At 44.0% G+C, this 558,977-nt stretch overlaps 4 protein-coding genes and 1 non-coding gene across 23 annotated transcripts in view; 2 read left to right on the forward strand and 3 right to left on the reverse strand.

The window, feature by feature from the left end:
- The window catches only part of HRH1 (histamine receptor H1), a 5,511-nt gene extending 3,556 nt beyond the window's left edge, over window positions 1-1,955 (forward strand). Inside the window, exon 1 of the mRNA XM_089919730.1 lies at window positions 1-1,955. This exon is cut by the window's left edge and continues 3,556 nt beyond it. The gene's annotated coding sequence lies outside the window, so the exon portion shown is untranslated.
- A 5,014-nt stretch (window positions 1,956-6,969) lies between these two features.
- On the forward strand, window positions 6,970-243,535 carry ATG7 (autophagy related 7). Of its 5 annotated transcripts, none has more exons than XM_022562826.2 (19): window positions 6,970-7,051; window positions 22,662-22,831; window positions 23,308-23,362; window positions 30,248-30,365; window positions 32,217-32,294; window positions 35,662-35,778; window positions 37,060-37,209; window positions 49,246-49,334; window positions 50,959-51,080; window positions 54,990-55,080; window positions 55,839-55,983; window positions 61,212-61,370; window positions 64,937-65,131; window positions 68,015-68,218; window positions 69,946-70,061; window positions 74,806-74,881; window positions 88,887-88,967; window positions 124,203-124,325; window positions 243,419-243,535. In XM_022562826.2, the coding sequence occupies exons 2-19, from the start codon at window positions 22,672-22,674 to the stop codon at window positions 243,449-243,451; spliced, it is 2,112 nt and encodes a 703-aa protein (XP_022418534.1). In that variant the 5' UTR covers window positions 6,970-7,051; window positions 22,662-22,671; the 3' UTR covers window positions 243,452-243,535. The 5 variants fall into 5 exon arrangements, with proteins under 5 accessions (XP_022418534.1, XP_022418535.1, XP_089775854.1 ...); XM_022562827.3 differs by having other exon boundaries at window positions 6,991-7,051; window positions 22,659-22,831; XM_089919728.1 differs by lacking the exons at window positions 6,970-7,051; window positions 124,203-124,325 and having other exon boundaries at window positions 17,542-22,831.
- TRNAG-ACC (transfer RNA glycine (anticodon ACC)) lies at window positions 205,440-205,512 on the reverse strand. The gene has a single exon. It is a non-coding gene; the product is annotated as a tRNA-Gly (tRNA).
- VGLL4 (vestigial like family member 4) lies at window positions 235,499-401,155 on the reverse strand. Of its 14 annotated transcripts, XM_089919723.1 has the most exons (9): window positions 400,983-401,155; window positions 387,300-387,365; window positions 359,911-360,011; window positions 283,930-284,119; window positions 274,219-274,314; window positions 251,567-251,789; window positions 249,672-249,768; window positions 247,917-248,037; window positions 235,499-247,538 (listed from the first exon to the last, which is right to left on the reverse strand). In XM_089919723.1, exons 4-9 carry the CDS (start codon window positions 283,953-283,955, stop codon window positions 246,917-246,919), a joined length of 1,185 nt encoding a protein of 394 aa, XP_089775849.1. In that variant the 5' UTR covers window positions 283,956-284,119; window positions 359,911-360,011; window positions 387,300-387,365; window positions 400,983-401,155; the 3' UTR covers window positions 235,499-246,916. The 14 variants fall into 14 exon arrangements, with proteins under 14 accessions (XP_089775849.1, XP_089775847.1, XP_089775842.1 ...); XM_089919721.1 differs by lacking the exon at window positions 359,911-360,011 and having other exon boundaries at window positions 400,983-401,154; XM_089919716.1 differs by lacking the exons at window positions 359,911-360,011; window positions 400,983-401,155 and adding an exon at window positions 399,891-400,282.
- Window positions 401,156-440,378: 39,223 nt separating this feature from the next.
- On the reverse strand, window positions 440,379-516,814 carry TAMM41 (TAM41 mitochondrial translocator assembly and maintenance homolog). Of its 2 annotated transcripts, XM_022562842.2 has the most exons (8): window positions 516,439-516,814; window positions 513,768-513,950; window positions 511,300-511,392; window positions 504,197-504,347; window positions 487,910-488,055; window positions 472,593-472,758; window positions 471,027-471,089; window positions 440,379-461,634 (listed from the first exon to the last, which is right to left on the reverse strand). In XM_022562842.2, the coding sequence occupies exons 1-8, from the start codon at window positions 516,571-516,573 to the stop codon at window positions 461,558-461,560; spliced, it is 1,014 nt and encodes a 337-aa protein (XP_022418550.1). In that variant the 5' UTR covers window positions 516,574-516,814; the 3' UTR covers window positions 440,379-461,557. The 2 variants fall into 2 exon arrangements, with proteins under 2 accessions (XP_022418550.1, XP_022418555.1); XM_022562847.2 differs by lacking the exon at window positions 513,768-513,950.
- Between the last annotated feature and the right edge of the window lie 42,163 nt (window positions 516,815-558,977).

Consider the following 558,977-nt stretch of genomic DNA (forward strand, 5'->3'; position numbering starts at 1 on the left):
CTGGTTGTGTTTTATATTTTAAAACTCAATGCTAAACTGTAATATATGTAGCTAGTGGGAGTGCCTGTACAAGCTGGTAATTTATGTCTTATGTTCCTGTTTGCATGATCTGTTAAAATGAGAGATTTTTTACCTACCTAAAATATGATCTTTGAAACTGTACTGTTACAAGTTTGATTGATTTAATACTACCTTTCTGAGTCTCTTGGACTGAGAAGATGTATTGAAATGTAATGTCAAATGTTATAAGATCTGATACAAGGTTTCTCTTTGGTTTCGTAAGGACATATACATTCACATTTGTAAACATCTTTAGAAAAGGACTGACTTTTTATAACAAGCTTCACTCTCTACTTTGCATCTCCCAAAGCTCTTCTCCCTCAAAACTGGGGGAGTTGAGGAGACTTTTATCCTGGTTTAGGTTATCCTGCAGCTGGTCTGTTTCCAGGTCAGAAACTGGGAAGAGTTGCTTCCCAGGACCCCTCAGGACCAAGGAGCACTTTTAAGTCTTTTTCAGGACTACCCCACGCAGACTAATGGCTAAGTGCCTGTTATTGATGTTGATCAACAGTTGAGGCAACTAGTGAAGAGGAGTGGTTATGAGCCCTGACTTTGGGTCAAGGAGACTTGGATTTGAATCTGACAAGAACAAAAAATGGTCACTATAAATTGCCGGAGCATAATAAACAAGGTCCATGGATTAGTGTGTACAGTGTTTACGGTGCTTGCAGAGTGAACGGTACCCAGTGGGGCTCAAGTAGTTTCAAAATATACTGAGCGTATCCTTTTGTGCTTTACCACTGTTATCTAATCTAATCTCTACAACACCTTGTGGGGCAGATTTCTGTGTTTTTACAAATAGGCAAACCAAAGCACAGAGGGATTCATAAGGACCAGGTCCAAGATCTGATTGTGGAATGGGCTTCCTCTCCACGGTATCAGCCTGCTTGTCCTATGCCTGTCTGTATGCTTGAATTAATTCTTAAATTCATGAAAGGCAAGGGACTATGGTGCAGACGTCACTCAGCCCTAGCCCACTCAGGAAAGAATCAGTGGCTGATGGCTTACACAAAATCCAGTTGAAACCAGGCTCTCTGCCCAAAATATGAAAGTAAATACCTTCTTGGAAAAGGCTGTCAGAGACCTTGATTTTAGATTAAAACTTGCAGACTCAGAAGACCCTTTGGGTTTCTTTTTATGGCCTTAAAGCTGATGAGCTTAAAGCCAATTCCTCCACTGACCAATTTGCCAAATTGACCAGATGTTGGCTTCTTTTTAACTATTTACAAGGTTTACCACAATGCATCTTGGGTGAGGTTTTTAAGAGAAGTTTTCTGCAATTGTTGTGAAGTTAGAGTAACAGATTTTTGTTTTTCTTCACAGCCACATATTGAAGAAGGTTCAATATGCTTTGTCCCCAGATCACTGCTGTTGCAGGGAGAGACCGAGTTGCAGAGAGGGGAGAAATAGAGGTGAATAGACTCCAGGTGACAGAGGGGAAAACAAGGGGTAGAAATCAGAGGAAACTAGGGGAGGCAGGGCTGTTACCGAGTCCGAGCTCCTATTGCTCCTGCGTGAGAGGCCAGTAAATCCAGAGACGAGCTGTGGGAGCTGGGAATGGTGACTTCATCTGGGAAGCCAGTGGACCAGAAAGAAGGGGGACTAGTGTCCCAAAAAGCCGTCTTCCCGAGTTAGAATTCCGGCTTATTTTATACTAAAAGGAGAGGGGATAAAGTCCTAGTTCCGGCCAGACTCCAGAGGGGATGTGTTCATTTCTTCCTTCCTGCAGCCATTCGCAGGTGGGCCTGACCAGGATGCTTCCTGTGAGCTAAACAAAAGTATTTTCACTTAACGCTCATTACCTGGGAGGCAGGGTTCCCAGAGATGGGCCATTATGTGTAATTTAAGCCTATAGGCAACATCCCTTTGGTGATTAATTTGTAATAGAATACAAAGGTTCTTCCCTGTTACGGGGTGGGGGTGGGGGCGTCAGAGAGCAGGGATCTAGGGGAAGAGATGGGGGACACCAAGGAACAGAAGAGGGAGGAAGGGGGAAATGAAGTGTAGAGGGGGACAGAGATGGGGAGAGATTAAGGGGCAGAGAAATGGAGACATTTAGGGGAAGACAAAGTGAGAAACTGAGGAATGGGAAAGGAGACAGAAGAAGTGAAAAGTAGGAGACAGAGCATAAACTGAGTGGCATGATATTAATACACTCAAGAAAAATCTACATTCAAGAATATATTCTTCATTAATGTGTTCATAAGTTAAATATAGTCAAAGGAAGAATAAAGCCATCCTTAATTTTTGGTAAAGAGAAAATTCTTTCAAATACCTCTCTGAAGGCAACATGAAAACCATCAACTACCCAGTTCCGCAAAAAACTGGGTTTGCCTCTTGGTGCATATCGATCCGAAAGACACAACCAAGCCCAAGAGCGGGAGAAGGAAGTATTTATTCCTTGCAGCAAGTAAGGAGAACCCTGGAGATCTTTCCCAAAGCAGTGTCTCCCCAACAGCAAAATTGGGGAAGTTTTAAGCTAGGGGTACATGTATTTTCATGAAGGAGCGTGGGCGTTGGATGAAGTCACAAGGTTCCTAAAAGGTCCACATCATCGTCGTTAGGTTCCAGTTGATCTGGTGGTTGAGCACCTGAGGGTGGGGGTGAATTAAATTCTGCAAAACAGCTCAAGAAAGTGCTTCAGGCTAGTCTTCACCATTGGAACAGAAGTGGGAGTCTTTACAAATGATATGTTATTTTTGCTGTAGTTGCTTCTCTTGCCTGATAACAGTCATTTGTTCCTGCATTTTTTTGTTGTTGTTGTTCCTTTAAGATCATTAATTACAGAGACCTGTTCAAAGATAAGCATTGTGGCCAGGCTTAGATCACAAAATGGCTTAGGCCAAAAATGGCTTCTCTTATGTCAAGAAAGCCAGGCCTGGGCTTCCCTGGTGGCGCAGTGGTGGAGAGTCTGCCTGCCGATGCAGGGGACATAGATTCTTGCCCCGGTCCGGGAAAATCCCACATGCCGTGGAGCGGCTGGGCCCGTGAGCCATGGCCACTGAGCCTGCGCGTCCGGAGCCTGTGCTCCACAATGTGAGAGGCCATAACAGTGACAGGCCCACGTACCGCAAAAAAAAAAAAAAAAAAAGGAAGCCAGGCCTAGTTCTCTTTCTCTGGGGACCCCCTACCCTGTCTGCTTACATTAGCAAAATGTCCATTTAGAAAATCCATGAGTCTGCAGATTAGCCATTTGATAAACTGGTCATTTGGTTACTTGGCTGGCAGAAAATCGCTTGTCTCTCTTTTGAAGATGGGTCTTCTAAAAGGTAGATTCAAGTCTTAACAGCAGGGCGAAGAAGATGCTGGGCTCTCCTGGCTGTGACGCATCCTAAGTGCTGTAAAGAAACAATGCTGTTAAGACCTAATTTGCCAGCATATCATGCCACAATTTCTTGGGCTTTCAAAGTCTAGGTTGTGCAGTGGTTCCCATTGGGGGAGGGGTCCTCAACTGAGCTGCAAGACAAGTGATGAAGGTACATTGACCTGGATCTCTGTGGTCTTGAATAAGTGTCATGGGCCTCGTTGCCCTACTGTGTCTGAGAACATTCTCTGCCTTTTTACGGTTCCTGGTCTTGCATCTTTTTTGATGCTCTATCATCTTGGTGCCCCAGTGGTCTGTCTCCCCCATGCTGGGCAGCAGGAACAGATCTTCTGCTCTGAGCCTCACCCTAATTCCCTGCTAACATGGAGGCCACATTTGTGACCTAAGTGACCGTCTACTTTGGATGCCCAGACCTCATCTAATAATTTTTTTTTAAGAAGATGTTGGGGGTAGGAGTTTATTAATTAATTTATTTATTTTTGCTGTGTTCGGTCTTCGTTTCTGTGCGAGGGCTTTCTGTAGTTGTGGCAAGCGGGAGCCACTCTTCATTGCGGTGCGCGGGCCTCTCACTATCGCGGCCTCTCTTGTTGCGGAGCACAGGCTCCAGACGCACAGGCTCAGTAGTTGTGGCTCACGGGCCTAGTTGCTCCACGGCATGTGGGATCCTCCCAGACCAGGGCTCAAACCCGTGTCCCCTGCATTAACAGACAGATTCTCAACCACTGCGCCACCAGGGAAGCCCTCATCTAATAATTTAACACACACTTTTGAGCACTTCTTGGGCCAGTCCTTGGGGCCAGGCCATAGCAGACAGTGGAGGACATACAGACCTGGCTTCCACCTCATGGACCTACTGCAGGGTTGCAAGCGACAGAAACGAGCTTTGTGAATGGCTACTGGGGTGTTTTGTGGAATCCAGTAACACTTATTTTTTTCTTAACTGGTGGTGCAGTGCACACTTGGGTGAATATGTCTTTTCTGGTTTTTAAATTTATTTATTTATTTATTTGTTTGTTTTTGGCTGCGTTGGGTCTTCGTTGCTGTGCACGGGCTTCCTCTAGTTGCGGTGAGCGGGAGCTACTCTTCGTTGTGGTGCACGGGCTTCTCATGGCGGTGGCTTCCCTTGTTGTGGAGCACGGGCTCTAGGAGCGCGGGCTCAGTAGTTGTGGCATGAGCGCTCAGTAGCTGTGGCTCGCGGGCTCTAGAGTGCAGGCTCAGTAGTTGTGGCGCACAGGCTTAGTTGCTCCGCAGCATGTGGGATCTTCCCAGACCAAGGCTCGAACCCATGTCCCCTGCATTGGCGGATTCTTAACTGAATCCAGTAACACTTTGGATGACCTCACCTCTGAATGGCTTGAGCCAAGGCAGCCGCAGGAACCTCAACCACCAGAATCCAAGGAAGTTCCTGCTAGACTGCTGCTGTTGACCTATGTGAATTATTCCTGTTCCTACTCGCTGTGAGTATCAGTTCAAAAGTCCAAAGCTGAGGGTGAAGAATCATCTTATATCCACCTCTGATGCAATCAACGGTAAAGGGAGGTGGGGGCCAGTTGGCACATGTGGTACAAACATGGCTGGAGGACTAACAGTTCCCAGAGAAGCAGGGTGAAAACTGCAAAAAATGTATTCATTACAAGGATCTCGAAGTCCAGCAGAGGAAACCTTATAAAGAACTAACTTCAACTCAGCCTCACAGGTGCTTAATCAAGTGAAACACAGGGGTAGGTGGATGTCAGGCATGCCTTCACCTAGGAGGTGACATCCCCACTGGTTTTTTTTTGGACCAAGTTTATTACATTCAATATATACAGTAAAATGCACCCATTTTAAATGTACAGTTCAGTGAGTTTTCAGAAATGTGAACACCCATGTCATCCCGATCTCAATCAAGATATAGAACATTTCTGTCACCTCAGAAAGTTTCTCATGGCACTTTGCAGACAGTGCTCCCATTTATACCCGAGGCAACCGCTGATCTGACTTGTTTCACTAGAGATTAGTTTTGCTGATTCTAGAATTTCCGTATGTGGAATCATATTGTATGGATTCGTTTTCCTTCAACATTTTGTCTAAGATTCACCCACATTTCAAAACTGTGTTTTGAAGAGGAAGAGGAAGAGTGAGGATACTGCAGGGATGGAGATGGAAAAGAGCAGAGCGAGTAGAGTGTGCTTTAAACACCAGAATTAGTTTAGTGTGACCCAAGCATGCGGTCCGAGGGGGCAGTGGCAAGAGAGGAGCCTGATAAAATGGAAAGAGTTGACAAAGTTGAATTCTACCTGAGCCCTGCACTCTTGAGAAACAGTGATGGTGATCCGGAAATGGTTTACTGCAAAGAGACATCCATTCCCATAGGACGAATGTAAGATTTGCAGATGCGTCCCTTGTTTACCTGTGGCAAGGCTAGACACAGTCCTTCTGAATTTCCGTTCTTTACCTTATAAATGATTTGCTGAACTACTGGTCTCCACTGATCAGTCAGAACAAAATGCTGATCAACCAGAGTTTAAACTTCTCTCATTTCCCTAGGCTCCTTTTGACCCACCCTCAGCCTGAGCCAGCATATAACTGGCCTCAAGGTAAAACATTCTCCGATTTACTACTATCGGATCAAGCAAGCCACCCTTTCTCCCCACTTTCCACATCCAGTTCTCTCTAGCTTTCTTCAGTCTTCCTGAGAAGGAAGAACTCTTTTGCATAACCCTTGAGACACCTGCAGAGCTTTCGGCTGGAGTGGTCTCCCCATAGCTATAGTCTTGCCCCTTCCCCTCCCCCACCCTTTGCAATAATCCTTCTGAATAAAGTTCTCCTTAATAAGTCTGGATTTGTTTTCTTATTTAGCAAACAGGCTTCCGTTAGAATCCTAGGCCAAAAGCTCTTAAACATTCAACAAGCCACAACTTCTAGGCTCTGTTCTTTCATGTGTAAAACGGGGATAATATAACCTTTACCTTGTAGGACCTTTGTGACGACTAAAGATGGGAAACCATGAAAATAGGATAGTCAATAAATAGTAGTCAATAGAATTATATCAGAGTCACGGCCTCACGTGTCAGATTAGGTTTATACCCACTATTGTCTCTTCCACACCTGTCCAATGCTTGGCACTTGGCTCAGTAAAGAATTTAGAATGAATACCTTTATCCCACTGATAGTGGGCGGGGTGGAGTTTGAGAATAATACCTGGTTTAGAAAGAGCAGGTTGGTCACTGTGGACTTTCATCCGGCCTTTACGTATTAAAAAGGCCCGTCTCTCCACACCTGCCTCTCTAACGGTCCCTGTGATACATTTGATGCTGCCTCTCCTGGAAAACGGAAATGATAATTCCCGTCATCCTCTGAAATCACTAGAGGGAAGGAGGAGCACTTTTTTAACATCCTGAGGGGCATATACACATTCCCACATGTGATAAGAGAAAGTCTCTCCAGCAGCTCTCACAAGGGGTCCTGGCCCACCTCCTGAGGCCCCGCCTTCCCCACGGCTCAAGTTCCTCCCACTCAGCTGGGTGCTAGGGGCTCCTTTACCCTGTTGGCTCGTGGCTCCGGGTGCGCATGTGCGCACTTCCCCCACACACCCCCCCCCTTCGGCTGGAGGGGGCGGGGCCACATTGCGTCATCGGGGCGCGCGCGGCGGACAGCGCTGCGGTTGCCGGAAGTTGGGCGGCGGTAAGTGAGCCGCGTTGGTGAGGGAGGAGTGGGGTCCTGCGCGGTCGGTTTTGGAGCCCTGGGGAGAAGGGGCGAGCTCGGCGGTGAGGGCGAGGGTCACGGCGGGTCTGAGGATCCTGGTCCTCCCTCCTCGAGGGAGTCACTAACTCCGGCTCTCGCCTGCTGTCTCCGGTCACGTCCCCTCAGACTGGTTCAGCGCGGGGGTCTTCTGACTAGGAAGCTCCTGCTGATTAACGAATTCCTCCTGTCCCCTGGCAGCAAGTGCTCCGAATCTCCAGTGTTGGAACGCGGGAGGCAGGCCGCCTGGGCTCTCCTCCTGGCTTTGCCGGTTTTGCTGTGTGACTGGCGCGTCTTTTCTGGCCAGCTCCTCTCTGCTTATGTGACATGATTTTGAAACCCTTTAAGGAGTTGAATACAGGGCTGTCATTCAACCACAGGGTCCTTTTTCTGTTCCCAGCCAGCTTCTCATAATAGAGAATAAGCGTAAACGCTAATTGAGCTTCTGCTGTTTGCCTGGCTCTGCTCTGCAAGCTGGGAATACCAGAGTAAGCAAGGTACACATCCCTGTCTTCAAGGAGTTAATTTTTTTTTTTTTTTTAAGTCAAGGAGATAGAACAGCAGCACTATAGAATGAAACTATTGTGGAAGTTTGCTGGAGGAGGACTTAGGGTGCTTGTAAGTCAGGCCGAGGCATCAGTAGGCTTCTGTGAGGAGGTGTTGCTTTATCCAAGTCCTAAAGGATGAGCAGGTTTAGTCAGGTGAAGAGGGCTGGGAGCTGGGACCATATCGCAGACATTGGGAGTGGCATAAACAGAAGCCTATACAATGAATGACCTGCAAGTAGTTCACCCAAGTTGGAGTGTCCAGTTGTAAGAGAGGTGATTCTGGAAAGCCAGATCATGAAGGGTCTTGTGGGCGATAGCATGTGAGGAACACAGGCTTTGGAAGCTGTGATACTTGTATGCCATTTCTGGCTTTGCCACTGAGCTAGTTTCGTGACCTTGGGCAAGTCACTTCCTTTCTTAGCTTCCGTTTCCTCATCTATAAAAAGGACAAGCAGGGAGTTTCCTGGTCGCGTAGCGGTTAGGATTATGAGCTTTCACTGCCGTGGCCCGGGTTCAATCCCTGGTCAGGAAACAGATCCCACAAGCCGTGTGGTGTTGCAAAAAACACAACACAACAAAACAAAACCCCAAAACGAAACAACAGCAACAAAAAATAAAAAACAAAACAACAACAAAATAAGGGCAAACATTAACCTACCTCCTAGGGTTGCTGTGAGAAGCAAATGAGATGATGTGTTACTCATGTGGCACTAGTAGATAGTAAACAATAAGCTGTAGCAGTTACTATTTGCCATGTTAAGAAGCTTTATTTGAAAATGTGGCTGTGAAGAGTGGAGTCCTGTGGAGTTTTACACAGGGGTGTGACATGGTCTCATCTGTTTCAAATTACCCAGGCAGTGATGTGCTGATCACACATTACACTGGGTGGGGAAGGACCCACAGGGAGACCAGTCCGGCACTTTTGCCATGGTCCAGGTGACAGAGGAGGGAGGCCAGAACCAAGGCAGCGGCTGTGGGGATGGAGAGGGGTGGGTGGATTTGAGAGACCAAAGAAGTGGGATTTGCTGGACTGGTAACTGATTGGATGATAACTCGAGAGTCAGGAGTCAGGATATTGGGGGTGGAGTGGGGAATGAATCCTCTTTGTGGAAATAAGTAATAAGTTCTTTGATCAGTGGTCCCTGATTGGTTATCCCTGACCTCAGAGATTTTATTTGGAAGTCGGAATGGCCTCTGTCCTCCACTTTTACCCATGGAAGTAAGATTCACTAATGCCTTCCTGCTGTCTATCTCCAGATCCTCCTGGCTTTCTCTAGTGTAAGTAAAGCCCCACTGTGTGTTCAAGGGAGAGTGAATAGGTGCTGCTCTGTTGCCAGGCAAACAACATGCATCTCCACGGTCTCGTTAGGCTGGGTGTCCACCTGGTCTCAGTCCAGTCACAGAATGGTCACCTCTGGGATTTTCACACCTTCTTTCTGGTTACCATCCTTTGAACTTGTTCCTGTGTGTCGGTCTCTTTGTGAGTGTGTGGCATAGAAAGCAGGTCCTCTTTTCTCCAGGAGTCTGGCCATGCAGAGCAGGACTGTACTCTTCTTTCCATAACCCAAGGCCCCGTGTGACTCTTCTGGGCTTCATTGTAGACGCCTCACGCTCTTGACACTGTCACACTATCTGAGAGCCAGCCGGGCTCTGAGCACTGCCCACACGTCCCTCCTTGTCTCTCACGTCTTCATTCCTCTCCCGGCTTCCTACCTTGCCTTTGACTTCACTAAGTTGCAGCCATCAGTCAAGCCTCCTCAACTTCAGTCGTTACAAACTTTTCTCCAGCTGACCCTATTGCTTTGCCTTTTATTCTAATTCTGTGAAAAAATGGTGTTTGTTCTAAGGTTACTTCCTTTGCGTATGCTGAGATCCTGTCTCCTCCTTTTCCTCAGGACCTGGTTCCATCATTTGTCCCATTTCTTTCCTGTTTAACTTATCCCTCTAATTTAAATATCCTCTGTTCACTCTAATTTTCAAAAAAACAAAACACCCTCCCATTAACCTCTGCTGTACCCTGTCACACCTCTTTTTCCCACCCACTTTTCTTGGACAAGGTGCCAGCTCTACTTCCTGAAGTCATCATTCACTGAAATTCTACTTCTGCATCACCCCTCCCCCAAAACTGCTGTCCTCAAAGTCATCAGGCCTTGGTGTTGCCAGAACCCCTGAACTCTTTTCCTTCCTTATTTTTTGCATTCTCAGCACGTCTGACATTGCCGATACTCCTTCACTTATAAAATCCACTCCTGCTTTGAACTCTCTCTCTGGCCGTTTCCCCTCAGTTTCCATTGTGGGCTCTTTGCCTCCTTTTGTCCTTTAAACGCTAGTTTTCTTCAAGGCCCTGCCTTCTACTCATTGCTCTTCTCAAGCACAGTGTGAGCTCTCATTTCTGTGCCAGTGACCACTGCTCTGGACCTTGAGTCCAGATGTCTCCTGAATGCCAGCCCTAAAACTCAGCGAGTCGGAAACTAAGCTCATCACCTCTCCAGACCTGTGATTCTCTCTCCATTCTTTACGCTCCCTCATTCACTTTCTGCATTTATTCATTCCAGTGAGTAAACATCATGAACCCTGGGAGTCATCTTGGACTTTTTCCTCTCATCCCATCCCTCCCTTCCTCCTTCCCAGCCTGGGCAGTCATCAGAGTTCTACAGGTTTCCTCCCTTGATATCTCCTGACATGTTTTCGCTTCCATTTCCTCTCCCACTGACTTAGTCAGGCCCTTCTCACTTCCTGCCTATATTCCTGCCCAGCCTCTGAGCTTGCCCTGCCTCAGCAGTCTGGCCCTAACTGGTGCTGGAGTGCCCTTTCTAAAATACAGACCTTTGCTAAAATACAAACCAGTAGCTTTTCATGGAAGACCTTTCATGATTTGGCATTCACCTGCTTTTCTGGTGTGGTTTCCAGCTACTCTGCCACACGAGCCTTTTCTTCTCGCCATACAGAACTCTTTGTGTCTTCTGAAACATATCATGCTATTTCCTTTGTTCATAGACTCAGTCACCAGCAGGTATATTTTGGGCACCTGTGAGGTGCTAGGACTGAGTCAGGTGCTGGGAAAGCAATGACGGATGGAGGACAATGAGAAACTGACACACTTCCTTTCTCAAAGAGCTTTTCTCCTAGTAGGGAAGACTGACGTTCATCAGTATATATAAAATAACTGCACATGTGATGTGAAGCGGGAGGTAATGGTGCTCTTTGTGGGTAGGATACGGGAGAACTGACCTAAGCAGGAGACGAGGGAGTCAGGGAAGGCTTCCCTCTACTGATGGTTGAGCTCAGATTTGATGGGAGAAGAGGCATTAAGTAGACGCTGGGCATGTGGATGGACAAGAACATTCTAAGCTTGTGCAGAGGCCATGGGGGTGTTTCTAGAATTGGAGACGTGGAACTGAGGCAGCTTCCTCCTTTTGCCTGGAGTGTCCCTACTCCCCACTGTAGGCTTCCTCATCCAGTGGGACTGGCTTGGGCTGGTGCTGCCGACCACTCCCCTCTCCCAACCATCCAAAGGACATTTGGAAGTGTGTGGAGCTGTTGTATTTTGTGACATGACCACGGGGCATTACTGCATTTAAGAGGGTACCAGGGGTGCTAGACATTCTGCAATGTGTGGGGCTAGCAGCAAATGAAAAAGAATTGTCCCACCCAACATGTCAAGTGGTGTCCCTGTTGAGAATCCACTGCCAGTTCTTTTCGAAATCTGGGCTCGAGGGTTTCCTCCTCCTCCCACAGCGCCCTGCCGAAACGCTTTCACCACACTTACTGTGCTCGTGTTACCCGCAGCTTTGCTCTGTTGTCATTCCTGGTCTGTCTTACCCTCAAAACCGTTAGCTCCTTAAAGGCGGGGGTCATGGCTTCTTGCCATTGAGTCCTGAGATACAGCATAGGGACTAGTAGGTCATATAAATGTTTACTGAAGTAATAACGAAATGGAAACCCCAGTGTTTTTGGCATGTGCTTTGTTGATGGTATTACTTTTCCTTTTGAGTGCCTCCTGTGTGCCAGATACATGCATTTTCTAGTTGAATCCTGTCAATAATTCTGCACCACAGGTGGTGTCCCATCTTACAGATGAGGAAACAGGCTCAGAGAAGGAAAATGACTTGCCCAAGGTTGTGTGGCTTGAAGCAATAGAGGTGGGCTTTGAACCCAGGTCTCTCTGGCTCATGAAGCTACACCCTTCTGTCTACCATACCAACTCCAGCGTATCAGACTACATTGTTGTCCAGTTGTTTTTTTGGACTGAGATTTAAGACCCTAGATTTCCCTCTGTGAAAATTTTAATCTTGGTAAATAGACCTGTCATTCCAGGTGGTCAGAATCTTTTATTCTGAATTATGTTATCCGTTATAGTGCCTGTTCCTTCTTGCTTCATGTCCTATGTAGAATTGATAAGCAAACCTGTATTGTTATCCAAGTCACTGGTAATATGGGGTTATAAGAATACCTTACTGAATGTATTTGTTTATGTGTCAGCTTCCCTGCTGTAACAAGGTTCAGCACGCATAAAATACTTGGTAAATATTGATGAATAGTCATTCACGTAGATAAGTAAAATGAAAATAAATTGGCTGTAGGCCCCGAGACTGAGCCAAAGACATCCCTGTTAGCTCCTTTCTTATTAACATCAGTTCATTACTTAAGCAACACCGTTTGAATAAGACTATTTTTACCAGTTTTAAATCCTTCTGATTATGTCAGTGTCCAGTTCTACATCTTCATCTTGTCTACTAGGCTATCTGAAGAAGACTTGTCAGAGACCTTGCTGAGGTCCACATAGTTTGTCTCCTTTGTCTATGGTTCTTCCATAATCAAGGCAGAAATGCAGTAACCCTGTTGTGACTTGTTCTTGGAGAAACCATAGTGGTCTTTCGTGAACACTCTGGGTTGCTGCATGCAGTTGTGCAGGTGGTACACTGCACAAGAGGCCAGATCTAAGAGGCCAGATCTTTTTTTTTTTATTGGAGTATAATTGCTTTACAGTGGTGTGTTAGTTTCTGCTTTATAACAAAGTGAATCAGTTATACATATACATATGTTCCCATATCTCTTCCCAAGAGGGTTCCATTTAGATCATAGGCGTCATGGGTGTGTTTTGTACTGACAGTTTTCTGGCAGGCAAGGGTAAAGATATCTTGAGCTAACTTAATCAATATATTAAACAACAATTTTCTCAGAAGAGGAGGTAAAATGTCTTGAGGAAGGTGTGTAATTTTCTTATTGTACAAAGGTGCCATGTGAACCAGAATGGACTATATGACAGCTTTCCTGGGAACAGATTCTCTGTCCAGTGGGTTGTAGCATCCATCTATGTTCTCATCTTTGGAAATCAAATATTTTGAAAATCTGAAATCAAGTGTTTGCTTGGCCCAGTTTTTTAGCACCTCTCATTTTCCAGGACTCCTTAAAGATCACCAGAAATGAAATCCATAAAGACTGTTACTCAGAAGCAAACCTTCATACTTGAGCCAGCTTTTAGGAAACCATCATGGATTTTAGTTGTGGGTTGACCTAAGGTCTCCTTAGCGATTCAGGTGAATCCAGGTGGCTGTCCCTCATGTATAGAAGGGACCAAGGTGACACTGTTGGTTGGTGAACGTAGCACAGAGGACTCAAAAGTGGGCACAGTGTTCTCCATCTTCCTTGTATGATCTCCTCTCTCCTCCTGCCCATGTTATTCTCAGCTTTTACTCTCACTCTCTCATAGGCTTGCCACAGCCCACAATACTGGTATCCAGGGTATCCATGCTCAAAAACTGAGCCTGAACGAGACAGCAGATTGTATGTGAAGGTTGAAGTTATTATAGCAGAGGGAAAACAAAATAAAACAAAAGAAGAACAACTCCCAGAAGTAACTATTGAGAATGAAGGTTACCGTTTGAGCCTGTGGAGGCGATTGCCAGTTCCCTGGTTGACCTCCTGAAGAAGCAAATGACGTGGATCCTGTTGGGGCAGAGGTGGCCCACGGGGGTGAGGGAGACAACCAGTCCATAAGAGCAGTTATCCTGCCTGCTCATATAGTTGTTACCACCTAATAGCACAGTCCCCACAAAAGCCATTTTGGGTGACTTGGTGTCTTGCAGAGGCATCAGTTTGGCTCAGGGACATCTTGACTCTAATGAAGTTTTTAAAAAGAATTGAGGCTTCTGTACCCAGCTGGTTCCCCTGTAGGAGTCCTGGGGTTTCATCTTCTGGTAAAGCCTACTTTTTCTTCTACGTTTGGAACTTTTCCCCCCTCCTTTTGGAAGGGAAGGCTTTTTAAACCTCCTTCTTTAGCAGCCTTGCAAATTATTTCCAAAACTCCTGAAGTTGCAAAAACATCATTGCCCTACAAAACGGGCATTGGCTCTGCATGCCAGAGGAGCCCTCTCCCCACTCCTGGCGATATCCACCGCCTTTTTACCCATCAGCAGCTAAGAACATATTCTGTTTGTCAGTGGGACTTGGGTCATGTGGTTTGGTGCTTATTTTAATGACTGCCAGAGCTCGCAGCCCCGCAGCTGGGAAAATGAGAACAGAAGTCTGCTCTGCGTGCTCCATTTTGGCCCAAAGATGGTACTTGAGGTCCAAATCGTGGTTATTCTGGCCCTTCTGCTAAGTGAATGGCCCCATGCAGCCTCAGAGAAGTTGAACACAGAGTGCTCCTGACGCCTTAGCACTTGCTCCTCTGGACTTCACCTGGATGACCTATAGCAGGAGGTCATCCTGCAGGTTTTAATTAAACCTCTGCTGTGTCTGCAGGGCTCCTGTGAGGGGGGGAAGACTTCTATGAGGCCTGCTTGAGGCAGAGGAAGTTTTTGTGATGAGCGTGGGGAAGGGCGACCACGTTCTCAGGCACTGTTGGCTGATGGGGGGGTGAGGGAGGGCGAGGTGACAGAGACTAAGAGCAGCTGCCGTGTGTTGACTGTTGACTAAGCCAGGCACCGGAACAGGTGTGTTACACACTTTCTCCTTTAGCCCTCCCAACAACCTCGTGGGTTCGGTATGATTATCCTCATCTTACAGAAGAGGAAATGGAGGCACAGGGGATGAAGTTACCTGCCCAAGGCTGCTCAGCCAGGGAGAGGTGGAGTCGGAACTCAAAGGTGGGTTTATCTGACTGAAGACCAGGCTCCCAATTACCTTAGCTTTTAGCATCTTTTCTCTGAACGGTTCGAAGCTCCTCTGCCCTCCCAAAGCAAGCAAACAAAACCCCAAGAATGCACATGGGAAAAATTATAGTGAGAGATGTTTTGGATAGTCGGGCTGGTCTGTTTCCCTCTTCTCCCCACCGGGGGTCTAGTGTCCCTAAAGGCAGGTTTGTTTGTTTTTTAATCTCTATGATTGTTGCTTATTTTCTACCAATTTTACTTCCTTTCCTAAAGTCCTATACTGGCTTGATATTTGCTGTGTCCAATCCTATAGGTGCCCGCAGGGGGAAAACGGTTGGGCAGACTCAGTCTAGGAAGCACTTACGCTCCAATTAATTTTATAAGCAGCAAAACCAAATGCTTTCATCTTCAGCATCTTTAATAACAAAATGCCAGAAAATTTATGGAAATGATATTTCATTTCCACTCCTTATTTAGAGCAACGAATTGCTTTTCCACAAAGCTAGATTTAAATAGGTCATCTGTTAACTGTTGAATGAGGAAGGAAGGTTCTTTGTGGGATGGGTATAGCCTGAATATGGGATCTTCTGGGTTTTTGTTCGGGTATAGCATACATGTAGTAAAGTACGCTCATCATAAATATGCGGCTCGTGGAGTTTTATATATGCGCACGGTTTGTAACCACTGCCCAGCTTGAGATATATGGAGTACTTCCAGCTCCCCTGGAGGCTTCCTCATGCCCCTTCCCAGTCAACAGCCCCACGCCACCCTGTCATTACTATTCTAACTTCTATCACACTGATTGGTTTTGCCTGTTGAATATAGAATAAGCTGTGTCTGTGCAGGCGTGTCTTCATATTTTATTTTATTACATTTTCAGACTTACAGAAACCTTACAAGAATAAGTCAGAGACCTTCCATATACCCTTCTCCCGGGGACTGCATTCCAATTTTATCCTGGTAACATCTTTCATAGCAGAGAGTCAAAGCAGGATCACGAATTGCCCCCAGTTGTCATGTCTTTCTAATCCCAGGGACAGTTCCTTAGTCTTCCCCTGACTTTTAAGACCTTGACACTTTTGAAGTTTATAAGCCGGTCCCAGTCATTTTGTAGAATGTTTTTCAGTTTGGGTTTATCTTGTGTTTCCTCCTGACTAGACCCAGGTCCACTGTTTTCAGCCGAATACCATAGATGCCGGCATAAATCACAGCAACATCTTTTTTGACTCACCTCCTAGAGTAATGAAAATTAAAACAAAAATAAACGAATGGGACCTAATGAAACTTCAAAGCTCTTGCACAGCAAAGGAAGCCATAAACAAGATGAAAAGACAATCCTCAGAATGGGAGAAAATATTTGCAAACGAAGCAACTGACAAAGGATTAATCTCCAAAATATACAAGCAGCTCATACAGCTCAATATCAAAAAAAACAAACAACCCAATCAAAAATTGGGCAGAAGACCTAAATAGACATTTCTCCAAAGAAGGCATACAGATGGCCAACAAACACATGAAAAGATGCTCAACATCACTAATAGAGAAATGCAAGTCAAAACTACAATGAGGTATCACCTCACACTGGTCAGAATGGCCATCATCAAAAAATCTACAAACAAAAAATGCTGGAGAGGGTGTGGAAGAAAGGCAACCCTCATACAATGTTGGTGTGAATGTAAATTGATACAGCCACTATGGAAAACTGTATGGAGGTTCCTTGAAAAACTAAAAATAGAACCACCATATGACCCAACAATACCAGTACTGGGCATATACTCAGAGAAAACCATAATTCAAAAAACCACATGCACCCCAATATTCGTAACAGCATTGTTTACAATAGCCAGGTTGTGGAAGCAACGTAAATGTCCATCGACAGATGAGTGGATAAAGATGTGGTACATAATACAATGGAATATTACTCAGCCATAAAAAGGAATCAAATCGGGTCATTTGCAGAGACGTGGATGAACCTAGAGAGTGTCATACAGAGTGAAGTAAGTCAGAAAGAGAAAAGCAAATATCGTATAATAACACATCTGTGCGGAATCCAGAAAAATGATATAGATGATCTTATTTGCAAAGCAGAAATAGAGACGTAGACGTAGAGAACAAATGTATGGATACCAAGGGGGAAAGGGGTGGGGAGGGAGGAATTGGGAGACTGGGATTGACATATATACATTATTGATACTATGTATAAAATAGACAACTGATGGGAACATACTGTATAGCACTGGGAACTCTACCTAAATGGGAGGGAAGTCCAAAAGGGTAGGGATATCTGTATGTGTATGGCTGATTCATTTTGTTGTGCACTGGAGGCTAACACAACATTGTAAAACAACCATACTCCAATAAAAATTAATTTTAAAAATTGATTTGTATGTGCATATTTCCTGTCATCTAAGATCTAAATCCTGAAAAAGTCATAGGTTTAGAGACCCTTTCTGTCACATGGCGTATCTGCATATGTTCTTCATGACGTTTTTACTCCAATCTCCATCTTACATGGTAATAAGGCTGGAGTTTGTCCTCCCAATCACAGAAGCCTGTGTTCTTTCTTTCTCTTGTTTCTCTTGGGGAAGGTACCCATAAAAAGTTTCCAGAATTCATCTTAGTAACATTTCAGAGCCACTCTGAAAGGGACTAGGATATGTCGAGAGGAATGTGAACCAGGGTCTGTGTTTATGGGATTTACAGTCCGGTTGATGGAGGCAGGCAGGTACGCAGAGTTGAAGGATACTCACTGTCCAGGTGGCCGGGGGGTGGAGGTGGTTAACTGTGGTTGACGGGAGGCGCAGGACAGGAGTAAAGAGTGAGCGGCAGCTCTGGGAAGGCTTTCTAGAGCAGGTCACCTCTGTGCTGGGATTTGGAGAGCGCCAGGCAGTCACGGGGGCCGGGGGCGCCTTTCAGACAGGGTTGCAGAGGCAAGACAGCAGGTGAGTTAGCGGAGCACAAAGCAGCTCGATGTTTCTGTGTATCAGGTCAGAGGTGAGGAGGGGCAGGTCCCCCAGGGCGGCACTAGAGAAGTTGGGAGGCAGTAGCAGGGGTCCAGGAGAAAGTGTGAAGGAAACCTCCAGGGGTGCGGTCATGCGCCTGCCTCGGAGGTGGGGTGCTGCGGCTGCGAGCTTTCGCACGTGATGAGCTTCGGGAAATGCCGAATGAGCTTCGTCTTGGCTTAGTGATGCTCACATCTGTGTGAGAGTTCTGTGGAGACCACATTCGCCGGTCCATCAAGACGGATTTGTGTCATAGATGGCAGACGTGGCCTCGGAATCCGGTCTTACAATCTGCTTCACCCTCAGCAGCCCTTGCAGATCTCTACTGCACTCTGAAAAGATTCTGCCAAAGAGGTCAGTCTCCCTAGAAACAAAATACATTATTGACACCTTCCAAGAATCAAAAAAACAGCAGGCTTCAAAGATCTTCTAGTCCAAGGTCGGCAAATATGGCCCTGCCCAAGGCCTTTTTTTGTGCAGTCCATGAGCTGAGAATGTCTTTTTTACTTTTTTTAAGAGTGAAAGAAAGAAGAAAATATGACAAACTGTTTTGGCCTACAGTGCCTAAAATATTTACTAGTTGGCCCTTTTCAGAAAAAGCTTGCCAACCACTGTTCTCATATGACTGCCTGATACCGTAATCCTCTCTGCAGTGTTACGTGGCAAATGATTGCCTAATATGTGCTTGAACACGTCCACTGATGGAAGATTCATCATCTCTTTGGTCAGTCTACTTCCTATTTGGACAGGCCATTAGTAGTTTTCAAACTCTGCTGAAATCTTGTCTCACTGTAGCATCCATTCTTTGGCCCTTTTTGGGAGAAGAAAGCTATTTCATGTCAACATTTACTGAACTAATCTATTCTAGGCACTGTGCTAAGTGCTGAACACAGATGAATAAGACAAGGTTCTTGCATCAGGGTTTCCCAGGTGTTATTTCTTGAAACCAAAGTGGTTGAGCTGGTCATCTTACATCTGTCATTCCCTCTCTTCTTGCCATTGGGTTAGGGCTTTTTTTTTTTTTTCATTATTTTACTTATTTCTGTATTATTATTTCACATAGACAGTATAAAATTCAAAAGGCAAAAGGGCTATACAATGAAAATAAGACTCTCCACACCCCAGTCTCCTGACCCCAGAGCTTCTTTCCTGGGAGGCAACCACTGTTACACATTTCCTGTAGGGATTTGCTGGTAAAGACCAGCACTAACACAAGGGTTGGGTCCATTTCGACAGGAACTTCTGATAAGTAACATACAGTGGCGGGGTTTTTTTGTTTTTTTTTTTTTTTTGAGCTCTTGCTTGTTTAAGTTGCCGAGCGTGACTTAGTTTTATTTCCATAAAAGCCTGGAATTTATAAGTTTGGGTGGTAGACGCAGCCCCAGAAGGTTTGTATTGCTTTACATCCACCTACTATTTCAGTTAAATCCTAACTGTATATTTTGGTTACTGCTGGGTTTCTTCTACTGCTGCGGTTCTTGTTCATTACAATTTCAAATCCTCAGAGCCTTTCCTCTTTCATGAGAAGTGACACAGTCCCGTCTTGTGTAACACTTGGGTTTCACATCCTGAATACAACGTTGAAGTGTGATAGAAATAATCTTTTAGTTTTCTAAGCTAAGCAGAGACCTCAAGTTTCATCTGCACTGTTCAGGGTTATATGTGCAAGCCTTACTTTTCAGGACACAGGTAATGTTTGGATCTAGGTTAGTTACACATGGATGACTTTGCACCTGAGACTCACTTCCTCTTCCACCAAAATTCCTTTCTGATCATTACTTCTTAAGTCTTCCCTTCTAATTTAGGGAAGATGGCAATGTGACATAGATGTATAGGTTCCTAAGTGATACCTGTATGTTGAGTATCCTATTTAGATGTTTCCAGCAGATTCCTAACCACTTGTTGCTGCTGTTGCTTAAGAACTTTCCGTTGCCTTAACCAGTCAGGCAACACTTTAGCAGCTGGACACCAACCACATCCTCTTGTGAAATAGGCTCTTGGGTTCTGTTTGGAATTTCTCAAAGACCAAACGTGTCAGAAAATGAAGGATATGCCTCTTATGCAAATTTCTTTCTTGGCATGTCTGTCCATTCTTTTCTGTGGTACTCCTGAGTCACTTTTTCCTAGCTGCTGAATAGGAAAATGGAATAGAATTTTCTCTTTTGTCACTGGCACTGGTAAAATTCCATCTTGGTGACCTTAGCAGGTCATCAAAATGATGATGAGTTACTGTTGACTTTTAAGCCTAAGTTGTGAATGATTGAAGTGTGTAGGGGCCTGATGACCCGTCCCACGGAGGATTTCAGATGAGATCCCTTTGTACCACTGCCTGCTGCTCTGTTGGTTCTTATCTCTCTGAACCTCAGTTTCTTCTTCTGTGAAATTGGAGCTGTCTCCTCTTAGGGCTTCGGGGAGGAGAAAATTGAGGCGCACACCCCTGCTGCGGTGCCTGCTCCTGGCCAATACTCATAGCTGCCACCTTCATCTCAGTGCCAGAGGACTGTTTATAGTTGAGCCTCTAGCATTTAGTGATTTATTGGAGGTGAGAGAGAGAAAAATTGAAGATGACTCTGAGGGTTCTTCATGGCTGTATGGTGGCACTATCTAGTAAACTAGGACATATAGGAACATGGGCCGAATTTTAGTGAAAGGTATGTTCAGTTTTGGATTTGTCAAACTCGAGGTATCTGTGAGAAATTCACATCCTGGCTTTGGAAGACACTTAAATATATGGTTGGAGGTTAGCACTAGAAATACAGTCCTGAGATTCATTGGCATATAGATGGAAATGGATGTGGAAAATGAATAATTTTGCTTTGGGGAAAGTTTATAGACTAAGGAGAGGGCTGAGCATGGGAACTTTCAAAAACCAACAGTAGAAGGAAAATGCTAGCTGTGTTGTGGAGGAAGAGAGGAGAAAGCAGCAATGGAGGCCCGCTAAACCAAGCAGGAGGTTGTTAGGGTGTTCTAGACTGGCGTTTCTCAAAGTGTGGGCCCTGGGCCATCTGCATGAGGGTCTGTTTCTCCACTGGGCTCTGAAGCCACAGTACGTAGGATTCACAAACTTTTCTGGGGCCTGTGAACCCAGGAGTGACGCAAAAAGATGAACATTTTGAGAGTGCAAAATTATAAAGATCCTTTCGAACAAAAGCCAGAAATTATTTAATATGGGACGAGGGTTCATTTAAATATGTTTGAAATGATTTAGAGGTGGAGACTCCACAAGTAAGAGTGACAGTGGCCTGAAGGCTTGAAGACAGTGTCAAACTCGAATCAGAATCACCCTGGGGTCCTAGTCCCGGCCACCCTCACCGTCCTTTCTCCCCCGCCCCCCAGAAGGTGGAGCCCAGACATCATTTTTTTTTTAATTAATTTATTTTATTTATTTATTTTTGGCTGTGTTGGGTCTTCATTGTTGCACATGGGCTTTCTCTAGTTGCAGCGAGCGGGGGCTACTCTTCATTGCGGTGCATGGCCTTCTCATTGCGGTGGCTTCTCTTGTTGCAGAACACGGGTTCTAGGCACATGGGCTTCAGTAGCTGTGGCTCATGGGCTCAGTAGTTGTGGCTCACGGGCTCAGTAGTTGTGGCTCGCGGCCCTAGAGTGCAGGCTCAGTAGTTGCGGCACATGGGCTTAGTTGCTCCGTGGTATGTGGGATCTTCCCAGACCAGGGCTTGAACCCATATCCCCCGTGTTGGCAGGCGGATTCTTAACCACTGCGCCACCAGGGAAGTCCCGCATCTTCATTTTTTAATAATCCCTCAAGGTGGTGAGAGTTTGAAAACACTCAGTTGGGCATTGTCTGGTGTGTGATGCCACAGATCCATACTGAGGCAGCAGAGGGTTTAAGGACAGCCATGTGCCCAGCCGCTTCGCAGAGCCTTTCGCCCGGCTCTGACCCACACTTGGCTCCTCTTTCTTGGTGTTTAGTGTGTTTATGTAGTGCTCACTTTGCATTTTACCGTGTCGTCACCATTGGACCAAAGCTCCTTGTCTCTAATTCCAATATCTAACAAGTTTAGAAAACTGAAAGGGGTTTAATAACCTTGGCACAAAACTCAAACAAAACCTCTCTGAGTAGATGTGAACTGTCTATTTTTTTTTTTTTTGATTTATCCGTCTGTTGTGACTGTTCATACATTCTACTGCAGAAATATTCATCTGTCTTGCGGCAGTTGGACAGGATGGAAAGTGACCTCATCAACTTGTGCTTTTGGAACTGCGAAGCTCCTGTAGTGTTGTGCTTCTCCCCCTGGGGCCTGTGTACCCCTGAGAGTGTGCAGGTCATGTGGGGAGTTACAGTGTACACATGCCTGATTGCCAGGACAGTCAAATTTATTTGATGATTTGAGGGGGAGAATGAAATATTAAAAAATATATGGTAGAGTAAAATGCAAGTTTTCTGCATTTGAAAGACAAAACATGAGATTTCGAAGACATTCTGGTACTGTGGTTAGGGTGGGGGAAACTTCTTCATCCTCCTCGGCTGGGGTGTTCAAGCACTGCCTCACTCAGAATCCAGACAGTTTGCATGGCTGTGATGCCAACTGGCTGGACTTCAGGTTTTGTGCTTGTAAAGTTCCCTAGGACAACACGGGTTGGCAGAAACTTTTGAGACTATGACCGTGTCGAAGAAGGAATAACGCTAGTGCATCAGTCAGACCGACTTTAATGAGAAAGGGAGATGCACCAAAGTGAAGGCCAGGAAGTTCAGTTGTGTCGTAAGGAGACTAAACTTGGCAACGTAGCCAGATTCCTCAGGTTGATTTCCAAAGTTGTGTCTTCAGGCACCCCATCTACCTCTCGTTACTTTCTGTTTGTTTGTTTTGACTAAGCCCATGATTACAAATGTCGTTTCTCACCATGTTTTGTGCATTGTTGCTGTGTTCTGTTTTGGTTTTAGCAGGCAGTAAATAATGGCGGCAGTTATGGGGGATCCCGGACTCTCCAAATTGCAGTTTGCCCCCTTCAGCAGTGCCTTGGATGTTGGATTCTGGCATGAGTTGACCCAGAAGAAGCTGAATGAGTATCGGTTGGATGAAGCTCCCAAGGACATTAAGGGTTATTACTACAATGGTAGGCGATGGGGAACTCCATCTTCTGCCCTCCTCTGTTACCTTCTCTGCCCAGTATAGGGTCAGCTTTCCCTCAGGAAGGGATGTCCTTGACTTTTATAATTAATACTATTCACTGGTTTCTATTTTACTTCCTGGCTTTTGACCCAAGTTCACTTTCACTCCTTTTCTCCTATGGGGAAAAGAAAGGGAGAACCTAATTTATTAATCCAAAGAATTAATACCGATTACTTAGTATTGTTGGGGGATGGGATTGGAAATATTTTTCCCAATGAGTCTTGTTTTGTATTCTTGGCAAATTCTTTGAATTCATGAAATCTGTCATCTTCTGCTATGTCCCTGTTTAGTTTGGATGACCAGGTATTGGATGGGGCACTTTGGGCTCAACCAAAAGAGCAAAATTACTCACAAACGTTTTTGTTATAAATGCCACTATTACTGACTAGTAATTGACTATTTGATAATGCTTCTGTCCAGGTGATTCTGCTGGGCTGCCAGCTCGCTTAACATTGGAGTTCAGTGCTTTTGACATGTGAGTATTTTTTGCTCAAAATGTAAAATAAAGAACACTGTTTTTTGCAAGGAATGAGCATTCTTAACCTTCATCGTAGGTGGGCCACGTGGGGCACTACAGAAGCTTCCAGTGAGCAGGGCCAGCTTCTCATGATTCTCTTGTACCTCCCATGGCACAGAGACAAGTGCTAGAGGCCTAGGACTATCTGATTCATTTTTTCAGCAGCTATGTATCGCAGCCTATTAGGTACATCAATGAATATTTATTAGGCTACTTTTGTATACAAGTCACTGTGCAAGGCATTGTAGGGATATACAAAGAAACATGACATATGCCCTCAAAGAGATTTTTCTGACTAATTGGGAGCCGTGGGGAGTTGCTGGAGAGAAGAGAGACATTTATTGACTTAATTATTGACATATTTTCCATACATAATCCTTTCAGACCTGCCAGGTGTGGTTCTTCTCTCTTTTACAGATGAGGAAACCATGGGTTCAAAGGTAAAATGACTTGCCCAAGGTTACACGTGGCTAAATTTAGGAAGCAAGGGTAAGAGAGAAATAAACTGTATTTCTGAAGTTGCAGTCTGAGTAGCTGGGGGCATTTTGCTGTCTTCTGTAGAAACTGAGAAGCCAGGAGGGAGATACAGTTTGGGCAGGAGGTAAGTTTGTTTTAGAACATGTTGAGTTTGAGGTGACAGCGTCCAGTAGAAATGTCCAGGGAGCACTGGCATCCAGGAGGGAGGGTCATCCACGTAGAGGTCGTGAGGCTGTAAGAGGGGAAGAGACTACAGTGTAAGAAGAGCGAAGGGCTGGAATAGTGAATGGACCTGATTAGGGTGGGCAAGGGGACACAGAACTCACCAAAGAGACGGGACTTGTCAGAGAAGTAGAACCAGAGAAGCTGTCTTCAGGAAGGGAAGAGAGGGTCAACAGCATCAGAAGCAGAAGCATCAGAGTTCAGTGCTAGGGTTGCTGGAATTGTTGATTGGGTTGTTTGAGAAAGTAAATTCTGCACAAAAGGGTGGAGCAGAAACCATGCTGAGAGGCTTTAGGATAACTGAGAGTTGAAGGGTCAAAGGCTTCAGGGAGGGAGGGCAGCTTTTTCCTGCTCCTGCATGTGTCAGCTGTGTCAGGGTCGGGGGTCTGGGGAAAGTGAAGAGGTGTTTGCTAAGGACCGCCTGAACATGGCGGTAGTCAAAGGTTAGGGCATCTCAAATAAAGTCTCCCTAGAATTAGAAAATAAAAATCTCTTCAAAAGTCAATACATTTTATTCCTCTATCACAATCAAATTGTGAAATTGAATTGTGCAACATGAGTGGAAAATGATGTTAGCCTTTATATCTTTAAAAGGTATGTGTTGATGTTTCTTGTTCCCTTCAGGGCTTTCTTGCTCCATAAAAAATCCTTGTGATCGCTTCTGAAAACAAATTAAATCTTAGTTATCTGTCTCCTGTGTTGGGAAAGACTGACTGAATTTTGGAGCAATTACCAGATAATGAGGAAAATATATTCATTGTACAGCCTTGAATTATCTTGAGCTGGTAGAGGGGGAATAGCAGCAGTGTAGTCTGCTACGTTAATCTGGAGAGTCCAGCGTTTATTGCAAGCTACCCTCGCTCCCGTCTATTCTGATACTAGACTGAAAGTTGTTATTTTCTGAGTTTCAATAATTTTATTCTTTGGCACAATTAATTATAGAAAAATGCAGTTCACAGAAGTTAGGTTTGATCTTGTTTCAAAGTCCAAGCATCTTAAACTTTAGCAATCCAGAAATTTTGGTTGAAGGAGGTAAGAAAATCTGTGATCCTGCAGCTACGGCTTTCACACAAATTGCTCTCTTTTCCTGGTCATAATTTGTGATTTGGCTTTTGAATGCTCGTGTGAGGCTCCGTGGTGGGCGCTGGGGGAGATGGGCGAGAATAAGACATAGGGGCCCCGGATCGGAAGCTTGAAGGCCTGCTGTCTGCAGCTGATTAACTGTGTGTCCTGGAATAAGTCCTTCTCATTTTCCCAGCTTCAGTTGCCTCATCTGTAGCTCCCAGCTTCTAACATTCCTTCCAGTTTTAAAAGTTTGTGATTTTCTGGGTCCCCTTTTCTTAGGATGGTTGGTGCTGTGATTCAAATGTTTGTGTTCTTCAAAAATGCATATGTTGGGCTTCCCTGGTGGCGCAGTGGTTGAGAGTCCACCTGCCGATGCAGGGGACACGGGTTCGTGCCCCGGTCCGGGAAGATCCCACGTGCCGCGGAGCGGCTGGGCCCGTGAGCCATGGCCGCTGAGCCTGCGCGTCCGGAGCCTGAGAGGCCACAGCAGTGAGGCCCGCGTACCGCAAAAAAAAAAAAAAAAAAAAATGCATATGTTGGAAAGTCAGTGCCCAGGGTTATCGTCTAAGGAAGTGGGGCTTTGGGAGGTGGTGAGGGCATGAGGGCAGGGCTCTCGTGAATGGGATTAGTGTCCTTCTAACAGAGGCCCCGGAGAGCTAGCTCTCCCCCTCCACCCTGCAAGGCCATAACTGGAAGCAGGCAGTCTGCAACAGGAAGAGGATCTTCACCAGAACCTGACTGTGCAGACCCCTTGATCTTGGACTTTCAGCTTCCAGAACTGTGAGGGATAAATATCTAATGTTTAGTAGCCACCCAGTCTGTGGTGTCGTGTTAACAGCCTCTCAGGCAGACCAAGACAGTTAGGAAGTTTAATAAAGACACTTGGGGCTCCTCAGGAGAAACGAGGTTTTTTTGTATCCAAATTATTTTCATTATTATTGTTCTTTCTTTGCTTTTATTGCTGAACATCTGCATGGGTTTGTAGGGAAAATCTTTATGAACTTATTCATCCAACACCGAATGCTCCTTGTATGCAGGATGTGTAGGTGTTAGGAATAAAAAGGCTTAAGAAATGGGGAACTCTAGAGGAGCTCTGGATGGAGGTAGAAGACAGGTATTGGCATTACAGTGAATGCAGTGCTGGAATAAACGTGGAGAGTTAATAGTCATTTCAGAAATACTTATTGATTGCCTCCTCTGTGTCTTGATAATAGACTGTGATGGGCCCTGGACATACAGAGAAGAATAAGATACAGTCGAAGGGCTAACAGTCCTCGTACTCTTTAATAGATGCCAAGTGTACCTCAGCTTTGCACAGGACCAGATAAATCTCTCTTACTCTGAGACCCTGGAAGCCTGATGGATCTCTGCCAGTAGCTAGCAACACAGGATCCCGTTCTCTACATTGTTTTAAGTGAGTTATCAGTCAAGTAGTATTTTATCAGGCACCAGCCGTCTTGCACTGGAGGGTGCTGTCGTAGGGTAGGGCATACTGATGAACCAGACCCCAACACGTAATGGCCCAAACACAGAGGAAGTCTCTTTCTTACCCCCTTAATAGTCCAGGGTGGGGATCCAGTCTTCTTCCCTCTTACGGCTCCATCGTCCTGGAGGGCTTGCCTTTGTGTGCTGTTGAAAACTGAATTGTCACCTTCTGGTAGCAATAGATAGAGGTGGAGGAGAACCAGAGTGAAAATCAGAAGAGACACACCCACTCTCTTAAAGGCCCTCGCGGGGTGGGGCTGTGCATCACCCCCCTCAGATTCCATCAGGGAGAGCTCGAGGCCTCACCTTTCTCGCAGGGAAGACTGGGAGACATGGTGCTGAGCTACAAGCATCAGAGAATTATTTCTGTTGAAGGAAAGGAAAATAGATTTTGGTGGACAATCTCTATACAAATTTGAAGCTGGTAAAAAAAAAAAAGTCCATTCCTTTGAGGAACATTTATCTATGTAGTCATAGGAAAGATTTTTCTTTTCTAAGCCTCAAGTTGGACTTAATAGAAATAGAAGGCATAACGCCTGCCCTCAAAGAACTTAAGTAGTAGCTGAGGAAATAAGACTCAGATGCGAAATCGTCTGTGCAGGGCACAGGCTCCCTTATTCTCCGCTGTCTCGCTAGCACCTAACTCAGGTCTGACGTGTACTGGTTGCTCAGGTAGTTGCTAGAGTCAGTTGCACAAGCAGCCTGAGGCCCTGGCTGTCCAAACGGGGTGTGGTGTGGTTGGTGGAAAGGCACCAATGGACTCTGTTGCAAGATGTGACGGACAGAAACTCAGACACTATTACAGAAAGCAGTAAGTAACGTAGTCATGCCCCCAGACTGAGTGTGACTTAGGTTCCCAAAGCTCCCCACGGGCATGTGAAGCTGTGCACACATGGCAAAGCTTCCTCCGGGTGTGAAAAGCGACCTCTGTGCTTCTTTTGGGGGAATCTATTCCATCCCGGCCACCCCCACTGCCTGTCTGTCCTGGAGGCTCTGGCCGCATGCCTGCCTTTGTCCAGGAGACTCCAGAACAGCCACGGTACTTTCCTGAGTTATCACCGTGAGACTGAGAGACATGAAGGCCAGATGTCCAGAGGGAACATCCCCAGGCAGGCCCAGGCTTTAGGCCTTTGTGGGATCCATTCTTTACCTGGTTAGTGTGTACATTTTTGAGAGTTCACTGTTGGCTTTAAGAGCTGGGGAAGATTTCTAATTCTGGTTTTTTAAAATCGCTTTATTGAGATACACTTCACACACCATAAAATTAACCCTTTTAAAATGGACAATTCGGCACTTTTTCGTATATTCATGAGGTTGTGCAACCACCACCACTGTCTAATTCCAGAACATTTTCATCACCCCAGAGAGGAGCCCTGTACCCCTTAGCAGTCACTCTCCATCCCTCCCTCCTCCCTTTCCTTAGCGCTAGGCAAGCATGAATCTACTTTCTGGCTTTATGGATTTGGCTGCTCTGGATATTTCATAGAAATGGAATCCTAGGAAACTAAACTCATAAATATCCAGGATCAGGATTTGGACTGAATTCTCTAGTTTCCAAGTCTAGGGCTCTTTCCAGTCCTTATCTGAACCACCTCTTTGTAGAACGAGTGGAACTTGAACCTGGAGAAACTGCTAGAATGGCTTTCCCTCCCATTATCACTTCTTAAATTCTTTCCCTTGGCCGCCTCCCCTGGTGGAACTTTAGTCATGAAAAATGCTTCTCTTTTGAAACTCAGCTTGTCCTCGGTAATTAACTCGCACGAGGACTCATGTCCTAGGAGTGTCGCTGTCCTGGCAGCTGCTTGCATTCTTGTGCTTTAGTTTCCTCTGCTCTCAGAGCAAGGCTTTGGCCTGGCATTCGCACACTCGGGACATCTGGACTCTAGGAGGGAGGGAACCAGATTCAATCAGAGCATCCTTCCCTCTGTTTCAGCAGTCATTTCATAAAGCCACGTCTGAATGTGGAAGGCCTAGTTTACCAACTGCTCTGCTTCCTTCTTTTTCCCTCTAGGCTTAATCTTGTCCCTTTGTGATTTCTTTTTCTCCTCAAGACTATCCTTGATGTCCTTATCTCACCTGGATGAAGAATATTCTTCTATTGGAGTAGAGTGGTGACAAACAGCCTGTGATCCGCTGACCCATCAGCTCCCGAAGGAAGGCTCTGGCCTTTGGAAGTTACTTCTCTCCCAGGACCTAGCATTTGGTGGAACCTCCACACCTGTTGCACCCCTCCACACCTGTTCTAGGTTTAGATCTCTCCTTGCAGCGCTCCCCACCTCCCAAACCAATTTTACTCAGACTCCAAAGGAAGAAACGCTGGGTCTTTTAAACCGTACAGCTACCATCAGTCTAATCAGTAAAAATGCATCCTCTCTGCAGTAGTTGTGACCACAGTATTCAACTACTAATGAAATGAGCACTGTTTTCATTTAGCATCTGTAACCTCTGAAACACAAGTTAATCATTTTAGAGATGAGACCAGGTTTTTCCCCATCTGAGTTTGTGTTCAGTATCATCTCCTCCTTCTCCTCCCCTGACCTTGATTACTCTGAAGCCTTCGGTGACAGTGCAGAATGTGACACACATGTGGCACAACATGGCCACACAGGTGGCCCAGGTGCAGCGTGTCTCATCGCATTGTTTGGCTCCGATGCCCATGGGGCCATGCCCTGCAGCAGCTCCATGCACAGCCTGTTTGTGGCAGGAGAGGGCATGGGGTAGGCAGAGGAGGGAGGCGTGCCCCTGCCCTCAAGGAGCTTACTGTCCTCAGGGTGGGTGTGTGAATGTTAGTCTTGAAAACACTCTAAAATAAATTATGCTTGTTACCAGAGAAAGGCAGGATGGATGGCTTCCTGGAAGAGGAGGGTTTGCAGCAGGCTGTTGACGCCTGGGAGTGCTTGAGTGGGGAGTGGGCAACACAGTACCTTAGAGTCAACCAGTTCTGATTTGAGGCCCCAGCTCTGCCTATTATGTGACCTTAAGCAAGTTACTTAAACCTGAAGTCAGAGAACAAACTCTTGTGAGAACTGAAACCTTGTATAGTTCTTGGCGCAGTAGAAGCTCCATAAATCATGTTTCCCTTTCAGGTGAGAGATGGGAAAGAATTTTTTTAAATGGGAAAATAGCTTATATTTGGGGACAGTGGAAGAAGAGCATGCCGAGGGATTAGGGGAAGGGGAATATAGAGGCTTTGGGGGGGTATAGTGCCTGTTTTTACCTCTTAAGCAATGATATTCATCTTTTTCTTTTTTGCGGTACGCGGGCCTCTCACTGTCGTGGCCTCTCCCGTTGTGGAGCACAGGCTCCGGACACGCAGGCTCAGCGGCCATGGCTCACGGGCCCAGCCGCTCCGCGGCATGTGGGATCCTCCCGGACCGGGGCACGAACCCGTGTCCCCTGCATCAGCGGGCGGACTCTCAACCACTGCACCACCAGGGAAGCCCAATATTCATCTTTTTCCAAAGAAATATGAATCAGTCTTCTCTTTGCCCTGCAGAGCACTGTCCTTGTCTCCCATTGTAGTCTGGTTTGTTTGTCAGTCCCTGGCTCTCTGAGTCCCAGCTGTGCCTGTTAACCATGTTTCTCTGTATCCAGGAATGCTCCCACACCAGCCCGCTGCTGCCCGGCGGTTGGAACGCTGTATAACACCAACACACTCGAGGCTTTCAAGGCTGCAGATAAGAAGCTACTTCTGGAACAAGCAGCAAACGAGGTTAGCTGGGAAACATAAGGTACCTGTCATATTTTCCATGGTCCCACAGGCATGATGCCTCTGATCCTGAGGTGCATGAGTCTGTTATAGAAGCTAGTATATAGCCAGTATTCAAGCGTAACTGTGGACTTCGGCGTTGACGGGAAGGTCAGGGGGGAGACAGCGAGGCTCTCGCCTGGGGATAGGCTGGAAGGTCAGTGCAGGGCAGGGTGTGAAAGCTCTGCTGCTGATCTCTAGTTAGCATTTTGCAGCAGCTTGACCTCTCTCTGTGAGTTCTGTTCCTGTGTCTGAATGCATTTGGGTTCTCTGTTCTTCATGCCCCTTGAAGAGGCTTTCTAGTTCTAAGCACTGTAGTGCTGTCATAACTGATCGTGTAGTCTCTCCAGTGTCCTCAGGGCTGGATCTAAATGGCTCCATCTCATTTACAAGGCTCCCTGTGGCCTGGCCTCTGTGGCCCTGTGGCCTTTCTGTCCTGTCACTCTTGCCCTCGCTGTCTTTGATCCAGTCATAGCAAATCACTTAGAATTCCTTCCTTCACCACTTTTTGTTCTCTCCTCTCTCCTTGAGACATGATGTTCTCTCTGCCTGGAATGTCTTTCTTTTACTTCTTCACATCTGAGTTAGTGTGAGGAATACATTAGGGGCAGTTTATCCCAGCCCCTCTAACACCCACTTAGTCGATGGTCTTCACACTAGTCTTAGAAAAGAGTCTGATTTATGTGAGGGTCGTGGTCAGAGAGGGAGGTCTCCTGCCTTTGGCCTGAGGAGGGAGTCCTTCCCGTCCCCTGGGATGGGTGACCATGGTTGATTAACTTGGCCTGCGGCTCGACTGCTCCTGGGCTCCTGCTTTGGCTGCACATGTCAAAGGCCGACTCCAAAGAGGTGGGTCAGGTCTTAGGCCATCATCGAAAAAAGCACGTTGCTCCCCACAGGAATCCTATCCTCATCCCTCATCCGAGGCTCAGCCTCCCGCAACCCCCAGCAGTTCCCGCCCCACCCTGGTTTTTCAGAAGCGGGGCCTCCTCTCCTGTGGTCCAGCTCCTCCAAGGTTATTATTCCAATAGCAGGAACTTCTCTTTCCTTGTTTCCCTCTTCCACTCACATGTGGGCAATGGCTCTTATTGACACACCTGTTTGTCTTGCTTAGTGACACAAAGTTTAGCAACTAATCTTCACTACTAAAGCATCTTGCAGTCAGCAGCCACTGACCAGGACCAGCTTCTGCTTCCAGTCACAGTCCGTGCTGAGTATCCATACTCGTGATTTTTTTTCTTCTTCAGGGAAAGATAATCCCAAATAAGACTTTTAAGAAATCCCTGTACATAGTTCAGATCACTGCCTCCGGAGCACCTCCCTGGCTCCTTTCCCTCCCGTGTCCTTAGCTGAGGTCAGGGCTCCTCCCAGGAACTGTCCACCCTCCTGTGAGGGCACCTGCTGCCTAGTGGTGTACAGACATTGACGCCTGGCTCTCTCACAGCCTGTTGGCTTCTTGAGGGTGGGGACTGTGTCTCCTATTTCTGTAGCCCCGATATGCTTGCTCTGTAGTTGAGAATAAGTAAATATTTGTTGAAGGAAGTAACGAAGCCGTAAACAGGCTGGTTGCCTCCTCTGATGCTGAGCCCCACTGAGAGGAGGCTTCTGGGTTCTCTGACTTTCCTCAGTCTCTGCAGGGAGTGGGGCTGGGGGAGAGGCAGTGTGAAGGGGGCAGAGTGAGTGGTGACGCACGTCACTGCCCATGATGAGTGGTGCTGGGCCTGCGGGCAGGAAGGGCTTGCTGCTGGGCAGCTCCACGTGTGTCTGGGAGGGAGGAGGCCCTGGCACCTGCCTTGATGCTTTTCCTTCTTCTGGCAGATCTGGGAATCCATCAGATCGGGGGCTGCTCTTGACAACCCTGTCCTCCTCAACAAGTTCCTCCTCTTGACATTTGCGGTAAGTCCACGGACTCGGCTGCATCTAGACTGCTGACTGCCCTGGCCAAGCCCAGTGCGCCAGTGGGTCAGTCTGCTCTCTTCTCCCTGAAGCTTCTCCCTTGTGTTAGTCAAGTCATGGCTGTTAAAGAAATGCTCTGTTAGTGGCCGGATGGTGCTGGCCCTTACCACTGATGCAAAATTAATTCATTCTTACTGATCGTACTGGTGGTTGTTGCCTGACTCTCATCATTTAGGATGTGACAGAGTCGGGTTCCAGACCACAGTTCATCATTGCTAATGTCTTTGTTAAGTTCAGCGCTGCAGAGCTCAGTTGCTGGGTCCATCGACACGAGGAACAGGTAACGACTCAGGGATCTTAGCCATCCCCAGGTGGCTTCTAGATGAGAGGGGATCACGCTACATAGCTTGTCCACACAACTGTGTTTTTTTAAGAAAGAAAAATATTTTTTGCAAGTGAAACCTAATTAAAGTGAACCTTAAGGGCAGCCTTGAAGAGGAGAAAAAAATCACATTAGGGTAACATCTGCTGCCTAGGGAAGCAGGGAAAGGATCTGGTCGTGGTGATGGGGAAAGTGGGAGGAAGGTAAGGGCTGATTGTAGAAGTACCAGCTACATGCACACGTGCACACACGTGTGTGTGTATATACATATATGTGCATACATGTGTGTATCCATATATCTACATATAAAACTAGTTTATCCTTTATAATTATGTTGACAATATAATATTCTGTCAAGTGTATGTTCTTTAGACTCAGGTATGTCTAGGTTGTTGTCAGTCTTCACTATTATAAAAAAATGTTACAGTGAACAACGTCGGCCACGCTGATTTTCTTTTCCTCTTTATTTCTTTATAATACATTTTTTGGGGTGGGCATGTAAACGTACTGATGTTGACACGTATTAAGTGTGTTGGCTGTTTCACCCCAGGTTCATCCGTTTCGGATATTAACCCTCTTCCCTACATTTTTCTTCCTTTTTTCATTTGCCAGTTATAGGCCTTGCCTTCTTCGTCCCCCATGAACTAGTCCTCCATTTCTAACTCATGCTGCCTCTCTGATGTACCGCCCAAGGCAAAGGAGAGAGAGACGGGGTCCACACTGGAAGCGATACCCTGGGGGGCCATCTACAAGGAGCACATTTTCCAACAAGTTAAAATGCTTTCTGTGTGATAGTGGCGAGATAGAAAAAGGTTCAAATTCTTCAGGGGATTGCTAGGCCCAATTTGGCATTAATAATTTGTAAATTTGAGTAATTTTGTAAGCTCAGTACTAGGATAAATATAAGCAGTGCTAATTAAAGACTTTGGTTTTCTTACTTTAACATCAATACATTTTCTGTACCAAGAATTCTAGTTAGTATAATCTAATTGACAATTTGCATTTAACTGAGAAAATAGTCTTAGCTCCCACTTAAAGTTTTAAGGCATTTCCCAGAGTCATTATGTGCATTGGCCCTGTTGCCCTTTCTACTGAGCATTCTTAGCCTGACTTTAAAAAATTTAAAAGTCTCTGTCTTAAAAAATCATCAGACACAAAGGGCTTTATGTTTAATGTAATCTAGATCCTTTGTATCCCCAAATAATTCTAAGAAATTCAAGCCTTTTGACTTCTGAAGATGACTTGATGAAGCTTCTTAGAAACTGTGAAGTCCTTCATCTTGAATTGTTTAACCTTTTACTAAAGATCAATTATGAAAAATCATTTAAATACAAAGAACATAGAATAATCTCTGGAGGTGTTTTCTGCTTTCCTTTCTACTCTTTTTAGGACTCAAAGGTACAGACACTTTATTAATTTCAGTTTTTCAGTTTGCTTTGCTGTTGTTAAAGGGAATTTGTTCTTAGTTGATCAATTAGTGGGCGGAATTAAAGACTGTGGGAACTATAATTACTAGACTTTTTCATCTGGACACACATTTATGTGTAAGTTTATATTTAAAAAGTCATCTAGCATGACTCCATTTACTTGAAAAGCCCAGAACAGGCAAATCCATAGAGACAGAAAACAGACTAGGAGTTTCCAGGGGATGCGAGTGAGGCGAATGAAGAGTTTTCTATGAATGGTATTTCTAACTAATAAACCAATGGGGAGCTTCTGCTGTTGGAGTTTCTTTTTGGGGTGATGAATATGTTCTGAAATTGGTGGGGATAGTGATACAACCTTGTCACTGTAGTAGAAAACCACTCATACGCTTTAACGTGGCGACTTTCATGGTACGTGAATTATATCTCAATGAAAAGTCTCCAACCAGCCATCCCCTCTTTATTCTTAGCAAGATTCGAGAGGAAATATTAAGTAGCCAAATAAACTGCATAGTGGTCAGTGGTAACGGACTGGCGGGGAAGCTGTCAGATACCCACATAACCATGGGGTCCTCCCATGTGAGTGACTCAGGCCACACCTGGTGTAGGAATTCAGAGGCGAGAGCGTTTGACCTGAGTGGGAATGGCATCTAGAACAGCCTCACAGGTCACTGCCCCTTCATCACCTCCCCTGGTCAGGGGGCAGCCACATACACCCCTGAAGATGTGACCTCTTATATCATCGATGCTCCTTAGCTTGTAGAAGCTCTCCTGTGACTCATACAGCTGATCATGTACTTACTTTATCTCTGCTCCCTGCAGAGACTGAGCTGCCCGAGGGCTGGACTGGGTTTTATTCATCTTCTTATTGTCAGAGTGTCTTAACATTTTGCCTTGTACACAGCAAGTGCTTAGTCGTTGACTTGAATTTCACCAACATGGCATTTCTGAAAACGGCATTATATTATCTCAGGCATATATAGGTTATGAATAGAACATTTTAATAACTTTAATAGCATGCTTAGTTCATTCAGTTGTGAAAAGAGTGGTAACTGTTTGGAGGTCGTACCTCCACAGATGGCACACTATGTATGTGTGGAACCGTGGACAGGAGCCTAAGTATTGGAAGTAGAATTCTGCTCTCCTCTCTGCCACTTAGTATCTTTGTTTTGTTCAAGCTTTTTCACCCCTCTGTAAGCTTCAGTTTCCTGTCTATAAAATGGGACGATAACGGTTACCTCCCAGGGTGGTTTTGTGTATTAAACAATGATGCCGACAATGTCAATTACTTACTGAATACTTCCTGTTAGCAAGTGGCCTATAAAATATATTATGTCTACCATGATATATTAGTGTGTGGTGTGTGGGAATATTTTGGATGAACACAGAGTTTCCATATCCTATCATGAGTTCTGCTGGAGATGAGAATTTCTGACAAGCTGGTTGTATCTTGTGTGCATTAAAGTTTTCTGTCTTACGTAGCTACTGGGAAGTTAAATTAATAGGTGCATTTCAGTTTAACCATTGGTGCTGTCCTGATATGTTATATTGCTTCTTCTAGGATCTAAAGAAGTACCACTTCTACTATTGGTTTTGCTCCCCCGCTCTCTGCCTTCCAGAGAGTATACCCCTCATTCGGGGGCCAGTGGGCTTGGATCAAAGGCTCTCACCACCACAGGTATCAACAAATAAAACAAAATGCGGGTAAAACTGGGTTTAACATGCATGAATAGTTTATCTAGCTCATTTTAAAGACACGCTGGCACTCGTCTGGCTGAAGAGGTGGTTCCTGTGGAATCCTCCAAAACTGGTACTGGAAGCAGACTTACCTGCACAGTGTCTGTAAGCGCATTTTGAAGAGTGAGCAGCGCTCCTCCAGGTTCTCAGCAACATTGGTTGAAATGCTAAAAGCAGTGAGGGAGGCATTACAGAAACATTTTGAAAGACTGCAGGAATTTGCCAAAGTGTGGTCTCCACTCTCAGTGTGGGGATCATGAGGCAATATACTTTGGGGAGAGAGTCTTTGAAACCAAATAGAAGATCTCCTCCTTCCTTTTCGCCAAGTTGCAGAGCTTCTACATTAAGAACAGTACATGTAGAGCTAGTCTTTGCAGTTGAAGAAAGACAATAAGGTCATTAGAGATGGTTTCCAGAAGAGCAGTGAAAATAATCAGGTTGGTAGAACACAGACCCTCACCCCCCAAATTCTGATTGTTGTCGAGGCAAAGATTGAGTGGCAAGGTGACTTGAATTCATGAAGCGCGACATTCGCTGAAACCCTGAATTCCGAAGCCAGGGAGCAGCCCTTATTAATTAAAAATAATAGTAAGCTCAGTTACTAAGACAAGTCAAAGGTTATGGTTTTGTGGAATTAATAGGAGAAATGTAAGTGGGAGAAAAAGAGTATTCCTAGGGATTGACTGGTGATGGGTTTGAGGTTTCTTTTAATGGGGACAAAAATGTTCTCAAGTTATTGGGGTGATGGTTGCAAATTCCTGTGAACATGCTAAAAACAACATTGAATTGTGCACTGTGAATGAGTCAGTTGTATTGTAAGTGAAGTAAGCATGTGTCAATAAAGCTGTTAAAAATTATAGAAAGGGTCAAGGAAAAATTCATCCTGTGGTAGATTCATGCTTGGCTGTCACAGGAGAGATAATGTTCGGCTACCTCTCTAAACCTTTGTGGCGACATCTTAGGGAACCGGGAGCCATCCTGCTGTTCCATACAATGTCCCTTTGTGCCCCTGTCTGAGACACTTCACCATGCACATGGAAAGCATCATATAAAAGTGAGGTGGTATGATTTGGGGCACTCTTATGTTTGTTTGCTGCAAAAGTGTGATCAGTCGTTTACAGTCTTCTGGCTTGAAAGTAACACCTTTTATTTTATGTTAATTTTGAGCTCAGAACTAGATGTGTAATTGTCTAGAGAATAACTCAGTGTTTCCTGTTTTCAGATTCAAGCCCTTGAACGAGCCTATGATGATCTTTGTCAAACAGAAGGAGTCCCAGCACTGCCTTACTTCTTAATCAAGTATGATGAGACCATGGTGCTGGTTTCCTTGCTTAAACACTACAGTGATTTCTTCCAAGGTCAGAGGACCAAGGTCAGAGAAACTTTGAGTATCATTTTATTATCCAGTAAGAAAATCTGATGTTCATGTTATGATAGACCACTGCAAAATTTGTACTCGTTTAGGTTTCTTAAGCCCTACGAAGAACGTTTCAGAACATTTCTTTATCTTTACCCTCTTCCACCCCTGCAGTTCCCAAATCAGCTCCTCCGCCAGATTTTCTTAGCTCTGTGACACCTCAGAGTAATTTTGGATTCCTCGCTTCCTCTTAGTGGTAAAGTTATTTCCGTTTTTCTTCCTGATACATTTTGTATCTATATTTTCATTTATTGCCAGAGCTACCATGCTAGTTCAGGTCCCGGTCCTCTCACTGCTAGACAGTGAGAGTCTCTTGCTTCCCCGTGGGAAGGATCTCCCTCAGACCCCTCACGTTCCCTGTGTCGTTCACGGATCAAGAGTCCACAGTGTCTTCCTTCTGCCTCCAAACCACCTTGCCTGCCTCATCTTCCACTGTTTTCCTCACAAACCATTGCTCCAGCTAAGATTCGCTGTTTTCCACCAGACATGCCCCCTGAGCAAATACACCTAGAACTTTTCCTCCATCTCTCTTTGTCCTCGTGTTGTTATCATCTTCCTGAAAGAGGTCCTGCCTGTGTGGATTCTAAGAAACTCTCTCCCCTTGCTGAAACCCTGCCTCCACGGTGAGGCCTTCTCATGGTGTGGCAGGTGTGACCTGTCCCCTCTGACCTCACTGCCCTTGCCCCCCGACCTCCCCCTTGCCTGCTCCACTCACTCGCTTGCATACAGTGCCTTTTGTGCTGTTAGGCTGTAGGCTCTCAGAGGGCAAGGACCAAGTCTGACGTACCCGTGTCAGCGTGGTGGCCAGCCCTTGTACCAGGCCCTGAATACAATTCTTTTGAATGAGGGAAAGAGTACTATGTCTTTTCGATGTGATGAGATACATAGTAAGGTGTCTTAGCTGTATCGGACACTGAAAGTTAAAAATAAAAAAATTCATGATGAGTATTATGCAGTTTTGAAATTAAGTGGGAGAATTTCGGTCACTGTGTAGATGTATCAGGGCTGAGAAGAGACAGGCCTCTCCCTGGTGCCCTGACTCTTAGCCTGAACTTCAGATAACTTTTTGTAAGTACACTTTTTTTCTCAAACACATTAGCATTTTGTTTTTCAGAGGGAGCCCTGTTTAAATTGATGACTGAGGACTGGATTTTTATTAAAATTCTCCCCACCACCACCACCCCAGGCATGTTCACGGAACTGTAGCTAAATTAGTAGCCGCGAGACCAACCATTGATGATTTGAAGCCCAGTGGAGGGCGAGGCCGTGTTGTGACGGCAGGTGGGGCGAAACGGCCTGGGTGTCAAAGCAGCTGGATTTCACGTTGTGTGTGGTGAATGCGTGGTCCTCCCCAGAGGGCAGCTCTACTGAAATAACAGTTTGCAGAGCACGTGACAGTTTAAAAGGGGCTTTCATGTACTGGATCACGTAATAACTAGGTGAAATAGGTATTCTCAGTATCTGCTTTTCCTGTTTGACAGAAATGAGACTCAGAGTCACACGGCCGAATTGTCTCATTCCAAAGCCTTTGCACTTTCTTCCATTCCATTCTCATGTCACTGGGGGAGAGGTGGTCCCTGCTTGACATTTGGAATCAAATAAGCCTGGCTTTGATACCCAGCATTGCCACCTAGTAGCTCCGTGAACTTGGGGATTTTGCACACCCTTTCTTCACCTGGGTCTACCTGTTCTGTGGTGCTAATCCTACCTCCTGCACGGCTGCTGAAGGTGAAACGTGATGATGTGGATAAAATGCCCAGCATAACAGCAGGTGCTCACTTTCTTTCTTTCTCAGCAGCAGCCAGTTTTTTGTTGTTGTTGTTGTTGTTTTTGCGGTACACGGGCCTCTCACTGTCGTGGCCTCTCCCGTTGCGGAGCACAGGCTCCGGACGCGCAGGCTCAGCGGCCATGGCTCACGGGCCCAGCCGCTCTGCGGCACGTGGGATCCTCCCGGACCGGGGCATGAACCCGTGTCCCCTGCATCGGCAGGCGGACTCTCAACCACTGCGTCACCAGGGAAGCCCTATCAGCAGCAGCCAGTTTTTAACGACTGGATGACTCTCTGGAGTCTCCGTTGAAGCGGTCTTGGCGTGTTCGCCAGGGCCCCGACCTGGAGGCCAGCCACTGGCCAACTCAGACACAGATCCTTTGCTTGGCTAAGGTTGATCTCAGGAAAGCCTGGCATGGCTCAGCGCATATACCGAGCACCTCCTATGAGCCAGAAATTATGAAATATGATTATACCTGTTCTTGCCTTCTAGGGGAGATGAGACATTGACTTGTGGAAAGTTAACTAGAAACCCAAGTCACGGAAAAGAAGTGCCAACGAAATAATATGGATGGTACTTTTGGTTGTTTATCTGTGCATCTGTGCCCAGTCTTGTTGTAGACAGGATCACCAGAAGCTGTGCAGATTGGTGGGCTCTTAGGAGTTTCATGGCCTCCTGGCAGACCTCCCTTCTGTGGTCCTGAATGTCCCATCCATTCCCCACACTGCTGCCCAAACGCATTTTCTAACACAGAAATTGCATTGTGTCACTCTTCTACTTAAAACCCTTCTGTGGTTCCTGTTGACTTCAAGATAAAGTTAGAAATAATTAGCATTCAATGCCTCCTCAAACCTGGCGCCTGCCTATCCCTCTAGCCTTACCTTCTGATGCTCCCCAAGATGCATCCTATGCTGTGGCTGCAACTGTGACCTCCAGACGCCCCTAATCCCCCCATCTTCCCCCCATCTTCCCACCTTCAGTCACGCCTGTCCGTTGTCCTTCCTGCACCTGGCTAATGCCTCACCCCACCCCCTTTCCGGTTCATCACCCGTGGGAAGCACTGGCGGATTCCTTGTACTGTTTGATATCCCTCTTCTGTGTCCTGGTAGCAGCCTCTCTCCTGGCAGTGACTGGGCTCGCGTGTAATCTTGGTTTGCTGCTTGTCTGCCTTGCCTGTATCACCGACCAGCCCGTGAGCAGTGTTAGCACAGAGACCGTGTTATACCCCACAGCACATCCTCTGCATTTAGCGTAATGCCAGACACTTAATGGGCACATGGTGTGTGCATGTAGAGAGGAGAGAGTTCCTTGTGGACAGGCAGAATCACTTGTGGACTTGAGCAGAGCCCTGAAGAAATGATTTCTGTGAAACCTACGTATCACTTCACTTGAGGTCACTCTGGCCTTTATGGCATGGATCTTGTTCACTTGCTTTCATATAATTCCAGTTGCTCTTTCGTGTTCCTTGAGTCATGAAGTTTCTTTGAAATTTTTTATCCTGTTCTTCCACAGATAGGCATTATTTTCAGTGTGAGCTCCTGCAGTTGTGCTCTGGCTTCATGTATTATTTCCTGCCTCCTCTTACCAGGACTTTGACTCCCGAGAAGCCACTGTTCCTCTGTGAGCCCTGGTGTCCTCACGGATAAGGTGGAGAACTGTTGGAATCTCTCCAGGTTTCTCTCTTTTCAGTTTGTTTTCTCTTCTGGGGGAGTCTGGTGCCCACGACCCTAGTGACCACATTCTCCAGCCTGAACCGCCTCTGGACTCCCGGACTGCGGTATCCAACCCCCTGCTGCCTTCTCCAGCTCCTCGAATTCAGTATCTCCAAGCTGAATTCATGATCTTCACCCAAGTCTGGCCCTCTTCTGGGCATCGCTGTCTTGATGACACCGTCATCCATCCAGTCCCGAGAGTCAGAAATCTGGGCAGCTTGCTAGACACCTCTCTGTCTTTTACCACCTCCGTGTCCCATAGATTTCGTGTCCTAAACTTCTGTCGGCCTGCCGCCTTTGCGTTTCTTCTGCCGCCACCCCAATCTAAGCTTCATGGTCTTTTGTCTGCTTTCCTGCAGTTCCTCCTAACAGGGCTCCTTGTGCTGCTCAGGCCTCCCCCCAGTCCATCCCCATATCACCCCAGGCAGTCCTCTGAAAAGCAAATCTGATCATTTCACTCTCAGAATGAAGCATAGAAATGCCTTCTCTCCCGTGCTCTAAGAATAGACACCTCATTCCTTCCCGTGGCGTACAGGACTCTGCATGGCCTGGCCCCTGTGTGGATCCAGCCCCAAGTCCTTCTGTGCTCCCCTCAGAGGTGCTGGGTGCCCTCCTGCTGCAGGGCTTTTGCACGTGCCTTTTGCCCGGAACTCCTGTCTCCTTTCTCTTCTGCCTCTTCTCTCCCCACCTCCACACCTCCCCTTTGCCCAGTGAAGTGTTCACTCTTTCTTCAGACTGAAACTTATTCATGATTCCTTGGGGAATCCCTCCCTGACCACTGTAAAGAGGTTTATGCTGCCCATAATGGGTTCTCATAGTGCTATGTGGCTCCTCTTTGTAATATTTAGCACAGTGGTATTGTACATTTTCTTGAGTGGCCTTTGATCTTCTTCTCCCATGTCAGCGTAAGCTCCATGAGGGCAGGTATCCTGTCTGATTTTTCACCATTGCATCTACATCCCATGGTATCATGTCTGGTATGTAAATACAAAGGGGGACTGAGGGCTTGAGTGTATGAGTTGTGAGGGTTGGAGCTCACATATGTGAAATACCTGGGTCAGTGCCCCTTACATAGGAGGCCTTCAGCAAGTGGTAGGTTACTCCTAATAAGGCTCATTATAAGTGTTTGTTTTCATATGGTCTTCTGATTCAGGCTGTGTTGCTTATAAAGGCGTTCCCAAATTGTCTATGCACCTAAAGTCAATATGTAGTATGAGTTGTAGACGTGCTTGGTGGTCTGACAGGAGACAGAGTATTGGGGAGGTGTGTGATCTGCTGTGGGTAATTGAGAGCAGTAGTTCTTAATTTGAGGAAGGGATGATGGTCAAACGTATAACCTCTGAGAATTTGGTGGAAGCAATCATCCTTGCCCACCAAAAAATAAGCATCTAATATCTAACGTCAGGGGATCCACAGAACACTGAAACACATTCCTGGATCCTCTCTGGGTCCCTGACTTAGAGAAACATGAAGGGAAGGACAGGAGTTAGCCTGCCCTGGTGGGGAGAGAAGGCTGTGGGATTGCTGAGATCTGGAGGTGGGTGGCCCATCTCTGTTCCCAGCCAGAGCTGGGACCTTTGCATCTGGAGGTACTGCCTGTTCAGGTCCGGAGCCCCAGCTCGGTGGGAGGGAGCGGGTGCCTGTCCCTGAAGAGGGCGCACTGTCCACTCAGTCAGCAGCGGCTGCGGTTACCACGTTCTGAGTTCTGACTGTGTGTCCAGCACAGAGCTGGTCACTCACACGTGGTATCAGTAATCCTTCCAACACCCTGCAGAGTGGGTAGTATCGGTCTCATTTTATAGGTAAGGAGAATGGAAATGAGGCTGGGGAATGGCGGCCCCTTCACATGTGAATTATCTTACCTCCTATAGTCAGAGTGCTTCCCACAGTGGGAAAAAGAGCATCCACGTTTTTCTCAGTAGCTCACAGCACGACATGACAGAGTAGGAAGGCCAGATGTTGGGTCCACCTGCGACCTCGTGGGCTGTGACCTCTGAGTCTCAGTTTCCTCCCCCTCTTCCTCATAAGATGGTTGTGAGAATTAAGAGATGATGGATATAGGGCTTCCCTGGTGGCGCAGTGGTTGGGGGTCCGCCTGCCAATGCAGGGGACACGGGTTCGTGCCCTGGTCTGGGGGGATCCCACATGCTGCGGAGCGGCTAGGCTCATGAGCCATGGCCGCTGAGCCTGCATGTCCGGAGCCTGTGCTCTGCAACGGGAGAGGCCACAACAGTGAGAGGCCCGCATACAGAAAAAAAAAAAAAAAAGAGATGATGGATATAAACAGGCTTTGTTAGGTTTTACTCACATGTTATAATACTTCTCATTGTATTTTCTTAGAATACATTTGTCAGGTTTCATTTTCGAAGGAAAATGATTTTCTGTGGACTGACCTCCATCTCCTGCTATTCTATATAGATGGAATTTTGAGGTCCTGAGTCATGCAGCCAACTTTGCCTTTACCAAAGAAAGGCACACTTTCTTGCCTTTTTGGTTTTAACAGAAACCTGGAGAAATTAGGCATGGCCTGCCTGCAGGAGAAGCCCTTCTGGAAATTTTCAGAAGGCCTCGGAGCATCCAGGAAGGTTTGACCAGTTCACTAATGATGCTTTCTTTAAAGTAAAGCTGAGTAGCAAGTGCATCTTTGGTTGGTTTCTTCTCGTTTCTTGGATGACTTAACGGTTGTTAAAGGTGATCGCTAGGGGATCGCTTAATGCCAAAGTCCTTTGACTGTTACTTGTAGTTAAAAATACCTGTTACATTATGATTCAATAATCATATTTATGTGTGTCTTTAGATGTATATACAGACGCATAGAAAACTGAAGCAAAACTTTCACAAAGTAATACTTTGCTAGGGGCTATGCCCTCTGTTTTCTATCCTGTTCTATCTTTTGAAATATGCTGGTTGAGACCCAGTTGAGTGATTTAGGAGTCACGAATAGCTCATCACGTAGAGTTTGGACGGTGCTGTGTGCCCACTTCGAGAATACTGGCAGGTAAATGAGCTGCACTTGGTGTGGTTCCATTCATTATTTTTATGTCCAGCTGTATCTTTCTGTTTTTAAAATCTCACAAAGCTCTTCAATTAAGTTTTTGGAATTTTTTTAAGTAAACATTTTGTGTATTTCCTTCTAATCTTATATGCATTTTTCTAAAGGCTAAGATTCTACTATATTCTGTTTTATTTTAGTATTTTAGCATAATATGAAACTCTACATTAACATCTTTTTAAATAAATTTGTATGATAATGTATTTACCAAGTTTTTGACATTTAGGTTTCTCATAATTCTTCACTTTTAGGAGCTTCTTTGTGCATGAAATCCCATACTCCCCTCCCCTTGTATTTTGAATTATTTATTTCCTTAGGAAAAATTTCTAGATGTGGAATTACTGGGTTAAGAGTTTGAACATTTTAAGGTTTGTAATCGGTCGTGTGCTGGTAAATGTTTGATAGCGGGCTCTTGGCGATGGGGGTACCCTGATTTTGTAGTGTCTGCTTCCTTCCATGACCTCAGCTCTCCCACCGTGGCCCATTTCGGGCTCCCAGTGTGAAGTCACAGGCTGCGGAGTTGGGGAGAGATTGGACCAGTCGGCTGTCCCAAGCCTTGGGGCCCCTCCAGCACCACTGCTTGCAGTAACTGTGGCCACAGGCTGCCGACTTTTTCTCCTGCCGCATTGAACGTTCTGTACATTGCCACACATTCGATTGGCTGAAAATGGGCCTTGTTTAAGTTCTGCTTTCCCTCAAAGAAATGACTCCACTATGGGTCACGGGGCCACCGCACTGTTGCAGCAGTTCTGGTGGTTACGCTGAAACAGCCCCTGTCACTATCCCGTTGCCAGTCCTCAAGGAAAGCTTGCTTGATTGAGTTTTACTTCTTTCTTCAGAGCAATTATTATTATTATTATTTTTAAAGAAGATGTTGGGGGTAGGAGTTTATTAATTAATTTATTTATTTTTGCTGTGTTGGGTCTTCGTTTCTGTGCGAGGGGTTTCTCTAGTTGCGGTGAGCGGGGGCCACTCTTCATCGCGGTGCACAGGCCACTCACTATCGCGGCCTCTCTTGTTGCGCGGAGCACAGGCTCCAGATGTGCAGGCTCAGTAGTTGTGGCTCACGGGCCTAGTTGCTCCGCGGCATGTGGGATCCTCCCAGACCAGGGCTTGAACCCGTGTCCCCTGCATTAGCAGGCAGATTCTCAACCACTGCACCACCAGGGAAGCCCCAGAGCAATTATTGAAGATTAAATGTTTGGGAGATGTTTTGTAATTTTGACAACATTAGCCTTTCATTCTAGGGCTGTAAAATCTTTGGACAAGAGCAATAAATAACAAAGGAGCAATAATTGGTCTGCTGTTAGCGGGGCTCTTTCTTCTCTTAGTGATCTCGGCATCATGGCAGCCATCTGTGACATCGCCATGCATTAGATATCTGAACTTTTCCCCTATACTTTTAAGACACATAATCTCCCTTGTGCATTTCCCGTTATATTGAGTGTTTGGGTAGTAGACAGCCATTTGTCAGATAAGCATGTTTTTTTGCATCAATGTGGAAATTTCTCCACACACTCAAGTTGACAATTTTGCCCTCTTTTCTTTCTCATTTTGTACTTTTTCAGCAAATTGCTGGGTGGATTGCAGCCAGATCATTACTGAACAACTTCAGTGAATTGTATGCCCTCAGCCGAGGAGAAAAGAGTGTTTATTTCATAAACCTAAACAGGGTTTTTTTGCAATGACATTTTGTTTGTTTCTGCTGATGTATTGTAAAAGGAAGAGATTTGCCCAAGTTCACACAACGAATTTGTGGCAAAGCCAGTTCTAGAATCCAGATCTCCTAGCCAATGGTTATTTCTGACTGCCATTTAAAAAATCTGTTTACCCGTATAGTTAAACTGGCTAACCCAGCCTTGTGTGGACTAATTCCTACAATGATTGAGGTTCCGGATTTGGTTCCTAAAGCACTTGAAGATTTTGGAGTCACTTTTGAATCATCAAAGGAAAATTAAATGGTATTCAGCCTAGTGTCAAATGGATTCTGTCATTTTCCAGTCCGGGTGCGTACTCATGCATGCCTCATGTGGGTAGGAGAGTTACTTTAAGGCATTTTCAAGCTGACCTCCCTTTACCAGTAAGTGATAAATTTCTCTTTAGTGGTTCATTCCTTCTCTGTAGCTCATTTTAGGTCAGGTTGCTCTAAGAAATTTATTCCTGGTCTTCTCGAAAAAGATTTCTTTTTCTTATTACCTTCCTGCCTCATTGCCTTTGTATTTAGTGTCAGAAATATGCTCATTCTTTGAAATTAGGCATCCACTTGTATCTAAAGTAACATTCTAATTTATATAATTTAAACATCACTTTGTCCCAACTCTACAATTGCAGATGGTAAAACCTAGAGCCAGAGAATATTTGATAAACTAGAACTTAGCCTCCTTTTTCTCTGCTGGTTAAGAAAAGATAACCTTGAAACTGAAGGTAGGTAACCGTGTAAGGGTGATAGACTGAACTGAACAAAGACGTCAGTGAATCTACCACAATAGAGTTTATTTATATTGTTGTTACAGTTACCATTTGTTGAGCGCTTATCTTGCTCCCAGTCTCTGTGCTAAGTGCCTGTGAGAGTTACCCTCTAGATGAGAAAATTAAGGCATAGAGAGGTGAAGTAAATTGCTGAAGGTCAAATTCGGGTAAGTGACAGGACATTTGATAAGAGCCTCGGTTTATGGAGTCATACTTGAAAACTGAAACTCAGTGTCTCTATATGAATGGCATTTCCTGGATTCATACTATCTGGGTTCTTCCCAAATAAAACTTGAAGAGCCTTTAGACACCTGGTAAGATTGAGCCTTAATAGAGACTGTGTTGTTTTGTAAGCTATACAGGATTTTTTTTCTCTTTAATGGTCTATAAAGCTCTATAATTCTGGAGCTAGAAGGAATCCTTTGAGATAAAATTATTTTACTGCTTCACTTTACAGGTGAGGGAAGACCTTCCCCAAGGTCTTAAAATCAGTTAGCTGCAGGATTAGAACGCATGCCCGCTGGCACTCCAGCCAGTGCTTTTTTCACTGCATCAGGCCATTCTCTTCTCTTCTCTTCTCTGCTGGATAACAGAGAGGTAAATGCCTTCGGTGAATTTTTTTAAATGTGAAGTTGAAGTAGTGATTACTTAATCATGTAGTATGCCTGGCAGATGCCCTCTGTCACAGTCGATAGAGGGGAACAAAATAAAAAGGTGCCCCACGTGGTAGCGGTGGCCAGCTGGACCAGAAGACCTCCAGGGAGAAAGCATCTTCATTCAGAGGGAGCGCTAGGCTAGAGGCCTCATTCTCAGAGCTCTCTTGCTTCTCATAGGAACGTGTCTCTTAGACCATGCTCTCACCTTCTCACCCAGGAGAATCCCAGATGCATTCTCTTGTCATGTCTCCTTCATCAGCTCTGGTCTGCAGCAGTTCCTCAGACTTTTGTTGTTTTTAGTGACCTTGACCTTGACAGTTTTGAAGAGTACTGGTTCAGTTATTTTGGTCTAATGCCTCTTAATTTGGGTTCGTGTGATGTTTACTTATGATTAGATGGGTTATATTAGATGGGGTTATTTTTGGAAAGAATACCACTAAGGTGAAGTGCCCTTGTCATCATTATATGCAAGCTACCTGATACTCACATGGCATCCCTGATGGTGTTAAACTTGATCACTTGTTTAAGGTAGAATTTGCCAGCTTTCTCCACTGCAAAACTACTATTTTTTTCCTTTGGGAGTGAGTCACTAAGTCGAGCCCACACTCAAGGAGGAGAACGATTCAGCTCTGCTCCTGGAGGGGGAGGTATCTACATATGTTGTTTGGAAATCTTCTGTAAGGAAGATTTGTCTCTTCACCTTCGTATTTATCTCATCATTTGTATCAGTATGGACTCATCATTTATATCAGTTATAATCCAATACCACGTTATTTATTTTGTTGATCAGATTGTCCCAGCCTTGGCCATTGAGAGCTCTTTCAGGTGTCTCGGGTGCCCACTTGACATGCCCCCTGTCCTTCTGTTTATTGAGCACTTCCTTACTTTCTGGTGTGGAAGGTGCTTCAGGCTCATCTTGTATTTTCCTTGCTGCAGCCCTAGAATTAGCCACGTAGCCATGGAGCCCTGATTCCTTTTGCAGGAGAATGGTATTTAGAAATCAAGATCTCATTGTCTTTTGAGAGGAAGGAGACAGAAAAAGTGAAAGATGTTATGTATACCGTACAGAGGGCTATGGAAGCAGAGAGGACAGCGTGACAACCTCCACCAGGGGCACTCTTCACTGAAGACATGGTGTTTGAAGTTCAGTTGAGTTTTCCAGTTGGAGATCAGGGTTGGGGGAGCTGGAGGAGGGAGGAATGAGAGGAAATAATACGTTAGCAATGTCAAAGGCATCCGGCTCTTTAATTTGGTCTCACTGTGGATTTACAATGGTAGTGACCCTTCTTTGATGTCCTCATCACATGAAAATCAGCAGGTTTCACAGATGATGTCCCTTTGTGCGAGGGTTTCTCTGTGTGAGTCCTGACAGCTGACTGCCCTCCCTCCCGCCTCCCTCCCTCCCTGACAGCTGACTGCCCTCCCTCCCTCCCTCCCTCCCGCCCTGACAGCTGACTGCCCTCCCTCCCTCCCTCCCTGACAGCTGACTGCCCTCCCTCCCTCCTCCCTCCCTCCCTGACAGCTGACTGCCCTCCCTCCCTCCCTCCCTCCCTCCCTGACAGCTGACTGCCCTCCCTCCCTCCCTCCCTCCCTCCCTCCCTGACAGCTGACTGCCCTCCCTCCCTCCTCCCTCCCTCCCTGACAGCTGACTGCCCTCCCTCCCTCCCTGACAGCTGACTGCCCTCCCTCCCTCCTCCCTCCCTCCCTGACAGCTGACTGCCCTCCCTCCCTCCCTGACAACTGACTGCCCTCCCTCCCTCCCTCCCTCCCGCCCTGACAGCTGACTGCCCTCCCTCCCTCCCGCCCTGACAGCTGACTGCCCTCCCTCCCTCCCTCCCTCCCTCCCTGACAGCTGACTGCCCTCCCTCCCTCCCTCCCTCCCTCCCTGACAGCTGACTGCCCTCCCTCCCTCCCTGACAGCTGACTGCCCTCCCTCCCTCCCTCCCTCCCTCCCTGACAATTGACTGCCCTTCTTCCCTCCTGGTTCTCCTTTCAGTCTTTCTTCCTTCCTTCTTTCTTCCTTCCTTCCTTTCTTCCTTCCTTTCTAGTTCCTTCTAGGAACTAGAATGTATCTAGTTCCTACTCTCTTCCAGGCCCATTGTGAGGCACAGGGGGGTGCAGAGAAGAATTTGACAGCCCCTGCCATCAAGAAGTTCTCTTGTCTGGTGTGAGGTCCTTTGACTTTCTTCTCTTCCCTCTAACCCTTCACCAAGTGTCTAATTGTTGATGCTTTTGCAAAACAGCATAAATAGGAAAGAGGAGGGATTAGCAGTGTTTGTGTTGTGAATCTGACATGATACTTGCCTCACTCAGAAAGTCTTTTCTGTTCACAGATAACTATTGGTGTATATGATCCCTGTAACTTAGCCCAGTACCCTGGATGGCCTTTGAGGAATTTTTTGGTCCTAGCAGCCCACAGATGGTATTTACGTGTGTGTGTGTGTGTGTGTGTGTGTGTCCGTCTGTCTGTCTGTGTCTGTGTCTCTATGTTTTTGACATTGTGCCTAACTATATCTATATTTCTGTTTTCCCAAATGGATTTTTTTCACTGCTGGCATAGAAACCAGATAATAAATCAATAAATCAGTCATGATCCAGTTTCCATCAGTGGTGAGCCTCTAAGCAGGTCTGTTATGGAGCTTCAGAGTCTGACCATAGAGCCCTAAAGATATTTTAGAGTAGGGCAGGGCCAACAGCTGGAGGTCCCCATCCTGAAATTCTCTAGCCCTCCCTTCAGCTATCTGAGTCACCTTCAGATAGGATTTTCCTGTTGCTACCATCTGCCCTTTTTCCCAACCTTAGACTAAATAAAACAGAGGGTAATATACATTTGAAAAGATGCTCAACACCATTAATCATCAAGGAAATAAAGTATAACTAGATACTACTCACTAATAAAGATAATAAGATACCATTATGAAATACTACTACATACTCACCAGATAATGAGATACTCACCAGAATGAGTTTAAAAAGATGAGAATACCAAGTCAAAGATGTGGATGAATTGGAACCCTCAAATACCGCTGGAAAACTGTTTGTCAGTATCCACCAAAGTTAAAAATATCTATAGCTCAGCAGTTTCCCTCTCGGGTATATAAAGCACAGAAATGCATACTCAGATGCAAGCAAAACATATACAGGAATGTTTATAGCAGCATTATTCTTAATGCCCAAACACTGGGAATAACGCAGATGTCCTTGAACAATGAAATGGACAATAAATAGTATATTCACTGCAATGGAATGCGATGCCGTAGTGAATCTGAATGAACTACTGATACACATATCAACATGGATGAATTTAAAAGACATAATGTTGAGTGAAAGAGGCTGGACCTAAGACAATACGTGCTCCCTGGTTCCATGTATGTAAAGGTCAAAACAGGCAAAACCCATGTCTGGACTTCGAAGTTGGAGCAGGAGTTACTTTTGAAGGGGCTGGTTATTGACTGGGAGGAGGCATGAGACAAGCTCCGTTATATTTAGGATTTGGATGTTTACCTCTGTGTCTGCTTTACTTAAATAACAGTGTTCACTAAAGATAGCTAGATTACAGGTCATCCGCAGAGGGAGAGTGTTATACTTGCTTGTCCTGGTGGTGAGTCTGTAGAGCTGTGGGCTTCCTCACCACTGCCCGAGCTGCCGTCTCATAGACTGTACGTTCAGGTGGGAGAAGGGGGACCAGAGGAGCCCATGCTTGTCTTGGAGTTTCTTTTTAATATCTTGTGAGCTTTTTAATTTTTTTCTGCATTTAATATTCATTTGTCAGAAGTATTTATGTGCAATGTGAAATTGTTATATAAAGCTCACCTGAAAAGAAATCATAGTCAGTTCAGCGCTCAGCCTCTAAACACTTGGACAAAGGAAGCCTGCGTGGACATGTTCAGAATCTCTCAGAGGTTAAGGTCATCCCCCGAGGGTGTCAGGGAGGCATAATTACAATGAATTGAATCCTCTCCACCTGGGTTTGCCGAAGCTCTTACGTGAGCTCTTTCTTTTCCTTCCTTAAAAAAAATAAAAAAAAAATCTGGGCCGGACATCAGGAGTAGCAGTTTCCAGTCTGTTGAAGTCCTCTGCTTCCGGGACCGCACTCTGCAGGGGATGAGAGACGTCACCCACAGCATCATCTTCGAAGTGAAGCTTCCAGAAATGGCATTTAGCCCAGGTAACTTGCCGGTCTTTGAGAATGCATATACTTAGCATTTACCAGAAACCAAATTAGGTTTAACTTTTCTTTCATCCTTTCACAATGGCAATGGAGGTAGAAAAAAGTACAGCTCCTACCTCTTTGCCCCTAGGAACTCTTCCCTCGAACAGAGGGCATGCTCTGCTCTTCAGACCGGAACAAAGGCAGAGATTGTCCTCAGGATATTTCCTCCAGGCAGTTTTTTCAGTCCTGAGAATTCTTTTTCCCTCTGTTTTTTGTTTTTGCTTAACATAAAGTCTTTATTCCTTACCCTTCTTACAGGAAGAATGAAGTATTAAAGCACCTACATATTTATTTGTTACAAAAAGTTGTGTGTGATCTTATTCTCCGTATAGTAAGCCAGTCAGCAAAAGTGCCATTTCTCCTTCCACGTTTAATATTCCTCATCTGATCCTGTGTGGTAGGCGTCAGCTATTCTCCCTGTTCCATAAGTTAGGGAACTTGGGCTCACAGATAATGTTACATATATAGATGTGTGTGTGTGTGTGTGTGTGTGTAGATATACATACATGCATTTATTTATATATTTATATTTATGTACACATCACAAAGACAGAATAACATACCCAAATTGGAGTAAAATAAAGGTAATAATACCCACCTCATGGAGTACCCCTATGAGGAATCTGACTCCTGTGTAAAAGACAGACACAATGGTGGCATATTATAGTTGCTTAATAAGTGATAATTTATGGTAATTTCCTATCTTACCCAAAGCCGAGAACCCTTTCCAAGATGATCCCTCAGATTTCTGTGTCTTACGTGCTGTCCAGAGTACCTGTACATACCTACATGGTTTAATTTGCTCCATACAGCACCTGCACTGTTCCAAGGAACATTGCTTTCTTTAATCCGGGGATCATGTGCCTTAATGTGAGTGTGTGTTTTGGGGGTGAGGGGTGTTAAAGTCTCTGCTTCATCAGGCAAAAGAGGAAGCTGTTTACTTGTTAGTTTAGAGCCTTAAAATATCTATCGCCTCTCTGCCATCTTTAGATATTTAATACATTTGATTTAGCACCCTCTTCTGGCACATTCTAAAATAGCTTCCATGTGATGTTTCATTAAGCCGCCACTGGAAGGTAGCTCCAGGGGAATGAGGTGAGCATGAACTAACCAGTAATGCGGCCTGGTCTCCACCTGGCAGGCCACCAGCTATTTCCACACGTCACTCACTTAATCCTGCCAACCAACTTTTGGGGGAGGCACTTTTCTTTCCATTTTTTAAGATAAATTCACTGAATTACTCTTACTCCCTGCTCCCAGTGATATATTACTGATGCTTGGTGAAGCTGGCAAACCCAGGAAACACCGTGCAATGCTATTCGAAAAAGAGGTTTTCTGTAGCGCTGTAGTGCTGTCAAGTCTTTACACTTGATATTGAGTGTAGATTATTTAGTTTAAGAAAGGCAGATGTTCCTCTTTTTTCACGTAAATTAATGTTTTCCCTCTTAGCTGTAAATAAAACCTTTTAATAACTAGAACTTTGTAAAGTTATTCTGTATCATAATGTGAACTGAACATATTCGTATGGTAGTGTCATTTAATATTTCTAAGACATCCCATAGTTGCAATGACAGTGTTATAAGAAATGCAGTTTTGAATATCCTATGTCTTCTGCTCTTGGTGGTGCAGGCAAGCTCACTCTGCTTTGCTGATACAGAGCGTTCGAGCAGCCGGCTGAGGGAAGCCGCAGACACTGCTGAGGGTGGGAGAGCCCTCCTTTCACCTCCTGTCCTTGCTGTGCTCCTCCTCTTTGTCCAGCTAGGGGAAGACAGGGCCTAACTTTCCCCTAAAAAATACTTTCTCATTAATTTGGGGTATGTCTAATATGGAAGCAGATATGATAGACTAAATATTATGGTCACCTATAGTATTTTTTAAAATTATCAGTAAGTTTAAAGTACATCTAATTTTCTTAAAATGTCTGTAACATCTTGAGTACAGAGATGTTTTAATTTGCAATGACATTTTGTGTTTGTCTTATAATTTCTTATCTGTAACAGGAGAAAGCTGAGGCTGGAGTTATTAATTATAGTACTAGACTGTGTTTCTGAATTTCTTGTCAAATTTCTGTGCATCTGTTAGAGAAGCCCTTTTTAAAGTTAACATGAGAATAGTAAGAAAATAAAACAAAATATGAGTTAGTAACTGGTTTGAACTCTTTTTTTTCCCTAGAAAAATGATTTTGGAGTTCTTAGCCTCTTTAAGAACTCAAATCTATTATTTCAGTTTTAATTTTTTGTGATGTAAAAACGGACCGCACCAGGGCACCTGAGTTAAAACAGGAAGGGCCATTTGTTTTTCGGCTCCTTGCTCTGAAAGATACCCTCAGCCAAGTAGCTTTTGAAGATAACTGACCCCCTTGTTTCCCATTGGTCATCCTGTACCAGAAATAAAAAATTGTGTAAAGCAAATCAACAACTCTAGGGCCCATAATTATATTGGGCAGTATTATGTTAAGAAACAAAGGTTGAAAGCTAAAAAGTTCCCAAGGAAAGGAAAATAGAGGTGTTGATAGAAATATAAAAGTAGGAGAATGTCCAAAGAATACCAGTGTACAATTAGAGACAAATGTAAAATTCCTGCCATAGTCCTGTATCTCTTAACCTTAAGTCAAGGAGCTTCTGTTCCTTCAGAGACTGTTACTTCAAGCACATATTGGAGGTGATGCTGGAAGGGTAGGTGGCTGAGTGAATTCCCTGCTAAGGAGTTGAGGCTTTATTGTGAATTTTGGGAATTCAGTGAGGAGGGGAGAGCAACTGAGGTCCCAAGGTGTGGGGAGTGTAAGACTGGGTGGCCCCCATTAGCAGGATTTACAAGGCCAGGTTTCCACCAAGGAAGCCAGGTTTCCATTAAGGTGAGGAGGTAGCAGAAGTATTCTGCAAAGCATTTGAGATTTTTAAGAGGATTTTGCAACAGTGGAATAGAGCAGCGTTACCCTGAATGTGTCCTGTGAGATTTTAATTGGTGTTACTGGTTGAGGGAGTTCATGGAGAGCCAGGTAAGATTGGGAAGCTCAAAGCCAAATCAGACAAAGTGGCTCCTTTACTGCAGGTTTCTCAGAGCTTTATCTCCCTCATGTGCGATGTGATGCTCCAGGTTTGGGTGGTGGTGGGGCAGAGGGAGAACACAGGTAGGTGTACAGAAGCATTTCCCAAGCCCGTCAGCCATGGAGTCTTTATCCTCTCAGAGCTTTGCATGGAGCAAATTTTGAGAACAGCTGGAATTGGAGTTACAGAGGCACCCAATGCAGAGGTTAAAAGAGGTCAGCGGGAAAGGGAAAAGTCAGAGGAGAGGAAAGTCTGAATGGATAAGGATGTGCTTAAAGGAGAGGGCAGCTTAACAGAAGAGCAGTTCCTTGGACTGAGGTCTGGAGACAGGTAGGCACAGTGATGGAACTGAGAGGCTGGGTGGAAGGGTAACATAAGGATGAAGAGCAGAAGGGGTGCGCTCAACGGAGAGGTCCAGGTCCAGGTGGGAACTCAGCAGAAGGTGTGCTGCAGTCACACTGGCTTGTCTTCCTAAGGTAGATAGCCCTTCACAGGGTTAGACCAGCTCCAGATATATTCTTTTTTTGGAGCAACTTCCAGTAACTACAGAAGTTAAGGCAACTCGGGCCAGAGACCAGGGCTGTTTCTGAAGCCCTTCTGCGGGAAGGCAGTGCTTGGGTCTGAGGGTCTCTAAACAAGATTCCTAGTGGCTCAGGAAAATGAGGCAACTGAGGCGAGTAGATGCAAATTCTGGCCTGCAAACCTCCTTGAAAAAGAAGTGAACTGAAAGCTTAAGGATGCGTGAGCCATCTTGCTGCTTTGACTTACTTTTTATTTTTCCCTCCTTCCCTAAACTTACTGTTTTATTTGCCTTAAGATTGTCCCAAGGCGGTTGGATGGGAAAAGAACCAGAAAGGAGGCATGGGACCAAGGATGGTGAACCTCAGCGAATGTATGGACCCTAAAAGGTATACTTTGGAAGCCATTTTCTCCAGGGTGCACACCAGGTTCTGTCAGGCCAAGAGCATTGCCCAGTTCAGTCAGGGGGTGCCTTCACACTGATGACGAGTGTTAATCCACTCTTGGCTGCCTCTTGATTTAAGTTTGGTTGTGAGAATTAATATTAATGATGGATATCCTGAAGGACACACAATTCACGTTTCTCTAGACATTGTACATTTCGTTCTTGCTTCAAGCTCAGACTCTCAGACCTCTGTACCTACACCACCTTTTAGTTCTTTATTCATTGCCCTTTGATTTTGTCCATTAGCCTACACTGAAGGACATTATAAGAAATATTTCACAGAAACCAGTATTGTATTGAAGGCATGATGTAAGTACCCCCTTTATTGAGGAGACAGAAATTTCTCTGTTTTCAGTATTAGGAAAATCTTTCCTCATAAGCGGCTGGTGTGTTTTTATTCCTGGACACAGTAACTCCTACACCTGGTCATGCTTCCCATTTCACCTTGGCTGCTGGGAGCTCAGGATCAGATTGGTGGCCCATCACTGTGCAATTGCAGAGGATAATGGTGGCATGTGTTCTGTGTGGTCACCTTTCTCCTCCTCGCTCACCCTCAAGCTTTGTTTTACTTTTCCTTCGATACTAATTTCCATAGTATTTGTTTCTTATTTTCTCATACAGCTACTTTCTATCTAAAAAGGACAAGATTGGGGCATAAATGAGTGACTGACTAAATAAATAAATAATTCTGTCATTTTCTAGGTTAGCTGAGTCATCAGTGGATCTAAATCTCAAATTGATGTGTTGGAGATTGGTCCCTACTCTGGACTTAGACAAGGTTGTGTCTGTCAAGTGTCTGCTGCTCGGAGCTGGCACCTTGGGTTGTAATGTAGCCAGGACATTGATGGTAAGTTTGTGGGGGTCAGATGTTACCTCTAAAGCTGTGGCTTCTCTTCTTATTTCGCTATACAGTCCACCTTCCATACCTGTGGGTTTCGCATCCAAAGATATGGAGGGCCTTGTATTGTATGTAAGGGACTTGAGTATCTGTGGATTTTGGTATCCCCAGGGGCTCCTGGAACCAGTCCCCCACGGATACCAAGCAACGACTACGCCTGAGTGCCTTCTCGCTCCCAGACTCCCCCTATTCTGTCTCCCTCCCTCCCTTCTCTTTTTCCTCCCTGTCTCCCTCCCTTTTTTCTTTTCTCAGTATCTCTTTAAGTATAAAAGGAATACATGCTTTTATTATAAGGTAGAAACAGGAACTCTCCCTCCACTCCCATCCCAAGTCACTTAACCAGAATTAAGCAGACTTCACAGATTATTACACAGCATCTTTCCCTGAAGTTTTCGTAGGCATGTGCAAATGCAGAGAGAGACATTTGTCATCTTTGCTTTTACTTATTTATTTATTTATATTTACAAAAATTGGATCATAGCATACTGTCTGTAGCACGTTTTTATTTTTAACTTAATATAACAATAATTGTGGTTCTCTTTCTATGTATTCCATATTATGTATATGTAGGATTTTATTATATGTCTTGTCCTCAATTTATTTAATCAATTTCAGCATATTTTTCTTTTAGAGATTCTGTTGAAGTGAACATGCTTATATCTTTACATGTCCGTGGAATTATTTCTTTAGGAAAAAAGCCCTAGAAGTAGAATTACTGTGTTAGAATGTAAAACAGAGCTTTTAACTTTGCATTTCTTTAATTAGTGAGGGTTAGTATTTAATTTTATTTCTTTCGTGAATTTTATTTCTTCTATTTATGTCCTTTGGGCTGTGTTTCTTATATATTGACTAGGAGTTCTTTTTTTAATGGATATTAACCTTTTTTCTGTAATATAATGCAAATATTTTTCTCAATTTAAGTTATCTTTAGCCACATAAAGGTTTTTAAAAATTTGATGTTATTAAATATGTCAATCTTTTTCTTTACGGTTTACAGAACTCTTGTTTTTATGTTTAGATCTTTATCAATGTGGAATTTATTTTTGTTTTATGATGAGAGTTAAATATCTAACTTCTTTTCCACAAAGTGAATAGTCATTTGATTGAATGGCATTCGTTCAATAATACAAATCATCATTTTCCCACCTTAATCAAATACTAAATCTCCTTATGTACCTGAGTCTCTTTTTGGATTCTGTCTTGTTCCATCATTCCATTTATTTGTTCCTGCATTATTACTCACAGCTTTAACTCAAATTACAATGAATTTATAGATAAATTGGGAAGGATTGACATCTTTGTAATATTGATCCTTAGTTCCAGAAGCATTGTATATCTCTTAAATTATTTAGATCATCTTTGTAGCATTTTCTTTATTTAGGTCTCACACATGCCTCATTTAGTTTATTTTCACATGTTTAATTGTTTTTTTTCTTTTAAAGATATGTTCTTCCCACTAAAATTTCCAGTCGACTATTACTGGGATATACAAGAAAGATATTCTATCTGGCCATCTTTCTAAACTTTCTTAGTTATATTAGTTTTTTGTTTGATTCTTTAGAATTTTCTAGGTTGATAAGTATTCCTCACCAACATTTATACCTATTTCTAGGACTGGCTAGGACTCCATGGTTTTGCTGAGGAATAGTGAGATTTGGCATCCTCATTTTGTTACTGATTTTTAATGAGAAACTTCTTTTTTTTTCCTTTAATTTTGATATGTGATATTGGTTTCTGCTAATGCTCTTTTATAAATTGAGGAGGCAGATTTTTATTTCTAGTTTACTATGAGTTTACATCAGAAATGATTGCTAAGCTTTATCAAATATATCTATCAAGATAATCATATTCTAATGTTGAGCATTCCTGGAAAAAACCCTATTTGTTCATGGTATGTTATTCTTCTAATATACTATGGGATTCAACTGGTAATGTTTTATTGCTAGGTTTTACATACGCATTCATAAGTCAAGTTGGTTTATAGTAATGTTTTTTCCTTTTCTTTGTGGTGTCGTATATCTTATAGCTGAGTTATACTACTTTTATAAAATAAAACTTTCTGCCTTTTTCTATGCTCCAGGACAGTTTAAGTGTATGACTTATCAGTTCCTTGATGGTTTGGCAAAATTCAGTTATAAATCCATCTGGGCCTGATGTCTTTTGGAATTCTCTTGGCAGTGAGGGCAGGGAATCTTTGGGAACTTTTACAAATGTTTCTATAGTCATTGACCTTTTTAGATTTTATACCTCTTTTGAGTCAGTTTAGTCATGTTGTTTTCCTAGAAAATCATCCATTTCATCTAAATTTAAAAATTAATTGATATAAAATACATGTGGTATTCTCTTACCATCTTTTATTTTATTTCATTTTTTTAAAATGCACTTCTTTATTTCTCTATTTCTTTTTTGGCTGTGTTGGGTCTTTGTTGCTGCGTGCAGGCTTTCTCTAGTTGCAGCGAGTGGGAGCTACTCTTCGTTGTGGTGCGCGGGCTTCTCACTGCGGTGGCTTCCCTTGTTGCGGAGAATGGGCTTTAGGCGCACGGGCTTCAGTAGTTGTGGCTCATGGGCTCTACAGTGCAGGCTCAGTAGTTGTGGCACACGGGCTTAGTTGCTCCAGGGCATGAGGGATCTTCCTGGACCAGGGCTTGAACCCAAATCCGCTGCATTGGCAGGCAGATTCTTAATCACTGCGCCACCAGGGAAGTCCTTCTTACCAACTTTTAAATCTTCTCTTTATCCTCTCTGTCTTTTTTTTTTTTTTTTTTTTTTTTTGCGGTACGCCGGCCTCTCACTGTTGTGGCCTCTCCCGTTGTGGAGCACAGGCTCCGGACGCGCAGGCTCAGCGGCCATGGCTCACGGGCCCAGCCGCTCTGCGGCATGTGGGATCTTCCCGGACCAGGGCACGAATCCGTGTCCCCTGCATCGGCAGGTGGACTCTCAGCCACTGCACCACCAGGGAAGCCTTATCCTCTCTTTTATCTCTCCTTATTCCTAATGTTGAATAATTGTGTTTTCTCTTTTTCAAACTTGCCAGAGAGGCTCGTCTATTTTATCAGTCTTTCCAGAGAACTAAATCCTTGATCTCTTTATTCCATAATTTTTGTTTTGTTTTGCTTCCAGATTCATTAATATCTACTTTTATCTTTATTCATTTTCTTCTCCATTTTTGTGGAATTTATTTCATTCTTTTCCTAACTTCCAGAATTAGGTACTTAAGTTTTCTTAGCATTTTTAAAATTATAAAGTCATTATAGTCCCATTGTAGAAAATTTGTAGAGTATAAGAGTTGTAAAGCAAGAAAAGAAGACCCATTTTTCGACTACATTTTCACTTCTTTTCAGTGTTTGTTTAATGTATATTTAAAAATCTTATTTGATATATAAAAATGCCCCTTGCTTTTACCAATTAACATTGTAAACACTTTCTCATGTCATTAAAAAGGATACCTAAAAAGCTTTCTTAATGGCTGTAGAGTATGCCTTCTTGTATGATGAAACATGATTTACTGTGACATTCCCCTAATGTTAGACATTAACATTGTTTCTAGTTTTTTACAACTCTAAATTATGTTACAGAGAACATCTTTGTGATTGCATTTTTGTCAGTATTTTAGATCATCTCCTAAAACAGATTGCTGGAAGTAGGTCAAAGGATATGAACATTTAAAAAGTTCTAGAAACCTATTGCCAAATTGCTTTCCAGAAGAATTATACTAGTTTACATTCTCAATCGGTAAAATAGTTTTTTCATCACCCCATCCTCACCAGCACTGAGTATTGTAATTTTCTTTAATCTTTACAGATTAGCCATTTAAACTGTGTAGCATTACAGGAAACTGAAAGTTAAGTGTGAGAGTCCACATGCATGTGACTAACCTGTGGCATGTTTGTAATTTATGTAGCTTTCTTCCCACCGCCAAGCATGTTCCCAGACTGCCTTCCTTGCTCTCCACTCAGCATTGCTTTAAAATGCAAAAATACTCCCGAAATAAATATCCCCAAGCCAAGCACCACTGAGTTTTGGATATTCCATATGTTTATTCCCCCTCCATGGTAGTTTGCTTACCTGGTGAAAGTCACTTATAAAACTGGGTGGGTAGACCAAAGTTACCAGTGGGCTTCAAAACAAACAGCTGACTTAAACTATGCTTTCAAAAGAGTGGATTCTGGCCTATCATCCTCCACCCCGACAGTGAATCTTGGGTTGTTGTTGACTGTGCCCCTGGAATCATCAGACTAACTGAATTTCAAAGTCCCTAATGGAAGGATATTGAAATAAGACAGAGATCAGACTCTTAACTCCGCAGCCAATCCTGGCAGGGCTTCTCTTACATCACTGTGCTTGTTTATGGTTTACTGAAATACACATACCCCATCTCACCCCAGAAAGTACGCACCTTCATTTGGTTGCCACTCTGAGGATCTCATTTCCTCCCCTCCATTAACCAGATCTGTGACCTAAGATAAGTCACTTATCTTTTCTGGGCTTCAGTTTCTGTATCTGTAAAATAAAGTAATTGAACTAAAGATTTTAAAGAGCCTATCTAATTTTAAAATCATGTGGTTCTATAAGACTTTATAGGAGATGGAATTGAAGTGTATGAAATCATGAAAACTATCTCTGAGAATGTAGAATTTTCCCCTACATTCCAGAATATTAATAAGGGCTTTGCCTCTTGGAGAAAAAGTACAAAATCTTCCATGATGTTGTACAATTGGAAATAACTTATAAGTCACTTTTACGAGGAGCTAATTCAGGCTTTAAGTGAATTTTAGGATGAGATGTTACTTATGCTTACTTATTCATTCACGGAAAGCAAGGACATTGAGTGGCTCTTGCTAATCCTTTTAAGACAGTAACAGGGACAGTTCTTATGGGACTCACCCCCAAAGCTTCCTCTGGTGCCACTGTCAAAAATAATGAATTATTAGTCAGACCCACAATGACATTTCTTAGTCTCATTACTGTAGGAAGCCAGGCACTGTGTGTATAATTATTTTGTCTTTTAAAGGAAATTGACACTGTCAAAAACTGAATTTGCACAATTCAATTTCTGGAGTTTCCTGTATTTTGAGGTTCCCAAGCTGCTCCAAAATAAAACCCTTTTAGGGATTTCAAGGGAGACACCCTGTGAAATGTTCATCAGAAACACACCATGATCTCCTGTTTCCATGCAGGGTTGGGGCGTCAGACACATCACATTTGTGGACAATGCCAAGATCTCCTATTCCAACCCTGTGAGGCAGCCTCTGTATGAATTTGAAGATTGCCTGGCGGGTGGTAAGCCCAAGGCCCTGGCTGCAGCAGACCGGCTCCAGAAAATATTCCCCGGAGTGGTACGTGGATGCTGTTTGAGAACGTCTGAGGTTTTCTCCTGGATCTTTCAGTGTTTAAGTCTTGGGGAATGAGGCCCTGTGGTATTGGTGAAAGGGAGTCAGACATCTGTCACTTACTACCAGGCCCTCATCATGTGGCCAAACCTCTGTTTCCTCATCTCAGAGATGGAGATTACAAGAACAAAACTCTCATACATTATTATGAAAATAAAATGATTACATGAAAAGAATGTTTTATAAGTTGCAAAGCATTATCTGAGTCGGGGAATTTGGGGTACAAATATTTTTAGATACTGCCTTGTTCCAAAGGGGTTTATGGTGGCTCAGATGTAGGATATTATTTTCCTCATCACCAGAATACTTGATAGTTAGTACAGGTTTATGAAATTAAATTGAACGTAAGTCTGCAGAAGAAAGATCTGGCTAATGTTTAGCTTTTTATTCCAGCTGCTTCTTATTTTTGACTTTCATCATTTATTTTAAAAACAATGAGGCAAGTCATTCAGCTCATTTGATTCGAAATTTGCCAGTGTTTTTGGGGTCATCCAGCAAAAGACATTCTGCAGCTTGCATGCTTAATCCGTTTATGTGACAGAGGTTAGATCAGGTGTCTCTGAAGTATCTGTTTGTACTTAAAGTGCCACAAGAGACTCTTGGCCCTGGCTAAAAATAAAAAACCTGCTTTCTCAAAATTTCTCTGTTTAGTCACTCAGCATTAGATTCATTCATTTTAACAGTCTTTGCTTTAAAAGCAACTTTGACTGTTTTGCCCATTTCATCAGTGTACCAGAGGAATGTCATTTATTGGGTTTACTTCAACAGTATTGATTGAACACCCACTGTACCCAGTGAGGTGCTGGATGCCAGAAGAGATAAGAATGTTACACCCCATCATTGAGGAGGCATCTTAGTTAGGTTTCTGCTGTGACAATATTGCATATCACATACTCCCAACATCTAAATGGCTTACGATCATAAACATTATTTCATGCTCATGGGTCTGCAGGTTAGCCATAGCTTAGCTGTAGGCTAGGCTGGACTCAGGCTTCGAGTCAGGTTCCAATCTACTCTGTATGTCATTATTTCAAAATCTACACTCCAGGAGCAACAGTCAGCTGTCCTACTCTTCTTATGGTGGAAGGTAGAAGTGTAAAGGGGTTGGTGAGGCTTACCATACCTATACATGTTAAAGTCTCACCTCAGAAATGGCACTGTGCAGTGTCCTCCATCTCCATTGCCAGAGCTAGTCACAGGGCCAGGCCCTAAGTCAATGGGGTTGGTCAGGATACCCTGCCTTCCTAGTGGGAGGTCCTGCAAAGTTGTATGGCAAAGGGCATGGACATATAATTCTCTTAGAGGGAGGCAGTGCACACAGTCAGGAAAAATAATTCATTCTATCACCAGAGAGTACTGTGAACTCCCCTCTGGGCCCAGACAGACCTGGCTTTGAATCTGAGCTCTGCCTGAAAGTTTTGCTTGCCCAAATCCTAGCCATGGTCTATGACTCAATGCAATTCCCCCTATTTCTTTGTTCAGTTATTCTATGACTTACTCACTCCTCACATATTTATTTAAGGCCTACTGTGTGCTAGGGACTGGGGAACAAGGCAGACGAAGTTCCCACTGCCTTTCATTGAACTTCAAGTCTAGCTGGGGTCAATAAACTAATTTCCTAAACGGTTACACTTGTAACAAGTGCACGAGGCAGGAGCTCAGTTGCTGTGAGAATGTTTAACAGGTAGGCCTGACCTAAACCAGGCTTCCTTGAGGAAGCTGAGTCCTGAAGCGTGGGTAGGAGCTAGCTAGACCAAGCGGGGCAGAGCTGTTTGTGCAGAGGCCTGAGGTAGGAAGCAGCATGCTGCCTTTGTGGACTGAAAGAAAACCAGGCTGGCTGAAGCATGGAGGTCAAGAAAGACACAGAGCTAGGGCGTCCGTGTCAGCAAAGGCCAGGTCATGCTGGGCCTTAGAGATCGAGTTCACCTTTTCTTGAAAACATCAGCCTACCAGGATCAAGCCTCTTCCTCAGCACCTACATCATGTTACTCCATTTTACCTATTGGATTATGCATTCCTTACCACTGGGAGCCAGGTCTTTTATACTTTTATCCTTCATGCCTTATAAGTAATAATAGATAACACAGAATGCATCTAAGTACTAGTGTAATTCATCAAATTCGTGAAAAGTACTTGTGAAACTGTTTCACTTATTGGTTAGCCAGGCTTATGTAATTTTCTTTGTGTGTTCAACAGTCAATATTGTTGATATTTTCATTCAACAAATATTTACTCATCACCCTCCTTACACCAGGCCATGGACAGAAGGCTAGTCCTAAGTGAAGAAGACATGAAAAGAACTGCTCGGCTGCAAATACCATGCCTAATCCTGGGGTTGAATTAATTGAATAGGAAAAAACCCTGACCTTTAATAAATCAAATAACTATTTGAGGTCACCAGTTTTTTTCTCCCAAAGGTAAAGCAATAAAATGTAGGATTGTAGAGCCACACTAGGGGTTTTAAAACCCAGCTCTGGACATCTGCTTTCAACCCTGAAGAGTAACTGATAGACTAGCTCTCCTACCATTATGCACCTAAAAGTTCTGCACCTGGGTAGATTATATAAAATGACTCTTCAGACACAGAACAATATGTAGTGAAAGACTGTGGTCTCAGAAAGAAATGTTTGTCCCAATTTATTGCATGCACTTTTTAGCCCATTGGCACTCCTTTGTGACTCACAATTCATCTGCCAAGACATTGTGGAGCCAGCAGGGGACAAAAGGTAAATTACAGAGCTGTTCTAAAGCCCCCATGAGAAATGCTGAGTCCCCACACTCAAAGGGAACCCAGGTTGCTGGGCAGCTTCTGCTTTTGGACAGGAAATGAAGCTTCACTACCACACATAGCTGTCACCCACCCCCCAAACAAATATCTATACACTCCTAAGTCAGTTTTCTAGTTCAAGTCAGCAAGTAGAGTTTTTTGGTTTTGAGGGTTTTGTTTGTTTTTAATGCATATACTCCTAAGAAGATTAAGGCAAGACTAGCAGCCATTCTAATCTTATATGAATTTATCAAATTATTTTTGTTCTGACATCCCATTTGGAGGTATTCTACTGTAAGGAAGTGGAGGGGAGGGCAGCTTGGGAATAAGTGGGGAGAGACAGCTTGGCTGGATGGAGGGACTTGGGCAGGCAGAGGGCATTTTGGTGAAGTTTCTTGGCCTCAGATTGTAGGAAAGAGCCAAAGGTACACAGTTTTCTCCAGTGTTCACCTTTTCTCACACGGGAAGTGCCCCCCACCCACTTTGGAACTAGGATCCGTGTGTCTCTGTTTGCTGCTCTGTCCAGCTTCAGAGACCCTGGGTGACAGGAAAGCGTGGTCTAGGTTGAAGAGGTGAAGAGGGTTGGGGGCACAGGCAGCAGAAGGCTAAGGCAGAGTGGTCATGACGGAGAGATTTCAGGCTGTAAGCGACCATGTGTGCATGCTTGCGGTGACCGGGAGATGCGGGCTCTGAGATCCCACCTGTCCCTTTGCTTCAGACCCCCCTCTCTCTGGTGTGTCCCCAGAACGCCAGAGGGTTCAACATGAGCATCCCCATGCCGGGACACCCAGTGAACTTCTCCAGCGTCACCCTGGAGCAGGCCCGCAGGGATGTGGAGCGGCTAGAGCAGCTCGTCGAAGGCCATGATGTCGTGTTCCTGCTGATGGACACCCGGGAGAGCCGATGGCTGCCCGCTGTCATCGCCGCGAGCAAGAGAAAGGTAGAGTGTGGGTCCTCTGGTGGTGACTTAATGCATCATCTCCCCAGGCGGAAGTGTCCCCAATCTGCCCCCTCCAGAGCAGAAGGTGCTTTGTGTGGCCTAGTGACCTGGTACAAGAGGGCTTCCTCCAGAGACTGTCTCTGCCTTATGCACCATCATCCAGCATAATTGTTACCCTTTACTGTTTAATTTTCATAACCACCCTGTGAGGTCCTTTACTGGAAGGGACGCTCTACTTAACAATAGAATGTAAGCTCCAAGAGGGCAAAGATTTTGTCTCATTCACTATTGTTGGGTCAGTGACAACTTCAAGGGCCAAAAGAACTGAATGTTTAAACACTGGGTTGGCCAAAAAGTGCCTTCAGTTTTAAGTAAAAATAAAAGACACATTTTTCATTTTCACCAAGAACTTTATTGAACAACGTATTCACCCTTTTGTTCCACTACCTTCTGCCATTTTTCAGGCAACTTCATAATTCCATCTTCCCAAAACTTTTTATCTTTTTGAGCAAAGAACTGTTCCAGGTGCCTTTTACAGTCTTCCAGGGAATTGAAATTTTCCATTAAGAGAATTTTGTAAAGACCTAAATAAATGGAATTCCGAAGGTCAATGTCTGGTGAATATGGCAGATGAATCAGAACTTCCCAGACAAGCTGTGACAGTTTTTGCCTGGTCATCAAAGAAACATGCAGTCTTGAGTTATCCTGATGGAAGATTATGTGTTTTCTGATGACTAATTCTGGACGCTTTTCGTCGAGTGCTGCTTTCAGTTGGTCTAACTGGGAGCAGTACTTGTTGGAATTAATCGTTTGGTTTTCCAGAAGGAGCTTATAATAGAGAACTCCCTTCCAATCCCGCCATATACACAACATCACCTTCTCTGGACGAAGATTGGCCTTTGGTGTAGTTGGTGGTGGTTCATTTCGCTTGCCCCACAGTCTCTTCCTTTCCACATTATTGGACAGTATCCACTTTTCATTGCCTGTCACAATTTGTTTTAAAAACGGAACATTTTCATTACGTTTAAGTAGAGAATCACATGTGGAAATACATTCAAGAAGGTTTTTTTGCTTAACTTACGTGGAACCCAAACATCAAAGCAATTCACATAACCAAGCTGGTGCAAATGACTTTCAACACTTGATTTGGATATTTTGAGTATGTTGGCTGTCTCCTGCATGGTATAACATTGACTGTTCTCAATTAATGTCTCAATTTGATCGCTATCAACTTCAACTGGTTTACCTGACCGTGGAGCAGCGTCCAGCAAGAAATCTCCAGCACAAAACTTCTCAAACCACCTTTGACACATTTGATCGGTCACAGCACCTTCTCCATACACTGCATAAATCTTTTTTTTTTGCATTTCGGTTGCGTTTTTACCTTTCTTGAAATAACAAAGCATAATATGCCGAAAATGTTGCTTTTTTCTTCCATCTTCAATATTAAAATGGCTACACAAAAATTCACTAATTTTGATGTCTTTTTTTAAACACATGCTGATATGACAGCTGTCACATACAATCTAACAAAATTGTTTCGAATGACGTGAAAGACAACTAACTGCTACTAGAGTCATCTTACGGAAAAAACCGAACGAACCTTTTGGTCAACCCAGTAAATCACAGTACATATGTGTGACGGAATAGTATGCAGCCGTTCACGGTTATGTCTTCAAAGAATTTTAATAACATGGAAAATACCACATTATGTTAAATAAGCAAGATATAATATTGTATATATATTTTTTATCAACTCTGTTTATATATGTAAAGATATCTACGTTTATCAAAGGGTGGCAAGAAGAAGGGAGAAAGGGAGGAAGGGAATGGGAGAGAGAGAGAAAATAACAGGGAAATACTTCAAACTATTAATAATAATTGTTTGAGCTGTGAGATTGTGAGTGATTTTTGTTTTCTGGTATGGTTTTCCTTGATTTTTTCCAACTTTCTGTCTAACCATAAATTTGGGAGAATAAGTTAAATTACAACTAAGAGATGTTCTTACAGTATAAATGAAAAAAATTGCCCTCAAAGACCTATGTGGGGGGCTTCGCTGGTGGCTCAGTGGTTGGGAATCCGCCTGCCAATGCAGGGGACATGTGTTCGAGCCCTGGTCTGGGAGGATCCCACATGCCGCAGAGCAATGAAGCCCGTGCACCACAACTACTGAGCCTGCGCTCGAGAACCCGCAAGCCACAACTACTGAAGCCCGCACGCCTGGAGCCCGTGCTCCGCAATGGGGGAGGCCACCGCAATGAGAGGCCTGCGCACAACAACGAGGAGTGGCCCCTGCTCACCGCAACTAGAGAAAATCTGTGCGCAGCAACCAGGACCCAATGCAGCCAAAAATAAATAAATAAATAAATTTTTTAAAAGAAAGAAAATATTCAAAAAAAATCCTATGTGGAGGGTGAATTATATGGTATGTGAATTATATCTCAATAAAGCTATTATGAAAAAAAAATCTCTGTAGAAATGACAGAGGACAGCATAATGCTGGAAAGAATGGGTTTGAGAACTACCGAGACAGTTTTATACACCTACCTTTTACCAGCTAAGTGACCTTGGGCAAGTTATAGAAGTAACCCGTCTGACTTTCAGTATCCTCATCTGTAAATAGGAAATGTTTGCTGGGAATTTTAAATGAAACCAAATGAGATAATTTATGTTAATCACTTGTCAAGTCTTTTGCATTTAATAAGCCCTCAGTCTTGGGTAACTTTTACCAACATTAGCTTCTAGAATCTAATTATAGTCATATGCAAACATTTATTGCAAACACTTATAAAATAAATTTTTTAAGTGGACCAAATATGAAGTTAGCCATGGCTTAAAATATGTGTCTCTTAACTCTAGCCTTTTATTCCTTGAAACTCACAGCTGGTCATCAATGCTGCCTTGGGGTTTGACACATTTGTTGTTATGAGACATGGCCTGAAGAAGCCTAAGCTGCAGGGAGCCGGGGACTTGTGTCCCAGCCGCCCTGTGGCACCTGCCGACCTCCTGGGCCCATCACTTTTTGCCAACATCCCTGGCTACAAACTTGGCTGCTATTTCTGCAATGATGTGGTGGCCCCGGGAGATGTAAGTGTATTTCTTTGTTATTCCAAATATTTCCTACAACCGTCTTGCCCACTAGAGTGGAGAGACCCAGTTCTTTCCTTTACGACTATTTAGATATTGTCTTTTAGCAAAGAGAAAAATTCTCCATTTGGGGGGCGGGGCAGGGCCTTATCCCTCTATGAGCCTTGTTTGACATCATCAACTGTGTACAGCTCTTCCCTGTTCGCCAATGTAAACGCAGCAACAAACCATTTTTATGGAAAGCTCAGCAAGGAAACCGCAGGCTAGATTGGTTCCTGGCAGCGCTTAGCGCTGTATTCTGTGTGTATTCTTAGGGTATCTTAGTGAAGAGGGTGTTAAATGAGGAGTCTGAAGACCCAGTCTGAAGACCCAGACTGCAGTCCAGCCTCACGGGATAATTCCAAATAAGTCTGTTAGGCTCCCTGTGCTTCTGCAGGATGGGACTCTGAGGCCCAGAAGGTTGTCAGACTCAGCATGTCAAAATACAGGATTTCCAGTTAACTCTGAATTTCAGGTAAATAACGAATAATATTTTAGTATAATTATGTCCCATGCAATATTCGAGATCTGCTTATGCTAAAAGATTATTTGTTGTTTATTTAAAGTTCAAGTTTAACCGGGCATCTTGTATTTTATTTGCTAACCCCAGTAGGGGAGGGACGAATACTTTCCCTGACTAATAACAGTGCAAGCTGGTTCAAACATGGAAGTGCTCTGAGCAGCAAGCACTACACTGTTCCAACGTAAGGTTCTGTGTTCTTAATGCTACCATGGGAGCAGGGTGAGCAGGAATGGTCTTTCATCAGAAAAGACGATCACTTCTAGTAGAACAAAGCAGAGGTGTTGTCCGTACCCTCCCCTCCATTTTCACCTTCTATTAAAACGTGTTCCTCACTGATTTACACCTCTTCTGGATGACTGGCTTTTGTGTCTTCCCAGTATAAAGACAAAAATATCCTCTTATGTGAAGAAGGGTGGCTTTATCTCCATCATGGGTTATAATATACAGCTGACCCTGTTATTTCATTATTACCAACAAGTAGGATTAAGGATCAGCTGCAGTAAAGTTACATCTGTTCATAAGGCAAAAATTTCAGAGTCAAAGTTATGCCTAACAACCCCTTAAATTTGCCCAGAGTTGGAAAATTAGAATTTCTTAGGTTGAACTAACGAAGGCTTGTGTTTGGAGCCACATTGTAGCAGAAATACTTGTTCTTAAGCCCTGAGATCACGCTCAGGGTGACAAGATGCCTCCACTGTGAGGGGCACATGGAAACAGAGGATGGCGGGGAAAGCAGATCAGTCCTTCTGTCTCCCGGGCACTCCGAGGGTTAGTGCAGTCATGGTGGGAGGGCAGGACCATTTGCTCTGTTCAAACGTTCTTCCTCTCTGTGCCTCTCGCTCTCAACTCACAAGCACAGTAGAGTTGAGTCAGTTAAAAGAGTACATGATGCCACTCCATGTATGAGGCAGCGAGGCCCCCCATCTTTAATTTGTTTATAACTGCTAATCCTTTTTAATGTATTACCTCATTTAGTTACCTAACTTGTATATTTTGATTTTCTTGGTACTTGCAAGAAATGGTATTATGTGAGGCTGACTGATCTTTGCCAACAGTGAGCGTCTGGTATGTGATAGAGCTTTATTGTGGAGGAGTTTCATGCTTCACACAGCTGGCGTTGGGTGGAACAGAACTTTGCATTCACGTCAGTGACTGTTCTCTGTAGTCAACCAGAGACCGGACCTTGGACCAGCAGTGCACTGTGAGTCGTCCAGGACTGGCCATGATTGCAGGAGCCCTGGCGGTGGAGTTGATGGTTTCCGTTTTGCAGCATCCAGAAGGGTGAGTTTGCCTTTTAGAGATGGGTGTTTAAGCAAAGAAAGCTTTTGTATCTCCCTTGGCCTTGTCTCAGTTTGAATTTTCTGAGAATTATATTGCGCTTTCCATCCTCAAAAAAACAAGATTTTAAAAAAACCCAGTGTGATTCTTTGGCCTGGAGAACTTGTCATTGTGATCTTTGGAGCTGTATCTCTGCATCCTTCTGGAACTGAACTCTCCTAGAGTTAATTGGTAATTGATAATAAGAAAGGATAAAAATTTTGGTAGTGGCCTTAGGACCTTCATGCATTTATTCTCTTAATATGTTTTGATCTCCTTAGCCCTGAGCACTTGTAAGGCAATACGTGAATTACATATGATAGAAATTGCATTTAGCTGTATGTAACAGATCCATGTAAAGTGACTTAGCCCAAAGGGTACAGCTTGATTTTTCTCATGCGGCAAGAAGCTCAGAGGCAGCATCCAGGGCTGGTACAAAGGCTCTGATATGCCATCGGGGACTGTTTCCTTAGCACTCACTCAGCCACGCTTAGCTCCCTTCCTTATGCTTGTCACCTGTGGTCACAAGATGGCTGCTCTGCCAACAGTGTTGCTTCTGTGTTACACGTAAGAGGAAAGGAATGACCAAAGGATGAAAGTTGTACTCAGCTGAGGCTGCCCCCTTTTAAAAGGCTCTCCGGGAAGACTTACCCATTGATTCTAAAACTCCTACATCACATGACCTTGCATTCGTAACTGCAAGGAAGATGGACAAATGTAGTCCTTTGGCTGGGCATGTTGCCTCTCTCAGTGAAACTGTGATGAGATAGAAGTGGAGAATACATTGGGCAGGCGCCCAGTACTGTCTGCACATTCATTTAAAAACAATTCTGGGGCTTCCCTGGTGGCGCAGTGGTTGAGAGTCCGCCTGCCAATGCAGGGGACACGGATTCGTGCCCCAGTCCGGGAAGATCCCACATGCCGTGGAGTGGCTGGGCCCGTGAGCCATGGCCGCTGAGCCTGCGCATCCGGAGCCTGTGCTCCGCAACTGGAGAGGCCACAACAGTGACCTTTTTGCGTACCGCAAAAAAAAAAAAAAATTCTGTATGTATTTTAAACTCTAGAAGATATTATTATTGTTATATAGTTGGTATTCATTTCATTTTGCTAATATTTTCCTTTTTGTTACTTTTCTTTCTGTGACCTTGAACTTCCATCCAAGGGCATTTTCCTTCTGCCTGAAGAATACCCTTCATTATTGCCTTTAGAAATGCTAGCGACAAAGATATTTCAGTTTTTGTTTGTCCAAAAATGTCTTTGTTTTATCTTTGCGCTTGAAAGCTATTTTTGCTGCGTACAGAATTCCAGACTGGTGGTAATTTCCCTTTAGCAAGTTGAGAGTGCACTCCTGTTGTCTCTGGCTGCCCTTATCCTGATTGAGGAGTAAGGTGTATACCTCATTGCTACTCCTTTGATACAATTTGTTTTTGTCCCTCTTCCCCTACCTTCAGTTGCTTTTAAGATTTTCTCATTGTCTTTGGTTTTCAGAAGTTGGGAACACATACCTAATTCTGTTATTTATTATTGTATACCTATTTCTGTATTTATTCTGATTGTGCTTTTTAGTGCCCCTTGAATCCATAGCTTGATGTTTTTCACCCACTGTGGACAATTTTCAGCCATTATGTCCTAAAACATTGCTTCTGCCCCTTTCTTGATTCCTTCCTTTTGAGTCCCCAGTTGCATGTTAGAATCAGTCTATGCTCTTTTCTGTACTTTCCATAATTTTGTCTTTCCTTACTTCAGTCTGGCTATTTGGTTTTGGCTTATCTTCCAGTTTACTAATTCTTCCTTCTTCTGTGTCTATGTTTTAAACCATCCATTGAGTTTTAAATTTCATAATTATATGTTTCACTCTTAGAGTTTCCATCTGATCTTATCTTATACATTCCCTCTTCTCTGCCAAAATTGTGATTTTGGTCTTTTTCATTCTTTGAATACATTTGATCATGTTTTTCTTTTAAGTCCTTATCAGTTATGTCCATTAATGGGATCTCCTATGAGTCTGTTCCTATTGTCTATTGTTTTTATTGGCTTTTGGTTATGTATTGTCTCCTCATATATCTGGTTTTGGGTTTTTTTAAAAAAAACAAAACCTTTTCATTATGGAAATTTCAAACATATGAAAAGATATATATAGATAGATAGAGATATAGATATATAGATATAGATATCTTCTTTCTCACACACACACACACACACACACACACACACACACAATTTGTGTATATATATAGAAACCACCTTGTATGCACCATCCAGCTTCAACAATTACCAGTCATCATTTATCTGTACTACTGTCCACAGTTTTTCTCCTTCCACTGACTTATTTTAAAGCAAATCCAAGACATAGCTTTCATTCATAAAAATATATCTTTTTAGTATGTATCTTTACTATTTTTACATATAAAAACAAATTAAAGGCAATTCCCTAATATTACCACATATCCAATCAATATTTAAATTTCCTCAATTCCTTGTATCTTCTTGGCTATATTTGATTGAGTACTGGACATTATATTTGAAAAATTATAGAGATGTGATTTACATTTCTTTCTGGCAAACTGCTAGGCCAAGGGGACTACCATCCTAGAACATTTTATCCAATTAGGGCTTATCTATTTCCGGTTCACCGTTAGTCTGAGGATGTACCCCTGTATGATCCCAATCCAAAGCCTTGGATATTTTCCATGGTTCCTCCTTATTGGCAGACCTCAACTCTGGATTTTCCCATCAGCCTCATGAGTCAGTGAGTATCACTGTTCAGCTTCTGAGCTTGTGGCCACTGCTTTTGGACATTGACAATCATTTTATGGGGGAAAATTCCCCTTGCAAATGCCTGATTTACCTCTGTGGGCTTCCCTCCTCTTATAAACCTTAGCTCTGTAATTCTCCCTTACTGTGGTAGCGCTCTGATGCTTTCAAACAGAGGTTTGTGTACTTTGTCTAGCTTTCCTATTTGTTCTCAGTGGGGGGACTGGTCCGGACCACTTAGTCCACCAATGCCACACCAGTGATAAAAATATTTTTTAATTTATTAAGCACTCATAGGGTTAGGCTTGCATGTGAGAGGAAGGCAAGGAGTAGGCTGGTGTGTTTTGTTTCAACTTGACCTTGGGCCTTTCGGTAGTCTCTAATGTGTAACACATTGTATATATGTTATATTACAGATATAAAAATTAGCACAATTGTGGTCTAGACACCCTCTCTTCTCCAAGCAAGGAGAAGATCTTACTTTATGACTTATAAACAACAGAAGTAATTCATCTTATAATAAATAAAAGTGAGACGAAAGTTAAATTAATTTTAAAAAATAGAGTCAGTAATTTAGAAAAAGAAAGAAGGAAGGAAAAGAAGAGAAAAGGAAAGGAAAGAAAATGAAGAAAAGAGAGAAGCAAAAGAAAACTTAGTAAACAACTTAAGACTCTCTCGATATCCGCTGGAGACCGTGCTCTCAAGTGTGATATAGTGAAGGCAGACTGGAGCCAAACAGGTATTTACACCTCACTGTGTGACAAACACATTGTGACTTGTCTTATTTTCAACCCTTACATAGTGCTTACGTTGTGCTAGGCATTATTCTAAGCACTTTACAAATAGTAATTCATTTAATCCTCATAGCAAACAGATTAGGAAAGAACTCTTATCTGTCCCATTTTTGATGGGGAAGTTGAGGCATAGCGAAGATAACTAAGTTGCTGAAATTCACGTAGCTGATAAGTAGTAAAGCTGGGATTAAGCACAGCCCAGTTTGGCTCCAAACTCTGTTTTTAATCACTCGGCTATGCTGTTTGTAATACAGGCAGGAAAGAATTGAATTTTGGAAAGATTTGTTTTTCAAGTTCTCAGAAATCAACATGAATATTCTATTTACCGTATAACTCAGAGTTCTTCTCTGAAGTTGAAAAGATAGCCTCTGTACTATGTTGGTAGCATAGGTAACAGTATAGATGCTTCAGAGTTAAATGAAAATAAGCAGCTTTTTTTGTCTTCCTCTCATCTTTGTCATCCCCCTGGCACCTATGTTTATTGGGTTAAAATCTTTCAGAGCTGGCTCTGAGTCCTTGACACTGACCCCTCTGTCTGCCACATTTGCCTTGGTCATAGGCTAAAATCAGGGTCTGTGTCACGTCTCTTCTGTAACATAAGTAAACATCAGACTGTTATTCGGGAGGGAGTATTCGTTCTGCCCAATTAATCCCTCGCTTTTCTTTCTCCTTCCTCCATCGTGGTAGCATTTACATCACCTCAGCAAGTTAAGGTTGGAAGGTTTTCTGTTTCAAAATTTCAATTCAATTCAACAACGTGCTGTGGTGTTTTATGAGACTATTTGAGAGTAAGGGAATTAACATTAGCCAGATGTTGCACTTGGCAATTTATCTAACTTACTCCTAATTCATTTCTCACAACTGTCTTATTCCTATTTTATAGGTGATGGACCTGAAGCACAGAGAAATTAAGCAACTTGCCTGTGCTCACAAGCTCTGGTCTTTCTGACTCTAAAACACAAGCTTTTTCTTTTTTAAACTATTCTTCTGCCTTCCTCCCAGGGAAATTAGGATTTTTTTTTTTCCCTAACTTATGCTGCCTAGCAAGGGGTGTTCGGTTATCCTTATAAATCTTATGTGGACCTCCTCCAGATCGTCCTCACAGGAATTAAACATAGATTTTAATGAAATGAACAGCTCTAATGGTTTCCTTTTCTCAGGGGCTACGCCATTGCCAGCAGCAGTGACGACCGCATGAATGAGCCTCCAACCTCTCTCGGGCTCGTGCCTCACCAGGTTAGTGACTGGGAATGAAATCACAATTCTGGACCCGATCCCAGTGGTGCAGTGGGAAAGTATTTGGGGTCATCCCAGCCCACCTCTTCTCCACCCTCTCTACCCTCCAGTTTCCCTGGTATTTCAGTGGGAATTCTTTATGAGCACCTGGAGGAGATCCCATTCTGCAGGATGGTGACGAGAAGAAATCCTGAACAAGCAGCATTACCCAGAGTCTTGATTTAGCATTTAGCATGTTGACTAGGGGCCTCGTGATGGAGTAGAACAAGAGAGAACGGGCTTTGGAACCAACCAGACAGCGGCTTAAATCCCAGCCCGGCAGTTATTAAGATGGCCTTCCTTGGCCAAGTCATTAAACTTCTCTGAGCCTTAGTTTTCTTATCTAGAAAATGGAGTCAAGAATACCGACCTCAGCTGGTAGCAGTAGAGACGAGAGATGTTATATAGAAAGGGCTTAGCGACAGTGCCTGGTACGTCACAGCCCTCAGTAAATGGTGCTGCTAGTTTTGTTGCTGTTGTTTATTATTACTGACTCCTTAATAATAATTAAGAAATAATAAATAGTAGAAGCCAAATAATAGAAGGCTTTCTGGGCATGCATGGGAAGTCCATTGGAAGTGCACAGTGTCTTCCAGACAGTGGGGTGTCTTTTCAGAAAAAAGAATCTGAGGCATCATAGGGAAGGTCCACCCATAGAGAGCAAGAGAGAAAAAAAGCAGTGGGATGAAAATGTTCAATTCGTGTTGCCTCTTCACCAGTTTTCGTCACTATGCTTTTGGAGGTTTTCTGGTCTTACTTTTTGGAAATCATTTCTCTGGGTTCCGTGTGTGTATCTCAGTCTGTAGCAGGAAGGCTGTCTAGTTAGGGGAGCAGTGAGAGCACCCGACAGTCCCATCTGGGGGCTTGTGAGGACAGACTCACAGACACGTGCAGAGAGCGGGGTAACTCACGCAGGTCGCGTTCGTCTCTCTCGCTGCCTACGCACACCTGCCCTGTCATTTTCTGGTTGAGGGTCTGAATCAGAAGAGGGGAAATTACTTGTGCACGGTCATAGAGGTAGTGGATATGCCGAAATCCATACCTAAACTCGGCACTCTGACCAGGGCTGCGTCTGAGGTTTTGTGAGTGGAAATAGCCCCAGCCTGCATTTTGGGAGAGTTTGCTTCGAATCGCTGCTCTGGGCCACTTGCACTACGTCACCTGTCATGGATTTGTGTTAGGTCACTTACCTCCGTGGGCCTCAGTTTCTGTATCAGTAAAAGCAGGTGCTTTACCTTGTGTCCAGGATTGTCTATGACGAGGCTTGGTAAAGCACACAACACCATGCAAATGTGACTTTTCCGGCCTGCCTCACTCAAGATGGCATTTATTTGACATGAATGGGTTAATCTTTTCTGCAGAAACACTTCAAGTAGCACCCACTAGGCCCTGTAATAAGCCCCCCTCATCCCCATGAGGAAGCTGTCCTCCAGAGCCAACCTCTGCTGTGGATGTGCTCATCTGAATCCTCACCCTCATCCCTTTTCACACGTCTCCTTCCCTTTCTTCTGACCTTGAGATGTGCCCTCATCTCCTTTACAGATTTCACGCTGAGAAGGGCCTTAATTAAATTTTCAGTCATGCCCCTGCACTGGTTTCCTTCTTGAAGTCCTTTATGTTAAATTACCGCAGTTGTAGTTTTCTCAGTGCTGAGGCCAGAGGGCAAAACAGTTTCTTTATAGAAGGGGTCTGGTGTCAAAATGCATGTGCCCATGTTTTTAAAATACTATGGCAACTAATCCCTCTCAGTGTTATTTACCCCCATGGAGCCTTGCAATTGTTTGTCATTCACCCACTCTTCTAGTTCTTTCTCCTAGTTTTCAAATGTCTGAAGGATTATTTTGGTTGTTGGCCATCTCTTCATTTGGCCTTTTCAAAGTCTGAAGAATAATGCAGCCATATATGGGAAAAGCCCTGTGTGTGTGTGTGTGTGTGCGCGCGCGCGCGTGTGTGTGTGATTACTTGCTTACATTATTTCAAGTTTCAAGCCTTTATTTTTAGCTACTTTCTAAAAAAGACAGTGGAGAAAGAGCTTTAAAATTAGTCAGGGTTGTGTGGTCCCTATTTTATAAGGCTTTAAATTTCTTCTTTTTTTTTCTTTTTGAAGTGGAGTGAGTCCATTTATGCAACTGTGTTTTGATTAGGGGACCACCGTTTCCACAAAAACACTGGCTGTGTTGCAATGCAGACTCAGCACTTACCCCCTCCTTTTCCTGGCTCTCTTGAGACAAATGACTTCCTGTTGGAGAGGAACTCGGTAAACCCCTTTGTGTGCTTTGTATACAGAGAATAGCCAGTGACGTTCCCTGGGCTCATTTTTTCTCCATTCCCCAAAGGAGAGTGTTTATTAATTGGCCCTTGTGGAATGAGATGTAGTAGAAAAGTGATAGTCCTTGGACCGAGAATCACAAGGCCCCCCACCAGCGACTCACTGTGTAATCAGGGGAAAGTTGCTTAACTTCGCCCATGCTCTCTGCGTCTCAGCTCTCCCCCGTGTCAGACCTGGGAGGCCTGAGGATTACTTAGTCCATCTCTCCGTGGGACCACAGGCCGAATTTGGCTTATCCAGAGATTGGCCAAGTGCAGAAAAAGGCTTGATTAGTCCCTGAAATTCAGTGATATTCAGCCTGAAACAACCTCTTATTGCATTTGAAAACCGTGAAAAAACCATTTGAAGGTGAGAAAATAGGCTTATGGGTTTGTTCTTTTTAAAAAGTCTCCGGCCCACTGTGTGTGGATGGGATTCTGCAAGCAGGCAGCAATGAGTATAAGCCACTTTCTGCCTATGAAGGGAATGTTTTTTAATTTGTCATTTTTATCTATGTATGAAATATACACAGTCACACAAACCATTAAGTATACAACTTGGATTCTCACAAAATGAACACCACTCATGTACCCAGCACACAGGTCAAAATGAAGTGTTATCAAGTTCCCTGACATCCCCCCATGCTTCCTCAATTATCACTGCCTCCTTCCCACACAGAGACACGCAGCTCTTGGCTCCGAACACCTTGGGAGACTTTTGTCTAATTTTGAACTTTCTGTCAATGAAATAATATAATACATGGTCTTTGGAGTCTGGCTTCTTTGCTAGAGAGAACTTTTTCACTGTAGATCTTAGCACATACTGTTATTCCCTCTGCTTCCCAGCAAGTGGGATCTTTTATTAAAAAAAAAAGGTGGCGGGGTTGTCTTTTCCTGGCCCCTGGGGTGGTGACTGTTCTGTGAGGCCAGACCCCTTTTTCTGGTTCTTTGGCGGGAGGCGCAGTTCAGGAGTTATCAAGTGTCGAGGCCACTCCTGATGTCTCCAGGAAGTTGCTGTGCAGGCTGGTGAGACAGAAATGTGACAGAAATTAACAGCCGATGTAGCTGCCGATCATTTGACTGGACATCCCTCAGAGAACGAAAAGCATCGTGGCAATTCAGTAGTTGTCTGAAAACCATGGTCATGAATATAGCAGTCCTGGTTTGATACCAACATGGACCAGGCAGTTCACGTTTTTTCTCTTTGGGCAAATGGACTCTTGATCCTCAAGTACTACTGAATGAAGACCCTGGATGGGTACGCCCCTCCTAGGGGTTTGGACTTGCCAACCCCATAGTTCTCTTGGGCTTTCAAGTTCTTTGTTTTAGTTACTTTCAGAAGAGTAGAACAAAGCCCAAACTAGGACAGAACCTGGGCAGGGACCAGCCTGGGAAATCTCCCAGTGAGACAAAAGCCGAGCTAGAGCTGTGGTCTCTAGCCAAGCCTCGGCCTGCTCTTGATTTGGCCTGTCTGCACAGGCTGTGCCCCACAAATCCTTAGGCCATTCGCTTTCAATAAGGTCTCTTTACCGTGCTCCGAAATGCTGACCTCAGTGTGCCTCTAGGGGTGTGGACGGATTGACTGCTGAGGAAGGAGGTTAAGAAGATAAGCACTAAGAGCGTATTTCCTGAGATGTAGCCCGAGAAAAGGAATCTCCTTCCCCCTCTGATTCTGTACCCCTCGAATTGATGGCAATGGAAAGGGCAGGAAGAACAGACAGTCCAAACGTCTGCTGTTTCACCATTTCAGCTACTGTGGTTTGTGACCTGTTCATCCTCCCTTCCCCCTCCCTCCAGTCATCCCTGCAGCAGGTGATCCCCAAACGCTGACGCCGTGCCGAAGCGCCATTAGGTTCAGAGAAGTTCGGTGACCGGCACGCAGCACAAGCGTTTGGTTCCACTTGCCTTTGGAGTTTCTAAGGTGGTGGATGTACCCCAGGCCACTCAGATGTGGTGAAGTCTCATTCCAATGGGGAGGCCCCTGAATACAGAAGGGATTTGGGTACAAGATCCGACAAGGTCTGGGCTTCCCTGCGTGCAAGGCCCTAGAAGAAGAGAGGGGCATTCCCTGCTCCTGGCACGCAAAGTGGGGGATAAATTACACACAGTGCCAGAGTTCCAGAGCGTCTCAGGTAGCACCTCTTGGCCCAAGAGGGCTTGGGCGTAATTTTATCAGTTGAAGGACGTCACTTGTGCCCCACGAGTTTTGCTCACCCGATGGGGCTGTCCTGTTTGGGAGGCTCGCGTGGGAGGGAACCAGAAGGCTCTGGATCATACAGATCCGATTAGAATCCCAGCTTTGCCATCCATTTGACAAAAGGGTTCAAGGCGGTTCTTGCCACTTGTCACTGTGTGACCTTGGGCAGGTTACTGATCCTTTCTGAACTTCATATTTTAAATTACTAAAACGGGCATAATAATATACTAAACAACTGGGATTCATGTACAGATTAAATTACATTATAGATTAAATTACATTAGCACAGTTCTGGCCACATAAGGGACATTTGTAAATGTTGTTTTTATCTTTCACTTTTAATTAAAACGGTAAAGTGGGCGCCTATCTAGCCTCCTAAAAAGGGAGTTACAAGGAATCTCGTAAAACTCTGGAAGCAGTGAGTGTGCAGGGAAGGGTTGGAAGGATTAGTTCCATCCTGCGCTATTTTTCTAAGGATGGCGCTGGCTCATTTCCAGCTTGCTTCTTCTGCCCCTTGGTGGCCCCTGTTTGACAGTGAGAGGTGGGTTAGTGGTGGTAGCTGAAGCTGTTGTCTGAAACAAAGACCTCTGTGGTGCGCCTGAGGTTTTGCATTTGCTAAACTTTATTTTGGCGTTGAATTTGGTTAAGAATCTCTGCAACATCCAAGAGCAATGCGGAGTTTGGAGTTAGCTCTTATTTATGCAAACTCCAAGCTCTAGAAATACCGCCAGGCCTGCTGGAAACCGGTGTGAAGTCAAAGCAGCAGGTTTCTGCTGTGGCTGCAACTGTGCCTTCTCAGAATGGCTGTTTATTTCTGGGCATTGGCTCCTCACTTCCCATCCAGGGGAGGTTGGTTTTGGACGCACGCAGCAGTAAGCGGCAACTTGCAGCAAGCAGCAGTGAGCAGTAGCTGGAAGCAATATCTTAGTCCCCGGACCGGGAGTCCTAACTGCTAGACCACAGAGGCCAGCGGCTAGGGCCTAAACCCACAGTTCTAGCCTGCCTTGTCAAGAAAGAATTCAGGCAAGGAGGCAGAAAGTAAAGAGAAAAGTAGAAAGTTTCTTGGAAAAGCAAAGTACGTGCGGAAAGACGCACGGGAGAACTGAGAGAGAGAGTAACGCCTTTAGGAAGTTTAAATCCTTTATGAGGGGGCAGTTTTCCAGGTTTTTGTCTCCCTTCTGGCCAATCATCTTGCTTTGTCCCCCCCTGGCTAATTTGTCTCAGGACCCTCCCCTTAGGTGCACACTCACCCCACAGTCAAGATGGACCCCGACGTGAAGGCATCAGGGAGAAGCAAGAGTCACCATGGCATGGAGTTGTCCCCTGACTTTTGACCCCCAAGGAGCCTTTCTACACATGTGTAGTGTCTCCCTTGCCCCAAGGAGGGGCGAAGTGGAGATCCCTTGATCCTTTACTCAAACGAGGTTTTGCCCCTCTTCGTTTTTGCCATGACTGTTATCTTAAGGCATCCACAAGAGACAAAACTTGGCTTTTTACCCTGTCTCTGTCATTGCTTCCATTTCGGAGAGCAAACAGGAGGCTGATTTTAAATGTCTAACCTGAAGCCCACCTATCTCCTATCTCAGGAAATGCAAACAGGAGGCGAGTTGTAAGTGTCCGGCCTGAAGCCCATTTTTTCCTGCCTCATGAAATGTTAACAGAAGGCCAGTTGTAAATGTCTAACCTGGAGCCCATCTATCTCCCACCTCAAGGTGGGCTTGGGGCTCAAGCCACTTTCACTCAGCTTAGGTGTAAACACCATGAGGGGCTGCCCAGAATGGAAGAGACCCCTTTCTATTCCTGATCTATTTATTTTGTAGCTGACTGGGCACAAATGACTGAAGATAATTTAATCCACTCAGACCCTGATGGCAGCCATCTTGATATTGAGTTTTTGGTTTTGAGGGGGTGTTTATTTGTTTTTTAATTCCTCTGGTCTTCTCTTTCTTTCTTCCGTTCTTTTTACCTTCTCCTTGATTTTCAGCCTTTTCCCCTAGACTTGGGAGAGAAGGAACAGAACTCAGATCCCTGGCTTTACCACTTGGTAGTTGTAGAATCTTGGGCGAGCCAAGCCACTTCCCTGAGCCTCGATTTCTTTATCTAGAATACAGGGGAAAGTCCCAGGATGGTAGTGAGGGCAACATGAGATGAGTATGTGAAAACACTCCAGGGAGCCAGACACAGGGATGGCACGTAGCAGATGTTGCTCCTCTGCTCAGTCCCCTAGGCCACCATTTCCACAGGATGTCAGGACATGCCCTCCTGCAAGGCTTCCAAGGTTAGGAGGGAGCAGTTGTTTCTATGGAGGGAGAAGGGAGGGGGGTTAGCACTTTAGGGGAGGCACAGGAGAGGCAGAGAAGATGGGTGAGTTTGAGAATCTGAAAGGCGACCAGTGTCCCTGTAACGTAGAGAATTGGGAGAGCACAGGGGAAGAGGAGGAGAGGCAGGACCTCACAGGCCATCTTAAACCCAGGGGCAGCGGAGAGCCGTTGAAAAGTCGTAAGCGGAGCGGTGACGTGATCAGGTTTGGCTGCTGTACAGAGAATAGACCGGAGGAGATAACAGAGGATCTGGGCATAGAATTGGAGTCCTTGAGCCTTTAAGTGGAAGACAGCCTAATCCAGGGATGGTGCATCAGAATCACCTCGGGAGCCGTTCCAGAATACACATTTCCCAGCCCTGTTCCAGATCCACTGAATGACAACCTCCAGGGACGTTAGGTGTTTGAGAACAACGACTTCATTCTATAAAGATGGTTTCTTGATGGCATCCTATGGGACAAAGCACGTGACTCGTCAAGTTAACGCGGACCAAATCCTGCTCCTTGGTCATGGCTTTTGAGTTTTGTGCTCCCACCGGCCCTAGTTCTCTTTCCAAAAGGGCCCTGGACTCCTAGTCCCTAGGACACACCCCCAAACAGGTGTTCCTGCCTTCCAACCTTTGGACGCTAGTTAGATGCGCACAGGTGCGCGTAATGAATCCGGCCGGGACCGCCCACTGTCCTCCTGGGAACCGCCCCGAGCGGGGAGGGAGGCCGGGAGCCTATATAGGCCTGGCTCTGAGGCTTTGTGCGTCATCTCTGCGCTCATCTTTGCTCCTTCCGGGTGAGGGGGCGTGAGGCCTTGTTAGCCAAGCGCAAGTACAGCCATGCGCCTCGCTGGTGTTTGAAGACGGGGATTCAACTCAAGCTCCTTCTGCCTTTTGTGGGGCCTGGGGGTGAAGAGAGGGAAGGGAGCCAGGAAACCCAAGGTAATTGTACTTCTCCCAGCTTCCCAGGTGGGGTTTTTAAATATTCAGGGGGTAGCAAAGAGACGCGTGTTGTAGAGCTGGTCTATTCGTAAAACATTTTTTCTTTCCCTGGAAGGCTACATTGGAAACTGATGCTGGAGGGGCTTTTTATGGTTGTTTTTTTTGTTTTGTTTTTTTGAGGCAGAGGGATTGGGGGCAATAGGGACTTTATGCTTTCATTTTGTACCTTTCTGTATTGTTTGGAAAATGTTAATGAGGTTATGAACCTTTTTTAGTCACCTTTTTTGAGGCATAACTTATGTACAGTCAAATGTACCCGTTTAAACGTGCATTTTAATGAGTTTAGACGAGTGTGTACACTTGCATGTGACCACCACCACCGCAAATGAGGTCCAGAGCTTTTCCATCCATCCCCAAAACTGACTTTGTGCCTTTTCTATGGTAATATCCCCACCCTCAGACCCAGGCAACCACTGATTGGATTTTCATACAGGCCATTTTAATATCTTCTTTATTCTTTTCAACATTAAGAGGAAAAAAAACCTTCATCAGTGTAATTTAGAAAATAAAATATGCAGCGAGGCAGGCAAAGTTTGGCCCCTCTAGTAGAGGCGCATGTGTGTGTGTTCGTGTGTTTGTGGAATTGGCAGTTTTTCCCCCTCTAGGGAGGGGAGAGATTGAGAAGCCAGTAGTATTCGGGAGGCTGTTTAAAAGGAAATTAAGTATTTAAATATATTAAAAAAAATAGGAAGGGCTTCCCTGGTGGCGCAGTTGTTGAGAGTCCGCCTGTCGATGCAGGGGACACGGGTTCGTGCCCCGGTCCGGGAAGATCCCACATGCCGCAGAGTGGCGGGGCCCGTGAGCCATGGCCGCTGAGCCTGAGCGTCTGGAGCCTGTGCTCTGCAACAGGAGAGGCCGCAACAGTGAGAGGCCTGCGTACCACAAAAAAAAAAAAAAAAAAAAAAAGGAAGACAGGAGTAAATATGCTATGGGAGTACGCGTTATTTTTTTGCTCTTTTGTTTTCTGTCATGCTTATTACTTTTATAATAGGTCGAATTAAAATTTTTAAAAAGAGCCATTTAATACTTACCCTCCTGTAAGGAAAGATTGACAGCAAATATTATAATCAAATAAGGGTTTAGAGTAAGCTGTGTGTAGTCCCCAAAGTTGGAAGACTGTACCTTGAGCTGTGTCAAGAGGCCTTAGAGTGGATGGAGAAATCACTTTATAAAATCTTGTCATTTAGATGTTAATTTAGATGTGGCTAAATTAGCCGGGTGTGGTGGTGCTATGCATAAAAAACGTGGAAAGGAGGGAGAGGCTTGCTAACTGCTTCCATCTGCTTTCTGACATACAACAGGTGATGCTGAGGGTATAGATTAAACCACGGGAAGGGGTAAATGAGGTTGGTAACTGAAAGCATCGTCTTCCAAAGGCTCTGAATCACCTGGGCTCTTGTTAAACATGCACATGCTCTGGCCTTACTTCAGATCTTTTCAGTCAAGTTCCAGGGGATTCTTCTGATCAGGCAGGCTTCGAAAAATACCAGATGAGCATATTGTTTCATATACTTTGCACACTTCTAAGTAGGAGGGTGTTGGTGAATTTTTCTCCACCCAAGCAAGGGACAAATCCTTATAACTTCTTTGATTGTGAATTGGTGCCTGGCCTCTCTAAATAGGTAGAATATATTTATTAGGATTTTGCATCAGGTGCCTGGATTTTAGATTTGCCCTGGGATTTCTATGCATGTCTAAGGAAGGTGCTAAAATTTTAAGTAGCAACTTCTGCTCTTTAAATTTTATGCATTTCTTGTAAGATTTTAGGGAACACAGAGCATATTGTGGAAGCTCAGTGCATTTGTAATACAGGGGATTTAAAGAGTTGTTGATGGGGAAGGGCTTCATATTGCCTGGAAGATGTGAATGGTGGTAAGATGGAGTTTTTCTTGTGGTTTATTTGGGATGTGTTTCCTCTGAATACTTCAGGTATGAATAATTTGGTTGGCTTTGGGATGTTTGTGTTTTTCTCATCCACTCATTTCATAATTAATAATTAGTATTCGTTATGAGCAAATCACTGTGCTATGGACAGATGCAAATAGTTCAACCTATATCTTGCCCTCTAAAAGCAAGAGAGATTAAAAAGTAATTTTTTAAGTAATTATATTACACAAGCTGATTCTAAAACTCATTTGGCAAGGCAAAGGACCCAGAATAGTTAAAATAATCTTGAAAAAGAAGAACAAAGTTAGAAGACTCATACTTCCCAGTTTCCAAACTTACTACAAAGCTACTATAATCAAGACAGTGTAGTACTGTCATAAAGGTAGACATATAGATCAACAGAATAGAATTGAGAGTCCAGAAATGAACCCTGACATTTATGGTCATTTCTTGCCAATTAAACGGGGGGAGAAGAGCCTTTTCAAGAAAGTATTGGAACAACTGGATTTCCACATACAAAACAGTGAATTTGGACCCTTATGTCACACCATATAAAAAAACACCTCAAAATGGATTGCAGACCTAAATGTAAGAGCTAAAACTATTAAATAAGAAAACATGCTAACTCTTCTTAACCTTGGGTGAGAATTGGTTTGTTATCTATGATACCAAAAGGCCAAGCAACCAAAGGAAAAATAAATAGGACATCAAGAAAGTAAAGTTCTGTGCTTCAAAGGACACCCATCAAGAAAGTGAAAAGACACCCCACAGAATGGGAGAAAATATTTGCAAAATCATATCTGAAAGAAACTCATATCCAGAATATATAAAGAACTCTTAACATTCAACAATAAAAAGAAAACCCAATTTAAAATTTGGCCAAGAATTTGAATCTACATTTCTCTGAAGAAAGATAATATGAATGGTCAAGAAGCACATGAAAAAATGCTCAACACTATTAGTCATTAGAGAAATGCAAATCAAAACCACAGTGAGCTACCACTTCATATTCATTAGGATGGCTACCTCAAAGAGACAAGAAGGTGGAGAAATTGGAACCCTCGTATGTTGCTGGCAGGAAAGTAATATGGTGCAGTCACTTTGGTCCTCAAAATGTTAAACATATAGTTACCATGAGATCCATTAATGCCACTCTCTATATATATACCCAAAAGTTATTCAACTTGTGAATAAACAAAATATGGTATATCCATGTAATTGAATAGTATTTAGCAATAAAAAGGAATGAAATACACATGATACAATATAGTAAGTGAAGCCAGTCATGTATGATTCCATTTGTAGGAAATAGGCAAATTAGGCAAATCAATAGAAATAGAAAGTAGATTAGTAGTTGCCAGCATTTGGGAAAAGTGGAAAATGGGGACTAATTTCTTAGGGGTTCTGAGTTTCTTTTGGGGGTGCTGAAAATGTTCTGAAATTAGGTTTTGGTGATGTTTACAAAATTCCATGAATATACTAAAAGCCACTGAATTGTATACTCTAAAGTAAGTTTATGGTACATGAATTTTATCTCAGTAAACCTGTTATTTTTTAAAGAAATAACTATTACATAAGTTATTTTGGTGATAAATACCAAAAAGAAGGATTTCACGTAATGAAGGCGTTATCTCTAAGTCAAGTGGTGGGTGGATTGAGTATTTATGAAAGAGGTGTGTTTGAGCTTGAGTGACTATTATGGAAGATGTAGATTTGGTTATATAGCTGGTTCCCAAAGGAAGAGCTCTGAGTCACAGAATTCGGCGTGAGACAAGGTCAGCAACACAGTAGTGTCTTTGAGAGGGACGTTGTACTTGAGCTTAGTAGCTGTATGAAGCCTGTGAAAAGATCAGAAAGGCAAAATGGGCCCAGATTAGGGGGGACCTTGAGTGCCAGCATGAGGAATTCTCTGCTTTTTTGATCAGCTCTAGGAAGCTGATAAAAAGTGACACACCTCAGAGCTGTGTCTTAGGAAAATTAATCCATAGCAGAGTGTTGGATTCAGTGGGAGGGAGAGAGCTCACCTGTGGAGGTGCCCGTCAGGAGTCTGTTGCAGTTGGTGTGAGAACAGGCCTTCATCTTTTGAATTTCCTAAAACTGGAATTAGTTTGGTGGAGTTCTGAGCCTTCTGAGACCAACTTGGGGAATTTGAAAGGCCTCACACACAGATGTTATTCTACTTCATTTCCTGGGAAAATGAGTCAGTTTCCTGGTAAAGAGCTGTCTGGGGTGCTAAACAATGGTGTGGGTGCCCCTGCTTGGCCACCCCATTCACTTCGGCTCCTTTCTGTTGCTCACCACCTGTGTTTTTGGTTTATATTTTCTCTTTCCTTCCTTCCTTCCTCTCCCTTTTCTCCCTTCCTTTCCGCTCCTAACTGGGTCTACTGTCTCCCTTCCCTTCGCCTTTAACTCCGCACCTCCAATCGTGGAACAGTTTAGCAGAGAAAAATACCAGTATTTCTTTGCACAACACAAAGAAAGTTTATTACCTGTATGAGAGAAAAGAGAATCAGGAGACCTTTTCATGAAACCTATATGGAGACCTTAACCTGTAGGCCATATCAGTGAACATTTTCATGGAAAATATGCTACATATGATAAATATTTTTCTAGGTAAATTTAATATTAAAGCCATTGAGATAGAAGGAGACTCACTATGAGAATTCTTTGGGCCTGTAACTTCCAGATCTCATGAGGATCTCAACATATCCATTTGTGACCTGCCGTTATAGTCTTTTCTGCTGGTTTGCCATCTCTTGTTTTGGTGACCTGGAGAGCAAACTTAGGACCCTGCTTGTGCCTCAAGCACTGTATTAGGAAATGGTCACCACCTTCCTGAGATACAGAGAACTAAAGATTGTCACATTTTCAAAGGTTTACCGTGAGGCCAGCTAACTTATCCCAGCTATCTAGCTTATCATTTCTACCAAACACTCTCTTGATCTTGGATTACATTGAAATCTCATAACACATAGATGACAACGTTTAAAAGATTGCTATAGGCATTTCCTTTAAGGTTAGATCTTCCAGCAATAAGTATGCAAATGTAACTAGACTAGTTGCAGTGTGGGCTTAAAGGTGGAGTTGCCCACACTCAGAAGCCTGTCTCTTTAAAGAGTCCGCCAGGTTTCCTTGGTTTTGTTTTGGGGGAGTGTTGATAGGGTGGCTAAAGGCAACAAGGACTGTGGGGGAGGGGGGGGGTTTGTTTTTTTTGCTGTATTCAAGTGAGGCTGTTAAATGTGTGGTGAGCCCTCACATTGAAGACAAAAGCTGTGCTGTCCTGAGAGGGAGGGAAGGGAAAGGAAGGAGAGAGGGAGCCCAGGCCAGGGCCTGGCCAGGTTTGGGATCAGGGGCCCGCTTCTGAATCTTAGCGTTGTCACTTTTTGTTTACCTGAGCCAAGATGCTTCACCCTTCCCAGCCGGAGTTTCATCAGTGGGGTAGTTGTCAAGACCAAATAAATTAACTCAAGAGAAGATTGGTGGTGTTTGGCTTATTGTAAATGTTGAGTCCTGTGGAGACTTTAGAGATTTCACCATACATATTTTTAGTAATAATGTTTAAATGATATATGTAACAGTTTAAAGTCCCCTTTTGGTGTCAGTGTAGTTCTGGAAGTGTAGTGTCTGGATTACTTAAATTATAGTTTGGGAAACCTGGTTATAACTGACACCCCGTAAATGGAAATGAGTTGTAATTCAGAAATTATAACTGAGGTGCTCAAGGTGGCGCTGTTTCCCCATAAACTTGGTAATGCGCTCCATTTTATCCCTATCTGTTCCAACTCAGGCAAGTAACTGGATCTATATTTAGGACCATTTCTGCCTTCTGTAGTCCCCAGCCCTTCTTACCTAGTGAGGCCGCACTCCAATACCACATCCTAAAAATGCACACTTGTCCTATATTCACTGTAACATACATGAGAATTGTCAGTAATCAACTAGTTGACTGGTTATATATTTGAAGACATTTATGAAAACAATACTTCAGATTTTACAGCTTTCTTTTTATATTTTGGAGTCAGTTTGTGTTTAGGTCTCAAATATGTGCAAAGCTTGTAGACCAGTTCTTAATGGAATAAAGGACCTCATATAGTTCTTCCTCAAACTGATTATATAGTACGAGGGAAAATATCTACATTGAACTTCATTTTTGTGAATCTGTACCAGGAGCACCCTATTAATTGTTTCCCACTTGTCAGAAGCGACACACGTACTTCACAGGTGTGTCATTCTGGGCTTGATGTGCCTTGTTGTGTTTGTTTTTAGATACGAGGATTTCTGTCGCGATTTGATAATGTCCTTCCTGTCAGCCTGGCATTTGACAAATGTACAGCTTGTTCTTCCAAAGTAAGTCGTTCTACATTCATGGGACTTGTTTAAAATGAGCTCTTCAGCCTTACTAGCCAGAGGCACTGAAACCAACTGAGGGCTTTCTGTGGAGGAGGGGAGGGCCTAAAAATGCCAAACCAGAAAGGATTGTGTTTTCATTTTATCTGTATTCATTCTCACAGAGAAACCAGCCTGAGAAAGTGTGGTTTATAGTGTAGAGAGAGAGACTGAATTAGATTACTATAGTTCTATATAGTACTTGAATCACGATGGTAATTTGGACTCGAATTTGAACTTTACTCGTCTTTGTTCCTCCCCAGAGAGCTCCTCGCTTGTACCGACCGTCCCAGAGCAATTTTTAAGTGTTACTCAGGGGATGAGGGGTAGCAGGCGGTCCTGGTGGTGTGTCTTTCGGAGATCTACATAATGACAAAGAAGGAGTAAACAGAGATTAGGGCCCTGGATCGGGAGCCAATAAAAGGGCCCATTCAGCTTTGATCTTTCCAGAGGCTCTAAAAATAGAGCTGGTATGTCCTCCATTGTAATGGGAAACGGCTGATGTATCTCAAAACTACAGTGATGGCATCTCATTTTTTAATAGGCTTTGAGATAGTCTGAGTTATTTTTACATGTACACTGTGTGTTATAGCTGATTTCCTTTTGGATACCTCTTTAAGCCTTCTAATGCCCAGTGATTTAACCTGGGCTTTTAAAACTCATGATTCTTGATAAGACTTTCATGTTCAAGTGTTATGCAAAATAGCGTTGGGGTCATTAATCCCAAACTCTGGCCTCTCAGTTATAATTTGAGACTTTGCTGTGTAGCCTACATCTGGCACTCTGAAAGGGATTGAATTCTAGGGATAGTCTCTCCACTCTGAGATGACACGCTTTCTTTGAAAACTCTACCCGAGTCTTGTCTTATGAGAAGCACAATCCTGACCAGTCAGTCTCTCTAAAAAGTTAACTCCGGGGGCTTCCCTGGTGGTCCAGTGGTTAAGACTCCGAGTTTCCAATGCAGGGGTCACGGGTTCGATCCCTGATCAGGAAACTAAGATCCCACATGCCGTGCGGCACGGCCAAAAAAAAAGCTTAAAAAAGTTAACTCAGATTTGACAAACAATGTTGATAAATTTGGTTAATTTTAGGTGCTCAAAAACTTAGAGTAACTCTTTCTCTCTTTTCTTCAAAAGTAAAGTAAGCTCCTGTTCTTTCGTTATGCATCCCAAGTGTCTCTGTTGAGATTTAAAGCTGTTTGTTAGTAGTTATCCGTGAGCTCCTTTTTTCTGTAGGTTCTTTAAGGCATCTTCTATCTTCTCGAGTCAGGGCCTCAAGGACGTCTGTGTGCACTTCTGTCTTCAGAAATGCAGGTTTTAGGATTACGTGCTCTTCAGTGGAGCACATTTTTTTCTTTGAATGGCTAAGCTAATTGGTCTCAAAATAACTTGGCAGTATTAATTTTCATATTGAAATTGTTTGGCACCAGTGCCAGGGGTTTTTCTGTGGCTTTATGTAAATCTGGTTAGTCAATGAAATAACGATAATTGGGTTCTCTAAGTGAAATGCAAACACTCATTTTTTCTTGTTCTATTTCTAATTAAATTAGCCCTTGAGATACTGTTTACAAAAGGATCACAAGCATACCAGCTAGCTGAGGTCCCTTATATTCTTTGAAAGAGAATAGCTTTGCATTTTCTTTCACACTTATTGTAAGCATTAAATTAATTATAGGTATTACTTTTTTGTTAGCAAAATTATTTCCCCTTGGTGGTCATTCTGAGAGTCCTGCTTTACATAAACATGCTGGACGATTTAATACAAACTGACTTGGATTTTAACAGCTGTGCTATTCCCATAGCGATCACTTTTCATGTGGTCTGGGTATTAAATTTCTTTTGTGCTGAAAAGGTTGCTTCATTGGTGCATGTATTTCCTTACAGTAGAAACACAGCATTTACTTACTTGGCTAACTTATTTATTCGCTTAGGAGGATGTCATTCTCTATTATCTGCAAACCCAGCATTAATACTTTGAAATGACAAATCCAATTACATTTTCATCTCTGTGCATGTGAATTTTTCTTAATTCATACTTCGCATAATATTTTTTATACTGAGTCATATCATAGTTGTTATTGTTTCAAAAAAATTCTTTGAGGCTAAAAATGACTTTTAAAAATTTCTCCTTTGACATCCATGAAGTAATTTTTTCCTTTGGTAGTGTTCAGTATTTTTGCTTTTTTTTTCCCCCTAGCACTAAGGCCATGCTTGTGTCTTGATTTAAGCACAAGTACAGAAAGATTGGGGAGGTAGAATAAACTATGCTGAGTAAAAATGCCTTCATTACCTTATTTATATCAATAAAATATAGACCTTTTATAAGGCCTGAGGTGGGGAAGACTACAGTTCTCTGCTTCTGTGGCAGGAAAGGCTAAATCATCTACACGCAAATTGTTCCTTATCCTATTTGATTTTAGCTTGGCATACAGCCAGGTGAATTGTTCCATCTTCCAGAAAAAATATTGAAGAATCTGGAGGGAGGAGGGTGGTGAGGAGTCGCTTTCATTCCAGTTTCTATTTATTGCCTTGTAAGACTTTCCAAAATGATAGTATCTGTCACTAGAATTTCAAAAAACCCTATTTGAAGGTATATGAGTCCTTTTTTAGGTTTCATAAAGGAATTCAGAGCCAAGTAGTTGTGTGGAATTGCTACCAAGGGGAAAAGTACAGATTTGAAACTGATATTCTTGAAAGAATTTCTTATAATACATGGAGTTAATTTGTTGCTTTTAGATTTTCACCTAAGTAATTGGGAGGAAGTTAGGGTATTTGGAGGGGTACCTTTCTATTTTGATATAATTTTAAACTTACAGACAAGTTGCAGGAATAGTACAAGGAACTCCTTTACCCAGATCCCCCAAGTGTTTACATTTTTCCCCATTTGTGTGTATGTGCTCTTCTCCCTCCCTGCCTCTCCTCTTTTTGTTGAAACTGAGAGTCAATTGGAGACATTGTGATTGTTCATAGCTAAGTACTTCAACATATGTTTCCTAAGAAAAAGGTTCTTATCTTACCTAACCACAATGCACTTATCAAATTCAGGCAGTTTAATGTTTGTTAACAATACTGTTATCTAATACACGGTCCATATTTCAGATGTTGTTATTTGTACCAGTAACGTTCTTCATAAGTTTTTTCTCCAGACCAGAATCCAGTTCGGGATCGGGCATTTAGTTGTCATGTCTCTTTGGCTTCCCTCAATCTGGAAAAGTTCCTTAGCCTTTCTTTGTCTTTCTTAACTTCACCACTTTGACATTTTGCCAGTTATTTTGTAGAATTTCCCTCAATTTGGATTTGTCTAATGTTTCCTTATGATTAGATTCAGGTTATGAATTTTTGGCAGGAATACCAAAGAAATGATGATGTATCCTCATGTCAGGAGGCACATGATATATTTTATCCCCTTTGGTAATGTTAACTTTCCGCCTTTCCATATTTGTAACTACCTTCCCCAACAGTGAGAAACCTGGCTCCCAGCATCCTGCATATATTCACTTACTTGCTCAAGCCTGGAATACACAGAAAGTAGTTCCAAAATTGCTAGTCCATACTACTGCAGACAGTAAACCTATTACGTAGAGTTTGATCATCGTGCATGGTTCTTTTTTTCTACGCAAAATTTACATACAGTGAAATGCGTGAATCTTAAGAGGATAATACTATAATTCTGACAAACACATACACCCAGGTAACCTACATTTCAGTCAAGACATAGAATGTTTCCATTACGCCAGAAAGTTCCCTTGTACCCCTTCCCAGTCAGTCTTGGGGGAGGGGAGCAGTATGTTGAGTATTGTGACCATTCTCTTTCTCTAGAAGGAGTAAAACAAGGCCCCTTCTGGTGTTTTATGTAACAGTAGCCTTGTTCCTGGGACCCAGAAGTTGACTGGAAACTTCTCTCAGATGTGCAGAGTCAGGAGCAGGGCTGTGCCTGAGGAGACTGCAGGCAGACGATTCTTGATCTTGTCGCACGATTCTGTCACAACCTTGGCAATATTGCAGGAACAGCCTATTACGAAGAAGCAGGCCCCATACTTGGTTTTTATACCGTCTGGGACTGCCTAGTGCACAGATGTATGTAGCAAGATGTGCCCAGAAACCTGATCTTCAGATATTAATTAGCCATTAGCAACCCTAATAATATACTCATTCTGGTGTTTACTATTCGATGGGGTCTCCTGTTGATAGGTTATGACTGAACTTCCCAAAGTGACTTGTTATTAGCTTTTTATGTGCACCTGTGTATGTGTGTCTTGGAGTGAGAGGGATAGGGTGGTGTAGAATATGTGTCAGCTGGTATCATCATATGGCCAACTGTGCTTGCTTTTTGCCTTTGTCATAGTCAGCCTATCCATTTATCTTTTGATATTAATATAATCCTACCTTTCTTCTCTCATTTCTCTTCTCTTTGTTAAGAGAAGCATGAAATGCCAAAAATTAAACTCAAGTATTTAAACTTTCTGTAAAGAAAAACCTCTATCCCAAAGCAACCTATTACCTAAAAGTTCTGCAGATGCACTGTTGAGGAGAGAAAGACAAATGGTAGATTTGGAAGGAGAGGTTAAACTCTTACTGTATGTCTGTTAGCAGACATACGTTTATTCAACTGACATTTGAGTCCCTGCCATGTACCAGAGATAGGGAGGTGATTAAAATGGCCACTGCCTTCAAAGAACACTATCAAAAGAGTGAGGGAGACCTATAAACCAATGCTGATCTCCCTAACATTGTTATATGCTCTACAGTCAAGGTATATCCTCTTCTTAAGGTGTCCTGGTACCAATTAGCTTTGTAAATGGGGAAGAACAGGGAAGGTCTTGCAAGGGACTTGTAAGTTGATCTTAAAGGATGAGTAGGAATTTGTAGAAATACATGGGAGAGAGGACAAGAGGAAGGTATTCCAGGCGTTGGGGGATCACATGTGTGCCAGCCAGAGGCAAGAAAACATGGCACATTTATGAAGTTGTTCTGTGTAGCAGTTGTGACAGAGCCTGGGACACCTCATTCCCTTCACATTGTCCTCTTGTCTTGGTGAGTGCCATTTTCATTTCAGCTCTTCTTGAGCTGGAATCTGGCTGTACTTTGTCTAGCACTTGAGGCTCTTTCTCACCTCGCATCAGGCTTGGGGGTTTCCTAGCCTAAGGAATCCAGCAACTGCAGCCTCCGTTGGGGGGCGGGGCGCAGAGGACAGGAAGGCAGGCGGGGGATTTCCAGGTCCTGGCTCTCCATCCCTTGCTGGCCAGCTGAGGGACCACAGGCAAGGTGCTCCCCACTCTGCCGCCTCCCTTTCTTTTGTTAAATGAGTCAGTTGGATGAGATAAGCTCTGGCTGTCTATTGACACTTGGAGTTGCTAGCTTTTATATTTCCTTTACTTACTTTTATTTAATTCTTTATTCCCCAAGCAGTGCATTTTCGTTGCAGAAAAATCAGAAAATATATTTAAGGAAGTAATCGACTGTATTCCAGCCACACAGATCATTGTTAGGCATTGATGTCTACCCTTCTTGGCTTAAAAAAAAAAACAAAAAACCGTATCTTTTGTGGGTATGTGCAGATAATTTTTCTCTCTGAACATTGCTATTGTAAGTTTGAAATTAGCTTCACAGAGAGGGATTTATGGTGCTGCATCAAGCGTACTCTCTGCTTCTCTGATTTGATAGGGTTTTAAATCTCAGTCATTTACAAGGACTGGCCAGAGCCCCATCGGAAGAGCTCTCCAAAGTTGTGCCAGGAACTTTTGCATACGGCCTCTCAGTGGCAAATATTACTCAAAACTGGGCTGCAGCCAGGTGTTCCTTCTTCTTTCCAAAAGGGACATAAATCTCTGATTTGGAAAATGATGAGTAACCCCCAGGTTCCCTTTTTCTATCTCATTTACCTAGTGAGGCCTCAAGTCTCCTGTTTTAATGTGCGATGGATTCCATATGGATAGTTGTGTGGTGTAACCTGTTATCTCATATCTTGTCCTTAGCAACTAGAGTTCCCACAGCTTCCAGAACTGCTCGCTTCCCAAAAGGAGATGGAATATCCAGCCAGAGCCAGTGTGGAGTATTTAGCCACAAGCCCTAACCTCAGGGTTCTTGGCTCTTCACCTCCTTGAAAAACCTTGGACGTTTCTCCCTTTGCTTCAATTTCCTCATCCATAGAGTGGGGAAAATATTTTCTGTTTCCCAGGGAAATTGCAATGGCTGATGTGTATCCAGTTCCCTGTGACCAAGTACCAAGGCCTTTGCCCACTCCTGGGACTGATGTTGACATCAGAAATAAGAGGAAAACAAAGACCCCTGTGATTTCATTAGGTCTTCCGGGGTGTGTGGCACCCTTTCTGGGGTCACTGTTCACAAGCAGGTACAGTGAAAGGCCTGATTGAAAGTCAAGTCTGCCTTGGCTTTGAAAGGCTGCAGAAACCTTCCATCATGGTTCATGATGACTATTACTGCCAAAACCTTTTCTGTGATTCCAGAGAACTCAGTCTTGCTAGTTACTTCTAACCTGAGACCACCTAATCGGTAGTTAAAGTTTGTGCTGCTTACTCCTTTTCTGTGTCACCTGAGGTCACAAAGACATGCCTCGCCTGTCCAAACACACTTTTTTTTTCCTTAGAGGATCTCACATCCAGACCAGAAAATTTAGGGCTGTGTTCTCCTTAGGTGGTTCCACTGGCTGCCTGGCCCAAGCATAGGCTTCAGGTTATTGAAAATCTGAGTTCCTTTTAGTTTGGAATTAATCTCATTCACTTTTAGCCTTTCCCCCAAGCCCAACCCTTGACATAGTGGTTCTTAAATTTTTTGAGTCATGGACCTTGTTCAGACTGATAAAAGCAGTAAACCTGCTCCCCTGAAAAATGGAAGCCACACAGTTTTGCAGGCAATTTCATTGGCTCTGTGAAGTCCCTGAAACGTGCCTGTGGATCCTAGGAAGGCATCCTTGCTCTGAGTGTTTCTTTGGTACCATCCCCACACTCTCCCAGACAAGACCCTGGGGGATGTGGGTGCAGCCAGCCACAGCCCCACCATGACTTCTCTGTGTGGCTTGGGAAAGTAGCCCTCTCTCTTTGGGGACTCATTTTCCTCAACTGTAGTAAAGGGAGATGCCTGGGCTGATCTACCACTGGGTTTTGTTACCTGACTCTGACATTGTTGTAGTCTCTTGATCAGCTATTTTGTTTCTTTAGGCCAAGCAGCATCCAGGTAGGGGAGGGGAGAGATAGCGAAGCGGCTCAGAGTTCTAAGGGTTATTTGTCCTTTCTCTAGTGGTGCATTGATTTGACTCCAGATGGGCAAAGAGCCCCAGCTGTCATCTGTTCATGTTCCTTCTTTTCTTCTTATTTATGCAATACGTTTGTCTTCTTCCCTCTTCTCTCCTCCCGTTTAGTACCTTTGTAAGGTAGGGAGGGAAGAACATGGTAGTAACCGCTGGTTTTTTGAAATAAGGGTGCCATCAGCTTGAATTGGGAAACATTTTATGGATGTACATGCTTATACATACACAGGTTGCATATAATATATATATAACTGTTTAAATTGAGTACTTAAACTCATGTAAATATATGTATGGTTGTTTATTTTAATGACTGTTGTCATAGCGATTCAACAAACGTTGGAGCTTCTGTTTCATGATATATTTTTGGATGATACAGAGGTCAGTAAGACATTCTCTGAAGTTTCTGATGATATCCTTCTGGACAAGATAGGAAAATTATAATACACGATTATATACCTCAAGCACGTCAACTTATTTAAACATCTTGACCCAAGAAATGTTCTTAAGCTTAGAAGGGATAATTAGTTCCTAGCAAAAGGTAGGAACTGGTTAAATATGTTTTGAATGGTGAGAAAAATTAATGAGTGTTTTTGTAGATGAATAAATGAACAGCACAACAGGAAGAATGGGAAGATAGGCTGTGCCCTCCAGGAACTCAGTCGAGTGGGAGGCTAAGGCTTGGTAGCAGACGCTCTTTGCCTACTCGTGCAGAGGCATGATTTATCATGAAGCCATAGGTGGTAGCTATAATTGAATGTTACATTTCAGCGCTCTGAATATTTGTTCATCTGAGCTTCTTTCCAGCTTTTACTATCTCATTTGCTTTAGTTGATGCTTTCAATGATTTGTTATTGTGTAGCAAAATCATTTCCAAAGTATATTAAAATAAGGAGTCTTTGGGATTCATCAGAGATGACTTAACATTTTATGAAAGGACACATTCTGGCAGTGAGCTTTTTGCAGGGTTTTGGTTGCTCTCCTGCAGGATTTTTAAAAGTCCATTTTATTTTTTCTAAAAGGTCTTCCAATATCCTGTCCAGGTATTTCTAAAAGTACTTATCACTACAGCCTTTCTTGCCATAGAAGATTGAAAGAACTGTTTGAGAACATCCTATTCCCAAAGTTACTGTTGTTATAACTTGTTTATATAACATCTTATGTGGTGATAGTGATAAATTCTAAAGTATCTGGCCTTCCCTGGTTTTAAGTAATTCTTCCAGCATACAAGTTTTATTAAACTTCTTTTCTTAACAAGGAAGAAAAGACTACATATTTCTGTTTTCTGGAGTATCTAAGGGCTGGCTAAAGCACACACCAAAGTTAGATATCTTAAATTTATAGCTATCAGACCTGGGAAACTAGCTGCTCTGTGGTCCTGACACGGCTGCAAGCGTGCCAAAGGTGAACAGTCAATGGGAGAACAGACATAGCAAATCTCGTAAATTAGAAGAACTGTCTTGACACTAAGTAAGTGTACATCCAACAGAGTTTTAAGGAACGGCAGCATCACTGGGATGATTGCCCATCCCCATGAGGACTACTTTGAAGGGTGTGTTGAATGGTCACAAGGCCCACAGTCAGAACTCCAGACAGCCTAGGTGTCTTGGCAGTTGACTCGAGTTACTGAAGCATTTGGATATTTTTAAGACCTTTATCAGCACTCCAACTTGGAACAGAAATCTGCAAAAGTATATTTTTGTGTTGTTTTTAAAGGCGGGAGAGAAAACTTGGGTTTTTCCTAGTTCTCAGTTGAACTTCACATTTCCCTTTCCTTTTATGTCAACTTTTTCACGAAGGACCCTAAAGGGAGATGATAACAAAAGTGGGATTGAAGGAAGTGGCAATGTTCCTCTGTTGCATTAAAACCCCTCACACATCCCGAGCATGGAACGTGAGCTCCATGTTGCTCTTTCTTAAAGAAGAAAGCCTGACTAGAAACCGTCCTTGGGATTACTCCTGTACCCATATCTAGATTTTCTCTTAGTTCGGTCTGACGTGACAAACTTGACTTCAGTCACAATGCAAGTGGATTTAAAAATAATAGTAATAACTGACAGCACAATGACTTCCTGGTAGAATAACATGCATAAGTAAGAAAGCAAAAACACATACGCAGCACTTGGCCCTACTGGAGGAGTAAGAGTTTTATTTCACAACATCTGCTTTTCGTTGCCTAATCTCTCACTGCTTCCTATGATTGAGAATGTTCCAGTGGGCACTTAATACCTGAAAAATGAGTCCTGCATCGCAATATCATGCTCTCTGCAAAAGGACTGCAAGTTCCAAGAAATGGGCCCTTTCAGTGACCCCTGGGGGCGGAGTGCGGTTGGGGGGGCATTGTACTTGTTTCAGTTCTGCTGTGGTAGCTCAAAACAGTTGACAAGTTCTTCTTGGGAAATTGCTTCAGATCTCACAATATTTTCCTCTTAGTAGCCTCAGCAGTGGTGAATTCTTGACCTTTGAGAGTGGGTTTGATTTTTTTGGAAAAGGCCAAGAGTAATTTGAAGCTGTGTGTTGAATAAAGGGAACGAGCCATTTGCAAGAAAAAGTTTTAAATTTTTTAAAGAATTGCAGAGGCTTCAGATGGCTTGCAGGTCTGAACAAGTGAGAGCCCCAGTACCAGGAACTCCAAATATACCAGCCTTTGACTACAAGCTGGCAGAAAGATAACAGGACACTTGGACATGGTTTGTACACTAGAAATGAGCACTGGCTTTTGAGACGATGCCACCTACTAACTACGTGACCTATGACAAGTTTCTTGAAGTTCCTGAGCTTCAGTTTCCTCAGGTAGAAAATAGTTAAAAATTCTTTTTTGGTGGCGATGAAGATTAAACAAGAGCCGGTATGCCGAGTGTCACGGGCGCGGCACTCTGTAAATGTTTTCGATCGCTCCTTTGTACAAGCAGAGATCCGGTGCCATTCCCCTGTGCTTTATAAATGCACTCATTTTGTAATTTACAGCCATAAAAAAACTTGCCATCTTTAGAAGTTGACAAAAAAGGAGGGGAATACAAAAGGATGAGCAATTCTTTTAAAAGGGGCATGGGCCTCAAGAGGTCAGCAAATATTAAATGTGCAGGCTGTTAGATTCTTTGTCTTTTTCTTTCCTTTTCAAGCAAGCTGTTAATCTAGGGGTTTAATTATTAATCAAAATGAAATGAGATTTAATGTTCCCAGGAGTGTGAGCTCTGGGCAGGGGTGAATCCTCTTATTTCCTGAAGATCTGTGCAGGTAATCTGTGGCCAGTGTTGGGCCTATAACTTGAGAGGAGCTGACATGAACCTAGGGTAAAGACTTCTTGCCTGTGTTCCCTCTGAATTCTGAGTTTCTCTGTGCTCTTTGAGGCCAGGACGTGAGAGTGTGGATGGCACTGCTGTGACAGCACCAGGCTGCTGCCCGTTCGTGCAGTTGTTCTGGTCCCTGCCCCACACTGCTGCCCACAGGCCTGTCTCTAGCCTCATTGATCTTGCCGCCTCTTGCTGGAGCTGTACCGTGAGTGGGCCAGTGCAACACGAGCAGAGAGGATCAGCTGCCTTGACTGCGGCATTTCTGCCTTCCTTTGGCATCACTTGATGGATGTTTTCCCAATCTCTCTTTCAAGCTTCCTGTGAAGGTGCTAGCAAGGGGGCTTACCAGTCTATCAGGTAGAGAGATCACTAGGTTCAGAGAAATTGCATGAGAGTCCAGGATTCCCGACTCCCACTTCACTTACCTACCGTATTAAACACCTCTCAGACAGTGAGGTGGTAGGATTAATTCACACTCAGAGAATTCCAGTGTACTCATTTGGGGTTGGAGGAAGATCCCACTTTAGATTTTTAAATTTTTTTTATTATTATTTTTTACATCTTTATTGGAGTATAATTGCTTTACAATGTTGTGTTAGTTTCTGCTGTATAACAAAGTGAATCGGCTATATATATACACATATCCCCATATCCCCTCCCTCTTGAGCCTCCCTCCCACCCTCCCTATCCCACCCCTCTAGGTGGTCACAGATCATGCTACCATATGACCCAGCAATCCCACTACTGGGCGTATAGTATACCCTGAGAAAACCATAATTCAAAAAGAGTCATGTACCACAGTGTTCATTGCAGCTCAATTTACAATAGCCAGGACATGGAAGCAACCTAAGTGTCCATCGACAGATGAATGGAGAAAGAAGTTGTGGCACATATATACAATGGAATATTACTCAGCCACTTTAAATTTTTAGCAGGCTCAAGAACAGATTGGTTAAGCTCCTTGGTGAACCAGTTGGTTGACTACCCCTGGGGGACTTGGCTTTTTAAAGGGGAATCCTGATACCAAGAGGAATGTGTTTCTGAGAGTTGTCTTCAGACTGTACCATCAGGAACATTGTGTGGGCTGGAGCAACATCTAGTGCCCCACCGATGCAGGGTGGGTGGTGAAAGTTTCCAAGGTTTTCCTCAAAAAACTGTTTATGACAAACATAGTTCACTTTCCTATTTTGGTAAATTTTTAGCTTAAATTTTTTAAAACATTTGGAGTGTAGGGACATACAGCTGTTAAGAATCCAAGACAAGTGCTGTTTTGAAAGTACAAATGCTTCTGTTTTGCATTTACTTAAGCAAGTAGGATAGTTGCCTCTAATATTCCTTTGAATACAGATACTGTTTAAGCGACATCATTTTGTGTAGAGTACTGAGTCCAGGTGGTTTGGGGGAAATCACTGGAGGCAAAAAAAAGAAAAAAGAAAACGAAAAAGCTTGGGTATCATTGCATTCTAGGGGCCAAGAAACAGAATGATGGTATTTTTGGCAGGCTCCCAGCAAAACCCACACCCCAAGGCTGTCTTCGTAGCTTCCTGTGGTTTTCCCACTAAAGAGAAACAGCCTTTCTCTTAGAGGGTCCAGGCTGGCAAGTTAGTACATCAGCTTGATCAGCGTGATGTTCCTGCTTTGAGGTTCTGTCCCAGCAGTATTCATTTGGGAAATTTGATGCACCACAGTTGTTGCAAACTGAACTGAGCCAGTCTCACTGCTCCCGACAGTGCACATCTTTTTGGTAGACATCGGTAGCTTCCAATAATTAGAGGTTGTTATGCTACCATGTGGTCTGCAACAATAAAATCAAGACTCAGACCACATTTTGCCACACATATGAATATTTATTAGCAAGCAGGCACAAAAGTTAGGCATTCAACCTGTTCTTACAGACAAAAGCCCCAACCTTTTTGCTTTGGCTGTGTAGCCCGCATCAGAAGTTCAGTAGAGACAGGTGTGGACATATTCTCATTACAGGATATATCTAACCTTTCCATTGGATCAGGTGATGGAATTCTCTGTTAAGTGTCCAGACCCAGGACCAGAGCCCTAGGCCCAGAGGGCCACTGAAAAGAGTGTTAGGTTGCCTGCTTTGCCAGATACTTACAACCCACATGTACACACAAGGTTCAGTGCCCCTGTACAGTCGTTCTAGCCAACCCATATATATATTGAACACTATTATTTTAATCAGAAAAATTCTTTCTACTCTCCTTTTCTCATTAGGGAACCCTCTAATATAGATTTAGATAGCTCTAGTTGATACACTTAAGATAGCCTGACTCTGAAGGTTGGACTTCCAGTCTTTCAAATGTGAACCAACCATACCTGGAGTATGCATTTTTTTTTTTTATTAAGGTATCTGAAATACTACCTGCCTACCCCTAGTGGTTAAGAGCGTGTGTGTACATCATCTGTGAGCACACTATGTATACTGAAGTGTTTAAAAACATAGATAGTAGTATAGTAATAGGTAGCTCTTGTTTGGCTCCTGGAATACTGTATCTTGTGTAATGTTGCCAGCCAGTGATGAGTGACCTGAGTTACCAGCTGAGCACTAGCCTGCCGTGGTGAATTACCCAGAGCCATGGATGAGTGGTTCACCCATGGAGCAGAGAAAGGAGGGAAGAGAATTATAATTTTAGTTGTTTTTATAGGCTTTTTCAAGTTCTTTTATGTTCCTTCGCTTGATATTCTGGTAAGTGTGGAAGTATTATTTCCCTACCCAATTTTGCAGACAAATCTTTGTCCAGGGTCATAGAATGAATAAATTACAGGAACTATAACTTTGTTTTTAAAAGTATAGTTGATTTATAATACTATGTTAGGTTCAGGTGTATGTATTTCTATTATAGGTTATTATAAGATATTGAATATAGTTCCCTGGGCTCTACAGTAAATCCTTGTTGTTTATCTATTTTATATGTGGTAGTGTGCATCTGTTAATCCTCTACTCCCAATTTATCCCTCCCCGCTTCCCCTTTGGTAACGACATTTGTTTTCTATGTCTGTGAGTCTGTTTTGTAAATAAGTTCATTTGTACTAGTTTTTAGATTCCACATATAAGTGATATCATATGATATTTGTCTTTGTTTGAGTTTACTTAGTATGATAATCTTGAGGTCCAACCATGTTGCTATAAATGGCATGATTTCATTTTTTTATGGCTGAGTAATATTCCATTGTATACACAGACACATACACACCACACCTTCTTTATCCATTCATCTTTTGATGGAAGGGGAACTATCACTTGAAATCTCATCCTGTATAGTTGCTCTGCACTATAGGGGTAAGTTGCTACCAAGAAGAACTGTCACTACTCTTCAAAGAATATCATAGGACTTTGTACTTTTCACCTTGCGGTAGGTGTTGTCAAGCTAAGGCCATGTACCAACGTTATAACATATAACAGAATGCTGGGAGGTTTCTACTTTAGCTAGTGGTAAGTCATGTAATTCAAACAGCTCTCTTACTGAAGTCACTTAAACTAGATAAAAATTTGTTTAATCTTAAACATTTAAGAACTAATAAATTGTGAGGAGATGAGTTAAGATTTGGGAGAGAATGTAAACACAGAAGAGTGAGCCTAGCACTGGCATCACTTTTGTCTTGTGGTCATTTGCTGACCAGGAAAAGGAAGGTGAAAGTCTGAGCTCACCTTTGGTGTCCTTTCAAAGTTAGGGAGATAAAAATTGTAGTCTGAGTCTTTGAAACCTGGGAAACCTGCTGAACTATTCCTTACTTTGGATTGGGACTCCCTGAAGAGATATGTCTAGGAATAAGGGTGAACTAGTAGTAAACCAACTCTCACATTGGCTGCAGCTGAGTTTCACATTATCTGAGTGGCCCAGAAACCATAAGGCTTACTTGGAATTAGATGATTCCATTTAGCTAATGCCCGTAGGTAACAGGTAAAAGCAATGAAATGTTCTCAGAGAAAGGTATAATGATTCTATTCTCAAATGATTTCTACAAATAAATTTTCAGTTACAGCATCTGGCCACAATTATAGATAACCAGGCACACAAAAAGAGAAGACACCATACGTGAGAACCAGCCAAAGCAACAGACAACAGAAGTAGACTCACAGAGATTCTAGATATTGGACTTATCAGATGCAGAGTATAAAATACTATGCTTACAGTATTAAAGGAAATAAACACCAAGTTTTATTTTCAGCAAGGACTGAAAACTCTAAATTGTGGCTTTGCAGATTAAGAAACAAATTCCAGAACTGAAAATGTAAGAACAAAATGAACAAGTTTATAGGCAGTTGGACACAGCTGAAAAGCAAATAGTGAACTGAAGAACTGGTTAGAAGAAACTATTCAAAGTGAAGCACAGAGAGAGGGGGAGAAAGTGAAATATATAAAAGAGAAGGTAAGAAAAGAGAGTGAGGCCTATCATGTAGTTGGAGTCTTAGAAACGAGAGGAGAAAAAGAGTGCAGTATTGGAAGGATCATTGCTAAACATTTTGAAACAGATGAATGACCTCAAACTTAAGATCCAAGAAGCCCAACAAAGCCCAAACAGTATAAATAAAATGAAATCCACACCTAGACTCGTCACAATGAAACTTCTGAAAACAGAATACAAAGAGGAACCTTAAGGCAGTGAGGGGGGGGCGGGGAAGTGTCATTAACTTTAGAAGAGTGATGGTCAGACCGACAGTTGACTTTTCTGTCACAGAGTATAAAGCAAAGGACAGTGGAATAATGTTTTCACTGTGCTGAAAGAAAGAGTTGCCAGCCCCAAATTTTAGACCCAGCAAAAAATAGTGTTCAAGAATGAAAAGAAAGAGGTAAAAGTGAAGGTTAAAGGTATTTTATATAAACAGAACAGAGTCTGCCACCAGTTGTTTGCACAAAAGGAATTCCTAATGGGTATTCTTCAAGTAGGAGAAAAGTAATCCAAATGGGAGGTCAGAAGTGTAGAAAAAATTGAAAACAAAGTGGTAAATATGTGGGTAACTCAAAGTAAACATTGACTGTGTAAGATAATACAGTGGTGGACTTTTTACAATACAGAGAGATTTAAAATACAGGTCAGGGCTTCCCTGGTGGCGCAGTGGTTGAGAGTCCACCTGCCGATGCAGGGGACACGGGTTCGTGCCCCGGTCCGGGAAGATCCCACATGCCGCGGAGTCGCTGGGCCCGTGAGCCATGACCGCTGAGCCTGCGTGTCCGGAGCCTGTGCTTCGCAACGGGAGAGGCCACAACAGTGAGAGGCCCACGTACCGCAAAAAATAAATAAATAAATAAAAAAGAATAAAATACAGGGCAAACATAGCATAAAAGTTGGGAGGCGGTAAGTAGAATTAGCCTGTTCTAAGATTTGTGCATTGTTTTGGAGGAGGGTAAAGGTGTCGATTAACTTTTCACCTTGATAAATCAAGGATATATGTTGTAATACAGTAAACATAAAACAAACAGAAAAATTTTATAACTTCTAACTAACAAAAGGAACGCCCTAATGAGAAAGCAATTTAAAGGAAGAAAAAAGGAACATAGAACAAGTGAAATGTATAAAACACAAGAAGAGGTGGTAGACTTAAACTCATACATCAGTAATTACATTAAACATAAATTGGCTAACTATTGTGGTTGGAAGACAAAGATTTTTCAGACTAGATTTTGTCAGTTTTATGCATTATACAAGCAGTATATCTTAAATCTATGGATACAGAATGATTGGAGATAAAGATGTAAAAATGTGTACAATATAAATGCTAATCACAAGAAAGCTGGTGTAGCTATGTTAGTAGCAGACAAAATAGACTTCAAGCCAAAAAGCATCACTATGTGTTACTATTACTTTTCGATGATCAGTTTTAATTCACCAGGAAGATAGAATTCTGTATTTGTATGTACCTAATAACATGGCTGCAAAATATATAAAGCAAAATTTTACAGAACTGTAGGAGAAATAGGCAATATGTAATCACAGTGGAAAATTTTAACAGATCTTTCTCAGTAACTGATGATAGAAGCATATGAAAAAAATCTGTAAAGGTTATTGAAAATTTGATCAACGTGATTTATAAACGTATTCTAGTGAACACACTAAACCAAACAGAAGTGCATATTCTTTTTAAGCAGGCACATAATATCTTACAAGAATTTATCATAGATTGGATTGTGAATCCTCAGCAAATTTCAAAGATGGATATTATACCTAAACTATGTACTCTGATTCTAATGTAATTATGCTGGAAATCAGTAACAGATAAATAGAATATTATCTCCGTATGTTTGGAAACTGAAATATATAACCCTAAATAACTAATGAGTTAAAGAAGATACAATGGAAATTAAGAAGTATTTTAAATAAATAATAAAAATATTTCATATAAAATTTATAGCATATAGATAAACAGTGCTTAATAGAAAAATGTATAGCCTTAAAAGAGAAAAGACCCCAAATATTATCTCAAGAAGTCAAAAGAGCAGCACAATAAAAAACAAGTAGAAGGTAGAAACTACTAAAGACAAGAGCAGAAAGAAGATCAACAAAGCTAGGAGTTGGCTCTTTGGAAGGACCTGTAAAGTTGATAAATCTCTGGTGAGGCTGATCAAGAAGAGAAAGAAGGCACATGAACATGTATCTTAAAAACATAGAATTGAAATTTTAATTTCATTTACAAGAGACAACATTTATAAACTTGGCTTTTAGAAACAGGCAGAACTAAGTGATATTGTTAGGGAAGCAGGTTTAGGTGGAAAAATTATACAAGTCAGTGTTTACCTCAGGAAAGCAGGTAGGGTGTCGTGATTGGGAGGTGGCTTTGTAGGGACTTCTGATGTGCTGATGTTCTTGACTGGGTGGTAGAGGTTTACTGTAGAGTGCTCTACAGTATTTTAAGCTATGTATTCCATTTTACTTTTCTGTGTTATTTCACAAGAAAAAAGGTTAAAATAATAAATAGGCATTCTGCATGCAGGTTTTTGCAGGCACAGCCATCATTTACACTGTTCTTTTTGCCACATGTGAAGGGTCTCAACCTGACACAACTGCTTTTCAGAGCATGGTCATTCGCCTGAAAGTTTCTAATGTAAGAGTTTCTAGAGAGCAGAGGTGGCCTACTGGTAGATCACACAACTCAACAACCTCAGGCCATAAGAGACAGAGTCCAAAGGAACTACCTACACCACACTGAATTTAAGCCAGTTTATATCTACTTTTTGAAATTGAGACTACTGTTTCCTCTTACGCCCAGCACTCAAATACACATGCCTACAGAGGCTAGGCCAATAAACGGAGTGGAGAGGACTAGGTTGAAGACAACAGGAAATGAATGGGGACTGTGGCCAGCTAGAGCTCGAATTCTCTATGAAGGGCAGCTGTGGCCCAACTCTGGCTGATTATTTACGTGCAAAATTGGGAATGACGTTGCCAGATTTTCTGATTTTTTTTTTTTTAATTTTAAGGGTACGTGGAAATCTGAATTTTAATGTGAAAGCACCTGACTTTTAAGTGTTGGACCAAGCATAACTTCCCCCTCCCCCAAGTATTCCATGTATCAAACCAAATCTGTGTCTGGGCTATTTCCATCCAGTGGCTGTTAGTTTATGGCAGTAACCTCAAGGGCCATGCAGATGGAGATAGAGAATAATGTATAAAATAATTCAATATAATCAAGTACCTAAGTTTTCTCAATGGAGCTTGCTTGCCAAATATGTGCTAGTATAATTATCAGCCCCCAAATTAAAAGAAATTCACTGAACCAAAATTCACACATTACAAGACTCACTTGGGGTAATAAGTTTTTTTAATGAGACCTGACTCTATCTCAAGGGGTACTAAAAACTTTTTATCATAAAGAATTTATTAAAGGGATTGACTAAAACTGCTAAATAAACAGTAATATCACACGAAGTAATTTCTTTTAGGAGGAATAGCTAAAGATGAGTTTTTAACATTAATTTAAAGGGAATGTACATGCTTCTTCATAGGTTGAGTCTCAAGAGAATGTGCTCCTGTTTGGATATAGCAGGTGTTTTCAAACGGACCCAGGGCATCTGTGTCATCTGAGAACTCACTAGAAATGCAAATTCTTAGATCCCACCCTAGACCTAATTAATCACAGACTCTGGGGGTGGAACCCATCTCTGTTTTAACAAGCTCTCCAGGGGATTCTGATGCGTGCTCTGGTTTGAGAATCACTGCTCTGTAGTTTTTGTGCTTTGTGACTTACTTTGAAGAATGAATTTAGAAAGTTTTACTTTGTTATGTTAAGGTTGCAGGTGTATTTTTTTAATTAACTTTTATTACAGCTTGTTTTGGATATTTACGTACCGTACAATTCACCCATTTATTTTTTTAATAAATTTATTTATATTTTATTTATTTATTTTTGGCTGCGTTGGGTCTTTGTAGCTGTGTGCAGGCTTTCTCTAGTTGTGGCGAGCGGGGGCTACTCTTCGTTGTGGTGCGCGGGCTTCTCACTGCGGTGGCTTCTCTTGTTGCGGAGCATGGGCTCTAGGCATGCGGACTTCAGTAGTTGTGGCACGCTGGCTCAGTAGTTGTGGCTCACGGGCTCTAGAGTGCAGGCTCCGTAGCTGTGGCGCACGGGCTTAGCCGCTCCGCGGCATGTGGGATCTTCCCAGACCAGGGATCGAACCCATATCCCTTGCATTGGCAGGTGGATTCTTAACCACTGTGCCACCAGGGAAGTCCCTCGAGTGTATTTTTTTTTTCTTTTTAAGTCTTGCAGTGCTCCAAATGATCCTTCAAAGAATATCTCCAGGATGTTAGAGTCTTTTAAAAAGATGACTAAGAAAAGTTGCATCCCTAAAACTTCCATTTTAAAGTGAGATTTGTATGACAATAGATGCAATTATATCCTCTTTCCACCTTTCTTGTCCGCTACTCATATGCTTTAGTAGAGAGATGTATTTTTCAAGGGTATTTTTTTTATTGTTAAGGGCATTAGGGGGAAGGAAGTAAGAGAGTTTTTTGGGTTTTGTTTTTTTAATTGTAGGCATTTCAGCTTGTTTGTGTTCAGATGAAAATGTTAAGAAGGGCTACTTCTTGGGCTTCCCTGGTGGCGCAGTGGTTGAGAGTCCGCCTGCCGATGCAGGGGACGTGGGTTCGTGCCCCGGTCCGGGAAGATCCCACATGCCGCGGAGCGGCTGGGCCCATGGGCCATGGCCGCTGAGCCTGCGCGTCCGGAGCCTGTGCTCCACAACAGGATAGGCCCGCGTACCGAAAAAAAAAAAAAAACAACGGTTAAGATGGTAAATTTATGTTATATACATTTTACCTCAGTAAAAACACTGGGGAAAAAAAGATGGTACCCCTTATACAGAAACACTGAATTTCCAGAAGAAAGCTGTAGCCTAGAGCAGGCTCTTTGTAAATATTTGAATAAATGTATTGAGTGATTTGGGCTGTAATTATTCTTGGAGTGGCTTCTTTTGCATTTTTCCAATTTGCCTTCTTGTCGATTTCTATCAGTATTTAAAATAAGCCCTCCTCAAAGTTATGACCTACAGTAAGTTTTAGAAGAGTAGATTAATTGGTCAGAGCATCCATTTGTAAATATTTTGGTCATTATAATATCCTGTACATTAACCAACTGAATTTTTTAATCAGTTCAATTTTGTAATGTCAGATTATTTGAGAAAATCTCATTTTGAGAATTAAAAAGAGTTAGTTTTATAGATTTGGATAAAGTTGCTCATGGCTTATTTTCTTTTTTTTTGTCGGGGGTGGAGGATGCAGGTTAGATTTTCTACAAAGGATCTCCACTAGTTCTTTGATCCTCTTCTACTTCCCAAAACTTGAAGGTTTTGAAACCTCCTCAAGAGAACTTACTCTTTCTTCTCACCCTTTCTCTTCACCATATGTATTTCTTTATTTTCCCAAGAATCTTCAGAAGTATTGTTAATCTTTTAAAATGATAAGCTAGACTTGGTGCTTATTTAGCTCGAAAAAACTCTCATTGGAAATGACACATTGTTGAGTAAGCATTCCCTAGCAGTCCACAGATTGATGGGGGCAGGGTTAAAACCAAATAGTGTTTTTAATTAGTCAGGCTGCTTTATATAGACACCCTACGTTGAATCGTGATACAGCTGATTGTATGTCTGTCTTTTATTAAGTTAAGGTAAAATTCATATACCTTAAAATTCACCATTTTAAAGTGTAAAATTCATTGTTTTTTTAATATATTCATGAGTTTGTGCAGCCATGATGCTATCTAATTCCAGAATAATTTCACCCCCGAAACAAAGCTGTATCCCCATTCACAACCTTCCCCTAGACCCTGGCAAGCACATTCTGTCTCTATGGATTTTCCTATTCTGGACATTTGGTATAAAGAAAATTATAGCATGGTCTTTTGTGAATGGCTTCTTTCACTTAGCGTAATGCTTTCAAGGTTCGTTTATGTTGTAGCATGTGTCAGCACTTCATTCTTTTTCGTGGGTGAATAATACTCCATTGTACAGATATACCATATGTTTATCCATTCAACAATTGATGGGTATTTGACTACTATGAGTTTTTTGGCTACTATGGATAATGCTACTATAAACATTTGTGTACAAGTTTTTGTGTGAACAGATGTTCTCAGTTCTGGCTATGTACCTAGGAGTATAATTATTGGGTCACATGGTAACTCTATGCTTAACATTTTGTGAAACTGCCAAAACTGTTTTCCACAACCTGTACCATTTTAAATTCCCATCAGCAGTGTAGGAGGGTTTCGATTCTCCTCTTCCTCGTTGACACTTGTTGTCTCCTTTTTATTATAACTATCCTACTGAGTATGAAGTGGTATCTCATAGTGGTTTTGATTTGCATTTCCCTAAAGACAAATGATGTTGAGCATCTTTTCAGGTGCTTGTTGGCTATTGGTATAGCTTTTTTTTTTTTTTTTTGAGAAGTGTCTGTTAAATTCCTTTGCCTAATTTTAAATTGAGTTGTTTGTCTTTTTATTGATAAGTTTAAGGGGTTTTGATCTATTCTGGATACTGAACTCTTGTCAGGTACATAATTTATAAATATTTTCTCAGGTAGCTTGTCTTTTCCCTTTGTTAACGTATCCTTTGAGGCACAGTAGTTTTTAATTTTGATGAAGTCTTAATTTTTGTTTCCTTTGGTCGTCTATGGTTTTGTTGTCATAGCTAAGAAACTTTGTCCCACCCAAGGTCATAAAGATTTACTATGATTTCTTCTAAGAGTGTAATTGTTTTAGCTCTTACATTTAGATCTGTAATCCATTTTCAGTTACTTTTTGTATAACGGTCTATGGTATGGGTCCAACTTCATTCTTCTGCATGTAGATACTCAGTTGTTCTAGCACTGTTTGTTAAAGAGACTATTCTTTGCTCCATTAAATTATCTTGTCACTCTTGTTAAAAAAAAAAAGTAAGGGTTTATTTTTGGACTCTCAATTCTATTCCATTGATCTGTATGTCTGTCCTTATGCTAATGCCACGTAGTACTGACTATTGTATCTTTCTAGTAAGTTTTGAAATCATGTAGTGTGAGATCTCCAACTTCGTTCTTTTTCAAGATTACTTTGGCTATTCTAGGTCCCTTACATTTCCATATGAATTTGAGGATCAGTTTGTCAATATCCATCATTCCTACTAAGAGCCAGCTGGGATTGCATTGAATAGTAGACCAGTTTGGTCATTGTTACCATTTTACTAGTATTAAGTTTTGCAATCCATTGAACTTGGGATGTCTTTGTATTGATTTTGTTGTTTAATTTTTTTCAATGGAGTTTTGTAGATTTTAGTGTACATGTTATTACAATTATTTTGTTAAAGTTATTCTTAGATATTTTATTGTTTTTTGATGCTATTGAAAGTGGAGTTGTTTTCTTAATTTCTTCTTTGAATTGTTCATTGCTAGTGTGTAGAAATACAATCGATTTTTGTATATGGCTCTTGTATCCTGCAGCCCTGCTGTACTTATTTTGTTCTAAGGGGTTTTGTGTGTGTGGTTTCCTTTGGCTTTTCTATATACAAGATCATGTCATCTGCAAATAGAGATAGTTTTACTTCTCTTGAATCCAGATTTTTTTTTTTTTTTTTGGCTGCACTGTGTGTGGCTTGTGAGATCACTGGACCGCCAGGAAATTCCCCAGATTCAATCTAGGTAGATGCCTTTTATTTCTTTTTCTTGCCTATTACCCAGAGTCAAACATCCAATACAGTGTTGAATAGCAGTGGTGAAAGTAGACATCCTTGTCTTGTTCCTGATATTAGTAGGAAAACTTTGAGTCTTTCACCATTAAGTATAAAGTTGATGATTATTGATGCTCTGCAACAGGTTGAGGAAATTCTCTTCTGTTTCTAGCTTGTTGAGTGTTTATTGTCATGAAAAGGTGTTGGAATTTGTTGAATGCTTTTTCTGTCTCTGTTGAGACGATCATGTGGTTTTTGTTCTTTATTCTATCAATATGGTGATATTGGTGACACGAACCTGTGTCCCCTGCGTTGGCAGGTGGACTCTCAACCACTGCACCACTAGGGAAGCCCCCTTTTTTTTAATTTTTAAAAAATTTTTTAAAAATCTATTTTTGGCTGCTTTGGGTCTTTGTTGCTGTGTGCGGGCTTTCTCTAGTTGTGGCGAGCAGGGGCTACTCTTTGTTGTGGTGTACAAGCTTCTCATCGCAGTGGCTTTTCTTGTTGTGGAGCATGGGCTCTAGGCACGCTGGCTTCAGTAGTTGTGGCGCAGGGGCCCTAGAGTACAGGTTCAGTAATTGTGGCGCCCGGGCTTAGCTGCTCTGTGGCATGTGGGATCTTCCCCGACCAGGGCTCAAACCCATGTCCCCTGCATTGACAGGTGGATTCTTAACCACTGTGCCACCAGGGAAGTCCCTCTATTTCTTTTTAAGTCAGTTTCAATACTTTGTGTCTTTCTAGAAGTGTGTCCATTTCATCTAGGTTATCTAGTTTATTGGCATATGTTCGTTCATGGTATTATAATCAACTTTATTTCTCTGAGATAGATAGTATTGTCCCCTCTGTCACTCTTGATATTAGTGATTTGAGTCTTCTTTTATTTTTGGTCAGTCTAGATAAAGATTTGTCAATTTTATCGATATTTTCAAGAAACCAGCATTTTATTTATGCTCAATTCTTTATATTTCCTTCCTTCTGCTTGCTTTGTATTTAGTTTGCTTTTTGCTTTGTTTTGTTGTTAGCGTGAAAGGTTAAGTTGTTGATTTAAAGTTGTTCTTTTTTTTTTTTTAGAGATTTAAAAAAATTATTTATATATTTTTGGCTGCCTAGTTGGGGAGAGCGGGGGCTACTCCTCGTTGCGGTGCTCAGGCTTCTCATTGCGGTGGCTTCTCTTGTTGTGGAGCATGGGCTCTAGGCATGCGGGCTTCAGTAGTTGTGGCTCACGAGCTCTAGTGCGCAGGCTCAGTAGTTGTGGCACATGGGCTTAGTTGCTCCGCGGCATGTGGGACCTTCCCGGACCAGGGCTCAAACTTGTGTCCCCTGCATTTGCAGGCGGATCCTTAAGCACTGTGCCATCAGGGAAGTCCCTAAAATTTTTCTTTATTATAGACATTTATAGTTATAAATTGCTCTCTAAGCAGTACATTCATTGCATCTCATACATTTTGGTATGTTGTGTTTATTTATTTTTTTCATCTCCAAGTGTTTTCTAATTTCCCTTGATTTTTCCTTTGATTCACTGCTTTTAAGAGTGTGTTTTTTAATATCCACATATTTGTGAGTTTCCCAGATTTCTTTCTGTTATTGATATCTACTTTCATTCCATTGTAGTTGGAGAACATATAGTGTATGACTTCATTTTTTTATGGCCTAACACATGGTGTATCCTGGAGAATGCTTCATGTGCATTTGAGGAGAATATGTGTTCTGCTATCACTGGATATAGTGTTCTATAGATGTCTGTTAGAGCTATAGTTTTGTTCAAGTCTTCTATTTCCTTGCTGATCTTCTGTCTAGTTGTTATATCCATTATTGAACACGCAGTATTGATATCTCCAACTATTATTGTTTACTTATATTTTTCCCTTCCGTTCTGTCAGTTTTTGCTTCATGTGTTTTGAGGCTGTTTGATAGGTACATGTATGATTATAATTATACATTTTTGGTAGACTGACCCTTTTATCATTAGAAGATAATGTCCTTCTTTGTCTCTTAACAATGTAGAAGTCTATTTTGTCTGATATTAGTATAGTCTCTCCACTCTCTTTTGGCTCCTATTTGCATGGAATATCTTTTTTTAAAAAGCAACTTGAGGGAATTCCCTGGCGGTCCAGTAGTTAGGACTTGGTGCTTCCACTGCTGGGGCTGGGTTCCATCCCCGGCTGGGGAACTACGATCCCGCAAGCCGTGCCGCTCAGCCAAAAAAAGACTTCACTGAGATATCATTGATATATAAAAATTATATATATTTAAGGTATACAAATTACTGTTTTGATATATATATGTATATATATAGTGAAATAATCACCACAGTCAAGCTAATCAACATATCCATCACCTCCAGCACCAGTAGTTACCATTATGTGTGTGTGTGTGTTGAGAAGTTTAATTTCAGATCTATCCTATTAGCACATCTCAAGTATACAATATAGTATTGTTAACTGTCATCACCGTGCCATACATTAGATCTCTAGAGCTTACTCATCTTGCATAATTGAAAGTGCATGGAATATCTTTTTCTCTTCTTTTACTCTCAACTTATTTGTGTCTTTGAATCAAAAATGAATCTCAAGTAGACAGCATCTCAAGTTGGATCACGCTTTTTTAATGCATTTTGCTATGTCTGCCTTTTAGTTGGAGTCTAATTCATTTACATTTAATGTAATTACTGATAAGATTTACATTTGCAATGTTGCTATTTGTTTTCTATGTGTCTCTTGTCTTTTTTCTTTCTGTATTTCTCAATTACCACCTTCTTTTGTGTTAAATAGATATTTTCTAATATACCATTTTAATTCCCTTGTATTTTTTTAGTTAATTTCTCAGTGGCTGCCCTGGAAATCACAATTAACAACTTATAACAGTGTAATTTGGTTTATCATCAGCTTAATTTCATTAGTATACAGAAACTTTGCTGCTGTATTTTAAATCACATAGGAGAGAAAAATTACAACAGAAATATATTTAGTCTTTTTTTTTTTTTTTTTTTTTTGCGGTACAGGGGCCTCTTACTGTTGTGGCCTCTCCTGTTGCGGAGCACAGGCTCCGGACGCGCAGGCCCAGCGGCCATGGCTCACGGGCCCAGCTGCTCCGCGGCATGCGGGATCCCCCCAGACCGGGGCACGAACCTGTGTCCCCTGCATCGGCAGGCGGACTCTCAACCACTGTGCCACCAGGGAAGCCCTATTTAGTCTTTTATACTTATCTATACAGTTACCTTTACCTGTGTTCTTTTCTAAATGTGGATTTGAGTTACTGTCTAGTATTCTTTCATTTCAGCCTGAAGTACTCCCTTTAGTGTTTCTGACAGGGCGGGTTTGCTAGTGATGAATTCTTTGTTTTCTGTTTATCTTGGAATGTGTTAATTTCTCCTTCATTTTTGAAGGTTAGTTTTGCTGGGCATGGAATCCTTGGTTGAGAGTTTCTTTCTCTTTCAGCACTTTAAGTATTTAATTACACTACTTTTGGCCCCTGTGGTTTCTTATGAGAAATTGGCTGTTAATGATTCCTTTTTCATGATAGGCTCTTTCTTGTGTTTACAGGAGTCTCCCTTTGTCTTTTTACAGTTTGGTTATGTGGTATGGATCTTGTTGAGTTTATTTTACTTGGAGTTGAGCTTCTTGGATGTATAGATTAATGTTTTTCATCAAATTTGGGACGTTTTCTCCCATTATTTCCTCAAGTATTCTTTCTGCCCTTTTCTGTCTCTCCTATCTTCTGAAACTCCTATTATGCATATGTTGGTATGCTTGATGGATATTTGAGGCTGTATTCATTTTTCTTCATTCTCTTTTCTTTCTGTTCCTCAGACTGGATAGTGTCAATTGACCTATCTTCATGTTCAATGATTCTTTCTTCAACTTGCCCAAATGTACTGTTGAGTGTCTCTCATGAATTTTTCAGTTGTACTTTTTAACTCCAGAATGCCTCTTGGGTTCTTTTTTATAATTTCTCTATTGGTATTCTGTATTTTGGTGAGGTATTGTTCTCATACTTTCTTTTAGTTATTTGTACATGTTTTTTTTAGTTCTTTGAACATACTTAAATAGCTGTTTTAAAGTCTTTGTCTAGTAGGTTCCTCGGGGACAGTTCTTATAGACTGATTTTGTTTTTGTTTTGTGAGTAGGACATACTTTCTTGTTTCTTTGTAATTTTTTGTTGAGAACTGGACATTTTCAATAATATCATGCCACAATTCTGGGAATCAGATTCTCCCCCTTCTCTGTGGTTTATTGTTGTTATTCCTTGCTGCTCCTGTTGTTTTTTATTTAGTGACTTCTCTAAACTAATTTCATTAAGTTTGTATTCTTTGTCCTGTGTGGCCATCAAGTTTCTCCTCAGTTAGCTTAGTGGTCGTCTAATGATTGGATAGAGATTTTCTTAAATGCTTGGAACCAGTAAGTCCCCCAGTCTTTGGTGGGGGGCTCTGTGTGCATACTGGGGCATGCCTTCTGGGCTCAGATGGGCAGTTAAGAACCCTGCCTTACCCTTCATGTCCTACTTGCACACATCCTCGCGATCAGCTAGAGGTGAGAGCTTAAGGCCTTCTCAGATATTTCCTGAGCATGTGCATGACTTTGGGCATGCACCTAGCTCTGTGCCTGTGCATAGTCTTCTAGATTCCTAAGATTATGGAATTCCCCCAGATTTTCCTTTTAAGCTTTTTAGTCAGCTTATTGTTGCTTCAACTGTTATTTAACATCTCAGGAGATCACAGTGTTAAACAGTTGCTCCTGATACTTTTCAACAACTGGTCCCAGGAAAAAGTCTTTCACACAGGGTGAGTTCTGAGTTTGGTTGAATAAAGACAACAAACAAGTAGGGTCTTCCTTCCAAACAAGTGACAGTTTTGTGAATATGGGGTCAGAGCTCCTTCAGAGCTCCAAATTGCCTCCTCCAGTGGCTGCCAGGCTTGTTTTCAGTGTGGTAGTGTGTTGGTTTTCAAGGCTACAGTCAAGCTAGAAGGGGAAAAGGGACGGAAATGGGGCAAGTTAAAATACCACAAACCTCATTGTTTTTACTGTGAATCAGCTGCTTTTCTTAATTTCTCCTCAGATTTTGTTAGTATTCTCTTTTCTTTTATGGAAGAGAGCATTTCCAGAGGTCCTTATCCCACTATTTTCACTGACATCACTTTGTGTCATCTTTTCTGTACTTATCAAGCCCTATTTAGTGATAATAATTGTATTCTGAGTAATAAATGCAAAAAAAGGTAATAAATGAATAGCATTTCTGTTGCTCTTTGTAAACCATTCCTTGTCAGTGATTCAAGTCATAATCTTTTTTTTAATCTAAGTGGGGAGATAGGTATGGAGTTGGATCCCCATTGTAGAAATGAGCAGACTCAGAAAGATGAAGTGTTTTGCCCAGTGTTGCCAAATTACTGTCCATTGCATTTTGACTCCCAGTTTTCAGTTCTTTCCTTCTACTCAGTTGGCCTCAGTAAATTTGTGATTTTGGTACATGAAGATACCAAGATGTAATATTATTTGGCTTTTTTTTAGTACAGTTGTATGTTGCACCATAAGAAGTTTGGTTAAAATACTAAAGTGTTGGAACTTTCATACCATTGTCTATTATCTCAATTTGAAAGCTATTCAGTGTTTTGATTTAAAATCTCCTGTATCCTTTAAATTACCATTGTGCCCATTTTACATTTGGATGCCTAAGAAAAGGGTACACTATACAGTGACTTTAGGGAAAGGACAAGAGACTTATCTGTTTTATATTTTTGACATGCCAATAATTATCCTGATTAATGCTATAATTTTGACATGCTATTACATGTTTCTTTAACTTTGCTTGTGTTTTTATTTATATTATGAAATTAGATCAATTTACAGGAAAGAAGAACTAATCTTAAAAATCTCATATCTTTTCAGACTCAGTTTTTAAAAATTTTTATACAGTTCTTTAAAGGTTACACTCCATTTACAGTTATTGCAAAATATTGGCTATATTCCCCGTGTACAATACATCCTTGTAACCTGTCTTACACCCAATACTTTGTACCTCCCACTCCAACCCTGTATTGCCCCTGCTATTAAATATCTTGAACTCAGAGCTGCCCTCCTTTTTTAAAGTTTGACCTTACAAGTCCTACCTGTGTCTAAATAGAATAAGTTAACAGCAGCTGATTTAGTTAGGATGATGGCTACATGTTTCCATATGAAGCCGTTTTCTCATCCATTATCTGCTTTATATCACTGACGTATATAGAAATAGGAACAAAGTTACTGAACATCTGGTTGATATTTGAAAATGCCATCGACTGCTGACTACCAGGGACAGTGGGGCAGAGTATTTCTTTCAATCCCTTTGGCAACTCAGTGTGCCATGGAGAGTAGTGGGGTCAGAGAAGACAAAAGGGAAAAAAGATCACCGGGAGTGGAATTAATCAAGGAAGACTTCTTGCAGTTGATACTTGAGCTGAACTTTGAAGTGCAAGACCTCATTTGATAGGAAAGACAAGAGATCATTCTAGGTAGGCCAGCACCAAGAGGTAATGAGACGGGAGCTGAAGCTTTTCCAAGGTGATGGTCCCAGGAAGGAGCTGGGAGTAGTGAAGGTGGAACAGTCATGTTGTAAGGGCTGCTGAAATCAGGGCTTTTTTCCTCTTCTTTGATTCTTTTTTATGATGATGAGAGAAGTTCCAGGGCACCAAGAGACAGAAACTGATCAAGGGGCTTCCTGGTGTTACTAGCCTGCTTCCAGCTCATTATCCAAAGTGGGGGCTTCTCTACCCTGGCATGGCTCCCTCAGCAAAAGTACTGGAAAACAGAGAGTTTTGCCCTCAACTTGAAGTAAAGTCTCTGCAGACGACTGGGTGACTGTCCCTCAGAAGGGAGTGTTTTGACTCTTCTTTCATGGATTCTCATAGGATGGGAACTAAGGGTCCTGGTGGCTTCTAGCCATACTCTTTTATTACCCTATCTGGGATATTGGGCAAGCTTTTCCTAAGTTTTTTTTTAGAAATCATGACCCATGTATATTTTTAAATCATCAAGAGCAAATAAGTACAATTTCTAAACAACAAAGACTTTAAATAAGAGTTTTGCAGACACTGCGTGTTCCCATCCCCTTTTGAAAATATATTAGCTATTTTTTTAGGTAGGGCACACAGTTCCTCTTGTCCTTGTTTAAGAATAACAGACAAGAGTTGCAAACTGTGAATCCATTCTGCTTCTCATGAACTGAAAGTCATTGCATGGTGTAGTCAGGAGATCTTAGACTCTGTGAAAGGCATTCCACAGAGAGCCGTCCAACAGTTGGAGGATTCTGGAGGGACTTAAATGCCTAGCTGGACAGTATAGTTTTGATCTAGTAGCCACCAAAGAGTCTCAGCAAGAGAAGTGATATTCCTAAAATCATGTTTTAAGAAGAGATTCTACCATCTTTGTCCAGGGGTATGTGCTCATATACATCATGAATAAAGATAACCTAGCCTTACAGAATAGTTAAGTAAGGAAAATTGTGTCCGTTAGGAAAGGATCTGTATCTTTATACTGAAAGAGTCATTATTATTTCTCTACTTAGCAAAGTACCTTTAGAATACTTACAGCCTTCCAAAATGTAATGTGTACAAGACCACATATTATATAATTTACTTAAGAGGTGTTCTGTGTTTTATGACAGGTTGTTGCAGTGCTCAAATTCATTGTGATAGTATCTTTTTTTTGATAATTTAAAACACATTTTTCCCCTTTAAGAAGGTTAAGATGTTTGTAGAGGAAAAAAAACTCCTCCTACGTTTTATAAGCTGCTTATACTTGTAACACAGATTAACTTTCCTGCACATAAAGGGAATACTGGAAAACTCTTGCATGATTAAATATGCCCCTAAGGGATTAAGTTTTTCCACATATTTTTCAAGCCAGAGCTATTAATAATGCTTCAGCCTTAAACTTGCTGTATATCCTGATTATGGGGGAGGCCTTCACTCATTCTGCCCTTGCTGCTAGTTTTTTCACTGTCCAGGTTTGTAGCACTACACAATTAGCTGTGGAAACGTAGGCTTGAAATCTCAGAGAATAATTAAGGTCTGACAAAGTGCCATCTCTGGAGTTACTCCAAATTTTTTTTCAAAGTTTTTGCCCGTTTTTCACTCCCATGTCTTCTTTTTTTTTTTTTTTAACCTTACTAGCACAAAGTAGCTGTTTAATCAGTTTAGTAGTTCACCCAGGAATAAGTGATCACTGGATGGACCTAGAGATTATCTTACTAAGTGAATTAAGACAGAAAGAGAGACAAATACCATATGATATCACTTATGTGGGATCTAAAAAAAAAAAATACAAATGAACTTACTTACAAAATGGAAATAGACCCACAGGCAGCGAAAACTAACATACAGTTACCAAGGGGGAAAAGAGAGGAGGGATAAATTAGGAGTTTGACATCAACATATACATACTACTGTATATAAAATAGATAACCAACAAGGACCAACTCTATAGCACAGGGAATTATACTCAGTATTCTGTAATAACCTGTACGGGGAAAGAATCTAAAAAGAATATATATATATATATATATATATATATATATATATATATATAGCTGAATCACTGCTGAATACCTGAAACTAACACAACATCGTAAATGAGCTATATGTCAATTAAAAATAAATTAAAAAAATAAAAACAGCAATATTAATATCATGCCTCTTAAAAAAAAAAGTGAGTTCACTAAACACACAGCATTTAGCATTTCAAAAAAGATCACTTACTTTCTATGCACATTATTCCTGAGATAACATTCTGGTTTGTAAGGACTCCCATAATTACTGAGGCATTCAATTATTAAGTGCCTTTTTATCCAGGCATTGGATTGTCAAATTAATTTACTGTGGCTAATCAGCCAAAGACTGTACTTCGTTAATGCCTTGGGGCAACAGTCATCCCCTGCCTCTCCAGCTCTCCACGTTCCGTCTCTCTGTCCCTCCAGCCTGCAGGTCTTTCCTCACCAGCCTCAGGTCCCTTCATCGCTGCTCACTAGCCCCTCAAATTCTTTGACCCTTTCTGGCCAGTCCTCAAGCTTATTAGAAGGGTCCTTAACTACCTTTCTCCCCAAACTTATATTTTCTACCCTGAGCAGGGGCTTTAGATTGCTTAGCGCTCTTCATGCGCTGCTGATCAGCTGCCCTTCTCACATTCCCCACCCAGCTGCCCCAGACTGTCATCACCCCCCTCAAGCTCCATGTCCCACCCCATCCCCTTTTCTGGCAGCAGATGACCTTGCTGCCTGCTGTTCAGACCATAGAGTTCCTCGGCCCCCAGTTCCCTTCTCTCCTAACTTAACACTTCATCTGCTTTGCTGGTCCCTACCTACACACTTCTGTGCCCGGGGCAGAGCCACCCCTCGTTTCTAGCTCCAACTTCTTCATTAGGACTTCAGAGTTCTTCCTCTTCTTCTGAGAACTTTCTCCAGCGCTGAAGAAAAAAATAAAAACTAAGTTGAGATTTTAATATTATTTGACGAAGTAATATGTGCACATGGTTTTAAAAATTCATGTAGGGGCTTCCCTGGTGGCGCAGTGGTTGGGAGTCCGCCTGCCGATGCAGGGGACGCGGGTTCGTGCCCTGGTCTGGGAAGATCCCACATGCCGCGGAGCGGCTGGGCCCGTGAGCCATGGCCGCTGAGCCTGTGCATCTGGAGTCTGTGCTCCGCAACGGGAGAGGCCACAACAGTGAGAGGCCCGCGTACCGCCAAAAAAAAAAAAATTCATGTAGTGTAGAAGAATGTACAGAGGCAACTACTTGATGTCAGGTGTGTGTGTGTGTGTGTGTGTGTGTGTGTGTGTGTGTGTGTGTGTGTGTATTCTTCCAGAGATATTATATGCAAAAACAAGCCTATGCGTATGTGCATTTCCCTTTCTTCCTCTCTCCTCCTCCACCTGTATTTTAAAAATATTAATACTAGACCCATGGTCTGGACATTGCTTTTTAATATATCTCTGTCTTGGAAATCAGTTTATGTTAGTACTATAGAACCACCTCATTCTTTTTTTTTTTTTAATCTTTATTGGAGTATAATTACTTCACAATACTGTGTTAGTTTCTGTTGCACAGAAGGTGAATCAGCCATATGCATACATGTATCCCCGTATCTCCTCCCTCTTGCATCTCCCTCCCACTCTCCCTATCCCACCTCTCTAGGTCATCACAAAGCACCTAGCTGATCTGCTTGTGCTATGCTGCTGCTACCCGCTAGCTAACTATTTTACATTCGGTAGTATATATATGTCGATGCTGCTCTCACTTCGCCCCAGCTTCCTGCCCCCCCCACTGTGTCCTCAAGTCCATTCTGTACGTCTACGTCTTTATTCCTGCCCTGCCACTAGGTTCATCAGTACCATTTTTTTTTTTTTTTTTAGATTCCATATATATGTGTTAGCACTACAATGAGGTATCACCTCACACTGGTCAGAATGGCCATCATGAAAAAATCTAGAAACAGTAAATGCTGGAAAGGGTGTGGTGAAAAGGGGACCCTACTACACTGTTGGTGGGAATGTAAATTGATACAACCACTATGGAGAACAGTATGGAGTTTCCTTAAAAAACTAAAAATAGAACTGCCTCATTCTTTTAATGGATCCTTATTATGTCCTTGATTGTAAATATACCACAATTTAGTTAATTAGTCCCCTTTAAAAGGGTAGTTATTCTTAATCTTTTGTTGCTGTAAACGGTGTTGCAGTGAGTGTCCTTACACATCAGCCTTTGTGCCCATGCAGGCAGGGTAAAAGCAGGAATGGTGTGGGCATGCTGCTTAAGAGTCAACATTCTCATCGTCAGGTTTTCTTTAAAGTGTCTACTGTGTAAACTAAAAGATAATTGAATATTGAAGAATATTGAAAAAAAGGGAATCACAATTCCCCAACCCTCAACAACAACAAAAAGTTGTTGAAAAGTCTTTGAAGTGGAATTGCTGGATTGAAGGGCTTATACATTTTTATTTCTGAATGGAGAAAAAAATTTTCTAATTCTTTTTTCTATATCGTGTGTCATTGCTTCTCCAACCTTTCTGTTCATGTGTTGATTTCTTAGATTTATCTTCAATGTCTGCTATCTTTTTGAAACTTTCATCTCTTTATTTATTCTGAGTTTTGAGAGAATTTCCAAGGCATAATGGTTCAGTGTTTGCTTTCTGCATTTCACAGTTCTTACGATTGTTGAATTCCTAAATGTGATAGTCATTTTTTTTGTGTGTGTGTGTGGTTTGCTTTTAGGTAGTCGTATGTTCTTACATTGTTCTCAGAAGAGTAGTGGTCTCCTATCTTTTGACCTTTTTGTTGAAGGACAACATGTATATGAAAACATGCTTGATAGTTTTTCACAAAGTATACCTTTGTAACCAGAACCCAGATAAAGGAACAAATATTACCAACATCTCAGGACCTCTCCTGTGCCCAATTCCAATTACAGTCCTTCAATGGATAACCACTCTCCTGACTTTTACACCACAGGTTCATTTTTTTTAAAAAACTTTATGTAATTGTAATCCTGTAGCACATACTGCTTCTCCCTTCTATTGTTTCACATTATGTTTGTGAGAACTGTATATTGTTGCGTGTAGTTGTCTGTTTATTTCTGTATGTTATTCCATTGTATGAATAAACCACAGTTTGTTAATTCATTCTACTGTTGATGGACACTTGTGTAGTTTCTAGTTTGAGGCTATCATGAATAGTGCTTCTATGGATACTTTTGTTCAGGTCTTTTGATGCACATATGTACATATTTTTTGTTGGATGTATATATCTAGGAGTAGAATTTCATGATCACAGGGCATATACATGTTAAACCTCTAAAGCAGTTATCTCATTTTGCCTTCCGATGAGAATACTGGTTGTTCCACCTCCTTGTCAGTACTTGGTATTTTCTGTCTTTTTCATTTTAGCCATTCTGGTAGGTATGAATTAGTAGTTCATTGTGGTTTTAGTTGTCATTTTCCTGATAACTTGTAATGTTGAGCAACTTTTCATATGTTTATTGACTATTTGGGCAACTTCTTTTGTGATATGCCTGGTGAAATTCATTTTTACATTAAAAAAAATTTTTTAATACATTTTAGTAGCAGGTAGGCCACATTTCCCATCCTTTTGTCCCCACCATTTCCCTTTATCCTTAAAAATTTTTTTTCTTGGCTCTTCTCTTGACTATTGTTTTTCTCCTAAAAAGTGAACTTTAGAATCAGCAACCTCAACTCGTCTAGAAGTTTTAGTGAATTTGCATGTAACTTACTTTGTTGGAGAAATACCGTCATCTAAATTGGAAGATGATGTTGTCATTCTTTCTAAGAAAGAGAAAATAATAAATCGTAAGCCCTCACAGTTGTTTGCCTACCATATTGATTTTTCCCATATTTAATTTTTAATTCTAGTTTTAGTTCCATTTTTGACAAGTGATTATTAGAAGTGAAACTCTCTTAAAATGCATTTAAAGCCTACAGCCCCCTTAAATACATCTATATGTATAAATATCTTACAGGTTCTTGATCAGTATGAACGAGAAGGATTTAATTTCCTGGTGAAGGTGTTTAATTCTTCACATTCCTTCTTAGAGGATTTGACTGGTCTTACGTTGCTGCATCAAGAGACCCAGGCTGCTGAGGTAAGACTAAAACAAGCATTTTGTTCAGAAGACTGATGTGTTTCAAACCTGTTTGATGATTGGATTTATGGAAAAGGAAGGAAGCAGTTCATTACAATTTTTCCTTAGGACAAAATCACTAAATAAGTCTGCTAGTTATCAGAAAATGAGCCTTCTGCAGTAGCTGGATGACGCCGTGTGCAGGTATTGTGTGGTAGGTTCCAAATGCACAAAATTGCTGATAAAGGAAGTACAGGTTATTGATTTCCAAGCACCTCTGGTCCTTACTGAAGAACAGCATGCCTGTGGCCCTTGGAGGGTTGGCTGTGATGTCCATACATCAAAATGCAAGTCAGGGAAGACATTGGACTCTGGCCATGTCTTTTATTTCACAGCTGAACCCATCTTTGTAGGCCACGGAACCTCACCACAAAATGGCTTCCTCAGTTACAACCTAAGAGAGTTTTGTTTTGCTTGTCATTTAGAATATTTTGCAAATCGTAATTTCCTGGGTTGCTACCTGTGTGTGTGTGTGTGTGTGTGTGTGTGTGTGTGTTTTAAGACTGGGATTACAAACTAGATTATCATTTTGCTTTTCCAAATGCTCACTGTACTTAGAAAAGGGTATGCTGTGTATGTGTGGCACCGTTGGGTCACTTGGCCAAACAGACAGTTCCTCAAAATGGATGAATGAGATTAAATGAGATTAAACCAACATCTCCCCCCGCCATTCCCTACCCACCTCCAACCCCCACCCCACCCCACCCCCGCCCAGTAGCCTAGGTAAAGAAGCTCTTAGGAAAAATGTGGCCTGTCATAGTGTTTCCACAAGCTGATAAGGAAAACCTTGAGTGCCGGTATCCTGTGGGAGTGGAATACTTGCAAAGTTACCATCAGTCCCACAGTAACTGATGTTGAGAGTAACATAGTTCCGATGTTGAGTAACATAGTTGATTGATTTCTGCCTGGGGTTTTGTATGCTCAACATTGGGGGAAGCCCCAGTGGTCCGTGAGTGATGGTCAAGCCCAATACTGCAGTAGCTGGTGGTGAAAAGGCTGGTGTTTGGAAGACTGGAACTAGCCTGAGTATAGGAAAACGATGTAGAAATAGCAGAAGGAAATCTTGTGAAGCTTTCAGCAGCCACCCCAGAAAATCATGGTAGTGCTCTTCTAGTGCTAGACTTAGAGCTGAAACTGATTCTTCTTTGACTTGATTTGGTGTCCTCTGGGCATTCAGCAGATGCAATCTTCCACTTAAGACCAATAGTGAGACCCACATAGGGTATCTTAGCTTCATTTTCAGGAGATGAATGGCATCTCTGCAGGACTCTAAGAGATGTTGAGATGTTCCTCAGAGCTGTGATTGGCTTCCCAGACATGGTTCAGAGTATTATGTTGATCATGGCTGCCATTTTTTCTTTTGAGCAGCACTGGTGGCAAGGGAAAAATAACTTACGGGTCTTTTCAACCATGCAGTCATTTGACTAGTTGGCTGGGGGAATTTTTCCACCCAGCTAGAAATAATTCACATACTTCTCTTTAACTGCCTGGAAGAATTGCAACTTGAAATTGATCCCATGTTTCACTCTTTAAAAACAGAGCAGATGCTCGGATAATGGGCCGATTCCTTCATTAAACCTGGCTTGTTTTGCGTTTTGGTTGGTCATACATTCGTAATCTTTTCAAAGACCCAGAAGGAGAAGGGGAAGTTTGAGAGCAATAGCAGCTAGGTGGTAGGGCGGAAGGGGGTATGATTTCATCCACAAGTCTTATCTTTCTTTTTGAAGTTTTCCTCTATTAAATTGCATTTATAGTTTTTGGAATCATAAGTTACACATCAAATTTTAGATTAGAGGTGGTAAACTTGTTGGCCTATGAGCCCGATATGGCTTACAGGTGTGTTTTGTTTGGCCTACCCTATGTGTTAAATTCTGAATAAAGCCAACATTTAAAAATTACGAGTTTTACCTAAAAATATAAACGTTCCCATTTCCAGCTTCTTTGAAAAATCAGATCTGGCAACCCCAGGCGTGCATTCCTTAATAGTGATGTTAGCTGGAGCCAAGAAGAAAATTTTATAGATAAATAATGCACTTGATACAAAGTTTTAAAGGCATAAAAATATTCTGTGTGGAAAGGAAACCTTCCTTCTGCACCTGTCCCTTAACACCCAGTTCTCTTCCTGGAGACACACACTGCTGTTAGTTTCTTGCCCAAAGGTATTCTTTAGGTGAGGATGCTCTGTTTAGAAGATGTTCTTCACAGTATGGTGGTTCCTTAAAAAACTAAAAATAGAACTACCATACGACCCAACAATCCCACTACTGGGCATATACCCTGAGAAAACCATAATTCAAAAAGAGTCATGTACCACAATGTTCATTGCAGCTCTATTTACAATAGCCAGGACATGAAAGCAACCTAAAGCAACCTGTCCATCGACAGGTGAATGGATAAAGATGTGGCACATATATACAATGGAATATTACTCAGCCATAAAAAGAAATGAAATTGAGTTATTTGTAGTGAGGTGGATGGACCTAGAGTCTGTCATACAGAGTGAGGTAAGTCAGAAAGAGAAAAAGAAATACCGTATGCTAACACATATATAAGGAATTAAAAAAATAAAAAAAGGTTATGAAGAACCTAGGGGCAGGACAGGAATAAAGATGCAGACCTAATAGAGAATGGAACTGAGGACACGGGGAGGGGGAAGGGTAAGCTGGGACAAAGTGAGGAGTGGCATGGACATATATACACTACCAAATATAAAATAGATAGCTAGTGAGAAGTGGCCGCATAGCACAGAGAGGTCAGCTTGGTGCTTTGTGACCACCTAGAGGGGTGAGTTAGGGCGGGTGGGAGGGAGGTGCAAGAGGGAGGGGATATGGGGATATATGTATACGTATAGCTGATTCACTTTGTTATACAGCAGAAACTAACACATCATTGTGAAGCAATTATACTCCAATAAAGATGTTAAAAAAAAAAAAAGAGGTTCTTCAGTTGATGACCCTTATTGGTATTGGAATTTGCAACTCCTGTCTTAGGAAAAGATTATTCTTTTTCTTAAAAAGCTCTAAATAGGACTGTGTTTTAAAAAGATAATTCTCACCAGCAGACCTCAGAGCAACAAAAATCATTGTCTTGCCTATATTATTTTACTTTACTGTGAAAAATGTGTGTGTAAATAAATAAGTATGAATATCAAAAAATATACACATATAGTGTAAAGCTAGTGTTTTGATTTGCGTACTTGATTCCCAGTGCATTTACAGATGTTCAGTAATAAAAATACAAACTTCTGCGTCCCATATAGAAAGGTCCCAACTTACTTATTTTAGCAATGCAATCAGGAACGCCCAGTTAATTCTCATCTTGGGCTGTTTTCACCCATCAACACTGGAATTGCCAAAGATATGTGCCAGTATCATGTGATACATTGTTTACAAAATATGTATTTGTACAAATACTAGCTTAAAAAAAAAAACCTTTACTGAACATCTTTTGAAAACTTGGTAGCAAGGCACTATGCTAGTGACTGAATACAGAAGTTAATGAAATGAGTTCACAGTCTAGTGTGCACAGCAGAGACGTAAATAGTGAACTCTAGTATCATCAGAAATGTTGTAGTCATTTATATATTAGGTGCGGAGGGAGCAGGGGAAGTTACTCCCTGGGGGAGTAGGGATGTCAAGGAGAACTTCCCAGGGACCAAATATTCCATTTAGTTTTAAAGGATGAGTAGGCGTTCTCTAAAAATAAGAGTTGGATTTGGGCAGGGAAAGTGTACGGAAGGAGTCGGACAGGAGGGGAGGGCCAGGGCATCCTAGGGATAAAGGACCCAGAGGCCAGGAGTCTTCAGTGTGTCACTCAGATTGTGAGCATTTAGTTGGAGTTACCTGAAATCAGATAATGTACTTTTTAGTAACAGTTTTATTGACCTATAACTCACATACCATGAAATTTACCCTTTAAGAGTATACAATCTGGTGGTTGTTAGTGCATTCACACAGTTGTTAGGCTGCTGTTATTCCTAAGTTTAGTACCTTCTCATGCCCACGAAAAGGAGCTCCGTACCCATTGAGCCGTCACTCCTTGTTCCCACCTGCTCCTTGCGGTCCTGATAACCGCTCATCTCCCTGCTGTCTCGCGGGATTTGCCTATTCTGGACATGTCACATAAATGAAACCAAACAATGCATGGCCTTTGTGTCTGATGTCTGTAACTTAGCATGATGTTTTCTAGGTTCATCCATATTGTAGCAAGGTAATTCTTCTCAATTTAAAGAAGAAAAATGTTTTGATGCTATTAAACTTTCTCCTATGCCTTAATACCTGTGGTCTGTCTCCCTAAACATACCCCCTTTATGAAGGATGAATACAAAGCTGATCCCGCTAGAGACTACAAATCCCTTTATTTTCATAGAAAGGGGCACAGAGAGAATGGATTGAGAGAGATATTCAAGACAGAATCATCCAGATTTAGTGAGATTGACTAGTGCAACCCAGTTTTTTGCACCCGTCTCCCTTCCATCATCAAGTATACAAAAATGATTGCCATTATTTTAGTCCAGGTTACTAGTTTAATGATAGTGCTGTTGAGATTAACAAACAAACTGCCAGGTTGGTTTCTGTTGGAGGAGGGGTCGAGGAGCAAGGTGCAGAGTGGGGACTGGCAGTGGGGTGGAGGGGGGCACCAGACTCACAAAGGTAAGTTTGTCTTGGGGTATGATGATTTTGAGGTAGTGGAATAAATGAGTGAAAATGACTAGATGGTATTAGAGATAGGATGGAGATAGAGTTTGGAGAAAAAGAACAGAACTGGTAGATTGATTTCACAGATAAAGTTATTCTGTTTCATTTAGCGCAATGAGGCGAAGCTGTAGAGCTAAGATGCAAGAAAACTTAAATGAGAAATGTGTGTGGTATGTTAATTTTATTTCAAGCTGTAGATTAAAAAATTTTAAATACCCACGTCAGAAATGTTTTTGGTAATGCTAACATTTCATAAGGAAAGGGTATTGGACAGAGATTCGTGTTCTTTGTAGCCCATCTAGCTGCCAAATTTTAGGTGCATCTGCCCGTGAGGTATTAAAAGGCCCCACTCAGCTTTTCACGCTCTTAAAATGTTGCTGGCTGAGTACGGAATTTTGCATGGAGTTCTGACCTTTCCTTTCAAGACCCTTACTGAGAATGGGTTTGGATATTTGGAGATTGACCCCAGGTCCATATGGCTCCTAGATGGCTGTTTATCCCAGTTGGAACCAAAGGAAATGGCCTTAAAGTTGATGAAACACAAGATATCCAAGTCACAAAGCTGTTGAAGTGCTCACCAAATACTGTTTAAATTGCTGAATTTGTTGAAGAAAGGCTTAGTCTAAACCAAACATGTGAATGACTTAGCCATCTTTTCATAAAATGTGCTGTGACTTATCTTCTTAGGGTTATTTTTCATCAAGTATCAGTTCACATGTACTGATTTAGTTCCAACTGTGAGTTCAACATAGTGCTGTGGGAAACGCCAAATAATTTTCAAATTCTATCTAACTAGAGAGAAAACACTGATTATAAGAGTTAATGAAACAAGCTATATTGGTATATCCTTGAGATACTCAAATTCCAAAATTCCGTGACCCAGCTTTCTTGAAATATTTCATTCTCATTCTTGAAAGTTTGCAAGTTTCATGATTCCAAAATTAATTTTAGGCTATGTTTTCTCCCCTTGACTGATGCTGTATCATACAGTTATGTTTTTAGGATTGCAGTTACAGCATTCTTTCAAAAGAATTGCATTTTTGCTAAGCAGAAGTTGCTTTCTGCAGAATTGGGGATTAATGAATGATCATTTATAAAGTAAGTTTAGCACACCAGCTATAACATAGGATGTAAGGTCATAAACAGACTAGAAATGAACAGGGCTGGGCCGATGGGTTGATTTTTTAATTAAAACTCAGATTTTGACTCATCTACTACAGAATTCAGAATTCTAGAAAATAAAATGCCCATTTCTCTCATAGCAGGAAAGTCATATGAAAAACATTATAGTCATGTGATATGACTTCATTGGCATGACAGTTTACTGTTTAGCAAAGTAAATAGCACAATTAACAAGTGTTTCTGCTGGGACTTTTGCACTTACACTGAGTTTTTGGTCTCTCCCTCTTACAGCTGGTTTTGATTTGGTTCCTGTGGAATATTTTTGCTTTGTTTTGTTTTGTATTTAACAACAGTCAGATATTTATGTACAGCTTCATCAAGAGCCTCCGATGACAAATATGCCTTTGGAGGCCAGTAGAAGCTGTGGGAAACCCCCGTGTCAGCACTTAAACCTGTTGCCAATGGAGAGAAATCACTCTGGGGACTGACCTAGCCTGCTCGTGAATCCACTTCTCTTTTCCCAAGCCTTCTGCTAGCCCACTTCCAACCTGCACTGGCCCATCCTGAGACTGTATCCTGCCTTGATTTTTCCTTATGGAGCAATCCCTCAAGACACAGCTTTGGCTTTCTTTCCTTAAGTGAGGGGGGAAAGGCAGAAACAGCAGGCAGAAAGCCATTTAATTCTTACATTGGAAACTAGAGCCTGGTTTTTGAAATAAGGCTTGGCAGTATCCCTTCAGAGCTCACTTTATAAAATGAGTCACTTCTATTTGCTGTCAGAGCTATCTACATGGATTTGAGATGTTTAGATAAGTTGGTATTAGGGAAAGATCCAGTTGGAGGAGGGACAGTGAAGCCTGGGCAGAGTTCTGCACCCTTTAGAAGAGGAGTCTTGGATGGTACAGCCCACTTGGAGGTGTGTGGGAGAGAGAGGGGAAGAACCATAAACGCTGAGTTCAAACAGCTAATATTAAGAAGTAGAACATGGAAACTGCATCCTCCTTAAATTTTAGTCCCTATTCTGCTAGTGTTCTCACGAGTACTTGAGTCATGAGAACGTTTTGTACATCAGTTTACCAAATTAAAATAAGGAGATTGAAGCAAATGCGAAATCCTTTTTAGCTCTAGTAATTCAGTGATTTTGATTCAGCATACCTGGTATGACCAAGAAGTAAAGAGATGGCCAATTTTTATATCAAAATGTTTTCAAATGCATCAGACTGATTCCTTTTTATACATTATACAGATATTCTCTGGTATTTTTCATATCTGGCTGCCATTGCTAGAAACAGTTCTGGTTGCATTCTTTTGAGACTTAGATATACCTGTACTTTGAACCTTTTAATCACTTCTCATACTTGGTACTGGTTGGTTTCTGTAGCAGTATGTAAACCCAAAATGGTGCAATCTGGCCAAATAACTTATTCTCCAGACTTCGGTACCGAGGACTTTTGGCTTCTTCATAAACTCAAGTCTCCCCTCACTTTAATTAAATATGTTTATAAAACATGCCACTCACTACCTTTTCATACAGCTTCCAAAGACAGACTCCAAAATCCTGTAGTTTTAAGTAATGGCAGCATCCTTAGAATGTTAAATGTATAATATGTGAGGAGCTTGTTTAAAAATTGGCCGTATTACACTATAACATACATAGAGTGTATGAGTGCCTGAACCCAGGCTTGGTCAGAAGGCCTGAGTTCATAGCCCAGCTCCAACAAATGGCCAGGACTGCTCTGTTCACCCTTATGGGTTGTGCAGGGCAGAACCATGTGCAGTGGCCCTGTGTGAGACCTTGGGTCATTTACTTCATTGAGCTTCACGTTCCTTATTTGTAGAATGGGATCAGTAATTTCTGCTCCTCACAATTACTGTGAGCATTAAATAAGAAAGTACCTAACAAAAAAGACAGATTAATTGGGCTCCATCAAAATTTAAAACTTTGTGCTTCAAAGGATGCTATCAAGGAAGTGAAAAGACAGCCTACAGAATTAGAGAAAAAAGTTTTTTGCAATTCATTTATCTGATGAGGAACCGGTATCCAGAATATATAGACAACTCTTACAACTCAGTAATAAAAAGACATCTAGCTCAATTTAAAAATGGGCAGTGGATTTAAATAGCCGTTTCTTGGGATTTGCCTGGTGGCGCAGTGGTTAAGAATCCGCCTGCCCGTGCAGGGGACACGGGTTTGAGCCCTGGTCTGGGAAGATCCCACATGCTGCGGAGCAACTAAGCCCGTGCGCCACAACTACTGAGCCTGCAACTCTAGAGCCCGTGAGCCACAACTCTTGAGCCCACGTGCCACAACTACTGAAGCCTACATGCCTAGAGCCCGTGCTCCGCAACAAGAGAAGCCACCACAATGAGAAGCCCATGCAACACGACGAAGAGTAGCCCCTGTTTGCTGCAATTAGAGGAAGCCTGTGCGCAGCAACAAAGACCCAATGCAGCCAAAATAAATAAATAAATGTATATTATTTTTAAAAATAAATAGCCGTTTCTTCAAAGATATACAGATGTCCAGTAAGTCCATGAAAAGATGCTCAGCATCACTAGCCATCAGAGAAAGGCAGATCAAAACCACTGTGAGATACCACTGCACACCCACTAAGACGGCTATAATCAAAAGGATGACAGTAATAAGTGTTGGCGAGATGTGGAGAAATTGGAACCCTCACACACTGTTAGTAGAAATGTAAAACGGTGCAGTCACTTTGGAAAACAGTCTGGCGGTTCCTCACAGAGTTAAATAGAGTTACCATATGGTTGTGCTCTTCCACTTCTAGGTATATAAGCAAGAGAAATGAAAACATATGTTCGCACAGAAACTTGTATGCAAATGTTTATAACAGCATTATTTATCATAATAGCTAAAAGGTAGAAACAACCCACAGGCCCATCAGCTGGTAAATGGATCAATAAAATGTGGATATTACTTTTGGAATCATAATGGAATGTTATTTGGTAATAAAAAGGAAAGACAGCTACAACGCAGATGAAGGTTGAAATTATGCTAAGTGAAGGAAGCCAGTCACAAAAGGCCACATATTATAGTATTTCATTTATATGAAACGTCCAGAATTTAAAAATCCGTAGAGTCAGAGAGCAGATTAGTGGTTGCCGAAGAGTGGGCGTGGGGACCTGGGGAGAAGATGAGGAGTGACCACTTATGGGTAAGGGTTTCTTTCTGAGGTGATGAAGTGTTCTAATCTTGGATTGTGATAACGGTTGCACACTGTGAATGCACTAAAACCAATGAATTATACACTTTAATGGGTGAAGTGTGGTAATGTGAATTACTTCTCCATAAAGATGCTTTAAAAAGAAAAGAAAACAAGCGCACAGCCCCACGGCACATAGCCGGGGCTCTCTATGCTTCTGCCTCCTCTCGTCTCTCTGTCCAGCTCCTGGTGGTAGTGGTGATTTTCTGCTGGTGACAGTGTGCTCGCTGTTTGTAGAAATGAACTCGGTGTAGATGCAACAGTGATTTCTCATGTTCTTATTGCGTCTTAGTTTTGAAAGCCTTAGTCTCTGTGCACCTCATTTCACCCTTTCCTGCAACACGGGTAGCCAGTAAATACCTTATTGGGGGTGGGATGCTAAAGGGGCCCACTGGCCAAGTGCCTCCCTTGTGGGCTTTCTGGGAGAAGATAGTCAAAATGTCAGCCCCTAATGGAAGGGTGAGAGGAAGAGGAGAGTGCTCTGTTGTTGTACGTTGAAGCAGGTGTTTGACAGATCCACATCCCAACCTGGCTCTGAATTTTTTTAACTTCCCTCTTTATCACAGGATTTTATTTTTTCCCAAGACTTTTTATTTTGAAAATTCTCAAACATACAGAAAAGTTTAAAGAAAAGTAAAATGAATACCGCAATAACTTCCTCTTGGACTCCTCTGTTAGCGTCTTGCCACACCTAGTTTATCTCTTGCGCTCTCTTTCCACACACACACTACATACATATTCACACAATGTCTCTTTTCCTGAACCATTTGAAAGCAAGTTCCATATACAGTGACACCTCCCCACTAAGTTTTTTGTTGTTGTTGTTTGTTTGTTTGCTTTTTTCGGTACGCGGGCCTCTCACTGTTGTGGCCTCTCCCGTTGCGGAGCACAGGCTCCGGACGCGCAGGCTCAGCGGCCATGGCTCACGGGCCCAGCCGCTCTGCAGCATGTGGGACCTTCCCGGACCGGGGCACGAACCCGTGTCCCCTGCATCGGCAGGCGGACTCTCAACCACTGCGCCACAGGGAAGCCCCCTGCTGAGTTTTTATCATGAATCTGCTCGTCATCCAGACGCTCTTCTGTGTAAGTAGATACTGTTATCGTCACAGAACAGTGAACGATGATCCATAACACCACCTCAACTCCATCACATGTTCAGCATCTCCCAATAGTCCACAGGATTTTAAAGGCACCCTCTAAGCCACTGTTGCTTTCTCCTTAAGTTTGCAGCTTTATACATAAACGGTTTCTAAAGAACAGTTCCGCATCAGTCACTTGGTGTATAAACTCGAGCACATCTGTTAAGCCCTCTTGGCACCCTCCTCTCTACATGAGGAGACACAGTTCTTTCGTTAGGCAGGTGCCCCAGCCATCCTGCTGCCCCAGGCAGGCCTCTTCCAGGTGAGGTTATCTTCAGGTATTACCTGAGCATTCTGGTCTGACTGAAGCAGCCCCGATAGCCAATCCACCCTCCAGTGCTTGGGGCTTTGAGGAGGTGGGAATGGGACTGTGGAGCTTATTTTTGATGTTTGGAAAAGCCAAACAGAAATAAAACATTTACACCATGAGATTACATTGACCAACTAAACCATCAAGTTGTTCCCCCACCACCATCCCTGCCCCCTGAATTCTGTCGTCTCTGAGTAGAATAGAATACGGAACAGCTTGACCCATTCCGAAACTCTGCTTGGCAGTTATGTGTGACTTTGAATAATTTTAAAAAAATAAGATGAAATAGTGCATTTTGTTGGGTAGGAGGGGTTTTTCAGTCTGTGAAAGAGAAAGTGGAGATTAGGAAGTAGAGAGCTGCTGGCCCAGGGTGCGCCTGCGCGGACTTCCTGACTGCGTCTGCAGTGGAGGGTCCTGGGGAGATGTTCTTGCAGTCTGCCCTGTGACCATGATTCTAGGGGCTATATTTTTACAGCTGACCCTTCTCACTTGCAAACATAACAGCTGCTATGTGTTGAATTTGGGGGATTTCCATGCTTTGATACTGTAAAATTAAATTGATTCTTGGTTCTGAAATCTTAGTTTTGATCTGTCTTGCTTCTCACTTAGGTGTGGGAGAGCAGGGAGGGAAGGGAGTATGAAATATTCTAAGGTGTATATTTTTTAAAATATTGTTCATATTTAATCATGGCTTCTGTTGGTCAACAAATATTTATTGGCCCCTTTCCAATTTCATGGTTGGGTGGGGATTCAAAGAGGTACAAGCCAGGCCTTCACGAGACCGATAGTGGGTAGCCCGGGGTGTGTGTGCAGGATGACTGCGGGGCGCTGGGCATGCACAGGAGCTGAGCCCGTGGCACAGCAAGAGGGCTCTGGGCAAGAGGTGGATTTTGAGCTGGGCCTCACAGATGGGACTTCGAGTGCAGGAAAGGAGAATGAGAGAAGCCATTCCGGAATGGCCCATGACCCAGGGTGCAGCCTGGATCTCTGACAGAAAGTACCACAAGAGGCATAGCAAGCACCATTGATTACATCAGCCATCATTTTCATGGCACTTTGGTACCTAGCCTTTTGGCGCTCAAAACAATCTTATCAGGTGGCTGTGACCCCATTTTGTGGATGTGGTGATCAAGGCTCAGAGAAGTGAATTGATTTGCTAACTTGACTAGTTAAACATAGCTATGCTCAGTGTTTACATCTTGAGGCTTACAGTACACTCACAAGCCTGGGAGCAGAGAGGGAGGTGGACAAGGAGTGACATGGATGTGCTCTGCTTTGTAGAGAGTACCACTACATCAACGCTTAGCAGTTATATATATATTTATTTATTTATTTATGTATTTATGGCTGTGTTGGGTCTTCGTTTCTGTGCGAGGGCTTTCTCCAGTTGTGGCGAGCGGGGGCCACTCTTCATCGCGGTGCGCGGGCCTCTCACTATCGCGGCCTCTCCCGTTGCGGAGCACAGGCTCCAGATGCGCAGGCTTAGTAGTTGTGGCTCACGGGCTTAGTTGCTCCGCGGCATGTGGGATCTTCCCAGACCGGGCTCGAACCCGTGTCCCCTGCATTGGCAGGCAGATTCCCAACCACTGCGCCACCAGGGAAGCCCCGCTGAGCAGTTTTAAGAAAGCAGTTTTGCTTTTCGTCTGTTTCCTTACAATCGTGTCCTTGGGTAGCATGGTTTCTTGCACTGTACCATCCATCCCAGGGCCTAGGAAACCAGCATCACTGTTATTTCTTACTTCTGAACAGTTTTTAAGAATAGACTGGCTTTTAATAAACTCTGTGGAAATGAGGTTTATACTCGTTCATGTTTCCATCTCCAGACATACCAGTGGGAAAAGGGCAGGTAAGAGAGAACTTCTTTCTTCCTGGCCTTTTTTCCTAAATTGTAAAGCGAAATTAAGAGCTTGCCCCCACTTGCGTTTATTTAGCTATCTGATTTTAAAAGTAAGTGATAAACTAGAAATACTTATATCTTGTTGCAGAACAAAAGCATTGAGTCCCCTATTACAAATACAGTGAATTGCTGTGGGATAGCAATCGTTCTCAATGAGAAATCTTCTGTAGCCATCCAGACCCTGGTTATAGTGGCAGACACCAAAAGTTCAAACTGGCTTTAACATAAACGAGGAATTTGTAACCAGGCCCTGGAACCCTGGCCCCAAGGACTCTAGATTGGGGCTTTTCGTGTTGCAGCCACCTTTGTAGTTACTGCTCATCTCTGTTCTCTGTTGGCTTCATTCTCTCTGATTGCAAACCAGTTTTTGTTGTTTTTTTTTTTTCCCTCCCATTTAACAAAAACCATGGCCTCAGGTAGTTCCAAAATCTCATTTTTCCTTTAAGAGCATCTTCCCCAGTGGCTCTAAAAGGAAAACCCCAGACCCAGACTGTGATTGACCAGGCCCTAATCACATGCCTTCTCTGGACCACTTGCAGCCGGCAGGCATGGGCTGCCGTGATTGGCCACCTTGGGTCACAGGCAGGGGCAGTGATTAGAACCACACCGTTAGGGTAAGAGGGGCACAGTCCCCCCAGGGCAGGGGCTGATGTGGGTGGATGGGTGTTGGGCATATGTACAAAAGTCCATTCTAAGTCCACCCTACTCTTAATTCTATTCCTGTGTCTGTTCTCATCCCTCCTAAACAGTTATGCTTTTCTCTGGGGACTTTATTGTAAATCTGGAAATTCCAGTCACCAGATTTGCCCCCCAAGCTTGAGTTACTCTGCTTTCTAGATTTATGCCATCTTCTCACCTAGCCACAGGCTCCATAAAAGAACTCTTTATTCATTGAGTCCTTTAGCAGACCAGCTGCTCAGTCTCCCTCACCACCAGCCCCCGCTCCAAAGGAGGAAGGAATTTTGGAGTATAGGGAGTATAGGGCTTCTCCCTTTTTCTACAGCATACAGATTTCTCATTGTAGGTTAGGGCTCAGCTGTTGCAAGCTTCCACACACCGTTGTGAGGCCATACCTCCTAGGGTGGGGATGGGGAGTGCTCTGGCCGTCTGTGCAGACCAAGTGTGGGCCCAGAGCCCAGCACGAGGCTTCGTCTTTCAGCCCAGATGGTGATGGTCCGTACGTGTCACTGCCTCAGGACATGTGCCTTCAGTCTCCACTGCAGTCTAAAAAATTACTTACCATGCTGAAACTTGTTGATAAACCCAGATCTGTAATTAGGAACATAAAGGACACAATACAGGTCTTGCACAGATGAACAGTTGTGGAGTATTATGGGCCCCTGTGGATTATTTGACTCAAGAAAAGGAGGAGGGAAAGCTGGTTGCTGTTGGACAAATTGCTACCAGATGTAGATTTCAATAAACACCACACTGCTGTTCCCTTGCCCAAAGGTGCTGTGAATTTCTTGAGGCAACAGAGCAATCAGTTAACTGGCAACTGTCCCACTGTGAGTAGTTTTCCTGGTGTCCCTGGCCCTGGATGCTTGTCCACAAAGTGCAAGGCAGACCCCCGGGGCCTCTCTCCCCTACGTGATATTTTAAAGGAGAGTAATATACTTAAAATGCAGCAACCAGATCCCATGGAACCTAAAAGAAGTCTGGAACTGTGGTTCGAATGTCACAAAAAGAAAGTATCACTGGGGGTGGGGAGGATGCTTTAAGAGAATGAAGATCAGGGGTTTTTTCCTACACATGCTAACTGTAAAAGCCACAGGATGAACCTGCTTCAGTCAGTGAATATTTGAGAGCCTCCTGTGCCAGGTGAAGAAAGCCCACTTTCCTTCTCCCATTGAACGTACAGATGAGACGAAGAGGGGCATTAGAGCAGTAGTTACAGGTAAATAATGGACAGCCTTTAGTGTCCCATGGACTTACAGCATGGAAGCTGCTTGTCTGCCTTCACCAGCTGCTGCCGTGGGGCGGCCAATACGGCCTGAGAATCTGAGACGGAAAGGTCCCAGAGCCATCATGCCACTTTGTTGTACCTTGAAGGGAATGGAAAGGAGAGATTGAGATTGAGAGAGGGAGGGAGAGGGAATGTGACCGATTTCAGTTTAGTTTACTAACGAGCTTCTCATGTTCCTTAGAATAGAGCGATTCTAGATATACAGGTTCCCCTGACCCTTCTCTTGGTTATGCCACTCTAATAAAAAGGCAAGCACCGAATGGATGGTTGGCCTAAATCCAGCACACGTTTGCATCACTGTCTGGTTCTCTAATCTGCTTTTCTCAGTTAGATGTTCGGCTTCTTGAAGGAAGGGACCACCTTTCCCATTCTCATCAACTAACAGGTGCTTTGCACATAAGTAATCAGAAAAGTATACATTGGTTGAACAGCAAAAAAAAAAGTTTTACATGAAAACACATCAACTACTGAGACCACATTTTTGTTTTGAATTGTGTGTATGTGTTGTAGGGGCATGGAGCTAATTGGAAGTCCTGGAGTTGAAGTAAATTCAACATTTGGCCCTCAGTTGACGTATCTCTGCCAGTTGAGCTCTGGGGGGCTCCCCGTCTCAAAGGGTGGTCTGTTCCTCCTTTGGACAATGATGATGTGTTGGCTAACTTCTGAGAACTTTCTGTGTTCCAGATGTCATACTAAGCATTTATTTGGGTTATCCCATTTAGTCTTCACAACCATTTTATTTCACAGATGAGGAAATTGAGGTGCCTGGAGGCTAAGTTGCCCAAGTTTATGTAGCTAGTAAGTGTTGGAGCCAAGTAGTTTGGCTCCAGAGCCTGTGTTTTTAACTACTACCTTGTAGTATCTCTGTTTGTTGGGCCTGCCTAGAGTTAGTTAAATTTCTCTTCTACGTGGCAGGCCTTTGTGTGTTTGGCCATGGTTTTCACATTCCCGAAACCTCTGTTCTCCACAATTGTGCTTTGGTAGACCATCATGGTGTACGGATCCTACCCCTTTGGGTCAGAAACTCAATATTGCCAGAGCAGGAGGGCTAACTCCCAAGAGCCAAACTCATAAGAGATTGATGTATAAACTAGCTTGTTAAATTTGTTCTGCCTGCCACTCCCCATACATACATGGGGAGACAGTTGGTAGTTGGAAGGTTTCATGATCACCTCATGGAACTGTGATACCTGAAGAACTGAAGGGATTTGCTTTCCAGTGGGATCATCTTGCTAATTTCTGGACAAAGGTAGAGACATTAACAAATTGTTGCAGAAATTGTGGGCTCCCTTTTCACACTCCACGTGGAACCTGATACCATCTATGAACAATCTTCTAGAGTTATGTAGATGTTAGCTTTCTTAGTTAAAATATGTCTTCTGAGATCACTCCTTTGTCACTTTGGAAATTCCCCATCTCCCCACCTGCTTTTCTACAGTCTCTTCAGATGACTAACTTCCACACATGGCCAGTGTCCTTCAGTGCGTGTCAGTTCTACTAATTCCATTCTCTAAAGCTAACCTTATTTTCAAGATCTGCAGAGAGACCTCAGTATACCTCCTCATATGTACTAAGTATAGTCATTATCGCAGGGGAACATCACTAATACCTTGTTGGAAACCCGGGAGAAACATTCCTTTGATCTTAATGGAAAGAAGATGGCAAACTGGGTGCATTCAAAAACAGACTAAAACTTCTGAATCATTACCAAGGAGGGTGTCTTTTGAAGAGGACAGGTCAAGTACATGTACTTGATGAGTAGGACTGAAGATAAACATCTGTAGGCCTGATCAGCACACGAGATGGAGCAGTGGGTAGCATCTACCCAATAGAGCTGAAACCAAAGGGGAACGATGGGCCCCTTGGCCTGAGTGTCCCATGGGTGCAAAGGGCCTCCGCCAGCTAGTATGTGTGTGGCTGCCATGCCCAGGAGAAAAGCCTGGGCGGTCTGCACTCAGCAAATGTTTATGACTGGACCGTGAGCAGCTAGAAGGCAGACACTGGATTTTACTCCAATCTGTGATTCTGGTATCTGGCATGAGAGCTGGCATGCCACAGAAAACACAATAATTCTTTTTCTTAATGAATGAGATGCCATTTAAATGAAATATCCACAGTAAGCAAATCTATAGTGACGTAAAGTAGATTAGTGGTTGCCAGGAGCTGGTGGGGTGGGGCTTAGAGGTGGAGGGAGAGTTGGGGGAAAATCGGGAGTGACTACTAACGGGTTTCTTTGGAGGATGGTGCAAATGCCCTGGAATTGGACAGTGATGATGGCTGCACAGTTCTGTGAATATAGTGAAACCACAAAGTTTTACACTTTAAGTGGGTGAATTGTATGGTCTGTGAATTATATAGCATGTGAATTTAATAATTTTAAAATGAATGAGAATTTGTTGCTGGTGGGAATGTAAAATAGTACAGCCATTTTGGAAGACAGTTGGGCACCTTTCTTACAAAACTAGTCATACCCTTACTACATGATTCAGGATTGTGTTCCTAGGTATTTACTCAAGTGAGCTGGGAACTAACGTGCACACAAAAATCTGCACGAGTGCTTAGGGGAGTTGTATGATATAATCTTCCAAACTGGAAGCAACCAAGGTGCCCTTCAATAGGTGAATGGATTTAAAAAAAAAAAATCAGTGTTGCATTCATACGATGGGATATTATTCGGCAGTAAAAAGAGATGAACTATAAAATGACAAAAAGATAGGGAGGAAATTTAAATGCATATTGCCAAGAGAAAGGATTCAGTCTGAGAAGGCTGCATATTGTATAATTCCAATTATTTGACATCCTGGAAAAGGCAAAACTACAGAAATAGTAAAAAGATCAGTGGTTGCCAGGGGCTCAGGAGGAGGAAGGAAGGGATGAATAGGTGGAGCTAAGGAGGTTTTTCCGGCATATTCTGTATGACACGGTAATGACGGGTACATGTCAAAACCCAGAGAACTGGAAAACACAAAGAGTGAACCCTAATGTAAATTATGGACTTTAGTTAACAATAATAATGTATCACGATGGTTTCATCAGTTGTAACAAATGTACGGCACTAATGCAAGATGTTACTTAGGAAACTGAGGGTCGAGGAGAGAAAACTAATTCCTCTAACTGGAACTCTACTTTCTGCTCAATTTTTTGTAAATCTAAAACTTCTCTAAATTAATAGTCTATTAATTAAAAAAAAACAAAGTACAAACAATATGGCAAACACTCATGTTCCTACCATGCAGTACTGACATTCGTATTATTTGCTTCAACTTTTTCTTTTGAGTAAAAGAAATAAAATATTACAGGTGAATCCCCCCCTGACATCCCTCACCCTCCCCAGAGGAAACCACTATTACTAGTACATGTCCTCGCTTTCATATTGAATAAATTGCATTATTTTTCAGGTGTTTAAAAACAGTACATAAGTTGCATAAACTATAACAGTGTTTTGCAACCACTTGCAGTTTTCATTCAACCTGATGCTTTAAAGATCTGTCCATGTTGCTAAATATAGATTTAATGCTTTTATCTTTTATAAAAATCTTTTTTAACTGTAATATCATATTCTGTTGTATATATGTTACTTTATGTTATTTTTCCATTTCTCTATTGATGGATGTTTAGATTATTTCTGATTTTATGTTTTTACCGCCAATGCTGCAATAATTTTTTTGACATAAATAAAATGAATGAGAAGGTGAAACCCGTAAGAAGTCCCACTAGACATCAAGCAAATGATATGATAGGGATAAGACAAGGGGCATTTTGAAAAGCTGATTCATTCATGCTAATCTGATCTACTGGAATCCTGGGGTGTTAACCCTTGAGGAATAGAGAACCAGTTAACTAGCTTATGTGTACATAATCAATTAACTAGTTACATAGGCTTGAGATCCATAATAAGGACCATTTTAAAAGCTGAGTCACCTTAGGGTTGAAAATTTGTTAGGACTGGGGGACTGAGGTTTATAGAGTCAAGTAGACGAGATGAACCTTTTTCTAGAACACAAATACTGCAGATATTAGTGTTCGGAACCATTCTCTTTAGTATTTTTTATGCACAGTAACATCTCCAAGTTACCAACAATATTCCACAATTCACCAGCATTCACTAAGCATCTCCTGTGTGCCAGTTGCCAACCCAAGGGAGAAGCAGTTCTTGTCTGCTAGAAGTGTCTAATCTGGGCTCCAGTGCCAGTCCAGCGGGGGACAGGTCCACTTACTGCTGAACTGAGCAATCTGTTAAAACCCAGAAAAGATATTGAAAACAAACAACTCTTAATTCTTACCAAGCATGACTGTCTATAGCTCTGTAGATAGTCTAAAAGAGAGCCACGCTCAAATTGGAAGGTTCATTGTACAGTTAAAGGAGGGGTGGTCAGGGCTTCCCTGGTGGCGCAGTGGCTGAGAGTCCGCCTGCCGATGCAGGGGACACGGGTTCGTGCCCCGGTCCGGGAAGATCCCACATGCCGCGGAGCGGCTAGGCCCGTGGGCCATGGCCGCTGAGCCTGCGCGTCTGGAGCCTGTGCTCTGCAACGGGAGAGGCCACAACAGTGAGAGGCCTGCGTACCGCAAAAAAAAAAAAAAAAAAAAAGGAGGGGTGGTCAGTTTGATGTTGAGCGGGCTGAGGGTTCTCTGAATTCCCAGGAGAAGAGAACAGATGGAGTCATGGGCCTTCTTACCATGTGGCCTGAGCACTGAATGTCCTTGAAGTGTAGAAAGTCCTGTCCACAACCTTTATTAACTTTTTTTAATATTTATTTTTATTTATTTATTTGGTTGCACTGGGTCTTAGTCATGGCAGCCTGGCTCCTTAGTTGCAGCTTGCCGGCTCCTTAGTTATGGCATGCATGTGGGATCGAGTTCCCAGGGATCGAACCTGCGGCCCCTGCATTGGGAGCGCGGAGTCTTATCATTGCGCCATGAGGGAAGTCCCTATTAACTTTTTTTTCCACCTAGAAGGAAGCCAAGAAGTTTCTGAGTAATTCTCAGAATAATCCAGAATGATCTTCACAAAAGATAATACCAAAAAGCTCAGAGGGATAAAAAGGTACACTTGCTAAAAAGAGTATTTCCCAGCCTCTGCTGGCCCTTTGAGCCAACAAAAGCAAGACCTCAGTCACTGTTTAATGGGTGAGAGAGAACAGCTAGAAATGGGTGGAGAAGTAGGCAGAAGGAGGCTATTTAAAAGACCCTAAAGTGCTGCAGCTGTTTTGGCTAATTTTTCTCATCTCAGCGATGTTCCAAGCTCTTTGTCTTCTATGTGAGGCGAATTCATTTGGCTCTCTCATGAGTCATCCTGCCCACAAATAATCTCTCTTGGAGTAGCCCTTATGAAAATAGACAATTCACATTGCATTGTGTGAATTGGCAGTTGTGTGTCCCTTCCCTGGGTGGGCTGTGCTGCGTCTGCTCTGCCTGCATCCACACACGGCAGGGCTTCTAAGGTCTGAGCACGCCCTCAGTGTGCCTGCCGAGTGACAGGGGAGTACAGAGGGAGACGTCTGGACTCTGAAGCTGAGGCAGGCTGAAGACAGTGGGCCCCCACCCACTGACAGCTCCCTCCTAAAGGTTTCTAGATTTCATAGATGTAACCTTTGCCACAGGGTTTTATGAGAATTATCTGTGCAAAAGTAGACAACGTCAGAGGAAATTCTGGGTGAATAAATGTTACTAACATTTCAGCCTGGATCTTGCCAAATTTAGCTTTTCCTTCTTAGTATTTTCTTCACTATCTGGCCAGCAGATCTGACCAACCAGCATTCTTATTTAAAATTTCCCTAGAGAGACACTGAGCTCTTTAAAGTAGAGACTAGAAGGGATATATGTTGTTTCTGCTGCCTAGCAAAATTTCCTCTTCCCTAATGATTACCTTGATTTTACTCTAAGAGACCATCCTGGACCTTGCTCTCATCCCATGTGCTTTTCTGGTGCAGTTGGCTCCACCCTTGGCTCAGGGCTGGAGCATGTAATTGCGGCCCAAGACATTCAACACTTCTTATTTCCCTGGTCATAATGATTACCCAGTCATAGCCAGTGGGATCCAATGAGGCTTTGGCTAGGAGGCTGGGAAAGGACTCGGGGCTTTGCCAATGTGAGGTCTAGCCCGGCGCGGCCTTCTAGCGCTTATGAGTGGAGAGGCAGTTTGCACATGGACACCAGGCATGGAAGAGAGCTGAGTCTAGCTGAGGAGGGAGGGGGTGCGGACAGTCATGGCCTTATCCTCTAAGCCCTGAACCAAGCTACCCTGAAGGCATCATTATCCTGGTCTTTCTCGGCCTGTGAGCCAAGTCCCCTTTTGGCTTGAGTAAAGCTCAGTTGAGTTTCCTATCGCTTGCAACCAGGAGTGCTAACTCATTCACTCAGCCCCAGCATCTAGGAGAGTGCCTGGCATGTAGAGGAAGTCCAGTATGTGTTTATTGCATAAATTCTCATTCAGGGGGGCTTCCCTGGTGGTGCAGTGGTTGAGAGTCCGCCTGCCGATGCGGGGCACACGGGTTCGTGCCGCGGTCCGGGAGGATCCCACATGCCGTGGAGTGGCTGGGCCCGTGAGCCATGGCCGCTGAGCCTGCGCGTCCGGAGCCTGTGCTCCGCAACGGGAGAGGCCACAGCAGTGAGAGGCCCGCGTAACGCAAAAAAAAAAAAAAAATTCTCATTCAGTTGAACAGCTGTTCATTGAACACTTATGAGGAACAAAGTCTTGTTCTGGATCTTATAGGGCTGCACTGTCCGATACAGCAGCTGCTAGCCACATGTGGCTCTTTAACTGTACATTTAAATTGGCGAAAAATAAATTTAAAAAAACTTCAGTTTCTAAGTCACACCACCCACATCTCACGCGCTCAATAGCCACAGGTGGCTGGTGGCCTCCATGTTGGACAATACAGATATAGAACATTTCCATCATTGCAGAAAGTTCTGGAGGACAGCGCTACTGCAGAAAATACAGACATGCGCAGGACTCAGAACATGCCTCCAAGAAGCTATAGTGTTTGCAGTTGTTTGCTTTCAAATTATAACCATAGAAAGCATCACATACAGAATGATATTCTGACTTAGTGAAAAGACCCATTTATAAAAGGCCAGCTTTATTTTTCCCATGTATAATTATTTACATATAAATTCTGACGAAGTAGTTTAATGAAAAAAGTCACTACATAGAGCCACACTCATTATACAAAGTGTGGTTCGCTTAAATGTTCTTTCATGCAAGAGGAACTAGCATTTACTGGGCCTGGAAACCGAAGATATGTGGAATAGAATGCCGTGTTGATTTTTGGAGCCTTTTCAAGAAATAAGTCATTGGTTTAATTTTAGGTCATTGGACCTTCACTCAAGTAGTAAAGTCCTAAAATTTCTCGGAGCGCTTGTTCCTTCTCTCTCATGATGGTGACGATTCTGACACGGTGAGAGCAGAGGGGTCTGTCTCTGGCACGTGCTCCTGGGCATGCTACTGCTCCTCTTCTGCTCTGTTGTGTCCCACATCCGGCCCTCTGCTGTCCCCCTCCTTCACTGCAGGGTGTCTGAAGCATACTCAGGCCTATGATGTACTCATTCTGGAGAGGATGAAAGCCTCCCCACAGTGCCCTCCTCCAGGGGCGTCTAGTTCTCCTGACAGCCCTGAGAGAAGCTGACATGAGGCTGTCAGCGTGAGAGATTGTGCCCTCGCCAGGGGCCATCGTCAGCGTCTCAGGTTAGCCCACGCTGGCCAGACTGCATTTCAGCCTTGTCCCCTTCCGTTCCCCACTGAAGGCTCTCACCCTCACCACACTGGTTACTCACAGTCCCAGAGCATTTCTGTCCTTTGGCTCACACTGAGTCCCTACCCATCTCCCCCACCTCCAGGTACTAATTTCTCCTCAAAACTTGGCTCAAATACCTGTTGTTATGATGGTGTTTCAAACCATCCAAGCCAGAAATTCTGATCCCTCCTTTAAGCCTTAACATCATGGTCTGTGCTACTGGCTTTTTGGTAACAGTTTTATTGAGATATAATTCACCCTTTTTTTTTTTTTTTTTTTTTTTTTTTTTTTGCGGTACGCGGGCCTCTCACTGTTGTGGTCTCTCCCGTTGCGGAGCACAGTCTCCGGACGCGCAGGCCCAGCGGCCATGGCTCACGGGCCCAGCCGCTCCGCGGCATGTGGGATCCTCCCAGACCGGGACACAAACCCGTGTCCCCTGCATCGGCAGGCGGACTCTCAACCACTGCGCCACCAGGGAAGCCCTAATTCACCCTTTTTCAATGTACAAGTCAATGTGTTGGTTTTTTTTTTTTAATGTATTCACAGGGTAGCAACCATCACTATCACCTGTTTAGAACATTTTCATCACCCCAGAAAGAAACCTTCAGCCCTCATTCTCCAAGCTCCACCTCTCTCCCCAAGCCCTAAGCAATGACTAATCTACTTTCTGTCTCTGTAGATTCGCCTATTCTGGACATTTCATATAAATGAAATCCTATAATATGTGATCTCTTGTGACTGACTTCTACCTAGCATAGTATTTTTAAGGTTCATCCATGTTGTAGCATGAATGAGTACTTCCTTTTTAAGGCCAAGTAACGTTCCATTGTATAGCTACACAACATTTTGTTGATCCATTCATTAGTCATTGGGCATTTGGGTGGTTTCTACTTTTTGGCTATCATGAACAGTGATGCTGTGAACATTGGTGTACAAGTTGTTGTGTAAATATATGTTTTCTGTTCTTTTGGGTATATACTTAGGAGTGGAATTGCTGAGTCATATGGTAACTGTGTTTTGTACCATTCTTTTGGCAACATCAAATATTCCAATGTTTAAATCCCATGGTACTTAGTTTATCACTACTACATCTTGGCTTCCCTAGGAGACCTAAACCCTTGGGAGTAGGAAAAAAAAGCCCACTTTTCTTTTTGCTCCACCCAGTACCCACCACCATGTCTACTCAACAAGAAACACAACTGCTATTTGGATGTCAAAATGTAATGCAAAGATGTAGAGACTTGTAAAGTTCTCTTCCTTGTTTAACCCTGATTTTTGTCACCTTTTTCTGTTTGTGCTGCATCTGCTCTCTTTTCTAAAAGTGTCTGGCCTCTCCGAGGCCTTGGTAGTGGACGGGGACCAATCTGCAAATGCAGGTAATTAGTGTACAGCTCCCGCAGGTCTGAGCGTCCCGAGGGGGATGTACTTTGGGAGCACAAAGGAGGGTCAGCTTCCACTGTGTCTCCTTCCGGACAACACTGTGCAGTGCTCTGTGCTGTGGAGACAGGTCAGCTGTGGGGCATTAGTGGACCCCTACCGGCAGGGCTTAACAGGGTCATTGCTCATTCATCACGAATAATTAAAATGTTTAAGGACACAGTAAAAGCCATTAGGAGGAAAAGACGTCTTCCTGCTTTTTCTCCCTTGATCAGACCCTAAGAAGACAGCTTAAACAAAGGAGAGGAATGATGCCAGGTTTATAAAATGGAGGCCCTGCAGCTGTCTTTGAGTCCACCTTGGGGTGAGATCAGAAGTGTTTTTGTTTCCGAGCTCTTGCTGGCAGGAAGAACTGTGGTCAGCAGCATTGTCAGCACCGGCTCTTTCCTCAGTCGGTGAATCTCTGGGCGTGATAAGCAGGTGCTTTGAAGTGAGTGGTGTGGCACCTCTGTCTGATCCTCCAGCGGCACATGGCAGCTGTGGGTGATGACGGACAGGAGATAGAGGGCTGTGCTTCCCAGGATGAAAGGGAAATTTCAAGTGAGAGAGAACTGGGGTCTCTTGTTGGGGTGTAATTGGTCCTTCATGAGCTGTTATCAAGGGTTTTCCCAGTACCTAGAAGAATTGTTCTTCCCAGTTTAATCAGTGCTAAATGAACGAAAGGATTTACATTCTTCTCTTCTGAATGGGGGGAAATCAGCATTCTAGTAGGTACAATAAGAACTTCACATTGTGTGTAGGGTTTAATATGCACGGAGTAATAACTATACTAGTTCAGGAGTGACGGGTAGATTTCAGTTCATGCCCCTCTTATCAGTTGCTCTCGGCCACTTAGAGGGTTGTGTTGGGAAGGATTTTTGAGGCCAGTTTCAGGGTCAGCAAGAAACATGGTCATATAAGCGAGGGAAGACAGTCTCTTGTCATGACGCCTAAGATACTAAGGATGGCATATTGTGTTGAATATTTGTCTTAGACTTTGAACTCTGTGAAGACAAGGACAGTGTCTTAATAGCATATCCTCAGGACCCAGCACATTGCCTGTATGTAGTAATTAACCATTAAGTATACATTGGTTGAATGAGTGACTTGATTTCCTAGTTTTAGAATGGGCGCATGATTCTAAGTAAATGACACACACTAAAGGCCGTAACAGTAAATGAATTTTTGCAACAGAGTGTTTCCCAGAGAACTTTGATTTTTTTGGAGCTATTGCCTTGATATTTTCAAAAAAGCCCTCTGTTTTGCTACAACAAAATAATATATTTCAAGAATTTCAACTTAAACTGGCTACTCTAAGTAAATTCATTTTCTGTTTCAGTGGTCTAGAGAAGAATCTTGGCATCTTAGAACACAGGCCTGGAAGTCAGATTTGGGTTTTACTTACAGCTCAACCGTTAACCTACTATGTGACCTTAAGATAGTCACTTCTCCTCTCTGGGTCTCACTGTCCTCTATAAAATGAGACAGTTGAAGTCAATGAGCTCTTTGATTCTGTGAATCAGGATGGAGGATGAAAAAGGGAACTGGTTTCAACTGTATAATCTTCCTTCAGCCTAGCTGATAGCTTCTCTGATTCCAGATTCACTTTCTGTCCAAGGAGCAGTGATCCTGCGGTAAGGTAGGAGAGTGACATTTTTAATGATGACCACAGCAGTAGAACATCAACATAATGAAAGCCTTTTTTGGAATCTCTGCAGAATGTTCCATGAGATTTGCCCTATATTCCAAGATGATTGTGGTACATGTAATGTATAAAAACATAAGGTATCACCTCAAACACATGTCTTGGCTGACATTCAGCATCAAGAATCTGACAACTATGTTTGAATATTTATATACATTCTGCCTGATTCCAGAAAAAGATTTAAGATAGTTACAGCGAAAACCGTAGACATAATTAAATCTAAAAACCTTTAGAATGAGATTAAAAGGACAAGAGTGAACTTTTGTGTTGTTTTTATTTATTTATTTTCTATTTTATCTTTGGCTGCGCTGGGTCTTCGTTGCGGCGAGTGGGCTACTCTTCGTTGCGGTACGTAGGCTTCTCATTGCGGTGGCTTCTCGTGGAGCACGGGCTCTAGGCGCACAGGCTTCAGTAGTTGTGGCACTCGGGCTTTAGAGCACAGGCTCAGTAGTTGGGTCGCACGGGTTTTAGAGTGCAGCTTCAGTAGTTGTGGCGCACGGGCTTTAGAGCGCAGGCTCAGTAGTTGTGGCGCATGGGCTTTAGAGCGCAGGCTCAGTAGTTGTGGTGCACGGGCTTTAGAGCGCAGGCTCAGTAGTTGTGGCGCACGGGCTTAGTTGCTCCGCACCATGTGGGATCTTCCTGGACCAGGGCTCGGACCCGTGTCGCCTGCATTTGTGGGCGGATTCTTAACTGCTGTGCCATCAGGGAAGCCCAGTTTTGTGTTTTTAAAGTCATTATTTTAGGAAACTTAAACTAAGGAAGGCTTCCAAAGTTGAATGTGAAGTGTAACTCCATGGCTCTTGGACTACCTAGTTTTAGTTGTCTGATAACAGCCAGGGTGATTGGCTTTGGGGGAAGAAAAGAAAATGCAGGCACAATTCGTCAGCCTGCCAGGCCTGTTCTAATAGCCGTTACCAAGGCAAGAGCCATCAGTTAATAATGAAACATTGAATTGCAAACAAGAGTGACAACATAGGCCAAGCCTTATTTAATCAATAATGGCTATTTTACTAGTTGTGTGGTAAGCTTTAACCAGGCCACACATAATAATAGTAGCTGATGCTTGCTTTTTTGGTGCTTATGTGCTAGACACTGCTCTAAGCACTTTATCTACATTAATATATCAAATCCTTACAACAGCTCTGTGAGTTAGGAACTCTGGGGCTTGTGGTCTTAACCACTGCACCGCGCTGCCTGTCACATGTCTGAAGTCACGCAGAGATTTAACTTACCACCAGTTATACAGCTCAGCTCCCCAGCTCCGAGCCATCCCAGGACAGAATGTCTCACTTAAAGCAGCAGTTATTAGTTAAACATGAGGCAGCTGCAGTGCTACCACACTGAGTGGGTCAGTTGTTTGCTCGCTGAGTTAAGCAGCTCTTTTTGCATTGCTTCAGGTGGCATGCGGAATTTTAAAGGAACAGTGTGAGCTCTATCTAAGCATTCTTTCACACATCTCACTGTTGGTGTGGCTGCATCACACATCAGCCGCCCACCCTCTTGTCCTCGGGTATCGTTCATCTATATACATCACGAGTGCTAATCAGCCAGCTCATTCAGGGAAGGTTGCTGCCTGGGAAACCGTTGAGAAGGGGTCTCAGGCCTGGTTCAGACGTGATGAGAGAGGTTCATGGCTCAGCAGTAACATCTACCATGGGCAAGCACGAGTGTGTGTCTTTGCCAGCCACGGTCTAGTTCAAGATCAGGGCTTCCCTCTACACTGAACGGCTTCGCATAATTCATTAATTCATTCTACAAAAATCTAATGAATTCTCTCTTTGTACAAGACAAACAATAGAAGGATGAATAAGTCAAAGTCTTTCCAAAAATATTATTCTAGCTACAAACATAAAATTTAACAAATCATTTCTGTACAGTGAGGTAATAATTATTCTTATAAAGTGCTGTAATAAGGGCAGACAGGCATCACAGAGATGGTGCCAGTGAGTCCAGACCCTAGTTCAGTCCCTGTGTATGGAGCCAATGAGGGAGTATGTTTTGATAGCCACCTGGCATGACCAGCGTCCCCAATTTTTTTGGCAACTGTCATATTCACAGTACATACAGCACCACCATTAGTAAGCTATCTCTTTGGGTCTTGATGCAGTTACACACCCAGGAAGAGAGGATGAAAGGAATTTACCATGGTTAGTCAGTATTTTTCAAGTTTGGCTATGAGTAAGATCTTCAGGGAAGATGAAGCCAGGGATCCTAGGGAGTCAGTCCCAGGCAGGTGGAGTCGGATGCTAAAAGGGAAGGTCAGAAATGCCAGAGATGAGCCAGCACTGGTGTTTCCACCAAGGCCTGTTCTGTGTCCATTAGGAAATATGTTCTCTCCAGACACATGAGAACCACAGGGAGCAGTGATTGGGGTCAGAAATGGCATCACTGGGCCGAAAAGCCCCAAATAAAGTCATTTTGGAGCTAACCTTTGATTTCAGAGAGAGCTTTGCCCTAATCCTGTTTAGGATTTCCACAGAATATTTTCTGAAGAGAAGTCAAAGGCGTTCACTTTTCCCTTCTCCCTGCCTTGTGAAGACAGGCATCCAGAATCCCCGTCTGCAGGTGAGGAAATCAAGTCTGTGGTCTGAGATCCCACAGTGAATTGAACAAAGATCACAAGGAAGTGTTTAATCTCTCTTGCCCCACATTTGCTCTTCAGTTTAATGCTTAGAATGAGGAGAATTTTCCTCAGTGGTTTTAAGAAAATAATAAAGCTTTATACTATATTTAATCACCAAGAAACAAAACATTTCTACCAAGGGGACACTTTGGAAATCATCTCATCCGGTGCTCTTGTTTTAAGATGTGGAATCTGAATCCAAAGAGACAGCCCCAGATAACTTGAGGAGTCCAGGTGTTAAACCTACTCAGCCCTCATGGTTTCCTTTTCTAACTAGAAATGCCTCTAGGAACGGTTTAAGAGTCTCTGCTCATCCTTCTAGGAACTCACTTTAAGACATCTGCTGGGGCCCTGGAAGGTCCCCTGCCCTCAGCCTGCATCTGAGACTAGGGCCTTCCCTTTGCCATTGCTAAGGACCCTCCTGGCTCCCCGTCCCCCGCCCCTGTCGACTTCTGCCCATTTATGAGACTCTCACCATCTCCCTAATAACCACTGGCTTCAGTTTGCAGCAGAAAATTTAGACTTTGCAGTTCAAAAGGACTCAGACTGCCCACCAAAAGCAGAAGAGGCCTCCTTCTAAGGTGTTATATACCAGTTCGGCTGTCCTTATCTGCTTCTGGAAGGGCCAGCTTGCACTGAAGCGTCTCTTTCTGCCCCTTTTGTAACGTTGCAAGAAATAGACAGTGTCTCCAATAATTGGATGCTTCCCTAAGTCCCCTAAACCTTCAGCCTTGTTAAACCAATTGTTTTTACCACCTTGTAACAGCAATTGTGGGTAAAATTTTCCACCCCGGGTGGAGTATTTCTCATCCTTTTCTGTATTTAGACTTGGTTGCCTTCAACTCTCCATTGCTGGTACCATTTCTAAATTATTCAGAACGCTTTTGGTTTCAAGTGACACACACCCAACTTGAATTATCAGAGGCAAATGGAAATAATGGAGCCTTGAACACAATTAAAAGAAAGGTAGATCAAGCAAACCTTGGGGAAAAGCTGCAGTTTAGGAGGAACAGGTGTTCTCCCCTGGAGACAGGCTTCTTCCACAAGGCAGGAAGCATGGCTGCTGGCAGCTCCTCCTAATTCATGGCTTCATTCACCTGATGTGGACTGGCCCGTGACCCAAATTCAAGACTCAGGGCCCAGCTTGCGTCTCTTGCTTATTTTGGGGTCAGTCAAGTTGGGCCAGAGAGGCAGGGTCTGTAAAGGAACATGGTTGGCATGAGGGAAAGGAGCAGTTCGCATTAGAAGGTATTTGCCGTCACCAGGAGACAGGAGGTGCTGGGCAAACAGAGCTAAAGGTGTCTGCTGCAAACCTGAGTCCATCAGGAGAGGGGTGATTCAGTGATTTCAGTAGCAAGAGGCATAATATGCTTTTAAAAAATAAAGCATATTCAATAAAGCTTCCCTAACCGGCTTTCCCTCCATTGCCCCTCCTGACTGATTAACTCTGCACTCCCTTGTTACAGCAGGATCTGGTGCCCATGGGAGGCTGGATGCTGCCAGCCAGCAGGCTGGTTTCTAGGACACCTGCACATTTCTGCTTCCACCAGTTGAGGCATACACTTTCCAAGAGTCATTCGTGTTTCTTGCCAGACCTGGGAATGCCAGATGGACTTACTGTTGTAATTATACCATTTAAGTAAATATCCCCCAAGTGAAAAAATGCAAAAAGAAAGTTATTTCTATGAAAATCAAGTTTAGTTCAGGAAGATTCGATGACAGTAGCTAGAAGCAATGGCTCTTCTGCAGTGGGGAGAGGGCTTTTACCTTTCATTCCAGAATAGGTTCTGCAGTCTGATCCCCTATATACACATTCTAGCTCACCACTAACTAGCTTTGTGACCCTGGGCAAGAGGTGGAATCTTCCTGAGACATAGCCCCTTTACTGTAAAAAGGAAATAACAACAACTTTGTTGGGGAATTCTGAGAATTAAATAAGATGATGTATTTACAGCACTTAACACAGTTCCTGGCGCAGAGTAGGCACTCAAAAATGGGACAGCTGTCATCATCATGATAATTAACAGTCGCAATTTGAAGTGAGACATACATATTTATACTGTGTCACGCTGCTCATGTTAAGTGGTATAATAAGAGGGTGTCATTTCCATTAAAGAATTTAATAAATGTATTTCTCTTTTAAAATTAATTAATTAACTTATTTAGTTATTTATGGCTGCATTGGATCTTTGTTGCTGCACGTGGGCTTTCTCTAGTTGTGGTGAGTGGGGGCCGCTCTTTGTTGTGGTGCACGGGCTTCTCATTGCGGTGGCTTCTCTTGTTGTGGCTCACGGACTCTAGGCGCGCGGCCTTCAGAAGTTGTGGCGCTCAGGCTTATTTGCTCCGTGGCATGTGGCATCTTCCGGGACCAGGGACTGAACCCCATCCCTTGCACTGGAAGGCGGATTCTCAACCACTGGACCACCAGGGAAGTCCCAAATGTATTTCTTTTAATAACAGAAGTAATTGACCATAGAGGTAAATCATTTTTTATCAAATCAATTTCTGAAAACCTATTTTTTTTTAACGTAAAAGCCTACCTCTGACTCACTTTGCTGTACAGCAGAAACTAACACAACATTGTAAACCAACTTATACTCCAACAAAAAGTTTTAAAAAATAAATTTAAAAAAAGTAAAAGGCTATCTCCATGAAAGCATGGTTTACTAGGATGAGTCTGTAGTACATCCTCCATCCCTAGTATGTTTGGCTTTTGTAAAAGTTAGAAAGCCAAGGATATGAAGCAGGGGAGATTTGGAAAGTCTCCAGGTAGTTTTAAGGAGCCTCTAAGTGCATAAGAACCCGTGTTGGCTCTATTCATAGCTTTGCTTTCTGGACCAGTATTCTAGAAGTTGCTACATTCTTTTCATTTGTGTCTTTCACAGAAGGCAGTAAAATTTAGTTCTAATTACATTTAGGGCATCTGGATTCTAGTCAGCATTTCTGGCTCCGTTTTAGAACCTAAAGTCTGCGGCTTATTCCTAATGTGGAAAATGGAATAATCCCCCAGGCCTGAGAAGAACTCCAAGATTCAGGCTGCCGTTACTATAGTGAGACGCTGCTTCAGACATCACAAGACTTGTTATACAAGGAAACATGATTACGGTGGATTAGAGAAACTTGCCAGGGCCTTGAAGGATTTATTACTTTTTGAATTCTGAATGAGACATAAATATGCTTTTCCCCTTTTAATTTTGGACCCCATACGGAGAAGGTGAAAAAATTCTTCAGCAAATTTTAGAATGCTTAGCTCCTAGAGCTCGGGTGGGTGTTGTGTCCAAGTCATATTGCAAAGGGCATGAATACTTGCTTGGTGGAGACGCAGAACAGTCACTCCTTTCTGTCTGCACTGCCAAGATAGTTACTGCCCTGTCTCCCAGTGGGAGAAAAATGTAGCTCCCTGGGGAGTCTTCTGGAAGGCAGCATGGTGTAATGGAAAAAGCAATGTACTCAGAGGCATGAGGCCTGGGTTGCAGCTTCCACACTTACAAGCTCTATGATTTTTCAACAGGTTACACTCTCTGAGCCTTTGTGTCCTTTTATGAAATATAGGAATGGTAATTCCCATCTCAGAGGGTGGCTCTAAGGTTTAAAGTATGTTAAATATCATGTATAGAAACTCAACTGTTAGTTGCATTACCATCAAAATGGTACCTGTAGCACACTCATATGAGTTCATAGATCTCAGAATTTTGCTAATGTCCCAAAAGGAGGGACTTTAAAAAAATAAAGGTGGTCTCTCACCTTATCTATTCTGCAGGTTCTTTGGTTTCTCTGGATGCTATAGAGATAGCATAGGGTAGTAGTTACGCACAACTGAGGAATCAGAAAGACCTGAGTTTAAATTCACTACTTACTAGCTATGAAGCCTTGAACAATTTACCTAACTTCTGTTATCCCCATTTCCTCATCTGTGTATTTTTATTTGTATATAGAAATAGTTCCTCAAGCATTCTTTATCCCTTGACGCTGTTTTATTTTCTAAATGGCATTTATCACTATCTGAAATTCTTGCTTGTTTTCTGTCTCCCACTCCAGCCCTCATTCAGATACAATCCCCATAAGGGCAAAGGCTTTGTAATGTCTTGTTTACCATTTTATATGTCTTGCCAAAGATAGTGACTGGTACATTACTGTTTTTATTCTTTTCGCCTTTGACTTCTGTTTTTAAGAAGTTCCCCTCCCAGTGTCATGGCTAAATGTATATACAGTAGCTGAGTTAGAAACCGGGCAGAGTTGTTTTCTGTTTGGAAATACGTGTGTTCTTACAGTTGAGTTTCTGTTTCCTGAAGGTGCTTACTCAGCCTTGGATGGCACAGTTTGACTTGTGACATCAGAAGATTGACAGGCAGGAGTCTGACTCAGGGATTCAGCTAGAAAAGAACATGACTTTCAGCCCGGCTCGCCCTTTGAGGGATGGCTGGACAGGACTCAAAAAGATCTTGGATTTCAATTTATCTAGGAAGGTATTTAGTGAATTATTTTTAACCATCTGGATTTGGTACAGATCACCCGAGGAATCTGCAGCCTCTGCATAAGTGAGGAACGAGAGTGGAAGGACAGAGGGGAGCTGAGGGGAGAACAGGCTTCCTTGCTGCTTCCCGGGGAACCTGGCATCTTTCTCCAGGGCCTAGACCACACTTGCCCCCCTCTCCACCACAGACCCCCCCCCCCAGAACATCCGCTTTGACTTTTATCTACTCAGCACCTTGGAAACCACTAAGATTCCAAGGTTTTCCACAGTCACTGAGAGGTGGGCACTGCAGACAGATAAATGTTCGGGCTCTGAGTGTCACATCAGTCATTAGCCCTCTCCCTATGAAGGGGTGGCATTCACGGCAACGAACTGTGTCACGGAGAAAACTGAGGCCCGAGAAGAGGAACTCTGGACTCTCCTACCTCATTCTTTCAAGACCTATGAACTGGTTCTTCTAAATTCCTCTTGGGCTAAGATGGGCTTAGGGGGTGGGGTGGGGATGGTTCCTGAACCCCCGGGGGTTGTATACAAAAGGTCGCTTGTGTGTGTTTTATGGGGGAAGGATTTGTGTCATTAAATTCTCAAGAGATATCTTTGGTCTAAAATAGGTTTGGGACCCCTGCCTTAAGTGGACCTAATATATTTTTATAGTGTTTGCAAACTCTGCAGCTTTGCCCCCTGGCACTCAAGGCTCTGTGTGCGTGGGTTGAGGGTGGAAATGCAGAAGCAGCGCACAGCTGCCCAGTCTTGTTGGGCTTTTGCATTACGGCTCGCTCATCTCTTACTGAGTTTGCTGTTTGCACGAACCATGAAGTCAGGCGCATTGGAAACCAAGTCCTGACTTGTCGGCAGAGGACCCAGTTGAAGAAGGTAGTAGGAGATTCTATGAACAAGGTATCTCTGGATTCAGCTTCAAGGATAAGGCAGAGCCATACCACCAACAAGCCTATCTGTTAGTCTGGAGTTTCTCCCTTCAGTCACAAAACACTCCCTGGCCGTTCCCACACTCTTGGACGAGGAACCGTGATACATTTGACCATCTCGCCCGTGGAAGTGCTGGCTGAGAGCTGCGTTTCCACCTCCAGGAGCACCGACACCCGTCTTCTCCAGCCCCATTCACAGCAGCCTGAGCGGAGTTCTGAGGGGCCTTCAGAGGTTGTGCACTTGTGTTAGTCCACCTGCTTGAACTACCACAGGAGGGCTTCTGCCTTGTTCTTAGAGCGGCATTCTGTTAACTGTGCGATCTGGAAATCCTGGCAGGTGAGAAGCTGCTGCTTGGCGTCAGGATGTCTCTGTGTCTGCGTAGTGCGTAGTGCAGTCTACTGCATCTCCTGCAGGAGTGTGGCAGCTTCTGTGTACGGGGTGTTTATCACACGCCAGGTTCTGTGCAGAGAGCTCTATGAAATTTTTCTTATTTTGATCGTTATCCTGAGATAAATGACAGTCTTCCCACTTTCAAGATGAGGAAGCTGTGGTTCGGAGAAGTGTCGTGAGTGATCAGGTCTAAAATACAAGTGTAGGATCCGTGGCAAGGGGGCACCCAACAAGCTACCAGCAGATATGGAGCAGTGGCCTTCCCTGAAGCGGAGCTCTGTGGGTGGATCAGATTTAGGGTGGGGAGAGAACTTAGGATGGAGGAGCTGAGACCCAGAGTCTGAGAAGGCACAGGCATTCATTACCCTCTCCCCATATTACTCTGACTCAGTCTTTGTCCTTTAAGATGCAGCTAATCCCCTAGACCAGAGTTCTTCTCAAGTCATCGACATGGGATTGGTTTTCAGTGCTTTTTGAGTTAGGATTGTAGACTCTTGCCTTCTACTCCAGTCTGAGCTTTTCTCCACCAGAGTCCCCATGGCCATTTCCCATTGATGACCACAGGCCCCAGTAAGTCCTGCCTTCAGTCTCTGTCCCGTCCAGTCCACCCTCCACAAAGGTTACCAGGCCTTTGGTGGCACACAGAGTTACTCAGGGACTTCCAGAGGCTCAGTTTGGCTTCAGGATCAGGTCAGCCCCTCACAGGGCAGTCGCAGACGCCCTTACAGCCCGGCTCCAGCCTACCTCCCGCCCTGGACCTCCCATGCTTCCCACTGCCCCTTTGCTCTTGTTTTCCCCACCTGGCAAACGCATACTCATCCTTCCTGAAGGGCCCCTTCTCACATTTGTCACCCTGGATCATAATTATTCATTAGCTTCCTGAGAATGAGAACTATGTCTTAATCATCTCTGTATCCTCAGTACCTAGCATAATAGGTACTTGGTGCTTACTAAGAACATTTTTGAAACAATGAGTGAATGTGTTTGATGGGAGGCGAAGATGAAGGATCAGGGACGTAGAGAATAGAAGTTCTCCTTCTGTCCACAGTGACCTCACAGTGCACTTGTCTCATTTATATTCCATTTGTATTTGGTTAAATGGAATTCCTGGCTCAAGAAATGCTGGTGGGGACTTGCCTGGTGGTGCAGTGGTTAAGAATCCGCCTGCCAATGCAGGGGACATGGGTTCCAGCCCTGGTCTGGGAAGACCCCACATGCCGCGGAGCAGCTAAACCTGTGCACCACAACTACTGAGCCTGCGAGCCACAACTACTGAAGCCGGCGCGCCTAGAGCCCATGCTCCACAACAAGAGAAGCCACCAAAATGAGAAGCCCGCGCACCACAACAAAGAGTAGCCCCCGCTCACCACAACTAGAGAAAGTCCGCGCGCAGCAATGAAGACCCAACGCGGCCAAAAACAAATGAATAAAAAAAAAAATTTAAAGAAAAAAAGAAAGAAAGAAATGCTGGTGGTTCCCCAGCATCTCACATGTTGTACTCTAACTTTTTTTTTTAAGAGAACTCAGAAAAGTGCTTCACAGGCTGCCTTTTTAGATAAGTCCTTTAGGATTAAACTCTACCAGATTACTTCCTGTATCAGTCACACTCTCTTGGTTGAAAGTTCGACACTAATTCAAAGAGATTTAAGCAAACATGGGGATTTATTTGTTCAAGTAACTTGAAAAATTCATGGATAGTTCTAGCCTTAGGCACTACTAGATCCAAGTTTTCAAAAAATGTCAATAGTGACCTTTCTGCCTTCTTTCCTTTGCCTGGCTGTTTTCTGCATTGCTTTGTTCTGAGGCAGGCTGTCTCCTCATGAGACCAAGTTGGCACTGGGAGCCCCGGGCTTAGCGACTCCCATGGAAAGGGAGCCTTGTTCCCAGCGGCGCTGGCTCGTGTCCTGCTTTACTGGTCACTGACGGCTCAGTCACAGTGGTGGGGCAGGGGGTAACTCTCACTGGTCAGATCTGGGATATGTTCCCATCACCAGTGTTACATGGGGTGAATGACCCACCTAAATCACATGCCCTGAGAGTCAGGGAGAGATTGGTAAGAAATTAGAAAACTGGTATGATTTTTCACAGGGATAAAGGTGCCACAGTCTGAGTAGGCAGAGTGATAGCTGTCCACTACAGTTACTTTTCCTTTTTGTTGTTGTTGCTAACGTTTCTCTTATTTCCAAGAGCTAAATGGCATGATGGACCCCAAGCAGGTGGCCTTGTCTTCTTCTTTTTTTTAATATCTGTCCCCCAGGATTACTAAAAATAGCCGGTTTACTGCTCTCTTTGGCTGACTTTTCACCCTAGGCTTTGTGATGGGCCCAGCAGCTCCAGTGTTTGTGTCGGAGTCTTGGGGGGGAGCGACGTGAACACAAGAGCTTTTCACGATGACTTGCGTTTCTTGATAAGATCAAGGAATGCCAGTGCTTCTAAAATTGGAACCCTGCCATGAATTCTCTGATACTCTAAGATTTAAAGTAGGTACTGTTTGGGAGTTCCCTTGGCAGTCCAGTGGTGAGGACTTGGCACTTTTACTGCCATGGCCCTGGGTTCAAACCCTGGTCAGGGAGCTAAGATCCCGCAAGCTGCGGCACAGCAACACATAAATAAATAAATAATAAAATAAATAAATAAAGTAAATACTGTTCTCAGGAACATACTTTCCTATTACTTTCTTTTGGCTGTTAACCAATGATTTCTCATATTCGGTGACTTTCTGATTGCGACTCAGCTCTAATTGCCACATGTCACTGTGGTCAAGCCGTAAAATAGGAATATTTGCAGATCCTGCTTATGTGGGAATAATAACAAAACACCACGGCAGTTTGGGCCATGTTTTGTGTCTTCCAACTGATAACTTGTTTTTTTCCTGCCACTCTTCATATACTTGTCTCCTGGCGTGCTTTCCACCCCAATTTGGTTGCCACCTATTTAGTGTATTTTGAGCTTCTACCATCTACCCAAATGGAAATTTTAATTTTTTGAATACCTACTTTCTGTTAAGTACATCAGTAGGACTTTTTTTTTTTTGCAAATAATCCCATGTATTTCTCATAGCAACCCTTTGTGGGATGGGTATCAATATCACTACTTAAAAGATGTGGAAATTAAGGTTAAGAGAGGATAAATAATTTGCCAAATGTCTTAGAACTGTTAGAAGACCTTGGAATTCAGTTCTGAGTCTGGTAACCTTCAAAGTTAATTCTCCACAAATTAGGCTAGGAGTGCTAACATACTGGAAAAATATAAGATCCAATTTCTTACCTGAAGTGGAAGGAATAAGACTAACACATTTGAAAGAATGAGAGTAAATTTAAGATTGGATCATTGCTAAGTGCTGTGTGATACAGTGTAGTTTATGGTGCTATTCAAGTTCCGAAAATGGTGAACTCTGCCTCCAGCTCCCACTCTCCTTCTCTCTGAACCTGACTGGCATATATATGTAAAGTTAAATCAAGACTGTTTTAAATGTGAACTTGGCCCCGGTTTCACAGTGTGCTGATCAGCTGTTCTGTGCTGTGAGTTTAGACGTTTGTGTCTCCTCGCACTTCTTTTGAACCCAGAAATATTGGTGAGCCCTAAATATGTTTACATGTGTTCACGCTCATGTCCACTGCCTTTTTGGTCCTATGAAGTCCTTGATAAGCACAGGTCCCCGTTATGAGCCCTTCATTATACATCTGATACGGCAAGACAGTGGCCGAGGCTAGATTTTTATCTGTGCCCTAGTTATCTGCCCTTTGGTTGAATTCAGTGCAGTGCAGTTCAGCTGCAGCTGGCTGAGTGCCTGGGAAGTGGCAGCCTGTGTGCAAGGCTGTGGAGGAGACAGCATGTTCATTTAAGTGCTGGGCCCCTTCCAAGCTCTGGGGATACAGTGGTAGTCAAGGCACACAAGGCTCCATGTTTTGCAGGAGCTTACATCCTAGTTACACGAGCAAGCGGAAAAAGAAACCTTCAGCTAGTGATGAGCACAAAGCTGAAAACAAAACAGGGTATTGGATTAGAATGAATTGGGGTGGGGAGGGAAGTGGAGAGAATAGAGGTCAGGAGTTAGACAACTTAGAGTGGTGGGTTGGTGGCGGTCCCTGTGAGAAGGCGGCTTCCGAACTGAGACCTGAATGTAGAGGAGGCGGCCAGACCTGTGAACATCTTGGGAGGAGCCGGGCGGCTGAGGGGACACCTCTAATGCACTCTAAAAATCGGGGACTTCTTTCTCTTCAATTTTATTTATTTATTTATTTTATTGAAGCATAGTTGATTTACAGTGTGGTGTTACTTTCTGCTCTACAGCAAAGTGATTCAGTTATATGTATACACACATTCTTTTTCATATTCTTTTCCATTGTGGTTTATCACAGGATATTGACTATAGTTCCCTGTGCTGTACAGTAGGACCTTGTTGCTTATCCATTCTATATATAACAGTTCGCATCTGCTCACCCCATCCTCCCACTCCATCCCTCCCACACCACCCCTCCGCCTTGGCAACTACAAGTCTGTTCTCTGTCTGTGAGTCTCTTTCATAGATAAGTTTATTTGTGTCATATTTTAGATTCCATGTATAAGTGATACCATATGGTGTTTGTCTTTCTCTGTCTGACTTACTTCACTCAGTATGATCATCTCTAGGTCCATCCACGTCTCTGCAAATGGCATAATTTTGTTCCTTTTTATGGCTGAGTAGTATTCCATTGTATATACGTACCACATCTTCTTTATCCATTCATCTGTTGATGGACACTTAGGTTGTTCCCATGTCTTGGTTATTGTAAATAGTGCTTCAGTGAACATTGGGGTGCATGTGTCGTTTTGAATTATAGTTTTGTCCAGGTATGTGCCCAGGAATGCGATTGCTGGGTCATATGGCAACTCTATTTTTAGTTTTTTGAGGAACCTCCATACTGTTTTCCATAGTGGCTGCATCAACTTACATTCCCACCAACAGCGTAAGAGGGTTCAAAATCGGGGACTTCTTGAAGGAGAATTTGTTAATACCCTTAACTTAGAATATCAGGGAAAGTTCTGATGTCATAATTGAAATCCTACACCTTCTCCTAGGTCAATTTTAAGCTGAAATGGTCTTAGGAAATCTGTCCTGACCTGTGTCCTCTACCCCAGACAGGCAGGCCAGTGGGGACATTTTCCTAACCCTGGTTCATCGGCCTCTGTCACACGCACCCCGGAACCTGGACAGGCTGGGGCACCTCAAGAGCTCCAGAGCAGTTTTCTTCCATTCTGAATGTTCACCTTGGGACAAGAATGATCCCAGGTGTGGTTTGTTTCCCTCAGACTCTCAGGGTCTTTCCATAGCCCCAAGCCATCATCAGGATTTCCTAAGGGCTGGGGTGTTCTGTGGGCACGTAACTAGGGTCAGGTCCTGTTCCTTTATGCTGGGGTATTAGGAAAGCTGTTGGAGCCCATATCTGGTCTATATCTATTTATATCTCTAGGAACTATTTTGGTTTGGTGTTGCTTTTTCCCTCTTATTCGTCCTTGAGAGGACTTATGTTGCTTTTCGTTTTCTCCCAGCAATCACTCTAGCAAAATCTGGAGGCTCTGGTGTTTGTCATTGGCCAGGCTACATAGCAGTTTGTAGAAAATGGCTGCACTTCTAGGAATTGCAGTCTTAATTTGTTAGCCAGATATTCCATGCATCAGCAGTGGCGGTAGCTGCCAGTTGATCTGAGTTTTATGTGGTGAGATTTTTGTTTTGTTTTGTTTTTTCCCCCTCAGATGAGAACTACTGTTTGCTAGAGCTGAGATCATCAAAACCATTTCAGTTAGGACTTTGTGTGAGAATGTAATTACACCTCCCAAAGATTCAGGCCTGGCCTAGGAAAGTGAGGGTAAAAAATGGAGTCAGTAGGAGAATGATTACTGGTGCAAGGTAGCTTGAATGGCAGCTCCCTTGTTTTCAGTGATATTATAGAAATCAAATAAAATCCTGTTCCCTTTTATTTTATTTTAGCTAAGTATTCTTGTCCAAAATGAAAATCAGATGTTCTTCCTTTTCATTTTTTTCCAAAGCAAATGGTTACGAACACTTCCTTTATATAATTTACTGGAGGCTTTTTTTTTAATTCCTAAAAGAACATTTACATTACTTCTTTTATGCATGCAGTAACTTTTGATCAAAACATGACTCCACTCCCTTGTTTAATGTCGAGCATCTGGATTAAAGGCTTCTTTTAATCTTAAATACAGATTATGGCTGTCTTTCCCTTTAAGCAAACCGCCATAAAACCCTGGCCCCTTTCCAGATTTCTTCATTAAAGCTCTCTTTATTATAGTGTTTTGGGATGGCAGTCATTAAATGATTGTTATGCACAATGGCCACTTGATTATAATTATTTAACTGGCAATCAGTTATTGCAGCAATTTGGTGGTATAATTAAAAGGGAGCATGTTAGTACCTGCCAGCGTCTCTATGATGTTCAGCTCTGGAGGGGAAGAAGCAGAACCTAAACATATGGACAGGAAGAATCAAGCACTCCTATGAATGGAAGCTTTTCTTTTATTCTTCCCTATTGTGGTTCTTGGCCTCTCTTGTTTCACAAGGTAGATGAACAGTGGTGTTAAAATAAGATGTGGATTAGAATTTTTGTGCTTCAAACTCCTGAATCAGTAAATATACTCAGTAATGAATGTTTCCCCATGTGCTGAGAAATGCTAAATGTGCAGAAGTATATTAATATAATTCTGCTTTTTTTTTTTTAACACAAGCATTTTTTCCCACTCTGACGTTTCAGCATTTCTTTCTTGACATATACATTGACATGATGTGCCGCTAACAAAAAGCTGGTATAAAAGTTAAGTGGCTTTCATTAACAGACAGCTGGGAAGCCGTTAATCACTGAAGAACTTGGTAATGGTGTGATTCCCAGATTAAGAAGGGCCCCTGCATTATTCAGAACTCTTCTAGTTGTAAGTGTCAAAGACCTAATCCTAACCAACCTTAACAAAGAGGAACTTTCCCGGCTTATGTAGCTGGAATGTTACTGGAACTGCTTATAGGATTAAAGGAAGAGCTGCAGGAACCAGGCCTCAGGGTTAGGAACTAGGATTCAGTCCCTCTGAGACTTCCTGTCCATTTCTCAGCTGAGCCTGCCTGTGCTTTGGCCTCGTTCTGAGGATGGGCTTCCAGCTTCCCTCTGTGTCAGGAACCATGGCCCTTAGTCGCCCCAGATTCCCACCTTCTTAGCTGAACAACTCCAGTGGAAAGCAACACTGGGTCTTCCATCGTTCATAAATCAGTCTCAGGGAAGGACTCTGATTGGTTCTACGTGGGTCATACACCCACCCCCTGGACTAATTACTGTTGCCAAGGAAATGGCACCACGTGATGGGCCAAGCTTGGATCACATGTTACCCTGGGTGTAAGGTAGAGAAGATAAAGTCCTGTGGTTAACAGTCCTGTCAGAGACATTGGTATGTTCCTATAGGTGGTACCCCAATGACTAAGAAAACCAACGATTATTTGAGAAAATGAAGGACTTCTGTAGTGGCACAGTGGTTAAGAATCCGCCTGCCAATGTAGGGGACACGGGTTTGAGCCCTGGTCCGGGAAGATCCCACATGCCACAGAGCAACTAAGCTCATGCGCCACAAATAGTGAGCCTGCACTCTAGAGCCCGCGAGCCACAACTACTCAGCACGTGTGCCACAACTACTGAAGCCCGCACGCCAAGAGCCTGTGCTCTGCAACAAGAGAAGCCACCGCAGTGAGAAGCCCGCGCACCACAACAAAGAGCAGCCCCCGCTCGCCGCAACTAGAACAAGCCCGCGCACAGCAACAAAGACCCAACGCAGCCAAAAATAAATAAATATTTTTTAAAAAAGAAAAATGAATGTGAAAATCTGAAGGATCCAAACTTAAACAACATTCTCTACATGTTTCCCCAAAGTGTGGATCTCCATGTTTCTTTTAGAAATATTCCACCTTTGTGAGACTGAGTTGAAAAAGTGTCTGACTGAGTTTCAAGTGATTGCCTAACCTTACTTGTCGTCATTCTTGTGCGCCAGAGACCCCTTAATAGTGTGATCTAAGGGCAGGGCGCTGAAGAGATGGGACAGGCACAAATAAAAGATGCCTGCTCTGGTGGCATGGCCACCACGGCTGCGTTATCATGAGCAACTCAGGATCCAGGGTTCCAGGGAGCACAGTTTTCAACTACCTTGAAGTATTCAACCATTTATTTACCACAGTTCTGGATAATAAAATTTTCCATTTCCCTCCTGGTTTAGCTCCATATTTGAATCTGTGAGTGCAAAAGCAAAACAGTCTGCAAAGTAGCAGACTTAAAGAGAAAAAAGCCTTTAAAGTAAAGGAAAACATTAATTGAAAATTCAAAAGAAAAGTGTCCCTCCTACCCTCACCGCCCACCCTAACCTGATCTTATTTACGGGGAAAGTGTGAATCATCCTGTTTATTAAGCAAATAAGGAAGATGACTGAAATGGGCAAGCTCACAGTTGAATAAAAATAAATTCTCAATTTCCTATTTATCTTATTAATCAATGCACATTTTTTTTAATGTATTTATTTGTACAACTGCGATATTGAAGCTCAGGGTAAATTAAACCACTAATAGGATACTACCTGAACTTGGAGGCGGGGAGGCAGCGTCTTTCAGTTGAATGAGTATGTGTGTATTTACACGCACACTTTTCAGTTTGTGGATATTGGATGCTGCTAGAGGAGTTTCTTGGGAATCTAATCTTCTCAATGGCAAGCTCCAGCATCGCCTTTGCCAGTAGTTTAGTTCATGTGGACTTGATGCCAATTGTCTTTTCACATATGTGAAATAACAGTTTGGCACATAGCAAACAAAACAGTGAAACATAGAGAAGACTGGTGCTTTTTAAGAGGTGAAATGGGCAGATTCAGAGCTAATTTTTTTATTTAGGTGAACCGAGATTAAATTAAATGTTGCAAGAGATTACAGTATTTGTGTGACTCTCAAGAAGTCAAAGGCCGTGGCAATAAAGTATTTTCATTTTATAGAGTTTTTCTTGGAAAGGCTGCACACCGTATGACAGCAAAGTGCTTAAAACCCAGAGGCTGGTGCCAGCACAAAATCCAAACATCAGAAAGTTACTTCCAAAGCCCAGATATTTATTGGTCCCATCTCTTGGAACAGAGCATCTCTGAACCAGTCCAAGTCCGCCAGCTCAGAATCACCTTCCCAGCCTAGGGTTTTGAGTATGAAGCATCGGGTAAGGCGTGTTCTCCAGGAAGCAAAGGAAAAGCTGTGGAAGAGCAATTGTCAGATGAGTCATAGACCACAGAGAGCACCACAGATCCTAATGGATAATTTTTTTTCCAGTAAAATTTGTTTCTTTAATTATTCTTTAGCCAAAGAAAGTCAAGGGAGGCCAACCAGTGGCACAGTGGCCATTTGCTGTATGTGTGCCTGCCTGGTCCCTTGGTCAGTTTTTGAAAACCTAGCTAACCTCCCTCCAACAAATCGTCTACCTCCAACCCTTTTCAGTTAGGGCCGTGTGCCTTTACCAGATTAGGAGATTCGGAAGTGAAGGGGCCATGTGTTCAGGCTTTCCATGCTTCTGCAGTGCCAGAGTTGGTAAGAAGGCTTGCAATCCGTGTTTCTTTGCCTCTCTAACGTCACCCGAAGGGGATTGGGGAGGCTTGCCTCCTCGCTAGGCTGCTTCTGTACAGAAGACCTCTGAAAGCTCTGCTCACCAGGACTTGAAATCCAGGCTTCTCGGTGAATTTCCATCACAGGGTTACTGCCAAGTCACACAAATCTGTCAAAGGAGGCTTGCCTAGGAGAGAACCGTGTCCCTGTCCACTAGGTGACAGTTCAACAACTAGCCCGGAGTGCCGGCTGGCCAGGTGTCTCTTCTCTCCCACCCCCATCATTAGACGTCCCTGTCACCTGCTAGTGCATCTAAAGAGAGCAGGAGGTCTTGGTCACAATAGGTGATTAGAGTTGATGCCAGAAGTGTAAACAAGTTGTAAATTACTCTTAATGCTTCTTGGCTACGATGCTGTTAGTTTTTAGTTATGGAAAAATATATTCACTTTAATCTCTTTTATTTATATAATAGTCGGTCTTCTTGTACACCTGTAAATCTCACTCTTCTTCAACAAGCATTTCCTAAGCATGTGCTCTGGGCAAAGTGCTGTGGAAGCCACTACTTGAGAACAGATAACGGGAGTTTGCGTTTAAAGGGGGCAGAGTGTCAGTTTGGGATGATGAAAAAGTTCTGGAGATGGATAGTGGTGATGGTTGCACAGCAGTGTCAGAGTATACTTACCACTGAACTGTGCACTTAAAAATGGCCAAAATGGTAGATTTTGTTATATATAGTTTACCATTATAAAAAAAATTAGGGTTCTTGCATTTTTCCTTTAGTCAAGATTAATTATTTGCTATAAGTTTCTCATATATTCTATAACAAAATATGTGTGTGTGATTCACCACAAAAACCTAGAATTCCACATTTCTTGTATTTCACATAGCAAATTCTGAGGTCATGATTCCACTGACATCTCCTGTTATCGGAATACTTCGTAAGATCGTAATTAACAAATAATTATCCTCTACAACAGAAGTAAAAACAGAGTCTCAACTAATGAACTGTGAACTAATGAACTGAACTCCCGAGTTAGGCCTCAGACTTCATGTCCATACCGCAGTGCCCAAAAATGACTGGAGCTTCGTTGAGCCTGGAGAACAGATTCAGATCCTGTTCTGAGGCTTGCTAAAGTGGAGAAAACCCTGGCCTGCAGGCCCTGGTTCCTGCTTCTGCCTTCGGCCAGTAGTATGACAGGGTCGATCATCTCATCTTCGTGGACTGCCATGTCTTTATCCTCCAAATTGCAGTGAAGATGCCCACCTTGTAGGGTTGTCAGGCCAAACGTACAAACATTTGTGAGACTTTCGTGACAGTCCAAGGACCGTAACGCAATGGATGTCTGAGCCAGGCTCCAGAGAGCCCTTCGTCCTGCACGTGTGGAACACGCAACCATCTCCTGAGATCCTTTCTCCCTCTCCTGGTACCAAGTCCCCTCTCTGCTCACTCTCTAGACTGTGCTCCCACTCTGCCTGCCTTTGAACTGGGCTGGGAAGTTCATGCTATGAATATATTGATGCTGTGTGAGAGGGGAGACGGCCCACCCCTCAGCCCCCAGCCCGGCGCCAGCGACAGCTGTGGAAACACGGTGGTGCTCAGTGTCTGATGTCTGGGCCTCTTGCTCTCTTAGGACCCGAGGCCTCACTGTCTCGCTTCCCACCAGATCTACCACCTTTCCCTTGGATTAGAATCTCTTCCCCTTGGTACCCTTTGATTTGACCTCTTTGTCCCTCGGTCTAAAGCCAGCAGTAAAGAAAGATACTGTTACCTCAGACCTGTCTTTGTGGCAGGTAGCTTGGCCCCAGTGGGCCCCTCGTCCCCAAGGTGTGAAAAGCTGTGTCTGGCGACTGTCACCCTTCCTTCCTTGTGGATCCACACTGCTCCTCCCAGCTCCATGGGACAGTCTGGTCTTGCATCAGGCCTCACCAAGAGCTACTATCCAGTTTGTTGGAAGATGACTTTGATTGGTGGTACAATTTACCGCCCTCCGAAGTTAATAATATCCTTTGCCATCTTGTGGACGCCCTTCCGTGAGTTAAAGGGGATAGCTAGTGCCGGGCTACTAAGCCAGTGCTCTCGATCCTTCTATTTTTTTTTAACCTTTTTATTGAGGATTCTATAATTTATATACAATTAAATCTCAATTATGTATAAATCTTAGGTGTACACCTCAGTGAATTTTTATTAGCTATACACTTGTGTAAGTACCATCCAGGTTGAGATTCACAATGTTTCTAGTTACTCCAGAGCTTCCCTTGAACCCTCTGCACTCAGTCCCCCAAGGATCACTAATCTGACTAATCACCTTAGTTTGCGTCCTCAACTTTTTTCCACCTATGCCCACCCCTAAGTCCTACTCACCTTCCTACTTAATATCATTTAAGAATTCAAGATTAATTATTGCCTATTGTGACCAAAAAGAAAGTAGTGATCATTTTAGAAATGCTTTTCCTGCCCTCTTGTCCCCCACATGTTCCAGTACACCCTCTGCCCCACATCCAGCACCCGTCTTCCTCCTTTCTGGTCAGTCATGCTTAATCCCACAGTCTGGAAGAGAAGAGAAACAGGCCCCCGGGACCTTAGTCCTGTTTTCCTGGTGCTCAGACCTCACAGTAGAGTGTTTTCTAAGCTAAATAAGAGTATGGTTCTTAGAATCATCCAGTATCCACTGAGCTCCCAAAGTGCATAGATTCCTGCTTGCCATTTTCTGTCAGAGGAGGGTTTTTCTTTCCCCTGCTTACGTTTTACGTTTTCTTGGGGATGGGAAATGCATTTGAAGACCGCTAGCGACATTATACTCCCCTTTCAACATGTTGCTGTTGACCATCTTGAGGAATACGAGGGGAAGATTATTTTACAGGAGTCACACAGAAGCCCCCATTTCGGCGTGTACCGCCACACTCAAATCCTTGTATTTAAAAGTGGAGCTTAGTCTGTTTATCCTACAGTAAAAATATCTACAAGAAGCTATTATTTTATTGACGCTGGAGCCAAACAGGAAATCAGAGGATTCACAGATGTTATCTGCTTTAATGCAATGGGTTTTCTACAGACTGACTTTGCAGCCAATCAGGATAGACTCTACAAAAGGATTGAAGGAACACGTTATTGACATAATGTTTATTCCTTGGGCTTTGCAGGCTACATCGCCGTTCCCAGAGTTCTGAGGGCTAAAGAGACAGGGAGGTTTAGAGAGAGAAACAGAAGATGAAACCAGCAAGAAAGAATCAAGATGGATTCCATCATTACCATAAAAATATATTATAATTATAATATTCTTTGATGTGGAGTCGAATTTGGTGTAATTCAACAGTTATATTTAATCATTTATTATATGCACAGTATTGGACAAAGCACAGTTCACAACCTAAAGGGAAGGTGATATGCCAAAAAGGTTCAGTCCTCAAAAACTGTCTTTTTCAGCATTTTTATCCATGATTTAGATTAGGACAAAATTGGTACATCTGCCACATTCATGGGTGTTGCTAAGCCAGGAAAGAACACTAAAATCAGGACCTAAAGATATCATGACAGACCTGAGGCTGAACCTAAAAAGTTGAAGTACAACAGGCAGATGTGTAAGTCCTTAGATCTTTTTTTAAAAAAAAGTTTCCATGAGCATAGGATGTGGGAGATGCAATAAACAGAACCAGTGAAAAGAGGTTTTCAACGCTTGTGAGCACAGTACGAGTGAAGCAGTGTGAAGGGGCATCACAGATCGCTTCTGCACCGTGAAGCTCTGTCTCTAGGAACCGAGTGGCCAGAACCCACATCTGGCGGGTTGACTTCAGATCACCACACCTACAGAAGCGAGGGACGTGGAGGACCGGCATCGGGAACCATGTTACCAGGAACATCCTCGGATAAAAGAATGAGCAGTTAGGTGGAAGAAGAGGAAACCAGAGGGCTGCCCTGTCCCATCCGCAGATACCAGACGGCTGTCCCTCCTGTGGGGCAAGTGCGGCTTGTGCTCCAGGGCCGAGCAGGGAGTAGCGGGCACTCACAGAGAAGAGTCTCTAGTTCTGTTACCCGCCCTTGAATTTGTCGGGCAGAATGGAGGAGGTGGGCTCGTGGCCCTGCGGCTGTGGAGGACATCCTGCACGCCAGTCGTAGAGCTCCGGCAGCTGCTCGTCAGAGGGACTGTGGGAGCAGTGTGTGCCCTCCGTGGAGGTGTGGAACAGATTCTCTGCAAGGCCTCATCCACGCCTGCTATTCCACGGTAGCACGCAACCCAGGCTCTGGTACGCCGGCCCTGGGCTGGAAGGGGGCAGGGATTGTCATGGATCTTGACATGCGGACAGAATTAAGGAGCACAAGGTGATTGAAGGCTCGGAGATAGACATGCATGGGGGGTGAGGTGAGGGGTGGGAGATGACGAGAGAGAAGTTCGGATTGATAAGGTGGGGCGACAGAGAAGGCCCAGGCTGGAGATGCAGACGGGTTTGCTGCTGCAGGCCATTGTGTGCTGCTCAGGGTTTTTACTGGGGGTGAGGTAAGGTGCATAGTCCTGCGGGGAGACAGGCACTGAAGTCCTTGGACCCCCGTGCTCTCACATGGGCTCATGCAGGGAGACAGGTGGCAGAGACCCTGATCCCACAGCCTTGGTGATGTCACCTTCCTTTTGTGTTGGTCGATAGAGAGTAAGGTGCCCAGACCAAACCGCAGGCAAGTTCCTAAAGACTCTGGGAGAAAGGCGCCTTCTTAGGACACGAGGCTTCCTTTTCCACCTGCAGCCACATGGGGCGTCTGGGGTTTCTACTAACGCTAACTCTCTAAACTCTCTGCCGTCCTTCTAGCAGCCGCGGGCACCGAGTGTCAGTTTTGCCCTTGTTCGTAAGCATGGCTCTCTAGAACTCTTCCTTAGTTCAGGCCACCAGCACATTTTATCTAGTTTAGTTTTACTTCCCCCATTCACCCATCATTTCCCCTTAACTGAACGGGCAACAGCAAGATGCAAAGTGCACATAGTGGGCATTGCACTGTAAGGACCCAGGCTGCCTGTCAGTCTGACCTTGTGCGTGTGCATTGCACGTGTGCTTCCAGCGACTTGCACAAGGCGGCCCTGAGATGCGAGTCAGTCAGGGCCTCCTCCCTGTCTGGCGGTGGCTGTAGGAGTGGCTGAGTGATGGTGAGAGTGTTTTCACGAGAATGGAGAATAGCCCGTTTTGTGAGAGCAGAGGCCATTGGAAGGAGGATGTTATCGCTCTTTAACTAAAGAAACATTCACGGAGAAAGGGTTTGGCGTTGGCAAGGCCAAGTTAAACAGGATACAGCATTCTCTCCGAGCGTTTCCCCCGCCGCGCCCCTCTCCTCACACTGGTGCTTGCGGGTCACTTCCTAATCCATGAATGGGTTCACTGACCTGGGAGCAGGGGCGGGAGGTAGAGAGTTTCCTTGCACAAACTCCTGGAGGGAAGTCATTTTGCAAGTTTCCCAAGGATGAGAGAATGTTTTCTCTTCCCCCTCCTCCTCCTCTGTAAAGCAACCATGGCCTCCCTACTGCAGCAAAGGCTGGCTGTGGCCGTGTTGACCGTGGTCTTCTCTGGGGGCTGCTGAGGCTGGAGCTTCGTGCCGCCACTAGACCAGTGCCTCTAAAAAGACATTTCAGGGCTATCAGAGAGACTGGACTATCCAGTGGCTATTGAAAAAGCCAGAGGCCGCTTCTGTGACTCATCACCAAGTCCTGACATTTAAGAATCCTATCACCGTAGGGGGTCCCAAATACCATCTCATTTGACCTTATACACAGTCTGAGTAAAGAATCAGGAGTGCTTTATGGGCATTCTCTAAGGCACAGTGCCATTCCTCCTGAAGATAGAAAGGAAAAATAAAGTTACTCCTTGAATTAAACAAAACTCCGTAGGACTTTCCTCATGTCCTTTCTGACGCAGGCTTTATTTCTTGTGTTCATAATTATTTCAAGTTCTGAGTTTTTCTGCCCCCGCTGAGTTTCCACCGTCTTCACCCAGCCATACCTGGTCATTCCTACCCTGTCTTAATGTAGGCTGTACAGATCATGTTTGTTCCCTCAAGATACAAAGCAGATCAGTGGCTTAATTTTTATTTTAAATGTTGTCTGTGAGTTATCATCCTGGGGCAACTTTGGTACATGAGGCTGAAATTTGTTCCCCAGAAGTCTGCCAATATTCCTGTCTGTTGTATAGATTCACTGCTATTACAGTAATAATAGTTTACAGGAGCCCAGGTTATGGTATTTCAATAATATAGAGCCCTTTGTTGGTATAAGTGCTTCATGCAAATCGAAATGAAATATTAAAACCACAATTTTGGCTCTCCTTATCAGTACACGAAGAAATTGAACCTCAGCCATCAGGTGGATCGGAGCCCTCTTTGGCAATTTCGTATTTCTTTGCATCTCAAATCATAGAGCCCTCATTTTAAGAATAAAGAAGCCAGGGCCACGGCCCACTCTTTGTGGTCAAATCGAGATTCAACTCCAAGTCTCTATCCAGTATTTTTTTCTCTATTCCATATTTAGTCCCTCATTTTACCTGCTTTCCTAGGAGGAAGGCTATGGTCTCCAAGCAGAATTTCTAAACAGTTGATTCCAGCGTGCCCCAGTTAGAGAGAATCCTTAAACAGCAATTTTCCAAGCACACAATCAAGGAATGCAATTCTTGCAGTCAAGAACTACAGTTTGGGGAACTCTGCAGTGTGGTCCCCTATGTCATGCTGCGTTGAAGGAAGGGACCACCACCTGCTCTGAATTATATCAGGCTTGGACTATGTAGGAGAATTGCTTTTTCAGGTGATAGAATTTCCTACCTTCTCATCCCTCCAGTCCATCTATTATCCCCACTAGGATTAATCTTCCTAAAACACTGGTTTTTACCGCATCGCTCCTATGCCCAAACTCCACCCCACCGTGTCCTCAGCTGCTCTTCCAAGGCCCCCAGCCAGACCAGTGTCTTCACTGTCACCAGAACAGGCCATATTCATTCCCAACCCTCTTTGGTCTTGTAAAGGCCCTTCTCTTGTCCGTGTTCAGCCCTTCCCACTTCTCAGCGGGCAGGCCAGTCCCACCTGTTAGACTCTGTCCTAAGCTGTGCTCCCTCCAGTCTAACTCCTGAAATGTCTGCTGTTCCAGGGAATGTGTAAGGCTAACTGTTCACATCCCGATTACATCACTGGCGTGACTTCCGGTCTCTGAAACTCAGCTGTGAGCCACCAGAGTTCTCCAGCTCTGTCGGTTCACGGTGCTCTTGGAGTCTCAGGAGTTACTTCATGGAATCCCTAGGCCAAAAGAAAAACATAACAGTTCCATTCATTAAGTAGTTAGGACCAAACAACTGAACAAGCAGCTATGTCCTAGCAATTGAGTAACTACTCGAAAAAATACTGCACATAAATTGAAAGATAATATCATTTTATTCTGAAATAAGCAGTTATTTACTAATAGGATGTTTGCTCCTGTTGGGCACTGCATAGCTTCCCAAACCTTGGAATCAGATGGGACACTGCCAAACTCCTTTGCTGTTCTGTGTTGATTTTCACATAATACTTGCTTTTATAAAATGACTGCCAGAACCCTAATTTTGCAAAGATATGAGATCATCAGAAGGATTGTAGCACAAACTAATGTGGAAGCTGTAAGCTACTTTGATCTAGTAGTTTGTGTGGGGGGCTTGACAGATGTTGTATATCATGTTTCCAAAATGTTAAATACCTCATGGTGGAAATTCATTGCAGTGCCTGAAGGCACACAGTTTGGGGACCACAGCTCTAGAGCACACATGTAATATCATCCTTCTCTTGTGTGTCCGCAAAGTGCGTTGGGTAATGCAGTCCTCATGGTGGTAGCCAGTTAATACAGTCTTAATCCTTGAGTGCCTGATAGAGGCCACACATGCCACAACTTCAGCAATGTGCTGAGTTCTCTGGCATGGTAATGATTCAAGTTACATCCACCTGAACATCTTTTGAGGATGCTGTGAAGGAAATTCCTGAGTGGAGGTTAGCTTAGATGCCTTTTAAATTCCCTGTCATCGCTAAGCTTCTTTAATTCACTGACAGTGACATGTCATATAGGACCAATATGAGCACAGTTGCATGACAGTGGTGAGGGTGAAATGTCCTAAACCCCCATGCCAAAACTATAAAAATATTTGACTTTTAACATGAATTTGGTGTGGAGGAAAGAGGTAGAGACATAAAACTGCTGCGCCCCTTAATAAGGTAGATTAATTGAAAAACTTTCTTCTTTTCAGTTGTCACAGAAATTGACCATATAGTAGGACACTGAGAAAACGACAGTACATACCAAAAAAGTAGAAATAGCACAAAAACCATATCTGATCGCTATGTAATATAACTGAAAAATACAAATTTAAAAAATTTAAAACAAAACATCACCGGAAAATTTAAAAACTCTCCTTGGGTCAGTAAGGAAACCGAAATCAAAACTGTAGACTCTCTAGAAAATAATGTGAAAATTCTACACATAAATACTTTTTTGATACAGCTAATACAGCTTAGGAAAATTCATCAGCATAAGTTCTTATATGAATAACAAAAATGAATGAAAATTAAAGAAATTATGAAAAAAAAGAAATTATGCACTAAACTTACAAAGTTATAAAAAGAACAAGAAAATTAACCCAGGGATGGCACAAGAAAAATCTTTTTAAAGTGCCTGACACACAGTAAGCACTTAATAGCTGTTAGTCTTTATTATTATTTAGTTATCAAAAATATTGAGGAGTCTGTATTTGAGTGGTACAGGAAAATCTCCAGGATCGAGTTCTGATTTTAAAAAGCAAGTTTCATTTTTGAGACAGTTGGGACAGTTTGAATACAGACTCCATGTTAGGCGATATTATTGAATTAATGTTAATTTTCATAGGTGTGATCATGTTGTTGTGGGTGAACAGGAGGATGCCCTTATTCTTTGAGGTTATATCCTGATGCATTCAGAAGATGAGTGTCACGATACCTGCGGTACTGTATACTTTGCAGAGGTTCGGGGGGGAAATAAACATATATTAAGAGAAAAATGTGGGAAAATATTAATCAGTATATTTGGGTGAATAGTATAGAGGTGATCATTCAAGTTTTCTCTAAGTTTGAAACTTTTCAAAAGTGAAAGAACAAATATTACAAAAACACCAAGGTATAGAACATATATAGTATGCTTTAAAAATCACGTGTATGTATATGTGTGTGGTTGTGTGTTCACAGGCTTGTACATGCATGAACTGTCCCTAAAGGATATACTAGAAATTGAGAACAGTGGCTGCTGCTGGCGAGGGGAGCTGGTTGGCTAGGGAAAAGGACTGGAAGGAGACTTAGCTTTTGAACCTTGTACTATGTGGTTACATTTTCTGTCTTTAAAAAAAAAAAAAAGCTAATAACACATTTAAAAGGAATATATAACTCCATGTCCTGTGCTCAGTTTCACTGTTGTGCCATAAATGAAGTAAGAATGCCTGGGCGCTGGGGCTGCCGAAAACTGCTTAGGAAATGCGTTGTCTCAAGGCAGATGGTTTCTCTTTGGAATAAGGGCTCTGCTGCTCTGAGCAGCCTGTGTGCTTCCCGCCCCTGCCCACAAGGAGCAGCCCCCTGGCCTTGGCCCTGTGGGGTTTTCATGAAGGCATTTTTACAGCTGGTGGAAGGTGGTGGGCACATGGGACGCTCCTTAGAAGAAAAAGGTGTGGGCTTCCTGTTTTCACTGTGACTCAGGCATGTGGGAGAGCGTTTCTGCAGAATACTCTTAATACATAACTTGTTTACCCTGACACCAAGGAGACTCCCCAGTGTCAGAGTTAGAATTCAGGGCGAGAGACACTGATCCTTGAGGTTCCGCTGTGGAGAGAACCACGTCTTTTGGACGTGGCTTGTGCTGCCAGCGATTTCAGAGCTGGAAGGGACTATCCTGAGGGGTCCGAACCGGATGCTTTACGGATGAAGACACCTAGGTCAGGAGAGGTCCACTGACTTGGCTGAGTGACGCAGCTAGCACCCACATGTCCCCTGAGCCGTGTCCGGTGCTTCCATGACACTGCAGCGCCTGAGAAGCCCTCGGGGAGCCCGGGCTCCGAGACCTCCTACAGGCCCTAGACAGGCTGACCCTGGACAGTTGGTGCCGCAGCTGTTGTGCTTGTTTGCTTCCAGAGGAAAAGGGCGGAGTGAGGCGTACAGCTGAGGAGGCGGGCGGGGAGCGGGGATGAGATGGGAGGCAAGGTCCATGAAAACTGGGTTTTGCCCATGCAAGGCCTGGCCAGGAACCCGATTCACCTCCTACTAGGAAAAGACTGATAAATTATTGGGGGATTTTGCCCTTTGCCCTCAGTGCATTAAAACACCTAACGCTGGAGATTTTTACATAAAACACTTGAGAGCTTTTTCTTAACCACTGTCTTTGTTATGGAATACTTCAGACGTGCAAAAGGACTTAGGGAAGATCCTGAAAGCCTGCATACTACCACTGAGCCACAGAGTGAAGGGAGATACTGAGTGGAAGCCCCACCACCATGGCCCATCTGTGCTGGCTTCATACTCTGACCGCATGTGTGCTGTCTCCTTAGACAATGTATCACCTTGTTTTCCATAGTTTAAAACTTCATGTATCAATAGATGGTATCAGGTTGTACATATCCTTCCACGACTTAACTTTTTTTCATTCAAGAGTGTATTTTTTGAAATGTCTCCATGTTGCTGCATGTAGCTCCAGTTCAGCCACTTCTACCACATGTATACTAGTTTGAAAATCCATCCATTCTTCTGTTGAAAAACATCGAGTTTGTTTCCAAGCTTTGGATAAAAATAATGCCCCAACTGACATCCTTATGCACACAGCACCTGTTCTTGAGGGTTTGAGCCTTTTCTCACTATCACTGTATCCTTCATTGATCAACACCCCGAATGAATGGGTTAGGTCTCTTTCTATTCCAGAAACTCATGATTCATAAAGGTGGGAGTTTATCTGAGGGGTGGCACGTTGGTTTACCTCAGGGGTTTTAACTTAGAGAGTGGTACATTGAAGTCACCTGGGGGTTTGTTTTTGTTTTTTTTCCCTTGAAAATAAACTCAAGACTTTACCTCAGACCTAGAGAACTTGACATTTCTCGGGGGGAAGAAGAGGTCCTATTGGAGAAGTTCCTAGTGACAGGGGCCGTGCATTGATTTACCACCCCAGCTGGACTCAGGCAGGCTATTCTCTGCACAGCTGAGGAGGTAAGTCACGTCCGTCCCTGACTGCATCTCAGTAGACTCTGGTCATAGCCCTCTAGAAAGTGGGCCCACCCCATGAGCGGAAGTGGCCTTCCAGCAGAGTAACCACTGTGAGTGTGGACGCCACTGCGGTGCGGTCCTGGCCTGCCGGTTTTGCCATTTGCCTCCCATCTCTATCATCCCTTCCAGGCACCTGAATTTATGGGAGGTTGGATGATGTTTGTATTTCTTCCTTCTGTGTTGGAAAAGGCGTAACCTCTTTGACCCCAAATACTAGGGCAGTCACTTTATCCCAGTATCATGCTGAATATAGGGGTTACAGCCTGCCTTCAGTGAGATTGTGTTTTGGTGCTAAAGGCTGCACATATATACATTTATAACTGTAACCCAAGAAATAATATAAAGACCACTAGACACGTGTGAAGGAGAGATATAGAGTGTCAAAGAGGGAATGATTCTAGTTTGGAGGATGGGGAAGACTTCACAGAAGAGGGGCCATAGTAGGATTTTAACAGAGCAGGTGAACATGAGAACAGCAGGTTCAAAGGCACAGATTTGCCTTTTTCAGGTAACTGGAGAATAGGGTGTATGTAGGGATGATGCAGAGAGATGAACTTGAAAGATAGGAAGGTAGGTGGGTTGAGGCTAGGCTGAGGAGCATTTTGAATGGAGTTTATCCTGAAGATGTGGGGGACTCATGAGAGGCGGGGGTAGGGACTGTTAGAAAAATGCCTTTGGCAGCCGGGAAAGGCACTAATTGCAAAGGGAGAGCTGAAAGCCTGTTCAGGAGACAGGAAGAGGCACAGCAATAGAAAAAAGCAAAGGAAAGGATGAATTTGAAGGCAGCTCCTCTGTCAGGGGTAAGCAGAATGCAGATTGATAGACAGAGGGCAGCTTTGGTTACTTATTCCTTTTCTGTTTCTACTCACTTTGTCAAACTGGGGTCAGATGAAAGGTAAATAGCAGCAATATTTGTATCAATACTCAAGGCTATGAAAATAAGGGAAAACAAAATGGAGTATGATCTGGAAATAATTGCCAAGACATCTAAATAAGGACAAGAGCTTGAGGCACATGAAAGAAATGGGCGTCAATTAAAAATATTAAACAGCCATCCCGTATGTCTTAACTTTTTGTGTGTTGATTTCTGCACGTGCTGAAGTCAGGAAACGAGAAGTCCTCCGCGTTCCGACTCAGGGAGCCAGCATTTAGTGTCCCTGCTGTGCCTGTTGACTGTGAGACCTTGTACAAGCCACTCGACCTTTCTACACTGCGGTCCCTTCCATCTTAAAACAGGGTTTGTCTGTCGCCCCGGGATACCTTCCAGACCTAATGTCCTACAGACTGCGCTGACAGCACTTTAGGCCTCTCCCATTGGGCATGTCTTTCTGGATAGTACTCACCTTTACTTCTCCAAAAGAGGAACTGCTTCCCGAATTCCTGTAAACTACTTCCATGAGTCATATGATTCAGTTCTCAATATGACCCACATTGGTTTAGGAGCAAGAAAGCTTCTAAAGGATTCATGAAACAGATGGTGGTATACTTGGCCTTATCTTTTGGCTAAGGAGCTAATATAAAAAGCTAGTGAACTCTGAAGAGGGATTATGCTTCAACTGGCATTTAACGATGAAAGTAGGACAGAAAGAACATAACAAGACACCCTTAGGTGTGCCTGCTGCAGAGTGCTACCCTGTCCTTGAAGACTACAGCTGTGTTATAGATGTGATGAGATCGAGGTTTCTCAGGCTGCCAGCTGCCAGCTCAGCTTGGTTCCATCTCCATGTGTCAAGGTCTGACTCTCAATTATGAAGGCCCAGAAACCTGGTTTTTGCAGAGTACCCAGAGCTGACACATACGAACTTACTACAGAAAAACAGAACTGTGATAGTCTTTTCATCAGAATCCCTTGGTTGGCGCATTCTACGTGGAAAGCCAAGTTATAATCGAGTAACTTGCTGATTATGGGTCAGAGCAAGTTGGATGATGTTAAGTGCCAGTGTTCCCTCTCCACTGTAGAGATGTAATTGCCAGAGAAGGTAATACGTCTTCAGAATCTCTAGACAGCAGAGCTCCTGGAGAAATGACTGTTTCTAGATCTGGAGTGATATCTTTCTATGCCAAAATACATAAATTAAACCCTCAAAACTAACAGGACATGTCTGTCCAAAGGACATAGACCCAGGGCAGTCAGGCAAGAAAAAGAAATAAAAGGTATCCATAATGGAAAGGAAAAGTAAAACTATCTCTATTTCATGATCTTATATTTACAGTAGCCTAAGGAATCCACAAAAGAAGTATTATAATTAATAAATAAGTTCAGCAAAGTTGCAGAATACAGGGCAAATATACAAAAATCAATTATCTTTCTATACACTTGCAATGAACAATCTAAAAATGAAATCTAAAAAGTAATTCCATATGCGATAGCATCAAAAAGAATGGAATTGTCATGAATAAATTTAACAAAAGTAGTATAAGGTTTGTGTACAGAAAACTACAAAGCATTATTGAAAGAACTGAAGACATAAATAAATGGAAGATATCTCATGTTCATGGATTGGAATAATTAAAATTATTAAGGTGGCAATACACCCTAAATTGATCTACAGATTCAACGCATTCCCTATTAAAATCCCAGCTGCCTTTTTTTTACATAAATTGACACCTGATTTTAAAAATCATATAGAAATGCAAGGATTCAGAGTGGCTAAAACAAAGTTGGAGGTCTCACACTTCCTCATTTCAAAACTTATTACCAAGCAATAGTAACCAACATAGTGTGGTACTACTGATAAACATGTAGATCAATGGATTAGAAATGAGAGTCCAGAAATAAACGCATACATTTGTGATTTTTGACAAAAGTGAAAGACAATCCAATGGATAAAGAATGGTCTTTTCGGGCTTCCCTGGTGGCGCAGTGGTTGAGAGTCCGCCTGCCGATGCAGGGGACACAGGTTTGTGCCCCGGTCCAGGAAGATCCCACATGCCGCAGAGCGGCTGGGCCCGTGAGCCATGGCCGCTGAGCCTGCGCGTCCAGAGCCTGTGCTCTGCAACGGGAGAGGCCACAACAGTGAGAGGCCCGCGTACCGCAAAAAAAAAAAGAATGGTCTTTTCAACAAATGATACTTGGACAATTGGATATCCCCGTGCAAAAGAATGAAAGTTGGACCCCTACTTCATACCATATACAAAAATTAATGTAAAATGGATCATAAACCTAATGTAAGAGCTAAAACTATAAAACTCTTAGAAGAAAACATGGGTGTAAATCTTCGTGACCTTGTATTAGGCCATGATTTCTAGATACGACAGCAAAGTACAAGAAACAAAAGACAAAAATAAATAAATTGGACTTTTTCAAAATTAAAACCTTTGTTCTTTGAAGGACACTATCAAGAAAGTGAAAAGACAACCCACAGCATGGGAAAAAATATTTGTAAATCATTTATTTGTCTGATAAGAGCCCAAATCCATAATATATAAATCTTAGAACTTAACAACAACAAAAAATAAAAGTAAGTAAGGATTTGAATATACTTTTTTCAAAGGAGATACACAAATGGCCAATAAGTACCTGAAAAGATACCCAACATCATTAGTGGTTGGGGAAATGCAAATCAAAACTATAGTGAGATACCACTTCACACCCACTAGGATGGCTAAAATAAAAGACAGACAGTAGCAATTGCTAGTGAGATGTACCGTAATTGGAACCCTCAGGTGTTACTTGTAGATTGTGAAATGGTGCAGCCACTCAGGAAAATATCAAAATTGTAAGCACATGGCTTGTCAAAAAGTAAAAAAGGATTGTTGCTGAATCCATTTATTCAGCTTTTTATTGAGTCCCAACTATGTATCAGGTATTGTGCCAGTTATTTGGGGTACAGGCATTTCTCAATCCAGTGGGGGAGAGAGAGTGGGAAGCAGTAAGTTGTGGTAAGTGCTACACTACAGATGTGGCCAGGGGAAGTAGAGAGAAGGTAGCCTTGAAGAAATCCCTTTAGTAAATCTCCCATCTTCACATCTGTCCCCTTGTCATATGTGTATACCCAAATACGCAGAAGGAGTATGGGCTTTGTCAATCATATAAACCTGAACCCCAGGCCTGACTGATGCTTAGGAGCTGTGTAATCTTGGGCAAGTCCCACACCTCTAAGGCTCTATCTACTCATCTGTAAAATGAAGTTAATAATGCCCCCCTCTCAGAGTTGTTTGGAGGTTCAGTAAAGAAAGCCATATATGTGAAAGACTTTGTCAGTACCTGGCAAGATGATACATGCTCATTAAATGGGACCTGCTACTATTACAACAGAAAAGATGCTTTTATAAATAGCACTTTTAAAAATTCATCTTCCCGTTGTTTGTTGCCAGAATATAGAAGTACAGTTAATTTTTGCATGTTGACTTAGTAGCCAGTGATCTTTGCCAAATTCACTTATATATTCCAATTATTTGTCCATTTTTGGGGATTTTCAGTGTATGCAGTTTGTCATCACTGAATAAAGACTAATTTACCACCTTTCCAGATTTTATACCTTTTATGAAATAACTTTACTGAGGTATAATTTGCATATAATAAAATTCATTTAAGTATACAGTTTGATGAATTTTGTGTCTTTAATTTCTTTCAACAACATTTTGTAGTTTTCAGTGTACAAATCTTTCACTTCCTTGATTAAATTTATTCCTAAGTGTTTTATTCTTTCTGATGATATTTTTTCCCCCTATGGAAATGCCTTTATTTATTTATTTATTTTCTTATACAGCAGGTTCTTATTAGTTATCCTATTTTTTTTTTTTTTTTTTTATTGCGGTACGCGGGCCTCTCACTGTTGTGGCCTCTCCCGTTGCGGAGCACAGGCTCCGGACGCGCAGGCTCAGCGGCCATAGCTCACGGGCTCAGCTGCTCCGCGGCATGTGGGATCTTCCCAGACCGGGGCACGAACCCGCGTCCCCTGCATTGGCAGGCGGACTCTCAACCACTGCGCCACCAGGGAAGCCCATTAGTTATCCACTTTATACATATTAGTGTATATATGTCAATCCCAATCTCCCAGTTCATCCCACCGCCACCACCACCACCCTCCCACCACAGCTTTTCCCCCTTGGTATCCATATGTTTGTTCTCTACATCTCCGTCTCAGTTTCTGCCCTGCAAACCGGTTCATCTGTACCATTTTTCTAGGTTCCACATATATGTGTTAGTATATGATATTTTCTCTTCCTGACTTAACCTCACTCTATATGACAGTCTCTGGGTTCATCCACATCTCTACAAATGACCCAATTTCGTTCCTTTTTCTGGCTGGTAATATTCCACTGTATATATGTACCACAACTTCTTTATCCATTCGTCTGTCTGTGGGCATTCAGATTGCTTCCATGACCTGGCTATTGTAAATAGTGCTGCAGTGAACATTGGGGTGCATGTGTCTTTTTGAATTATGGTTTTCTCTGGGTAGATGGCCAGGAGTGGGATTCCTGGGTCATATGGTAATTCTATTTTTAGTTTTTTAAGGAACCTCCATACTGTTCTCCATAGTGGTTATATCAATTTACATTCCCACCAACAGTGCAAGAGGGTTCCCTTTTGTCCACACCCTGTCCAGCATTTGTTGTTTGTAGATTTTCTGATGATGCCCATTCTAACTGGTGTGAGGTGATACCTCACTGTAGTTTTCATTTGCATTTCTCTGCTAATTAGTGATGTTGAGCAGCTTTTCATGTGCTTCTTGACCATCTGTATGTCTTTTTTGGAGAAATGTCTATTTAGGTCTTCTGCCCATTTTTAGGTTGGGTTTTTTGTTTTTTTAATATTGAGCTGCATGAGCTGTTTATATATTTTGGAGATTAATCCTTTGTCTGTTGATTCGTTTGCAAATATTTTCTCCCATTCTGAGGGTTGTCTTTTCGTCTTGTTTATGGTTTCCCTTGCTGTGCAAAAGCTTTTAAGTTTCATTAGGTCCCATTTGTTTATTTTTGCTTTTATTTCCATTACTCTATGAGGTGGATCAAAAAAGATCTTGCTGTGATTTATGTCAAAGAGTGTTCCTCCTATGTTTTCCTCTAAGAGTTTTATAGTGTCCACTCTTACATTTAGGTCTCTAATCCATTTTGAGTTTATTTTTGTGTATGGTGTTAGGGTGTGTTCTAATTTCATTCTTTTACATGCAGTTGTCCAGTTTTCCCAGCACCACTTACTGAACGCACTGCCTTTTCTCCATTGTATATCCTTGCCTCCTTTGTCATAGATTAGTTGACCCTAGGTGTGTGGGTTTATCTCTGGGCTTTCTATCTTATTCCATTGATCTATGTTTCTCTTTTTGTGCCAGTACCATATTGTCTTGATTACTGTAGCTTTGTAGTATAGTCTGAAGTCAGGGAATCTGATTCCTCCCACTCTGTTTTTTTCCCTCAAGACTTATTGGGCTATTCGAGGTCTTTTGTGTCTCCATACAAATTTTAAGATTTTTGTGTTCTAGTTCTGTAAAAAATGCCATTGGTAATTTGATTGGGATTTCATTGAATCTGTAGATTGCTTTGGGTAGTATAGTCATTTCACAATATTGATTCTTCCAATCCAAGAACATGGTATATCTCTCCATCTGTTTGTATCATCTTTAATTTCTTTCATCAGTGTCTTATACTTTTCTGCATACAGGTCTTCTGTCTCCCTAGGTAGGTTTATTCCTAGATATTTTATTCTTTTTGTTGCAGTGGTAAATAGGAGTGTTTCCTTAATTTCTCTTTCACATTTTTCATCATTAGTGTATAGGAATGCAAGAGATTACTGTGCATTACTTTTGTATCCTGCAACTTTACCGAATTCATTGATTAGCTCTAGTAGTTTTCAGGGGCATCTTTAGGATTCTCTATGTATAGTATCATGTCATCTGCAAACAGTGACAGTTTTACTTCTTTTCCAGTTTGTATTCCTTTTATTTCTTTTTCTTCTCTGATTGCCGTGGCTAGGACTTCCAAAACTATGTTGAATAATAGTGGTGAGAGTGGACATCCTTGTCTTGTTCCTGATCTTAGAGGATATGGTTTCAGTTTTTAACCATTGAGAATGATGTTTGCTCTGGGTTTGTCGTATACGGCCTTTATTATGTTGAGGTAGATCCTTCTGTGCCCTCTTTCTGGAGAGTTTTTATCATAAATTGGTGTTGAATTTTCTCAAAAGCTTTTTCTGCATCTGTTGAGATGATCATATGCTTTTTATTCTTCAGTTTGTTAATATTGGTGTATCACATTGATTGATTTGCATATATTGAAGAATCCTTGCATCCCTGGGATAAATCCCGCTTGATCATGGTGTATGATCCTTTTAATGTGTTGTTGGATTCTGTTTGCTAGTATTTTGTTGAGGATTTTTGCAGCTATATTCATCAGTGATATTGGTCTGTAATTTTCTTTTTTTGTAGTGTTTTTGTCTGGTTTTGGTATCAGGGTGATGGTGGCCTCATAGAATGAGTTTGGGAGGGTTCCTTCCTCTGCAGTTTTTTGGAAGAGTTTGAGAAGGATGGGTGTTAGCTCTTCTCTAAATGATAGAATTGGCCTGTGAAGCCATCTGGTCCTGGACTTTTGCTTGTTGGAAGATTTTTTTTTTTTTCTTCTGTACACGGGCCTCTCACTGTTGTGGCCTCCCCCGTTGCGGAGCACAGGCTCCGGACGCGCAGGCTCAGCGGCCATGGCTCGTGGGCCCAGCCGCTCCGTGGCATGTGGGATCTTCCCGGACCGGAGCACGCACCCGTGTCCCCTGCGTCGGCGGGAGGACTCTCAACCACTGCGCCACCAGGGAAGCCCTGTTGGAAGATTTTTAATCACAGTGTCAATTTCATTACTTGTGATTGGTCTGTTCATATTTTCTATTTCTTCCTGGTTCAGTCTTGGAATGTTATACCTTTCTCAGAATTTGTCCATTTCTTCCAGGTTGTCCATTTTATTGGCATAGAGTTGCTTGTAGTAGTCTCTTAGGATGCTTTGTATTTCTTCGGTGTCTGTTGTAACTTCTCCTTTTTCATTTCTAATTTCATTGATTTGAGTCCTCTCCCTCTTTTTCTTGATGAGTCTGGCTAAAGGTTTATCAATTTTGTTTATCTTCTCAGAGAACCAGCTTTTAGTTTTATTGATCTTTGCTATTATTTTCTTTGTTTCTATTTCATTTATTTCTGCTCTGATCTTTATGATTTCTTTCCTTCTGCTAACTGTGGGTTTTGTTTGTTCTTCTTTCTCTAGTTCCTTTAGGTGTAAGGTTAGGTTATTTATTTGAGATTTTTCTTGTTTCTTGGGGTAGGATTGTATTGCTATAAACTTCCCTCTTAGAACTGCTTTTGCTGCATCCCATAGGTTTTGGATTGTCGTGTTTTCATTGTCATTTGTCTCTAGGTATGTTTTGATTTCTTCAGTGATCACTTGGTTATTTAATAACGTATTGTTTAGCCTCCATGTGTTTGTGTTTTGTACGTTTTTTCCCCTGTAATTGATTTCTAATCTCATAGTGTTGTGGTCAGAAAAGTTGCTTGATATGATTTCAGTTTCCTTAAATCTCCTGAGGCTTGATTTGTGACCCAAGATGTGATCTATCCTGGAGAATGTTCTGTGCACACCTGAGAAGAAAGTATAATCTTCTGTTTTTGGATGGAATGACCTCTAAATATCAATTAAATCTATCTGGTATAGTGTGTCATTTAAAGCTTGTGTTTCCTTATTAATTTTCTGTTTGGATGATCTGTCCATTGGTGTAAGTGAGGTGTTAAAGTCCCCCACTATTATTGTGTTAGTGTCGATTTCCTCTTTTATAGCTGTTAGCAGTTGCCTTATGTATCAAGGTGCTCCTGTGTTGGGTACATATATATTTATAATTGTTATATCTTCTTCTTGGATCGATCCCTTGATCATGATATAGTGTCCTTACTTGTCTCATTCATTATTTTAAAGTCTATTTTATCTGATATGAGTATTGCAACTCCAGCTTTCTTTTGATTTCCATTTGCATGGAATATCTTTTTCCATCCCCTCACTTTTAGCCTGTATGTGTCCCTAGGTCTGGAGTGGGTTTCTTGTAGACAGCATATATATGGGTCTTGTTTTTGTATCCATTCAGTGAGCCTGTGTCTTGGTTGGAGCATTTAATCCATTCACGCTTAAGGTAATTATCCATATGTATGTTCCTATTACCATTTTCTTAATTGTTTTGGGTTTGTTTTTGTAGGTCCTTTTCTTCTGTTGTGTTTCCCACTTAGAGAAGTTCCTTTAGCATTTGTTGTAGAGCTGGTTTGGTGGTGCTGAATTCTCTTAGCTTTTGCTTGTCTGTAAACCTTTTGATTGCTCCATCAAATCTGAATGAGATCCTTGTTTCATAGAGTAATCTTGGTTGTAGGTTCTTCCCTTTCATCACTTTAAATATGTCATGCCACTCCCTTCTGGCTTGTAGAATTTCTGCTGAGAAATCAGCTGTTAACCATAGGGGAGTTCCCCTGTATGTTATTTGTCGTTTTTCCCTTGCTCCTTTCAGTAATTTTTCTTTGTCTTTGATTTTTGCCAATTTGATTACTTTGTGTCTTGGTGTGTTTCTCCTTGGGGTTATCCTGTGTGGGACCCTCTGTGCTTCCTGGACTTGGGTGGCTATTTCCTTTCCCATGTTAGGGAAGTTTTCGACTATAATCTCTACAAATATTTTCTCAGGTCCGTTCTCTCTCTCTTCTCCTTCTGGGACCCCTACAATGCGAATGTTGTTGCATTTACTGTTGTCCCAGAGGTCTCTTAGGCTGTCTTTATTTCTTTTCAGTCTTTTTTCTTTATTCTGTTCCACAGCAATGAATTCCACCATTCTGTTTTCCAGGTCACTTATCCGTTCTTATGCCTCAGTTATTCTGCTGTTGAGTCCTTCTAGTCTATTTTTCATTTCAGTTATTGTACTGTTCATCTCTGTTTGTTCTTTAATTCTTCTTGGTCTTTGTTAAACATTTCTTGCATCTTCTCGATCTTTGCCTCCATTCTTTTTCCGAGGTCCTGGATCATCTTCACTATCATTATTCTGAATTCTTTTTCTGGACGGTTGCCTATCTCCACTTAATTTAGTTGTTCTTCTGGTGTTTTATCTTGTTCCTTCATCTGGTACAAAGTCCTCTGCCTTTTCATGTTGTCTATCTTTCTGTGAATGTGATTTTTGTTCCATAGGCTGCAGGATTCTAGTTCTTACTTGCTTCTGCTGTCTGCCCTCTGGTGGATGAGGCTGTCTAAGAGGCTTGTGCAAGCTTCCTGATGGGAGGGACTGGTGGGGGGTAGAGCTGGGTGTTGCTCTTGTGGGCAGAGCTCAGTAAAACTTTAATCCGCTTGTCTGCTAATGGGTGGAGCTGGGTTCCCTCCCTGTTGGTTGTTTGGCCTGAGGCGACCCAACACTGGAGCCTACCTGCTCTTTGGTGGGGCTAATGGTGGACTCTGGGAGGGCTCACGCCAAGGAGTCCTTCCCAGAATTTCTGCTTCCAGTGTCCTTGTCCTCATAGTGAGACACAGCCACCCCCTACCGCTGCAGGAGACCCTCCAACACTAGCAGGTAGGTCTGGTTCAGTCTCCTGTAGGGTCACTGCTCCTTCCCCTGGGTCTCCATGCGCACACTACTTTGTGTGTACCCTCCAAGAGTCGAGTCTCTGTTTCCCCCAGTCCTGTCAAAGTCCTGCAATCAAATCCCGCTAGCCTTCAAAGTCTGATTCTCTAGGAATTCCTCCTCCCATTGCTGGAACCCCAGGTTGGGAATTGACGTGGAGCTCAGAACCTTCACTCCAGTGGGTGGACTTCTGTGGTATAGGTGTTCTCCAGTTTGTGAGTCACCCACCCAGCAGTTTCGGGATTTGATTTTATTGTGATTGCGCCCCTCCTATAGTCTCATTGTGGCTTCTCCTTTGTCTTTGGATGTGGGGTATCTTTTTTGGTGAGTTTCAGTGTCTTCCTGTTGATGATTGTTCAACAGTTAGTTTTGATTCCGGTGCTCTCGCAAGAGGGAGTGAGAGCACATCCTTCTACTCCGCCGTTTGATGGTATGTTAAATGAAGTTGTTTTCTTAATTTTCTTTTGGGATTATTCATTGTTAGTGTATAGAAGTGCAACTGGTTTTTGGGTGTTGATTTTGTGTCCTGCAACTTTGTTGAATTATTTATCTTTTAGAATAACCTATTTTGGGCTTTCTTGATTTTCTGTTATTTCTGTTTTCTCTTTCATTGATTTCTGCTCTTATGTTTATTATTCTCTTCTATTTGTTTTTAATTTAATTCTTTTTCTAGCTTCTTTTGTTAGAAGTATTTTGTGTGCTTATTCTGTCAGTTAGAGAGGTGTATTAAAATCCCCAGCTATGACTGTAGATTTGTCTATACCTTGATTTTTCTTCTCAACATTGTTTTCTTTCTTTTAAAGCTCTATTATTTGATGCATACATGTTCCAGGTAGTGATACCTTTCTGTTGCATTGACCCTTTTATCATTGTGAAATGCCTCATTACCTGTCATATTTCTTACTTTAACATCTATTTATCTAATATTAATATAATGGCAAAACTTTTGTTGTTAATATTTGCATGATATAAATCATTTACTTTCAACCATTGTATTTAAAGTGTATTTCTTGTAAAAAAAAAAAAAAAAAAACAAACATTAGGCTGTATTTCTTGTAAACTGCCAGCTGCTGGGGGATTTTTTTAGTTGCAGTTGTATGTTTTTTTTAAACCAACCAGCCTTTGTCTTTTCATGAGATTGTTTATTCCATTTACATTTAATGTAATTACTGCTATAGTTAGGTTTAATTTTCTTGTCCTTTCTTTTATATTTGTTCGTTTTGTATTTTCTTCCTTTATTCCTTTTTTCTGGCTTTATTTTAACTAGTCAAGAATTTTTTAATTCTATTTTTTCTACTAACATTTTTGTTATACCTTTATATATCAGTCTATTAGTGGTTACTGTAGAAATTTTGAAATTAATCTTTTACAACTTTATCATTTTTTAAACAATGCAGGAAACTTAAAGTAGTGCATTCTATTTACTTTTTACCATTTTTTGGCTATAATTGCCATATACTTTATTTCTACATAAGTAACAAACCCCACAAGACTTTATTATCATTGTTGCTTTTAATAGTCATTAATATTTATAGTTATCCATATATTTACCATTTTAGAGCTGTTGATTCCTTCTTATGACTGTATACTTCCATATCAGATCACTTGCCTTTCAACCTGAAAAACAGCCTATAACGTATTTGTCATAGTAAATATCCTGTAGTATTACTTGTAGAGCAGTTCTCTATAAGAAATGATGAATACTCTGTTTTTGTTTTTCTGAGAGCATCTTTACTTTGCGTTCCTTTTTAAAGGTCATTCTCCTTAGGTATAGAATTTTTGACTGACTTTTTTTTCTTTCAGAACTTTTCAAATCTTTTGCCTTATGTCATTTCTCTTAAGAAATATTTTTCTGTATTATTGTTTCCCAAAAGGTAATGTCTTTTTTTTCCATTGGCTACTTTTAAGACTTTATCTTTACTTTTTATCATTTATTAGTGTACCTGGATTTGGTTCTCTTTATATTTATCTTACCTGAGAATCACTGAGCTTGAATCTGTGGGGCAGATATGTTTCCTCAGGCTTGGAATATTATTTGCCATTATTTTTTCAAATTTGGTTTCTTTCCCATTCTCTCTTTTTCCTGTATAGGAGTCTAATTACATGCATGTTAGATTATTTGACCATGTCTCAAATCTGTATTACTTTCTTTTTTTAATGGTTGACATTTTATTGTGGCTTATTCAAATATAATATGTTCAGAAACCATTACAATATTATATCAGTATAGTGTTAAAACATGTCAATTTGAAAAATCCTTAGCAAAACATAATTCATTTTTTGTATCACTTAATTTGTTATTTCATGTGTTATCCAATGAAAAGTAGATGTCACTAATTGAGTTTATTATCACTGTTGCATTTTGATCAGTTTCATATTGTTCTGGCTTTGAAGAGTGTATAATTTCCATATTATAGCATAAGTAGCTATTTGCTTGAAAGACAATAATGAATAGACAGAGATTTTTCTTTTCATTTAAACAGATTGTAACATACAATGAATATTATAGAATTCAAAAATAAACAGTTTTCTAATTGAAGTGTAGCTGACTTACAATATTATATTAATTTCAGGTGTACAACATGTTGATTGCACACCACACAAAGTTATTACAATATTATTGACTATTTTCCCTGTGCTGTACTTTACATCCTCATGACTTATTTATTTTATAACTGATAGTTTGTACCTCTTTTTTTTTTTTTTTTTTTTTTTTGCGGTATGTGGGCCTCTCACTGTTGTGGCCTCTCCCGTTGTGGAGCACAGGCTCTGAGCGCGCAGGCTCAACGGCCATGGCTCACGGACCCAGCCATCCCATGGCATGTGGGATCTTCCCGGACCGGGGCGCAAACCCATGTCCCCTGCATCGGCAGGTGGACTCTCAACCACTGCGCCACCAGGGAAGCCCCTACTTTGTACCTCTTAATCCCCTTCACTTATTTTTTTCTGTTTTCCCACCCCCTCACTTCTGGCAACCACTAGGTTGTTCTCTGTATCTATGAGTCTATTTTTGTTTTATTTTATTTTTTTCAGATTCCACATATAAGTCAAAACATACAGTGTTTGTCGTCCTTTCTGACTTGTTTTACTTAGCCTAATATCCTCTAAGTCCATCCATGTCACAAATGGCAAGATTTCATTCTTTTTTTATCCCTGAGAAATACTCTATCGTGTGTGTGTGTATGTATGTATACACAAACACATACATATATACCACATCTTTATCCATTCATCTGCTGATGGACACTTTGGTTGCTTCCATATCTTGGCTATTGTAATTAATGCTGCGGTGAACATAGGGATTACGTATATTTTTGTAAATTACTGTTTTTGTTTCCTTTGGATAAATATGCAGAAGTGAGATTTCTGGATTGGATGGTAGTTCTATTTTTAATTTTTTGAGGAACCTCCATACTGTTTTCCATAGTGGCTGTATCAATTTACATTCCCAGTAACAGTGCACAAGGGTTTCCTCTTCACTACTTTCTCAGCAACACTTGTTATTTCTTGTCTTTTTGATAGCCATTCTAACTGGCGTGAGGTGATACCTCATTGTGGTTTTGATTTGCATTTCCCTGATGATTAGTGATGTTGAGAATCTTTTCTTGTGCCTGTTGGCCAACTGTATGTCTTCTTTGGAGAATGGTCTATTCAGGTCCTCTTCCCATTTTTTAATCAGGTAATTTGTGTTCTTTTTATTGTGTTGTATGAGTTATTTATATATTCTGGATATTAACCCCTTATCGGACATCTGATTTGCAAATATTTTCTTCCATTCAATAGGTTACCTTTTTGTTTTGTTGATGGTTTCTTTTGCTGTGAAAAAGCTTTTTAGTTTTATGTGGTCCTATTTCTTTATTTTTTATGCCTGAGGAGATAGATTCAGAAATATATTGCTAAGACCAGTGTCAAAGAGCATACTGCCTGTTTTCTTCTAGGAGTTTTATCGTTTCAGGTTTTACCTTTAAATCTTTAATCCGTTTTGACTTTATTTTTTTGTGTGGTATAAGCAGATGGTATAGTTTTATTCTTTTTCATGTAGCTGTTCAGTTTTCCCAGCATCATGTATTGAAGAAACTTTCCTTTCCGCATTGTCTGTTCTTGCCTCCTTTGTTGTAGATTAATTGACCGTATGTGTGTGGGTTTATTTCTGGGCTCCTTATTCTGTTCAATTGATCTTTATGTCTGTTTTCATGCCAGTACCATACTGTTTTGATTACTGTAACTTTGTAGTATAGTTTGAAGTCAGGGCATGTGAAACTTCCAGTTTTGTTCTTCTTTCTCAAGATTGCTTTAGCTATTTGGGGCCTTCTGTAGTTCCATACAAATTTTTGGATTATTTGTTGTAGTTCTGTGAAGAATGCCATGAGTATTTTGATAGGGGCTACATTGAATCTGTAGATTTCTTTAGGTAGTATGGTCATTTTTACAATATTAATTCTTCCAATCCATGAGCATGGTGTTTCTTTCCATTTATTTGTGATATCTTCAGTTTCATTCATCAGTGTCTTACAGTTTTCAGAGTATATGTTTTTCTTTTAGATGTAATTCTTTTTTTTTTCTCTGTGCTTTATTTTGGATATTTAATATTGAGTTATCTACTGGCTCACTAATCCTGTCTACTTCTGTATCCAGTCCACTGTTAATGCAGCCAATGAGTTCTTTATTTCAGTTGTCATCTTTGGAAGTTCTGGAAAGTGTTTTTGGATTTTTTTTTTTTTTTTGGTAAATTTTAAGTTCAAATATTCTATCTTTTCATCCAGCTTTTCTATCTTTTTTTAATATATTAATTATGTTATTTTGAACTCCTTGTCTGCTAAATCTAATATCTGGATTACCTCTGATCTATTTCTAGTCACCATTTTATCTTTTGATAATTGGGTCATTTTTTATAAGTTTTTTGCACAGGGCTATATTTAATAATTTTTTATTGTACGCCGTACACTGTGAATGATAGATTTGCCCTACATTATGTTATAGTATTCTAGGGTGTTTAAATTTGTTCAGTCAGCTAAGTTACTAGAAGTTCACTTTGGTTCTGCTAAGGTCTGCTTTGGGCTTCTAGGGAAGATCTATTTTAGTGTTCCCCTTAAATCCTAAGTATGGTTGATAATCTTGGAGGAGGTCTTTCTGAGTTGTAAATAAATGTTTGGTGTATTCACCTATGTCTTCCACTCTGACTTGGGGCAAAATCCAACATCTCTCCAGTACGTTTAACATCTGGCATTTTCACTCTGTCTCAGCTTCAGTGTCCGAGCTTTCTTCCAAACGTTTAGAAGTCTCACTCTTTACTCTGCAGCCCAAGAGTTAGCCAGGGATCCAAGGGCAATTTCCATGTAGCTTTCCGGGTTCCCTTTCTAAGTTTTACCCATCCCTGCTACCTGCTCCCCAAATCCCAGCAGCCTCAGCAGCATCAAACTTTGATTTTTGCCTTGTCACTCTATCAAAACCATTGCTCTCTGCTTGAGTTCCTGTACTGGTTGCTCTCTGAGCCTGGTAACAGTTATTATATGTATTTGTTGTTTTTATTATTGTTTGTGGCAAGAAAGTAAGTCTGATACCATCTACTTTATTATAGTCAGAGCTGGAAGTCAGCATTTTGCTATCTTGGTTTCAGGTACATTTCTTTATACTCATTTTAAAAGGCATAATTTGTGGATTATTTTTATTTTGATTTAAATTTACTTCATGGTAATTTTGTTATTCAGTAATGTTTCCCATTATCATTTAGATGGAAAATGATTATTTTTTATAATGTAGAAAGGTTTAACTTAGCCTATTCAGCTTTGTTGCTCATTATATTAAGAGATAGCTTCTTTGGTGTTTGCTTGGTTTGAAATTGTCTAGTGTTGAGAGTCCACTCTGGCTTGACCTAATTTTCCTGGTAAGCATAGTCCTAGTAACAGCACGTCTTGGCAAAATGACCGGTTGTCTTGGGCAGCTCTCAAAATGGCAGCTGCTAGAGTTTGATTCCTTTGGCCTTAAGTTTTATCTCCTCTGAAAGTTCGGCCACTTTGGGGAAGATTGACAGAGTAGGCTGTATTAGTCATTCACATGAGAACAGTTTATCAGATCCTTTCTTGCGGAGCTAGTTTAATAATAGGTGGAGAGAAGCTTTTGTGGTCACTTCTTAGTGTCTGAGGCAGTGAAAAGGGCCATAAAAGGTGGGAAAATGTACATAAAGTGGAAGGAACTATAAAGATAAACTTTATCATTGTTCTAATCCTCCCCAAGGAGCTAGGTTTCTTTTATCTGTTTCCTCAAGAAGTTCTTAGTGCATTGTGAAAAGTACTTTAGTAATAAAGCGAAGTCTAAAATGATACAAATAGGCTGATAATATAGAGTAGGATCTAAAATGATAAAGGTAGACTGGAAGGACACCAGAAATCAATAACACTGTTTTCTTCCTGAGAGGGATCTTGGGTGGCTGGCTGGTCATTAAGGATGGGAGGGAGACATAATTATATATGCTTTTTTCCTTCTGAAACTTGAACCATGTGAATACTCAAAAAAAGTTGATTAAGCATATTTATTTATTTATTATTTCTCCTGTAATGTCCTAAAATCACAGTAAAGAGAATATTTTTTAAAACCTTCAAAGATAGTAAGAATGGGAGAGCAAATAACAACAAAAAATTTGGAATCTGGAAAGGTGGTGCTGTGGACTGAATGTCCCCCCAGAATTGATATGTTGTAATCCAGTCCCCAGTGTGAAGGTATTTGAAGGTGGGGCCTTTGGGAGGAGATTAGGTCATGAGGGTGGGGCTTTCATGAATGGGATTAGCCCCTTCTAAAAGAGACCCTAGAGGGCTCCCTTGCCCCTTCTACCTTGTGAGGACAAAGTGAGAAGAGGGCCATCAGTAAACTAGGAAGTAGGCCATCACCAGACACCAAATCTGCTGGTACCTTGATCTTGGATTTCTCAGCCTCCAAGTCTTTGAGAAATAAAAGTTTGTTGGTTAAGCCACCAAATCTATAGTATCTTTGCTATACCAGCCTGAACTGACCAAGACAAATGGACAACAAGAAGGTTAAATTCTAAGCCAGCCAGTAGAGAAAGCCAATATTTTCCTTAGAACCACCTGAAGACTTGGGAATTGGGGACAGTAGATACATCTGAAAATGGGAAGTAAATATGAGACTTAAAACAGGAGGGTTAGTTGAAAGCCTGTCTGTAAGAAGCAATTAGATCCCCACCCTAGCTTTGCACAACTTTGGTTAAGAAACTGAAATTTTACTTTCTGGTCAGAGTAAAACAGGGTTTCTAGACTAGGACACATCAGCCAAAGTTGAAAATAGGATGTATCACTGAAAACATGGGATTAAATGAATGTTTACGTATCAAATACAGAGAAATCAGACCTTCTCCTCATCCTGGGCTCCCACAACACAGGTCCTCCAGCTTAAAGACCTTCCAGATGGGAGAGTGGATGATCCTCCTCCTGGGAATCTGACCAATCCGAAAGAGAAAACGTCAGGAGCTCTGAAATGACAGCTCAGCCAGACGGCCCCACAGTGAGGTCCACGGGGGACTTAAAATCAAGTACCTCCTTGAATAGAAGCAGAAACCAAGTATTACTTGACATCTGAGTTGAAAGACAGAGACTAAACTAAATTTGAAGGAAATAGGTTATGCCAGGAGATGAAAATTTCATGTATTCCTAAAAATTCCACCATCATTTAGGTTCTCAGTGAGATAAGAGAGATATTATATTCATGAAACAAGAGTAAAAGGCTATAAAAATGGATATTCAGATAATTAAAAAGAGCTCTCAGAAATTAAAAATATAAGTTTAAAATTCAGTAGAAGAATTTGACAATGAAATTCAGAATATCTTTCAGAAATTAAAAGGACAGAGAAATGGAAGATAGGGGAGAAAAGATAAGCAAATTAGTGAGTCAGGCTAGGAGTAACAACATCCAAATAATATAGGTTCCAGAAAGAAAGAGGAAACGGACCAGAAAAAATAAAGAAGGAATTAAATAAAATTTCTGAAAATTGAGAAATACAGTTTCTAGATTGGAAGAGCCTACTGACTGCCCAGAACAGAGAATAACAATAGGCTTAACACCAAGGCCCATCACAGTGAAATTTCAGAACACTGGGGTCAAAAAATACCTACAGCTTAAAGAAAGAAAAGGTCATATATAAAGAATTTTTAAAATCTGATTAGTTTTTTCCTTCTCAGTAACTACACTGGAAACCAGAGATCAATGGAACAGTGCTTTCAAACCATGAAGGAAAATTATTTCTAATCTACAATTCTGTATCCAGCCAAACAGTCAATTGAGTGTGAAGGTAAAGATATTTTCAATATATGTAAGATCTCAAAAAATTTACCTTCTGTTCACCCTTTCTGAGGAAACCACTGAAGGATGAACTCCAGAAGAACAAAAGAGTAAACCAAGGAAGAGGAAGACATGGAATGTAGGAAGTGGGGAATGGTACACAGGAGAGGGTCAAAGGAGCCCTCAGAATAGTGGTGAGGGGAAAGCTCAGGATTACAGTTGTGCCTGAAGCACTAAGGGCAACTAGAACAGATTGGATTAGCCCATAAGTCTCTAGCACAGATTTTGTTGAGGAAATGAAATTGCTTGAATACCTAATGTGTCTGAGCGTATAGTTAGGAGCTTTAGATAATTGCAGAAAGTTTAGGATTAAATTACGGGAAAGTACTTAGGAATGAAGTAAAACAAACAGAAAAAGGCAATTGTTAACTCCAGAGAAAGCAATGTTGTAGAAGGGGAAAAAAAGTAATCCTAGCATATTACACAGTTCACCTAAATATAGCGATTACACTTTGATCTAATCGGAATTATAATATGTAAGGATGAGAGGATAGGAAGGTAAGAATTTGTGATCACAGGGGTAAGGGCGTGCTTAACAGTGGAAGAGAGCTAAATCCTCACTTACCAAAAAGAGAAATAGACATATAATGCTTAAACCTGAAAAAAAAAAAAAGTCAAGAAGTAACAATACAGACATTAAAGATTTTGTACCCAATTCCAATGTGGGGTGATGGTTTCCCCACACTAAGCAATTCTCCAGCACCAGCTGGGTGTCCTACAATTCAACTCAATTCTGACACTGTTTACACAGGTTAAGGGCTCAGTCCCATAAGACTGCCCCCAGCTTCAGATGCCAATCACAAGTCCAGGTTGTTACGTGTACTTCTGACTGACTGGCTCTACATCAGAGGTTCCCACAACCCCTTCCTTGGGTTCAGTTAATTTGCTAGAGCAGCTCACAGGACTCAAGAAACCAACTTACTAGGTTACCAGTTTATTACAAAGGATATTAAAGGATATGAATCAAGAGCCAGAAGAATAGATACATAGAACGAGGTCCTAAACAAAGGAGCTTCTGTCCTTGTGGAGTATGGGGCCTGGCATGCTGGCGCATGGAAGCAATCTAGTTTACCAACCATGGAAGCTCTCTGAGCCCCCTCCTCCTGGGTTTTTATGGAGGCTTCATTACATAGGCATGATTGATTAAATCATTAGCCATTGGTGAACGATTCAGCCTCCAGCCGCTCCTCCCCTCCCTGGAAATCAGGGGGTGGAACTGAAAATTACAGTCCTCTATTCATGGTTAGTTCCCCTGGCAACCAGTCCCCTGCCCCCATCTTTAGGAGATTTCCACAAGTCACCTTATTAACATGAACCCAGAATTCTCTGGCTGTCCCGTGGTTAAGACTCGGTGCTTTCACTATGGTACCCTGGGTTCAATCCCCAGTGGGGGAACTAAGATTTCCCGAGCTGCGCAGCGTGGCCAAAAAATAAATTAAAACAAAACAAAACATGAACCCAGTTATGGTGGAAGGGGACTTGACACCCATTTCACCTTTATGATTCTGAAGAGTTTTCAGGAACTGAGGACAAGAGAGCAAATATTATAAGAAAAGATGCTCCCATTGCTCTTATCACTCAGGAAATTCCAAGGTTTTTGGGAGCTGTGAGCCAAGAACCATGGATGAAGACCAAGTATGTATGAGAAATATATTTCAGTCATTGGAGTGACCAAATATATATATTTCTTATGTCACAATATTGTAGACATATTATTTTAACATAGAGGTTAATACTTGAATGGCATCAGGTAACTCACCATGGGGAGTAGAAGGTGGAGGCCTGCTATTTTTCATAACACGTCTTGGAATTATTTGGCTTTTTAAACTTTGCTCATATATAACTTAGAATCAAATGAAAACTTTTTTAAAAGAACAAAACAAAATGGAAGAAGTGATAATGAGAATGGACAGACTGGGTTTTTGAAGGATAAGTAGGAGTTCTATGGGCCTAGGGAACAGAAGGGTGTGCTGGCAAATAGAACCAAGACTGGCAGCAAGCAGTGTGGGTGTTGCCTGGCCTCCACATGGAAGCTTGAGATGTGGGGTGTAGTCACACCTCAGTATTGGCTTTTCTCCTTTTGGTGTCTAGGTTGTTTAGAATTTAAGACATGGTCCTTTTGTTAACTGATAAAATTATAATGTATTACTATGTTTGGCTGTTGTTCTAAAATAATAGTGTTCTTTGAACTAATTTCAAAGGGAGGAAAATGAGCTGTCATTGAAATGACTTGCAGTAAGGTTTGCCGAAAAGACCGTGTCATTTCCAAGTCCTTACCTGGACTTGAGGAAGAGTGTTTTAGTCACCATTCCCAGCACTCAGAAGTCCTTGTAAGACAATAGACTCCAAAGGAAATGGGCACTTTGCCAGGAATTTGGGAAATTCAGATGCCTGCAGCATCACATAGCCCACAGGGCCAGAAAAAGGACTTGACAGCTGTGTGTGCCCTAGAGGCAAATGGGCATCTAGGAGAGGGGTGGGGTGGCTAAGTGCTGGCTGTAGGTCTTTTGCAGCTGCTGGGTCACTGCTGACTGCCGACTGCCGACCTCCATCCAGAGGCATTTGAAAGGCTAGAAAGCACAAGGTGTGGTCGTAAGATCTGGAGTTGACTTCTGGCTCTACCATCTTTGTAACTTCAACAAAGTTGCCTAACCTCTTTGAGAGTAAGACAGGTGCAATAATAAGCCCAGGGTGATTAGAGGCAGCAGGTAAAATAATGTGCGCGGGAATGCTTTGTAAATAGAAATTTCCTGTTCTAAATCTTGGTTTCAGTTAATGAGTTTCTTTACCTTTTGTATCTACAAATGTGCCTTCTATCCCTAGTATATTTATTATTATTGACTCCAGGTATTAGTTAAGGTGTAGTTGACTTCCATATTAGTTAAGGTATAGGTTAAAGTACTGTAACAGAGAGACCCCAAAATATGGCAGTTCAAACCAGACAGAAATGTGTTTCTCTCTCATATAACAGTCTAGAGCTGTGTAACCCAGCATGGTAGCCCCTAGGTACATGTGGCTGTTTGCATTTAAATGAATTAAAATTAAATAAAATTTAAAATGTAGTTCCTCAGTTGTACTGGCCTCATTTCACCTCTGCAGTCCTCCGCTCTACCAGCTGAGGTATCAAAGGGTGCATTGTAGTGGCCTTATTTCAAATGCTCAGTAGCCACTTGACTGAGGCTCTTGTATTGAAAGGCACATATAGAACATTTCCGTCATCACAGAAAGTTCTGTTGGGCAGCCCTGCTCTAGAGGAGTGGTCCAGAACTTGAAGGGTGGCTCTGCTGTACAAGGTCATCCATGGACCTGAGTTCCTTAAATATTACTGCTCTGCCACTCCCTAGGTAAGGCTTCATAATATTTTTTGTGTGTGCAATGGATCCCTTTGGCAGTGTGACAAAGCCTACAGACCACTTCACAGAGTAATATTTTTTTTTGAGTGATATTTTTAAATGTGTAAGATAAAATTCATAGAATTACAAAGGAAAGTAATTATGTTGAAATACAGTTATCAAAGTAATGAAAAATGAAACAAGCTCATAATATAGTAATATATGCTTTATTAATACATCAAATAATGATCTAGGGGCAAGTATAATGACTAGTATAATTTCAAAATATTGATGAGTGGACTTCCCTGGTGGTGCAGTGATTAAGAATCCACCTGCCAATGCAGGGGACACGGGTTCCAGCCCTGGTCCAGGAAGATCCCACATGCTGCGGAGCAACTAAGCCCGTGTGCCACAACTACTGAGCCTGTGCTGTAGAGCCCGCGAGCCACAACTACTGAAGCCCATGGGCCTAGAACCCATGCTCCGCAAGAAGAGAAGCCACAGCAATGAGAAACCCGCACACTGCAATGAAGAGTAGCCCCCACTCGCTGCAACTAGAGAAAGCCAGTGTGCAGCAACGAAGACCCAACGTAGTCAAAAATAAATAAATAAATTTATTTAAAACAATAAAAAAATATTGACGAGTTCATATAATATTTCAAGATAATCCATAACAAATATCATGTGGTATGAGAATATTTGTAAATATTTGTATTTGTATCCAAGACTCTGTTGCTGACAGAGTCTTGGATACTGCTAATATACTATATTTTTTTCCCTACCTGATAACTGAAGGAAATGCTAAATTTCAAATAGAAGTTAGTGACAATAAAGTTGTATAGCTTTTTTCCCCATCCAAGTTTATAGGCCAACGATTCTATTTATGGACCCCTTTGCAGTCTCTGGACTTCAGGATTAAGAAACCCTGCTGGGTGTTGTCAAAGCTGGCTTGGCAATGCCAAGTCCACCCTCTGGAAAGGGGGAAAGAGGAAGTTGAGGGCAAACGATTTCCCTTTTAAAGGGCATGACCTGAAAGTTGCTTGCCTCCCATTGGCTGGCAGTTAGTCACATGACCATCAGTCCTGTAAGGCAGGTTGGGAAATGTAGTCTCCAGGGCAGCCCTGTATCTTGCTAGTAAAAAACTGGGAGGAGGGCATCCCTGGTGGCGCAGTGGTTGAGAGTCCGCCTGCCGATGCAGGGGATACGGGTTCATGCCCCTGTCCGGGAAGATCCCACATGCCGCGGAGCGGCTGGGCCCGTGAGCCATGGCCGCTGAGCCTGCGCGTCCGGAGCCTGTGCTCCGCAACGGGAGAGGCCACAACAGTGAGAGGCCCGCGTACCGCAAAAACAAAACAAAACAAAACTGGGAGGAATTCTGTCAGTTAAAGGAAGAAGGAAAGAATGGATATTAGGATAACCAGCAGTCTCTGCCATAGCTTTGTTCATAATTATGAAACAGAAAGTATTTTTTCAAAAAATGCACTGCTTATTTCGTACACTTTCAGGGCTAAGTCAAAAATGCCAGGAGAAGTTTCACTTCTACTAGCTGTTGACAGGCCCCCAGTGTGGTACCAGTTCCTGGGCCATGCAGTGTCTGAGGGATATAGCACATTTTGAGCTAATGTCCCCCAATTCTGTGCCTATAGTTGCTGGCAACATTGTCATTAGCACAGAGATACCATTTTATCAGTGCCAGAAGTGTGTCGTTGTTTAAACTCAGTATGCCCTGATCTGCACTTACGGAACTAATAACAAATTAGGTGTCTTTTCCTGTCACCAATGACCAGTATTCTGTGTGCAAGAGAACATCAAGTAGAAGGAGGCAGGCCGTTTCCAAACAAACAGATCCCTGAACAAATGCCCTTTAAAGTTTAAAATAACAACCCCTTGGGTTGTAAGGCCTTTAACTTCTCAGAGAGCTTTAAGTACCTTAACTCTTCTTATTTATAAAGTGCCCAGATCATGGTTTTTTTTCCTTTTCTTATTTTTCAAGTTAGTTAAATAAATAGCAGTTATGACACAGTACCACATGGCCAGCAGCTTTTAACTTGTAAACGGAGGGTTTGAAAAGGCATATTTAGAGGCCAGCTTGGTCTGGCTCCTCCTGGCAGGAAGGAGGCAGAGCTGTTCCAAGGCCAGATAGCACTTAGAGGGCCAGGCGACCCCTTGCACACCGCTCGTCTCCATACAGGGGGATGTTTTTCTGATGGAACATGACTGTTCAGTGCCATTTTCTTTAAGGTCCCAGATTGTGAGCTCCCAAGGGGCAGGCGCTGGAGCCGTCGGAGCCCTCACAAAGGCTGGTGCGAACTCTTGTGTGTCACAGGCGCTAGGCATATGTTTGCTGACAAATCGTTCGTATTTTATGAGCATTTATAATGGCCTTTTAAGTAAGTGCCATTTTAAAGTTTGGTGAATGAAGGGTGGTTTTTGTTTAGTCTTAGGGTCCTCATTGTTTTGTTGTGTTTGTTCGGCCACCCCTACCCTAATCCATCTCTGGTTTTAAAATGTGATTCACTAGGAAAATATGACTCCGTTAATTGAATTCATTTTAGAGCCAACTTTTCAGGAACCTATCTATTTATGTAAAGTGAGATCCACTTGCAAGTGCACCTTTTGGTGCCAGCGCTCAAATTTTCCCTGACTTAGTTGCTCCCGTGGTGTTTCAAATATCTTCCCGTAAATCAGGCAGCCAGCACCCCATACTTGTGAGGATTATTTACTGGGTCTTGTGATTCAGCCCAGGATCCTGATAGTGACCTTGGATTGGTGATATAAATAGACTAGGATTTGCCAATGGCTATTTTTATAAAGGAAGCTTTCTAAGTTGATTTCTTTGAACCCAGAATGACTTCCTCCCTCTGGCTTCCCCTGTTTTCCTCCACGGCTGGGGAGATCCTTTCTTCATTCTTCCTGCCTATCTTTCCCCTCCCCCAGCCAGCTGGTGTCTGCAGAAATCAGAAGGAAGGTACATGCCTGACACAGAGCTGCCTGAAATTGAATATCTTCACCTTCTTTCAGGATCATCTTTCTTTTATCCGGCCCAAGAATGGCACCTGCCCCGCCCATCAGGCCACAGAATCTCTGGGACTGGATGCCTTGTCTGAAATAGATATCCACCGGCTCTCAAGCAGAACAATTCCCTACTTCATATCTGAACATATATTTTACAATATTACCTCTTGTTTGTCTTTGCAGGTTTGCCCCTGCCCCAAGTTTTTAAAAAAGATCCTAAGTAGAGTTACTGCTAATGAACCAAACTGCCTCCCTTGAGGTCCCCTACTTCTTCCCTACCCCAGCCAGCCTCCCTGTGCCCAGCCTTGCATGCCCACCCCAAGTGATGCAGAGGCAGTGGTGCCTGGTCAGGCCTTCCCAGAGGACATCTTTGCCCCACTGGGCCTCCAAAGCTCTCTTCCCTCCTTAAGGGGGCCTCCGCCCTGCCCACATCCACCACAGTAAGTGCGCTGTCAGCTGGGAGAAGCTTGCCGTTCTTTGCATCCTTTTCCCAGGTTCTCATGCTGAAAACAGCACATTCTCAGCATGAAACAAAAATTGATTCTGCTCTCTTTTTCACCTTGTGTTTTTGACCATGCTGTTCTTGGCAGTCAAACTTCCAGGCTTGGGGGTAGAATTGATAGCTTAAAGTGTAAATGTTAAATTGGTTGGCAAAATGCCATTTGGAATCTTAGCTCCCTTGGATAATTTACCAGCATCTGTGGCTTCACCCACTCAGTGGCCTTGAGTGTCTTCTTAACTTTACAACTGGCTTGCCTCTTGGAGCTCCCCCACCCTTCCACCCGCCAGCCAGCCCTGAGTGTTGGACCCCTTCTCCCTTCCTGGGCCAAGTGCTGGAAGTAGAGAGACTGTTTTCGATTTCTGAGTTCCACTAGAAGCTCAGAGTCTGGTGCTGTGGTCTCGCCAGAGGGACCACAAAACCAGGTCACCAATGATGCTCTGAGCTTTGGTTCTGCCTTGGCATAGGATTAATGTTCCATCTCAGAATAACTATGAAGATCAAATGAAATAATGTATTAATGCTTGAAATGCCTTATGAAAGGTAGAGAGCATAACAACAGCAAGAATAAATATAGTAGCTACTGTTTTATACGTATCTATTGTGTCCCAAGTACTGTGTTTAGTGCTTCACGGGATCCATCTCATTTAATTTAATCTTGACAACTATTTTTTAAAAGTATTAGTATGCCGGGTTTTTTTGGTGGTTGTTTTGGTTTTTTTATTTGGTTGTGCTGGGTGTTAGTAAGGCAGGCTCCTTAGTTGCAGCACATGGGCTCCTTAGTTGCGGCAGGCGGGCTCCTTAGTTGTGGCATGCAAACTCTTAGTAACAGCATGCAAGTGGTATCTAGTTCCCTGACCAGGGATCGAACCTGGGCCCCCTGCATTGGTAGTGCAGAGTTTTATCCATTCCGCCACCAGGGAAGTCCCAGTATGCCCGTTTTATAGAAAGGAAAGTGAAGCTCGAAAAGATGAAGTTACTGGTCAGGATCCCATACCTCGGGAAAGTGATAGAATCAAAATTTGAGTCTGGCCAATTGACTTTACGGCCCGTGCTTTCAGCTATTAAGTAGAATTTTCCCCTCCCCATTTCAGGATTGGTAAGAGAAGCATAATTAACTTTCAAGATGGGCATTTATAGTTGTTTTCCTTGGGATACCCATTTTACCTTCCATTTTCAGATCAACAAGCAGTTTCTTGTGCTCAACCCTTAATCCCTTCAGCAGAAGGAACTCAGTGATTTTCCCACTGAGAGAGAGGCTTGAGACGTGGCTGCTTGTTCCAGGAGACGCTGCCCACTCGTCGCCCACACTGAACCTCCCAGTGCACTGACTGTACCTCAGCCAACGCAACGATGGTTCTTGTGTAAGCCGCTAGCTGTCAGAATGACTAAGGCTCAGAAAGTGCCACTGCATTTCTGTTCCCGGGGTGGGGGATGGGCAATGGACCTAGGAGGGCATTTAGAACCACTCTGCTTTTAAGAGCCTTGGGGCAGGTGTGAGTTCATCAAGCTCCTGGCAGAGCTCGTGGCCAGCCACGTGGAGAGTCAGACACAGAGCCCCCATCCTACAGAAAAGACGGAACAGGCACTGTGAGTCATCAGTGTGTGTGTATTCGGCAGTAAAGGACAAGGTGCATCAATGGAGAATTCCGAGAGGGGAGAGATGGATACAGGCTCTTGGGACACCCCCATGAAAGAGCATTTGATCTGGCGCTGGCATGTATGGGTAGAATTGTGAGGAGAGAAGGATATTCCCAGTGAGAGAAACAGCCAAGTGTCTCTGGTCAATGTTGCTGAGAGGACTTGATAGAATTTGCATTTTAATCTTAATTCAAGAAAAGCCACATGATAAAACTTGCCACTTTGCAGAGTGTTCATGTGTTAGGTGAGACACGGTGCAATTTTCTTCAGTGTCTTAACTGAATAGTTGTTGGAGGGAAGTGAAAGTGAGCAAGGTTGTGGTGGCGGTGGTTACATAGACACGTGTGTGTTAAAGCTCATAGAGTTATTCACCAGAAAATCAGGGTTTTTACCATATGTAAGTTTTAAAAATAAATATTTCTTTAAAGTGTGAAAGATGGATCCTTCCGCTCAAAGAGCTTACAGCTTCACGCGAGATCAGGTGGTCACCTGTCTTGCGTAGTTAAATACGGTCTCTGCCATGAGAGAGGTTGAACAAAAGAATGTTGGGGGGTGTTGGAGCCAGTGTGGAGCACTGCTGGCTGCGGGAAACCTCACCTGTCCTGACGGCTGGGTGGCCTGTGCGGTGTGATCTTAGAGTGGAGAGTGGTCAGAATAGAGGCGCGGGAGCAGGGGCATGTCTTGGGACAGCTCACGTTTCCTCACCAAGTAAGATATATAGATTGCAGATAAGCACATGAAAAGATGTTCTGCGTCATCTGTCATCGGAGAATTCTAACTTATAGCAATAATGAGATACTATCACACACCCATTAGAATGGCCCAAATCCAAAACACTGACAACACCAAATGTTGGCAAGGATGTGGAGTAACAGGAACATTCATTGCCGGTGGGAATGCAAAATGGTACAGCCAGTTTGGAAGACAGTTTGGTGGCTTCTTACAAAACTAACATGCGCTTACCATCCATCCAGCAATCACACTCCTTGGTGTCTCCCCACATGAACTGAAAACTTATGTCCATACAAAAGCCTGCACACAGGTATTTATAGTAACTTTATTCGTAACTGCCAGAATTTGGAGGCACCAAGATGTCCTTCAATAGGTGAATGGGTAAGCAAACTGTGATACATCCAGATAATGGAATATTATTCAGTGCTAGAAAGGAATGAGCTATCAAGCCATGAAGGAAAACTTAAGTGCATGTTAGTAAGTGAAAGAAGCCAGTCTGAAAAGGCTATGCACTATATGATTCCAATGATATTACAGTCTGGAAGAGGCAAAAATATGGAGGCGTTAAAAGCTCATTGGTTGCCAAGGGCCAGGGGAGAGAGAGGATAAATAAGTTGGCAGAGCACAGAGGATTTTTAGTGCAGTGGAGGAAAAAAAGGCTCCATCCCTGTCCTTTAGGACGTCTGTCCAGCTGGGGACACAGAGGCAGTGCAGAGGGAGCAGAGGAACTGTGGATTCTTCCTCTGTTCCTAGAAGAAGTCAAAGGAGGAAACTGACCGGCCTTGGGGGCTCCCAGCGGATTCTAAAGGAAGAGACACATCTAAGATGTGACTAGAAAGAGCGGCAAACAGAAAGAAAGCAAGAAAACCATTCTACGCCACAGAAACTGCACGTGGAAAGGCCTAGACTAGGTGAGAGAAAGGAGGACAAACCGTATGTGACTCAGATGGCTCAGCAGAGCTAGGAGCCTGGGCAGGGAGGCTGAGGCCGGACGGCTGAGCCACACAGGGCTTGGTCGGCTACACGAGGACGTGGGAACTTCACGTGGAGAGCTGTGGACACTGGAGGGTTTTGAGCAGGGTGACATGATCAGATCGCTGCTTCAGAACGATGGCCCCGGAGTGCAGGACAGACTGGAGATGATGCGCTGGCCCTCTTAAGAGGGACAGTGGCTTGGCTGAGAGCAGGCTGGAAGGAAGTGGAGGAAGAGAGAGGGTATAATCTCCAGGCCCCGATGACCGGGTGGGTGGGTGGTGAGGTGGTGGGGCCTCCCTGGGCTCTGGGTCTCGCTCAGATGGCGGGTGGTGGGGGGCACAGAGAGGAGGATGAGCATCTGGGAGGGGAAGGTGAGGGACTAAAGCTAGCAAGGTTGATTAGAGCTGTGCTCTGACAGAGCTGAACGCCAGCACAGAGAATTTGTCTTAAAACCCACGGAAGGCACAGTCTTGCTGCAAATCACTGTTCTGTTAGCACTCTTTTCTTTGACACATCAGACTGCAGCCAGAACCTGGAATATAGATGGACATCTGGGAATTGTTAGATTCCAGAATAAACATTTGACAGCCTTTGCAGTCCTAAAGTGGCCTGTACCCAAACTGACAATCGGGGGCTTGCTGAAGTGTGGAGGGAAACTTGACGTGAGCCTCAGAGCCAATGCAGTTGGTTAAAAGACAATACCTTTTGTTGAATTCTAACAATTATTTTTTTAAATATTGAATTTAAACAGTAAGGCAAACAATAGAAACAATCTTAATCTCTCTTGACCCCAATTTTCTCATCTGGTAAATGAAGGAAGACCTGTTGATCTCAGAGTTCCCTTCCAGCTCTGAAATTCTAGCCTCGTAAAAATTTTCACCAAGATTTTTTAAAAAAGACTCATGTGAAGAAATGCACAGAGTACATTGCTATCCCTTATTGAGCTTCAAACATTTTTTAATCCAAAGTTTTAATTTTGAAACTCCAAATTGCCAGATTTCCCAGAGTATAAATCCCCTGACCAGTAAAGTGTTATTATTTGAAAATACAGTAGCCTCTGAAGCTCTGAGTTTACAAGGCAAGGAGAGAGGAAGGAAGGGAGGAAGGCAATAAAGTTCCACATTTTCAGCAATGAATATCCTCATACTAATAGAATGCAAAGCTAACAGCTATCTTGTGTCATATAAGGAACCCGGACGCAATTATAATCTCCATTTTATTAGTGAAGAAATATGTAGGTGCAGGTGATGATTTCAGACCCTGTGCTTCCTTGGCAGAATATGTCTGGATAGTGAATCTTACTCAGATTCTGTTCTGATGCTATTCTTAGAATTGACTTGAGAAGCAGTCGCCCCCAGCTCCCTTTCTCAGAGCAGACGGCGATCTGGGGACGAGCTGTCTTACACTCATGCTCACAGTATTGTTTGTTGTCACCACTGAAGTCAGTCCGTGAAAGGAGTTTTCCTACTTCCTGAAACATTTTTTGTTTCAACACAATTATCTTCACTTTCTCCTTCCCATCCCCACTTTCAGATAATGACACTTTTGGGGGGCATTTTAAAAGGGAAATAGTTTGGGGGCCACATTCATACAGCTTGAGGCTGTGCTGGTCTTGCAGTGAGTAAGGGGAGGAGGGAGCCTGCCAGATGCCTAAATGGCGGCTCTGTGCTTGAGACTTCCGCAGGTAAATTCATCTGATTTTCATAGGAATGTTGCGAGATCAGGAAGCTGAGGCTCAGCGCAATTCAGTAAACTTACCCAGGATCACACAGCTGAAAGGGGGCAGAGCTGGGACTTGAACCCACTTTGGGCAGACCCCACAATTCAGCGTGCTGCTCTACCGTGATTAGGGGACCCTGGTTAGAATCCCTCCTCCAGCAGCGTTCCCGTAGAGAACCAGCATGTCTGAAATGCCACTGTCTTCCTAGCGTTTGTTCATTGAACAGACAAGTGGAGATGACGCATCCACCTCCCTCATGAGGACATTTTAAGGATTAAAGAGAGGTAATCCCTGTAAGAGTTTTGGTTTATAACTAGACAGTAAATGCCTGCTCAACGGTAGTTTTTTTGTTTGTTTGTTTGTTTTGAGGTACGCGGGCCTCCCACTGTTGTGGCCTCTCCCGTTGTGGAGCACAGGCTCCAGACGCGCAGGCTCAGCAGCCATGGCTCACGGGCCTAGCCGCTCCGCGGCACGTGGGATCTTCCTGGACCGGGGCACGAACCCGTGTCCCCTGCATCAGCAGGCGGACTCTCAACCACTGCGCCACCAGGGAAGCCCCTCAACGGTAGTTTTTATGGCTACTAACAGTGGCTTCTGTGCGAGGCTCCGGACCAGACAGGCTGGGGGAATCAGACTGAGGTGGACGCGTCCTCCCCCTGCCCTGGAGGAGCTAGCAGAGGAGGAAATGGCTCCAAAACAAATAACAAGCGAAAGCAGAACCTCAGCTCGCAGCCTCTGCGTCTCTGACGTCGCCCACTTCCCTCCCAGCAGAGGTGACGTGGACCTGACAAGCGCAGTCACGGAAATCACTCTGTGGATCTGGGCCTCGGTGTGTCAGTGACCAACAGTGTGTTTTAAAAGTCCTTAAACAGCATTTAGTGTTTAGTCCCTCCTCTGCCTCCCGTCTTCCCTGCATCTCCCACCGCACCCCACCCCCAAGAATTAGGCACAGTTGTGAGTCCTGGGGGGGGGGGTCAACATTCTGCAGCCAGGTGAGCACTTTCTAGCACTTGTGGCTGCCATGTTCGCATAAGGGGAGGGAACTGTTGCTCCAGGCCACACCCGGGATGGGAGAGGGAGGAGAGCAGAGTGGACGGACAGCCGCATGGTGGCCTCTTCTGTAACATGGGGATGATGGTAGAAATGCTTGCCTAACAGAGGTGTTGGGGGGATAGCTGATCATGGATAACAGGCGTAGCGCATGTGAGATCTGTAGAGCACTCAGCAGAGCTTGGTTGCCGTTACTAATAATGAGTCGGGAGGGCCTGCAGCACAGGAAACAGCTAGATGTATGAGAGCACTGGCTGTGCAGGCCACAGGCTGACAGTGCTAACAGAAATCCCAGGGGGGCTGGGACCAGCCTGGGAAAGGCTGGCTGAGAGAAGCGGCGGCGGAGTGGCGACTCGTCAGCCGAGCGTGGGTGTGCGTTGGTGTGGGACGGGCAGACAGCCTGGGCTCTGGGTGGGGCGGGCACATTGACAGCAGGGGAGCCGGAGGGAGCACGCTGAGTGGGGGGCGTTCAAGACCCTCAGATGCCAGACTTGGCACCCAAATGGTCTCTTTCTAATGCCTCCAGGGCCTGCCATGGGATGAACTTTGATGCTCGTCCCAGGAAGCTTTGTGGGGAATTTTCCAGGCATCCAGTGGCTCTAGATGGTGGCTGTACCAACAGTGACAAAGTCGATGACTGTCTTAGTGCCTCCTGATATTGTGCTAACTCTTGATGTCACTGGTGTCACCGCTAACTCACGAGGGGCTACTGTCGTTATCCTCGTTTTATAGACAGCGACATCGAGGGACAAAGAGCTTGCCTGACTTGCCCCCAGGTCATCAGCTAGTAAGCGGCCAAGCCAGGGTTCCATTTAGATCTGTCTCTCCCCAGAATGCAAGCCCTTAACCCAGCAGTATAAGGTGGCTCTTGGGAGGAGAAGATTTTCGTGCCTCCCCAGCCTGTTCACCGGCTTCCACCTGGGTCTCCTCTGTGTGGGAACTTCCCTGTGGAGGGTTCAGCCACTGGAGACAGCACATGTCCTTGGTGTAGCATCAAGGAGCCCTGACATCCTGAAGCCAGGAGTCATGTCTTTTGGGAACTTCCCACCTTCCCCTTTTGTGTCCTCACTCCTTTTTCCTAACTAGAGGTGGCTTTACAGAAATGTGGAAGATGATTCTGTGCTAGGAGACCCTGGGGAATTCCTGAATAAGCTCAGGACTTGCTAATCAATCAGAAAAGCCCATGAGCGTCACAACGGAGTCCACAGCTCCACCTGGCCAAGGGAGTCAGCAGGGTGTGGGCAAGGCCTCCTGAGTGGCTGCACAGGGCTGGGATGGCTGGGAACAGAAGCAGTCATGCCCCAAGGTGACAGACATCATTCTTAATGGAATTGAGACTAGACTCTAGTGCTCTTTTATATTAAAATGCTGCAGCCAATTTTAACAGTGTTTACTGGGCAATTCCATGTGACTGTGAACAATGGATTCAAACAAGGCACAATATTCACACTAGCCTGTTGAACGCCCACTATGTATCCTCCACACCAAGCCTGACGTGCCTGCACTTAAGCGTGGACGCATCGTGGCAGGGCTGCTGGGAATCGTAGGCAGGCTGTGAATCCCCGCACTGTTTTGATTTGGTGTTTGAAGGCGCCTTTTTACCAATTAGTAGACATCTCTGGATCTACAGTCAAACAGAGAAGAGGTCCAGTCCCAGTCAGCCACCTACCAGCCCTGTGGCCTCTAGCCACTTGCTTTTCCTCTCTCAGCTTTGTTTCCTCACCTGTAAAATGGACACACATTTAGGGTTCTTCAGAGGGGTTAATGAAATTGTGTGGCCACACTTTGTGAAGCACCTTGTAAGTGTTGCCAGCAATTTGGTGTCATATAGGAAATGCTTCCTTGGTGTTTATAACGCCCAACTCAAGTCCTTCCCGAGAGCATCCCTAAGTTGTAAGGATCAACCAAAAGTTGAGATGGTAGTTTTTTTGTTTTGTTTTGTTTTGTTATTTTATTTATTTTTGTCCACGTTAGGTCTTCATTGCTGCACGGGCTTTCTCTAGCTGCGGCGAGCGGGAGCTGCTCTTTGTTGCGGTGCGTGGGCTTCTCGTTGCGGTGGCTTCTCTTATTGTGGAGCCCGGGTTCTAGGCGTGTGGACTTCAGTAATTGTGACATGCGGGCTTCAGTAGTTGTGGCACGCGGGCTCAGTAGTCGTGGTCACGGGCCCTAGAACGCAGGCTCAGTAGTTGTGGCACACGGGCTTAGTTGCTCCGTGGCATGTGGGATCTTCCCAGACCAGGGCTCGAACCCATGTCCCCTGCATTGGCAGGTGGATTCTTAACCACTGTGTCACCAGGGAAGCTCTGTGATGGTGGTTCTGTGCATGTTTGACCTATAAAATAAAATCAGCATCTTTCCCTTCTCATTTTTGGAGTGCGTGATGGTAGGTGATCACTTCTGTTAAGATGGTCTTCAGAAAATTCTTACCCAAAGATTATTTTACCCTCTATCCTGGTGACCCATGTCATATGAGGCATATCCATTTAGCCTATCTCTAGGCCTAGAGAGAGGAAGGGGGAGGATGCTTTTTAATTTTTACCATATGTGTGACCTGTTCCCAGTCAATGTTTAGGCAGAGGTGAGGGCTCCGGTGTTTGATTTCGAGTCATCGGGAAATCCACCCCGCTGTTCCTCAGGGAGCCCTAAACGTTGATTTGCCTTTGGGAGGGCGGGGGTTTCGGTGAAGCCTGATTTACAGCATCACCCTGGTACTGATTTCCTTTCACATACTCTAAAGGAAGTGCTCTGGTGATATTGGCACTGAGCAAGTAACAAAGGGTTTAAAACGTCAGCTCTGGAAACAAAACTGTACCTTGTGATGTTAGGATGATAGAACCACACTTGATCTCCGATTACAGCTAAAACAACAGTTGCTAAATCCAGCTAACATGGAAAAACTAGAAAAGAAGAGGGAAAATCAGCCAAACCCATGGCCAGGGACGGAGAGAGGGGGCAGTGGTGGGACACAGTCTTGTGTTTCCACTTGCCGGGTGTGGGCCGCCGCGTGTGGACACTGGCTGTGGGAACTCCGTGACTTAAAGTCCAGTTGAAAGAACTGCTTTTATCATTTCGAGTTTGCAGCCCCAGGCCAAAACAGACAAAACAATTTTTAAAAGTCTCAGTTCAAAAGCAGTTTGAAACATTCTCTTTTTCTCACGTGAATGTCTCCATCAAAAGGGACCCCAAATCTCTCCACTGTCCTGTGTGCCCCTCCTCTGATTGCCTACCTGGCAGGCTCCCCCAGGTTCACTGACTAACCCAATTAACTGGCTCCCCTGGGTGAACCGTGGCTCAGTTAAGCTGAATTTGAAGCACGTAAAATGAAGGAAGGCATTTCCTTCCAGCCATGGGCAGCGCAGCCTGTTCTGCTGTCACCACAGGGAAACCCGAGCCGGAGAGCTGCAAACGGGGGTGCAGGGGTTCCCTGCAACTGTGGCGGGTTACAAAGTAGAAAAGCACCGCGTAAAGTGGTGGCAGCTGCTCCACGTCTCTCAGAAAAGCCAAAGAATTCCAATAAAGAATGTACGGTCTATTTTTAATGCTCCTAATAAATACCATGCATTCTGAGTCTATAGCAGACCCCCCATTATCCTGTCATCTTCCAGGTGAGGGTCTGTACTTTGCAGATCATTAAGAACACGACTCTCTGTCAGTGAGCAGACACTTCAAACGACAACACAGAAACAAACTCCACATATTCTGCGTTTCCCCTCGCTGCTTCAGGATTGGGGTGGAATTTGTAGGGGCATTTATCCCTCTGTCTGCTCAAATCTGACATGAGTTATTTCCTGAGGAGGAGACAGACTGCTCTCCTCTCCAGCCTGAGTGACTGACTCATAGAGGGTCACAGGAAATCACTGGTGGGTTTTTTTTACTCCCTGTCCTTGTATTTGATAGATACTTACGTGGTTGTTGATGGATTGAGCATCTTTTATTCAGCTGGTATGAATAACTAGGTATAGTCATTTTTTTAATCAGATGACCAGGTACTGAGAAAATTGTAGCGTACTTTGTGTATAAAATGGAGATTCTACCTCTCTCACAAGACTGTTTGAAAGATCAGAAGTGCTATGATGATAGCTGGCTAGACCCAGGGAAAGGAAAAATTCCGTTTCTCCCTACTGACAGAAAACTTTGGTATTCCAAATGTGCAGGCCTTTTTCCCACACCAAGAAATGCTCTACTTCTCTGCAGACACCAGCTGGGTGGCCTACAATTCAATTCCATTCTGACACCATCTATCTGGAGGTAGGATCAGACGCCACAGGTTAAGGGCTCAGGCCTGCAAGACTCTCCCCTCCAACAAGACTCTCTCCTCAGGTGACCCACGACTTCTGTCCGGCTTGGCTACAAATCGAGAGTTCCCACGACCCCCTCCCCAGGTTCATAATTTGCTAGAATGGCTCTCAGAACTCAGGATACAAGGACGCAACTCAGGAACAACAAAGTGGAAGAGACGCGTAGAGCAAGGTATGGGGGAGGGGGCATGGAGCCGTGGCCCTCTCCCACCCTCTCAACACCTCCCAGGTGTTCACAAATCCTGTACTTTAGGGACTTTTATGGAGGCTTCATCTTGTAGACGTGATCAGTTATTAACTCAATCTCCAGCCCCTCTCCCTTCCCCAGAGGATGGGGGCGAGGCTGAAAGTTCCAAGCTTATAATCATGGCATGGTCTTTCTGGGGACCAGCCCCCATCCTGAAGCCGTCCAGGAAAACACCAAGAGTCACCTCATTAGGACAGAAGGTACTCCTGTCGCCCAGGAAATTCCGAGGGATTTAGGAGCTCTGTGTCAGGAACCTGGGTCAAGGACCAAATATTAGAACAAAAGATGCTCCTAGCGCCTGTATCACTTAGGAAATTATGAAGGTTATAAGAACTTGGCCAGGAGCCAAGGACAAAGACCAAAAAATATATTTCTTTTTTGTTTGTTTATTCACCCACTTTTTCCTTTATGCATTAAACAAATATTTACTGAACCTTTCTTTAGGCTAGACTCTGACTAGGTACTGTGGCCACAGATGAAAGAGAATTCTTGCCTTCAGGGAGTTTGCAGCCTAACCATCTCTTTCACTTTTTTCCTTCTTTAATAAAGCTGTCAACTTTTATCCTCCAATACTGTTTCCTTCTTGAGATTCCCACTTTCTAGAGCAAGCAAGAGTCAACCCAAGTTTCCCTTTCTTCATGGGGTTTTTCCAGGCCAACCTGGGCTGTGTGTTTCACTCTCTCCAGCTGTAAAATAAAGCCCAAAGGGAGCTAAAAATATTTCCAAAGATTGTTGTGAGTTTAAAGTGGAAAAGAAAAAAAGACTGTATACCTTTAAGAAAAAGGTATTAAGCAGGTGACATTTTACTGTCCGTTCTAAGATGTGTTTGCCTAGAGAAATTCTTTTTTGTTTTATTTTTTGTTGCTTTTTAATAGCAGCTTTATTAAAATATAATTCACATACCATACAATTTACCCACTCACGGTGTACAATTCAGTGGTTTTTAGTATTTTCAGAGTTGTGCAACTATTACCACAATCAATTTTGGAACATTTTTTATCACCCCCAAAAGAAATCCCATACCTATGAACAGTCACTCAGCTCTTCCTTCTTTCACTCAATATATTTCTTGTTATATCACAGTATCACAGTCAGTATACTGTAAAGCACTATGCTGATTCAAACGTGATTACTGCTGCTGTTTCCTAGATTCACGGGCAGAGTATGAGATTCTTGGACCACAACCTGCACTCAGGAACCCCTGCCATGGTAGAGTTTTGACTATATTTTAAGTTGCTAAACAATAATAATCCTTATAAACAATAGGACTGTTAATAACGTCCCTGACTCTTTCTATTACATTTTTTCAAATTGCTAATTATTATTGGTATACAGCAAAAATTGAGTTTTGTATGTTGATTCTATATCTAACAACACTGTTGACCTTTCTTATTAGTTTTAATAGTTTGAGAATTCTTTCACATTTTCAATGTAGATCATCATATCTTTTGCAAGTAGAAATAGTTTGGGCTCTTCTCTTCCAATTTGTATACCTCATTTCTTTTTCTTGTTTTTTTTTTCCCCTTTGGCTAAGGCTGCCAAAATAATGTTGAATTAAAGCCCTAGCAGCAGATTCCTTGAATTGTTCCTAACTTTACTGAGAATGCTTCTAAAGTTTTACCATTTATCGTGACACTCACCATAGGTTTTATTAGGTTAAGGAATCTCCTTTTGGTTTTAGATTTGCAGTTTCATTAAAATTATGACTCAGCGTTAGAAACACTTCCTGCGTCTATTGAGATGTTTCTTTTTTTGTCCTTTTGTAAAAAGTAGTAGTGTGGTATATTAGATTACTAGATTTTTAGAAAAAATGTTGAACCATCTTTGCATTTCTGAGATAATATTCTTCCCTTTGTCCCAGAGTGACTATTTCCTGTAGTTAAGAATTTGTATTCCTAAGAACTAACTCCCAGATATTAGTGACACCGGACTATTTGTCATGTTACACCAGTGCCTTACAACATTCAGCCGGGTGTGTTAGGACTGTGTGGGAAGGAACACTGGGATTTGTGTTCATGAGCATGATTGTTACCGTGTACACCCCACAGAGTTTACTCAGGAAGCAAACATATCAAAGTTTGAGAACCTTCTATCCTACAAAGGACTTTAACTGCGTAGGAAGCAGTATACTACCTTCCTGCTTTAGGATTTATCACCCTTATCTACACAGAAATGCATCAGTGAACAGATTTGGGGTAACTCCTCTTTCACTGCCTATTGGTTTGAATCATGAAATCTTTCCTACTTTGCCTGTTGGTTGAAGATCACCCACGCAATAATTTCTGCTTCAGCTGTGGGCTTTCTGTTGTCTTCTCATTTGGGAGACCATGGGAATAGGCATGGCAAAGAAAACAAACACATTAGTGAAGCAAGGTCCTGCTTACTTTTTAGTTTGAAAGGTAATCATTTCACAAGGCAAGGTTTTCTGTACTGATTCTTGTTTTCAGCCCATGAGAATGTTGACTTCATTCAATAAATATTTCTTGAGCTGCTGTCATCAAGTATCAGGCCCTGTTAATGTGTCCAGGTATATCGAGTTATAATGGCACATACCTTACAGAAAACACCCATCATCTGTCCCGCCTTCAGAAAGCTTCCGGTCGGCCGTTTATTAGCACTAATACCCAGTAAGTCGGACAGATGTGCACTTCCTGTGTGGTGGCCACCGCCAGAGACCCTGAGACCACAGCAAAAAAAGCTCATCTCTGACACTATGGCCCAGCGTCCAGTCCAGTACGGGAGACAAAACAAAGCACACATGGAGACTTAAAAACAACATTACAAGAATAAACTCACACTTCGAGGACACAGTAGCGGAGGAGTCATATGTAAAATGTCGTCAGACTCACAACCACATAACCTGTCAGACTGTTGGTGGGGATGAGAGAGGTAGGGAGGAGGGTTTCTGCAAAATGGGTAGGCATTTCAAAGGTGGGCCTGGGGGGCATTTCAGGTAAGCGAAATACTGCATTGCAAGCACGGTTGATAACAGGGGGTGGTACAGCCAGGTGACAGTGGTGACCAGCCAGTGTAGCTGGATAAGAAGGCACCTGAGGAGGGATGGGAGGAAGGACAAGGGATGGAAGGAAGGACAAGGAATAGAGAGCCGGCCTGGGTGCAGGTGCATTTCCACCCGAGGGTGCTGGGGCCGGGGCAGCTCTGCGCTGGTGACTCAGCCATAGGCCGGGTCTCTCTCATGTTCTTCCCTTGCAGTGACTGTCCTTCACCATCCCCTCCTGCCGACTTCCCTCATGCTTACTCCTTTTTCATTGGGAGGTGCTGGCCTGTGGGGGATCCTCTGGCCCTGGCTGGAGGGAGTGGGGCAGAGGCAGGCCTGAGGCCTGGATGACCCGCGCGGACAGAGCTGCCACAGGTGTGCTGTAATATCCTTCCCACGTCTGCAGACATGACGAAACACACTCTGTCTGCTGTGAACAATTCATTCATTTGTCAGAGCTGCTCACAGGGTGAGTGAGCAAACGGCACGTTCTCCTCAGGAAAAGTCCTGGCTGTGCGTCCACAGGCTTCCTTCTGCTGAATGGGTTGCCAGTCAATGTGTTGAACATCCTAAGATAAACTTTTTCTTTTTTAACATCTTTATTGGAGTATAATTGCTTTACAGTGTTGTGTTAGTTTCTGCTGTATAACAAAGTGAATCAGCTATATGCATACGTATATCCCCATATCTCCTCCCTCTTGTGTCTCCCTCCCTGTCACCCTCCCTATCCCACCCCTCTAGGTGGTCACACAGCACCGAGCTGATCTCCCTGTGCTATGTGGCTGCTTCCCACTAGCTATCTATTTTACATTTGGTAGTGTATATATATCCATGCCACTCTCTCACTTCATCCCAGCTTACCCTTCCCCCTCCCCATGTCCTCAAGTCCTTCTCTATGTCTGCATCTTTATTCCTGTCCTGCCCCTAGGTTCATGAGAACCTTTGGTGTTTTTTTTTTGGATTCCATATATATGTGTTAGCATACGGTATTTCTTTTTCTCTTTCTGACTTACTTCACTCTGTATGACAGACTCTAGGTCCATCCACCTCACTACACATAACTCAATTTCGTTTCTTTTTATGGTTGAGTAATATTCCATTGTATGTATGTGCCACATCTTCTTTATCCATTCACTAAGATAAACTTTTGAATTTAAAGAGTCATAATGACCTGAGCTGCATCTTGGCCCAGGAATCACTTCCATCCCTCCTTTCATGGTTTTCTGAGAAACTTGGATGCTGAACTGTGAAGTAAAGGTTTGCTTTAGTTGTAAACGGAAATGTAAGAACAGTGCAAATTCTTCCCACTGGCACCCAACCTGGACCTCACCTCCTCATGAAATGTGCCCCCAGCCCCAAGATGGACCGTCACCCTCCTGATCACTACCTCCATCTGTGACCCCGTCTAGCCGTGATCTTTGTCTCTCTGGTTCTTCTGAGTAATGAACAGTAACCCTTCATGTTTGTTTTACTCTTGAAAATGAGGAGTGCCTTCCTCCCATGGTCCCAGGTGAGAGCCCCCTCACCGCAGGGCAGGGCAGGGCAGGGCAGTACTCTCAGCTAGTAGGTTATAGTGCGCGGAGACCCTAGTCATCCTGGCCCCCTGGGAGCGGGAGGCTGTGCAAGGGGCCCAGCCAGTGGAGCAGGGTGAGGGTGGGGAGCTGGGACTCCTGTCGCATCAGCCTGAGAGGTGGGGGGAGCTTGCAGCAGGAGCAGACTTACTCTCGTGTGATGCTTGGCGATTCCTCTCAGCCTGAGGTGAGCAGCTGGGTGCAGCCCGTCTGGGGAGGCAAAGCCATTCCTCACAGGACTCCCCACCTCCTCACCCTGGTCCTTTGCTGGATGCCACCAGGAGTGCTCATTCATTTGTAAAGTCCTCAAGCCCATGCATTGGCTTTCAGTAAGCTCCACCCTGACAACAAAGCATTTTGAAGTTTATTAAATGGTTAAAAATGGTCTAGTAATAATAATAACAGCAGCTAACATTTATCCAGTGCTCACTGTGTGCCAAACACACATATACTTTGTTGGCATCATTTAATTTAATCATCAAATTTATTTAATCTTCCCCAGAATCATCACTTTAGAAAGTGATCACTTAAGACTTAGTGAAACAGGGAATTCCCTGGCAGTCCAGCAGTTAGAACTTAGTGCTTCCACTGCTAAGGGCCCAGGTTCAATCCCTGGTTGGAGAGCTAAGATCCCACAAGCTGTACGGTGCGGCCAAAATAAAAAAGGGAAACGAAAAGATTGCATTTTATACCAACACACTGACCAATCCATCACTAAGCTAGGCTCTGTGAGGGACGCAGAGACTGCAGGGGGCCTCTGGTCCCTGCCCTGCAGGTGCTTGAGATCCAAAATGGTAAGAAGAGAATTCACAGAGCTGATTTGGTGCTAAGAATAGGCTTGTTCTTTTATTCCCTCATTTAACAGGCATTTATTGAGCCTGATTGTTGAGTTACGCCTGGTTTATGATGTGTTGGTGCTGAGCACTGTGTGAGACGCTGCAGACACTGGTCTTAAGGAGCGCATCATCCACAACGAATAAACCAGAAGTGTGGTGTGCTGGGCCCCGCAGGAGAGGGCTAGTCTACAAGGACAGGTGGGAGGCACAAGGAGGGGTGTGAGCTGGTAGTTAAGAACAGGCTTCTCTCCCAGGGTTAATGATAATCTCCCCATGGGGTGAGGAACTATCTAGATAACATAGGGCATGTTTACCAATGGTGCCTGGCAGGCAGTCAGCAGGCAAGAAGCTGTATCTACTTTGTTAATGGAGTGAAAGGGCTTTGGAGGAGCCCTGAGTCCGTTCCTCTGCCTGCACACTGGCCCCTGGCCCCCAGTGTCGGTGTTGCCTCGCATACCCGGCTTGGTACCTGGATGCTCACCTGGAGGCTTTCCCAGAGGGGTTGGGAGGGGAGCAGGCCCCAGGCTGGGGGAGGACTGGAAGAAGGGGCCCGAGACAGGCACAGCCTGGAGGCAGAGCAGAGAGTGGGCTTTTCACCTGGAGTCCCGGACCTGGAATCGCCCCCCCCCACAGACTCAGCGTGGTGCCGCCTGCGGGGCAGGTTGGTCTGGGCTGGCCCCGGGCTGAGCTGTTTAAGCCCCCAGCCCTCATCCCCAGCGCCTCTCAGCATGGCTGTGCGTGTTCATTTAGACCCAGCAAGACCCTTGCCAAGAAAAACAAAGAAAATGATCTCTCAGCGGTTATTTATACTGTAAACCTCCTCTGGAGCGATTTTTTTCCCCGTCCAGCTTGCAGTAATTTATTAAGAGAGATAAAGTGATTTTTAAGTGTGATTTTAAATGAGTTAGGACCATACATAGCTTGCTTTCTGTTCTTCTTCTGCTGGATTTGATGTTGTTCCCAGAATGAACTTAGACTTACCTTCTTCTCCTGATAGTTTGGGACCACTGAGAAAAATCCCCATTCTGTAAAAAATAGCCAGTACGTAAACACACTGAGGCAGAAACTTTTCTGAGATGACCGAAAACTATCACTACAAACTACTTTCTGAGAAGAGAGAAGAGATGGGAGGGAGTATGTGGAGCTGATTCTTTGAAGATGTTATTTTTTGTAGCCACAGTTCTTGCTTCTCTGTTAACCAAAATGCAACTTTCTGAATGTAGTGCCTGCTGTTTATCATCAGACCAAGAGAGAGAAAAGAGAAAAATGAAAGAGGCTTGAAGCGCAAAACTCTGAACTGTTTATGAAGTGGGTTTTTAAAAAAATATTAAGAGAATGAACCGTTGTTTCTTTTTCACCCTTAAACATTTAAACTCTTTCAAGTTATGGCCAATTAGGAAAAACCTGGAGCGCATCTCGAGGCCCAGATTTCTCACCATCAGAAATGTGTAGCCACAAAAGAGAGGTCAAGAATTGCGGCACTTCTGAGCTGTCTGGGCTGGAAAAGTACTGACCAGAGGAAAGCCTCTAGCTGGGGCTGTGGGCCTCCGGGCTTCTCCAGCCCATTGGCGTAGCTGTGCGCCTCGGCCAGGCGGGCTGTCAGTTTCACCTGCCCCTGAGGATGGTCAAGCCAAACAAGAAAGGAACTTGAGATTCCAGCGACCCACAGTGAAAAGCTTCTAGAGTCTTAACACTGAGCCTTTCTGCTCTGAGTCGGGCCGTGCCGATGCTCTGGCAGCAGGCAGATGCGCCTTCTGCACAGGCGTCTATATTTAGGTTTGGGCAGGATGTTGCCAAGGTAAAGAAAGGCATGGTCCATGTCGCCTCGGCATGCTGTTTGTCTTGGAACAGAGGCCCTCACCGCCTGTCCCCACGTCTTCTGCTCACAGCCAGGCCCTGTGTTGCCCCCAGGGTTAGACATTCTCACCGAGGAGAAGGCATCTCCCCAGAGCCCAGCAGTTTGGAAGGTGGCAGCACCCTTCCTGAACGGCTGTCCTTCATGCTGGTGGTACGTGCCACCCGGCAGGTACTGGACACTGAAGTTGCCGCACTGTTTGTTAGCAGGCCGTGTGGTGGAGCCCCAGATGACCCGGGGTGTCCAGTGGCTCATCGCCTGCCTCTCTGAAGCAGTAGTGTTTTAACCCGTAGTGGGCAGCTGCTCTCTCCCGGCTCCATCTTCTGGGCCTGCTGGCCACCTGGAGACAGAGCCCCAGTCACTGCCTGCCATCACGTACCTGGCCACCTCGGGACCACCTAAGAGCCTCCCACCTGCAGAAGGGTGGCCCAGCCAGCGGGCCTTAGCCAACCAGCAGCCCGGAGGCTTCTCCCGGCCTCGAGCCCCCATCCCGGAAGCCTTCCCTGCCCTCCCTGCAGGAGCCTCATTCCTGGCCTCCAGTGCTCGCCTGTACTCCTCGCCCCAGTGCCTTGGCTGCCTGGTATCACCCTGGCTGCGTGTCCAGTTCACACCCCCGTTTGCTTGTGAATCACCTCTTCCAGGAAGCCTTCTGTAGAAGGGCCGATTGATTTCTTCCTGGGATTCCTTACATGGGGGCCTCCCTGGAGCCATGCTGGCATTCCTTCTGGAATGTTCCATCCTTCAGGGCTTAGATCCAGACCATCCTGTGCAGAGCCTTAGCGGAGTGCCCGGACGTTTGCCCCCTCAGCTCAGGCCGCTCCCCTGGGCCGTCTCTCAGACACCCTGCCTGCTGTGCCTTACCCTCCTGGCCAGACTGAAGACTGCTGAGGGGAGGGGCCTTACCATCTTAGTCATCCTTCTATCCCCAGAGGCACCTAGCACAGCTCCCAGGTCCCTAAGGTGGAGTCCCAAGTTCTGTCACCCTAAGACTGTCCTGCATCGGCCCCTCACGGAGCTGGACAGGCTGTGGGAGGTGGTGATGGAACAGCCGCCCTGATAGGGGCTCTCAGGCCCGCGGACTGAGGGGACAGCTGTACGCCCAGTGGGAGGACCCAGCTCTGCAGGTGGATTTGGCATTTGAGGCATGCAGGCTTCCTGTGAGGAGGGCTCGACCCCCTCAGTTTTCGGATTCACAGGGTCCTTGGCACAGACATGGGGGAGCCCGGGATGAGGCACGGTTGGTTCTGTCTCTGGGAGAGCCGTGCGGCTGTTCTCGAGCCTGCCTTCCCAGGGCCTTCAGAGCACCTTGGAACCCCCGGGACCAGGGCTCCTGCTAGCCTCGTACCCTTGCTCTCAGGGTGAAACACATCTGTCCCTTGTAAAGAATTTCTGCTGATCCCACCAAAAAATGAGCCCAAAGCTTGTCACTCTCAGCAGAGAAAAAGCGGTTCCATATGGGAGGGGCAGAGCCCCCAAACCCCCACCCCCACCCCCGCCCAAGCCTGCTGCCCGCACTGGCCAGCTGGGGATGAGACCCCCTCCACTGAGCAGGTCAGCCAGGCCCTGGCTTCTCTGGGCCTCTCAGGGCCGGTGCCTGGGTAGTGGGAGTTTGGAAGGACTGTCCCCAGGACCCAGGTGAGCAGGCTGGAGGGGAACTGAGGGCCTTCTGGTGAGTTGGGCAGTAGCTCATTAGAGACAAGTTAGGTAGCAAGAGGAATGTCTTTATGGATTGCCATTAGTGAGCACAGCCAGCTCCCATAAACCCTCTGGGACATGTGCAGCCGGTGGCCTGGAGAGAGCAGGGCCGGGGGCGGGCCCCACCTTGCCCACACCCTGCTCCAGCAACAGTAACCATCACCACTGACGCTTGGAGTTTTGTCCTGGCCACGGAGCCTGGACTTCAGGATCGGTCTGTGCCTTCCCAGGACCTTTACCGGGACTGCAGAGGAAGAAAGCCAAAACCTCCACTTCGCAAGAGGTGCAGAGTTTCACGCGCACCTAGGGAGGATGTTTGTGTTCCGCGGAGGTCACTGCCCTTGTTTTCAGAGTAAACGTTTGTGTGAGCGCACCCGGTGGGGGGCCTCCGGGGAGAGTGGACCCTCTCACCTCTCCTTCCGTGGGCGTGGACCAAGCCTGTGGCTCTGACCCGGGACAGGGCAGCCGAGGACCACCCTGGTGTCTAGGGTTCCACGCCCAGCTCCGCCTATGACCTTGCCTAGGCCGTGTCCCCTCTCTGGGCCTCGGTGTCCCCTTCTGTAACAGTGGGGGGGGGGGACTTGACGTGTGTAAGATGATTTCCAGCTCTGACATTTAAGGACTCCGATCCTAGCTATTTATGCTCAGCCTGCTGGTTCTCCCTCCAGGATAGACTTCAGATATGCACACTGCTCTCTGTTTCTCCTGGCACCGTCGGTGATCGTGTTGCTTCCTGCTTAAGTTCAGTGGCTTAGAATAAACCCAGACTCCTCATCGTGGACCCTCTCGTCGCAGACCCTCTGCCCTGAGCTTTCCCACCACAGCCACATCCTCTGCCGTCAGTCCCTGGAGCACACGCGCCCGTTCCTGCCTTCAGATCTCTGTGCCTGCCGGTCCCTCCACCAAGAGCCACCCTCCCTCTGCTCTTTGATGGGCTGGCTCCTTCCCATTTTCAGATCTCAGCTTAAATGTTGCCTCCAAGAGGGCTTACAGAAAATCCCTGTCTAAAGCAAATGCTCCTCTGTTACTCCATCTCACACTCCGTGTTTACTCTCCTTCGTGGTACTTAGATGTCTTGGAGCTATTTTCTTAGTTCTGGTTGTGTGTTAGTCTCTTGTCGCCCCCACTAGAACGTGAGCTTCACACAATCAGAGGCCTCCTGAGAGTGGAGGCCATATCTGTCCCGGTCACTGCTGCACATCCAGAGCCTAGCATCGGGCCTGGGATGCAGTGGGTGTTCCCTGTTTGTTGAATGGATAAGTGGCTGGCTGGCTGGATACTCCATAAAGAGTATCGTTTTTCTTCCTGATCTCTCAGTCTCAGGCACCATTCTCCCTCAAGGGTCTGAATGTAGCAATGAGGGAGATGTTACATAAAACAAGTGTCCATTATGAAGTCCTCAGCCAGTAGCCAAGAGGGTTTGTGTTGCTGTGGCCTCAGCGCAGTTGGACTCAGATTCATTTAACATTTCTTAAGGGCCTGCCTGATGCCAGGTTCTGGGTGAGTGCTTTCCGTTTGTATTTTATTTACCCGTGACAACCTTTGTGAGGGTGGTGGTGGAAACTAAGTCTCAGACAGATGAAGTAACCTCGCCTGAGATCACGGAGCTGTTCAGTGGGAGAGCCCAGATCTGTACTTGGGAGCACCTCGCTCCCTTCCTATCCAGCGCCGCCGAGCTGAGCTGTAGCCGTAACAGAGCAGCGGCCTGGGAAGGGTGTGTGTGACCTCAGATGGCCTCTATTATCCACCCCACTAGGAGGAACCTGGAGCCCAGGGTTGACTGACCATGCGGGGTATCACGGGAACCTGACAGAAGGTCTGTGGCATATCTAGCCCCGGTGACATACAGAGCGTGGGGGCTCTGTTGGGATGAGTGAGAGCCCAGAGGACAGGCCCAGTGATCCTGCCCTCTCTGCATGACCTGTTAGCTACTTCAGGAAGGCCTTTCTTTTCTTTTCTTTCTTTCTTTTTTTTTTTTTTTTTAATTTTTGGCTGTGTTGGGTCTTTGTTGCTGCACGCGGGCTTTCTCTAGTTGCGGCGAGCAGGGGCTACTCTGTTGCGGTGTGTGGGCTTCTCACTGCGGCGGCTTCTCTTGTTGCAGAGCACGGGCTCTAGGCACAGGCTTCAGTAGTTGCAGCATGTGGGCTCAGTAGTTGTGGCTTGTGGGCTCTAGAACACAGGCTCAGTAGTTGTTGCACACGGGCTTAGCTGCTCCGCGGCATGTGGGATCTTCCCGGACCAGGGCTCGAACCCATGTGCCCTGCATTGGCAGGCGGATTCTTAACCACCGTGCCACCAGGGAAGTCCCAAGAAGGCCTTTCTGAGGCGAGCACAGACTCTGTCGTACAGTTACCCTTCAGAGGATAGTTCTCCCGGCAAGATACTCCCTAGGAGCCTCACAGTGACTTATATTGCCAGAAGCCACAGTGGCGAGAGAGCATGGGGCATGGAAGCAGAGAGACCTGAGTGTGAATCTGGGCTCTGCTGTTGTCTAGATGTGTGACCCTGGCTGAGTCATCTGCCCTCTGAGCCATCAGCTTTTTATCTGTAAAGATACCATGGTGTGGTAGAGATTAAAGAGGGTCATATTTGAATATGACACAGAATTGGCCCTGGATAATTCTTGTGACTGAGCAGGTGAAGGAATGACATCACAGACAGGAGGAAACAGGTTTGTGGTATTTTCAGCATGAAAAGCTTTAATTAGGCTCTTCTGTGAGATCAGTTACCCACAACTTGTAAGAGTTTACCAAAAAATGTTCGTGATGGCAACAGGGATTTTTTTTTTTTTTCCAGGTTGTTAAGTTGTGTTCTCAATCATTTCAAGCAAATAACAGCAACTCCTGTGTACCCAGTGTCGGGTACTATTCTGAGCACTTTAAATCCTTTGTCACAACAGCATTATGAGGGAGATGCTGTTTTTGTCTTCGTTTTTCAGATGAGAAAACAGAGGAACAGAGAGATCGGGTAAATAGCCCAAGGTCACCCAACTAGTAAGTGGCAGAGCAGGGATGCAGTCCAAGAAGTCTGGCTTCAGAGGCAGAGCTTGTTACCCCTCGGCTAAACCATGGGGTGTTGATTGGTGACTAAAGGGGAAATCCTACCCAGGGTAAGAGAAGGCCTGCCATCTAGCTGAGGAAGCAAGGATGCTAGACCGTAATGATTCTGTTCTGCTCAGTGGTTGGAAAATTACACTCAGAGTAAAACGGTTGGGAAACAGTCTGGGTGCTGAAAGGGTGGGAGGGGGCCCCCCTTGGGGACTGCCCACCCTCTGCCTTCTTGCCCGTTTTGGAAAAGTCACAGTATTCCTCGTATTATATGTTTTGGCAATTATTATAAATATGTATTTATATTCTGTGAACCCACACACACACCTTTTAGCTTTTCTTTTGCTGAATTTTAAAAATCACATTTATTGACGTGTAATTTACATACAGTAAAATATATGTAAAGGTGTACCTTTCTATGATTTTTGAGAAACTTACACACCTGTGTAACTACTACCACAATCAAAATATGGACAATGTCTATCACCCCAAAAGGTAAAGATTTCCTTGGGGCCCTTCACACTCAGATCCTGCACCAGCCAGCCCCAATCAAGGGTCTGTTTTCTGCCATTACAGATTCCATCTGTATTTTCTAGGGTTTCATGTAAATGCAACATATTTTTTGTTTTATTTTTTAAATTTATTTTTATTGAGATGTAATTGACATAAAACATTGTGTAAGTTTGAGGTATACAGCCTGTTGATTTGATACATTTATTTTTGCAATGTCAGTGTTAGCTAACCGCCCCCCATCGTGTCCCATAATTATCATTTCTTTGTGTTGAGACCCATTATGACCTATTCTCTTAGCAGCTTTGAAGTTTATGATACAGTATCATTTTGTATAATCACTGTGCTGTGAGCTAGCTCTTCAGGACTTATTTATCTACTAGTTCCAAATTTGTACCCTCCAATTCTCCAGCCCCTCGGCCTCTGGTAACCATCATTCCATTCTCTGTTTTAACAAGTTCGGCTTTTTTAGATTCCACATATGTGATATCATCCAGTATTTGTCTTTCTCTGTGTGTCTTATCTCACTTAAGCATAATGCCCTCAGGGTTCATCCTTGTTGTTGAAGATGGCAGTATTTCCTTCTTTCTCATGGCTGAATAGTATATATACAGCATATCTTCTTCACATGTTCATCTGTTGATAGACACGTTGTTTTCATATCTTGGCTGTTGTGAATAATGCTGCAGTAAACACAGGACTGCGTGTATCTTTTTGATACCCTGTTTTCATTTCCTTTGGATAGATACCCAGGATTGGAATTTCTGGATCATAAAGTACTCTTCTTAAATTTTTTGAGGAACCACTATACTGTTTTCCATAGTGACCAAACCAATTTGCATTCCCATCAACAGTGCACAAGGGTTCTCTTTTTTTCCACATCCTCACCAACATTTGTTACTTGTCTTTTTGATGATAGCCATTCTAACAGGTGTGAGGTGATCTCTCACTGTGGTTTTGATTTGCATTTCCCTGATGATCAGTGATGTTGAGCATCTTTTCATGTACCTGTTGGCCATCTGGATGTCTTTGGACAAATGTCTGTTTAGTTCCTCTGCCCAGTTTTTAATCAGATTGTTTGGTTTATTGTTTGGTTTTGTTGTGGTGGTGGTCGTTACTGAGTTGTATGAGTTCTTTATATATTTTGGATATTAACCCCTTATCTCATATATGATTTGCAAATATTTTCTTCCATTCTGTAGATTGCCTTTTTACTTTATGGTTTTTTAGCTGGGCAGAAATGTTTTAGTTTGACGTTTGATTTTTGCTTTTGTTGCTTGCGCTTTTGGTGTCATATAAAAAGAATCATTGCCAAGACCAATGTCAAGGAGCTTCTTCCATATCAGGTTTTTAGTATCCGATCTTATGTTTAAGTTTTTAATCTGTTCTGAGTTAATTTTTGTGAGCGGTATAAGATAGGGATCCAATCTCATTTTTCTCCATGTGGTTATCCAGTTTTCGTAACACCATTTATAGAAGAGACTCTCCTTTTCCCATAGAGTGTTATTGGCTCCCTTGTCAAATAATAGCTCTCTATTCTGTTCCGTTGGTCTGTGTGTCTGTTTCTATGCCAGTACCATACTGGTTTGATTACTGTAGTTTGTAGTGTAGTGTGAAATCAGGAAGTATGAGGACTCCAGCTTTGTTCTTCTTTCTGAAGATCGCTTTGGCTATTTGGGGCCTTCTGTGGTTCCATACAAATTTTAGGATTGTTTTTTGGAATCATATATTGAAGACTCTTTTGTCTGGCTTCTTTTGTTCAGTAAATTTTTGAGATTTATCCATTTTGTTGCATGGGTCATTAGCTTGTCCTTTTGTATTGCTGAATAGTATCCCATTTTATATCATAATTGTTTATTCACTCATCTATTGATGAGTATTTGTTTCCAGTTTGGGACTATTGAAAATAAAGCTCCAGTGTGTGCTTGTTAAACGAGTCTTCATGTGGACATTTGTTTCCATTTCTCTGAGTGATTACCTAGGACTGGAATTGCTGGGTTATCATATAAGTGTATATTTAATTTTTAAGAAGCTGTTGAACTGTTTATCAAAGTGTCTGTACCATCTCTTCCCATCAGCAGTGTATGAGAGCTCTGGTTGTTCTGCATCTTGGTCAACACTTAGAGCTGGCAGTCTTTTTAATTTTGGCCATTTGAGTGGGTATATGGTTTTTATTTCTGTATTCTAATGATAGTGGATGTTGAACATGTTTTCATGTACTTGTTTGCTGTCCGTATATCTTCTTTTGTGACATTTCTTTCAGATCTTTTGCCCATGTTTCCAATCGGTTATTTATCTTATTGAATTGTAAGAGTTCTTTATATTTTCTGGACATAGGTCCTTTGTCAGGTATATGCAATGCATGTATTTTCTCAATATCTTTGGCTTGCCTTTTCATTTTCTTAATGTCTTTCAAAAAGCATTGAATTTTGATGAAATCCAGTTTATTAATTTTTTATTTTATGGTCCATACTTTTGGTATTCTAAGAATTCTTTGCCTACCTCTAAGTCTCATTATTTTTTTTAATGTTCTTTTCTAGAAGTAGTTTTATGCTTTCTGCTTTTACATATATATGTCCATGATTCATTTCAAATTAATTTCTACGTATGATTTGAGGTAAAGGTCAAGGTTCATTTTTCTCCATGTGGATATCTAATTGTTCAAGCACCATGTGTCGAAAGAACTCTCCTTTCCCCTTAAGTTACCTCGGCACCTCTGTTGAAAGTCATTCGACCCATAAATGTGTGGGTTTGTTTCTCACTATTTTTTTCCACCCTTATGTCAGTACTGCACTCTCGGGTTCCTGTAGCTTGGTACAAAGTCCAGGGGACAGCTTCTGCCTCATCTCGAGGTCTCTGGTGGTCAGGCCCAGAGGCCGGGCCCTCAGGAGAAAGCCTGTGGGGGTTGAATCTTGGCCCTCTGCAGATAGCCCAGGGCATCTGCATTTGCATATTTAAAGTTTCAAAGTTCTCTCTTGGTACCAAGTCAAGTCTGCTCTGAGTCTGTTTAGATGCTGCATTTACTTCACGCTGGAGCTCTGAGCTCTCACACTTTCCTCTCTTCCATCTCCCCCTCTCCAGTGTTGACCCCCATAGCGCTTTGAGGTAGAGAACAAAAATGCCAAAGTGTCCGCCTTTATATGGGGCCCTTATCAGAAAGTTTTCTAAGGAACTGAAAAGAAGAACTACATAATGGAAAACATTTTGCAGCCTCCAGCACGGCCATTTATCTCAATAACCATTTCATTTAAAATGTGGGCCAAACGTATAAATCATATCTTGAAAGAAAGTATGTTGGTGCCACAGAAATTGCCCTGTATTCTTACCACCTAATTTGAAAAATGTGTTGCGAAGCCAGGAAGAAAGCAAGCAGGCCTGGGGCCTGGCCACCCTTCTCCCTCACGTCCCCTTCCTTCATGCCTCGTGTCGTCTCCAAAGTGAATCCCCACTACTCCCCAGTCTGAGTGGAGAATCCACACCCTGTTGTCGGTCGCTGCTGCTGCTGCTGTTTGAGAGCCTCCCTCCTTAGAGATGAGGGGTTGAGAGCCCAAACCCACTGCTACCCGTCCTTGGCCCTCCCCACAGCAGAGCTCAGTCACACCTCCGTCTTTTGGCCGGCCGGCCGTAAACCCTCCTTAGAGCTCTTAGATGTTGGTCCTCATTTAAGGACATGCCTGGAGGGAGGGGGCTAAATATATAGCAGGGCCCTGAGCCCCATTTTCCAGACTAATCACAGGGGGAGGTGATGGGCAGCCTGCACTGTGGGCTGGGAATCCCGGCTGGGGTCTTCCACTTAAATCTCACTGGGGGTCCACGGTTAAATGGCAGCATTCCCCCCACCCCACCCCACCCTTAGCAGGAGTTTTCTTATTTTGCTTCTCAGCACTTCCTGGGAGGGAAAAACACAAGAAACCAACAGGCACTGAGTCCCTGTGCACAGAGCCACACCCTCACCTCCACACTCCCGGGGGAGCGTCAGGATCCCCCCCTGTTTACACAACCTTTTTTTCTGATCATGGAAGTCATAAGTGAGCATTATAAAAAAAATTCTAAAATAAAGAACAAAACTCACACCCATGATTCCACCACTCAGAGGCTATTGTTCTGATTTGCTTTTTACTCCTAGCCCTTTTTTTTCACCAAGCATGTATGTCAATGGGGTCAGACTGAGCATAGAGTTTTTCTCTTTTCAGAGATTTCTGATCATTTTCTCACATCATTAAAACTTGCTTGAAAACATGTTTAACGCCTGCCTAAGTACTCCCTCCGGGGCGTGGCCACGTTCTCTCGCCCAGTCCCCTCCATGGTGTGGGGAGGCCACCAGTTTCTCTTTTCTGGCCCAGGGGGCAACTTGAGCCCCCTGCCCCCCATGGGCTATACCTTCTCCCCCTGCCGTCCATGTCCCTCTGCCTTAGCTTTGAGGCCCAAGGAGCCCCAGAAGGTGGAAACAAGCCTGGGTGGACTGTCACCAGGTGGTGTCACCTGAGGTCTGCATCTCCAGTCTGGTCGCTGCTCGCAGCAGCCTCTTTTCCTCTGCTTCCCTCCTGTGCCTCCTTTAAGATGATGGCCCCCTGGCACCCCCTCCAGGGCATCCTATCCCTGTATCCCATGTCAGCTGAGTTCTTGGTGCCTGGAGCAGTGAAGTGAGGACCAGCCAGGCGCCACCCAGCATTCCTGAGCGCCGGCCTGGCGTGTTGGCCTTTTTCTCTGGATCTAGGTTCTGAGGCATGAGGCTGTCTTCTTCAGATCATCTCCTCTTGTCACTCGGAGCCTTGTCACTTGTCACAGAGCATCTCTGTGGGTGGGAGGAGCAGGGAGGATGGGGGCAGAAGCCCTGAAGGTGGCGTGCAGGCCACCTGTGTGCACGGGGGCTGCAGCCACACAGGGTTGGGGGGGGCACACCCCACTCCTGCCACTGCTGCAGCCACCAGAAAGCATTGCCTTTCGCCTTTCCTCCCTCCCCGTCGGCTGCCCAGGGTACTTGCTGTAAATCATTATTTGCATCCTATCAGCTCCCTTGGCCACCACAGTTTCTTTCTAGTGAAACCTTAACCTTGTTCCTGGAACCGTGAGGCAGCGCACGCAGGGCCCCTGATTTAGCACCGGTGGGGGGCCACCAGGGGGAGTGGGAAAGGCTGGTGAGAAGTTCTCCACCAGAAGCCTCTAGAGCTCCATGCTGCCACACAAGTTCTAGCTATGTCTCCATCCCCCTCCCCTCCACTAGCCTTCCACTGCCTGGTCTCTGGAAGGCTGAGTTTGGGGCTGGGGTTCCCCAAGAAAAGGGGTTGGGCCTTAATTCCTCTCGCAGATCTGGCGTCCAGCAGAGGCCAGGCTAGAGGAGGTTGAGAGTGTTTGGGACACAAGGATGGAGTGGCAGGTGAGGGTCTTTCAAAAGGGAGGCACCAAAGTGGTGGTGCATCAGAGGGGCGTGCAGACCCCTGAGGATGGCACATGGGGAGATTGCTTCATCTCCACTGAAGGAGGGTGAAAGGCAGGTGGATGGAGTGTGAGCAAGGGGCCGTGACAGCCAGCGACAGACAGCAAGGGCTCCTGGAAGTTCCCTGCCGGGCGTGGGTGCCGTCCCCTGGGAGCCCTCACCGTCTGCCCCGGCTTCCTCGCACAGATGCTGTACCCTCTCTCTTCCCTCTTGTCTGTCCCTGACAGCTGCCATCTGCTCACACCAGGCAGCCTAGGCAGTTCCCTTCAGTCACCCTTGTCTGAGGGGCAGAAGAATCTTGAAGCTTTCAGATCACATGGTGCCTCCAGGGAGCTGGGGCATGTGCTCTGTGCTTTTAGATTCTGGACTTATGGTGAAAGGGCAGGGTTATTCCCGTGGTGTGACCGGAGCTCCAGGTGGAAATCTGGGAGTGGGCTCAGAACCTGGGCCCTCACCCAGGGGCCCCTCCTGCTACCCTCCCCAGATGTGACACGAACAGCCCCGGGGCAGACAGGTTAGCCCGAGAGGCGCCATTGGAGAGCCCCACGGCTGCTGCACACACAGCACAGTCACCAGCGAGCACCAATCCCGCCCCCAGGCCTGGGAGTCCAGAAGCAAGAACTGCCCACCACTCTGCACTCCCGGAGCCTGGTGTGTGGCTCGATGCGGGGCGGGGCCCAGGGAGGAGAACAGGGCATCAGTGGTCTGGAGTCAAGGCCTGCCTGGAAAGTTGGCTCTACTGCCCGCCTACCCGGCAGGAGATGCCCACAGCCCTGCCCCATCGTCCTGTGGGCGTGGAGGCCAAAGGCTTGACCTGCCAGGATCCCCAGCAAGCAGGTGGGCTGAGGGACCCCTTCTTTACTGCTTGATTCTTGGGTATCATGTTCACACCCAGAATTCCCCTTTCTTTTTTCCACTGTGGAATCGCACCCAGGGCAGATGGTTCTGAATCACTGTTCATTCAAAAGCCACCTATCGGGCCAGGCTCTGCACCAGGGCTGGGGGCCCACCCTCGGGCAGCTCGCTGTCCTCTGGGGAGTCAGGCAGATGCAGAAACTAAAACACGGTGACGAATGACGGGGGGGTGGGGGGTGGGGAGGAGTCGGCAGGAACCAAACGGGCTGTTTTGTCTGAGGCGCCTGGAGCAGGAGCCAGCCCTGCAGCGCAGAATCGAGGGGAGGGGTCTCCCTTGCCCAGAGCAAGGGAAGAGCTCGAGAGCCGGGGCAGCTGGAATCTGGTGAGCTGGAGGGAGGGTCGTGGGAGGTGAGCTCAGAGAGGTGTGGAGCCCAGTGGCCCGGAAACGAGCACGGATTGCACTCTTCCTGTGTAGACAGCATCAGAGAGTCTGTGGAGACCCGAAAGAGCCCCCAGGGGCCAATGATGCCTGTGGACAGGAGGCCCTGTTCTCCGGTGGGCACCTAGGGTGGAAGAGTGACCCTGGAAGCAGCCCTGCCTTCCTCCTTGGGATCCCAGCCCCGTGTCTCCACCCAGGAGGACAAAGTGGACGCCTGTGGGGATGCCCGGGGTCAGGGAGGGGGTATTGCCTGGAGGCTGGCCTGCAGCCTGCGCTCTGCTCCTCCTGCCAGGCCACCTCCTCCCCTCCCTTCCTTGTCCATGACTCTGACCTAGAATGTTGGGGACCAGGCACAGGCCCACAGTCCACTGTCCAGGGGAGCCCGGCAAGCTCTGCTGTCTCCCTGGGCCTCGGCCATGATTGGGTCCTCTGTCCCAAGCAACCCTGCCTGGCCCGGCCCTCCTGTGGGCATGTGTCTCTCTGGCCGAACCTGTTTGGAGCCTTTTTCTCAGTGCCTCCTGTCCCCTTCCTCCTCTGGTCCCAGTGGTCCCCTGGAAGTGCTCAGTCAGGGCTCCCTGACCACCAGACCCTGGCCCACCATTGTTTCCCATAATTTTAAGGAAAGTACTGACCACCTGGACAGGCAGGAAATGAAGGAACCCCCTCCCCTCCTCTCACCTAATGCCGCACTACCCAGTAAATGTTTCTGAATGAGTGAACATACGAGTGAATGAATGAATGGCTATAGTGTTACCCACTTGGAAACACGATGGGACCTTCATTCTTCCCCCCAAGTGGACGGAGCCCTGGCTGGGAAGTCTGCCGGGGAAGCCCAATCCAGTGTCCTCACCTGGTCCCCAGCATATGCCACCCCCAGACCCCTCTGTTCTCGGTCCTTCCCAGTAGAACAAATCGTACCTGTGAGGATCCCACTGAGGAGGTATGGGGAGCAGGGCTGCTCAGAGGCCCAAGAGAGATCGGGATATTTTAATTTTTATCTTAAAAATAAAGAAATGCTAAAACTAGGTTTCAAAAATGGTGGTAGATTTTAAATGTTTACATTTAACAAATGAACACTTTTAACACACATACACAAATATAACCATGCCATTTACGGGATAATTACAGTGTTTATAAAAGAAAAACCTTAGTTCATGGCAGGCTCCAGGCACAGTGTGGTCCAGAAATGGGACACAGGTTCGAAATTGAAAGACAAATGGCTCCTCTGAGATGCGTCCGTCTCGTTGGGAGAGTGGAAAGTGAAACCTTGAGGCCCTCTGGGGGTGTGTGGTCCAGCGCTCGTGCTCCCTGACCCCGTGTGACGGGCCTCAGCGGTTGGAAGTCTCCCCTTACCCACATGCACAGTGGTGGCCCCAGCCCCGCCAACTACACACCTACACTGGCCTGAGGGCTGCAGCGCGGGGGCTGGGGGAGAGCATGAGGGGCCCGGGTCAGAGACTGCCTAGGCCCCCCAGCCAGCACACGCTACCGCCAGTCCTCTCCTCGGGGGGCCCAAAGGCCGAGCCAAGAGGCAGGAGCTTAGGTTCCGCTTTCTGAACAGTGTTGGAGGACAGAGGTTAGGGACTCTGGGAGCCAGCTGCCCTGGCCTTTACTGCCCTGGGTTAGCTGTGTGTTGGCCGTGGGGCCACTCACTGGGTGCCAGGCTAACAGAATGTCAGCTTCTGCCCTTTACTGTTTTTTGGAAGGAATTATGCTCAACAGTAAGGAAATGGTGAGATAAAGTGGAAGAAGCCTCTGCTCTACCCCTTACTAGCTTGGCCTCCTTGACAGGTTACATAACTTCCTCTGCACTTGAGTTGCCTACTTGGCAAAAGGGGACAGTCACCCCAGCGTCCCCAGGCTCTTGAGAAGACGGAGTGTAGGCAGGTGTTTGGCCAGATAATATTCCACTGTAAGGAGAGACCACATTTTCCATTCATTGCTTGGTGGGCAACTGGGTTGTTTCCACTTTTTCACTGTTATGAATAGTGCCACGAACATTCGTGTACAAGTTTTTATGTGGACATGGGTTTTCGTTTCTCTTGGGTATACACCCAGGAGTGGGATTTCTGGGCCATTTGGCAACCCTATGTTTAGCTGTTCGGCGAACTGCCAGACTGCTTTCCAAAGTGGTTGCACGACTTTACACTTCCAGTAGCAACGTGTGAGGGTTCCAGCTTCTCCAAATCTTCACCAACGCTTGTTACTGACTTTTTGATTAAAGCCATCCTAATGGGTGCAAAGTGTTATCTCCTTGTGGTTTTCATTTGCATTCTCCTGATGCCTAATGATGATCAAGTGTCTTTTATGTGCTTCTCAACCAGTTATCTGTCTGTCTTGAGAAATGTCTATTCAGCTTCTTTGCCCATTGTAAAAAACTGGGTTGTCTTTTTACTATTGAGTTGTCAATGGTCTAGATACAGGTTCCTTATCAGATATGTTTCTCTCACTCTGAGTTGTCTTTCCCTTTTCTTTATAGTGTCCTTTGATGCACAAAAGATTTTTATTTTGATTAAGCCCAATTTATCTATCTTGGTTTTGTTGCTGTGCTTTTGTTTTTTTTAGTTTTTCAAATACACAGAACAGTCTCTTGGTTCTAAAGTGAAAAGGTACGCTCAGAGTAGCCTCACGCCCATTCCACCCACCCCGTAGGTAGCCATTTACTTTAATTTCTGGCGTATCATTCCTGTTTATTTTTGCAAATTTTATGAAGAGTGAGCTTGTTGGGTCAGGAGTTGACACCTCAGCAGTTCTGTTGGATATTGCCACATTCTCATCTGCGGGTCACACCACTTCTGTCCTAGCAGCGTTACAGGAGAGTGCTGCTTCCCACAGCACTTGTATTGGGGTTTTGCCGATCTGAGAGGTGAAAAATGTTCTGCGTAGCTTTTTAAAAAGTGTCAACTTTATTAAAGTACAATTTACATATAATAAAACACACGCATGTAAAGTGTATAGTTTGGTGAGTGTGGCAAGTGATCTTTCTGTCACCATAGGTTAGTCTTGCCCTTTCCAGAATTTCATATGAATGGATTTATGTAGACTTGTGTCAGACTCCCATGACTCAGCATAGAGATTCTGAGATGTATACACATTGCTGTGTGCCTTGGTGGCTGGTTCCTTTGATGGGGAGCAGTGTCCGCTGGATGGATGTCACTGTTTGCCTGTTGATGGACATTCGGATTGAGCCTAGTCCGTGCCCATTAGGACTAAAGCTGCCATGAGCATTCTTGCAGTCTTTTTGCAGACCCGTGTTTGCATTCCCTGGGGTAAGTGGGAATGGAGTCACTGGGGCGCACGTGATGTTAAGTCGCCAGGCTTTCTCCTCACGGACTGTGCCGTTTCCATTCCCACGAGCAGCAGCCGGTGAGTCCCTGCTGCTCCACATTCTCGCAGACCTTTGGTGTTGCCAGCCACAATTTTTCATTTTGGCCATTCTAGAAGGTAAGGTATGCTGTCTCTTTGTGGTTTTTTTTTTAATTTAAAATTTTTATTGCAGTATAGTTGATTTACAATGTTGTGTTAGTTTCAGGTATACAGCAAAGTGAATCAGCTATACATATATCCAATCCTTTTTAGATTCTTTTCCCATATAGGTCATTACAGGGTATTGAGTAGAGTTCCCTGTGTTATACAGTAGGTCCTTATTAGTTACCTGTTTTATATATAGTAGTGTGTATATGTCAATCCCAGTCTCCCAATTTATCCCTCCCCCCCATCCTCTGGTAACCATAAGTTTGTTTTCTACATCCGTGACTCTACATCTGTTTTGTACATAAGTTTATTTGTACCCTTTTTTTTCAGATTCCACATATAAGTGATATATTTATTTTTCTCTGTCTGATGGATTTCACTCAGTATGACAATCTCTAGGTCCATCCATGTTGCTGCAGATGGCATTATTTTGTTCTTTTTTATGGCTAATATTCCATTGTATATATGTACAACATCTTTATCCACTCGTCTGCTGATGGACATGTTGGTTGCTTCCATGTCTTGGCTCCTGTAAACAGTGCTGCAATGAACATTGGGGTGCATGTATCTTTTCGAATTATGCTTTTCTACGGATCTATGCCCAGGAGTGAGATTGCTGGATCATATGGTACTTCTATATTTAGTTTTTTAAGGAATCTCTGTACTCTTCTCCATAGTGGTGTACCAGTTTACATTCCTACCAACAGTGTAGGAGGGTTCCCTTTTCTCCATGCCCTCTCCAGCATTTACTGTTTGTAGATTTTTTAAAACTTATTTATTTTATTTATTTATTGCTGAGTTGGGTCTTCGTTGCTGTGTGCGGGCTTTCTCTAGTTGCGGCGAGCGGGGGCTACTATTCCTTGCAGTGTGTGGGTTTCTCATTGCGGTGGCTTCTCTTGTTGCGGAGCACGGGCTCTAAGCTTGTGGGCTTCAGTAGTTGTGGCGCGCAGGCTCTAGAGCGCAGGCTCTGCGCAGGCTAAGTAGTTGTGGCGCATGGGCTTAGTTGCTCCGTGGCATGTGTGATCTTCCCGGGGAGGGCCTGAACCCGTGTCCCCTGCATTGGCAGGCAGATTCTTAACCACCGCGCCACCAGGGAAGCCCTGCTTGTAGATTTTTTGATGATGGCCATTCTGACCAGTGTGAGGTGGGATGTCATTGTAGTTTTGATTTGCATTTCTATAATAGTGATATTGAGCATCTTTTCACGTGCTCTTTGGCCATCTCTTTGTGGTTTGGATTTGCATTTCCCTAAAGACTAAGGATGCTGAGCATCTTTTCAGGTTCTTATTAGCATTGTATTTCCTCTTCTGTGAAATATGTGTCCAAACCTTTTGCTCACTTTTAAAAACTCAGGTTATTTGTCTCTTTATCATTGAGCCGGAAGAGTTCTTTGTATATTCTGGATCTGAGTCCTCTTTATGTACAGTGTGGCTCTGTCGTTTGCCTTTTCATTTTCATAGTGGTGTCTTTCAGAGACCAGAAATTTTGAATTTTGTGTCCTAAGAAATTTTAGCATTTCTTTTCTTTTAAGTAAGGTTGAACACCTTTTCTTATGTATAAAAGCTATTTGCTTATCTTTTTCTGTAAACTGCCCATGTCTTTGGCCTGTTTGGTTTTTTTTTTTTAATCAGTTTATTGGTCTTTTTCTTCTTGATTTTAAGAGCTATTTATATGTTAGGGGGATGAGCCCTTCATGGTGTGTGGTGATATTTTCACCCAGTGTGTCATTTGTCTTTTCAACGTTGCTTACGGTGTTTTTTCCATGCAAAATTCCTCACGTGTGTCTTTACATCATCCACTGTATCTGTTTTTATTGTTTATAGATTTTGGATCATCGGCTCCCCACTCCCAAGTTATAAAGAAATTCACCCACGTTTGCATCCAGTATTTGAATGGTTTCATTTTTTTACACGTACATCTCTGCTCCATTTGGCCTTGATTCTGATATACAGTGAGGCATGGAATCAATTTTATCTTTTTGCAAATGACTCTCCAGTTGTCCCTATGTCGTTTATTTAAAAGCTCATATTTTTCTAATGATTTGAGATCGCATTCCTCAGACCTTTATTATTAAGATACTAAATTTCCATGTGTATTTGGACATTCTGTTCTGTTTCTCGACTCATTTGGTTCCACTGGCCCATTTGTCTGTGCTCCTGCTGACACAACCCTGTAAATTACAGGCTTTATGACTTGCTTAAACACAGAGTAGGGGAACTGCCTCACTGCTCTTTTCATACTCAAAGGTTTTCTTAGATAAGTCTTGCTTATTTCCTTTTCCACATAAACTTTAAAACCAGCTTGTCTAGCTCCAGGAAAGATACTTGATTTTTTAAAAACTGAGATCGTGTTAAATTTATATGTTTACTTGGGAAAGCTGACATCTTTATTGATGTTGAATTGTCCCATGCAAAAAACACAGGGTGTATCCCCATTTATCGCAGTTTACTTTCCATACAGTGTTTGTGAGGACTGTTACAGGACTGTTTTGAAGGATTTTCTCCCTAAAGATGTTGTGCATTTCATGTTAGGTTTACTCCCTAGTAATTTTATCTTTTTCATTGCTCTTACATTGGGTTCTTCTCTTTCATTATGTTTTCTAACTGGATGTTGTTTGTATACAGGAAGGCTATAATTTTGTGTCATTAATTTCATATCTTGCTATCTTATGAATACTCGTTATTATCTGTATTCATCTCAGCATTTATTTTCTTGGGTTTTCTAGGTATACTTGCATATCATCTGTAAAAAAGATCATTTCTCTCTTCCTCAGGGTACGGACGTTTCGAAAGCTTCGCGTTACATACTGCCAAATCTCTTCTTTTAAAAAAATACGGTACCAATTTATACTCCTCCTGGAAGTGTTTCACCATGCCCTTGCCAGCACTGAGTGCTAATATTTTTAAAATCTTTGCCAGTTTATTACAACCTTTATTCATTAAGAGGACATGGCCCCGTCTTCCCCAGGTGGTGGGCAGAAGGCTGAGGACCTAGCAGGGAACAGACTAACCTGGGAGTCCACAGTCTACCAGGAGCTGAGGCTTACGTTTCTCCCCTGCCCCCAACTTTATTGAGGAATGGCTAACAAATTAAAACTATATATTTAGGTTGTACATGTGATTTTTTTAAAGGTATACTATGTGATCATTTAATATGTGTATACTTTTGAAATGATGTCCACAGTCAAGTTAATTAACACATCCTTCAGCTCACAGCCCTTTTTTTATTTGTGGTAAGAACGCTTAAGATCTACCCTCTTAGCAAATTTTAAAAGTATACAGTACTATAAACTGTAGTCGGTAGGCTATACACTAGATCCTCAGGATTTATGCTTCTTATAACTGAAAGCTTGTACCCGGTGACCATTTCCCCATCCCCTCCAGGGCCTGGCAACTACTCTCTGGTTCTATGAGTTTGGCTTTTTTAGATTCTACACGTTAAGTGATATCATACAGTATTTGTCGAGGCTGAAGTTTCTGGAGGTTTACACTTAAGACTGCTGCTGCCCTCCTGAGCCCAGCCAACGGCAAAAAGACTGGCTGCCCTAGCAGAGAAACCCCATCTCCGGCCCAGAGAACACATTCTGGAAAATCCCCGAGCAGTTCTGTAAAATCCATTGCCTCCCCCCACCCCCCTTTTGCAGAGTCCCATCATAATCAGCCCTTTGGGTGCCTTACTTGGTCCCCTACGCAGCCTGGGCAGTGCCAGGAACAAGGGGAAGAGCCAGGATCCCTCCCTGCTGCCCATGCTCAAGCCAGCTCTCTCCCCGCCCTGCCGTGTGCAGAGGTAGGGCCGGGTGCTGAGGATTCCTCCCCAGAGCTGAGAGCCAATAAGATGGATGACAGAATGGATTGAGGCTCCTGCTTTCCCATTAAAGCCCTTCCCAGGGCCTGGCCCCCCAGGGTCCTGTGAAGAGCCCTGGCTACCCACTTGCAGGAGGGCGTTGCTCACTGACACGGACTCTGCCCGGCCCTGGCTGGCGGCCCACCTCCCCGGAGGCTGGGCGGGAGGACAGAGGGGGCCGTGGCCCACCGGGCTCACCCCCCTCGTCTTGGCCTGACCCCCTCCTCCAAGCAGCCTGCCCCAGCCCTGAAGCCCAGGCAGCCTTTTTACTCACATAACCCTTTCCCTCTCACCTGTGTTCCCAGCTCTGTACCTTACTTGCTGTGTGATCCTGGGCTAGGTGACTCCCCTTCTCTGAGCCTGTTTGCATCTACACCTCCTCACAGGCTGTTGTGAGGAGTGAAGGAGGGAGCATCTGCGCCAGGTCGGCAGAGCCCGCGTGTGTTTACTGAATGAGAGTGAAAGAATAAATGAATTGTGTCAGAGAGCCCTCTGGTGCCCCTTCCCCCACTCGGATGGTTAGAACTGGAGGTGCGTCAGATGCAGCCTTAGTCGGAAAGGCAACAGCTCCTCCACCACCAGCCCCCATCCCACACGAGGGGGCAGGCCCAGGGGTCTGTGTCAAGCCTTGCTGAGGATGATCTGGGTGGGGAGCCTGGCCCAGAAAAGGGCAGGGCCACCAGGCCACCGTCAGGCTGCTGGGCCCCAGCCCCAGTCTCTCCGCACCATCCCCGCTGCTTCGGGCGTCTGGACCTTGGTGGTCTCATCCCAGTGTCCTTGGACAGCAGGGTGCATGTAAAAGTGAGGGTGTGTGTGAGAGGCACACCCACCACCAGCCCTCGGCCCCAGGCAGCTGGTCCTCAGGAGAGAGGAAATTTCCTTCTCTGTATTTATTTTCCACATCCCCAACACTGAAAGCCAAGCTGGTGTTGATATTTACCTTGGCTGGGACTCCCCATCTCTCCGGGCCAGCCTCGCGTAAACACGATGTTCCTTTCCTCGGCTCTGCCAGCATTGAGGTGGCCTTTTGCAACCAATTCTAGGAATTTTGAAAGTCTGTAGGCGTAAGTTCAGGGCCCAGGCGCACAGGGTGCGAGGAGCGCCTGGGGGCTCCATGCTGGCCTTGGGCCTTCTCCCGGGGGTTCACGCTGGGGGTGCAGAGACAAAGCTGGGCCTGTGGGGGCCAGCGGGCAGGACCCCCCCTCATTCCTCTCGTTCCTCGGGGCCCGTGGTGGCCAGAGGGCTTACTCTGGAGGGCAGCAGTGGTCAGCGCCACAGAAATGGGAGTGAGTGGGGGGCTGGGCGGGGCAGGGACGCTGCGGCAGTGGGAGGGTCCGCACGGCCCGGTCCAAATCCCCGCTCCCCCAGCTCGGCCACCGGGGGCTCATTCACCAGGGAGGCCTTGGGCAAGTGACCGCAGGGCTCTGAGACGTGGTTTCGTTATACAGGAAACGGGGTGTCAGTCCCTTGGTGACAAGGGGTTGTGAGGCACTGCAGGTGGCGGCCGTGTTCCTTTTGCTGTCGCCACAGCTGCACGGCTTTGAGGCAGCATCACAGGTGGTGCCGGGTGAACGAACGCTCTGAACATCTCCCGTTCTCCACGCAGATCTGGGACATGAGCGACGACGAGACCGTCTGACACGCCCCCCACCCTGGCTGCCGGCCCGCTGAGGGGCTCTCAGTCTCCGGAGCAGGACGCTGCCCCCAGGACCGGTGATTGTGGTGATTCTCCAACCTTTGTGGTCCCCTCATCTCCATACCTTAAGGACTGGGGCCCTCCCTCTGCTGCCCGGGAGCTTCTCCGTTTCTTATGATTCATGGTCCCACCAGTTCTCAGCTAAATAATAACCTTGGCTTCGGCCTTGCCAGTGATCTGGGACTTGGTTCCCTCCACGAGCAGTTCTTTCTTCTTCTTGTCACACGTGTTTGGTAGTCAGGCTCCCGGGATTCTCCTGGCCGTGACCCCCATGGGGTGGAATGAGGAGAGGGAGGAGTTGGCCCAATGCAGAGCAGGCAGGGAAGTGAGAAGTCAGCTCCTTGCCGCAGCCATCGCGGGGGCAGTGCCACAAAGCCCGCAGAGGGGCCCCGGGCACGTGTGAGCGCTGGGGTTCTCGTCAGCTTGGCCTGCAGGCGGGGGAGGCAGGAGAGCTGAGGCACGTGCGGGACAGAAGGGACCGCACTTGTCCCTGTGAACCCAGACCCCTGCTGAGGACGGAGTCTGCTGCCCAGACAGCTCCCCCCACCTGCGGGCCTGTCCTCAGCTGCGGGCTCGGGAGGACACAAGTGTCTGCTGCTTTGTGCTGGTGGCAGGGCCCAGGGACAGATCCTCGAAGCTGCCTGTGTGGGGCCCCTCCTGCCTCTGTACAGGACACCCGAGGCCCAGAGAAGGCTTCAGACCCCACGTGAGAGCCTGCTCTCCTGCCACAAGCAGGGGCAGCTGCGCCTTCCGTCCCAGGCTCCTCCCTGGTGGTGGCCTGGACGGCCCGACTCTGTGTGGGCTGGAGTCCGTGGTGTGTCTGCCTCAGCCTGTGGCCAGGTGTCCATCAGGGGTGGCGGGAGGGCTCTGCCGTGGGCCCCTTGGGCTGATTTTCCTCCTCCTCCTCCTGGGTGAGCACGTCCGTGCCAGCCTCAGAGCTGGGCATGGAACCCAGGAGAGGAGCCCTTTCCACTTTTATTTCTGTGGTGTCATCTTTTGTCTTGGGCCTGGAACCAAAGTCAGAATTGAGTCTGAGTCGTACAAGAGTTGGATTTCTGTAAGTAAGTTAGTTAGGTAAACGACGTTTCTCCTAGAGAGTTAAAATTACAGCTTTCCAGCCTGTGCGGGGCTTAAATTGGAGGCCACTGTACAGCAGGGCAGGGCTGCTGAGCCTTGCCCCAGCCTCTCTGGGGCTTCAAGCAAAGGTCCCACCCAGCCTGGCTCTGTCACTGCAGGACCCAAGGATCACACATACAGTCTGTGGTTTAAGAGCACTTTATTATTGTTCTTAAGGCTACTTTTAAGTACAAAAAAAAGATGGCCTGCCAAACCTTTTTTTTTCTTCTTCTTCCAGGAAAAACAGGCCACAGAGAATGGTATATTACAGATTTACAAACATGGAGAGAATGGTCAGAACACACTGCAGATGGCCTGGCTCTGTGAAGAACCTCTCTGTGCTCCCCGAGGCCTGGGAGTGTCCCTTCCTGGTGACCGTTTGGTTTCCTGCCCGAGGCCCCTCCCAGGTGCTGCCTATCCCAGATAGGTCAGCGCACCAGGGACCTGGCCCTCAGTGCCACCGTCCCTCGCAAAGCGATGGCCTCGCTGGTGGACGCGGGTGTGCGAGGAGCCCGTTCTGCACAGAGCCGCCGGCAGTGGGGTTGTTTTCCTGGGGCGACGCTCAGTAGCCTGTAGCGATAACAAACTAGTGGGTATTAAGGCAGATGCAGTGTTCTCATAGAATAACTGTGTTCCTGCACTTTTACAGACAAATCTACGACAAAAAAAAGATCAACTTTTTTTTCCAAACAACAAAAAAATATGAATGATTACAATAGGAAAGGGAAAAATTAAATAGCTACATATCATTAACAAATTAATTGTTCTTCAAAAAATACCTACAAATTTCTCTGTACATTCTTTACGCACAGCGTAATGATGGTCTTAAAGTTACCTATATAAAAAAAGTGTTCTCAACGATTTTTCCTACAGAAAATATAGGGGCCTGAATGCAGAAGCCTGGAAGCCCAGTTAAGTGGGAGGGAAACGTGTGCGGGGGCGGGGGGGGCAAAAGGGGAGGCTTTCCTCCGCCTTTTCAAATACCTACAGCCACCCTGTGGCCACAAGAGCCCATCCTCCTGCCTGTTCACCAATGCCAACCAGCGAACCTGTACTTTTCTCACACTGACAACCAGCCTCGAGAGCTCCGGTGAGTCCACGGTGCCTCGCGGGTGAGGTGGTCATGCCCGAGTCACCTGGCCAGGTGACTGCTCAGGCCCTGTGGTGGGCAAGGCTGGAGGGTAGTAGCACAGGGGAGGGGCAGGGGCACAGAAACGTTTACCAGAAAGAAGAGCAGCTGTCGAACATCCACAGCTGGGTCTGTCATGCTTTCTTCTTCACCTAATTTCTAGTTAGTAGCTATTACTATAGCAAACGATAATAAATGCAGTAATAACTGTATAAAGTCAGAGGAATGTATACTGCCTTGGCCCCAGCGTACGAGGAAGCATACAAAACACCATCTCACAGATTGTCAGCAATCTGCTGTTCAGCCACGAGTTCAAAGGGAGCAGTTTCTGCGTCGAGGGAAGTCGGAAGACACGAGTCCCAACTGCCCTGGGAGCGAGTTAAGAAGCAGACAGGGATGCAAAAAAAAATAACTGATACTGTCAGCCTGCAGCCACAACTCCAGCGTCCCACTCTGCAGCTGACCAGCCGCTCGCCCGCCTGCGTCCAGGGCCTGCCAGGGACCGACTGGCCCCACGCTACTTGGGAGTAACGTGAATATCAAACACAAATCTTAGAGTACAACTGTACCAGCAGTAAGTATATCTAGGACTGTAACTGACAAAAATAAACGAATTCTGAAAAGAAGCTAGTAAGTATTTAAGCTTTCTGTTTACTGTCTATACAATTAATAGAAACCAGCTATTTTTATCCATTAAAACATGCATCACGTTTAAAGCACTACAGAATCCTCCAACTTCAGCTCTAGTCTAACAAACTGCAGTGTTTAGAAAAGGTAAAATGCCCGTGATTGGTAGAGTCTGCAGTCCAGTTGCAAGCACCTGAAAATCTAGACAGAGAAAGACCTATAAACCTGCATGAGACTTCCCCTTCCAAAGCAGTTTTGTCTAAATTAATACAACAACAGAAAAACACACCCATGGTCAGAAATGTCATCCTTAAACCCTCCGTTTTTCAGCAGTTTGCCCTCAGAGTACTATCATCTCGCACAAAGTTGTCAGGCAGGCAACTTGAGTCCTCCTCCCATAGTGCAAATCAGACACGACAGTTCTGTTCTCTTCAAGTAGACGCACACACACAAGCGCACACACACACGTGGGCTGGAAGCTAAGCCGCACACGCCCCGGTCTCGAGAAGCAAATGAAAAAGCACAAAGCGTCTGGGTCACCAGTGGCCTGGCCTGTGACTAAGAAAGCGCAAGCCGTGGAGTCCAGGCCCTGTCGGGCAGCTGACCTGCATTGAGGCTTCTTTGGTAACCAAGGCAGGGACTGGGGGGCGACAGCGGACAGAGGTTCCACACGCAGGTGCTGCTATCACGTCTGAGGGCCCCGGGTACGGATACCAAGCAAGTACAAGAACAAAAATCCCGACGACGTGGTTTTTGCGAATAAACCATCCCTCCCTCCCCCCACCCCCACGATTTTTTTTTTCATTTTTCCATTTTTTAAGCACTGACTGTTCGAAGCTCAGGCAAACCATGCAGATGGACGTGGCGTTGGAGGGCGGTGCTCCCTTCAGGAGGCCACAGACGGGGAGTGGCTGTGGCTGACCATGTGGGCAGAGGGGCTGGCGGGCTGGCCCCTGCGAGAGGCTGACTCGGGGCTGCTCGACGCGCCGTCCTTGGCCGCCTTGATCTGGAGCCACGTGTCGCCCAGGGCTTTGGCGAAGTGGTCGTCCACGGAGCCCGTGATGGACACGGAGTTGGGCGCCGGTTCGGGCTCCTTGTAGTTCTTGCCCAGGCTCCTGCGGAAATGCTCCTCCACCACGGGGTCGCAGGTGGTGGCGGCTGCGGGGGGGGGGGGGGGGGAGGACAGCGGTCAGGGCTGGGACCCGGGGACACCGGGGGCGGGGGGTGGCCCGCACAGGTCACCTCTCTGAGCCTGCCACGGGGCGGCGCGCCTGCTGCGCCGGGCCGTGGACGCGTTCAGACCCCCCCCATGCGGCAGCCGGCGGGCCCCGCTAGAGGTGGGGCCTGGTGGGCGGGGCCGACGTGCTGCTCCCCCGAACCCCCCCCCCCCGCCAAGCACAAGGCCACTGCACCGGGGCTCAAAGAACAGGGTGTCGACCTCCCTCAGAAAGGGGCCCAGAGGCCAGCCGCTCCTGGGACCAAGAGGACACGGAAGGAACCCTCAGTCCCCTGCAGTGGTCTGAGCGGGTCACTTACAGCTCGGGGCCCTCCGGTAGCTGGCCGGGCCGGCCGCGCAGCCGCTGTGCGCGATGGGGCAGTGGGAGAGGTTGCAGTTCCGGGCGCTGGCGGAGGCGCACGTGATCACCGAGGGCCGGTTCTGCGGAAGGAGGGGGCTGGCGTCAGTGCGGGCGCGGGCACACAGGCGGCAGCAGCGGTTCGGCTCCCCCGCCCCAAGAGGCGAGCGACCCCATCCTCATATCCCCGCCCAGCTCCGAGGCCGGGCGGCCACCCCGGCGCCCCTCAGTCCCCCCGCCGGGCACCCGTCCCGCCTGGAAAACCAAGTGCCGGCGGCCTCGGTGTTGGAGTGGTGCCTCGGCGCGGGGCCTCACCAGTACCCACGCCCTGCGGGAGCCCCTCCTGGAGCCCTGCCGGCCCAACAGCAGATCCAGTCAAGCCCAGGGGCCGCCTCCTGCTTCACGTTGGGGGCCACACCGCTCAACGACCCGAACCCACCGTGAACGAGGGTCTTGGGGGTGTGCGCCCGGCCCCCTCCCAAGCTCTCCCTTGTCTGAGCAGTGACCCTCAGTGTGAGGCAGTGGCAGTGTGGATCGGTGAGGGACGTGGGACAGAGGCTTGGCTGTTGGGAGCTGGCCTGTCCCAACTCTCGGATCTGAAATGAGACCATCGCCGAGTCGGGAGACCAGCGTGCAGATGGCAGAGGGCTGTAAAGGGACCACGGCTCCTACCGTCACGGTCCTGAGAGCGCCTGGCCCTGCCCTTCTCAGAGTGTATCCTTGGAACCCTCCCCCCCAACCCCCGGCTTCTCTGGGCCATCCCAGGACCCTTCTAATATACTCCTGGTTGTTCTCAAGCCAAGCCAGCTCGAGTCGGTTTCTGTTACGACCATGCAAGTCATGATGGAGACAGAAACGCAGGAATCTATCCAAGTGCCTGAATTACACACAAAGCACCCTCACCCCCATGCTCCTGCCCACACTCGCCCTCCTTCCCCGAAACCACCGCAGAGTCTGCCTGGCAAACTCCGCTCGTCCTTTAAAACCCCGTTCAAATATCATCTCTGTGAAGCATGACCCTCCCCCTGCCTGCCCCACATTCAGTCAGTATACCAGCCCTTCCAGAGGCACCTGTCTCCCCGACCACACACACTTCAGAGCAGGGACCAGCGAGTGTCTGCATCCCCAGACCCGGACAGAAAACATCTGTGAACCAACTGAGCGCCCTTAGGTTCCAGCCAGGAAACTTAACTCCTGAAAACCCGGACGACGAGACAGCTAGCAGGACCTAGCTGAAGGGTCACCCCAAAGGCAGTGTCAACAAGGGAATCGGGCCTTGTCCACGCCCGGCCTTTCCCGTAAAGAGGTGGATCAGTAGCCACTGTGAAGTCTGCACATCAAACCTTCCTGTGATGGGAAGTGAACAGGAATGATAAGAACACGTCCGTGATGAAGATCTGTACCCACACCGGTGAGCGGGGATGTGCTTGGGTCTAACAAGAAATTCCACACGTCCAGGATGGGAGAAGATGCAGCTTAGCAGCAGCACGTGAACCAAGAATCTGGGGCTTTATTAATTCCACACAAGAGCAATGGGACGGAGCCACCAGGAGAGTTGGTGTGACACCCCCCCCCCCCGTGTGGATGACAACGGCAGACAGGAGAGAACATGGCTTTGAGGCCGGGTGGACCTGGGTGAACCAGCTCTAGTCAGTAGGCAGGACCTTCAGCCCTCTAAGCTTCCATTTCTTTGAGTATGAAACAGGAAGACTCGTACCTGAGGGGCGTTCGGAGCATCGCCTGAGATGGGTGTGGGGGCCTGGCCCGTGGTCACGTCCAGGAGTCCTGCCCTGCAGGTGCTGGTCATGCCGCACCTGAAGGACAGCCTGCAGTGTGCAGCCCACCTTTTGAAGGGCCTATTTAAACCCCCGAGCCCGTGATCTCCCCGCCAGCCCTCTCGTAGTGACGTGCCCTCCATCCTCGAGATGGGGCTGTGCAGCCATGTTCATAAGTGACCTCGCCCCGTGGTCAGGCTGGAGATCTGCCTCAGGCTGTGGCTCAACTACCAAGGCCGACTCAGGAGAAGATTCAAGTTGAGCTCAGGAGCTGGGGGACGGCCACGCCGAGCTGGCCATGTGATCCAGAAGCAGAGAGAGAGAAGGATGCAGAGACAGGCACGGGGCCAGGGGAGGAAGGAGGGTCCTGCCTCCTATCTGCTCGCCCAGGCAAGAGCCGGCCCTTGCTTCCTGAGCCTGGCTGTACCCACGACCCCGGGTCTGGGAGACGCCCCGGGCCCTCCCAGTATAACTCCCTTCCTTCCTGTAGCTCCAGGGCCTCCCAGCGCCGGGGCGCAGCAGCACTGGTGAGTGTTCACTACGTGCTAACTCAGCCTTTTTCTCACCAATTCATACATTAAGACCTGAGTTATTTTTGACTCCCTGTCTCCTCCAGACTCAAAACTGTGAGCGCCCGCATCCAGCTTGACCAGTTTCTAACACACTCCCTACACAAAGCAAGTGTCCACGCAGTTTTGTTAAAAGAACAAAGGAAACAAACAGGGTTGTGATTTTGGGCTCCAAGGTAGGAAGCGCAACCGCTCATCAGCCTCACTGGGAACCACAGGCACCAGCGCAACCTCGCCCAACGCCCGGGGCCCCTCACAAGCAGGTGTCACAGACTGGGTCAGAACCAGGCGCGGGCCGGGGACACAGCGGTGGCCTGGAGGCTGAGCCCGGCTCCGGCGGCCCCAGCACCTCCTCTGCTTGCTGTCCACGTCCAAGAGTCTTAAGCAAACACTGAGTGAGGACCTACTAGGTCACAGGCCCCAAAGGTTCAGAGAGAAAAGCCATGGGTTCGTGCAGTGTTTCTGAACCTCAAGGCTAATGCCTCCTTTTATTAGCTCTTCCCCTAGGAACCCCTTTTTTTTTTTTTTTTTTTGGCGGTACGCGGGCCTCTCATTGTTGTGGCCTCTCCCGTTGCGGAGCACAGGCTCTGGACGCGCAAGCTCAGCGGCCATGGCTCACGGGCCCAGCCGCTCCGCGGCATGTGGGATCTTCCCGGACCGGGGCACGAACCCGCGTCCCCTGCATCGGCAAGCGGACTCTCAACCACTGCGCCACCAGGGAAGCCCCCAGGAACCCCATTTTTTAAAGCCTTTTTTCCTACCAAGCAATCTGTGTTTATTAACAACTTAATTTCCTAAAAAAAAAAAAAAAATCCTTGTCTGCCAATCACAGGTTTCTGACCAGCAGAAGCTAATAGCCACTGTGACCACTGACTTCATAGGATTCCAGCCCAAAGCAAAGCAACCTGGCATTTAACTCTATCTGTGTGGCCTTTTAACGGGTTAACGCAGGATTCCTATTAGGATTATTACATTGAGCCCTAAACACGGCTGCCAAGGAAGACTGCTAGAAACACAGCTAGTCTAGACCAACCCCGTCTCGTGCAAAGAAACTAAGCCCCAAAGACACTGTCTTGTCTGAGGCCATTAGTCCCAAGGGGCGAGGCCTAGGCAGGCCCAGGTCAGAATTAAAACCACCCTCAGTACAGAACCGAGGGTGGGGTTACTCCCCACGTCTGTCACCGCCCTCCTTGCACCCCACCCTCCATCCCCCAAGCCCCCGGACCCACTACCGGCCACCAGCCGAGGCGCACTGGACAAGGGCGTACCTGCTGCCGCTCCACTGGGGTCATGGTGGGCGAGAGGCCGGCCGGCCTGCCAGCGTCCAGGCTGTTCTTGGTCAGTGCAAGGGGCTGCTCCATGCTGAGGCTGGGGAGGGACGTGTACAGGTGGCTGCCGTGCAGGCTCATAGTGGGGGCCACGGCTCGCTCAATGGGGCTGCGGCTCCGTTCCCGCGGGTCTTTCCGGCAGTCCCCGTTGGCCGTCTTGTTCCTGAAAAAGAGGAGTGAACGCTCAGACAGGAAAACCTGGCAGCTTCTGGGAGGCAAGGGAGCTGGCGACCGCGGTGAGACGCTCACACCGATCATTTCATCCCTCACTTTGGTGTGGGTAAATATTACACAATCATCACCCCACCATCTGAGGCTCTGATCGAATAGCCTACCGGTAACTGAGGGGCCAGGATGCTAACCCAGGTGGGTGCTGGGGAGAAGCACCTTCCCAGGGTCCAGAGTCAGCTCCATAGCTCCATCCAGACGAGACGGCAGCCCCCTGCTCAGCAGTCTGGCTGAGCGCTTCTTCAACAAACTCCACTCGCTCAGAGCCCAGAGATCTCACCTGTGTGCTCCAGGCTGGCTTGGTTGGCCCAGGATCTGCCTTCAGAAGGATGGTGGTGGTGATGATGCCCAAGTAACCCCATGCCTCCTACCTGCCGGGTCCTGTTCTAAGGCTCCACTGGCCTCAGCTCATTCAGTCTTCCCAACAGCACTGAGAAGGGGAGGCTGTAACCACCCCCGCCCCAGACGAGGGGACCGAGACCCAGTCCAATCTCCTCACTGGCCGAGGCTACTGGCCCGCGAGCCGTGGTGTTTGGCTCACGGTGTGGCGATCAGCCTGGTGTGGAGCGTGGAGAGCCTGGCGCGCCAGCGGGAGGGCCCTGCCGTAGGAAAGTCCAACCACAGGCAGGTGCGGGCCGAGTGGGACCCAGATGAGGCGGTAGCACGGGCCCTGCCTGCAACCTGATGGATCTCGTCTAGGGGCAAGGTTACACGCTGCGTCTCTTTGAGAACGGGGAGAATGACTCCGCACGGTAGCGGTGGGCCTCACGGTAGTTTCACCCCCGCCCAGGGGTTCTTTGTGCCTCAGGTCTCAGCCCTTAAATCCGCTGTGTCCTCTGCTGCCAAAGCAGTCTTTTTTCGTAACAAAGGAGCAAGTATTTTAGCTAAAAATGTGGTAATGGCTTCTGTGACAGTGGAGAGATCAATGGGCATTAGCGGAACCAAATCAGCTGTAAGCTCAGTTCATCAACTACAGGGCAACGAACTGCGTAAGGCACAGCATGTAATTTATGGGTGTGTCCCCCCAGCCCCGCACTATTCGCTGGTCGACTATACAAGCTGACTTAGAAGCAGTTAGACAATAAACTTCCAGCCCATGAAGACAATCACGGAAGAGTATGTTCTGGTCACAGTGTAGATGAGATGTTCCATACACACCACATGGATCCTGACAATTTTCAAAGAATTACAATACCAAAAATAGAAAAAGAAAAGAAAAAAAGTAATTCTGAAACCAGCCTGTCCATAATTTCATCTTCCTGTGATGATTCAGATGGCATTACAGGCCTTTACAGTGAAGGGCTGCGCGGTCGTGACCGCAAACGCCGAACGTTCCTGCAGAACGGCACAGAACGGGGACGCCTGGCTCGATGGGCTTCAGGCCCCTCAGACCCAAGATAACCTGGCTTTTCCCTGAACGGGTACTTATTACTGAATATACAGGTGACCGGTGTCTGAAGACTACGTTGTCACACAGAGTCATCTCCAGCATCAGGTTTCCATCTAAATTTGAATAAAATTCAGTGTGAACTGGTTCCCTGACACAGTGAGGTTTGTCACTGTGTCAGGGAACCTACCTCCCAAAATGAGGTTTCTAGAGGTCACTTCATGAACTCTGCAAACTCAGGGACTGGACACGTCACTTGGAACGCGCCTCCGTCCAGTTCAGACCCCACGATATTCAACCAATGTTAACTGAGCCCCTATTTTCTGACGGTTACAGAGAGGAAGACACAGCCCTTCTCATGGGCTCACGACCACGGGCAGGGGCGACAAGCTCCCCCGTGACCACCACAGCACCGGGAGGGGCGCAGGGCCGGAGGAGCGGGCAGAAGGCTGGAGAGTCGCCCGGGGGCGCCGGTGCTCACACCCCGCACCACGCAGCACCGCGACACCGCACAGCGCAGCAGGGGGCCCGAGGAGCGATGGGGACTGTCCCAAGTCAACCCGCAGGGAGCGAACGGGAGAATGGGCCCCCGCAGGCAGGACGCAGCAGGCATCAAGGACCGGAAAAGACACTGAAACACCCAGAAACCATCTGAAGACCTCGCTGGTTAATTTTAGTAAAATTATACATTACTCAGATTTCCAGCTCGTTTTCCCAGTTCCCGGAGCTTGAAGACAGACGTTGTTTTCCTTCCCCCAGTGACTCATACCCCGGGCTCCGCTGCTTCCCGGGGCGTCATGTGCTCCCGGACCCAAACCACACGCTTCCTGCCTGCGAGCCCCGCGGCGCCTCCGTTCTCATTAAAGACGACGTTTGCTTGGGAAAGAGTCCAGAGGGCTCGTGCGGGGGGCTGGACGCAGAGGGGCAGCCGATGACAGGAGGCTTGGGGTGCACGGCCCCTCCCGGGACCCATCCTCACCCTGGGGAGGGCATTTCCACAGAGAAAACGGGAAGGGGCTCAAAAGCAAAAAGGTGTCTGGGAAATGGGTGCCACGTGCCGCCGCTCTGCCCTGAGGCGAGAAGCCAGCAGTGTCCCCAGTGTCTGGGGACAAGTAGACTCAACTCCAGGCAGTGGAACTGAGGAAAGTGCATCCACTTGCACACTCACCGACGTGAGGTTTTCCCGCCCTTCAACCAACCGGGGCTCAGAGTTGAAGGAAACCCTCGGGAAGGTCTTACTTGACAATCTCGGGCCTCAACTAAATTCCTTACCTCCTGACACCAATTAACTAAACCAAAGGGAGTCTGAATTCTTAGCACAGGGGAGGGATGTGGGGATGAAGCTATTTACTTAGTGCTTTGGAGGAAATGTTCTGGGGTCCCGGGGGTCCCCATGCTGTAGGCCCCTCGGCCCAGCCCGGCCCCCGTGTCCCCCGCGCAGGCCCAGGCTCCCGTAATACAGGAACATCCCTGAGGTGACAGGGTGTCCCGGCCAATGGGATGCAGAACACTCACGGCAGGAGTGGACTGAAGGTCTGTGGCAACACCCACTGTGCACGTGGGTGAGGTGTATATGGAGGTTCAAGGAAGGAGGGAGCAGGGCCCACGAGGGTCACGGCAAAGACCGAGCCCGGCCTCCGACTCACCCATCTTGCCTGTCCTCTGCATCCCTCACACAAGCGTCCGCCCTCTGGGAACCTACAGGATGGTAACAAACCTTCACCTTCACGGCCCAACACGAATCACAATAAAGTTGTTAAAGCATCGTTAATTTTAGAAAGCTTCCTCAGAGAAGATACTTAATGTCATTGAACTGTACACTTAAAAATGGCTAAAGTGGTGCGCTGCATGCACTACAATTTAAAATAATAATAATTTTAAAAAATTAAAACCAGAAAATGTCTCTCCCCTGCCATTACTTGCTGAGTTGCTGGGTCTGTGACGTGGATCAAGTAGATGGCCCCGTCCCTGTCTCACAGAAAAGAGGCCCGAGGTGAGGACGATAAACGCTTAGCCTGAGCGCTGGAGGCGGGACGGCAACCAGACACCCAGCCACTCAGCCATCCTCACTGCAGGCCCCCGCATCACCCACCCCTCCATCCCCAGCTTCCAGGAGGCCCTCCCTGGCCCCCCAGACTGGAGCACCGAGGGCACGGTGGGGACCTGCACGTGCGTGAGGGGACAGCCCTGCAAGGCACGGGGCTGAGCACAGAGCGGGTGTCTTAACCACCATTCACTAAGTGAACTTATCTTTTTAAAAAAATTATTTATTTATTTTATATTTGGCTGCGTTGGGTCTTCGTTGCTGCGCGCAGGCTTTCTCTAGTTGCGGCGAGCGGGGCTACTCTTCGTTGCGGTGCGCAGGCTTCTCATTGCGATGGCTTCTCTTGTTGTGGAGCACGGGCTCTAGGTGCGCACAGGCTTCAGTAGTTGTGGCACACGGGCTCTAGAGCGCAGGCTCAGTAGTTGTGGCACACGGACTTAATTGCTCCGCAGCATGTGGGATCTTCCCAGACCAGGGATCAAACCCTTGTCTCCTGCGTGTATTCTTAACCACTGCGCCACCAGGGAAGCCCCTAACTGAACTATTAAAGTACACATATCATGTGTGAGTCCAGTTAGGATCTGTGGTGAACGAAAGGGAATTAAGGCAATTTCTGAGGAAATTCCCAGCAGGAAAGACTTTTTTTCTGAAAAATGCAGAATTTAGGGAGCATTTAAACAGCCATAAACAGCTGTGATAGTTTCTCCCTTTCACTACCTTCCCCATCTTTTGTTTCCCCTTCCCCCGCTTCTAAGTGTCCCCCAGGTCATCCAAACCTCACGCATCACCCCCTCTTTCTCCTTGAGAGCAGGAGAATTCACTGCTTTCCAACCAGGCGGGAGGGCGCGTGGGTGTGTCCAGGACATCCTGGGTCAGTCTCGTCACTCCAAGGTACCAATTTCAGACGGGAAGCGGCGGGGCAAGACAGCGCCGCCAGGGTGTGTGGTGTGGAGGGAAGGCGTTGGCATGGGGAAGGGGTGGGAGGCGAGGCAGAGGTGCCCTCCTGGTACAAAATGGTGAGCTGTGTGTCATGGGCCGGAAAAAGCTGAGAAATACCGGCATTCAGGGCATCCCAAAGGCACAGAGGGACCGCGGTCTGTCTGCTGCAGTGCCCAGCACGTCCTGCTCGGCAGTGACTCGGGGGCAGCTGTCTCTGCCTTTGACTAGGGGGAAGACTGTGTCGTATATGACACCTGCCACCGCTTAACATCACTTAATAATCAAGAAAAAAGCCACAGCCCTACCGCATCCAAGGTTCAAGGGAACCCGACCTGAGCATGGAGGACGGTGCAGTTGGCTGATGACATCCCTGCCCCATCTTTCCACCCGAGTAACATGCCACCCTCCCACTAACCCCCCCCCCGTTTCTGCTAGTTCACATTTCAAAAACCCACTACCTGGAACTAAGCGACACACACCTCACTGGCTCTGTCCCATGACAGGTGTGACCTACAGTGCCAGGGAGAAGCACCTCCATTGCATCGCTGCCCTCAGAAAGACCTGCCCAGAAAGAGAGAGCGTTACGAGCTGGGGAATCCCTCCGAGTAAACTGCTTACGTGGATTATCTTTATTATCATCAACTACCATCTACTGACGGTAGTTATCATTCTCACCTTATTTAAATCCACCACAAGGCTGCAAAGTAAGCACCAGCATCTCCACCGCATAGGTGTGTACGCCGAGATGCAGAGAGAGAAGTAACTTGTCTAAGGTTGCAAAACTAACACAGTACAAGGGTTCTATTTATATTTGACTGGCTCCAAAGCCTCTCCTTTTCACCTTTCTGTCTCGAGAGAGGGATGCAGAGAAAACTACAAAGACCCATGTACCCATCACCCAGAACTGACAGATGAAACCTCACCATCCTATTTGCTTCAGATCTTTCCTTCCCTCCTAAGGATTAAAGCTGCAGAGCATGGTCCTCCTTCACACCCCCCAGGCCCCTGCCTCTTCTTCATCCCTAGATACACCCGCTGGCCCATATTTGGAGATGCTTCCCACCTGAGCCTTTGTCCTCTGACCACCTGTGAACGTATCTGTAAATCAGAGCAGCACATTTTACATTCCCATCACTGTATGTACTTAACAGCCGGGCTTTTTCCCCTCACGTGTTTCTGGCCTAGAGATCCGGTTCATTCATGTTCGTCACCTGCCATACAGGATTCCTTCACCGGAATCCACCAGCTTGTTGATCCACTGCTGTCCCGACAGGCATTTGGCCATGTCGGGTTTTCCTAGTTATCAACAATCCCACGGTGTTGACATTCCTGCACCTGGGTGCCGCGCAGGTGCATCTCCGGAGGGAAGGCTTCTGGCTGCAGGGCGCCCCGCCTTCAGGACCAGCGGGTGCCGCCGGAGCCCTTTAGGACCGCGGTCCACTGCACTCCTCCCACCACTGCGTCCTCAGTCACGTCTGGCACCAGCGCAACCGAGGGCCTCTTCATACATTTGTTAGCCATTCCACTTTCTCCTTTCAATTACCTTTTATCAGTTATGGGTTGAATTGTGTCCCCTGCCCCCAAAAGAGGCTGAAGACCCAACCCCAGTACCTGTGCTTTTAGTTGGAAACAAGGTCTTCGCAGAGACTCATATTAAGATGAGGGCATTAAGGTGGGCCCTCAGCCAATGGCTGGTGTCCTTCTAAAAGGGGGAAGTTGGACAAAGTGACAGACATGCACCAAGAAAAGATGACGTGAGATGTGAAGACGTAGGGAGAATGCAATCTATAAGCCAAGGAATGCCCGAGGCCACCGGAAGCTGAGAGAGAGGCCTGGGACAAGCGGTCCTCACAGCGCTCGAAGAAGCAACCCTGCCCTCAGCTCCATCTCAGACTTCAGCCTCCGTAACTGGGAGGAAATACATTTCTCCTGTTGAAGCCACCCAGTCTGTGGCACTTGGTCATGGCAGCCCCAGAAACTAATACAGTTTCCATGGCTTTTACCCCCAATGCTTTTACTTCTTTAGATATTCTCCACATCCATGTTTTATTCTGTTTTATCTGTAATTAATCTCTTCCCCCCGACACCCATTTTTTTGAAGCTTGGTCTGGACATTTTCAGAGGCCCCTAAGATCCACCGGACCTGAGGTGTCCTTGTCACACATGCCTGTCATCACGAGGACATTTAATCAGCACTGAGGTGACAAAGTGTGTGAGGCCAGGCCTGCCGGTGAGAAGCTGGAGGGCCAGCTGCCCCCCCGACTGCTCCTCCAAGTGCAATTCAGGAAGCCAGGAAAAGGCATCGCCCGCCCCGACGCACAGGACCGCAGACCCTCATCGGCCAAGCCATCCTCCCAGCCGTCCAGCTCAGGACCGCTGCAGGTAGAGACTGAACGAACCAGCAGACCTTCTCCTCAGTCCCGCGCGGATGGGCCCGTCGATAACCAACCCCAAGGCCCGGGCCAGCTGCGTCCAACGCCCGCCTTCTCTCCCCAACGGCCGCGCCAGCCTCGGGGGTGTCCGCACCCTACCCAGGGCAGGAGGAGGGAGACGGAGCTGAGAAGAGGCGCGCCCAGGGCACAGGCCGGCGGGGGCGGGACGGGGGCTCCCATCAGGCCAGCACTCCCCCTCCTGCCTCAACTCCTGCGCGCTGTTCGGTGCTGGAGGGAGAGTGACCAGCTCTGGGTAGGGGAGAGGACAGGCGTGTCTGAGGAAGGCTTCGGCCGTCCTCACTGGGCTCTGCCTCTGTAGCTGAGTCAAGGGTCTCCAGTCGCCACCCTCAAGACGGAGTGGCACTGAGACAGCACCGCCCACGGCTCCACAGTCTCCAGCCCTGAGATGTCGTGGCTGCGCTGGCCTCCAGGGGGCCAGCCCCAGGGGACCCTCCAGGGGGCCAGCCCCAGGGGGCCCTCCAGGGGTCCAGCCTCAGGGGCCCCTCCAGGGGACCAGCCCCAGGGGACGTTTCGTGGCTACTCCTCCTGCCCTGCTCTGTCCCCCAGACGGTGGGTCTCTCTTCCCTCGGGCACACTCACTGCGCAGACTCGCGTGGGGACCCAGGGCACCCAGGACACCCAACAGCCGTCACCTGGGCCCACGGCGGCCACTTCCGTAAAGCTTCTAAACAACCGACGTGTAAGCCTTAAGACACAAGGTATTTTAAAAGTGTTGTAGTTAGAAACCCATCTGAAACATCCTACAATTGACTTCTTTCCTTTCTTGGTGACTTGGGATCTTTATTATAAACGTGATTTCGGGATGTGATGGCCCCGCGGCAGGAGCGTCGGTCTGTGCTAAGGCTCCTTCCTCAGCTGGCTCAGCGGCTGCAGGCGCAGGGTCCGCTCCCCTCGTGTCTTGGTTTCCTCCCTGGTCATCCTGGGGGCAGGCCTGGTGGGAGGGTCCGGGCCCGTCTGCTCGGCCTCTGCTTTCCCTTCTCCTCGCGGTGGGCCCTGAGGCCAGGCAGCCAGAGGCTGTGCTCCGGCTCCGAGAACAGGGCCAGCACTCGGGCCTTCTTCGCTTGGGGAGTCAGGGCTCCCCAACCTGCTGCCCAGAGAGGGCGAGACCCGTGACGTCAGACCGCCACCCGGAGCCCCTCTCCCAGCAGCTCAGCTCTGTGAAAATAAGAGACTAGTTTTCTTTGACTAAGACAGTCTGTGCATGTTTTCCATCATTAGCTGAGATGAGAGGAAAAACTGAAGTTTTAGAAAAGAGGTCAACCCTGAGAACGCGACGGGGAAAGCCCCTCGCCCCTCCTCCCCCAACCTGGGTGGGCCACGGCTGCCATGAGAGCGGCGGGCATCCACCTGCCGGCGGCGGGCGCAGCACGGGACCACGTGCAGCCTGAGCTCTGCTTATGGACTCAACGGATCACGTGGGCCACACATGTACACTCATTCATTTCAAATGAATGGAGATGTGGCTGAGACTAATAAAATACAAATTAATTTAAAATTCCTACTGCTACTAAATGTGTAAGTCATTTTTGTCATTATGTATCCTCTTGATGAATGATATTAAAAAATAATACAGGGCTTCCTTGGTGGCGCAGTGGTTGACAGTCCACCTGCCGATGCGGGGGACATGGGTTCGTGCCCCGGTCCGGGAAGATCCCACATGCCGCGGAGCGGCTGGGCCCGTGAGCCATGGCCGCTGGGCCTGCGCGTCCGGAGCCTGTGCTCCGCAGCGGGAGAGGCCGCAACAGTGAGAGGCCCGCGTACCGCAAAATATAAAAATAAAAAAAAAATAATACAACCACTCTTCTGTTTTTGGCATCGAAGTCCCTGCACCAGAGGAGGGATAGAAACATCATGTCTCTCCTTCTGCACAACAGCTATAGTGTCTGCAACGCACACAAACCTGGGGCAGCTCGTCTCTCCCACTGCACAGCAGCAGAGGTATCACTGCGGCACTGCTCTGCTTGGCTATCCAGCCACTTGGGATGGCTGGGTGAGGGAGAGAGGGGTGACGCTAAGAGATCTGCCCACAGAGAAGGTCCAGAGTGGCTTTTTCCTTTTTAATAAATTTATTTATTTATATTTTAATTTTTTATGGCTGCGTTGGGTCTTTGTTGTTGCGCGTGGGCTTTCTCTAGTTGCGGCAAGAGGAGCTACTCTTCGTTGCGGTGCGCGGGCTTCTCATTGAGGTGGCTTCTCTTGTTGTGGAGCACAGGCTCTAGGTGCACGGGCTTCAGTAGCTGTGGCTCACGGGCTCGAGAGCGCAGGCTCAGTAGTTGTGACGCACGGGCTTAGTTGCTCCGCAGCATGTGGGATCTTCCCAGACCAGGGCTCGAACCTGTGTCCCCTGCATTGGCAGGTGGATTCTTAACCACTGCGCCACCAGGGAAGTCCCAGAGAGGCACAGACCTCCTGCCCAGTGCCCTGCTCCCAAGCCCCCACGAGTCAGCATGCAGAACAGTGCCCGACACACAGTATCTAATTCATGAATGAACCGACCAAAAAGCAAACGGATTCTTAGGGAAAAGCAGCACCAACTGGTCTGAATAAGACAGGAACCCACGAAGCTCCAGGGCGGCATCTGGACCAACGGTCACTGGAGAACCAATCCCAGTCCCCGCAAGGCCAGCAGGAAGGAGTGGTCTGCAAACACCTCCAGGGCCATTTCCGCTCCCTTCTTCTGGGGGCGGGGGGGGGGGGGGGGCGGCCCGCTTTCTGATTCTATTCAAGTTCCGATTCTGTTCGGAAGGCTCACTCTTAGCTTTTGCTCCTCATTCTGTGGCAAATCGCTGGAAGACATTACACACTGTTTAGTGAAGAGAGTGGAAGCTTTGTCCCACTCAGAGGAAGAGAGCTGAAGAGAGCTTCGTGCTGGGACGGCTGTGAACCCCAGAGAGGGGTGCGAACAGCAGCGTCCTCACATGACGCCCTGCGGCTGCTTCTCACACCCCCCCAGGGTAGGGTGCTCGCTTACTCCCCCTCCACGGAATTCACTCAACTCCTGGAAGGGTTCAATGAAAGGCCCTCCCCTACTATCGAGGTTCCAGGGCGATTCTTTGATTGACGGTCTGCTCTTTGGAAAAATTCAACGAAGTCTATTTCTTCTTCCAATTACTGGAAAACTGCTTCTGTGTCAGCCCTGCCATGCCCAGAATTCTCTTCACCCAACAAGAATCCCTCCCAATGACCCTCATACCATCCTAACACCTTACCATCCTGTCACCCACCTCCAAGCACTCTCCAAAGTAACATCCATCTTTAAGTGTGGTACCCAGAACCATGTATAATACTCCAGAGGACATCTAAAGAGCAGAGCACACAAGGAAAGATAACTCCCTTCAATTTACATAGCACATTTTAAACCAAAAGTCAGTGCAGAAGGTCTAATAAGAACCAAGGTCAACAGAATAGAGTATCGAAATCAGGATGATTCTGAGACCTGTAGTCAACTGGGACTCCACCCAGAACGGCAAGACCCAAGACACAACAGTTCTGCCAGCAGCCTGGTCCCATAGTAACGTGTAGTCTCCTAAAATCCTCCTAATTCAGCTATACTTGTGACCCTGTATTGGCCAAAGAGAGAGATAAATGAGTGACTGCACACGTCCGCATCCCATGCGAATGTCTGTCAAAGACAGAGCAGCACATTTCCTCCCTGTGCTCTTTGGTTTGCTGCAATTCCCTCCTGCCCTTCACATACCCACACAGTCGCATTCCTACACCTGAATGCAAGTACCTTCCCAGCGTCCAGCCCCGATGGTGGCAGTAACCAGTTCCAAATTATTCTGTGGACTTCTTTATCTTTTTAATTTTATCCCAGTATAGTTGATTTACAATGTTGTGTTAGTTTCAGGTATACAGCAAAGCGATTCAGTTAAACACATATCTAGGTTATCGCAGAATACTGAGCAGCATTCCCTGTGCCGTACAGTGGGTCCTTGTTGGTTACCTACTTATACATAGTAGTGGGTGTGTGTTCATCCCAAGTGCCTGATTTATCCCTCCCCCCACCCATGTTTCCCCTTTGGTAACCATAAGTTTGTTTTCGATATCTGTAAGTCTGTTTCTGTTTCGTACATAAGTTCATTGGTACCAATTTTTTAAAACTCAGATTCCACGTATGAGTGATATCATATATTTGTCTTTCTCCGACTTACTTCACTCAGTATGACATCACCTCTAGGTCCATCCATGTTGCTGCAAATGGCATTATTTCGTTCCTTTTTCATGGTTGAGTAATAGTCCATTGTATACATGCACCACGTCTCCTTTATCCATTCATCTGTCGATGGATATTTTGGTTGCTTCCGTATCTTGGCGATTGTAAACAGTGCTGCAATCAACACTGGGGTGCATGTGTCTTTCTGAATTATGGTTTTCTCCAGATCCATGCCCGGGAGTGGGACTGCTGGATCGTATGGTAGTTCTATTTTTAGTTTCTTAAGGAATCTCCATCTTGTTTTCCACAGTGGCTGTTACCAAATTACATTCCCACCAACAGTGTAGGAGGGTTCGCTTTTCTCCACACCCTCTCCAGCATTTGGTTTTAGACTTTTTGATGATGGCCATTCTGAATGATGCAAGGTGATAGCTCACTGTAGTTTTGATTTGCATTTCTCTGATAATTAGTGATGTTGAGCAGCTTTTCATGTGCTTTTTGGCCATCTATCTGTATGTCTTCTTTGGAGAAATGTCTATTTAGATCTTCTGCCCTTTTTTTTTTTTTTGGTACGCGGGCCTCTCACTGTTGTGGCCTCTCCGGTTGCGGAGCACAGGCTCCGGACGCGCAGGCTCAGCGGCCATGGCTCACGGGCCCAGCCGCTCCGCGGCACATGGGATCTTCCCGGACCGGGGCACGAACCCGTGTACCCTGCATCGGCAGGCGGACTCTCAACCACTGTGCCGCCAGGGAAGCCCTGCCCATTTTTTGATTGGGTTGTTTTGTTTTTTTTGATACAGAGCTGCATGAGCTGTTTGTATATTTTGGAGCTGTAGACTTCTTGACAATAGAGGATAAGCTCTAATTCAACATATTCATTCTACACTAAACAAAAATTAGAAAGCCAGTTTTTCTTTTAAAACCACCCACCTACCCTGACTGACATCAGAAACTCTGCAGGCAAAATTAAATTACTTACTGAATTAAGTTACTATAAAACTATACTAAAAAGTTTTAGAATTTAAGTACTGAGTATATAAAGTGATTAAATATTCATTTAATAGAAGATCCTGAGGCATCTACCAAATATCCTTTAAAATAGTTACTACTGTTACCATTAAATTATTAGTTATGATTATTAGTAATAAAATTATCATTATTAAAGGGCCTTCAGAACCTTGCATCTGAGACCACATTATGTACTGAATTAATTCCCTCTGAGAATCCGTATGGTCTGGGCTGAACTCCATCTTTTCGAAAACTAGAGGAAGAGGTTAGCTAAGCCATTGTTTCTCTTTACTTAGATTACAGGGTAAGAACACGATCTGAATTTCTTAAAGGTTATTTCGAGGACTCTCCGGTGCTTAGAAAGGCTACTAATGTATTGGCAACTGATAGGCAAATTACCAACCAATCTCTATTCTTGAAGCAAAGTTCCCAAGGGACCTATAAAAACCAATACTGACGGCTTACTTCGTTTTCCAAGGTACAAAAATGCATTTCTTGACAAATACTCTTATTTTCCAACTCTTCAGAGAGTTGAGAACTCACTTTCCCTATAGTGTCTGCTTAGTTTTACTGTAACGTCACTAACATCTGGCTATTAAAATCATATTTAATCCCAAACCTGGGACCTGGAAAAGGAACCCAGGGGAACCTCATGACTGTTCAACACTGAAATGGCATCTCCCCCGCAAACTCCTGAGTGGATGATTCTAAAAATGTCTTCGGAGAATCCAGGACTGCCATCCCCAGATACCTCAAGTGATGCACTCCTTTCCTTTTCACAAGGACCTCCCACACCAAATGGCAATGGTGACTCCCAACCACCCTTTAAATTAAAATGACCACGCCCCAGAGTCCTCACATTGCCGCTCCCCCCCATGAGGCCCCAAATGTTCACATCCTGAGAGCTGAACGTCTGTCCTTCAAGTTCTTACCCCCTCTTGACACACTGTTCATCCCAGCCGAGCACGGAATACAAAGGCTGAACACATAATAGATTCGGTATTGTTTATTCAATTGAACCAAAGTTAATCATTAGTCTTTGGAAGGTTTTTTAATCTTTTTTCAAAACTGTGGCAAAATACACATAAAATTTACCATTTTAGTCATTTGAAAATATACAGCTCAGAGGCACTGAACACATTCACACTGTCGGGCAGCCATCCCCACAACCCATATGGAGAAACTTTTCATCTTTCCGAAGTGAAACTCTGTACCCGTTAAATACGAACTCCCGGTTCTCCCTCCCTCATCACCTGGCAACCACATTCTCTTCACTGCTCCTACGCATGTGACACTCACTCAAGAAGAATCACAAACTCTTTGTGCTTTTGTGACTGGCACATTTCACTTTGCAAAACGTCTTCAAGGTTCATCCACGCGGTGGCAGGTGCCAGGACCGCACGTTCCTTTTTTAAGGCTGAATAATATTCCATGGTATGGATCTATTCATTCCTTGACGGGCACTGGGTCGCTCCCACCTTCCAGCTGCCATGAATCATGCAGCTGTGAACATGGGCAGGTGTACAGATACCGGTTTCAGCTCCCTGCCTTCACTTCTTGTGGGTCCGTACCCCTGTGTGGACTTGCTGGATCATACGGTAATTCTGTGTGTAATTCTCAGTCCTTAGGCATTCTGACAAATCATTGGTAGTCAATGGCCCTCTCTACTAGAGAGAAATGATAGGTTTCCAAAAGGATAGGTCTGGCTCACAACAACAACACAAACACAAGTCTCTGTAAACACAGTCCAAGTGGTTCATGAGATAAATGCTGAAGAATAATGTAAGCATTTGACGTAAAAAGGTAAATAAACGAACACCACCCATCACCAGCTCACCCAACCCTGCAGCTCCAGGCACACACTCGGGGACTGCAGTCAGGGGTGTGGTCAGCGCCGGGGAGCATTTGGAGACTCACAGGCTACACATTTGCGGTTCTCATTTCTCACTATGGGCCTTTAAATATGATTTCAAGCCCTCTAAGGATGGCTAGTGTTAAGAACAGTAATAGCTACTACCATTTGTGTCACATCAGCGTACAGTTCTACAGAGCGTCCCGCACACATGTCATTGTTAACAGATCTGCCTCAGTCTGCAGCCCCTCCTCGCTGCCCGGCAAGTGTGGTCCTCAAATGGCCTGCTGTGCGGACAGGTGAGGGCGCCTGGACACCGGCTCCCAGGCCGGAGACCTCTCAGTCTGCATCTGAACCTCAGCTTCCTTTCAGGGCCAGGAGGGAGGAGGCCGCTCGCCGAGTTACGAGTTACGTGGCAAGTTCCCGAGAGATGGGACAAGAGCCCCATGTCCTGAGGCCTGTGGAGGGGCCTCCTCTCCAGTGGGTCCCTAAAGCAACTCACAGAGGAGGGCCTCCAGCACCCTCTCCACGGAGGGCAGTGGTCACGCAGCTGAGGTCGGAACCTCCAGACTTCAATTGTGCCCAAGTGCTTTTATTTGCCTTGTCATTTTCTTTAAGAATAAATGTTAAACATAAAACGTACCCCTCTTCTGGAAGCGATCCTGGCGGCTGAACTGAGTGGGAAGAAAACGCACCCTGTCCTCCCCGAAGCTGCAGCCTCACCAACTATGCATCATTGTCTTTAGTGGGTCAAGTGATGGCCCGGCCCAGCAACAGCAGGTCAGCGGTCACCTGGAACCTGGTTGCTTCCACCCCATTAAGGCAACAATTACCCATTTGCGTTAACCCCTCGGCTCACAGCGGCGGGGCTGCGGCCCCTTTAAGAGCCCTCTCGCAGAAGAAACCGGATACGACGGGGATCTGATTGGGACAAGGGGCCGCCTGGTGAGGGAAGAGAGATGAGCAGGAAAGTCACTGCTGCCCTTCTGAGCACAGGCAGTTGCCGCCTCTCCCAGCCTTGCTGCCGCAGAGTTTAAATTAATTACAGCTGAAAATACAGGGTTGCCATCTGGTTTGCAAAAGCAAGGATAAGGGAATAAAATGAAAGGGTTTTTGGTACTAACCTCACTTTAATCATTGCCAAAGAGCATGAAGACAGCCCAGCGTCCTCCCACAAGAAAGCCTTGGGCCTCCCAAACTTGGCAGGCGGTCCAGGCGCAAAACTGGATGGGCGGGAGGCTCGTCAGAATAAAAGTCCCCGCCGGGGGAGGCGGCAAGGTAAGGGCCGCCGCCCGCGCGCGAGGGCCAGGCTCGGGGGCCGGGCCGGGCCGAGGTTCGTTCACAGAGGCTTTCCTGCCAGAAGGCGACACGCACCGTTACGGTCCCAGTCCGTGAGAAAAGAGATCCGCTGTCAGGAGGACAGCATGCCATTTCCTCTTTCTTTGTCTCCCCGTCTGCCAGAACATCAGGCTTTTATAAAACTCTCTAAACCGAGGCCCAGCAGAACCCAGAGAGGCCGGCGGGCTGCCGGGGCGGGGGGGGGGGGGGGGGCGGGCGAGGAGGAGCAGCGCCGCCCCGCAAGGTCCCCTCCCCCGCCCCCGCGCCCGCGCCCCCCACGGCAGGAGGGTCGAAATGCCCCAGGTTCCCTCGTGCCTGGTAGGGGGCGACTTCCTTCTGCTTTCCTCCCGTCGGCAGAAGCCTGGCTGAGAGGCTCCGCTCTGCGGGGGCTGAGGCCGCAGAGAGCTGGGGACGGTAAAGGTGCCACCGCGGTCCCGGGTCTGTCTCCACAGGCCTGGGGTGGGCGCAAAAGATGCCACGTCTGCAGCTTTCTCACCCCGCCCAGCATCAGGGAGCCCTCGGGAGCCAGCCTCAGTCCCATTTCTGGCCAATTCGAACTTTCGCCTGCCCACCACCTGAGTTCTTTTCGACCCAGGTGAGTTTTACAGAAAAAACCTAGATGCACCTGGGTCCAGCTGCTTTCAGAAAGTACTACCCGCGGCGGCACAGTGGTGTCGAGGGGAATAAATTACGAGCAACCGGTTACAGCCTCCTATAAACCAGAGATCAGAACAGTAACAGGGAAGATAAAAGCCAATGATGAAGACGGCATTACTGTTCTGGGGAAAAACACATCTTCAACCCCCAAATGATGCGAAAGTTGTCTCCCAGATCCTGCCCGGACCGAATCATTGTCTATAGCAACGGTGTCCATAACATTCAAACTCTCAGGAGTGTAACTTTCAAGTAAATGGTACATCTATCAAACCACAGGAAACATCTGGTAAAATGGTTAAATAAAACCAGAATTGAAACGTTTGATTTCAGAGCTTGCTGATGGTGCCCAACAAGAGACCATTAAAACAAACACCAAAAGCCCTCTGCCCACTCAGGATGCTCAGTGCGACGGTGGAAAATGTCCTCGAAGGGGGAGGGGAGAATAAGCAGACAATCCAGAAACGCTGGCGGGGGTGGGGGGTGGCAGGGCCCCCGTTCCTGGGGCTCTGCCCTGCACATCACCGCCCCCAAAACTTCTTCAGGCCCGGGAGGGCTCCTCCACGCCCACCCTCATCCCCCCCACCCAATGCCGCCAGAGAAGCAGGCACCCAGGAAGTGCCGGATAAGTGAACGAACGAAGCAACAGACACACAATATACATCTCTTCCTTGCACAACTAACATGTATTAAGCACATACAATTATCCCACCGTCAACACACACAGCCTAGACGTGTGTCCCAAGGTACTAGGCAGCACGTTTCGCTCCTTTCTAGTACACTTCAGAAGCCTTTTCCATTAAAGAAAAGGTTTAATGATTCAACCACTTCCAAATTCAAAAAAATCTGGATTTCAAAAACACAGTAAAGTTGAAAAGCAAATAACAAATTAGGAAAGTGGTTATTTTCCTAACTCATCTGATGGAGGGTCCTTAATAAGCAGTTACAGCACAGCAATAGAAGATGAATGCCCTAAATTTTTTTAAGAAGAAGATAGAAACAGTCACAAAAGAAGAAATCCAAATGGTCAATGAAAATATGAAAAGACCATTCAAGTTTCCTAGTAGCAGAAAGAAAACAAAAGACAAGTTACCACAATGATTCTCCTATGAAACCTGCAAAAATTAAATACACATTAACAGTCACCTTTGTGATGCTGTGGGTGACAGGCACATGCATAGAGTTGCCAGTGGAATGTCAGTCAGCTAACCTACTAGAGATGAGCTGGCAGGATGCACGGAAGCAGAAATGGGCGCTGTCCGACCCAGAAATTCCACTTCTAGAAACAGGGGGAATACGAGATGTGAACAAGAATGGATGTACAGAGACGGCCCCAGAAGTATCACAAATAATAGCGAAACATTGTAAACAGCCCCAATATCTGTATTTGTTAAGAAGTTCTTTTGGTCACAAGCAACATAAAACAAGGCCTGCTAGCTTAGGCTAAGTGGGGGAATTTACTGGAAGGATACTCTGCTACATTTCTTGGAAATGAAAGAAGAGTCAAACAACCAGTGCTCAAAAAGGAAAAATTAAGGCGTCCCGGGATCTGGGCAACAGGAGGAGGAAGGCGTCCCCTGCCCCAAGCCCCGCACCAGGCAAGATGCCCGCCTGGGAGACCCTGCCACCCACCCAGCCCACCAGGCGCTCCAAGTTCGGGTGAGAAACCCCACAGCCACCGTCTAGGTCTCCATCACGGCACCCCCAAGGAGTTAACATCAAGTCTCAGAAATTCTGAGGTCGGTTTTATTAGACATCAAATTCACTACTGAAAATTAGAAGAACCCTCTCTCCACTCCCCCAAATGCTACCAGTTTTCACAGTCAAGAGACTTCACCTGAGCTTCGAATCAATTATAGTTAAGAAACCGGAGGGTCTCACAGGAAAGCGGTCCATTAGAGTTTTGCAGGTTTAGGGAGGAGGAGAATAGGGCAAGGCCCCACCTTTGCAGCGAATGAGGGAAGGTGCTGGGTTGTTGCTTTTTTTTTTTTTCTTTTTGTAAGTAAAACCACTGGGATTGTTGGCTAAAAACAGAAATGAGCCTTTGGGGCAGCAATAAAAATATATGAAAAGTCGATGAGTTATCTCGGAGCAGGCAGGGACATTTACATCTGTTCCTTACAGCTCAGCCATGTCCTGTTCCAATTGCTTCCTCTCCTCCCTTCAACCTGACTTCTCTCCCTCTGCCTTGTCCATTTCTGAACTCACCCTTCCCCCCCACGTAACAACCACATGCACATCCTGAATACGTGCTTTATTTATCATGTACAACGTCATCCCTCCCAGTGTGGACAGACAGGCCCCTGCTGTCGGTCTGGCTGGTTCCAAAGGGCAACTTTCCCAAGGAATGATATCAGGGCCGCCCCTGCCTGGGACCCCGCCTCCCTCGTCCCCCAACGCCACCACCATCCAGCCCGCAGCACGGGGAAAGCTGTCCTAGATCAAAGATCACTGGGAGGCACAAAAACGAAATGCAATGTGTGGCTCCTAACTGCACCCTGAATGTAAAGGAGAACGTCCCTAGAGGGCCTTCTCGAAAGTGAACACATGTACTATGTTAGATCGCATCACTGTCTACGACACGTGCAAAAGAGAAAGCGAATGTGGCAGAATATTCACAGCTAGTGAAGCCAGTGAACGATACGTGGATGCTCATGGTTGTTTAAACCAGTTGTTTTAAACCAGTTGTTTAATGTTTCTGTAGATCTGAACTTTTTCCAAAATGAAATGTTAGGGAGGATGGCAGGTCAGACGCTCACCAAATTTGGTGGCATGTTTAGAAAGATCTAAGTTAAAGTAGAGGCAACCAGGGAGGCTGGGAACCCTGACACAGGGGGTGTGAAGAGGAAGCTGGGAGATGGCTAGGGCCACACCGCACACATTAAGATGCCCCGGGCAGTGAAAATGCTGGTTTCAAATATGAGCCTCAGAATGGAAGTTCCAAAGCAGGTGAACAACCCACACTGCCCACCGTGAGTTGGGGGAGAATCGCTTCTCACACCATGTGGAGCTTCTCAAAGGCGTATAATGGCGGGGATTCGGATAACTTCTTTTAAACATAATCATGGTAAAGGAGGCTTTTGACAATTGATAGTCCAAGAGGGCCATCTACTGAGAATAATTCTGGGAAAGGGAGTTTAGGACAGGTCACCAAAGTGCCTGAAGGTCATCCTACATAACCTGGATTTTATCTTACTGTCAAAAATGAGCCAGAGCCATTGCCCATCAGCGAATGTTGCCGTGCCCTCCAGGGAGGCTCTCAAGAAATACGTGCCAATCACAGAGCCACAGGGCATCAGCACCATGTACCCGTGTTACACGGTTAGAACACGGAGCCTCTGCGCTGCGGTCACTTGACATAACTTGCCCTAGAGCTAGCACCCAAAGTGGTCGCACACAAATAAAATACACACCACAGCTCTATTATGAGATGGTCGAAAAAGGCTTTGGCTTTGAGAACTTTTTAGGTAGATTTGAAAAACTCCAGAAGTAATAAACACCTGAGCAGAGATCTGTTGGCTTTTCTAGCATGGACAGAACTATTCTTTACACCCACAAGTGTCTGGCCATCCCTCTGACCTGCGAGATGCACCCACCTGAACTGGATTTCTCATTGCTATACACCTTACCTGGTGCTCACACTGGGATCAGAGCAAGACGCACAGGAAGAAATATAAACAGAGGGAGGAGCGGGGGAAACCATTCCTAAAATAAACTCCGAAGGCTTATTATTCAGGGTTAGCACTGGGATAACAGCATTTGATCCAAAGCCAGCATCTCAGGCAGAGCCAGTGATTCAGATTATTAAGTGTGCACGTGCCCAGGTACTAGGGATTTGCATGTTTCTGTTTGGGGGGGAACAGGGATTCAGGGAGGACAGGTAGTGGCAGTGGGATTCTCCGTTCCAGGGGTTCACTGAATGAAACATCAGGGCTACACAGAAAAAACAGAAGTACAGTAAGTGGTACCACTCAGGGCTTATTGCATATTTGAAAGCGATTCTTGGGATTTCCCTGGTGGTCCAGTGGTTAGGAGTCCGCCTTCAAATGCAGGAGACGCGGGTTTGATCCCTGGTCGGGGAACTAAGATCCCACATGCCGTGGGGCAACCAAGACCCGTCACAGCCATAAATAAATAAATAAAAATTAAAAAAAAAAAAAAGAAGAAAGCAATTCTTACCATCCTTTCCAAAGGGAAGAGCACTGACAGTGCCCCCAGAGTGGCACGTTTTTCATGGAAACATTTACTTAGCGCCTAGAAGGCATCGGGCACTATGCTGGGTGCCCCGGTGGGACAGACACAACAAGGGACAGCAAAGTGTGGTCATTCTATGCACAGAACTGTTCGCCTTGAAGCGGAAGGAACCGCCCTTTGCCAAGAGAAGGAGGCAAGAAAAGTGACGACGGACCGCAGTGGGCGGCACCTCAGCGGGCAGCGCAGAAGCTCCTGCAGGCGGGGGTCTGCTCAGGGCTCCCTGGAGCTGACTGGGAGCCGTGGGAGAATTCCCAACAGAGAGGAAGACTTCAGAAACCTTCTTCTGCACTAAAGTGCCAAGACCAGTAGGGAGGGCACTGCCATGGGAATGGGGGTCTAAGCCATGGCCGAGGCCAGGAGCTTCGTGGAAAAGATTCAGCAGGCTGACTTAACAGGGGGCAGAGAGAGAGTACACACATGGGAGACCAGATCGAACAAGGGGGAGGTGACTTCATGGCAAGTGGAAAGACGCACGGCTGCCCTGCTATGAAGATGGGGGACAGACCTGGGGAGGCACTGGAGGAGAAACAGCCTATAAGGTCACGGCCGGCGGAGCACCTCTGGGCCTGAGCGGCACATACACTACCTGGAAGGCAGGCGGCTCTGTGGGTGTGGAGGTTTGGCCTCAGCCGGACATGAAGATCTAGGAACCCTCCACCTCTAGTGGTAAATCAAGGCACGAGCTGGCATGTGAGCTCTTTCCAGGGTCTATGCAGTGAGAAGGACAGAGCCCTGGAGGATGGATTCATGACAAGCCTTTGAGAGATCCTGAATGGCGGAGCCAGAGAACTGGGAGGGGAACCAACGAAAGCAAGAAAGGGGCCAAGGAAACCAAGGGAGAAGAGGCTTCCATGGAACAGGAAGTCAAATAAGATAACCTGGATCAGGTTCCCCCTGCATCTGGCGACCAGCAGGGCACCAGCGAGGGAGGGAGAGAAGTTTCATAAACGCTGATGGTCCGGATCACGGCACTGGACTGGGGAATGGACACGGAAGTGGAGACAATCCACTCCCTAGAAACAGCTCGGAGGGAAGGAGGTGGGTAAGGAAGGAAGGTGAGGGGCACACGGTCAAGGGAGAATGGGGCCCCGGGCTTCCTCAACGTCTCTGGCCTCAGTGAACTTCGCTGAAAGCCTTGAGCAGGAAAGCTGGTACTCTACAGCCCCAGCTCAAGGGATCACACCATCCTGTCATCACATACCTAAGCTGGACGGCACCAGAGCCTTGGGAGTCTGCACGTTCATCACAGAATTTTGAAACCAAATAAAATGCTCATTTTGTTAGGCAAGTATGCCCCCCAGAATATTGCTAACAGGGCTCGTGAGAAAGGAATCGAGGATCCCACGGCGAGTTAACGTTTGAGAAACCCCGGGCTAAACCACATCTCTGTACCTCAGACTCTCAGAGCCTGACTGGCGCCAACCACACAGGCAGACTCAGGAGATCGGGTTGGGCGCTTCCCAAACTCTGGCCGGGGAACACTCTCTGTCCTTCGAGCATCTTGAGGTAAGAGGGCCCTGAGGCACTCGACGGGCAGCGGTGCCCTGCATCCCTGAGGGGTCACCCTGGTGGTCACAAGGAAACGACTTCCGATGAGTCAGAAAAGCCCACGACCCTCCCTCCACGGGTTCAACGACAGGGACAGGTTTGGGGGAGCAAAGAGGGTTCAGCCTCCGACGTGCTTCTAAAGTGACCTGGCCAACTAGGAGTTGGTTTGTTGCTTCCACTTGGCCCTGATCCGGTTTCTCTGTGGATCTGTCAGTTGTATTCTTAGATCTCTTCAAGGAAAGCAAGGCAGGAGGCAGAGAAGTCAGAGGACAGCACGGTAGCGAAATCCATCCCCCTCTAGTCTGCGGTGCACGGGGCCTCTGCTGGGGCCGTGGAGGCTCGGATCCAGAGTCCAGATCCCTTGTTTGCCAAGGTTTCTAGCTCCTGCCAGACCGAAACCCTTACTGCAACACTGAGCTCTTTAATTATGCTTTGGAGACAATCTGTGGAGAAATTTCGAGAGAGAGAGGGACAGAGACAGAGGGAGAGGGAGAGAGAGGGAGAAAGAATGTGTGCTGCGTGTGTGTGTGTGTGTGTGTGTGTGTGTGTGTACCCAAAGATTTAGCAAAGAAGATAAGGGACCAAAGTACTGGCAGTCATGAAACAAAACTTACACCAAACACAGCACGCGGGACTTGGACGCCACCTCACCGTGTGCCAGCTGCAGGTAGCACAGGAGACCGTGGGTTTACAAGACCCGAGAGGAAAATCGAAGAACCACCAACACTCACACGAGGCACACTTCTGAGCGGTCCTCCTTCTGGTCCTCAGTCCGATCTACTAAAGTGACAGCACCTGATATGCTCTCAGGACAGGCTGGCTCCACGCTGCAACGAGAAGAGGTCTGTGTGGCCACACAGCAGCAAGACTAATCCTCTATGTGTAAATATAGCTGCCGTTTGTGTCCCCAGCACAGATGCACCTTCATGCAGACCGCGCTCTAAAAGGGGCTGAGGCGCCTGGAGAATCCGGGCGGGGGGGGGAACCGGCCAAACCCTATGTTGTGCTGTTTCCTCAACCTCTGAACAAATGCCTTTGACTTAATCCATCAACCTAAAAACACTCTTTTTCTTTTTTTCCATCTTAGTGTGTCGTCTTAAAAAGTGTCTTTACACATGCTAATGAAAGTTCTCTGATGGATCCCAAAGGTTTTTTTATGCCTCTCTAGTAAAGAAGTCCCCCTTTTTCAAGGTTCTCGTCCCACTTCTATAAGCTCTGTGATACGGAAGAGCCCAGAGGTCCCCTGAGCAGATGAGAACAGACACGCGATGACGGTCCTTTATTCTGCTGCCTTGACTGTTGGCACGCTTGGCATTTCTTCATCCCGTGTGTCATCTGGCCAGAACAACGCCAGTAGCAGGACGGTCCTCTGCTTTCCGAGCTCTCTGCAAAGACTCTTAAGGCAGAAATGATGCCTGCTGGGAAAAGGCTGATGTCAGCTCTTAAGAGCATAGCGCCCTGCTCGGATAAGGAGGTCTTTGTTTTCGGCTGAACTGTGAAAATGAGAAAATGCCTCTAGCCTGACAAACAAGAAACCCACACAACAGAGGTCGGGCCGTGACCTTTATTTAAAGGTACCACACTTCATTAGCAAAACACTCACATGCAACACACAGATGCGCCTTTAATGTCGCATGGAGTGGCTGTAAAAACCAGCTTCATTTCCACCCCCGTTAGGGCTGACCGGCAGCCCTAGCTCCAGTGCAGGGCAAAGTCAGCCTCACGCGAAGCCCTTCTGACACTCTACGTCCCCACAGAAGCACTCATTAAAGACCCAGGCTCCCTTCTCATTTACTTTTCAAAATAAATACACGTACTTGCTGTACGTTGGGGGGATTTAAAAGAAAAAAATTAACAATATCTCAGTTTCTGAGTTAGTTATTTAGGATAACTAAAATTAAGGCTATAAAATATCTTAAATCCCAGAACACTTGTGGGAAGACTTACACGACTGTGTGTGAAAGCGCAGAAGAGGAGAGAATTTGGGGGCTAAAACTTCCCAAGTTCAGATGATGCCAAAAAGGATGTGGGAGAAAAAGAGAAAGCACATAGTCTGAGGGATTCTATTTCAAAAGTCCTTGATTTATGAAATCTGTGGCGGGGGCGGAGGGGGAAATGTCTTCATATATTTAAAGCAAATTTTAAAATGCCCCAGTCTTCATCTTTAGACTAACGTTACTACTGGCCTGTGTCACTAACTTAATATTGGGTCAGAGATTTTAAACCAGAACACAATTTCTTTTTTTTTTTTTTTTTTTTTTGGCTGCCTTGGTTCTTAGTGGCCGCACGCGGGATCTTTCCTTGCAGCGTGCGGGCTTCTCTCTAGCGGTGGCGTGCGGATTTTTTCTCTCTCTAGTTGTGGCGCGCAGGCTCCAGGGTGCATGGGCTCTGTAGTTGTGGCACGCGGGCTCTCTCACTGAGGCACGCGAGCTCAACAGTTGTGGCACACGGGCCCAGCCACCCCACGGCATGTGGGAACCTAATTCCCCGACCAGGGATCGAACGCACGTCCCGTGCATTGGAAGGCGGATTCTTTACCACTGGACCACCGGGGAAGTCCCCAGAACACAATTTCAAAAGCACTTTCCTGAGCATGAAGGAAACCCTCCTCTGTTCACGTGGGGCTCTCACCTGCACAGAGATGCCCTTTCAGCCTCTTCAGGGGAAGCTCAACAGCTGCTCTTCCTCCCATCATCCCTGCAGGGAAGCCTCGCCGTGCAGGGCGGACGGACCTGCCTAGCGCTCTCAGAGCCCTTCCACGCTTATGCGCCTGCATCCCGTCACCGCGTGCTCCAACGACCACTCTCCACCCGTCATCTCCAAAGCATCGTTCCGCTGTGTGGAGAATGCTCACACGGCAGATCATCCAAAAGCACAAGGCGCTAAGCTCCCGTATCAAACAGTTCACAGCAACTGGATGCGTGCGCTCCTCAGTATCAATGTAACATGGGTCCCAACAGCGCTGGCTCCAGGAACAGCCAGGCTGGGTTTTGATTCCTAGCTCCGTTACCAACTAGCTAGCTCTGTGACCTTGAGCAAGTTACCAATCGCTCTGAGCCTCAGTTTTACCACCTGCAAAAGAGGGATAATCACAGCATCCACATCACAGGGTTGAGAGGACGCGAGGAGATCACGCCCATGAGACATTCGGCACAGCGCTTGGTACACAATCAGGCTCAACAGACAGTCACGGTCACGAATAAGCCCTGATAAAGGCTCTCCTGATTCTCTGGGTGCTGGGAATCCTGACCCATCACCATTCTCAGTGATGAAAATTTGGACCCCCTCTAAGGCTCATGCTCTGCCTATAAATACGTATCACTGTTTACCTAATAAAAACACATCACTGTTCACCTTTTAAAGTCTCAGCTGCTGTTAGGTCAAGGTACTGAAATAACCCCAACTTTTCAATTTCCTCTGGGCCTAGCTGGTTTTTTTTTAAAATTTAAACTATAGTTGATTTACAATATTGTGTTAGTTTCAGGTGTACAACAAAGCGACTAGGTTTTAGATAGACAGAGATAAATCTATCTATATACACACACAAATATGTAAATAATCTTTCTCAGATTCTTTTCCATTATAGGTTATTACAAGATACTGAATATAGTTCCCTGGGCTCTACAGTAAATCCTTGTTGTCTATCTATTTTGCATATAGTATCTGTTAATCCCGTACTCCTAGCTTATCGCTCTCCCCGCACCTTTCCCCTTTGGTAACCAGAAGTTTGTTTTCTATGTCTGTGAGTCTGTTTCTGTTTTATAACTAAGTTCATTTGTATTGTTTTTAGATTCCACATGTAAGTGCTCTCATATAATATTTGTCTTTCTCTGTCCAACTTACTTCATTTAGTATGATAATCTCTAGGTCCATCCATGTTGCTGCCAATGGCAATATTTCATTCTTTTTTATGGCTGAGTAATATTCAATGGTATATACGTAGCACATCTTCTTTATCCACTCCTCTGTTGATGGACACTTAGGTTGCTTCCATGTCTTGGCTATTGTAAATGGTGCTGCTATGAACATAGGGGTGCATGTGTCTTTTCGAACTGGAGATTTCATCTTTTCCGGATATATGCCCAGGAGTGATTGCTGGGTCATATGCTAGCTCTAGCTTTAGCTTTTTAAGGAACCTCCATACTGTTTTCCATAGTGGCTGCACCAATTTACATTCCCTCTGGGTCTGGTTTTAAACTGAAATGAGGAATAGCTTGCTCTACTTTCATGAAGTCTGTGGACTAACAGTCCCCTGGTAAAGCACGTTCATACACATCCCTACTAAAGGTACTAAAGAGACACAAGAAATGGAGAATCACCAAACAGAGCATGATGGTGCTGCCAACGATTATGCTTATACTTTACAGACTAGATACTCCTGAACACCTGAGGTACCATCTACACAATCAATAATCCCTCTGGGGGAAAAAAATGTCCATTCTAGTCAGTAATCAGTAAGGTTCTGTTTTGTCTTTTTAAACCGAGTTTCTAAATCACACCCAGAACGTGATTTCAAAGGCTTCCTCCAACCTTCTGTCAAGCTGCAAGAATTACTGGTTTTGAGTCTGTTTTTCCCTCTTTTTCTGTTCACTCTTATGGGGTCAAGAGGGAAGTGACTGAGACCAAGGGAGAAAAAAAATAAAATAAAAATAAGAATAGGAGGTTAAGGGAAGAAGAAAGCAAAGGAGAAAGGAGGAAGAGAAAGGGGAGGAGCAAAGGGAACAGAGGACCTGAGCCTGGAGAACGTACCCAAGGATACACCAGAATCGGCTCCATCAGACTTGAGGAAAACTTCAAAGGCATGGCCACAGAAGCAAAGACAACATAAGGGGACATATTTCACACCAGGAAAGGATTTCAAAGGAACAGCACCAGGGAGAAGGGGTCATGTTTTCTTTCGCTGGGCCCTGCCTCTTTCAGCTTGGATTGTTAACGCCGTCTGGGGCGAGCACGGCCGTTACAGCACAAGGCCAGTGACCATGGCTTTGATCTCAGTGTGAGCTTCTGGGTTTTGCCCTGTTCTGAGGCCAGGGGCAACTGTTTTGCACATTTATATAGCACTGGTCAAAGAGAGGATGCCTCTTCCAATCGGGAAATGAGCTCAAAGAGCACGTTCTCTGGACAGTGGGTCTAATTTTCAATTCAACACAGAAATTATTTAGCACCTGCCATGTGCCAGACACTAGAATGGTCAAATGTCACCCTAAATATGTGACGTCCATCTTTAAGATGCATGTCATCCTGTCTCAGGTGAGATACAGCTGTGACAGAATCACGATGATTGGTTGCGGTGTCGCACACAGCAAGGTTAATCCCAGCTCCATCACTTTGCACACGTTATGCTCTCAATTTCTGCTTCTGTAATACACGCACACACACACACAATCTTAAAGGGGCACATTTATTGTAAGGGTTAAATGAGATAACACACTTAAAGTGTCTGGCATAGGGCCAGTATAGAGTAAGCACTCAATATACATTCCCTTCCTCTCACAGGTAACTGAGTGAACAGTTCAGCTACATATCCATCACTCACACACAGAGGTGAAAACTGAAATCCATCTTAGACCATACTCTTCAGCACAGAACTCTCACCAGGTTCTACGAGCCAAGCAGCCTAGACTAAGTCTCAAAACCAGTATGAATTCAGCATGTTGTTACACGGCATCAATCGTTAGCCTTCAAGAGTCTTAACTGTATTACAAATACACAAGATATTACAAATGCACAAGATTGTCCACTGCAGCATTATTATTATAAAATATTATCTAAATGTCCAAAGGGGATTAGCTGAACCCACCATGGCATATGCATGCAATGGAGTACTATGCAGTTGCAAACAAGGATGAGAAACTGGCATGAAGCGATTTCCACAATACATGGTTGACTGAAAACACCTGAGCTCAAGTGAGTATACAAAGTATGGCACCTTGTGTGTAAGAAAGAAAGGGAATGAGAAAATATTCATGTATCTGCTTACTTTAACAGAAAGACACACAAGAAGGGTAATCACCTTCAGGGTTAGCGAACAATAGCAGTGAACGGGACAGGGAAGGGAATAATGCTCCTCTAGGACTTTTTGTTTGTTTGTTTTGTTTTTGTTTTTTGCAGTACGCAGGCCTCTCACTGTCGCGGCCTCTCCCATTGCGGAACACAGGCTCCGGACGCAAAGGCTCAGCGGCCATGGCTCATGGGCCCAGCCACTCCGCAGCATGTAGGATCTTTCACGGACCGGGGCACGAACCCGTGTCCCCTGCATCGGCAGGCAGACTCTCAACCACTGCGCCACCAGGGAAGCCCTCCTCTAGTACTTTTAAATAGAGTTTTGACTTTTTGTTTTTCTTTCAGTCTCATTAAGACATAATTGACAGATAGCACCATGTAGGTTTAAGGTGTACAGCATAATGACTTCACTTACTTAAACGGCAATATGATTACACAGTCTTGACTTTCAGAAGCACGTTAATAGTTTACATATTGAAAAAATGAAATCAACAAGGATGGGAAAAAATGAAATCAACAAGGATGGGAAAAAATCTCCGACTGAGTGCCAACAGAAATTAATTATAGATTGTAATTAACACAACACTGAAGTGGGGAGGGGAGGTAACTTTTGAAGTTGGTACTTCAAAAGAGGCTACTATAATACCCTCAGCACCAGGGGGAAAAAAACACCAACAAATCTTGAACTCTTTTTAGCAGGTTTGTTTTTCAGAGTGGTACAGGCATAGCAATTCTGAAACTCTTTTAAGTGTGCTGTAGGACTGAACACTAAGTAAATGGGCTGAAGTTGTTGGAATCAGGGAGCTACAAATATGGAATAGGGGAGGGTGAGGAAGAACTCCGTGGGGTTGGATTATAACTGGAGTATTAAAATGAACTCATGATTCCCTGGCTCTTTCCACAGAGTCTAGAAACCATGCTGTTCAGCAGAACTTTCTGTGATGGTAGAAATGTTCTATGTGTGTTCTGTCCAACGTGCTAGCCACTAGCCACATGTGGCTACTGCGCTGGAAATGTGGCTACTGCAGCTGAGGAAATGATTTTTTAAACTTTATTTAATGTTAAGTGTGATCTGCCACATGCAACTGTGTCTACTGTATTAGACAACTCAAGTCTAGAGGCAATGACAGCACAGTTACACTTAGCACCCAGATCTTGGCTTCTAAATACTACTCCCCACTGAAAGGAATTAGGGTCCCCAGGAGAAACGGCCGACTCCATGGCTGAAGCAGGTAAGTTACAAGATGAACATCTGGTCTGCCAGACAATAAGAAAGTGCTCAAAAAAGGGGTGGGGGGGGGCGGAAGGCATGTAAGAAGGACACATAAGGGCTTCCCAGGTGGCGCAGTGGTTGAGAGTCCACCTGCCGATGCAGGGGACGCAGGTTCGTGCCCCTGTCCGGGAAGATCCCACATGCCGCGGAGCGGCTGGGCGCATGAGCCATGGCCGCTGAGCCTGTGCGTCCGGAGCCTGTGCTCTGCAACGGGAGAGGCCACAACAGTGAGAGGCCCGTGCACCGCCAAAAAAAAAAAAAAAGAAGGACAGATGAGTCAGTTGAAGGGGCTCTTATCTGCCACATCAGGGACAGCTCAACTCACCAAACAAAACAGGAATCCCTGAGTCCATACGGATGATAGACGGGGGAAGGGAGATCTCTTCCTCACCAGATCACACTTGAATAACAAGGTCGTAGAAAAAATTACTTACTGACATTTCCACAAGACGAACCCCACTCTACCCCTTGCCTCATACCTTGATCTACTTTATTTCTATGGCAGATAAGAGTACTTTTCAACTCCCAAATAAGACATTCAGGTTCTTAACACTTAGGGAACAAAAAATTTCTCAGGGTCACCCTTTCAGTAAGAAAATAAAGAGTTCAAATGACCCAGGAATCCTCAGTTTCCAAGTTCTGGAGAAATCACTAGGCAAACCTCTTCCCTCTCCCCCTCCTCCCCGAATCAAATCAAATGAAAGTTGGTCATACTCTGTAGCTTCCTACCCTGGCTCAATCTCTCCATCTCTCTACTGGAAAATATCTCAGTATGATGGTTATAGTGAAATGCAGCCAAAGCATGCATCTCTGAGACCCTCTTCATATGAATCTGTAACTTAGTATAGGAAGTTTCTTGGATATCTTAAATAAAAAGGAGGGGACACACCATCGTGCAAATAGGAAACATTTCATCAGATCAGACAATGCACTTAAGTACCCTAACCCATGAAGAAGTAAGAGGTGCAGCATCTTTTAAACGTGCCTGTGAAACTGGTCATTCAGCGCTTAGAAAACACATGTGGAGACATCAGTAACGTTACTGAGATGAGGAATTAACCTGCGGCGAACAAGTGACACTGCCCACCTTTCCTGAGTCCAGGGAGTTGGCCCAGGGGGTGCTGCCGTTTCTGGTTTTCTAAACCTGTGCATGATGACATCCATTGTGAGTTGCACGTGAGCTCTGCAATTCTATTACTCACATTTTAAATTATTTACAGTGTCATCACAGATCTGTGCATCGAGGTCACATTTGTAACCACCCAAGGAGTTACAAAATCACTCCCTAAATGCTTCGACGTTCTAACTAATAATGACGAAAGCTCTGCTTATCACCTGCCAGGCACTGCACTGAGCGCTTACCATCATCCTTTGAGGAAGGACCCACGATGACTCCCGTTGAAAGATAAGGAAGCTGGGATGTTAACCCCGACGCTACGACTTTCACACATTACATTCACCGTAACAGTGCTCTCATTCCCTATCATTACCAGTATCTGAATAACGGACTTATTAATAATAAAAGCAGTAACTGTCATCAACTGAGTATTGCACTGGGCCCAACTCCTCGCATATTTTCACTCTACTGCTCACAATAGCTCCACACATGAACTGTCAGCATCGCCACTTTACAGAGAAGGATATCGGGCCCAGATAAATTAAGTGATTGTCCAAGGCCACAAAGATGGTGAGTGGCAGAATTGGGATTGAAACTAAGGCAAGCTTGATCACAAAACCTACTATCTCAGAGCCACCTCCCCCTTTCTTCGTTTAAAAAAAAGAGAGAGAGAGAGAGAAAAGGAAAAAAAAAAAAAAAGGACCAAATGTCTCTTATTTGGGTTTGGAGAGAGGAAGAGATTCCTAGTAACATAAGAATGAACTCCAAACAGTTGGACGCCCAGGGTCTAAATTATGAGCCTCTCCCTCTTTGCGAGAGGTCATTGTTTTGCAGAGCCTTGTTGCTGGATTCCTGATCGTAGCAAATTCCAGGGCTCCAGACTGCAGGCTCAGCCTCTGACTAACACTACAGTGATTTACTGAGGATAGAGAAATACCGCTGTCAGTATGTCTTATGACTACACACACAGGCCAGCGCGCTGGAATGCCGGCAATGCCGAGGGCTGCTGGCGCGATCGGCCCCCTCGAACCGTGCTAGGTCCCCGCCTCCAGTGAGGAGCCTGGAATATGAGGTCCACGTTCCTGCCAGGAACGGCAGCATCCTCGGAAGAACTGGGGATGGCCGAGCATCCTGAGTAATCACTACACATTAAGTCACGTGTGGGGAGGAGACAGGAGCAGCGCCTTTTACCCAGACAGACAGCGCGCTACTTCCAGCCGTCAGGGCGGCCTCCGCCCTCTGCCAAGACCCCAGACTACCCACCGGCCGCCCAACCGCCAGGCCAGCCTCCCCACGCAGCTGCCTGGGGGTCCCCGAGGCCGCCAGACCTCCGAAGAAGCATCCGCTCCCTCCGCGAGGCGTGCGTGTGAGAAACACAACGAGGGAGCCCAGATACAGCGCGCCGGTTTCCAAATACAAACGTGGTGATGCCGCATCGGGTCACAGAACTTTCGTCTCAGCAAAGGGGGACACTGAGGCGCAGGGAGTTGAAGCAACACGCGCGGAGGCCGCAGGCGCGGGCGGGGACGGAGGGGCAGGGCCGCCGCCCGGGCACGGCTCCTCTGCGCGCGGGAGGAAGCTCCCTCAGCCGCGCGCGTCCCCAGCACGAAAAGCGCCCTCCCCACCGTGGGACACACAGCTGCGGCTGCACACCTAGCTCTCAGGGTGCACAACTGGGGCTCCTGAGCCAGCATTTCACAGTGGTGGCCCGGCGCTCGCCCCTTCGGCCACTGCCCCGGCCCCTAAGGACACTCGGTGGGGACCGGCCCCCTGCGCAAGCAGGTGGCAGTGACCAGGCAAGAGAAGCCAAGGCTTCCAGACAACGTCCCCAAGCCGCTCTAGGGAAAGGTAGCTCCTCTGGGGAACACACTCGAATGGCCGCACACATGCATCGGAAGGAGATGAGAGGTCACCTCTCCTGGAGCTATTAACACCGGTTTAGTGCCCGCTCCTGGCAGGGGAGTAGCGGGCACCTCTCCCCTTCCGAGTCAGCGGCACAGAGTGGCAAGAGAACCGTGGCCCAGGACCCGCTTCAGGGGGGGCACTTACAGGTGGGGGGCGAAGATGCGACTCATCTTGGAAGCATGGTCACTTTCACAGTCCAGCTCGTCGTCGCCGGGCTCCACGGTGAACTTCCTCTTGCTGGGACTGATGGGCGGGGGCCCCGTGCGGTGACTAGTGAGGGCCGAGGCCACGGGCAGGGTCTGCAGCCGGGGCTCCCCCCTGAGGGCAGCTTCACCTGAGCAGAGAGAGAGAGACACGTGTCACCAAGCAGGAGACACGCCCCCATCCCGGCCCCTCACAAAAGGACTCCCGGGGGAAAGTTTCTGGCAACGGGATGGGCTGCCATTCTCAAAACGCGCCCGGGCCCCGGGGAGCTGCCAAGCGTGAGCCCTTCTACATAAACATGGTTTCCCAGCACAGCCACTCTTTTCTGCCCCAGCGTTATTGAGATATCACTGACATATATCATTGTGTCAGTTTAAGGTGAACGACGTGTTGATTTGATACACTTATACATTGCAAAACGTTACCACCAGAGCTAACACATCCATCACGTCACATACCTACCATTTCTTCAGTAACTTTTTAGGGCTTTAAAATAAAAAGTTGCAATAAAGTAACTGGGGACAGAGAGAGTATCCACCATAAACCATCTCAAAAGTTAACTGAAGACAACAGAGGTCTTTTGATTTGGGGGTATTCAACTACGTACCTGTAAGAGTATGATGACCTAACCGTGGGTTCATTAAACCACTAAACTCACTTTTCTTGCGTGTTACACTTTTATTGTGTCTTTGGTGTGTTATTTTTTTTAACAATGAGGAAAATTTATGGGTTAATAGTTCACGTTTGCCCCCCAACGTTAAAACAAACAAAAATACGTTGTTTAATGGGAAATACGTATTTTTTTCTTACGGTACACTAAAAATGGCATGTTAAAAATATGATTATTATCAGCACTAAGTTTCTGTGGATAATCTGTCACCAGCTTAATGCACATGTGCTGTTCTCAAAATATTTTCAAAGTCAGACACTCATGATCAGAGTTCACATTTTGATCTGATTCGACATCTTGCTGTCTTCCATTCCCGTTTTAGAAAGGCTTCGTGCGAAGAGATAACTTTGTGCCTTGTTATGAATTAAAATAAGCATAACCTTTCATTACAAGAATGGTTATATACTTTCTAAAATTTATAAGCAAGAGTAATAGTTACTTTAAGAGAAAACATCAAGCTTCCTAAGTCATGGGGGGCTGAGTACCTAAAATTTTCACAAATAATAACCTGTTTGTTGTGCTTTTCATATTGGCCTCTAAGGCCTGACCAATTTTGTTTCCACTTGGTCACCATTTGAGAGTCACATTAGGATAAAGTCGACTTCATCTGAGGCCTGTGGTACCTAAGAAAGGAAATCTTTGTTTGCCACCACTAATTTTCGTATCGTCACAGAATGCGTGGACAGTTTTAACAGCCGTTTGCTTCACACACATATGACAAATGCGATTTTGTTAGGGAAAGGAGGGAAAAATGCCTTCTTAATGTTTACCAGGAAAAATAAAAATTTTGCCAATTTAGTCAGCAAGATATAAACTAGCAAATATACAGTCACCCATAATACACCTCCAGTCAGGATTTCTTTTAAGGATTCTGGCCCCAAAGCAAACTGGAACTTTCCATTTTAAATGAAATACCTAAAACACAAGCCCTATGCTGGCCTGCTACACTCAGAAACTCAGTAGGATTTTGGTTGACCTCTACCTCGTATTAAGTCATTTTTGGTTTAAACAAACAAACAGCAGTGCTAATATCTGTACCTTAATAAATTAGAAAATATCCTTTCGAAAGCTGCCACTCCTCATTCTCTCCTTCTCCACAGAGCATCAGTAACCCGGTTAACTTCTGGAGGAGCCCTGGTGATACCCTGAGAAACCCAACCACTGCAAATCAAGCCTCATCCGCAAGGCACAGCGCCAGCGCACCCTCCACCCAGTGTCTCTCCACGTCCCTGGCAGCGCAAGTGGGATGAGGAGTACTCTGTGAGGACCCCCGGGCTTTGGGAGCCATTTCATCAGATGCCAGATGTATGGCAATGCCAGTTGCCATGGAAAATCGCCACCACATCAACGAAGTCGAATCACCCCAAAAAAGGAAGAGTCACTCATTACGCAAGAAATCACTGTTACGTGAAGAGCAAAACTCTTGGGGTAACGATAACATTCCTGCTTCACTCCCCAGTTTCCATCCTCGTACAAGTTCTTGGGCTTGTTTGCATTTAAGTTCATCAAATGGAGGCACTGCTTATCTTAAGACTGAATTGCTGGTGTCTGGCAGAGAAAGTCCACAGGAATCCTTTGAAAACACTGGAGATTGGTAACCTGGCGGGTAAAGGACCCACGAAGGAACCACAGGTGGTCCTGGGGGGAGGGGGGTCTCCTCTAGAGATGACGGGGACATGCATGCCGTTAGTGCTGGGTTCCCTCGTGTGACAGATGGAGTCACCTACTCAGGGTCACACGTGAACAGGTTAACTGTAGCAAGAACCATGCCCTCTGCCTATCAGGCTAACACCTCCTCCTAAACACCGTGCAAGCCCCACACACGGCTCAGCACAAAGAAACCAGGGGCAGGAGGAAAAGAGCCACAGTTAGAAGGGCAGGCAGGTCTGCTCAGTTACAGGCCTTCATTCATCTCCGGGCCCCCCTGGAGAGGGCCCTGGCCCAACGCCAGGTATCGTAGAGCAGGATTTGCTGTTGTCAGTGTGTACGGAGCAAAACAAGGTTAAAATTATTTTAGTAAAACTCTATTTTAATTTATTTTTGGCCGCAATGAGTCTTTGTTGCTGCACGTGGGCTTTCTCTAGTTGCGGCGAGCGGGGGCTACTCTTTGTTGCGGTGCACGGGCTTCTCACTGCGGCGGTTTCTCTTGTCGCGGAGCACGGACTCTAGGCACGCGGGCTTCAGTAGCTGTGGCTCGCGGGCTCTAGAGTGCAGGCTCAGTAGTTGTGGCGCACAGGCTTAGTTGCTCTGCGGCATGTGGGATCTTCCCGGACCAGGGATCGAACCTGTGTCCCCTGCACTGGCGGGCAGATTCTTATCCACTGTGCCAACATGGAAGCCCGCGGAGTACATTTGATCTGGGAGTCAAGGCACCTGTGGGATACCCTCCCTTTATTTAGAAACAGGCAAATATGGGCACGTACTTCCCCCCTCTGGGCCTCCATCCAACCAGGGGACGGACTAGCTAATATCTCATATTCCTTCAGACCCAATTCTATGGTCCACAATCCTGTAATCAATTAAGTAACCAACCAACCAACCAACATTTACTATGAAATTATTACTTGTGAAATACTGAACTAATCCATCAAAACCTAAAGTACGATGTAAAAGTATGAGATTAGATCACTCCCTAACACCATACACAAAAATAAGCTCAAAATGGATTAAAGACCTAAATGTAAGGCCAGAAACTATCAAACTCTTAGAGGAAAACATAGGCAGAACACTCTATGACATAAATCACAGCAAGATCCTTTCTGACCCACCTCCTAGAGTAATGGAAATAAAAACAAAAATAAACAAATGGGACCTAATGAAACTTCAAAGCTTTTGCACAGCAAAGGAAACCATAATCAAGACCAAAAGACAACCCTCAGAATGGGAGAAAATATTTGCAAATGAAGCAAATGACAAAGGATTAATCTCCAAAATTTACAAGCAGCTCATGCAGCTCAATAACAAAAAAACAAACAACCCAATCCAAAAATGGGCAGAAGACCTAAATAGACATTTCTCCAAAGAAGATATACAGAATGCCAACAAACACATGAAAGAATGCTCAACATCATTAATCATTAGAGAAATGCAAATCAAAACTACAATGAGATATCATCTCACACCAGTCAGAATGGCCATCATCAAAAAATCTAGAAACAATAAATGCTGGAGAGGGTGTGGAGAAAAGGGAACACTCTTGCACTGCTGGTGGGAATGGGAATTGGTTCAGCCACTATGGAGAACAGTATGGAGGTTCCTTAAAAAACTACAAATAGAATTACCATATGACCCAGCAATCCCACTACTGGGCATATACCCTGAGAAAACCAAAATTCAAAAAGAGTCATCTACCAAAATGTTCATTGCAGCTCTATTTACAATAGCCCGGAGATGGAAACAACCTAAGCGCCCATCATCGGATGAATGGATAAAGAAAATGTGGCACATATATACAATGGAATATTACTCAGCCTTAAAAAGAAATGAAATTGAGCTATTTGTAATGAGATGGATAGACCTAGAGTCTGTCATACAGAGTGAAGTAAGTCAGAAAGAAAAAGACAAATACCGTATGCTAACACATATATATGGAATTTAAGGGGAAAAAAAATGTCATGAGGAACCTAGGGGTAAGACAGGAATAAAGACGCAGACCTACTGGAGAACGGACTTGAGGATATGGGGAGGGGGAGGGGTGAGCTTTGACAGGGCGAGAGAGAGTCATGGACATATACACACTAACAAACGTAGTAAGGTAGATAGCTAGGGGGAAGCAGCCGCAAGGCACAGGGATATTAGCTCGGTGCTTTGTGACAGCCTGGAGGGGTGGGATGGGGAGGGTGGGAGGGAGGGAGACGCAAGAGGGAAGACATATGGGAACATATGTATATGTATAGCTGATTCACTTTGTTGTAAAGCAGAAACTAACACACCATTGTAAAGCAATTATACCCCAATAAAGATGTTTAAAAAAAAAAAAAAAAAAAAACCTAAAGTACGTACCTCAGATCTTATATGTAAAAAAAAAAAAAAAAAAAGTGAATCCACGGTCAAATAAATTTGGAAACCACAAGATTAAATAATTTTCCCAGGAGTTCCTCCTTGTCTTCTAATGCATGTGCCAGTTTCCAAGAGAGAAACACAGCAGCGCTGCCTTCAATCACGCCACCCCCAATTCATCCTACACCTTCTGTAGACACAGCCTTCCAAGGCTCCGTTGTGAGAACATCACCCCATCCTCACCCAAACAGCCAGGAGCTTGCCAGTCACTGATAAAACACTATCCACACTGCTTCAGCACTCAAAGTCAACACCTGGTGCCAGCTATGCTTCTCATCTGTGTTCCTAGTATTCCTCTTAGTAAGCTCTGAAAATTTCAGCCCTAAAGGTTAAACTAGACTAGTCACCACCATTCCACAGAGAACTAAAGATCTTTACTCAGGTTCTTCCCCTAATCTTCTTGTGTTGAATCCTACACATCCTGCAAAGGCCACTTTTAAAATGCTACCTCCATCAGGTTGCCTTCCTTGATTCCTCAATCTGAAAGGCATCTCTTTTCCTGAATACCCACAGAAATGTATCACTATGGCCCTTCCCTTCCCACTCCGTTCTGTGCCCCTTGAAGCAAGGGACATTTCATTCATTTTCTATCCTTAGAACACAGAGCACAACATATTCCATGCAGCAGATGACAATGAGTAAATGACGCAAGGGGTGCCCAGGTTATAGAGTTTTGAGGTATGTGAAAGATCAAAGATAACGTAGAACAAGGAATTTTTAAAGATCTATTTAAGGATATATTTATATAAAGAACTCTTACAGCTCAACAAGAGAAAGATAACCCGATTTAAAAATAGGAAAGTATCTGACAAGAACTTTCTCCAAAGAAGAGAATCGCCAAGAAGCACAAGGGAAGATCTTCAACATCGCTAGACGTCAGGGAAACACAAAACAGAACCACAATGAGACACCGCCTCGCAGCCACTAGGAGGGCTAGGATGAAAAGACAGAGGACAAGTGCTAATGAGGATGTGAAGAGATTAGAACCCTCGTGTCTTCCTGGAGCAAATGTGAAATGTGCAGGTGCTGGGGAAAACCACTTGGGGCAGTTCCTCAAATGGTTAAACACAGACCCAGCAACTACTCTCCCAGGTATATATCCAAAAGAAATGAAAACGTATACTCACACAAAACTTATACATGAAGGTTCACAGCAGCATTATTCATTATAGCCCCGAACCCAAATATCCATCAACAATGAACAGATATAAAACATGTGGTATACCCATACGATGGAATGTTATTCAGCTACAAGAAGGAAGGAAGTACTGGTTCATGCTACGACATGGATGAACCTAGAATACAGTACGCTGAGTGAAAGAAGCCAACACAAAAGCCCACACACACCATCAGGTTCCATTCTATGGAACGTCCAGGAAAGGCAAATACATAGAGACAGAAAGTAGATTAGTGGCTGCTGGGCGCTGGGAGAAGTGAGAGGTGGGACACGGCTGCTACTGAGGGCAGGGTTTCTCTTGCGGGTGATAAGAAAATGTTCTAAAATTTATTGTGGTGAAGGTTGCATAGCTCTGTGAATACACTAAAATCCACTGAATTGTATACTTTAAATGGGTGAATTGTACGGTAATGTGAATTATATTTCAATAAAGCTGTATTTATAAGTAGATGAAAGAAGATCCCAGTATTACGAGATCCTTTTCTCTCTCAGGTTTTTCCACAATTAAATAAGAACAAGCATCCATTAATTTTCCCTGAAATAAAAATAAACCTTTTGTTATTATAGCTATATCTCTCTGTCAGTCAGATAATTTTCTAAATATTTATCAAGTTAAAACAAATCAAAGCAGAAGTGCTTGAGGTTATGTAGACACTTGGATTCGTCAGAGTCCTATTAAGCTCCAGCTCAGCTTTTAATCAGATTGTGTTTGAGTGTCTATTACATGCCGAAGGCTGTGCAAAGCGCTGTCAGAAAAACAAATGATGAAACTTATACAGACCCTGACCACAACCAGGGAAGGAAAAAAAATACACACCAAAAGGAACTTATCTTGGTATATAAAAGACTTCTTTCTTTTGTGCTCATGTGTATTCTAAATCTCACAATGGTTTGGTAATTGAAAAAGGAGAAATGATCTTTCTTTGTCAAGAACAAACAAGAGGAGGGAGCTTGAGCTGAGGAACCCAGTATTTTAAGTTTCTCGAGTTGGCTTAGCTACAATTGTCAATTTAACTTTTTTTTTTTAAGTTACAATTATAACTAAAGAAGCTCAACTTTTAAAATGTATCTGGCCTTTTTAACAGAAGATAATCTTATCCAGGTATGTGATGCTGAAGAACAATGCCTAATGGACACAAAAAATTTACTTAATTGCTGTTTTTAGTCATGGTAGCAGTTCTAATATATGGATCAAAAATATTCCTTAAAGGGCTTCCCTGGTGGCGCAGTGGTTGAGAGTCCGCCTGCCGATGCAGGGGACACGGGTTCGTGCCCCGGTCTGAGAAGACCCCCACATGCCGCGGAGCGGCTGGGCCCATGAGCCATGGCCGCTGAGCCTGCGCGTCCGGAGCCTGTGCTCCGCAACGGGAGAGGCCGCAACAGTGAGAGGCCCGCGTACCGCAAAAAAATATATATATATATATATTCCTTAAATGTGTCTCCCAATGTTGAAGATGAGCAAGGATTTGGGCCCAAGATTTCACAAGAATCAGCATATATTAATTGCAATTTTAAAAAGTTTAACAGAGAGAAAGAAAAAAGAAAACCACTTAGCTTTATGATGTGCTATAGAATGATTCTGCTGAAATAGTAGAAGGAAAATGCTGCTGTCAAAGTCAGAAATGGAGTGGGAGAAGAGAGACCAAGGCAGAGGGACGAGACCCACAGGAATCCTCAGCCTCGTTTCAGAATCCCATTCTTGCCATACTTCAAAGCTCCTAAGACCCCTTATTTCCTACATTATAATAGAGCTAAAACTGAAGTTTGTCTGTCATCAAGTGGCATATTTTGATAGGACTGTTTTTCTTTGGCAGACGTGACACAGTGGTTCATCTTAGACTGGACCCAATACAGAACCTGACTGGAGGGCCTTCAAAACAGCACCTGTCTCTTCAGCCCTGATTTCTTCATTTGTAAAATTCAGTGGTTCCATTAGCTCATCTTGAAGGCCTACCTTTGGCTCTCAAATCTACATTGTCCATAAGGTACATCTTCCAAAGGTGGTTGATAGAGAAATAGTCAACTTTTACAGGACACCTTTGACATGGTGGGAGCAAAAGCTGGTTCAACTAAGAACTCCTGACTCAAAGCTCACCTCATAGTTGAAGGAGATTTAGTTAAAAACCAAGCACCCTTCTCAGTCCCAGTGTCCCGGCTTCATTTACTTATTCCAATGCTACGAGAAAGTTGTCCTTAGTCAACTGAAGCCTGAGATAAATGCAATGTGGTCCACAAAGCGCAGACTTGACTTTTACTGAGCTGAATGGCAGAGACTAAGACCTTCACCATGGAGCGGAGACAACTGATCCGGTTTCAGAGGGACGGACGGGTCCCGGGACAAAGCAGGGGCGGTGTCAGAACTGGGCTCAACCCCCGTCACAACGCCTCCATCAGCTCTGTGGGCCAAAGGCCAGACGGGGATTTGTGGCTGCACTTAAGGCGGGCATGACTCGGGGGAAATGAATCAAAATAAGGGCATTTGTTGTCGTTTTATGGAGGTTAGACAGCACAAGGCTGAAATGACAATGTCTGTGTTTATGGGAAAGGGGAAGGGACAGCTATACTAAAGGGTCTCTTGCTATAACTTCTAAGGATTTTTCACAAAAATCTCCATGCCTTGCCCAACGGAGAGCTTTCTGCCACAATTTAAATCTCTGCTGTGTCCAAGATTTTATGTTCTACTCTCCTCCTCACCCCTTTTATTGTTTCTAAATGTAAACCAAAGAAGTAAAACTACAGCTCAGTCCCCCAAGCCAGCTGCCCAGCAATGGGATCCGTCTCCTGTGTGACCACAGCCCACGGTGACAGACTGACATCACCCTGCTGGCAGGGGAGCACCTGATAAAACAAACGCACTCTACATTTCACAACCCATCTCCCATCTCCCAAGCCCCGGCAGCCGGGGCCTATTCATTTTCTTTCAAAGAATACTTCTTTGTCTCACGGACCAGCAGCTGGGGAGAAGACAGAGAAGTCAGCTTCTTTCAAACAGTCCAACTTGTGGTTATTCTTGACTTTTTTCTTTTCTCTAAAAAGGAAGGCTGTTAGGCAATACGATGAAACCCAGGAGAGCCAGCAGAGATAAAAGATGTGACGTAGCGTCTGCAAGCGGCACAAGGATTTCATGGCTCAGTGACGGAGCCCCCGCCCACCTCCGCTAGGGGTGCCCCACGAAGTGCCCTCCCCACTGTCACCCTAGACTCACGGCTCTAAACCCGCAGCCCGATCGTACATCTGGAGGCCAAACCTCAGCTAAAGGTCACTCTTGTCCAGTCAGCCAGGGTCAGGGGGCTCAGGGGAGGCTAGGCCAGACCCCCGAACTGAGCTTGGTTTCAGCAGCTCTCACCTTTTCTTTAGAGCAACAATGAGATTGTTAAGAGAGAAAAAAACAAAAACAACCACAACCTGTATGACTGACTGCTACTAATATAATTAAGGATAACAACACCACAGTAAAACTTGTGGAGTTAAAACACACACTTTTAATCGAACTTCAAGTACTCCAGATAATCTTGTAGACATTACACTTTGTCAGAGCTTTCTTCTATCTTATATCAGAATATTTTATTTTAAAAGCATTTAAAAATCTGAGCTGGTATTCTGGGTTTTCCTGACTATAGTCCTATAAGGGAAGAGAGGAAGAATAACTCCCATCCTACAGCCAAGGAAATTCGTGTTTCAAGAATGGGTGAAGGGACTTCCCTGGTGGTCCAGCGGGTAAGAATCCATCTTGCAATGCAGAGGATGCCAATTTGACCCCTGGTCGGGGAACTAAGATCCCACGTGCCGTGGGGCAACTAAGACCCGGCATGACACAGCTAAGACCCAACGCAGCAAAATAAATAAATATTAAAAAAAATAATAACAATGGGTGAATAGCTCAAGTCACAAGACTGATTGATAGAAGGGCTGGAAGGAGACACCTGGCATTTCGCTTTCCTAGCTTTCATATCCTTCTAGCTGTGCAGGATGTTTACAGGTTAAGGAAAAGGAGTGGGAAGAAGACACGTGAAGGGAGGAAGTAGGAAAGAGAGTGGAAGGGAAGGGAGAGGAAGAGGAGACATGCAGGGTGAGGGCGGGAAGGGGGACTCATGCGCTGAACTGTGCCCCCCAAATTCATATGTTGCAATCCTAACCCCAGTACTCAGAATGTGACTGTATGTAGAGATAGGGTCCTATGGGTGGGCCCCAATCCAATAGGACCAGTGTCCTTATAAGAGGAGATTAGGACACAGACAAGTACACACACAGAGGAAAGACCATGGAAACATGAAGATGGACATCTACGAGCCAAGAGGAGGGGCCTCAGGAGAAACCAACCCTGCCGACACCTTGATCTTTCGAAGTCCAGCCTCCAAAACTGTAAGAATAGATGCCTGCTGTGTAAGCCCCCAGTCTGGGGTACTATGATCCCAAAGCCCCAGCTAACTAACATAGGAGGGAAGAGAGGGAGGAAGCAGGGAAGGCAGGGACAGGGCTGAAACCTGGGTCTGACACGAAGGATAAAGCTCCTCACTTTGGGACCTAACAGCTTCCACCGCTTGGTCTATCCTGACTGACCTGATCTAGTGGGACTGGTCGAGATGGAAGCAATTTTTTTTTTAAGTTTTTTTTATTGTGGTAAAAGTCACATAATATAAAACATACTATTTTAACCTTATTTAACTGTAGAGTTTAGTGGCACTAAGTGCATTCACATTGTTGTACAGCTCTCACCATCATCCATCTCCTGAATTTTTCACCTTCCTAAACTGAAACTCTGTCCCCATTAAACACTAACTCCCCATTCCCCCGCCCCCAACCCCCGGCCCCAGGCATCTACCAATGTACTTTCCGACTCTATGAATTTGACTATTCTAGGTACCTCATATAAGTGGAGAAATGGAAGCAATTTAACGCCTGGAGGCCACTTCCAGATTAGAACCTGCCCAGGAGGGGACGAGACCCGTGGGCTGGCACAGAGAGCAAGGGGAGCCCTGGCTCCGTACCAGGAGAAGTGCAGAGAGACTCAGGCTGTGTCTCAGCGAGAACAAACGCACAGGAGAGACCAGGGCTCTCTCTGGAAAGCACAGGTGAAGGGGAGGGTCGAGGAGACCAGGCGGGGTCTCACCCAGGCTGCTCCCAGACAGTGCCGAAGCTGCCGGTGCGCCAGGGGTGGACAGTGTAGACAGTTCCTAATGGTTTTAAACACCTGTAATTCTCCAGGGGCAAGAGGAGAAAGGGTAAAAAGACAATCCCAAAGAAATGGTAAGATGTCTATAATTCCCAATATACATTCTAAATACACAATAAGATGTTTTAATAAGGTGAAGAGAAAGGTTAATCTGATATCAAAAAGCACTAACTGAAAATACTTTAAAGTAAATTAAAAACTGTTATATTCGCATCCATATGTTGCTATTCATTGAATTAGCAAGTTCTACATCATTTAAAATAACTGTGTTGTGCTCAGGGTTTAAAAAAAAATCCGTGCAATCTCATTTACCTTACTGAGTTCACTTTATACCTGAACTGTATCTTCACAGATTATGTAATACTAACCTGGGTGAAATTATCACAAAGTAAGAGAACTCAAATTAATCTTACTATCTATATCATCTATACATATATACCACATACATATCATCTAGGCTTAAAGAAAATTTCAGGTACCGAACAGTGAGAAAATCAGGCTGAAGAGCCACAGATCTCAGCGTTAGGTTGGGTTTTGGCTTCATAAGTCATAACTGGGATTTAATAGGATTGAACACCCGTTCGCATCCTCGGTTTCCTGAGCCTGACCTAGTAACCACACCGGCGTCTGTTCTTGGTCCTCGAACCCCAGACTGTGGCTCTGACGGGAGCTGCAGAGGGTTCAGAGTAAATCAGAGAAGCTGAGTCTGAACGTACAAGCCCTGCTTTTGCTGTATGGTGTCTGCCTGGATATTAGAACATCAGTACAGCGAGTCACACGCCCTCACATGTCCCTGTCTGAGGCCCCAGCACTGACACACGACCCGTGAACCCCAAGGAGATAAGAGCAGTTCAAGTACCTTGGATGCCAAGTGCACAGAACCCTCCTTAATGGAAAAGACTCTCTAAGCCCGCCAGAAATTCTTCACTATGTTTACTAGCAAATCTACTTTTGTAACATGTTTCTGTTAATAAAAAAGAGGAGAATTATGAAAGCAAAGTGTCTGCAGGTGGTATTGGAATCAGGCACTCTGCTGGGGACTCGACTTTCTTTCGAGTAGAGCTTACAGAAGGAATCGCTGAACGACGTGAAGAAAGAGGCTGTCCTAACCTCTTCAACAGGAGAGCCACCTGGGGAAGGTACCACCTCTTCAATGTATTATATAAGTGGGTAAAAATACCCTAAGCAACTCCCTCTTCCAGCCCTTGGGCATGCAACAGGTTAAACATCTAAGGTAACAGGCTAGTATCGGCACTGTCAAAACATTCTTAAATTTAAGGGAATTCTAGAGGGTATGACCGGGGCCAGAGGCCCTGGGAGTGTTGAACCTAAGAATCAGTCACTGACCACTGAAGGAGGAAAAAGAGACAGAGTTTGGGGAGTGGAAGGAGACACTGGAAAACGAAACGTTCCTTCCTCTGACGTCCCATCACACTGACCCTCTAGAATGGAATTCTCACACCCTGGCTACTCTCGAGCTTGCCTGGGTCCCATCCTCTTTGTCCCACCTGCGTGTGGTCAGAGTGCGGCCCCGTGACTCGTTTCTGTGTCCCCGACCACGCTGGCCCAGTGCAGAGAGACGTGGTGGGCTTTTGGGATCAAAGGTGTGATCTTGGCAAAGTCTCTTCATCTCTCTCGAGCCTCTATTTCTTCATCTACCTTGAGAGCTTCTTTTGTGAGAACCAGCGAAAACACACAGGAAGTTCCCAGCCCTGCACGGGCCATCTGTTATTATACCATCTGTTGAATTCCATCCTTTGATACGACTCCAACCCAGAGGATGAAATGATGGGGGCAAAGGAACTACTCCAGGGTCCGCTCCCACTGTTCACGAGAGGTTAGCACATGCACAGTTTCCACCAACTAGTCGAAAATCAGACACAGTGCCAGGAGCACAGGTCAGAGACCTTCCAAACCTGCTTCACCAAGAGCCAGTGGGGGATCTTGGGGCAGCTACCTGACTGCCTGTGACTGTTGCCACGTGTGTGAAAAGGACCACGTGAACCCACACGGAGGCCCAGATCTATCTTAAGGGTTAAGCAGGACACTTGGCACAGTGCCAGGTGCTCTAGCGCCCCTCCCCCCCACACACACACACAGCCTCCCCTCGTTTGCTTGTTTCCAGACGCCTTTCCCCCCACTACAATTCCTCCTGACCAATTCAGTCATCTCCACTTTCAACATGCAATCTCAAGGCGGCCAGCCGCCCAAGAGCACCTCTTCTGATACCACCGGCTGGAGTCTGCCCGGCTCCAGCTCCCAAACTACAGATTTCTGAGCCGTACCATCGTGTTTGCTGCTGTCTCTCACAAGACAGACAGGCAGTCTTGTTCTCTGCAATAAATTCTAGTCCAGACCTGGAGGAAAAAGATGAGGCTCCCAGGAACCAACTCAGAATTCATACATAAACTGGCATATGAACTCCTGAAGGCCACAGATGGGCCAACCTACCCCAAACACGGAATCTCACATCAGCTCCAAACCCCTTCCAGCGTGGAAGCCGGCAGGTCCCTGGGACATGACAAACATCCTAAGTCCGACATCTCAGAAAGCCATTCTGCCAACCCACAGAGAGGCAGCAAGCCACTGTATTACTTACTGCTGCTCAATGAGCTGCTTTCAGAAGCCAGAGTGATTTTTCCAAGGATTAAAATAGGACACAAAGTTCAAAGACTCCACAATACTGAGTGAAAGCAGCTCTGGGCACTCAGGCACACACGTGATCCAAGGGCCTAATCACCGTGAAGACTGGTAAAACGAGCCAGTTAAAGCAGGGTTTTGTCAGCCTTATCACTCAAACAGCCAAGTGCCCAAGTACATAAGTTTATTTTTTCCAATTCTTAAAATAATTTTAAAGCTACCGAAAAGTTTCATAAGTGAGCATCCCATTCCCTTCCCCTTGATTCATCTCGTCTGTCTACACACATGCACCTTTTAAACTAAAATTGCTATAATTTTTAAGGTACCTTGCAGGCATCATATCATACCCCAAATACTTCAAGTGTCTTCTACTAGTGAAGGCACTCTCCTTCACACAGAACCATCATCACACCCAAGCAAGTTAAAGTTCGTATATCATCATTATCTAATACCCAAGCCAGGTTCAAATTTCCTCAACTGAACTATCTCTTCTGGGGGGGAGGTAGTGGAGAGAATCCAGGATCCAATCACACACTGGTCGATGGACTTGTTGCATCTCTTTATTTCTTTTTCATTTGTGGAATTTTTAAAAAACATCTTTATTGGAGTATAACTGCTTTACAGTGTTGTTAGTTTCTGCTGCATAACAAAGTGGATCAGCTATATGTATACATATATCCCCATATCCCCTCCCTCTTGCGTCTCCCTCCACCCTCCCTATCCCACCCCTCTAGGTGGTCACAAAGCACAGAGCAGATCTCCCTGTGCTATGCGGCTGCTTCCCACTAGCTATCTGTTTTACATTTGGTAGTGTATATATGTCAATGCCACTCTCTCATTTCGTCCCAGCTTACCCTTCCCCCTCCCCGTGTCCTTAAGTCCATTCTCTACGTCTGCGTCTTTATTCCTGTCCTGCCCCTAGGTTCATCAGAACCTTTTTTTTTTGTCAGATTCCCCATATATGTGTTAGCATACGGTATTTCTTTTTCTCTTTCTGACTTACTTCACTCTGTATGACAGACTCCAGGTCCATCCACCTCACTACAAATAACTCAATTTCGTTCCTTTTTATGGCTGAGTAATATTCCATTGTGTATATGTGCCATATCCACTCACCTGTTGATGGACACTTAGGTTGCTTCCATGTCCTGATTACTGTAAATAGTGCTGCAATGAACACTGTGGTACATGTCTCTCTTTTTTTTTTCTTTTTTGCGGTACGCGGGCCTCTCACTGTTGTGGCCTCTCCCGTTGCGGAGCACAGGCTCCAGACGCGCAGGCTCAGCGGCCATGTCTCACGGGCCCAACCGCTCCGCGGCACGTGGGATCCTCCCGGACCGGGGCACGAACCCGTGTCCCCTGCCTCGGCAGGTGGACTCTCAACCACCGCGCCACCAGGGAAGCCCGGTACATGTCTCTTTTTGAAGTATGATTTTCTCAGGGTTTTTGCCCAGTAGTGGGACTGCTGGGTCATATGGTAGTTCTGTTTTTAGTTTTTTACGGAACCTCCATACTGTTCTCCAGAGTGACTGAATCAATTTACATTCCCACCGACAGTGCAAGAGGGTTCCCATTTCTCCACACCCTCTCCGGCATTTATTGTTTGTAGATTTTTTGAGGATGGCCATTCTGACTGGTGTGAGGTGATAACCTCATTGTACTTTTGATTTGCATTTCTCTAATAATTAGTGATGTTGAGCAGCTTTGCATGTGCTTCTTAGCCATCTGTGTGTCTTCTTTGGAGAAATGTCTGTTTAGGTCTTCTGCCTATTTTTGGATTGGGTTGTTTGTTTTTTTGATATTGAGCTGAATGAGTTGCTTATATATCCTGGACATTAATCCTTTGTCACGTTGCTTCGTTTGCAAATATTTTCTCCCATTCTGAGGGTTGTCTTTTCATCTTGTTTATGGTTGCCTTTGCTAGGCAAATCTTTTAAGTTTCATTAGGTCCCATTTGTTTATTTTTGTTTTTATTTCCATTTCTCTAGGAGGTGGGTCAAAAAGGATCTTGCTGTGATGTATGTCATAGAGTGTTCTGCCTCTAAGAGTTTTATAGTGTCTGGCCTTACATTTAGGTCTTTAATCCGTTTTGAGTTTATTTTTGTGTATGGTGTTAGTGAGTGTTCCAATTTCATTCCTTTACATGTAGCTGTCCAGTTTTCCCAGCACCACTTATTGAAAAAGCTGTCTTTTCTCCATTGTATATTCTATATTCTTGCCTCCTTTATCAAAGATAAGGCGACCATATGTGCGTGGGTTTATCTCTGGGTTTTCTATCCTGTTCCATTGATCTATATTCCTGTTTTTGTGCCAGTACCATACTGTCTTGATTACTGTAGCTTTGTAGTATAGTCTGAAGTCAGGGAGCCTGATTCCTCCAGCTCGTTCTTCTTTCTCAAGATTGCTTTGGCTATTCAGGGTCTTTTGTGTTTCCATACAAAATGAATTTTTTTGTTCTAGTTCTGTGAAAAATGCCAGTGGTAGTTTGATAGGGATTACATTGAATCTGTAGATTGCTTTGGGCAGTATAGTCATTTTCACAATGCTGATTCTTCCAATCCAAGAACATGGTATATCCCCCATCTGTTTGTATCGTCTTTAATTTCTTTCATCAGTGTCTTTTTTTTTTTTTTAACACCTTTACTGGGGTATAATTGCTTTACAATGTTGTGTTAGCTTCTGCTGCATAACAAAGTGAATCAGCTATATGTATACATATATCCCCATATCCCCTCCCTCTTGAGCCTCTCTCCCACCCTCCCTACCCACCCCTCTAGGTGGTCACAAAGCATGCTACTGTATGATTGAGCAATCCCCCTACTGGGCATATACCCTGAGAAGGCCATAATTCAGAAAGAGACGTGTACCACAATGTTCACTGCAGCTCTATTTACAATAGCCAAGACATGGAAGCAACCTAAGTGTCCATCGACAGATGAATGAATAAAGAAGATGTGGCAGATATATACAATGGAATATTACTCAGCCATAAAAAGAAACAAAACTGAGTTGTTTGTAGTGAGGTGGATGGACCCACAGTCTGTCATACAGAGTGAAGTAAGTCAGAAAAGAGAAAAACAAACAGCATATGCTAACACACATATACATGGAATTTAAAAAGATGGTTCTGATGAAACTAGGGGCAGGACAGGAATAAAGATGCAGACGTAGAGAATGGACTTAAGGACACAGGGAGGGGGAAGGGTAAGCTGGGACAAAGTGAGAGAGTAGCACTGACACTACCAAATTCAAAACAGATAGCTAGTGGGAAGCAGCTGTATAGCTGCATCTCTTTAATTTCCTAAAGGAACTTTTTCTATCTTTCTTCCTCTTCCGTGACATTGGTGTATTTAAATAATCCAGACCAATTAACTGCCCTACAATTTTTGGTGATCTGATCACTTCCTCATGATTCGATTTGAGGTGAACATTTTCGGCAAGAATACGAGAGGTGGTGTGCACAGCACGTGGCATCACATCAAAGGCACCTGGTGCCACTGTGTCCCAACGCAGGTGCCACTGTGTCCCAACGCAGGTGCCACTAAACTCGAGTACTTGGTTACAGTGATGCCCACAGAATTTCTCTATCCTAAAAAAGTAATCTTTCCCTTTCATAGTAATATGGGGGTGAGCATCTTGTCACTCCCTCTCAATCTCTTGCTCATTTATTAAGCACTTTTTATTTGTTCTGCAAGAGACTAGAGTTAAGCTGGATAAAACATGGCGCCCCCCTCCCGCCGATTACAAATCGGCACAGGTCTGACATGGGACACACAGCATTTTTACATAAAAGACAGTGAAAGAAAAATATAAGAAAACACCTGACACGATCAGGGACTGGCTTATGCACTTCCTGAAATACACTAGGCATTCAATAAACATAATGCTGTGTTAGGAGCTTGTACAGTTCGGGCAAATAAAAGCTATTGGTACTAACTTCACCCTCTCAATTATACCTCTCATATCACCACATACCTCGGCAGAAAGTCCTTCAACATGGTCACCCAGCCTTCCACCATGAGAGTTTAAAGACCCTGATGGATTCGATTGCTGAAATAAAGTCTAAGAGTTCTCAACCTGGTGGTGGAGACCTCCACAGCCCAACCCTCTAGCCTCACCCCTCTCTTTCCTGTCAAACGAACTCCTCCCAGGCTACACCGCTCACGCTGTTCACTCAGGCTGCGAACACTCTTCCGTCTCCCCATCACCCGGCAAGTCCGTGGGGCAAACCCTAGCGCATTATCCTTTGCTCTGAAAGCTGCCATCCAAGTTCTCTTCTTGAGATACTCCTCATTCCCAAATGATAGTTAAGTGAAACTAGCATCCCTGCCGAATCGCCCTGGAAATTGACATACCAGCCCTTATTTTAAAGGCTAGCTGCTAATTGCTGAATCTAGTCCCCACCTAAAGAAGGTATGGAATTTAGAACTGGCAGAAGAAAAGAGGAAACGTGGATCGTTCAAAGGCATTTTAGTGCCTGGTATGTTTGTAGCACTATGCCCAGCACTAAGGGGAACACAAAAATGTCTAAGATCTGGTCTTTGCCTCACGAACCATAGTTCCAGTAGGAGTGTTAAGTCACGGTGATAAATAATCATAAGGAAGAACGTAAATGCCAAAACAAAAGAGATGCTCTTTAAGTGGGCGAACTGTATGGTATACGAATCATATCTCAATAAAGCTGTTACCAAAAAAAAAATTAAAAAAATTTACCGAGGACCACAAAGGACTTTTGCTTACATAATTTCTATCAATAATTACCATATTAGGAATTAAAATGGAGAAAGTTTTCAAATATTAATTTCAAGATAAAAATAAACTCATTACAGGTAAAAAGAAAAACAGAGAAGCTATGAACATTTTAGATGAGGAAGATATCAATTCTAGCTCTAATAATCTAGTCAGGAGTGGAATTGCAAAAATAGGTAGGATTTGGACACTTGGAAATGGTGGGAATGGGCATTCCAGGTGGGGACAGCTACACACATAAAGGCAGAAAGCAGGAACGGCGTCGTCATGTGTGTGTGAGATCAATCTAACTGGAACAAAGGGCTCGTTTCTTCTGTTGGTTAAGAGTAACTGGCTAAACAGATCGATGGGTCAGATAATAAAGGGCTCTGAGCACAGGCAGAGGTCAGACCTGAGGCAGACAACTGGACAGAGCCTCTGTGAGCGCTCACACAGCGGAAGAAGAGCTTCAGAGAAGGGTGGTCCGATGATGCTGAGTTGCTCAGATGGACACACCTGAGCCAGGGGGCAGGGCAGCAGTGCATCGGGGGCGGGGCACCAATGTTCATACCCATGAGGGGGGAGAACAGGCCAGTCCAAGGGACGATCAGAGAACTGGACAGTGTTTCAGCCTGTACCTTCACCTGATCCTTTCAAAACAGGCCACCCTCATCTTCTTCCTAATCGTTCCCTCAACACTCGCTGATCTTTGCTTCTTTATAAGTTGAGAAACTAAAATGAACTGAAGAAGCCAGAGAGCTACATTTTTTCTGACTTATCAACACATAAGAGGGAAAATAAAGATTGAGTTAGCAGTGTAACTCCATATGTTAAGTTCCACAGGTTGATCTAACAAAGTTTAATTAACCTTCTACATCCACTGTCAGTGGACACTTTTAATATTCTAATAATATTATTTTTATTGTTGGAGAAAAAAAATCAGCATACCAAATTTTCTTGAAGTAAAATAATGTTGATGTCCAGCGTTTTAGTGGCAGGGATTGTGCTAACAGCTTCCGATTGCCCACGATTAATTGACATTCATTCAATAGGTATTTTCTGGGTAACAACTGAGTTGTGAAGAACAACTATCAAATACCTCAAATAATAATGCATATTCATAAAAGAAAAATTTGCAATGGTAATTTAAAGCAGACTCATATGAAACTTACCCTATGTTAGAATAAACCAATCCTAAAAAAATTATCACACTGCCATCGTTCACTAAATGGATGCCAAGCTAACATACAGTTATGTTGGTTTTCTCACAGTACCCAGTATATTTTGGAGTCCTTTTACGTACAAACTTATTTCAACAGTTATAGTTTGCATAAGCTATTATTAAAAGATGTTCGCATTCCCCAACTGCAAACGAAGAGACTACTGAAACTGAAGTCTCAAAGTATACTGACCAGCTTGAAACAGCACTAAAACACTTACTGGAGAGGCACACAGCTAATTTCACACATAGAAAAGAGTATTTAATGTCGAAACATATTTTTCTTTCATGTTAAGAAAAATGCATAGCCATGGTGTACAGCACAACCAAAGAATATGGGAATGTGAGAGCTGCTTTCTGAAGGGACTACTGCAAATCTGTACCCTAGGTTTTCATATTAGTTGGAAATCTTTGATTTCCTTATGAAATCTTACAAGATGCTTATAAAAACTATATCCAACCAAGGAGAACTTGTTGTATCTTCACCAAGTTCCAAGAAAAGATACTGTTAGATACTAATCTAAAAAGTCCTAAAAGTTCATCTGAAAACAAATATTCCACGGGCAGGTAGAATTTAATGTGTTTCCAAAACCCTAAACGCCCACTTGCTGCCCAGTGTGAAGGCGGGGAGGTCCCCCAAATGAAACAACTTCAAATGTTGGGGGCGTGTGCTGTTGACATTTTCCTTCTACTTCTCGCTCCCCTCCCCACCCCAACCTCTCCTTTTAAGTTTACATTATCCCCGGTAAGCGAATTTTATCAATGGGAGGCCAAGGAGGGCTGACTCCCTGGGGCATGTTTGCTTAAGATATGAAGGTCAAACAACCATTGTGCTTAAAAAGTTGTGACCTTTGGGGGCCCATACTTCAGGTCTCTCCTCACCTCCAAGTGACTCATTAAGAAGCAAAAGAAAGAGGAAAATGGAGCGGATCAAAGGCTGGGCTGTCGTTAAGTGAAAATGAAGGCAGATGAATGGCCTGCCCTCCACTTCAAAGGGCAGCTGAGCTCAGGTGCGCAAACAGCGAGAGGCTGGGCCCCGAGGACAGGCGGCTGTGAGGGACACGAGGTGGCCTCCCGAGGGCCAGATACCTGGGATCGGTTATGCACAGTAGAACCACAACAACGAACACAAATTCAAATGTTTTCCTCCTGCGTGTACAGGGGCGTACGTAACCCCAAAACATCAAGTGACGTACATCAGGTCCGCACTTGAAAAGATGGAAAGTTTTAAATGTAACAAGGTTCAAGGACTGCTGAGGAAGTTGGCACGTCTAAAGCCGTGTACAACTATATTTAAGCAGTTCCTCCTTGTGCCCCTGAGGTGTGTCCTGAAATAAATCTTAATTCTGAGAGATCTTGGCCGTAGCAGGAAGTCTGGTTTCCCCAGGAGTTTAATGAAGGATCCTTAGTGCGTTGAGGCAAAGGGCCCCCCAGACTTTCTCGAGGACCTCGGGTGGGAGCAGAGCTGGTCTAGAGCCACGATGGGCTGTGGAGGAAGAGCAGGGACATCAGGTCCATTTCTGGCTCCACCACAGTCCCCCTCAGCTCACCCCATCCGCTCCCTCTACCCACACCAGGCACCTGGGCAGACGAAGCTCCTGTGGGCAGGAAAGGTCTTACATTCTCAGGGGCCCTTGAGTCACTTAGTCGAATCTCCTTCCTCAGACAGACTCCCTGGAGTGACTGTTAAAACAGGTGACTGTGAACCCCACCACCCAACCCCTTTAACACAGGGAACAGCCTTATCTGTACAGCTGTGGCCATACTGCAGACTTTTCGGGGAATTTACAGGTTCTCCCCTGTAATTTCCTGTTAGTAAAGGACTTGCATGTTAGTGCCCAGGAAGCAGAGGAGGGAGCCTGCCACCCACCTCTGCCTGAAATGAATAATCAGGAGGATGGGTAACCATTCAGGAGCATTTCCTTGGGGCCAAGAGCATTATGTGCACGAATTTCATCTTCCTAATTACCTGTGGAGTAGGCTCTATTATTAGTCTTACCTTTCAGAAGAGAAAATGGAAGCAAAAAGTGGCTTGGCAACTTGGCCAAGGTCACAGGCCTTTGGAGAGGCTTAGTGGATCCGAGTGCACTCCAGGTGGGTGTTGAAGGATGAGTAGGAGTTTGCCAGTGGGCACAGGGTGGTGGGAAACAGCATGGCACCCCTGAGCTGCTGGAGCGCACAGGGCCGGTGAAAGCACAGGAGAGGACAAGGCAGAGAAAAGAAAGCCCCACAGACAGTGGTGTAAGGGGGACAGCTTAGACTTGGGTCGTGCAAAGGCTTTAGCTCCTCCAAGGCCCCCTCAAATCAATGACTGTGAGTAAAAACTTAGTTTGCTATGCAGGCGGGCGCCAATCAAGTCCGTGGGCCCTCCCTCCGCCCGCTTCCAATCAGACTGCCCCCACAGAAGCGGCCCTGCATGGAAGTTCCGGAGCGGCCAGTTTCACTGGCCACACTCAGGAAAGAGTGTGGACTTCATCCCTCAGGCCACGCGGAGCAAACGGCTAGGCTCGAGCCGGAAAGCAGCACACTCACATGGACACGTGGCCATCTGCACACCTGTCCTTGTCAACTGCTTCCCCTGGAATTCCATCCCCTCCTCTCCTCACCCCCAGCCTCCAAACACCCGACCCTGACAAACACACCACTTATTCTCTGTAAAGATTATCTTAATTTACAACATGCACGGCACTGATTTGTTTCTCTATAAGATAGCTGGCAGTGATTATAAAGAAAGCACGATACTTGACTGTCAGCTCCTTGAGAAGAGCTGTGTATCGTGTTCATCAGGGAAGGTCCCTTAGCACCAGACACAAAGCCTAGCTCTCAGACACCCACGGCACTGACTACAGGTGCCATCAGTGAGGCTCATAATCAAGCTAACGGTACTTCGCAAAGTATTTTCACGTGAGCAAATGCACACGTAGAACTTTGCTAAGAGTCAAATGAACGGAGTAACAGTAACAAACAATATTCTCCACTTCTCCACTTGTAAAATCTCCAAATTTTACAAGAGCTTTACTGAAAGACAATTCACATACCATAAAATTCACCCATTTAAAGTGCCCGATTAGGGTGGGAGGGAGGGAGACGCAAGAGGGAAGAGATGTGGGGACATATGTATACGTATACCTGATTCACTTTGTTATAAAGCAGAAACTAACACACCACTGTAAAGCAATTATACTCCAATAAAGATGTTTAAAAATAAAGTGCCCGATTCCATGTGTTTTAGTGTATTCATAGGGTCGTACAACAATGACCACAGTCTGAGGGTGGAATACTTCATCCCCCCAGAAAGAAACTCATACCCCTTAGCAGCCACTCCCCACGCTGCCCCCGACCCCTACTCTCCGGCAACCATGCACCTACTTTCTATCTCTATAGATCTGCCTATTCAGGACATATTTCATAGAAACAGAATCACACGTGTAGTCTGGTGTGTCAGACTTCTTTCACTTAGCATAGTGTTTTCAAGGTTCATCCATGATCTATGCCAATACATCCGTTTTTACTGCCAAATCATATTCCATCATATGACATATACCACATTCTAGTTATCCACTTATCAGGTGATGGGCATTTGGATTGATTCTACTTTTTGGCTATTATAAATAATGCTGCTATGGATGTTCGTGGACAGATTTTTGTGAGGCTATGTTTTCAGTTCTCTCGGCTATACACCTAGGAATGGAACTGCTGGACCTAAAGGCAACTCTGTGTTTTAACATTTTGAGAAAAATGCCACACTGCTTTCCAAAGGGGCTTTTGCAGCATTTTAAATTCCTACCAGTATCATAGGAGGGTTCCAACGTCTCCAGACCCTCACCAACACGTCACTGTCTTTTTTATTTTAGCCATTTTAGTGCGTATGACGTATCTCACTGTAGTCCTGATTTGCAATTTCCTTATGACTAATGACGCTGAGCGTCTTTTCACGTGCCTGTTGGCCATGTGTATGTCTTCTTAAAGTTGAGGTGTCAGAGTTTTTTTATATCTTCTACACACAAGTCCCCTATCAGATATTTGCTCTGTAAAAATGTCCTCCGATCCTGTCTTTTTATTCAAATCTATTTTTCCCCTTATCTATGTCCTTCAGGCATAGGAACAAAAATCTGATCCTTACTCTTAATTCCGTTTATAAGGTATGCAAATTTTATTACAAATGCTCTCCTAAAAGCCACTATCTTGCCATTCCGTTTCTTGATAGGCCGGCCTATGTAGAATGAGGCCCCATCCATTGCTAAATACCCACTGCATACACCTGGGTAGCAAACTCCTAAATAATAAATAACAGTGATATTCACCATGGGCATTCTGGCATTTCAGAAATTCAATCCATCCCCCAAAGCCTTATGTTAATGGTTTAACAAAACAAAGAAATAAAATTTCACACTATTAATAGATTTAAGAACCTACATATGTTTTGCCAACCTATTTCCTTTAAAACCATGCTGACAATAGTCATTAAAACTGTTCCCATGCTAGCCGTGCTTCTAAATTGTTTTAGCCTTGACATAAGGTCAATGGGAATTAGACTAATGAAGAAACAAAGCAATACTGAAACATTTTAATTTGGGGTCTACTAGACTATACTAACTTCCAGCAAATTAAATGGATGAGCAGTTTGCAACCACTGACATTTGTATTTCACTATTAGTTCTCTAGGCTTCTTGTTCTCCCTGTGCCATTAACCTTGAGGGTCTAGCTCTTTGTCAATCTCACTTCAACCGTGCTTTCCAGGGATTACAGAATCACTAATTCCATAGCACATTGTGGCACAGACCCAGTCAAATCAGGGGGACAGATGTGAGCTCATGTAATTGAGAGGTTTCCATCTGTTGCCTTGAGAACCGAGGCCTGAAAGACTTGCATTTTCTTTCTTATACTCATTCAGGGATGTTCAGTCTTTGATGATCCAATTAACATAAGCACTCGGTATTTCGGCAAATAACTTAAATGGCTAATGCTCCAACCTCTCAAAGGCGGATGGACATTCACTGAAGATTCTCACATTACACCTATTATGAATCCCAGAGGTGGCTGAAAGCCCAGAGGTGATAAACCGAGATGGAGGAAGGGATGCCAACTCATTCACATCCAAATCCTTGCTTCCACATTCACCCACACATTAGCAGGGTACCCCACTGAGACCACAGATTGTCTACTGGGACACTGTCAAAGCACTGGGGACTTGCTTGGGAGGAATAAGAGGAAGGATGTATGAAGCAGAAGCAGCAAAGGATCTTATTTTAGCAAAAAGTTTAAAATAGGTGTTGTAGGGACTTCCCTGGTGGCGCAGTGGTTAAGAATCCGCCTGCCGATGCAGGGGACACGGGTTCGCTCCCTGGTCCAGGAAGATCCCACATGCCGCGGAGCAACTAAGCCCATGCGCCACAACTACTGAGCCTGTGCTCTAGAGCCCGCGAGCCACAACTACTGAGCCCACGTGCCGCAACTATTGAACCCACACGCTCTAGGGGCCGTGTGCCGCAACTACTGAGCCCACGTGCTGCAACTCCTGAAGTCCGTGTGCCTAGAGCCCGTGCTCCGCAAAAAGAGAAACCACCACAGTAAGAAGCCCGCGCACCACAACGAAGAGTAGCCCCCGCTCGCCGCAACCAGAGAAAAGCCCACGCCCAGCAACGAAGACCCAACGCAGCCAAAAATAAAAATAGGTGTTGTATACTAAGGAGGAATTACATTCTTTCTCTCGGGGTTTTCTGTAAGATGCTGAATATTTTTCAGGTGAAACTGACTTCATGTGACAAATGTATTCCTGAAAATTTGGGAGTAAATTAACTTTTGGTTAAGTCTGATCATGATCTACAGCAAGCTCCTACTTAAAGCAAAAGTGGTTCTCAGTTTACGTCCATCGTCTGTGGGGATTTTCCTTATTTTGTCTCATTCAGCTCCTCCTACTCACCACTCGGTACAATGTCTTTCAATGTGTGGTCCCCGGACCACCTATATCAGAATCCCCTGAGATGCTTGTTTAAAATTCATATTCCTAGGCCGGAACCCAGTCCCAGGGGGTCCAGGGACCCTCAGAATCTGTCATTAAGCATGCCCCCCAGACGTTCCCATGCCCGCTAGTGGGTATCTTCTCTTGTGCCTCTTCTACTTTCAAAACTGATCAATACTATGATCAACCAATATTCTGATCAAACATTTCCAACTGCCTAAGGGGTGTTTGTACAGTGATGTGGTTGCTGGAAAGGAGAACCGATGACTGAGTATCTCAAGGCTCAAGCATCTGATCAGGAAATGCCCGAAGCACCAGGGGTACAGACAGCAAGACTTAGGCCGTCCTGGTTCCTCCAGCCAACGGTAACAGGTCAAATACCTAAAAACCACCTTTAGGAGACCCTGTTTTCAAACAATGATGTACTGATACTTCTCTGCCTAATTATTTTAAACGTTCACCTCTTTAGAGTTCAGCACCTCAGCGAGGGGACCCTCACCGATACCTCAATTTCCCCATAAGGAACATGGGTTCACCATCGGCTGCCCTATATCCCCTGTCACGCATTTACTGCCATAGAGTTCCTACATGTCTTCTACATAATAAAACAACTCATTCCCCCAAAAGCTTTGGATTAGGACCCTGAGATGTTCAATAAAAGCTTTGCAGATGTAATCCACGGCTACTGATTTGTAAATTTCTCCAAGCCTAGAAAACTGAGAGGGGCAGGGAAGCAGAGGAACTTGTACTCTAACTGCAGACACTAGTCTCAACTGGCTGAGCAGGAGAGCGCCAGTGTGCGCCCAGCTGGCTCCCCAGGATTAACTTAAGGCCACGGCGATCACTCCCGGGCAAGCTGCGGACTGAGTTAAGAACAGGCCCGGGTAAGTGGCGTCAGCGGAGGAGGTCAAAACGCCCTTTGCTAGATCTGCCTTTTAAGACATCTCATTTCAGGCTGGGGATATTCATAAAATAAGAAATAAAATAATTTACAAAGAATCTCATGCTAATTTCTAAAGGTTTCTGTCTCCCAAAATTCAAAAGGGCCAGAGGCTCTTTCTTTTGTCCCAGGTTGCTTTTCCAACGCTGCTTCATGACAGAGGAATGGCTCCCGACCTGTGGCCACACATTTTCTTTCTTTTTTTCCCAGAAGTCATACTTTATTGTACAGCAGAGAAACCACACGAGAGAAATCCTGCAAGTAAAATGAATGTCAGGAAATATCTGTCAGGGTAGGCATCATTTAGACATCCAAAAAGCTCACATGAGTGACAAAGTCGTAACAGTATCCTGAGCATTCAGAAATTTTTTTATACCAGTTGGACTCAGAACACTCTAAAGGGGAATAATCACAAAGACTGCAACATTTATGGAAGACTTTAACAAGAGGTGATGTTTCCATGAATGTCAGAGATACAAAGTATAGAAGCTTTTTAGATATTTTAAATACGTGAAAGCTTTTTAACAAAAATTCAAAGAGAATCTGTACCGAGGGAAACACTTATCCTAGAAGTCATCTTGCAGACATCTGATTACAAGGTTGTTGTTTTTCTTTTAAAGAAACCTGCAGGGCTTCCCTGGTGGCGCAGTGGTTGAGAGTCCGGCTGCCGATGCAGGGGACACGGGTTCGTGCCCCGGTCCGGGAAGATCCCACATGCCGCGGAGCGGCTGGGCCCGTGAGCCATGGCCGCTGAGCCTGTGCGTCCGGAGCCTGTGCTCCGCAACGGGAGAGGCCACAACAGTGAGAGGCCCGCGTACGGCAAAAAAAAAAAAAATGGGAAAGAAACCTGCAAATGTCTAGATATATGAAGTTTATTACAAAGCACAAATAAACTGAAAAACCAGGTGACATCATTAAACACAGTACGCAGGACTTACGTGTGAATGTCAGTAGTACATTTCTTTTATCCTATGAGTGGGCCTCCTAGGTAGGACTGCTAGCATTCAGCAGTCTACCTTATCTAACCCCACGATAACTGAGAACAAAACTACAGAACACTTGGTTGACAATCCATTATGGTTCAGGTTGAATGACATTATGGTTCTGAAATCTTTGAAGTGCCAAAGACCTTCCTTCTACCTACCTACCTATCTATCTATCTATGTGGGTACATATGTATAGATATATATTTTTTTAACTTTATATATAATAGAAATGTTCTAAATATACATACATACCCATCAATAGACATCCATGTAAAATTAGAGGTCTAACACAGAAACTCCAATTTCACTGCCATACATACACACACACACACACACACACACTGAGATGTGTGTATATAAATCACCACAACTAAAGTGCAAATTACTTGACAGCGAGGAATCTACCATCTTCCTCTAGAGCCATCTGTGCAACGTGTAAGTGAGTGCCCAAAACTGAACAGAATAAAGACAAAGGCAGAGACTGTCAGTCTACCTGTGAGCAGAAATTATCACTCAGATACTGAAAATAAAGCATGCTACTGCACCAGGGGGTTATACCATAGGACTGTGACCATGACATTTTGCTGGGGTTCAAGTGCCGATCAGCAAACAAAACGGTTTGCTTTTCTTCTGCTTTTCAGGGCTGAAGAAGACATCATAGTCTGTATAACTGCTCAGCCTAACCTCTATCCAGCAGCTATTACTGCTTCTTAAAAAACATTAACTTTTGGATAAATAAAATGTGACCCATCCATACAAGGGACTATTATTCAGCCATAGAAAAGAATGAAGCAGTGACACCTGCTACAGCATGAGTGAGCCTTTCATTATGCTAAGTGCAAGAAGCCAGTCACAAAAACCCATATATGATATGATTCCATTTACATGAAACATTCAGAACATGCAGCTCTATAGAGACAGAAAGTAAACCAGTGGTTACCAGGGCCCGGGAGGAAGGGAAGGAATGAAGAGGGACTGCCAGTGGGAACAAGACTTCTTTTGACACTGATGAAAATGTTCTAATCTTAGATCGGGGTGATGGTTGCACAATTCTGCGAATATACAAAAAACCACTGAACTGTACATTTTAAATGGGAGAATTTTATGATACGCAAATTATATCTCAGTAAAGCTGTTAAAAAAACACTAGATTAAAAAAACAACTATCATCTTTTAAAAGCTATAGCAGAAACAGAGCCAACATGGGGGACAGTAAATATGGTGGCTCCTTATCTTTCCAAGATTCTCAAGATAAACCCTGCGCATTAGAACGATTAGTCCGTCAGCCGTCACGGCTACAATGTAACCAAAGTGAGATGAATCAAACACAGAAGGGAAAGTTTCTAAACCCAAAGAAATAAACTGTGCAAAACACACACGCACAAACACATACACACCACAAAATCAAAACAACATGAGTCCCTGTATGGGTATGTATGTGTCCCCGTGTCACTCAGGTCACCGGAGTTTCTCTCGCTCTCCTCTTGTTACTTAAAAGATAAGCCCTGGGAAGGGCAGGAACTTGATTTTTTTTTTTTTTTTCCTCATGACACATAAGACCTAGCACAGCTGAAGATTTCAAAACCTTTAAAGGCAGCAATAAGCATTTTAAGGTGCACCAACTATTCCCTGGACTGCACTCTGGACACCACTGTGACCGCTATAAGCTGTGATTATCCCCCATCAGCGATGGGAATGGGGGAGTCATTCTACAGAAAATCCCTCACAGGCAAACTAGGCAGCATTCAAATCTTCCATAAAGTGAGCTGAAGACCATGTTGCTAGAACTTCACAAACATACAGATGAGTGAGCAAAGCTGAGCAGCACACAGATGAAGCCGGAGACTGTCAGTCTACCTCGCACAACAGCCAAATCACCTCAGCCCTCTAAAATAAGGGCTCTGTGATCTCAAATCACCACGCATTCACTTAGTGCCGGCCACGACACAGCAAGATGTGCTACTTACTAGCAGCGGGATACACAAAAGACAGTAGACTCCTTGCCTTGCGTATGTGTACGTGTACACACACACACACACACACACACGCACCAATAAAACTGAATTTTTAAAATTATTGGTAAGCATGCAAATGAGTGTTGTCATTTCCAAGGCAGTCATTCTGGAATGACTTGAACCCACTTATTCCAAAGAAAACTGTCACTGATTAAAATATATTTTCAAACTCCACTTGTGGAACTGGCTTTAGAATGACATAGGAAAAACCAGCTCATCATTTTATAGGCACACTTCCATAGAACTGAGCCTGGCAGAGAATGAGCCCTCTGCAAGTATCTAATATATATATTTAATTAGTGGTAACTGTTTAAAATAGTCAAAAGAATGTATCTCGGACCATGAAGGCAACTTCTAAATCACCGGCAGTGTTCTCGGAATGAGATCGTCACAGGGTTAGGTGTGTAATTTTCCAGGGTAACTATTTTGAAGACAAGCTTCAGCACCTTACCTATTTAGATGGAAGCTGTTACATTTGTTTGCTTTCGATGTCACGCTGTATTTACATTAAAGATAACAAAATACAAGGTGATCTAACTGCTAAATGAATATTACAGGCTGTAAACTCTACAGAAACTCAAAAGAAAAGGATATAAACATCATCAGACATTGAAAGACAACAAGGCATCTTGCCAGGAATTGAGAACTTAACAGGTTACAGTACGATTCCTGCCTCTAAAAAGTTTCAGGTAAAGTTTTATAAATGGAGGCTGAAGGATATATAGAATTCATGTTGCTGGAAAGGAGCGTGGAGGGCATTCGAAAGGGGGGGGGGGGGGCACAGATTAAAAGAACCTAAAGAGGGAATGGGAGGTAAACCAGGAGATAAATCAAACTGGAGCTGAGAGACCTTAATCCCCCAGCTTTCTTTTAACAGGCCAGTGGGTGGATGAATCATTACCCAACATGAACTAAAGCAAAGCAACACTATACTACGGGAAAGTGTTCCCAAAAAAAGAGGCCTCTGTGCCACGTTGGTGTTTGTTCACATCTCTCACTCTGGCTGCCTCCTGGTTTCCATGGCTTTGGATTTACCCACTTGGAAAAACAACCCCTCCTTTGAACAATACCAAAATCACTACCTCTGCCCTGCAATTAGACAACAAACATACATATTCCAGCCTCTAACTGAGGCCATCAACTCATCCAAAGCAGAGACTATGTATTTTGGCACGTCATACCAATCAGCAGTGTCCTAGTAGGTACTCCAATAAGTAACGGATTATAAGTTAACAGTGAAAAATACCTGGATATTGTCCAATGATAAACCCCCAGCAGGGCTAAAATTTAAGACTGGTGAGGACACAGAGTTCCTGGAGCCCTTAGGTGCTGCTGGTGGGAGCGTCAGATGGTACAACCACTTTGGAAAACAGTTGAGCAGTTTCTAAAAGAAGTTCAGCTTACCCAATGACCCAGCAATTCCACCGATGAGTATTTATCCAAGAGAGGAGCACATACGTCCACAGAAAGGCTTGTATAAAAATGTTCAGAGGCTGCACCACAAAGTGAACAGGCTGAATACCACTGACCTGTACCCTAAAAACGGCTAAAATAACACATTTTATGGTATACCTTTGCCACCGTGAAACAACTGTTTAGAGCATCTTTATTCGTAATGGTTAAAACCTGGAAACAAGACAAATGTCCATCAACCTGAGAACTGAGAAGCAAATTGTGATATACTCGTGTGACAGACTATAGCAGGGCAATCCAAGGGAACAAACTACTGATCTGGGCAACAACGTGGACCAATCTCAGAAATATTACGCCGAGCACAAGAAGCTGGAATCAAATGATTCTACTGACGTGCAGCCCAAGAGCCTGCAAAACTAATTCATGACCACTGAGTCGAAGCAGTGGTAACATTACCTCTGGGGGATGGGTACCGCCTAGCGAGGAGGCATGAAGGAACTTTCTGTGGTGATGAAAATGCGGTATGTCTTGATCTGGGTAGTGGTTACAAAAAGTAAAAACAGAGGGGGAAAATTCTCGAACCCATGCCTTTAAGATTTCACCGTAATTAATTATGTCTCAATGCAAACGAAAGAAAAAAGGAAACCAAACAGGTGGGACACTCCAGTCCATTATCCACATGAAGTCCAAGACTGACTTTTTGTCTAGCCCTCAGCAAACACTCTGTTATCACAAAATAAGAGCTCCCAATAAAAATTCCTTTGGGTTACTGGAGGATCTATCCCAGACAGGGCAATATCTTTTAAGGTCTGACTAGAGTAGTTTAAAAAGAACATACAACTAATCCATTGATTTCCTGGGCTTTTTTTTTTTTTAATTCACTGAATTTGTAAATTCTAAATATATATTTTATTCCTATTAGGACCCAAATGAACCATTTGACTACCTTGGGTTTTAAGTTGAGAAGACTGCAATAAACACTAGTTCCCAATATAACAGACAGGTGCGATGAAGCAAGGCAGTCTGACTCTGATCACAGTGAATAAACCAAGTAGGAGACTCCACACTTCTAAGATTCCGAAGGAAACTTTTTTCAGGTTTCCTCAACATACGTTTAAGTCCTTCACAAGACAATAAGGGAAATCATCCACGCAGAGCTTGGGAATGCAAGCAGTCACTTTTTGAGTGTGGATAAAACTACTGTAAACAGTAAGTCAGCTAAGAGACAGCAACCTGTAATAATAACGCTTTTCATGACCTGTAGTTACCTTCTTTCTTTATTTACATCTTCATTGTGTGCCTCCCATCTTCGCTGTTATGCTCCAAAAACTCAGGGATCCTGCTGTCTATTTTGTTGACATCTACATCCCCAGCACATACAACAGTACCTGGCACGTAACAGGTATTAAATATTTTCCCATAAATGATCAGTTCACTTCATAGACTAAAGGCAAGTGATTAGAAAACAAGATGAGGGGCTTCCCTGGTGGCGCAGTGGTTAAGAACCCGCCTGCCAATGCAGGGGACACGGGTTCGAGCCCTGGTCCGGGAAGATTCCACATGCCGCGGAGCAACTAAGCCAGTGCGCCACAACTACTGAGCCCACGTGCCACAACTACTGAGCCCATGCGCCACAACTACGGAAGCCCGCGCACCTAGAGCCCATGCTCCACAACAAGAGAAGCCACCGCAATGAGAAGCCCGCGCACCGCAACGAAGAGTAGCCCCCGCTCGTTGCAACTAGAGAAAGCCTGTGCACAGCAACGGAGACCCAACACAGCCAAAAACAAACAAACAAATAAATAAATAAATATAAAAATAAAATGATGAGATCGATGTGTCTCCCCAGTGGGCTGTGCCCCTTCTATTAAAAACAAAAAACAAAAAAACAGATGCGGAGGGGCAGTTATTTCTAAGCAACCAGCCCACTTCAAAATGTTTCTCTACAGACACTGAGAGTTAAAGAGTGCCCCCCCAGCCTTCATATGCCTCCTTTTCCTGGCTCTCTGTACCCCCTCTAAGAACATTCTAAGAATTAACAAACTCCCTTGTGTTCTCAACTAACTGAGCATCCCTGGGCTAATCACACAATTCCAATGTCTCTTTATCTTTAATGAAAAGACAGTGGAGTGGATTCACTCATAAGCAGACACCACGGTGCTTGATGCTAAGAACAAAGAGACCAAAGACAAAGGCCTGGCCCTCCCAGAGCTTACAGCAAGGCAGAGAGGTGAGTACAAGTGCTCTGACAGAAGCACACGTGGCACGCCATGCAAACGCAACACCTAACCCTGCCAAGAAGGTAGGGGTGAAGAGGGTCACTTTCCAGAAGAAGCCTCTGCCCTTGAGGGAGAGGCTAACAGGCGTCATGAGAAAGAAGAGGTGGAATTTCAGGAAGAGGCCACGGCTCACTGGAAGGAAGGAGTCGGGTGTGTGTGGACCACAGGTGCAGGTGAAGGAGCGATGGGAGACATGACGTGGGCGACAGAGTAGTGGAGGACAAGGCTGGAGGGGTACATGAGGAATGACACTCCCGTGATGTTACAGACCAAGGCCCAGAGGGAACGTGATGAGAGGTGGGGTCTGTGATGCGGTTATTTTAGTGATAATGAAGAAAACCCATGGAGACCTGACTAAGAGAAGAGTTCCTAGGACCTCTTCAACTTCTTATTCTAGTCTTTGTTCCTAGGTGACCATTCTTATTCTCTATCCCAAATTACTATCTCCGGCAGTGGCCACTTCTCTGAGCTCTAAACCTATATATTCAACTTTCTAATACTTATCTCTCCTTTGAAATTTCAAAGATCCTTCAAACTCCACACACCCAAAACTAAACTCACGAAACTCACAATCTCACCACAGAACCCAGTCTTCCCTCCGTGTTTCCCGTCTCTGCAAATGGCAGCACCGTCCCTCCACGTGGACAAGCCGGAAGCTGAGGAAGCAGCCACTATCCTCCCTGCCATCTGCCTCTTCCCCTGCTCCCATCCAGAACCACGCCCTTCAGTCTTCTCTCCAAACATCTCTAAAATCTACCCCCTTCTCCAACTCCACTACCACCGCTGTGACTTGGGTTGCCACCACCTCTTGCGCAAAGCATCGCACAGTCACGTCCTCTCCTATTTCTCCTATTTCCTTCCAATCTATTCTCAAGCTCAGAACAAATGTTTTATCAGCCTGCCTCCCTCTTACGTACCCTCCTACCCACCCCCAGGAGCACATAAAGCCCCCGCCGATGCTGCGCACAGCACCTCGCTCACGATGGAGTGGGGACCCGATAAGTCTTTGAGCCAAGGGATGTAAGAATTTTAAGAATCTGGAACAACCAAGGACTAACAAGTGTCCACTGAACGTGCCACGAGGGTAACATTTAGTGACCTTGTCCAAAAAAATTTCTATGGAGTCGTGGGAACAGAAATCAGATGACGGTGGAATGAGGAGCGAATGGACAGAAGCTAAACAGAGAACGCTGACCTTCTTCCGATAACCTGGATGGCAAGGAAAAGAGATCTAATAGGTAAAAAGGGAACGCAAGGTTTAGGGACGGGTTAGTTTTTGTTTTAAAGTTGGGAGGGACTTGTGCGTAAGCACATGATGAAGGGGAAGACCCAAGAAGAGGAAGAAAGGAAGTCAGCAAAGAGACCAATCACTGATAAGTCCCTGAGGCCAGAGGGTAGGCACCTGTGAGCATAAATAGAAGAACCAGCCTTTCACTGGGCCTAGGGGAAAGGAAAGAAGGATGGAGTCAGATTCTGAACAGCCTGCAGGCAGGAAAGCCAAGGAGGTGTGGCGGTTCCACTATTTTCTCCTTAAATGGTATATAAGGATTCTTCCCACTCTACAAGAAGGCTCGCTCTCATTCTCTCTCTCTGTCGAACAAAATATAAAACCATGTATGGTATACACATGTGTGTATGTGTGTGTATTTTATATATTTATAGAGAGAGAATATGTAAAAATACATTTATATATATCATTTTATTTATATATATATATATATATTATGTGTTATATTTATTATTGGACGCTAAGAGCGATATTTGATGTCTGCGGTTAGTCCTGGAATTCTACTTCACTCTACCGCTTCCCTCTCTTTATTGAAATAAAGCCTCTAACAGAAAAAGGGCTCCATCATCATCTCCAGAAATTGGTGGTAATTGTTCCCAATGGGGAATTCAGTGGGGCAGTGTTGCAAAACTTTACATAGGTTTCACACCGAGAACGACTACTATTTTCCATCCCTTTTACCCTCCACTCCATAGAACTTCTAGCCTGGTACTATAGCTGCTATTACATATTTCTTTAAAAAGCCACCCAAATCACTGTCCTGGGTGATTTTAAGCACTGGCAAAGAGGTCAGAGCTTTTCAGCAGGGAAATACAACACGGTTCTCTGTGGGGTCAGCCAATAGTTTGTCAGTTGCTCATCCAAGAAAACAATAGTTTAAAAGGACACGCATAGTAAGAAAGGGAGAAAATGGGTACAGGAGAAAGCTGCCGACAACGAAATGAAATTTTAAATTAATCCCTTGTCACTTTAATAGGGCTGCCACGTCATGGAAGATGTGTCTGTTTTCAAAGCGGGGGAAACACGCAGAAATCTGCACTCGTCACTCCCTCGACTGTCAGCAGGGAAACAGCACAGGCTCTGTCCAGCGCAAGGTGAGGGAGCGTGAACACTGCTACACTGCTCGGCAGAAAGCCTTTGCATCAAACCGTTCAATTCTGGGGTGCGCTCCGTTAAAATCGAATCATTAGCCAGGGAGAATTAACAGGCAACTCTTTTCACGCAAAACAGGTATAAAATAAACACCAAGAGGGGTACCTACGGATGATCCTTCTTCATTCATAATTTTAGATGGTGCATGGGGCCGACTATTGTTTCAGCTCTGTGTTGCTCTCCAGCAGCCATCTCTATACAATGCAGAGTATTGTTTGAGTCCTGGAACAAACAATTTAAGCTTTTTCTGTATATCTAAAAGTCCCTGCATTACCATCCAAGGAAACCTGGCGCTGCGACAAAGCTGACTTGTAACAAGTCTCAGCCTTCAAGCAAATTGCTCATTAATGCACAACTAAAGTTTCTGTTCAGACCCTAATTAACCTATGTATCTCCAGAAGTGTCCCCCCACCCTCCCCCAGTTCTGCGCTCTCCAAAACTGGGCAGAATTTTTGTTTTGAATTTTATTTTATTTATTTTTTTATACAGCAGGTTGTTATTAGTTATCCATTTTATACACATCAGTGTATACATGTCAATCCCAATGTCCCAATTCATCCCACCACCCCTCACCCGCCCCCCCCCACCACTTTCCCCCCTTGGTGTCCATACGTTTGTTCTCTACATCTGTGCTGGGCAGAATTTTTCTAACACACAATTTTCCATTACACATGGATGCTGGTGGGCTTTAACAGCGGTGACGACTGTGACCAAAATACTGACTGAAAAAAAAGTTCAGACCAAAGCAACACCACGTCTGTTAACAGGGGAGCAGCAGGTGAGTGAAAAGGGAGGCTGGGACATCCGCGAAAGTTCCAGGGTGAAGCCGCCCCCCACCCGAGAAGCAGGCTTCATATGGAGAAGACAACCTCTTAGGACATGGCCACTACTTTAAAAGATCTCATAAACAAGACACAGAGAAGACTTACAGGATAATTCCAATTAAATAGGGCTAAAAACACCCACAAAAAAAACAAAAAAAAAACCACCAGACAAAATTAAGCTAATTTGTCTAGAATGGCACACATAGGTAGCAAACGTATAAAGAAAAGCAAGTTACAACTGCGACGCCCTCTTGGGGTCGGGAGGAATTCTGACTGGGAGAGAATACTTGAAGGAGGCGATTGAATACTTCTTCACCTGATGGTGATTACAAGGTTGATTATTTTTAAACTATAAATTACACATATGTTTTATGTACTTTTATGTCTATATATGTTCCATAACAAAAAATGTTAAAGAGACTGAGACACACACAGAGAGACAGACACAGACAGAGAAAGATCAACCCAAGACCTAACACATTCCTTAGCAGAGCAGAGGCATTCCATACATGTTTAAGAGAATGGATACTGGGTTACAAAAGCACAGTACTGAGTCTTCTCCAATCACTTACTAAATATCTTTCAGTTTGTTATGTTTACAGACTTCTTTGCAAACAGATGGGTGAAATGTTAAGAGTTCAGAAAAGATCATATAAATAGCCACAAATTAAAGACAACTTTCAGAAGAGATTTTCTATTTTGTTTAGCATAAATAAACATGCTTTCAACTAGCAGTGATTCACATTGTCAGGATTAAAACATATCCTGTATACAATACACTGAAATTAAAACAATCTACAGAATTCTAAGAAAGAAAATGCAGAAAAGGCAAGATAAGAAAGCAAACTGATGGCAATAATCCCTCAGAACTTAGGAGAACATGTAACATTCAGGAAGGCAGAGAGAAAGAAAGCAAGAGAGAGAAAATCAAAATTTCAGACTCTGCTTTTAAAATAAAGTGGTTGAAGTTTTGGGGGGGCTGGGGTGGGGGGAGCGGCTGATATATGAATTCATTAAAAAATAAAAGGGAGAGGGACTATTTTGTAAGACAAACTGACATTGCTGAGGAAGGCTTGAGCTCAGCTCCAAGGAGCCCAGTATATACATAGATACCACTAAATATAAACAGTCACGGAATAAACGTGCAGATACAGAGAGATAAAACAGATACAGTCAGAAACAATCCCTGGTAAGACTGATTTTATATCTTTGTGTACATGCAGAAGTGCTAAATCTGGATCTAATTTCTTCACGACAAAACCCAGTTTTCTGCAACATCCTCACAATAAAGCAGAACCAAACTATTAAGGAGAGGTATCGAATCTTCTCACACGCAGAGGGGGAATTTCTTCATACCTTACGGTGTGTTTTTAAAATAATCTTCCTTCACAGCGAACGAATCCAAACACCCTAGGAATTGAAGGCCCTGAGGACGAGAGTGAAGTAAGGCGGAAGGAAGGAAGAGAAATCCGCCTTCCAAAACAAAGCTGGTGTAGGTTCCAAGAAACAGCCAAGTAAAATAATCCTTCCAGAAAAGGGTAGAGAAACAAGGGAGGGGAGCCGGAAGGAAGGAGGGGATAATCACTCGTTCCCTCCCAAACTGTAGATAGAACGAATACATACTGGCCAGGTCCTCGCGGGAGAGCTCTTGGGTTCACCTGAGTTTGTTTTATTAACCAAGCTCCTCCCAACCTCTCCTCCTCTCCCCCCTCCCGCCTCTCTCTCCAGCTCTCCTTCCCCCCCTCCCCCCTCACTCCCGACCCTCTCCTACAAATTAAAAGCTACAGTAAAATGAATTTCCACAGCAAAACAGCTGCAGATACTTTACCTCACCCCTGGGTGAAGAGCTGGTCACTTGATGTTCGGGGCGGGGGACAGAATACAGCCAGTACAAAGCTCTGCTCTGTGCCCTTTTCAACTCACTAGTCCCGGACACTCCTAAGTTTCCTGATGCCTCTGAGCTCATTAGACAAAGAACAATGAAACCAGGACTCCATTAAACTGCTGCTGGTTAAACTGGCAGAAAACAAAAGAAATCCGTCAGCAGGGCATGGGCCTCTCTCACATCCCTAGTAGGGTCTCACTCGACTCAACCACCCTTGTTGTGTACATTTTCCTTTCAATTCCAGAAAATTCATTTATATGTAGCCTGTGATGAAACAAGTGATAATTAAGTTCTGAAACAATGAACAGCTCTAAAAGTCCAGGAACTTATAATGCTCTTCTCTTAAACTTTCAGAAGATGTGAAGATACAATCTATTCTTCCTTTCTCCCAATATAAATCACACCATTAAATTAAAAGGGAAGAATTCTTCTACCAAATTACACCTTAATGGCTCTTAACCCATAATTAAAGTATCACTAACAGCAGCTTAAAGCCACGGCCAACCAGGAGTACATTTATTAAGACCTAAGTTTTCAGCACTAAGTAATTATGTAAATAGAACTATCAGCCATCTTGAGAAAAGTCCATGGTCGAACCAGCTCCCTGGTCCCTTGAGGAAACTCTCTGTGACTGGCCTCTACACAGGGCCTCCTCCCCTGCAGTCAGAGCAAAGTTAGCAAAGCGACGTGCCAAAGGAGCGAGGAAAGCTTATTCTGAGGACTCTCCTCGCCTAGAGCCCAGAGCCCTGATTACCGTCTTCCCTGATTATCACAAGAGTTTGGGAACCTAGACCAACAACTGGTTTCAGAGCAAAGAAGAATCCAGGCCAGACTCAGCTGTGCATCGTGATCCAAGATGCTGTCCCTGTGCTGCGGGCTGTGAAGGTCCCTGGGACAGAGCATGGCCCCTAACATCAAGGAGGTGATGATTAATCAAGGAGGCAAGACATCAAATAATTTTGGAGAGGTGGTGCGGTATAGAAGAATCACAGACTAACTGAAACCACTTTGCTCCTCAATTCAATTCTGTCACAAACTTTCTGAATAAACTCGGACAGACAAGTTACCTCTCTCTAGGTCTCAGTTTTCTTGGCAAAAACAAGGCAAATGTATTAGCTATATCTAAGGCCCTGGATAGCTCTGCAATAATTAGATAATTAGAGAACATGAGACAGTATAAAATTAAGTGCTAAATTATACAGCAGCGACCACAGCTGCCGACAGAGAGATTTCATTGATTTCTGAGCTCACCACTTCCTGAGAGCCACGCCAGGCACTGTGCCAGGACTCAGGGATACAGTGACCAAGACAAAGCCCCGCCTTCATGAGGCTTTCGGTCTATTAGTGGCACATTCTCAGGAGTTCAGAGGGGAAAAAATGAAGGCTCCTTTTCAAGTAGATAGAGGCAAAACTGGGATTCAAGTGGGTATAATTTGAACATACAGTAGGAAGGGTGATGAATGATGAACTGGCTAACTGTTGAGAATTTCAGTAATAAACCAGAGATTTTTGAAAAGACACATTAATACCCAAGCAGAGTTCTGCTAATTGGCTTATCACCAATGAAGGTAATTAGTTTCCATAAGTTAGCCAAACGCAGATTCTTCCTGCCCTTTGCCAATCATCTTCTCCTATGGCAACAGGTCCCCACCCCAAATCTATTTGTGGTTCATTTTTTTTCCTTAATTCTCTTTTCAATTATGCTTGTGGATTTCTATGGTGAAAGTCAGGAGCAGACACCAAGCAGAGAGTCCATATCTAAGCCATCTGGAGTCTACCCTAAATGTGGGGTTTTAGGAAGACCTTGTAGGCTATGAGAGAATTGGCTAAAAAAGACCTATTTGTGTATAAGTTCCTAGAGAGGTTGAGGAAAGATGGTGCAGACACATGGTTTACTTTGTGGAGTAGAGCTCTAATACAAGTAAGGAAAACAGTACAACTAACCTAGAGAATAATTAACCGTCAATATCTTACCTTCTTAAGACTAAAAATTCAGAAAACTATTTTGTCCCTTATTTTTAAGAGACGTGAAAGATGCCTGGGCCCTAAGTGAAATCAAACACTGCCCACCAACTGTACATTCCATTTTGCAAATAACTTCCTTGGAATGCTGGTGAGCTGATAGATTTAATACGAATACTCTCAAAGTGCTGGACTTAAAAGGAACAATAACTATTCCAACTTTTCTTACCCCCCCCAAAAAAAATCCCATCTAAGATTTATGCCCATCTTCTAAACACCCTTTTGAGTTCAGAGCAGATGTGTGCAATGTTTACACTGAGAAAACCACTAGGACATAAACAGCCCACTATAAACAGCACTCAGATTTTGCTGTGCTTTTCTTCATTTCCTGTGTATTTATTTTGGTGTTAAAATAATGTTAACTTTCATAATAAGGAAAACAGCAGGAGCTGTTTAAACCAAACAGACTACAGCACATCATCCCACACATCTACTCAACTTCCAGAATCAAAGTTTCTTCCTCCCAATTAAGGAGGGAGCCTAGAAGACCACTCTCGTGTATGCTACCTACTAAACAACAAACCTGGACAAGCCTTCCGTGAGCTTTTCCTCACCACCTGCAGACATAAAACATTAACGTGGTATCAATTTCCTAATAATCCCTATATTCCTCTCTCAGGCTGATGATTATGCTTTGTTTTATTCTGAAAATACCTTATTACTCAATGACAAAGACAATCCAACAGAAAGTGCCTTAAAAGTGTTCAGTTTCTTGTTCACTGAAAAAACATTCTTTTAAACTAACTGCAATGTTAATCTCACAGGAAACACGCCTGGCGGCTTGCTGCTTAGACCGCTCTAAAACGGACTTGAGGACACGGGGGGGGGGGGGGGGCGGGAAGGGGAAGCTGGGATGAAGTGAGAGAGTAGCACTGACGTACATACACTACCAAATGTAAAATAGATAGTAGCTAGTGGGAAGCAGCTGCGCAGCACAGGGAGATCAGTTCAGTGCTTTATGATGCTTAGAGGGGTGGGAATAGGGAAGGTGGAGGGAGGCTCCAGAGGCAGGGGATACAGGAGTATATGGATACATGTAGCTGATTCACTTCGTTGTACAGCAGAAACTAACACAACATTGTAAAGCAATTATACTCCAATAAAGATGTAAAAAAAAAAAAGTCTGCCTTTTGAATGAGTGACTTTAGAAACAGGATGATACCTAAAGCAGCAGATTCAAAGAAAGCAATTCACCAAAATTCGCATTCCTGGAACAAGTAGGATTAAAAAAAAAAAAAAAAGACTACTTTAAATATGAGATTCTCATCCACAAAGTTAAATAAAACCAAGAATGAGATTTTTCCTTGAAGGGGAAAGGGTAAGTTTTTGACTGCTTGGGCAACAGGGCTAAAGTTTCTACACGAAAAATACAAGTGGATCGGCTCACCCTCCCAAGTTTCTTCCATGTTTTCTCTTTCTAGAGCAATGTTCAGTTCACTATAGGCAGAGACATGGAAACTTCTGCTGCTGAATCAGAAGGGAGATGTCTCCTTGATTTGTATGTGGTTAAACAAAAAACACTTCCCCTGCCAAGCTGAATTCCCCCGGAGATGTGTCTCCGGCTACTCAGACTCAGACCATTACCACTTTTTCAAATCGCACGTAGATAATGTTGGATTAAGAAACTCCCTTTTCTCTTCTTACTACTAATAGAGACAGCTTGAAGTACTACAGGGCAGTGGGGAAATACCTCATGGTTTAGTAGGAGGTAATAAGTGATAAGATTTCAGAGTTGTTTTTTTGTTTTTGTTTTTTAATTTAGCTTTCTGGTTGGTGGGTTGTGCAATCACTTCCACAAGGGACAGGAGTGTGGAGGGAACATCCTTCAATGTCAGAACTCTCCCAGAGCTGTACAGGAAACGGGAAATCAGACAAAGGGCCAGTCTGTGCTCTGTGACATGGGTGCCCTTCCAGGCCCCCAAACTGAATAGAAAAATTCTTCATTGTTTGGGACAATCGCTCTTGAACACAAAAACGCACTGTAACTTTCTGTTCCCCTCTACGTGAAAATCCAAAGTTCTTGCTGGCTGTTGGACTACAACAGGAATACTGTATGTAGATAGTGTAAGTATGAAAGCAAAAAAAAAAAAAGAGAGAGAGAGAAAACCTGGCATGTTTAACTTTTTACTTGGGTCCAGAAGTTCCTCCTCTAAAGAAAACACCAACAGAAATCAAAAAAGAAATACAATTTAAAAGAGTTTAAAATGTGAGGAGTTAGTATGTTGCAAGCATAAAGCAAACTTTTAACAATGTATATTTTCCCACCTCCCCGCCCCCGCCCCGCCCCCACCTCCACTGTAACCCCTGAAGGCTAAGATACAAACAACAAACTTTGTCCGGAAAACAGTACCTAAGAACCGCTTGCTTTTCAAAGCATCCTAAAGTCTCAAGAAAGAGAACAAAATGCACAGAAGGCAATGAGAACCGGAAAGGAGGAGTGGCCTTGACCCAAGCAATAGGGTAGCAGTTTCTAGAAGGGAACATCTACCTTCATAGCACAGAATCCCGATGTTGTTGTTCATCTTGTCCAAGTACTGGTAGTTCAACAGGTCCATCTTCATAAATAGCATTTATTGGGCTAGCACAGAAAACCAGCTCTTTGCTTTCGCCCCGAAAAAGTACGTTTCCAAAATCAACTAGTGCTGAGCAGCTCCTGGCTCTTCTCTTAAACTTCACAAAGACGGAGGCCCAGCCTCGGATCAAAACAAAGTAAAAGTGAAAAAAAAAAAAAAAAAAAACGCACACAAAATCGAACTTGCAGAAAACCCTTCAAGGGTTCGTGGGCAGACGGTATACGTCCTGGATCCTCAATGGAGCATTTAAAAATCGTTTCAGAAGTCTTTACGGGTCTTTCTTCGACGTAAGAAAGGAGCAAGGAAGGAAAACCCGAAGCCCATTTCCTAGGACAAAGCCGCGCTCGCGCCGCTCACAGCCCGCTGCGAGTTCACTGCGCTGACACGCCGACTATGCCTGGAATGACTCGTATGTGGACGAGCTTCCTCTTCCCAGCGGGAGGGAGCGCGGAGCATGCTCACTGAATCCCCGGGGCTCTTCACATGTCAGGGATGTTTTCTGCACAAGATCAGGCTCTAAATGTACTAAGTGTTTGAAAGAAAGAGAAGGAGGAGGTGGAGAGTCTGCAGGAGGGGCCGGGGCAGAGCCGCTCTTGACAGGAAGCAGCCCTGCCGCTGCAAAACCGGAGGAGGGAAGAGAAAACCCAGGAAGTCGCTTTTTCAGGAGCTGAGTACAAAGTCAAAAATCCATCATGGAAGCAAACTTCCATGGAATTTAACTCTGGTGTAGCTTCACTTTTGGGTTTCAGAAACCCAAAATGCTTTGCTGTGGTACATATACCACATATTTCTTTTCTTTCCTTCCTTCTCTTTTAAAAGTCGTTTTACAAGGTCCATTTACACTTTAACTGTATATTTAAAATTTCAATGTCATGTTACATATAGCTTCTCTCATAATTCTCATAACAACTCACATAAACAGGTCAGGGATGGTATCACCTTTTTACAGCAGCGGAAACTGGGGCTCAGAGGGATTAAATAATGGTATATGGCTCCCAAAATAGTTGGCAGAACTACTTTTAGAGTGTGTTATTCCCTTAAAACCTTCTAAAAAATAAGGAGGGGACGAGGGAGAGAGAAAGATAAGGAGAAACAGGAAGAGAGGAAGAGAAAGAGAGAGAGTTTAAGGAAGTAAGACTACACATATCCCAAACACAAAGCCTACCTGACACGATGGGTGGGAGGGATAAAATTATTTTCATTTTGCACATAGGAAAGCTGTTCCATCTGTGTTTTAGAGGCTAACAGAATAGCATGCCACCACATCACGTCTTATTGTAAGGACTTGGGCCTTAAACTTCACATCTCCAATATCCAGCACAAGTGGTGCCCAAAAGCTATTTACTGAGTCAGTAAATCACTGAAAGTTCAGAATCCTCAGCGCATGAAGAACACACTAGCAAAATAAAGGGAAGAAAATAGTTTTCTCTTTGGAGATGGCACCTAGCTTTTGGCACCATGAATAGACTAGTGATTCACCACAGGAGGTGTTTCTATGCTAATACTAGTGTATGAGATTTGGAGATTTAGAAAATACCAAGGGGTGTGCTATACTGTAGACCAAGACTTGACATTGTAATACTCTAAAATAAGAGCTGGATAAATAATTTCAAGGGCTTATGTGTTAAAAGATCAGCAGTTGCACTTTGGGTAACAGGCATGTTCACGACAAGTTGTTCTAATGGAATCCTATTTGGAGAGAAATACAACACCCGATACTGCTGCCGTCCCTGCTGCAATAGTAGTAACTGTCATAGCAGCAGGTGAAGGAGGCAACAGAAAAATCGAGATTTCACAAGCTTTAATTTACAAGGCTATTTATTAATGCTAGATTACATATTCTAGAATCTGAATAAGCTATACTGAACGGTATGTACACCATCAATTGTAATTAAAATACTTGATGGTACTTGACGGGGAGGGTCAGAAGAAAACTCTTACAGCATCTAATATATATTATTGTGCTTAATCTTAATATCTTTAGGTACAGATTCAAGTTCAACTGATAGTTTTGGTTCAAATTCAATTACCCAGCTGGTTGTGGAGAACAATTACTGTGCTACATTCTTTGACGTAAGTTCTCAATCAGAAAACGTTATGAGTCATTAGCACACCCCATACGGGAGAAGCTAGCTGCACCTTGGAATCAGTGTGGAGTTTTTAAAAATCCTGAGGCTGTGGGTGCACCCCAAAATAATCTGAGCGGGTGGGGCCCAGTGTTGGGATCGATTTTAAAGAGTCCCAGGCGATTCTAACATGCGCCCAAGATTGAGAACCACCGCTTTTATCTCAGAGGGAAAAAAATCACCTGCCTTCAGATACTTCATTTTACACAACTTATTTCGAGAAGGAAAGTTTTCTTTTTAAAGTTCAGTGATTTAACCAGATCCAAACAATCCAGTGGTAACGATATGAGTAAAATATTTAGTAACTTCCCTTTAATGACTCAGTGTCACTTACAATGTAGTTTTCACTCTCCAAGAGGCAACCACCCATGTGGACACAGGCCCACAGGTACACCTTGACCTGTGTTTGCAATGAGCAGAGGGAAAATAAAATCCCCAGCCACCACCGCGTGTTTCCCACTAATCTGGACGCTACTGTGGTCCTACTTAGAGCTACAGACGAGGAGAGTGGACAGGTAGAAACTTTGACAGCAATTTGACATAGTCATCTTAGGTCCTGTAAATCTTCCAGGCAGACAGTCTGAGAAGCCCCGCCCTGAAGGGTGGCGGCCACACCTGCCGACTCCGCAGGGCAGCCAGTCCCTGCGGCTGGACCTATCCTATCACAGCTCCTCACATTGTCCACCTTCCGCTTCAAGCAGTGAACTACCTACAGTTACTCTCGAAAACCAAATTATTTCATGTCTCAGTGCACACGCTCCCTCTTTGTGCAAGACTTTTCCAGCCTCTCTCCCAGCAAACACCCATTCTTCCTTCAGGACTTGGCACACGTCTCCTTTGTCCTGTGGGACCCCCGTCCCTCTGAGTCCTCACTCCCAGGCCTGTACCATCATTTGCCCACCAACGTGCTTCCAGCCTATGCACGTCCAGGCTTTAGGAGCAAGGGCTATGCCTTCTGTACCTCTGCAGGGTTGGTCTGGCAGGAGCCTGACACACGGTAGGCCATCAATAAATTCCTGTTGAATCGAATCTCTAAGATGAAAACACCTCAAAGGTAGACTCTCCATCTCCCCCTCCCTACTCCCAGCACATACCAGATTATCTAACTCAATGTTTCTCCAACTGGATTCTGTCAGAATCTTCTGGGGACACAAGTTCTCACATCTGAGGAAAACTCATGCAGATTCTGATCAGGCTTCAGGTTATGGTCAACATATCCAGCGAAAAACTCCAAGCGCTGGAAAATGTCAGTGCTTCTCAAGTTCATTCACAGACTAACATTGTCATAATTAAACTACCAACAGGATTCTTCTTAAGGAAACTGGAAGGATGGTTCTAAATTTTATCCACCAAAAAAAAAAAAAAAAATCAGGTAGAAAGTTGGGTTTTTTTGGATGAAGAAATTTGATCTATCAGATATTTAAAACATAAAGCTACTGTATAGCATAGGAAACTATACTTGATATTTTGTAATAACCTATATGGGAAAGAACCTGAAGAAGAATCATATATATACATATATATATGTACACATATAACTGAATCACTTTGCTGTACACCTGAAACTAACACAACATTGTAAATCAACTCTACTTCAATAAAATAAAACAAATAAATAAAGCAAAGAACATTTTTGGGGTGGAACTGGAAAGAGAATAAGAAAAATGAAACAGATATTGTCACATAGTAAAAACTTTAAAAACTGTAAGAAAATGTTCAGACTATCTGATTAGGAATAGGGAAACATTTTCTAAGCCTGAAAAAGAATTAAATCAAAGAAAGAAGTCACAGAGGAAACTACTGTAGAATTTGACTGAATATACAAATTTTATGTTTCGTACATCTGAAAACACCAAAACCAAGCAGAGAGGCAAAACACAAAACAGAAGAATATATTTGTGACATATACCATGGTGGATGAAGGATGAATGTTCTTGGTATATAAACACTAAAGAAGAGAAAATAAGAAAAAAATTAATCTAAATTATTTTTAAATGAGCAAAGAACATGAGAAACAAATGGCCAATACAGTTTTAAAAAGCCTATTCGAGGGACTTCCCTGGCGGTCCAGTGGTTAAGACTCCACGCTTCCACTGCAGGGGGCACAAGTTCGAGCCCTGGTCGCAGGGAAGATCCCGCAAGCCACGCAGCATGGCCAAAAATATGAACAAATAAAAGATAAAATAAATACACTTTAAATTTTTTTCTTAAAAACAAGCCTATTCAACCTCATTAAAAATTGAAAAAATACAAATTAAAAACAATTAAGTGATTCTCTACCTGCCAAATTAACAAAAAGAGAAAGCATTTCAATCTTATTTAATGCTGGTGAGCTGCCACTGGAATTTGTGTCACTGCTAGTAAAAGTGTAAGCAGTCCCTGCCTTTCTGCAAAGCAGTCAACATACACATCAAGCTGTCTGTAGTGCTGAAAATGTTCACATCCTTTCCTTGCTCTGGACTCTAGTTCTAGAACTCTGTTTTAAGAAAATAATAAGATTTGGTCAAAGAATTACATAAAGATGCTTATCATGCTTCTATTTATAATAATGAAAATTTGAAAACCTAGAAGTCCAAAAATAAGGGAATGAATGAAAACTGTGGTATATCAATGACAGAATAGTATGCAACCATTATAATTCCTTCTAAAAAATATAATGACAGGGGCTACCCTGGTGGCGCAGTGGTTGAGAGTCCACCTGCCGATGCAGGGGACACGGGTTCGTGCCCCGGTCCGGGAAGATCCCACATGCCACGGAGCGGCTAGGCCCATGAGCCATGGCCGCTGAACCTAAGCGTCCGGAGCCTGTGCTCCGCAATGGGAGAGGCCACAACAGTGAGAGGCCCGCGTACCACACAAAAAAAAAAAAATATATATATATATGTATATATGTATAAAATGACAGGAGAAAACGATATACTCAAAACATATGCTAATGGAACTACATATGTTAAGTGAATACAAGCAAATAAAAAATATAAAAATAGTATGTACACTAAACACCAATTTTGCTTATGTATTTATAAGTATACACACATATGCAGAAAGAAATATACACACACATGTATTTAAAAGACTGTACTAGAGAAAACAATAACTCAGAAAGATACATGTACCCCAATGTTCAGTGAAGCACCATTTACAGTAGACAGGACATGGAAGCAACCTAAATGTCCATCAATAGAAGAATGCATAAAGAAGATGTGGTACATACACACAATGGAATATTACTCAGCCATAAAAAGGAACGAAACTGTGCAATTTGCAGAGACGTGGATGGACCTAGAGACTGTCATACAGAGGGAAGTAAGTCAGAGAGAGAAAAACAAATATCGTGTAATACCTCTTATATGTGGAATCTAGAAAAATGATACAGATGAACTTATCTGCAAAGCAGAAATAGAGACACAGACTTAGAGAACGAACATATGGATACCCGGGGGGAAGGGGAAGGTGGGATGAATTGGGAGATTGGGATTGACATATACACACCACCGTGTACAAAACAGATTACTAATGAGAACCTACTGTATAGCACAGGGAACTCTACTCAGTGCTCTGTGGTGACCTAAATGGGAAGGAAATCCAAAAAACAGGGGATATATGTACAGCTGTAGTTGATTCACTTTGCTGTACAGCAGAAACTAGCACAGCATTGTAAAGCAACTATACTCCAATAAAAATTAATTTAAAATGAAAAACAAGGAAAAAAAAGGAAAAAGTCAAAAGGAATAAAATAAATAAAAACAAATAAATGATTGGAAAGCATACCAAAATGTTAACAGTGCCTATCTTGGAGGGGTGGGCATTTTTTACATTTTCCTGTGTCTCTAATTTACCTGCAAAGACTATATTCCTTATATAATCAATATGAGGGTGAAGGAAGGTCCTCACTTTTTAAAAAGCAGGGACATATGAGAAAATATGCCCTGGTGAGGCATAAGCAATGGTTCATTTATATCTAATTTTTGAACACCGTGAAATGTCCTTTTCATTAGGATTTAACAGCTAAAGATTTTAAAATTCCAAACATTTATTTAGAACTCTGTAAGATTTAAAGATGTTTATAATGAGGTATCTGTCCTAAAGAACAGTCTACAATATGGCGGTGTATGTCAATTGTATCTCAGTAAAACTGGGGGGCTAAGGAAAACAGTCTACAAGGAGAAACTCCCTGTACTTTAAACTTTCAGAGAATGTAGACATGTATGCATATGCTTTTGTCTTCTGTTACTTACTAATTATTTCATGTATTAGTAACAATTCCCCAAACTAGACCATAAGCTTTGGAGAAAAGGAAAACTAAGCTCCAATTCTTGGTATAAAGCTCCCCACAGTATAAAATAAGGGCTCCATAAATGTTCATTATGGCAGCGTCTCAACATCTTTGTGGAATAATGATGGCAAAATGATGACAGTAGGAAGCCCAGGCTAATTACTAGGTTAAATGGTTCTACTTGCTAGAGAGCTGACTACCAGTTTAGAATAGAATCAGCAAAACTGTGAGATGCTTCATAAAAGCCAAATGATCAAAATCACTCTCGAGACGCTTATTAAAAGATAAAATGCTGGGACTTCCCTGGTGGTGCAGTGGTTAAGAATCCACCTGCCAATGCAGGGGACATGGGTTCGAGCCCTGGTCCGAAAAGATCCCACATGCCGCGGAGCAACTAAGCCCATGTGCCACAACTACTGAGCCCCTGTGCCACAACTACTGAAGGCCAAACGCCTAGAGCCCGTGCTCTGCAACAAGAGAAGCCACCACAATGAGAAGCCCATGCACCACAATGAAGAGTAGCCCCTGCTCTCCACAACTAGAGAAAGCCCGCATGCGGCAACAAAGACCCAACGCAGCCACAAATAAATACATAAATAAATAAAATTTAGGGCTTCCCTGGTGGCGCAGTGGTTGAGAGTCTGCCTGCCGATGCAGGGGACACGGGTTCGTGCCCCAGTCCGGGAAGATCCCACGTGCCGCGGAGCGGCTGGGCCCGTGAGCCATGGCCGCTGAGCCTGCGTGTCCGGAGCCTGTGCTCCCGCAACGGGAGAGGCCACAACAGTGAGAGGCCCGTGTACCGCAAATAAATAAAGAAAGAAAGAAATAAAATTTAAATAAAGAAATAAAATAAAATGCTTTCATTAGCACACTTGCCAAGCAAGGAATATTTTAATGTTAAGTCTAACAATTATTTTTTCACAGACACCAGGAAAGGTAAATAACCCTACAGGGCTACTTGGTCCCCCCCAATGGATTCAACTGCCCTCTTCTTTCCAGGATGCTAAGTAACCAATATATTTAATTAATGCTTTCATTTTTAAGTTTATTTTTCTCCTTACCACACATTTATTTTTTCAAATCACTTTAACCTGACATGTGAGTAATAATCAAAAACCATACCAAAGGAAGAAAGTTAAGTCTGACTGTAACTTGATCTACATTATCAACTAACCAAGAAGTTGGATGTGCAAAAGTGCCATGTTTAAGAGCATCTCTAGACCCCACTGCAATCTATGGGCACATTCTTCAGTATAACATGAACAGTAACAGCAACAATGGTGATGACAATGTTTGTTAAATACCTCATTGGTCAAAGCACTCCCACTTTTTTATATTACCTTAATTACTAAGACAAGGTTGTAAGAGAAGGAAAGCATAGAAGAGGGTTTAGGTGAAAACAAACTTAGCACTGAGTGGTAAGAAAGAAGACCTAAGGAACGAAACTTTTTCTTTTAAATATTGTTTACAGTGCAAAGTTCTGTGGCTCCTCAAAAGCTCAGCTAAAATCCCACCTTTCACAATAACTCCATTAGCTAGGATTAATCTCTTTATGAGTCCACTGTATTTTAGGTTTACACTGCACTTAATTCTAAAACAAGGCAGACTACGAGATGATTTATGTATCTCTCCCCTACGTGATTATAAAGACTGTTTTGTACACAGTAGGTCTTCAACAGTGTACCTGTTGAATCAAAGAAGACACCACAACAAAACAATTTTGAAATGCCTCAAGTATCAAGGATGTAAACCTGAATATCTATTAAGTTCTCTGTGTTTTTTACATTTTCTGTCAAGGAAAGAATTCCTAAATATATCACAAAACATTGCTTATTTCTCTAATTTGGAGTTGCTCACACTGAAATGACAATGAAAAATGCAGTATTTTCTCAAATTTTTCACAAAAGCAAATGCCATTAAGCTGTATGTCTTGACTTTTTTCTTTTTTTTTTTTGCGGTACACGGGCCTCTCACTGTTGTGGCCTCTCCCGTCGTGGAGCACAGGCTCCGGACGCGCAGGCTCAGCGGCCATGGCACACAGGCCCAGCCGCTCGGCGGCATGTGGGACCTTCCCAGACCGGGGCACGAACCCGTGTCCCCTGCATCGGCAGGCGGACTCTCAACCACTGCGCCACCAGGGAAGCCCCATGTCTTGACTTTTATTGTTTATAAAATAGTAACATTTCTAAGCTAAAACACTCTCAAGTTCTATTAAGTATGACTAGATTATGTGCTATAATATAATGGGATTTTAACACAAATATATATACTTTTTAAAAAACTTAAAATGGTTCTTCAAAGCAAAGATTTAAACTTTCAATACAACAGCACCCTCTAAGGGTGAATTTTAAATTGCAAAGACAATTTTGGGAAAGCAAACTGCCTAATTTCTCACCTGAGTTCAAACACAATAAGCCTCTTACTTAACTTAAAAAGTCACAGTGAATCTCTTTTAACAAACAGTTCCACTCTCATTAAACTTTGCAAAAATTAAAAAAATCCTAACAAAATCAATTCTCTTGATATCAAATGAGTGAATAGGAAATCTGCTTTACTAACATGAATTTAAGATAAAAATAGCATTTAAAAGTTCAGACTAGGATTGATATTTTAAATAAATCAGCACTGGGGAAGGAAATATAATTAATTAGCATTCCCAAGAAAGGAGAAATATCTTGCAAAACACTATAACTTACTAGTTTTAAACTAGTGCCTTATTTGCTTGAAACAAATGTTTCCTTATTAACGAAAATGATTATTTTAGTGGTTTTCATTATTGCAGACAATTTAGTTCAGTAAATCCTGTTCAAAGAACCTTCATAAATAAAATATTATTCTGATATTCACATTCCCACCAATTATAATTATCCACAGACGTATTCTTGCCAGGTTGGCTAGCACTTACTGCCATGGTAAAAGCAGAAGTCCAATGGAGGAAAAGTCCTAAATACTTAACATCTGAAGGTCAATGTTACTGACAGTCCCAATTTCTGATTCAATCTTCACCTAGCAGTTCAATTTGCCTTCACAGTATTTCATTCATTAGGCGCCATTTTTCTACCTCCAGAATCACCCTTTCAACCAACTAGGATCCAGCCTAGAAAACAGACAACACACCTGTTTTTTAATAGAACTGTAATGCTTCCTCCCAACCTGTGCGCCCTTCCAGTAACTACCCCATGAGGTAACTACTATCCTAACTTTTAAGAACATTAGATTAGTTTGACCACTTAATACAAATAGAATCACATGGTATGTACCTTTATGTGACTGGATTCTTGCACTCAACATTATGTTTATGAATGTTAGTCTTCTTTTTAAGGGAAGGTGAAAATCATTCCTTTTCGTGGCTGTATAGTATTCCATTGCTCTAACTGACCACACTTCATTCTACAGTTGATGGACATTTAGGTAGTTTCTATCTGGAGGATATTATAAATAGTGCTGCTACAAATATTCTAGTCTCTGTCTTTGGTGAGCATGGACTGCATCTCTGTTGCATACATTCAGCTTGAGTAGATACTGTCAAATAGTTTTCCAAAGTATCTGTACCAATTATACTCCCGCCAGCCGTGTATGGGATTTTAGGTTGCTCCATACCCTTGCCAGCACTTTTTCATCTTTTCATTCCTACTACACGGGTAGGTATGGAGCAGCCTCGCTGTGGTTTTACTTCACACTTCTCTGACCGAGAGTAAAAACATTTAAATGCTCATAAGAGGCAGAGGGATAGGATCCACCACACATAACAGTGGCGTAAGGGTCTATCCACTGGCTCTCAAACAGAACCATTTTGCTTCCCTCAACCCAGGGGACCTTTGGCAATGTCTGGTTGTCACAACTTGGCGGTACCACGGACATCTAGTGGATGGAGGCCAGGGATGCTGCCAAAGACACTACAATGCACAGGACAGCCTCCCTGAGCGAAGAATTATCGGGACCAAAACGGCAGTAATGCTGCTGCCAAGGAACCATGATCTAAGCGGACGGTTGTCAGAATCATCCCCCTTAGTCATGTAATCAAGGTAATCGATGGCCGGTACAGCTCAAGAGGTCAATTTCCTGCTGTCTTCAATTTCCTCAAGCTGAAGGAACAGAAAGACAAAGGATATTTACTACGTGCTGGGCGTGGGGCCTGGCACATGGCAGAGCGCTAGGTTCTCTCAGGTATCTTGTTTCTTGTTAAATCCTCACAACAATGCTGGGAGGTACTTTCAACATTTTATAAATGAGGAAACATATCAGGCTGAGAAGCTTGTCCAAACTCACACAAAGAGTGTAGAACTGGGATCTGAAGCTGTGATTTTCCACTCTACCCAGGGTCTTACTTTTAACCAAAAATACGAAGAGTTTTTAAAGTCTACAATGACTTACCTTGCAAGGGGAGAGTTTCACTCTAGATTTGCAAAAAGCAGCTGAATAAAAACTAGGTATGAAAACTAGATCATTTGCAATGTTAAGTTAACATGCACCTGTAAGAACTGTACCCTAAACTTTTTCAACAAATTCATCTTCTTCACCACACCGTGATCTCTTTAAAGTTAGATCTGCGCCTTACTTTTCTCTGTATATGCCCCAGTGCCTATAGGAGTAGACATTTAAAGTTTCCTGGATTAATTACTGACCTAAAATCACCAAAGAGGGAAGAAAAGGTCTTCAAAAAGCAAGCAGATGGTTCAGATTTTATTTTTTTCACCAAGTCAACTATATTTTAGTAACATAAAACAGAATTAGATGTTTTGGTTGAAGATACTCGATTAAATCAAATAAAAGTCAATACCATCAAATTCTTTTCACAACACAAACAATTTTTCCAAGGATGGATCTGCCAGCGCGGCCTTGTCACCATCCTCTGAATGTTATTTACTGACGCTTCTGTTAGTGAGGGCACTGCAATCACAGGCTCACCAGAAATCCACTCACTGGAAGAGAGGTTTACAACCCTGGCTGTGCATTAGAATCACCCACGAAGCCTTGAAAGCCACGGATGCCAAGCCATGGGTGCTAGGCCCCGGATCTGCCAGTTGGTTGAGCAAAGCTGCGGGGGGGGGGGGCCCCGGGGGAGCCCGGAAAGACATATTTTGAATTTATACCCAGGAAATGACTATACTTGGACCAGTTTGAAAATAGCTCCCCAGGTAATTTTGACACATTCCCCACCCCTTAGGATCAGGACCCCTGTGCTGGGGATTCTGAACTGAATTTCATACCCCCTGCCTTCCAGCCCTTCCAAACCTTCCAGAGCTCGAGGGCATCCCAGTGAGCTACCCAGGGGCAGTACCAGGGGGTAACATAAGCCAACCTAAGAAACAGCTCAACTTCCTGCCCACGAGGAAGTGATCCCCTCCTTCGAATTCTCACAGCTCCAATCCTGCTTTACACGGAAGGGAATGCTTTACGTTCTCAGCCTCTCTTTTAACTACCAAGGCTCTGTAGCCAGAGTAGGACTAGAGTTTTATAAACTATCAATACTCAGCTGTACTAACACCAGGAATGTACGCACCAGGATTCCTGCTTATCCCCACGTGGGGAGGGATTTGTGGTGTGAGGGGTCCTGGGAACGAGACACAGCACTCACTGGAGGCGCAGAGCAGGGTCGCCAGCGCGTGTCTAGTTTCGGCTGATGGTGGTGAGTTTTTAGTGACTCGCGGCACCAGGAACCTCCCATCAGAGGACTTTAGTGGCACATGTGCGCCTCTGATTAAAGCCCACCTCCCCCCAGCTCCCGTATCACTTCTTCCCTAGCACCTGACACAATGCCTGGCACCCGGCAGGTGATGAATGAAGATCTGTAGAAAGAAAAAATGAGAAGGAAGAACTCTAGAACCTAAGCTGGGCCTGGAGGAAAGCCAGGAAGGATGGGACGCCCTGAGTTCTGGATGGAGTCTAGGGGTGTCGGGCGGACAGCACGTGGACAGCTGGGGGGCTCTGCGGAACTAGGTTTCCAAGTAGGCTTAGCAGATGGGCGACATCCCAGCCTCCCAGGGAAGCGCCAACTACCAACGACTGTGGCCCCAGTAACAGGAACCACGGCCCTGGGGAGGGAGTCAGACCCTAGGGAAGGAGAGAGGAGAGCCTGGGACTAACCCAAGCAGGAAAGGGCTGTAGGTGACCATGGCCACCTACAGGTGCAGACAGCAGTGGCTCCCCTCCCCCAAAGGAGGAGAAAGAAGCTAGAAGCTGAGGGGGTGAGGAACGCTGATTTCCTGAGCTCTCAGCACCTCACGCTGGTTTCCCAGCACAAGAGAGCACCAGACCCAGAGTCAGAACCACCAGGGTCCTATCCTGCTCGGACCCACTATCAAGGGATAGTGATCAAGGAAATCTACCTCCTGGCCTCAGTTTCCTCATCTGCAAAAGGGGTAGACCGATCGAACCTCCCCTGCCCAGCACAGACCCGGCTATCACAGGGGTCCATAACCACAAATTGCGCACAAATGTAGGGAACGACGGCCACCATTCTTCCGTAAGATGAGTCTTCCTCTGTATCCCACGAGGAGAAGCGGGGCCTGTTCAGACAAGGAGACGGCCCCACCCTGCCCCACCCCAAGAACCTCAAACAGAAACAACATCCATAAAAAAGCAGCGGGAACAAAGTCCTAGTAGCCCTTTCCTTCAGCTTAATGAGGCCGTAGTACATGGATTTCTAAAAGGAGACGCCAGCAGTCCCGAGGCATTAATTCAAGCCGGAGGGGACCTGTGAAGGTATCAGCACACACCTTTTGTTTTATTTTTAAACTTTAAAAATATGTCATAATGCATGCTCAGTTAAATTTAGCATTCTTACCCTACAAGCTGTCAAGTATTCAAAACTCACATGGATTACTCATCCATCACTTAAATGAAACAAAAGCACATCCTGAAGATGGCATTAAAAACAGGGTCTAGTACTCGACAGGACTTACTCTGCTGACGGAACACAAGATGCACCACGTTTACCACCCCCCCAAGGCCTCGCCTCCCATCCACCCCGCTTCACAGACACACTCTTCTCTCCTCCTCCTCCACTGTATCAGAATCAGCCCTAAAATTCTCAGGTTCTGGACAATTCCTCTCTTCCCTTTCGCCCCTCACCCCCATCCAACTGCTGGCTGCCACTTTCATTTGCAATCTCAATAGTTTCATATTTTATAACAAATGATGGTGATTATTATTTAGAGATGGTTGTTCCTGGATGAGCTAATGAGTTTTCTCTTTGGTTTTTGTTACTGAAGGGATGTGAAGAGTGAATTAGAGCTGTCCCTCCAGGGCAAAAAAGAGAGAGAGAACTAGAGAGAGACATTTTTTATCACAATAGACATGAAGAATATTGTTTAAGCTCATTTTCAGCAACAGTTAACTGTGAGAGGCCTCCAAGTGCCCGTTTTACATTTCTTTGGGGAGAACACCAAGGCTACGTAGAAGAGATCTGTCTTTTCTCTCCAAAAAAAGAATGAAAAAAACTAAAATTACCAGTTGCCTCTAGTTCTAGGTGAGGCTAGTTACGAGAGGGTTAAGGAGCCTGACCACTTCACCCATAAAAGTGTCAGGTATAATCCTATTACTTCGGAATGCCTATCGGTGTTCTGTAACAGTCTGGTTATTCAAGGATCACCGCGACAGGATATCTGTGCTAACAGCCCTGTGCGAGCTGCCAAGAAGAAAATTATGAACCTCGTTGCAGGAATGCCAATTTACACTGCATCTAAGTAAACGCTTCTTCCTGCTCTCTCTTCCCCATTTCCCCGGTAAAACAAGTTTTTAAAAGAGAGAGGGAAACACGAGTAAGAACAGCACCGCACCTGCACACTTTGTGGCGTCTACTCCTCAGAACCACCACCAAGTGGCCTTACTTCATTTGCAGACATGCTAAAGGTACAAACGGCTTGGAGCACAGGCTGAACCACTTCTAGTTTGGGGGGTTTTTTTGTTTTTGTTTTTTTTTCACTTCTTTATTGGAGTACAGTTGCTTTACAATGATGTGTTAGTTTCTGCTGTACAACAAAGTGAATCAGCTATATGTATACATGTATCTTCATATCCCCTCCCTCTTGCGTCTCCCTCCCACCCTCCCTACCCCACCCCTCTAGGTGGTCACAAAGCACCGAGCTGATCTCCCTGTGCTATGCGGCTGCTTCCCACTAGCCATCCGTTTTACATCTGGTAGTGTATATATGTCAAAGCTACTCTCTCACTTCGTCCCAGCTTCCCCTTCCCCTGTGTCCTCAAGTCCATTCTCTACGTCTGCGTCTTTATTCCTGCCCTGTCACTAGGTTCACCAGTACTGTTTTTTAAGATTCCATATACATGCCTTAGCATACAGTATTTGGTTTTTCTCTTTCTGACTTACTTCACTCTGTATGACAGTCTCTAGGTCCATCCACCTCACTACAAACAACTCAATTTCGTTCCTTTTTATGGCTGAGAAATATTCCATTGTATACATGTGCCACATCTTCTTTCTCCATTCATCTGTTGATGGACATTTAGGTTGCTTCCATGTCCTGGCTATTGTAAATAGTGCTGCAATGAACACTGTGGTACATGTATCTTTCTTTTCTTTTTTAAATAAATTTATTATTAATTAATTTATTTATTATTTACTTATTTATTTTTGGCTGCATTGGGTCTTCATTTCTGTGTGCGGGCATTCTCTAGTTGCAGCGAGCAGGGGCTACTCTTAGTTGTGGTGCGTGGGCTTCTCATTGCGGTGGCTTCTCTTGTTGCAGAGCATGGGCTCTAAAGTGCAAGCTCAGTACTTGTGGCGCACGGGCTTAGTTGCTCTGCGGCATGTGGGATCTTCCCGGACCAGGGATCAAACCCGTGTCCCCAGCATTGGCAGGTGGATTCTTAACCACTGCGCTACCAGGGGAGTACCTATCTTTTTGAATTATGGCTTTCTCAGGGTATATGCCCAGTAGTGGGATTGCTGGGTCGTATGGTAGTTCTATTTTTAGTTTTTTAAGGAATCTCCATACTGTTCTCCATAGTGGCTGTATCAATTTACATTCCCACCAACGGTGTAAGAGGGTTCCCTTTTTGCCACAACCTCTCCAGCATTTATCGTTTGTATATTTTTTTGATACCATTCTGCCCAGTGTGAGGTGATACCTCATTGTGAACCACTTCTAGTTTGACCTGCAACCACCAAGGAAAGGTAACTGACACATTTTCCTCTGGAGGGCTGACACACAGAACAGAAGCCTCCTTCCTCTTGTTTTTTTTTTTAAAGATACATTTATTTGTTTATTTTATTTATTTTTGGCTGCGCTGGGTCTTAGTTGCGGCATGCAGGATGTTTCGTTGCGGCATGTGAGCTTCTCTCTAGTTGTGACGTGCGCGTTTCTCTCTCTAGTTGTGGCTCACGGGTTCCAGGGCGCGTGGGCTCTGTAGTTGTGGCTCACGGGCTCTCTCATTGAGGCGCGCAAGCTCAGTAGTTGTGGTGGGCAGGCTCAGCTGCCCTGCAGCATGTGGGATCTTAGTTCCCCAACCAGGGATCGAACCCGTGGTCCTCTGCATTGGAAGGTGGATTCTTTACCACTGGACCAGCAGGGAAGCCCCCTTCTTCCTCTTACCGAAGCGAACCTTCCAATCATTCTTCTGACAGAGCACCGCAGGTGTGTTTGCTGTCTTAAGGTCATGATTAATGAAAGAATCAGCTGCGAGTTTTAACAAACTGGGAAGGCCAGAGGAAAAAGAATACATGAACTCTTTCTGGACCTTTCCTCTTATTCATCTGGCACGTGGCCCGCTATTCTCCATGAAAGAGAAAAATCATGCCCTCAATTTTCACTCGTAAACACACTGAATGGAAAGAGCATCTGAATAACTTGCCCCATAGGCACTTATAAAATGTTTAAATGCCTACAGTGTACACTTAGTACACGAATGTGAAAATATTTTGAAGACCCAGAAAGTTTGCTATTTGGCTGTTGATAGAAGGCACTACACAAGGTGTACCACCCAGAGTTTATTATTATTACTACTACTAAAAGAGTGTTGCTGAGCCCCAGAGGCACAGGCGTCTAGCGATGCTCCCCATACGCACCTCTTATCGCCAAGCCTCAGATACAAATGTATCCTGTCCAGGGTCAGGAGAGAAGTAAAAATCTAGAATTTAAACCCAACACAGATACAATTTTCATGCCTCCAAGAAGTATGCACTCGTCTTCAGAACCCTAGACATATGGGAAGCAAGACACCCAATAAACAGTATGGACAGGGTGCCATGTTAACCCAGGGACCACTTCACTGGCCTAGAACAGGATGGGGTCCAAAGATGAAGCCAACACGGTCCCTGTCCCTGAAGAGCTCATAATTGACGACAGACCACAGGAACCACAAACAAAAATAGAAGGCAGAGGAGGGAGAAACACTATTTTCTGAAGGGACTTAGGGGTGAGCTTCGTGAAGAAAGTGGCATTTGTCTGGGCCCTTAAAAGAACAGAATTCCAAAGCGGGGTTGAGTACTTCATTAGACATAAACAAAAGTAAATATTTGATATAACTCATCAATTATTCCAGAGGCATGAAGTGAATTTTGATTACTCGGGACAAATGTAACTTAAATGATAGAAATATTTGAAATGTGCAATTCTGGAGGCCAGGAGTTAGTCAGAAGCAGGTTCCAATCTTGGTTCTGCTTACGAACTAGCTCTGTGAGTTGAGGCATATAACTTAACCCCTCTGGTCTAGTTCTCCATCTTTGGAAAATGGGGATGATGGCGGCACCCCCAAAAGGCAGATCCTCTCCGTGGATGCCAGCACTCTTAGCAGGGCACTTAACACAGCCTGCTCTGGTCTCGAATGGCTTTACCTCCCCTATAGACCAAGAGCTTCCTGGGGTCCTCTGCTTAGTCTGAAACACTCAGCACAGTGCTAGTACTAGCAGACACCTCCCAATTGCCAAATTCTCCTCCTTCTACTGAATTTCTATTTACTATGAAAATACTTTCATTTGTTCTTCAAGTTGTGAAATATGCCAATTTCAAAACCTGAGTTTTACTTGGCACTCGTCAGCACATCTCTATCCCACTAGGATTTTTTGTTTGATTAATGTTACAGGTTTAAAATATATATATATTTCTTTGGGGACTTGGGTATACGAAATGCCAGTGGAAAATCATTTGAATTTAGTTCTCAGAATTAAAAATTAAGTAACTGTGGGATCCTAAGAGAAGACTTTTAAGCATTATGTTTACTGAACTTGCATTTCAGCTTTGCTCCCACAAATCAAGGAAAACGCGGAACACCGAAGGGCGACCAGTCCACCGCATGCTTCACTTCATCAGGGCAGCCGTGGCACCAAACAGCAAGATGATCACACACTACAGTCTTCCCCAAAATGCACACCTATACCCTGCTTGTTTCCATTCAGACACTAAGTGAGAAGGACCTGAGCTCACTGATTTCACAGCCAAAATTCCTGCCATACTGGAGAGAAGGACCCTCAGGATGGAGCGCTGCTAAGCAAGTACTTGAGGCAGCTGCCTGTAGCCCCTGCACTCCCAAACACAGATGCAGCAAACTGCTACCCGGGAAAGAACAAAACTGAGAACTAAGGAGAAAGGAAAGAACAACCCCATTTACAACTGAGAAAGGAACCGTCACTGAATGATGCAAGTAATGTGCAAGATAAAAGAAAGAAAGGACAGTTACAAATGACAGCCAGTTAAAGAAAACACACCAGAGAAATCATGCTGCAAAGAATTTGAAATTTATGAACCAACATTTCTCTATGAGATTAAAAAGAAAGGAATAACCTCTTTGAAATAAGAGCTCAAAGAGGAAACAGTAAGACAACGAGGGGAAATGAAGAGAGCGAGCAAAGTTCAGGGAAGAAATAGAAAAGAAGAATTAGGCTACGATAGAAATGGATACCACATTAAGAACAATAAAAGAAACAGAGACATTGATGAAAACTCAGTTCAGTCTATAAAGGACAGGCAGGGTTCAGGAAATCACAGGGATTGGTTCAAGGATGAGCCACCTTGTCCATGTTTTCTGCAGACTTTCTGGAAAGAAGCCTAGGAGAGCTATCAGAAGAGACATTCTTCTCTGGTGAACATGGTGCAACCATTCTGCTACTACAAAGGAGGTCAGCCAAGGACAAAGCCACATACCAAGAAAACCACAGAGAAATTAAGCCAGAACCTGAAAACACCAGGATCCTTTGAATCAAACTGCACCTGGAGCCCACCCTGCCTTCACACTGTCCCGCTATGTGAGTTAATAAATTCCTTTTGTCTTTAAACTCATTTTGATTGAGTTTTCCATTATCTACATCGTAAGCTTCTTCATATGAGATTTTTAATACTAGTAAAATAGAAAAAGGAGAGTTTTTCATATTTTTAAAATAACATACCACAAAGACAAAAGAGGAACAGCTGAAAAGTTATTCAAAACAATAAGAGAATATAGCAAAATGACTTGTTGTAAAATTAATTTATCAAAATCCAATATAAAATTAACCTTCTATGTGTGGTAGACACAATCTGGTGGCTCATTCAAAATGCACTTCCAACTCCCTTCCCTTCCCTATTATCTCCACTGGAGGGACTGAGAAAACTAAACACATACTCTGTATACCAGAGTTTCTTATAGCCAGGAGTAGCAATGTAACACAGACCTGTCCAGTGAGACATAAACAGAAGTCTGCTTTGGGCTCCTGGGAAAGCTCTTGCTTTAAAAAAAAAAAAAAAAATTCAGATATGGGTCATGACACCATTTTTTTCTCCCTTCCCTGACTTACTGTCTTAATGCAAATGTGATGCCTAGAGATAAGGCAGCCATTTTGTGACCATGAGTGAAAAACATGAGAAGGCTACAAAAGAAACTTAAACAGTGGTTACTTCAGAAAAACTAGGAACTTGAGATAGGAGGGATTTTCTTCACTGCCTGATTCTCTTTACTTTTTTTTAAACATCTTTATCGGAGTATAATTGCTTTACAGTGTTGTGTTAGTTTCTGCTGTATAACAAAGTGAATCAGCTACATGCATACGTAGATCCCCATATCCCCTTCCTCTTGCGTCTCCCTCCCTCCCACCCTCCTTATCCCACCCCTCTAGGTGGTCGCAAAGCACTGAGCTGATCTCCCTGTGCTGTGCAGCTGCTTCCCACTAGCTATCTATTTTATATCTGGCAGTGTATATATGTCCATGCCACTCTCTCACTTCGTCCCAGCTTACCCTTCCCCCTCCCCGTGTCCTCAAGTCCATTCTCTACATCTGCATCTTTATTCCTGTCCTGCCCCTAGGTTCTTCAGAACCTTTTTTTTTAGATTCCATATATATGTGTTAGCATACAGCATTTGTTTTTCTCTTTCCTGAATCTCTTCTTAAAAGCACATTTTATAACAAAAACTGGTAAATAAAGTTGTTTTTTTTTTTTAAGAAATACAGAATGAAAGGTTATTAGGGGTCACTCAGAGTACTTAGGAGCTTTTAAAGAGGGGACAAGTAAAGGTTGGGTAAGCAAGAGAGCAGAAGAAAAGGTGTTCAGCCAATCAAAACGACACGAGTCATGAGTTTACTGAAGCAAAGGGTTAGGGGGAGAGGAAAGTAATAGAAAATAGAACTGAAACGATAAAGTCAGCCAGAGGTTGAGGACAAGCAATAAATCAGAGAGAAATTAAATTCAACTTTGTGCAGTAACGCACAGCAGTGAAGAGTCCCACGGGTTCGTTTTGAGGAAAGGGAGGGAGCAATACGGTAAAAACAATGTTTAAAGATCAGTCCAGGATACAAAATAAGTTGGGAGAGAAAGAAGCAAAAGAAAAATGAAGTGGAAATCACAACCAATTCATTCAACTCAATTCTCAGGTTTCAAAATTATTTTCTGATGGGTGGTGCTGTATTCCTGTCTTACTGGTTGTTTGGCCTGAGACGTCCAGCACTGGAGTCTGCAAGCAGTTGGATAGAGCTGGGTCTCAGTGCTGAGATGAGGACCTCCGGGAGGCCTCACTCCGATTGATATTCCCTGGAGTCTGAGGTTCTTTGTTAGTCCAGCGGTTTGGACTCGGAGCTCCCACCACAGGACCTCAGGCCCGACCTCCAGCCTGGGAACCAAGATCCCACAGGTTTCGTGGTCGGTTTAAAAAAAAAGCGGGGGGGGGGGGGGGAAGGAAAGAAAGAAAAAATGGAGCAGTACAATAACAAAGAATAAAAAACAAAATAAAATTAGAAAGATAAAAAATATATAAGGAAAAATAAAACTGTAATTGAAACAACCAGTCGCTGGGGGTTCCTCCCGTCCCCTTAGGTGTACATGGTCCCCTGCCGGTGCCCGGTAGGTGCCCTAGTTGCGAGGAGATGCGAATTCGCGTCCTCCTAGTACCCCATGTTGACCCCGCCCCTTCCATTTATGGGTCCTTTAGTGAGAAGCTGCAATCTTTAAAGAATTAAATGTCCTCCTTCTCTGACTGAGACCTTCCTACGGCTTCCTACTGTGTTTACAATAAAAACCCAAACTTCTTCCAAGGCCTTCACCGTCTCTTCTAATCCGGCCCCTGCCCTCCTCTCTAGCTGTATTCTCCCACCTCTCTCCTCAGGTTTCCAAATTAAATTAGCAGAACTTGATAAAAGGAATTCTGTTGTTGCATATGATAAAGAATCTGGACAGCTCTATTATTACACACTATTGCTTTACATCTTATTTCTGAGACCAGCAAAATGATGGATTTAATGTCTCAGTGCTGAACTGTAATGTAAGAGAATACATTTGCCATTTCTTTTTCCATTTCATTTTAGGTATAAATTCCATCCAAACAGCTTCAAAAAGAATAGTAGTTGGACACAGACCATTCCCTAGAAGGAAGGCAGCCCGAGTCCAATTTACTACTTTTGCACAGTGAAATAGTAAACAGCACACAATGAGGAGGAGTCTGCAGACCTGGCTTCTAGTCTCAAGTCTGTGGTCCTAGGCAGTCACCTCCTCTTTCCTAAGCTCAGCACTCTCATCGACTAAATAAAGGAACTGGACCAAAAGTGTCCTTTTTAAGTCTACAGCTCTGTGTCTACTTTAACCTTGGAGCTGGCATCAATGGCAGCTAAGAGAATCTGGGACCAGAGCTGGAGACCTGGAAGTAACTGAGACTCTCTGGTAACAGGTTACCCATGACACCGAGCACACAGCAATCTAATCATGCTGTTGCAAACTTCCTGAATAGTTCAAAAGTCCTACACTTAGGAACCTGTACTACCCAACTTCATATCTGCCTTGGTGGGGTGGGGCGGGGGGAATCAATAATCCTTAAATCCTTAATCCTAGAGTAACTATAAAATACATTATATACTATATATATACATATATATATAACTTTTGAAACATTGTATAATTAGCAACTTAATATACAAAGAGTAAAAATTCACCCAGAATACCATCATCTTAATGCATAAATGGTTTCCAGTTTTCATCCTAGTCGGTTCCCTTCTATTTCTTTGCACAATAAGAAAATGTGGTACATACCTGCAAATGGAATACTATTCAGCCTTTTAAAAGCAGGGAATCCTGCCATGTGCAACACCACGGCTGAACCTGGAGGACATTATGCTCAGTGAATTCAGCCAGTCAGAGGACAAAAACTGCACGATTCCACTTAGACGAGGACTCCAAAACAGGCAAATTCATAGAAACCCAGAGTAGAATGGTGGTTGCCAGGGGCCGGGGGAGATCAGAAGTTGCTGTCTGAAGGTATAAAGTCTGAGCTACCCAAAGTGAGCAAGTTCTACAGATGTGCTGTTCAACACTGTACCTAGAGTTAATAGTACTATAGTGTGCATTGAAAGATCTGTTAAGAGAGTAGATTTCACGTTAATTGTTCTTTCCAAAATTTAAAAGCACCAATAATACCTATTGAGGAATATTATTCACTATATTTTTTGTTTCTGTACACATTGCTGTGATGAATCACCTAGTAAATACGTCTTTATGCCTTTAGGTGAATATACATTTGAATAAATTACAGAAATTATCTTTATATATTCAGCCTTTCAGTCAGCACTACCTTTACATAATCAACTTAGAAATTAACTGTGAATTTTCATTGTTACTTAAATTAATGCAATGATAGAATTCTTACACTGAGATATTCTCTTTTGTAAATCTACATCCTCAGGTACCTTAATAAAGGTATTAAAATTTTTTTTAAAAAAGAAATTTTTGGATTGGAGAAGAAAGTTTATAGCACTAGGACACAACCCAGGCTCAAGTAAGTAACTGTGTCATTGAGAAAGCAGCTGCAGAGCCATCAGAAGTTTCAATAGAAAAGCATTTAAACTTTTTTAACTAAATGACAGGAAATAGACTTTTTTTTTTTTTTTTTTTTTGCGGTACGCGGGCCTCTCACTGCTGTGGCCTCTCCAGTTGCAGAACACAGGCTCCGGACGCACAGGCTCAGTGGCCATGGCTCACGGGACCAGCCGCTCCGCGGCATGTGGGATCTTCCCAGACCGGGGCACGAACCTGTGTCCCCTGCATCGGCAGGCGGACTCTCAACCGCTGCGCCACCAGGGAAGCCCAGGAAATAGACTTTTATGACTAAGCATTTGGTTTCGGCATTTCACTAGCCAACGTATAAAATCCTAACATTTCAGAATGAGAAGGGACCTATGGGCTGTCTAAATCTCACCTCCTCACCAGAGTACAAGAAATCATTGTACAAAAGGCATATGCGAATTATTATGGCTTCATCATTCTGTTTCTTTTGATATTACTATGTCTTGCCTTATATCTTCTCTGAAGATATCAAATAAAATCCTTTTGATTAAAAACTTATATAGAACACTTGGCTAGCCATTTTATCTTGTTTTATAGAAAAGGATAGAAGTGGAAGAGTATTTACAAGTCAGCTATCTTGAGGACACTAAGGGTAAGCCAGGCTGAAGTGAAGATGGTTTACTGATTTATACTTATTTGATATCTGTCATCACAAAATTAAGACTGCCTGACTTGAACAAAGCAATCTTACGAGATTCTACTTTAAATATGATGGTCTACTTATTTGTTTGTCTAGGGAGATTATATTTCTCTTTATATGTTTAGAATTTGAATTTCCCCATCAACATGTAACATTAAGTGTGCTATTGCTTTTCTGATCTGACTAAAATCAGCTCGGTTGTTTGAATTAAAAAAAAAAAATCACTGTACAGAAGACCTGTGGATGGTGGTCCCTTCTCAGCTCTAGCTCTGGGCTCACTCTCTCACCTGGGAACCTGTTATTTCATTGCTGGACCACTCTTCATGTTAGACAGTTCTTATTTTCAGGGAACTAAAATCAACTCCTAGAGTTTCTGCCCACAGATCCTAGTGGGGTCCACTGGAGCAATACCGATAAGCCTAATCCTTCATCTAAAATGAGGGTACTTGTCATTTAGCAGCTGGCTCTTCTCTCAATTCTGGAGAAGAAAAAGGATTTCACGGCCTTAACCCTACATCATTCCATTTAATTTCCTTCTTCATGCGAGTTTAGATTGTTACTGACATTCTTTTAAAAATAGTGCACAACTGAACACAATATTTCAGAAGAGAACCCGCGGTCGAATGGGATTATTGCTTCCTGTGATCTGACACTTCTTTACTAGTGATTCTTTACTTTTTTATTACATCCCCTTAATTCTCTCCTTTAGACTCCTTTGTCCCTTGCTCCCAGGAGCAACTGAAATAAACCAAAACAAAGCAAAATCAAAACAAACAAAAAACCCACATAGCATTGACACTATTTACTAGGTAAGTTTTTAAAGTGTGTTTGATAAAAATGAGAACTGGTAGGACCTGTCTGAACAGAGAAGTCATATGCATCAGAATCCAGAGAGTAAGTTACCTCATAATTGAAATTCTGTTTGCTTGTGGAATTTTGCCAAGTAAATCTATGGTGTAATGTTTAGAAACAGATTCCTTAAAAATTAGTGTTATCTCATCAACATAAACATTTTAACTTCTTGTCAAGTTAAATTACCTAAACATCTCAACTCAATAACACAGACATACACAGACTTACCTATACTGTGTAGTTTTAATGTAAGAAGAAATTTCAGTAAACTCCTAATTATTTGAAGTTTGGGAAAAACAAGAGTATTAAGTAAATGCTCTGGCTAACTGAAAGTTACCAAGTGTAAATAATTAATTTTCGATTACTTGTAAGACAATCACAGAACAAATACTTTAATAAACACTCATAGCTATACAAGGTAACTCGGCCTCCCTTTGACATACTGGAATGCTTGAAGCAGGTCATCACTGGGAAGATCAATTACCTTAGCCCAGGGCTGCATATAAAGCAGGTAATGGGCTTAAGCCAACACATACTAATAACTAGTAACCATCTCTCCCAATTTTCGACAATTCCAACTTCATGTATTTTTCCCAATATTCGCAATTCTTTTAAAGTACAGCTTAATATAACTAGGTTTCTCTATCTTATTGTTAATACTTAGGCAACATCTTCACAAATCAGAGAAAAAAAGTGTGTGACCACATGTCTTAGTATTTTATTTAAAGAAAAACGATTATACCTATCAGATATCTAGCAAACTGCCATTAAAAAACGCATATATAATAAACACAGAAATGTCTATAACACAGAAATATTAATAGCACTGTTATAACTTTTAAAAAACTGAAAATGACCTGAACTTATAAACTAATGAATTTACATCTATATAATGTAGTCATTTAAAATGATAATGTAGATCTATATTTAGTGATATGGAAAAATGTTCACAATAATTCTAAGTGAAAAAAGCAGGCAGTATCTATGGTGTAACCCCATTTTTGTTTATATACGTATGATTCCATTTTTGTTTCATAACCAGTGTATATAATTGTATATCTAGCTAACAACATATAAATATTACTACATTAGATATTATTCTATTTTTGTGATATATTATACACTTGTACGGGAAAATGTTTGAAGCCTGCACACCGAAACTAATAGCAAGTTATCTTGTGAGCAGGAGGGAGGACTTCAGGTGGTTTCTGTGATTGTTTTTTATATATCTTCTAATTTTCAATGAATGTGCAAGAAGCAAATGACAATAAACTTGTAATCATATTTTTAAATCCCTAATATCGGTTTCTTTTCTGTCATTTGTCTCTTACCTAGAAGATACAGAAGTGTATTGTATTAAAATCTCTGAAGACATACATGTATACACACACACACACACACACACACACACACACACACACACGCAGTGTCGTTGGTAAAAACTCCTGCAGGGGTTTCTGATATGCCCAGAGGTGAAACGCTTCCCACATAAAAGAGACACTGGTCTAGACTTAGGAGATGGAGACAGGCTTGTCAAGGGTTATGACAGGAACAATTTCCTCAAAAAGAACACAGTTCTCACCAGAAATAAGTAGAAGAGAATAAACATTAATCCTTGAGATTTTTCCAAAGTGTGCTTCTTCTATGTTCAATCTATACAGCCGCAGATCCCCGCAATCCATAGAATTCTCACTCAGAAAACAAAACTCACCCCAAACAACAAATACTCACAGCCCCAATTAGCCAAAGTATGTTCCCATTCTGTTATCCTCAAAGCCGGGCAGCCTCTTCCTGCATTTCTTTTAGGATGCAGGCCCTCTGTAGTGACTATTGGAGGTTTTCTTGAATGTCTCCCCTTACCTTTTTTAATACATATGGTTAATTCCAAAATAAAGTTCCAAACACTGCTTACCAAAATGAAAGAGATTTGAATGTCCTCATTTACTCTAAAATTCCACCGTATTCAAATCCCAACATGCCTTCATGCGCCTATAACTTTGCCAAAGCCAATTTACAGCACGCTGCCAGCCTGCAGCCTGGAGGATGAGTAACTTCTATGCGGGCAGGAAGCGCTGGCTGAGCAGCTGCAGAGGAGGGAGGAACTGAGGATGCTGTCCCAGGAAAGCAGCCCCGTCCTGCCCATGCACATCCCGCCCATCCAACCCACCCACGCACCAGCAGTGAGGGGAGGAAGAGACGGCATTCCTGCAGTCCGCACGTGTCATTGATTGCCTACCATGGGCCAGGCACTGTCCCAGGCACTGGAGATTCTACAGTGAACAAAACAAGACGGAAATCCCTGCTCTCACTATTGACAACAGCCAGGATACGGAAGCACCTCAAATGCCTATCAACAGACGACTGGCTTAAGATGTGGTATATATATACAATGGAATATTAGCCACCAAAAAGAATGAAATGATGTCATTTGCAGCAACATGGATGTACCTGGAGAATATTATGCTTAGTGAAATAAGTCAGACAGAGAAAGACAAACACTATTGATATCACCTACATGTGAAATCTAAAAAATAATACAAATGAATCTATATTCAAAACAGAAACAGACTCACAGACATAGAAAACAAACTTACGGTTACCTAAGGGGACAGGAAGGGATGGAGGAACAAATTAGGAGTATGGGATTAACAGATACAAACCATTATACACAATACAGATAAGCAACAAGGATTTACTGTATAGCACAGGGAGCTATACCCAATGTCTTGTATTAACCTACAGTGGAATATAACCTGCAAAAACAAACCAAAACAAAATGAATCACTACGCTATACACCTGAAACTAACGCAATATTGTAAATCAACTATACTTCAATGAAAATAATAATTAAAAAAAATATGAAGGACATTCCTCAAACTGTTAAAAAAAAATCCCTGTTCTCATGGATCATACATTGTAATGAAGTGAGAGAGAAACAAGATAAATAAAGCATAAAAGTGCAGTCAAGTCACAGATTATGGCCGGGGGGAGGCAGGAGACAAGAAAGGCTGTTCTGAGAAGGTGCATCTGACTGAAGGAAGGGAGGACGCAGTCCAGGAGGATATCTGAGGGACCAGCAAGTGCAAAGGCCCTGAGGCAGGAGAGGGGGCAAGCTTTCCAGGAACCGTAAGGAGGTCAGCTTAGCTTAGAGGTTATATAAGAACATCAGCTCTTACCTCTGCATGAGATGGAAAGCCACTGGAAGGTTTTTGAACAGAGGAGTGACACAATTAGATTTACATTTTTAGTCTACGGCCATATCACCCTGAACAAGTCCAATGTCCTCTGATTTACTTTTTTTTTTTTTTTTTTTTTTTGGCGGTACGCGGGCCGCTCACTGTTGTGGCCTCTCCCGTTGCGGAACACAGGCTCCGGATGCGCAGGCTCAGCGGCCATGGCTCACGGGCCCAGCCGCTCCGCGGCATATGGGATCTTCCCGGACCGGGGCAAGAACCTGTGTCCCCTGCATCATCGGCAGGCGGACTCTCAACCACTGCACCACCAGGGAAGCCCTGATCTACATTTTTAAAGGATCACTATTCTAGTTAAGAATAGGCTGAAAGGGAAAAAGGTTAGAAGTAGTGACAGCAGCTGGGAAGCTTCTGCAATAACCCAAGCAAGAAATGAGTGTCTCTCAGGACTTCCCTGGTGGTCCAGTGGCTAAGACTCGGCGCTCCCAAGGCAGGGGGCCTGGGTTCAATCCCTGGTCGGGGACCTAGATCCCACATGCTGCAACTAAGAGTTCTCATGCCACAATGAAGATCCCTTGTGCCACAACTAAGACCCAGTGCAGCCAAATAAATAAATTAATTAAAAAAAAAAAAAGTGTTTCTCAAATAACTAAAAACAGAACTACCATATGACCCAGCAATTCCACTCCTGGGTATTTATCTGGAAAAAAAATAAAAACTAATTCAAAAAGATACATATACTCCAATGTTCATAGCAGCATTATTTACAAATGCCAGAATATGGAAGCAACCTAAGTATCCATCAATAGACAAATGGATAAAGAAGCTGTGAGATACACACACACACACACACACACACACACACACACACACACACAGAGGAATACTACTCGGCCATGAAAAAGAATGAAATGTTGCCATTTGCAACAATGTGGATGGACCTGGAGGGTATAATGCTAAGTGAAATAAGCCAGAAAGAGAAAGACAAATACTGTATAATATCACTTATATGTGTAATCTAAAAAAATACAACTATCTAGTGAATATAACCAAAAAGAAGCAGACTCACAGATGTAGAGAATAAACTAGTGGTTACCAGTGGGAAGGGGGAGGGGTGAAATAGGGTTGGGGAATAAGAGGTACAAACAATTAGTTATAAAATATGCTACAAGGATATACTGTACAACACAGGGAATACAGGCAATGTTTATAATAGCTACAAATGGACTATAGCCTTTAAAAAGTGTGAATCACCATACTGTACACCTGTAACTTACATAATGTTGTACATCGACTACAGCTCATTTAAAAAAAAAAAGATCTGGGCTTCCCTGGTGGCGCAGTGGTTGAGAGTCCGCCTGCCGACGCAGGGGACAGGGATTCGTGCCCCTGACCGGGAAGATCCCATATGCGCGGACTGGCTGGGCCCGTGAGCCATGGCCGCTGAGCCTGTGCGTCCGGAGCCTGTGCTCCGCAACGGGAGAGGCCACAACAGTGAGACGCAAAACAAAAACAAAAAGATCTGAGTGTCTGTGGACTAGGCTGGCAGCAACAGTGGCAGTGGGATGAGGTCAGATTTGGAATTTATTAGAGGGCAGGTCCAACAGAATTTGCTGGCAGACAGTTTGTGAGAGAAACAGAGTCAAGAGTGACTCTAAGCTTTTTGGCCTCCATGTAAGATTTTCAAAAACATATATTTGGGCATGACTACCACTCACACTCAAAACAGGTTTGGAATCCAGAGTCAAGGAGACCTCTCAAGCTATAAAAGGTCATCAACAAGGAACTATAAACCTACAGTTTCTACGGCTCCACAACACCAAACCTACAAAAGAAATCCCCTGCAATACTAGTCACTTAGAAAATGTTAAGCTACTATACTTCTACTTATTCCCACCCTACTGTTTGTAGAGATTCATGTACATTTACGAGAAATTCATTTATTCTCATAAGTCACTAACAACATATTCTTTAATTCTCACTGTCCTCTTAGCCTCTCTGTGCAGTAAAGACTGCTAACCCCTGCTTGACGAAACTCCCCTCGCAGCCTCTGCGATGCTCTCCTGCGGTACCCGTGCCTTCCCAAGCCCTTCCCTCATCCCACTTCCTCACTTGACACACCCGAAGCTGATCTCTTCCAAAGATCTATCCTCGTCTGTTTCTTCCTGTCTCCACAGTCTTTCACTCAGCAGTTGTAATCACTTCGCACAGCAACCCCTTCAAAGGGGAGGGCACACAAATTGTACATCTCTAGCCTGACTCTCTTTGGGCCACAGTTTCCTACTTCACGCTGCATCCTTGACACGTCTTAGTACCCTGCAGCCTCTCAAATTCACAAAGTCCTAAACTGAGCGTCTAAGCCTCACTTTTCTCTTTGGCTAAAGCCAGGGGAGTGAGATTTTGAGTGACAGGCTCCACATCTTGGGCTTCGTTCAATGACTAACAAGGAGCAAAATGAGATCAGTGAGTCTCCTGATAATCGTTCCTTCTCTTTCCTCTGAATTTACATAACATGTTATCTGTCTTCTTTTTATGGTTCATGTTACTTTTGACCTGACATAAAAGTAAAAAGTGACAGATCTATTTATATATCTATATAACGTGTACACACACACACACACAGTTTTTCATTAATCTGATTGCTTTATATTCCCTGCTCCACTATACAATCATTCAGGATCTACTGATTCACTTTCTGTAACTTCTGTCTAGTACCGGTATACAGACTTTGCACACAGAAGGGCCACAAATATTTAATTCGCTGTATCGCAAACAAATGTATAGAAGACAATGGAAAGCGACCGAACATCAAAGCCAACTCAAAATCTTTCTTAAAGTCACTTCCTTTAAAACTCTCTAAATATCGTTATCACTTTGGTTGTGTTTTCCTCATTCTGCAATTTGCAAAGGTTCCTTACAACTAGGGAACCTTCCTAACACATTTTGTGAGAGCCTCAACTTCCTGTCTTTAAACCACAGGAAACAATCCATTTCTTCCACATATAGACAGACAGAGAGACAGACAAACCAAACTCAAGAGCAGTATTTTGAAGGCAGACAGAATTTTAAACATCAAAACAGCTGCACTTTCCTCTTCTAAATCCCAAAGACAGTCTTAGAGGAACCACTATTTCTAAATGTATCGTGCTCACTACGGCTCCTGGAAACTTCCTTACCAAAACGATCCCATCCGTTCTCCCCTTGCTACTAAAAGTGAGGCTACCAGCACGACCAGCACCGCCTGGCAACTTGCCAGAAATGCAAATTAATGGGCACTCCCCAGACCCACTGCACCAGAACCGCTCTTCAGGTAAACGCTGGAGAAGGACAATTCTACCCCATCTATCCCGCTAGTGGAGTTACATTTTGAAACCACACTTCAACATGTCATATGCCTCATAAAAAACCTTCAATGGCCACAGGATAAAGTCCAAACACCTCAGCAAAAAGTGAAGTATCTTCATAATTTAATTGCAACAATCTTCCCATTACATCAATAGACACATGTTGACGCGCTGCTACACACCAGGCACGTTGACAGGTAGCAAGGATGCAACTGAGGTCCCTGCTCCCACACAGCTTACCTTCCCGTGGGGGTAACTGCTCTCAGGACTCAACTCCCATCAACCCCATCACCTGTGTGTTCTAGTCAGACGACCTTACCCAGCCTTCTCCAAACACACCCATGCATTGTATCGACTTCATGCCAGGTTCACGCAGTTTCCTCTACCTAGAATTTCTTCCCCACTTGGTCGCTTCCACCGACCCCACACCCTGTCCTTGACTCAATACCAATCAGGCTGAAACAATCCCTCCTTTCTCTGGGCTTCCAACTATCCTCCAGCACAGCAAGGGCATCATCCCTAAATTGTGATTTGTATTTAAACATCTCTTTCTCCTTCCCGGGGCAGTGTGCACCTCAAGGGCAGGACCAAATATGATTCATCTTTGTAGCCATGGCACCTAGAACATGGCTTGGAATAAATAGGCATTTAATTAAATGTTTTCTAAAAAGCAAATCAGAGACAGAATTTTCTTTGTTCAAAATGCTTTGGAAATCCTTAGTATGACGTTCCTTTTTAATCGCATTCATTTAACTGACGGAAAATGTCCTTTGAAGGCACAATTAGAATTTTAAGAAATACCTAATCATTTAAATATAAGTGGTGTAAAAATTTCTTTAATCAAATATAACTATACATATATATAAGTGGTGTGAATGAAAGGGGTGGCTAAGACAGGTAATACAATTGCAGTTACAAAACAGAGCTCACATATTAATAAAATCGATTATTTTGGTGCATTTTATAAACTTTCCCAAGGCAACTCAAAAAATGTCTTAAACACTGACAGTATCACTGTAATATTTTTTTATTCTAGAGTAATGTTTAGAATAACATTCTTTTGAATATATCAATTCTGGCATGAATCTTTAAACCTAAATAGGAAAACAGGATCCCTCTTCCAGCAGGTAAGTCTGTTAAGACGAGTTTTCAGGAAAGAACTATGTGCAAAAGCGAGAGCCTGTTTCTAAAACAGATCAAGTAAAAGTGTTCAGATTAGAGAAAGGCTACCTGACACCCCTCCTATCGCCCTTCCTCCTTCTGTCCACAGCTTGGCATCTGAGGCACCGGCACGTAACCCCTAGGTTCCCTGGGAGACACTCAGGAGCCAAAGGAACAATGGAAAGAAAACTGAAGTATAGGCTGGAAAACTTCTGTCCTACTCCCCAGTATTATAACCTTAGGAAAGTAATTCTACTGTTTGGGTCTCAGTTTCTTTATATGAAAATAAGGAAAGCCTGGGTTCCTTCCCATTTAAAATGCTATCATTTTCAAATATCCTCAACTCTGTTAACAGAGAACATGTTAATTTACCTGAATCCCATGGTCCCTTTCAGGATGCAGACACATGGTTAGTACCTGGATTTGATTTCATCAAGTGACCCATCGTTCAAAGTGTCCAACATTCATACCCCAAATATGTATATTCATTTAAAAAGTACATATAAGTAATGTCATCAATATCTATATTTCATATTAGCAAAGCTCACTTTCTTAGACAAAAATAAATATAAATAAAACTTACTGTCCCTGAAGCCCCGTCATGGATATTAATGAGCCCCTGCCCTGCGCGGAGGAGAGAGAATAATCGTGGCAAGAGCCCCTGTCCTTAAGATTACAATCTGGCCTCAAGCACAAATAGTGTTTCTATGAAGTAATGAGACATTCACATGAACATATCAAACTTTTTTAAGAAAACCATTGCAATACCATTTTGCCAGGTCAATAAGAATATGTAAAAAAAAAATTTTTAAGTTGTAACTAAGTGAGGTGATGGATGTATTAATTAACTTAAGTGTGGTCATCATTTCACAAAGTATACAGATATCAAATCATCACGCTGTACACTTTAAATATATACATTTTGGCCAATTATACCTCATGCTGGGGAAAAAAAATACCGTTGAGTCTCCTCTCCTGCTCCCCCCAAAAAGAAAACGTGGAAGTAAAGAGAACATTTTACCCTGGTGTAAAGCTGTGCTTCTCAAATTTGAGCACGCACAGGACTCACTCAGGGAAGTGGTCACGATGCAGTCTCTCCATCAGTAGCCCTGCTATGAAGGCCGTGATGCTGCATTTCTAATAAGCTCCCAGGTGACACCATGGACCACGCTGGAGGTGCAAAGAGATAGAGAATATATTCTACACAGTAACAAGCTTCCCAAACAGATGCATTCTGAAAATATGTAATCTAAAAATTCACTTTTTTTTTTTTTTTTAAACTTCAACTGGGAAAATTCTATGCAGCCAGACCCTGGCTCAGAGCCCAGCATCCCAGCCACACTCCTTTTAAAAATAGGTTTTCAAAATGCCTAGCATTTTTTTAAAAAAGAATAGGATATTTGCCTAATATTCTGGCAAAGTTCTTGATACTCACCAATCCAACTACTTTAAAAAAATTTTTTAACATATTTATTTATTTATTTGGCTATGATGGGTCTGAGTTGCAGCATGCATGTGTGATCTAGTTCCGTGACCAGGGATTGAACCTGGGCCCCCTGCATTGGGAACGTGGAGTCTTAACCACTGGACCACCTGGGAAGTCCCTATTATTTTTTTTCATTAACTTCATCCTTCTTTCAATTTCCACTTCCTGCTCTACCATGGCATTAAACTGTGTCGCAAAATTGCCAAATCCCTGTTCTTGTTTGCCACGTATATGAAACCCCTTTTGCCATTTGCATATCTCCTGCAAAGCAGAGAAAGATTTCTTTCCTGGCAAGTTTTCTAAATTCTTTCATTTATTTATTTCTATTTCAACTTTACTGAGGTATAAGTGACATATAAAATTGTAAGATATTTAAAGTGTACACAGTGGTGATTTGATATACATGTACATGGTGAAAGGATCCCCCATGCACCTAATTAACACATCCATCACCTCACATATCTTTTTTTTTTAATGAGGACATTTAAGTTCTACTCTCTTAGCAAATTTCGATTATACAATACAGAGTTAGCAACTACAGTCACCACGCCTCACATCAGATGTTCAGACCTTATTCATCTTATAGCTGAAAGCTGGAACCTTTTTACCAACCTCTCCCTATTACTCTAAATTCTTTAAGATTCCCAGTGGCACACAGTACCATGCAGCAGAGTTATGGAATCAGGAAACCAACAAGAACTTTTGTACTTTCTCAAAGTTTGTAATTGCTTCAAATTGTCATCCCATGGAAAGGTCCTCTTTGCTGAGCAAAAATGCTACAAAACTAGAATTCAAGTTAGAAGGTCAACTTCAAAGGAATTTAGGATGCAAAGATCTTTCAGGCATCCAGGCAGTAACTTGATTTTCTAAGACTGTATTCTCAGCATTAAAGTAGCTCAAGAAGGGACTTCCCTGGTGGCGCAGTGGTTAAGAATCCACCTGCCAATGCTGGGGACACGGGTTCAAGCCCTGGTCCGGGAAGATCCCACATGCCGCGAAGCAACTAAGCCCGTGCACCACAACTACTGAGCCTGCGCTCTAGAGCCCTTGAGTCACAACTACTGAGCCCTCAGGCCACAACTACTGAAGCCCACGCACCTAGAGCCCAGGCTCCGCAGCAGAGAAGCCACCACGGTGAGAAGCCCGTGCACCACAACGAAGAGTAGCCCCCACTCGCCACAACTAGAGAAAGCCCGTATGCAACAGTAAAGACACAGCACAGCCAAAAAAAACAAAAAGAGAGAGAGAACAGGATTTCAAAAAAAAAAAAAATAGCTCAAGAAGAAAACATATGCTTCTACTTAGTGTTTTTTTCTTCTTGTTGTAAATTTTACTGTCCTGTTATTTTCTTATTTTAAAAAACATCTTCATTCTCATTCAATATCCTGGCAAATTTTTCATATTTCCCCATCAATTTTCCAGCACAGCTGTGGATTTCCAAGTCAAACTTTGTACAAACATCACCTGTCAAACTTTCGCAAGGAAGTGTCGTCTGCATCCTGACCTCTATCATTGCTCCCTTGCTGAGGCTGTGCTAAATTTCTTGGCAGAGCAAGACCCTTGCAACAGCCTCCTGAAGCCCCTTCCTTTTACGGGTGAGACCACAGAGAAGCAAACAGGTTCAAAGCCACACTGCTATGGAAACCAAGTCCCCTAGCATCTTCATTTGTGCACTTTCTAATAATCCACAGACCTGCACAGACAGCCAATTATGAGAAATAAAAGCTATTTATAAACATTTACTGAAAAAGTTACTGATAAAAAATTCTATAAAAGGAATAGAAAGAGAATGCAGAGCACTTTATCTTAATGGAAAAAGAAAGGGCAGGGGCTTCGCTGGTGGCACAGTGGTTGAGAGTCCGCCTGCCAATGCAGGGGACACAGGTTCGTGCCCCGGTCTGGGAAGATCCCCCATGCCGCGGAGCGGCTGGGCCCGTGAGCCACGGCCGCTGAGCCTGCACGTCCAGAGCCTGTGCTCCGCAATGGGAGAGGCCACAACAGTGAGAGGCCCGTGTACTGCAAAAAAAAAAAAAGAAAGGGTAAACATCATAGTGAATTCTCAGGCCACTTCTCCTAGAACTGAATTTATAACAGCAAGTACTCTCTCATCTATTCCACCAGGCCAGGTTTCACAGCAAATCTCCACTATTCAGTAGAGGGAGGAAATCCTTTCTTTCTTTTTCTCTTTCTTTTTCTTTCTTTCTTTCTTTCTTTTCTTTCTTTCTCTCTCTCTTTCCTTCCTTCCTTTTCTTTCTTCCTTTCTTTCTTTCTTTAACATTATTATTCCTGAATGATTTAGAAAAAGTAACAGTTTCTTATTCATTTTGTGTGGCAAACATAGTATCAATTCCAAATGCTGAAAAAAAGCTAACTGAACGACAGCAAACAATGACAAAATTGTAGACCAATCTTACTTATGCCAACAATCTTGAAGAGTCTTAATAAAATAATAGTATTGATAAATGCAAATAAATAATGCACAGAAAGAACAGTGCAGGCATGCCTTGAAGATAATGCAGACCGCCACAATAAAGGGAATGTGGCGATAAAGTGAGTCACACAGTATTTTTGATGTCCCAGTGCACATAAAAGTTATATTTACACTATACTGCAGTGTACTAAGTGTGCAATAGCATTATGCCTAAAAAATCAGTGTACATACCTCAATGAAAAACACTTTATTGCTAAAAGTACTAAGCATCATCAGAGCGTTCAGCAAATCATATATTTTTTTTTTTTTTTTTTTGCAGTACGCGGGCCCCTCACTGCTGTGGCCTCTCCCGTTGCGGAGCACAGGCTCAACGGCCATGGCTCATGGGCCCAGCCGCTCCGCGGCATGTGGGATCCTCCCAGACCGGGGCACGAACCTGTGTCCCCCACATCGGCAGGCGGACTCTCAACCACTGCGCCACCAGGGAAGCCCCGTAATTTTTTTTGGCTGGTGGAGGCTCTTGCCTCAAAGTTGATTCTGCTGACTGATCAGGGTGGAGGTTTTGACAATGCTGTTTGATAGCATTTTACCAGAGTAGAGAAATCCTTCTTTATTGAGTACCATTGGCCCAAAGCAGGAAAAAAATAAATAAATAAAAGTCAACAAAGGATCATTATAAGTCAAAGAATTAAAGCTTAATTTTTCAGAAAAATTTATCACATGCAATTAACTTTTTAAAATATGAACAAAGACCAATAAACTTTAGCCAGGATATTCATGGATTGTTTCATTACATACATTTCCTTTATACTGGAGGTAATTAAAAGAGGCATCCCAGATGGAAGACAGTCCATGTAACTCCACGAGGACAAGGTTTGGGGGTGTTTGCTGCTGTGTCCCAGTACCCAAAAGAGTACCAAGCACAGGACGGATGCTCAACACATATTTGTTGAATTAATGACTCAAAAGAGAAAAGGGAAAAAAGAGAAGAAAGCTGCAGCACATGGACACACACATTGAGCAAACTACGATGGCTGTTGATGGGGAATGGATGGAAAATGAGGATTAAGTGTGATAAATAGATTGATCAGAGCTGAGCTCTGTGTGGATCAATGACACATAATAAGCCATGAGTTGAGGTTCAGCCAAGGGAAAGAGAAAAGCCCTGGGCGGGGACAGGCCTGCTCCATCCCCCAGGCCTGAGAAAACCAAGCCGAGCACCAACACCTGCCTTTAGGCTCCCGGTTCCTGCTTACTGACCAATATGAATTAGTAAGTGTCACTCAACAGGGAGTTCAATTCCAAATAATAATTATTAGTTTGGAAAGAAGGAATCTTGGAATCCCATTTACCTATATCCCACTTAAAAAAAAAAAAAAGTGCACATTTTCAAGTTCACGTGAATTAACCTCAGGTTGAAAACAAACAACACTGCAGCCGGCTCCCAGGAGCAACGCTGCACTGCCTCCTGAGCCAGCTGTCACTAAGTCAACTACACAAATTGGGCCACTGAAGAGGTAAACATCATATTCTCTACCCATATTGTATTATCACCTTCCTAATATTGTATTACCACAATATTCCCTCCATCGCCTGTCCTAATCCCCAAAGAGACAACGCTGTTATTCATGAACTCAGCTTGTACATTACTTGTTCTAATTGCCTTCAAGGCTATTCTATTACCATGAACGATGGTAACAGACAATGGTAACAATGGCCAACTTTCCAAAGTTAAGGGCTTGAAACTTGTCAGCAAATTTGCTCCTAATTTTTAAATGCCCTGAGTTAGAACAGCACTGTATACTTTTTTAAAGCACTTTCACAAGATCAACTCAAGGGAAGCAGGCAGAGCAGGTATTCGTCCCACTAAGAAAAAGGGAATACAAAAAAGATTAAATAAATAACACAGTTATTGCCAGAGCAAGAAGTGAAACAGGCCTCTGAAACATATTTAGTCCAAAACTCCATCATTAGTTCAACGTTTTTCTACTTCAACAAGCAGCCTCGCAATCACTGACAAAAGCTGAGAGTCCAGAGGGGTTTGGAAAGGGAAGGAAGCCCATACAAGCCTTCCAGGCAGAACTCCACGTGATAACCTACACTGTTGAGAGCCTCCACAGACCAGGTGCTGTTCTACATGCCGGGGCTTGGCAGTGAACAGGAGCTAGCATTCCAGTGAGGCAGAGACAGTGCACAAGTACATAAGATAATATCAGGAAGAAATAAGTCCTCTAAAAAGAAATGCAGGATTCGCTTACTTGCAGAATCTAAAAAAGGCAAACTCATAAAAACAGAAAGGAAAATAGTGGTTACCAGGGGTTGGGATGGGGGGATAGGAGAGATGGTGTTTCGGGATGCAAACTTGCAACGAGTAGGCAGTAAGTCCTAGAGATCTAATGTACAGTATGGTGAATACAGACAATACTGTATCATAATACAATATTGCTAAGAGTCTAGATCATAATTATTCCCATCACGAAGAAAGAAATGGTATTTATGTGATGTGATAGAGGTGCCGTCACTACAATGGCCATCATATCACAATATATAAATGTATCAAACGTGTTGTATACTTTAAATTTACACAATGTTATATGTCAAATATGTTTCCATTTAAAAAAAGAAAAAAGTATATTTACACAAAGCTACAAATATACTACCCTGGGAACATTCTAACACCATCGAACTGTACACTTTAAATTGGTCGATTGTGTGGTACATCAATCTAAGTATCTCAATAAAGCTGTCTTTAAAAATGCAGAGTAGGGCTTCCCTGGTGGCGCAGTGGTTGAGAGTCCGCCTGCCGATGCAGGGGACACGGGTTCGTGCCCCGGTCCATGAAGATCCCACATGCCGCGGAGCGGCTGGGCCCATGAGCCACGGCCACTGGGCCTGCGCGTCCGGAGCCTGTGCTCCGCAACGGGAGAGGCCACAACAGTTAGAGGAAAAAAAAAAATGCAGAGTAAAGGAATAGCGAACAAGGGGGTCGGGTATAAAACGACACAGTTTTGTGCTAGCTGAGCACCTAGCCAAGTTCACTTGGCAGGCTGTTACACGTCCCCCTCTTGGCTTCCAGAATGCCAGCAGCCAGACTTCTAAACTCTGGGAAGCTCTGAGACATGACCAGCCCAAGATGAAAGACCCACTATATTGAGACTGCAGGTTCTCCTAACAGACAGGTGGCCCCCAGAGGTCCCTCTACAGTGGGACTCAGAGTACAAGCTGCCACCGCCCACCTTATATTCAACTCTGTGATTTCTTCTCTGACCTTAACCATGAGTAGACATGTAGATATTTATTTTAGGAAAGCCACTAACATGGAAGATAGAGGCCAAACCAAACCCCAAAAGCGTCCCAAGGATACAAAGTCTATGCAAGAAGAAGGAAAATTTTTAAAAATACTCTATCAATTGCCCGAGAGATATAGCAGCCCTGAAAGAGGGTGTGATTTTTCAAAAGAGCTCTAGCAACTAAAAACATGATAGCAGAAGTTTTAAAAATAATAGAAGAATTGGAAAATAAAGTTGAGAAACATCTTCCAGAAAGTAAAATAAAAAGTTAAGAAGGAAAAAAGGGAGAACAGGGTGGAAAAATGAGAAGACCAGCCCAGGAAGCCCAACATCTGAAAAATAAAACTGCCAGAAGGAGAAAAGAAGAAAAAACAAAAAACAGAGATAAGAAGAATTACCAATGAAATTTCCCCAGGAATGAGTTTCCAGATACAAGGGGCTTACTGCATCTCCAATATTATGGATCAAAAGATAACTACAGCTAAAGTTGACACGAGTTTTTACCTATGTGAGACACATTTCTGGCAGAATTAGTGTCATACCACATGTACAGTTTTACTGTTAAATATTTAGGTTGTTTTCTATATCATGTGATACCACCATAAGCATCACTGTGTAAGCCTCGGATTATTTTCTTAGGATAAATTCCTAAAAGCAGAACTACTGAATTAATAAATATGAACAGTCTGCTAATCTGTACTCCCATCAGTGACTATGCATATGATTTGTTAGAATCCAAAAAAAAAAGTAGACTGCAAATTTTTTTTTGTGCTATAATGAGTAAAGTATATGTGAACACAAAGGAGAGAATACACAGGCAGCCATTTTTTAAAATTTCGCTTAACGTTGAAGCCATATTGTTGACAATTTAAATCAACAATTCTATGGGCTTGCTTCAATGAAAGCCACTATTCTCAGATGGTAGTTCTCAAGAACAGAGGCTCCTTAAAGATTCACATCAAATAAATGGCTCAGACCCATAGCTAAATCCTTAATATCATGGCATTTTCCACTCCAAAGATACATAGTATTAATTCTAATCTAAGCACTAATTATCTTTCAGCAGGAATTCTGTTCCCGCTGGCAACTCTCCTTTCCTTTTAAACCGGCTTTTGTTTAGCTTTGATCCTCAACATCTCATCCTGATCTGGTTGAAGGGAATAAGAGAGTCCATTATGATGTCCTCCCTACTTGTTTATGTTGGAAATTTTTCATGACAAAAAATTTTAAGTGTATTCATTAAAAAAAAAAATCACAGCAAAGGGCTGTTCCTAAGAAATGCCATCTTATTTTTAAGTATTCCCTACTATGACAACCATGTGCTACTTTCTACAGCAGTATGATAATCAAATATCCCAAAACACTACCAAATTTACACCTACTCAGAAAAATAATATTCAACTTAAAATTACAATTTTATTTTGCTTAAAGTACGACACAAAAGATCAAGACGCCTGGGGGAGACGGCAGGCTGACATGGTGACAAGCCTGATGCAGGGCAGACTAGACCAAAATGTGGTTCCGGTAACATTCTAAGACTAATCCCAGAAGGGCAGCGGGGGGATAGCGGGAAGATGCCACAGACTTCGTGGACACCATTTAGCCAATTTTTTTTTTTCTCATCCGCAGCACTTGTACAAGCTCCTTAACAAAATTCTAAATAAAACTTGCACAGTGAACTCCAAATAGTCAATTTAATCATCTCCACCTACACTGAAACAGCCCAGTGGAAAGGATATGCACTGTGGAATCTGTCAAGTCTGGTTTCTCACCCCGTCTCTCCCAATCTTTGCAAGGCGGAGACAATACTCTCCATCTCGCTACTTTGCACGACATCGGACACTTCATAAGCTTTCAATAAGTATTTGTTGGATGAATGGATGGATGGGTGGGAATTAAACGTGGAAATGCTCACACCATTATAGCAGGTATTCAGTAGAGGGCAGCAGCCCTCCTCCCCTCCCCAGGGCTCTGTCCCCTGCCTTGTTCTCATCTGCTGTGGTTTTCTCTCCTTCAGAGATGATCCATTCCCATGGAGTCGATTATTACTATTATTATTATTACTAGAATACATTCCAAATTCATATGTCTAGAATTGACAATCTGACCTGACAGCAATAAAACTGTGTCATCTTTCCCCAGCATTAGGTCCCCTTCTAAAATTCTCTTTTTCTCAATCCATCAACCAAAACTAAGTACCCACTGTGAATTCTATACTGTGTTGGGCACAATGAAAAATTGAGAATATAAAATCCTACCTTCAAAATTATATACCTACTTGGAAATAATAAACTAAAACGTGTGAAACAATAAACTATAAATAGCAAAGTATTAATTCCGCCCATTAAAAATTCATTTAACTGAAAATTCAGCTCTATGTGATAAAGACAGGAGCCAGGGAAAAGTTAAAAAAAAAGAAAGAAAACAAGGAAAAGAAAAGACCCGAGGACAGCCAGGATAGAAGTAGTGATAACAGCATACATGCATTCTTGGACCCAGTAATTCATGTCTGGGAACTCACCATAAAGAAATAACCCTAAAAAGGGGGGAAAGGCAAGAAGAAGCTGCCTGAATAAATGACATTCACTGCAGTATTATGTATAAAAGAGAAAAATTAGAAATAACTTTAAACTCCAACAATAAAGGAGCATCTGTTTTGGCCCATGCACTGGATGGCATATTATACAACCGTTAAAGTATGTGGGAACATTTCCTCACGTTAAAAAATGCTTACATTATATTAAGTGGAAAGGGGTATTAAAGAGTGCATCCAGCATCTAACAGTGATCGTATGAAAGAAGAAAGCAGGCACAGAAAACTGATGAGAAGAAACAAAGCAGAAGAGACACGTGATGTTCTGGATGGTCGGATTATGAGTTTTTTCTTCCTACTTTTCTGAATTTATCAGACTTTCCACAATGAGCAGGTATTAGGTAGATAATAAAAACTTAATACGGGTTGAAATATTTTAAAAATATACAATTCTCATGTACTCTGGTCAGAGAATTCTTGACTTGGAGCCCAGTGTATCTTTCTTCATTCATTCATGAGCTTGGCTCTGCTCTAGACACTGAGGTTACAGAGGTAAATACGTTATGTACCATAGCATCATGTGGCAGAGCAGGGGTCACCCATGAGAATGGTTTAATTGTTTTCAAAATCAGAAGGAAAAAATGAACCATTAGTTTGAAGAGTATGTTTAATGTATAATATCAATATATTCATCTTTATACCAAAGCAGTTGTAAAATATAATTTTTAAAACATTTTTGATGAAGGCAGGCGCCTACAAGAGCAAACGTGCCTCAGGCTCATGAAAGTCAAACTGCGGCCCTGGGAACATTCAAGGTGAAGACTGACCGTGAAGGACGAGCCAGCAACTCAGATGGGGAAGAAGAGTACTTCAAGCAGAGACAGCAGGTTGTGCAAAGGTTCTCAAATGGGGTAACAGTATATATGGAAAATGTAATACCATGACAAGGCCTGGTCTGAACCACATTTTAAAATAAAGACAAGCTGGAATATAATTAAGAATGATAAGGGGCTTAGAAATTTAACCAAGGAGGTAAAAGATCTGTACACTGAAAACTGTAAGACATGGATAAAAGAAATTGGCAACACAAATAAATGGAAATATGTCTCATATTCATGGACTGGAAGAATTAACATTATTAAAATGTCCATACTATCCAGAGCAATCCATAGGTTCAAAGCCATCTCTACTAAAATTCCGTTGGCATTTTTCACAGAAATAAAATAAACAAACCTAAAATTTATACGGAACCCTGAAGAGCCAAAGCAATCTTGAGAAAGAAGAACAAAGTTGGAGGCATCACACTTCCTCATTTCAAACTATATTATAAAACGAGAGTAATAAAGACAGTATAGTGTTGGCATAAAAACAGACACAAGGACCAGTGGAACAGAATCGAGAACCCAGAAATAAACCCATGCAAATACAGTTCAACTAATCTATTACAAGAGTGCCAAGGATACACAATGCGGAAGGGATAGTCTCTTCAATAACAACGCTGGGAAAACTAGATATCCACATTCAAAAGAATGAAACTGGACCCTTATACCATATACAAAATTCAACTCCAAACAGATTAAAGACTTAAATTAAGACCTGAAACCATAAAATTCCTAGAAGAAAACATAAAGGATAAGCTCCTTGACGGTGGTCTTGGCAATGATTTTTTTGGATATGACATGGAAAGGACACGCAACAAAAGCAAAAATAAACAACTAAGTCTACATCAAACTAAAAAGCTTCTGCAGAACAAAGGAAACAATCAACAAAATAAAAAGGCAACCCATGGAAGAGAAAAAAAATGTCCAACTATGTATCTGATAAGGGGTTAATATTATGAGTTAATATCGCGGGTTAATATTATATAATTCCCTTTATATAAAGGGGTTAATCTTTAGTATTATGATACTCAATACTCAACAGCCAAAAAAAAACCCAAAAAACCACCACCAACAACAGCGAAATTTAAAAATGGGGAAAGGAGGTGAATAGACATTTTTCCAAAGAAGACATATGAATGGTCAACAGGTATATAAAAAGGTGCTCAACTACACCTTTGTATCATCAGGGAAATGCAAATCAAAACCACAAAGAGATGTCACTTGTTAGGATGACTATTATCAAAAAGGTGAGATAACAAGTGTTGGCAAGGGTGTAGAGAAAAGGGAACACTTGGCACTGTTGATAGGAATGTAAATTGGTGCAGCTACTACAGAAAACAGTATGCAAGTTCCCCCAGAATTAAAAATAGAACTACCATATGATCCAGCAATTCCGCTGCTGGGTATATACCCAAAGGAAATGATCAGTATCTCAAAGAGATAGCTACACTGCCATGTTCAATGCAGCATTATCCACAATAGCCAAGATATCAAAACAAACTAAATGTCGGTAAACAGATACATGGATAAAGAAAATGTGATCATATATATTATATATATACACACATATATATATCAATGTGAAAAATGTAAGACATTTATATATTAATATATATTATATTTGTACATATTACTGTGAGAAATAGAGAATATATGAATATATATTAATGTAAGAAAAGGAGATATTATATATTTATATAAATATATATATGAATATTATTCAGTCACAAGAAAGAAGGAAATCCTGTCATTTGCAACAACACGAAGAAGCTGGAGGACCTTATGCTAACTGAAATAAGCCAGACAGGGAAAGATAAATACCATATGGTCTCACTTACATGTGGAATCTGAAAAACAGAACAAATGAACAAACATAACAAGAGAAACAGAGTCATAGATACAGAGAACAAACAGGTGATTGCCGGAGAGGGTGGGGTAGGGAATGAGAGAAATAGGTGAGGGAGATTAAGAGGCACAAACTATGTATAAAATAAATAAGCTTTAAGGATATATTGTACAATGCAGGGAATATAGTCAATATTTTATAATAATTAAAAATGGAATATAACCTTAAAAAATTGTGAATCATTATGTTGTACACCTGAACCTTATATAATATTATACATCAACTATACCTCAATCAAAAAAAAAGAGGTACAAACTTTCAATTACAAAATAAATGAGAAACAGGTATGAGTATACAGTCTGGGGAGCAGAGTCAATAAAAATGTGATATCTTTGTACGGTGACAGATGGTAACTAGACTTATCGTGGCGATCATGTTGTAATATATAGAAATATCAAACCACTATGTTGTGCACCAGGAACTAACACGGTGTTATAGGTCAATTATACTTCAAAAACAAATAAATAAGCTCACAGAAAAAGAGAGTGGATTTGTGATTACCAGAGGCGGGGGTGGGGTCGGGGTCGGAGGAATCGGATGAAGCTGGTCAAAAGGTACAAACTTCCAATTATAAGACAAGTAAGTACTAGGGATGTAATGTACAACATGAGGAATATAATTAACACTGCTGCATGTTATGTATGCAAGTTGTTAAAAGACTAAATCCTAAGAGTTCTCATCACAAGGAAAAAAAATTTTTCTTCTTTCCTTTTGTATCTACATGAGGTGATGGATGTTTACGAAACCTATGTGATAATCATTTCATGATGTATGTGAGTCAAATCTTCATGCCGTATACCTTAAACTTATACAGTGCTACATGTCAGTTATATCTCAATAAAACCAGAAGAAAAATAAATAAGTAAATAATAGAAAATAAAAATTAAAAAGTTGAACACACAGAAACAAAAAACAGAAAAGTAGATGCCAGGAGTTGGGGGTTAGGGAATGGGGAAAAGTTGGTCAAAGGGTACAAATTTCAGTTATAAAGATGAATAAGTTCTGAGGATGTAATGCACAACATGGTGACTAAAGTTAATAATACTGTATTATATACTTGAAATTTGCTAACAGTAGATCTTGAGTGTTCACTCCACCAAAAAAAAAAACAAAAAACTGATAATGTGAGGTGATGGGTGTGTCAATTAACTTGATCGCGGTAATCATTTCACAATGTATACATATATCAAACCATGATGCTGTACACCTGAAGTAAATAAACAACTTTTAAAAACACTTTTCTGGCGGCGAAGCATGTGGGATCTTAGTTCCCCGACCAGGGATTAAATTCACGCCCCCTGCATTGGAAGTGTGGAGTCTTAACCACTGGACTGCCAGCGAAGTCCCGATACAACTTTTGTCAATCATACCTCAATAAAGCTGAGGGGAAAAAAGAAAGGAAGCACATCATATAGGAAATAAGTGAGAAAGGAGGCATCTCAGGATTAGAAAGAAAACTTAAAGGGAATGTGATCATTTTCTTCAAATATTGCAAGGATGGAAACGAACAATTCCAAGGATTAAATGTTCTAAGTAGCTGGGAGTAGAAATGTGTCCAAGGAGTGAAAGTTACAGCAATGTAGATTTCCACTCAATAATAAAACTGCCCTAGCTCCTCTAAGTGTTTAACAACTGACACTGCAGTGAAGTAATCAACTCTTACATCCAAGCAGAGGATAGAGAGGCATACATCAGGAACACTGCTAGGGTATCTCTGCATTAGAGGATATAAGAACAAGAGGATATAATCAAAGTCCTATCTATATAGAAAAGTCCTACGGTCCTAAATTAGCATCTGTTTGCACAGAAGTCCTCAAAGGGAAGTAGAGGTCTGCTGCAAGGTGAGTTCCCCAGAAAGCGGACTGAGAGGACAGAGTGTGCAGGAAGTTTGCTGGGGGGTTCTCTCAGGATCATCCCCGTGGGGGAAGGGAAGAAGTTAGAGAGGGAGAAGTTGGCCTTCAATGCCGTCACAGGGGCCACAGCGACCTTCGGAGTCAGGGCAAGAGGGCTGGCTGGACCTTTACACCCCTTACCCACCAGTCACTGCCTGCAGACTGCACCGGGGAAGGGGCATGACCTCGGGAGGCAGGCTCCCATTGGCTGAGAGCTGCCGGGGGGGCACACAACCAGCAGCATGGCATCTATTACAAAGCATTATGTAAAATTTTTGTGTATCAGTTTTTTCAGTAGGATAACATACGTCAAATGCCAACACCAGAGGCTGGCACTTCACAACACTGCGCTGTGAAATATTTAGTAGCTCACTGGTCTCGCTTGAAAACATCACAGCACAGGAATATCATTATATTTACAAACAAATCTAAAAGAAAAACCAAGTTTCATTCTTATTATAGAAATATCCCATCCCCATCTCCACAGGCAAAATTTAGGGGGTTGAGAATCCTCACCTAGGACGCTATGGTTTTGAGGTTTGACAGCCAAAATTAACCAGTAATATTCAAATTAAATGTAAAACTAAACGTTTTTAAACCCTTCCCTCTCCTTCAAGATGTAAACAATTCCTTTACTCACTGGTTCTCTTCTAACTGATAACCTTTCACCATGCTATTCCTTCATGCTATTAATACTAGGACATTAATTTATAAACTTATCTGCGCCACACGTATGAAATGGGAATACCAAATAATGAGACTTCCATACAGCTCAACTGAAATTCAGGTTCAATACCACGAAAAGCAACCAAACCCACAGAAGAAAACAAAATTTGACTCACTCTCTAAATATGCTCTACGCATATACTTCAAGGACAATTAACAATTATTTTATATTTTAATTCATTACTCTTGAAAAATAGGTGGATAACATCTAGTCTTCTACAATTAGTGCAGCTGGGTTTTCAACAAGTCTCAAGAATAATTTACTCTGTTTGGTTAAAAGGCTGCTCATGGAGCATACGCTCAGTTATGATACAAATACTAACAAGGCTTTCCTTTTGCTCATGAAGTGTATATTTACACAACACACAAAAAAGTGATGTGCACAAAGGCAAGCAGGGCCTGCCCTCACACTGAATTATCTAAAAGGCCACCTCCTTGGTAACCAGACTGACCCATTTTTAGAGGAAAAAGAGTTTAAAATTTAATACAGAAAGATTTTTTTAATGGTCTATTCACACAAAGGTAAAGTAGCTTCTTGTGATTTATCTCTGAAATTCTTCTGAAAGCTCAGAGAGATGGAAAATAATAAGGAAAAGTAGACCTACAGTACTACAGTCAAAACAAAAATTGCTTAATTCAGGAAGATTTAGAGAAACCAAATTAAGATCAAGGGAACAATAAAATAAACAGGCGGGATTTTGAGCTGCTAAGTTTGCAGTGATTGTCACAGTAGCAAGTGAAAACTAACACAATTGTTTATTAACATCTATCTCTTGCTAGCTTTCAAGCAAATGTTGTGTCTTACACATTTTAATGTGTTCTGTTCAAATCTAGCATGGTTCTCTACACAAACTTGGCCCTCAATAATATTTTTTGAATGAATGAAATCCTGTAAATCCCCTCACTGCTTTCACCAGAGGAAGAATTATATTAGAACCGTCTAGATCAAATTTCTTTAGGTGGGTTCTATATCACAGAGCCCAGAAGCTTACAGACTCTTTACATTTTTTGAATTTTCTTGTTCACTGGTCTGAGTTTGACTTCCCTAAATGTTTCTGAAATACATAAACCTCTACAAGGCTGTTTCTTTTAAAGGATGGCTACTTTTCTAATAATAACAAACATATTCAGTATATAACTGAATCACCTGCAGTACATACCCTTGAAGCTGACACAACATTGTAAATAAACTATACTTAAAAAAAACACACTTTGAGGTTTTACTGTCTGGGTTTGCTGGTTTATTTTCATTTTCATTTATAAAGATAAAAGCAGATAAATTTTTCTTTCTACTTTTGTTATTATTATTGTGGTTGTTATTGTTTTGGTTGTCCATTTGACTCACTTATTTCCTATTTTCCTAATAAATGCATCTTCTTCTCAATACTACTTTGGCCTCATCCCACCAGAACTTCAATCCGGCAGATGCATAAGAGCCTAATATCTCTGTAAAATTCTGCAACAGTTTGTTGCCTATCTTCCAAACCCCTAATTTTGTCTTCAATCATAACCATTCAATTCTCAAGCTGATCTTCCTTAATCTTTTAAATTCAATAATCACAGCTTTAATCTCCATAAACTTTGTTGTTCCAAATGATCTTTTTCTTCATAGCAGGGTACTTTTATTTAATATATTCATACTGTCAAATCTCTTTGAAGATCTAACATGTTTTTACTTCTCCGATATTCCCCAGAGTCTTCTGACTCAGGTTCTTTTCTTTCATCCTATTTGTTTTCCTCAAATGTCTGATGATCCCTTGATATTCATTCATACTTAAGAATAAAAGACTGGGTTGATCCACAAGGGCAACTAATGCCTGTTTCCTCTCTGGTATGAGGTCTCTCCCTGGGGAGGCTCAACTGTAGAGCTCTACGTAAAGAGTACAGGATGCGTCTGACGATGGGCTTTGCTTTAGGGTATAGGAGTGAGGAACAAGCAGCAGGTAGGTTGGGAGGCAAATACACAGACCCGCCAAAATAAGAAAGTCTTGCCTCTAGTGTAAAGGATTTGAGTAGGTACTGCCTATTAGAAGGCTCAGACTTCCTTCCCCAGCACCCTTTTTGCTGTGGGTGCCCATGGTGATCTTAAACTCTACTCTGCTTCTCTCTCAGGTCCCTAAACCCACTGGAGGAACCCTCCCAAACAGGATGTTGACGTTTTGTGAACACAGTCAGTTCTTAGCCAGGGGATCACTGTTATAAATGGAATACCTTAATTTCCTGAATTTTGCTCCAGGGCCCCTTCCCACTGGCAGTTGTTAGTCACTGTAAGTTCTGCTTTTAATTCAGCTTTGCACCTGTGTTTGGGGTTATGATTTTTTACTTTTGTTTTTGTTTTCTTTTGTCAATCTAATCGCATCTGTTTTCAGTTTTCCGGGAATTCTTTATAACTTTTAGTCTAACGAAGGTAGGCACCCTTGCTAGTTTCCCAGCAGTGTTACAGATTTTTTTTTTTAATGTATCGTGTACTTTCTTATTTTAAAGGATTTTTGTTAAGCGGGGAGCCTGATGCATGTGTTCAGGCTGTCATTTTACTCCAAACATCCAGTTTGTCCTCCTGAATCCCTAAATGAAACATTCCTTTGTAATTTAAAGTGTTTTATTCAAAGCACCCTAAGCTAGCACTTTGCTGGGGAACTGAAAAAAATCATTCTTCTCAACCCCTGCTTACCAGTGAACAAAACGGATTTCTGCCTTGCCTAGTTCATTTAAGAAGTGACTACAGCCCAGTTAAACGAGGTAAGTTCCATGAGAGAAGGGACTTTTAAGCAGTATTTTTCAGAGGGAGAAAAAAACACATGTATTGAAGTTTGATGAAAAGTAGAGAAAGAAATGGTAACTTCCCCCGATTTCAAATGGAAAGAAGATGTACTCATTTCATTTACAAGGAATCAAGAGTTTGATCCAATAAAAAGCAGTTAACAATAAATCAGAAAGCCACTGAGGAAGTAACAGTTTGATTTTTCAAACTGAATTTGAGTTCTCTAAAAGTGTAAATCCCACACGTATTGCTTCTACAAATTATATCCACATACAATGTCAACAAGCATTTCATAACTGTGTAACATAAATCTTTAAGAAAACAAAAGAAGATGAAGAAAAGATGTGGCCTTTTGTCTTTTAAAAATAAACAGTATGAATGGAAAGAGAAATACACACAAACCCAGATTCATGTCCACACTGAGATCATGACAGATACTTGGAGATGTTTCAATATTAAATATCACCTTTTCCAGCTCTTAAAGAATCGCTACAGGAATTCACAACTACAAAGGGGGAGGGGAGAGAAGCTGATGAAAGTTGCTTTTCTAAAAAATCTGTTCTTTTAGGTTCTATTAATAGAAGTATTGGGACTAAACTAGAAAACACATACTAGATAGATACTTATAGGTTCCATCTTGGCAAAGGAACTACTGTTGGCCTCACATGGAACTTTAAGTATCTAGAAATTTTATATAAAAATCCAGCCTTCATGATGTCTTGAACAATCAGAGCTCCACATTCACATGTAAAAGTAGTCAGCTGGAGCCAGTAGTAACAACTGGCTCTGTAAGGAGGGAAAACAAAAAAGCCAGGATCTGGTGTAAATACCCCCACTAGGGCTGATTTCAAGCTCCCAAGGTGATTCGAGGTTGGGAGGAGACTCGCACAAGCGGCTCCCGTGAGCCAGCTCTGGCACAGCAGTGGCTGGAGCTGGGTGGGGGCCGCCTCCTGAAAAGGAGGAAGAGTTTCTGTTCTCCAGGGGTCCCTGCACCCTGCAGTCTCACACTTGGCCACTTCAGGCACCTGTCACCAACCCACCCAGCTCCCTCTCTCCCTTCACCCCCAAGGACTCATGACTAAGACAAGGCTGGTGGTGGTCCTCGGCACACTGTGCCCAGACCACACACACAAATCACTGTTCAGGTGTGAATGTTGCATCCTACAGGAGGCAGACTGATGAGCCAGGGTGGGTGAAGACAGCGACTTCAAATGATGTTTTGGAAGACACCCAACAAAGAAGGGTCCTTGTGCTGGGGGTGTCTGGACAAGATACTGATTAGGGAGGGCAAGGATTTTCTCAAGACACAGGGAGGGGAAGAGAGGATGGGGAGGAAGGAACGTGGAGAAAGGTATGTATGAGATGAAGAAAGGTAAGTACTTCAGCCAAAGATTCTTTTCTTTTTTAACATCTTTATTGGAGTATAATTGCTTTACAATGGTGTGTTAGTTTCTGCTCTATAACAAAATGAATCAGCTATATGTATACATATATCCCCATATCTCCTCCCTTTTGCATCTCCCTCCCACCCTCCCTATCCCACCCCTGTAGGTAGTCACAAAGCAACCAGCTGATCTCCCTGTGCTATGTGGCTGCTTCCCACTAGCTATCTATTTTACATTTGCTAGTGTATATATGTCCATGCCTCTCTCTCACTTCGTCCCAGCTTACCCTTCCCCTTCCCCGTGTCCTCAACTCCATTCTCTACATCTGCATCTTTATCCCTGGCCTGCCCCTAGGTTCTTCATAACCATTTTTTTTTTAAGATTCCATATATATGTGTTAGCATACGGTATTTGTTTTTCTCTTTCTGACTTACTTCACTCTGTATGACAGACTCCAGGTCCATCCACCTCACTACAGATAACTCAATTTTGTTTCTTTTTATGGCTGAGTAATATTCCATTGTATATATGTGCCACATCTTCTTTATCCATTCATCTGTCAGTGGGCATTTAGGTTGCTTCCATGTCCTGGCTATTGTAAATAGAGGTGCAATGAACACTGTGGTACATGACTCTTTTTGAATTATGGTTTTCTCAGGGTATATGCCCAGTAGTGGGATTGCTGGGTCATATGGTAGTTCTATTTGTAGATTTTTAAGGAACCTCCATACTGTTCTCCATAGTGGCTGTACCAATTTACATTCCCACCAGCAGTGCAACAGGGTTCCCTTTTCTCCACACCCTCTCCAGCATTTATTGTTCGTAGATTTTTTGATGATGGCCATTCTGACTGGTGTGAGATGATACCTCATTATAGTTTTGATTTGCATCTCTCTAATGATTAATGATGTTGAGCATTCTTTCATGTGTTTGTTGGCAGTCTGTATGTCTTCTCTGGAGAAATGTCTATTTAGGTCTTCTGCCCATTTTTGGATTGGGTTGTTTTTGATATTGAGCTGCATGAGCTGCTTGTAAATTCTGGAGATTAATCCTTGGTCAGTTGCTTCGTTTGCAAATATTTTCTCCCATTCTGAGGGTTGTCTTTTCATCTAGTTTATGGTTTCCTTTGCTGTGCAAAAGCTTTTAAGTTTCATTAGGTCCCATTTGTTTATTTTTGTTTTTATTTCCATTTCTCTAGGAGGTGGGTCAAAAAGGATCTTGCTGTGATGTATGTCATAGAGTGTTCTGCCTATGTTTTCCTCTAAGAGTTTTATAGTGTCTGGCCTTACATTTATGTCTTTAATCCATTTTGAGTTTCTTTTTGTGTATGGAGTTAGGGAGTGTTCTAATTTCATTCTTTTACATGTAGCTGTCCAGTTTTCCCAGCACCACTTATTGAAAAAGCTGTCTTTTCTCCATTGTATATTCTTTCCTCCTTTATCAAAAATAAGGTGACCATATGTGCGTGGGTTTATCAGCCAAGGATTTTTGACTCTGATATTTTTAATTCAACTGCGAATGACATTAAAATAGTTCAAAACATCTTTATGTGTATTAAAGGAAAGCAGGGATTTCTAAAGACTGAAAAATATTCATTTAAAGGAAATAATAAACCATCCTCAGGTGTCTAAAGAGCTATTCAGTGGAAGAATCTAGTTCCAACATCCATTATGCTAATTAACAAGCCATTATTTTCACCAGTGAGATCCATTTCTAACATTTAATATGCTAATTTGATCTGATATAAAACTATAAAAATAGCAGAGACATTTGTAGTAGCCATCTCTGGGGGGTAGACATCTGTAGTAGCCGTCTCTGGGGGGTAGACATCTGTAGTAGCCATCTCTGGGGGGTAGACATCTGTAGTAGCCGTCTCTGGGGGGTAGACATCTGTAGTAGCCGTCTCTGGGGGGTAGACATCTGTAGTAGCCGTCTCTCGGGGGTAGACATCTGTAGCAGCTGTCTCTGGGGGGTAGACATTTGTAGTAGCCGTCTCTGGGGGGTAGACATTTGTAGTAGCCGTCTCTGGGGGGCAGCTCTTCTGATTAGATGCCAGGTGCCCACTCTGGGAAGCAAACGGTGATTAGAGCATCTGACCACACCTAGAGAGTGTCTTAAATAAGCACCTAATACTATCCCGCCTTATGTTTTATGAAGCTTTTTAAAGTAAAATGGGCTACTGGGCAATGATCTTTTCAATGCCATTGTTCATGAAAGGTAAATAACTGAACGCAGAAAACAAATTATGAGTGACTCCAACCTTTAGAAAAGGCAGTAAATTCAGCCTCCTTACTTTGAAAATCAGGAGGAGGCTTGGGAACACGAAGCCAGAGAAGAAGACAGCTCCCCAGGACCTGTGAGTTCCTCGCCTGGAGGACTCTGCACTAGCCAGCAACAGCTGACACTCAGTTATTAATTGCTATTCTGATGATCGTAGCACGTGATGGCGCATCAAGATACTGGGGTGGGTGGGGGAAGCACCTCAAGTTTTTTTTTAAACTTTCATCTTGACTTAGGCATCCAAAGTCTTAAAGCTTCATTTTCTCTCTGACACCTCCCACTCAGCCTACTGCAAAGGCTCTTGTTATAAGAATCAAAGGAAAATGTTTTGCAAACTATGAAGTATTATCAAGAGGGAATCAGGACTCCTTTGAATTTGTATGTTATTAGTAGTCATAGTGATAATTAGAGTGAGTCATTTTTGCTAGTGTTCAATAAATTAATTCCTTAGAGATGAGCCTTTCCCTCCAGCAGTTACTTTATCACCTACAGATGTTGATTAAAGGCGGATCATATGCACCAAATGGTCCATGCGTGGAATACAAAGCAGAAGAGTGTAGAACCCTTGCCGTGAACAGGTCTGGGGTCTAACACCAACCCACAGAACCTTAGGTCCTCAAGTCCAGCCACTCACCCAATGCCTATTCCCTTCCTCAATGCCTCTGAACAGTCATCATCTCATCTCTGCCTGGGCACTTTGGCAATGAGGGATCTTGTTACTCTGTAAGCAGCCCGTGTCATCAGAGCCGAGATCCTCTCCTTGTGTTCACTGAGGTACTTACAGGAAAAGAAAGCTCAGGGTAAAGGGAAGTTCTGGGGCGGCAGGCAGCTGAGCCACCGGCATGCGTGAGGACAGTCCGGGCAGCCCCTGCGTACGTGCTAACACCCGTCCTCCACATGTGGCTGATGACAGCTACTTCATACCTAGGAAACGCTGTTTCACTGGTTGGGAAACGTTTTCCAGATGAAAACCTCCTTGCTGACTTATTAGTGGAGGGGGCATGTACAGTTTTGTTTGTTTTTAATCTGCAACCATGTCTTCAATGGCCTCCCACCTGAGGACGCACCGAGCAGATGAATGAGGGCTTAGGCTTCAGAGTCAGGCTGCCGAGTTCAAACCTCAGCACTGCCATGACCAGCTAAGCATCCTTAGGCAAATTATTTCAGTGCTGTACATCTCTGTTTCCTTGGTCATAAAATGGGACTAATTATAGTGCCTCCTGAGGAGGGTTGTTGTGAGAACTGAAAGAGATAAGACAGTAACCCTTAAACTGAGGTCCACAGGCAAATGCTGAGGGATCTGGAAGGAGTTTTCACTTGTGCTGTTATTTCACTGAGAATCTTTTTTTTAAAAAATATCTGACGTAAGTATATCCTGAATCAGACACCTACTATAAATATAACCAAGTGTTGGCACATGATTTTGGTGACTGTGTTTGCATTTTTTTCCTGGTCTAATGAGAAAAATACAGAAACAGACCTAGTATGAGATTGAGGTATTTGCACTAAAAGAAAACCAGTTTATGTCACCATAATGCATGCAACGAAATATTTTACAAGAGTTTGCACAGATAAAAATGGTGGGGGAAATTGTGTCAAAGGACACATGGCAGTACAGGCACGGTGACGTTAAAAGAATCAAGGCCAGCGCGGCAGGAGTGGCACCATACGCCAGGGGAACAGAATTCAGCTGTAGCAGATCATCGTCTATTGGATTATGGCTAACTTTCAGGGGCTACATTTAAATGATAAGTTCATATTCTGGCTATGCAGCTGTAAAAGAACTGTAAGCATAAAGTTTTTATGCCCAGTGTTCTGCTTATATATTTTTAAGTAACACTGTAATAAATAAAGATAACCAAACTGTGGTGACGCAACAGAATGTTCTTATTCGTAGGAAATACATAAGTATTTAGGAGTAAAGAGGCGTGATATCTTCCATTTACTCTCAAATGTTTCAGTAAAAATAATCCACATATATATGTGTGTATACATGTATACATATACTCATACATATATACATATATACAATATCTCATATATATATGATATACATATCATATATACAGTATCTCTCACTACATACATATATACATATATACTATATATATATATAGAGAGAGAGAGAGAGAGAGAGAGAAGGAAATGGAACAAAATATAAACAACCTGGTTAAAGGATTATGATAGCCAAAGAATTACAGCATCTCATACCTAGAAGATCTAGCCCCTCCTTCTTAAAGATGCAGATCCAGAACTCCCGAAGGAGTATTATTAGACCAGTGACTCAGTAAGTCACACCTGGGGGAAGGGACCCAACATCAGAATCACCTGGGTAGGCGTTTGCAAAATGCTTACAAAAACTCCTTCCTCCTCTCTCCGGGAATCGCTGCCACGGTGAGCCCCTGTCTTGGATACGTGGTCTCTCTACAGGTGTTAGGATATAAAGGATGAAAGTCATAAATGCAGTGATCGGAGCCATCAAATTAGGCTGCAAAGGATCCGATCGGTAGGCTCTCCATCAGTGTCCATTAGGCAGTCTCAATGCAACACGCTTTTGGAAGCAAGAGGGACCTAAGTAGGTTTAACCAAAGGGGAGTGACCATTTTCTTGAGCACTGACTCTGAAAATCAGGAACACTACAGGCTTAGGACAGAGAGGGAGTGCCTCTAACGGGGCAGTCCTGTTTGCTCACAGTGGGTATGCCAAGTCCTTCACTGCTCTTGACCGAGAACAATGTGAGGACGTCACCCCTGTCCAGCCACCAGTGGATTCCAGCTCATCTGAATACCCTGGCTCACAGTACCTTCATGCCCCACAGGTTAGTCAAATCTCCCCAGTACATACGTGGAGGAGCCAAAAGCAAGTTCACCCAATGAAAGAGATACATAAACCAAATCATGTTTTTTTCACCTGCAGGTCCCAATTCATTTGTGGATCCTAAAGTCAACTTACCAAGTCATGACCCAACTTTTATTTGGACAAAGTAAAACGCAAAGAAATATAGGCAAATCAAGCTACACTGTGCAAAGCCAGGGTTAAGAACTGTTTCATGACGCTTTTGTATCAATTATGTCAATATGAGTACAAGGGTCACAAGGTAAATGCTTTTTTACTCTGGGCCGTGGCCAAAATGTTTGAAAGCCACTGTGTCACGTGCTGAGAGGAAAGGCAAGAGGATAAGAGGGAGGGAGAGAATGGGAAAAAAATCAGAAGCAGCCCCGACTGGTCTGCTCACAGGAAAGCACTGGCTAAAGCACTGTAACCTATACACACAGTGACTTGATTGACGAGGAGGCCAGCAAGAAGTGATGGTGATCTAGGAGGACAGAAGTCCATCTGAGAAGACAGTATGTGAGCGCAACTCATCTTTATGTTATGATGAAGCGTATAGGTTTCTTTTCTCCCCTTTTAAGGCAAAACAGAACACAACCTACACACATGAAAATGTTCCACACATCTGAGGCACTGGCCCCCATAATAACTAGAGCTTATGCTCCTAGGAATGCTTTCCCTGGAGAATGATGGTTAATTTATGCTTCATCAATTACTCAACATTCAGCGACCTTCACCAAACAAGGAGTTAGTGAATTTCTAGGAGCAGATGCAACAGCAACACTGCTTCTTCCCCTACTGCTGCTTCTTCCCCTACTGCTCTATGTCACTCACACCAACCTTACCCAGCGTGTTCTGATCATACACATTCATTAGACCAGATCAAAAGTACTACCCCCTCCACCAAAATCCTCAAAAACAAAGCTACATGTTTCTTAAAACTATTTCAGCCTAAGTAAGGAAGTCAGCAGATACAAGAACTTAGAAGATATAAGAACAAAATTACCAAAAAGAAAACATTCTGTACATATCGTGATGAAGTGCAGTATCACGTTAAAGACACACCCAGGTGACGTTATAAACGTAGGTGCCTACGTGTCCTGTCCACAAATTCTGTTCAATTTTGACTCCTAAAAAATAGACTTGGAAAAAGGTTAAGGTCTTCCCAGCACCAGTATTAATGATCCCTGAAAGGAGAGATTCCTCAAGCACATGGAAAATTGGCCATCTCATGTTGTATTTTCATTAAGTACCTTCCAGGATTACCCGGGATGCTGATTAAATCAATGTCTCATGAGCAGTGGAATGATTATTTGAAGTAAGTGTATTCCTTCTAGGCCATCCAGATAAGTGGCTATTGTGTTACTACAAAACCACCATTTCACTATTGACTTCAGCTCTGCACGGTGCTATTGAGATATCTCTTTGATTCTTTGCTGGTCGACATAATGAAGCCTTAAGGCTATCATGTATTAAATACTCAATTCCTAACAGACACTGCTCTCCAGATGCTAAAACAATAACATCTTCAAAAATGCCTAAGTTACTGGTTCTCCAGGAGCAAAAGGAAAGAGAACCATTTAGGTCACCAACACAAGTTGGAAAACTGATCTCAAGTCGTAGAACATTTTTCTGTTTGTAATAAGACACCCAAATCAGATTACATACACAAGACTTTTTTAAAGTTGAGGAGAACGTGAAGTATAAGAGCAATTTTCAACAAAAGCTAAAATAGAATTAATCTAGGGCACAGAAAGCTGAATCAGGCTGAACAAGCACAAGTAGGTCTGAAAAATCTACCGGAAGGCTGTGAACTTAATGTTCAACTTTGTCTATAAACTGCCTGAATTTTCACATTCTTACATTGTTATTAGGTAATAGAAAATATGGTGAATCCCTGGTTCTTGGGTTCTACTCTTGTGGGTGGTACACACAGCACCACAGTAAAACAGTTTCTCAAAAATGTCGCCTCCATGTTAATGATTACAGACATCTTTGGGCTTTTTTTTTTTTTTACTTTTCTTTAAATGTAAAAAATGAACCTGAGATGCTGAAACCATTATAGAGGGATTCCAGAATCATGCCAGCCCATTCCTAAATGAATTGGAGTTCAGAATAAAGTCTACCCTGTGATCACTTTGACCTTACATACGTATATATCCTTCCTCTGTAAAACACTAATATACTGTGTTCAACGCAGGCGGAAAGTAAGAATTCCTCTCTCCCTTGGCAGTATCGTTCTGTTTCTATGAAAAACAGCTCTCTCAAACTGTAGGCTCCACGGAGGCCCTGCATCTATATCACAAGTACACCCAGTCTCGCCTGACATACATTTTACAGCCGCAAGAGTCAATGCATAAATCAGTTCATAAGCTCCATGAAGGCAGGACTGCCACTTGCCCCCCAGAAAGGCCCCCTTTTCCATAAGCCTTCAATCACTGCTCACTGAATTGGTAACTATTCAGGACTCCAACCTGAGCAGACTGATCCTGAAGCTGGGCTCCAGGAGAGAACCTGAGAAGGCAGCAGAAAAAGAGAAGAAACTTTTACTCTCTTCACTCAGGACACAAAAAGCTACACTGAGGTCATTACTTATTTTTCATTTATACAAACACCATTTTGTTTTACTGATCCTAACTAAATGTGGGCATTATAAAACAGAAAAATGCAAAATACTGTCTTACATAAAAAACTTCTAAATTAGCTATATTAATGTTTAACGAAATCCGTAACTAGCTACTCAAGTCAGTAACGCTTATTGCAATCTTAGAGGCATAAAGGAGTTTCTTGTTGTTTCAATAAAAGCCTACAACCTGAGCTGCCTCTCCGGAGCTCAATGTCCCTGGGAATGACACTTAACATCCCTGAGCTTCAGTTTCCTTAGGAAAGGATAATTATACCTCCCAACAATCAAAAGCTAAATAAATGTAAATTACAAAAGAGGCTGGGAAAAAAAAAAAAAACTTCAATGGCTATTTCATTCAGTCACTCGTCTAAAGATGATCTTGTGTGAGTGGTGGTAGTGGGGGAAGAGAGGAAGCCGCAGGCACAGGGATAACATAAAGGACTGGAGAAAGTCCTATCAGAGGGCCAACAAGGTGCCTAGAGAGAACAGGGCACGGCAGTCGCCCCGGGAGTTGACAGTTAAGGTAAGTACTATACACATAAAGTCCAGTTAATCTTCACATATGTTTTGTAAGTAGCTACTATTATTTCGGGGTTACTAATGAGGAAACTGAGCCTTAGACAAATAGAAGTCCTACCAGCTAGTAAAAAGGCAGACCTTACATCTTAAGCAACAGGCACTTCAGCTGCCAGTTTATTAAGAACTGAACTTGAATGTTGCTCACCTTCAAGAACTTACCATGTATAAAAGCTCAATCTCACCACATCTTCTGTCAGTAGCATTTTAGTGCTTACAAAAGAACACAACCTTGCTTCCACAGAAAACAGTCATCCTTGCAAATATCAACTGTGAACAGTAACACTTAAAAACAAATATACCTTAGGACGAGCAGGAAAATCACTTTCACACAATGGCAAACGGCCTTCCAATGTCGGTGTTCTCTCTTCTTGTGCCCCTTCTCCACCACATTGGCGGCGCTCTCCCCCCAGTATTTGTTCTCCTTTAGCTATGCAAATAGAACTTCCACGACTATTTCCCATTATATGCACACTGCCAATGACACGAATGATCTTAGATGACTCTTCACATCTCTAGTTCTCTGCTGGTCAATTAGTCTATCAACAAACACCTATTTATCTAAACTTCTAGAGACACGTAAGGAGTGTCTCCACTCCAGATCCCACTAGAGTAAGCTGCGGAGGAAAAGAACTTCCCGAGTTAACAGCTCAAGCCCTAGCATCCAAAGATAACAGAAGACTTACATGTTCTGGCGCTCGAAAACAAAAATAAGGATGCCAAGCTGTTATCTCTGAAGCAAACAACCAAAATTAACAGCATATAGCCACAAAACCATGTGGGAAAACACGTGATTTCATTATACTCCAGGAGATGAGGGGGTATAGGTGAATTAAAATGCATTCCTGACTTACGTTTTTCATCATCAGCATGTACCAGGGATGCTGCCCTTGACAAGACATCCAATGGCGTCTCCATTCCTGGTTGCAGCCCAGAAGGAGAAAAAGAGAGAAAAGAAGAATTTAAATGGAATTCCAAAGACTTCTTTAGAATTTTGGCAGTTAACCATTAGAATGATGCCTCCACCAAATGCAAATCACAATGCTGAAGCATTATACTAGTACTGAAAGTCTTCCCAGCCTGTGACGAGATCCAATGGACGTGGTTCAGGAACAGAGAGAGAGAGGGGTTAAGTTCCATTCTGCCTACTCAGCCAAACCTTGCCAACTCCAGGAAGCAGCTCAAGTCAGAACTAAAAGAAGGGATATTGTGGATATTCATGCCCGTGTTATTCGTGCTTATAAATGTTTATGTGTGTACGTAACAACATGCCTGTCCAGACATACCCAGTAAAAAACAGTTCTCAGAACAAAGGCTACTCTATGAACACAGCATTATACCAGTCTGAGATCGTGGTGGTAGTCGTCGTTGTTGCTGGTTTATTAGTTTTAACAAAAATTACTAAGATTGAACCATTCTGTCCTTTTGCCTCCTTGGTTGAGAGTCTGCAAAACTGTGTAGCTTAAAATAGGCAATGTACTCATGAAAAGTGTGTGAATTCCATTGGTGAGTTAAATGGTATTTTAAGTCCAATAGGAATCTTTATTTCTAAATGTCATGTTTTAAAGCTATCACCACCACCTAACACCAACTTTTTTTTTTTTATAAAACCTGGATTTTTATTTTTAACTCTGTTTTCTTAAATTACAGCACACCTATAAAAGCAAACACTGAAAAAGAGTTAAAGATGGTGAAAAACCTAGAGAATCAGGCTACTTTTACCCAGTTTTCCTTTTTTGGATTATTTAAATATATACACGCACACATACATGCACACACACACAGTTATTAGGAAAATAGACACACCCTGTGAGTTCAACAACTGAGAGAAAATACTTTAAGTGCACCCTTTAGAGATGCTCAGCATTTTCTCAGCATTCTTCAGCCTTTACTGAGTACCTACTATGCATGTGCCAGTTACAAGACATAGCAGACCAGCTTTACTTTACAATATTCATACCTCAGACCTCCAAAGAAACATCAGCTCTTGATCTTGCAATGTGATTTCATTCAACAAACGTTATCTACTGTGTACTATGGCAGGAAAAATAAACAGAGCCCAACAGTCGCCTTCAAAGAGCTTTCAATTTATACAGTAGACATGCCTGCAAGAAATCTAGTTTAAGGCAGTGTTTTCCCCAAGTGTTGCACTGGATGTTCATGTTTTGTAAGAAAAAAATTTTTCTATGATAAATAAGTTGGGAAAACACTGGAATAAACCAAATTAAGCAGTTTCTTTTTTTTTTTTTGTGGTACGCGGGCCACTCACTGCTGTGGCCTCTCCCATTGTGGAGCACAGGCTCCGGACGCGCAGGCTCAGAGGCCATGGCTCACGGGCCCAGCCGCTCTGCGGCATGTGGGATCCTCCCGGACTGGGGCACGAACCCACGTCCCCTGCATCGCCAGGCGGACTCTCAACCACTGCGTCACCAGGGAAGCCCCTAAGCAGTTTTTTTTCCTTCCTGTGCTTTTGATAGGCTGCTGTGCCTTCTGCAGGGGCAGAGGCAATAGGGAGGGCAGCTCTATATACTTGAAGTCTCTCAAACTTCATTGGCCTTTCTTTTAACCTGAAACACCTCCTAGGGGATACGTGGAAATCATGGATTAAGGCAAAATGTGCTAAGTGCCAAAACAGTGCTATAAACAAAATCCTATAGAAATATCAATGAATTCCGAAAGGCTTTGTCGAGAAAACAGAAGATGAGCTGAGCCTCTGAAGAATAAATGTAAAAGCACAGAAGGGAAGAACAGAAGCAGAACCCACTCAAGAACAAGCTGCCCAAATCAGCCAGAAGACAAGTAATGTGGGGACAGGAAGTGACGAGGATGGAAACTTGGACTGGCGCCACAGCATGGGAGGACCGAGGGCCTGAACGGGACTTGGGCTGGATTTTGTCCGCATTAAGGAGCCACTGAAATCTCTGAGCCGAGCAATAACTTGGCCATTGACATGTTCCAGGGAAGTTATCCTGGTAGTGCCCTGTAGTCGCAGCCTACAGAATAGGAAGCCAAAGGCAGGGGACAATCTGAAAGATACAGGGATACAGCGGGCAGGAAGTAATGAGGGGCGTGTGTTGGAGGCAGCGGGGATAAGAGAAAACACAGACAGAAGTGATGGAGCTTGGGACGTCTCAAGGTGTCAGAGGAGAGTCCAAGAGGACTCTGAGTGACAGGGAGGACAGGGAGGTTGTAAAGCAAACAGTAAATTTCTTCTTTTTCAGAGACAAGAAGGAGGTGAGGAAAATCAGAGGCATATGATAGAAAAATGAAAGACATTCACAATCCTTGTCTTCCTTGTAAGATAGAAAAGATCACCTCCTGAGAGTAAGGATTTGGAAACTTGTTCAAAGGCAAAGAAACAAAAGTTTGGGACAGACTGACAGGAAAAGGTTTGCTGAACTCACAAGAGCTCAGTTACATTCTCGTCACACAAGCCAGTTTCCTATTCAGGCAAGATTTGAGTTTAAAGTCTTTTTTGGGGGGCTGCATTGGGTCTTCATTACTGCGCGCGGGCTTTCTCTAGTTGTGGCAAGCCGGGGCTACTCTCCGATGCGGTGTGCGGGCTTCTCACTGCGGTGGCTTCTCTTGTGTGGAGCACGGGCTCTAGGCGTGCAAGCTTCAGTAGTTAACAGCACGCGGGCCCTAGAGAACATGGGCTTCACTAGTTGTGGCACATGGGCTCAGTAGTTGCAGCTCGCAGGCTCTCGAACACAGGCTCAGTAGTTGTGGCGCACGGGCTTACTTGCTCTGTGCCATGTGGGATCTTCCCAGACCAGGGCTTGAACCCATGTCCGCTGCATTGGCAGGCAGATTCTTAACCACTGTGCCACCAGGGAAGTCCCTGACTTTAAAGTCTTTTATTTTAAGTAAATGCCGATAAGCATTCTACCCTGTAAAGCAGTATTTAGACTCACAATTGCTTAAATTAATTGCCTCATTAAGTTGAAGGACAATGCTTTCAAAATTCTAAACCCCAAAAGATACATGTTAACATGTGCCTCTTACGCAAACCATGTGCATAGAAGCAAAATATCAAAGCATAAAAATACCAAATGACACAAAAGTAGACCCAGAATTCTAGCACGTGGAAGATTATTTAAGTTCATTCACTCCAAGCTACTTAGGTTCAAAGTAGGTAGATAAGAGATTAGGTGTTTAAGGTTCATCTACGAGGCACCTGCCATCTGCTGCAACCTTATTAATGTGACCAATTTTTATTACACAATTACTGAGTTCAGCAAAGTATTCGGGAGAGGTCACAGAGAAATAGAAGATATGATCCCTGCTTTTAAGGAATTACGGCCTTGTTCATGAACCTAAAGTATATGGAATGGGATAACAGACAAATTTAAGAGCATAATAAAAGACAAAATATAATTTAACACTGAAATGTGTAGTGTGTTATAAAAGAGAGATCAGTGTCAGCTCAAGTGTTTACCTCATGAACATGCATTTTTTTCTCAGTTTGGTGTGTGTGTGTGTGTGTGTTTGTTTTAAAAAGCCACTTCAGGGCTTCCCTGGTGGCGCAGTGGTTGAGAGCCTGCCTGCTAATGCAGGGGACACGGGTTCGAGCCCTGGTCTGGGAGGATCCCACATGCCGCGGAGCAACTAGGCACATAAGCCATGGCCGCTGAGCCTGCGCGTCTGGAGCCTGTGCTCCACAACAACAGAGGCTGCAATAGTGAGAGGCCCGTGCACCGCGATGAAGAGTGGCCCCCGCTTGCCACAACTAGAGAAAGCCCACACACAGAAACGAAGACCCAACACAGCAAAAATAAATAAATTTAAAAAAAAAAAGCCACTTCAAAGGTCTCCTTCCCATTCCTCTCCCCTGGGCAGCCTCTACTCTCTGACCTCTCCTCCTCACCTGGATCACACGGTCTGAATATTTCCTGGGTGCAAGTACCCTGTCTGATGCTTACATGTACAGTCCTGTTGGATCCACAGCCTGAGGGAAGGCACAACCACAGGTATGAGAGCCCGGGAGGGAGACTCAGCCCCGCCCAGGCAGGATCGAGGACCCCTGCTGAGGAGCGGGGAGCACGATGTGGGTGAACTCGGGAGACAGCGCAAGGCTGGCCAGGCTGGCATCCACTTACTGGAGTAGGCAACGGGCAGTGGTGAGTCCCTGAGCAGGCTGGGGAGGTGATGTCAAGGATGTTTTAGTTTAGCAGGTGTGGGGAGGACGGTCTGACCTGCAGGGATGAAGTGAGGAGTCACGCAGATCAGCTAGGAGGCTTCTGTAGGAACCAGGTGTGAGATAAGGACCACAAGAGCGGGTACAGTGATACAGGTGGGAGAGGAGGGCCAGGGACCAGGCACTACTTAGCCACAAAAGGCCTAAGCAAATAAAGGTGGAAGATAACAGTAAAAAAGAAAAGAAAAAAAAAAACTTCTGAATTTTACATCTTGTACAATATCCACAGTCCAAGAAACCCAATAAAACATGTGAGACATGTGAGTAACATGGGGGAGAAAACTACGGTCACAGTATTTGATGGAGGCTCACAGTCTGCTGAGAGGGGAATGAGCATCACGGTGGTTTAGGAGGGGGGTCTCTGGACACTAACCGTGTGAGCTTGAATGAGCACAGCGACTTCCTACCTCTGTGACCTGGGAACCGACTTTATGTCTGTGTGTCTGCTTCCTCATCTGTAAAATGGGGATGTTGATATCACCTCCCTCATAGGGTGTCAGAAGTGAATGCACTTTACACGTATTAAAATAATTATGTGTCAAAACAAAGGCAAACATATTAAATAAATTGCAAATGATGGTAAACATACTAGAAAAAGGGCACTGGCCACTACTTGAGACAGAGAAGATTCCTCTGAGATGAGAGACCTAAAGGATAAGGGGAACTGGGCTTGTAAAGGGAAAAGGTCGTGGGGCGCTCCCACGACCACAGCGAGAGGACGGGGCAAGGCAGGGAAGTGGGCATGGGCCGGATCATGCGTTCTCTGCAGGGTGTGACAAAGCTGAGATCTTATTCTTTAGTCAGTGAAGAGCCCTTGAATGGTCTGAGTGGTTTTAAACAGGGGAGCGACACGTCTGGTTTATTTTATATCCTTTATGAACCATAAATCATCTATGAGCTTTTGCAAAAGATTACACGGCATCCGGAAAATAAATGTAAGTACAAGCCAGTGATAAGTTCCCACTGGCGTGATAGTTTTTACAATATTGCGATCACCGAAAACATAATCACTTAAAACACTGACACCTGGAACATAGTAACCCCGTAAAAGGGAGAGGAATGTGCTTCTGGAAAAAGACATCAAGTCCGTCTGTAAGGGTTCTACTGCACTGCCACCCATTTCTGGTCTATCCATTTGTCTTTTTTTCGTGGTTGCTGTCAATTATGAATATAACTCATGGTGAAGAGAACACATATTTTGCTTTTTGGGTTTTTTTTTTTCCAGGCAATGGTCGGTATTTTCTCTGCCAGCCCATACAGCCCATATTCCTTTCCTGAAGCTCCCTTACCCCCAACAATACATCCTTCCAAATAGCTTAAGATTGAGAATTAGGGAATAATAGGAATCAATGATAAAGCTACTACATTCTAGGGATACTGGGTGCTAATGAAAAGCTCGGCTCTAAATTTGAACACCATTATTCTGGGCTTCCACAAAGGACCGTCTTTTTTTTTTTTTCCTTTTTGGATCAACAAGAGGACATGAACTCCTATCTTGGGAATAGAATTATGGGGTGTATTAGTTTTGTTTTTTTCAGGCAAGGGAACAGAAGTTCAAGATACGTCATAGAAGTGTTCCAAGGTGAAAACTACAGCACCAAGCTTGGCTCACTGCACAGCCCCTCCAGTAACACTGGTCCAACTACAGTGTAATTTAGGAAAGAGTGAGAGTCTTGGCCAGAGGTGGAAACCAGGGGAGGCTGGGAGAGGCCCATTCAAACCTCCTGATGTCCCTGCCACACTGTCACTTGACCAAAAACCTGAAATAGGAAGATATCGCTATCCTGGGATCCTGATGGCACGTCCAACTCCCAGATGCACACTCTTCAATATCCCTAATTCCTGCTGGCCCTGTCCCATCACTCTATCAGGACCACTTCCTGAGCTAATCTAACTTGGCCTCAGCTAAGAAATATACCTGTAGGACAAGCCTACAGTATGAAGTATCTCACTATGGCAGGGCGGGTGTGGCCCTTGGGGCCATCAAGAACTCAGAGGCTTTCACTGGGTATCTCCTATGTCTGGCAAACACTACATAGAGACTTTTCAGAAAAGAAAACATGAACCCCCTGCCCTGAGCAACTTACACCAAATGCTGATCACTCTGTGGTCGATGTGGCTAGCTGTGGGTCTCAATGAGGTTAACTGAAATGAAATTTCATACCGAATCGTCACCAGATGCTGGTGGCCACGTGCAAGCATAGCTTCAGGCACATCAGGTAGACGTGAATTAACCTCCTGGCTGTTTCTTCTCCATAGCGTGTCCAACTGAGGCCCCACTAACTTCCGGCAACACACACATACTGTCTCTGTTAACATCCATACAATTCTCAGGTCACCCCTCTGTTCTTCATGCTCAAAACCTCTCTCATTGGTGTAACCCTTTTTTCTTCTCGCACTTTACCGTCTGTTAAATCAGCAGAGCCGGGACTTTAGCATCAGAAAACCTAAGTCTGAGCCCTATTTTAATACGTTGAACTCATTCAATCCATCATCACGGAAAGTCGATGATGTTCTAGACTTTGCTCTAAATGCCTAACACCAATTGTGGGGCCCATTTAACCTCTCTGGGCCCAAGTTCGCGCACCTAAAGAAAATGGTCACAACGTTGCCTACTTCACATGGTCACAAGCTTGGCACTGTGGATTAAATGATACAACATCACTGAAAATGCCCAATCAACGCAAGTGAGAAATACATTCACATTATGACACCTTACCGCCTTGCAGCCTATACTTTTAATAACACACTCACATACACTGGCTTACTGATCCTCACAGATAGGATTATTATATTTTTCTACAGATGAAAAACCAAGGTGCCAAGAATATAAGTGACTTTCTGAAGAAGCTAACTCTAGAATCCAAGTCTCCTGACTCACCATCCAACGCTACTTCAACTATTTTTCAGCTGATTTTCATAAAGACCTTTTGGAGAAAAGCAATTATTTAGCTTATCTAAAAAAAAAAAAAAAAACCCAAAAATAAAGAATACCTTCCAGCTAGACTTCTAGTCCTGTGCTCTTTCCCCTATACCTTGAGATATATATGAAGCAATAATCTGATAATTTCTAAAGAAAGCAAAGGAAGACAAGCCCTCCTCTCCTAGGAACGTAAAAACCAGGACATGTTTCACTTGCTTTGAAAAGAAAGCGGCACAGAGTCACATGAACAGTAACCAAGGCAGGTAAGAAGATTCTCACACCAAGTCGGTTGGTGAGACTGGGACAGACAACACTGGCAGCAATGCCATAGGATCCCTGGGGCCCCGGCCACACAGGAATTAATATAAGCCCTGAGGACTTCAAGCTCCAAGAGCAGGTTCAGTAGTCAGGAAGGATGGTTCCTACTTAGTCATGCTCAAGACAACCTGCTATTAAACTCCAGGGGATAACTCTCAAGGCTCAATGAATGATATGTGAAAACTTTCACCGCGTTGTTTGTATTTCTCACAACCTGAAATTGTATGTCACGCTCTTAAACAGAAACCAGTCCTTATTCAAAATATTCCTTCAACCGCATGGACCCTTTGCCTGTCTAGCTTTCCTTATCGAGGCATGTGCCAGACATGAATTATGGACCTGTCTTGCCGTAATTTGAAACATCTTACCAGATACAAGGTCAGAAGGACTTGCCTGACTTCCCCTTATATCCAATTCCTTATTTCTACACATAATCATTTCTGAAAATTCATTTGAAGGCCAAATGTCTGAAACCTGAACAACACATCTACATGTTCTATGCTTATTTCCAGAGAATTAAAAATATATCTGTGGGGGCTTCCCTGGTGGCACAGTGGTTGAGAATCCACCTGCCAATGCAGGGGACACGGGTTCGAGCCCTGGTCTGGGAAGATCCCACATGCTGCGGAGCAACTGGGCCCGTGAGCCACAACTACTGAGCCTGCGCGTCCGGAGCCTGTTCTCCACAACAAGAGAGGCCGCGACAGTGAGAGGTCCGCGCACCGCGATGAAGAGTGGCCCCCACTCACTGCAACTAGAGAAAGCCCTCGCACAGAAACGAAGACCCAACACACCCAAAAAGTAAATTAATTTATATATATATATATATCTATATCTGTGTAAAACCCCTTGTTAGGCTTCTTTCAGGTGCTTGTCAACCTCAAGCCTAAGTCCCAGGATGAGAGCCAGCTCTGTTGGCAATTCCTCCCCCACCCTCCCAGCCCTGTCCTAGAAAACTAAAGAATTCGGTAAGTTAGTACAGGGTGTGTACCCTTTCCGTAAGGGTTTAACGCCCTCCCCGCTCCCATGAAACCTCAGTAGGGCAGGTCTATAGGCTAGGCAGCCATCCATCTCCCCGCCCCACCCCCCACCCCGGGACACATCAGGTATCAGGAACAAGGTAACCTCAGGTGCCTGCCATCAACTTAGCTCTGTCTCCTGCTCATCTCCACCTCCCATCACATCAACACAGAGTTAGCTGGGCTGAAAAACGGGTGCCAATCTGGATGGCAATCCTTGCACAAATGCTCAACTCAGCCACCTTAGGCTTTCTGATGCTAAAATGGCCCAAGGCTCCATGGGCCTCCTAGGCACCCCCCTCCCCGAGGTGGGGACTGTAGGGATGTGATATTTAGTCATCCTGATGACCCAGGCAACAGAAGCTGCCCAACGGTGCTACCACACAGTAAGTAAAATCCTTAATTACCATAACACAGTTCGGCATCAGTGTCAGCTGTGCAAACACGTGGACAGTACGAAAGCAATCGTGTGCCTGTCAGGGTCACCTGTATGGACTGAAAGCTGCAAAACCAAACTCAGGTTATAGCGTATCTCATGTCCCTTATGTGAGGCTGCCCAACGCCGGTGTAAAATGCTTACTGCTGGCTGAAGTTCACCCACCTCCCTAACGGGCCCCCTGGAAAGTGCCTGTATGGGCTGAAGTTCACCCACCTCCCTAACGGGCCCCTGGAAAGTGCCTGTATGCGGGCCCACAATGACACCACCACTCTGTCCAAAGAGGACAAATAAAATTCAGATCTGGACTTTTTGAGCAGACTACCGATTGCCACGATTTTTCAACACGGTTGTCAAACAATGAACTATCCTTTTCTTTCTCATATTTAGGCTATTGGGAACCTGTCTCTTCATTTTCAATACCTCGGCCTTCTACAGCACTTCATAGTAAATAAAAGAAACTCTTTGGCCTTTCTAGTTCACTCTGGATACGCTTGTTCTTGCCATTTATTTTATTTGGATACTTAGAATCTCCTATTCAGAAGTACTGAGGTGCCAGGTCCTCTTGGGGACCTGTTACACCCAAGAATGACAGACATGGACCTGCATCACAGCCTAAGTTGGCAAACTTCCCATAATACCCAGGTCGAGCTCCCCACTGTACCAAAATCTCAACTCCCAGCCTATTAATAGCCTAGAAAAGTCGTCTAACCCATGACACGTTGCATCACTAGGAAGCTCTTTCATTTTCGGCATCATCAAACACGGTAAATTCTTATCATTTGCAGTCATTATATTCTATAAAGCCTCTGAGACCTCTAAATTAGTGAGTACTGAGAAACTGCCCCAAGTACTGATTTGGGGATACAAATAAATTTTAGTGAGGAGACAAATCACAAATACAGGAATCCACGAACAGTGAGGATTGACGAATCTGGTTATAAGACCTGAGGCCTGAGATACCGAAAGCACATTCTACAAGGGTTTCTTCTTTTGTAAAAGAGCTACTACGGTGTAGCCCAGGTAGAAAGAATTTTTCTGATTTCAGCACTTCATGCATACACTCCTTCCTTCCTTACCTTGGCAGTTTATACTATCAAGATTTGGCAGTCTGATTTCTAACCTGTCGGGTTTTTTGCTTGTTGTTTTAATGTGGACAGATCCTAAATGGCTATTGATATTATCAATAGACTGATTGATATTATCCCCTTTTCTCTTCTCTTAAGCTCCCACATATAGACTTGATTAACTTCAGAGAGGCTCCCTAAAAGAATCACAAACAAGCCTCAATCAACATACCCTGCAGAAACTTCTTAACCAAAAAAAAAAAAAAAAACCCTCTCTTTCACCAGGTTCCCGTAACTGCAACAGCTTGTCTAACACAAGCAATGAAGAGACAACTTGATATGTTAAAATTGCCACATAGTGTCATCATTTTAGTTATATTAGAATTTTCCCAATGTATTTGACTCTTACCTCCTAAACTTATGACAACTCATTATTTTATTAAGTCATAGTCAAAGTTGCAAAGCAACTTTTATTATGGTTATATGACTTACTATTTTATTAAGGCAAACTAAAAGTTGCACAACAGAACTATCCAGAAGAGATACCTGGAAGAAACACAAAGTAAGATCTTCCTTTGGATTTGTTTGGGCAACCACCAGAGGTTGATGACAAGGCTGACTCCCTAAGGAGTTAAAAGGAATTTCACACGGCAGAACTCTTGTCAAATAAACCATTTGAAAGGGAAAGTTTTCATTTCATAATTGTCGTTTTGTAAGAAGTGTTGAAACCTTAAGGTAAAGTCATAGTTCTAAATCGGGTGGGAGAAGTGGTGACAACTGTGTTTTATGAAGCTCTTTCAAGTCTTCAAAGACTTTTATAAATAACATGACACAAAATACTTTTCAAAGCACACTATTCCCTGTAATTAACTCTGTGATGTATCAGAACAGATTTTATCACCCTCTTACAGAGGAAAATAAAGCACAAATGTTAACTAGAAGTAACTTTTTCTGGTCACAAACTTAGTAGGTGACAGGGATAGGACTTGAACTCAAGTCTCCAGAAATAAGCCAGAGCTGTTTTTACTACAACATTCACAGTTTTGGAATGTAGTTCGTGGTTATTTATAGCAGAATTATCGTCTTAATTGTATTGTGTTTTGGTCAACATAAAATTTAGTTTGCATTCCCTTCCAAATGGAAAGCAAAGGCAGGCTGCCCAGAAGTGTGAAAAAACCGTGGCGGGGGGAAATTAGCCTGGGATTAAAATGTTGCCAAAGTCAAACAACAAATTGAGGGGTTTACCTCATTTCTACCAGGACGGAGATGACTTTTCAGGCAGATACATCAGGAAACACACAGAAAACAAACACACACACACACAACTGTGTTGAGTACAAGACAACAAACTTCTGAGTATTCCTAAACCCATTATTTAAATGAGAGCACTGAGATTTAGAGACAGATGATAAAAAACTTGTTCCAAGATCACACCCCCAGTACAGCCTTGAGGCGCTGACCCCTAAGCGCTCTTTAAACGACCCACACTACTCCCCTCACGCTCATGCGCAGACTTAATCAGCTACAAGCAGGAAACAATGAACGCTGCAAGTCTGTGGACTGGGAGGCTAGTGCAAAGAGTTAAAAGTTTGGTATGCTAACATGGAACGCAAAACTGACCTCCCAATACTAACAGGAAGATTAACATTTGTTGCCTTTGTCTTCGAAATTTCAGAGGAAACAAATGAGAGCCTTCATTTTCGTCAAGGTAGGCTTGGGTTTGTGAAAAAAGATACTCAAACTCTACAGGAGACAGTACCTTCCAAATAGAGGGGGCAACCAGCTGCTGGTAAAAACTAGAAGAGCCGCCTCCAACCCGCCCCCCAGGCTGCTGGTTCTTATTAACCGCAGAGAAGGAAATAACGACTAGCAAACACACAGCACCAATGATCAAAGTGAAACCGATTTTTTTTAAGTCAGCTGGCTTGAACAGACGAACACACGCCAACTAAAGCGCATAAAGACCAGCGGCCCCAACAGTGCTGTCATCCTAACCTAAGAGATTTAAAGGTCTAGGGCGATGAATAAAAGGAGACTTGAAGCAAAACAAAAAAGGAAAAGACCTTTGCTTTGCGGCGAGGCCTGCACTCACTGCAGGAAGAGTGTGCCGTTTTGTTCTGGAAAGGGGGCAGGAAGTACACAGAAAGGAAAGAGCCGATCCCAGCTGCCCATCCTCTGCCGTGTCCCGCGGTCCCGCACCACAGCCCTCCTTTGCCGCTGGCCAAGACCAAGGGGCTACAGGGCGCGGGCACACCCCGGCCGGCCCCTCGCCGCCGACTCCCAGGACAGCTTCCACTCCAGACGCCAGACCTCTCCCTCCGGGTGTCCTGGCACTTCGGTTCCCACCAGGAGCCTCAAGTTGCCCCGCAAGAACAAGCCGCCTCGTCCGTCCTTCCAGGAGGACGCCCGCGTCCCGCTCCGAACCAGTCCACCCCTGAGCTCCCCGCAAGCCAGCCCTCGCCCTGCCCCCTTCTCCCGCACTCACCGCCGGGCGGCTCTGGGCTCGCCCGCCTCGGGCCGGCCGGGCCCCGCTGGGGGCAGGGGCGAGACCACGGGGCGCGCGGGACCGGGCGCACTCCGGGGGCGCGCCGACGCGCAGGCGCCCTCGCGCCCGCGCTCCCGCACCGACCCCAGCCGCTCCGCACACCCACACGCACACACGGGCGGCGCGCGCCGAGCCGGCTCCGCGGCGGACGCGAGCGCGGGAGCGCGAGGAATCCCTGGAATGAGGCGCCGCCCGCCCTCTCCCGGGCTCTGCCGGGCTCCGCCGGGCCACGCCCCCGGGCCCGCCCCTCCAGTCCAGCAGGTGGGGGCCGGGCCCAGGTGAGACGGCGGGGAGGCGGGGGCAGGGCCTCGCGCGCCCGGGGGAGGCTCATTTCCCTCCCCCACCCGCTCCACGCCTGACGGCAGCTCGCACCTACCCAACGGATGCAGACGTGCTCGGGCGGCCAACGTCCGCATGGGGCCCGGGCTGCGCTCGACCCCGGGGAGCGCGTGGACCCAGCGCACGCGGTCTGCACCAGCCTCTGACACACACCGGACCGAACCCCAGAGGCCCAGGCAGCGGGAACACAGCTTTGGTGCACACGCACGAACATAAACGAACCTCTCGTGCGCGCCCAGGGGCTCGCCGCTACGGGCCAGCACGCCTCCCCCCTCCCCCGCACGCACACAGTAGGCTCTCGCATCCGGTGGACACAGCACACATGACCACGACGACCACAGTCGACCCGATCCATTACCCACTGTCCCTTAACCTCCCTGCCCCTTAACCGCCACGCAGCCGGCCAAGTGCCCGCGCATTCGCGCCGGACCTGCGGCACCTCCGCAGCCCTCGGCTCCAGACCCGCACGCGTCCCCGCCTATCACGCAGAGCGGCTCGCTAAGCTGCCCAGGGAAGGCGCCCGGCGGTCGGCGTCCACGCCAGCTCAGCCGCCGCAGCGCCGCGCACGCCGGCGCTTCCCGTTTCCCGGGCTCCAAGCTCCACGGGCCGCCGACCTGGGGCACTGGTTCGCCCGCTCGTGACCCGCACACCCCCCAGCCGCTCTGCCCGACAGGCCGGCGACCACACACGCACCTGAAGGGACAGGTCGCACTAGCTTGGGGAGGTGAGCGCTCAGGTGCGCCACCGCGATCAGAACGGCTGCTGCAGCTCCGGGCTCTCAGACGCCGCTCGGCTGCCTCTCATTACAGCATTTTACACCCCGCACTCCACACACACCCCACGGGCGCACGGCAGCGTCTTTCCTCCCCCTCCCTCGCCCGGAGGAGGAAGTCCTAGTAAATGAAGTCAGTGTGGAAGGGAGGGAACCGAGGAGGAAGGGAGAGAGTTCGGGGTGGAAAGAGCCCCCTCCAGGCGCTCACACACCGGTGTTTGCTGTGTCTGGCACACTCCCGGAGTCCACAGCCCGGTCTGCTCCGGAACGTGCCCGGGAAGGGGCGGAGAGGAGGGGGCGAAACATTTCTAATCGGTGCAGGTTCTTATTACAGCAGCGGCGTAGACATGTGACCACGAAAAGAAAAGCCCTGTCTTTATTTTTTTACTGTCATTCTCTGGAGATTTCGGGGTGTGGGTAGGAGGGGTGGGGGCCTGATCCTCCCCGGTCCCCGGCAGCCCTTGCCCCATTGTTTTCTCATACTGCCACAATTAAGAAAACATTTGCTTAACGTACCCAGCCGCTAACTTCATAAAATAAATAGTCAGGGACTGGACTTCCTCTGGTTTGCTTGAAATGGCTTCATGTTGCTTGCCTTCTGGCTGTTCTCAGACCTCAGTCATCATTAGGGGTTCCTGCTATAGGGCTTTCCCTGGGAGACGGCTCTGCTGAGATGGAATGATAACGAAAACAAATACCGGCTTACATTAATGCTGGGGGTAAATGCTTTGCAGTTTTCAAACTGTTTTCCCGTGTATTACCTCATCCAATTATATGGGGTCACAGCCTGTTATCTCATTGGATCTTAGCCCCGGGATGGGGAGCAGGACAGGTGTAGATAGTTCCACTTTACAGTGAGATTAGCTTTACCTAAACCACGGCGAGGCATTGCCTGAACCCGAGCCACGGTCTTGCGGCCCCCTGTGAAATACACTCTCCTGCTGTCCACACAGGGCCAACGGAGATAGGATGACCCAGGTGACAAGTTGACCCAAGCATAACCACGCCTGTTCCCCTGGTTCCCAGATTAAAGTGCACAGATTAAAGCTCGGGAAGGTTCCCAGTCTTCCCAAAGACATTTTTACTTAGACTCCATTTTAGTTCATCAATAGTCTCAGACTAGGGGAAAAAATTCCTGAGAAAGATCCTAAAGAGGAGGTTTTCATCCTGCCACATTAAGACGTGGAATGAGGAAAGGGTGCGGACTGCTGGGGCAGATTTCGGGAAGTGTGACAACAGAGGAGGGGCTTTGGATTTGAACAAACCTGAATTTGAATCAAACCCCACCTCTGTCAGTTATCAAGCCCAGTTTTCTCATCTGTAAAACAGAGACAATTCTTAATTTAAAGAGCTGTTGCAGGGACTAAAGACCAGACAGAATATCTGGTGAACATTCACATCTCTCCCCTTCTCTCTACCTCCCTTAAACCCAGTCTTGCTGGGGCACCATATAAACAGACAGCCACCGTAATCACGGAGGGATAGGAAAATGATTTGTCTAGATAATGCAAATGAGTAATGAGGACAGTCACCATGCAACTGCACATTTAAAAAACGGCTCTGGGGTTCACAAAGTGTCCCCACATATCATTATCTCATTTGATCTGTATGACAGCTCTGCCATTTGTGTACTGCAAAATGATTTCCGTTTGGGGTCAGGGTGGAGGTCCTAAAGCTGCCTCTTTAATTTCCATCACTGCTTAGAGCGAGCCTTACTCTGCAGATAAATCATGGGGACAGAGGGCCTTTCCTCATGGATGTGACCAGTCTTCAACCTTTCCAAGGATTAATCTCGCTGCTTCCCTTACATCAGCATTAGTGTGACTTCTCCCTGGCCACATCTAACCAGGGTGGTTTCAGTCTGAATGTCTTGATCAAGCAGATGAGAGACACGCTCAAGCTACCGTAAGAAAAGGAAGGTATGCTGTCAAGACAGAAGTGCGCTGGAGGTGGAATGTGTCAGACACGGACTGTCCACACAAGGGAATGTAAACAGCAGCCTAAAGGAGCGACTTCCACAGAGGCCTGCAGCAACAGAGGGGAATCTTGACAATAGTGAGTGAAAAAAGCAAGTCCCCAAAGATTACACGCAGCATAATATCCTATTTGTAATGTTACAAATACCGTGAAAAATAATTGTGGTAGTACATGCACCTGCAATAAAACTATGTAAAAAAGAAGGGAAGGATGATGAGAGAATTCAGAATGATGGTTACCTGGGGAGGGGAACTGCACGGAGTGGGTGGCAGGGAACCATTGGTTAGATGTAGGTCATTGTCAAAGTCTTAGTTTTCGGTTGATGGGTTCACGGGTTCACTATTAAAATTAACTACTTAGGGCTTCCCTGGTGGCGCAGTGGTTGAGAGTCCGCCTGCCGATGCAGGGGACACGGGTTCGTGCCCCGGTCCGGGAAGATCCCACATGCCGCAGGACAGCTGGGCCCGTGAGCCATGGCCGCTGAGCCTGCGCGTCCGGAGGCTGTGCTCCGCAGCGGGAGAGGCCGCAACAGTGAGAGGCCCGCGTACCGCAAAAAAATAATAATAAATAAAATTAACTACTTAAGTGATAGTTGCACAGCAATGTGGATGCCACTGAACTACACACTTAAAATGGTTAAAATAGTAAATTTTATGCTATGTATATTTTACCATAATAAAAAGTATATTTAAGGAGGTAAAAGAAAAAATTGGGCAAACCTCTAAATTGAAAAACAAACAAACAAACTACTTTAAGTAAGTAACTAAAATGATAATAAGGAAGGCTGTGCATGGACCACTGACAAGAATGTGTTTCAAAGCAAGGATTTTATAAGTGCATCAGAAGTTTATTTAAAATAAATAAAAATAATCAAGAAGGTGAGTGAGTGGAGATAGAGAAGAAACAAGATGGACCCTGAGTCGATCACGGTTGAAGCGGAGGGATGGGTATGGGGGCCGGGGGTTATACTATTCCGTCTACTCTTTTCTTTTTTTTTTAAGCCCGGCAGCATGTGGGATCCTGGTTCCCCGACCGACCCACCGGGGATGGAACCCGTGCCCCCTGCAGTGGAAGCCTGGACCGCCAGGGAAGTCGCTGTTCTGTCGAATCTTGCATAGATTTGAAATTTTCCATGTTAATTAAAAGGGGAAGAAAGTTCACGAAAAGGCGGCTCTGGGAACCACGGTTCTGCCTCCCCCACGGGCCACAGAGTCGTTACCCAGACTCCCTCTCCGTTTCTCTGTGCCTCCTCGCAGTTTAATTCTTCCTCATTTACCTACCAAGGAGCCTCCTCTTCACTTTGGCTCCCTTATTACTGCCCCTATTCCCCCTTTTGGCTTTTGCCCCCACCAGTAACTGACTCCTTTCATACCTTCATCATTCAAACTGCTCAGAGAGAAGATCTGATTCTTGTCTTTCTACCAATCTACAAAAATGGCCACAATCTGATTTACCTTGAAGTCCTGGGTCCACGATGGCCTGTAAAGTCAAGCGCGGTCCAGTGATGAAAACTGAGAGCGGGGAGAGGCAGAATTACAGGGTGGAGCGCACAGCTGCCCCATCAAGACAGATAATAACTCACACATGGAAGAGCCCTCAGGAGTTCAATTAAGTGGGAATAAGGTCTTTGCCTTTCCATTTGCTCCTTTCGATTTTTTAAGGCCTCCCCAGTTAGTACTGTAAAGACAGTTTTCTTTTCCACACCACATTCCCGATAAGTAGTTCACTTTTCAGGGTGTCTTCCCATGTCATACGCCATAGGGGTCATAAGGGAAACCCCAATGGCTGCCAATCTGAAATGGTCGCAGTGCACAGGGACTCTTATTGTTCTTCTAGATGCACTAACCTGTCTATGAAGAAAGTCTTTCTCTACCTGTATCCCTTTGCTTCTAACGTGCTCTTGTGAATCTCTCCTGTCTTCCTTTCTTGCTTTCTTCACTCCAACTCGTTCCGCAGAGAGCACAGATGTAGGTTCTAGTTCACACTCAGTCTCCGGGTGATAGTGTGAGCCTTGGAAGTCAGCTTGCAGCCCTGGGGCTAAGCCTCCACTTCTGGGAGGAGCTTAGACCAGATCACTTTCGGCACACAGGTTTCATCTTGAGCACCAGCTGTCCTTCAGCTCCCTTAAGAAGGCCTCTGAAGCTATTGTTGAGGTTCAACGAAAAAAGAATGTCAAGATTGATTAGTAATGTCTGCTGTGGGTGGGGAATAGGAACTGCTGAATCAGATGTTTGCCATTTTTGATCTAGAAGAGCTCTACAAATACCTTCTAGCAATAACTTCTCTCTTTTCTCATAGAGAACAGGTGAATTTCTACTTTTCTGGGGGCCAAAGTAACTAGTGGGAAAACCCAAATGGTCTTATTTCAGTGAGAGAGTACAGAATAAGAAATAATCTAAAATAATGATACCTAACACTTAATGAGCACTTACCTACGGCCCAGGCACTAAGTGCTTTAAGATAATTAAGCCTCACAAGAGCCCTGTGAGATAGGGACTGTAAATACCCCTATGAAGCAAATAAAGAAACTGAAGCATTGAAAGGTTAAATAACTTGTCGAGGTCTTAAAGATAATAAAGGCACAACTAGAATTGAACCCTGGCAGTCTGATTCTGGAGTCCACGTGTTTAGCCTGTCAGCCACAGCAGACACCCCCTGGGAGCTTGCTAGTAATGCACACTCTCAGGCCCACCCAGGCCTACTGAATTAGAACCCAGATGATTCATATTCACATTATCTGTTCAGCAGCACTGGTCTACATCATATTGTCTCCTAGAAGGATATTAGCTGCCTTTGTTAAATGTTTACAGTACTCATGCACTTTGCTAAACATTATGCCTGCATAATTGCAGTGAATCCACATAAAAGTCCTAGAAGGGAAATCCTATAAGATCAATGGATTGATCAATGTCAACATCCTGGTCGTGATATAGTGCTATCGTTCTGCAAGATGTTACTGGTGGGGTAAAGGGTATATGGGATCTCTCTGTATTGTTTCTGACAATCGCATATGAATCTACAACAACCTCACAATTTAAAGCATAATTTAAAAATCCTATAATCTAAGTTTTATTTTTCCTACTTTTATTGTTGAGGAAACAGAAGCTTTAGAGAGGCTAAGTAAGCAGGCCCAGGGTAATTCAACTTAACAAATAAGTATGGAGGCCCTCCTGTGTGCAAGGAGGCTGGCTACAGCAGTGAACACATTGCCCTCATTGAGCTATCAGTCCTGGGTGGGCAGTCATAATTCAAACCCAGAGCTGCTTGCCAAGTCCTCTAGTGCCCAGATTTCAGAGATATGGTCACAGGATCACAACGTGGTAAATAACAGAACTGTGAATGGTTAAAACATTTGCAAAATTTCTAGGCAGATGTATATGAAGGCCTCTAACAGAGCCAGACAGGCAATAAGCACTCAATCCCCTTTCTTCTTTTCCGTCTCAGAGCGCAGAAGTGAGCCTCATCTCCACCATGACCCAACAGGGATTTTACCCCCCACACACCTGGATGGAATCCCATGGTGGGGCCGCTGGAGTGGTAGTAACCTGAGCCTCGAGCCCCATGCCGAATTCCACGGAGAGCCTTTGCTCCAGGGCTGTGTTCCAAGGGAACGCACCATCTGAAACCTGTCAAGGAGTCAGTGGTGAGCTTTTTTCTGAATGTCAGCCCTTTTCACAGCATGAATCTGAATGAGTCCCCTTAAGCAAGACCAGATTTATGGCCAGATCAATTGCTCAGACCTCGGATCTCTAAGTGATGTTTAACACTGGTCCAAAGATTGGCTTTGTCCTCACACAAGAAATTTTCCTTTGAATACTGTAAGGATGATTGCGCCTGGCAATCTTTCTTAGACACAGACTTCGGCGTGCTGGGGCGGGAGATAAGAAGAGCCATTTTCCGTAGAAAAGAACGTTGCAGGTGCTGGATTCAAGGCCGGCTAGAGTTTGGCCGCCGTTAACTACCTACCTCTCAGATGGAGAATGGTTTGAGCTGGGGAACTCCACCAAAAATAAGCATGGGTTTTTCTTCTGAGGGTGGATGCACTCAGAGGACATCATCTCAGAGAGAAATTCTTCAAACCAAGATTGCCATGTCTCTCTTGGCTCCAATTGCTTCTTGGGCATTAACTCTTACGAGTAAGTGCTGTACACAGGCAAGAAGAAAGTAAACAGGGAAGGAAGGAGATCAGCATACTGGGTGCCAACCACGTGCAAGGCACTGTGCCGTGCTGAGCATCCTCATTTAATGCGGTGTGATCCTGTGAGAGAGCACTGATGACCCCATTCAGCGGATGAGGAAATGGGGGCTCAGAGCAGGTAGAACATTTGCCTTAGTGCAACTACTTGAGCTGTGCCAAACCAGGATTCAAACCACCTGGCCCGACTCCTCATTCAATAATCTTTCAACAGTATCACTCAGTTCACCCAGAAAAGACCCCTTTGCTAATCCCTAAATAAATCACTGAATCTACACTCCTAGACCGGCACTTCAGTTCTGAAGGGAAATATCTCCTCCTGGTTTCCCATTCCCTGTGGGCTACCATGTGGAATTAGAATTTAGTAGGGTCTTAACATCATTTCTGACATTGTTTGTCAAAGGATGGAGAAGCCCTTGGCACATGACAATGGCTGAGACTTCAGCATCAGACAGACCAGAGTTCAAACCTTGGTTCTACCATTTTCTAGCTGCATGACACCAGGCACAAACGTGGACCCTGCTCAAACTTTCATTTTCTCACCTATACAACAGGGATGATTCCCACTTAGAAAGGTGCTTATAAGACGAATACTGACAGACAGATACAGAGAGAGAAAGACAAATATTGTATGATCTCCCTTATATGTGGAATCTTAAAAAAGAGAAAAGGAAAGAAAGAAACCAAACTCATAAAAAAGAGATCAGATGTGTGGTTACCAGAGGTGGCGGGGGGAGGGGGAATGGGGTGAAGGTGGTCAAAAGGTACAGACTTCCAGTTATAAGGTACATGAGTACTAGAGATATAACCCACACAGCATGATCCATATAATTAACACTGCTGTATAGTGTATGTGAAAGCTGTCAGGAGAGTAAATCCTAAGACTTCCCATCCTGAGTCAGAAGAACACATTTTTTTTCCTTTATAAAAATCTATTTGAGATGATGGATGTTAACTAAACTTGTGGTAATTGTTTCACGATATAGGTAAGTCAAGTCATTCTGCTGTACACCTGAAACTTATTCAGTGCTGTATGTCAATTATATCTCAGTAAAACTGGAAAAAAAAGAAAAAAGGAAAAGAAAAAGCCCTAAGTGAAAAAAAAAAGGCAGCATTTTTAAAATTATTAAGTACTTTATAAAGTATTAAAATTCTTTAATGGCTTGTTTTTCTTCCACTTCATCATTCGTCTGATTGACCCTACAGTTGATTACTTAGGACAGCTTTAAAATCCAGGTCAACCTTGCTTAGACTGATGAATTTGTATTAGCTTGTATTTTTTTTAAAAAGTGTTTGTATACATTGGAACAGTCAGATAATCAATAAAAGTGGGTCCCATTTCAAAGTCCAACGTGACCCCACCGCATGCCGCCCTGGAATACCCAGTAAGCAGACTGTGTTGGTATTTAAGACACCACAATGTACAAAACTTTTTGAAGAATTTGAGACATATTGATAAATAACTAGTTACCTTGGACAAACCACGTCTTCTTTATACTACAGTTACAGCTTCATATCCTTCTGAATCACACAGACAAGGAGGCATGATAACCTTTCCAGTGCTTACTGGAAGCACGGAAAGTGGGTTTGGGTCCAAAATAGATAAGGTTTCTGTACAGAGAGAAAAAAGAAGGGCAAAGGTATGTTTTTTTGTTTTTTTTTTGTTTTTTCTTTCCATAGGGGGAGAGAGCTTCCCAAAGAATAGGAAGCTGATGGCCTGGGGTGGTAGGTGATGTCGTTTCTGTACCTGGGAGGCTGCTTCAGAAGGGCTGCCCAGCCTGCCTTCCATCTGCCTCTCCCCAGCCCCCTCCACCTCTCCAGCAACTCTGTGTGGATCCTGGGGCTGTGCTGTGAGGGTCCTTGATCTGATTAGGGCAATTCTTCCTCTCTCTCCCACCCCCCACCCCGCCACGCTTTTTCCCCCCTTCCCTCCCTTTCTTCCTTCGATCTAGAGCACCTTCTGTCTTACTGTTCTAGATATTGAAGATTCAACTGCCAATAACTCAGACAAGGTCCTGCTCCCGCGGAGCTAATGCTCTAATGGAGGGGCGCTGGGGAGGAGGTGGGAGAGACATGATTAGCCAGGAAACATGGTTTAAGTCATGTAAGTTAACTTAAAAGAGATCATTTAAAATAGTGATAAGATCAATGAAGAAAATAAAACAGGGAATGAAATAGAGAATGACCCGTTGAGGCAGCAGAGTGGCATCAATCTGACAGTGTGATCAGGGAGGACTCCTATGAGGAGGTAACGTTTGAGTTGAGACCTGAATGATGACAGGGAACCAGTCATGCCACGATCTGGGGGAAAGACTTCCAAGCAGAAGGGACAGCAAGTGCAAAGGCTCTGGGGCAGGAGCAAGTCTGCTGTGCTTGAAGAACTGAGTGAAGGCCAGGGTGGCTGGACCATAATAAACGGGGGAGAAGAGAGGATTGAGATAAAGCTGGGGCAGTGGACTGGCTATGGGAGGGAGTTCAGACTTTATTCTACAGGCAAAGGGAGGCTATTTGAGGGGGGGACACGATTTGGATTCTTTTCTTTTTTTTTTTTTTTGCGGTACGCGGGCCTCTCACTGTTGTGGCCTCTCCCGCTGCGGAGCACAGGCCCCGGACGGGCAGGCTCAGCGGCCATGGCTCACGGGCCCAGCCGCTCCGCGGCATGTGGGATCTTCCCAGACCGGGGCACGAATCCGTGTCCCCTGCATCGGCAGGCGGACTCCCAACCACTGCGCCACCAGGGAAGCCCTGGATTCTTAAAACTCTCTCTGATGGCTGCGTAGAGAGTAGACTATCGGGGGTGGGGGGGTGGTCTTACTCCTTCTGGGCTGCTATAACACAAATACCATAGAGTGGGTGGCTTAAATGACAAACGTTTATTTCTCACAGTTCTGAAGCCTGGCAAGTTCAAGGTCAAGGCACTGGCATATTTGGTGTCTGGCGAGGCCTGGCTTCTTTGTTCTTAGATGGGCATCTTTTTGCTGTACCCTCACGTGGCAGAAGGGGCAGGGGAGCTATCTGGAGTCTCGTATAAGACCACTAATCCCATTAATGAAGGCTCTGCTCTCATGACCTGATCACCTCCTAAAGGCCCTACCTCCAAATGCCATCACAATGGGAAGTAGGTCTCCACATATGAACTGGGGGAGAGGGCGTAAGCATTCAGTCTATAGCCGGCAGGGATAGAGGAAGGAGAAAAGTTAGGAGACTTCTGCAATCTTTCTCATGAGAGAGGATGGAGGTTCCAAATAAAATAAGAGGCTAACGAAGACAAGTGGACAGATCTGAGGTATAGTTTGGAGATAGATGTACTAGGTAAGGTAACATCACCTACTGAACCAAATGACCCCCAAAACTTAGTGGTTTTTGACATAAAGTCCAAACAGTGAGCAGTTCTAGAAGAGCAAGTGGCTCTCCTCCAAGTGGTGACTCGGGGACCCAGGATCCTCATCTTGCGACTCTGCCAACCCCTGGGGCCCCAGAATCCTTTGAGGATCCTCTTCATCCAGCGGACAGATGCAGAAGGACACGTGAGCCTGCTGTGGCACAGATCATTCCACTTATATCTCTTGATGAGAGCTAGTCATGTGACCTCGCCCAAATGACAGGAGCTAGGAAATGTAGTCCCTGTTTGGGAAACTACTTCCCATCAATGGTCCTACGCTGTGGAAACGGGACACAGATTTGCGTCCAGCTGGCCACTTCCGTCATGGCAGAGTTGGCAGACTTTTTGGTGGATTGCACGTAGGGGTTGGAGGAAAGCAAGGTACCCAAGATGATGCCTTGGCTTTTGGCATGAGCAAGGTGAAATGTGGGCTTTAAGTGAAATGGGAACTTCGGGAAGGAGGAGGTTTATACTGGGAGCAGGAGGAATTAAGACTTCCACTTTGGACGTATATAATGTGAGCTGCCTCTGAGATATCCAAAAGGGACTGTTGGAAAGGCAGTTGGGTATATGAGCCAGGACTGCAAAGGGGGTGTCAAGAGTGAACATTTAAATATTGCATTTCCCCTTTTCCCGGTGGCTTCTGATCCTGGTACGGGTCCCCCATTGCCCTTGATCCTCAATGCACTAACTACATCAGCATAAATTCACTCCTCCTTAGAAATAATGTTTATCATTCCACTACACATGAAATGATAGCTTTTACTATTACATGCATTCACTCATCCAACACTTTATTGAGTGTCTATTATGTGCTGACCACTAGTGATTAGCAAGGAAGAAGACGTAGTCTCTGCCTCATGAAGATTTATTCTAGTAGGAGAAGATAGATAATAAACAAATAAATAAGTAAGTATAGGGCGTCAGGTACACTGAAGAGAAACAGGGCAGGGTGAGTAAGAAAATACTAGAAGCAGGAGGACTTCTGTAGTAAGAAATGCATGAGCAGAAACTGGAAGGAAGTTGAGGGAGCAAATCGTGTGTCTCTAAAGAGGGAGGATGTGCCAAAGCAAGGACCAAGCAGGTGCAAAGACCCGGAGGCAGAAGAGGGCCTGGCATGTTTTGAAACCAGCCAGGAGGCCAGGGTAGCTGGAGAGGGGTGGGAGGGGAAGACTGGTAGCGATGAGGTCAGAGAGATGGGCAGGGGGCAGGTCATGCAGTAGCCAAAACAGGTTTTTTTTTCCCCCCAACACCTTCATATAACTGGAGAAGGAGGGAGAAAAACACTATTTCCGGGTGCGGAAATCTTTGCAAAAAAAGTAACACACAATCAAGGACTTCCTGTGCAGTTCCCCAAATGAAACACCTTCGAAGTGGAGGATTTGCGACCAAAATGAGAAAGGGTCACAGTTTCCTGCTGTGAAGTATAAGACACACAATCTCTCCTCCTGCAGTAGGTTTGCTGCAGTTAATTGCAGCCACATGTGAAGCGCTGCAGGGGAGTGTTTGAAGCCAGCGCCATCAGAGACCGGGACAAACACCCCCCAGCACTCCTGCTCCCAGCAAAACCAGTTGTGTGATGGGCCCAGGAGGACGGGAACAGAAAAGTGCTGCGATGATAAATACTATGTTTTCTGAATTTCAGCTCCAAAATCTGAGCTCGAGGCCTTTTATTGGCTTCTTTTTATAGACATCAGAAGAAGCTGATTTCAATGAAAAAACATTTTTTTCCAGGAAGAAAAAAATTTTCTGTTTTCTCTGTTCAGTTACTCTGCGTGGTTCCCTCCTGATCTGCCCACTGCAGTGAGGCCGTGGAACCAAAATAGCCAGGGTGGAGGCTGGGCGTTTTATCTCTGCCCTGGATCTCGGTGGGACCTGGCAGGACACTGCCACTGCCGGCAGTAACTGCAAACATGTGAGCGGGGCTTTCTAGCTGATGCTCCTGAGGTTGTCTTATCTAATGCTGACATCCCTAGAACTGGGCCCGTTTTCTCTGATCCACAGTGGAGTGTGTATACTGGACTGGGTTTTGCCTCCCCAGCATCTAGAGGTTTAACCTATTTGGGAGAGACTCTCCATTGGCTGGGTCTACAGAAACCAAAGGGGGCCACGTGGTCCCTCCCTGACAGCCAGGAGGTAGGGGGATGAGCGAGGCTCAGCCAACTGGACGTTCCTGCCAGGGTTCTTCATTCTTGAGACAGTGATTTGAAGGCTTGGTGGCGGCAGCCGTGTCAAGAGTCCTGGGACACCAGTGCCCGGGCTGAAGTGGTGAATGCAGTGCCAGGACAGCCAGGGCTTCTTCCCTTCCCGAGCTCCTGACCACATTCTGAGTCTGAATCTCTAGCCTCCCATCTATTCTTTGGCCACCCAATACGCATCCTATAACCTCTCTTTCTGCTTATATTAACCAGAGACTTTTTCTGTTGACTATAACCCAGAACGCTGGCCTACTCTTAAGTCATCTGCAGACCCCCATTCATGAACAAAGATTCCCCTGGACTCCCAGAGTTCACTTATATTGTTTTTGTTCTCATGTCGCTTGAATATGGACACCATAAAACTCAACGCAAGTCCCTTAGAGACTTGCAGCTTTCTTTTTCTTCCAGTCTTACTGAGATATCATTGACCTATATGTATAAGTTTAAGGTATACAGCATCGATTTGAGTTAAGACATCATGAAATGATGACCACAATACATTTTGAACACCCATCATCTCATACAGATACAACGTTAAAGAAATAGGAAAAAAACCACTTTTTCCTCGTGACGAGAACTCTTAGGATTTGTACCTTTTTAAAAGGCTTGTAGCTTTTTTTTTTTTTTTTTTTGGCCACACTGTGCAGCTTGTGGGATCTTAGTTCCTTGATCAGGGACTGAACCCGGACCCTCGGCGGTGAAAGTGCTAAGTCCTAACCACTGGACCGCCAGGGAATTCCCTGGCTTGTAGCTTTTAAGCAATTATAAAACACAAACGTATTTGCAAGCTAAATATATGCAATGCCACTAAGTCAGCAATGTTGAAATCAACAGCATTAACTTAATATGACAGATATGTTGTTCCGTGAAACTAAATATGTTAGCAGTGTGAATATGGAACTCACCTCTGGGCTCGTGTGTGTGTGCATTTTCTTACTACCGTGGGCCCCTTGGCGACTTAACTCTCCTGCCTTTTCTCCATTCAAACCACCAAGAACGCTTCATTCATCCAGCTTGTGTTGGGGTCCTCGGCCCTTTATTTTGCATGGGCACATCATTCACTACTGAGGACCACTGATGTTCGTTTGGCTTTGGCTGGGACAATTACAATGATTCTACTCCGCTTAAATGCCACTGTAAACACATATGCAAATGCAGGGCCTGAAATCAGCTAGAAAGGTCATCCAGATGACCCAGTATTTGCTTATATCAAATTTTTAAAGATTAACATAAAAAATACTAGAGTTTAAAAATTCTCATAGAAAACTCATAACTTCCTAAGACTACATTTGTAAACCTCAGTTTCAGAAATCACGACAAAGCAGTTAGGAACACAAGCTTTAGAGTTTAAAAAAAAATCCTAGTTTTGAATCCTAACCCCACCCTTTAATAGTCTTGGAATCTTGGGCAAGTTAACTCCTTTGAGTCTTAATTTTCTCACCTGTAAAACGGAACAATAATACCTATATCTTAGAACAGCTGTATTTCACAAGATGATTACGTAACTATTCAATAAATGGTAGTAATTATTGTTACTGGCATCCTAATTGACATTCAAATTGGTTAACATATTTGCCCCAGTTCAGACAGCCAGCTAGTCACAGAGACCGAACTGGAACCCAAATTTTCTCAACACCTAGCCCTTTGCTTTTAATACCATCTGTGTGGATCGTCTGAGGGATTTACACTGCAGGAAGTCACTCAGTCCCCAGGTTAATTCCACTGAAGATCCTTCTAAAAAAACTGATCTCATTGTTCCCCTGCTTGAAAACTTCTGTCTATCTCCTATTCGTTACACCTGTGGTTCTCCACATGGGGTCCCCTCAGCAGCAGGGACAAACGCAAATTCTCAGGCCCCATCCCAGACAGACTCAGTCAGAAACTCTGGCAGTGGGGCCCAGCAATCTGCATTTTAACACGCCCCCCGGATGATCCTGAGGCATGCTATGGTCTGAGAATTGCTGCTTTATAGAAACAAGTCCAGACTTCTTAGCACGGCATTCAAGGCTCTTCCTGTTCTGGCCCCAGCCCATTTTTCTGGCCTTTTCTTCTAACACTCCTAAAACACTCTTATGCTCCAACACCATTAGACTTTCCTCTCTGTCTTAAACTTGACAGGCCCTTTTAGGCCTTGGTACCTGCAGTGCAGTTCCCTCTACGAGCATTTCTTCAAAAGATCTCTTTCTCGGTGGAGCCTTCCCTGATTGCCTCAAGGCTGGATTTGCAGCTTTGCAGCCTATTTGTCATACTTCCATCACACACAGCATGCAACCCTTGGGGACTGGCTTCTTCCACTCAGCGTGATTCCCTGGAGAGCCACCCAAGCTGCTGTGTGTATTAATAGCCCATTCCTTTTACTGCTGAGGAATACTCCACGGTGTGGACGGACCAGTTTGTTTAACCATTCACATGTTGAAGGACATCTGGACTCTCTCCAGTTACTGGCTGCTACAAACAAAGTTACTGTGGATGTTCCTGTACAAGTGTTTGTGTGAACCTGCCCACTGTTTTGAACCCTTTCTGTGACTGGGGAATTCCCTCCTTTAGAGTCCTGCTCACTGAAGACAGAGCCAGAAAAACTCATTTTCCCAACATGCATCTGGGGAGCAAGTTCTGTCCATCAGACACAGCCATGCAAGGTTTTGTTCACAAGTGAGCAGGGTGAGGAAGCAGGCACTCCAGGGAATCATGTTAAGACAAGGCAACCGGCTTTGGGGGCAGCACTGGTGGGGGCTGGGTGTCCATGTCACTGCAGCTCGTGAGCTTCAGTGACTATACCAGCTGGGCTGCGGCAGTGGGGTCTTTGCTGAAAGTCACGTGGGGTGGTTTGGGCATTGTTTCTGGTCCTGTAGCCTCCAAGCCCCCCTCTCTGGTCCTCTTGGAAATATCTAATATTCTTTTACAAATTTATTTTCGGCTCAAATAAACTTGAGTCGATTCTGTTTTTTGTTTTTTGGGGTTTTTTTTTGCGGTACGCGGGCCTCTCACTGTTGTGATCTCTCCCATCGCGGAGCACAGGCTCTGGACACGTAGGTTCAGCGGCCATGGCTCACGGGCCCAGCCGCTCCGCGGCATGTGGGATCCTCCCGGACCGGGGCACGAACCCGTGTACCCTGCATCAGGGAAGCGCTGCGCCACCAGGGAAGCCCCAATTCTGTTATTTGCAATTAAGAACTGTAACCAATCTCCCTCCCTAGCCTCATTGCTAGCCAGTCCTAAACTTAGTGCTCCAGCTCTACTAAGCTCCCTCCAGTTTCCCAAATATTCAGAGCTGCACGTACTTCCCCTATCACTGTACTAACATTGCCTGTTTACTTATCTGTCTCCCTCCAGGAACTGTAAACCGGTACCTCCAGCCTGTGTCACACTTCTATTGCCCTTAGTATATGTTCAGTCAATCTTCAAATGATAATTCAAATGATTGTTCATCTTTATCTTTGATGAGATAAGAACAATGCCTGTGACTAGTACTATTATGGTCACTTTGCCGCTCTGAACTAAAGTTTCCTCATCTATAAAATGGAATAACACCACTAAGAGAAGGACAGTTGAAAAGTCAGTGGCGACCACAACAGAAAACCAACATCCCAATTTTAAAAACTAGTCAAGGGGAACTTCCCTGGTGGCACAGTGGTTAAGAATCTGCCTGCCAATTCAGGGGACACAGGTTCGAGCCTTGGTCCGGGAAGATCACACACACTGCGGAGCAACTAAGCCCATGCACCACAACTACTGAGCCTGTGCTCTAGAGCCCGTGAGCCACAACTACTGAGCCTGTGTGCCACAACTACTGAAGCCTGCACGCCTAGAGCCCGTGCTCCGCAACAAGAGAAGCCACCACAATGAGAAGTCCGTGCACTGTGACAAAGAGTAGCCTCCACTCACCACAACTAGAGAAAGCCCGCGTGCAGCAACGAAGACCCAACGTAGCCAAAAATAAAATAATAAATTTATAAAAAAAAAATTGGCCAAGGACTTGAATAGATATTTCTCCAAAGAAGATATACAAGTGGTGAATAAGCACATGAAAAGATGCCCAACATTACTAATCATTAAGGAAATGTAAATCAAAATCACAGTGAGCTACACCTCACACCCATTAGGATCGCTGTTTTTTTAAAACAGAAGAAGAAAAAAAAAAAAAACCCAGAAGACAGAAAACAAGTGTTGGTAAGGATGTGGAGAAATTGGAACCCTCGTACACTGACGCTGGGAATGTAAAATGGTGCAGCCTCTATGGAAAACAGTATGGTGATTACTCAGAATTTTAAAATAGAACTATCATATGATCCTGCAATCCCACTTTTGGATATTTACCCTAAAGAACTGAAAGGAAGGCAATTCTGACACATGCTCCAACATGGAGAAACCTTGAGGACATTATGTGAAGTGAAATAAGTCCGTCACAAGAGGACAAACACTGTACAATCCCACTATACGAGGTACCTAGAGTACTAGTCAAATTCATAAAGACAGAAAGTAAACTGGTGATTGCCAAGGGCTGGGGGGAGGGGCAATGGGGAGATAGTATTTAATGGGGGCAGAGTTTCAGTTTTGCAAGATGAAAAGAGCTCTAGAGATGGATGGTGGTGACGGTTGCACAATAATGTCAATGTACTTAATGCCTCTGAACTGTACACTTAAAAATGGTTAAGATGGTTTTTTCCACAAATTTTTTAAAAGGTTAGTAACAAACCACAATGTTACCACTTCACTTCCACTAGAATGGCTAAAAGAGTATCAAGTGCTGGCAAAGACTGTGAAGCAACTGGAACTCTCATACACTGTTGGGCACATTTTATAAACATTTACAAATGTAAACATTTACTTATCACATGACTCTGCGATTCTACTGCTAGATAGATACCCAAGAGAAATGAAATGTTACAAAAAGACTTGCACACAAACGTCAGAGCAGCTTTACTTCTAATAGTAAAAAACTGCACAAAACGATTAAAACTTTTTAATAGTAAAACTTAAATGCCCCTCAACAGGTAAAAAGATAAACAAATTGAGACAGATGGACACAATGGATTACTTCTTAGCAATAAAAGGAATAACCTACTGATACATGCAACAGCAGGGATGAACCTCAAAAACATTATGGTGAAAAAAAGAAACCAGATACAAAGGACTACATGTGTGATTTCATCTCTGAAATTCTAGAAAAGACACGTCTAATCTATGGTGATGGAGATGCAGTCAGTGGTTGCCTGCGATAGGGCTTAGCAGGGGTTGACTGCAAAGAGGGATGATGGAACTTTCTGGAATGGTAGAAATCATTTATACTTTATTGGTGGTTACATATGTGCATACATTTATCAAAAGTCCTTGAGGCATGCACCTAAAACAGATCTAAATTATATGTCGGTAAAGTTGAGAGAATGTTGGGAGGACGCAGATGAGAACCTGTACTCAGTATCTATGTTTCAAACATTAGATTTCAGCCTCAAAGTAATTAGAATGTCTCACATTAATGTCATAAACGTTTTGGGTACTCTTATAATGCAGCAGTAAAATGATAGAGAAAGAAAAGAAGCAAAAACGGACACTTTCCAGAGTTTTCTCTTTGAAGGGGGAGAAGAGGATCCACAGGGGTCATCTGGATGGTATGGTGGAGAGCCTGACATTTGAAACTGTGGCCTCTATTTTGTTACCATGAAAAGTCTGAGAGCCCAGAGGGGGCCTGCAAGCCACCTTCAAATGATATCTATTACCATTTGATCCTCAATACCCAAGAAGTAGATTTGACTGCACTCGTGTTTCCAGTTGTTAAATAACTTCCTTGTGGTGGAACTAGGGCTTGAACTTAAATCTGTCTCCAAAGTCCATACTCTTTTGACCACAAACCCCGAAACTGGAATCCTATGGTCATATGCTGTGGGTCCTGCCACCAAAGCCCATTCCCTTTGCTTTACAACGATGAGGGTCCCCAGGAGAGCCCCTGAATTCTGTGCAACTCCAACCTACATAGGACAAACAGTCCACTGTTACTACTGTTGGTCAGGATCTGCTGGCAGGTTGCCTTCTTTTTCAGACACGTATTTCTTTTTTCTTTTTCTTTTTTAAATTTCTTTTTATTTACAGCGGTGTTCAATGCAAATCAATTCCATAACATGAGAAGTTACTGTGGATCAAAGCACAGACACAATGTACAATCGAAAACAGATGTACAGCTTTCGGGCCATGAAGCAAAAGGGAATGTTCATTCACACCCACAGTAGCTTGAGACCTATTGGTTCTGCTTGTTCCCATGTTGGTTTCTAAAGATGTCAAGACTTGACTTTGGTTGTGAAGACTACTGAGGCCGTCCTGGATCTTGGAACATCTTGGCGTTGGTGTGTGACCACAAGATAAAAGACTTCACAGAGTGTCTATTTCTAAATAGCTTTCTCTGTATCAGTCGTAAAAGATCTACTTCCTGGAATCAGGCCATTAGGCTTCCAACCCTTTAGACCCAGGTTCTAACCCTCTAAAAATATGGACAGATTGTGATGGGTGTTGCGATTGCTCATGTCACTCTGCTGACTGCAGTCCACAGCTTAGATTCCTATCCTGCTTCAGGAAAGTCTGTTGAAGGGTCTGCGCAACAACAAAGGCCTGGTTGGGCTTCCCTGGTGGCGCAGTGGTTAAGAATCTGCCTGCCAATGCAGGGGACACGGGTTCGAGCCCTGGTCTGGGAAGATTTCACATGCCGTGGAGCAACTAAGCCTGTGCGCCACAACTACGGAGCCTGCACTCTAGAGTCCACGAGCCACAACTACTGAGCCCTCGAGCCACAACTCCTGAAACCCGGGTGCCTAGAGCCCATACTCTGCAACAAGAGAAGCCACCGCAATGAGAAGCCCACGCACCGCAACGAAGAGTAGCCCCTACTCGCCGCAACTAGAGAAAGACCGCGCGCAGCAACAAAGACCCAACGCAGCCAAAAGTAAATAAAATAAATAAATTTATAAAACAACAACAACAACAAAGGCCTGGTTCACTGTCAACTCAGCACACGTGCAGGCTGACATCCTGGGTGGATCGGTCAGGCTCCTTCTCGTGTACTGAGTCGTGGAACTGAAGCTTCAGAGGGGACGGGCTCCAGACAGGGCCCGGTTTCTCCCTCCCTCAGCTCTTCCTTCCCGGGGGACCTAGTTTATCTGCAGGCTCTAAGCTTCTCTGCTTCTGTGGCAGTGAAATGGCTACTGCAGGTCCAGGTCGCACACTCTCACACGACAACATCTAGAGGAAGAGGAAGAGTCTTTTCCAGGAGTTTCCAGAAGAGACTTACTCAGGAGCCCGAGCAAGCATCCTCTTGGAAGTCCTTGGCTGTGTCCAGCTGCAGAAGGCAAGCCCATCGCTGTGACCAGTAAGTGCCTGCTCTGGGGGAGGAGGGCGTCAGACCCTCTAAGCCACATGGGTGGTAGGAGAAGATGGGGGTACATTCCCTCCTGAGTAGCCTCCTCCATACTTTGAACTGACTGGCTTAACCCTAGAGCATGTCAAGTCTGGACATTGTTCGGTTCTTAGATCCATGAAACTCCCTGCTGCATTTGGCGCTGTTGATCCTTGAAATTCTCTACTCTACAGGTTCCCCGACCTGGCTGTCAGCAAAGTACATCAAAGTGGAGAATTTTACACTACCCATGCCCAGGGGATTCAGATTTCACGGGTATGAGGTTGGGGCAGGGGACAGACATCTGCACGTTTACAAAACCTCATGGGTGACTTTGATGCAAGCAGCCCTGATGGAGAACCACTGCCCTAGGCTGCTGTGACATCACCCCTCCCGGTCCATTCATTCTCTCTGCAGGTATGTACTGAGTGTGCACTAGGTGTCAGGCACTCAGGTATGTGCCGAGCATATGGGGGCGAACAAGGCAGACAAGCTCACGTCGTTATGGAGCTTATGTCTTAATGGGGGATGGGAAAAGAGACAAATAATTACTTAGGTTCCAGAGATTTCAGATGGTGCTACGAGCTAGACAGGAAGTAACTCAGGATGAAGTGAGTAGGAATAAAAAGAGCTACCTGAGACAGGACGGTCGAGAGTGTCTGCCCTGCATGATTCACAGCGGCCGAGGCATGGAAGCAAACTAAGGGTCCATCGATGGATGAATGGATAAATGCACATATATACAATGGAATATTGTTCAGCCTTAAAAAAAAGAAGGAAATCCTGCCTTTTGTGCCAAGATGCATGAACCTAGAGGACACTGTGCTAAGTGAAATAAGCCAGACAAAGACAAATAATGTAGGATTCCAGTCACATGAGGAATCTGAAATCGTCAAACTCATAGAAGGAAAGAGTAGAGTGGTGGTAACCAGGGGCTGGTGAGGGAGACAATGAGGTGATGATCAAAGGGTACAGACTGCAGTTAGGCAAGATAGATCATTTCCGGTGACCTGTTATGCAGCCTAGTGCCTGGAGCTAACGGTATCATATGGCACGCCTAAAATTTGCTGAGAGGATAGATCTTATGTTCAGTGTGCTTACCACACACACACACACACACACACACACACACAATACTACTAACTAAGGGGGGTGGAGGAACCCAAAAATAATAATGGGGAGGTGATGGATACATTTATAGCCTTGATGGGGGATGGTTTCACAGGTGTATACTTATCCCCAAACCCACTGAGTTGTGTACATTAAATCCGCACAGCTTTTCTGCATGTCAATCATACCTCAATAAAGTGGTTTAATAAATGGCTGTCCTGGAAGGTGGGGAAGGTCAGAAGCACAGACCCAAGACAGGAACGAGCTTCGTGCGCCAGAGGAAAGAGGAAGGTCTGGTGCGCATCCAGGCAGAAGGGGCAGGAGGCAGGAGATCAAGGAGGCAGCAGTAGGGAGTTCACACTTACGCTCAAAGCAGCGGGAAGCCTCATATACTCCCCGTATTCTTGTGTGTCTCTGGGTTTTCTGAGAGCTGCTTTCTCTCCACCTGCCCCTTAAGCTTTGCTGTTCTCCCAGCTTCTCTCCCTGCCCCTTGTTTTTCTCATTCTACCCAGGGAGGTGGGGGGGATCTTGACTGCTCTCAGTTGGCCATCAAGACCTCTCCTGGGTCTCGTGCTCATGTATCAGATGCAGCTGGACCCCCCATCTAGCCCAGAGGCCCCTCAAACTTGTGCAAGGTCCTCGGTGGCCTCCCCTTCAATCGGCTCCAGCCCCGTATCTGCAGCAGGTAACAACGCTCCCTGCTACCCAGACAACCACCTAGAAACCAGAGTGTCCTCCTGAGTCCCTCCCTCTCTCTCACCTCCACAGCCAATTACCGATTTATTCTAACCTCATAAATATGTCTCAGATCTCTCTTTTCCTCACTATCCTGCCTAATGACAGTCCTAAACCAGAGGGCCACAGCTCTCCCTGGGCAGCTGCAGTCGCCCCGCATCGTCCCCCTCCCCTGGTCCTGTCCCCTCAACTACGCTCTTCGCTCTTCACTCTGAACTTGCTAAAGCGTAAGTCTGCAGGGGGTGAACCTGGAAAAATCCGAATTCCTCCCAGTGTGGTGGTGGGATCTACTTTTTCTCCCTCCCCCCACCCCCCAGCCCAGTTCTTCTTGACCTTGGCAGATGCCTAAGCCAGGATAACAAAAGGAAGCCTTGAGGATGGGATTCAAGGTAGAGGGAGAGACCCAGCATAACAACACAGAGACGCAAAGAGGGTCGCTATCTAGGTTTTGAGGACACAGGTGGGTCAAGGAGATGGGAAAAGGCATCTGGAAAGGACGAGCATGGGAGGACCCTGAGTGCTCTGGGTACCGTCAGGTGGGAACATTCAGCTTGAACCTGAAGAGAAGGACCACTTCGCGTGGCCCTGTGACCGATGTGCCCTCGCTGGCCAGCGCTACAGCTGCTGGATCCTGTGCCCTCCTCTCACTGTGAAGGGGTCACTGCCTCGCAGGATGCTCCGTGGCCCCCCTCCTCCCACACACCTCTCCCACCTCCTCTGTTACCTTCCTGGAAAGGACTCGGACCCTCCTGTGAGCCTCTGCGGCTCTTGCTTCTCCCATGCGCTGTTCTCATGCCTGCAATGACTTCACCCCTGCCCATCTCCTGGCTATGCTCCGCTCATCCTTACGACTGCCATTCCATGTCTGAGTATTACGTAAGGGGGAGGAAAGCCATGTTTGCACATCACACAGTCCCGGATTAGAGCTCCAGCTACACTGTTTACTCAGTGTGAGACCTTAGCAAGCATTTTGTCTGTCTTATTACCAGGAAACTAGACAAACCCTTCCTTGTGGGTCCTTCTGAGGCTCAAATGCACTTATTTAAAGTGCCTGGCACATAGTAGGTGCTCAATAAATGTTAGCACTCTTTCTTGCCCTCGAGGCACTCAATAAATGTTGGTCCTAATTCTAGAGTCACCGAACAGCTAGTCTGTGGGATGCTACCTGCAGTGTCTGATAGCACTGCCTTTCCCTTCCTCCTTGACCTCCCTTTACAGGTTAACATGTGTGCAATTTTCATTTATTATGTATTGGAAATGATGTATTTTCCATGCAGAGTAACAGACAGGAGCTATCACTTACTAGGTGTCTACTCTGTGTCTGACCTTCACCAGGTGTTTTCTAGACAGTCCCTCAGTTAATATTCACAATGACTGCTGGGGGTCAGTAGTATTAATCTCTATCCTACTCTGACCAAGTTGAGGCTCTAAGTTAAATAACTTCCCTGAAGTTACACAGTCAGTAATTGAGAGAGTCAAGATAGAAAGCCAGTCTTCTGGAGTCCAAAGCCCGTATCCTTATAAATAGACCACATTTCCTCTCATGAAAATTACAATATAACAATAATAGTAATAGAAATAGTTAGCACTTAGTGATTACCTATTTCCTGGGAATTATTATTATAACTCTGAACATGTATTAATTTAATTAACTTCTGCAAACACCCTATGAACAATTATTATCCAGTTTTTCAGAGAACTGAAGCATAGGAGATGAAATGACTTGTCCAGACCGTGAGCAGAATCTATCTGTATATATAAATGCGGAACACTGCACTCTTCAATTTATCTTTTTTCTTCAAGAAGCATAAGACCCACAATCAAATGAGAGAGGGAATAAGTGGGTAAGTTTTACACACCTTGTTGTTAGCTGTTATGCCGAAATTCAGGGGAGGGGCAATACTGACTGTGCTCAGGGTTTGAAAGCCTGTGTACAGAGGCACTCTTTTCCTGGAACTCTGCATGTGCAGTGGAGGCCACCACCACAGAAGGGCGGGCTAGATCCTGAGGGTCACGAGGAGGGCAAAGGAACCGGGAGATGAAGTTTGTCACCCATCCCTGGAGACCTACAGAGTCAGAAGCCGTACAAAGATGATGAGCAGCCCAAGAGAGCAAGGACTCTTCCAACCAGCAAACAGAGCGGACAACTTGCACAGTCCCTCGGGAGTGTGTCACCATGATATCACCTTGTTTATTCCCCTCGTGGGAATCGGGCCCCACTGGGGCTTGATTAACCGCCAACCGCAGAGAGCAAACTGACAATGCTTTTAAACTGACTCTTCAGACCGTCAGTAGCTCCCCAGCTAGAAGTCACTCAGAAGTAAATCACAGGGTTGTTTAATCTTTGCTCTGCTTCTGCGATTTAGCAGCAATTCTGTGTCACTTCCCTTCAATCACTTGGCGTGTCACCACTTCTTCAGTGCGGCGTGAAAATTATCCATGCAGACAAACATGTATTCATGGAGAGCTTCACGCCCATTCACCGAGAAGGTGTGCAGGAGATGATGGTGAATAAGGATGGGACAGTCCCTGTGGGCTAGGAACTGAGTCAAGGTGGGAAGGGGGACATTTAAGGAACAGAGTTGTATTAGGAGTTTTTAAAGGAGGTGAACAGAGAGCCCTGGGCGTCCACAACACAGGTCCCAACTCAGTCTTGGGAGGACAGAGGATGCTTCCCTGCAGAGTCGATGTCTAACTGAGGCTGGGGGTAGAGAAGGAGCGAGGCAGGTAAAAGAAGGGAAGAACAGCATGTACGAAGGCAGGAGACAGCACGTCCAAGGAACGGAGACAATTCCAGTTGCCTGAAGGGTAGAGAGCCAGAAGGAGGGCGCTGCAAGGCAAAGAGGACACCAGGTCACAACAGATTGTACAGGACTCCGTAGGCCAGGTTAAGGCGTGAATGGTTTCAGTGCTTTTTGTTTTTTAAGGGTGATGAAGACATTCAAGGGTTTTAAGCATCCCACCGTCTCGGCAGCGTGGGATGGACAGAAGGGAGAAGAGGGCAGGCAGGTGAGAAGGCACTGCGGCCGTGGAGGTGGGAAACCGAGGTGTCTCGGGCTGGGATGGAGGTGGTGGGAGTGGAGAGGAGTGAATGGTTTGAGAGAGATTTAAGAGTGAGGATTAGCAAGATTTGGTGAGATTACAGAGTGTAATGATGGAACAGCAACTACTTTTCATCTTTCTCATAAAAGATATCCATCAGGGATTCACCAACCTGTGCTTGCTATTATCTATTTTTTTTAAATTTTATTATTAATTAATTAATTAATTTTATTTTTGGCTGCGTTGGGCCTTCGTTGCTGCGCGTGGTCTTTCTCTAGTTGAGGTGAGCGGGGGCTACTCTTCGCTGCGGTGAGCAGGCTTCTCATTGCGTTGGCTTCTCTTGTTGCGGAGCACGGGCTCTAGGCGCATGGGCTTCAGTAGTTGTGGCTCACGGGCTCAGTAGTTGTGGCTCGTGGGCTCTAGAGCACAGGCTCAGTAGTTGTGGCGCACCGGCTTAGTTGCTCCATGTTATGTGGTATCTTCCTGGACCAGGACTCAAACCCGTGTCCCCTGCATTGGCAGGCAGATTCTTAACCACTGCGCCACCAGGGAAGTCCCTGTGCTTGGTATTAATCAGCTCCGGTCTGTACTATTCAGGGAAAGGACTAATTGCCCGTTTGGGAACCTATGGGTTGATCAACGGGGCTTCCATTCTTTGGGCCAACACTTATTAGGCATCTTTCAGTGCCAAACACTGTGCTAGGCACCAGAAATACAAACAAAAATGTGACATAGTCTCTATTTTGAAGTGGAAAGAGCATTGGAACAGGCAGACATGGGTTCAAATTCCCGCCTCACCACCTCCTGGGCTCCAGGGAAAATTTGAAGTCCTTTATCCTTTGGGAGCTTCAGTTTGTAACACGGGGATCAAAACTCCCAACTTCCAGAGTTGGTGTGGAGATTAATGAGAAGTGTATAGAAAGCAAGGGCAGTGTGTGACTCAGTAAATGTTCACTCCCACCACCCCAGCCCAGCTCTTCCTCTCTCCAGGATTAAGTAGCTAGACTAAAACCAAATTCTATAAATCAGGTTTAAGAAAACATTCCTCAGTCGAAAACCCACAAGTTGATGGACCTAATAATATTTCCATAACACACAACTGCAGTCATTCTGGATGGGCGAGTTGCTGCCCTCCCAGGAAGCGTTCCGAAGTAAAGAAATATATGTTCTTTGGCTCTGTGTCTTAGCATTGATTTTCCTTATAGACTTTGGGATTCTGCTTTGCATGCTCATCCTGAGGCCGCATTTCCCCTCCTGACCCCACCCCCACCCCCGGCCCGGTCTCTCTGCTTTTCTCCTTCCTTCTTCCCTGTCCAGGTTTCTGGTGGCCTCCATCCAGCCCCTCGGGCTCCTAGTCCAGAATCAAGTGTCACGTTGGTGCCTTGGGTGTCCATATTGGGCTCTCCACCCACACAGGGGAAATGCCAATCCAAGCACAAGTCACTGAAAAGGCTGCCCAGGTCTTGGCCTCCCTGTCTCCCAGGGAGCATACCTTCACAAGCCACACGTCCAGAGAGCTGTGGATTTCTTAGCCTCCTTTCCTGGGTGTATGTGTGTGTGCACGTGTGTGTGTGCACGTATGTGAACAAAGAGGACATCCTTCCCCAGGGAGCTTGAGCCTGGCCCTTCCCCTTGCTTGGTGCCCCTGCCTCTCCTGTCACTACACAAAAGGCCGATTCCTGGTGACCTCTGCCCGCTTTCCCACCCAGAGCCCTGCTGGCCCATTTATCACTCGCTGTGTTCCATTTATGCTGCACAGAGATATTTATTATGTCTTTTAGTGTGGCTATGTTTTTTCTCTCTCTTTTCACACTTTTTCTGTCATTTCATATATTTGGAGCAGCGGAAAGCCTCAAAGCATGACCTGACGACACCACCTCAAGCAGAAGCTTCCCAGGTCCTCTCCACACACTTCTGTTAGCCCGCTAGCTACCTGGTACTAAAAGTGTTTACACGGCTGACTCCACAGCTCGCCCAAAGCCATAGGTCAAGTAGCAGGGCCAGGATTTGAACTTCAGTCTACTGACTCCAAGGCCTCTTGTCTAGAACACTGAGGAATAAACAACTGGCACAAAACAGGTGCTCAGTTGATGTTTGTTGAGTGACTTAATGTTAGACTCCCATTGCTATCTTGTAGATTTATCATAATCCTCCTTTGTTTTTTTCTTCCCTAAGCTAACACTGTATCCCTCTCCTTAGAAATGCAAGGTCAGTGAACACCTAATTCTTACCTATCCTGCCCTTCCCATGCACAGAGCAAACATTACAATCAGTGAGACTCTCTCTTATTGCCCAGACCTTGATGCATGACCCCTCCTTACCCAGCACTTCAGACACTCACTATTAGTTGATGAGCATTTGACCTCCCACAGGAGACACAAATTTTTGATTTATCAACTGAAGTTCCTAAATCTCTTGAAAAACAAAACAGGGAAATTTTATAAATTAGTTTCATGCAGTGGTCTCCTTCTATTGTCCTGGAATTTTTACTTCACACTCTAATTTTGGCCTAAAACCTGAAAAACAAACACATTTAGAAATAATACAATTCTGTGGTCCTGGTTATCTGTAAACAGCCCACAACTGAGAACATTTGCTATAACTTCTCATAATGTTGCTTATATTTGAATAAGGTTCAATTTCTCTTACTTAGTTTCACACCAAACCAGTGAGGTGGGTATTGTTCATTTTTTACCAATGAGGAAAATGAAGCTCAGAGAGGTTAAGCGACTTGGCTAAAGTTGCACAGTAGGTAAGTGGCAGAACCTGTAACACAACCCAGATCTTTTCATATCTAACCTTTGTATTGCCTAGTATATCAGTGCATTTCTACTGTTCTATTGTTTTTCTAAAACAATACTTTTCAAGTGCCAGAAACATGAATATGACCTTCATAATCATTTTTGTTTCAACATTATCTTTGACTAATAGGATAAAACATTCACAGAATCACTGATTTTTATCTGTTAAAGATCTCTTTTTGTGTTTTGTATTGTTTTGTTTAGCTTTATCATTGTTTGCCTTTTACATTTTATACGTATGGTACTGTGAGTGCCAGAGCTGCTGTTCTGCGTCCTCAGTGCTCAGTGAGGTGCCAGCCCCTGACACATGTTTTCAGAGCTGTCCCAAACAGTAATCCCAAAGGTGACACAACCTTAAAGCTCAGGCTTGGCAGGGAGGTCCCAAGGCACATAGTCTTACTTTTTTCAATAAAGATGACTGAGTAAATGTATAACCACATTTGATTTAAGTTCTACGCAAGCCTTTTCATAGGTCAGACACCACAAATCGCACAGATTTTTTAAAATAACTTTTAAAAAACAGGTATCCTGTGTTTTAGCAAGGAAAATACAGTCATTGTCAGATCACGATTTGTATGAAATGCTTTGTGACTCAATCAACTACCAGCTGACCTCAGGATGCAAACCTTAGCTGGCTCTACACCTCCTGTGCTTTTCCCACACTGTTTTTGTAGCTTTCATTTAAAATAATGTTAGCTGGAGCCTCCACTATAACCAGGTCATTGTTCTTCTGCTTCAACTGTTCCTCCAGCAGAGCTGACAATAGAAGCCGTCACTCTGGCTCTGCTTAAGTACAAAGCCATTGTCAAGTGGACCCAAGGACCTCCTGGGCTCAAGGCTTTTATCATCAGCCCCAGTGACCTACAAATATCCATCAGGGTCAACAGTGAGTAAATCACTGTCCTGTGTAACATCATCATCATAATAACTTCCTTACTATGGGGCATGTAATCTACTGAGCCTTTTATATGAATTAGTTATTCATGTAATTTTAACCTTCACAACACCTCTATGGAGTAGATACTGCAATTTTCTTTACACAGATAATGAAATCATTAAGCTAAGTGAAAGAAGCCAATCACAAAAGGCCACATAGCATATGATTGCATTTTAAAATTATTTGTTCTAGTTTGTGCTATAGTTTTGCAAGGTGCTACCACTGAGAGAAACTGGATAAAAGGCACATGGATCTCTCTCTTTTATTTGTTACAACTGCATGGAATTTACAGTGATCTAAAAATACAAAATATAATTTAAAAACATACTCAATCTCTTTCCTGTTCCTCTCCTCCCAAGATAAGAATTTTTCCAGGAGCAGCATGTCCCTGCTCTTTAAATGATGTTGCTATTTGGTGGCATCCTTTGCTTTTGGAAACCACAGGCCCAATTCACTGACACTATGAATTTTTCAAGAGCTGACCAAAGTGTTGGATGCACCAAAAATGTTTATTGACTCCAAAAGGTGAAAAGAAAACCACAGAATCACTGACAAATGTTTACATGTCTACAAACTATGATCCTACATCAAACAGTCGGCTGTAACTCAACTCAGCTCATATACTTCTGTGTGTGTGCATGCATGCACGTGTGTGTGCGCATGCGTGCATGTGTGTGTGTGCATGCGTGCATGTGTGTGTGTATCATACATACTTAATATTTAATGTGGTGTTTCATGAGAATTTGAAACCCAGAGGTGACCTGGTTTGGAATCCTGTCTTTACCTCTTATAGCTCTGTGGCTTTGGATACGTTTCTTAACTTCTTCGAGTCTCGATTTCAAAAGACCTCGAATAGCCAAAACAATCTTGAGAAAGAACAACATAGCTGGAGGAATCAAGCTTCCTGACTTCAGACTATATTACAAAGCTACAGTGATCAAAACAGTATGGCATTGGCACAGAAACAGACATATAGATCAATGGAACAGGATAAGAAACCCATAAATAAACCCACACAGTTATGGTCAATTAATCTATGACAAAGGAGGCAAGAATATTCAATGGAGAAAAGACAATCTCTTCGGTAAGTGATGCTGGAAAAACTGGACAGCTACATATAAAAGAATGAAACTAGAACATTCTCTAATGCCATATACAAAAATAAACTCAAAATGGATTAAAGACCGAAAAGTAAGACCAGAAACCATAAAACCCCTAAAGGAAAACACAGGCAGAACACTCTTTGACATAAATCATGGCAATATTTTTTTTGGATCCGTCTCCTAAAGCAAAGGAAACAAAAGCAAAAATAAGCAAATGGTACCTAATTAAACTTAAAAACCTTTGTACAGCAAAGGAAACCATCCACAAAATGAAAAGACACTCTACAGAATGGAAGAAAATGTTTGCAAATGATATGACTGATAAGGGGTTAACATCCAAAATATATACACAGCTCATACAACTCAACATCAAAAAAACAAACAACCTGATTAAAAAATGGGCAGAAGATCTGAATAGACATTTTTCCAAAGAGGAGATGCAGATGCCCAACAGACACATAAAAAGATGCTCAACATCACTAATCACCAGGAAAATGCAAATCAAAACCACAGTGAGAGGGCTTCCCTGGTGGCGCACTGGTTGAGAGTCCACCTGCCGATGCAGGGGACACGGGTTCGTGCCCTGGTCCGGGAAGATCCCACATGCCGCAGAGTGGCTGGGCCCATGAGCCATGGCCGCTGAGCCTGCACGTCCAGAGCCTGTGCTCCGCAACGAGAGAGGCCACAACAGTGAGAGGCCCATGTACTGCAAAAAGCAACAATAACAACAACAACAACAACAAACACAGTGAGAGATCACCACACATCAGCCAGAATAGTTATCATCAAAAAGAACACAAACAACAAATATTGACGAGGATGTTGAGAAAAGGGAACCCTCATACACTATTGGAGGGACAGTAAATCAGTGCAGTCACTGTGGAAACAGTATGAATGTTACTCAGAAAACTAAAAATAGAACTACCCAGTAATTCCACTCCTGGGTATATATCTGAAGAAAACAAAAATGCTAAATCGAAAAGATACATGTACCTGAAAATGGAAAATAGAGCTACCATATGACCCAGCAATCCCACTCCTGGGCATATATCCGAAGAAAAACTTGGTTCAAAAGGATACATGCACCCCAATGTTCACTGCAGCATTATTTACAATTGCCAAGATATGGAAGCAACCTAAGTGTCCATCAACAGATGAATGCATAAAGAAGATGTGATACACACACACACACACACACACACACACACACACGCAATGGAACATTACTCAGCCATAAGAAAGAGTGAAATCCTGCCACTTGCAAGAGCATGGATGGACTTGGAGGGTATTATGCTAAGTGAAATAAGTCAGACAGAGAAAGACAAATACTGTATGATATCCCTTAATCTAAAAAATACAAATGAATATAATAAAAAAGAAACAGACTCACAGATATAGAGAACAAATTAGCAGTTACTAGTGAGGAGAGGGAAGTGGGGAGGGGCAACATGGGTGTAGGGGATTCAGAGGTACAAACTACTATGTATAAAATTAAGGACTTCCCTGGCGGTCCACTGGTTAGGACTCCACGCTCCCACTCCAGGGGGCGCAGGTTCGATCCCTGGTTGGGGAACTACAATCCTACATGTTATGCAGCACGGCCAAAAGATAAAAATAAAATAAAATTAGCTACAATGATATATTGTACAATAGAGGGAATACAGCCAATGTTTTATAATAACTATAAATGGAGCATAACCTTTAAAATTGTGAATCACTATATTGTACACTTGAAATTAAATAATACTGTACATCAACTACAGTACAATGAAAAAAATTGTAGTACAATTTGGATATTGAATTGATAGAATTCACCAATTTTAGCTCTATTTAATGTAGAGTACTTAAAACACACACACACACTCACAAGGCAGTTATAATCCACCACCATGAAATAAGCCCATTTGAAGTGTATAGTGCAATTACTTTAGTATATTCGCAAAGCGGTACAACTATCACCACTATGATTCCAGAACCTTTTTATCAAAACCCAAAAAGAAATTCCCGGCCCATTAGCAGTAACTGCTCATCTCTTCCCCCACCTCCATCCCCACTAAACCTAGGCCACCACTAATCAACTTTCTGTCTCTGTGGATCTGCCTATTCTGGACATTTCATATAAATGCAGTCATACGCTATGTGGCCTTTTGTGATTGGCTTCTTTCACTTAGCTTAATGTTTCAAGGGTCATCCATCTCACAGAACACATTAGAATTTCATTCCTTTTTAAGGCTGAATAATATTTCATTGCACTGGATACAAATTGTATTTATCCATTTATCAGTCGATGGACATTTATGTCATTTCTACTTCTTTGCTATTATGAGTCATGCTGCTGGGAATACTGCTGTGTGTGTTTTTGTGTGGAGGCACATTTACTGGGTCATTTGGTAACTCGATGGAACTGCCAAACTGTTTTCTACAGCATCTGTATCATGTTTCACTCCCACCAGCAGTGTACGAGGCTTCTAATTACTCCACATTCTCACCAACGCTTATCTGTCTTTTTGATTATGGCCATCCTAGTGGGTGTGAAGTATCTCATTGTAGTTTTGATTTGCATTTTCTTAATGAATAATAATACCGAGCATCTTTTAATGTGCTCGTTGGCCATTTGTATATCTTTGGGTAGAGATAGACTACTTTTAAAAGTCCTGAAGGTACTTGATGATAAAGGGAATGTAACAATGTGTTTACTGCATTTTGATGTTGGAATAGAAGAAAAAAAATATGTATTTACACTCACTATTAAGACATTTTCTGAGCACCTATGATATTCCAGCTACCAGGAGGTACAGAGATAAGAAAAAAACCTACCGTCAATCATGAGAGGTGGCACGGATAAGATGTTGTAGTCAGGTTCCTGGCACTTTTATAAAGGTCTGCTTCTGACTTAACATATCATCCAGATGATTCATTTTCATCCCTGGCAGGGGCAGAAAGCCAATGAGACAAGGTCCCTGATCTCTAGTAGCTCACTGTCTAGTGGGGGAGACAAGCACAGAAAGACACCACTGCCATCCCATATGGTCAAGACAATGGCAGTTGTCTGTCCAAAGAGGCATGGGAGCACCGAGCAGGGAGCAATTAATTCGGCCAAGCATCTAGGAAGGGTGCATAGGGGAGATGACATTTGAATTTGGTGTTAAAGGATGTCTAGAGGCTTGGCAGATGGAGAAAGCGGAACGGTGTTCTAGGCTGGACAAAGGCATGACAGCAGGGCTGATCGTGAGCAGAGGCGGAGGGTGCAAAGTCGAGATGGAAGGGAGCGAGGGCCGGGCTGTGTAGAGCCGCGCGAAGGAGCTTCTGTCTACACAGTGTAAATTTGGAGATGTTTTTAAAGCAGAAGAATGGTGTGATTGAATCTGAGGCTTAAGTGATCAGTGTGGGGCAGCCAGGTAAATGATTTAAGAGGTTGGCAAACTCTCTAAAGGGTCAAATAGTAAACATTTTTTGCCTTGCCAAAATATGATCTTCATCCCAGCTTCTCAGCTCCACTATTGTAGCGTGAACGCAGCCATAGACAATACTTACATGTATAAGGCTGGCTGTGTCCAAATACAGCTCATTTACAAAACAAGGCAGAGTCTATTTGTCTGGTTTACTGACTGCTAGATTAGGCCAAGGGAAGAATGAAAGCAAGTAGGCCCCTGACTATCCAGAAGTTCTCTTATTGGTGGTGAAAATCAAAACCAAAGGAGGGAAGTTTTTGTTTTAATAGATCTTTATTGGAGTATAATTGCTTCACAATACTGTGTTAGTTTCTGTTGCACAACAAAGAGAATCAGCCATATGCATACACATCTCCCCATATCCCCTCCCTCTTGAGCCTCCCTCCCACCCTCCCTATCCCACCCCTCTAGGTGGTCACAAAGCACTGAGCTGATCTCCCTGTGCCATGTGGCTGCTTCCCACCAGCTATCTATTTTACATTCGGTAGTGTATATATGTCGACGCTACTCTCACTTCGCCCCAGCTTTGCTCTCCCACCCCATGTTCTCAAGTCCATTCTCTACATTTACCTCTTTATTCCTGCCCTCTAGCTAGGTTTATCAGTACCTTTTTTTTTTTAGATTCCATATATATGTGTTAGCATACGGTATTTGTTTTTCTCTTTCTGACTTACTTCACTCTGTATGACAGTCTCTAGGTCCATCCACCTCACTACAAACAACTCAATTTCATTTCTTTTTATGGCTGAGTAATATTCCATTGTATATATGTACCACATCTTCTTTATTCATTCATCTGTTGATGGACATTTAGGTTGGTTCCTTGTCCTGGCTATTGTAAATAGTGTTGCAATGAACATTGGGGTGCATGTCTCTCTTTTTTCTTTTTTTTTGCGGTACGCGGGCCTCTCACTGCTATGGCCTCTCCCGTTGCAGGTCACAGGCTCCAGATGCGCAGGCTCAGCGGCCATGGCTCACGGGCCTAGCCGCTCCGCGGCATGTGGGATCTTCCCGGACCGGGGCATGAACCTGTGTCCCCTGCATTGGCAGGCGGACTCTCAACCACTGCACCACCAGGGAAGCCCTGCATGTCTCTTTTTGAATTATGGTTTTCTCAGGGTATATGCCCAGTAGTGGGATTGCTCAGTCATATGGTAGTTCTATTTTAAGTTTTTTAAGGAACTTCCATTCTGTTTTCCATAGTGGTTTTATCAATGTACATTCCCACCAACAGTGTAGGAGGGTTCCCTTTTCACCACACCCTTCCCAGCATTTACTGTTTCTAGCTTTTTTGATAATGGCCATTCTGACTGGCGTGAGGTGATACCTCACTGTAGTTTTGATGTGCATTTCTCTAATAATTACTGATGTTGAGCATCTTTTCATGTTCCTCTTGGCCATGTGTATGTCTTCCTTGGTGAAATGTCTACTTAGGTCTTCTGCCCATTTTTTAACTGGATTGTTTGTTTTTTTGATATTGAGCTCCATGAGCTGTTTGTATGTTTTGGAGATTAATCCTTTGTCTGTTGTTTCATTTGCAAATATTTTCTCCAATTCTGAGTGTTGTCTTTTTGTCTTGTTTATGGTTTCCTTTGCTGTGCAAAAGCTTTTAAGTTTAATTAAGTCCCATTTGTTTATTTTTGTTTTTATTTCTGTTACCTAGGAGGTGGGTCAAAAAAGATCTTGCTGTGGTTTATGTCAAACAGTGTTCTTCCTCTGTTTTCCTCTAAAAGTTTTATAGTCTCTGGTCTTACATTTAAGTCTTTAATCCATTTGGAGTTTATTTTTGGTTATGATGTTAGGTGTTCTAATTTTATTCTTTTACATGTAGCTGTCCAGTTTTCCCAGCACCACTTATTGAACAGACTGTCTTTTCTCCATTGTATATGCTTACCTCCTTTGTCATAAATTAGTGGACCATAGATGGGTGGGTTTATCTCTGGGCATTCTATCCTGTACCATTGATCTATATTTCTGTTTGTGCCAGTACCATACTGTCTTGATTACTGTATCTTTGTGGTATAGTTTGAAGTCAGGGAGCCTGATTCCTCCAACTCCATTTTTCTTTCTTAAGATTGCTTTGGCTATTCGGGTCTTTTGTGTTTCCATATGAATTGTAAGATTTTTTCTTCTAATTCTGTGAAGAATGCCATTGGTACTTTGATAGGAATTGCACTGAATCTGTAGACTGCTTTGGGTAGTATAGTCATTTTCACAATATTGATTCTTCCAATCCAAGAACATGGTGTATATCTCCAACTGTTTATGTCATCTTTGATTTCTTTCATCAGCATTTTATAGTTTTCTGAGTACAAGTCTTTCACCTCCTTAGGCAGGTTTATTCCTAGGTATTTTATTCTTTTTGTTGCAATAGTAAATGGGGGCTTCCCTGGTGGTGCAGTCGTTGAGAGTCCGCCTGCCGATGCAGGGGACACGGGTTCACGCCCTGGTTTGGGAAGATCCCACATGCCGCGGAGCGGCTGGGCCCGTGCACCATGGCCGCTGAGCCTACGTGTCCAGAGCCTGTGCTCCACAGCGGGAGAGGCCACAACAGTGAGAGGCCCGCGTACCGCAAAAAAAAAAAAAAAAAAAAAGTAAATGGAATTGTTTCCGTAATTTCTCTGTTTTTTTGTTGTTGGTGTATAGGAATGCCAGAGATTTCTGTGCATTAATTTTGTATCCTGCAATCTTACCAAATTCATTGATTAGTTCTAGTAATTTTCTGGTGGCATCTTTAGGATTTTCTATGTATAGTAACATGTCATCGGCAAACAGTGACAGTTTTACTTCTTCTTTTCAATTTGTATTCCTTTTATTTCTTTTTCTTCTCTGATTGCTGTGGCTAGGACTTCCAAAACTATGTTGAATAAGAGTGGTGAGAGTGGACATCCTTTTCTTTTTCCTGATCCTAGTGGAAATGCTTTCAGTTTTTCACCATTGAGTATGATGCTTGCTGTGGGTTTGTCGTATATGGCCTTTATTATGTTGAGGTAGGTTCCCTCTATGCCCATTTTCTGGAGAGTTTTTATCATAAATGGGTGTTCAATTTTGTCAAAAGCTTTTTCTGCATCTATTGAGATGATCATATGGTTTTTATTCCTTAATTTGTTAATGTGGTGTTTCACATTGATTGATTTGCGTATATTGCAGAATCCTTGCATCCCTGGGATAAATCCCACTTGATCATCTTGTATGATCATTTTAATGTGCTGTTGGATTCTGTTTGCTAGTATTTTGTTCAGCATTTTTGCATCTATGTTCATCAGTGATATTGATCTACAATTTTCTTTTTTTGTGGTACCTTTTTCTGGTTTTGTTATCAGGGTGATGGTGGCTTCACAGAATGAATTTGGGAGTGTTTCTCCCTCTGCAATTTTTTGGAAGAGTTTGAGAAGGATTGGTGTTAGCTCTTCTCTAAATGTTTGATAGAATTCACCTGTGAAGTCATCTGGTCCTGGACTTTTGTTTGTTGGAAGATTTTAAATTTTGGTTTCAATTTCATTACTTGGGATAGGTCTGTTTATATTTTCTAATTCTTTCTGGTTCGGTCTTGGAAAATTGTGCCTTTCCAAGAATTTGTCAATTTCTTTGTGGTTGTCCATTTTATTGGCGTATAGTTGTTTGTAGTAGTCTCTTCTAATCCTTTGGATTTCTGCAGTGTCAGCTGTGATTTCTCCTTCTTCATTTCCAGTTTTATTGATTTCAATCCTCTCCCTTTTTTTCCTTGATGAGTCTGGCTAAAGGTTTATGAATTTTGTTTATCTTCTCAAAGAAGAAGCTTTTAGTTTTATTGATCTTTGCTATTGTTTTCTTCATTTCTATTTCATTTATTTGTGCTCTGATCTTTGATTTATTTCCTTCTACTGACTTTGGGTTTTCTTTGTTCTTCTTTCTCCACCTGTTTTAAGTGTAGGGTTAGACTGAGATTTTTCTTGTTTCTTGAGGTGAGACTGATTGCTATAAACTTCCCTCTTAGAACTGCTTTTGCTGCATCCCATAGGTTTTGGGTCTTCGTGTTTTCATTGTCATTTGTTTCTATGTATTTTTTTATTTCTTCTTTGATTTCTTCAGTGATCTCTTGGTTATTTAGTAGCGGACTGTTTAGCCTCCAGGTATTTGTGTTTTTTACAGTTGTTTCCTGTAATTGATTTCCAATCTCATAGCATTGTGGTCAGAAGAGATGCTTGATATGATTTCAATTTTCTTAAATTTTAAGAGGCTTGACTGTGACCCAAGATGTGATCTATCCTGGAGAATGTTCCATGTGCACTTGAGAAGAAAGTGTATTCTGCCACTTTTGGGTGGAATGTTCTATAAATACTAATTAGATGTATCTGGTCTACTGTGTCATGTAAAGCTTGTGTTTCCTTACTTACTTTCTGTTTGGATGATCTGTCCATTGGTGTAAGTGGGATGTTAAAGTCCCCTACTATTATTGTGTTACTGTCGATTTCTCCTTTCATGGCTGTTAGCATTTGCCTTATGTATTGAGGTGCTCCTATGTTGGGTGCTTATTTATAATTGTTATATCTTCTTCTTGGATTGATCCTTTGATCATTGTGTAGTGTCCTTCCTTATCTCTTGTAACAGTCTTTATTTTAAAGTCTATTTTATCTGGTATAAGTATTGCTACTCCAGCTTTCTTTTGATTTCCATTTGCATGGAATATCTTTTTCCATCCCTTTACTTTCAGTCTGTATTGTCCCTAGGTCTGAAGTGGGTCTCTTGTAGACAGCATCTATATGGGTTTTGTTTTTGTATCCATTCAGCCAGTCTGTGTCTTTTGGTTTGGGCATTTAATCCATTTCCATTCAAGGTTATTATCAATATGTATGTTCCTATTACCATTTTCTTAATAGTTTTGGGTTTGTTTTTGTGGGTTTTTTTCTTCTCTTGTGTTTCCCACTGGTTTGGTGGTGCTAAATTCTCTCAGCTTTTGTCTGTCTGAAAAGCTTTTGACTTCTCCATCGAATCTGAATGAGATCCTTGCTGGGTAGAGTAATCTTGGTTGTAGGTTTTTCTCTTTCATCACTTTAAGTGTATCCTGCCACTCCCTTCTGGCCTGCAGAGTTTCCACTGAAAACTCAGCTGATAACATTATGGGGATTCCTCTGCATGTTATTTTTTGGTTTTCCACAAGGGAAGTTTTAGTTGAGGCAGATGCTACCTTCAGAGTGCCAGAAGAGTCATGTCCTCAACATGGGCTGGGCTGGAGAGTGGAACTCTGCTTCCCAGCTCCATCCAACCCTCAGCCAGCATTTTATACGAGGCAAGGCAGAACTCCGAGGCTCTGCCAAAGCACACCATTCCTTCAGGCCACTGGAGTTCTCTGCCAGCCCCTGTGTTAGCCACATGGGAGATATGGAGCCTAAATCAGGCACCATCCTGCCAAGGAACCACAGTCCGGGAAGAAGGAGCCTGGATAACAAGGTAGAAAGTCCTGGCAAAGCATAACTTGGTCTGGGACAGGAAGGCTTGATTCAAGGTCATTTAAAGAATTTGTTCAGGGCACCCCCTGGAACCCAGAGGTGGGATGCACAGGTGGTCCTGGACCAGAGCCGGGAGCTGCACAGTTGGAAGCAGGTGCCTGTTTATTTCAGTGTCTGCTGCAGGCTTTGCAAGCCGGCTTTCTACCTTGATGTGTGGAGGGCTCATCCATAAGCCTAGGGTGGAGACACAGAGAAAGTTTGTAAGTGGCCCTAAAACAATACGCAGGCTTTTCAAAAGTCCGTTTAAAAGGCTCGGCCTGCTGATGAAAACTGTCAAGCTTCTTTGCTCTTGGCCGGGATTAAGTCAACCTAGGCAGTAGCACTGGAATCGCACACTCACCAGCTTCTCTGATTGGCTGCTGGTGACATAATAGAAGTTCAGGAAGGTGATGGGCGGGCCAGGCGCGGCTGCTGAGCCGTGAACCTAAAAAAGGAACAGAATGGCGGGGGGAGGGAGCCACCAACCAACACATTTTAAAGCATCGGGTTCCTGTTTTAAATAATAAAGATGGTGTTCAAGATAGTGATAGTCCCTAAGGTGTACCTGGGTTCCTTTGTGTTGCTTCTGCCTCCCCCGTCCCAGGTGTCTCACTCTCTCTCTCCCTGGAGACTTGCAGGCAAGTGCCGACAGGTCCCCCTCCACTGCCAGTCCCCCTCTCTCTGCCCAAACCTGCTCTCTGCAGCCCGGAGGCGGGCAGCCCAGGCCGGCTGAGCCCCCGGGGCTTTCCCTGCTCCAGCATCCATGCTGGCAGCATCTCGAGCTGTGCCCTGGTGCTGGGGCAGGCAGCCTCCTTGACAAATTCTCCAACAGAGCAAAGCCACAGCGGGAGCAATGAACATGACGAGAAGCACGAACGTGTCGGCCTAGCCGGGAGAGGACTGTTTTCTTTAACACAACAGGGGCTGGGGCCGGGCTCACCTGGGGAGTCACTGCACATCCTCTGGCCTTAGCAGGCGACCAGAGAAGAGAACGCAGGCAAAACAGCCGGTGGCCTCAAGGGACAGTATGTGGGGAATTTTAGAAAGGCTCTGGGTTTGCAGAAGGGAACAGCACAACGTGGCAGGGAAGCCACTGAGGTTGGGATTCTACCCCTGATGTGCTGCAAACTTGCTGTGTGATTTTTGGGCTCTTCTCTGAGTCTCTGTTACCTCCCCTGTGGGATGCAGGATACAAACCAATCATCTCCAGGCCTTTTCCATCTCAGGCTTATGGAACACTGGTGTTCCAGGGGCAAAACGAGGTGTTCCCACACCAAGAGTATTAACAATGCCTGGTGTTTATTAACCTTCCTACCACGGGGCAGGTGCTGTGCCGGGGGCTTTCCAGACACTAATGCTAGTCTGCAGAATAATCCTGCCAAGTGGGTATCGTCTCCATTTTAGAAGAGGAAGCAGGTTCCAAGAGACCGACTAACCTGTCCACCGTCCCACAGCTAATACTCTTAATTTGAACCCAGGTCTTTCTGACTGCAAAGTCCCCCAAATATAATTATTTTTTTCCTCTTTGATTTGCTAAAAAAAAAAAAAGCTAATGACTAGTACTTGGTCAATTTTAAGTTTTTCTCCCAATATTTTTCTTTCATGACGACCATCAAATAGTAGCAGAACACCCAAACCTCTTGGAAAATGAATACTGGAAATGAAATGAATGTTCTGGAGACTCTTGGAAACTGGATCCTGAGGAAACCTGTCTGGAGCCTCAGCGGCTCGCCTCCTTCATGAACCAGTCTGCTTGAGGCACGTCAGTGTGCAAGTTTAATCAAGCAGAACATTTCTGACCCAACTAGATGCTAAGTACATCAACATATTCTCAGCTAAATCATGGTTCGTATGAGACATAGAAGCACAGGTGTTTCATCATCTTCTGCAAAGGAAGCTGGCTTCCAGGTGCTCTGCGGCCGAAACAGGTTTGCGCACCCTGGTTCTGACTCCACGAAGATGCAATTTACGGGCAGGAAAGCTTCCTGGACGAATAGAGTGAGGGAGAGCTCTCTCAGCACCTTAGAAAACCCAGCCCTGCGAGGTGTCTGCTTCTCTTCCCTGGGAGTCAGAAGATGTCCTTTCCCTTTAAATGTGCACCTGGAAAGTTCTCTATCAAACCAGACTGACACAGGCAGGCCCTCCACCCTGCCAACAAGAGCAGTCACTGAGATCCAGGATGGCTGTTGACTAGCTGGCGGGGTTAGCACAGATGGACTAGCTGGACCACGGACAGAAGGGGGGCACTTGCCATGAAGGGACCACACTCCACAGGCCCAGGGGGTGGAGCCCGCGATCTCCTGACTCCCACAGCTGCCCTCGGACCTCACCTCTCTCCCTCTGAGGCTCAGGCCACGAGCCAGAACACTGTTCCTCTTGCTGACCTCCGACATTCGAGGCAGGCCTTGGAGCCCTGCTCACCAGCCACCCCAGGGTCACATTCCCTGCTGCTGTCCTGGCGATTTCTGACATCTACGTGCACAACTCACCCTTCAACTATGTTTCTCAGGACAGCATTGCTGTTTCGGGAAGGTGGCCAGGGTATAATCGTTCTGCAGTCCCATTTCCACTATGTAAACTGCTACAAATTTTAAGAGACGTGTGTGCTGAGAAGTCTTAAAATAAAGTCAAACCACTGTGCTGGTGCAGGAATCTTAGTACAGATCCAGACTTTTTACTGCACTCCTACTGAAAGCGACGTGTTACGAAGCACATTATCCCACTGGATCCTAAAGGTAAGCATTTGAACTTTTACTTTTGTATTTGTAGTTAATCTAGCTCTAAAAAGGGTTTGGGCATCTCTAAAAAAGCAGTTGTGGTGCTACTATGTGATGTCAGGATTAATATCACTACAGTTTTACAGATTGAAAAAAAAAAACCCTGACGGGACTTCCCTGGTGGTCCAGTGGGTAGGATTCCGCACTCCCAAGGCAGGGGGCCCGGGTTCGATCCTTGGTAGGGGAACTAGATCCCGCATGCCACAACTAAGAGTCAGCATGCCGCAACTAAGAATCCAAATGCCACAACTAAATATCCCACATGCAGCAATTAAGTCCCGACACAGCCAAATTAATTAATTAATCAATCAATTAATGAAAAAAAACAAACCCTGAGACTTAGAATAAATGTGGTCCCCAAGGCTACATAGTAATTGGTATAATGGAAGCTTGAACTTAAATCTAAGAGGTATAGTGAGAAGAACAGACTGCAAAATGGGAATATTAACATCCACCTGGCAGGGTTATTGTAGGAAAATGATACAATTTACGTGAAGGGGAGGCGAGCACAGCAATGTTGCCTTCCTTCCCCTCCATCTTCAGATTCTCAGCTCTTTCCATTATACCACTCTGCCTCCTCTTCACCGCAGTTCATCAGAGAGGATATTATACATCAGCTTTACAATGGATAAAATACTACCACCGTCATTTACTTTGAGCTTCATGCCAACCCTTGCAAAGTAGGCATTATCCCCATTTTCCAGACGAGGAAACCCAACTTCTTAGAGGATGAATGACCTCCTGGGGCTTCTCAGGTGACAAGCAACAGGGTTGGGATTGGAACCCCAGTCTAACGACCCCCAGAGGTCACACCTTTCCCGTTAAACCACGCACTTTCTGAGTCAATTATTAAGCTTCTAACAGCAATAAGCATAGAAGGAATATGTATTTCCTTTAGATAAGTTAATACTATGTGGAAATATCATTTGGGAATTGGAAAGTAGAAACGCTTTCTCTTCTGTGAGTAAAAAGGAAAGAGAAACTGAGAAGAGTGTTCGCTACAAAATCGTACGTACGTACGTAATCGTGTAAAATAATCATGTAGTTTAAGGTTCACACGCAAACCTGATGGAAACATAAAAATATATATAGGGCTTCCCTGGTGGCACAGTGGTTGAGAGTCCGCCTGCCGATGCGGGGGACGCGGGTTCGTGCCCCGGTCCGAGAGGATCCCACGTTCCACGGAGCGGCTGGGCCCGTGAGCCGTGGCCGCTGAGCCTGTGCGTCCGGAGCCTGTGCTCTGCAACGGGAGAGGCAACAGCGGTAAGGGGCCCGCGTACCGCAAAAAAAAAAAAAAAATATATATATATATATATATATAAATAAAGCATAAAAATATTCTGATAGAAACATCATAAAATATGCTTATTGCATATTTTAAAAATACATGTATTTTACATTTATAAATGAGTTAAACATTTGTAAAACTTTCATTCTTTTGTTGGAAGAAAATCTGTTTCTTTTGTCTTGAATAAAGATATCTGGGAAACATATGTTTGTTGTTCTAGTTAAATAAAACCACTGAGAGCTCTACATTTGTGGTGGCTGTGGCTGTACTCTTAATAAAAATAATGAAAATATTACCCAAGCCCCTCCCTGACCTGCTGACTTGGAAATAGGTCACCTCCCAGTGAATTCACAGTTATGTGCTTCGATTAGCATCGGATTCTGGAAGAGCTCCAAAATTTGAAAACCAAACTGCTTTCAGCATCTGGTCCTCCCAAAAAGGAAACCTTAAAATTATCTTTGAGTTATGAAGGATGCATAATAAGGTTATGTTAAACAACTAGAGTATAGTTACAAAAGAAAAACTGAAATGGAATCTCCTGTACCAGGGATGGAATCAAGTCTAAATAAATATTTAAATCACAATGTAAATGCATTTGATGAAAATTTTCAATCAAGGTTTTTGGACTAAAGCATATATTGGAACCTTACTCATTTGGTTTCAATTAAGTTTTCAATATAAAAATATGTAATTGGCCAAGGAACAGGGCGTCAAAACCTCAGATCCCACAGGGCCAGGCAGGTAATATAAACCAGAGTTTGGAGAGATGAGTTCCCCCACCTGCAAAATGAGAATAATAAAAATATATGTCTCACAGCACTGTTATGAGGCTTAAGTTAGATAATGCCCGTGAAAAAGGATTCAGAGACATGTATATAGCTGTTAAGACTCTGCACAAAGTGGCCATTGTGTTTGTATAATCTTTCCCCAACTGCTTTCTTTGAATGACATCACAAAGTCCTAAGAAGCTACTCTTTGTTTTACACATCCTCGACACACCCACAATCTTTCTTCTTTCCCATCCGTGATGAAGCTGATACAATGGCACAGGAACATCTAAAAGAGGGAAGTCAAACAAAGTGGGATGTTCCTGCTTCATCATTCTCCTCAACAAACTTTTGTGAGAGCTTCCATGGGCAAGGCATGGGTGACTAGAAGAAATGAAGAGAGTTCTTACCAGTCATCCCATGAAGAGAGAACAGTCTTCATCGCACTTCAGAAAGAAACCAGGGTACAGACTGTGTGTAAAGGTCCAGGGGAGCACTACCCAGGGAAGACATCATGGGAGCCACAATTTTAAACTGTACAGTGGCACATTAAAACAAAAAAAGTAGGGACTTCCCTGGCGGTCCAGTGGTTAAGACTTCACCTTCCAATGTAGGGGGTGTGGGTTCAATCCCTGGTCGGGGAGCTAAGATCCCACATGCCTCATGGCCAAAAAACCAAAACAGAAAACAGAAGCAATATTGTAACAAATTCAATAAAGACTTTTAAAATGGTCCATATCAAGAAAAAAAAATCTTAAAAAGTAAAAAGGAACAGGTGAAATTAGTATTAACACTTATTAATGATATATTTAGCCAAGGTATCCAAAATATTATCATCACAATATACAATCAATATTAAAAATTATTCATGAGCCATCCTACATTCTTTTTTTTCATGCTAGGTCTTCGAAATCTGGCATAAATTCTACACTCACATCACATCTCACTTTGGAGCAGTCATACGTCAAGGGCTCTATGGCCACGTGTCTAGTGGCCACCATGCTGGGCTGCACAGGTCTGTGGGATCTTTAGAGAAAAGGGCTTAAAAAAAGTGTTAACATATAAACAGCCAATATTTGAATGTTTGTTCTATATTACAGGGGCTCTGAGGTGTTATAGCTGAAAAGATCTGGAAGAGAGTTGTTCCAGACAACTGAAAAGGAAAGAAACTGTTCTGAAAAGAGTTGTTGCCTTGGAACACAGACCTGGCTGCCGTGCTCCAATCTGGGAGTACTCCGCAAGACCACCCGGCCCCAGAGCTTCCCTGGAGGACCAGCGGAGGCCACTATTGAAGCTGCATCCCAGCCCAGCTTCTCCCTCAGCCTGCCCTCGCTTTCTTCCAGGGGCTGTTCCTCTACCACTCCCTGATAAACCTCCTGCAGGCCGATCCCCTTCTCAGAGTCTGTTTCCCAGGGAACCCCCCTAGGAGTTACATCCTCAGTGCTACATCATCCTTCTCGAGGGAAGTGACTCTATCAACAGACTGAGACTTTCGTCTGCCATAGTTGCCCAAGGACATGGAGGTCTGTGGGCCTTTTGCAGGATGATTAGCTACATCTCTGCAGCAAACGAGGAAAATACGTCATCACTGCAAATTCCCTCTTAGAAGTCCCTCCAGTCTCAGGAATCGTACTTGCTTCTCCAATTTCTATAAGACATTGAGAAACTTGCACTCAGTATGCGACTGTGGTAAGACTGGATTTCATCAGACGTCACAATGGGCCCCCCGTTTTGGCACTGCTGCCTCACATGTGAGGTGTGTAGATACTCAGGTCAAAAGTCCCAGCAGCTCTTCGAAGTGCACCACTGGCTCTGGGGCAGGCTGAGGAGTCCTACTCTCCAGCAGAGGGCTGGAAGCAATGTACCCAGGCATTTCTTGGCATTGCACTGGAGGGCCACCAAACAGAGTAGGACCTCCTCTGAGCTGTCCCTGTGTCCTAAAGTCTAGCTTGGCTTAGAGATGAGAGGCAGCCCTGGTTTGAGACCCTAAAACTAAACTCTAAATTCTCAGGCAAAAGAAATTAAAGCCCTACTTGCTGTTTCCTGTCAACTCCTTAACTCCTACCATTCCTATGAGGCCATCTCAAGGGACTTCTCCATAAGACCTTTCTTCTGCTTATTTTTAAAAGCTTTATTGAGATATAATTCACATACCATACAATTCACTGTTTAATATACTTAAACCACTGAATTTAAGTACAATTCAATGGTTCTTAGTGTATCCACAGAGCTGTGCAACCGTAACTACGGTCAGTTTTAGAACATTTTCAATAACCCAAAAAGAAACCCCTCATCTCTTAGCTGTCATTCCCAAGCCCCCTCCATTACCCACCTCCGGCCTCAGGTAACCACTCACCTACCTTCTCTATACATTGGTCTATTCTGGGTATTCAATAGACACTGAGTCATACAATATGGGGTCTTTTGCGTGTGGCTTCTTTCGCTGAGTGTAATGTGCTCAAGGGGCATCCCACACTGCAGCATGTGTCAGCACTTCATTCTTTCCTATTGCTGAATAATATTCCGTTGTAAGGGGTATACCACATTTTCTTCATCCATTCATCATCATGGACACTGGGATGTTTCCACTTCTTGGCTAGTGTGGATCACGGTGCTGTGAGTATTTACATACACGTTTTTGTTTGGGCATCTGTGATCATTTCTCTTGGGTGTGTAGCTTAAAGTGGGGTTGTTGGATGATGTGGTAACTGTTTAACCATTTGAGGAAGTGCAAGATGGTTTTCCACAACAGCTGCACCCTCCCTCAATTCCCACAAGCAGTGGCTGAGGGCTCTGATTCTCCACATCTTCACCAATGCTTGCCATTTTCTGTTTTTTTGATTAGGGCCACCCTAGTGGGTGTAAAGTGGTAGCTCATTGTGGTTTGATTTGCATTTTCCTGATGACTAATGATGTCGAGCATCTTTTCATGTGCTTATTGGCTGTTTATCTTCTTTGGAAAAATGTCTATTCAGATCCTTTGCCCATTTTAAAATATGGTTGTCTTCTTATTATTGAATTAAATAGTTCTTTATATATCCTAGGTACAAGGACCTTCTCCAATATATGATTTGCAAATATTTTCTCCCATTCTGTGGGCTGTCTTTTCACTTTCTTTATGGTGTCCGTTGAAGCACAAAAGTTTAAAATTTTGATGATGTCTAGTATATTTTTTTCTTTTGTTGCTTGCGCTTTTGGTGTTCTAAGAAACCGTTGACTACTTCAAAGTTATGATTTACTCATGTTTTCTTCTAAGAGTTATATATTTTTAGCTGTTACACTTAGGCTTTGATCCATTTGAGTTAATTTTGGTATGGTGTGAGGTAAGGGTTCAGCTTTTTTGACCCTCCCAATTGAATGTGACCTTTCCCACTTAGTCAGTCAGGATAGGCTAGGTTATGTTGCAGTAACAAGTATTTCCCAAATCTCAGAGGCTACAACCACAAATGTTTGTTTTCCACTCATGCTAAGAGTGCATCGTGGGTCAGCTGTGGCTCTGCTCCACGTTTTCTTCACTCTGCGAACCAGACTGTTGGCGTTGCCTCTCCCTGGAACACTGCCAGTCCTATGGCAGGGGGAAACAAGACAGGATAGACTCTGGGCTGACACCTTAAGTTTCTGTCCAGAAGTGACATGTGTCTCTTCCATTCTCACTTCATTGGTCAAAACAAGTCATAAGGCTAAATCTGATATCTATGGGGAAAGAAAATTAATCCTCCCGTAGGGCAGGCACTCCAAGGAGGAAACACTGATCATTCAGGGGAACAGGAATACAAGTTAACACTTCCTCACTATCCCCTGTATGACTTGATGCCTTGTTCTCCTGGTTTTCCTTCCGAACTCAGCATGCCAGAACCTGAATTTATCACCGTCCTCATCACCCCAAAATCTGCTCCTCGTCCTGGACCCCTGACTTGGGAGACAGCACCCCATCCTCCTGGTTGCCCCAGCCAGAACCTTGACGCCACCTTCTCCATGTTCAACCATCAAGCTGTACTGAGACTGCTTCCTAAACATCAGTTGAAGTTGTCTCTCTGGGTCCATTCTTGGTGATTGTGCCCTAGACCACCACTGTCTCTCCACTGGATGATCAGAGTCCTGTCCCTTCAAATCCATTCTCCATGTTGAGGCCATAATCATTTCCATAAAATGAAAATCGTTTTCTACTCTCCAGCTCAAAATCCCTGCTGGCTCTTCATTGCTCTGGGGGTAAGGATTAATACACTAACAGGCCTTGTAAGACCTTTCATGATCTGGCTTCAGTCATCTCTCCAGCCTCACTTCTGTACGGTATCAGCCCGGCATTTTATTGCTCTTGCTCTAACTTTAGTTCCCTAAATGCACGGTGATGACTTCACTCAGGGCTTTTATCCCCATGTGTGCGATACTGTTCCTCCTCTTCTGGGTAAATCGTACTTGTTCTTAAAGTACTAGGCTGGGCATCACTTGCTCCTTCCTTCAGACTAGGCGATCACTAAGTGATGGGAAGATGGTTTAGCTAAGAGGCTAAAAGGAAGGGCTCTGGAACCCGACGCCCCAGTTTTGAATCCTGGCTGTCATCTACGAGCTGTGAAACAGTGTGCAGGGTATAGCTTCCCTGGGCCTCCATTTCCTCAGGCATAAAATAGGGGATAATAAGAGTCCCTATTACATAAGGCTGTGGGGAGGATTAAATGAATAAATACAGAGAGAATGCTGAGAATAGCACCTGACACACTGGGAGGGCTCAAACAATACTTGCCTTTACTTTTATGTATCTTCATAGCAGCCTATAGTGACCCCTATAATTCAGCATTTATCAGACAAACATAATTCACAATTTACTGACCTGACTACTTTTCTGCATTGTAAGATCCTTAGAGTTGGGACAATGTCTTATTCATTATCAGTGCTCCAGTTGACATGTAGTTAGCATTTATTAAGTACTAAGTCAATTAATCCATGAACTTCTCTTCATGGCATTGATCCCTTCTCATCTTGTATTATGATATGAGGATGAACTCTGTCCTCCCTACTTGCTAATCTTACGGAGGGCAGGATCCCATCTCCCCCCAGCCCCACATCGCTAAGCAACATTGAATTACTACCAGTTGAATTCAATTCTCTTGAGAGCCTTTAGCCTTTTCCTGCTTTTCCACCTGCTACAGTCCCTGATGTATAATACTTCCATGTAACCCATGGTAACCTGGAATTCCAGGGAAAGACTTTCTTTTGTCTGTAGCCCAAACATTATAGTTGGTCAGTCATATAGGAAGGGGTTGAGGGTAATGAAACTCAAGTTAGAGTTAGGAGCTACATTTAGGTGGGGTGTCCTGTAATTTCTGAAAAGAATATGAGCCTGGAGATTTTGTTCTTCTTGATCTCATAAAAGCTACTGAAACCCTAGGTGCTGTTACAATTGACCTACCTGCTGGGTGGGTAGAAGAGCAGGCTGAAGTAAAAGGGGGATTAAGTGGGATGTAAAAGCTGCATGTTTTAGTCCAGGCTGTCAGCAAATACATGTGGCCTTGGAAGTTGCAACCTGTCTGGGACCTCCTTATCCCACCGGGACAGTGAGGGAGGGTAAACGGTCTCTAGGCTCCCCAGCGAGTCTGATATTTCATGCATCATCTCTCCAGAAGGAGCTCATTCTAGGAAGGAATGTTTTTATCATTCCACTTGATCTCAGAAGAAATAGAAATAGTGTAGGAGAAACTAAACCAGATGACTTTAGTCCCAAGGCTAGTGATGGCTGAAAATAATCACAGGAGAGATCATCTGGATGAACTTGGAGAGAATTACCCACCTCTTGCAGGCAAGGGCCAAAGTGGGGTGTGATGCTGAACAGCAAGTGAACTTCTGAGTCGGACAGACCCAAATGCAAACCCCAGCCTTGCCACGTACTAGCTGTGGGGTGGTGGGCCCGCTATGGAACCTCTTTAACCCTGAGTTTCCTTGGTTGTAAAAAAAAAAAAACAGGAATCATATGGATGCTGTTGAAGCAGGGTAAGGATTAAAGGAAGCGGTTTATGTATGACCCCTGGTGTTCACAGGCCTTTGGCAACTGTTGGGTCATTTCCCTGTTCCGTTCCATCCTCCATTAATTTAAAGGACTTGCACACTCACTGGTACCTGTGCCACTGGACCCACTTGCTCCTCAGCACAGGTTGCCAGTGGGCACTTCTGTGGGTTAGATGAGCTCGGGAACTTTTTGGTCAGGACCACACAGAGTGCCTGGGTCGACGAGCATCTTCTCTTAGTCAGATACAGTGAGTCTGATCAAATTCACACTCCTGCTTCTTTCTGTTCACTGAGGGTGTTTTGGTAGTTAGGGGGGGTCCTGGAGGGCAGGGCTCAGCGGGGAGACACGGGGCCACACAGTACCTCAGTGGAGCAGGAATCCATGATTCAGCTGGAGCTGCAACCCAGGACTGGCCGTGGAGACACCTTAGGAACGACAGGATTACCTCTTAATTGTAAGGAGTTCTGCTCACGTGACAGAGTATAGAAGGCCTCTCAACACGCGGCTCTCCCGACGCTCACCTGGGGATCGTGTGGGCACACGCAGTGTGCAGGGGCAGCCCTCCAGTGCCGCACTGCCTTGTACTTGTACCCTTGCCATTTTTTCTCCCATCCCCCAAAGACTGCTCCTGCTGCAACCACATGAGCAAGCTCAGCCATCGCCTCCCTCAGGGAGGCCCAATGTCTCCCGGCTGCTCTGGGGCAGAGCTCACCTGGGATTTGCTCATGAGTCTTGGGTCACCAAGTCCCAAACTTTTTCCAAGGTTGCCCGGCTGAGAAAGAGACATGTTATGACCAGAAGCCATGACTCAATTCTAGAGGACGCTGCTTTGGGAATCAGGCTTTGCATTAGACAGTTGTGAATTCTCAGAGTGTTTTAAGGAATTCTAGCCAGATATCAGGGAGATTTCTTTATTTAGGCTTTATTTAGTTAACTAGTCATTTTTATAGGGCAGAGAGTAAAAGCTTCCCCAAAAGTCAAGTATTAGTCAAATGGAAGCAACATGAATGATAACAGCTACCGTTGACCGTGTACCTTCTGTGTGCCCAGCTGTGGATAAGCACAGTGGTTACGGGCGCCTAGACTGGATGCAGACTATTCAAACGTGTGTGTGGATCTTGGCTCTACCGCTTAACTAGCTGTGTGACGTTGGGTAAATTATTTAACCTCTCTGAGCCTCAGTTTCCTCATTTGTAGGATAGTAATAGTACCGACCTTATAGGATTGCAGTGAGGGTAAATGAGTTAATGCAAGAAACAGTCTTTAGCACAGTAAGCATTATCAAATTCTCACTACTCAACATGCAAAACTTGGAACATGTTCAACAGTGAAAGTTAATAAAAGACTAGAACGACCCAATAAAGACAGGACCACTAAGGATGCAGGTCCTGCAGGAGGGAAGATTGGGTCACCCCAGTAGGACAGTAGAAACACGGAACAGGTGATGAAAGAAAGATGCTGGGCGTGTCTGCTGTGACACCCTGACCAGTTCAGAAAAATTAGATGGGTGTATTTTCTTCCTTGCTTGATAACGTGTAGTACACACACTCACTCACTGACTGGCTCATATGTTTTTTGTTGTTTTTTTTTGCGGTACGCGGGCCTCTCACTGTTGTGGCCTCTCCCGCTGTGGAGCACAGGCTCCGGACGCGCAGGTCCAGCGGCCATGGCTCACGGACCCAGCCGCTCCGCAGCATGTGGGATTCTCCCAGACCGGGGCACGACCCCGTGTCCCCTGCATCAGCAGGCGGACTCTCAACCACTGCACCACCAGGGAAGCCCTCGTATGTATTTTTAACCCCCTTTATTCTCCTCTATTATTTTCTGTAAGAAGCGGTGGTGAACTTCACAGGTTAGTTTCTAGGTTACACGACAGTCAGGTGAGACTGTGATTGCAAGAGGAATTAGCATCACCCAGAGACGGATATAATGTTCTTTTCTGCCAGAAAGCAAGAGCATTTTCTTTTGTACCAAGGATAGTCCCTGGTGTCGGTGGAGCTGGGGGTGCTGCTGTTACCGTGGGAAGGTCACATATGGATTAAATGGTGTGCACGGATGCCCTGTCACTGGAGTGGACGTGGCAGTTTTTATCTGGTAGGACCCAGACACACGCCTATTCTTTACACTCCACTCTGGAATGTAAACTACCTTTCTCAGGCTTTCTTACCTGGTGACTTCCTATCAGGTTTTGCCAGTTGGAGACGGTGGCAGGAGGTCGGAGGGTGAGGGAAGAGCGAAGTTCCCCGGTTTGCCTCCAATATTCGTGGTCCCCTGTGGCCTCTGGGCAGGGGTGAGACCACTTTAGCAGCTCCCGCAGTGGCAGGGGCATTGGGCCGATTATCCAATGCTGCAAAACAAGCCTCCCCCAAACTTAGCAACTTCTAACAATAATCATTTTGTGATTCCCCCTCAGAGTTCTGGGAGCTTGACTGGTGGTCCTGGCTTGGGGTCTCATGCTTGGCCGCGGCCACTCACTCACTTGCCTGGCGGCTGGTGCTGTAGGCCAGAGCAGTTATACGTCCTTTCTGTGTGGCCTGGGCTTCCTTACAACATGGCGGCTGGGCTCTAAGAGCGAGTGTCCTGAGAGCCAAGGGGAAGGTGTGCCACATTTTAGGATCTCATCTTGTAAGCCAGGTTATCTCATTTGCTGCATTCTATCTGTTAGAAACAAGTCACTGAGGCCAGCCCACATTCAGGGAAGGAGAATTAAGAGTCCACCTACTGATGGGAAGACGGTCAAAGAATTTGCAAACATATTTTGAAACCACCACAGGCAGCATCTCTGGATCACAGCAAGCAGGTCAGCTTGGAGATTGCAGCCCCAGGATGTTAGCTGCTTCCTGATCCTTGGGAGTCATCCCTTCCTCCTTCTCCCTTTTGTAACTAATTCCCTTGATAAAATCCCCTCTGTTTGATATACCCAGGACTGTTTCTCTTTTCCTGACGGATATATGCAGGCTATCCCTAGCTATCCAAACTCACCATCTGAATTGAATAGTAGAGTGACTTGTAGAAACATGAACTATTATCATGTGCCAAGAACCATGCTAGGTGCTGAACATATGTTTCCTCATTTAATTCTAATACCAGCCCTGCCAGGGAGGTATGAGTGTACCTACCTCACAGCACAGAAACTGAAGCTCAGAAAGGTTAAATAACTTGCCCAAGAACATGGCTGGAAGGAAGTCTGACTCTCAAGTACGTTTATTTTTTGGGTCCTGGAGTTCGAGAAGAGCTACTTCCTGCCATAGAATTCCTTTTTCCTCAGAGGAAGTCTCAGCCCTCATCCTTATATACCTGTTTGATGACTCCCAACTTAGATATCTATACTTCAAAATGCATTGAGGAAAAGGAAGATAAGAATACATCTAGGAGAAGTGGAACACAGAGACTCAAGCATTCATCAATTATGAAAGCTACAGGGTGTGTAGGAAAAGGCACCAGACCAGGGAGTTTGCAGGCCTGCGTCAAGCCTCAGCCACAATGCTCATGTGCATTCTGACCCTCGGCTGTCATTTTCTCTCTTGTGGCCTCAGGTATCCCCACACTGGAAAATTACCCTGATATTCTGTGCTCTTCTGAGTATTTACTGTCTCAACTAGTTGGGGACATAAAAGGCTATATTAGATACAGGGGGGACAAGTTAAAGTTAAAATAAAGCCAGTTTATAGGGCTTCTGAAAAAAATTTTATTTTATTATTTTTTAATACAGCAGGTTCTTATTAGTTATCTATTTTATACGTATTACTGTATATATGTCAATCCCAAACTCCAAATTCATCCCACTCCCCCCAGGCCCGCACCCCTGCTTTCCCCCCTTAGTGTCCATACGTTTGTTCTCTACATCTGTACCTCTATTACTGCCTTGCAAACCAGTTCATGTGTACCATTTTTCTAGATTCCACATGTATGCATTAATATACGATATTTGTTTTTCTCTGACTTACTTCACTCTACATGACAGTCTCTAGGTCCAGCCATGTCTCTACAAATGACACAACTTCATTCCTTTTTATGGTTGGTAATATTCCACTGTATATATGTACCACATCTTCTTTATCCATTCGTATGTTGATGGGTATTTAGGTTGCTTCCATGACCTGGCTATTGTAAATAGTGCTGCAATGAACATTGGGGTGCATGTGTCTTTTTGACTTATGGTTTGCTCTGGGTATATGGCCAGTAGTGGGATTGCTGGGTCATATAGTAATTTTATTTTTAGTTTTTTAAGGAAGCTCCATACTGTTTTCCATAGTGGCTGTATCAATTTACATTCCCACCAACAGTGCAAGAGGGTTCCCTTTTCTCCACACCTTCTCCAGCATTTGCTGTTTGTACATTTTCTGATGATGGCCATTCTGACTGGTGTGAAGTGATACCTCGTAGTTTTGATTTGCATTTCTCTAATAATTAGTGATGTTGAGCAGTTTTCATGTGCCTCTTGGCCATCTGTATGTCTTCTTTGGAGAAATGTCTATTTAGGTCTTCTGACCATTTTTGGATTGGGTTGTTTTTTTAATATTGAGCTGCATGAGCTGTTTATATATTTTGGAGATTAATCCTTTGTCTGTTGATTTGTTTGTAAATATCTTCTCCCATTCTGAGGGTTGTCTTTTTGTCTTGTTTATAGTTTCCTTTGCTGTGCAGAAGCTTTTAAGTTTCATTAGGTCCTATTTGTTTATTTTTGACTTTATTTCCATTACTCTAGGAGGTGGGTCAAAAAAGATCTTGCTGTGATTTATGTCAAACTGTTCTTCCTATGTTTTCCTCTAAGAGTTTTATACTGTCCGGTCTTACATTTAGGTCTTCAATCCATTTTGAGTTTATTTTTGTGTATGCTGTTAGGGAGTGTTCTAATTTCATTCTTTTACATGTAGTTGTCCAGTTTTCCCAGCACCACTTATTGAACACACTGTCTTTTCTCCATTGTATATCCTTGCTTCCTTTGTCATATATTAGTTGACCATAGGTGTGGGGGTTCATCTCTGGCCTTTCTGTCCTGTTCCATTGATCTATATTTCTGTTTTTGTGCCAGTACCATATTGTCTTGATTACTGTAGCTTTGTAGTATAGTCTGAAGTCAGGGAGTCTGATTCCTCCAGCTTCATTTTTTTCCCTCAAGACTGCTATGGCTATTTGGGGTCTTTTCTGTCTCCATACAAATTTTAAGATTTTTTGTTCTAGTTCTGTAAAAAACGCCATTGGTAATTTGATAGGGATTGCATTGAATCTGCAGATTGCTTTGGGGAGTACAGTCAAAACATTGATTCTTCCAATCCAAGAACATGGTATATCTCTCCATCTGTTTGTGCCATCTTTGATTTCTTTCATAAGTGTCTTACAGTTTTCTGAGTACAGTACCTCCTTAGGTAGGTTTATTCCTGGATATTTTATTCTTTTTGTTGCAATGGTGAATGGGATTGTTTCCTTAATTTCTCTTTCTGATCTTTCATTGTTAGTGTATAGGAATGCAAGAGATTTATTTTATTTCTTTTTTTAAAATAAATTTATTTATTTAGTTTTGGCTGTGTTGGGTCTTCGTTGCTGTGTGCAGGCTTTCTCTAGTTGCAGCGAGTGGGGCTACTCTTTGTTGTGGTGCGTGTGCTTCTCATTGCGGTGGCTTCTCTTGTTGCGGAGCACAGGCTCTAGGTGTGCAGGCTTCAGTAGTTGTGGCACACGGGCTCTAGAACGCAGGATCAGTAGTTGTGGCACGCGGGCTCTAGAACGCAGGCTCAGTAGTTGTGGCACTCAGGCTCTAGAATGCAGGCTCAGTAGTTGTGGCACACGGGCTTAGTTGCTCCGAGGCACGTGGGATCTTCCCGGACCAGGGATCGAACCCATGTCCCCTGCATTGGCAGGCGGATTCTTAAACACTGCGCCACTTCCAGGGAAGTCCCTAGGAATGCAAGAGATTTCTGTGCATTAATTTTGTATCCTGCAACTTTACCAAATTCACTGATTAGCTCTAGTAGTTTTCTGGTGGCATCTTTAGGATTCTCTATGTATAGTCTCATGTCATCTGCAAACAGTGACAGTTTTACTTCTTCTTTTCCAATTTGTATTCCTTTTATTTCTTTTTAAACTCTGATTGCCGCTGGCTAGGACTTCCAAAACTATGTAGAATAAGAGTGGTGAGAGTGGACATCCTTGTCTTGTTCCTGATCTTAGAGGAAATGCTTTCAGTTTTTCACCATTCAGAATGATGTTTGCTGTGGGTTTGTCATATATGGCCTTTATTATGTTGAGGTAGGTTCCCTCTATGCCCACTTTCCGGAGAGTTTTTATCATAAATGGGTATTAAATTTTCTCAAAAGCTTTTTCTGCATCTATTGAGATGATCGTATGGTTTTTATTCTTCAAATCGTTAGTATGGCGTATCCGTTGACGGATTTGCGTATATTGAAGAATCCTTGCATCCCTGGGATAAATCCCACTTGATCATGGTGTATGATCCTTTTAATGTGTTGTTGGATTCTGTTTGCTAGTATTTTGTTGAGGATTTTTGCATCTATATTCATCAGTGGTATCGGTCTGTAATTTTTTTTGTAGTACCTTTGTCTGATTTTGGTATCAGGGTGATGGTGGCCTTGTAGAATGAGTTTGGGAGTGTTCCTTCCTCTGCAATTTTTTGGAAGAGTTTGAGAAGGATGGGTGTTAGCTCTTCTGTAAATGTTTGATAGAACTCACCTGTGAAGCCATCTGGTCCTGGACTTTTGTTTCTTGGAAGGTTTTTAATCACAGTTTCAATTTCATTACTTGTGACTGGTCTGTTCAGATTTTCTGTTTCTTCCTGGTTCAGTCTTGGAAGGTTATACCTTTCTAATAATTTGTCCGTTTCTTCCAGGTTGCCCATTTTATTTGCATAGAGTTGCTTGTAGTAGTCTCTTAGGAGGCTTTCTATTTCTCTGGTGTCCATTGTAACTTCTCCTTTTTCATTTCTAATTTTATTGATTTGAGTCCTCTCTCTCTTTTCACTTGATGAGTCTGGCTAAAGGTTTATCAGTTTTGTATATCTTCTCAAAGAACCAGCAAATTGATCTTTGCTATTTTTTTCTTTGTTTCTATTTCATTTATTTCTGCTCTGATCTTTATGATTTCTTTCCTTCTACTAACTCTGGGTTTTGTTTGTTCTTCTTTCTCTAGTTCCTTTAGGTGTAAGGTTAGATTGTTTATTTGAGATTTTTCTTTTTCTTGAGGTAGCACTGTAATGCTATAAACTTCCCTCTTAGAACTGCTTTTGCTGCATCCCACAGGTTTTGGATCATCATGTTTTCGTTGTCATTTGTCTTGAGGTATTTTTTGATTTCCTCTTTGATTTCTTCAGTGATCTCTTGGTTATTCAGTAGTATATAGTTTAGCCTCCATGTATTTGTGTTATTACATTTTTTTCCCCTGTAATTTATTTCTTATCTCATAGCATTGTGGTCAGAAAAGATTCTTGATATGAATTCAATTTTCTTAAATTTACCGAGGCTTGTTTTGTGACCCAAGATGTGATCTATCCTGGAGAATGTTCCGTGTGCACTTGAGAAGGAAGTGTAATCTGATGTTTTTGGATGGAATGTCCTATAAATATCAATTAAATCTATCTGGTCTATTGTGTCATTTAAAGCTTGTGTTTCCTTATTTATTTTCTGTCTGGATCATCTGTCCATTGGTGTAAGTGAGGTGTTAAAGTCCCCCAGTATTATTGTGTTACTGTCGATTTCTTCTTTTATAGCTGTTGGCATTTGCCTTATGTATTGAGGTTTTCCTATGTTGCGTGCATATATATTTATAATTGTTATATCTTCTTCTTGGATTGATCCCTTGATCATTATGTAGTGTTCTTCCTTGTCTCTTGTAACATTCTTTATTTTAACATCTATTTTATCTGACAGGAGTATTGCTACTCCAGCTTTCTTTTGATTTCCATTTGCATGGAATATCTTTTTCCATCCACTCACTTTCAGTCTGTATGTATCCCTAGGTCTGAAGTGGGTCTCTTGTAGACAGCATATATATGGGTATTGTTTTTGTATCCATTCAGTGAGCCTGTGTCTTTTAGTTGGAGCATTTAATCCATTCACGTTTAAGGTAATTATTGATATGTATGTTCTTATTACCATTTTCTAATTGTTTTGAGTTTGTTTGTGTAGGTCCTTTTCTTCTCTTCTGTTTCCCACTTAGAGAGGTTCCTTTAGCATTTGTTGTACAGCTGGTTTGGTGGTGCTGAATTCTCTTAGCTTTTGCTTATCTGTAAAGCTTTTGACTTCTCCGTCAAATCTGAATGATATCCTTGCCAGGTACAGTAATCTTGGTTCTAGGTTCTTCCCTTTCATCACTTTAAATATATCATGCCACTCCCTTCTGGCTTGTAGAGTTTCTGCTGAGAAAACAGCTGTTAACCTTATGGGAGTTCCCATGTATGTTATCTGTCATTTTTCCCTTGTTGCTTTTACTAATTTTTCTTTGTCAATTTGATTACTATGTGTCCTGGCGTGTTTCTCCTTGGGTTCATCCTGCCTGGGACTCTCTGCATTTCCTGGACTTGGGTGGCTATTTCCTTTCCCATGTTAGGGAAGTTTTTGATTATAATCTCTTCAAATATTTTCTCAGGTCCTTTCTCTCTCTCTTCTCCTTCTGGGACCCCAATAATGCGAATGTTGGTGCGTTAAATGCTGTCCCCAAGGTCTCTTAGGTTGTCTTCATTTCTTTTCATTCTTTTTTCTTTATTCTGTTCCGTGGCACTGAATTCCACCATCCTGTCTTCCAAGTCACTTATCTGTTCTTTTGCCTCAGTTATTCTGCTATTGATCCCTTCTAGTGTATTTTTCATTTCAGTTATTGTATTGTTTATCTCTGTTTGTTTGTTCTTTAATTCTTCTAGGTGTTTGTTCTGTAATTCTTCCAGGTCTTTGTTAAACATTTCTTGCATCTTCTCAATCTTTGCCTCCATTCTTTTTCCAAGGGCCTGGATCATCTTCACTATCATTATTCTGAATTCTTTTTCTGGAAGGTTTCCTAGCTCCACTTCATTTAGTTGTTTCTCTGGGGTTTTATCTTGTTCCTTCATCTGGTACATAATCCTCCGCCTTTTCATTTTGTCTGTCTTTCTGTGAATGTGGTTTTTGTTCCACAGGCTGCAGGATTCTGGGTCTTCTTGCTTTTGTGATCTGCCCTCTGGTGGATGAGACTATCTAAGAGGCTTGTGCAAGCTTCCTGATGGGAGGGACTGGTGGTGGCCAGAGCTCAGTAAAACTTTAATCCACTTGTCTGCTGATGGGTGGGGCTGCATTCCCTCCCTGTTGGTTGTTTGGCCTGAGGTGACTCAGCACTGGAAGCTACAGGCTCTTTGGTGGGGTTAATGGCAGACTCAAGTCCTGCAGGGCTCACGCCAATGAGTACTTCCCAGAGCTCCTGCTGCCAGTGTCCTTGTCCCCATAGTGAGCCACAGCCAACCCCGGCCTCTGCAGGAGACCCTTCAACAGTAGCTGGTAGGTTGGTTCAGGCTCCTATGGTGTCACTGCTCCTTCCCCTGGGTCCCGATGCACACACTACTTTGTGTGTGCCCTCCAAGAGTGGAGTCTCTGTTTCCCCCAGTCCTGCTGAAATCCTGCAATCAAATCCCGCTAGCCTTCGCAGTCTGATTCTCTGGGAATTTCTCCTCCTGTTGCCAGATCCCCAGGTTGGGGAGCCTGACGTGGGGCTCAGAACCTTCACTCCAGTGGGTGGACTTCTGTGGTATAAGTGTTCTCCAGTCTGTGAGTCACCCACCCAGCGGTTATGGGATTTGATTTTATTGTGATTGCGCCCCTCCTACCGTCTCACTGCGGTTCTCCTTTGTCTTTGCGTGTGGGGTATCTTTTTTGGTGAGTTCCAGTGTCTTCCTATAGATGACTGTTCAGCAGTTAGTTGTCATTCCAGTGCTCACACAAGAGGGAGTGAGCACACGTTCTTCTACTCCACCATCTTGAACCAACTTTGCAGCTTATAGGTCTTGAATAATCTTGTTATGGATTGAATGTTTGTGTTCCCTCAGAATTCTCTCACCACCCCCACCCCCAACGTGATGATGTTCAGAGGTGGGGCCTTTGGCAGGTAACATGGTCATGAGGGTGGAACCCTCATGAATGGGATTAGTATCCTTATAAGAAGAAACATGAGACCTTGCTTTGGGTCTGCTGGCTCCACTGTGAGAGAAGACACTGGGAAAACAGGCCTCTGCAACTAGGAAGAAGCTCTCACCAGAAACCGACCATATCAGCAACCCTGGTCTCAGACTTCCAGGCCCCAGAACTGTGAAAAATCAATTTCTGCTGTTTATAAGCCAACCAATGTGTGGTATCTGTCATGGCAGCCTGAACTGACCAAGGCTGATGAGAAATACTTATTTTATCCCATAAGCAGTGGGGAATCATTTTAGCTTCTTGAGGAAGAACCTGACCCAATAAAACAAAAACACTTGCAGAAGAAAACAGTAACAAAAACAATAATAGAAAGTAATGACAGAAGTGACATTTACTGAATGCTACCAGGCAGTGTCCTAGTACATAGGACACTTGGCTTGCAGGACCTTCACTACAGCCCAGGGAGGTCTGTACTGTTATTCCCTTTTCAGAGATGGTAAAACTCTTCAGAGACACTAAATAACTTGCCCAAAGTCACAAAGCTAGTCAGCAGTGGAGCGAAGATTCAACCCAGTTTGGTCATATCTTAAGCCTGAGCTCTTTTGGGTTGGAATGAGCTGAACCCAAAGGTAGAAAAAATTAGTAGAAAACTATTGTTCAAATTTTCAAAAGAACCTAAGGGTCTGCACTAGAGCACTGGGCAATGGAAACAGGGTGAGGTAGAGACAATCTGAGAAAAGAAAGACAAAACCTGAGCTTGGACTGAAGAGACGATGTGCCAGGCGAGGGAACAGACGCTGCTTCCCCCCCATCCCCCCATTTCCATCCATCTGTCAGCTCGTCCTGCAGCCCATGAGCTGGAGGGGAGGCAGGCTCAGGTCCAACCTCCTTGGCCTGGCTCCCCCTGGCCATTCCTGGTGCAGTGATGGGCAAGTTACCCATTAGGGCCCAGGAATCCAGACAGAGGCTTGCTGGGAACTGCTGCAGTTCTGTTGCTCTTCTAAGAGGGCTTCTGAAAGGAACTCCCCCTGTCTCCCCGGATGAAGATGGGGGTGCACACAGCCCTTGAGGCTGTTGTCAGGGGTCTCAGAGTTAAGAGGAGAGCTGGCCTTAGTGTGATGTCAATGTGGCAAAGGATGGAGAAAGGACAGAAATTGGTCTGTTAACCCCCTAAATCAATCCAACTCTGAAGCCCACCAACCTCTGACTTTCCAGCTCTTTGAGCTGAGGACTCCTTTGTCGTTTCCTGCTCCCCAAATGCTCCTGTTACATGGGAAAGCTCTGCACCGGTCTGTTGCAGGTTCCTCACTTGAGTCAATGCCACACACCCTCATGGAGAACAAGGAGAAATGTTAAACACCCAGATCCAGGAAGATGCTGACTGGAGCTCTCACTGGAGAAAACCGAGTGAGCGGATGGAGCCGAGGCAGACAGAGCCAAAGCTCCTGCCCTAGCATGGGGCTGCCGGTCCACAGAGCGTGCTCCGCCACTTAGACCTCCAACCCTCGTTGCCAAACAGACCACAGCTGAAGCTCTCAGGAAAGCAGGGCCCTGATGGTGCTGTGTAACGAGGACTCTTCTCATGCTGAGTCCTCAAAGGTATTAGTTCCCCCCGGATAAAGGTCTGACGCATACATATCCAAAATCCAGTACAGTATCATGCAAACCAAGACCTCTTCAAATTCAACCAAATAGGTCAGAGTAACAGACGCTGTTCTGTCAAAAAGGATCATTTTATTCAGCTACACATAACATAGATAAAAGCAAGCAAAATCAGGATGTTTTTCTCAGCCATCCTTTCCACATTTTATGCAGTTTTAGAGAACTATAAATCACTGATTTCTTCAGGCCTAAAAGAGAAAAGAAGAGAGAGTAAGAACACTGAGGCTTACTGAGTGGATGCTCAGTGGAGGTCCTGTGGTATTCGGATCAGACTCATCTTTGGAGTAGAACAGCGATGGGCTGACTGGGGTTCCAGGAGAGCCTGGGGGCCTGACAGGGTCCAGGAGACCCTGGGGCCATCGTGATCAACGGGAGGGAAAAGACTGATTTCCGCATCTGCTGAAGCAGTGATATGGATGCCAAAGGCACCCAAGCTTCTGGGGTAAGGGAGTCCTTTCAGATAGGAGCATGCTGCAACCTCTGAATTTAGCAGCTCTTTGAAAAAGGAGGAGAAAGGAAGGCAAAGACAAGACGCCGTATGTAAGTGAGCGTCCTTGGCCCCCCTTCTAGCCCCCGATGCCTCCCAACCACCCCCAGTGCACTGCTGCCATGTCCCTGCGTGTGACGCCAGTTTGCCCGCGGTGAAGGGCGTTCCCACCACACCCTGCCTGGTAGACGCCGCGATCCCGTTCAGATTGTTCCCCTGGAAGCACCGGGCTCCCCAGCCGATTCAGCCACTGTTCCTCCTGGTCCCACGGTGCCTGTGCTGACGCCCAGCTCAGCACTCACCACACTGCACAGTGCTCTCCTGTCCCTCTGCCTACACCGGGAGCTCCTTGAGGACAGGGACCTTGTCCTATTCATCCCGGGTTCCCCATCACTTAGTGCAGCACCCGGCACACAGCAGGTGCTCAGTAAACACCTGCAGTGATGGAACAGATGCACCTTGTTCAGACACCTGCCCTTCCAGCACCCCATCTACTGAGTCACAAGTGCCTGATGAAACCAGAGGAGAGGCTCTCGGGGGAGTTTACGGGAAAGAAGTCCAACGGCATGGACTAAGCGGGGTGCTGGGGTCCGTCAGGACTCACAGGATCCCATTTGCAGACGGTGTTACGGGCTTGACCTTCTTTGTGCTGAGGATGAGATCATTCAGTCTGTGTTTCAGGGTGTGGCCCAAAGATCCGAACAGTCTTTTCCACCCTGGGATCCAGACCGTGATCTGCGCTGCAGGTGTGACACGTAGTGTGGGCACCGCTCACCAGGTATAACAGGACTGGTTCCGGAGGCTCTGAGCACTGGCGTGCAAGCGCTCTCAAAAATACCTGATCATGTTACCTGTAGGCCGCCTCATGCACTTGGGACCTTTTACGACGCCGCTGCAGGCAGCGGCAGGTAAAAAGGCAGGGCACCGATAAAGTCATTAGTGAATGCTTCTAGAAGCTGTGGCCTCGCTTGTCCACTGACTGACTCCTGCAAACTGAGACTCGTCAAGAAACTCAGAGCTCCTTTTCCTGCCTCCACCCGTTTTAATTTTCTCCCTGGAGCAACCACTCTGGTAAACCTCACCCACTCGAGCACTGGGACTGGAATCTTATTACGTAAGGTGCTTTTTAAAATTCCAGGCAGAACCGATCAAGACACCAAGGTAGCTGCACACAGTAAGGGTCAACGCGGCAACTCCAGGGCACTGAGTCACAGCGAGAGGAAGAGGCATCGACCATGAAGAGTCCCAGCTCAGCTTCACAAACCTTCCTCACAGACTCTGGGGAGCTTAACATTTAAGGTAAATACACCACAGTCCACGAGCGGCATTGTGGAGCCATTGTTTGCTGCTAGTGGATAGAAACCTCCCTTAATTAAGAAGTCTCTCCCTTCAACAGCTCTGCCAGAGACATATTCTCAGGACGGCTGCAGCAGGGGACTGATCTGGCAAGGGCACTGGAATGGGAGTCAGGAGAGCGGAATGTTAGTCCCCGCTGGGGACAGGGAGACTCCCCATCTCTGGGCATCGACTTCCTCACCTGCAAACTGACAGGTTGGACTAGGTTACGGGTTCTCCAACAAGGGGCCAACAGACAGGCCTCAGTCTGAGAACTCCCTGAAGCTGCAGGGAGGTTTGCTGAGTGTGCGCACGTGTGCATGTCTGTGCAGAGGGCCCAGAGTTTTAGTCAGAGTCTCACTGGGAGCCAGGATTTTCAAAAGGATAAGAACCAAGAGATTAGAAGGAAGGATCCTGCCTTAATATTCTAGTTGCAACGAAGGTGGAGGACTAAACTTCATGAACTTGGAGTAGGCAATATTTCCTAAACAGGACACAAAAAGCTGCTAACCTTACAGGACAAAACTGATAAACTGGACTAAGTAAGATTAAGCACTTTTCATCAAAAGACACCATTAAGACACCGAGACGACAAGCCCTAGAGTGGGGGACTTTTGCATTCCACTTGTCCAACGAAGGACCTGTATCCACACTATACAGAGATTTCAGTGTAAAACAAAAAAAAGGCAGACAATTCAAAAGAAAAATGAGCAAAAGTAGAATAGGTACTTCACAAAAGAGGATCTCCAACCATGTAAGCATGTGAACAAACGCTCAACTTTATCGATCATCAGGAAAGTGCAAGTTAAAACTCCAATATGATACATCTACTCACCTACCAGAGGGCCTAAAAAGAAAAAGACCTACTATCAAGCACTGGTCACGGAGGTACTGCAGCAGGAACTCTGCTGCTTGGAGTGTAACCTAGACACTTGTTAGGTAGTATCTACCACACCTGGACATTCACACACTTTATGATACAGTAATTCCACCCGTAACTAAAAACCTAACAGAAATGCATACCTACACTCGCTCGAAGACAGGTACCAAAACATGCATAGCAGGACTCTTTGAAATAGCCCCAAACTGGAAACAACCCGGGAAATCATCAACAGTAGAAGGGATGAGCTGTGCTCTAGTCAGACGATGGATGAGTTGCAATGAGAATAAACGGACTACTCCCAACACCACGAGGAATCTCACTGCTGTTACAAGGCGTGAAAGACATGAGAGAGTATGTATTTATATGAAGTTCAAAAATGGGCAAAACAGAAGCATGGCATTAGAGGTCAGGACAGTAGGTACTCTGGGAGGAGCAGTGACTGGACGGGGCACAGTGGGGTTCTGGGGGAACTGGCCCTATTCTAGTTCCTCATCTGGGTACTGGGTTCACGAGTCTGTTCACTTTGTGAAAATTCACCAAATTTATGATTTGTGTACTTTTCTGTATATATGGAGACTTTCCCTACTACCAGAAAATTCAGAATCTTCCATTTATTCAGTCACTGAAATACACTGAACAGGCATTTCTTGGGCACCAACACATACGGGACACGGAGCTAGTTGTTCGGGACACCGGTATGAACAACAGCCCTGGTCTCTGCCCTCAAAGAGTTTATAATCCACAGACTTCTACTTGGCCGACACTGAGCTTTTGTGTGGTTTCTGCTTCCTTTCTAAAGACGATGGTGACTTAGGAAGTCTGCATTTAGAAGGCGTCTTGAAGGAAGACAGCCTGCTAAGAGAGAAACTCTACTCTAAGAACCATCATTGTTGACTTTGCTCCTTCCCCAGCGGATAAAGGTGCAAACATCTCCTTAGCGACATCCTGTTTAGGCAGATCCTTATTTACCTAAAGCTGGTCATTATGAACACTGATTAGTAACCAAAGTCAGGACTTTGTTTTGGAAGCAAACGGAAATCTACTCTAATATATGGCTCCTAAGGTTTTTCTTCTGTTGATTTCCAGTATGTTTCATGTTACCTACAGCAAAGTCACTACATATGTAATACTATGAATGCCCTGCGTGACCTTAAACTGATAGGTCCAGTGACAGACAAAATGCTCCAGGAAACAATGTGAGGCAGAGATGAGGCCAGGTTGTGAGAGGTCTCTACCTTCCCATAATCCTATATTTCAGATATTTAGGAGAGAAAATCAGTGAGCCCCAAACATTCTTCCAATTAATTTCCAACCACAGTTACCTATATCTACAAAGAAAATCTTTTCTGAGGCAGTTTTATTTTTAAAACTTTCAGGTTTAAGTGATAAATACATCACCAGAAAAATCTTTATTATCATGTGTTCTTCTTATTGAAACATGTAGGTACCAAAAAATGCGGATAAAATGTTTCAGTTATAAGAGATGAGAAGGAGAAGATAATCAATGATACATTCTATCACTTTCAGGAAAGGGCTGGTAAGGACCGGCCGAGGCGTGCCAGAATCTTTTTAGGAACAAGACTAAACCTGTCTTGTTTAAGTTGAATCTTTTGAAGCTACAGAGGTAAATAGGTATTTGACTCCAAAGTGAATTCTGATTGACCAGAAAGTCGGGTGGGGAAAAATAAAGCAATATTTCAAAGATTAAACTTGTCATCCTCCCCCACGTTCCCTCACCCCAGGAAAGGCACCTCTGCCTCCGCTCCCCAAGCCAGAAACCTGGGAGCTTCTCTGACTCCTCTCTGCTTCACTGCCCAAATCCCTCCCATCACCAAGACCTGGGGATGCATCTTCCAAGTATTGCCTGCATCTCTCCTCTGCCTCTCCTGCAAAACCCTGAGTCAGGGCGGCCAGGCCTCCTCACCTGGCGGGCTGCAGCCGCAGCCGATCAGTTTCCCAAGCAACAGCGTCACCTCCCTCCAAGCTGCTCTCTATCCTCTCGCTACAGCAGTCTTTCGACAGTCCTTCAGCGGCTTCCCTCTCCCCTCAGTGAAACTCTGGATTCCCCTTCAGGCTTTTACAGGCCTTCCCCTGTCTGGCTCCTGCTTGCTTCTCAGTCTAACTGCTAAGCCCCTGACCCATTTCTCCCCAAGCTCCCCCCCGCCGTCCCGCAAAGATGCAAAGAGTTCCACTCCTCTCTACTCATTCAGGTTAGACACATGAATGGCTGTGGCTGATCAGAACATGATGTTTGCTTGGCCGGGCTGAGCTGTGATGCGGTGTGCTGCTGCCCTGCAGGGCGGCGCAGGCAAGGACCAGGAGGCTAAACAGTCTCCTGCTCTCCCGAGCTGCCTGTCTGCAGCTGCTGCCCCGAGACCCTGATAAAAACCAGCTGCTCCATTAACAGCACAGTCTAAGAAGTCAGTATTATCTTGCCAATAACCAACTCCCAGGCTAAAGGGAAAAACAGTGTTTGGTTTTGGAAGTAGTTCTGTACTCACCTTGGAACATGGGTATATCTGATGGTAGGGGAATTTCAGGGAACTAACACAGACAGAGTGTCAGACCACATGAGGACACCTGCCGTGTCACCCAACACAGTTCATCAGAAAGGGCAACCCTTTGGGCTGACATAGAGCCTGGCTTCCATCTCTTCCAGGAAGAGACTGATACTTAGATCTAGACTCACTCAAGTTTATAAAGCACCTACTAGGTACTGGGTACATACTGGACACTCACAACATGCCACGAGTTGGGTATTAGGATCCCCTCCATTTCAAGGAAGAAGGGCTGTTAACATACCAAGGTTACAGAGCGAAGACGTGAACTACAACTCTGAGCCAAGGCCTTCTTATCACCATCTTAGCTTCGCTCTCTCTGAATTTAACAATATTTGAATATAAAAGTTATTCACTAGCTAAGGAGACCCTTCCTTTTTACCCCCACTACGAGTGGCTGGTTGCAGAGGGGAGGAGTGATAAGGGCTACAAAGGAGGAAAAGTGCAACCAAATAACCTGGGATTTTCTCACTCTGCAGGTGATACATCAGCTGGCTGAAAACCTGACCAGAGGCAGAACTTGGGAGATTTCAGGAAGATGCACCCAGCACAAGCCAGGCAGAACAACAGCAATTATGGCCACATCCAGAGGACTTCTAAAGAGCAGCGCACAAGAGGAGAGAGGTTCTGACGCTTGCTGTGAAGTTAGAGGACAGAGAAAGAGTAAACCAGCCACTCAGGGTCTACGGTTGCTAGTTTACTCCAGCTGGAGACCTAGTGACGGGGCTACTGCTAGTTGAATAGGAAAATGCAAGGAGGCATGTTCTAAAGAGACGGCAGGAAGCTTTTAGGTAATGATACCAAAGAGGAAAGACCAGGCACAGTGCTGGTGCTCTTATATGTCTTAAGATATAATTTTCACAACCCAGTGAGGCAGGCATAATTATCCCTATGAAATTAAAACTAAGAAAAATTAGGTAACTTACCCAAGTCACAGTAGTTAAGCTGGAGTTCGAACCCTAATCTCTGAGGCTCACAAACCCCTGCCCTTGGCCTGGGCCACCTTCATCACAGCCCTCAACCACCATAAACCAGAGAAGCCAGAGCACAGGGTAAGCAAACCCAGCGAAATCTGAAGGAACGCTCATCACCTTCCACAATTCCTGCAACCTCAGAGCAGGCTGCAGACATTCTGTCCCTCTGGTTCCACAATCCAGTGAGACATCTTTAGAGGGGAAGGGAGAAAATTAGTGAGCACTCAGAGGAGGCAGCACTGGGCACTCCACCGCCACAAGGAAATCTGGGCTGCGGGTTCCATGAGATGATACCCACTGCCCTCTGCTGGCAACCAGGAAGAACAAGAGGAAAGAGGACCAAAGATCCATTTCAGGTTGACGTGTCAAGAGATGATGAGGGTGGATGGAACTTCCCTGGTGGCACAGTGGTTAAGAATCTGCCTGCCAATGCAGGGGACATGGGTTTGAGCCCTGGTCCAGGAAGATTCCACGTGCCGTGGAGCAAGGAAGCCCGTGCACCACAACTACTGAGCCCGCACGCCACAACTACTGAAGCCCGCATGCCTAGAGCCCGTGCTCCGCAACAGGTGAAGCCACCGCATTGAGAAGCCCGCGCACTGCAACGAAGAGTAGCCCCTGCTCGCCACAATTCGAGAAAGCCCATGCACAGCAACAAAGACCCAATGCAGCCAAAAAAAAAAAAAATAGAGATGATGAGGGTGGATTTTTAAAAACCTTTTATTAGAGATGAATTCAAGCTTATAAAAGAATGGCATATTATGTTCCCATGTATGTTCACCAGCTTCGACAATATATCAACTCATAGCCAATCTCGAGTCATCCCCACCCTTACCCACTTCCCTCCAACATGTTTTCTTTTGAAGCAATTCTCAGACATTCTGTCATTTCATCTGTAAATATGTTAGTATGTATTTCTACAAGAAAATGATTTTTTAACCCCATAACACCACCACTATCACAACTAAAAAAAAAAAAAATCAATAAATCTAGTAGTTGCTTATAGCACAGGAAGCCAAAAAAAGAAAAACCCAAAGCATCCAGCCTCACCCAAGGATTATGGTAAGGGAGTTGCAATCATGCAAAACACAGATTAATAGCCTGAGCCACCCAAGCAAACAAAAGCACCTCATCTTCAGCCTTGCCAGGATAACTCAGCAAGAAAACAGATTAAATAAATATCTTAATTGGAAATGCAAAGCTATGCACCCCGAGTGGTAGGACAATCTTCAGCTGAGCAGGTCTCGCACACGTGCTACTAAACCTTTGTGGACGGGCTGAATCTTTCCAAAGATTCAGGAGGGCGACATTTGGCTGTGTCCCCAGGCAACCGAAGCGAGGCGTTAAGAGGTGTGATCGTGCAGCTCCCTGGCAATCTCAAGCCAGGGATCAGAATCAGGCTGAAAGACCACTCCCTTCTTCAGGTTCCCTCTATGCCATTTATCCCTAGTAACGCAAACTTCTATTTACGTGTCTGTCTCCCCTTCTAGATGATGAAGCCTCTGAAGGCAGGATGGTACAGGGTTCACCCTGTATCCTGCGTGGCGAGCACATAAGGGATGCTCAGTAGACAGCTGCATAAAGAGAGACTGAACTGGAAAGGTCCGTCATCAGACAATACCAAGTGTTGGAAAGAATGGGGAGAAACAAGAACTTTCGTTTACCCCTAGTGGGATGATAAAATGATAAACCACTTTGGCAACTTGGCAATATCCAAAGATATGTTCAAATGTTTAAGCCCATAACACAAGAACAGGATGTTTTAAATTAAAAAAAAAAAGGAATATTCAGAGAACAAAAAAAGAGAAGAGCTCCTAGAAATTAAAATAACAAAAATAAAACAACTCAATGGAAACTCAAGTGGAGAAAGCAAAACAAAAGGACAAAGAGATGGGGCTTCCCTGGTGGCGCAGTGGTTGAGAGTCCGCCTGCCGATGCAGGGGACATGGGTTCGTGCCCCAGTCCGGGAAGATCCCACACGCTGCGGAGCGGCTGGGCCCGTGGGCCATGGCCGCTGAGCCTGTGCGTCTAGAGCCTGTGCTCCGCAATGGGAGAGGCCACCACAGTGAGAGGCCCGCGTACCGCAAAAAAAAAAAAAAAAAAAAAAAGGACAAAGAGGACACGAAAGAAAGAAAACCAAAGGACCAGTCTAGGAGGTCCAATGTTTGAATAAAAGGTGTTCCAGAAAGAGAAGAGAGAAAACAGATGGGAAGAACGAATACAATAAATTTTTCCTATATTCTTATACTCTGAGTTTCCAAACTGAAGGGTAATGAGTATTCAGTGTAACAGATAAAAACAGACTCACATCGAAACACACCACTGAGAAACTTCAGAGCCCTGGGGTTAAAAGAAGACCTAAAAGCCTTCCACAAAGAACATACACAAAGGATTAAGAATCAGAACTTCCTAGAAGTGAGGAGATAATGGAAGCAACGGTATCAAAATTCTAAAGGACAACTATTTCTAACCATCTCCAGCCTGAGCCTCAGTCAGGCATGAGGTGACTAAAGATACACTTGGCCACACATGGGCTCCAAATCGGCCTCCTCTGCCCCCTTGCCCACGAAGTTCCCGGATGGTGCGCTTCACCAAAATGAGGCTGTGCGCCACAAAAATCAAAGACACCAGATACAGGAAACAGGGTTCCTCACATGAGACAGGTGACGACAGCCTCTGTGGGAAAAGAAAGCTGTGAAGGCAAGGAAAAGTGTATCACATGGCTCAGCTATGAATCACAGTAACACAGTCAGACAATGGAAACTCAAGATTGGCTTCACTAAAGCTACGGCACAACCATATTTGGAACACAGAGGGATGGGTGCGGGGGTGTGTGTGTGCGCGTTGGTGGGGGCAGTTGAATTCTAATCTGCTAGAGTGAGAAGTCCACAGATGATGCCTAAAATTAAAAGGAGAGAAGCAGCAATATAAGCTCATTATCCAGAGAAACAGCAGTGAAAACAAAAATAACCCACCAGGAGAGTCAGCAGTGGTTGTCTCTGGAGAGGAACACCGGCCGGCGGGGAGGGCAAGGTACTGCTGTTTTTGCAACAATATCATGTGTAACTCCCACAGATATAAAAACGCAAGGGGAAATCTGCACATAAGGAGTAACTGGGAAAACACAGAGGGGCAGCAAATCCTCCCAGCAGCACCTCAGACTCTGGATTACAGCGCCATCTGCCTGTCTATATGTTACTGCCGTGTCCTAGGTTATGACCATCAAAATTCAGCATTCTGCAAGTACTTGCGGGATACAGATAAAGCTTTACATTTTAACCAGGAGCACTGAGGCTGCTCAATCCAGCACGTACGTTAAGTGTGGATTTTTAACAATTCTTACCAGCAGTGAAAATGCCTTTGGTGCTCTGTCTCATACTGGAAGGTCTCACGATTGCTGAGAGCCCTGTGAGAAAAAAACAGTAACAGTGCCAAAAAAGCCAGATGTGAGTCATCCTAACACTTTTAAAACCTGAAACTAAATATTCTTTCCAGCTATCCAATAAAACCAGCAAATCTATCTCTGGTGTCAGAGTGACAGTGAACAGAGTATCAGGATCGAGGTCCAGGGGACTGGAGCTGCCAGCTGTGTCAACGACCAGCTGTGTCGCTGACCAGCTGTGTGAACACAAGCAAATGACCGCCCCACTCTGGGTCTGGGACGTCTCATCTTACAACCAGTGGGTTAGGTGACCCTTGAAGGTCATTTTTTTCACTTTAAATCTGCTTAAGTCTGCTGGCTCTCAATTCCAAGATGTGGAAAGATTGGGGAAAAAAACACCAAACGTTTCTGCCTAGGAGGAAAACTTATTCTGAAATCACTCAGAGGACTCCTCGGTGAGGACAGCGGGACAGTCCTTCAGGCCCGCAGAAAGGCAGAAGGACTCACACCATGACCAGAAAAGACACGCCTCCACATGTATCTTCAAAAGAGGTACCCGGCGCCCTAGGCACATGCTCCGCTCTGCCCGACGGGCAGGTCTCTCCATGCGACACCGTCACTGTGACTTGCATCCTGCCAGGTGGCCAGACTGCTCCCTGGGGAAGCTCAGCAAATACATACTCAACAGTAAACGGTGCGCTCATCTGAGGGAGGGCATCATTTTCAATTTCATGATTTCCTTACTTACTGACTGACCTTGTAAATTACCTGTAACACCTCAAAAGGCAGCAAGTCTCTGAAGATCAGGCTCAGATTTTTGGTCCACATTGGGGATGACGTGAGGAACAGGGGCCATGTTGGAGCAGACCTACTGTGCACACAGGAGCCACACCGAGGGGGCGTCGGCCGAGGAGAGTGGTGTTCTTGATGTTATAAAAGCATTAAAAATGTCACCAGTCTCGGGCTTCCCTGGTGGCGCAGTGGTTGAGGGTCCGCCTGCCGATGCAGGGGACGCGGGTTCGTGCCCCGGTCCGGGAAGATTCCCACATGCCGCGGAGCGGCTAGGCCCATGAGCCATGGCCGCTGAGCCTGCGCGTCCGGAGTCTGCGCTCCGCAACGGGAGAGGCCACAACAGTGAGAGCCCCGCGTACCACAATAAAAAAAAAAAAAAAAAAAAAAATCACCAGTCTCCATCCTCCTCAGACCACCGTGAGGAACAAACACATGTCTTTGAAATAACTTCTAAACATTATGCCCTTGGGACCAAAAGAATCATTGTTTCCCTCTCTGTCAGTGATTTAGGACCCAGGGATCTGAAAATAGAAGTACTTTCAGCACCCTACTTCAAACAAACAAGAATTTAGGTTGGGAAAACCCCAGACTGTTAGAGCTTTCTTATTCTGAGAGGAAATCTCTCTCTCCATCTCACTAGGCAAGAAAGAATAGAGAACCCGTCTCAGCCACAAAGTTTGCTCCCCCCGACCCCCTCCAGCCAACACTTCCTCCCCGTCAGATTCATGCACGTACCTAGACGCACCACGTCTCCACAGTCGGGGTCATGAGCCACTTGTAATAAAGTTTCTTCCACATCTCTGTTTTTTCCAGGAGGGTCCACAATATGATTTATTTGTTGCTGTAAGGTTTTGGGCAATGTCATTAGTTGAGTGAACTGTCCTTCTGGGCTTTTATCGATCTAAGGAAAAAAAAAAGATGATGTCTATGGAAAGTGCTTTGAATTCTATAAATATTCAAAGCACATGGCTTCTCCTTAAAACCACATGAACATATATGAACTCACACCTAGTAGACTAGGCAGGTGCTAAGGAGACTTTCTCCTTTCTGAAACTGAATGCCTAGGTGTTAAGGATTCTAAGTTCCTTTGAACAAGTTAATTCTTTTCCTATGATATTCTACTTGTACTTAAGAATAGAAATTTCTTTCAAGAATCAATTTTTGACTCTCAGTTTTAAAATTTCTATTTGTTCTAAATCCGGTAGTTAAAGAAAGTAAAATTTCAGCTAAAATTCATCGACACACCGGCTCACCCAAGTACTCATTTTCTTTTATTTATTTATTTATTTATTTATTTATTTTTGGCTGTGTTGGGTCTTCGTTGCTGCGCGCGGGCTTTCTCTAGTTGCGGCGAACTCTTCGTTGCGGTGCGTGGGCTTCTCATTGCGGTGGCTTCTCTTGTTGTGGAGCACGGGCTCTAGGCGTGCGGGCTTCAGTAGTTGTGACATGTGGGCTCTGCAGTTGTGGCTCATGGGCTCTAGAGCGCAGGCTCAGTAGTTGTGGCGCCCAGGCTTAGTTGCTCCACGGCATGTGGGATCTTCCCAGACCCGGGCTTGAACCCGTGTCCCCTGCATTGGCAGGCGGATTCTTAACCTCTGTGCCACCAGGGAAGTTCCCCATGTACTCATTTTAAACACAGGGGCACAAAGTAACATAGCCAGTAACATGCAGCCAATCAGAGAGTGGGATCTAAATTCGTGTCTCCTGTCTGTAGGGCCTTTTATGTACCATGCTGTATTTCATAAACTGTAGGAATAAACTGATGACAGAGACTAATCTTTATTCACTTTTAATCCCCTGGCACATAGTAAGTAATCAAAAAACATCGGTTGAATAAGAGGATGAATAACTGCACCAATAAAGCTTAGTTGTCATTATTTCTTAAACAGCAGTAAGTTATACCAATGGTTTCTGTTCCCAGTGTATTCTAAAATACATCAAATTTAAAGAAAAATACAGAAATAAAGCATATATAAAACTATGCATTAGACTTTACTTGGAAACCTGTGAATCAAAAGTTATCCATAGAGCTAAGCCCACACCCAGCTTCCCTAACTCCTAGTCTAATATATTTTACGTCATGGAACTAAATTTTTCCAAAATCATGTAAACATATGACTCCCTGCCAAGGCGAAAACCAGTACCACTGCCCTCAGCAGGTCATCACATTACTCTCCCAGTAAGAATCTGTCTCGTATTCTTGCAACGAGCGTTTAGGTTTTAACTTTAAGAGAACAGTAAGCAAAAAGAATAGATACATGAATGTATTAAATTTTAGATTTGGATTTTCCAGATATGACCAACTTTCTTAATAATTAGAATTCATTCATTCTGCCACTTTTTCATTCAACAAATATTTACTGAGTATATGCCAATGTCTAGATTTTCTAGTTTTATCTATAAATCTATGCAAAAAAGAAGAAAATGCTATTATATAGTGGCTTCAATAAGGTGAAGGTTTTTTTAACCTAAATATTTCATATTTATCATGGAGATGGTCCTAAATTCACAGGATTCAACCTCCACTTAGCTCTGGCTAGATAAATGACAAAAAATGTGAATATTTCTGTAAAAGATGCTAGAAATGACATTTATAGACTCATATTTTGGGGCCAAGTATTGAGATTAGTCACTAGGATCTTATATTTCAAGGCTTTACCTATGAAACTTCCAGGAATTTTAGAAATGCCAAAATGGCTGAGTAATATGAGGAATTAGAAAACAGTTATTTGCCACTGCTTTCTCTTGAGGAAAAGAATGCACTGGAGTTTTTGTTTGAAAGCATGTGTTCCAAGACAAAATATTAGGTGACATGTTCAAATAAATTGCAAAATTTTAATTATCCTTACTCTTCAATTCTCATTAAAACACAAAAGTGAAAGCATTCAGTTAAATTATGAGTCAAATTGCATTTTAAAAGCAGACATGGAAAAGACCACATGTTCTATGATTCTATTTACAGGAAGTATCTAGAAGAGGCAAATCCACGGAGTCAGAAAGTAGATTAGTGGCTGCCTGCCGGGAGGGGAAGCTAGGTACTGCTACTGGGCATGGGGTTTCTTTTTGGGGTGATGAATATGTTGTAAAACTAGATTGTGGTGATGGTTGCACAACTGTGTAAACAGACTAAAAACCACCGAATTTTACAGTATGTAAATCATATCTCAATCAGGCTGATGTTTTAAAAAAGCAGATATGGGCATATGACAGTGGATGCTGTGTTGCACCGACCACATCCTGGCTTTGGGGCAAGGTACTCATTCTGCCAGCTGCTGGGCAAGTTGGCGGACTCCCTCCCTCAGAGTCCCTCCCACAACTGTCCTCAGGCAAAGGGAGCTGCCTGTATCCAAAGACTGGAAAATGCAGGAGTACAAAGGCCTGGTCTCTTTGCCCCAAGTGGGGACAGCTAGGAAGGGCCATCGAGCTCCACAGTGCCATCACAGGATCAGATGGAGTCTTTGTTTCTAATCTCCCCAATCCTGATCCTACACAATCGGTACCAAGAGTGGTCCTAGAAAGCACATTCTCAGACAGCATTTTGGAGCTATCATAGCGTAGAAGGCCAAGTGGAAGCCTCTGAAGCTGCCGTTCTCACCCCCTGGCCAAAAGGGTAATGAAAAAACAAAACCGCATCACAGGAGGAATGGCAGAGAATAATGCCCCCTATAGACCTGAAGGATGCAGGGGTGTGATGTTTAACTTTGTATGTCAACTTGGCTAGGCTATGGAGCCCAGTTGCTTGGTTAAACTTTAGTCCAGATGTTACCGTAAAGGTATCTTTTTAAGTCAGTAGACTTTGAGTAGCAGATGACCCCCGTTAATATGGATGGGCCTCATCCAGTCAGTTGAAGGCCTTATGAAAAAAGACTAGTTTCCTGAGGAAGAAGGAAGTCTGCCTCCAGATTGCCCTCGGGCTCAAGAGTACAACACACTCTTCCCTGGGTCTCCGGCCTGCCGGCTTGCCCTGCAAATTTCAAACTTGCCAACCCTCACAGCTCTGTGAGTTAATTCCCTAAAATAAACCCTTCTCTGTATATCCTATTGGTCCTGCTTCTCTGGAGAGCCCTGACTAATACCAGAGCTGACGGTCCCATCATATCTCCACTGAGTCTGGCCTGCACAAAATCCAAATGGACTCTGGCAGATGGTAGCAGACCACCACAAACTCAGCCAAGTAGAAGCCCCGCTGTACCGGCTGTGGCAGACGTGGGAAGTCTGCTGAAGCGTATCAGCAGAGCCTCAGGTGTCTGGACGGGGCCACAGGCCTGGCGAGCGCGTTCTCTGCCATCCACAGAGCAAGGAGGATGAGAAGCAGCTCGCGGCCACACAGGACAGACCAGAGTGCGCCTTACCACCTGCCTCAGGGCCGTGTTAACTCCCCCACCCTGTCATAAGATATTCAAAGAAAACCAGACTGTTTGGATATTCTGTATAATCTCATTGGTCCACTACATCAATGACACGTTGCTGCTGTCACCTGGTGAGCGCTAAAGGGCAAGTACACTGGAGGCCTTGGTAGATATATGCACCCCAGTGGGTAAAAGATAAACCTCATGAATTGTGAGGAGCACACCACATCAGGGAGGAGTTTAGGGGTCAAGTGACCTGGAGCTCTGGGACAGCCTCTCCAAAGTAAAGATCAACTTACGGCATCTCGTACCTCTCACCACTAAGAAGGAAGCCCCCTGCCTGATAGGCCTCTTCAGGTCCTAGATGCAGCATATTCCACACTTGGGAATAATGCTCAGAGCCATTTACCCAGCGATATAAAAGGATGCAAGATCTGTGAGGGGCAAGAGCGAAAACGAGCTCTGCGATAGATACAGGCAGCAGGGTAAGCAGCCCTCCACCACGTGGGCCACACCTCCCTGTAAACTACGGTACTAAAGGCATCCTCAGTGTACAGAGAAGCCAGGGGAAGTTACAGTGGGCTCCCAGCAGGAGATCACAACGGAGACTGCTAGGGTTCTGGAGCAAGGCCACGCCATCTGTAGTGAAGAACCACACACCATTTGAAATCAGCTCCTAGATGCTACACGCTGGCAGAGACAGAGCTTCTAACCATGGGACATCAAATGACCATGTATCAAGAACTGCCCATTATGAACTGGGATCTGCCAGATTCACCAAGTCATAAGGTCACGAAGCTCAAGAGCAATCCACTGTAGGACGTAAGAGATACACCAGCATTGGACATGGGCAAGGCCAGAGGGCACAAGTCAGCTGCACAAACAGGAAACCCAGACCCCCATCATTTCCACTGTTGCACCAGCACATAATGTTCTACTTCTCCACTGGCTCATGCACATGGCTACAAGGAGGCTTTTGGAGGAGGATAACGGATGGGCTTGCTTCATGGATGATTTGGCTTGTAGTATGTACGGGGTGAAAATGATGCATTGCAGCCGCACCCAGGGATGGCCCTGGAAGACACTGATGAGGAGCCATCGTCCCAGTGAGTACGCTGCAGGTGGCACAGCTGGTTACCCACTTTACATGGAAAAGTGGCCCAAGATTAGAATATACAAAGACTCAAAGAGTGGACAATGGTTCACTGGTTGGTTAGGGACCTAAAAGGAAGAAGATTAGAAGGTGGAAGACAGGATTTGGGGGGAAGAGGCATGTGGATGGACCTATGGGAGGGGACACAAAGTATGAAGATCTTTGTATTGTACGTTAATGCTTCCATCTGAGAGCATCCAACACAGAAGAAGCAACAACAACCAAAAGAACAATTTAGCCAGTTGATTCAACAGGCTCTTTCATCCCAGTGATGGCATAACGGCTTGTAGCAGGGGTAGTGGGCGGGAGAGATAGAGGCTCTGCCCAGATCCAATATCAGGGGCTTCTACTCACCAAGGCTGACTGAGCCACTGCTGCGGTTGAAAGTCTATCCTGACAGCAACAGAGGCCAACGCTGAGATCCTCATAACACGACCATCTCCTGAGACTAACCAGCCACTTGGTGATAAGTTGACTACACTGGATCCCTTCCACCTGGGAACGGGCAGCAACTCCTCTTGCCTGGAAGTGACTCATATTCTAAGCATGGGCTTGCCTTTCCTGCCCACAGGACTCAGCCAATACCACTGTACAGGGCTCACAGGGCACAGGTGCAGGACGGGCACAGGATCACGGCTCCACTGTTCCTACCACACAGTGCACCAGAGCTGCCAGCCTGGGATAGCAGTAGTTCTCAAAAAGGGGACATTTTTGGCCCCTACAACAAAGAATTATTCAGCCTAAAATGGCAATAGTGTCACTACTGAAAAACCCAATGAAAGAGCTTTGAAGAAGAGCTGAGCAACAGCTTAGAGATGATACCCTGTGAGAGTGGGGCACAGTATATACCCTAAATTCATGGCCGTTATAGAGTACTATGTTCCCAACTGCTAGACTACATGAGTCTGGGAACCACAGGGTAAAAGGAGAAACAGCCTTGCTTACTGTCATTCCCAGGGACCACCTGGGCAATCTGTGCTTCCCACCTCCACAACTTTAGGACTGTGGGTCTAGAGATCCTAGTTTCAAAAGAAGAAATGCTTCTCCCAGAGGACACAGTAAGCATCCTATTAAACTTAAAGCTATGAGAGGGCAGACAGCAGAAGCAACAAGAACTACAATCCTGCAGCCTGCAGAACAAAAACCACATTCACAGGAAGATAGACAAGATGAAAACACAGAGGGCTATGTACCAGATGAAGCAACAAGATAAAACCCCAGAAAAACAACTAAATGAAGCGGAGATAGGAAACCTTCCAGAAAAAGAAGTCAGAATAATGATAGTAAAGATGATCCAGGACCTCAGAAAAAGAATGAAGGCAAAGATCGAAAAGACTCAAGAAATGTTTAACAAAGACCTAGGAGATTTAAGGAACAAACAAACAGAAATGAACAATACAATAACTGAAATGAAAAATACACTATAAGGAATCAATAGTAGAATAACTGAGGCAAAAGAATGGACAAGTGACCTGGAAGACAGAATGGTGGAATTCACTGCCGTGGAACAGAATAAAGAAAAAAGAATGAAAAGAAACGAAGACAGCCTAAGAGACCTCTGGGACAACATTAAACTCAACAACATTTGCATTATAGGGGTACCAGAAGGAGAAGAGAGAGAGAAAACACCTGAGAAAATATTTTAAGAGATTATAGTCGAAAACTTCCCTAACATGGGAAAGGAAATAGCCACCCAAGTCCAGGAAGCGCAGAGAGTCCCAGGCAGGACAAACCCAAGGAGAAACACACCAAGACACATAGTAATCAAACTGACAAAAATTAAAGACAAAGAAAAATTATTGAAAGCAGCAAGGGAAAAATGACAAATAACATACAATGGAACTCAAAGGTTAACAGCTGATTTCTCAGCAGAAGCTCTACAAGCCAGAGGGAGCGGCACGATATATTTAAAGTGATCAAACGGAAGAACCTGCAACCAAGATTATTCTACCCAACGAGTATCTCATTCAGATTTGACGGAGAAATCAAAAGGTTTATAGACAAGCAAAATCTAAGAGAATTCAGCACCACCAAACCAGCTCTACAACCAGCTCTACAACTAAAGGAACTTCTCTAAGTGGAAACAGAAGAGAAGAAAAGGACCTACAAAAACAAACCCCCCAAAATTAAGAAAATGGTAATAGGAACATACATATCGATAATTACCTTAAACGTGAATGGATTAAATGGTCCAACCAAAAGACAAAGGCTCGCTGAAGGGATACAAAAACAAGACCCATTTATATGCCGTCTACAAGAGACCCGCTAGGGACACATACAGACTGAAAGTGAGGGGATGGAAAAAGATATTCCATGCAAATGGAAATCAAAAGAAAGCTGGAGTAGCAATACTCATATCAGATAAAATAGATGTTAAAGAATGTTACAAGACACAAGGGAGGACACTATATAATGATCAAGGGATCAATCCAACAGGAGAATATAACAACTATAAACATATATGCACCCAACATAAGAGCACCTCACCATAAGGCAACTGCTAACAGCTATAAAAGAGGAAATCGACAGTAACACAGTAATAATGGGGGACTTTAACACCTCACTTACACCAATGGACAGATCAACCAAACAGAAAATTAAAAGGAAACACAAGCTTTAAATGACACAATAGACCAGACAGATTTAATTGATATTTATAGGACATTCCATCCAAAAACAGCAGATTACACTTTCTTCTCAAGTGCACATGGAACATTCTCCAGGATAGATCACATCTTGGGTCACAAATCAAGCCTCAGTGAATTTAAGAATTTTGAAATCATATCAAGCATGTTTTCTGACCACAATGCTATGAGATTAGAAATCAATTACAGGGAAAAAACCGTAAAAAACACAAACACATGGAGGCTAAACAATACATTACTAAATAACCAAGAGATCACTGAAGAAATAAAAAAGGAAATAAAAAAAAACCTAGAGACAAATGACAACAAAAACACGATGATCCAAAATCTACAGGATGCAGCAAAAGCAGTTCTAAGAGGGACGTTTAGAGCAATACAAGCCTACCTCAAGAAACAGGAAAAATCTCAAATAAACAATCTAACCTTACACCTAAAGGAACTAGAGAAAGAAGAACAAACAAAACCCAAAGTTAGTAGAAGGAAGAAATCATAAAGATCAGAGCAGAAATAAATGCAATAGAAACAAAGAAAACAATAGCAAAGATCAATAAAACTAAAAGCTGGTTCTTTGAGAAGATAAACAAAATTGATAAACCACTGGCTAGACTCATCAAGAAAAAGAGGGAGAGGAGTCAAATCAATAAAATTAGAAATGAAAAAGGAGACGTTTCAACAGACGCCGCAGAAATACAAAGCATCCTAAGGGACTACTACAAGCAACTCTATGCCAATAAAATGGACAACCTGGAAGAAATGGACAAATTCTTTGAAAGGTATAACCTTCCAAGACTGAACCAGGAAGAAAATCTGAACAGACCAATCACAAGTAATGAAATTGAAACTGTGATTAAAAATCTTCCAAGAACCAAAAGTCCAGGACCAGATGGCTTCACAGGTGAATTCTATCAAACATTTAGAGAAGAGCTAACACCCATCCTTCTCAAACTCTTCCAAAAAATTGCAGAGGAAGGAACACTCCCAAACTCATTCTACAAGGCCACCATCACCCTGATACCCAAATCAGACACAGATACTACAAAAAAAGAAAATTACAGACCGATATCACTGATGAATACAGATCCAAAAATCCTCAACAAAATACTAGCAAACAGAATCCAACAACACATTAAAAGGATCATACACCATGATCAAGTGGGATTTATCCCAGGGATGCAAGGATTCTTCAATATACGCAAATCAATCAATGTGATACACCATATTAACAATCTGAAGAATAAAAACCATATGATCATCTCAATAGATGCAGAAAAAGCTTTTGAGAAAATTCAACACCCATTTATGATAAAAACCCTCCAGAAAGTGGGCATAGAGGGAACCTACCTCAACATAATAAAGGCCATATACAACAAACCCACAGCAAACATCATTCTCAATGGCGAAAAACTGAAAGCATTTGCTCTAAGATCAGGAACAAGACAAGGATATCCACTCTCGCCACTCCTATTCAATATAGCTTTGGAAGTCCTAGCCACGGCAATCAGAGAAGAAAAAAGAAATAAAAGGAATACAAATTGGAAAAGAAGAAGTAAAACTGTCACTGTTTGCAGATGACATGATACTACACATAGAGAATCCTAAAGATGCCACCAGAAAACTAATAGAGCTAATCAGTGAATTTGGTAAAGTTGCAGGATACAAAATTAATGCACAGAAATCTCTTGCATTCCTATACACTAATGATGAAAAATCTGAAAGAGAAATTAAGGAAACACTCCCATTTACCACTGCAACAAAAATAATAAAATACCTAGGAATAAACCTACCTAGGGAGACAAAAGACCTGTACGCAGAAAACTATAAGACACTGATGAAAGTAATTAAAGATGATACAAACGGTTGGATAGATATAGCATGTTCTTGGATTGGAAGAATCAATATTCTTCCTATCCAGGAACATGGAAAATGACTATACTACCCAAAGCAATCTACAGATTCAATGTAATCCCTATCAAATTACCAATGGTATTTTTTACAGAACTAGAACAAAAAAACCTTAAAATTCGTATGGAGACACAGAAGATCCCGAATAGCAAAAGCAGTCTTGAGGGGAAAAAACGGAGCTGGAGGAATCAGACTCCTTGACTTCAGATTATACTACAAAGCTATAGTAATCAAGACAATATGGTACTGGCACTGGCACAAAAACAGAAATATAGATCAATGGAACAAGGTAGAAAGCCACACACCTATGGTCAACTAATCTATGACAAAGGAGGCAAGGATATACAATGGAGAAAAGAGTCTCTTCAATAAGTGGTGCTGTGAAAACTGGACAGCTACATGTAAAAGAATGAAATCAGAGCACTCCCTAACTCCATACACAAAAAGAAACTCAAAATGGATTAGAGACCTAAATGTAAGACCAGACACTATAAAACTCTTAGAGGAAAACATAGGAAGAACACTGTTTGACATAAATCAGTGCAAGATCTTTTTTGACCCACCTCCTAGAGAAATGGAAATAAAACCAAAAATAAACAAATGGGACCTAATGAAACTTCAAAGCTTCTGCACAGCAAAGAAAACATAAACAAGACGAAAAGGCAACCCTCAGAATGGGAGAAAATATTTGCAAATGAATCAATGGACAAAGGATTAGTCTCCAAAATATATAAACAGCTCATGCAGCTCAATATTAAAAAAACAAACAACCCTATAAAAAATGGGTAGAAGACCTAAATAGACATTTCTCCAAAGAAGACATACAGATGGCCAAGAAGCAAATGAAAAGCTGCTCAACATCACTAATTATCAGAGAAATGCAAATCAAAACTACAATGAGGTATCACCTCACACAGTTAGAATGGGCATCATCAGAAAATCGACAAACAACAAATGCTGGAGAGGGTGTGGAGAAAAGGGAACCCTCTTGCACTGCTGGTGGGAATGTCAATTGATACAGCCACTATGGAGAACAGTATGGAGGTTCCTTAAAAAACTAAAAACAGAATTACCATATGAACCAGCAATCCCACTGCTGGGCATATACCCAAAAAAACTGTAATTCAAAAAGACACATGCACCCCAATGTTCACTACAACACTATTTACAATAGCCAGGTCATGGAAGCAACCTAAATGCCCATCAACAGACGAATTGATAAAGAAGATGTGTTACATATATACAATGGAATATTACTCAGCCATAAAAAGGAATGAAATTGGGTCATTTGTAGAGACGTGGATGGACCTAGAGACTGTCATACAGAGTGAAGGCAGTCAGAAATAGAAAAAGAAATATCGTATATTAATGCATATATATGGAACCTAGAAAAATGGCACAGATGAACCAGTTTGCAGGGCAGAAATAGAGACACAGATGTAGAGAACAAAAAGTATGGATACCAAGGGGGGGAAAGTCACAGGGGGGTGGTGGTGGTGTGATGAATTGGGACATTGGGCTTGACATATATACACTAATATGTACAAAATGGATAACTAATTAAAAACAAACAAACAAACTTAAAGCTATAACTGCCGTCCAATCACTTTAGAATCCCAGGCAGACAAGAAGTCCAGAAGACAAAGAAATGAATCACCATACTGGCAGAAATAATTAAACCTGACCATCAGGAGGTAGGGCTGCTGGTACACATCTCTTATTACCTCTTGCCCAACTTTGATGGTAAATGGAAAGTGTAGTAGCTACAGTCCGAGATGGGCATGGTGACCAGAGTCTCAGACTCCTCAGGGATGAGGGTCTGGGCCACCTCACCTAGACCAGCCTAAATGCTAGAAAGGGTGAGGGGAATTTGGAATGGGCAGCAGAGGCGGGAGAAGATGGGTATCAGTGGCAGCTTTAAGATTAGATGCATCTCTGGGAACTGAAGCTCAGCCCACTCATCTTATTCTTGTGCATTTCCCCACAATAAGAAGCCAGTTAGAACATAGATCATCCAGGTTTTCAGAGGCCAAACTGAGGGATTTGGAAGTTTATTTTCACAGTTAAAGGAAATTCCCAGCTGTTTTCCCTTGCTCAGTTTCTAAAAGTTGGCAGCTAGGCACATTATCTTTCCCTATCCTCTAACCAGAGAGTAGATGATGTCTCTTTGGAGAAATTCTACAAATACTGAAACTTGGGGTCCTCCAATGAAACAGCCAGGTCCTTGTCCCAAATCCTATAGTGAAGCTCACTAGCTGACAAGCTCTATCCATCACAAAGAACTCCCAGTCTGCATTTTTTAAACTGCCTTGCTCTTTAAAATACAGGCCACAAAGGATGTGCAAACATTTGAGAAAAGCTTCTAACACAACAGATGAGAGTGAATCCATAGAAAAAAAGGAACTAAGAGAAACAGAGACAATATAGAGAGCAACAAAAAACTGCAAAAATTTTAATAAAGATCATTAAAGAGATGAGGAAAGATAATGCATTCATACAAGAACAGGATGCTATAAAAAAGAACATTCAGAGGAAATTAAAAATTCAAAAGAAGTGTTAGAAGATTGATTCAAACAATTCTTCTGGAAAACAGAACAAAAACCCAAAGAAACAGGAATGAGGGAAAGAAACAATCGAACAAGGAGGTCCAACAACCAACTAACAGGAATTCTAGAAAGAACAAGCTAAGAAAATGGATATGAAGAAATGATAAAAGAAAATTTCCTAGAACTGAAGCTCGTGAATTTCCAAAAGAGGCTCATGAAATGACAGACTAATAAATGAAAAACATGGGAATTCCCTGGCATTCCACCAGTTAGGACTCCACGCTCCCACTGCAGGGGGCAAGGGTTTGATCCCTGGTTGGGGAACTAAGATCCCATAAGCTGCATGGTGCAGCCATAAAACTATAATAATTTTAAAAATAAATGAAAAACATACACACAAAGACAAAGGCAAATCATCATGAAATTTAAGAATATTGGAGGGCTTCCCTGGTGGCGCAGTGGTTGGGAGTCCGCCTGCCGATGCAGGGGACGTGGGTTCGTGCCCCGGTCCAGGAGGATCCCACATGCTGCGGAGCGGCTGGGCCCGTGAGCCATGGCCGCTGGGCCTGCGCGTCCGGAGCCTGTGCTCCGCAACGGGAGAGGCCGCAGCAGTGAGAGGCCCGCATACCGCAAAAAAAAAAAAAAAAAAAAAAATTGGAAAAAAGGAAAAGATCCTAAATACTGTCAGAGAGATAAAAAAGGTCACATCCAAAGGATAAGGAATCTGAATAGTGTTGGACATTTTATTTTTTTTATTCAAACAGAAAGTCACAAAAATTATAATCATCCTCATCAGTTCACTCAGTCCCATGTAATTAATTTTTTTCATCTTGATCTTTTGTGAGCACTTTTATGAATTCGTCAGTTTTCCATTAGAGTTCTGAAAATGCTTATTCATTCAGTTCAGCAGTATAGTCAGTTACCAGAAACCTGTACTTGTCAGAGTCTTTTCCATGAATTCCTTGAAGGTGAAACCCTTTTATAGGAACATTTTTGCAAAAGCATCAGAGTGCACCCAGAACTGTCTGTAAATGACCAAAGACTTAAAAATGACCACGGTTAAAGATTTGATGAAAGTTCATAGTAATGCAATTGACAAGGAAATTTAGTTATTTCTGAGATACACATTTTAAAGTAATAACTAGAATTATGACTTATAACATTATACCAGAACATATAGGATTTTTAGAAATTTCATGTCATGTCTGAAACATTTATATTAACATATTTCCATACAAATAACCCAAAGAAAGTTTAGTATTAGTTGTTTGTTTGTTGTTTTTTTATACTGCAGGTTCTTATTAGTCATCAATTTTATACACATCAGTGTATACATGTCAATCCCAATAGCCCAATTCAGCACACCACCATCCCCACCCCACTGCGGTTTTCCCCCTTGGTGTCCATACGTTTGTTCTCTACATCTGTGTCTCAACTTCTGCCCTGCAAACTGGTTCATCTGTACCATTTTTCTAGGTTCCACCTACATGTGTTAATATATGATATTTGTTTTTCTCTTTCTGACTTACTTCACTCTGTATGACAGTCTCTAGTGTGGGACTTCTGAATGCAACTCTAGAAGCTAGAATAAATGAAGCTATGACTTAAAACTTCTGAGGGAAAATTACTTCCAGCCTAGAATTTGATATCTAGCTCAAACTATCAATCAGTGTGAGGGTAGAATTTTCAGATGTACATGGTCTCAAAAAATTTACGTCCTTCACAACCTATGTTAGGAAGTACTAAAAGGTATGCTTCATCAAAATTAAAGTGTAAACCGTGAAAGAGGAAAAGATCCAGTAAACCAAAAACTTGCAAAGGAGAGGGGAAGAAATTCTCGGGTACTAATGAAAGAAAGTTTTGGGAGAAGAGCTGTGCATCAAGCCTAGAATGGAACCATACCCGAAAGGAACAGGGGACACAGGGCTCCAGGAAGAACGTCCCCAAGAAAAGTAAGAAACAGAGAACACACGTGATGTGTTTGTCTACAGTGGAAGATGTTCTACAGGTCTGTAGAAGAATTTGAGGGTGAATTAGTTACAGGTACATAGAAACTAAGCAAGTGAAAAAAATGAGACAGTGATTAACTCCAAGAAAAACAAAGTTGTACAGGAAAGGAAATTTCATAGTAGTATATCTTAGCAATGAAGAAAGTTATGTGTCACAATAAAGTAAATATCGACTATTACCCTAACCCAAAATTATGTAATAACTATACATGGAGCATAAGCGGTGGAGGAGTGGGGGTGGGGGATGGGGCGAGGAAGAGAGAGAGAAAGAGAGAGAGAGAATGTATGTGTGTTGATTGCGGTGCATAAGAGAGTAAAAAATCCTCATTTTCCATAGAAAGATGACAAAAATAAAGTACAAGTTGAAAAAAATCAAGAATAACAATCAAACCATATTACTTAGAAATATGGAGGTAAACGTAAGAAGAATCAGTGAAGGAGACGAAAGCAGTTGCTCTGGGAAGTAGCACAGACAAGTAGGAAGGTGTACAGTAGGGAGCTGCTGCTTTTTGTTACAAACCTTGGGGTGCCACCTGGTTTTTAAACAATATGTATGCATTACTTTGAGAAAAGTAAAAATTAAAAACAAAATACCTCAATCTAAAGCAAACATGGCAAAATCTGTTAACCTGAGTGGTGAGTATTCTGGGCATTCATGTTATTCTCCAACATTACATTTAAAATAATTCCTACTTTTTTAAAGTTTCCTTTCAGTTCTAGAAATGCCATTAACTTGTCATTCAACATAATATTAGTTGCCCCTATTATGTGGAAGAGGAAGAGCATTAAAAAAGTAAAATAGTATTCCTTATCTTAAAGATAAAAAACCATGGATTCTATAGTTTAAAAAATCTTAAATGCAAATTACTTTTCTCAAAGGAAAGGCTCTTTGATTTTTCTTTTCAAAAAATTTAATATTTTGAAGAATGCCTTGAAAGAAAGTTTTGTTCGATGTATCAAAGAAAAGTTCCAAGACATGATACATATAACAAGCGGGGAAAAAACAAGCTTCAGAATAACCTGTATGAATACATTTATGTAAAATAAAGCCAAACAAAAAAGACCAAACTGCTTCATACATGTGTATATGTACAAATACATACAAAAGTACATGCAACAAGATCTGGAAGAAAACATGCCAAACTGTTAATAAGGCTACCTCTGGGGAGGCAGGTGGGCTTGGGGATGGAAAGAAGGTAATTTCAGAGTTTATTTTCACTCATTTTTGATTAATAATTAACATACATAGTAAGAACTTCAAATGGCAAAAAAGACACACACAGTGAGGACCAGTCCCCACCTCCCCCCGCCTCATGTCAGCCCTTGGTCCCCTTCTCCAAAGGCAGCCTCTTATTACTAGTCACTTACTAGTCATTTGTGTACCTTTTAGCCTTATTTCAAATATACGGAAGAACATAAGTCCACAGGATTTCCCACAGATAGTTTACCTCCAGGCTGCCTTGCTGGATTTTATACACCACTTGGGGATTCTCCTGTAGAATGCTGCCATAGAGCTCACGAAAATGGGCTATGTTGGGCTTCACAATATTCAACACTTTTGCCTTATCCTCTCCAACCACCATCCGAAAGTCACCTGGTTAAAACAAACAGAAAAACGAATTTTCCACTGCGAATTCACATTCTGACCTGTGAACTACAGTCCCCCAGCTGACACTGCACTAGTTCAACCTGGCAGGATCTCTCATTCAGAACACTTGCTTTTTCACCTTAAAACTGGGAACACAGTACCCCAGAAATGCAGGCACATGTTCGGGGGGAAAGAGAGCCTCTCAAATCACAAAGCCCCTTAGCAGTTAAAATATAGTTACCTAAGTACAAAAGGTAGTCACCATTGAGAGGTTAATATGTGTTTGTTTTTCCAATGCAGAAGCTTCTGTATTTATAAACTTTCATCTTGTGAACAAAACTCTGCCTGTGGCCAATCACAGAGATGGGGGTTGTGTGCCTCACCATAGCTGTGTCCTTGGTACTGCTTACTCAGCTTGGCCCTGCTTGCTGTTTGCGTGAGGGCTTTTGAGGTGCTTTATGAATATAAATAACCTTATTATATTTGATAAGGGCAAGGTTTACATTTAAGATAAACTTTAAAGCAGATATAATTTAAAAAATTGCAAGTGGTGAACTTGCTGATCTTCTAGAGAAGCCAAGAGGCAACTGGGACTCCTGGGGACACAGACGCTGATGGTGGCCATTCTGAGGAGCTCATTCTACCATGAGGAAACTGGTGCTGGCAAGCGCCATCTTGGAGTCCTCCCTCTAGCCTATTAGCACCAGGCCTGCTCATTACTGGGTCAGAACCAGCCCCAGGCCCTACAGCCAATCACCCTTGGAGAAGCCCCAACCACCAGCAAGCCAGTGGGCACCACACAGGCAGGGCCTGACAGCTAACTGGGCCAGGAACCAGCCCTGCCTATGAGCATGCCCAGAGAAGTCAGCCCCACCACAAGAGAAGGGCCCATTTGGCCCATACAGGGGGCACCCCTATATAGTCCTGGTGACCAGAAGGAAGAGTGCTGCTGGGACCCACAGGACGTCTCCTACATAAGGCCACTCCTCCAAGATTGGGAAACATCCAGCATCACCCTGATGCCAAACCAAACAAGCAGGCAGCATCACCCTGATACCAAAACCAGACAAACATGCCACAAAAAGAGAGAAAAGAAGAGAAAAGAAAAATACAGGCCAACATTAATGATAAACTTAGATGTAGAAATCATCAACAAAATACCACCAAATCAAATTTAACAATGTATTAAAAGGATCACACATCATGATCAAGTGGGATTTATCCTAGGGATGCAACAATGGTTCAATGTCTGCAAATTAATCAATGTGATACACCGGATTAACAAATTGAAAAATAAAAATCATATGATCATCTCAACTGATGCAGAAAAAGGTTTTGACAAAATTCAACATCCATTTATGATCAAAACTCTCAACCAAGTAGGTATAGAGGAAACACAATGAACATAATAAAGGACATATATGATAAACATACAGCCAACATCATATTCAATGGTGAAAAGCTAAAAGCATTTCCTCTAAGATCAGGAATAAGACAAGGATGCCCACAGTCGCCACTTTGATTCAACCTGGCATTGGAAGTCCTAGCCACAGCAATCAGACAAGAAAAAGAGGTAAAGGGAATCCAAATTGGAAAGGAAGAAGGAAAACTGTCAGTGTTTGCAGATGACAGGATACTACACATAGAAAATCTTAAAGTTGCCACCAAAAAGCTATTAGAACAAATGAATTAAGTTGAAGGATACAAAATTAATATACAGAAATCTGTTGCATTTCTATATACTAACAATGAAATATCAGAAAGATAGATTAAGAAAACAATCCCATTTACACTTCCATCAAAAAGCATAAAATACCTAGGAATAAATCTAACCAAGGAGGTAAAGGACTTGTACTCAGAAAACTATAAGACATTGATGAAATAAACTGAAGACTACACAAACAAACGGAAAGATATACCATGCTCATGGATTGGAAGAGTTAATGTTGTTAAAATGACCATACTACCCAAGGCAACCTACAGATTCAGTGCAATTCCTATCAAAGTACCAGTGGCATTTTTCACAGAACTAGAATGAATAATTCTAAAATTTATATGGAAACACAAAAGACCCCAAAAAGCCAAAGCAATCTTGAGAAAGAAGAACAAAGCTGGAGGTATCACACGCCCTGATTTCCAATTACACTACAAAGCTACAGAAATTAAAACAGTATGGCACTGGCACAAAAACAGACACATAGATCAAAGGAACAGAACAGAGAGTGCAGAAATAGGCCCACACTTACACGTTCAATTAATCTATGACAAAGAAGGCAAGAATATACCATGGGGAAAAGACAGTCTCTTCAATAAATGGTACTGGAAAACTGGATAGCTACATGCAAAAGAATGAAACTGGACTTCTTTCTCACACCACATACAAAAATAAACTCAAAATGGATTAAAGACTTAAAAATAAGACCTGAAACCATAAAACTCTGTCCATATGAGCTTTAATATCAGTCTTAGCAATATTTTGGGGGGCTCTGTCTCCTCAGGCAAGGGACATAAAAGCAAAAATAAACAAATGGGACGACATCAAACTAAAAAGCTGTTGCACAGCAAAGGAAACTATCAACAAAATAGCAGTCTACTTAATGGGAAAAGATACTTGCAAATGATATATGCAACTCATACAACTCAACAACAAAAAACCCAAACAACCTGATTAAAAAATGGGCAGCAGATCTGAATAGACATTTTTTCAAAGAAGTTTTATAAAGATGGCCAATAAACACATGAAAAGATGCTCAAATCACTAATCATTAGGCAAATGCAAAATAAAGCCACACTGAGATACCATCTTACACCTGTCAGAATGGCTATCATCGAAAAGACTACAAGTAACAAGTGTTGGCAAGGATGTGGAAAAAAGGGAACCCTCATTCAGGAATGTAAATTAGTACAGCCACTACAGAAAACAGTATGAAGGTTCCTCAAAAAATTAAAAATAGAACTACTGTATGATCCAGGAATCCCACTTCTGGGTATTTTTCCAAAGAAAACAAAACACTAATTTGAAAAGATATATGCACTCCTATGTTCACTGCAGAATTATTTACAACTGCCAAGATATGGAAGCAACCTAAGTGCCCACTGATGGGTGAATGGATAAAGAAGATGGGATATATATATATACACACACACACACACAATGGAATATTAGCCATAAAAAAAGAATAAAATCTTGCCATTTGCGACAACATGGATTGACCTATAGGGTATTATGCTAAGCAAAATAAGTCAGAGAAAGACAAATACTGTATGATTTCACTTATATGTGGAAACTGAAAAACAAAACAAACAACAAAACTGAAACAGACTCACAGATACAGAGAACAAACGTATGGTTGCCAAAGGGGATGGGGGAGAGAGATGAGTGAAATAGGTGAGAGAGAGTAAGAAGTATAAACTTCCATTTATAAAAGAAATGTCACAGGGATGTAATATACAGCATAGGGAATATAGTCAGTTACATTGTAATAACTATGTATGGTGACAGATGATAGCTAGACTTATTATGGTGATCATTTTGTAATGTATAAAAATATAAAATCACTGTGTTGTACACTGCAACTAATATCATACTGTAAGTCAATTATACTTCAATTAAAAAAAAAAAGCACCAAAAGGCTGCCTCTATATGATGCCAAAGCATCTGGAAAAAAAGTATGAAATTTAGTTTAAGAAAAAAAAAGACTACGCTCAGTTTAAAGTTAAAAAAAATTGCAAGTGGTGAGAAATGAGGAATCTTACATTGGCCTGTGGTATGAACTGAGCTGCAAAATACTAATTCCAAAGGACAAAGAACAACTTTTGAAACAAACTTAAAGTGCCCTACCCTGCCCATGCCACTGGCGACCATCAGCAAGATATGGGGGCAAAAGAGTGACGAAATGGGAAAACTTGTGTGAACGCCTATTGGGCTAACGTTAACTCAGAAGAGGCTGGGCACACGTGAGGAACCCCTGGGGAAGCTTGGAGAAAGCCATGTGGCTGAAGCCTTTGCTGGGCAGATAGAAAGAAGTCTGGGGGAGGAGTGAGGTGGAAAGAGCAGGCAGATACCTCAGCTGCTGAGGAATCCCCTGGGGGGAGGGTGACAATGTAACTTATCATCCGAACTAGGTCACTTTTGAGGGTGAAGTGGGCAATGCAAAGTCAGCAGGACAAGTATTAACTGGGCAAACCAGGACATGTGGTTACCCTCACCGATTTCTTTTCTTGGGAGCAGGGAAGGGAATCATCAAAATTATGACCAGCCACAGCAGATCTTCTAGAGCAAACTGTTGGTCTGTTTGGAAAAATAAAAAGATATCCAATAGTCAGTATGTACTTCAGTAAGGAATAAAATACACTGGATTTTTAAGCCTCAAAGGACCAACTTACACTACAATTTGGTAGAAAGCATGTGGGGACTATAAGCTTTGGAAAAAGAGTTACAAACAGCCTCTGGAACCCAACCTTTGTGAGATGAGGTCGGGACTGGTTAGAGCAGTGAGCTCAAGTGAGTCCTGTCCTAACAAGCTGCTCAAAAATCAAGACTGTTTTTTTCACTATTATTTTAAAGGGAAGAGAGTTACATAGTTAAACCCTGGGATGACTGCTAGTGAGGGTGTAGAGAAATTGGTTCTTTCACATAATGCTTTTGAGTTTATAAACTGCTAACATACTTCTGGAAGCGGTGAATGATAAAACCTCATCTCTGGAGAGGAAGCCCCAAGCAACAAACCCAAACAGAGGTTAGGAGGCAAACTTCGCTGAGCATTTGCTTTGTCATATTACCTCATTTGTCCACGCACCTGTCCTCTCCGGTGGATGCTGCCCTATCCCGATCTAGCACGAAGGCAAAAGAGACACAGGGATGATGGAACCCGCCTGAGGTTTCACAAGAAGCAACTGAATACATTCCACACACACAACTGTTCACTGAAGCACTATTTATAACACTGAAATCCTGGCAGCAACCAAATGTCCCACGACAGGGGAACGGTGCACCCACACCTACCACGGAGCAGGGTGCAACCACTAAAAATTACAGGCACGACACACTGTGAGATGTAAAATGACCATGTAATAATGTGCAGCTAAGAAACCAGGATACAAAAGTACAAGAAGGAAACAACTGTAAAAAAACAGGAAAAACAAGACAAAAGGACTATTTTAAAATGGTTATGTTTGCTCTAATAAGATACACATTTATTGTGGGCTTTTTAATGGCCTGTGCTTCACAATGGCTGTCTAGTTCAGGGCTGGCAAAGCCTCGCAAAGAAGGTACTGATTGGGACTTCCCGGGTGGCGCAGTGGTTAAGAATCTGCCTATAAGAGCCGGGGATACGTATTCGAGCCCTGGTCTGGGAAGAACCCACATGCCTCGGAGCAGCTAAGCCCGTGCACCACAACTACTGAGCCTGCGCTCTAGAGGCCGTGAGCCACAACTACTGAGCCCACGTGCCACAACTACTGAAGCCCACGAGCCTAGAGCCCATGCTCTGCAATGAGAGAAGCCACAGAGATGAGAAGCCTGTGCACCGCAATGAAGAGTAGCCCCCGCTCACCGCAACCAGAGAAGGCCTGTGCGCAGCAACTAAGACCCAACACAGCAGAAGATAAATAAATTAAAAAAAAAAAAGAAGGTACTGATTATTCTCAATTTCAATGATGAGGAGATGGGGTTGCAAAGACAGCTTGCCCAAGGCCCAGCCACCTCTTAGTATCAGGGCAGCAATGTCTTAGGTAATAGCTTTACTTCACTTTGTAATTTTCCTCCATTTCCCTCACTTCTGTAATGTTGGCACACTACTTCTAGCATTTTAAAATAAATTCGCAGATGCACAGACATGCTATCTCAGCAAATGTGAATGGAGAGGCAGCTGGGTTAACTTTCAATTGTGTAAATCCTTACGCTTTTATTCAGAGCCTATAAACGTCTTCTATTAATCTCTGAAGGGGTGAAATGTCATCAAACTCTGAATCTAACAGGCTGGCTCAGAAGTGAAAGATCAAATTGCATCACTGTTGAGTTCTAAATATTTGTGCCATTTCTTCTCCCCTGTACATTCCACAAACAAAAACTTCTTATATTTTAGATAGTAACTTTCTGAGAGAAGGACTGTACATTACCAAAATGTAAGGGTATACAAATCCAAATCCTCCCCAAAGAACAACTGCATGCCACGATGAAAGGAGCTGGAAAATACCATGGACTTTCTGAGAACGCGGACTGAAGCTTATTCGTCCCTGAACCGCCAGCTCCTCACGCACTGCCTGGCACAGGAAGGCACATCAATAAATGTCTGCTGAATTGAATTTCTCCAATTGCTGTGCAGCAGAACCGGCTCAGCCATGGGGAACAGCAAGCAAATGGGCTTATTACCTGCTGCTTCAGGACAAAATGATAAAATCGTGAGCACAGCATGAACCAGCATCTGATCATAGGAATCAATTTTTCTTACCTGCAAATATATGTTTACAACAAAATACAGGAATTGAGAAAAACTGACTGCTGACTTTTATTTTATGCCTCTACTGGTGGGTTTATAACTGCTCAAGCCAGAGAACTGCCAGTCTAATTCAATGGGTAACCAAAAGGGTAACCTCTCCTTGACTTGAAATCAAGACAAACTCAGAGGCTTGTAACCCATCTGTAGCTGGCCTGCTCTATGATTCCAGCATGTCTGCAGCAGTCAGGGACGTTATTACAAAGGTAGGGATGTGAGTGGAAAGGCCCCGGCTCTCAAGTCTGGCAATGTCCCAGGGTGGCTGCAGTTGAGCTGCTTAACCTTTCTGAATCAGTTTCCTTCTCTGCGAAATGTCTGTAATAGTCATACTGACCTCACAAAAGTGCTTTTAAGTTCACATGATCAAGGTATTAGCAAGTGCTTCGTAAATAGTGAAGTAGATATTGTTGTGACGATGTGTATATGGGAAGGGCAAGGACAGAGGGTGCAGGAAGCCCGGAGTTTTTAAGATACTGACTGGGTAACTCTCCCCTCTTAGACTAACTGCACTACCACTGTCATCTCAGCTCAATAAATATCTGGGTGGTTTCTAAGTGCCAGGAGCCGTGCTGGACTCTGGGGATACAAAGATACAGGCTCTGCCCAGGAGGTAAGTGACATGAAAACAGAGCATTTCAGGGCAGGTTACAACGTGGGACTCCCGTGTGAAAGTGTTCAGGAATAGGAGCCCAAACTGGAAGTCGACACAGCAGCATAATACTCATTTTAAACAGCTGTGGGTTTTTTTGAGATGTAATTCACACACCGTACAATTCATCTATGTCAACTACATAATTCCATGCTTATTTACAGGGCTATGCAAGCATCTAATTTTAGACCATTTCAGCCTCCCTAAAAGAAGCCCTGTACCATTAACAGTCACCCTCCCTCCACCCATCCACCCCAGCCCCAGGCGAAGACTAATCTGCTTTCCGTCTCTATAGATCTGCCTGTCCTGGACATTTTGTACAAGTGGAATTGCACAACGTATGGTCTCTTACGATTAGCATAATGTTTTCAGAGTTTATCATGTTGTAGCACTTATCAGTACTTATTCCTGTTTACGACTAAGTAATATTCCACTGGATGGATGTACCACATTTTATTTATCCATCTCTCAGTTGATGGGTATTTGGGTTGTTCTTACTTTTGGGCCATTTTTTATGAATAATGCTGCTATGAACATTTGTGTATGACTTTTCGTCTGGATATATGTTTTCATTTCTCTTGGGTAGATACCCAGGAGTATAACTGTTGGGTCACATAGTTACTCTAAGTTTAATATTTTGAGGGACTGCCAGACTATTTTTCCAAAGCGGCTGTACCATTTTACGTGCTACCAGCAATGTACAAGGGTTTCAGTTTCTCCACATCCTCGTCAACACCTGTTCTCACCTGTCACTTTGGTTATAGCCATTGTAGTCGGTGTGAAACAGGGTCTCTGTGGTTTTGTTTGACATTTCCCTAATTACGAATGATGCTGAGCATCTTTTCATGTGCTTATTTGCTATTTGTATACTTTTTTTGAAAAAATGTCCTTTGCCCGTTTCTATATTAGGTTATTTGTCTTTTTACTGCATTCTAAGAATTCTTCATACATTCTGGATACTAGTCCCTTATCAGATACATGATTTGTAAGTATTTTCTCCCATTTTGTTGGCTGCCTTTTCACTTTCTTGACAGTTTTGTTTGCAGCACAGAAGTTTAATTTTTATATAGTCCCATTTATCTATTTCTTTTGTTGCTTGTGCTTTTGGTGTATACCTAAGAAACCACTGCATAACCCAAAGTGACTCTTCTAAAAGTCTTACAGTTTTAGCTCTTACATCCATGACTCATTTTGAGTTAATTTTGTGTAGGGTATATGTTAGGGGGTCCAACTTCATTCTTTTGCATGTGGACAAAATAATTCTTATTTGAAAAAAGATGACTAAGGCAGTATTTCTAGGAGGCAGCCTAACACATCATTTGAAATACATCCCCAAAATACCTCCATGGCACGTGGAAGAGAATGAGATAAGAATAAACAGCTGATGTACTTGGTGATATAAATTTGAATCATATATAAATTTTTTGGGACTTCCCTGGTGGCACAATGGTTAAGAATCCACCTGCCAATGCAGGGGACACGGGTTCGAGCCCTGGTCTGGGAAGATCCCATGTGCCACGGAGCAACTAAGCCCATGCGTCACAACTATTGAGCCTGCCTTCTATAGCCTGCGAGCCACAACTGCTGAAGTCTGTGTGCCACAGCTAGCGAAGCCCGCGCACCTAGAGCCTGTGCTCCGCAACGAGAAGCCACCGCAGTGAGAAGCCCGCGCACCGCAATGAAGAGTAGCCCCCGCTCGCCGCAACTAGAGAAAGCCTGCGCACAGCAACGAAAACCCAATGCCGAAGACCCAACGCAGCCAAAAATAAATAAATAAATTTATTTTAAATAAATAAATAAATAAAATTTTCTCTTCCTGTAGAGAACACATAACGGAGAGGTGTAGGGAGGGACGGGGAGGAATCAGATTTACGATACTGGTTCAGGAAGGAACCAATGTCACACCATCCATCCATTCATTCATCAAGTATTTACTGAGCGCCCAGTACATGTCAGGTACCACTGTAAGCACTGGAGGACAGTGAGCAAAGCAAGGCAAAAACGTCTGCCCTCAGCATCCTAAGTGGTAGAACAAAGACCAGAGACAAGAATCCCAACAAATAAACAGTACTTCAGATGATGGAAAGTGCACCGAAGAAAACACAAGCTGCAAAAGCTGACCGGAAATGGGGAGCGAGACACAAGGGGCCCTGGGGGAAGAGTGTCCCAGGTGTAAACCAGGAATGACACATGCCTCACAGACACTTTGTAGAACAGTGACGGGCTAAGAGCAAGGGTTCTAGAACCAGAGTGCCTGTGTTCTAATCCAAGCTCAGGACTAGAAGCTACATGACCCAGGACAAGCTACTTACTTCTCTGGGTTTCGGTATCCTCAAATGTAAAGTGGAAGCAGCAGTAGTTGTTAGTTTACAAGTTTCCAGGATTAAATGAGTTAATACATGTAAAGCACTTAGAACAATACCTGATACACAGTAAGTAATCCAGAAACGTTAGATATGACTGGTGATTAACATCCCTTCAGGGGTGTTGCATGCTCAGAAATTAGCAAGCGACTGAGTAAAAAGAGTTCCAAGTGAGGTTTCAGCAAAAGCTCAAGCTTGCCAAGCCTGGAGAAATATGCTTCCAAATTACTGAAAGAGTCAATCCCCAACATGCAAGTCATTCAATGACACTGCTTGCAAGGTCACAGATGGTGTGACTGTCATGGAATAAATCTTAACACTCTCACCCCAGAGAAAATGTTTCTTTACTGGCTTTGACCAGGATCCAGAAATGGGGATGTTTACTCACACTTTTAGAGTTCGGGCACCCATTTCTAATTTTTTTCTCCAAGAATCACTCAACTGGCACTTCCTCACTGCTTTGTCTTATTCCTAGAAGTAGCTGAGACTGCGTTCAGACAATCTGGCATCGAAACAAACCCATTCTCTCTCTCACTGACAGTGCTTGAAGGTGTTTTTTGTTTCTTAAGGATTGTAAAGGGCCAAGTGAATCCACCTGATTTAAGTACTCTGCTAACTTCAACAGGCATTATTTGTCAACATGTAACAAGTTTTATGATTATTATAACTGACAACATAATTCCAATTTGGAGAATGTGTCCAAGGAAGTTAGACAACTTCCAACTCTGCCCCCTTCTGTACCAAAGTAATTTGGCCAAAGTGATTCGCAGCAGTGTCATTAATAAAACAATGATGGACGGAGGCAGCCTGAGCACCCACCAATCACTGAATGATCGAGCGAATAAAGGTGTCTCAGCCTGAGGAAAACCTCTATAGCCAGCAATAGTACACAATAATAGTAATAAATAATAATAGCAGTCATTTTCTGAGCCCCAACCATCAATGAGGTATGAAGCTGGGGGCTTTTATAAATATTATCTCATTGAAAACCTTTTTATGAGATTGTTATTTCTGTTTTACAAAGAAGAAAACAGGCTCAGAAAGGTTCCAGCACCTCCACAAGGCTGGTGTTCAAACTCAGGTCTGACTGTAGTCTTGCCCTTTCTAAGTGTCTGTGTTAATACAAGCAAACACGTATCCAGAATAATAAGGGCTAACATTTACTGAGCATTTACTATGTGCCAGGCACTGGGCTAAGCACTTTACATGTATGATTTAATTTAATCCCTATAAAAGCCTTTTTTAGAGAGAAAGAAACTGAGTTACAAGGAGGCAGAAAGTTAATTAAGGTTACAGCTAAGACGTGAACCCAGGAGTCTGACTGGGTTTTTAACACTTTACAAATGCTCCCTTCCATGAAGTAATATTATGACTTAGAAAAAAAAAAGCAAAGTAGTAAATATCAATAGAATACTTAATTGAAGCAGTTAAGGGTTTGACCTTGATTATTTTCACGTGAAACTGTTCACATCTCTGAGGCACTGCCCTAGTTTGAGCCCTCGTCACCATCCAGACTTGCTGGGCTCTGTCCATCCACCCAACACACATGCACAGATACCTGCCATGAGCCACGGCAGAGTTCCGGAGGTCAAGGATACAGGGCAACCGACACAGACTCGGTCCTAACTGTCCTCCCCACAGACTCCTCTCTGCCTGGCCAGCTCTCACCCGGGCTCTGCTCACGGGTCCTCAGAGGCTGGTGCTCAGTTCCAACGTCACCTTGGGAGAGGCCTTCCCTGGTTACACTAAAGTAACGTTCTCCTTCCTCCCCTATTCTGTGCTGCCACGTGTTTGCTGTCTGATTTTTTACCTACAGAGAAAGCCCCATGAGGGCAGGGACTGTGCCTGCCTTGTTTATTTCCTTCATCCCCAGAGCTTACAAGGGCGCCAGGCAGAGAAGACTCCCCTAATTATAGGCTGAACGAAAAAATTTTCCTGGTTTTCGTCTCTTTCCCTCCTGCACAGTGCTGGCAAAATTATCTTTCCAAAACAACAAATCCTGGACCAACTTGCAATGCCTGAAAACTTCTGTGGCTCTTAGTTGTGTATTGCTTGTGAAATTCCCACCTCTTCAGTTTGTATTCAGTGCCCTGCCCAACACCGGCCTAACCTCTTCTCCAAAATACCAGAGAGGCAGTGAATTTAAATGGTTAAGAGTGTGGGCTAAGATTCCAGCTCCACCACCTACTAATCTACCAAACAACTGACCTGAGACAGATTTGGGCCTTGGTTTTCTCACCTGTTAAATGGCGACAATAATAGAGCACCCAATCAAAGGGTTGTGGTGAGGATTAAGCTAGTTATTAGATCAAAAGTATTCAGAGTCATTCCTGGTACACAATAAAAAATGCTACTTTCTCCTGCCATAAGCCATGGACCTGAGTCACGTCAATCTGCTCCTTCTTCCCTAAACAAGCCATGCTTTTCACACTCCCCTGCCTTTTCCACATAGGCTGTTTTTTAAATCTACCACTGACTCACCATGACTGTATACGTTTATTAATGTGCAGTTCTTTACAGCAGAAACTGTAGCTTTAGTTCTTCATATGTTATGGTACGCTGATTCACTTGATAAATATTAAACCAGGATCATTACCTAAAATTAGTCATTTTAATAGTTTGTACTTCCATAAGAATGTTCAAGGTGGCCCTAAAGTTCATTTGGTTTTCTTTTTGTTTACTTAAATGCTGACTTCTAAGAATAACTGAAGGATTAGAAAGCTTTCTCCTCCCCAATTTTGCAGGCTCTCATCATCCACCTACTCCTTTCTCACCATCATTTATAACAATAATGCCATAAATACTGACCCCAGGGCAGTTAAAGTGATCCTTAAATACTGCATAAAATATAGGGGTTATTATTACTACTAGCAATACTGACAGATCTTGCCTCTGCCAGTAATTACTGGCAGGAACGTGTCCAATAACACGGAGACACTGTTTTCTCTGTGTCCCTCCCGACCCTGCCTGGGAGAAATGTTGAATTTCACAGGTTAGGGACAACATATTCTCTCTCTCAACTGGAACCAGGTGGAAAATAAATGTCTAAGTTGGAAATAAAAATACATTGGTGTGTAACTTGAAGTCTGGAATATTCTGAGGGCTTGGGAGGTTCAGGTAGTTTGCCCAAGGGATAGAATCTGATCAATTCAAGGATACTGGGTTCTCAGAAGCCTAAGAAAGGCAGGTAGAAAAGCTTGCCTTTCAACACATCGCCTGGGGCAAGTCTCATACCTATGAAGGACACATGCCTGCAGGGCCTAGATCCTTCCCCATGTGCACTCTCCTAGTATAGTTCCATCATATTATGGGCTAGGTAACCATTAATTATACTGTGTCCTGGCTGAGGAACAACCATCATATACAGTGTTGTTTCAATGGGAAAATATATCCCCAGTCTAAACAACTGGCTTACAGAAGACTTTTTGGAAAATGTCTCATTCATAAGGTAGGGACTACACAGTGTTGGAAGTAGTCCCCCTGGAGAGGATTGGCAAGTATTGTGTCCTAAGTTTTGCGGGAAAACAGAAGCCAACCTCTTTGAAATGAGTAATGCAGGCTACTTGGCCAAACTCTCAGATCCAAATCTGGGTTAAGCAATCACAAATAACAGGAAGCGGCAAGGTGAGGAATGGAAGTGACCGGAGGCTGAGGGGCTGGAGTCAGACACAGCGAGGTGCAAGACCCGGCTGTGGGGAGCAGCCCGCTTCCTCTGCCAGCTCGTCCCCCAACAGCCCAGGGCCGGCTCCTTGTCACTATTTCCACCTACACTCCGTATCACCACCTCAGACTGCCTTCCCGGGCTACCCACTGTGAGACAGCCTTACCCTCAGCCTGATACATTTTTTTCTCTTCATGGCACTTAGCGTGATCTCAAACTGCCTTATTGCTTCTTTACTGCCTGCCTCTCCCTAAAAGACCAGAAACTCCACGAGGAGTTTCACTCGCGTCACGCTTGCTAGTGTGCACCCAGGCCTAGCACAGTGTGTGCCACAGGGAAGACACACAACACAACACACATTTGTTGAACAAACAGGGCTGTAGTACGAGGACTCAGTAATGGAATAAAGGAATAAATGATCCATCCACCTACCTACACATCTATCTACCTACTTAATGACCTCCTTATCTGTGTCTGGAACAGCGTCTCTATACAGCAGCCCCTAATCAATATTACAGAAGAAGCGAAACAGAGGATGATACTGCTATGAATCAGCAAGTGTTTACTGAACAACAGGAGAAACCAGGAGCATAAGACACAGCCCTTCCAGGAGGCAGAGCAAAACTCAGCTCAAGACTGAGAGCAGCCTGAGTGCCGACTTAAAGTCTGCAAATAGGTGGGAGCAGTGATAAGATTCGATAAATGTCTTTAGTCAGTGTTCTGAATTTACAGAGAACTGGAATCCACCTAACACTATGCTGATCCTGACAACGTGGGCAGAGCAGAGAACGGCTCTGCATTTTCTCCCACAAAGTCGACAAAAGGCTTCTGGTCCCTGCTGTCTCACAGGGGAGCGTGGGGAGGGAGGTACCCAGAGTCCCTCCCCACATGTTCACCCTGGAGGCAGCCACGCCACGCTTGCTCCCCTGCCTTTGCCATGAGAAGCTGGAAGCAACCAAGACCAAGGTTATGCCATCTCCTTTCTCGGCCGTGTTGCAATGACAGCTGTGGTCACAGCACACACATTTTGGAAAAAAGACTGAAGAACAAGTCCTTTCAGGTCTCTTTCAGCATTGCGTTTCCATGAAATCTTATCTGTACAGGGATTCAGAAAATGAGTCAACTGCCTTTGCAATTTTTTTTTTTTTTTTGTGGTACGTGGGCCTCTCACTGTGTGGCTTCTCCCGTTGCGGAGCACAGGCTCCGGACGCTCAGGCTCAGCGGCCACGGCTCACGGGCCCAGCCGCTCCGCGGCATGTGGGATCTTCCCGGACTGGGGCACGAACCCGTGTCCCCTGCATCGGCAGGCGGACTCTCAACCACTGCGCCACCAGGGAAGCCCGCTTTGCAATTTTTTGAGTACAGAGTTCTTTGACTCATACTTAAAAGTTGGGAAAGACGATATTTATTTAAGATAGTGGTTTTCAAACTATTTTTTAGGTAGCAGGCTACTTTTCTGTAAACGGAGTTTTACATGGACCCTTAACACATTAAAAAGATCAGTGGGGTGCGGTGAGGGGTCAGGATCCGCCCTCTCAGCCTCCCCTGTGCCCTGATATCTCTGAGGAGCACAACTGGTTTAAGGGGAAAGGAAGTTAATATTTAGATAAATAAAGAGATGACTGGGGAAGGAGGGCAAGCTTTCTTTAACGTGAGGAAAGACGGAGTGGGCAAGTCTCCACTTTGTGCCCATCATAGTAAGGACTGGCTCAAGCAAGGACCATCAGTGGAAACTCACACTAGGAGGGCAAGTTTAGTAAGAAGCAGCGTATTTGCCTCACCTTCAAATGTCTCCCCAGAGTTCGCTTAGAAAGGAGAAAACGCTGCTTGTCAGGGCACCAACATCACTGGTCTGTAGACTTCAAATATGTGAATGTCATGCAAGACAAAGGAAGGCTGAGGAAACATTACAAATTAAAAGATAAAAGAGACATGGTGGGATTCCCTGGTGACGCAGTGGTTGAGAGTCCGCCTGTCGATGCAGGGGAAACGGGTTCGTGCCCCGGTCCAGGAGGACCCCACATCCCGCAGAGTGGCTGGGCCCGTGAGCCATGGCCGCTGAGCCTGCGCATCAGGAGCCTGTGCTCCGCAACGGGAGAGGCCACAACAGTGAGAGGCCCGCGTACCACCAAAAAAAAAAAAAAAAAAGAGACATGGCATCGAAGTACAATATATGATCCTTGACTGGATCATGTACTTGAAGGAAAAAAACAGTATAAAGGACATTATTGGGACAACTGACAACATCTGGAATACAGATCAGCAATTTGACAGAAGTCCTGTATTGATGTTAAATTTCCTGAATTTGGTGACTGTACTGTGGTTATGTAAGAGAATGTCCTTGTTCTTAGGAAACACGTACTGAAGGATCTGGCCTAGAGGGGACGCGATATCTGTGACCTACTCTCTAGTAGTTCAGAAAAAATATATATAATATGGCGCATTTACACATACAGAGGGAGCAGTGGTTCTCAAAGTGGGATCCCTGGAGGAGCATCAGGCATCACCTGGAACTTGCTCGATATACAGATTCTCGGGCCCCAACCCAGACCTCACAAGTCAGCTGTCTTGTCTGTTCTAACAAGCCCTCCAGAGGATTCAGCTGCTCACTAGCTTTGGAAAACCACGGATACAAAATGATAAAACAAGTGTGGCGAAACATTTCTGGGGAAAGGGCACATGGCAGTTTTCTGGATCATTACTGAAACTTCTCTGTACCTTTGAAATTGTTTCAAAATAAAATTGAACAATAACAACAACAAAAAGGTGACCCTATGTAGAGAAATGGAAAGGAAGAGACCCTGGGGGCAAGGAGGCAAATCAAAGAACTCCTGCCTCCACCTTCAAAGAGGTGGTGGGATTCGAGCCTCGGCTGCTGCAGCTCCAGTGCAGGGCGAGGGGCGGGGTGTCTGGCCTGCACGGTCTTCCAACAGTGAATCTCCTTCCTGTAGAAAGTACAGGCATGAAACCTACTGACCTGAATATGAGAGTCTGGCAATCTCTATAAACAGGTCTTCCTCAGAAAAGCTTTCGGGGAGCATGAGGAAAGCAGCAGTCACGGCACTCTTCAGATTTTTATCCAGGGCCGACCTGAGAGCAACATTCTCATTCATTGCTACGATTTTCACCTGGAAAAAGCAGAACATTCAGAAGAAAAATTCCAGAAGTGGAGTACTGCCCAACCTATGTGTTTATACATACACTGGAACTGTCCTAAACACTTAGCCCTGAAGATCTTTGAGTATTAGGCCAGTTGACATGAAATATTTATTATTCTAATAAGCAATTCCGGAGTCTCCTGTTTTAAGCCCAAATCAGAGAACTCGTGACATAGGAAAGAAAAACAAATATTGTTCTTAAATGAGGAAATTCAACATGAGTTTTGAAAAAGAAGTCAGCACAAAATGGAATAAATGACCTTTGGGAAATTTAGTATTTTTTTATTTTTTAATCTCACTGTTCTTCACTTAATTTTATGGTGGAAAAAGGCATTTTACTTCTTTGTTTAGAACTCACCTCTGTTCTTAACCATACATAAGCTAAGCAGGTCATGCTCTATTTTGAACTGATTTTGAATGTGACTAAGGAAAAGGGAAAGAAAATTAGCTACAGTAGAATCTGCTGTCTTTGACTTCTCCCAATCCATCAAGATACAAATTGCTCCAGTGTGTTCAGATTGGTTTTAAAGACTGCACTGCAGTTCAGAGAATGTGTTCAAGTCCTAGCTCCATCTCTTACTAGCTCTTTGACTATGGGCATCATTCCTTATCAGTAAAACAGGGTTAATAACCGAACCAAGCTTATAAGGTTGCTGGGAAGATTAAATGAGATGTTTCATCTGAAGCCGCAGCTGAAGTGAGATTCCTTGTGTGTTTCTTGTTGCACACGCAAGCGTTTCTCTGAGCCAGGGGTTCTCACCTTTAGTAAGAGTCAGAATCTCCTGCAGGGCTTGTTAAAATACATATTATGGGACTTTCCTGGGGGCGCAGTAGTTAAGAATCTGCCTACCAATGCAAGGGACACGGGTTTGATCCCTGGTCCGGGAAGATCCCACATGCCACGGAGCAACTAAGCCTGTGTGCCACAAACACTGAGCCTGCGCTCCAGAGCCTGCATGCCGCAACTATTCAAGCCTGCGCGCCTAGAGCCCATGCTCCACAACGAGAAGCCACCACAATGAGAGGCCTGTGCACCACAACTAGAGAAAGCCCATGCGCAGCAACAAAGACCCAACGCAGCCAAAAAAACCCCCCAAAACCCCACATATTATTACGCCCATCCTCCAGTGTTTCTGACTGAGTAGGCCTGGATGGGGCCTGACAATGTACATTTCTAACAGGTTCCCAGGTAACGTTGATGCTGCTGGCCCAGGGTCCACATTTTGAGAACCACTGCTCTAAGGTGTATAATTACTTTGAACTAAAATTGCCAAATCGCTCTTTGTAGCAATTGTGCCAATTTGCACTCCTGACATAATCTTAAACTATCATGTTGCTTCTGACTGATTTTCTCAACAAGTGAAGGATCTAGAAATCCCTAATAAGGACACCCATGTATCTGAAATGTAACCACCATCTCTAAATCATTTAGTGCTGTCACCACATCTTTCTCGTGTTCTAGAAAGTAGGGCTTAAATTGCCTTTTATTTATCAAATGTAGATAATTTCTGACAAAATTCAGATGGCACATAAAAGACACATACAGTATGAGAAACTCCAAACTAAAATTTTATTAGATAGCAAGGAAAGACAGGAATGATGTATATCCCCGAGTATAGTTTCTTCTCTAATTTTTTTTATTAATTGTGAAAAGCAATATTAGAAAACATAACTATTTTATAAATCTGGCTTAAGAACCTAAAATCTGTCTTTTACCTTTTGTCCCTACTTTTTTTTAAGGGAATATTTATAACGTACAAACCTCTCATGTGATAGGTAAGCCACTTAATTCCATACTACCGCCTCCTCCCTCATAATTACAAGGACTTAATGGCCCTGAACTAAGCCCTGCAGCACTTGGGTGAGTTCAGTATTATTGCAAACATCTGCATAGTCAGAGCAAGAAGCAGTCCAGGAGCAGATCTGCCCAAGGCTGCATAATGAGTTGATGGCAAAAATCAGGGTAACACCCTTGTACTTGGCAAATCCAGATCTAAATATTTTGAGTTATCCTCATGCATTCTGTTCTTGTTAACTTTTAATCTTGAAAGATGATTAAAACAAAAGTTAAGGTCCTATTAGAATTCCTATGTCTATTCCTTGAATAACGTTCCCGCCTTATACTCCATACAGAATCAAGGATCTAGGAGGGCAACCTCCTCATCTCACTAACGGGGAAACTGAGGCCCAGAGGGTTAAAAGATCTCCCCATGAGGAACAGTGGCACACCGTACCAGGACCCAGGATTCGTGAAGTGAGCCTGTTTACTTCCAAATTCCTATTTTCATCCTCATTCACCAGGTCCTGCTCAATAATTCCTCACCCTCTTTTGTGTGTGTGGGTGGGGGGGGAACTTTTTACAGAAACTCAATGAAAATAGAAGTTATTTTGAGATACTAACAAAGATGCAAAGGAAAAAGTTTGGGGAAATTTTCCTTTTCAATAAATACGCTTGTTCTCCAAGAAAGTGTCTACATGAGGTTGTTAAAAAAAAAAAAGGCAGTCTGTTTGCTACTCAAGGTTAAGAGAGTAAAAATAAAAGCATCCTTCCTCAAAGGAAAAATGTCAGTTCACAAGACTCTGCTACTGTGCTGATCTGGTTCTCCAGTGTAAGGTGAACTAGCAACTTGTCTCAGAAGCACTGTTATTTGTTGTTCAGAGTGAAAAGCCAGTGAACTCTTGGGACACTGCCAGAGAGGCCTGGGAAAAAAAGAAAGTCCTCAGATTTGTGAATAGCTGTTTGTATCTTACTGGGAATGCCCCGAACTGAACCACAGATATAGCATTAGCACTACTGCCAAGGGGAAAATCTTTACTGGAGAGAGGAAGGGGCAACACTTGAAGGGACTTTCAAAAGCTCAACTTGAGAGATTTGTGAGTACCTTTCAAGATAGAAAAAAAGAGAAAGTCACATGTGGTCTCCTCTATAATAGTCACATGGAGACAGAGCTTGAATTGCAAAGAGTGAAGTTATAGTCACAAAGAACACAGTCCTACCTCGTGTTCAAATACTCGACCATTAACCAAATGACACTTCCCGCAGTAGTTTTCCATTCCAAATGAACAGAAAGGCTAATTTTTGCTGGAGGACCAAAAAGAAACAGTGAACATTTGAGCTGAATTAAAAAAAACCTTATCATCTACCTGTTGGATTATGGGCTCTTGAGGCTAGCAATGTGGTGATTTTTTTAAAAAAAATTCTTTTGGCATGCACAGAGAAAAAAACTTAGTTGTCTTTTGAATAAGTAAATGAATGGCTTAATCTTTTCATTTCCAAGGCTAGAAGTCCAAAGATTTGCTCTCAGCTGGGCAGAGTCAAGACTAGTAAGCTGGGCTTTCCAAGTCCCATTCAGGGACCTTTTATACCACTGGGATTTTACTATCTACAAAAAAGTAAATCAACAAAGTTACAATATGGTGATGCTTGCAAACTGTGAATATACTAACAACCACTGAATTGTACACTTTAAAGGGCTGAATTATATGGTATGTGATTATATCTCAGTAAACCTGTTATAAAAAGCTATATGACTAGCAAGTAAAAGTATATTGGAATGAATACATTAAAATAAATTAAAATCCTTTTAACAAGGTGGCAAAATACCATTGTTTGCCAATGTGAATGCTTTAAAAATTCAAGCCATGTTATCTATACATGAAATACAAAACAACATGAAATACAAAAATCCAACTTACATTAAATAAATTAGAGAAGTAAAAATACTACTTTAGACTTCTTCTGACTTAAAAAAAGATTGGCCACAACAAGGTTCTATTAAATACTTTTCATGTTTCTTAACTTGGAAAACTGATTGGTAAATAACTCAAACTTAAAGCTGCACTAGAAGTAAAAATGGGTTATCTCCTCAATTATGAGGTAAGGTAATGGTAAAGTCTGATAGAAAATTAATTTGCACTCAACTTTTTCCAGAAATGTCCATCTTTTTAAGCCAAGTACTCCTTTATATATTTTTTTGATAGTAAACTTTATGTTTTAGAGCAGGTTAACATCCACAGCAAAACCAAATGGAAAGTAGAGAGAGCTCCCATATAGCCTCTGCATATTCCTAAGACTTAAATTGCTAGTGACTGAGAAATTCTACTCTATTCGCAATATGGAAGATAATTTTAGAGCTTTAGACAATATAATTTAATGTAACTCGTTTTAAAACACATAAAAACAAAAAATTCACACTCATTCTCACAATTCTTTCTTAAGATAGTCACCCATTATTTTTGTCCAAAATGCTACCAACCCTTTCTTTTCATCGGATTTGTTTCATCGCGTTTGATTAATATTTGCTGCCACCTAGAGGTAAAAACAGTTACTTTAAAGATAGTTATCCTAAGAATTCTCCAGTTAACCGTGATTTCTGCGGGAAAGGGAAACTGGAGGCAGGTGTGGGTGGAAGAGTTAATTCACCCATTTATGATTTTTGATTTTTTAAAATCGTGTCATGTTAACACCTCAAATGGTTTTTAAGATTGGTTAATTTTCTTGTGCTAGAAGCTTCTTAATAAGTCGGAGGGGTAGTCACTGTTATAAAGAACATTTTCTTCTCCAAGTTAGCTGAGAAATGCAGTTTTGTATGATCTGAGTGTAGCTGTCACTACTTGCCTTGAATTGATGTTTTTATTTTTTTAGGATACATGACATTTAGATGAAATGTGAGGTCATTTCCAGTGCTTACATTCTGAGATTTCATGGCATTATAGTTTTCTACAGCCTATTTCTAAAAACACTTGAACTATTCCAAGCACAAAACATAGTACAGAGAATAATATCACATTCAATATCTCATTTTATCTCAAAATAACTCTGAGACAGGCGAGGACAGAGAGAAGAGAAAGATCGTTTCATGAGTGTCTAGTAGATGCCAGACATTTTAGATCTAGGCATTTATTTCTCAAACACCTTTTGAGGTCGGTGTCACTGGCCTTGTCCCCAGGTGAGGGTGTCACAAGGCCCAGGGAGATTAAGTCACTGGTGCAGGGTCACACAGCTGGGGAGTGTCAGAGCTGGGACTCAAACCCCAGATCTGTCTGATTCTAAAACACCTGTGTCCTTTCCAGCATTACATTCTGCTTCCAATTTTCAACACCTTTGTGAAGTAGGCAGGGCAAGGATTGCTACTCCCATTCTACAGAGAAACTACCTGAGGTTCAGAAAGGTAAAACAACTTGCCTAAGATCACATAAACAGCTAATAAGTAGCAGGAATGAATAAGGCCCAAGGCTTCTAATTCCACGTTTATTAATCCTCCCATCAAACTACATATTTTGTATATTTAAAAAGAAACTTGGAAAGAAAAGGAATATTTACAAATTTCCAACTACATTTATTTGCTTAATTATGAGGCTTACTAGTTATCCGGCCTAGAAATGAGAAATTCATCTACATAAATATGAAATTAAATCAGTAACCTATTGTTTCCAGACTTAAAATGTGTTTTTAGTGAAGTAAAAATTATATACTGTACAGTAAAGCAAAGAAATCTAATCAGCACAGCTTGACAAATTTTTACACATGGATGTACCCATGTAACTATTACCCTGATCAAATGTTTCTGTATGTCTTAATGACCTACACTGTTAAATTTTAAGCCCAGATACAAGGCAAGAGAATCTGAACCTCCCACATATATCAACAGAGATTTTATGACACAACCAAGCAAGCTAGGACTGTATAAATTTCTCTAATTTCTTGCCATAGCTGACAAAAAAGGAGCACCATAGTCACCCATGAGAGGCATTTGGGAATAATTCCTGAACCCTCTTTGGGACCTAAGACCCTCTGACAGCACAGAGAAAATTCTTCCTTGCTGGGAGATTAGCAACTGTCTAGTTATCCTAAGAATTCTCCAGTTAGCCGTGATTTCTGCGGGAAAGGGAAACTGGAGGCAGTCGCAGACAACTGCGACTAGTTCTTTTTTTTTTTTAATTTTATTTTTTAAATTTTTTTGGCTGCACTGGGTCTTAGTTGTAGCACGTGGGATCCTCACTGTGGCATGCAGGATCTTTCATTGCAGTGTGCAGGCTTCTCTCTAGTTGTGGCATGCGGGCTCCAGAGCGTGTGGACTCTGTAGTTTGCAGCACGCAGGCTCTCTTGTTGAGGCACGCAAGCTCAAAAGTTGTGGCACGTGGGCTTAGTTGCCCTGCGGCATGTGGGATCTTAGTTCCCCGATCAGGGATCGAACCTGAGTCCCCTTCATTGGAAGGCGAATTCTTTACCACTGGACCACGAGGGAAGTCCTCAAATAGTTCTTAAACTACAAAAATACCCCTTCTCAGAAAACAGACTATACAACTGCAAAAAAGAGGAAACCTGATATTTGTGAATGCGAGTCAAAAGTTCAAGTCCTCTCGACTTTTTTCCTGTTTTCTGTTTGTTTCCATTTCTAGTAAAGCCGGAGAAGCCTGCCCCTACAGCCTCCTCCAGCAACGTCCCAAATGAGGGTAGGGCCTGAGGAGGAGAATAGAGGGGAACAGAGTCCACTAGCCTCAGAATGATGACCTGTCTCATTCATTTATTCAACAAATATTTGCTGAATGCGTACTACATGCCAGGCATCGTCCCAGGCACTGTTGGGACAAATCACTGGACAAACAGTGCCCCACGGCACTTGCATTCCAGAAGAGGTGGCGATCTGGGGAGGCCGACCGAGGCTCCACCAAGGCACTGGACACCTCTTCTGCCATCCTCCCCAGCCAAACGGACTGACTCTGAACCTGATCCATTCAGACAACTGGAGAATCTTGAGAGGGAGGGAGCAGTGTGGGTAATATCTGGATACTGTCTGGCAACAAATTCTGTAGGGAGGGAAAGGAGTGTGAAACTCATTTCTACGTCATTGCAATCACAAAGGTCAAAGTAAGGTGAGGTTCAGAGAGGAGAGACATCCCTAATAAAACACTCTCTCACCGGTTTTTGGAGTCGTCCAGCAATGTATAAGTTATTCCAGTTGAGGAGGTCTTCAATCAAAACACTAGTGCTAATAATGCCATATTTGATAAGCTGGAAAAGAAAAGAAATGGGCATGAAAAATAGCAAAATACCACACTGGTGCTTATGCAAGTACAAAACACAAAGAAATAAAATGAATTTCTGACCAGAGCAGAAGCTCGATGTCCAAAGCCACTCAAACTGCCTACCTTGTAAAAATACACATCTCCACAAAACCTTTTGCAAAGGATTAGTTTCCAAGACTGTGTGTTTCCTCAGGTATTCGAGGTGAAGTGACCACTGTTTTAACTCAGGCCTTCACCACAGACACTTCAAGAAGTGATAACATAGTTCGCGTTTCTCATTTGAGAAATAAGAAACCTGAAGCTCGGAGAGAATAAATGATGTGCCCAAGATGGCACCACATATAGCAGAGTTAAACTAGTCCCTGAATTTCAGTCTGGGCTTCCAGTGTTTGCTTCACGACAAAGCACAAGAAATTTTCTTTAACGTTTTCACTGACATCCTTTACATGCTGAATTTCTCTTTCACTATAGGCTATTTCAAACACTTTTATAATCACAAAGCAACAGTCAAAAATAAAACCTCTTTATCAGCGCTGAACACATGGAATTATGGTCAAGCTCATTTCAATAGTAATTCACACAAACCCTGAATGCAGTTGTTCCAGGTTATGAAATCCCATTTGCTTCAACAAGTATCTTCAGACCCACTTCACTGAACTTCAGTACCCAAACAGCCTTCACAGGCTGCAAATATCTAAAAAGTAGCTAAAGACTTTCAATTAAAAAGTACAGTCCCCTTGGCACATAATTATGCCCAAACATTGGGTTACTGGAGCTTGTAATATGATTTGAAACTACTAATTACAGATCAGCTCAGCATAATATTAATACGGAGAAAGAACACAGCTACGCGACTGGCAGGACTAGAGTGGATGTGCAACGTTGCGCTGAATAACCTTCTTCCCTCCACTCTGGCCACAGTACTGCAGACAGCCCTTCCTGCTGCAGGCGCGTGACAGCTGAGAGGTAATGGGAGCATCACAGGGGCCTGTCACTAGCTAGCTGCAAGACCTTAGGGAGGTCACTGCCTCTCTCTGAACCTTGGTTTCCTCATCTGCGAACCACAGGTGGTGTCGGGTGGGACCTTAACCAGAAAAGTAAATGTATGGCCCAAAGACGTCACCAATCAGCCACAGCGCTCATTCCCGCCACGTTCAGATAGGTCTTCAAAATCCTTCTCAAGTCAGTACTCCAACCTCCTGCCCTTCAGAGTGTGGTCCATTGACCAGTAGCACCAGCATCACCAGATGCAGAATACCAGGCTCCATTCCAGACCAAATGAATCAGAATCTGCATTTCAAAAGGAGCCTCAGGTGACTCGTCTGCACATCAAAGGATGACTGCTCTAAGCCATCAGCAGCATGGAGCAAGGCTGGCACAGCAGCCACCCTCAGCCCAGCTGGCCTCTAGGAGGCATCTGACTCAGTTCCCCATTGGTCCTCTCAGACTGGGGTCCTGCCTAGTTCCAGGAAGCCCTTTTAGAGCCTGGGCCCTCCATATGAAAGATGGCTGGGCAGGGTTCCTGCTGTCACACAACCCTCTGCTGGGATCGGGGTTCTCACCTGCTCTCCAATACCCCTCATCAAATTCCACCCATCCGATGGCAACAAGAGGCACCATATGCTCCCATCTACCTATGAAACCCTCTCCTATGATACCCTCTCCACTTCCAACTTCTTTCTGGGAGTGTCTGCCCCTCTGTATGTAGATAAGATTAATTTCCACCCTGATCCACAGTGGGTCCGCCTATTCCTCCCACTGCCCAAACCAGTGGCTCTCAAAGTTTGTTTCAGACCAGTAGCGTGAACAACATTTGAAAGCTTGTTAGAAATGCAAATCTTTGTTGCTAAGAGAGTAAACCTTAAAAGTTCTCATCACCAGAAAAAAAAAAACAATTGTAAATACATGTGGTGATGGATGTTACCTAGACTTACCGTGGGTAATCATCTCACTATATATATATATATATATATATATATATATATATATATCTATATATATCTCAAATCATTACGTTGCACACCTAAAACTACTACAATGTTATATGACAATTACCGCTCAGTTTTTAAAAAATGCAAATCCTCAAACCCTTACCCCAGACCTACTGAATCAGGAACTCTGGGGGTGGGAACCAGCAATCTGTGTGTCCTACAGGCACTCCAGGTGATTTTGATGCACACTAAAATTTGAGAACCAAAAAAATCTGGCCAAAGGCAAAAAATAAAAACAGTCACATTCACCACCTTCATCCAGCAAAAGTGTGAACATTTCCTAACTGTAAGAACACATCTATTTAGCTGGTATTCTATTAACAAAGGTTAATAACCACCCAAGTTAAGACAAAGGCCCGCAGTCACTTACCCTCCCATCACACATGATCAATGGGTTGTAGTAAACCCCGGCGCCGTAGTTATTCTGGACAGTGGTGATAAACCTGGGCCCCAAAACTTTTAGGAACGAGTAATGGTTCCAATTTTTCTTCAGGTTTTTTGAATGCCATGCAACAGGGTCATCGACTGTGAACACGAAGTCCAGCATGGCATTCTGGGAGGTGAAGAAAAGAGAATAATTTTAGTTTTAATTCCTAGAAAGGCACCTAGGCAGAGTGGAAAGCTCTAAGACTCTATGCTGCTGTGATTAACAGCAGACCCAGGGCTGTCATCAGAAACTTAAGCAAGTCTCTGGCTCTGGAACCAATCTGAGCTTCGTTTTTGTCAACTCACATAATAACAGTAACACTTACTGAAGTGATGTTCCAGACCTCTTTTAAACACTTTATATATTATACATATAGTAACCCTTTTTAGCCTCAAAACAATCCTACAAGGTAGGTACTGTCATTATCCCATTTTTATAGGAAAGGAAAACCAAGGCACAGAGTAAGTTCCTTGCCCAAGGACACATGGCTACTGAGTGACAGACATAATCTGGTTCCAAATTCTGTGCTGGACCACTTGGCCACACTGTCTTTCATCTAAATCTAGTTAAACGTGCTCTACTTTTCTCCCAGATCAAATAACACCATACGGACAAGCTCTATAAAGCGTTATGTAAAGGGAAATAAGTTGTTTTAACTCTCACCCATTTGCCAACCCTTCACTGAGCACCTACGATGAGCTCTGATAGGTCCTGGGATAGAGGTAAAGACCTCAAAGTCTACTGGGGAGAATAGACAGGTTGCTAGCAAAAACTTGGTAGGAGAACACAAAATGCACTAACTTCACTCAGAGTGGGGTCAGAGAAGAAGGAGGAATTTTCCTACAGGTTTATATTCTTCCAGACTCTGATAAGTCTGAGTCTTAAAAGAATGTGCAAGAGTTCAGCAGGCTTGGTGAAGTACTAGGAGGCCTGAGGAAGGGAGGGAGTACTGTTAGAGGAAAACACTCTTGTGGAGATGAGAGCCGGTAGGACTGGAATGCGACGCAGGCAGGGGAGTGACCAGAGAGGGAGGCTGGTTACCATGCTAATGTTCCTGCAGTAGAAAGGGAGGAGGAGAGACTAAAGGATGGAACACCACACGAGGCTAACTGCCACTAAGGCACTGAGGGCAGGGGCTCATCTGGGAGAGACTTAGGTGCTGGAGTTTACTTGTTAACTTCTAGGGAATGAGGGTGAGGGAAAATGAAGGACCTTTTCTTGGAGGGAATTCCAGGTCTGCTCAAAGGAAAATCTACACAGGAAAATGAAGAGGCGGCTATAGAATCAGGAGGCCAAGGCCTGTTCTGAGTTTCCCACAGTGTGATCCACAAACCAGTGGTGATACTTAAGATTTCGGGTGGACACGTTTTTTAAAAATTTATGTTCATGTATGTTACAAGAAAGTAACTAGCCTATTGCAAACTACAATTAGGTTGCCCAACCTATATGCCCCAAATCTGTAATTTCTCATATGCTCTCAATTTAAAGAAAACTATTACTTAAATACTAGTATAGGTGGGAAACAGGAAATCCAAGCAATGGTACAGATGGCCTCACCAGGAAGCGAAGAGATGAAGGCTAACTGAAAGACAGATTACAGCCAGGTGTCCAAATCCACGAGGCCCTATTGCAAACTGCACACTACCATTTCCTTCATTTATTAAAGAAACCCAGTCCAGAACACGAGTTGCACAGACAGAAAACATCTCCATCTGGACTCCCGCTCCTTTTACATTAATTCAGCAAGAGCTCAAAAGCTCAATTAAAAGCCTCATTTAAATGGAAAGTCAATTAAAAGCCTCATTTAAATGGAAAATACCTGCCTGCCACTTGTCTGCTATGTCTTGAATCTTGTCGCCACCTTGGAAGCAAAGTTTTCTTTCCATTTGCAGAGGGAAAAAAAAACAAAACAAAACTGCAATCACAAGGAAAACTGCACCCTCACTACTGCTGTGCTCAGCCAACTCTGAAGAGCACAAGGCGTAGCCTTAAACAGACTCCTGTTACGTGTCCTGAGCAGGGGCAAATATACCGCTCATCACTGACTTCTGCGGTCAGTTAACGTCACTGCACATGCCCTGACCCTACAATCACTCCGTCAGCTTCCCGAAGTCAGGAGAATCATTTCGTTATTTTCTCCTACAACCAGAGACGTGATTCTCAAGCTTGGCTGCGTAGTAGAATCACCTGGGAAGTTTTTAGAATTCCTGAAGCCCAGGCTCATCTCAGACCAATTAAATCTCAATCTCCGCAGTTGGAACCCAGATATCAGTATTTTTTTAAGCTTCCCAGAAAACTCCAATGTTCAGCCAACGCTGGGAACACTGAACTAGCTCCTGGCAAATATTTCTCTTCCTTTCTTCCATCTTGTCCCCGCATCAGCTCTTCCCTCCGCATGACTGCACCTCCCGCTCTAGACCTAAGCTGACGCCTACGTATCCTTCAAAACTCAGCTGACGCTGTCGTTCTACTAGGAGCACTTTTGTACGGCTTGTACTTTGCCAGTTGATACGTGGAGTGCGCAGAGCAAACAGGTAGCTCTACGGCTCTGGAGGGACCGAAGGCAAAGGGAACTCGTGAGAACATTCCCGGCGTGGGGCCGACCCGGGCTCACCTTCTGGTCTGAGCTGGGCCCCGCCTGGCGGTACACCCCCGAGCCGTAGGCGAAAGCCAGGCTCAACTCCTCGGGGAAGTGACACAGGATCTTGCGAAAGGCCACCCCCGAGCTCTGCAAAGCCTGCAGAGCCATGGGGCCGGGGCTCTGACAGGGACCCGTGGAGGGCAGCAGGCGGGGAACGGGTACCCGCTGAGGGTGGGAGATGGAAGCCGGGGACCGGCCCAGACGGGAGAAGGCTGGAGCCGGGGGCGGGGAGTGGAAGACCCGGCAAGGACTCGGGGCTGCAGACCAGTCAGACACGAGGCTGGTACGAGCCCAACAGGAAACCGGGCAGGTCTCGGCCTGGCCGGTCTAGCGCCCACCCTGGGCCACGCCTCCTGCACGCACACGTGCTCCGAAGGCGCAAGAGTAAGAGCAGGCGCGCGCTCGCTCGCGAGCGGGGACGCGAGGCCTTCGCAGAGATCCCTGGTGGTCGGAGGACCGCACTGCAGGCTGGCAGCCTGGGACAGTGACCTGGACCTGAGTGGGGGAAAGTAACAGCTGATTGAACTGCTTTTGAACCTTAAAAGTTCTCTTTTGGTCTCGCCTCAAACCACATTTTAATAAGTGACTAGGAAATCATGCATGTGGTATTGCAGCTTCCTATCATCTTTCTGATGAGGTGAAATTCATATAACCTAAAATTGTACGCTTTACAATTCAGTGGCATTTACTGCATTCGCAACGTGTGTAACCATGTCTCTATGCAGCTCGAAAACTGCAGAAGATTTTGAAGGTTTAGGAAAACACAAATAAGATTCAAATCACCCCCAATCCCACCACCCAGAGATTATTACTTGTAAGAGTTTGCTGTGCCTTCTTGCCATTAAAGCCCTTTTCAGATCCGATAATGGGTATGAAAGTGTTCCATAAATGGTAAAAGCAAAAACAACAACAACAACAAAAAGCCTGCACCAAGGTTCTCTGATATTCGTATTTAATTTTAAGCATGGGGAGGAGTATTTGCCCCTTCGTTTTGTGGACTGGGCTCACAAAAGGGCACATTAAATGCAGTTTCTGGTGGAAACGGGACCCCAGGTGAAGAGCTCAGCTCTTTGTGTATAACTAGAGAAACTTGCTCCAAGTCACAGGGCCATTCAGGATGTAGTCTGAGTCCCCAGACAGAGACTTTTCAGATACTCTTCCCTTCTTCCCTGATGCTCATGTCCTCTCAACAATAACAGAAGTAGTAAGAGCTAAATTTGGGTAACGGTGATGCACTCACATGCATTTTTCACTGAGTTCCCTCTACTGCCTTGTGGGAGGATGTGATTGCCTTCATTTTACAGATGAAGCAGCTAAGCGTTAGAGAAAGCATCGTGCTTGGGATCACATCAGCTTGTGGCAAAACTGGAATGAAGAATCTGGCTCCATGTCCTACGACTCCACTCGGTCCTTGAAGGGTTTTGAGCAGGGACTTGTCGGGCTTAAACGTTAGCCTGGATCAGAGTGGGGAAAGAGAGGCAGGGAGACCAGTTAGGAAGCTGTTACCATAGTTTCATTGTGAATTAAGTTGCCTGGCCTGGGGTGATAGAGGCAGGGATGGGATTAATTCAATTTGAAAAATGATTATTGGAATTCAAACTCTGAGGTAAGTCAAGATGACTAGGAATGAAGCTTTGCAGGCACTCAGGGTCTATGGAGGAAACAAACAAGCAAACCCAGAATATAACATGCGGTGGTGAAGCTGGGTACCCAGTGCCCTGCAGGACCTACGATGAGGGAGCATCCATCAGTTCTGGATGTGCAGGGAGAGACCAGAGGAGATTTTGCAGTGATGGCATTTGAGCCAGGCCTTAAAGGATGGGTAGGAGATTATCAAGCAGAAGACAGATGGGAGATTCTATCAAGGAAGGATCGATCAATAGGACAATAATAATAGGTGACAATTGTTTATTTTCTATTCCAAGCATTCTCTATACTTATCTATTCTCTTCATTCCAAAGACCCCTGAGGCAGGTTCTCTTAGACTATCATCTTTCACAAGAGGAAACAGACCACCTAAGAGGAGAAGCAGATTTCCCCAGTCCCACAGTTAGGAGCGCGGCGAAGTCAGGATCTGAACCCAGGGCTCCTGAGCTCCAAAGGCCGAGCTCTTTACCACCTTTTTTCAGAGCCTTCTAAAGTGGGCAGCTTGTGGGCTTCCCTGGTGGCGCAGTGGCTGAGAGTCCTCCTGCCGATGCAGGGGACGCGGGTTCGTGCCCCGATCCGGGAAGATCCCACATGTCGCGGAGCGGCTGGGCCCGTGAGCCATGGCCGCTGAGCCTGCGTGTCCAGAGCCTGTGCTCCGCGACGGGAGAGGCCACAGCAGTGAGAGGCCCGCGTACCGCAAAAAAAAAAAAAAGAAAAAGAAAAAGAAATAAAGTGGGCAGCTTCTGAGGCAAGGGAAGGGAATGGGAAACCAGCTGGTTTTACTCCATCAACCAAGGTTGAGGAGCAGCTGCCATGGCCACCACAAGGCCAGAAAAAGGACGGCAGAAGGGAGACACAGTGCAGCTCAGTCTCCTCCTGGGAACACAGGCATTTTGGTTCATTCTGACTAAACACTACTCTTGCCCAGATGGCCAGAATCTGAGATGCACTCACCGTGGAATTACACTGACACCTTTCACCTAAAGATAGTGAATAAAATGTCTGCCGGCATACTTCTTTTCTTTTTTTTTCTTTCTTCCCTTGAGGAAATAATTCAGCATTTTTCCCCCCTCTTTGCAAAAGTAATCCATACTCATAAAAATGTAAACATTACAAAAATCTGGATACCATCCCCCAGAGATCGCCACTGGTAATCTTTGGTACATATTCCTCAACATAACTTTCTATGAATATATTAACATTAAAAACATTTTAAAATGGAAGCACATGATAGATACTCTTTTGCAATTTGCTTTTTTTCATTTAAAATATCACGGACACCTTTCCATATCAGAATATATAGATCTACCTCATTCCATTTATTAGCAAAATTTTCTAAAATATGGATATGCCATCCTTTGTTTAAACATTTTCATGTTGACGGATATAGATTATTGCCATTTTTTTGTACATGCAAACAATGCTACAGTGAACATCCTTTTACATAGAGCTTTGGAATGTATGCAAGTATTGCTAAAAAGGAGATTCCTAGAAGGGGACTTGCTGGGTCAAAGTGTCAGGACATTGCTAAAGTCCCCTCCAAAAAATTGTACCAATTGTTCCACTCCCACCAATGGAGTTCAGCCCTGGATATAAATAAAGATTCTGCAACGTTTCTCTGTTTTTTTCCCTTGCAGGCTTTCACACGTAATTATCAGTAATTTTCGTTTTCATAAACACTTTCCTTCCTGATAATGCAAAAGCACCAACTGGAAAGTTCCATCACGTTCCTATGTGCATTTCGCCTCTCCCCAGAAAGAGGCAGAAGCAATGTAGCAAGAACACATTTGTATTCTTCATCAGAATTCTCCCTGCTCCTAGCAGCTCATCCACTTCCTTTTAAATTACCGTGGCTTGCTAAGTTAGAAGCTATTAAAAAGCTCCAGTGTTCTATATAATCGCTTTAGGGTTCTATTGGAACTCTCATACCAATGAAATAAAAGCATTAGAGAGTCATTTTAAAATATAGATAAATGCCACTTGACTGCATGTTGCATCTCATTTTTCTGATTTATCCCGCTGTTGGCTTTGTGCTCCTTAACAATGACCAAGTCAGGCTAGGTTTCACCAGGAGGATGTTCACCTATTCCATTTTCTAAAAAACCCTGTGAAATCTCTAAAACTTCTATGCCTCAGTTTTTCTTCTAATCAGCGTTTAAGTAAAAGGCATAAAGTGTTTGGGAAAAGAAACTTCAGGTGCTGTGATCCTTACAATTAACCAAATTTTCAGTTGACCTGCTAACGGACGTAAAGGAGAAAAGTCTTGATCTGTCTCATCAGAGGTGGGTCACCTGCCACATCTGTCCATTCTCAGCTGACGGATGTGTCAAAACTGGGCCAGATCGAGAGCATCTTTAATACATTTTTAGTCTCTCATCGGGGCGCTGAGAGACCACCTGAGTTTGAATCAGGGCCCCAGGAGTTAATAGCTGTGTGACCTTGAGCAAGACAGCTGAAGATCTCTGTGTCTTCTGTTCCTCATTTGTAGGATGGTCATGCAAATAACCTACCTTTTAGCGTCGTTGGGACAGCCAATGAAATAGTATCCAGAAAGTGCCTGCCACAGAGCAAGCTCTCAGTAAATGTTCTCCGTCGTGTTGGATTCTGAAGAGACAATGTACGAGAGGAATTAAGAAGCATAAGAATACCTAATATCTTTATGGCACTTAGCATTTCGCACAAAGAACTTTTCCAGACATGGTTTTATTTAATTCTTAAAACAAACCCTGCGAAATTAGTGTTTACTAGTCCAATTTTACAGATGGATAAATTGAAGTGTAGAATAATGAAGTCATTGCTTGAAGTCCCAATAGAGTGCCAAATCTAATTCTTTTCCTCTTGTACCATAAAAATAACACAAACCGTTTATTTTCCCAAGGGATTCATTCATTCATTCATTCTCCCACTGAAATCTTCCTCTTCCTCCATTCAAATATCACCCCCTTCTAATCAGAAGTAACTGTTCTGTCCTCCATGCCCACATGTAACCCTTTGCTTATAGCTCTACAGCCCTGGTCTTAAATACGCAATGTGTCCATCAAGAACAGTTATAAAAGGCTTGGGGACTCTCCGAGGTCAGGGGCCATATCTTATTCATATTTCTATCCTTTAGTACCTAGCACAGTGCCTGAAACAAAATTTCTGCAATTGAGAACGTCATAGACATGTATACAAACAAATTACAGTAAAATACAGAGATGGTCTGTACCATACCTGTGGTAAGACAGCTCTTCAAGGATTCTGGGAAAGCTTCTTGGCACTGTGTTTTCCAAGGAAGCTCTGGAAGATCACACTCTTACAGTACTAAAGAAATGAATGAATAATAGTAGAATTTCAGGGAACAGAACAGGTGTCTCATCTGAGAGGTAGTATAATACAGTGGTCAAGACTATGGAGCCTGGATCCAGACTGCCTGGTTTGAATCCTAGCTCAGCCACATATTATCTGTGTGACCTTGGGCAAGTAGCTCTGTGCCTCAGTTTTCACATGTATAAAATGGGGATAATAGTAGTGCTTACTTCACTGGGTTGTCACAATGACTAAACTCGTTAACATACATAAACTGCTTAGAAAAATACTTGACATGTAGTGACTACTATGTATGCCTTTGCCATTATTACCATCATCACATAGTGTCCCTGAATTTCAAGCAAGTCAGCAACTGTCTACTTTATCTCTTCGTAAAACTGGCCCTGAATTTTGGGAGAAATTGAATGGGCAAAGAACCCAGTTAGAGAAGAAAGAATTCATTACTATATACCTAGTCTATCTCTAGCCACCAAAGTCTGCCATCTGGATTTGGTGTAGAGCAGCATGTCTCAAAGTGGGTTTCATTGAATTATTATTTGGAGTTATTTGAAAAAAAATTCCATAGTCACCTAAGTTTGGGAAATCAGATTAAGTAGAGGTAAATAGATTTCTTTGCTGTGGGATGTCTCAGAGCATTAATATATTAATATGCACTGTGTAGTCAAGACATGGAAGCAACCTAAATGTCCATTGACAGATGAATGGATAAAGAAGATGTGGTACATATATACAATGGAATACTACTCAGCCATAAAAAAGAATGAAATAATGCCATGTGCAGCAACATGGATGGACCTAGATTATCATACTAAGTGAAATAAGTCAGAAAGAGAAACACAAATACCATATGATATTGCTTATATGTGGAATCTTAAAAAATGATACAAATGAACTTATTTACAAAACAGAAATAGACTCACTGACATAGAAAACAAACTTAATGGTTACCAAAGGGGAAAGGGGGAGGGATAAATTAGGAATTTGGGATTAAAAGATACACACTGCTATATATAAGATAGACAAACAACAAGAACCTACTGTATAGCGCAGGGAACTATATTCAATATCTTACAATAACCTATAATGGAAAAGAATCTGAAAAAGATGGATATATAATTTGCCCAGCACCGGTTGTTGAAAAGATTGTCATTTCTCCACTGAGTTGCCTTTGCACTTTTGTGAAAAATCAATTGGTTATATTTTATGTGTATTTCTGGACACTCTTTTTTGTTCCATTGATCTATATGTCTGTTCCTTCTCTAGTACCACTAAAAAGTTGTCTTGATTAATGGAGATTTACAATATTTTAAAACTGGGGACTTCGCTGGAGGTGCTTTCACTGCAGGGGGCATGGGTTTGATCCCTGGTCGGGGAACTAAGATCCTGAATGCTGCGCAGCACGGCCAAAAAAATAAAATAAATAAAATTGGATAGTGTGTTTTCTTCAATTTTATTCTTCTTTTTCAAAATTGGTTTGTAGTCTAGTTCCTTTGCCTTTCCCTATATTTTAGAATCAGCTTGTCTTTTTTTTTCTTCTTCTTCAAAAACCCCACTGGGATTTTTACTGGGATTATGTTAAATCTATAGATCAATATGGAAAGAATTGACTTCTTTATTATGTTGGATCTTCTGATCCATTAACATGGTATGTCAGTCTCTCTGTTTATTCAGTTTTCTTTTGTAGTTTCTTTCTTTTAACACCTTAAATATTTTCTGGCCCTTAGACAGAAAGCTGGGGATTTATTTATCCTGTTCTACTGCCCATATCTGGGATCAAGAAAGAGAAAAATAAACAAGTTTGCCCCGCCTCTTTGGGACCACTTCTGCTATAATCAGAGAGGAATTTTCCCCTCTCAGAGTTTTAGGCACCTGTGAGTCCCTTTTGCCAATGATATCACTGCCACTGCCATGCAATTGCTTGGGGATGAGTACACAGGAGCTGAGAAAAGAAAAAAAAAAAAAAAAGAAGGTAAAACCCCCAGGAGATTTCCCTCACTTTCTCTGAACACCAGGACACTCTTATCCTGCTCCCAGAACCATAACTAGAGGACTTCTCTCTGTCCACGTGGTTGTCCACTTGCAGGCTGAGGCTATACTGAGACCAGCCTGGGAGATACTGGAGTTTAAAAAAGAAGTTATATTTCAGTTTAGTGGTACTTCGAATTCTAGTCTCCTTTCCTACTTTGACTGCTAGTATTTACTTTTCAGAGACCTCAAGTATCTGTGCCAAGCATCATGCCTAAGTTTTACAGCTGTATTCAGTGGGTGAGAGAGGGTAGAATGTCTCTAATCCATCTTACCCAGAACAAAACCTCCTCTGATATTATTTAGGTGGTGAACTTAGGCCCCAAGAGATTAAGGAAACATCTTTGAAGTTACACAGAAAGTGATGAAGACAGGATTTGAAACCAAGTCTGTGTGAATTCAGTCTATACAAACAGTCTGCACGTTACTTTTTTTTAAAGCCAGGTTTATTGAGGTATGATACAGTTATAGTAAAAGTCACTTTTTTGGGGGTGTACTGTTCAATGAGTTGTGATAAATATATGATTGTTTAACCACCACTGCAAATAATATATAGAATATTTCCATCACTCCAAAAAGCTCCACCGTGCTCCTTTCTAGTTAACTTCCTGCTCGTATCCCCAGCTCCTGGCAATGACTGACATGGTTTCTGTCTCTATAGTTTTGTCTTTTTGAGAATGTTCCATCATGCTAAAAAACAGAATTACACGGAATGTAGTTTTTTGTCTCTTGCTTCTTTCATTTAACATTAATACTTTTGAGATTCATCCATGTGGTGTATGTATGAGTATTTTCTTCCTTTTTATTGCTAAGTAGTATCCTGTTATATGGCTATAACACAATTTGTTTATCCATTGCCCTGCTGATGGAATTTGGATTCGTTTCTGGTTTTAGAAAATTATGAATGAAGGCTACATTCTTAGTCACTATACTATATGTCCTAGAACAACAACATAATTAAATTTAAAAGGAACCTTCAAGATGGACTGGCTTAGTTGACTCCAATAACCTTAATGTCAGTTTTCATTTATTTACTAGGCGCCAGATCCTGTGCTAGGCATTGTAGGTACACTGTCTTATTTAACCTAAAGCATACAACGTTTCTGTGTTCACAATGGTTAAATAACTTCCCAACCCTCTCACCACTAAGGACCCATTTTTATGAGTTTCTTGTGATGTATTCATTCAACACATATTTTATGAATGTGTGTGTGTGCCAAGCACTGGCTGGACCCTGGGTCTTATAACAGAGAAAAAAATTAGAATTAAAATGTACTATAAAATACAAAATGTAAAAATTAAAATTTATAATGTACTACAGCCACACCCTGTGGAAACTTGAAATAACTTCTATCACAAAATGCATTTATTAAGTGTAACTCTGTTTCTTTATCTGTAGAACCCTTGGGGTAAGAGGATGGACACAGGATTAGCAAACAAACAACTTCTGCTCCCACCCTTATGCTTTGAGAGGTGTATCCATTTGGCTTTTTTCTCTACACATAACAGGTCTGGATACAAAGTAGCTTAAAATAAATTCAGGGGTTAAGTAGGCTTCAGATATAGGACAGGGCTCTCGTTCCATTTTTCTCTTCTCCTCTAGGTTCTAGCCTCCTCTAGCTTGGCTTCTTGGTTTCAAAATGGTTGCTGGTATCAACTGAACCAGCACGCTTCCTCACTCCACCTCTGGTGGGACAGATCAAAACTCTCTCTACCCTCCTTATTCCTTTCATCCTGACTGGGTCACATGCCCACCCCTGGACCAATAACAGTTGATGAGAGAACAACATGCACTGATTGGCTTGAGCCTGGGTACCTGAACCAATCACTGGAAGGTGGATTGTCTCATCTCCTACATGGTCTCCTAGAGCTGAGCGTGGTATCAGCTTCTGCCTTCCCTGGGGGAGAAGTAAATGTCCTGGACAGAAACAAGGTCTGCTAGTAAGGATCCAGCCATTCCACTTCTGGATATACACCAAAGAAAATTAAAACAGGATATTGAAGATACAGATGTACCGCCATGTTTATTGCAGCTTTATTCACAATAGCCAAGATATGAAAACAGCTTAAGTGCCTGTCAACAGATGAATGGATAAAGATAATGCTGTTTATATATATCACACACAATGGAAAAAGGAAAATCCTGCCATTTGCAACGACACAGATGGACTTTGAGGACATTACGCTAAGTGAGATAAGTCAAACAGAGAAACAAATACTGTATGATATCACTTGTATGTGGAATCTAAAAAAGCCAAGCTCATAAAAACAGAGAGTAGGGCTTCCCTGGTGGTGCTGTGGTTAAGAATCCGCCTGCCAATGCAGGGGACACGGGTTCAAGCCCTGGTCCGGGAAGATCCCACATGCCGCGGAGCAACTAAGCCCGTGCGTCACAACTACTGAGGCTGCGCTCTGGAGTCTGTGAGCCACAACTACTGAGTCCACGTGCCACAACTACTGAAGCCCGCGCGCCTAGAGCCCGTGCTCCACAGCAAGAGAAGCCACCGCAGTGAGAAGCCCGTGCACTGTGATGAAGAATAGACCCCGCTCGCTGCAGCTAGAAAAAGCCCACGGGCAGCAATGAAGACCCAAAGTGCCAAAAAAAAAAAAAAAAGCCTTTTGACTTTTTAAGATATTTTTCTTTCCAGTTACAAAAGTAATTTATGTTTATTATACAAGAATACTGAGCAGCGAATAGAAGAAAATTACAATCATTTAGTACCTACCACACAGATAATCACTGCTGACATTTATGCGAGCCTTCTAGTCTTTTATGAATAAATAACTATCAATATATCTATTTATGTAAGTATATATGTGCATTTATATATAATTATATGTCTTATAGGTTTTCTTTTACCAATAAGGGACCATAGTGTACAAATTGTTTGTTTGTTGTTTTTTTTTAAGAGCAACGCTTTTTCTGATTAAAAAGCAACACATGTTCATGGAGAGATGTGGAAAATATAGAAAATTAGAAAGAAGTAAATAAAAGTCCTCTGTAATGCTACTTTCCGTACTAGTGACTGTTTTGTAATCTGATATTTTTAAGTTAGGGCTCAAATGGAGCTCTTGAATATTTACATGATCCTCATCTTTTTTATTGCAATCTAATTGATATATAACATTACATTAGTTTTAGGTGTATGACATAATCATTTCATATATGTATATATTGCAAAATGATTACCCGAATAAGTTTAGTCGACATCCATCACCACACAAAGTTACACAGTTTTGTTCCTTGTGATGAGGACCATTAAGATCTACTGTCTTAGCAGCTTTCAAATATAATACACAGTGTTATGAACTCTAGTCACCATGCTGTACGTTACAGTTCTAGGACTTATTCATCTTATATCCGGAAGTTTGTACCTTTCGATCTCCTTCATTCATTTTGTTCACCCACACACACAAGATCCCAATGTTGACCCCACTACTTCCTATATAACCAAAGGCAAATTCCTAATCGTCTCTCTAAGCCTCAGTTTCCTTACCTGGAAAATAGGAATTACAAGCGTGCCTACCTCACGGGGATGTTGTGAGCAACGCAGGTCAGGCGCTCGCTTTAGAGCTTGGTACACTGTAAGCAGTCAAGTGCGTTAGTCGTTACAAATACAATTATTAGCCATTATTATAAGAGGAGAACATATTTAAAATAATAACTGCTTTGGTTCCTCTTAGTATTTTTATTTCCTCCTTGACCCCTTCCCAACACACTTCACCTCGGCACTGAGCCATCAGCTAAGCAGTACTTTTCAAACTGTATCTTGTGTCAGCAAAGCCTAGAGGGATGTTCCAGCAGATTACTGAGCGGTACCCACCCCCCACCCCGAGATTCCCACTTGTACATCAGGGGTGAGGCCCCAGAACTTGTACCTGCCACAAATTTCCTGGTGATGCATTTACTGCTAATCACTTTCAGGGGTGGGTTAGGTTATTCTGGGACAGATTATCCCAGGGAGGGGTTACGTTGGCAGAGGAAAGAGCGTTTTGAGCTCCTGGGTTTTGAGTCCCCAAAGCCTAGACTTTCAAGAGAATGAAAAGAACTCAGGGCATATTCAACACATTTGAGAGAAAAATTTAAGGCCTCTTGTCCTCAGAACTACAGAATGACTCTCTGTGCTAGAGAGGAGGAGAGAGGCAGACAGGGCATGAGGAGGTGGGGAGGTGGGTGTGGACCTGAAAGGACCCCATGGAGAGGCGCTGAGCCAGGCTCTGCCCACCACCCAGCTTCTACCTGCGTGAATGCTGGCCCTCACCTGCCAGCAGGAGCCCTGGGGCTTCCCAGCCTCTGTTTTAAGGGCTCTGCTGTCTTGCTGGTGAGGAGTGAAGGCCTCCTTCAACAGCACCCAGCAGGGTCCTGCGGGAGTAATGCCCACCTCGGTCCCAAGACTTGGCTGGGTCCCATCCGGCTGCGTTGTCCAGGGCACGTGGTAACTATGGCAACTACTCCCCTTTCCGCATCTAAGGAAGGACACTCCTGATCCTTCTCACATGGAGGGTAGAGGCCTTGATCTGAATGCCCAACATCCACGTGTAACTCCATAAACTTGCCTCCTTAGATTTCTTCTTCCAAGCCTGTGACCTGAATGGGGGCAGGAGCTAAGATGATTCCGTTCCAGTCTAATCATATTAACAGGTGTTGCTGATTTGAGTTCCCCTCCACCATTGCACATAAACGAGCCATAAATATCATAACTACTTGCTCACAGGTGGATTGAGCTTTGGGAGGGCAGGGACTGTGAAAAGGAAGGGAGAGAAATGCTACGTTTTATTGAGCATCTACTATGGACCATCTCTGTGTCAGGTGATTTCACATACGTATCTCATTAAATCCCCATCACACTCTGACAGGTATGCATGATATAATCTCACTTAACAGAGGAGGCTACGGGGATTCCAAAGGTGGAAGTAATAGGTACAGGGCCACACTCTGAATAATGGAAAAGCTCACATACTATGAAGACTGTTTACCTGTCAGGGTGGTTTTCACTCCCAAGTGTCTCCCACCCCTCAGGGCAGTGATAGCCTCTCCTCCTATGTGCCCTGACTGTGCACTGCATCACACACAGCCCAGGTGTTCTCCTGGCAAAAGAGGGTGGCTGCCATGCTTGGCAACATGACCAGGACCAGTGAGCAGCGACAAGAGCTGGACGAGCTGTAGAAGAAAGTCACTCACTAGCCTCATGGGTTCTTGGGCAAGGGACAGCTCCTCAGTTTCCACAGCTAAAAGATGGGATGAGATTGTGTGCCTTGTAGGGCTGTTGTTGTGAGGGCCAAAGGAGATGGCATTTGAAAAGCAGAATTTCTGACAGCTGGGGAAGGAGTGGGTGGACTCAGAAAAATTTGCATCCTTTTGACTCCTTTTACTGGGGATGCAACCTGATATTCTGAATCTGAGTCTCATCATGAGATTGGGAGGATTAAATGACAAATTTTCAATGAAAATGTTTGGTCTACAGTACCAGTAGACCCTTAACAAAGTGAATTCGCTGGTCCTTTTTCTCCTTGATCCCTAAGTGATCAGTAGAGGATGGATGGATGGATGAATGAATGGATGGATGGATGGATGCAATGGCACTTTACCTATCCTACAGGTTATCCCAGGACACTGTACCTGCCTGAATTTACATCATCTTTTTTTTGCACTCACAGAAACCCTCTCAAAGATGGATATGATTTTTCCTGTTCTAAAGATAAGGAAACCCCAAAACGAGACTCAGTGAGGTTGAGTGATTTGTCCAGGATTTATCTACTGGGAAGTAGCAAAGTGAGTTTCAAACCTAAGCCTGTTTTTGTTTGAGAAAACGGGGGGAGCAAAGGGTGAGAAAAAATGACATTCTCCGTGGATTTCCAGAGGTAGAAACTGAATAGAAATGAACAGAACTGAATTTACCATACGTTGCCTTCTGCATTCTTCACGTTTACATGGTTGTTAATGGTCTCTGGTGTTACAACCTTTTTCATTTTTAAAACTTACAGTATAACTTACTTACAGTAAACTTCATCCTGTCTAGTGTACAGGTCTGCAAGTTTTGACAAATGTATACAGTTGTATAATCACCAACACAATCAAGATATGGAACAGTTCTATCGCCCCCACCCCCAAATTCCCCAGCCCCTCAACTCCCGGCAACTATTAATCTGTTTTCTGATCTTACAGTTTTGCCATTGCAAGAATGTCATGTAAGTGGAATTATATAAGATTTGGCCTTTTGAGTATGGCTTATTTCATTTGGCATATCTGCACAGTATATCTTCAAATGTTTCCTAGGCACATCCCTTGGTTATAATTCTCACAAAGTTTTTTTTTTTTTTCCTTCTTTAGGATGCAGGAAAAAAAACAACTCTGTAATTTTCCAAAGGAAATTTCTCTTTAAACAGTGGGAAAAGGGGTGGAGGGGGAAGGAGGATTTGAGTTGTTTTCTCTTTAAACCTTCTATGCCTTAGGAAACACAGCAGACAGGCTAGTTAACTTTTCATAATGTCAAAGACAAAAACCCACATAACCCTAGGTCATTAGTCACTCCTGATTAAACCTTCAGGAGACTCTTAGGAGTCGGGGTGGCAACTAAAGAGCAATGAGTCTTGATTTTAAGCAATATAAGGACTAAACCCCATAAATAAGGTTTTGCTTGGAAGCTAGAGGTGAGCCGAGCAGATGGGAGACGACAAGGATAAAGATGTGGACTTTCACTGGCCAGCAGACATGGAGAGCAAGGAGGAAGCTCTGTATCTACCTATCCGTCCATCAACCCCGTTCATCATCCATCTCTCCATCCATCAACTCAACAATTATTTTCCGAGCACATGTGCTATACGAGAGTGACCAGAAAGAGTCCTCCTCAAGGGGTCACAGGTAGGACTGCCAGATGCTGCATAACTTCAGGGGCCACTCTCTACGTCATTGTCTCTTGTGAGTTGTGCAATGTATAACCCATGCAGCTATGCCACAGTCTAGGGAGGAAGGCAAACCAGTAAACAGGCCATTGTGGTACTGTATTTAAGGTAAGTAGGGAGGGAGACTGTGGAAGCAGAGAGGAGGGGTATGTAAGTCATTGGACATGGAGGTGGATTTCACATAAGGCTTCTTGGAGAAAGGGATATCTAAACTGAGCCCTGTGGAAAAATGGGAGTTAGCCAGGTGAAGATGCGGGAGGAAAAGGTCCAAGCAGAGGGGACAGCATGTGAAGAGCGCTAGAGGCAACAAAAAGTTTGGTACATTCAGGGATCTGTGAGTAGCCTATGCAGTCTGAATAAGGAAGGGCGGAGGGCAAGGAATATGGCAGACGAGTTTAGAGAGGTCAGGCAGGGGCCACATCACAGTGGGTTTTGTAGGGCCAGCTAAGGATCATGGACTTTATCCTGAGGCCAGGGAGAACCAGTTGAAGGAGGGATGTCACGTGGTCGGAGCTGCTCTTTAGAATAATCATTCTGGTTGCCGTGTGGAAGATGCGTTGGAAGGGGACCAGACGGGAAGCATGGAGTTTAGTTAGGAGGCTGAAACATCATGCAGGTGCAAGATGCGAGGGCCCAGCATAAGGTCATGGTAATGGGTTTGGAAAGAAGGGAGTGGAGATGAAATATGACAGGAGGTAGAATTGTCAGGGTTTGGTGATTGGTTAGAAAACAGAGGCAATAGAGAGGCTAGGAATGAAGGGTGAGCCCAGGTTGCTGGCTTGAACTTTGAGGAGACAGTGGCGCCATTACTGAGCTGAACAGGTGTGTGAGGACTGTGGGTAAGATGATGAGTTGAGTTTGAGGTGCCTGTGGGACCCACAGGTGTTGATGAAGGTAACATATATCCTGATGTTCAGGAGGGTGACCCCACAGTCATTGGAGGTGATCATCCAGGGACCTTGTAAGGAGTGAGAGGAAAAGAAGACCTAAACTAGCACTCCAAGAAGCACGGAATCTAAGGGACATACTGAGGTCAAGGACAGGAGATGAGGAGAGCGACCCCACTTTTTTTCTTCCTGTGCCTCATGGGTTGCCAAGTTTGGCTTCAGCCAAAGTAGAGTGAGGTCAGGAGATCCGTGAAAATATTTTCATGATCTGTGAAAATATATGACCCAACTACAGGCACAGAGCCTGGAAAATAGAGGTATTCATCTGATGTTGGTTGGGAAACATGATTGAATGAATACATTAAGAAGTGTGACTATAAAGCACCAAGACTTTAAAAACAATATACCAGTGTTTACACATCCAAAACCATACTGCTCCCTGCAAAGCAATCTCCTTAATGAATATTTACCTCCATTTAGGAAAAGGCTTTTAAAGTATACTAGCAAAGACAGATAACACATAGAAAATGATCTATCAATATGTATTTGACTACATGAAAGTAAAAACCATGATGCTAAAAAATCATTAAAGATTGAAAATCAAGTGACAAATTAGGGAAAGCAACAAGAGACACAAACGGTTGCCTCCTCACTGGATAAGCATTCCTTACAAAAAAGAAAAAAGGAAAAGCTAAATACTTCAATATGAAAATAAGCCAAAGTTATAAATGGGCAACACATAAAAACAAATACAAATAAACTTATTAAAAATTCCATCTTACTAATAATTAAAACATTCATCTTAAAATAAGGTAACATTTTCACTTACCAACCTGGCAATGAATTTCAAAAGTTTTAAAAATATACATACTCTTTGATCCAGAGATTCTACGTCTAAAAATTTGTATGAAGGAAATAATCAGAGATGTGCAAAAAGTAGATGAATAGGAGAATTTATTGCATCATAATTTTAATAGCAACAAAATTGGAAACAACTAAACAATAACAGGACATTACAAATAATTTATGCTTTTGTTTTTAATCTTTTCTATTTTCTACTTTCTACAGTAAAGATAAATGGCCTTTGCGATTCAGAAAACAAATAAATGTTGCTTTTTCTGAAAAGGGAAAAAGAAGTCACCCTGACTACAAATATTTTTTTGGAAGGTTGCCACTACTCAAAATCTTCCAGAGCCCCGTCTCTAGCAGTCTTAAGAGCTAGGTCCTGAGACCCACAGGAAATTGATTATATTACTCTGTAGTCATCATTTCATTTTGGATCCAAAAAAAGCCGTTATTTGGTTCCATCACCCACCTAATTCAACTGCATCTATATCAAATGACTTTAGGATCTGGTGAAAAATCACTCACCCAAAGTATGAAAATTTTCCCTTTGTGAAGAAATGGCAAAGGAATGCTGTTTGAAGTTTTGGAATATATGTATTTTGGAATACATATCTGCTTATCACGGAGCTCAGCATATGGAGCTCAATAAATAGTAGCAGTTGTTATCCCCATTTTCTTATTTGGTTTTATTTATTTCCGCAGCTGTCCAGGAGGCCAGATGGGTGAATTCTCCAGCCGATGCTTTTTTTTTTTTTTTTAACATCTTTATTGGAGTATAATTGCTTTACAATGGTGTGCTAGTTTCTGCTGTATAACAAAGTGAATCAGTTATACATAAAATGTTCCCATATCTCTTCCCTCTTGCGTCTCCCTCCCTCCCACCCTCCCCATCCCACCCCTCTAGGTGGTCACAAAGCACCGAGCTGATCTCCCTGTGCTATGCGGCTGCTTCCCACTAGCTATCTATTTTACGTTTGGTAGTGTATATATGTCCATGCCGCTCTCTCACTTTGTCCCTGCTTACTCTTCCCCCTCCCCATATCCTCAAGTCCATTCTCTAGTAGGTCTGTGTCTTTATTCCTGTCTTACCCCTAGGTTCTTCATGACTTTTTTTCCTTAAATTCCATATATATGTGTTAGCATACGGTATTTGTCTTTCTCTTTCTGATTTACTTCACTCTGTATGACAGACTCTAGGTCCATCCACCTCATTACAAATAGCTCAATTTCGTTTCTTTTTATGGCTGAGTAATATTCCATTGTATATATGTGCCACATCTTTTTTTTAACATCTTTATTGGGGTATAATTGCTTTACAATGGTGTGTTAGTTTCTGCTTTATAACAAAGTGAATCAGTTATACATATGTTCCCATATCTCTTCCCTCTTGCATCTTCCTCCCTCCCACCCTCCCTATCCCACCCCTCCAGGCGGTCACAAAGCACGGAGCTGATCTCCCTGTGCTATGCAGCTGCTTCCCACTAGCTATCTACCTTACGTTTGGTAGTGTATATATGTCCATGCCGCTCTCTCACTTTGTCCCTGCTTACTCTTCCCCCTCCCCATATCCTCAAGTCCATTCTCTAGTAGGTCTGTGTCTTTATTCCTGTCTTACCCCTAGGTTCTTCATGACATTTTTTTTTCTTAAATTCCATATATATGTGTTAGCATACGGTATTTGTCTTTCTCTTTCTGACTTACTTCACTCTGTATGACAGACTCTAGGTCTATCCACCTCATTACAAACAGCTCAGTTTCATTTCTTTTTATGGCTGAGTAATATTCCATTGTATATATGTGCCACATCTTCTTTATCCATTCATCCGATGATGGGCACTTAGGTTGTTTCCATCTCCGGGCTATTGTAAATAGAGCTGCAATGAATATTTTGGTACATGACTCTTTTTGAATTATGGTTTTCTCAGGGTATATGCCCAGTAGTGGGATTGCTGGGTCATATGGTAGTTCTATTTGTAGTTTTTTAAGGGACCTCCATACTGTTCTCCATAGTGGCTGTACCAATTCACATTCCCACCAGCAGTGCAACAGGGTTCCCTTTTCTCCACACCCTCTCCAGCATTTATTGTTTCCAGATTTTTTGATGATGGCCATTCTGACTGGTGTGAGATGATATCTCATTGTAGTTTTGATTTGCATTTCCCTAATGATTAATGATGTTGAGCATTCTTTCATGTGTTTGTTGCCAGTCTGTATATCTTCTTTGGAGAAATGTCTATTTAGGTCTTCTGCCCATTTTTGGATTGGGTTGTTTGTTTTTTTGTTATTGAGCTGCATGAGCTGCTTGTAAATTTTGGAAATTAATCCTTTGTCAGTTGCTTCATTTGCAAATATTTTCTCCCATTCTGAGGGTTGTCTTTTGGTCTTGTTTATGGTTTCCTTTGCTGTGCAAAAGCTTTGAAGTTTCATTAGGTCCCATTTGTTTATTTTTGTTTTTATTTCCATTTCTCTAGGAGGTGGGTAAAAAAGGATCTTGCTGTGATTTATGTCATAGAGTATTCTGCCTATGTTTTCCTCTAAGAATTTGATAGTTTCTGGCCTTACATTTAGGTCTTTAATCCATTTTGAGCTTATTTTTGTGTATGGTGTTAGGGAGTGATCTAATCTCACACTTTTACATGTACCTGTCCAGTTTTCCCAGCACCACATATTGAAGAGGCTGTCCTTTCTCCACTGTACATTCCTGCCTCCTTTATCAAAGATAAGGTGACCATATGTGCGTGGGTTTATCTTTGGGCTTTCTATCCTGTTCCATTGATCTATCTTTCTGTTTTTGTGCCAGTACCATACTGTCTTGATTACTGTAGCTTTGTAGTATAGTCTGAAGTCAGGGAGCCTGATTCCTCCAGCTCTGTTTTTCGTTCTCAAGATTGCTTTGGCTATTCGGGGTCTTTTGTGTTTCCATACAAATTGTGAAATTTTTTGTTCTAGTTCTGTGAAAAATGCCAGTGGTAGTTTGATAGAGATTGCATTGAATCTGTAGATTGCTTTGGGTAGTAGAGTCATTTTCACAATGGTGATTCTTCCAATCCAAGAACATGGTATATCTCTCCATCTAGTTGTACCATCTTTAATTTCTTTCATCAGTGTTTTATAATTTTCTGCATACAGGTCTTTTGTCTCTTTAGGTAGGTTTATTCCTAGATATTTTATTCTTTTTGTTGCAATGGTAAATGAGAGTGTTTTCTTGATTTCACTTTCAGACTTTTCATCATTAGTGTATAGGAATGCCAGAGATTTCTGTGCATTAATTTTGTATCCTGCTACTTTAGCAGATTCATTGATTAGCTCTAGTAGTTTTCTGGTAGCATCTTTAGGATTCTTTATGTATAGTATCATGTCACCTGCAAACAGTGACAGCTTTACTTCTTCTTTTTCGATTTGGATTCCTTTTCTTCTCTGATTGCTGTGGCTAAAACTTCCAAAACTATGTTGAATAAGAGTGGTGAGAGTGGGCAACCTTGTCTTTTTCCTGATCTTAGTGCAAATGCTTTCAGTTTTTCACCATTCAGGACGATGTTGGCTGTGGGTTTGTCATTCATATATGGTCTTTAAGATAAAACGCTGGGTTGGGGGCTGTGCCTTGGTCTGCCCTCCACTGCCGCCTAGGCGTGGGGAGGGGAAATGCTGCCTCTCCTGCCTGGTGGTAGCTTCTGGAGAAGACGGTGGATTGCATAGTGTCACCTCTAGAGGGAGCTCAAGTTTGTCTTCCCCGACTCCGAAACTGGGTCTGGATGGAGATGAGAAGATAAGGTGAATCAAAACACAGACCTTGGAGTTAGACAGACCTCCTTTGACTCCAAGCTCTATCACTCACAGCTCCGTGACTTTGCTCAGTCACTCTCTCTCTGAGTTTCGTGCTCTGTTAAAATGGGGATAAAATAATGGCGATTTCATACGGGTGTATTGAATTGAGACAGCAAAAATAACCACCTAAAATAAGGTCTGATCCGTTGCAGGTGCTCCACAGATGGCATCTCTACATTCAAAGCATGTGATTAGTACATACTGCTAGGGGGGTGTAAAGAGATCATTAAAGCACTGGTTGCAGGGAAAACATCCTTAGATTTTTCTCTCCTTGAAATTTCAGGATTGCACTTCTCTCTCTTCTTTTCAGTGAATCCAGGGCTGGGCTGTCTCCTCTGCAGGCAAACTCTGGCCCCTTGGAAGACGTATCCATGTTGGAGAGAGTGGCAAAGAGGGGTGGAGTGGATGACTCAGGACAGCAGCTCTGCACAGAGTCAGATGATCCAGGATCAGAGCGCGGGGCGGGAAAAAGAGAACCAGGGATAGCAAAGAGTTTTCCTTTTGCACACTCAGTCTGATTTTGGGAGTAGGTGAAAGAGAAGGAGTCTGGGGTTGCAGTCAAGAACGAATGTTGTGATCAGTTAGCAGTGTCTGCTGTAGTTGTGGGATAGGAGACTGAGGGCACTTATGCTACCTATTTGCCCCTCAGTGGTCTGACAAGTGCTATTCAATCACAGACCACGGACCAGGGCTGATCTGTGGGCTGTTTGAAACTGGTCAGCAACAAGGTAAGAACTGAAATTGAGAGTAAGTGTTCAAAAAACTTTGTAGCAATTTGGCAGGGTAATTTTATCAAATCTATTGAATTTATTGAACCTAATAATAAAACATTTAGGCTTTTACTTGCATGTTTTTTTCCTTACTTTTTTTCTAGTAGTTCACTTTTATTGTATTTTATAAAATTATTTGTCCATGACAGATTGGAGGAAGTGGTCCTTCACCAAGGAGACTCTGAGAAGCACTTGCTGAGAGCTTCAGGGAAAAAGGGGGAAAAGAGGTCCTTTCTGTTCCACGCTTATTAGAATAGGAGAAAAGAAGGTAACGAGGAGCGGGTACCGCTGAGATTTCCACAGCCGTCCCTCAGGAACCTGTAGTGGTAAGCAGCTGGTGGAGAGTTCAGAAGTTTGCGGTCTTGGCTGCCTTTGCCTAAGAGAATGATCCAGAAACCAAATACTCCCATTTGCTTTTTTGCCTTTTGTCCTCCCAAAGGTTGATTGCTTTTGGGAAAACTGAGGCAGCTCAACAAATACGACATAAGTTCTCACAAAAAGTTTTCAAGGTGGAATTGTTGGAGTGCATACGGGCTCCCGTGGAGACTCTGGGAAGAGCATGCACGCATGCGAGGGTTTTTGCAGCCCACTTGCGTGGCTGGTCCAGGGATGCATGTATGTCGGGCGAATGACATGGTGCACGTGCGGAGGCTGCCTACTGGCTCAGTCCTGCATCCTTAGAGCTAAGGGTACGTTTACCGCCTCTGCTCAACCTAACTGTAGATTTGGGCAATCTGATTTCTGTAGCAGCTGACCGCTGTAGGGAATGACAATTCCCAGGAAATCGTTTATGTGGAAATCATGAAATAAGAAGCCTCTGGTGGGGAAGCAGAGAAAAGCCGCAGGCTCAGCAGAGAATTGTAATCATGTCGGCAGCTGATGCACAGAAAGGATGGGTGGGCAGATGTCAGCCCTGCCCCTCACCTGGGAGCTCTTTCAACTCACCCAGAAGCAAGACAATCTTCCCTGCAGCCGAGGCTTTGCACAGTGGCTCCAGAGGCTCCATTCTCAAGGGGTGTGGGACCAGTATTGTAGAGGCCACCTGTTGTGATCCGGAGCCTGGAAGGGAGTCAGATAGATCTGGGTCCAAACCCTGATCACTGCTTACTAACTGTGCCATCTTGACAGTTTGCCTCACCTTTGAGCCGCACAGTTTCCGCATCTTGAACATGGGATGGTATTGGAATCCTCTTAGGGTACTCGTGGTCTAAGCCGACAAACACTGAGGGACAAATACTGAGGGCTCACGGGGCATTCCCTGAGCACAGGGGTCCCTAACCCTCAGGCTGCAGATGGGTAACAGTCCACGGCTTCTTAGGAACCTGGCCGCTCAGCAGGAAGTAAGTGGCGGGCCAGTGAGCAAAGCTTCATCTGCCACTCCCCATCTCTCGTATTACCACCTGAACCTTCCCCCCTACCCCGTGGAAAAATTGTCTTCCATGCAACTGGTCCCTGGTGCCAGGGACCAGCACCAGGGACCAGTTGGGGACTGCTGCCCTAGCACATTCTCATCGGTGGGCTCTGAAGAGCTGAGCTGGGTCGAATGTGAGAGACCATTCGGTCCAGCTAGCTCTCTTATGTTTTCAGGGGGGCACCGAGGCCCAGAGAGGGGCTTGGACTTGCCTGAGACTAATTTGCCAATTACTACCAGGATTGGGTCCAGACCCAGGTTTTTCGACTTGCCAGCTTGCTAAAAAAAATTCAAAACTGCTTTGTCATCCATGTTCAAAAGTGCTCCAAAGCAAAAAGGGTTTCCTAGTTTTTAGCTTACTTATGTGAGTAGCCCGGGTTCCAGCTCAAGCCTGAGTGGGGATTCAGATCAGAATCCTGGCTCACTGGAAGGCCAGTGCCTCCTGGGAAAGAGCTCATCCTAAGGGGAGAGGGCGCCTAGCATAAGGAGATTGGCTGGCCAGCAAATTCCGATCTTCAGATGGGGTCATGTGCACACATGGTGGTTCCCACTTGGCTTTGGCTCAGACACCTGTGTCGAGGTCCTTGCAAAGGAGAGGATTGTAAGTAATCTGTTTTACTAACAGTTCTATAACGTTTTCAGCGTGATCCGCACTGCTCTGTGACACTTCAAACAGAGGGTAGCAGGAAAGGAGGTGAGAAGCATTCACTCCACTTGGCTGCTACACACAGGGCAGCTTGACCACCTGGAGGCTTCAGTTGTGGGAGGAGATGGTGTCGTGCAGAAGAGGGGAGATAGGGAGAGAGAGCAGGTGGAAGCCTGTTAGGGTGGAGATGAGTCTATTCAGGTTGTAGTGGACGCGGCTCGTTGTCTATCCAAAACCATTTCCTCTTTGCCAGCTGAATTAACATCTCGTTCAAAGAGGCAATGAATCTGGCCCAGATGATGGATTTCTAATAAGTCCATACCCCAGTTTCCCAGGTTCCCTTGAAGTTAAGGAATGACCATGTGCCCTAGTTCTGGTCAATGCACCCTAAGGGGCAATCCGCTCTGGATACTTCTGAGAACGTGTTCAGGATATAAACACGAGGTGCCCTGGTCCCTTTCCTTTTACTTCCTGCCGGGAATGTGATTTGATGGCTGGAGCTGCAGCAGCCATTTATTTAGAATCTCCATAAATGGTTGAGGCAAAACAAAGGAAAACAAAACACTCTCCTATTTGCTTATGCCACAAAGGTCAGGTTTTCTGTCCTTTGGGGCAAAAAGCATTCCTAACTTGATAAGTGAACACAAGAAAAGAATACCTGCTGTGGGTTCCCAGGAATGTTTAACTTGAGAGGAAAGCAGGTTCTACAGAGAGCTCTGTTGTTCTGCATGGCGATTTGGGTTCTAGCAAAGTACTTAGGTAATGAGCTCTGAAGGAAGAAAGATAAATAAGAGCCATAGTTATTGGAAAGGAAGCAGCAAAAATGTGATCACATGTAGATATAATTGTGTATGTGAAAAATTCTAAAGAATCTATACAAAATGATTAAATTAATAAGTGAATTTAGCAAGGTCACTGGATACAAGGTCAATGTACAAAAATCATTTTATTTCTAAATGCTAGCAACAAACAAATCAAAAAGGAAAAAAAATTTTAATCTATATATAATGGCATAAAAGACATCAAATACCTAGGAATATATTGAATGAAAGATGTATAATACCTTAAACCCTACAAAACATTATTGAGAAAAAGAACATCTTAAAAAAATGAAAGGATATTTCATTCAAAAGACTATTGTGAAGGTGACAATTGTCACCACACTTATTCATAATTTTAATGCAATCCCAACGACAAACAAACAAACAAGTATTTTTTGGTGGAGATTGACAAGCTTGGCAAAGAGCTAAGCATAGCCAAAACAATTTTGAAGAAGGATAAAGCTGTCCTAATTATTATAGCTTTTTGTTACTATCAGATGTGAAGATGCAACAAAAAACTATAGTAATTAGGACAGTGTGGTATTGGCCCAAGGACAGACAGAGTGACAGAATGGGATAGAGAGGCAATTGTGAATTTCACAATTATGAAGAATAAAAGAAGATAAACACGAAAAGTTACATATTGTATACTTAGATTTATGTAAAGTTCAAAACAGGCAAAGTGATTCATGGTATTAAATCAGGATAGTAGTTACCTTGGGGTGGCAGGAAGGGATTGGAACTGAGCAGGAAGTCACTTGGGTATGATCATATTCTGTTTGTTGATCTCTGTTATCCTTCTATAAAATGTTCACAATTTAAAATATTAACGAGTGTGGGCTCAGAAATCAGACTGGTTGGCTCTTATTGTCTGTGTCCTTGGAGAAGATACTAATGTCTGTGTTTCAGTTTCTTCACGTGTAAATTGGAATGAAAAGAGGCAAATCAGTTAAGACCTATAAACCCTTCAAAACCATCTCTGGCAAATGGTAATTACTCTATCAATACTGGGTACTTTATTCCAATAATAATGATAGTGGAACCCAAGCCTGCTGATAGCTAGGGAAAGAACTGGTGAAGGATCTGTGTTTGGGTTTTGTAGCCAAAATGATAAAAAGTCAAGATGGTCCCTCAAATTATTTGCTTGCATGCTTGCTAGCTAAACAGTTTCCAAACCAAGTTGAATCCGAGCCAACAAAAGAGCTTGAAATCCGCCATGGAGTCCATTTATTCCCTAGCTTGTTAGCTAGCTCTGAACTTTGAAGGAAGAGGTTTCCTCATTAGAGTGCAAGTTAAAAAAAAAAAAAAGAAAAGAAAAAGAAAAAAAGAATTCAGATCCTTTGTTCGCTAATTTGTCAGCTAGCTAAAAGCCTACAACTGAAGACTGCTCCCAGCTTTTTGCCTACAGTTGCCCTCCCAAGGCATTCCTGGTTGTGAGTCGCCAAAGGGCCTGGTGATTCCTGGTGATTCTAGGTCTTTGCTTGCAGATAGGCTGGAAAGCCCTCACCTTGCCTTTCTCCTGGCCATCTGCCTGTAACCCTGGTCTCTAATGGAAGGAAAGTTTTGTCCCCCTGCGAAAGGGTTTTCAGGCTTCAGAGATCAGATAGGGGGGTAGATAATGCTGTATCCCGGAATCACCTCGGTAGAGGACAGAGAACCATGGTATGCCCTGTGGTGGAGAGCATAAAATAAGAACCAGCAACGATGCTGCTCTTTAGAACAAAAGTCTGCCAGCTGGTTCAAAACGTCACTGGATCCTTTTTTTTTTTTTAAAGACAGGAAATTAAATGACCACACCTGTAGTTGTTTCTGCATGAAGCCTTTAGAACAGAGGGCTTGTCTTTCCAGATCCCTGGGGCAAATTAAAACAGCAGAAAGCTCTGATGAAAAACTAAAGACAAGGACTCAGAACAACCTCACTCGCTCTGTTACTGGCACCCTGCAAAGCCGAGTATATTCATCCCTCCTTTGGGGCCCTGCAGGATCGCGGAGCCAGTCCCTTTCCTCCCTGGAGAGCAGGCATTTGGAGAGATGGATATGGGTACGAGGAACAGCTGGGCTCCGTGTCTCCACGGCTTAGTGGAGGTGAATAATTATTATCATGCAGAGCCAGAGAAAGAATATTTCTTTCTTTGTTTAAAGGCCGAAGTAGGCAGTGATCTATGAGGTCCAGCTATACAGGGTGAGAAGGAAAATATAAAGTGGGTAAGAGCTAGGGTGTGGTTTAAACCTTCAGACCACAGCTCTGTCACTTACTAGCTGTGTGAACTTGGGGCTTGTGAACTTGAATCTCCTTGCCTATTCAGAGGGTCCAAGAGTACCCATTTGATAGCGCGGTGGTGAGGATTAAATGAGATAATGCGTGGAGAGTACCTAGCCTAGAGTCTGGTGCATGGTGGGCACTCGATAAATGATAGCTTTTATTTGTTATTATTCATGTCAAGTGGTACCACTCATGGCTTCTGAAATTACGGTCAGTCTCTTTTGACATCCCTTCTCTATTTGAGTCTTCCAAATGAATTTTGTGGTTGGAATATTTGTCTGTCTCCGGTGGTCTGGCGTTCTAGTTAATCAGGCCATGGACATCTGTCCCTTGGAGACGTTTTGCTGGGATAATTGGTAAGAAATTGAGTTAGGGGCTGCTGCCCTTTTCTCAAGGCTGACGGTTCGTGACTCTCATTTCGGCGCCAGGGCAGCCTGGCTTTTGTCTCCATCTTCAAAAAGCTGTCAGTGTGGGTGTGAGGTGAGCTCAGGCCCCAGCGGCTGCTCACAACACTTGGAGGGTTGCCAGCAAGAGGGGGCGGCCCACGCCCACGTTTGTCTGCCCGCAGCTGGGAGACTCAAGGCAGGGAGCTCGTGCCTAGACCGTAGGCTGCTCGCACCACTGGCCTGGCCCGCTTGGTGCTGACCAATTACAGATTCTGACCCCAGCCTTATGCTACCTTTTTGTGCCATATTTCTAGGGTCCCCCCTATAATAATAATATTAGTAATAATATCAGTTACCATTTTGTATACTCTTCTCACAAGATACTTAGCTTGCATTTGCAGCAACATGGATGGATATCATATGACATCACTTATATGTGGAATCTAAAATAGGACACAAATGAACTTATCTACGAAACAGAAACAGACTCATAGACGTAGAGAACAGACCTGTGGTTGCCAAGGGAGAGGGGGGTGGGGGACGGAAGGACTGGGATACAAACTAGCATATATACGATGGGATTAGCAGATACAAACTAGTATATATAGGATGGATAAACAACAAGGTCCTGCTGTAGAGCACAGGGAAGTATATTCAATATCCTGTGATAAACCATATGGAAAAGAACATAAAAAAGAATGCGTGTATGTATAACTCAGTCACTTTGCTGTATAGCAGAAATTAACAACATTGTAAATCAACAATACTTCAATCTTAAAAAAAGAAAAAAAATGGCTTGGCCATTTATTAGCTCTGTGAACTCAAACTATATGACTTACCTGAACCAGTGGTTCTCAAACTTTGCTGTAGAGTAGAATCATCTGGGGAGGTTTTAAAAATTCCAATGCCCAGGCCACACCCCTACTAATTACATCAGAATCTATGGGGGCAGGACTCGGGCATCAGCATTTTTAGTTGACACCGAAGAGCAGCTGCCTGAGGACCAGTGAGCTCACTCTCCAGGCTCGCCCTTCCACTCAGTGTGGTCCTCAGGCTGCGGTGCGGACAACCCCTGGGAACTTGCTAGCACTCCTGGAACCCAGGCCCCAACCCAGGCCTACTGAATAAGAATCCCCGGGTGATTCTCCTGCCCATTAAAATGCTCAGAAGATGCACTGATCCAAAACTCGCTTTTCTTATCGGTAAAGTAATAGTAACACCCACTGTGTTTCTCGAACTTACCTGCTCACAAGAGTCCTCGGAACACCTGATGAAAATGCAGAATCATTAGGCCTTACCTCAGTCCCACTGGATCAGAATGTCCTGGGCGAGAGTTTGTGAATCTATAATTATACCATGTTCCCTCCTGGTGATTCTTATAACCAGGCACGTTTGGGAAACACTGAGTTTTTGTTTTTTTTTTTAATTTATTTTTGGCTGCGTCGGGTCTCAATTGTGGCACGCAGGCTCTTCACCATGGCATGCGAGCTTCACTCTAGTTGTGGCGCGTGGGCTTAGCTGCTCCGCAGCATGTGGGATCTTAGTTCCCCAGCCAGGGATCGAACCGCGAAGGCAGACTGTTAACCACTGGACCACCAGGGAAGTCCCAGGGGAAACACTGAGCTCTAATCCTCAAGGGGTTATCGTCAGGATTAAGTGAGACAATAAAGCTCTTTTTGTTATTGTCATACATCGAGGGTAACTATTATGTGACACGATACTAGCTGTTCTGTGCAAACGCTGAATGAGTGTCTACATTTTACAGAGAAACAAACAGTTATACTTTTCAGCTATAATGAAAAATTTGTTTCTTGGTTGGTCAAAGTTCACTGGCACCCCCCTCCAACCCCTAGGTCAGCGTCTTGCACGTGACCTAGGCTGCTTCAGTTTTGTGGCTCCACCATCTCAACCCAAGACCTCTGCATTGACCAGGGTGTGGGCGGAGAGAAGCAAAGAGAACTCACATCAGCTCTTGGGTGCTTAGCCCTGGAAGTGACATATGTCACCTCTGCTGAAGCCTGCCGGCCAGAACTAGCCACATGGCCCTGTATAGTTGCAAGAGTGTAGTCTCCCTGTGCACCCAGAAAGAGGAAAAGGAAAACCAGAACCTGGTGAGCACAAGTAATGTCTATCCCAGGCAGGCTAATAATTTGGTATCCCTTCAAACCATTATTCTTCAAACATTTGCTAAAAGGGTATTTAGAGAAGAGGCTGAATGTTGTTGCGTGTTAAGAATGAAAACAAATGAGTCCTCTTGGCAGTATTTAGTCTCTCTGTTGTCTAAGCAAAACAGCTCTCGATTCAAACTCACATCTCCATTCAGCGGCACAAAGGCCAGAATTAATCTGAACCTCCTTCCTAAAAGATGAGTTAGGGACCCATAATTATTGGACCATGTTTCTTAGGTGTCTTATCATGTGTCTAAGTGGTTCATCAGAGAATCGTTCCCAACCACTCACAGTACTCTCCTTGGAAGGAATTCTAAGGATGGAGCAGTAGAGATGGTTAACTGCCCACCCAACATCCAGTCTGCTTTTCTTCTTTCTGAAGATAGGATATCAGTGAGAGCTAGCTACTTACCCAGTTACAATTTTCCTTCTTTTCCTTACTAACAGGACTCTGTTGGGAGTAACAATGTGCCCACACGAAAAACTATTTCTCAGTCTCCCCTGTAGGTAAGAATGGCCAGATGACAGTACTGAAGTGGGACTTCAAGGAAAGCTCTTTCCAGGATGTTGACTGTGCTGAGTCAACAAGGTTACCTCTTATAATCTTACCCCTTCCTACTACTTGGAGTATAGATGTGATGGCTAGAAATGCAGCATCACTCTTGTCACCATGAGGTGATTTTGATGATGGAAGCCATTAGACTTCCATCTGAGCTATCACAACTGCCCTGAACTTGATGACTGAGCTATCACAACTGCCCTGAACTACCCATTTCCAGACTTCTTTTATGTAAGAGAAAGAGGAGAGAAAATAAAAACGTGTTTAAGCCAGTGGAGTTGGGTCTCTGATATAGCTGGTGTTATAGTTTGTCCTCAGCTCCAGGCTTGTCACAGGGGAAAAGAGGTGGAGAAGGAGAAGTAAAGATAAAAGGTGGCAAGAATGGATAAAGAGGAGACAAGGACCTGTATCCTAGGAACACAAGGGAAGTGTTGGATTGTGAAGGGAAGGGGAAGCAATGGGGGAGGGGAGGAAATTAGAGATGGTGGATGTAGGCTGGTTAGGGGTTAGATGTGCTGATTCAGGCTCAGACAGTGCTGAGGTTAAATCCTGTCTTCACTTATTACTAGCCCATGACCTTGGGCTCATAGCAGGTGTTCAACATGATATAATAATAGCATTAATAGTAGAGTTATGTAACACATTTGATCTGATATGTCAGGCTCTCTTCTAGGTGCTTTACATATTTTAACTCCTTGAATCCTCACAACAACCCTGAAAGGTAAATGCTATTATTATCCCCATTTTCTAAATGAGCAAACTGGCACAGAGACTGTAGGTCACTTGACCCAGGTCACAGCTGATAAGTGTGAGAGCCATGATTTCAACCATCTCTGCTCAAAACTATGTGCTACTAAGAATTCCTCCACTCAGCAAACTGAGTGGGTCCTCAAAGTCGACTCCTACATCCACTTGCTTTAATCCTAAGTGACACGTACAAGTGACTGCTCTGTTGACAGACAGCAGAGTTGATGACCTTCTGCTCTGGCATATGCTTGCCCTAGTTCAAAATAATGCAGGATTATAGGCTGAGATTTCAAATGTTGTTGAGCTTCCATATTATGACTATAATGACTAATATTGGCATTAATTGAGCATGTACTAAGCGTCTGATACCACCCAAGAAGCTTTCACTTATGTTGTTACGTAGAATTAACAAATGAGTCCTATGAGACAAGTAATACTATTTCATTTAGCAGATGAAGAATTGGGGACCCAGAGAGCTAAGCAACTTGCTCAAGTTGGGTAGTTAATTGGGGGAACGGGGACTCAGACTCAGGAGTAGCTGAAGGCACAGCTGGCACACTTCCACTGGGTGACACTCTGCTGGGGGTGGCAGGTGGGAAAGGCTGGGCGGAGAGTGTGAGGAAGGAGGACTGAAGACAGAGGAGGCAGGAGGAGGTGAAGAGGCTCGGACGGTCAGGAGGGGCCTGACGGGACGTTGCTTGAAACATGGGGAATAGGCCTTTTGTGCTGTGCTTCACTAATCTCCACTCGCCTCTCTCTCAGCGTAACTGCAACTGTGAAGTTTCATTTCTAAGCTTCCTGATCTTTAGCAGCAAGTTGGTGTAGAGAAAAGTCAGAGAATTTGGAGTCTAGATACCTGCTTGCTTTCTTCAGTGTTATCAATCATCTTGCTGTGTGTCCTTGGAAGTCATTTCACTTCTGATCTTCACTTTTTCCTGAAACAAGGGTAAGATTATCCAGGGAAAGGTGTTGGGAGGATCAAATGAGGCAATGTATTTGGTTTCTAAGCATTGTCTATTTGTTTAATTAAATATTGCACTTATTGGGACTTGCCTGGTGGCGCAGTGGTTAAGAATCCGCCTGCCAATGCAGGAGACACGGGTTCGGTTCGATATCTGGTCCGGGAAGATCCCACACACCGCGGAGCAACTAAGCCCGCAAGCCACAACTCCTGAGCCTGCTCGCCTAGAGCCCGTGCTCTGCGACAAGAAGCCACCGCAATGAGAAGCCCGTGCACTGCAATGAAGAGTAGCCCCCGTTCGCCGCAACTAGAGAAAGCCCATGTGCAGCAACGAAGACCCAGCACAGCCAAAAATAAAATAAAAATTAAAAAATTTCTAATTCTTTAAAAAAATAGTAATAAATAAATATTGCACTTATTATAAATGTAATATTTGTCAATAGTGGAAAAATTAGGAGACACAGAGAAGCAAGAAGAAAAAAGACGGTAGCTATCCCTTGTGGTAGGCACCATCAGCTGGCTAAACCCATGCCAACCGGTCCCTGGGGTCTTCCCAGCTTCCCTTGCAGCTGGGGTGGCCATGTGACCCATTTCTGGCCAATGAGATAAAAGTGGAAGGCTTTGGCTTTTCTGGCTCAGAGGAACAGATGGAGCTCGTGCCATCCCTTCTCCCTTTTGAATGTGGGATGTAGCGTGTGGTGTTGCAACCGTCTTGAGACCATGGAGGAAGGCCGAGGGAACAGCACAGATGCTGACCCTGACAGTGTTGGGCTGCTGAGCCAACGCCAGCAGCTACCCGCCTCCATACTTCTTGTCTTGTGAGAAGAATAAACCCTTGTTATTTTAAGCCACTGTTAGTTGGGTTTTCTGTAACTTCCATCATAACTATTACATTAATGTACTCTCATCATCCAGGGATCATAAATGATGACATCTCAGTTTGCATCTTTTCAGATCTTTCCCGATGCATATGCAGCAGGAAAATAATTTGAGACATTAAGATGTTTCCTCCTAACACATGCTACCTTGTACCTTGTGTTCTACACCCACCATTTGGGCATTTTTCAGGCACTACACACGAGGGACAATAAAGTGTTTACAAAAACAAAAAGCCAAATTCTTGGCGACCCCTAGGGTGACTTGAAAACTTACAACAGGCACAAAATTTGGAAGCCAGAGCACTTTTGAGTCACAAGAGCCAGGATTTTGAGGGAAAACAAAAAGTTTATCTTCAGATTTGCAATAGCCTGACTTAGTATATAAAAGAGCAAACCTGGGAGCCTCAGGGCACTGTGTTTGGAAGATAAGCCCCAGAATGAAGAAGAATGCAGGTCTGAAGAAAGAGATAAGAGCTGGAATATCTGGAGAGAAAAGGGAACATTGGAAGGATGAGATCAGAGCTGACACATTACCTCGGTGCTGAGAAGGGGCTCAGAGTTCCACCCCACACCTGAAACTGGGAGTGGGCCTTAGGGATCCTAAATAAGTTTAGTGAGAACAGGAAAACAGGAGGCACTTGAGCCTCTCTTCCCAGGATGTAAGTCCATTAAAGTCCATGTCAAACCTGGTATCTTGAGGGGCAAAGCAGCCATTGCTTGAGTGGGGGTGGTGAGGCTGAGGGCATTATTTCAGATGTGGGAAAGAATCTAAGAACGGTCCCCATGGACCCCTGTGAAGGGTACTAAACGGGCTGAGAATAAATTGGGACCAGGTAGACCAGGAGTGCATAGATTTCTCAACTAACAGTCAGGACAAGACCACAGACATTAGTAGCAGATGCCAGAGCTTCATGATGGGGACCAGAAAAGATGAACTGCAGAGGCCAAGGGAAGAACAGACGGTAGCATAGGACCAGATGCCACTCCTCTGGATTCCGGGACAATGCATCTGTCCATGGAAGGACTAGAGGAGCAGGGGAGGAGGGAGAAACGGGAAGGATCTTGAACTGACCATCTTAAATCAGGAAGTGTCTGAGTTACTTTGAATTGCAAGGTTAAGTTTTCTGTGATCAGCAAGAATGCGGGATAGTAGGCGAAGCTAAGTTTACAGAAATAAAGTTTGTGGGGTTTTGGGGGGGGGCGTGGCTCCCAAGTATGTATTCGGTAAATTTCAGCTCACCACCATGCATACATACATTTATAATATATATGTAATTTTTTCCAATGTGGAAGAGTATTGAACATGCTGTTTTGTCAATTTCTGTTCCCCCAATAGATTGTGAACATTTTTCCATGTCTACAAATATTAATTTGAAATAGTGATACTTAAAATTTTTTTCTGAAAGCTTTGAGAATCTGAAAATAATTATGTACCTAGAAAAATGCATATATGCATCCACACATAATGTCTGTACGTATTTAGGGGCGCCTGTTTAAGAACACAAGTTGAAGAATCTCTTGCCTGCAATATAATTTTCAATAACTGAATAGTATACATTATATAGCCACCCTGCGTTATGTTTCATCAACTTCCTATTGTTGCACATTGAGACTCCAGTTTTCCTCTATTATAGATGATCTTTATGATAAATTCCTAGAAGCAGAATTTCTAGTTATGTTAGGAATGTTTCCACTGTAGGTAACAGAATAGTCAAATGACAATGGTTTGTTTTTCTCCCATTATAAAAGATTCAGAGGAAGCAGCCTGGTGCAGACTCAATAATGCCATCGAGGACCCATACTTTTGCTCTATTTCTGCTCTGCTCTGCTTAGCTTTTTGTCTTGTCACCTCATGGTTACAAAATGGCTGCTGCAGTACCATTATCACGTCCTTGTTTAAGACAGGATGGAGAAGGGCAAAGGCAATACTTTTTATCAGGAAAGCCGACTTTTGCTTAAGTCTCAATAGCCAGCACTAGATCACATGTCTGTAGGTCTCTAAGGGAGGCTGAAAAAGTAAATATTCCATTTTTCCAGATGTTTTAGTGGAGGCAGTTAAGAGAAAAGAGTGTTGATGGTTAGTTTTAAGTTAATCAGCATGCCACGCAGGGCCAAAGTTTCTGAATATTTTAAAGGAGTTGATCTACAGAGGCAACATACTTGAAAGGGTTTTATAAACCAACCAAATATTCTGTACAAATGTGAGCTGTCTAATTTATTAGAAGTGATGCTGTGTTTTCTTAGAGGATTGAATATGTAGTATTATTGCTAATCTCCGGGCAGCTGCCTTGCTAATTGGCCACCTCTGTTCAGAAATACATTGTTAAAAAGCTCTTTTGCTTTTGGAAACAGCCTTTCCATACCCAGTGACAAAATTACTTGTTTAGACCCTGTTTTGATGCTTCAGTCACCTCCTACTGGGATGTCAGGGAAACAACGTTAGGCATGGGGTCCAAAGACCTGAGTTTATTTCTTAGCTCTGCCATCTGACCACAAGGAAGACGTTTCTCCAGCCCGTAGATTCCTTACTTGTAGGATGTGAGTAATAATTTCTACTCTACAGCATTGCTAGAGGGGCAAGATGAGGTTTTGGGTGAGGAAGTGCTGTGAAGTGGAATATAAATTTTGTTTATCTTTGCTGTTTAGCCCTCATTCTTATGGGCCATTTTCAGACCCGTTGAATCAAGGCCAAAGCCTGTGGTTTGCTGATAAACAAACTCTCCAAGGGGAAAGAATTAACTTGATTTTTAGTGTTTGGTGATATCCATGGTATAAATACTCTCACCATGGCCAATTTCAAACTATCAGTGGTTTAAAACCAGCTGCAAAATTCCCAGTTATTTAACAAATCCTCTTGTTAGCTGGTACAAGCCAGCTTCAGCGTGCGGCTGCCCCAGAGCACAGAATCAGCCACCTTGTAGCGAGATGTGCTGGCTGGGCCAGAGTCAGCATCTGGATCCACCTGGCAGCTGTAGTTACCAGTCAGCTCTCATTTTATCTCCTCTCCATCTCCACTATCTCTTTTCACACATACCCCTGGATTTGTGAAAGGTGTCTGTAAACTCCAGAGCGAGTTTACATGCAAGTTGTCTGATGAATTGATTTCGAGTATGAATAGTTCTAAGCCCCCAAAGAAAGGATCAGAGTTACACATGGAAAGAAGTTACCGAGAACTAATCCTGTACGTGCCATTTATTTGGTTGATAAGTGACAGAACCCCAAGTCAAACTGATTTAAGAAATGAGGAAAGTTTATCGGCTCACATCAACATGAGGTTCAGGGTTGCTGGCTTCCAGCAAGGCTAAATCCAGGTGCTCAAACAATGTCACCAGGATCTCAGGCAGGCTTTCCCCAGGTGGTGGCAAAACAGTCATTAGAAGTTTTAGTTGAGCACTTCTTTCCTGACAGAGCCTGTCAAGCTCCCAGGAATTGCTGATTTGCCCAGTTGGGGCCATGTGCTAGTTGCCGCGTCAGCCACAGTTAACCATATTCCTCTCAATGGCAGGCCTGAGACATGTGCTCATTCCTGGAGCTGGAGATGTGGTCTGCTGGTCTAAACCACATGGGCTGGGAATGTTGGAGGGTGTGGTTCCCCAAAAGAACCGTGGAATTCTGTTACCAGAAGAAGCAGGATCTGTGCTTGGCAGATCAAAATAGCAAACGTCCACTACAAATCTTATGTGCTTCCTGTTCTCCTGGGGAGATCTGTGTGGCATGAAAGACAGAAGTTCCAAATATAGCTCAGATCTTCCTGGGCTCCATCAGCCTGTGATTCCCAAGGAGGTCGTATTCACATTAATACTCAATTTTTTTCATTTTGAAAAACTGCTTTTAAAGGCAGCCTCTATGATGTTTCTGAAAGTCCCTCTGGGGTATATACACGTGGCCTCACAAATCCATCTGGGCTACTGCTCCAGCAAAGCTGCCCAGCCAGTGCCCCACTGTTCACTGCTATGCTCCAGGGCCATAAGGATGAAAGGGTGTGGACCCTGCTCCCCGAGCCCCAACCCAGGGAGGAGTTGAGGTGAATAAGCACTGTACAGGGAACAAGTACTATAGACAAGGTATTTTACCTGTCTTTTCTCCTTTAATCCTCTCCCCTACCCTTTGAGGTATGTATTACAACCTGCCCTTGAGGATAAAAATGGTGGCTAAAAGCTACGTCCAGACTAACTCAGCTAGTAAGAGGGAGAGGTGGGGTTGGATGATCAGGTCTTTTGATTTTTAGTCTTGCGGTCTTTCTCATTTTCCTATTTATTTCTGGCCAGAATCAAATCTAACTCAATTGGATATCACCTCCAACCCTAAAACATTGCTTCCCTCACAAGAGATGCTCAATTAAAGTTGAATGAACATAAGAACCTGTACTTGTTCCTCAGAGGTCACTGGTCTGATGGGGTGAGTTCATTGGTGTAGAGCACGGTTAAGGGCTGAGTTGCATCCTCCAAAATTCACGTGTTGAAGTCCTGGCTCCCAGTCCTCAGAAACTGACTGTATTTGGAGATATGACCTTTCAAGAGGTAATTAAATTAAAATCAGGTCGTATGGGTGGGCCCTAATCCAACGTGACTGGTGTCCTTATAAGACGGGATTAGGATCCAGACATGCACAGAGGGAAGACCAGGTGAGGACAAAGGGAGAAGACAGCCATCTACAAGCCAAGTGGAGAGGCTTCAGGAGAAACCAACCCTTCAGACGCCTTGATCTTGCACTTCTAGCCTCTAGAATTATCAGAAAATACATTTCCATTGTTTAAGGCACCCAGTCTATTGTACTTTGTTATGGCAGCCTAGCAAACTAATACAGCCAGGAATATCTCTGAAGAAGAGAAGTCAGAACTAAACACTCTTGAGATGGGAAATTGTCTAGGTAATAATACATGCACGTGCAAAAGGCATAAATTCTCCCTCCTACCTCTGCCCCTCCCCCAACCCACCTGGTTTCCCTCCTGGGAGGTGAATGGTTACCAATCTCTCATGTTTCCTCCCAGAGTTATTCATTCTCTCTCCCTTAGCAAACAGACAAAACTGTATATCTAAATAATTTTTCTCACCTTGTACACACTGTTCTGCACCTTGGTTTTTTGTTTAATTAAACTTTCTAAAGATCCTGCAAGAATGACTTTAACAAAGCATGTTTGGAAAGTCAGAGAAATACCCTGGTGAATCACCAGCATGATTAAAAACTAAAAGCGATGCATTAAAACAGCTTTGCCACCCTGTCAGATATTTTAAGCCTGCTGCCTTCTGCGGAGCAGGGAGACAGGCCCCAGAAGCCTCTGAGGGGGCACTGACTGAATCATTAGCAGCTGGAGAGGAGCCTGGCTGCTCAGGAGGGCAAACCTTTGGTTTCTCGCCCCTGCCTTAGGCCTCCTCTCTGCCCTTCTCTCCCCCATACACAAAGTAGGTCAGCTTGAGAGATGCTTCCCTGAGCAGGTGGGAGAATGTCTGTGCTGAGTGGGAGGCCACAGCTCTGGGCCCATATTGGGATGCCATCTGTAATTGTAGACACTCAGAGCTGCAAGAGATCTTAAAGATCTAATTCCTTCAGTTTACACATGGGGAAGCTGAGCCCAGAGCAAGAAAAGAAAAAAAAAGGAACTTTGCTAATTGCTAAGGTCACTAGCTAGGTGGGGACAGAGCAAGGGACAGAATGTCAATGTCCTCCCTCTGACACCAGTGTTCTCTTCATGTTGCCACAATGTCCTGTTGGATCTGTAATCTTTGTCTAGATGTCCAGATTTTACTGTATCTTCTTTGTCATGCCCTATCTCCCCTCTGCCATTAAAAATAAGAGACCAGGGAATTCCCTGGTGGTCCGGTGGCTGGGACTCCGCGCTTTCATAGTCTAGGGCCCAGGTTCGATCCCTGGTCGGGGAACTAGGATCCCACAAGTCTCACAGCCAAAAAGAAAAAGAGACCAGATCCTGAAGCCAGACTGCTTGAGTTTCAATACCGTTCCAATCACTAGCTGGGTGATATGGGGCAAGTTAATTAGCGTTTTTTTGTGCCTCAATTTCTTCTTGTATCAGATGGAGATTATCAGAGTATCTACCCCGAGGGTTGTTGACAGGGTGGCCTTGTCGCATGGCTCCCAGAAGCACCATTCACAGCTCAGTCCATAATGTAGATGATATATGAGTGGTACTACCTGGAGTTGTGCAGTGCACAGACTGGGAGGCAGTACACAGGAAGTGGCAGTGATGAGTTAAATGAAATTGTGCTTGTCATTCTTAGCATACTAAAAGAAAATTAAATGTTGGCTATTATTACCATCATTGTCATTTTTATTGTCATCATGAAGAACCAATTGTCTTGTCTTTAGAAGCAGAAAGGAATGGGGAAACTGAGGAGAAAAGTCATATTTTCATGTTTCATTTCTATTATGAAGGTAATAGGCATTCGGAACAGAAAACCTGGAAAACACATATAAAAACAAACCAAACAGACTTCCCTGGTGGTGCAGTGGTTAAGAATCCACCTGCCAATGCAGGGGACACGGGTTCAATCCCTGGTTCTGGAAGATCCCACATGCCGCTGAGCAACTAAGCCCGTGCGCCACAACTACTGAGCCTGCACTCTAGAGCCCATGAGCCACAACTACTGGAGCCCACATGCCTAGAGCCCGTGGTCTGCAACAAGAGTAGCCACCGCAATAAGCCCGTGCGCCGAAACGAAGAGTAGCCTCCCCTCGCCGCAACTAGAGAAAGCCCGCGTGCAGCAACGAAGACCCAGCACAGCCAAACATAAATAAATAAAATAAATAAATTAAAAAAACAAACAAACCAAACAACAAAAATAAAATAATTCCGCCAACCAGAAATAACCTCTTTTGACATATGGCGTATGTTCCAGATTGTTTTTTTCCCACCTGTTTTTCACTTACCGATACATTGAGGGAACTATTTCCCATGGCAATAAATGTTCATCTACAATGTCAGCTTCAATGACAGGACAACCTAGCGGTTAAGAACATGGACTCTGGATCTAGGTGGCCTGTGTTCAAATGTCAGCTCTACCACTTACTAGCTCTGTGACTTTGGGCAAGATAATTAACCTCTCTGTGCTTGAGTTTTTCCATCTGTAAAGTGGAGTTAATAATCATATCTACCTTGTGCAGAGTCCTTGTCATATTACTATTTTTAGATCAGTCCATTTTGTGAAAATACTGTAATTTGCAAAGCTGGTCCCCCATTGTTGGCCTTTTAGATGATTTCCAATTTTTCCCTGTCATAGATAATGTGGCCACAAATATTCACAACCATGTATCTTTGGGCATATCTCTGGTTATTTTATTAAATTCCTAGAAATGGATTTGCTGATGTATAGAGGATATACTTGCCAAATTATCCAGAGTTTGTACCAGTTTACATTCTGGCAGCATTTGGAAGGATTGAAGAGCAGCGTGAGTCTCTGGGGTCCTGGAAACAAAACAGGGGACTCTGGGGACGCAACTTAGGACTAGGACATGTACTTTAGCTGTCAGTAGATCCATGTAGCTCCCTGGAGAGGCCATGTCTGCCCGTGCAGCCTGATACCATGTTTCCCATCTTCATGATTATTTTCCATATCGAAGAACCATATATATCATAATGTTTAATATCAAAAAAGACTTACTTAAAAATACATTTACTTTAAAAGAGAACTTTAAATCATGACTATAAATGTAAAACCAGAATCACTCAAGTAGAAAGAAAGTAACTGTAAAAATAAATATGACAGAAGCAAAATATTACTAAATTGTAGCTAGACGCTGTTGCCTGGAAAGGCTCTGAGCTACAGGCCCTGCACTTTACTTTGTTGGAGGGGGATTAGCAAATTAGTAGGAGCCAGAGAGGTGTTAAGATTTACTAACACCAAGCTGACACTTTCTCTTTGGTATAGTCAGAAGGAGCAAAGGAGCGTTGAAAAGTGATTTTAGTGGGAGTGGAGGGGGATGTGTGATCTTATGTTGAAGGACCTGTGAATTTACCTCCTAAAATTGCCCTATAACCATTTTCTTCAGTTTAGGAAACAGGAGTCAGAATCGCCTCACTGAGGGCCAGCTTCCCAGGTGTGAAAGAACTCTTACTGCACGTGTCCATGTAATCTTCTCAATAACCCCATCAGCAGGGTGCTGTAAGTAATTATCACCTCCACTTTACAGTGGATGAAACTGACGCACAGGGTGGTTAATAACATGTCCACGATCGCTATAGTTAATCGACAGTAAGGCTGGAATTTGGAGCTCAGGTGTTTTGGCTCCAGAGTTTAAACTCCTAAATAATATTTTATACTGGCAGTGGATGGTCCTATGACTAGTTATCAGCTGCATCCCTGGCTGCATCTCATTCTCAGAGCTGAAAAGGTATATTTAGACGATGGGACTCACCTTGGACCCCTTTAACCCTGTTTGTAACTGGCTTCTCACTCTGCTAGATTGACCCTGCTTTGACCTTGATTTAACCTTGACCTTTCTTTGTTACCTGGACTGGTGACTGAGACTCTGCAAACTTCTGCTGGCACTGATGGCTGTAGGCCTTCTTGCACCAGGAGTGCTTGGGTCTACAGGTGAGCATTACACTGGCACGAGCTTTGTGGGGACTACAGTGCAGAGGTGACTGAGTTTGCCAAGGCTTGCAGAGTGAGTTACTGGCAAAGCCTGGACTAGAACTCAGATCTGCTGAGTCCTGCTTTGTCCACCACATCCTGCAACTTTCTTAATTACATAAACAATTTGTCTTCATAACAACTGTCTTACTTGCTTTTCCCAGCAATCTTGAGAGACAGGTAGGTATTGTAGCGAATGATTCACAAATGAGAAAGCTGAGGCTGTGCCCACGTCACATAGCTAATAAGTGGCACAGCCCGTTCCGTACCTCAGAGGAAATTCTGCTGGAAAGGGGCGTGATTAGGACTAGAACACAGTCCTGTCCGGCTTTAAGTCTAGATCTCTTTCTACAAAATACCCCGTATCCATTTCTGCCTCTTCAGTTTCCCAGGTCCTCTCTCATTTCCTAAGACTTTTTTTTTTTTTTTTGCGGGTACGCGGGCCTCTCACTGTTGTGGCCTCTCCTGTTGCGGAGCACAGGCTCAGGACGCGCAGGATCAACGGCCATGGCTCACGGGCCCAGCCGCTCTGTGGCATGTGGGATCTTCCCCGACTGGGGCACAAACCCGTGTCCCCTGTATCGGCAGGCGGACTCCCAACCACTGCGCCACCAGGGAAGCCCTCCTAAGACTTTTAATTCTGTCTCTTTTCCCATTGGGATGGTGGTGCTGAGTATGGGTGATTCATACTGAAGTGTGAATGACTATACCTAGGGTCAGATGTTTCTCGGTCTGGGTGTGTCTGCACTTAGAGAGATTGCTCTCAACTGCAACTGAGGGTTCATTCCTATATTTGTAATCTATTGCTATATAAAAAATTACCCTAAGACCTGGTGGCTTGATGCAACAACAATCATTTATCATCTCTCACAAGCTCTGTGAGTCAGGAACCCAGACAGGGCAGAACGGTGAAGTCTTGACTGTTCCACGATGTCTTGGTCCTCTGCTGCAGGACTCAAAGGCTGAGGGCAGAAGGAAGACTCATTCACTCACACACCTGGTGGCTGGGGCCGGCTGTCAGCTGGAACACCCCCTCATGGCCTCTCCATCTGGCCTGAACTTCCTCTCAACATGGTAACTGAGTTCCCGGGGCACATAACCCAAAAGAGAGTCAGACAGAACTCATTGCCTTTTATGATCTAGTCTTGGAGTTCGTGCAGTGTCGCTTCTGCCTCATCCCACTGGCTGAGGCAGTACCAAAGGTCTACCCACTTCTCAATGCAGGAATGTCAATGTCACATTATAAGAAGAACACGTGGGATGGACATGTACTGGTGTAGCTGTCTTTGGAAAATACCATCTGGCATAACTTTCTAACAGTGGGATCTCACACACAGGTCAGGTAGGTTTGTGGGAACAGACCTTGGGTGTGGGCTTGGGGGAGGGTCCTCTCCTTGTGGCTCCCATCAGATCCCATTGTTCCCTGGGGTCTCTTTGCTCTAGCTTCCTGCATTTGTAATTCTGCCTTCCTCTGCTCTACATTTACACTGCAATTAGTTTGTGATCCATTTTTCTCAAAAGGTTCAGACAGCCCTCACGACTGATAGGCAGGGGCATGATCTTGCCTGCCAAGAGGACCTGACATTGAAAATAAATAGGAATAAAAAATGCTGATCTGCTTCTGTGCCATTGGATGGAGCCCAGGCCAACAATGAATAGAAAGTTTCCTGCTTTGGAGCAGGCCTTCCCTGGTCCCCAAGGAGGAACTTAAAGGCTGAAGATGGACTGAGCTCCAGGTAAGGGATTGTGTGAATTGCAGGGCGGGGGTTATGAAGATCTGTCCCGCAAAGTGGTGGCAGTTCCAGAATTCCTATATTGAGGGGGGGTGCTTTATGGGCAGCAAACCTGGTTAGTAGAAGGGATTGGAAATTCCACTGGCATAACATTTTATGTATATTTGGGAAAGCATTAGTTGTCTATTTCAAAGATTTGCGGGGGGGAGCTGTCTTAGTTTGGATTTGACCACAAGCAGACCCTGAGATAAAGATTCAAGAATGCAGAAATGTGGGCTTCTCTGGTGACACAGTGGTTAAGAGTACGCCTGCCAATGCAGGGGACACGGGTTCAAGCCCTGGTCCGGGAAGATCCCACGTGCCGCGGAGCAACTAAGCCCGTGTACCACAACTACTGAGCCTGCGCTCTAGAGCCCGGGAGCCACAACTCCTGAAGCCCTTGCGCCTAGAGCCCGTGCTCGGCAACAAGAGAAGCTACCGCAATGAGAAGCCCGCGCACCACAACGAAGAGTAGTCCCCGCTCGCCGCAACTAGAGAAAGCCTGCACGCAGCAACGAAGACCCAACGCAGCCAATAATAATAAATTAAATAAATAAATTTATTTAAAAAAAAATTATTTATTTAAAAAAGAAATTTCAGATAAAGTAGACTTTAGAACAAGAAATACTTATAAGGGATAAAAAAGGGCATAATAATAAAAGGGTCAATTCATCAAGAAGCCAACAATCCTAAATACGTATGCACTTAAAATAGAGCTTCAAAATATGTGAAACAAAAACTCACAGAACTGAAGTCAGTTACAATTCCAGTTGGAGATCTCAACACTCCTCTTTCAGTAGTAGAAAAAATAGGACCCTAGAAAACAGTAAAGTTACAGAATACGTAAACAAACCTAAACTCAGCCACTAAGCTGTCACACCCACTCTCTTCTAGCACACGCAAGGTGCCCTTCATGCATTTACTGTATATCAGACATTGCCCTAAGCATTTTTTTGTGCATATCCTCTTTGAACCTCAGAAAATCTACGATTGTTCCCTTTTCACAGATGAGAAAATTGATGGTCATAGAATGAAGTTAATTGCCAAAGTCACACAGCTAGGACAAAACAGATCTGGAACTTGAACACCAAAGTTTGTGT

This window comes from Delphinapterus leucas, chromosome 10, assembly GCF_059928025.1.
Source record: "Delphinapterus leucas isolate spDelLeu-1000000601 "Yukka" chromosome 10, BTC_Dleu_Yukka2, whole genome shotgun sequence".
In the NCBI taxonomy this organism is placed as follows: domain Eukaryota; kingdom Metazoa; phylum Chordata; class Mammalia; order Artiodactyla; family Monodontidae; genus Delphinapterus; species Delphinapterus leucas.

What these genes read in the sequence shown, in the direction of transcription:
- ATG7 (XM_022562826.2), top strand. Translation starts at nt 22,672, where the DNA reads ATGGCGGCAGTTATGGGGGATCCCGGACTCTCCAAATTGCAGTTTGCC. An exon ending in ATGTAGCCAGGACATTGATG is followed by an intron (nt 55,984 to 61,211) that starts GTAAGTTTGTGG and finishes GTTTCCATGCAG; the next exon opens with GGTTGGGGCGTCAGACACAT. An exon ending in TCGCCGCGAGCAAGAGAAAG is followed by an intron (nt 65,132 to 68,014) that starts GTAGAGTGTGGG and finishes TGAAACTCACAG; the next exon opens with CTGGTCATCAATGCTGCCTT.
- VGLL4 (XM_089919717.1), bottom strand. Translation starts at nt 400,644, where the DNA reads ATGGATCGGGTCGACTGTGGTCGTCGTGGTCATGTGTGCTGTGTCCAC. An exon ending in CGCTCAGAAGTGTGCCTCGT is followed by an intron (nt 251,790 to 274,218) that starts GTGAGTGTTGGT and finishes CCTCTTTTTCAG; the next exon opens with GAACAAGACGGCCAACGGGG. An exon ending in CCCCAGTGGAGCGGCAGCAG is followed by an intron (nt 249,769 to 251,566) that starts GTACGCCCTTGT and finishes GCTGTCCTTCAG; the next exon opens with GTGCGGCATGACCAGCACCT.
- TAMM41 (XM_022562842.2), bottom strand. Translation starts at nt 516,573, where the DNA reads ATGGCTCTGCAGGCTTTGCAGAGCTCGGGGGTGGCCTTTCGCAAGATC. An exon ending in TCCAGCAAGGCAGCCTGGAG is followed by an intron (nt 472,759 to 487,909) that starts GTAAACTATCTG and finishes TTTTTTCCTTAG; the next exon opens with ATCGATAAAAGCCCAGAAGG. An exon ending in CAAAGGCATTTTCACTGCTG is followed by an intron (nt 461,635 to 471,026) that starts GTAAGAATTGTT and finishes TTTCTCTTTTAG; the next exon opens with GCCTGAAGAAATCAGTGATT.